Source organism: Diuraphis noxia, unplaced genomic scaffold, assembly GCF_037042655.1.
Source record: "Diuraphis noxia isolate RWA-SAM2 unplaced genomic scaffold, SU_Dnox_SAM2 contig0001, whole genome shotgun sequence".
In the NCBI taxonomy this organism is placed as follows: Eukaryota; Metazoa; Arthropoda; class Insecta; order Hemiptera; family Aphididae; genus Diuraphis; species Diuraphis noxia.
In genome coordinates, this window is record NW_028301711.1 from 59,989,266 (window position 1) to 60,510,257 (window position 520,992).

The following is a 520,992-nucleotide window of genomic DNA, read 5'->3' on the forward strand; positions in this document are numbered from 1 at the left end:
GTGGGAGTAATTGAAAAAAATGTTATATATGAAACGAAATACTAGTTTAAATTAATACGTTAGGTTAACTTAAAAAAATATCAATTTATGATCACATTTTCCTTTTTTAATTCATTTTCCAGTATTTTTAATTAAACTCCATCAATTAACAGCTTTGAATTTTTCATTTTTGTTTAAAAAAATTTAAAAATTGTATTAGGTGAAATTCATATTGAATCAACATTTTTTTTTTTTAAATTGAAAAAACACATTTGCTTGTAAAATGTAATGAATCATAATATTCTATAATATCAATATAACAATATAAATATAAAAATTAAATTAAAAACTATTTAAGTGCATTTTATGCTATTTTAGTCACAGTATAATAATCCTAAAATTAAATTATAATATTTTATTGATAAAAACAAAACAAATTTAGATTTTAATGATAAAGTTACCAATGAATTTATAAAAATAGATAGGCAAATGAACATCTCATTTGTTGGTACAGCATCGACTTCAGATGATTTTTTTTTACTGGTGAAAAATAATTAAAAATATTGTTTTGGAATTTTTGACTCATTTTATATAAATCGTTCAAACAGCCCTTACCGCCAACTAGTGAGTACTAAAAGTAGTTAGTAAAACACTAAAATCTAATATTGAACACAATGATCGTAATAAGTAATAAAGATAAGATATATGCTCGTCGGCCGTAGTGAAATATAGACGAAACGGGAAAATAAAATGTAGGTAATAACAGTGTCACTGCCATACCATATATAAAGCTTTTATTATATACATAGTACACTGGAGCACTGAACTGTGTAATAGCACTTTATTATATTTTTCAAATTATTGGTATTTGTTTTCGAAAACATTTTGGGGTGAAGGGGAGGGTTTATAACCCTCCCCCTCTGGATACGCCACTGATATTATAATATTTTTCTACGAGACATGCATAATATAATATATTATTTTAGTTGAACACAGATTTCCCTGTGTAGCCTATACTGTAGGTTGCGGAACACTACACATATATAGTTCATAAAATGTGTTTCAAACACTTGTGCAATTAAAAAATATATAAAACCACTCACACATCATTGATATAGTATAGGTATGTATATCACTATTGTTCTTAAACATGCGGTAGGTAGGTATACCAATATAATATATTTGTTTATTTTAGTCAACATTCGACACGGAACTATTATTTCACCGTGTAGGATAACTGCATTAATAGTTTTCATTGATGCCAAAAGGCATTATTAGATGTATAATATTATATTGTATTAAGTGCGTGAATATGTTCATAAGACATAATGTTAAAAAATAATTTCCAGTAAAAAAAACTCGTATTTTCATTGGCGCAATGGCCTGTGCAGGAAGCAGGTAAGTGCGTGTAAAACAAAACCTTTAAATGTCATTAAAAAGTATCTGCGGTCATTTGTTTTAGAGTTACACCAAAAAAAGAAAATTCGCTAAATGTGAAATCCAGTGAAAATCCAATGTTGTAAAAATTTAAATTTCAAATGCTCATAAAAATTTAATTTGAATTTTCGGTGGTCATTTTTTTGTGATAAAGATTGAGAAATTTGAGGAATCTTGTATTAAATTTTCAAATCTTAGATTTAAAAAGAAATTTTTTTATGAATTTCTAGCTTAAAAAAAATTGCGAATTTTCGTGATTTTTACGTATTTTGTTAAAATTCAAACTTTGAATACTTATAAAAAAAAATTGTGATTATTAATTTTTTTTATTTTTCAACTGCTATTGTAACAATATGTTTAAAACCTTGTATTAAATTTTCAAGATCTTCTACTCAAAAAATAAATTTTCATCGATATTAATTTAAAAAAAACTAATATAAATTCAAAATTGCATATGCCTATGAATAGTTCAACTTAAGTTGAAAATTTTTTAAAATTGCATGGTGGATAGAATATGCTTTTATAAACATTCGGCGAAAATTTAATTTTAAAGTTAGTTACATCAAAAACCAAAATTGATTTTGTCGAAAACTAATTATGCGTAAAATTTCCCGTTTTTCCCTTAATTTTTAGTTTGTTTAACCCGATTATTTAGAAAAATATTTAAAATTTTTTACTTTTGACCACCCAAAGCAGTGGCGTGCTGAACAGCTATTTTTTTAGGCAACTTCCTCAGAGAAAATACGGGTGGGTGCGGGTTACTAGGTGTGCAACGGGCCAACTGAGCACTAGTTTGATCGTACATTTTAAATATCATATAAATGTATATACTGTTTTTATTAAGTGAAAAACCTGATGGTTGTATGGTGGATGTCAAATTGTATAGTTTGCCTCAGGTCTGAAAAATGTTCTGCTCGCCACTGGCCCGAAGTACCAACTAGATTCACTTTCTAATCGAACGAGCCAACGAGGTACTGAAGTCCAAAATCGAAGCACTTTTACTGCCCCAAAACGTGATGACAGACACAAAAAAAAAAAAAAACACACATCATGGTAAAATCAATACATTCATCGTTCCGCTCTGAATCTAAAAATCAGAAATTTTAACGCAAAACCTGCAGTTTTCGACAATATCAATTTTGTTATATTGGTTGGCATAAACAAATAACAGTGAAGAATTGGAATAGTTACTAAATATTTATTCTAGAATTCATCATGAATGATAAAAATATTGAGATCTAGAGACAGTTTCAATGTAAAATAATTTTTTGTTAGAAAAAAAAATATCGATAAAAAGATATTCATTAGTAGTATGTATTTGTATGTTCACAGCCAGCTTTTACGCGGTAAAGAAAATTGTTCAAGGGGAAATGTTCGCCTCCGAGAACACCGATTTACCGCGTAACACAATACGGTGATTACACAAAATTATTGTCGTTTATTTGCCACTTGCACAAAAATATTTACCGTATCAACTATTTTTTAATTAGATTTTCGGTTTTTTTTTAAATTTTTATAAAAAAAGTTTATTAAATAATTTGTGTTCTTTACTTGAAATATTATTTTTATAAAAATTACCGATATTTGATTGATAAATTAAAAAAAAATCGAAAATCTAATAAAAAAATAGTTGATACGGTAAATATTTTTGTGCAAGTGGCAAATAAACGACAATAATTTTGTGTAATCGCCGTATTGTGTTACGCGGTAAATCGATGTTCTCGGAAACGAACATTTCCACTTGAACAATTTTTTTTACCGCGTAAAAGCTGGCTGTGAAGATACAAATACATACTACTTTCATTGGGTCAAAAAGTTAAAACTGGACACAAGTACGTCATAAGTTATATGCCAAAACATCGTCAAAACATTTTGTTTATAAGCATTTAAACAGAATTTTGACGAAAATCGTAAAAGTTACGATAATTTATTGTTTGTTCTGTAGTCAAACATAAGTTTCCGTAATTTTAAGTTTGTAAATCATACAAATTATTCTATCTTTATCTAAAATTTGAAAATGTTTTACTGAATTCTTCATAGGTAAGTGTTTTTCAGTTCTAAAAAAATTTACCTGAAATCCACATTAGTATTCTATGAGCGTTTGAAGTATCTATATAATTACAATTTATACACACAATAAGACATATGCAAACGCAGTATTTTGACAACAATTAATTTAACCTATTATAATATAACTAATAGTAAAATAAATTACATTAATAGCAATAAGATCAAAAAATATCTTATAATATGGGCTGACAGACCGTCTACGCTCACAATCATTTTTCGTATGCAATGATTTATCGATTTATCATTGAGTTAAAATTTAACACATCCATTACAATGGATTAATTGAAATAATGTTAATAATCAATTTAAAAAAAAAAATTATATAATTTCCCCAACACTTTTTATACTATCTAATAAGTAATCATTAAATTTATTATAGCACAGTCATAGTCCATAGTTAAAGTTAAATTATTATTGTATAATTGCATTTATTTATTATCACCTATTTGATTTTATGTTATTTTGACGTTGATGGGCAGAATTTTCTGTTTCTGACAAACAATATCGCTGCCTGTGATACTACTACAAAAATATATAATTTTAAATTTTTTTGTACTTTATACTTACAGACTTACAGTTTAATTTTAGTGCGGCCGCACATAGTTTGTAAATGGGCTACGTATAAGTCAATTTAATTAAATATTTATACGTACCTATTTAGATTCATTAAAATAAATAAGAAATGTCAGATTGTTCAATATTATTTGTTCTGTTAGTTAACCAAACCAATTAAACTTTATTTTTTATTATTTAATTATTATTATTTTCTGACACCACAGTACTGTCGTATGCATTTAATATTAAAATTACGCATACAATCTTATTACAATGCGTAATTATATAATACCTATATATATAGTATATACAGAATGATTCATGTACCTATACTCAATCATATTTACTACCTTGTCTATACTATAATTATTTTAAAAAGTTTGAATATTTAAAAAATATTTTTATTACATGGCAAAACAACATTGTTGACATTGGCGCAAAAGGGTCTTTAGCACCCCTTGATATTTTAGATCTAACTATTATAATTTTAATGAAATAACATCAATTTAATGTTTTTAATAGTATAGCACCCCACGTTTTAGAGGTCTAGTTGCGCCTGTAATTTATTGATAAACTATTATATTTTCTTTTTAATTTTTTTAAATGCAAGACAATATATATTTTTAATTTCATAGAACGAAAAAATATTTTTCGGTAGGTACCAATACCAAGAAAAGTTTAATACAAAATTTTTTTAAATATAAGTTCATTCAATAAAGTTGATATGCAATGACTTCAAAAATTAAATTTTAATTATAATAAAGAGTTAAAATCTAAATAATGAGTGTAGATATATTATGTACTTAGATCACTTAATCACTTTGTTTATTAATCCATACCTAAAATAGGTATACCTGCGAGGAGTAAGTATGCAAAATTGATTGTTTTAATGGTTCACTAAAATATACCTTTAATGTACAAATCATTAGCCACTAAATCATGTTCAAGAACTCATTAGGTATAGGTTCATTAAATGTTAAGTAATTGTTTATGTGACCGATGGAATAAGAAATGTAAATATACGCTTATAATACTTATGTAGTTTTATAGTTATATACAATAAATATGTTGTCAACAATTTTATTATTATAAACCTACTCGTGGAAATATTTAAGTTCCACAACTTAAGGTATTTCCAGGTGCATGTCTTGGCTTTTAGGTATACCGAAATTTGATAATGTGGTATTTTAAAACGATGTACCTGTATAATTATTTTGCCTATTTTGTGAACTAATCTTGTATGAGTGTATGAAAGATACAGTAAGTTATATATAATCGAACACTCAAATAAACATTTATTATTTTACATATATGCTGCTAATTCGAATTTTTTATTTTTATCGTGACTATAAACTGTTTCATTAAATTGAAAATAACATTTTTGAATATTTATCAGTTATCATTTAGTCATAGGTATAGTAAAGTTATATAAATCATGATTAAATGCACTAGTAGTGTAAATTACTTAACTGTTATATGGTTGGCAAATATACAATAAAATCATTTTTTCGTTATATAATTATTAATGATTAATATTCTTTCGTATAATAATAACATGATTTATTATTCTGAAATATCAAACAATTTTAGAAGTTACATTGTAAAATAATAATAATTTTTAATTATGTAGGTACTATATATCAGTCTAATATTTATGATATTGATATAGGACTAAAATACTTTAAAAATTATTTATAACTTTATAAGTATTCGGAATAAACTCTGAAAGATATATATTAATACTGAAACTACTCTGGTATGTAAAATTTTTTTAGAAAACCTTACAATATATATATATATATATATATATATATACATATTTATGCTCTTAGTTATAAAAGTTTTATTTTTGTTTAATTATTCACTCAATGTGTACCAAAATACCAAAGATGGATATTTTAGAGTACTTTTTGTTAGACAATTATATTCGTATTATAAATTTATAAGTGGTTATAACAAGACACATAGTATGTTTAAAATCTGCAAAACTTAGTTTCTTAATTTTATAACCGTCGTAAGTCGTGACCATATAGGTTTACCATTTATTAATAACTAAGACTTAAAAGCATGTTTTCCAGCTAGAGATTTTAAAACTATTTAAGACCGCTAAAAGGTTTTGAGGTAGATTAGGACTCTTAAACAAAAATATGATTACCTATAGTAGTTTATTGAACAATGTGTAATTGCACATTACACTGGTACACTATTAAAAAAACTCTCAGAACGTATACAAGATTCTAGAATAAAGTACGCATAGTTGGATTTTGGAATATCTAAAAAGAAGTGCTTACTATATAGTAGCAATATTTATATGCTATTAATTAAAGTAAACGTATACACATATAGTTGAATATTTATACATGTATTGTGTTTCAATACTGTTGAAGGTAGGTGGATCACAGTCATGTATGGCACTAAACCTTACAGGCCGAAAAAAAGAAAAATGGGCGTGGAATGATTTTTTTTTTTTACTGCTAGCTGTTATAACTGCCCCAGTAAAATATGAAAACCGTTCATTTCATTTTCATTTGTGGTCCTGACAGTTTTTTGTTGCGATAAGTTATTCGGTACACGCAGAGGTTAGGTACACGCTGTAGTGCACTAATGTAGAATATAATTTGTGCATTTAGACAAATTAAATTTCATTTGAAATGGCTAAATAGTTTGGTCTTAAATTAAGAGCATTGTTATTTTAGAACGAAAAAAGTGTTTTTACCATAATTTATATTTTATTTTTTTAAATGTTGAACACTATTGCGAGTTTTTGAATTATCAGTTCTATTGGATTCAAGTTGGTATGTATTTGTATTTGTTTATGGTAAAATATCAGAAAAAAAGTTAAAAGTTTTTTCAAAACTGTATTTAAAATTTTAAAAATATCTTTTTTTTAATCAAAATAACGAAACCATACTTATCAATCGTTTTATTATTAAATTAATTTTATGCAATATGACCACAAATAAAACATATTATTCTATAATATTTTCAAATGTTTGATCCCGAATGTAGGTGTTTACTTTATTTTAATTAAAAATATTTTTGTAACCATTTTGTATTGAATGATATTACAACAATATTTAGAATTATTCAAACAAAAAATCAAACGAATAATATGGAAATCATGATTAAAAAGTATAAATTTATCTATAGTAGGCTGGACATAACAATACTATATGTTAAGAAAGATCATATTAAAAATAATAATAAATCTTAACGTAGTATATATAATATATATATATATATATATATATATATATATGTTATATTACTGGTATCAGATACAGTTAACTTTTCGTATCATTTGAATTTCAAACACTTCAAAAGAAATTTCGAATGTTATCTTTTATAAGGATATAGGTACATTTTTTAATTAGAAAACGAAACTCCACAGTTGTTCTCAAAAGATTGTTTTTAATATTTAAAAAAAAACCACATTACATCCACAACGATTTTTTACTAAATGTTTAACAATAGCTTATTGTATCTTTATATTATATTATATGAGTATGGAACTTGGAAGATAGTTTAATGACTTTTATTTTATTAAATTTAAGAAAAGTATGGCTAGTATGGAAATTCAATTTAAAAAGTCAACTTTAAATATTGTGATCATAGATCATTGTTTACCTATATTTATTTAATTCATCTAGAAATAAACCAAAATACATTATAAATATTACTATTCTTAATACAATAAGGGAAAAGACATAATTTTGATATAATTTATTTTTTATTAAATATTAAATTTAAAAAAAAATACATCATTCTTTAATGTGTAGTTAAAAAAATATTAAATCTCCATTATTATGCTATTATAGTTTATTTTCATAATAATATTATGTTATAATTTATGATAATATATGATCACGTACAATCGGGAATATACGAATAAATATTATGGATTTGGTCAAAATTAATTATAGCCAAATGCTCTTAATCTCTATTATAAAAAATAGTAAATAATAAAAAGTAAGTCACTGTAATGGGATGTTTTAAAATTTGAATTCAATTATTCTATATTTCTATTGTGTACTAACAATAATTCTGAGTGGAGGCTTATACTATGAAATATATTTATTAACTTTATTCATACTGCTATTAGCAATTGATTTTACTATTAGTAATACGTTAAGTTAAATTAATGTTTACCAAAAATATAATATATTTTATATTATTAATTATTATAATGGTAGGTAAAGTATAAATAATAATAGTACCTACTATTATATTATTATTCGTGGTACAAATAGACAATCACTTGAACTCAATCTAAATATATTGCATATTTCATTGTGTAGTATAGTATAATTAATAAAAAAAATTATATTATATTATATTAAAATTATGTACCAAAAAGTAAATTTTAAAAAATATCGTAATTTTGAATTTACTACAAATATTAGCATTTTTAGATTTGTATGAGAACAACTCATGTTACCGCATACTAAATTTTTCAAAATGTAGCTTTCAAAAGTCACTTCATTTTTGAATTCAAACAATTTTGGTATATTTTAACAAAATTGAAAACTGATTTTGTGCTAAACATTAAACAACTCCATTTGTTACTAATTTTGATTTTGTTATTAATAGTTAAATATGTTATTTTTGATCTATAAAAAGCAAAAATATTTACTAAAAGTAATTTTCCAAACAAAACTCTCTCCAATATTCTCTTTGTTGTATATCAAAGCATTTAAACTGCCTTAAATAGAGAATACACTCACAAAAATGTAAAATTAAAAAAAAAACATACATCTTTGTACAATATTAAAACTAATAACTAAATTTAATCCCCTATTCAGAAAAAAAAATTATTATTATTATTTATTTATCAGTTTATCACGTATAACATATCAGCTTTTTGTTATAAATTTACAATTTAATTGTATAAAACAAATTGCTTATAATATACAATAGCCAATAGGGTATCCGCATTCCAGCACGTAATTTACTAACTAGTCATTCAGTTATAGCTTATAAACATACTGGTAACGTGATATCTAAGAAAATTATTTGATAATGATTAAGTTACACAGAAGCTTGATGATATTTTAACTATTTTTAGAACGTTGACTATACAATATACTTACCTACAGAAGGTTCGCATAATATATATATATATGCGATATATTAAAATAATTAATTATGAGTTAATGAAATGTATTAAGGTTTTTAAAATATGTAATCATTTTTATAACTGTAAAGACTATACGGTTAAGATTATTCGTTAAATACGTATACCTACGTTTATTTTTATTTTGTCCCAATACATAATGCACCTAGGAATCGAGTTAAAATATTTGGATTTGGACAACCATTTGATTACAGATTAGTCAACTAATCATATTATTATACCTACTATTGTTATTTACTGATAGCCTTATTGCGTTTGATATAACATATTAACATATATAAATAATTACTTTTAACTTTATCATACTTTGTTAGTTATTTTACACTTAAATAAATCAAAATAATTTTATTATTTTGTAGACCTACAGTTCAAAGGCGAAAATACAATACCTATTTACAGTGAGGACGGACTGATATCAATATTCAATACTTGAATTAGTGGTCAAGTTGAAAGAAAAGAACACATTTATCAGTCATCACAAAGCTACTTATATTTACTACGTTATATTCACTACACACACACACACACACATACACACGCGCTAATAACACATAACTAAGAACAGTAACAATCTAGCTGCTGCAGTGTTAATTTACAGGGGTTATTCTAAAGCTAATTTGTTTATATTTTGCGTTTTGGGTATGTAGTTGAAAAAGCTAGATACACATAAATTGAAAAATATTTTTTCCGTAAATACCGTGTAGATATTTTTCTAATTGATTGACTATACATATTTTACAAAAAATTAACGATAGTATAGTGTTCTTAAGTTAAATTAATATTCTTATTTATTACCTATTATTTTGTAATATGTAGGTATCTAGATTAAAAAGAATTTCCAAACAGAAAAAACGGCATACCTACGGGTTTAAAATATGTATAACCAAAATGTGTAATAATATAACGACACCCACATTGTGTGTTGCCTTTGTCTTATCAACGTAGAACATAGTGCATTGCGTTCAGCAAAACCGATTTTGTAGGTGTTACTATGATTCTACTTATTTGATTCGAGTGGATTGACCTCATACCAGTCATACCAATGTAATGTCGTAATGATATGCCCACCCAAGTCCCTAATAATTACTCTTACAAAAAAAGTAAGTTAATTTCTTTTCCAAGTCAAGAACTGCCCAAAACACGTCCCTGCAGATAAACGATGAACAGACTAAATTGCTTATTCAAAAAGGATATACGTTGATATATAATGTGGTGAATTGTGGTCAGTAGGTGATAACACTTTTTAAAATATAGGTCGGTATCTACTACCTACTATTAGATATTATTAATAACCATGTGTCATATTATCTATAATTATATAAATATGACACTTGTTCATTTTAAAATATAGGTAAAGGCTAAAAAACATTGCATTTAAAGCCTTAAAAAAGATAAAAATAAAAATAGGTACCGGATATTTAAATCACGTCTTGATTCAATGTCTCAAAACAATAAAACATAATGGATTTATAACACTCTTTGTATTAGAAACTGTGACGAAAAATCTTATGAATATTCGATATTGTATTATGTAAGAAGGTACTTATGTCGTATGATAATTTTCAGTCATAAACTCGTTAACAATTTTTTTTTTTTACTTTTGGAATTCGTTGTTTATCTATATCTAATGTACAATTTTTACCGATTTAATAATAATAGTTTCTACGCATGATTATTGTAGCTATATAATATCATATTATGTGTACACGCATATAATCGTTTGATAATTATGTAAACATATATATAATAATGTGTGTGCATGTAATATGCTTAAATATAAAGCGTATATAATTAACATTAATTACCTATTTAAAGATGAGTGGCTTGTAAAAATCAAGCCTGGGACTGTGAACACGTACTTGAATGATTTTACAAGAGCACAGACCTAATTTAAATTCCCCTCTAGGAAAGTTTTACTGGTCTCACCGTCATTTTCTCAACTAATTTGTGTCTTATTCACATTTAAAGTTTTATTTTACGAAATCAACCTTAACTACTATTATAACATGTTATATGAGTTTACATTGGTTACTATAGTTACTAGTGTAATAGTGTAGTAGTAAATTATCTACATATATTATAGAGGTTATTGTGTATCAAGGGTGGCTACAAATCTAAGTTTTGGAAGGCAAAATTTAAAAAAACTAATTTGAAGCATTATTGTTAAGAGATGTTTATAAAATTAAAACACATTTTTTATTTACTAACAAATGAAGGGATGTTTATATTTTATGCTACACAGAACATTTTTATTCAAGTATACACATCAAGAAACGAGATTTTACTTTTGAAATGTGCTTTTTATATTATATTAAATTTATTATTTTTACTCTAAGCTTGGTGTCAAAAGCTGTATGTGGATCGTGAGCATCGTTGTGGCCACCCTTGTTTTTATAGATAGGTATATATTACTACTTAATAGTTAATGCTTGACGTAATGACATCTGACACTCATCGTTGTGTGAAGTAAAATAATATATTGTTCTTTTAACTGCAGATATTATTCTTACAGTGGGATCTATTTAGAAACGTCTATCTATGACAAACCAGTATCTTGCAGAGTATTACCAGCTAGCTGCAACAGCCTTATTTGCAGTCCATCCGATCATCGAACAAAAAAGACTTGAACTATCAAGAGAGCTATCCGTCGACAGTATAATTTTTAACTACACTGTCATGGAGTTGCTCTCTTTATGGATAAGTCTACTATCGTTTGTATGTTTTGTAGCTGTGTCAGTATAAAATATGTACAATTTACCCATAACCTTAAAGCATATTATTTATTATTGTAAAAGTTTTTAGTACCTACCGACTAGTGTATTTTTATTGATATATTGTAGGTACTTACCTATGATATGGGGCAATAGAGACTATTCGAATAATGGTTTATTGGTAAATCCATAATTTATCAAAAATACTGCAGTTGGTCAAACAATAATTATTTTAGTTTTATTTTTAAATTTCACTTTTAGTGTTCACCTGTTGTTTGTAATATTTGTATAAAATTATTATATGATATAAATAAAAAAAAAATTGTATTTTTTTTTTAATACGTACCTATAACGACATTCAATTATACAGGATGTCCCAAAGAGATCTGACATTCTGACAAATGAAATAACTTTTGTTCTAATCAATATTTTTTTTAAATTTCTTTTAAATATAATACATAGACACTTGCGCTACATTTTTAGAATACATTTTTTATTTTTTATTTTTTAATACTCAAAATAAAAAAACTTAAAAATTGATAAATTTTTTTTTCGAAATATTCATTATAGCCAATTTGTAAATTTGATTTTCAAAAAAATTTATATGGTAAAAACATTTATTTAAGTTAAAAGGCTGATTTTTAAAATTTTTTTAAATATCAATACTTTCGTTAGGTAAATTATAGTAATTTATTGTTTATACATCACATATTATTAAAATAAGTAAAATAAAAAAAAATAATTAGATTTTAACATGCATTTATTTAAAAATGTTCTTATAAAATATTTTAAAAAAATTGTATTATTATTTGAAATACAAGGTTTCTAACATAAACTAGATCGTAATTTACTTAACGAAAATATTGATATTTAAAAAAATTGTAAAAAATCAGCCATTTGACTTAAATAAGTGTTTTTACCATATACATTTTTCTAAAAATCAGATTTACAAATTGGCTATATTTAATATTTCGAAAACAATTATTTATCAATTTTTAAGTTTTTTATTTTCAGTATTAAAAAATAAAAAATAAAAAATGTATTCTAAAAATGTAGCGCATCAAGTGTCTATGAATTATATTTAAAAGAATTTTTTTTTAAATATTGATTAGAACAAAAGTTATTTCATTTGTCAGAATTTCAGATCTCTGTGGGACACCCTGTATGTAGGTATACGATTTCAGAAAGAAATAAAATACTACCTATACTACGTATATTAACTTGAAATGTATTCTTGTATATTACGAAAACTATTGACGACGGTTTAAATTTATAAAATTTTTAATTTTTTATGACTAATTTAATTTTAGTGTACATATTTAATAAATAAAAAAACACTTACGAAATTAAGTAAATAAAATATTTTTTAGTATAGGTATTTAGTCCTTTGACAAAAAGTGTAATCTACAAATTACTTTTGATGAACTATTTTTAATGAAATATTTTTGACCAATTGTCTTTGATTCATCAATAATAATGTAAAATATAATGAATCGGATGGTATCATCAAATGTAAATTTATTGCTATAGATCAATATGATTTAATGTATAATTAAAATATACTATTATATTGTGTTTTGTAAATGTTTTATAAACAAGTTGATATTCCTGTGCCAATTAGTATTATTTTCATCTAAATGTTCCCAAACACAAAGTTTAAAGTTTTAAGCACGTCCTTAATGAAGTTACATCTATACTGATTACTGGTATAGTTCTTCAACTGTATGTAGCTGAATCTTTTGACTAGTTATTTCGATATTAAGTCTACAGCATAATTAATTCAATTACGTATAATGTTGTAACTATGATATAGTATAATTATATAGGCAATGCGATTAAAATTATAAACCGCCCGATGTGCCTTTAAAATTTGCAGTAAATTTCTAAATTCTTATGATTTCACAAATTTTCGACACAAATAGTTTAGAATTTCCACTTTTTGTAAGTAATAGGTACTATTAGTTTAACGGCATTGTCAATGAATAATTAATATATCTCATTTTGACATGATATGTGTGTCTATAGTGATCACACAGTATTCTAGTTTACATTAATTATAATTATTTATTATATGTTTGATATTTATATAATACAGTAGGTATGTGTCCATATGTGTATATAGGTTAAGTTTTAACGGAGTATAGAAACAGTTGGCGATAGTGTCAGCGTGTATGCCAAAGGGTATATTATAGTCGGAATTATTCGGAGTGGAATAAAAATATGACACATTTTACTGACAGAAAAATTGTCGACGACGGATTTAGAGGAAATGCGCATTGCATTTGCATAATATGGAAAAAATAGATTAATGGTCTCGTTTAAAACCAATCATATTATGTAGCTTTGTAGGTAGCTGATATCTATTAAATACGTAGATGAATATATTATATAGGTATATATAAACATATATATTATATACCGTATAGGTATGAAATTGTATTATTTTTTTTACCAATTATTAATTAACCATCCCATCATGGTGATTAATTTCTGAAAAAAAAAAACATGCTTCTACAAACATTTTAGCATTGATATCCTTTTACAAAATCAGCTATTTATATATTTACGGATATTGTGATCAACCTGGTTTAAACTTCTCCTTTGTCAGCCTTCCTAACAGAAATGTTATTATTATTATTATTTTTTTTATTTAACGAAATATACCCTCGGTGACATAGGCCATTGGGTTACAAAATTTTTATTTCATTTGGTTGAGATTACATTATTGACAACTATATTATTTACAATTTTCATATTTTATTTTGTAGTTCTGCCTCTGTGATGAACTTAATGGTAGCTGAAAGTGAAGAACTGTTTTGACCGAGTGACTCCGATAAATGTTCTTGAAGGTTTGAGGAAATATTTTTATTTATTTTTTATTATTTCTAATAAATATTTAAAATCTTGGTTTTGTTATACATACCTACAGCACTTCAGTAGATTTGATTCGATTAATTTAACGTTAGATACTCATCATTATTCCATAAAACATTAACACTTTTTAAAATATTTATTTTATATGATTTTAAGTTGTTTCATTACAGCGTGTTATGTAAAAAACATTTTTTTTATATTTGTTGCCCGTTGTTAATGTTTCACTCATTTGAATGACACATGTATTTTTAATTTCATATTTTTATGTAGAATATTATTCTGGCGTATTTTAATATATAATAACTTGGAAAAGTAATTTATTAGTTTTAACTTAAAATACGAATAAATCATAAACTACTCGTAGAAGTGTAAAAGTAAAAGTGGATTACCCACTTAAGGCAGTTCAGTAGTCGTCGTATGGGAAAAATATTTATATCGAAAGTTGTATGCTGGTATACCTACTACTGTATACTTTATTAATTCAATATGTGTTTTAATTTAAACTTGTACCTATGCCTACTTAATTCCTGATTTTATTTATTTGCTTTTGTGGCTGCCCCAATAGTTATTATTGAGAGGGCGTGTATTAGGGTTAGCTATTTATATTTGCAGAAATACTCGTATTGAGTCTTTTTTTGGCTACCTTGGTATAAAACTTATAAAGGCGAATGTTTTCTTTACAACATTTTATATAGGAATGTGTTATTATTAAGTATATCAGTTATTAAGTTAAGATACGAGTAAAAACGCAATTTTCCAAATTGTAATTTTAAATATCTATAATTTCATGTAATATGAATTACCAATATAAAATAAGTAAGAAGTAAGTAAATAATAAAATTCTGACTAAAAAATTATCTTTATCTATTATCTTATGATAAGGGACAATATTATATTGAATAAAGTAATATTAAAAATATAGTGTCCCAAGTTACGTGCTACGTCTAAAACCAATAAATATCGATAACTTTTGATGTATTTAATAAATATACAATTTTAATATCTTACATTACTCGTAAAGTATATAGAACAATTTTTAGTTGATATGTTTCTTAACAAATTGTACGTCAGTTCAATTATTAAATGAGTAAAGTTCAAACCTTTTTATTTAAATTGGCTAAAACAGTACATGCACAGCACCAGCTGAAATTCCCTGCAAGTAGATAGCCCATTTTAACGGTATATAAAAATAGGTATGCCTATCTACTTCAAGAAAAATATAAATATAAAACGATAAAAAAAAAGTTTAAAAAATAATTATTGCAGGATTATTTTTTCAACCATTTAAAATTATGCAAAAAAACTAATTTTGAAATGGTTAGTATTTTTAAAATATTAAATAGTGAATGTTTTATGTTAAATGGATCTGGTTTAGAATGGATGCAAATTTTAAGAAACAATTTACTTTTTTAAATATTGATATACTTATATAGTTATATGGGACTTATATAATACCAAGATAATGACTAACCAAGTTCGACAGGCCTATCATAGTCTAGTAAAATTATAAATAAATTATTTTTAATGTTGGTGTGGATGGGAGGTCAAGTATACTGGTAGGTATCCAATACCTAAATATTATTTTTTTAATTGAACTGAATTAATAGTTCGTATGACCATCGTATAATAGTATTATTATCGTTACACTAATAGAGCGTAAGTGCTAGCCTTGCATATATCGTTGTATTGCAGCTGTCGAAATAGCTATATTAACTGATCCAACATACAGATATTATGTAGGTACCTACCATAAATAAACTTTTAATAATAAAATATATTACAAAATTGTATTATAATAATATTCTACTTATTAAATATGGGTTATGATAAAATGATCCATCATCTAGTCTACAGATCTCTCTATCTCAGGCCCTTAGAGTACCTACCTATTATATTATATTATATTGCGTACACAGCATACAAAGTATATTATAAATTACCTATTATAGACTATAGGCAATAGTATCTATATAAGGACTAAGTATCTTCTCAGCCGACAGCCATTGTTAAACTGTTTCGTTGAAAAAGTCCTACGTTGTGACTTTGTGAAAATCATTCGTTTCCGTAAAAATGAAAAATGCGGTTTGATTTTCGTTTCCACCTAATCAGTTTCTTCTAAAATTATACTTTGGCTCGCGAGTACCATTTAAAATTATCCTACAACGACAACTACGGAGAGATCCTTATGAACCCTCTACAATTTTTATTTATAAATTGTTTATATCTACCTACTGATTTAATTTCGTCTAATGCGTATATGTCTATAGTAGGATAGTCTTCTAGTCATCTATAATTTTTATTGTTATTTCGTAGGTATTCAAATGGATTATCCGTCATTCTATTAGGATATTAGATCACCAGTAGATTTTTACAAAATCATGAATTATGACTAGTGGTTCTCAAATGATGATTTGATTTGGTGTAAACTAAAACTTTTTTCATTTTGGCGGAAACGAAAATGTAGTTTTTGGCAGAAAAGATGTATTAAACACGGTGTTCAACAATTGAAACTAACAAGATTTTCAAGAAGAAAAATTCGATACATATCGAACTATCGACTGAGACACTGAGAACAGTTAGGTACATATCTTAAACATTCAAAATTCAATCGACACGTATCACGTATCGTAATATACTCCAATTTCTTCCTTGAAAATCTTGCAGTGCCTTTGCTATTGGAAAACTATCTTATCAATTATCTCCCTCCTATTTAATATTCCTAAACACGCTTTTGTACAAAGATTGAAACTATATACCTACCGACTAAATATTAAAATTGTATGATATCGATTGATATAAGATTTGAAAAGTAGTAGGTAGGTAGTAAATTGGATGTTATAATGATATTGTATTATCTCATATTTTTAATAACTAAGGAAACATAATAGAAGATTACTTAGCTGTAAATATAAATGGCTTGAAACTTGTATAATAGGTAAAATTATATAACCTACTTTCTAGGTTGTTTACTAGTCACTATATATTATACAGTTATAGCCAAATGCAGTCATTCAGAGAGCAATTAATTTCAATTTCCAACTACATAATTTAAGGGAAAGTGTTAACTGGGTTAAGGGTGGCAATTGGGAATTTAAAGTTTAAGAAAAATAAAACTATTGATAATTGATATCCGTTACTCATAAATTATAGCTATATAACTCTAATTTAAAGTATGGACATTTATAGAATATGGTTATACCTACATTAAAATCACAGGTTTTTATAGATAGGTTTTTAGATGTATATTTATAAAGTGAAAGAATTTTTGACAAATGACAAATATGAAGAACACGACAACATGAGACAATATTATTATATATTGTATATTATTATTATAATTTAAATAACGAAGTTGATCGTTGATGTGTATATTGTGTAGCAGTATCTACTAGATAGGTGCCAAATAGAAGATAGGTATAAACATTAGAGTTCAAATTGAAGTTATACAAGTCCTATACAACCCATAGTAAAGTTAAACCTTAAACGGTAAAACTCACTATAATTATACTTAGCAAGAAAACAGCGTGGTGGTGTCGAAAAGCAGCAATTTAAATTTAAAATGGTTTTTGTTAGGTAAACAAATAAATATGTTTAAATTTAATTGTTATTAAAACTTAATTCAACATACGGACTTCAATTATTGGACGATGCCAACAAATCAAACAACCCATACCTAACAGTTATAAACAATTGTCCTTGGAAAAATGTTTATAAATTCCCTTTCATTCGTAGGCGTAGGTAGGTACCTACTCGGTATCGAATTTCACGCTCAGCATATAAAGCCACATAAGTAAGTACCTACCTCAAACAAAAATCTATTTTCGAAAAATCAAAATGCTTAGTTGGCCGTAGATATAATATGCGACAACTGCAGTATTTCTTACACTCAAAACTATATGCATTATAAAAATGTACACGATAAATGTAGGTATAGACTTGAAAATAATATCTGCATGTATATAGACATATATAGTTAGCATCATTGAAGATTTAAAAAATATGGTTACAAAACGTTTTAAACGTAAGTATGGACCTCATTATATGAGTATACATATATGATGGCTATACCTATACCTATGCAAATACTGACTTTCATACTGATTTTTGAATTATTTCATTGGGTACCACCAGTGTTGTAAAAAATACTTTTAAAAAGTATTTAAGTAATTACTCAAATACTTATAAAATTAAGTATTTAAAATACCACCCAAATACTATCTATAGTACTGTATTTGACATAATTTTCAAATACAAAACAAAAAAATCAATTTAATTCTGAATCATTCATAATATATTAATATATAATACTAATCGAACATTTGTGTGTTGCATTTTAAGAACATAATTTGTTCGAAATGCTTATCAGTCATATTAGTTCTTTTTTTGGTGATTGTTGCACCACCAACACTAAACACTCTCTCTACTGATGCACAGCTAGGTAGTAGGTACCGATAACGTACCGTTGCGAATTGCGATCGTCGTCGACGATAAACAGACGGTTTCTCGGAGTAAAACATATTTAGTTAGGCTATTAATAGACTAAAACTAAAACCGATATCGAATTGTTCATAAATGATAAAATAATATTATATCTATAATATTATTATGACATTATTATTATTTGACAATTAATAAAGAATTAAAGGAAAAAAAAGTATTCAATACTAAAAAAATGTATTTAAAATACCGTTCAAACACTTCAAAAATAAAAATATTTTAAAAAGTATTCAATACGGAAAAAAGTTTTTGAATACTTTTATTCAAATACTTTTACTCAAATACTTTACAACACTGGGTACCACACGATTTTTTTTTTTGAGAACACGATTGCGTACGTTAACACGATTGCATATGTTAAACCAGCGGTTCCCAACATTTTTAGTTTCACGGGCAACTAATTTTGTAAAAAATATTTGAGGCCCACCCAAAGCATACCTATAATATACGTTTTCATAAAATTATAATATATATATACAATATACATCATACATGTATATATAGTTATTAGGAACAAAAAATGTTAAAACTTAAAAAAAAATTGTTTATTAAAAAAAACTGAATTATATAATATTTAATACTATATATATGGCTCGCGGCCCAGTACCATGCTGCTCATGGGCCATGGCGCACCAGTGGGCCGCGGCCCATGGGTTGGGAACCGCTGCGTTAAACCATTAACTTTAATATTTACCCCAAAAGTCTAACGATGGCGTACGATTTACTGTGCAACGTTGCCAAATTTATGTTTTTATTTTTGATCAGTAAAATTTAAATTTTGGAAAAATGACTTAGGTTACGGTACCACTTAAAAATCTCAATTTTTGACAAAATATATGTTAGAATAATATTGTACGAGTATACAAAATAAAATAATTAAAAATAATTAAATGTTAAAATAATATAATAAAAAAAAAAATTATGGAAGAAACCCCTGTTCTATAAGTTCAAAGCAAATGGCAACAGTGCTTCAAAGCTGCAGATAAAAATCGTACGCAATCGTGTTTTACCGATTTCATTTACCAGTTTATAATTTTTGGATACCCGTGGATTTAAAATCAAGTTTAAACTTCACCACGTTAACTATATTGTGAACCATAGACAAGTATACCTACTATGCGAACTTTTGACGAAATTGGTTGTAAGTATGATACTGTACTGTCTATACTATGAATCATAGTCTATGATAGGTTGGTAGGTATAGCATAGGGATTGTATCGGTACCATAATAGGTATTTATGAAATATGTTTGTTATTGCAATAATCTATAGAACAAAATAAGCTTTTACATATTATTATTTGACACGAAAATAGGGTGTCATTTGTTGATGAATGGGCGTAAAAGTGTTTGACGTTTTCATCGGGGCCGGGGGACTCGATAGCAGTGGACATGATAATTATTATTGCATAGAACCACGTACAGATCAGGCTGATTTAATCAGCCGTCGAGCGGTGGGCATAATATTATATTTTTTTATTTTATTTAATACAGTTCAAAACGATTCGGTCGACACCGTTTGTCCTCGGTCGCCGCCGCCGACGGTCTCTCCAATCGAGACGGGTTCCTGTATGTCTACGAGCATACCTTGGCCGTTTCGGCCCCGCACTGACTGCACCAACATCGCAGTCGACGGGCGTTGGCGGGCGACGGTCTTAGGCCTTAGCTTAGGTATTTGATCGTTTTGATGTTTACATTATATACAGCACACAAGTACACAACAGCCGTCGTCGCCGCTGCAGTCACCGACACCACCCACTTCCCCCACCCGGTTGTCCGGATGAGATCATCGTGACGGTGTGTGAAAAGAGAAGTGAAAGGGAAAATCGTATTATTAATACTATTATTATCATCATCATCATCATTATTCAACTATATAGCATATATCTATAATAATAATAATATAACGATATTGGTCCATTGCTGTAGTTGTACAGACACTGTATAGGCGCATCGTTTCATTATCAATATTATTATTATTATTATTATTATTATTATTGTTAATGCCGTGTAGGTAATAACTTATTATTCCGCTGTCGATTCAACAGTTGTGTTCGGACGCAGAGTAAACGAAATCATCAAACACCGGTGTCCGACGTTCACAAAACAATATTGAATAATTATTTTATCGTTTCGAATTATTTCGTCCGGTGAGTACCTCCATCGTACTATCCGCCTACTTTTGCCAGGACTCTGGGCCGATATTAATAATGTGATCTTTATAGTCTGACACGTTTTACGTACCTATTTATATATTTTAAGTGTAATTTATGATCTATTTTGATTTAATAACGTTTTCGTCCACTGTACAGGTACTATACGCAGTGCCTTCTCGAAGACGAGAAAATCAAATCCATCAAATTTTGTCGTGTTATAGTAGTGATAGTGCATGCCCAACATACATCTACGATCTACCTACTGCAGCAACGATTATCATATTATCATCTTAAACGGGTGCCACTGTGCTATTTTGTCTTATTTTTGGTGAAAGTTAAAAGATGAACAAAAAGTGTGCCAGATGCGAGAAAATTGTTTATCCCATTGAAGAGCTCAAATGCCTCGATAAGGTACACCATTGCTCCTCCATACTTTACAACTCACTTCTTTCATTTCTTCTAGAAACTCTCGTACACATTTAAGCATGCAAACATACCTAGGTAAATCTAAATTTTAATTTTCTTTTTTTTACATTATTAATAGGCTTGGCACAAACAATGTTTCAAATGCCAGTCCTGTGGTATGACATTAAACATGAGAAATTACAAGGGATTCAATAAAGAGCCTTACTGTGAAGCGTGAGTACTTTTTATGTTTTTTTTAATTTATCATAGACCCATCTGGCATCTTATTTATAGACTGCTAATGGAAATAGAACTTTTGATGTGACAATAATATATTGAAATAACAAAATATAATTCAGTACCATAAATCAAGATCATAAATCAATATTAGATTATCATGAAGTTACAACTAATTTAAAAAGACAATAAAACAGTTAAAACCAAATAGATAAAGTCTACATTCCAATTAGGTGTACAAATATTACATCGAACATTACAATTAGCTGACTTATATTTTTCTTTAAAGATAAATTAAATGTATTTATTGTGTACCTTTATAATTAATTTGTTTTTATTTAATCTGTGATAATTATTTATTTTATTTCAAAAAAAGTATTTTAAGCAATTTTACAATCTGTTCATACAAACATAAAACAATCAAGTAAATTATAAAACAAACCTAATACTGAAGGTCAGATAATTTAAAACAAAATAACAGAAGTTTCAGAATAATTATTTTTCAGATTAACAAATACAAATATTTTTATATTTATCTATTTATTTACGTTTCTGAAATAATAATATAGCTTGCATTAATTTATTTAACATAAGCCTAATTTAATTTGTTTTAGGTACTTAAATATAATTTAAATGAGAGGGGGTTTAGAGGGTATTATCACCCTCAATTTTAAAATTAGCATCCTCAAATATTGTTTGTATTCATAATTCAAAAACTTCTTTAAAAAAAACTTAAATGAGAAAATGCATAGCTTAAGCACTATAAGTTTTTTTTTTTATTGAAATTGTTGCTATGAATTTAAGCTTTATAATTAATGTCTTTAATCTATTTCAAGTATAAGTTATGATTTAATCAATCAATTATTAAATTTAATGACAAGTTCCATCTTAGACTTATTCTTCTGTGCGTTAATGTTAAAGCTTTATACAAAGTTAGGTTGTATGTCATTAAAATTTAAAATTTAAACATAGCCTTGTATGAATCTACATAAAAATATATGACCAAGTATCTGGGTTCCTTGACTTAAACTTATTTTTATGCTTATTAAAAAACCAGTAAAACATGTTAAATTTAATTAATATATATATTTAAGTATTTTCATTGATTGTTGGTAATTAATAATTAGATTATTAAACATTAGGTTCATTTGGGGGTTTATTTTCAATTGGAATTAATTTATTACATTAAATAAATATTATAATATTAAATTATTATCAGTTTAACTGAGAAAATTTAAAACTACTATTTGCATAGCCAAATTAATTTAAAAAAAGTATGATATGTACATTTTTTGGATATTTTAGTGTTCTCAGTTTAGTAGTTGTAAATAAAACATTTAATAGATAAGTGTGTTAGGTTTGAAATAATTGGTAACCTTGTGAAATTATATATTCATGGAAATAGTATTTGGTACAATAAAACAAATACATTTCTGATCAATGCATTTACTTACACATTTTTTTGTCAAAATTATTGTAATCTAATTGTATTAGTAAAAATGTTTGCATATAAAACTTAAAAGATACCTAGATGATGTTTGAATATTAAAAAAATCTCAAATTATTAAAATTTTAATTTTATTGGTTTATTACTTTTTATAGTTCTTATATTTTAAACTTACTTAATATTTCTCAATCTGTGGTTTTAATAAACTGATTTTACAATGACAGTATAACAAATCCGATGTATATTGATCATATTACATAATATACAATCATGTTCATAATTGTATAAATAAAGCTACAACTGAAGGCTGTTATTTTTTGGTCACAAAGATATCAAAATATGTACTAGTGTAACTACACTAATCTTTTAATTACATAATATTTTAATAGCAGTAATATAATACTATACCACCTACCAATTTTATTTATAGTTATGCAGTCTGTTTTTTTACATAATATGTTTGTAAAATATATATTTTTATTGTTTTAAACATTAAATATGTATAGTATAAGTATTGTTTAGTGAATATTTTGTCTAGTTAAAATCTATTTACATTTATTTTGTCATTGAACTGGTGTATAAAGTGTGCATAAAAACTTATCTATATAAGTAAATAAAGATTGCATTTACACCTATATTATAATATAACATTAACACATTATTGTTTTATGGCAGGAATAAATTAATAAGCAAGAACAGTAAAATATTTTGATATATTCAATCAGTTAAAATTAAAATCTATGAACTGTTCCAGACATAGAATAATCTTAATTAATCAAAAAATCATTTGATATATATTTTTTTTTTTAGTACCTAACATAATATAATATTCTTTAGTGGCCATAGACAATTTTTGATTCAAACATTTTTGTTTATTAGTGTTTTTGGTATTACATAATAGGAGTGTTAAAAGTTTTTTGGCAAATATTATAAAAGAATTAACTGGAAAAGGAGTTCAACTGTTCAACAACTATAATTTATAACAGTTTTTTATAATTTTGTGATTTTGGCTATCAGTAGCTGATATAAGTAGAATTCAAAAAGAGGATAATTTTTCCAATTATCATGCTATAAAAATAATCAATACAAAGTCTTGGGGGCTGTGCCTCTGGCCTCTACCAAAAAAAAATCCATATTTTTATAAATATTCATAAGTTAGTCAATAATACAATATATACTTGTTAATATTCAATGGTATTTATTTAGCATTAATATCTAATATTTACTGGTTTCAAAATTAACTCTTACATTTTAATCAAATGTTTTACTTAGTTTGAAATAAACTGTTTTTAAAAACTACAACATTAAAAGATCCATAATTTTTTTTTTTGAAAATTGTCCTAAAGAAATTAGAGGAATCCCATCACTCTTGTCTTTGATATTATTGACTGCATGTCTAATGTCTATTTTACATAATTAACCAATTAATTGCAAAACGTGTTTTAGACATATTCCAAAAGCAAAACACACAACTGTAGCTGAAACACCGGAGTTAAAAAGAATTGCTGAAAATACAAGATTACAATCAAATGTAAGCATATTTAAACATTAAAGATTTTAAATTTAAGTTATTGGAAAAAAATGTTTCAATTATTATTTTATGAAAACCATTATTTCATGCCATCTTAATGGATAGACAACTTGCCGTAAGTGTTTCAAAATTAGTGTCTGAAAATGTAGTTTAAATGAAGTATAGATAGATATTATGTTTTACTTAAAAGTAGTAACGTAGTTATATTGTAAAACATAAAATGTAATTATATTAATTAATTACTTTTGTTTGAATAGTTATATATTTAATGAATCTAATTTTTCCTGAAAATGTAGAATCACTAGATTATTTATATTTTTATTCTATTGCATATAGAAGTATTTATTTTATTTTTCTATATTTGCAGTATTACAAATAATAAAAATTTAAACTATAATATCTATATATTTTATATTTCATAGGCGCAATATCATGCTGAGTTTGAAAAGACTAAAGGAAAATTAACACAAGTTGCAGATGACCCAGAAACATTGAGAATAAAAGCTAATTCCAAAAACATAAGGTTGTATAAGTAGTTTTAGTTATGAACATAATTTTTTTAATCATGAAATTTTATTATTTTGTTATTTTTTAGTAATGCTGAGTATCATGGAGATTTTCTGAAGAAAGCAGAAATGGAACAACGTAGGCATTTATCTAATGGAAACAATAAAGCAAATAATAATGAACCACTGAGTAATAAATTAAAATAATTTTATTTATATAATTTAAATTATAATGTTATTATGTATTCAAATTAATAGAAAAAAATGTCATTGTGAACAAAACAATTCAAGAAATTGATCATAGTAACACTGTTAAACCAAATAAGGTACAGCAAAGTTATAACAGTGGAAACACTAGGTATGTGCCTCAAAAAGTTGAAAATACACAGCATCATCCCAGAGTAGAAGACACTTCGGCTAAAATTCCCGCGTGTTTAAATCGGCAATCTTCTACTTTAATTTATTCATCTGATACTGGAGATTTAAGTAAGTTGTCATAGTATGTCAGCTGAGTTTTAATATTTTACACAGTTTAACGATTTCATTTTATATTTTATTCATACATCATGTTATTTGTCCATAACATAGGTACATTATGTAACACAGAGGTTCCCAAACTTTTCATACTCGTGGCGCCCTTTTAGAACTGAAGTTTTCTCATCGCAGCCTTAATAAAATGTACGACCTTTTTTTTATCGTAAAATATCGTTGTTTATTTTTAAACCAGATAATATAGTCGTCAGCGAGGCACAACCGCGGCTCCCCTGACAACATACCGCGGCGCACCAGGGTGCCGCGGCGCACAGTTTGGGGACCTCTGATGTAACAGATGAAATATATTATTACTTTTATAAAAATATGGTAACTTATTAATACAATATTATATAATATAATTTATAGCTAACAATGCATACAATAATCACATTGGTTCAATAGCTGACTATGATCCTATTAAAAAACAACCGTCATATGGAGGTGTTAAGTATACTAATAATTCTGAAAGTCAAAACTATAATCTTGGGGTGTGTATTCATAATTTCTTACTTTTACATTTATTAAATTTATTTATTCATTTATAGAGAGTGTACCGAGCTATGTACGACTATGAAGCACAAGATCTGGATGAAGTTTCATTTACTGATGGAGATTTAATCGTCAATTGTGCCGCTATAGATGATGGTTGGATGACTGGTGTTGTACAAAGGACAGGTGAATCTGGTATGCTACCAGCTAACTATGTCCAACCTGCAGCTATTTAATTCTGATTAATCATTTTGTTACATATTATTTGTTTATGTTTATAATATGGTCAAAACATAATAATTTTATATTAATAGTAATTTGTTTCTACTAATTCATATAACTTATTTAATATGTATATCTGCAACTAAGAAATTAAGAGCAACTAATTTATGTGATATCAAACATGTTAAACTAAAACTAATATAATGAATGAATAAAGAAAGAATACATTCCTAAATTTAAAATAAAAAAACTATTAAGAGAAAAAAACATTCCAGTATTGAACTAGTATTGATATATTTTTATTTTATAATTTAAAAGTACATTTTTAAATGTTTTGCACCAGTAAAGTGATTAACATGAGGTTAAAATTATTTTATATTTATACATAATTATAAAATATTTAAGTGCTTATTCTTTTTTTTTATATAAATTAATTTATTTTTAGACCTAATTAAAGCAGTGTTATTTTAATGTTGTTATGAAAAATTAAAAAATGTATAAGACAAAATCTTAGTAAATTAACTACCTTCCTAGTAATTTATGTAACTAAAAAATTATTTTAATTTTTTATAAATGTTCAGTTAAATGCTGACATTGAAAATAAATATTTATAAAATATTAAATCTTTTTTTGAAACATTATCCTATATTATTTATTTATGGATAGATGCAAAATACTTCTGTTATTCCCATGTTTGTTTTTATAGTATTATTATTTTTATTATAATTATTAATTTATTCTTGGTAGTTGTTAATTTTTTATTGTTATGAATTGATTTCAGTTTCACGAGCATTATTTCATTTATTGATCTTTTTTTTTTTTTGAAAGTATCATCATAAGAACTATACACTACTATACTACTATATTACTATACAACATATTATTTAGATATGAACAATGTTTAATAAATATTTTATGTTTAATTATAATCATAAAAGACATTTTATAATATAAAAATTTTCATCCATATCACAAATTTAAGTTTTCATATGGTCATTAAAATATTCATTTAATACATACATAATTTTTAACTTGTGTTTGTTCTTATTAGCACACATTTAAAATTTAATACAACATAATTTTTGCTGAATTCATTGTTTTTTGAAACTCTGATGTTAGTTATGTTAAACAAGTTGAACTGGTATTTTAACATTAAAAAATAGATTATTCAGATATTAAGCATAACTTCTATTTATGATTAATGCAATATTATATTTCTCAAATTAATATTTATTATTTTGTGTTGGCAACAAGCATCACATTTATATAAATGATTAAATAGATTGCTAACTATGTAGCACATGTATTTCATCTAAGCCAACCATCCTCCATTTTAATCTAGGCCAGTAATGGCCAATGGGTATGTGAATACTGAATTATCAAAAACAAAAAATGCTCATATACTTCGCTTGAAAATTAAAACATTGAATAAAAGCCTGCACCTTATCCACAGATAATGTTTTTACCTTAAAGTTTTATTATAAATCAATAATTTATTCTAATATTGAAAATATTAAACAAATTTTGATATGCTTTCAAAGAAAAAATATACAACTAAGTAATGAATAGGCAGGTATTTAAAACCTAGAAATTGTAATGAAGTAATAGGTTGATTAACCGTTTTTCTCAAAAATACAGTACATTTAGTGGGGTAAAAATCAGGTGGGTAAACTAGGCAAAACACTCGGGCTCACAACAGGGCCTTATTCTAACCAACAAATTACGAATCTCACAATAAAATAATATCATATTTGTATTTGATATAAATTTCAACATTAAATTGTTAGGTTAGGTTATCTTGTTTATTTAAAAAAAAAATTGGGGACTTTTAAATACTATACTCTGTGAATGTCTAAAAATAAAAGTCATTTTGTGCATCGTAAATGATGCGATTGGTGCGTCCACGTGATCTCGCTTACACCGGGAAGTTGTTAGGAGATGCGCAGGATCGGTCGATCGTCTGATAATTATTTTTTTTGAGACAGAGTGAAGTTACACAAGTGGGTACATTGCCGCTCAAAAAACTCGAGCCTCAAAGAAACAAAATGAGGTGATAGATTGTTTTATCAAATATGTATACTGTATAATATGTATGTTTGAATTACTTTTTTATGAAAATATAATATATAGGTACATTTATAGCACTATAGCAATATAGAACATTTTCTGTTAACCGTCATATCCGGCCGGTCTGAACAATGGCGATTAATCGAGTTTCTTCTGTAGGCCCCTCATACATAGTTACAAAAGAAGTTTAAAAATAATAATACATATGCACGATTTTTTTTGTAAATTTTAAAATTAAAATTTTGACAAATTTTATCAAATGAAAAAATTTGCAAATTATTTCGTAGTTAAACATTAGTAAGTTGTTAGATTTGTATATAGCTAAGTATTGAACATTTAAGGCAAATTACCTACCACTTAGTAGGTAATTCAAACTGTAAACAAAAAATCTAAAAAAAAATAAACGCAGTTGTTATTCACAGATATTTTATACTCAAATTTAAACGAAATTAGATAGGTATTTCAAAAACGGTTTTAATTATTTTGTTGTAATTTGAAAATATTCACGGGTTCTTGAAACTTTTAAATTATATTATTACTAGCTGCTACACGTGGACTTTGTTGCCCGTTAAAAATACCAATTCTATAATATGATTCAAGATTTGTGTTTAATTTTTTCGTTTAATAACCGGCGTAGCTAGTGATGTTCAAAACTTCCCATGACGAACTCCTATGGATTTAGCCTATCTTAATACTGTATCAGTATTCAGTAATGACAATTTTTTTCAACACTGGTGTAATATGGGTCACTAGTGCTGTAGCAATAATTTACAAGACCAACGATGAAATCGGGCATTACTGTTCATGCATTACTATTTTCAATATTATTAAATGAAACTAGAAATGTGACTGGCCTATTATGTTCAATCATATGCTTGGACACAACGCACAAACAAATAAACAATTATATTTTTAGCTATTTTTATGGTACAGTACTATAGCGGTACCTAATCTAAGAGTGATTCTCTGTGGTAGGCACTTGAATAATATCAAAAGTGAAGTAACCACGAATGTGTTTAAGATGTTTAACACTGTCATATAAAATATTCGACTACAATTAGGCACATTCAATCATAATAATTTCTCGCATTTTTAGCTTTGTTAAGGTGAAGCAATTTTAAAACTGGTGCCTAGAATTGCTAATTTCTTATTCATCCATACTAAACTGAATAACCAATAGCAACCCTATATAACGAACTAAAATATATTTATATTTCGGCGTTTACTAGTTGGGTCCGAAATATCCTTATTTGACCTAGTTAGGTCCCGGTGTTTTTCAAGTACCACACTAGTTGGGTCCATGCAAAAAAAACATTTTCCTTCTCATTTTTACATGCAGACTTAGGACTGTCAGTGGCCTATAAATTAGAACACAGGTATGATTAAAAATATTTTTTGACAATGATGCAAAAGATGTTAAAATGTTAGTGTTAGTAGGTATAAAGTATAAAACGTTAAAAAATATTATAATATTCATATGGTTATTATTATTTATTGGTAAAAATTTAAACGAAAGGGCTTTTATACGAATTCAAAACCATTTATTTTATAATCATCATTTAGTAGGTACATAATGAACAATGTACATGGTCAATATTTTTTAGGAATTTTTGGTTGTATAGCTTTTTTAGCGTTATAAATATTTTTTCGAATTAGAATACAATCATTATGCGTTAAATTGAAATCATCATTTTTAATTCACGACGCAATATTTTAGAAGGCCTTTCGCAAATATCTTCTAAGCCTTTTCTTTTAGCACTATTACTAATCGTTTGTCTAAGTAGTATACTTGTATACTTTCTTCTGTACATGCGTGATTGTGTGATAATGACTTGTCCATCAATTCGTTATTTTTACATTTAAAAAAACACTTACAAGATCTTTGTACGCAGCGTCATCGTTCAATCCATTGGCCATTGGAAGAGCTTTTGTTTTTAATAATATACAGATAATTTATACACACAATGGCATTTTCAAATGTAATTTTTTCTGCAGAAAATATGAAATTAACCATCTTTATTACTAATATGGCTAGGGCTCGGAAGTTGATGCATTTTGCATTTTTTTTTGGAACTTTTTAGACGATGCTCTCCTGGCTACAAATCCGTTTCATAAGCATGTGAATCTGAATAACTCATTTTTATTTTGTATTTTTTTGCATTTTTTTGGTGTTTATCACTTTTTAAGTCAGGTCATTTTCCCACATTTTAGTCATTTTTACTGATTTCACACTAGTTCATTTCTTATCGTTTCTTGTCGACCATTATGCCGATAACTTATAACTTGGAAATTACCACAGGCTAAGATTATAGTACCTATCCAATTTCATCTCGACGATTACATTTGTCGTTGTCAACAATTTCAAAAATTTTAAATGGTAAAGAAGCTTCAAGTGAGTGTTTTCCGAATGATTTCAGTGCTGATGATTTGGTCCATTTCAGATTTGCCCCAATCACTTCAGTACTTCAATAAACGTGGAGAGAAGTTTTTCCAAATATAAATATTTATTAACAGATAATCGTCATTCATTTACTTTTGATAACATAAAAAACGCTCTAATTGTACAATGCAATGATTTTGATTTTTAAATAATTTGTAAGCTTTGATAAATTTATAAAACAAAAATTTTTTATTTTTTTTTATTTTCCTATTTTAAGACATTTTTGTTATTTTTAAGTCATATTTTGAATTTTATAGTAAAATAGAGTAAAATATTTAAAAAAATATGTATTTTTATTAATATAAAACTAATATTTGTAATTTTTTAGGACATTTTTTGCCACTTTTATGTCATATTTGCATTTTTTTTAGGTCATTTTTTATTGTTTTTAAGGTCATCAACTTCCGAGCCCTACGAGTAATATCTAATAAGTTTTTAGTAATAACAAAATAAATCACTTTAATCACAATAATATCATAAAATATACTTAGGATTATTATAGGCTAAACGTCTTTGCTCAGGATAATTTTCTGCCTGCAATGTTTCTATAACAATTGAATTCGAATTTAACACATCCATTACCGAGTGACTTCGCCAGATGTAGGTTCAACAAATAAGCGTTACCCACTTTCCACCTTTTTATTTATGACGTCATATATTTGTATTTCTAGTGTATATTTTTTATGATATACCTTGGTATTTTGGTATAAGGGGACCACCCACCAATAAAAAATCCAAAAGTATACCCTTGCCACGCTATCGCCACTGCTTAACGATATATTATTATTATTACTATGGACGCGGTTCAATGACCTGTTTGTGTTGTCTCGTGAGTTACGAAAATCATATTAAACGAGAGAATAATATATTTTAAAAATAAACGTTCCCGGCCTGAGATAATAGATGTGTTACGGAACACTACGACTAATTGATTAATTGGAACAGTGCCTTACAACGTTTAAAATTCTTGTTTTTGTAGGTGGTGGGCACGAGGACGTGTGATGCCCGCATCCGCATGTTTTGTCTGTGTCATACAAACGAACAACATACCTTATAAATCTGTATTGTGTAATGCTGACATCATAACCAATTTTTTTTGTTATTTATTTTAGTATTATAAATTATAATAATATAAATAATTATTAATTGACCAATTATCAAAACTTTAAATTTAGAACGTTATCACTGATACTTAGTGTTAGAAACATGCGTTTTTTTTTCGAAATTCCATAATATCATGGATCTATATAGTCGTAAACAGTGGCGGGTTTTTGAATTTTTTCTGGGTGGGGGGGGGGTCCTTTAACATTATCTCATAATATATAAGACAAAAAAGGTTAACCCTTTAATTCTTGCATAAAAAAAAACATAGCATTTAAGATATATTAGATATAAGCGTACCTATATCCGCATACAAATCGTAATAGCTATAAAAAAAAATGACTGTCAAACCCCAAGCGCCCTGAGCGAATAATGAATCACAGCCTTAACTCGAGATCTGGGGGGGGGGTCCAGGTCCCCTCAAACCGCCACTGGTCGTAAATGTAACTTAATGGCATTAAGCAGCAAATTCGAATAATTTATTTGCATTTACTGACGTCATTATATTAGCCTTAATATGGTCAAGCTTTATGACTCGGTCATTACAGGTTACAGTCGACTCCGGTTTATTGGTACACGTCGTTGTTGAGTGTTTTTTTTTTTATCCAATTAAGCGGTTGGTAAAAAAAAACATAAATTTTTGTTAGTGGTTTGTTATTGATTTAATAGTGCATATATTATAGGAGAATGTTTTAAATTTTTTATGACATAATTAATTACATTATCTATTACCGTACTATATAATAATATAATATCTAATACAAAATTTATTTTTGAAGCAAACATGCACCCCTTTCCCATCACCCTTGAAAGAATCTGCCTTTCAGCATATACTAAGATTTTTTTTTTAAATTTTTAAAAACAAAAAAGTGATTAATGGAACTTTGCTTTTTACTTTTTACTGATTGTTGCAACGAATGTAGTCTGAACAGATTACATCCAAAGCATTTAAGCGGATATATATATATATATAGCTAGGTGGATATTTGATTGAATTTTATGAGGGGCTTAAGTGGAGGCTTTGAAAAATGTTCAATAATTTTGAGGAGTTTTCAATATTTGTTGGGAGACTAAGTCCATCAAGCATCCCTATCTCAACCTATGGATATAATTAATATAGGTAAAAAATGTATGCCTGTGCTGTATGATTTATCAAATGATCTCAATGATCCAGATATCGATGAACTATTGTTGTACTTTGATAGAACATACGTCAATGGAACTTACAATAGAACTACTACAAAATCAAATGGTTTGTCATTATGGCAATTTTCACTGATATTTCCACCTTATTTATGAATGTACATAATGCTACAAACAAAAATACAGATAGAACAAATAATTTAAGTGAAGGTTTCAATAATAAATTTAAAAGTTTAATAAGAGTTCTGAACTCAGCATCCAAATATTTGGATGTTCATTGAAGCACTCCAGAGATCAAATTTACTAGCAAATATTAAATCATTTTCAAACGGGTGTACAGTTTCAACAAAAAAAAAAAAAAAAAAAAACAATAAATATGAAAAAAGATTAAAAAATATGTGTTTAGGAATAACAAATGAATCAGAAATAAAGAATTTTTTACGATCTGTGTCATTTTTATGTCGGATTTTTTGGTTGTATTGTATACTATATTATTTTATTTAAAATTTTGATTATTTTTTTTTTTTTTTTAAATTAAGATTACAGATTTTTTAGTTAATGTACAGTTTTTACAAAAATAAAAAAAATAAATATGAACAAAAGCTAAAAAATATGTGTTAAAAATAATAATTTTATATTCGAAGGCAAATAATTAAAAATAAAAAAAACAAAAACGGGAGGGGGGGAGGAAATGTCCTACTACGCCGAAAACAGCTGGGAGGGGGGGAAATGTCCGGATACCCTTTGAAAATTATCGAATACTATCTATATTCTAATATTAATTACAATAATATACCAGCCGACGAAGGTTACTATACCTATTCTATTTTACTTTCGGTTATAGAAGTCTAAGACGGAAAAAATATGGGATATACACTTCGATGAGTCTGCGTTACACGAGATCCCAGAACCATATGAATAAAATAAATAGAATGGAGTTGAAAATAATGCTTCTATGCCAGGAGCAGTTAATGCGAGATGTGTGTGGGTGTATGTGGTGGTGTTGGGGGGGGGGAGAAGGGTTGGTGAGAGGACAATTTAGACTGCTGCCAGGCGTTCCATATGCGCTCTTCCGGTAGATGAGCTGGAGATCGCAAAAGAGGGAATTTTAAAAGGGGCGATGTGTAAATACTATACCTTTTACAGCCATTTAGGTACTCGTACTTTTGTTACACAAATACACAAAACGATCCACTTTCCGTTGCCATTAATATGCTTGTTTGTGATAGATGAAAAGAAATGTTTGTTTGAAATATTGCTTTGAGTTCCATATAAAACGAGTGTAGGTACCGGTACTAACAAATATTTTTAGTTAAAGTTACAATTTAGAAACAACACGGTCGAGAAAACTATTTTCACGCGAATATATATTAAAAAAGCGGGTAAGTCGTGGATGTCACTCTGCAGTACAGTAGGTTACTGTAATAGATGGGATTAAATTTGAATGCAATGATAGGTATCATTGTATACAAAAAATGATTCTGAACGGAGATGATTTGTCAGTCTAGGATATATTATACTTAAATATTGTCATATATTCTATTTTGAAACAAATATTTTATTTTTCAATTAAGACGCATTTTGCATAAGCCATGGTTAATCAATTAGTGTAGTTATCATAATTCATAATACCTTATATTATCATAGATATACATATGCCTGGTTTGAGGATAAATCGTTATCATTACGCGATTTCATAAAAATTTAAAACTCAAACGCTCAAAACATTTTTCCTATAATGACGCTTCAAATTTTCTCTATAGCTATTTGAAACAAAACTTGTGGAAAACTTGGTGTTAAATTTTATAACCTTAGATATAAATACAAACAATATTATGAATTTTGAACTACAAAATAATTTGCAAATATTCATGGTTTTGACGAATTTTTGTCAATATTTGAAATTCAAATGCTAATAAAAATTTAATTTGAATTTCCGGTGGACATTTTTTTTGTGATAAAGATTGACAAATTTGTAAGAAATCTTGTATTAAATTTTCAAATCATAGTTTAAAAAAGAAAATTTTTTATGAATTTCTAGCTTATAATAATTTGCGAATTTTCGTGATTTTTACGTATGTTGTCAAAATTAAAATTTAAATGCTTGTAAAAAAAAAATGTGGCTATAAATTTCTTTTATTTTTCAACTGCTATTGTAAAAATATTTTAGGAGCCTTGTATTTTCAAATCTTAGGTATAAAAAGGAAAATTTGTCAAAATTTGAACTTCAAATGCTAATAAAAAAAATCATGCCTTTGTATTTTTATAATTTTTTAATCACTATAAGAATAACGTATGAGGAACTTTGTATTAAATTTTCAAGTATTTTAATAGGGCCATACATTTTATCGACACTTCAAAAAAAAATTTTCAGAAAAATTTAAAATTTCAGTCGTCTATAAATACCTCAAAAAAAGTCAAAATATTTTGAAAATTAAATCATGTAAAGAAAATGCCAATCTAAATAACTGGTAAAATTTTCATGTGCCTACGACTTATACTTTTTGAATAATAACAAATATTTAAATTCGTTTGAGGATAAATCATTATCGTTACGCTATTTCGAAAAAATTTAAAATTCAAACGCACTTAAAATTTTTTCTATAATAAAGCTTCGAGTTTTATCTATAGATATTTGAAGGAAAACTTATGGAAAACTTAGTGTTATATTTTTAATCATTAGTTATAAACAGAAAAAATTTTATGATTTTTAAACTTCAAAATTACTTGCAAATTTTCGCGTTTTCGACATATTTCGTAAAAATTTGAACTATAAACGCTTATAAAAAAAAATTGTGACTAACGATTTTTAATTTTTTTTAGCTACAATAAGAACTACTTATAAGGAACCTTGTATTAAATTTTCAAGTTTTTTTGGTCGGCCAACATTTTTTTACCGACACTTCAAAAAAAAATTCTCAAAAAATCGAAAATTTCAGTGGTCTATAAATAACTCAAAAAAGTCTTTTTGAAAATTAAACTGTATTTATATAACACTAACATTAACATTTGGTGAAAATTTCAAGTATTTACAGTGATTAGTTTTAGAGTTACAACCATATAAAAATATCGATTTGGTCGAAAACTGGTTTTACGTAAAAATTCCCGTTTTTCTGTCATTTTTTTTTTGTTTTTCTCGATTTTTTTGAAAACTGTTGGAAAATGTTTACTTTTGACCTTTATAATGCAACAAGGATCTTCAATTTTACATCGGAAACCACCCCCAAAGTTTGAGATTAAAGCATTATTTCGACTAGTTATGCTGTACACAGACACAAAAACAAACACAAAAGAAAAAAAAAACACACATCATTGTAAAATCAATACATTCATCACTTCGTTCAGAATCTAATATAATAGTACGAGTATATGTGCTATAAAAAAGTTGAACTCGATTCCATAAATGTTTTTTAAGAGCGACTGAAGTTTAAATTCTTACGAAGTTGGATGTTAATGAGTAAATAAACGATTAATCATTTAAGTATTTACTTATATTAATTATTAATGTTATTAAAACAAAAATACATATATAGAATATAGATAGTTGAAATTTCTATAAAATATTTGTATTATTATTTTATATATATTTTATTAATTTTACTTAAAGTTCAAATTTAGACGTGTTCCAAAAATATTATTCGTAGGGAATAGTGGTTTGGACGTTTTTGTCACTACATGTATTATAAATTTACTTAACACAATGAAACTATTTTTAGAAAGTATTTAAATCTTTCGGTAAATTTAATTAGAATAGATAAATAAATTATTTCAGGATGTTATTCGCTTTTACGTTATGACATTATTATAACAAATTTACATAAGCAAGACCGTAATTGAAATTTTGGGGGAGGATTGGCCATATTTTTTTTTAAACATAAATATAGGACAGTTGTAATTTTTTGCGTTAATAATATAAATCTTGTTTACTTTCGTTATTAAAAACATAAGTCGTCATTCTAATGTTCAATGTATACATAATATTTAATAATTTATAATAATTTATATACACTTGGAATTATTCTCATTATTAAAAAGTATTTAAAAAAGCGGGGAAGTGGATGTCACTCTGCTGTACATTAGGGGGTGGAGTGGACCTCTGACTAGGGTAGGTTAAATTTGAATGTAATGATAGGTATCATTGATTACAAAAAACGATTCTGAACGGGGATGATTTGTCAGTCTATAGGATAATATATTATATTTAAATATTGTCATATATTCTATTTTGAAACAAATATTTTATTTTTCAATTAGAACGCATTTTGCATAAGACATGGTTAATCAATTTTTCCAAAAACATTGCATGTAGTTATCATAATTCATAATACCTTGTATCATCATAGATATACATATATCTACCTTTAGATGGTTTGAGGATAAATCGTTATCGTTACGCTATTTCGTAAAAATTTAAAATTCAAATGCACTTAAAATTTTTGCTATAATGATGCTTCGAGTTTTATCTATAGCTATTTGAAGGAAAACTTATGGAAAACTTAGTGTTGTATTTTTAATCCTTATTTATAAAAACAAAAAATTTTATGATTTTTCAACTTCAAAATTACTTGCAAATTTTAACAGCCAAACTGTACTATACTATACACGTCTACGCTATACTAGTGAGATACTTATAAATTATAATGAAATACAGTTTACAAATATAGTACAAAAAAATATAGAATGCAACGGTAAATTATAAGTACTGTAGTAGGTATACCTACAGATTATAGGCTTAGTCAGAGCAGCTATAACAGTATAAGAATATACGACGAGAGAAATTATTTATACTTGACATTTTGTAATCAATGACACAATGAAGCCACTCATTGTAGATAACGGTGACACAGAAAAATTATTAATTTAAAAAAAAGTGTGACGCTGAAAAATTATTAATTAAAGCACTAGCTATTATATTTAATCCAAACAAAAGTTTCCATTTCGATATTCGTTCTATATTATTATACGTACATGTAAGACAAAACAATTATATCATAATCATACCTTTTTATTTTTTCAACACAAGGAAAAAATAAAATAAAATTTTAAGCATGAGCAAATATGCTTTTATAGCTTTATAGAAAAATAATTGACGCGTAAATAAGTAATAAAATATATAGTTAATATCAAATCAACAATACTAACAATATTTATAGACTTATACTAAGTACCTAGTCATAGAAATATTTAACTCTTAGCTATTTTTAAGAATAACTATTTTTATAATACATAACTTCATTCATATAATATATTTAGTTGTTAGACCTGCGTCTTTTAAATGAAAATAATCGATAAACTACCTACTAACCGTTTCTCTGCCATTGTATACTTCTTAAATAGACCATACAGACAGTTTTTGATTCTTAGAAAATATATAGCAAATAATGTATATTGTATTTATATAAGAATCTACATAATGATGGTTTTAGAGTGTTATTTTATCTTTGAAAAATGGTGGAGGAGGAAAACTGGAAAAAACAAAAGTTTCATATTATTTGCAATTTACATTTACCTTAAAAATGCAGCCACTAGCAATTGCAAATTGCAATTCGTTAAAAACAAATCCCGTTTTTTCGTCAGCTATACGTTATTCGAGTAACCATAAATTAATATAATTTATATATTATATGTGTAAGTGTATTAGTATTTATAATATAATTAATAAATATTATATTAGTAGGAATAGTACTTTGTGTGTAAGGAAAATTACGGGACAGACAAGCCATGGACTGACCCTGCAATACTGACTGGGTAATAGAATTAAAATTAAAATTAAAAACTTATTTTATGATTTTAATTTTTAGATTTTGAGCGGAGGGATGAATGTATTGATTTTACCATGATGTGTGTTTTCTTTTTTTTTTTGTCTGTCATAACGTTTTGAGGCAGTAAAAGTGCTTCGATTTTTTACTTCAGTACCTCGTTCAATCAGAAAGATTTTTATAAATAATCGGAATAAACAAACTAAAAATTAAGGGAAAAACGGGAAATTTTACGCACAATTAGTTTTCGACAAAATCGATTTTGGTTTTTGATGTAACTTTAAAACTTTTAAATGAAATTTTCACCGAATGGTTATATAAGTATATTCTAACTACCATGCAATTTTCAAAAAATGTCGACTTAAGTTGAACTATTCATAGGCATATGCAATTTTCGATTATTATTAGTTTTTATCGATAGGTAGAAAAGCTTGAAAATGTAATACAAGGTTCCTAACATATTGTTACAATAGCAGTTGAAAAATAAAATTAATAGATAGTCACAATTTTTTTTTACAATCATTCAAATTTTAATTTTGACAACATACGTAAAAATCACGAAAATTCGTAAATTATTTTAAGCTAGAAATTCATAACCATTTCTCTTTTTAAATCTAAGATTTGAAAATTTTTAATACTTTATAATATATCCTAGACAGATAAACAGTCTCCGTTCAGAATCGTTTTCCGTATACAATGATATAATATCATTGGATTCAAATTTAATTACATTCATTACAGTAACCCACTAAGTGTCTTGTAACCTACTGTTCAGCAGAGCGACATCCACGACTTACCCGCTTTTTTCATATTTATTGTAATTGGTCCAATCCTAATACGATTTTTTAGTTTCACTTATGATTCAATTCAATGTATACATTATATATATATATATATGTATTATGGGAACCGTTAAATAATCGTAGGTAAATTACTAAAGCACATAATTTTATTGAACGTAGATTTTTTAAATCTGATCAAAAATTATCACGTTTTATAATACCCAAAATGAAGTAAAACATATTCATAAATTCATATTATTTTCGCATATTTTAAATTAAAAGCGTTTGTTATTTAAAATATTTTAGGTAAAGAATTACCTATATTGTATTTTTATATTTACCTATCCACAGACATATAATGAAAAAATAATCGTTATTCCGTCGAAAATATGTTCAATCTTTCGTAAATCGTAACAGAGAACGTCGTAATAAATAAGATAATATAGGCAAATATGCCCATATCTGTTACCTGTATACAATCTACTAACCTTGTGACTAGTTACTGCAGTGGTTCGTTAATAATGATTTTTATTTTATTTTTTATATGATACTTATCTTAAAAATTAATGTCGAATAAAAAATTTATATTGAATATTTAATTTTTTATCAAAAATAACTTCAAAAATATTTACATATTTTTACATTATATTATTAAATGAAAGTTCACGCTCAATACCTCCAAATTTATACAATTAGGTAGGTACTAGGTGGTTGCTTTGTTTTCGAAAACAGTTCATGTCGGGTCGTTGGTAACCGGAAAAATTGATACAATAATGCTGAAAAAAAGATACTAAGATACACTTGGTAGTTAGTTGTTTATATATATTAGCACAGAACTGCGATAAGTATGAAGTACACGCGTGTCTTATATTTTTATATACGAACAAAAGGCAAAAGCATTTAAGGCGGTGATAACTCGGAGTGATGAAATGAAATATTTGTCTGTATTATAGTCATTCGTGGTAGCTATAGAAGTGCCGGACAATAAAAATAATAATTATCGTGACCCAGTGCACGCAATCGTAATTTTATTATATTATTATTATTATACCATCATAGCAGAGTTTAGTACTGAGTTAATATAACATTGCAGCCGACTGTGGTCTACGGAAACTATTGTGTAGTAGGTATGTAGTGAAATAAGTCAGTTCCAGAATGGCCCTTGTTTTATTATCTTGCAATTAATGTGACGTGAGCCGTGAGGTGTACCTCCCGAGTGTGTTTCAGTTAATTTAGTATTATGAATGCACTACGGACTACGGTCGTGATGATGTGACGAACTGCATTATAACTTTATGTTGAATAATCATAATATTATTTGATGATGACATCGACGTACAACGAATGTACTAAATTCATGAAAAAAAAAAACACTGGGAAGTTACATGGGCAGTGAGATGTGCACTTGCTGCCCCTAAACGGTTTGAATAGATTTGTAAGAGCCAAATAGGTCCAAGTTGGGCCATTAAGGTCACTGTAATTGATGTGTTAGATTATTGTATATAGTCAAATTTGAATTCAATAATGATAAAGTATTGAATACGAAAATCGATTCGAAGTGGAGATGATTATTAATCTAAATTTCTAAGGATATTTTATAACATATATCTATTTTTATTAGTAATTATTAATAATAAATTAATCTTATTTTTGCCTACAGAAAATAATTGCATACTACATTGACAATTGTATTGTGTTTATTGAATAAATATCTACGTAGTAACGAAAAGCTTCATATCTCTTTGGACTTCAGAAATATTTTAGAGGTAAAAAAAGCATTAAAAACTGTTATTTTTCGTTTAATTATCTAATTTCGTTGTTATTTGAACTTGAAATGTCTATAAAACAGTTAAAACTATTATATTTTGTGTTTCATATTCACGCTTTAGCCATTAAAACGTACAACGCTATACGTTTTGAACTACAAAATAGATAGCAATAAGTATTCGTGATTTTGCCAAACTTTGAACTTCAAACGATTATAAAAAATTTGTGCCTATATATTTTTAGTATTAGTTATCTATTCGTAATAAGAACAATCTTGAATCACATTTTCATTTATAATCTTTTTAACTATGCCGAAACATTTCTATTGAAATTTAAAAAAATGTTACTATTATTTAAAACGATAATAGATTTATTATTAAGGCAACAATTAATTTATTCAAAGTATTATTATTATTATTAGTATTTATACAATTATTATTGTTTGGAGAAACGATCTAAACATAAATAAAATAGGTGATAGTAGGAAGGTATAATGTAATATTATACTATAGTACTACACTATAAATATTTAGTAGAATATTTAATATAATAATTAATAGTTAAGTAAGTAAGTATTCAACTCATATTTCAAAACTTTATTACGCGTATTAGTATTCTAATTACGAGTGAATTATAAGTTATTATGGCCATGTTAAAAAATTGTTGTTTAAAAAGTTTTTGAAAGGGATAGTTGGCGGGTGTCCATATCCCACTCTTAATGTACCATTTCCTATGGACATTATAATATTTAATCACATTGTATGCGACCCAAGTAGTAAAATATTACACCGGGTGATGATCCCATACGAATTTTATACGGTACGAATTTTATACGTCATATAAAATATAGAATTGCGTGTCACCCAGTATAACACGTCGGTATGCAATGTAGATTCGATTACGTCGACGCCACCGTTTCAGTGTTATAATATTTAAGACAACAACGTGGAAATTAAATAATAATTAGAGTATTAAAGTACGAGGCGCCGTCTCATATTCGTTGCAGACAGCTGCTCCCCGGCGCGGTGGTCCTATCTATATATAATAAATAAAACGTAAACACAATTACAATATTATCATGTAAATGCGAACGTTGTTTCCTATTGAAATTTCACATATATATATAATATACTACTATAATACTATATAATGCGTATACTGTGCTGGAGGGATAAGGATTAAGCTCGCGCGCAAGTATTGTATAATAATATAATATGTAGGTACCTAATAAGTATAGCCGTATAGGTAATAGGTACCTACGTTTGCGAACAGCATGATTAATATGTATGAAACCGAATGAACGACGTCAGAGATAAGTCAATTTATAATTTCATGCGCAAAACGTCTTTCCCATCTTAAACGCGCGTTTAATCCGATATATAGACATTTTGACGTGGGTATAGCAGCCAGCTGAACGTAGACATAGTGTCGTGTACCTTTAAAATATAAAACAATATTTGTATGTAGATGTGTGTGATGTATTGGTATATCGTACATATAGAATTACGTGAGCAATAGTTTTTCTTTTATAGATACGTATCATATATATGTGGGAGGAAAATTAATGTTTGCAGTTTTTACGGATACCAATACTTTTAGAGATTATGGAGCAAAGAATTGGCCTTTATTATAAGGATTTAGGAATACAAAATAAGAAAAATTATGGTATACATTAATCTAATATAAAAATAGGTTTAATTTGTTATAAATAATCTGTGTAATGTGTATAATGTACATTTATAATGAGCCTATTAAAATAGTTATTAAGTAGGTATATGAGCTATGAGGTTTGATGATGGTTTGGTTGTCTGATAATTAATTTAATCTCGCGAATGCTGGTTAAGAATATTAAAAAAAAAAAAATCACTTGTTTACAATCAACCATCTAAATATTAATGTGTATTAATTTAATTTACTAAAATAACTTGAAAATAAAACAAAGCTACAAAACATTATTTATTATGAGATAATGTTATATTATAAGTCGTATAATATACTACCTGATTACTATAATTAGTACCTAATTTACTAATAAGAAATGAGTGAAGGAAAATGCTGCCCGAGTTGAGAATTTAATAAGTATGATTTGTTTTTTGTGAAGGCATTATACTTATAATTCTATGCTGTAAAAAGTTTTATGTGAATGAGTGAATATTTGTAGGGGTTAACCGTTTAAGTTTGTACTCCTGTTAGCGAGGTTTAACATAAGTAAAAATATTAGTTTATATTATTTCGCTGTTATCTTTCGGTAAATAGTAATATATATTACCATAGATTTTATAATCAATGATATCACCTGTACCCAGGGTTTAACAGTATTAAAGATACAATTTTATCTTGTACCGTGATGCATAATAATTAAAAAGTATCAAGTAGTATATTAGATCATGATACATTTTATACTTGTATCATGCATCTTATTTCGTCAGAAAATACAAGATACTATAATTATTGTAAACATGTATACTGAATAGTATACATATACAATACGTACAAATTTATGATGTTTATTGACCTATTTTATTATTTAATATTTTTTACTATAAGTTTGTATGTATAGGTAGTATTGTGTGTACACGTTTAATAGTTAGTAAAATTCGATTGGAAATATAAAATTTGAAGTGTCGTGTTCATGTTCACTAAATGCATATATCATGGATCATGATACTTTTTTTGAGTATCATGCTCAATCCCGCCTAATCAGGGATAGCTAAATGTTTTGCTTAAAAGCTTCTATGAATATATTTTTTCATTGAAGATTGTCTCGCTTAATATTTTTTATTTTAAAGTTTTTACTTTTTAAAACTTGTATTAATAATAATAAACATTCTTTTTATAAAAATAGTTAAATTTAAAGTACCTATCTATTATATTATACACATTAGGGTTTTACATTAAATTTTTAAATAATTTCAAAATAAATTAATGTTAACTTTATTTTGACATATATACAGGTTCTATTGAAACGCGTCATCGTATATCGTTGGTTGGTAAATTATAATAAAATCTTAGGAAAAGTCGATGAATCCTAAACTGGAAGTCATTGAAAAATGTAGCTCAGGTTTTTTTAACGTTCATGTGAGAAAATATTATTTTACATAGACATGTTAATCAAAAATGTTTATGTAACTGACAACTGTATCTATTAAATTATATATAGCATCAAGTTCTAACAAAGAGAGATCGACTTTGAAAGCGACCATATAGCCACCTCTAATATATACAGGGTGATTCTTTTAAGTGGGTACACTAATTATCTCGAAAAGTATTGACTTTTTTCGAAATATATTTTTACATGGTTTCAAGTTGTTAAAAAACCAACCTTTTTATTAAAAAATTATATTTTTAAATATTTTTTATCCTTATAATTTTTTAAGTTTTTTACTTTTTTGAATGACAACATAGAATTTTAATTTTATATTCCAAAGCAGAATATTTTTCTAAGTATTTTGATTCATAAAAACCGAATTTAGGACGATTAGTTTATGAGTTATATGTATTTAAAGTTTAGAAAAGCGGAGTAGTGGACAAACACTTTACGGGGTAACCCCGTACCACTCCACTCTGTCAATCTAAACATTAAATACTTATAACTCAAAAACTACTAGCCCTAAATTCGATTTTTATGAATCAAAATACTTAGAAAAATATTCTGCTTTGGAATATGAAATTAAAACTCTATGTTGTCATTCAAAAAAGTAAAAACTTAAAAAATGATAAGGATAAAAAATATTTAAAAATATAATTTTTTAATTAAAACGTTGGTTTTTTAACAACTTGAAACCATGTAAAAAATATTTTGAAAAAAGTAAATACTTTTCGAGATAATTAGTGTACCCACTTAAAAGAATCACCTTGTATATAGCATAATATGCTCGTTAAAACCGACACGTCTCTTCTGGTTCTTTTTTCTTACCTACTCTTTTTTTGAATCGTGGCAGTATTGAAACTCGCGCAGATCCATACCTACATATTGTTGGATAGGCCAAGGCCGAATAAATATTCTGGAAAACTCTCAACTCGAAGCTTAGGGCGAAAAAAAATTGAACAAAATCGTGTCTCGATACATGATGATATAATAACACACACGCATATTATATCGCACACAAGAAAAATATTCCGATATTCTGTACACGTGTGAAAGGTAAGTCTCTACGTAAATCACTATAATATAATATGTAGTTGTACAACACTCGTACGTGTACCTATAGATTATGTATAGACTATATAGATTATACCCTAAAGTGAAATTATGCAGTATCTCCAAAAATCGAAAAAATAACTTTTTCGATTTCTTTATTGTTTTTAAACCATGAAACTTTTTTTCTTTCTCGTTTAAAGGATAAGATGACATTGATGTAGAATTAATACAGTGATACAAAAAGCATGCATAATTGTGTCGTTATAAAGCTATAAACCACTATGTCTATCTATACTTACTCAATTAATACATTACATAAATATTTCAAAAATATTATATTTTGATTAAAATGTATTCAATACAATAACTAAATAATCGTTATACCTAAATAACTTGACAATGGTCTTGCCGGTTACGCTTTTGCATCCAACAATAACACAACGAATTAGAAGTAGGACGTTAAATATTTAAGAATATAATATAAAAAGTACATTTTAATATTTTAATATTATTATTTAGACAAAAAAATAGTAATAAAATAGCTGAAAATAACTTTAAAAACTAAATCTTCATAATTCATATTTTCAATATGGATGATGGTTAAATTTTTGTGAGTTCAGGCGGAGTCTGTTAAACGGTACAGTGATGGTCGCCGCTTAATGTAATAATTTTGGTACGGGACATAACTGATAACATAATCCGATTGATAACACTAAACGAAAGTTGAAAAAATATTTAATAATAATGTTTAATAATAATAGGTACCTAGTGTTTATTTTAATATACACATCATAGTTATTGAAAATTTAATTATTTAATTTATTATTATTGATTACTAATTAAAGTACATATTATTTAGGTACACAAAATTTAAAATTGTTGAAGAAATAAAATAAAATGTAAATAAATATTAACTACTACTAACTATTGAACAATATAATTTTTTAATTGATGTCTATTTTATTTTACCGTTAAAAGATCATTGATACAATGTTCGTATATACATATATTTTAATTCAAAAAATTGGATAAGTGTTGTTGCCTTCCTCTTCGTAATACTCGTAGGGTCTCTCTCATTTCAAAAGAACTTAGGAGGTTTTTCGGTATCTGTTTGTGGCTTGAGCTCAATTTTTTTGTTTTCAATTTCTCCAGGTTTTGTTTGTGATAAAACATGTTACATATTGTACAATCTTCAGTAAAATTTGATGTATATAGTAGGTATATTTTCATCAATTTTCAACCAATTTTCTGATTATATTATGCGGCGTATTGATTACAGTAATAACTGGCATAATTTATACATATAAGTATTAAGTGTACATTCAGCCAGAAGTGTTCCCATTAATTTTTTAGAGAGTATACTATATTATCATCAAATATAAACATTTAATACACTAAAAATATTTTTCTTATGGTTTATAGAAGTAAAGCCAGTAAAGAGCATGTCAATAATATGGAAAAAATGTTTAACCAAATTTTTTATTCAGTCCCATAATATTACGTATATATCGTTAATCTTTACAAATATTGTATAATAATGGTATAATATCGATTATGATTGATAGCATACGCAGTATACCCATAATATTGAAAAAAAATCTTGAGAGTACCTATACGGCGTATATGTAGTATACCTACCCTATGGGAACACCCCTGCATTCAGCCCGTACTTATACTTTTCGATAAAAATAGACGATTGATAACATTAGCCGTGATCATAATAAGCGGTGACAACTGTTTATATTAATAATTTTCAATCAATAAAAATAAAATTGAATAAAGAATTTTATTTTTTAATTATTTCAAAATATTTCTTGTTGATAACAGAGTATGCTGTAATAAGACCAATCATTCCCACAAAAATAGCTGATATTAAACTTCAATTATCAACCTAAAACGAATAGCAATCTAGTTAATTATCTATTTATAATAAATGTGTGTGTGTTTTTACATTATCTATGGATGGGCCAGTCTATGAGTAAAATGTTCGGCTAGATTTATGGTCAATATACTGCACTTACCAAGAATGACACGAATCAAAAAATATATCATCGATGAAATCCGGTGAGGTTCTTATTCGGATCACCGTAATAACCAAGACCACTAGGTGAAACCGCCGACCCTATTGTTTGCGGTATTCGTGGTAAATGGTCGATCATGATATTATTTTCCATCGTTTTGAAAGCAGCGGTTGTTCAATATACTTGATCATACAATTTTTGCTTTTTTTTTTAGTTGTTCGTGTATCACGTCTGAAAATGCATAGAATAATATTATGTGTTGTGGAATGCGAAGGAATTCCGTCCACGAATTAAGATTTATTTTAACCAACTGTTTTTACAAGCTCCTGTCATTTTTTACTACTTGTATAATACTTTGTAATATAATACCTAATAATATGTATCATATTATAATAAAGATATATTATAGAGTGTGGAGAGTATTATGTAGTGTAAAAACGATGATTATAGTCCGCATACGGCCTGATGCGTCGTTTTCCGAAGAATCCAGCAAGTGGCAAGGTTAAATCTCACAAAGTCGCCCATATTAATCAATAGTTTATGACTCTTTATAGAAATATATACAAACTTTCGATTCGTTTATACCTGTTATAGTGTTAATATATCATAATGTTTGTCATTAAAAAAAAAATAATAACTTATCGTATTTACATATCATATTATTATTACCTATTTATAGTCCAAAGGAACAAGTCCAAGGAAAACTCTGGTAAAATTATCGTGCAACGAGTGTGATGATTTTTTTCTGTATAAAACACTATAACGTCAAGTATATGTAAATATCAAGTATCTATATATTTTTAATTACACAATTCGATAGTTATACAATTTATGCAGATATAATAATACAATGCTTTGACTTTCGATTACCTACATATCAACCCAAACGGCACGTGCACAAATCGTACCTGTATCATATATATATATATATACACACGAGTATATATATCTAGTATATGTATTGTATGTATTTGCAATTTGCAATCAACAATGGTATAAATGTATAATATATTCTATTTTGTGTCAATGACATTTACTATGTGTCGTAGCTATACATAATAATAGCAAACGGACGCTGACCTAAAAACGGATAGATCAACCCCTCCCCATAAGCTCACACGCCCGGGAAATGTCAACGCAGTGAGAGGGCTTTTCCCCTACATAATGCATGTTTTCAAGGAAAATAATGTTTGTTTTCCACATCCAATAATACGATTAAAAAGAGGTACTATATTATACTCTTGCAGTCTAGCTATATATACACCGACCCAGCGCCTGCCGCACCGCCACACCATTGGAAATAAACTATACGCCGAACCGTCGACAGCGCGACGCCGCTCCGGCGGCGTGTTTTCTGTAATGTTCAAGCGAGGGTATACATCGCGTGTATTATAAATAATATTATTATTTCGTCTGTTGTACTGCTGTCACTCATTGCGAAACGTTTCAAATATTAATTTCCGATTACGATTGGTTACCACTGTACGTGTATACATTACTTTAATGCCCCATATAAAATAGGCATGATGCATTATACAGGGCGTTTCACTTGAATATAATGCTGTAGGTATATTAAGCGTGAATGCAATGTACGATAATTTACTCATCAAAGACTTGAACATTGGAATTTGCGTAGGTGTACACTACGCATAACTTGATAATTACCTACCTACCTACGCATTTTTTAAAAACATTTCTTAATAATCATTATTTAAATGTAAAAATTCATTTGGTGTTTTTCAAATATATTATATATTTAATATAATAAATTAAAATCAACATAGTGCTCCGTTGATTTTCTATTATAGGTATTTCACACAATTTGTGGTATGGATAATACGTTGAGAGGAATCAAAACGGTTTTGTAAATTCTTATCGTAATGACACTGTGTTCCTTTGTTGGGATAAAATGATCATTTTTCGATCTAAAAACTAAAAGACCTTTATGACCCATCAATATTTTCGTGATCACGCAGTAGATATATAATATATTATAGCAATATAGTACCTACTACCTATATATCATTTATGTAACAAAAAATGGTGGGAATTATTATCAGTAGGTGGAAGGAGATAAAAAAAGGAAATAAATAGAAACGAAAACCACATATTCACTATTGTTATTGTATGTGAACGTGAACACATCATCTTTCGTAGGTAGTTACAGTAACAGTAATATATATGCGTAGAACTTTCACTATATCATTACGTAGGTAAGGTAATATATTATTATATCTTAACACATTTTATTTATGGTTTGTCTTAAATGCTTTTTTTTCACGGTTGACGTCGAAGATACATACCTTTAGTCTTTACATATATCTAAGTTCATTGTAAGAATAGGCAGTATTTTGAATTAATTTTGTATTTTAAATTACAAAACGCTGTAAAAAGTAATTTATAATACATACTCGTATATAATATATTCCAACATATGAATATATATTAATAAACATTAATGCCATACGAAATAATAATAATAAACGTTAATATACCTATATTTTCTAGTAGTTTATATTTAACATATATTTTCCAAATCAAACATCTACTTACATATTATAGTTAATGTTGTTCAATTAATTTTAGTTTTTTATTGATTTAGGGTAGGTTAGGTTTAAATAAGATTTTTTTACTTATATTTTTTTCAACAATTTGTATGATGTAAAATATTGGTATTTAAATATTAGTTTACATCACATTAAAATAAAATAATTGGTATTTAATATTAATTTTTAATTTTTTACTCAGAAAATGTTTTTTTATTTAGTTAAGTTAAGGTCATTATCAAAAGATAAATTAAATCTCATAATTTGTATTAAATATCTTATGTATGATAACACATCAAATATAATACCATTTTATGCAGTTCAGTGTACCTACTGGCTGTGGAAAGGACGCATTTGTTTTGTGCAATTTATTCATTTTCAATGTAAAGTAGAATCAAGCTTTCAGATTCCATATTTGAAAAAAAATATTGCTTATTTCTTAGACAGTCTATAACTTTCAGAATTTATTGTATGCGCAACAGATTTTTTTTGGCATTTGAATAATAAGCTTTAGATTATTTCTTAAACATATGGAATAATTATTTCTTGAAAATATAATATAATATAAGTGTATACTATACAAATGTATGCAGCTGAATCAGAACACAAATCAATAAAACTTTGTTTGGCACAATATCAATTAATTTCATGGCATAAAATTGAAGACATCTAAATTTAAAAAGTTGCACAGTCAAAATGTTCTGGTGTAGAAGATTTAGTTTAGTTAGGTATTAATATAAACGTTAAAATAAGTAATTTCCATTAGGTTATAGAGGACATTTTATTATAAATTTAAATATTTTCACAAACCCTTAAAATGGTGGCCCAGCAGTGTAATAATAGTAGAATCATTTTGTATTTTACTAAAAGTTATGGTTATTAGGGTTTTAACATCGCATGATTTTTAAGAGGCAGTAACGATTAAGTGTTCCATTTATACATCGAAATAAGTATTTTTTTCGTATTTAAAATCCAAAAAATGAAGTATTTTGCCCATGTAATCATACAATTGATACATGTACATGTATATGTATTATATATAGTAACATTGTTGTGTGTTTTATATTAATGTGAGTGTGTTCGCATGCGCCCGTTTACTTCATATACATATTAAAATACACAAGCTGCGACTTCGGGTACCAACCAACCACTTCCACAGAATCCCAAGGGACAACTAAATATGCGTTCATATTATATATATATAATATAACATCATGGTAGCGGCGGCGACGGCGGTTTAGTTGACCGAATCAATACTAGGTGTCGCTCCGGAGTCATTCGACTTTTAATCAATGAAAGCGAACGGGGCGACCCACAAAAAATAAAATACAAAACAAAACAATACAAAACCAAACTGAAACGAGGCAAAAATAAAACGGAACGTTCTCGCGGAAAAAATTACGTCCACAGTTCACATGATGCATTTCAATGCATTACTATGACACTGTGGCGTCAATAATTTTATCATAGTGTAATATTATCGTCGTCGTTGTCGTTGTAAATAATAATACGCGACTATTACGGTTATTTATAAATATCTAATTTATCCAAATCGACGTGCGTACATCCGGTTATTTTTTTTATCGTTCTTGCAATATTCCGCATTTAGTCGTGTCTACAAGGTGAGTACTCGATCGGTGTTATATTATTACCCACTGCTGTACGACAACAATAATAATAATAATAATAATAGTAATAATCTGGGGTCATATCGAACGCCGCTTTAGTGTACAGTTTAAAATCGCGTCGTCACGTCGACGTCATCCATTTTTAATATCGTAATATATATTATATTGTGTTTAGACGGACGGACGACGCGCGCAGAATCACCCCGTGTGATTTTATTGTGATTTTCGCCGGCGACCGTACCGCGTGCGAAAACCGCCTTTAATAGCGGCGGCGGCAACGACGACAACGACGACGCGACAGGACGAGATCAGAACTCAACGGTGGCACACTCTCATCGACAACACCCCGACAGACTGGCACCGCATATGATGTCCTCCGCCCGCAACTACGTGAAACATTCCGTTCGGTGAGTATAAAGATACATTTTTCCGATCACTTATACGGAATATGGGTCCAAAAACCAAAACCAAAATAAATGCGCCTATTTTTTCCCCCGTCATATTGGATTTGTTTATTATTAGGTGTACATGTCAAATTGTATAAAATATCAGTGCATGAATTTTCTTAAATTTTTCTATTTTCTTTTCTCTGTATTTTAAAATAAATGTGACCTTCAAAGTATTAATATTATTGGTCATGAACTCAAGGTATGGTTACTACAGATTATAGATTAGAATTTAAATTAATGTTTTATTTAATAATTTTTTAATCATATTAATTTTTAAATTGTATTTATCTTTATTCTTTAAATATAGCCTGTAAAATATGCAAAAATATACACTAAAAACTTTTGTTATTTCAATCACATAAAGTTATGCAATGAGTTTATAGCTTATTTAGCAGTAAAATCTAATGAGTAATACGTAAAAAAAAAAAAATATGGCAATGTAACAACGATCTAGACTTAATAATTACGAATAATTTAATAATTATATTTTTGTATTGTAATAAATGTTAATAATTTATCATCTTACGGACAATCGTTTTACTAAAGTAATTGATGATGAAGACGGAGGATACACTCGCGATTGTGCAGCGTGCCATGTAAAATGATGGTGGACTAAAAGTCCCATAATTCCAATTTATTTAGATCTTGTCTTTATTTCGCTATTCGAAGCTTAGTATTATGAATCATCTAGATGCCTACCCATAAAAGCTAGTCAATAAAATATGATATTCGAATATTCCACAGATTATTATCATATCCACCTGATAAATATCTTTTCTTAAATACCGGACCTATATCTTTTATACTGTGTAGTATGACTATTTTATGTTTGATTATTATGTTTTACCTTCAAACTTTTATGATAATTGTAACTATTAATACTACTACTACTACTATTACTAATAATAATAATAAATGATAATAACACGCCTGCTTGAGTACTTCACGTAGTGTCTAATGTGCAAATTTGCATAATATACAATCGTAAAGTACAAATTCAACTATAGGTATATTTTAATATTTTAATTTAAAAGTATTCAAATCTATTTTTGAATAAGTTATAAATATATATTTTACATAAAGTAGGAGGATAAAGTCAATAGACAAATCCCTATAAAATTTAGCATCAATGTTAAAAGCATATTTGACATTTTTTAGTAAGTATTTAATTTTTCAAGTTCCAAATTCCAAATATTAAAGTATAATTTTTAATAAAGTCTATACAAAATTTATAAAGTTAATTAAAAATATCAAACGATTGGCAAATAACTTATAATAATTATATATCGTCGTATAGCGTTAGTTTCAAAATTCAAATTTATTAAAAATTAAAAATTTAAGAATCTAATAAAAAAATTAACTAAAAAACATCTTCATAAAATTAATTTTGAATTTTCTAATTGCTATATTGTAATAAGGATAAATCTTATAATAAACAAGTATATAGTCTCTAGATTTAGATATAACTATACAATTATAAGTATTATATGAAAATTTAATACAAGGCATCTAATTTATTGTTACAATGGTAGTTAAAAAATATTAAAAATGCATAGCCACAAATTTTTTATAAGCATTTAAAGTTCGAATTTTGACAAAATATGTAAAAATGAAATTTCACAATTTTAATTCTATTTTTTAGTTATTTACCGTATAAATGGCAATAAAATTTTATTTTATAATGGGTTGAATAGCTTGAGAATTTAATACAAAATTGCTATATTATCAGTTGGAAAATATTAGAAATACATTGGTAGGTTTTTTATATATATATATAACCATTTACATGTTGAAAAAATGTATTAAATTGAAAATATACAAATTATTTGGTTAATACATCCTATACTGACAAAAATTACGATTGAACGGCGTCTTGGGTATGCTATTTAGCTACACTGCTGTTATGCGTTTATTTTACTTAGTATCACATTGTAATACGTATATAGTATTATTTTAGACACAAAATATAGGAACTATAAATTATCTAAAGAGTAATTAATTTATATACCTACTATATTCTATATTATTCTATATTATTTATAGATACTTACTCATTATAATACATCATAAATATTTATAGAATGATGTTAGATGAGAAATTTTTATTTACGTATTATTACGATGTATTGCTCATTATATTTTTATTTTTTTATGTTTTTTTTTTTTAAACAATCTATATATATATATATATATATATATATATACATATAATATTATAAACTATAGTATACATTATTTATTACTAGTTATACATTATATAATATCTTAATAAAATTAAAGAATATAAAACGGATAATCCATTAAGCATGCTCACCTCCTTTTCTTCTTTAATAATATAGTTAGGTAGGTATTCAAATTCTGATTTTTGGAATTTTTAAATATACTTAAAGTCCATATTTTTTAAGTATTGAGATTTTTTGTATTATTTAAGGAGTATTCTGAGATGTGTAATAAACTTCAGTTTTTCACACGAGAATCCTATTTTTTTACAATAAATTATTATTTAATTGGATATATTTTTTGAAAATTTTAATTGTGCCTAATACAAAATTCGAATGAGTACTGAATAGTTTTAATGATCAAAACACTCAAATCAAGATAGTTCTTATATTTTATCGTAAACCTTTTATTTTTAGAACACAAAGTTAAACAACTCAAAAATGAGTCATATGAATTTGATTCTTGGATGTTAAATTTTTCAGAAAAAGTATCCGTTGAAGAATTTGTAATTGAAAAGGTAGGTTCTTATTAAAAATTTTTTTGTCACAGAACATTACTTAAGTGCTATAAAAAATCTCAAGAATTTAAAAATATGGTCTTTAATAGTATTTTTAAAATATTCAAAAATTCAGAATTTGAATAATTACATTATTAAATAAGAAAAAGAGGCAAGTATCCTTGGGGAACCGCCCTGTATAATGTTGAGTGTGCTTAAGTGTCATGTACACGTTAGTGGTCGCTCTAATATCATAAATCGTAAATTTCAATTTGGCTTTTTTATAGTTTTATACATATAAATTTTAATTTCAATTTTTTTTCAGGATACAATAATGATAAGATCTGTTATAAATGGCTTTTACAAATAGGTATCATATAATATTATGAAATATCTAATATTTATGAATCATTATGCTGAAAAATATAAATAGTACGTTTGCATTTTTACATGAATGTAACATTTATTATAATGAAGTTAAAAATCTTAGGACTCATGTGTATTTTGGTATTAACTATACATTTTTTAAGCTAAGTAGTATATTTTTAATATTGTTTAAACATTTAATGAATAAATAGGCAACCGAAAAATATAAAATTACTAGCTGATCCCGTGCACTTTGTTGCCCGTTAAATGTACTAAATTTATATGACTCAAACTTTGTTCAATTCGTTATTTAATAATCGGTGTATGGATTTCAAAACTTATCTTAATTTTTCCGTTATCTGGAATAAAAATTCTGATTTGCAGAAGTATAATATTATCAGGTAGGCAATCTACCTGCGGTAGATCGCGGACTTGGTACTGTTTGTACGTAAGTTTATGATTTAACTCTAAAGTATTAAAGTTATTCCAAGTTTCCATTTTTACTTAATTCCACTAACGGTGAATTAATATAATCAATTAATACAAAATCCTTGATTATGCTAGCAGTATATTTTTATACATATAAATAGATAGCTGAATTACCCGACGTTGTCCAGGGAAAAATAACCCGGGAGGTATTCAACTATTTTATATAAAAAAAATGAGGATGAAAAAACTACTATTTTCTTATATTTTGTACCTTTTTTATTTATTAATTTATATATTATCTCTGTACATATTTCTATTAAGGTTATAATACTTCTTTGTAAACAATATTTATATTTTTGTTTTTGCTCATTTTTTGCTGGACAGATGGCGAAACAGTCATTTCATCATCACCTCGTCGTATTCCTCTAACCCGGTAACTTTCTCAAATTTTTCATGCCCTTCTCTGTGATGTCCTCTTTAATTTAAAAAAAAATTGCAAGACGATCCAATAAGTAGTTTCGAAGCCAAATCGTAACAAAGATTTCCTCTTTTGCTTGATTTCGGTTTTATATATATAGATGTAGATAAAATATACTACTCAGATCATACGATATACCTAATATATATATACTATATATAATAAGAGGCAATAAGTGATTACTTCTTGAAAATTAATTACAAACATGCATTTAGACATGTTTCGGTCTATTATAGTCTATTATTTTAGTAGGGTATACTAAAAAGTAAGTAGTTGATAAATTAATAAATTAATTATTTTAAATATGTTTTATAATTTATTTTAATCAATTGTCCTACATTTTCAATTCATGTGTCCTACTATTTATTGTTTTTCGTTATATTTGTAGAATAGTTTGATATTTCATTTACATATTCAATTTTCATATAGAATTACGAAAGGAGAACATTGCAGGGTACTTAATAACTTTAAATGGGTTTAATATAAGAAATCTTTCATTTTGATTTCAATATAATAAAATAAATTTAAATTGAAAGACAAACGTATATTTAAACTTTTAAAATATGAAATGCGAAAATATGATATTTCAAGTATAGATTAGTCTACCAAGGTTGCCTCTCATGGGATCAAATAGAAATTATCAAATCCATGATTTTATCCATTTTCAATTATTTATTAAACTGAATATTATTATTTGGGAGGAAAATTTAAGTTGAAGAAATAAGAAACGAATCTCTAATATTATAGTTAAGAATTTTCATATATCCAAAATCAATGTAATTAATATTTTCTTAGTACAACTTTTAAATTAGTAAATATTATATTATGTAGGTATGGGTTTATTTTAATCTAATTTATAAATTATCGGTTTACGTATAATGATGCATTTATAAAAAAATGTTTTACTGAATAATTTAAAGAAAAATGTATTAATTAATGGAATTTTAAATAAAATACATTTTTTGTGTAAGAGTTTTGCATATATTGTATAAAATATTATTCTACAATTTTCTAAATACTTTAACAATTCATTGTATTTTACATTTTAATTTAACATAGTATACAAACACTTTTTTTAAATATAATAACCACCGTTAACTATTTCTGTGTTCAAAAAAAAAATATTGATTGATTTATACAAGTATAAATTAAAAAAAATTTTAATTTTAGTTAGTATTTTAATACATTCGGACTTGGTTGACTTGAAGTTGAAGAGACTGGACAAAAAGTTCGAGTTATTCGAGGATAATACATTAAAAAGTTCGAGGTATCTTTAAAAAGTTTGACTGTATTTTTAATTAATTATTTGCTTGGAGTATATTAGTTATTAGTTATTATTTATTAGAACGAATTACATTATTTAAATTTAAATATTTGTGCCTAAACCTGCTAACTAAATTTAAATAATAATAATTTTTTTTCAAGTAAATGAAGATTGTTCTAGTTATCTAGTTTTCGCTATCAGTAAAATGTTGTAGACATTTAAAATCATTTAAAATATTATTAATTATTTAAATATATGCCGTCGATTAACTGGCAAAATCTGACATAGTTATTAAATTCATGCAAATTAGTTTATAAGGGATCTCACCCAAAGTAATCTTTATCATAATCCATGCCCCATGACATGTGTTGGTGATACATAATGATACCTATACGTATTACACAATATCTCCATATTCATGTCTGTTTAATTTATGGTGTCACTTCCATTTTTTATGCCTTTTTGACAGTCAATAATCAACAGGATAACCGCATTACAGCTATGAAATTTAGATGTTTTGGATAATTCAAATTTTATAATCTTACACTAATCATTACAGGATTGTAGTATTACAAGTGTGAAAACGTTAATTGATGACCGCTTGTTCATACATCACCTTTTATTTATTAATTTAATTCTTAGTAGCGCTGTGAGTGCTGATAAGTAGTCCGTGTTTAGGTATAAATTATCAAACAACATTAAATTGATTAGAGGATATTTTTTCTAAGTTTTAACATTATTTAAGATTGTTTTCATTCATAATAACTCGTTAAAACATTAGTTAATAACATATGAGTCTAATAAAATTGCCTGAAAATTTTAATCATGATAATACATAGCAATACATAATAAATCACACGATAAATGGTGAATATTGATAGATATATAACGGTTAAGTGAGGTATTGTCTACTATAAGAGCTAACGAGTCTTTATATTGAGTTATGATGGATATTATCTTGAACTTTTCAAACGTTACATTTTAATTTGCTTTCAGGCATTTTGGCGAACCAATTAAAATTAACAAGTGTCTTGTGTAATGGAAAAATGATGCTTGGGGGATGGGGTCGAAGTCCTGGGAGCAGTGGATCCGTCCCGCCGTCAGGACAACGTACCGGTCACCGACTATTGCCATTGCCGTTCAACAGAACTGGAGGCGGCAATGGAAGCGGCGGAAGCGGTGGTAGAGCGGCCGAAGCTGAAGATGTCATGGGGCATTATGGACGAACTAAGGGCGGAGTAAATAAAATAAGAACTGGATTGTATTATTCTCCACCCGGTACATCTTATACCATACTCGAAAAGCCTCCAGCAGCCTCACCACCACCTCCGCCACCAAGAGCAACATATCTACGAGAGTCGTCAGCTGGCGTATCTGGACCAAATCACCCAGGTAATTATTAATGTTAGTAGATTTATACATTTTTGATTCTAAAATTAAATTAAGAAAACTATATATAACCTTAAACTATGTATTTTCGTTTGTAAAAAACTTTTGTTGTACCATTAAGATCGTCTTATATTTATTAATTTCAAATTTAATATGAAAAATACTTTGGATTAAAATTTGAAAAATTCTTGATTGTTTTTTAAAATTATATAACAAAACGTATCGACATTTTAGTTGATATAATACGTCAACTTTGCATGTTTGAAAATAATTTGAAGGAAATATAGCTTATACATATTTGACTGCTGTAGATTAGACGCATTTGCTTTGAATCGCATGCCAAACATTTTTAAAATGATTACATTATTTTTAATATATCTGTAATGATGCAAAAATTTAATAAAAATATTTTATTTATTATTTAATACTCAGATCATGCTGATCATAGATCTAACATATATAGTATATACCTACTGTATAATTGCATGAATACAAAAATACAAATTATGATTGTATTGTCACAACAAGGGTCTATAGTATACCTTTTAAGTTTTATATTTATTCTTCTTAATTTAGTACTTCTAAGATTAAATTATTATAAATTATGCTCCTAAACGTTTGGACTATTATTTATATTAAATATATTGTTGTTCCTAATGTGATGTGTACATATTATCAAAGATAATACCAGTAATGTAAATTAAATATAGCTTAGCAGTATTATCACATAACAAATTTACCCAAAGTTACTATACAGAATATGACAATACAAGTAGTGCAGTTTTGAAAGTATTTTTTTTAAAAATGACACAACTTATAGAAATGAGGTTTATTTAATTTTTTTTCAGTACATCATGCCGTTTTATATGTGTTAAGTTTTAAAAATGACATCAAAATGATGATGGCGGCCAGCAGCGATACATATTGATGAAGGCAATTTAAGTTTTCGGTCGCATTTTGACACATTTCGACTGGTATAGCACCGATTCCCTCCCGATTTCGCTCCTTGAGTTCTTCCAAGGCAAGAGGCTGATTTTAGATTCTGAACGAAGTGATGAATGTATTGATTTTACAATGATGTGTGTTTTTTTTTTTGTGTGTCTGTGTACAGCATAACTAGTCGAAATAATGCTTCGATTTCAAACTTTGGGGGTGGTTTCCGATGTAAAATTGAAGATCCTTGTTGCATTATAAAGGTCAAAAGTAAACATTTTCCAACAGTTTTCAAAAAAATCGAGAAAAACAAAAAAAAAATGACAGAAAAACGGGAATTTTTACGCAAAACCCGTTTTCGACCAAATCGATATTTTTATATGGTTGTTATTCAAAAACTGATCACTGTAAATACTTGAAATTTTCACCAAATGTTAATGTTAGTGATATCTATATACAGTTTAATTTTCAAACATTTTCGACTTTTTTTGAGTTATTTATAGACCACTGAAATTTTCGATTTTTTTTTTGAAATGTCGGTAAAAAAAAATGTTGGACGACCAAAATACTTGAAAATTGAATACAAAGTTCCTCATAAGTTATTATTATAGTGATTAAAAAATTATAAGAATACATAGGCACAATTTTTTTTTATTAGTATTTGAAGTTCAAATATTGACTTATACGTACAAATTAAGGCAATTTTCAAATTATCTTAGATCGAAATTCATAAAAGTTTTTCTTTTTAATTCTAAGACTTGAGAATTTAATACAAGGCTCATAATATATTTTTACAATAGCAGTTGAAAAATAAAATAAATGTTTAGCCACAATTTTTTTTTTTACATGTATTCAAATTTTAATTTTGACAACATACGTAAAAATCACAAAAATTCGTAAATTATTTTATCCTAGAAATTCATAAAAAATTTTCCTTTTATACCTAAGATTTGAAAATTTAATACAAGGCTCCTTACAAGTTTTTCAATCTTTATCACAAAAAAAATGTCCACCGGAAATTCAAATTAAATTTTTATTAGTATTTGAATTTCAAATATTGACAAAAATTCGTCAAAACCATGAATATTTGCAAATTATTTTGTTCTTCAAAATTCATTATATTGTTTGTATTTATATCTAAGGTTATACAATTTAACACCAAGTTTTCCATAAGTTTTGCTTCAAATAGCTATAGAGAAAATTTGAAGCGTCCTTATAGGAAAAATTTTTTGAGCGTTTGAGTTTTAAATTTTTATGAAATCGCGTAATGATAACGATTTATCCTCAAACCAGGCATATGTATATCTATGATAATATAAGGTATTATGAATTATGATAACTACATGATAACTACACTAATTGATTAACCATGGCTTATGCAAAATGCGTCTTAATTGAAAAATAAAATATTTATTTCAAAATAGAATATATGACAATATTAAAATATAATATATCCTAGACTGACAAATCAACTCCGTTCAGAATCGTTTTTCGTATACAATAATACCTATCATTGCATTCAAATTTAATCCCATCCATTACAGTAACCTACTGTACTGCAGAGCGACATCCACGACTTACCCGCTTTAAAAAAAATCTTTTCCTTCAGGTTGCTACAAAAATGCTATACCAGTCGAAATGTGTCAAAATGTGGCCGAAAACTTCAGAAATCGCCTTCATCAATGTGTCGTTGCTGGCAGTCATCATCTTTCAGATGTCATTTTTAGAACTTAATAAATATAAAATGGGCATAATGTACTAAAAATTAAATAAACTTAATTTTTATAAGTTGCGTCTTTTTTCTTAAATAGCTTTCTAAACTGCGCTACCTATTTTACTACACCCTGTGGCCTGTGCTCATAAGCGTGCGCACGGGGGAGGCAGGGGAGGCGGTTGCCTCCCCTGCGAGATTTTCCTCTACACCAAAATATAATATTATACCTACCAATTGGGGAAAATCGGGTGGGGGGATTGGAGTCTGGACCTCCTTAGCTAAAGTATTGCCTCCCCTGCCAAGAATACCTACGCACGCTTATGCCTGTGCTTATATACTAAGTTATGGCTATGGTATTCAATTACTATATATTAAATTAATTTAAATTTATAATTCTTTTGCACAATAAGATTTAAAAGTAACTGAATTCTTGTAGGTACATATAACTGAAATACGTTTGTAACTCAAAAGTTACATTAGTACTAAGTAATAATATATTTAGATATATATTTTCAAAGCTATTTTTGTTTAAATTTCTTTTAAAATTCATTGTGATTAATAAATAATTATGATACTTCTATATAAACATAAGATTATAATGAAAACGGGGTTAGCGTTTTATTCAATAATACGATTTTAATTATGGTGTGCCAGGTTTTATATCTGTCATGTAAATATATTTAATTATAAATAAATTGATATCAGAGATTGTGGGAGAATACCGTTTGCGTAATTTGAAACTGTTATAAAGTAGGTACGCATATGAACAAAATAGTTTCGGTTGATAAATTATAATTATTTGAAAAATTTGAAAATTTTGACCATCGCAGACAAAGTGTGAGTCGAATAATATAAGTATACTAATATAAAACCGAATATTTTATAATTTAGATATCGCCCAGACAACGATAATACATTTTATAATATTTATATTACATATAGTCACAAGTAACTATATCAATTATGTCTATTCTGGCGAAATGATGTTGTAGACGGGTCCTTAATTCTTAGTTTTAGGAAAATTTGATTTATGAGTAATTTAATTTGTTATAAACTACGTAATATGAATAATAATAGTAGGCACTCCGCAAGTTACGCTGAAATTAACATTGAATATTCGTCCTTGATTTCCGAGGGTAGTAAAAAGACAATCCTAAGAAGCTCATCTTTAGTTATACTATATTTTGAATCTGAATTTGAGTTATTTAATTGATTTTTATTATTTTATTTTATTAATATTATTTTAGAAGATAATTTAATAAGTTTTCCCCACATATTTTCAAAAATGTCCATTTATTTAATTATTTTGACTGTGGAATAATCATATGTCATAAGGATATTGTAATTTTTAAAACGGCATGTAAGCAGTAGTAGTAGCGGTTCCAGAAACATGATTAGGAAAGAAGACCATTATGAATCAAATCAAAGAAATACATCATAATTCTTGAATGAAACTAGTTTTGAATAGTTTATAATCATTTCTTAAATTTTGCGGTTGAAATAATAACGTTCAATCAAATTTATTATTCGTATTTTTAAATAATGTTAAGAGTATGTCAGAGCTTTTTTTATTCTCTCTCCGACCCATCCGCAACATGACTAATTTTACGTTCAAAATAATGATCATATTAATAATCATAATAATTTATAAAATTATAATGAAATGACCTCTTATACAATTTAAAGGTAAGACATTTGTCTGGGACATCTCATAGACTCTTTAGTCTTTATTATATTTTAATTTTAAAGTGAGTTTTGAATATTTAAATATTGTAAATTAATTGTTTGTATACCTTAAAATTCTCAGACTTGCATTAATATTAAAATTTAAAATATAATAAAAATCCTATTAGAATATGAGATACCCCTGTCCCCTGATAATAATCTCACTTTTAAATTTTATAAGAGGTCATTTCTCTTAAGTTTTGTAAATTATTTTAGTTGTAATTATTAATGTGTACTTAAAATTGCCAGATGGAGAAAAAAGTTCACTCACATCCTCCTAATGTAACTATATAGTATAGTTGTATCTTTTAATTAACTTAGATTAAAATACCTTCATGGCTTCATAAGTACATATCTATATGATTGTATTGTATCTTGCATTTTATATTAAAAATAAATAAAATTTGAGGTAGGTAACTTTATTTTTCAAAATAACATACAACTTGTATTTAGATACAATTTATCGAAGTAACTAGGTACTTATTGTAACTTGTATCTAGTTAAATTATATAATACAACTTGCTTAGGCATACATTTGGTTAATAACCTAAGGGTAGGGGTAAAACTATCAATTAACATGTTTTAACATAATTTATTAGGTATCATAGTTACACTAGAAGCTAAAAAATAAAAAACATAATTTACTTACGTGATTAAGTCAAAAAATCCTAGGGAAAAGACTTTCGGAGTTTTCAGGAAGTTTAAGTGTAAGCCCTCCAAATTTACGCCAATGGCAACTTTCCCGGACATGATTCACAGCTCAATGAAATATTATGAAAATTAAAATGATATTACATTTTTTTTCAAAGTGTTGATTCTTTACATACACACTTAGTTATAAGACCAAACTATTCAATTGAAATTAATCAGTGAAATATCAGTATTTAGAAGTAGGTATATTAAATATAAATTGATATTTATAGTACGCACTATTTTAAACTGCTAAAATATTTTATATTTTTATTTAGATTAGTATTTTATATACCAGTTAAGCTTAAGACTGTCGTCTTAAGATAGCTTCCACGGAACCATAATATAGAAACATTGCTTTGCTGTTAGAATTAGATAGTGGCATGGAGAATGACTGTTTAGTTTGTGTACTGTAATGATAGCAAAAAAAATTTATATAAATAAAATAACCAGTAATAATGATCAATAATCAATAATTTTAATTATCTTAGGACTTAGACAATGGTTACATATACTTAAATAGAAGTAATTTATTGGTAATATTTGTTGATTTACTAAGTTGACATACGCAGATAAACGCATATTATTTGAAATTTAGTAACCGCTGCTATTTAACTCGCTTTTGAATATGCAAAATATTTAAGTTCATTAACGGAATGAGCCAACAAGGCAAAAGTCCAAAAATAAAATAATAAACATTGTAATAAAAAAATTACTAATAAATATTCATTATTAGGTATATATTTATTTATTTAGGTTTTTCAATTATATATGTTGTCATTAATAAAGTAAAAAAAAGAACATTAAAATTAATACTTAATGATAATAATATATTTTTACTTTTCAAAAATGCATTGTTTCGTTTTCGTAATGACTTCTAATTAAGTAGGTAGGAAAAATTATATTTTCGAAAACTTAAATACTTTTCAATGTGATGATTCGAAGAAAGTATAACTTAATTGCCTAGTATTAAACGTCAAAATGTATGAAATAAAATTGAAGAAAATTGACCAAAAACTGTACAAATATGTTCTTAACAATAGTTATTTACGCTATTAACCAATGTAGTGAGTCCAAACGATGAATTGTTTCTTATGTATTAGTATATTTGCAAATCAAAATCAGTCTATTTGAGTCCAATAGACGAATGATTCAATTAACCATGTGTCCAATAGGTTAAAATTATACATTTCAAGTTTAAAAACAAAGTTTAAATTAATCTAGTATTTAAAAATTAAACATTATTGATTACTAAATTGGTTTGTATATATTATATTTATTTAAATTCTACATTGGAGTTAACTCAAAAATAATATAGTATATGATATATTGCTTTTTTACATATAGTTAATATTGTAATTGTTAAGTGTTGTTACCTAATTGTTCTGTCCTGAAAATGTACACCACGCATTTGTTTTTCACACAGGCACTGGTAGCAATAGTAATCGTTCTAATAATGCCGGTTCGCGTGGAAGTTCTGGAAAAAAGAGGCCTATTTCTCCAGAACAAGTTCTTAAAATGTTTGCAGCACCAAATTACAACGCATCTTCTTCGTATCACGTGTCTAGCGCTAAACCACAATCACCTCCACCTCATGGTTCAAACGCCTCGCAACCACACAACAATACATCATCTACAATACATAATGATAATCTTACAGTACGTACGATATCGATGTCAAGGCCAAATGCGACGTCAGGAAGCCCGTCCAATCAAGGATTTGGTATTTGTGTTAAAGGTGGAGCTGATGAATCAAGTAAGTCAAATTATTTTTAAGTTATTGATTTTTTTCTTTAAAAATAGTGAATCAGGAGTTTAAGAGGATGCTACACCCTGCATGTATTGTCTTCGTCTTAAAAATATACAACGTAGCAAAAATTATTTTACGCGGGATAGAACCACTCAGGGTATAGTGATAGTTAAGACTCCAAATTTATGTATGTACAATACATGTATAGATGCGAAAATTGAGAACATTATCTGTAAAATATCTTTTTTATTGTTTAAATAGGTATCACTTTTACGAAAAAAGTTTTTATTGTTTCAAAATCCATTACTTTTGAGTTTTTCTGGAATAACTTTTTTTATGACAGCGTAATTCGTATGCGTATACTTAGGAAAATTATTTTGAACTATTGTAGCAATGAAAATAACACATATATTATTTTCAGTAGTTTTTGAATTTTTAAATTCTGAGCAATGTGATGAATTTTTTTATTTTATTTATAATTTTATAAATTCGGTTTATCAATGATATGTGTGTATTTTTCTATATCAGATGTCACCATTACATTTAATAAAATGCTTTAATCTTCAATATTGAGGATATTTTCTGTTAGAAAATTAGAATTATAGATGGTGTGTTAGGTACGAGAGGAACAAAAATTAAAACCACTATGACAAAAATACTATTTTAAAATGTAATTATTTCTGGATAGTATAAAAATAAATATTTGGAAAAAATGTCCAATCTTTACATTTCTAAATTGCATAAACCAGGACTTGCTTTGATTGTACCATGTTGAAATAATGTTTGCCATTAACATCATAAATATTCGTATTGTAATATAATTATATCATATTTTATTGTTACCAGCTTATAAAGTATTACCTACTGAGCAGTTCATGAACATGGTGTGAATATGTCTGTAGCATAAATAGCTTAAAATTAATTAAAATATTCAGAAAATTGTATGTGCAGTTTCTACGGCTAATATTATTTTTCAATCGCTTATTGAATCGCATTAAATTATTTTTAAATTCCGGTAAATAAAAACTAATCGGTACCTAATTTGGCATTGCATTTTAAAATTTAGACGTTAAAGTTATAAATGTTGTGAATTAAAAATAAAATTTATATTGTTTATTATTTTGACATAAATACTTGAATTTCAAATGTTCACTTTTAAACAAATTGTAATTGTATTTTTAATACTATTTCAATTGAGGTAAGAACACTAAGAACATACCTATGAGAAACCCTAAAATGACGATTTATTCTCAAACGGTTTTTGATATTATGATTATGTAATTCATCACATGAAACATATAACTTAATTATCATTTTCAACACAATATAACATTTTTAAAATATCTTGACTAATTTTAAACTATTGATAGACATTTGACATTTTAAGTGGCGATAAAAATGTTTATGTTGAGTTGAATTACTCAAAAATTGAATACAAAGTCTCTCATAAGTTTTTCTTACAGTACCTAACTGAAAAAAAAATCAAAAATTCAACGGCACAATTTTTATAATATTTTGAAGTTAAAATGTTGACAAAATTCATAAAAATAACGATGGTTTTCTAATTATTTTGTTGATGAAAATATGTAAAATTTTCAGTTTTAATAGTTAAGGTTAAAAAATTAAAATATGTAAAATAATGTTTCTCATAAGTTGTTTCAAACCTAAGAGTTTCAAAAATACGTGCAAGTACAATTTTTTCAATACGTTTTCAAATTCAAATATTTTTAATATTTTTTATTTAAACAAAAAATAACGATAGTTATTATGATAAATTCAAAAATATTATTCATAAGCCGTAAGGGGTAAAAACTTTCGCCACTCCGTACATTACTATCTACTACACACAAGTATAATTTAAAAATGTCTACATTAATATTAAACAGTTTATATCACCATGCTATGCTACGGTATGATTAAATTAATTATGTACTTATATTATTTTATATAAAAAATATTTTAACTCTACAGTATACAATGTATGTGATTTTTTTAGCAAAAATTAGTTTAATCTATTATACAACTTATAGTAATATAATTTAATTTGTTAAAAAATAGCTAGCTGATATAGTGATATTATTTCAATGTTAATAAAATTTAGCTTATTTAAGTATTTTTATATTATGATTTTTAACTATTTATACCACATATTATTAACCTATCAATTTGCTTAATTCTACGGTACTTCAGTTTTGACTTATAATCATAAATTAATAAAAATATTATATAATATGATTGTTTTGGAAAAATTAGTTCAACTTGCCAAACTTCTAATAGAAAAACTAATTATTATGAAATAATAATAAAGATTAAGGAATATATCCATTAAAATATCTTAAGAAATAGATCTAGTGCATATTCTCCAAGAATCGTTTCGGATGCAATGATTTATATTTAAAGTCAAATTTAATACCAGTACAGAACTAAGTAGGCTTGTTAATCAAAATAGTTAAGTTGAGCTAATTAAGAATTTTAAATTAAATATTAAAAGATAACTTGCAGCTATGAATATTTAATTTTAAACCTTAAAGTTAATATAGATGTAAATATTGGCTTACTCAGTTAAAAGAAGTTATTTTTTTTATAAATACTACAATATCGATTGTGCAACATTCAAAAATAACAAATTATTTTGTTGAAAATTCAGCTTACTATTTCATAATTCTTATTAATGAAGATATATTCTCTTATATCACTGTCGTGGTGTAAGAAAATCATTTGTCTATATTTATATTCTAATTTATTGTCTATATTTTCGATAAATATTCATTTTTATAAAATAAAAATAATTTTACTTTTATTTGTTAATAGCGTGATTAACAACAATGTTAATATTAACAGCATTTATAGTTTTGTAGAAGCACAGCTTTAACTTAACATCAACTAACTAAAAAATATAAATTATTTTATGGATAATATTAATCTAGTTAGGAAATTATTAAAGTAGATAATTAAATATCAACTAATCTATAAGTACTGTACAACAAAGTAACATCCTCGGTTTTTTGTATTTCTGTAATTTACAGTGCTTGTGAGACTATAACAATGCTTTAAACGGTTTAAACCTATACAAAGATTTCAGATTCTAAAATTTAAAATTCTTTAGGAATTTCGGTCATAGTTATAGCATATTATGTGATACATATTAAATAATTATTAATATATTTTATTCCTCGATGTGTCCATGATGGTTACGAGTATGTTAATTTCTTAGACGATCTTTTATTTTTTTGGTTTATTATGAAGAAAGAAAATATTTAAGATTTACCTTAATTTTATCTAGATTTCATATATTTCATGTGGCCTTTGTCTTTTTTATAAATGAGTATTTTTATGAAGATATCTTGTTAAACGTTATAAAATTAAAATATGCCATTGCTGAAAAACTGTTTGTACTAGATCTTTTTTTTTTTTTTTTATTGATCAAATAAAAACTCGGCAACTACATGGCCATTAGTTACAGTTGTGGTATGTTTACATGGTTTAAGATTTTTACAACATTTTTTTTTTTTTAAAGGGGATTACAATATTAAAGATAAGTTATAACAGTATGGTTTCTAAGTATTTATATAAGAAAGAAAAAAACAAATGTGAATCATTAAATTAAATTGTAAAGACCTGTTGACTTCAAAAAAAGGATCATCTTATTGTTCTCCACAGCATTGGGTCCCAATGCGATGTCGAGGGTCGTGTCCAATCCGGTGTTTTGACGTTCTTGCTGGTATTTTAGGCATTCTGTTATTATGTGTTTCACTGATATTTGGACACCACATACTTCGCATAATGGTGGTTCTTCCTTAGCCATTAGGTGCCCGTGTGTAAGTCGCGTGTGTCCTATTCTCAATCTGTTGAGTACCGATTCTTCTTTTCTGTTTAAAGAGCTGTTTAACCACCTAAATGTACTGCTTTTGATTCTGTTAAGCTTGGTGTTTTGTTGTTTCCAAGTATTGAGCCATCTGGTGTTAGTTATGTCATTTATGTATTTTTTGAGATCGTTGTAGGTGGATCCAAGAATAATTTTACATACGGAGCTTGTGACTGCGAGCTTAGCGTGTTTATCAGCTAGTTCATTTCCTTCGATGCCGATGTGCCCGGGGACCCACATGAGAGTGATTTGTTTGTTTTTATGCAAGGCTTCATTTAATTTGTTCAGTATTTTTGTCGCTATTTCGCCGGGTTTGAACTGGTTTTTTATGCTATTAAGGGCACCCAAGGAGTCACTGAATATTATGTGGTTGGGGTGTTCATCATCTAAGGTTATTTTGATTGCCTCAAGTATCGCTATTGCCTCGGCCGTATATATGGAGCAGGTGTTCGGTAGCTTCAATGTTACGTTTTGGTTCCTTAGTATTATTGAAATTCCTACTTGGTCTTGTGTCTTGGATGCGTCCGTGTAAACTTCTTGATAATCTCGGTAATTTTCTAATATGCTTTGAAAGTGTCTTCTGTAAATTTCTGGTGGAGTTTGTTGTTTTAGAAAGGAGCTGAGTTCCGTATTTATGTCGAAAGAGGAAGTCCATGCGGGTTGGGGACAATTGTTCTCTCGTCATTGATTGATCCATAATAATGCCGTTTTTCCCTAGTATACTAGATCTTATCATTCATCCTCTATACATATAGTTTGGTACCACAAATCTGTAATTCTCAATTTTTAGACCTACAAGAATTTCCAATCATATGTTTTGTATAAATTCCACCTATTCTCAGATTTTTTCTATACATTATGTCTCCTCCAGAAAATGTATAGATGTATTAATTTCGTGCAAACATGAGCACGGGTGATTCCCACCTGCTATTTTAATAATTATTAATCTTTCTATCATGTACTTATCACTTGTAAAAACAAAAAAATAGTATGTGGTATGTTATCAGAGATTTATGACTGCCCCCCTGATTATTATTCCTGTGGTCGCCCTTGCGTGCAAATGAACGAAAATGCGTTACTACAACGAACGCACGTTGCTAACAGCTAATTTCAGAAATTACTTTACTGATTTAAGCTATTCAATAGATTCTTCGAAACTAGCAAAGTAATTTTAGCTTTTTTTAAATCTCTATTTACTGCTATTAGAAATGGCAAATATACAATATTAAAAATGTTTACATAGTCTTATACAAATTATTGATAATATTTTATTAATTGTACATTATTTCTTCATTTAAGTGCTTAAGTAATGTTGAATACTCTCGTATATTGATATACGGCAAGATATTAAATAGGTAAAAATAAATTTATAAACTTATAAATATAGCAATAGTCATTTAACTGAAAACCTTGATCGACATATCTTTATTTCTTTTAATTTTAAGTACAGGAAATTACCTTTTTTAGGTTTAGTCCTATTATTTTTTACAAAAAAAAACCCTATTTTATGCTGAAGTTGTTCTCTATAATAAGCATTCATCTACGTTTGATATTTTACCATACTATAATACATTAACACTCAAGTAATTAATAATAGACAATATAGTTAAGGAAAATAGAAATGGTTATTATATTGTTGTTTCATTGTGATGGTTAGTCGAATTCCATAATATATTATATATTCATATTTAAATTTTAATGATTTTAACTATCTTAATAAATTAATTTGTTGTACATATTCTTATTTAAATAGATGTTGGGGTGTATATATCACGGGTAGAAGAAGGAAGTATAGCCGAGAGTGTTGGTCTTAAGCCTGGAGATTCTATCTTAGAAGTAAATGGCAGACCATTTTCAACTATATCACACGAAGAAGCATTAAAAGTACGACGACTCCGGACTACCGACAAATGTTTTCCTTAATTCTTTTTTTATTTTATTTAGATTTTTAAGTCATATCGTCAAATTACAATGACAGTAAAATGTCCATCACCACCTCAATCAATGCCTACCATGCACAAAAAGGACGACGATGAGAACACTAATCAAGACGATGCCTGGAGATTGTCCAGAACGTATTCGTGGATTAATCGTAAGGGTCAACCAGTCTCACCTCCTTTAGAATATGCCAAACCCATTTCTCCTTATTCAAAATGGTCCTATACTCGATCTTCTAAAGATAAAATAAGAAAAGTAAGCATATAAAAATAATTATATGAGTTTATAATTGATTTATAACTTAATTTTTATAACGAAAACGTTTTAAGGTTGAATTGGTGATTGAACCTGGACAAAGTCTTGGTTTGATGATTAGGGGCGGAACTGAATATAATTTAGGTATTTTTATCACTGGTATTGATAAAGACTCTGTTGCAGATCGATCTGGTCTTATGGTAATAAATAAATTGCTTTCAAACAAAAGTATATTATTCTAATTTACTTTGAAATATTTTTTTAGATTGGTGATCAAATTTTAGAAGTAAATGGTCAATCATTTTTGAATTTGTCACACGATGAAGCAGTAAATCAATTAAAATTTCAAAAGCAAATGACACTTACTGTTAGAGACGTAGGTAAAGTTCCTCATTCTTGCACAACATACAATCCAGAAACAAATTGGAACCATTCTATGGACAAGTAAGATCATTTTTGTAACGTTAAATATGTTTTTAATTAAATATTCACATAATTTATAAACTTCTTAGGTAATTTGTGTAGTTTTAAATTTTTTTAATGTATTTTAGGAAAAAACTTTTATCATACTTCTTCATATAAAAGCTTCAATTAATAGTAAATAGATGGCTATTATAATGTTTAACTAGACATATTGAATTAGTTGAAAAAAATTCGTAATACTTGTTAGTTACCACATTTTAACAATAGATATTTCTAACTTTAATTTTAGTTTGTAATGAGTTTATAGTAGGTCTAAAATATCTTAAATATTATAGAAATTATAATATGTTGACATTATATAATTTTTAACGATTCATATATATATATATTATACATACATATATGCATAATTTAAATTATATTTAAACATAACTATTAACTATGGTAAGTATCGTATTATTTCAGAAAAATAATTTGGCTGTTGAAGTGTTGAATAATCTAAAATATTAAATTTATAACATACATAAATCTTAATTTTTTTAAATTATTACCTAGTAATTACAGATTTCTCGATGTTAAATGATAAAAAAAACTATACATTTCTGTTAGGAAATCAAATTCAGCTATCAGCCTATTAATCAATTTGCATAAATAATATAATTAAATAAAAGTATCTCCATTTAAATTTTTACATTTGTTTAAGAATACTTTTATTAAATTGTATTGCACCAAATGAAAAATATTAAAATAAATGACAACTCAAAATAATAATAAACAAATGACCGATACTACCTAGTTTAATCTGATTTAAACAAAAAAATGAACAACTAAGTAAAATAAGTAAAAACTAAAAAGTTATTAATGCTATGTACCTATTTTAGTATTATACCTATATGCTTAGGAAAACAAGGTTCATTTCTCAATCTCAAATGATAATATCACTATAATAATGTTGAGATTTAACGAACTGGTTTTAATGTAAATTTGATATAGGTTTATTAAGACATACTACATGTGCTATAATATAATATTATAGTATATAGGTATCTACTATTACTGTAGATAACCATTACATTATAATGTATGAAATGTACCTACCATTCCAATTTAATATATAGGTACATATTATTTGTAATTTATAAGTGTTTAGGTCTTTTATTATATTTAAGTATAGGTACCTACCTATCAAATATCCATACATATTTTTTTGCGCAATAATAAATAAAGTATTAAAGTATAATAATATATTACAATATATATAATACAAATATATTATATATTATAATACCTATAATATTATTGTATGAAATTTACGAATAAAAACAATAAACAAAAATAGCTTAAGACGTTTAAAAAAAACACATTTAAATATTTTATATTGATATATCTTTTAAATACTTATCATACATAATTTAGGTATCAAAAAAAAAATGATTATTTTAAAAATTAGCGATCGGAAAATGTAAGGTTTTTTCAATTTTATTTTTAAAAAATATCATTCTTTATCTACATGCTACATTAATAACAATAAAAATGAATCCGAACGTATTAATCCTAACTTAAAAATATTAATTTTAGTGCAGACGGTGCTTTGAAGTTAGGGACATCTGCTGCATCTCAAATGGTAGAGGAAAAAGCTCGAATTTTGCTGACGAAAAATGAATTTAATACTTTGCGGTATTATTTGGACGAGTATTCATGTTCTAGAATGTCTATTGACGCATTTATAACTATACTTTTTGAATTGCTCAATACAACTGATAAGGTGAACAAAAATCAACGATTGCCTTACTATAAAAAGCACACTTCTATAATGAAAAAAATTTTAAGAAGCCCGGTGCTTTATTTTCAAATTGTCCGCGATTCTCTTAAGTTTGAAAATGATATCTAGATACTACATTAATTATAATACTTATCCACTGATCTGCCGTTACTTATTTAGGGAGAGGGTAACGGTGTATATTATATAAAAGAAAAATGACTTCACAGGAAAAATTCTCAGCTCTTGTAGAATTATCGGATTTTGATAACAATTTTTTTATTTGAAAGAAGATTTTCTGTACAGGTCACATTGAACTCCGACTTTTTTATTTTATCTTAAATATGGTATAAAATAATTAGTAAAATAATCATAGAATTGTCTTGTTTTAAAAGACATATTATTAAGTTTAAGATTAAAATATTAAAAAACGGAGTTTAATGTGGCCTATAGTATACATTATCTTATATTAGTTTAAAAAAAATTATCAAATTTGGTTTATTCTACAGGACAAGATCATTATTCCCGTAGAGTGTATTTTTGTAGATAATACGACATTGGCACCGGGCGTCTTAAAAATAGGATAAAATTAAAAATCAAAATGGAACAATTTAAACACATACCAATATGACGTATTCATTATTTTGAATTTCAACCATATTTGTACAGTTATTTGTGTTTTAATTGGTCCCTACTACACGAATTGTCTCGCATTAAAGTGGTTATTATTGCATTAATAACGGTCTGGTTTTTTAGTTTACGCTGTTGACGGAATTGCGCGAACTAATAGGTCCCTCGGATCGAGACCGTTTTGATCAATTGGTATATAGAAGAGGACGGGAATCCAGAAAAACACACTCCCGAGTAAGAATGTCATTAAAATTTAAATAATCTCAACTTAAAGGGAAAAAATGCCTATTCTATTGCACTTATATATTTCAGAAACTTGATGGTTTTAATTCAAATATACCTGGAGGCCAAAGTAAAGGATTTGATTTTCCTAATGAAAATTCTGGGATGGATATTGGGACTACCGAGTATTCAAATTCAAATTATAGGACTAGGTATACTAATAGTTATTACGTGAAAAATTCATGTACTCTCTGTATAATTTGACGTTAGCGCCTCATTTTAAGATAATTATTAACCATTTAAAGGTATTTTATGAAATCAAACACGAGACAAATTGTTCTGTGGCTTCTGTTATTAACGGTTGAACCTATTCAACGTTATTACCTACTTATAAATAACACAGTTGTATTTATAATGTCTAAAATGTGGATTGAGAAGTATCATAATCAATATTTTGAATGATTAAATCAAGAATTTTAATAAATTAATAAAACAGTTGTCCTTAGATAGGAAATAATACAATTATATAGGTACCTCACATTCTATGCAACAATAATAGATTAATAACAACCAAAACGCATTAAAACATATTTACATATCGTTTTGATTTAGTTCATTTTTAAAGATCATACATAGTCTAATTTCACTTATGTATATTTAATGTATTTGTATAATTACCACATTCATGGTCATCCAATAATACAGTAGTAGTTTTAAATCGAAAACATCTTTTTTTAGATTACAATTTTTTTACTTTCATTTATCTAAAACAGTCATGGCATTTACTTTTTTTAAATATTTTTAATAACAAACCATTTCAGTTATTGATTTACAAGATTGAACTCGTGTTAGATTTATTATACCTATCATATAATTATTTTAATATTTAATAAGTAATAACTATTAAATTACAGTTTTAGAAAATTTTTTAAATAGGTATACCTAGGTTTAATAATTTATTAACTAAAAAAGATTTGTAGAATCATTGGTTATGCTTATGTTATGCAAAATACATTTTACCCATCATTCTATGTATATTTTATTTACAAATAAAAACAATCATTCATTTTCATGTCTTTTAGTAGCTTTTGTGTCTACGATAAATTGTTATATTGTAATCAATACAAAAACTTGTAGGTATTAGAATATCAATATTTACTTTTGTTAAAATATTATAACTTTACTGTTGTTTCATTTTTAGTAATGATAGAAAATCTGAAGGAAAACATTCTCCAATGAAAACTGATGAACAATCTCATAGAGATATGGAAGTGGAAGAATTTGAATTTAGCCATCAAGTAAGTTACAAAAAAATGTTGAATCACTACTGTTATAGAATCCTTTGATCCTTATAATTCTTTATTTAGGATTATGGTGACTTGGAAACTGAGCTTTTACCAAGAAAATATCATAACGATTTGATTGATGTTGGTTATACGCATCGAAATTCAGGCATTTATGATGAATCTAATATGACTAGGTCATCGGTAAAGTACAAAATTATAAAATTAATAATTTATTAACTTTAGAAATTCAATCATCTCAAATTATGTACCACTAAATTCTATTAATGCCATAGTCTGAACATTTTTTAAGAATCTAATAGTCACGCAAAAAAGTTTTTTATACCTATTAACTTCAGTCAAGAATAAAAACTTTAGATTTGGTGCCCTACTGCAATATAAGTTATTTTTTGAACAGAACCTTCAATAGATAGATATTGTTTATTATGTTTGGTTATACATACTAAACTATGTGTTAGTCATCTTTCTAAAATCTTTTTAATTTATGTATCTTTTAATTTAATATAGGAATCTCGTATGTGCTATCTATCAAATTTTATATATTAATTATTAATGAAGTGCATTTTACTTTAAAACTTTTAAATTAACACAATTTAAAATTAAAAAAACAACATAATATATACAATATTATATATTATAGGTACCTGGTACATATTATAAGGTCACAGAAATATATATTATATATAGTGTAGAAATAATTTAACTTTTATGTTTCATACAAATATATAATGATACTTATTATCTGTTTGATTTGGTTAAAATATACCTATGTTGTATTAATCTTGAAAATATTGTAGTTTTAATACAACAGTTTCTTAGAAAATAATTAATGCAACAAATTTATAATAAAGGTGTCTAATTAGTTTTATAGAATTATATTTATATATTAGGTACCTATATATCTTATTGTAACATTGTTATATTGATGATATTCTCTTTATTTTCTTTATCTTAACTGCTAATAATAATACATTAGGTATAATAATATAGTTGGGTTTGTTGTAAAAATGAACCACATCGTAAAAAATTAACACTATTATGTAATTAAGTGATTAAGTTTTTCTTTTTTTAACTATAAACCATTAATAATTATTTATGATTATTGTCATAACATTTTTTAGTATGCATGGGAATAATAATTTAATACAAAATTATCCATAATTTTTATTTTTTATTATTTATCAAGCATAAATTAGTTGTTTTACTTAGAAAATTCTATAATAAAAGAACCATATCTCATTTAGAAATTAAATTTTTATTATCTTTTATTATATTATATATTAATATAATTATTAGTTATAAGTTCATTACCTATCTACTTATCAGATTACTTATAAAAAATTGACTTCTATAAATATTATAACTTTTCATTTTAAATTAACAATAAATCATTTTATTAATAATTACCATAGTATTTAGACATAGTTTTTCATTTTCTATTTAATCAATAAACCTAAAGGAAATAGTATTTTTTAATTGTAGATAGTTGAAAATTCACCTATTATGTTTGCTATTTTTTCATCATTTAGGTATCGACTCATTTAGTATGCAACTTTCATCAAAAATGTCTTTTAGTATGTTACCTACATTCTATTGATACATTATAAAACAATAAGGACAACAGTGTAGATACGTATAGTAAAAAAGGTAAAATTAAAATGAATAACATTATTGTATAGTCTGATAGGTAGTCGATTTATAATATTCAGTTAGCATGTTTTGTATAATGCTAAAGCATTATGTGATTGTAAGAATGATTTATTTTAGAAAGATATTTATTTATATTTTCATAGTAATGATGGAAAAAATATTTTTTAGATGAAAGAAAGTTATTAGGTACCAATAAACAATTCATGTGGCTCAATAAAAAAAATGTAGTGTGTGCACCACTGTGTAATGTAGATTTAGATATGCCTAAAACTATCACAAAAAATAGAATGGAAATTTCATTGAAATAACTTATCTGAAATTTAAGAAGAGAAAAAAAGTTCAATATTTAACAATTTTGTTTCTGAAATATAGTTAAATTAGAAAGAATAAATAATTTCATATGTATTATGTTCAAAGAGGCAAGGCCTGTAGTGGACTCAGTTTATGTGAGATAACAAAACAAGTTTCGTGTTAGTCTTGTTTAACTCCAGATGTAGGTGACACAAAAATTGATACTTGATAGTTCTCCTAATAAAGTAATAACTGTATTGTTGTAGTTTGTTGGTTAAACTCTGTCATGATATTTGTGTGTTTTCATGTTTGATAAGCAAAAAAAAAATATAGGTAGTTGTGGATTGTTGAGGATTGGTTTTGAAAATTGATTAATTCCAATGATAGGCAAAAAGATAATACAATAAACAATTTAATTATTGGAAATATAGAATACTAACACATTAAACCATTTTTTCGTTTGGATTTAATCTCAGATGCCGATTCTGAATTCGAAAATAATAATAATGGTAATCCTGAGTCTAGGCTGTAATACTGGTGAGGTCACAGAGTGAATGATTCATTCAAAACAATGAAAAAAGTTTAATAGTTTAGCTGGTTTAGATTTCGAGTATATAATGGTGATCTTATGGAACTAAAATAAGCAAAAATATGGAACTAGAATTAAAGGCGCGGGTACATGTTGTTTTTAAAAATAAATGAAGGAAGAGTAGTGGTGATCAGTAAATGCACATAATGTGTTAGAGTCATTTTAATATGACGTCAAAAGTTAACCCATAATCTTTAATTTTCAAGTTAAGAATTATTATTATGAAGGAATAGTGGATTATTGTAAAACGATAAGGTAAGAAATTATTATTATTGATTTTATAAACATAAAAAAAAATTCAATTTTGAGTAGGTAGCATACTAAATAAGTAGATTCTGTAATTCATTTTGCATGTACCTAATTAATTCAAAACAACTACCTAAATAAATATTACAACCAAGGAAATCAAATTTAAATCTTAGTTTATTGAATCAATTATCAAAATAAATATATACAATTAATATTTAATAGGCATGATTGTTAAGCCATGAAAATATTACTTTATTGCTTATATAATACATAGAGTATAGTTACAATGTAAAAAAAGCCATAAATTATGTGAAATAATTTTCTTGTAACTGTTAGATGTATAATGTAAAAATGATAGAAAAATAATACGAGTATTTTAAAATTCAAATTTACCATAGCACATTATAACCATAATCAACTATTCATGAATAGACGCATAATTGGTATTTAATAAGAATAATTCACTTTTAATGATGATTTATCTATTTGTTATGAAAAAAAAATGTTTGCATTGTAAAACATGCGTATGATATATCTGATATAATGTGCCGTAACCTACTTAGTTATAACCCAATTATTACAAAAGTAGTTCTACTAAAAAATCCCAAAAATTATGAATATAAAAATAATATCAGCAGCACAGTAAACTCGGAACTTTGCCATACTTTATATCTTATAATTTTTATAAGCATAATGTAAACTTTAATATTATGATGTACATGCACTTAAAAATCCGCCAATATATTATTATTCGAATGTTATTTAAAAACAATTGATTAACAACATATTTTTTGAAATTAGGTGACAGGTACCTAATAAAAAATATATTTTTATTTAATATGTTTTGTTGTAAGATGTATATGTATTTTGTTATACTATATATTTTATAGGCAATAAAATAATAAATATATCAATAATATTTAGTCATTTTGATATTTACCTAGGTACACCTTATTTTTTGATTTTGATTTTGTTAATTTTTAGTCTTCATTTTTATCTTGTTATAGTGCATATTGCATATAATATTGAGTATATAATATTGTAGGTAGATAGTTAGTTTACTAATAAAAAAAAAAAAATAGATTAGCTTTAATTAGGTAAATACTATACAGTATATTGAGTGGAAGTGCACTTGTCAGTACCTAAAGTATCCCTATACTATCCTATCTACATTAATAACTTACACAAAGTACATATTATCGTTATTTTCATCAATTGTATTCACTTTTTATCACCTAAAAATAATGAAATTTATTTATATTTAACATTCAGTTTTCTTTAAAAAAAATTAAATACTCATAGATGTATAATATTATATATAGGTATTCATACCTTATCTGTTAAAATACAACATTTGTTGTTTTTACACATTCACTGATTAAATTGGTCTTGAGTAGCATATTCATTTTTATTTATTACAGTTCAATTTGATTAAAAAATATATTTGTTTTAAATTAGTACACAAGTTCGACAAAGAATAAAATATTCAAAAAAAAAAAACGATGAAATATGCAAATTAATTACATACAGTTGTATTGCTACTTAATAATTATAGGTACTTTTTAAATTTTACGCGAATAACATTGCTGATGCTTTCAGAGTGGATACTTGGAGGGACTGCGATCCCACTTAGGGGGATGGACCCAAAAATTGAAATCCTGGTACTATGGAAGTTCTCTAGTAAGTTTCAGTTGATGTTTCAGTTCCATTTAGTTTTTGTATGTGAACCAAGTAGTTAGATATGTTTTCTTTAGTTTTGGAACACCATCTTCTATTTTCATCTTTAACTAGAATTTTACCTTATATTATCTTGTTTACTGCTCTGTGTTTATATGTTTTATTTAGTTGATCTATAATTCATTTTAGAGCTTCTAAAGAACTGTAGTTTCAATTTATATTCCTTATCTATCTATACCTAACAAACTAATCATATACCAAACCTTCAAATTCAAAATTTGGCATGTCTTATAATTCCTTTAGTGTTTCAGCTACTTAAGACCATATTCCAAAATAACATAGGTAAATAATTTTTGTAAATACCCTGTAAGTGCACTTCAAAGTTAAAATACTTAAATGGCTTTTATTCATTTAATCACTTTATCACGAATATATATATTTTTCTTAATCATCGGTATATTTATTATGTACTTAATAAAATATGGCTTTTCTAAGCTTCATATTAATATGATTTTTATTTTAATAAGCAGGGTCCGTGAAGTAAGTATCATTTTGTTATAAAATAGGTCAAAGACCAAAATATTAACTTTTTTTATTGCAGCCCTAATAAATAGAAGCTCAAATCAAATCCTACATTTTTGGCTCAAAGGTTAAAAGTTACAAATAATTTCAAATATTTTATGAATAAAAACATATTATTATAATTTAAAATGTATATAATCGTAATATTGTGTAGTAGGTAGTAGGTAAAAAAGTAATAATATTAGTATAATATTTTGAGGTTATTTATTTAGTTTTTGAAATCTCAGATTAATTGTGATATTCCTTTTGCTTAGTAAACCTTCAAAATTAACAAATAGGTATGACAGTGTTTATATTAAGCATGAGTAGTTGTTGCTATAATTATATGTTTTACACAAATACAATCTAGCTTAATTCATAGATTCATTATTTATAATTCACATTATTTATGCATTAATTTACACATCACATTTCTAGTTATGTCATCTGAAATTAAAAATAAGTTTAACCATTAAAATACCTATTTAATCTATTTAAATTATTTCATTGTATGTAGTTTTAATAACATTCACGTCAATTTTGACATAATAATTATGTTAACCTATGTATAACATGATGGCTAATAGTTACTAAAATTTTATGGAAAACAAATATTGCGTTATTATACACAAATATCCTGGTAAAAGAAAAGGAATGAGTCTTCGATTTCTATATGGATAATATTATAATACCATTGATTGATTGTAAATAGATACTATGATAATATGATAATAATATGTTGAAACATTTTTATTACTTCATGTTACAATTATTATAGATAATGTGTGTAATTAAACATGGGTATCTTTTAACCACCGTTTAAGATAGATTTTTCTCTCTTAAACTGTGCTTTTAACTCAAATCAACTAAAATAATATTGTATATTTATTCTTGTTTCTTCAATTAATTATGAAATTTTCAAATATTAAGTAGTTACATAAATATCCTTGGAAATTTTTTTAAATTGGAGTGTAACCAAAAAAAATAAAAAACACTAAATTGACAATTTGTAACTAAAACATAAAAGAAAAGTTTAACACTGCCAAATTGTTTTAATAATATTAGTTTTTTGAGATATGAGGATACAACATTTCTGCTATAACTGCAATTAAAAATAGAAGTCTATGGTGGTGGACTAGCTATAGTGTAATTTTTATTTTTTTTTTTGTTTTAATAATTAGGCAAACAAAAAGTGATTTATAATTGATTTATGTGTGATTGTTTTGGGTTATTATAAGATTGACAAGGCTAGGCAAGGATATTTTAATAAATTATAATTATTAATGAAACAAAAAAAAATGTTTAAAGCAATTATCAAACAAACACGGACGTTCATACGATGGTAAAAATGAACTGCTGGATGAGGACGGAAGTTATCGAAGAGAAAGTGGTTTTATAGAGTCATCATGTTCAAATAATATACAAAACGAATCACAGGTAATTTTGAATATACCTATTACCTACATTTAAATTGCTATAATTCATTAATCACTAGATATATTAAATTTATACTATTTAAAACTTAAATAATATACAATCATATATGTAGGTATTTTATAATAATGTCATTAAGAATTAAGATAGAATCGATATAGGTAGGTATTTTTTACATGAAATATAATTCACACTCAATTAATTAGATATCTCGAACGGAATTGTAACCCCCTTGGCCCCTTCAATTTCAAGTTATTGAGACTCGACTGTATATATTATTATTAATAATGTTACACCTAATTTTTTAAATTTAAATATTTTAACTTTCTATAAAATGTAGATAATTTAGTATTAATTCATTGCTGAAAAAATTATTTAATATTTATCGAAGAAGTAATAATAGCATAGGTAATATAAAATATTATTGTAATAAATACAATGAAAGAATATTCATAAATCATAATCATTAATTAATAATTTTTATATTTGACATGTATTTAACATATATACCTACTTATTTTGTTAAGGTAGGTACGTTAAATTTTTATCAATAGATAATTCCTTTTTTTTAAATTAAAATATTTACTAAGAGAGTTAATGAGGTGTGGATTATCTTCCTCTTCAAATACATTATAAACAAAATAGGTTTCCTTACCGACAATAAAATATCATATAAAATAATAAAAAAAACTGTAAAATAACAAATCTTAGGTATGCAATTTATTCATTGATTGTATGCCAATTTTCAAAACATATACTTGTACAGAGTGGTTGGTACGACGCATGCTGTACACTGCAAATATGTTTGTTTTCTTTTTTACTTTAGGTATATTCCTTGCAATTTTTAAAACACTTCCTTCTTTGGAAGTTTTTGTGTTTACTGGTTAGGTTCTTGATAATTGTTATTTTTCGGTACCAAAATGTTTTGATTTAAATGTTTCATATTTTTTAAATCAAATAATTCAGTCGCTGTTATAGTAGGCAAAATAAGCAAAAAATGTTTATGATTAAATCTCTAAATTGTTTGAAACGCATATCATAACTTTTAAAATGTTTTTATATAAGTAAAACGTGTTTCAAATGGTGATGTCGAGTTAATGGAATAAAACTTTTTACCATTTCGATGTTTTTCGATGACTAGAATAATTCTATAATATAGGTAGTTTACTAGTTGGTCAGCGCGATAAATTTCTTTCATGAATTGATGCTTTGATATTTCGGCCGGTTTCTCGTTTCTCTTTTTTTTACCATTTCTATTTTTATTAACACCGTTGAAGGATGGTACTTTACAATTGTTATACATAAAACATCCATTTTGTCTTTCCATTTCGGAATATAAACTGATTGCTATTATTTCCAAACATGTTCTCCTTTTATAATTTTTTTTTAGTTACTTGTTTGGGATTTTCTTCCTATTACTCCTGAGAATTCCAGAAGTATAAGTTTGGCTTCAAGGAAATCGTTTTAAAAGTTAACAACAGTATCAGTAATTAGTGTACCTATGTCTTGTAAACAGTGGCGCCAAAATATATATTTACCTATGACAGCTGATTTTAGTAGGTAGGAGGGTTACGTTTGTCATTTTAAATATATTACCTATGGATAATTGCATGTATTAGATATTACTGTCAATTGTAAACTAAAAGTTGATAATATTTCATAAAAACTATAAGGTAAGGTAATTATAAGAAATAGGTGGGTGTCAAAATTGTATGTGGAGGTGTCTAATGTCATAGGTAAAATTTTGGACTTTGGCGCCACTAGTTGTTTTACGAGTCTTTACAAGGACTCGTAAAACAACTACACATACCTATTTTACGCGTGATTTTCAATTTTGATACCTTACATTATTGAAGTTGATAAGTTTAAGCACGATTTCGTACGCCATATTTGTAGTTAAATACTCAGTTAACACATCTATACATCATATTATACTTATAATAGGTATGTCATATACTACTATACTAGCTGATCTTCGTGCACTTCGTTGGCCGTTAAAAATACCAACCCTATATGATTCAAAATTTGTATTTAATTCGTCATTTAATACCCGTCTAGTCATGTTCAAAATTTCTTGTGACAAATTCTCATGGATTTACTCTATCTTAATTATTTTCGTTAAAAATTTGTAAAATAGTCATATAAAATACAGGACTAAAATTATATTCAATCATGATATTTTCTCGCATTTTTAGCTTTGTAAAGATAAAATAATTTTTTTTAATTGGTACTAAATAACAAATTATTGCTAATTTCTTGTTCATCTGCCATACTAAATTATATACCTAACTAATAGCAACCCTATAATAAACAAAAATATATTTATATTTATTATTATTATACCTATCTATTAGTTATATAGGTAATATTATTATTTATTATAAAAATCTCAAATTTTTAATAAAAAAAAAAAACGGGAAAGCGGATATCGCTCAGCTGTACAGTAGATTACAAGTGGGTTATTGTAATGGACGGAATTAAAACTTGAATCCAATAATATTTTATCTTTGTACACGAAAAACGATTTTGAGCGGAGACAGTTTATCTGTCTAGGATATATTATAGATTATTATTACTTATTAAAATATTTGACTTTCCGGTGGACAATTTTTTTTTTTTATAAAGGTAGATAATTTTATAAGGATTCTTGAATTAATTTTTCAAATCGTAGTGTGTAATGTGAAATTCAGAGAAAATCCAATGTCGTAAAAAAATTTAAATTTCAAATGCTCATAAAAATTTAATTTGAATTTCCGGTGAACATTTTTTTTTGTGATAAAAATTGACAAACTTGTAAAGAATCTTGTATTAAATTTTCAAATTTTAGATTTCAAAAGAAAATTTTTCATGAATTTCTAGCTTAAAATAATTTGCGAATTTTTGTGATTTTTACGTATTTTGTCAAAATTCAAACTTTGAATGCTTATAAAAAAATAATTGTGATCATGAATTTATTTTATTTTTCAACTGCTATTGTTACAATATGTTGAGAGCCTTGTATTACATTTTCAAGCATTTTTAACCAACAAATACATTTTTATCGATATTAATTTAAAAAAAACTAATAATGATCGAAAATTGCAAATACCTATGAATAGTTCAACTTAAGTCGAAAATTTTTGAAAATTTCATGTTGGATAGAATATACTTATATAAACATTCGGTGAAAATTGCATGTATCTGTGGTATTTGTTTTAAAGTTACATTAAAAACCGAAATCGATTTTGTTGAAAACTGATTGTGCATAATATTTCCCGTTTTCCCCTTAATTTTTAGTTTGTTTATCCCAATTATTTAGAAGAATATTGAGAATTTTTTACTTTTGACCTCCCAAAGTACCAACTAGATTCACTTTCAACCTTTGAAAATCGAAGCATTTTTACTGCCCCAAAATGTAATGACAGACACAAAAAAAAGAAAAAGAAAAAAACACACATCATGGTAAAATCAATACATTCCTTGCTCCACTCAGAATCTATTATTTAAAATTAAGAGCTACTTATCAAGATAAGATAAAACCATGGGGTAGTGTAGCTTTCTGATGGTAAAAACAATTTTAAAATTGGTTAAGTTGTTCCTGAGGTTAAACCAAACAAACGGATAATTTTTCTTCTGTATATGATATTAACCTTTTTACCCATGGAAAGTTGAATTTTGAAAAATCCATTCTTAGTGGGTACCCACATCACAAAACGAAGCTACTGTCCAAATTTTATACTCATAGCTCCCGCGGTTCCGGCTAGGTGATGATAAATCAGTCAGGACAACTAGGACAAGTCATTTTATGTATTGTAAAGAACAATAAAATTATGTTTAGATAGACAAAACTTGTTGAAATATTGTTAAATTGTATAAATGTATTCAAAGTCCAAATAATTTATCTTATGAAATTCGACTGAGCCTAAATAATATATTAATTGAAAAATCGATCAAGTTCAAATAATTGAAATTTGGATGAACGAGATGTCGAGATGTGACTACTTGCCACTTGGTGTGATCTTCAGGTCATCCAGTCGCTAGTCGACATATATATATATATATATATACATAATATCGCGTGATTTATTATTATTATTATGAACATAATCGTCATTACGCTGTTGTGCGCTATCGCTCCTATCATTATTATATTCTTATTATACGTATCTTGTAAATTTATTGATATGGTCACAGCTCGTTACAGTATAGAGATAATTATATTTTTATATATTCTTGAGCATAAAAACATTTTATAAATCATTATCTTACGTAGTTTATTTTGAGGGGCCATTTTTTTATTGAGAAAAATCTGTCGGACATAGGTCATTTGATCTCCCTCCCTGGGTCATCCCCTGATAGTATATATACGATATAATCTGATTCATAAATCATTTATTTTAATATATATCATTTATATTTTAATATATTTAGAGTTGGAACTCGTAAAATCTATACAGCCTATGTATTTTGAATATTTTTTAATAAGTATAAATAAATGTTATAAGGGAGTTCGTTTACAATTTTTATGCGTTTTCACCGAGTTTAAACATTTTTATATAACAAAAAAAAAAAATAATAAAAATATTATTTAAATTAGTATACCTATAAGTAAGCAGTAGTATAGTATACGTTCGATATTAAGAATCTTAATTTAAGATACATCATAGTTAACACAATATACTTTAAATTTCATAAACCATTAAAAATCGCAATCTTAAAAAGATATAAGGGACAACATCAAAAATAAAACTATTGCTGATATGAAAACAGAATAAAATACCACTCATATCAAATCTCAACATGTTTAGAAGATATTCTATATAAATTCTGCACTAAGTGATGAGTGTATTGATTTAACAATGATATGTTTTGTTTTTTTTATCACCATATTTTTGTTTACTAAATCTTCATGTTTATTATTATAAACGAATCAATAAATTTAAGTATGAATTAAAATCATGACCAATGATCAACAATATTATTAATTTTTAATGATTTTTGTGGCCAACCACCGTGCGTCATCAGGCCCCACTCGCGGTATATATACTTTTTAAATGTATACACATTTTCACATTTCTGTTTTTAATGCCCTCTGGATAATGCTTGGAACAGTTATAAGGTTTTACAAATGTGTGTTGTTATAATTTAATTTAAGTATAAATAGTATAATGTATAAGTAAGTTTTAATCAGTTGTTAAAGTAGTATAAGCAGACAAACAGTATTATAATTATAATATAGTAATATATATTGTTATTACTATAACAAAATAAAGCTGGTGAGTGATTTAGTTATGATAACGACATCAACGTCCAACTTCCTACGTGAAACATCCTGATCTTAAAATATTAATTTTAAAAACATAAACATATATAATATACTTAACTGCTTACATATATTTGACTAATTTTTTTTTTCGATTTAAAGATAATGTTGGACCAACAAGGCAATCTTCGTATAATTGTTAAAAAAATTAAACCTTTGCTTGGGATTGCAATTGAAGGAGGAATCAATACAAAACATTTACTTCCAAGGATAATAAATATACACGTAAGTATTTAATATAACAATACAAGTAGATGTAGTAGAATAAGTCTAGGTACTTATAGATTTTATATTTGGTCATTTGGAGCAAAGATAAAGAGGAATAGAGGATGTTGAATAAATACGCTGTTGATCAGTAAATAGTTATCAAGAAAAAAATATAATTACAACAATAATATAGGTACTAATTGTAGGAAAATGTTGGTAAAAGCTTTTATAATGGTGTAAGTATCTGGTAAACTAATATACAGTAGTAATATTATACATATTATAATATTGAAATTTTGAGGTGCCCACCTGGCCACCTGCTATTCTAACATTTTATAAGTATTTTTATTTTCATTATTTTCAAAATATTTGTAAAAGCATTAACGTTTGAATTTGAACAAGATTTATTAATATTTAGTTCAGTATTATTTTTGTTTGATTTTGATAAAACGTGTTGACTATATTTAAATTACTTACCATAGTTCCATAATTGTAAACACATGACGTATAAACAAGTGTATATAAACACTCGCGTTTCTTTCAACAAACTATATTATTTATACCCAATAAGGTAGTCCTAATTTTACGAAGATGATTATATTTCAAATTAATCTCCCCCTCCCTAAAACTATACGTATCATACCAGTTTTTGTTAATAATCGGTTTTATATAAAAAAAAATATTATTCAATAAAATAACCTACTCCCATCCTCGTGTTTTGTACTGAGGATTGTTTTTCAAATGTCGTATACAGCATTTAGCTTAATAAAAAGTATCTTTTAAGCAATTCTATTGATCTTGCCATTCTTTTGTCGGTGTTTATTACTTTATTAGTTTATTATATAAAATTCCATTAAGTACCCTACTTCTAATAAAATTTATTATTAGAACTATTTTTTTTTAGTGATTATAGTAGCTTATAATTTGGCTTAATGACAGCTGTAATCAGGACCGTCCCGAAAGACAAATCACGGAGGAGGGGGCCTTGTTTTTAATGTGTCTATAATATGCTGGCTCTAAAAAAAAATTTCGTAAATAATAAATATGATGAGTGTTTCAAAATAATATACCATTTTCATAACTCAATTTTCTTTGATGTACCTAACTTACTTACATCAACCGTAGGTATACAAAATAGTGTAGTTGCAGCTACACTTTCAAATGGATTTTGGGTGCGCCAACATATTGTTTAATATTTTCCCCTTCACTGTGATATAAATTTTCGTCGTGTTTTTTTTTAAAACCATTTTTTAATCGACTATTCCAATCATTCCATTTTTACATATTATCTTTTTCTTTTACTCACTTTATATTCATTTTTGTTTTACGTATAAATGTATAATTTAACGAAAACAAGGAGTATGAATAAATAATAAACATATAAATAATAGATATTTGACTAATTTACAAAGGTTAAGTTAGAATTTAAGAACATAATAATATAATAACTAGGGGTGGGATTTTAATGTCCTTACAAAATATCAAAAATGCAAAAATGACTTAAAAACTCAAAAAATACACTATAAAAATGTATTTAAATTATTATAGCTTAAACATTGGAAAAGGGATAAAAAATTATACATAATAACTAATAAGTATAATATAACGGCGATAATTTTAGCTGAAAGGCCTAGTCATAGTAAAATTGTAATCGATAATAACTTTTTGTGCTATATGATTTTTTATTTGTACCGTTGGCAGTTTGTCAAAGTCTCTTGTTAATTGCAACAATTTTGGTTCATTTTATGAAAAAATTGTGAAAAATGCTCTAAAAACTAAGAAAATGTGCTCAAATTATTAAAAAGTGTAAAAAAAAGTGGGCAAGTCATGGATGTCGCTCTGCTGTACAGTAGGTTACAAAACGTGGGTTACCTATTATAATGGATGGAATTAAATTTGAATCCAATAATGATATTATATCATTGTATACGAAAAACAATTCTGAGCAGATAAACCATCTGTATTAGGATATATTATAGATAATTTAAAATTTTCAAATCTTAGATTTAAAAAGAAAAACTTTTATGAATCTATCTATCTAAGATAATTTAAACATTTCTATAATTTGTATACGTATTTAGTCAAAATTTTAAATTTAAATGCTTATAGAAAAAAATGACCTGTTTAAAGTACAGGTTCAAGAACATTGCTATTCAGAAAAGATGCTACACTTGATACTTTCGAGCAATTTTAGAGGGAGAAAAAGTGTTTACAGAATAAAAAAGAAAAAGAAATAAACATCATTGTAAAACCAATAAATTTCTCACTCCGTTCAGAATCTAAAATTACTTTAAAATTACCAATATCACCCGAAACACATTTTATACTTACGGACCAATGTGACAATGTTTTAAAACACCAGAAAAAGATGCCTCTGCATAAAAATCCCAGCCCTAGTAATAACTAATAATATTTTTCACAATATGCTTATGCAATTATGCGTAGAGGCTGAGTATATTTATTATGATTATGATCAGGTTAATATAAAAAATAATAAACTGGTAATAAAATAAATGTTTTTATAAATAATATGACTTATATTATACATACTGTTTATACGACTATTCTACCACGGTAGAAGGCCGAAACTCACACAATAGCCTATACCTATACCCAAAACTCAACCTATTTTTATCACGTCATCGTAAAAAAGAGTATTAGTATTATGCATATAACATATATTCTTACATAATATTTTATAAAAGCCTAAGGTTATAAATTATTTATTGAAAAATTATTATTATTTTTTTTTATGCCTCATAAATAAAAATAATTGTTTAAATATTTTAATACATTATTCAATTTTGTTATTGCCGACTTGGTGGTCCAATATCAAATGTGCCAACTCACCAAAATTACGAATATCACGGTATTTACGATCCTTATTATTTTGAGTCATTTTTTACGACACCTGCAGTTAACATGAACAGAGTACAAACCTAAAAAGTCTATAAGAGTAAGGAGAAAAATGTGCTTTTTTAGGTAACTCAGTTTACTAAAAACTTGATAAGTCTGATCCAACCATTCCAGATTGACAAATCTGAGATTTACAAATTGATATGTTCCGATTTTTTGCCGACATAATTTGTGTCTTCTTGATAACCGTTGACCGCTGTCTGTTATACCTACAACGATACCTATATGTATTGTTACCTAAAATATTGTCTCTAACTTAATGATTTAGATAATAATTAAATCATTTTTATGTAATATATTTATATAGCATAATATTATGTTTTATTTTATTAAATTATAATTTCAAAAAAATGCATGAATATATTATTTTACAAGATATAAAATGTATAGTGGATCAAGGTTCAAATTTTCAAAATAATGCATATTATTTTTAATTTTAATACTTCTTATATTACACGGGTAGCATAGCAACTAGCAACGTACCATTGCAATTTGTAACTGCAGTTTAATCATGCAACTCAATTCAGCACGTTTTTAGAAGTGAAATAATTTTATTTATCACCTTATTCGAGTTTTCATAATTTATGTAACTCAAAAAGAACTTAAACTAATATACCTAACCTAACTAAGATTAGCTCAACAATAGAACTTTACTTCATAATAATTAATATGTCTGTATTTACACTCTATGAAATATTCATTACAATATTGAGTGTTATTTTTAATAACACTCATAGGAAATACAAACTGCGCACTTAACTACATTTATTAGTACTTCACAATTTGTGCTCTTATTGTTCTTAAAACATACTATTTTAGACGCCCGATCAATGGACTATTGAAAATGTGAAATTTATCGATAACAATTGTTTTAATAAATTCTCAGTATCTTTTTATCTACTGTATTTCATAATTTATATTATTTTCTATTATTGCATAGGTTGGTTATGAAATGCTATAAATAATTTCGAGACTTTCGAATATTGTGATAAATATATGATATCAACCATCATAAATAAAATATATTTCATATGATAATTTATCAAATATTTAAGTAAATATAAGTTAGCTTCAAATTATTATTCCATGGCTGGTGGCTAAGATATAGATGCCAAAATATGTATGTCATCAGAACATTAAATTTAACTAGGAAGATGTATTCAATTTTCAAGTGTATTAAAGATTGCATTTAGTAAATAATATATTACAAGTGTCAAGTACTACAACACTGCAATATTCTATTATTTCATTTACCTTATAATTTTAGGAAAATGGTGCTGCATACGAAGCTGGTGGTCTTGAAGTTGGTCAATTGATCTTAGAAGTCGATGGCCAAAAAGTTGAAGGTTGGTATATTTTATATTTTGGTATATTCCAAAAATGAAACATGTGTGATAAGTTATTAAATGTTAATAAACAATAAAAATCACTACTGTCAACTTTTTTTTTTTTCAGGAATGCCTCATCAAGAAGTAGCCAGGCTCATCGCAGAATCTTTTGCACAAACTGATAAATCCGAAATCGAATTCCTTGTAGTTGAAGCAAAGAAATCGAATTTGGAACCGAAACCTACAGCACTGATATTTTTGGAGAGTTAACCGGTTGAAAAACCCTAATGATGATATAAATTCCTGTTTATTAAGTACAATGATGGATCCTAATAACGTAACGACAATTAACATACTATATAGTGTCAAACACGCAACACTACGTTTGTTTGAATACATTTATTTATTTGATTATTTATATTTATCTACTATAAATTACAAGATGACGTGTTATTGATTCAACTTAAAAATAAAATTTCATATTTAAGTATTTTTATCGAATCATATTATTTTTTTTTCATAAATTAATTATTATTCTTTAATAATTCATTCTCTATAAATTTATCATTATGAAAATTTTATTTTATTTTATTGTACTCATGTTCAAATTGTTATTCGCTAAAACGATATACCTAATTAATAATTATACAACGTCATATTATTATTATATGTTATCTAATAATGTCTTATGAAATATAGGCAATTTATAGTTAAATACCGTACAATCATTTTTAGAATAACCGGCCTATTAAATAATAATACATGCCCATCACCTAGAGTATCTATGTATTACGACCATAATATTATTACTAACATTCATACATACATAATATAATAATATGGCCTATAGTACTTTTTACATTCTAGGTACACTACAGCATTAAGACTTTATATAAAATTTTAAAATATAACAATACATTTTAATATTATATTTTAATTTACAGTGGTTCGTAACATAATCGGTTTCCGATCAGGTGTAAAAACGGATTGGCCTATATAGGCTATATAATTGATTTATCTGTTGAACGAGAAAACTATACAATATAGGTATACAGCATACATAGGTGATACATGTTGTAATATGTAAAGTAATGGTTGATATAGGTGGCACTAATAATTATAATAATAATAACTGGCACCCTGTCTTTGAAGTCATCAAAACCTTAAAATACATCTTTTTTTTTTTTCAAAAACGTTGTTTTTTCAGACTTCAAACTATAAAAAGATAAAACATTTCAAAATATTGAGTTTAGACAGCCTAACAGCATATAATTATCAGAGAAAACATCATTCTTCATATTCGATTATAATGTTTAATACATACATCTATTACTTATAAAGTCATAGGTATTAATAACATGTATATGTGCACTGTGCACATCCCCCTGTTATTCTAAGCTACTTCGATTACTGACCATGGGTATTTTATACTTCCTTTATACTATATAATGACAATGGCGGTATATGCTATATTGATATAACTCTGACAGATAATTTTCTTTTGTGAACATAACCATCGCCTATAAATATTATGTATAATATTTTACAGTAGTAAAAGTTATACACCTTTTAAGTACCTATGTAGGTACGTTCGAATTTCATCCAGATTAATTTCATTATTTTTAAAATTAAATTACGTATATCATTATTATTATTATTATTATTAAATAGTTGCATAGTGACACTGTGTATTAAAAATATGTATGTGTCATGTAAGTATTTACTGCGTTCGCTCACGTATTTAATTTTTCTCTTTCTCTCTCTATTTTTTTTTTTAACTATACTAGAATGAATAGATCATATATATTGTTGTGATAACACACTTTTATTTTTCATTAAAGATTTCAGTCTTTTTCGGTACGTGTATCGGTGTATCGCGTATAAGCTTATACTACTATAGTAATATTTTAATAATTTGGTGCTGTGTTATTGTGCTATCCGGGAGAAGATTTTATGGTGCCTTTCTTTATTATCTATTTATCTATGTTTATGGCATAACAATCGGGTAATAAAAGTCACACTGGTGCAAATATAATTATTCATAGAGCCACATTTTTAACTAACGGATAGTTGACAATGATAAAATATTACTATATATTCGCACTATGTTTATAATAAATGTTATAGGACTTGAAGATATTTTTTTTTTAGAGATTCTGCTGATTTCTAATTATTTTGAAGAACATCAAAAAGTATTACTAAACAAACATCTTTCGAAAATTGTTCCTCTCACAAAACATTGCCATCCCGGGAAACTTCGTCCACTCCCAAAACACGGCACCGTAGTTACCGTTCGTCACACTTCAATTAAATTCAAGACCAAATTGCAATTGATGGTATTTCGTTTTCAAACTAAATAGGATTTAAGGGCTCTGGGAACTTGGCTGATATATTAACAGGCGTATGATTATTATTATATATCTACATACTGCAACAGTAGTAATAGCTGTCACAATATTATAATAGGCTTTGCCCGTTACATTGTTTTAGCCAATCGAAAAAAAAAGTTGATGGTAATAAATAATAGCCACAATTAGACCACCTATATATATATAGAATAATTCATTGTGGTGTGCCCTAAAACATTAACAACTGCAATATTATATTATTAAAATATACATAAATTCGTAAATAGTAACTCGACTCGATATTTTATTTTAGATACATAACTATTGTTTTAATTTGTACAAATTAACTAATAAATATTTGTTGTTTGTTGACATATTATATTATATTATACACGTGTATATAAATATATATTATATATATATTTCTACAATATTTTACGGAGTGTCCCGAGATGTTCTTGGTATTTTCAAGTGACAAACAATGTAGCTGGTACATCTAGGACCACCTGTTAAATATATGTATGCATTATACACTCACAAATACACACATATGTATATATATATATATATATATATATATATACGTGTGTGTATGTATATGATAGGTATATTATATATTTATATATGAAATGTGTAACTTAATTTACGATGACAAGTAATATTTGAGCCTGTATTTTTGGTACGTTGTAAAACACGCACTATATCTTATTATGTTGCATGTTTACTATTTGTAGTCGTAATCAAATTGTTATTGAAAAATATATTAATAATTACTGAAAAATGTAGTATTTTTTTAAACTATATATTATAATATTAATATATGTATTATCCTTTGTGTTTATTCTGTATAAATTTATGTTTAGGTTCTTTGAACAAATCTACTGCACATTAAGGGCAGGTAATCTAAAGCTACTTATCATTGTATACCTACTTGTGCGTTACCTACATGGTTACATGAAACCTGAAAATAGTGGAAACCTTTGAGGGCTCTAACCAGTCTTTTTATAGTAGAGCAATATAGATGGGGAATACTGTTTGGATGATTATAGGAGCGTATATGACCTTTTTTTATAGAACGCACAGATAAAATTTCATAGAGCCTTTTTTGGGTACCTAGAAAAAATAATTTAATAGTATGGTTGCGGGACAAAAAAATATTTGAAAAACAATTGCCAATTTACCATAACACGATACTAAAATCGTCAACAACAGAGACGTAATAAAGTGATTCGCCGGTTGTCGTTTGCGCATCACTATTGTTAATTTTGACCTTTTTTTGTGAGACAGTAGTGCATCGTTCAATTTCTAGGCTATAAATCGTTTGCGCATTAACCGTTCAAAAAGATTTTCATCATTTGCGCATCAATATTATTCAACAGTAGAAATTAAAAAAGTTGTACACCTCAAGCGCAAGTAAGTTGTTTTCTAACTTTGATCTTAAAGTTTTCTTATCTCTAAATTTACTCACGTAATAATTTAAAATAATGTTATATTTATATACAATATACCAAGTAAAAATGTAATTTTATATTTATTTACATTTTTAAGTTGTCGAAATAATGCTTTGATTTTCAACTTCAGTAGCTTTTCCGGTTGGAAAGTGAATCTAGTTAGTGCATTGGACAGGTAATTTATTTTTTATAATTTTGGAATTCCCATTAGTTTTCAAAAACACCGGGAAAAACAAAAAAAAAATTAAGGAAAAACGCAAATTTTTACACAAATTCTATTTTTGATATTGGTTTTAGTCGTTTTAGAGTTTAATTTAGAAATAAGTCTAAAACAAATTACCTTAGACACATGACATTTCCACTGAATGTTTATACATATACTGGAATTTTTTATACTTGATAAAATTTTCAAAATATTTCTAATCGTTTTAAGTTATTTATAGGCACTTGAAATTTCCGTACTTTTTAGGTTTTTTTTTATAAATGACAGTAACATTTTATTCGTTGACTACAAAAGCATTAACATTGAATACAAGGCTCTAAATATATTGAAAATACGTGGTCAATTTTTTTTTATAGGCATTCAAAGTTTGAATTTTGACAAAATACGTAAAAATTACAAAAATTCACAAATTATTTTAAGCTAGAAATTCATAAAAATTTTACTTTTTAAACCTAAGATTTGAAAATTTAATACAAGATTCTTTACAAGTTTGTCAATCTTTATCACAAAAAAAAATTTCCACCGGAAATTCAAATTAAATTTTTATGAGCATTTGAAAATTAAATTTTTACAACATTGGATTTTCTCTGGATTTCACATTAAGCGATTTTCTTATTTTGGTGTAACTCTAAAATAAATGATCGCAGATACTTGAAATTTTCACATTTTATATATTTGATACAATTTTCAAAACATTTAGATTTGTTTTGAGCTTTTTACTGACATTCTAATTTTTCACCTTTTTTTAGTTTTTTTTTCTATTAAAGTCAATAAAAATTTATTTGTTGGGTAGAAAAGCTTGAAAAAATTAATACAAGGCTTCTAACACATTGCAGCAATAGTAGTTGAAAAATATTAAAAATACATACCTAGGCAAATTTTTTTAAATGCATTTAAAATTCAAATTTTGACTAAATACGTAAAAATAACGACAATGTTCAAATAATCTTAGATAGAAATTGATAAAAGTTTTTCCTTTTAAATCTAAGATTTGAAAATTTTTAATAATCTATCCTAGACAGATAAACCGTCTCCGATCAGAATCGTTTGTTTCGTATACAATTTATATAATACCTTTGGATTCAAATTTAATTACATCCATTACAGTAACCCACTAAGGACCTATTGTACAGCAAAGCAACATCCACGAGTCACGAATTACCGGCTTTTTTCTTCTTAAAGCCACTGAGTGACGCGGGGAAATTTAATTTTCAGAGGCATGTATATTAAATACAAAGGCAAGTTTATAAAATTCAAAAATTCCAAAAAAATTTTTTTATGCATTTAAAAATTTAAAATTTGTAAGACAATTTTTTAAACATATTTTTTAAAACAGTTCGAAAAAAAAAATAATATATTGAATAAAAATTGACAAAGTTAGAGCAAGTTATGTTTTTGAATAATTATAATAACATAGTTGTTACCTATCAAAACAAGAATTACTCGATTTAATCAATCTCGATTGGAACGCTGATTTTTTATGTCAATCTGTAAATATCGTACTATTAGTGGAGCTTTTAGGAAAGATTAAAGTTAAAATTCAGATAATATTTTTAACAATAAAAAAATAAAAATAAAAAACATTTATTACATAAAAACGAAAATTATGTATTACATTTTTTTTTTATAATTGTTCAAAGTGAGCTCTATTATTTGTAACACTGCAGAGTTCAAGTTTAGGACCCACGCGTTTTCAACATTTTCTAATGTCTTAGGTAAAACATTTTACAATTGAACAATATTTTGTTCAATTTTGTGACGGAGATCATGCAATGAACACGGCGGATACACAAGATTTTTCAAATAACCCCATAGGAAAAAATCCATTGGTGTCAAGTCGGGAGACCTAGGTGGCCAAAGCACTGGACCATCTGGACCCCTTGACAAGGTGCCCTTGTTCTTATCCATCTTTCCGGGAAGTGCTCGTCCAGCCAACGTCTCACAGTATTTGAATTATGTGCTGGTGCAATTAAAATACTTAAAAATAGGTAACCAGTTTCGCTGTTCAGCAAACGATAAGACACGACTATTTTTATTTCTATTCAAATCAAAACTTTAATTAGGTATGTAAAATTATTGTCATGCTGAAATAGATATTTTATTATTGAAATGTGAAACAATTAATATTTTTGTTATAATTATTCAAAAACATAACTTGTTCTAACTTGGTCAATTTTTATATATTTTTTTTGAATTGTTTTAAAAAATATGTTCAACAAAATGGCTATCTTACAAATTTTAAATTCTTAAATGCATTAACAATTTATTTTTTAAATTAAAAAAAAAAAAATTGAATTTTATGCCATTCAATCAGAATTCCCATACTTGGTATTGTAAAAAAAAAAACCGCGTTTAAATAATATATTGATTTCCCATGGAGATATTAAGAGTGATACGGGACTTATGGGACATACTGTATAATATTATATTCTGTGGAAAATAACTACTGCCGAAAGAATAGCAGTGATAACGGTCGGAAGATAAGGCAAAAATTGATATGTCACCGTTTTCACATTTCGGTTTCCGTTCTCCACGCACCTCGGATATTTATTATTAAAATGTCAATTATATTACAGTTTAAATACTTTTATATAATTATGTGTTGATTGTAGAAGAATTTTTTAAAATCAAACAAATAATGTGGCGCTTACGAACCCGGAAAACGATGACGACAACGATGAATGATAATAACTGAAGTTATTGTGCAATCAAAAATCATCTTCATAGAGAGCCGTTATCACATTTTCAGAGTTTTAATAATTTTAGTCGATTCACGATTGGTAATGCGCATTTACGTCTTATCATTTGTTTCCGTAATATTTTTTTAATGTAAAGGAACGTTTGATTTTGTCGATTAACATGAAATGTAATATTCAATTAATTCAACACACTCGAATGGTGTCCTTGATCGACCGATACACTCGTCCAACGTTATTTTGTCTAAACACAATATTCTGTGCGTTTATTTGAAAGTGATTATCATAAATTTAGCGTTGTCAAATTGTAATAATAATTATCATAAAATTAAAAGAAAATAAGACTGTTCGACGCACTTAGTGGAGGATTCGTCAGTGTTCGTTTTCTATATTCATTCTTTGATACGCCTTTTCAATAACAATTCCCTTGCGCCACATGCAATTTTTTTGTTTCTGTCCACATGAGTAGCAGCGATGTCTACGGAACAAAAGTTTGCGGCGGCTATAAACGTCATTAGGAGTTTGCCAAAAAATGGTGAGTGTTATACGAATAGGCACATAAATTGAAAATGCATTTGTGTAAGCACTTATATACTTTTTTGACTATGTGAATCATGCTTTATGTTTATTTTAATATTATGATGTATGTCTTGCTGGAAATACTTTGGGTAACCTCATCAACTTACAGTTTTTTTCTTTGGGGGTGGGGGTCATAATAGTGAAATAATTGTATAAACTAGTATAAAAAGCTGTTATGCCATAGTATAAACTGACAGCCACAGACTAAGATATCGATATTTTTATAGACCAACTATTTTTTCACATGACCACATGAGATTATTTATTGTGATTATTTACCATGTGTTTGTGAGTGACGTGTGGTCGATAGTTATTATTATTATTAATATTCAATTACCTACAATTTAATTATTAGCAACATTTATATTTATTTTTTTCATCATAGGTACTTCATAAAATAAACAAACTAAAAGTATTATACTATTGATATGTTTAAAATTTGACGTCTTCAAATATTTCCCCTCCCTTCCCCCCTTACCAGAAATACACCTCTGGTTACAATTTTTTTTCCATTAGGAGTTCTTTTTCATTATCTGCAATAGAGGTGTTTTGAATGACTGTCATTTTCTACGAGATTTTCCATATTTAATGTTATAAACAAAATAATTCACTTTCCAAAAAAAGAATGTATAAATTCTAAATGATATATTTCTTTGTTTTTGTATGTCGTCATTACAAATGGAACATAATATATAAACTCAATTTAATAAAAAATATACTGTGCATTAGTCACACTGATTATTAAATATGCAAGTAAATATGGTTCTGTGGTGTGAAACTCACTTGATGGTAGACAGCCAACACTAACAGCAATATTGAGCGTGTCCAGTACAAGTTTCTCAGCTTCACAGGTTTCAATTTAAATATTGTCTATCCGCCTCAAGACTATGCCCCGGTACTCCAAAACTTGAACTTACTATCCCTAGCCGATCGCCACAATGCCCATGACCTAACCTTCCTACACAATATCTTATGTGGTAAAATTGATTCTTTTTATTTTTATCCTGTATCGGCTGTGTCCATATATATATATGTATTATGTATATTATTGCCAATTGTATATACCAATATTTCTGTACTATTATCTTAAATGAGCTCCCGCCCGTTAATATTAAAAAAATATGTAGGTATAAATAAATAAATATTATTATATCATATTAGGTAAAATATGTTAACTTAAGAATCAATAATGACAAACTGTTGGACAGTGTGCATAGGTATGTAGTATGAATAGACAGTGTTTTAAAAACAAATTAAAAAAAAAATATTTTAAAATTATCAATGTCTATAGTAAAATTACTACTTATGGGTTATCTTGATTACTTTAAGTGTAAAATCAATTTAGCCATAAACTGATTTGTTATATAAATGTCCATGATTTTCTCTTTTTTTTTCAAATTAGTTAAAATATTTCTGAAAGTATTCATTTTTTACTTTCTTATAGTTCCAACTAAATTGGATTTTTAAGTTTTGGTGTTGGATACAGAAACAGAAATCATTGATTAAAAAATGATTGTATTATATTTTATACTGTATAAACCGAAACATTGAAAACTTATCTTTAATTTCAAGTAGGTATGGTTATAATCTTTCTTTTAAATATTTTTGTATTTATCATTTGATTTTTCCATAATATTTTTAATTTATTCAATAATATTAAATTCTATTGTTAATAGTTATTGAAGAAATTATGAATTAATTGTAATTTTGGTCTTCTTTTCATTCTCCTTTGACCAACAGGTATATATAGGACATAGATAAATATGCAAATATTATAATTATTGCTGATTTGTTTCGTAGAAATATACATTAAGAGGACGTCACACCCGCATGTGTTGTCTTCGTCGTACAAGTACGTAGCATAGCAAATTTTACGCTCAGCAGATCACGTTTATCTCCGTTATTTTAAAATTTAGAGTGAATTGACCTATTAAAAAAATTAAAGGCAAGATTATTACCAAGTGCATCTCATAGGTTTTTTATTATATTTTAATTTTAAAGCAAGTAATGAGTATTTTAAAATTGTAAATAATTTTTATATCTAAAAATACTCATAACTCGGCTTAAAATTAAAATATAATAAAAAGCCTATGAGATGCACTCGGTAATAATCTTGCCTTTAATTTTTATAATAGGTCAATTCACTCTACATTTTACACATTTCTACATTTTATTTTTATTTTTTAAAATAACGGAGATAAACGTGATCTGCTAAGCGTAAAATTTGTTATGCTACGTACTTGTACAACGGAGACAACACATGCGGGTTTGGCGTCCTCTTAATCTGTTACTGTAACTGTATGCTTGGCAGATATTAAACATAAACATTGATAATTATTGAAAGTATTTATAATTAAAGAAAACCAGTAATTATGGAGTAAAATAAATCAAAGCATAGTTTTGTTAATAAATTAAATATTTTTTTATTATTATTCTGATTTTTATAATAATATATTCAGCATAAAGATTGAATTGTTTGGTGCAAAACTACAAATGTCAAATGTGAAAATGTTGTAGAGATTATTATTTTTTTTTGTGTCTTTAAATGGTTGTCATTGGTTACAAATTGTATATTATCATTTATTTTTTGTCATCCTATTCGCCATTAAGATCTCTTGCCATAATATTTTCGTGTCTAAAGATGTTTCATAAAAAAAAAATTGTTTCTTCATTTATGGTTCTCCACATATGGACAGTAAAATCATTTTCTATGGCCACTATTATTAATAATAATAATACGAATTTAATAACTATACTACAAAAAAATATAAATACCTATATTGTTATAAATAATTATACCTTACCTATATAATTTATAACTTATAAGTAATAATTTAAATAATTTGATAAATAATGACAATAACTGTAACAAAAAAAATGTTGTGCTTCCTCATGGCATATAATTTACTGCTATTATCTACTATGTTACTATTCGAATAATATGTTGTATGAAAACCAAAACTAGAAATATACTAAAATTTAAATTATGTTACACAGGGTGATTCTTTTATTGTTGAACAAACACTATTTCAAAAAGTATTGACATTTTTCCAAATTTTTTTTTAAAATTTTAGTCATACTTATCAACATATTTTTTAAAGCCTAATATTTTCACCCTTATATTTATTAGGCGAACGACTATCAACTTTTGATTTTCAAATGGGAACCCATACTAAAAATGAATAAACTAAATAAGGCTATTTTATGAATTTTCACGCTCAAATTTTAATTTTTTGTTGATCCGTTGATGAGATAACACTGCTCTAAGTTGGGAGATTTTGTTAGGTGTTTATGTGTAAATTTGCTGTACATAATCAGTAAATATCACAGCATAACTATGAAATATAAGAGTGAAAAACATTAGAATTTTATATGATTGTAGAAAAGCATGCATATAAAAGTTTTAGAAAAAAGTCTATGCTTTTTGAAATAATGAGTGTTCAACAATTAAAGAATCGCCTTGTATTAGGTTGGTAATTTATAAAATGTTAATAAATCTGTTTGTAAATATTGATGAATTAGTTCTTAAGAAATATTTACAAAATTATAATTTAAATTACTTTTTTTAAGAATTGTAATTCATGAAATTAGATTACAATAATATCGTGCCTTTAAAAATGTTGATCTTTAAGTCAATATCAATCTACGATCATATGTTCTACATTTTTATCGTCGTTGGACGTATTTTAAATATGAAAACCCACATTTTTTTCCATTAATGATTGTGTACTTTTTAAGTATTTGTTTATTATAATTTAAATGTTTTCAGGTGCATACCAACCATCTAGGGATCTCCTGCTTCGTTTTTATGCATATTTCAAACAAGCAACAATAGGACCTAACAATCAGCCCAAACCCAGTTTTTGGGATGTTATCAATCGAGCAAAATGGCAAGCTTGGTATGATTTAGGAGATATGTCAAAAGAGAATGCAATGCAAGAATATGTTAATGAGTTAAAAAAGGTAATTATAGAAAATAAACAAATTAAAGCAAAATGTTAAATTCTTTTTTTTATAACTTTATGTTGAAAAATATTTGTATTTGGTATTTAGTATGTCATAGTACATATACGCATTTATAATAATATATTATCATATAACTTATATATGATATTTATTATAGTTAAAAATTACATTAAAAACAAGGATTGTAACTATACATTTATTATGCATTATTATGCATGTTTTAATATTATTATTCATTGCATAATATTGTACTGGCTTTACAGAAATAGTATGTTGTTAATTATATATTTTATTTAACGTATTATAGTTACATTTTCAGATTGTAGAAACTATGGCTTATACGAATCCCGTGGCCGATTTTGTATCTAGCTTGGATTCATTTTATGAATCAGTTTCCATTGATGATTTAGAAATGGTAGTTGGTCCAATTGAACGAAGCAATTTAAAAGGTATATTCATTTTATATTCATTCAATATGTAATTAAAACAGAAAATATTGACTATAAAATATGTAGGTTGACTCCATTATTGTTATTGAAATAAATCAAATTTAAATATACTAGTTCTTGAAGTGATAAAAATTCTTTGTAACTAAATATGAGTACTTGATTTTAATTTAGAAACTTAACACGTTCACTGCCGGCTGTCACACAATTATAACTTCATTTTCAGTGTCAGTCCAAACTCGTATAATATAATTTTACTATGTATTCGAAAAAAGTTTAAAAATCTAAAAAAATTTTTAAAAATATATTGATTACATCAAAAAATTGTAATAATCCTCGTTACACCACGCAATTTTGTTGGTGCAATATTGTAGCGCCATGGATAAGTTGATAATATAAAACCATATTTAGTTATGGCTATCAGTGGTCATGTGGTGTGGTAGTAATGATCAACTGTAACCGTTGGCCTTCGCAAAAGTATAAAATTTGAAAATAACAAGTGATCATTGGCGGCCACATGGTGGGTGGTCAACTTGTTAAATCTTGTTATTATACTGTTCATATATTAGCGAAGTTCTTCTTCTCAAACATTGTAAAAAAACTATTTTTTCTTTTGTTAATTACAAATGTATAATCAAATGTTTTCAATATTACTACCTCTAAAAATATATGTCTAAATCAGTGGTTCTCAACCGGTGTGCCGCGGCACAATACTGTGCCGAGAGATCGACTAGGTGTGTCGCGAGAAGTTTCTGATATTTGTAATTATGCTGGTAAAAATATTGAAAACAGTAATTTATTTCATTACATTTGTGTTGAGTGTGCCGCGAAAATGTGTGATGTATAATGATGTGCCGAGAACCAAAAAAGCTTGAGATCCATTGGTCTAAATGTACAAATATTCAATTGATTTATATTTATTAATAATAATAATAATAATAATAATGGCAAATAACTTTAATGTTCTTATGCTTTTTGGTCTTGGAAATTTGTTATCTATAAAAAATTACAATTTTTTAAAATTTTTACAGGAAAAAATAATTGCAGTATTTCTGTAATGAATGAACATCGAGATATAACAGATACAGAAGTAGATGAAGAACGTTTTCATGATGTATTAGAAATAAACAATATGGTCAGCATAGCATAAGTACTTTTCATATTATTAGTCAAATACAATCATACTATGTAATTATCCAATCAAGAATAACCAGTTGATGCAAGTCAACCAGGTTCTAAAATTTTATTTGTACATCAGATACCTATATTACTACTAATGGTAGTATTTTGTCAGTTGTGACAGATTTATGGGGGAACAAAATATGTACAAAACAGAATTTAGTATTAATCTATATATTAAAATGACAACTTATTTCACCTGTTTCAACTTTAAGATTGTCTCATATATTTTAACACTCATTATTATCTGATGTTTGTTACAATAAATAACAAATATTCATAATAAGACAATACTGAATACACCAATAAGATATGTATAGAAATACTCATGTAAAACAATTTTTAAGCGTATCAATTTAAATACATTTTGGATTATGTGTAACATAGGTATGTCACAAAAGTATACATTTTATGACTGTTCTGAGGTAGAATTTAAAATATATTTATAATAAATATTTTTACTTGAATATTAAGAGGACTTCACACTTGTATATGCTGTATCAATTTGACAAATATATAGTCAATTGTTGATCAGCAGTTCTAACTTTATGTAGTTAACTTTAATATTAGAGTGCATTTACTTAATAGTAATTATAAAACTTAAGAGAATGTGATACCCGCATGTGTTGTCTCTGTCTTACAAGTGCATTATATAGTAAATTTTACGTTCAGCAGAACACATGTAGCTCCGTTTGCTTAAAAATAAGAGTGAATTGGCCTCTTATAAAATTTAAAGGTATCATTGTTATCTAGTCAACCTCTTATGCTTTTTATTATATTTAAATTTTAAAGGAAGTTATGAGTATTTTAAGATGCACAAAAAATTTACAATTTTAAAATACTCATAACTCGCTTTAAATTTGATATAAAATATAAATCATATGAGGTTGTCTAGATAATAATCTTACCTTCAAATTTTATAAGAGGTCAGTTCATTCTAATTTTTAAGTTAACGGAGCTACACGTGTTCTACTGAGCGAAAAATGTACCATGTTACGCATTTGTAAGACGGAGACAACACATGCGGGTATCACATCCTCATAAATGTTAACTCAAAAACTTATAAGCTCAATGAAAAAAATAATACTTGAATTTAGTTAATATTGTTTAAAAAAAATTGTTGTGTGGTCGTAAATGAATGTATTTACCTGGATTAACTATACTCAATCCACTTCATCTCCAAGCTTATTTATGTAGGCAAACAAAAGTAACGTTTTTATGAATTAGTATAAAATGTAAAAAATCTATAATATGATAAAAAATGTAATACATAATATAAGATTACTTAAACTGCTATATACTAAACTACTTTCATAACAATATGTAGTTTTATAATCATCTATAAGGATTGTTGTTTGAATACATCTATATCATAATATCAATACCACGCGTGAATATTTAAGTGTTAATCTTATCTAAACTTATACCTAACACATGTTAAACAATAGTAGATAAATTTCAGTGATTGGTAAAATTTATATTATTCATAGATATGAAGCCAATAAAAAATTAAAACTAATTGAAACAATTGTTTCATTTATTTTAATGTATTCAGTTTTAGATGAAGTGCTTGAAAATCTGAATTAAATATTTATTTTCCTAAACAAAATAAATAATTTATTTAATCAATATTCACATTGTGCCAAGAATCAATAATTTTATTAAAGGTACCCAGTGCTGAGGTAATTTTGCCCACAATAATAAAATATACGACAGTATAGGAATAATGATCTTGCTTGTAGAATCGACCAAATAAGAAAACAACTAAAATAAAATCTAATTTTCATATTTATAAAAAAATATTCTATACTGTGAAAACTATGGACACTTGGCATTGGAATATTTAACCTTAAAATGGTTTTAATTATTAATGTGTGGGTCATATGTAAAATTCTATTTGATTTGTTTGTTAAATTTTCATTAAATTTTTTTATACATATTTAACACGTTGGAATTGCATATTTTGTTTATTTTAGTTCCTATAACTTCCAAGTCCTCATTGATGATAAATAACTAATTATTAATTATTATATTATTAATTTCAGTCAAGTGGAGAGCATTTAATCCGTTTTCCAACAGTAGTTCCAGCATATAATCCATTTTTAGATCCAAATAACTACATCCAAGATTTTGTGCCCAACCATTGCATTCCAATACCTCAACAAAATGGAAATGGTATGATAGAGTTACAATATGCTAATGACTGTAAGTATAATGTATTAAATTACTGTATATAATTAATTAATTCATATTTTACATTGTTTGCATTTTATAGTTTTAGATGAATTTAAAATACAAATCAGTAATACGGTATCCGCCATGAAGTATGATCTTGATGTTATAACAAATAGGATTGTTAAAATAGAACGCAAAATGGATGAGGTAATATTAAAATTAATTGTACTGTGTACTATGTAATTAAATTCACAAGATCAATGTTTAGTAATGACTTAATATGTATTTCAGATAAAAAAAACAAGAGGACATAATCATATTCATGTTACAAACCTTAATTCATTTCAAAAAGTAGTCTTGCTCGGTTGGCCCATTATTGTTCATCTAATATTCAATTGGTTTAAAAGGCAAAATAAACGAAAAGCCTTAAATCATAAAATTTTGTGATATTATATGTTCAACTTAAAAATGATATAAGCTTAGTGATATCATTAAATTACTGTTTTATATCAAGTAGTTATATATTCCTTAGGTATATAATATATATTATCTAAAAAAATTACCTTCATTTTATAGGAAACAAAGAATTTTAGAACATTTTACCATATTTTTTTACTTGTGTTAATGTAAGTTATACATAATATGTACATTTAAAAAAATATATGTATTTTTTTTTTATCAACGCTCACAATCACACTTAGGTAATTATAGATATAATTAAATTTTTTATAAAAATCTTAGGAATATTTTAAGTATATACTACAACAATATTAGTACTTAAATTGGTGTAATCTTTTAACATTTTATTTTTTCTTTATTGTTTAATCATGTTTTATTCTGACATAATGAAACAAATAGTAATTCTTTTAACATAATTATGTATGAATCCACATATTTTTTGTTTAAAAAAAAAAATGGTCCTTATTGCTCAATATTTTTATAAAAAGTAATAAAAACTAGCATTTCTAAATTTTTGAGATTAATTTTTATTCCTAACATACAAAGATAAAATACTTCTTACTACTAATCAAATTAAAAATATTTATTTGAACTGATGTTTAACCATAAAAATGTTGTTGTGTATTAATCAGATGAAACATAATTTTTAATACAACATTTTTAATCGAATATGTATTTAGTTATAAAACAAAGGTACAGACATTACATTCACAGTGATAATGTTATATACTTTTAAAATTTAAACATAAATTAGTCTGAAAATATATTAACATAATATCTTTTGTTTGAACTTGGGAACTTTGGCTTTATTGGTTAATTAATAATTATTTAACTTTTAAAATATTAAATCAGTTTTTTTTTTGGTAGAATTTTAAGTTTTTTGAATTTATGTTAATATTATTGTGATTCACAAACCATTCAAAATTTTTTTTGTTTTTTTTTTTTCGTCACGCATAATTGAGTTAAATTTATCAAATATACATAATATTCAATTAAGTTGATCATATATTTATATTTTATAATTTTAGAAAATTATCGTACTAGATTAAATTAAAATTAATTTAATATTATATCTTATCTAATTATTTATACATAATTAAATGTATTTTATGACATTGAACCCCAGTTATATAGTATATAGTTGTTAAACAATTTATTAATGTATTGATTTTAAACTACTGATTCATAACTTGTATACTAAAATACGGTTGAATAATTGGAAAATATTATTGTGTATTGTCTGACTGTGGTTGTGGTTTATGTAAACTATTAAAAATGTAATTCTAATATCCTTCATAATGACTAGCATCATTATTTTTTGTTATCGATTATTATAACCTACTCAAATATTTTTTTGGTATACAATATGTTTATATGTTTAGTACGTAATATATGATGACTGACCCAATTATATATATATATATATATAACAAAACACTATTTCAACGAGTAGTTGATTAAGTATCAACCAGAGTAAATTTTTAATTTTTTTTGTATTCAGTATCTTAGGAGATTTAATTATTCTTATGTAATATATGAAATATTCTGTAATAGTATCAAGATTTTTATACAACTTGATTGGTGTACACATCACATAATTTTATTTTATTTGTAAATTAAAATTTAATATTTCAATTTAATTTAGTGTATTTGTTTTTTAATATAAATCTTGGCAATGGTATCAAAACACGCTATCAAAAATTTGTAAGAGAAAAATTAATATAGAAAAATATTCGTTCTATTCAAATATAAATTTATTATAAAAAAAATATTTCAACTTCACATTTTTTTTTTTTATGTGTAAAATAAAATTTATTGACGATTGTAATGATGTTATTGTATAAGCAAATAAAGTTAATTTTTTTTTTATGTAATAAATAATTTTAATTTTATTGTTTATGGAGAAGGTATGACTAAAGTGCTGATATTTATGTTATTAATATTTTATTGGCTTTATGCAGCTTTACGAGGATGAAAAATGTGGATAATTTATCCATCACAGAGTTCGTAGAATAAATTTATTTTCCATATTAAAGCAAAATTTGGACATTAGAGAATATTTAGCCTATCTTAAATATTATTATAATATATTTTGTTATTGTTCATAAAATATCATGTATATTGTTGATTTCATGACTTTTTTTCTGTCAACAATTTTTTCATGAAGAAAATTAATAATTTAATATAAGAATGATAAAAATGGTTAATGATTCAATTATCTACTTGTTTGTAATCAAATTGGTAATTTTGATCATTCTGTTGCTTTCAGTCCTTGATTGTACCCACGATTTAAGATATACAGGTTGCACAACGAAGACAAATATTGTGACTCAAGAACTGACACTTCAAAAAAATTAACTCTCAACGCGGGGAAAATTGTATTTCAGTGTCGCCACATGTAGGGAAATTTTTTATTATTATCTAAGGAAATTAGTTTTATTTTAAATTACGTCTTTTTCTTATTGTTATACATAAAATCAAGTATTCAAGACAGCTGTTTTATAGTGTCATTTTCAAAGTCACTAGGAAATTATAATTATAATTATAATTAACATAGATCGTTGTGCAACCTGTATATCTTAAATCGTGATTGTACCCATAGAATATCGTATTTGACTGATAACGTGATAAAAAGGTTAGGTTACTAAAAGAAGTCTGAACTGTTTTTATTTTTTATATTCAAATAACTTAGCTGTCACAAAAGGGCGTGAAAATTAAGTATTGTTTGTGATTTGTACTAAAATATTTTGTTTTTTTTTTTATTATATATATTTCATTATATTTATATACCTATGTATGAACTGTTTTACATTTTTTATATTTAAATATTTTACCTGTTCCATGTCAAATGAATGGTAGTGTATACTGTAAAGTATAGGTATAAAGTTATTAATTATTTTTATTAAATTATTTTGAAAAAAATCACATTATTTGCATATAAAAGTTTAAAGAATATTTTAAGGTTTTTTTAGAGCATATTAGCATCATATTTTAAACTTTTAAGAACCTAAAAATCCACGCTTTAGTTATGACATCGGTCAGTCTAAATTTTTTAAATCAATGTAGGAAATCTGTATTTAACAAATAGTAGGTACACTTTGATTTATAATTTAATGTATTCAAATTCTCTTCTAATATACCTAATAAATAATTTAAAATTTAAACACTATAATTAACTTGCCTGAAACAAGTGATGTCTTAATTATTTATATAATAATATAATCTATGATATCATAATTGATTATTTTACTCATAAATAATTATTTAAAAAAAAAACTGTGATTTGTAGTTAAATATTGTATGTTATAGTATAGTATTTTATTTTGTGATTATTATTGTTTTGTTATGATTATAAAAATACATTCTTGTATAAAAAAATGTTGTGTTGACCATGTGTTAGATTCCGAGAAATTAATATTTTATAATATTTTTTTTAGTATTTTTACTTGTGTTTAGATCAGTAGGAATGTATTGATCTTCAACTTTGATTTTCCCATTGCTTTTCAAAATGGTTTAAAGAAATGGGAATATTTATTATTTACGTTAGAATTCATTTTTGATAATCTATCTAATTTTTTGTTAATTACAAATGTACAATCAAATGTTTTCACTATTACTACCTCTAAAAATATATGTCTAAATGTTTAAATATTCAATTGATTTATATTTATTAACAATAATAATGGCAAATAACTTTAATGTTCTTATGCTTTTTGGTCTTGGAAATTTGTTATCTATAAAAAATTACAATTTTTTAAAATTTTTACAGGAAAAAATAATTGCAGTATTTCTGTAATGAATGAACATCGAGATATAACAGATACAGAAGTAGATGAAGAACGTGTTCCTGATGTATTAGAAATAAACAATATGGTCAGCATAGCATAAGTACTTTTCATATTATTAGTCAAATACAATCATACTATGTAATTATCCAATCAAGAATAACCAGTTGATGCAAGTCAACCAGGTTCTAAAATTTTATTTGTACATCAGATACCTATATTACTACTAATGGTAGTATTTTGTCAGTTGTGACAGATTTATGGGGGAACAAAATATGTACAAAACAGAATTTAGTATTAATCTATATATTAAAATGACAACTTATTTCACCTGTTTCAACTTTAAGATTGTCTCATATATTTTAACACTCATTATTATCTGATGTTTGTTACAATAAATAACAAATATTCATAATAAGACAATACTGAATACACCAATAAGATATGTATAGAAATACTCATGTAAAACAATTTTTAAGCGTATCAATTTAAATACATTTTGGATTATGTGTAACATAGGTATGTCACAAAAGTATACATTTTATGACTGTTCTGAGGTAGAATTTAAAATATATTTATAATAAATATTTTTACTTGAATATTAAGAGGACTTCACACTTGTATATGCTGTATCAATTTGACAAATATATAGTCAATTGTTGATCAGCAGTTCTAACTTTATGTAGTTAACTTTAATATTAGAGTGCATTTACTTAATAGTAATTATAAAACTTAAGAGAATGTGATACCCGCATGTGTTGTCTCTGTCTTACAAGTGCATTATATAGTAAATTTTACGTTCAGCAGAACACATGTAGCTCCGTTTGCTTAAAAATAAGAGTGAATTGGCCTCTTATAAAATTTAAAGGTATCATTGTTATCTAGTCAACCTCTTATGCTTTTTATTATATTTAAATTTTAAAGGAAGTTATGAGTATTTTAAGATGCACAAAAAATTTACAATTTTAAAATACTCATAACTCGCTTTAAATTTGATATAAAATATAAATCATATGAGGTTGTCTAGATAATAATCTTACCTTCAAATTTTATAAGAGGTCAGTTCATTCTAATTTTTAAGTTAACGGAGCTACACGTGTTCTACTGAGCGAAAAATGTACCATGTTACGCATTTGTAAGACGGAGACAACACATGCGGGTATCACATCCTCATAAATGTTAACTCAAAAACTTATAAGCTCAATGAAAAAAATAATACTTGAATTTAGTTAATATTGTTTAAAAAAAATTGTTGTGTGGTCGTAAATGAATGTATTTACCTGGATTAACTATACTCAATCCACTTCATCTCCAAGCTTATTTATGTAGGCAAACAAAAGTAACGTTTTTATGAATTAGTATAAAATGTAAAAAATCTATAATATGATAAAAAATGTAATACATAATATAAGATTACTTAAACTGCTATATACTAAACTACTTTCATAACAATATGTAGTTTTATAATCATCTGTAAGGATTGTTGTTTGAATACATCTATATCATAATATCAATACCACGCGTGAATATTTAAGTGTTAATCTTATCTAAACTTATACCTAACACATGTTAAACAATAGTAGATAAATTTCAGTGATTGGTAAAATTTATATTATTCATAGATATGAAGCCAATAAAATTTTAAAACTAATTGAAACAATTGTTTCATTTATTTTAATGTATTCAGTTTTAGATGAGGTGCTTGAAAATCTGAATTAAATATTTATTTTCCTAAACAAAATAAATAATTTATTTAATCAATATTCACATTGTGCCAAGAATCAATAATTTTATTAAAGGTACCCAGTGCTGAGGTAATTTTGCCCACAATAATAAAATATACGACAGTATAGGAATAATGATCTTGCTTGTAGAATCGACCAAATAAGAAAACAACTAAAATAAAATCTAATTTTCAAATTTATAAAAAAATATTCTATACTGTGAAAACTATGGACACTTGGCATTGGAATATTTAACCTTAAAATGGTTTTAATTATTAATGTGTGGGTCATATGTAAAATTCTATTTGATTTGTTTGTTAAATTTTCATTAAATTTTTTTATACATATTTAACACGTTGGAATTGCATATTTTGTTTATTTTAGTTCCTATAACTTCCAAGTCCTCATTGATGATAAATAACTAATTATTAATTATTATATTATTAATTTCAGTCAAGTGGAGAGCATTTAATCCGTTTTCCAACAGTAGTTCCAGCATATAATCCATTTTTAGATCCAAATAACTACATCCAAGATTTTGTGCCCAACCATTGCATTCCAATACCTCAACAAAATGGAAATGGTATGATAGAGTTACAATATGCTAATGACTGTAAGTATAATGTATTAAATTACTGTATATAATTAATTAATTCATATTTTACATTGTTTGCATTTTATAGTTTTAGATGAATTTAAAATACAAATCAGTAATACGGTATCCGCCATGAGGTATGATCTTGATGTTATAACAAATAGGATTGTTAAAATAGAACGCAAAATGGATGAGGTAATATTAAAATTAATTGTACTGTGTACTATGTAATTAAATTCACAAGATCAATGTTTAGTAATGACTTAATATGTATTTCAGATAAAAAAAACAAGAGGACATAATCATATTCATGTTACAAACCTTAATTCATTTCAAAAAGTAGTCTTGCTCGGTTGGCCCATTATTGTTCATCTAATATTCAATTGGTTTAAAAGGCAAAATAAACGAAAAGCCTTAAATCATAAAATTTTGTGATATTTTATGTTCAACTTAAAAATGATATAAGCTTAGTGATATCATTAAATTACTGTTTTATATCAAGTAGTTATATATTCCTTAGGTACCTATATAATATATATTATCTAAAAAAATTACCTTCATTTTATAGGAAACAAAGAATTTTAGAACATTTTACCATATTTTTTTACTTGTGTTAATGTAAGTTATACATAATATGTACATTTAAAAAAATACATGTATTTTTTTTTTATCAACGCTCACAATCACACTTAGGTAATTATAGATATAATTAAATTTTTTATAAAAATCTTAGGAATATTTTAAGTATATACTACAACAATATTAGTACTTAAATTGGTGTAATCTTTTAACATTTTATTTTTTCTTTAATGTTTAATCATGTTTTATTCTGACATAATGAAACAAATAGTAATTCTTTTAACATAATTATGTATGAATCCACATATTTTTTGTTTAAAAAAAAAAATGGTCCTTATTGCTCAATATTTTTATAAAAAGTAATAAAAACTAGCATTTCTAAATTTTTGAGATTAATTTTTATTCCTAACATACAAAGATAAAATACTTCTTACTACTAATCAAATTAAAAATATTTATTTGAACTGATGTTTAACCATAAAAATGTTGTTGTGTATTAATCAGATGAAACATAATTTTTAATACAACATTTTTAATCGAATATGTATTTAGTTATAAAACAAAGGTACAGACATTACATTCACAGTGATAATGTTATATACTTTTAAAATTTAAACATAAATTAGTCTGAAAATATATTAACATAATATCTTTTGTTTGAACTTGGGAACTTTGGCTTTATTGGTTAATTAATAATTATTTAACTTTTAAAATATTAAATCAGTTTTTTTTTTGGTAGAATTTTAAGTTTTTTGAATTTATGTTAATATTATTGTGATTCACAAACCATTCAAAATTTTTTTTGTTTTTTTTTTTCGTCACGCATAATTGAGTTAAATTTATCAAATATACATAATATTCAATTAAGTTGATCATATATTTATATTTTATAATTTTAGAAAATTATCGTACTAGATTAAATTAAAATTAATTTAATATTATATCTTATCTAATTATTTATATATAATTAAATGTATTTTATGACATTGAACCCCAGTTATATAGTATATAGTTGTTAAACAATTTATTAATGTATTGATTTTAAACTACTGATTCATAACTTGTATACTAAAATACGGTTGAATAATTGGAAAATATTATTGTGTATTGTCTGACTGTGGTTGTGGTTTATGTAAACTATTAAAAATGTAATTCTAATATCCTTCATAATGACTAGCATCATTATTTTTTGTTATCGATTATTATAACCTACTCAAATATTTTTTTGGTATACAATATGTTTATATGTTTAGTACGTAATATATGATGACTGACCCAATTATATATATATATATATAACAAAACACTATTTCAACGAGTAGTTGATTAAGTATCAACCAGAGTAAATTTTTAATTTTTTTTTTATTCAGTATCTTAGGAGATTTAATTATTCTTATGTAATATATGAAATATTCTGTAATAGTATCAAGATTTTTATACAACTTGATTGGTGTACACATCACATAATTTTATTTTATTTGTAAATTAAAATTTAATATTTCAATTTAATTTAGTGTATTTGTTTTTTAATATAAATCTTGGCAATGGTATCAAAACACGCTATCAAAAATTTGTAAGAGAAAAATTAATATAGAAAAATATTCGTTCTATTCAAATATAAATTTATTATAAAAAAAATATTTCAACTTCACATTTTTTTTTTTTATGTGTAAAATAAAATTTATTGACGATTGTAATGATGTTATTGTATAAGCAAATAAAGTTAATTTTTTTTTTATGTAATAAATAATTTTAATTTTATTGTTTATGGAGAAGGTATGACTAAAGTGCTGATATTTATGTTATTAATATTTTATTGGCTTTATGCAGCTTTACGAGGATGAAAAATGTGGATAATTTATCCATCACAGAGTTCGTAGAATAAATTTATTTTCCATATTAAAGCAAAATTTGGACATTAGAGAATATTTAGCCTATCTTAAATATTATTATAATATATTTTGTTATTGTTCATAAAATATCATGTATATTGTTGATTTCATGACTTTTTTTCTGTCAACAATTTTTTCATGAAGAAAATTAATAATTTAATATAAGAATGATAAAAATGGTTAATGATTCAATTATCTACTTGTTTGTAATCAAATTGGTAATTTTGATCATTCTGTTGCTTTCAGTCCTTGATTGTACCCACGATTTAAGATATACAGGTTACACAACGAAGACAAATATTGTGATTTAAGATCTGACACTTCAAAAAAATTAACTCTCAACGCGGGGAAAATTGTATTTCAGTGTCGCCACATGTAGGGAAAATTTTTATTATTATCTAAGGAAATTAGTTTTATTTTAAATTACGTCTTTTTCTTATTGTTATACATAAAATCAAGTATTCAAGACAGCTGTTTTATAGTGTCATTTTCAAAGTCACTAGGAAATTATAATTATAATTATAATTAACATAGGTCGTTGTGCAACCTGTATATCTTAAATCGTGATTGTACCCATAGAATATCGTATTTGACTGATAACGTGATAAAAAGGTTAGGTTACTAAAAGAAGTCTGAACTGTTTTTATTTTTTATATTCAAAAAACTTAGCTGTCACAAAAGGGCATGAAAATTAAGTATTGTTTGTGGTTTGTACTAAAATATTTTGTTTTTTTTTTATTATATATATTTCATTATATTTATATACCTATGTATGAACTGTTTTACATTTTTTATATTTAAATATTTTACCTGTTCCATGTCAAATGAATGGTAGTGTATACTGTAAAGTATAGGTATAAAGTTATTAATTATTTTGATTGAATTATTTTGAAAAAAATCACATTATTTGCATATTTAAAAGTCAAGTGGAGAGCATTTGATCCGTTTTCCAACAGTAGTTCCAGCATATAATCCATTTTTAGATCCCAATAACTACATCCAAGATTTTGTGCCCAACCATTGCATTCCAATGCCTCAACAAAATGGGAATGGTATGATCGAGTCACAATATGATAATGACTGTAAGTATAATGTATTAAATTACTGTATATAATTTATTAATTTATATTTTACATTGTTTGCATTTTATAGTTTTAGATGAATTTAAAATACTAATCAGTAATACGGTATCCGCCATGAGGTATGATCTTGATGTTGTAACAAATAGGATTGTTAAAAGAGAACGCAAAATGGATGAGGTAATATTAAAATTAATTGTACTGTGTACTATGTAATTAAATTCACTAGATCAATGTTTAGTAATAACTTAAAATGTATTTCAGATAAAAAAAACAAGAGGACATAATCATAATCATGTTACAATCCTTAATTCATACCAGATCTTGTTCGGTTGGCCCATTCTTGTTAATCTAATAATCAATTGGTTTAAAAGGCAAAATAAACGAAAAGCCTTAAATCATAAATTTTTGTGATATTATATGTTCAACTTAAAAATGATATAAGCTTAGTGATATCATTAAATTACTGTTTTATATCAAGTATATATATATATATAAGTATATATCAAGTTATATATTCCTTAGGTATATAATATATATTATCTAAAAAGATTACCTTCATTTTATAGGAAACAAAGAATTTTAGAACATTTTACCATATTTTTTTACTTGTGTTAATGTAAGTTATACATAATATGTACATTTAAAAAAATACATGTATTTTTTTTTATCAACGCTCACAATCACACTTAGGTAATTATAGATATAATTAAATTTTTTATAAAAATCTTAGGAATATTTTAAGTATATACTACAACAATATTAGTACTTAAATTGGTGTAATCTTTTAACATTTTATTTTTTCTTTAATGTTTAATCATGTTTTATTCTAACATAATGAATATACATAATCTACATAATTCTTATGTAATATATGAAATATTCTGTAATAGTATCAAGATTTTTATATGACTTGATTGGTGTACACATCACATAATTTTATTTTATTTGTGAATAAAAATGTAATATTTCAATTTAATTTAGTGTATTTGTTTTTTAATATAAATCTTGGCAATTGTATCAAAACACGCTATCAAAAATTTGTAAAAGAAAAATTAATATAGAAAAATATTTGGTCTATTCAAATATAAATTTATTTCTAATTTTAAAATGAGTGAAAAAAAAAATATTTCAACTTAAAATTTTTTTTTTTTATGTGTAAAATAAAATTTATTGACAAATGTAATGATGTTTTTGTATAAGCAAATAAAGTTAATTTTTTTTTTTATGTAATAAATAATTTTAATTTTATTGTGTATAGAGAAGGTATGACTAAAGTGCGGATATTTATGTTATTAATATTTTATTGGCTTTATGCAGCTTTTCGAGGATGAAAAATGTGGACGATTTATCCATCACAGAGTTCGTAGAATAAATTTATTTTCCATATTAAAGCATATTTTGGACATAAGAGAATATTTAGCCATCTTAAATATTATTATAATATATTCTGTTATTGTTCATAAAATATCATGTATATTGTTGATTTTTTGACTTGTGATTTTTTCTAGCAACAATTTTTTCATGAAGAAAATTAATAATTTAATATAAGAATGATAAAAATGATTAATAATTCAATTATCTACTTGTTTGTAATCAAATTGGTAATTTTGATCATTCTGTTGCTTTCAGTCCTTGATTGTACCCACGATTTAAAATATACAGGTTGCACAACGAAGACAAATATTGTGACTCAAGATCTGACACTTCAAAAAAATTAACTCTCAACGCTCAACGCGCGGAAAATTGTATTTCAGTGTCGCCACATGTAGGGAAAATTTTTATTATTATCTAAGGAAATTAGTTTTATTTTAAATTACGTCTTTTTCTTATTGTTATACATAAAATCAAGTATTCAAGACAGCTGTTTTATAGTGTCATTTTCAAAGTTACTATAGGAAATTATAATTAACATAGGTCGTGTAACTTGTCTGAAACCAGTGATGTCTTAATTATTTCTATAATAATATATACTATGATATCATAATTGATTATTTTACTCTTAAATAATTATTTTAAAAAAAAACTGTGATTTGTAGTTAAAAATTGTATGTTATAGTATAGTATTTTATTTTGTGATTATTGTTGTTTTTTGATGATTATAAAAATACATTCATGTATAAAAAAAATGTTGTGTCGACCATGTGTTAGATTCCGAGCAATTAATATTTTATAATATTTTTTTAGTATTTTTACTTGTGTTTAGATCAGTAGGAATGTATTGATCTTCAACTTTGATTTTCCCATTGCTTTTCAAAATGGTTTAAAGAAATGGGAATATTTATTATTTACATTAGAATTCATTTTTGATAATCTATCCAATTTTTGTTTTTTGTTATTTAAAACTGTAGAAATTTGAAAATAATAAATAGAACCTCACTTGGCCTGTTTAAATGTTGAAACTATAATTAAATTCCAGAAATTTTACATTTAACACTGACTTTTGTCTGTTTATTAAATTTACATTAAATACATAGTACACATTTTAACATATTATTTATATAATCTGTGATAATAGTAACAAACAATTATGCAAGTCATCAAAAGATCAAGTATTTGATAGGTATACATAATTGAGGATTGACCATTATTGTGACATTGTTCATTATATCACTATTTATTAAGGTCTATTATTTTTATAAAAGTTATTCGTTGATTATTAATACTTGTGTATATTAATAACACAGATTATTTAAAATTATATAATCTGTGCTATTATAAAAACTAAATAGGTAGGCTGTTAAAGAAGAAGATCAATACCTACCACTTTTTCATCGTAAATTATCATTTATACTCTACAATTTTTTATGTATTTCAGTAGGATATAAAGGTATGTTCTGAAACCTCATACCCTGATCCTTGCTGATCATTCCTAGAGCCCGCCGCCCGGTCGCGTACGTACATGACGTATATTTCCCCCATCCCGCCTCGTTACTCATTCCCTCATCCTTGCTGATCATCGCCCTCCGCAACCCCACAGGTCTACATCTACCGCCCGACTCGTCACGTGATCAACACTTATTTTCTCACCGCCGCCCTTGAAGACGCTTGCACGCACGCGCATCATAATTATCTGATGGTTTTTTTTCGTTAAATAATGAAAAAAAAAATTGGAGAGATTCGAACCCAAACCCCCATCTCAAACATTAACGCATTAACCCTCTAGGCCACAGACCTGTCATACCTTTCCATGTGATTCATAACGTATATAGCTATTACTTATGTAATGCACCAAACCACCACAGTCGCCGAGGCCGCCCGACTCGTAACTAACACATAGCGCACGTGCGACAACACTTATCGTTATCAACATTCTATATCAGCGTATGGGAACAACAGCCACCGAGTTATCACTATTATTATCATACACATACCATAATTACTGTACACTATATTATTGTACACACCATATTATCGTATTCGTCTCGGACATAACTTACAATGTTATATCAGCGCATGCGTACAACGCTTAATTATTATACTTACAACGTCTTGTAAAATTTATATATAACATACTTGAGTGAAAAACAACATTCCTTAAGTGCTGCGACATGTGTGTCTCGGCAGACCATACCTTTTGTTAACCGAGTATTATGTTGTAAACCCTTTGTATATTTTAATCCCAAAATGCTTGTCGTCAACACGCCCCACAGTGAGACTTTTATAGAAACTCCTATAGTCTTTTGTACACATTTAAACCTTAAATTATGAGTCACATAGGCAGATTTTGTTATTGCACATCTCATCCTTTGTCATTGAGGAATTCACACCTCCCTAATATTGTTCCTCCCACCAGATAGTGTCTCAAATCGACAGACAGTTACTCTGTCGTCCACCGAGACAGAGTTAGTCTGTTCTAGACATCCATACCTTTACGATTCTACTCTGCAATACTCCGAGTCTTTAAATATTTTTACAAGTCTTTTAAATTTCCAAGTGGTTTTATTTTAACACTCAACGATTTTTAAAACATTGCTGGTTCAATTGAAAACAACGCAGCGTTATACAAGAAGAAAACCTACACTTATGTACCGCCAGCGCCTCCAGCAGAACTCATTGAATCCACAAGCTTCACACTAGACTTTGCGGCCCGTAAGTTTGTACATATCGGTTTAGATCCATCTTCGAATTTCATAATTGCAGTACACATATTAACTTCTTCACGTTACATACAAGTTACGCCTGATTATTTGAATATATTATTCTCGTATATGGGTCATATCTTGTCCTTTATATTAGACACACCACAAAAGTATAAACGAATAATATTTTATGAAGATGAAATATTAAAACTATCGAGTATGGTATACAGCGGAGAAAATGTGTTAGTGATTGAAGCAAAACACATAGAAGGTTGCAGAGTACTGTTGAATCGGGCGGACCTTATTCAATTGCAATACCTCGAGTGTTCCATCGTCGAGACCTTAGTGCGAAAAGAAGTATTCACCGCACCGTTAATTCAAAAACAGTATAAAGAGATCGCTACGTACCTAGATAATAAATGTGCTCAACTTAAATTATCATCGAAAAATTTGGATCAGTTGGTAATTTTAATTAAAAACATTCAAGACGATCAAGTCGTCAAGTCCGTTCCAAACTTTACCAATCAAATACAGATGTATGCAGCTCTACAGTTAGCCAGATATATATTAAATCGACAGATAGCACACGTGTTCTTGGAATCACAAGCTCGCTGAAAGGATACTTATCTGGTACACCAGATAAATATAATTGTTACGAAAATTCTGGCTGGAATTTAAAAAATGGAACACAATTAACAAACGATAAAGGTGAATTCAGTGCTTGCATTCCATTGAAATATTGGTTAGGTCTGTTTGAAGATTATAAAAAAAAATTAGTTAATTCAAGATTGGAATTAATATTAACTCGAAGTCATACTGATTTAAATGCGTTAAGCCTTAAAAGTGATGTAGTTGCTGCTTTAGGTAAAGTTGTATTAAATAAAATAGTCTGGAAGGTTCCGCATATTACTGTTGATGATGAAGAAAGGTTAAAGTTATTGAAACTTGTAGAAAAAGAAAAAAGTTTGTTTATTCCTTTTAGATCTTTCGAAACTTTTGAATATCCTGAACTCGGAACTACTAAAAAAGTAGCATGGAACCACGATTTATTATAATTGGATTACAAAAAGGTCGTAAAAATACAATAACAAAATATTGTAGTATATTCGACCATTGTAATCTAACGAACGTTAAAGTATTTCTAAACTCGATTGCATATCCGTATGATAATTTGAATTTAGATTTTTCAAAAAATAATTTTACATTATTATATGATATGTATACATCATTTCAAGAATCGTACTATGAAAAAAGTATACGGAACCCTATATTGAGTCCATCTACTTTTCTATCGAACACGTGCCATCATAGTTATTGATACTTCAAAACAGAATGATTCGACAACAGCCTCAGCAGTGGATGTTCAATTGGAAATTGAAGCATCGGAATCCCTTACAGGTGTAACTGCTTATTGTTTATTAATTCATGATTGTATTGTAGAATATGTACCTTTTACTAGAGAAGTAAGAAAACTTGTGTAATTTTATTGAACAAAATAAAAAAGTTTATTAAATAATTTGTGTTCTTTACTTGAAATATAATTTTTATAAAAATTAGCGATATTTGATTGAAAAAATTAAAAAAAAAAACGGGAAAAAATAGTTGATACGGTAAATATTTTTGTGTAAGCGGCAAAGAGGTGGACAATCTTGTGTAATCACCGTATTGTGTTACGCGGTAAATCAGTGTGCTCCAAGCGAGAACTTTCCCCTTGAAAAAAAGACGAAAATGACGGACCACCAGCGATGATCGAAAATGACGGCCCACAGTCAACCAAAGAGATTCCACAGTCATGCGACGTAAACGACGGACCGGATTTCTTCAATCTATTTTACTCACCACCACCTTACATCGAACATCCTGCGCCATCACACAAACGATCTCAATCAACATTCACCGAACACCCAACGCCAATACGTAATGTAAAGCGTAGGTTATTCTAATATTTGTAGGAAATTAAATAATTTATGTGAAATAAAAATAAACATGATATATAAAAAAAAAAGTATTTTTATTAAAATAATATTAAGGTTTACAATAAATATTTACAAGGTTTACAAAAAGTATTTACAAGGTTCTTACTTCTTCTTTAAATGGATTATAAGTTATAATTTGGTCATGTAATATTAAGCAATATGCTGAAGTGGAAGCTGGAAACGCTTCGTCAGCTTCTAATTCAATTCTGAGGTCGACAGTTGACATTTTCACATTGTCGTTTTGTCTGCTCATATCAATCACTATAATTGGCGAGCTATTTTTGAAATCTGATCGGTTCAATAGGGGCGTGCCATCGTCATGGCCGTAGTAAGACTTTTGGAACTCGGCATACGCGCGGTATAATGTCGACATCTTATTCTTGGTGAAGTCGCTTTAAAAATCTTCATAGGGAAATACTTCAGAGTTTAAATAAACCTTAACGCTTTTAATTTTGCAATGATCGAAATATGACTTGGCTTTAGTCGAACTATTTTTCCTATCGGTTTGAAAGCCGATGATAACATATCTAGGTTTTTCTAATTTGTTCGATGTCTTTACTTTCCACGAGTGTGAAGTGTTTTGAGGTAAAAACGGATATTCACATAGTTCCCACGATCGAAATGCGCATGTTAGCGGTTTCTGATTATTGATTAATTTCAATAATCGAATTTTTTCTCTATCACTCACTTTCACTATAGGCATTCTCCATAATATTTTTGTTATGTTTATCTTAACGTCTTTCAGTTTAGGAGCGTCTACGACAGCTTCGTTATTCTTAAACTGTTTTATAGCATTTATATCAATCGAGGCTCTATTTAATATAAGTTGCTGATTGCAGTTTATTAAAATACGTTTATAATCTTCGCAAAAACCAAACAAATCGTTGAGATTAATACAACCGTTAAAATTGGTGTTATCAATAAAATCTTTATTAACATTTTTAATATCACTGTCCCAAGCAGAGTTGTGATATGATGTAATATTCGTTTTATTGTACGAACAACATCCTTTTAATGTGGTTGATATACCTGGATTAACGAGTTTCTGAATTTGATTACCGTTTATTTCATATTTCATTTCGGAGAAAAGAAATGACAGTCCGTTGTTTATAAATCTAATCTCGTCAGTTAGTTCCGCAGGTTTGGTTAATGTTCCCTCGATATAGATATAAGACTTCTATTTTATTTACTCAGGAATTGACCACAAACAAATCAAACCAATAATGTGTTGCTCTAAATATAAAGTTTTTATTTATTATTATTTTACATATTATTTATATTATATACAGAACTTACCTAAATATAAAGAAACTAGGTACAATAAATGTTTGTTATTCAATTAAATGTCAATTCCTAAACTACTATATTATAACTACTAACTAGATATTACATATTTCATAATATTTCATATTACATATTTTATAATATTAATACATCTTAATATCTTATTACAAATTACAATTAATTAATTTTATCATATCTTGCTTATCATTATTATTGTTATCACTAATCACCTTATAACCACTCTAACCGTGCAGAGCGCGGTTAAATACAATTTAAAGAATTATAATATATTCTTTACATCTCCCCCACTGGGGCAGACAATTTTCCATAAAAATTTTCATCTTGAAGGCAAGTCCCTAACCAGCTAGGTTCTACTCCATCCAATGCGGAAGCCGGAATAAGTTTCGTTATATGGAAATTATTTGATTCCGTTTTTTTGTGACCTGTGTTAATCCTATAGATTGAATTTGAAATCCTCTCTATAATCTTGTACGGTCCAATCTTCAGTTCATCCAGTTTTCTCCTGTTTAGTTTGTTTCCATTTTCCACATACACCATATCTCCTACGTTGAATTCCATGTCTTTCCGATTTTTATCAAATAGCTTTTTGTTATAATCGTGTGATTTTATTGTATTCTCATATGCTATTTTTCTATCACATTTCCAATCCATTTCTGTTTTGTTTCCTTCTTTTAATTCCTGTGGCAATATTGAAACATCTGTACCATATAGCAAATATCTTGGCGCAAATCCCGTAGCTGAATGATCAGTATCATTATACCTATTTACACATTCTTGTGCTATTGTTGTCCAAGCTAATTTTTTATTTTTTTCATTGATTTTACATCGAATTTTGTTTACCAGTGTTTGATTAAGTCTTTCATTTATTCCATTTTAGAAAGGGGTATTTATGGCAGTAAAAACCATCTGTATCGACTTTTCACTCAAAAAACGTTTTAACTCTTTTGAATTAATTCCCGGATATTGATCGGTGAGAAGGATACTTATTTCATCTGTGTTTGCTATATTGTTGACTAATTTTACAAAATCATTCGCACTCTATGTTTTTGATGTTAAAATGAATGCGCATCTTGTGAAATGATCCACTAGAAGATGTAGATATTTTTTTTCGGATTTCGAACCTCCAAATCCACCAATCGTGTCTATTGAGATTATCTCAAAAGGCTTTGTGGCTGGACCCAGATGAGACATTAAACCAAATTTGTCATTTCCTCTTGATTTGTTTTTCATACATATCCCACAGTTTTTACATAATTGTATTATGTTTTTTGTCAAGTTTTTCGCTGTGTATACTGTACCAATCTTTTTTTGCATTTGTTTAATACCAATATGGCATAGGTTTTCATGTATGTTCTTTATGAGTTTAATGCTGAACTCCTCTGATAACATAATTTTTTTTCTATTTCTATACTTCTTAAAATATACATAGTTTTTTTTTATCAGATTGTTTTTTTTCTTATCTCTTCATTATTTTTTTGATCTGTTAGAATATCATCCAGTTTTATTAGATTTATTATTTTCAATTGCTCTTCTTTATTCTCATTTGTCTCCAATACCGGGTTTCTGCTTAGGCAATCTGCCTCCAAATTGTCTTTCCCTGGAGCATATTTAATTTGAAAGTCATATTGTGACAGATAGTAGGTGAAATCCCCTAGCTCCTCATCAGTCCTAGATTTAATGTTCATGTTCTCTAACGGTTTGTGATCAGAATATACTGTAAATGATTTACCTATAAGCCAGTATTGCCAGTATCTTACTGCTTCTTTGATACCTAAACATTCCAAATATATTGCTTTCTTTTTTCTTTGGGCTGCATTCAGTTTTTTTGAGAAGTATGCCACTGGTTTTTCTTTTCCATTAAGCTGTGTTTGTTTGAGAATGGCTCCTACACCTTCCAAAGATGCATCTGTGTAAATCTTGATTGGTAAATCTTTATCAAAAATTTCTAAAATTGGTTGTGAGCACAGTAGTTTTTTTATATTTTCAAATGCTTTTTGACACTCTATCGACCAGATAAATCTTTGGTTTTTTCTAAGTAAATTATGCAATGGATCTAGGATAATTGCACTATTTGGTATGTATTCATGATAAAAATTTATTTTCCCCAGAAGTTGCCTTATATTCTTTTGAGTTTTTGGAACTGGAAAATTATTTATTGAAACTAGATTATCTTTTACAGGCCTGATAGAGTTATTCTGTATAACATGACCAAGATATTTCACCGAGTCTGTTGCAAATGTACATTTTGTGAATTTCAATCTGAAACCTTCAGTTTGTATTGCCTTTAATAACTGTGTTAAGTGACTAATGTCGTCATAAAAATTTTTAGAAAATATAAGAATATCATCAATATAGTTAACAGCAAATTCTGTAAGTTTATATTTCCTTAATATTGTACTTAGGACTCTCTGAAAAATTGCTGGTGATGTTTTTAAACCTAAAGGCAGGCAAGTCCATTGAAAATGTCCTTCTTGTGTCACAAACGCAGTCTTTTTCCTATCTTCCATTCTGAGTGGAATAGACCAAAAAGCAGAATTTATATCTAATGTCGAAAAGTAATTGCAGTTCCTTGTCTTTATCACTAGGTCATCGATCAATGGGAATGGTTGTGCTTGAGGTACTACTATTTTGTTCAAGTCCCTGAAATCTATGCATAGTCTAGATCTTCTATTATCTTCTTTCTTAAATTCTAATGTTACTGGTGCAGCAAATGGACTGTAAGATACTTAAATGAGTTTTTTTTTCAAGTAATTTCGATATTTGTTCTTCTATCTCCTTTTTATCTTCTACGGAGCATCTATAAGGTCTTTTACTACAGTATTTGTCAACTGTTAGATCAATACGTGCCTCATATTCTCTCACTGTACCAATGTCATATTAGTCATTTGCAAAAATTGACTTGTTATTTTCAATTAGTTTATTTATTTCATACTTTTGATTGTTAGTTAAATAATCTATCATAGTTTGGAAGTTATTTTCCTCTACATCTATTATTTTAGTGTTTTCTTTTTTTACTTCAATTTTATTATTTTGATTTAAATTGTTGTTTTGAGTTATTTTTAAATGTTCGTTCTGAATAAGTTTGAATTTTTTTATAATATCTAATCCTATCAAAAAGTCATATTTGAAGTTTTCTTCATCTATGATGTAAACATCTACTTTTTCTTCAATTTCATAAATTTTAAGTTTTATATTTGTCAAACCATTTGTTTTTTTAACACCATTAATTGTTCTTAAATTTGCATTTTTTATGTTATTCATTTTTCCGTATTTTATTTTTAATAATTTAGAATTTATTAATGAAACATTAGACCCAGAGTCATATATACCAAATATTTCTAATTTATTATCTAATAGCAGTTTGACTTTAATGAATGGTGTAACAATTAGTTTTTTTGATCCGTGTCATTTAATTCAGCTTCAACTACTGAATTATTTACATGTTTGATGTAATTTTTTTTCTCTCTATCATTTTCTCTTGTGTTGAACCAACATACTGATTCAGGATGGTAACGAGTGCCTTTATTAAGTTTTTCACAATTTTTACATGGTTTTTTTTCTTCACTTAATACGGTTAAATACAATTTAAAGAATTATAATATATTCTTTACATAGATATAAATTTCACACGGTAAAGTATATGACTCTGTGTTATGTAAAGCGATACGCAGTACTCCCAAGCCTGATTTTCTAGTATTTCGTCTGCTCTATGTCTATCAGTGAGCGAATTGCTTTCGTCGTATGCAATATTGTGAGCTCTGGCCAACTCGTCAAGTCTGTTTATACCACGTTCTCCTCGAGCTAGTCTTTCTTTTAATTTGGTTCCAAGACCGGCAAAACAAATATGTATATATATATAATTTAGATCAGATTTAATAATAATAATAATAATAATAATATAATGTAGTGACTTACCTATATCCGGGTAAATGTAATTCCACGGGTAAATGATTTATAACAGAGTTGATCAGACCAGAACCCTTATTGTTGTTCCGCTTATGAACGCGAAACATCGTGTGACGCATTCGCTAACACTGCATCTGTATTTATAGCTACGAAAATGCGCTTTATCGAACAACAGAAAAAACTCCGAATTTATAACATTGACACCCCCGACACGATTCAGTTGAGACATGGCGAGCTTTTCCCAAATACGATACGGTCGTTAGTCTTGGGTAGTTCGGGTTGTGGTTAAACAAATTGAATCTATTTTTTACTTGTTGATGAAATCGGTCTACGTTTTGAAAATGTTTTTATATTCTCCAAGACGCTGGAACAACCAAAATATAAATTATTAAAACGTATTATTGACGGTGTGGACGGTGTCAACATTTTTACTTTTTTTGAGAATGATACAGTTATTCCACCCGAGAAAGTTTTACCAAATTCTATTTTTATCATGGACGATGTTATCGGAGAACATCAGTACGTAATAAGGGAATATTTTTCCCGAGGTCGCCACAATAAAATAGATATATTTTATCTGGCTCAGAGTTATTCAAAAGTACCAAAACAACTGATACGTGACAATGCTAATTTAATAGTATTATTCTAACAAGATGAGACAAATTTAAAGCATGTATATCAAGAGCACTGTTCTGGAGACATGTCATATATACCGAACACGGACAAATCGCCGTCGCCGTTTTGCCGTCGCCACTTCGCCGTAAAACCATTTCGCCGTCGCCGTTTTGACGTGAGGCCACTTCGCCGTCGAACAAAATTTTGAGCATTTTACTTATTATTATTTATTATTAACATTTTCTAATATTCAATAATAATAAAAATTATATGATTAAAAATGTGTAGTTTAGGTTTGATTTCAAATTATAATAGTAATGCAGATTTTGCTCTCTCCGTTAAAATGATAACTGCATTAGCTTTTGTGAAAATTGAAGACATCGATAAAGCCGTAGATGAGCTAGCGGAATATTTACCAGACGAGTTACAAGATCTTTTGGATTGGTTTGAGGATAACTACATTGGCCGCAAAAATAGATCAAAAATGGACGTGGACCAGCACTTTTCCCCCCGGCATTATGGAATGTACACGATCGAGTAATCGTTGGTCAAGATCGTACAAATAATTATGCCGAAGCTGCCAACCGGAGGTAATTAAAATAATTAACAATTAATTACAATCTCAAAAATATATTTTTAATCATAATATTCTTTAGATTAAATACTGAAATGGGTGTCAGGCATCCAACATTGTGGTCGTTTATTTCAAGCTTACGTAAAATCCAATCTGGCCGTGATACATACTACGCACAGTTAGAAGCGGGGAGAAGTCCACCAAAAAAAAAAAAAAAAATATTTTGATGTTGATAAAAGATTAATAAAAATTGTAAGTAACTATAATAACCTTAGTTTAATATCATTTTTGCGAGGAATTTCTCAAAATATATCTTTGAAATGATCTTTTTATTATAATTAAATTGACGTATTTTATGCAGGTATCTTATAATGCTTAAAATTATTTTTTATTTATTATTATTATTATTTTTACTGTTATAAATCATTGACGAAAATTAAATATTTTTTGCTATTATTGAATATTGAAAAATGTGTATTGTAAACATACGAGTATTTATAAAATTATTATTATTAATGTTATATGTAAATACGTAAATTATATGATTAAAATATATCAATACAATTAATTACTATTATAAAATATTTACAAGTTTATGCTTTGTTATGAGTTAATTTTTTTTTAACGGCGAAATGGTTTTACGGCGAAGTGGCGACGGCGAAGAGGCGACGACGAAACGGCGACGGCGACTTGTCCTAGATCGTATATATACAATTTAAACATTTTTGTGTGACGTGTTGGAACCGCGAAAGGTTTACATTTGTAATTATTTGTAAAGATAGCGAACGTGATAACGGACGGTATCGTTTTGGATTTTATACTTATGTAGTTATATAAGACGCTGCATTAAATAAATATTATCATTTAAAACGCAGTCATGACCGAAGAAACTACTGTTTTAGATGAGCTTGTCAAAGCTAAGGAAAGTATTAAACGTAAATATATCGCCCTAAAAACCGGCTCAGATAATGACCAGCAGTTAATGGCTCAAACATTCAAACCGATAATAGATCCTTTAAATACAATTTCTAATACACAATTTACAAACAAAAAAAATAATAAGGATCCTAGAAATATTAATAACCGTGAAACAATAAATGAAGCAAACAATGATACTCGGCCTATTAATGACGACATCAACTACCAACAACAAATTGAAAATTGGTTCCAATCTTCTGATATAGAAAAAATCTATGGACCGAAAAAACTTGTGAGCGGAGATATTACCTTGGGTAACAAAGAAGTCAAATTTTTGCAAAATAAAATACTTGTCGACGATACTACTTATCCAACCACCTCGGATATTTTTCAATTATTATTTTTGAAAAATCCTCTTGTATACACCGATAATGATTTGAAAATATATAAATCGGTATTAATTCAAACATCAGCACAATTAACCGCAAACGGATTAACTATTAAAAAGACGGGTAATAAATATTCTAATATTATTAGTAAATTATTCCCCTCAGGCGGTGGACTGTCTATGAAATTGCAGAAAAATAACTTAGTGTATTGGGACGATCCAAACGAGTTTGTCGATCGATTACGTTTACTTATCGCGTCCAAAGCAGCCGGTAATACAAGTGTTTCAAACGAAATAATATCAATTTTTGAGAAATTACGTGAGGCTGGACTAATAAAACGAATTTCAAATGTCTAAACGTGAAATCGCTTTAGAACTTCACAAGCCAGCGAGGAAAAATTTCGTTAGACGTGGAGTTAACGTGTATGGAAAAAATGATTTATGGCAAGCTGACTTGGTTGAAATGATTCCATATTCCAATAAAAATAAAAATAACAAGTAAATTTTGACCGTAATAGACTGTTTTACGAAGCGTGCCTGGGCATCGCCATTAAAGTCCAAAACTGGGAAAGAAGTCATTAGCGCAATGTCTAAAATATTACTTGAAGGCTCACCAAAACTTTTACAAGTGGATAACGGAAAATAATTTTATAACACCACTTTCGACGCATTAATGACCGAGTATAACATATTCAAATATTCGACTTTTAGCATCACGAAAGCTCGTATTGTAGAAAGGTTTAATAGGACATTAAAGGAAAAAATGTTCAGAGAGTTCACAGCACGCGGCTCGCACGAGTGGATTTCGATTTTACCAATGTTGCTTGACGAATACAACAGTTCGCGACATAGGACTATAGGAATGACACCAATGCAAGCAGATGCCAACCCCAGGTCAGTGAAAATAAAACACCGTGAAATAAATAATGTAAAAATTAAATTCAAAGTTGGTGATAACGTTCGTTTCAGTACACAAAAAGGCGTGTCTACAAAAGGTTATCTGCCAAACTGGTCTACGGAAATATTCGAGATCATCAAAATAAATAAAACATTACCCGTTACTTATCAATTACAAGATTATATGGGCAAACCTATTGCAGGTTGTTTTTATTCTGAAGAAATATTCAAAACTAAACTTCCAAACGAATATTTAATCGAGAAAATAATATGTACCTAAGAAGGGGAAGCAAGTATTTGTCAAGTGGTTAGGATTTGATAATACCATGGTTGAAATATACAAGGTTATTGCATATCGACAAAAATTGTTATCATCAGATACAAAATGGCTGCGTAAAGGGATATCACAAATTACAATTATATCAATTTTTCTTATCATAGAAATTAGAAAATACGCTATATAATGTTCAAAATTACCGCGCATATATACTCGATTATGGTTGGCTCCCTTTACGCTGCCATTTTTGTTATTATCATCAAATATTTGGTAGAGAAGGGGTATATATGCAATAACCTTGTATATTTCAACCATGGATAATACACACAATAGTTGGATAAATACGTGTGATGTAAAAAAAATAGAGTCAGTCGTACTTTAGCTATGAACGTGTTTGGTAGCTCACAAGCCACTGATACTAAAAATATTATTACAAATATCGAACAGTTTTTTAAAACATATACACATAAATTTGATAAAATCGAACATTTGCTCGAAGAAAACAACAGATCTATCTATGCGCAGGAAGAACAAACAAAAAGCTTACAATTAAAGTGTGTAAATATAGCAGAACGTTTGAGTAAAATTGAAGCTTCATTACAAATTATCAGAGAAAATACTGACGGGTTGAAAAAATTATTTCCTACTATACTTAGTGCACTATTTACTATTGATACTTATTATAAAAATAAGACATAATGTCTTCGGGCATCTTGGACGTTCAATGCATTCTTGGAGCAAACAATAAGTATCTTATTAAAGAAATGTCTATAGTCGACACAGAAACATGGGCAGCACAACATTGGATTTTTAAAAATTCAAAATCTATGCAGGACAACAAGAGTCGAAAAACTAACAAGTGGCTGGAACGTCATTATCATAAGCGTGCGTAGGTATTCTTGGCAGGGGAGGCAATACTTTAGCTAAGGAGGTCCAGACTCCAATCCCCCCACCCGATTTTCTCCAATTAGTAGGTATAATATTATATTTTGGTGTAGAGGAAATCTCGCAGGGGAGGCAACCGCCTCCCCTGCCTCCCCCGTGCGCACGCTTATGGTCATTATCATGAACTAACTATAGATTATGGTGATGTTGAGTATGAGGAGCTAAGTAGAATATTGAACTCATTAAAGTTTACCTGCATATACGTTAAAGGTGAACAGAAAAAACAAATTATCATTGGATTTATACCTCATGTCACACTCATCAACATTGAAGACCTCGGGTGTCCACGCTTGGAGCAAATATGTGATGAAGAAACTCTACTATGCTGTATTTTTCATATGGAATTTAATCCAAAACAATGTACATTCTATAAAGTATTTGCTATAAGGAAATGGTTTATAAATAATTCTTAAAAATGTATGCACTTTTTATATAATAAACATAATTATATTTTAACATTGTTTTTTTATTTATTTACATACTAACATACATTTATATGTCAGCATTTACAAGGTTAATTAAATATGTATGGGCTTATATCTATCTGAAACAGAAAAAAACATGATGAATTAATACAATATATCTTAAAAATATAACAATTACATGGTAAATTATGGAATTCGTATTAAGTATACATAATAAAGGCCATAAAATAAAAATATAACAAGATAATTTAAAAATCTAACAATTACATTTAAACATTGCATTTACATGAATATTTACAAAGTATACAAAAAGTATAAAAATAATACAAGCTATATAATAATCTATCTTATATAACAATTACATTTTAAATTTAAATATCTAACAATTATACATTATAAAAATTACAAGGATATTTACAATATAAAATAAAATAAAAAATATTACAAGTTTATACACTAATCTACTATTTTATAAACTATACTTACATTAACACGGATATTTACAATATAAAGGCCTAGTATTACAATGAAACATAATAATCCAACTTAAATGTTTATCATGGTTATATTTACATGGTATTTACAATAATTTCAAGTTTATGTGCTACATTTACAAACTAAACATTAAAAAGGTGGAAATATATACACTAATCTAACAATTACATCTAAACATTGCATTTACATGAATATTTACAAAGTATACAAAGAGTATAAAAATAATACAAGCTATATAATAATATATCTTATATAACAATTACATTTACAAAGTATTTACATAAACAAATTAGTCGAGTAATATTTACAAGTTAACAAAATATACAATAACAACAAATATATACAAAGTATTTACAATTTATATATAAAATTATTTAGACAAATGACAAAGAAGTTCTCTCATCAGATCTTTTTCTTCATCGTTCCATTTTCATCCTTCTGCATCCACCTCATCATCAAGCTCCGGCCAATCAAGTTCATCTTCCCTATAAAATTATAAATATTAGTAAAATATTAAAAATATATATATGATTGTAATAACTTACTCTATACTGTAGTGACCATGGGCTAATGTGCTTATTTTATCTTCTAATACTATCCTCTTGTCGTCATAGCTGTTGTACGTCAATTTCCTAGTTTTTATTGTCATAATCTGGTGCTTGAATGACCGTATCGACACATTATCTCTATACAACTCCAGTCCAACTTCTCCAAACAAACACTTCTTGTGGTCCTCTACCGTCATATGGTTTTTTACCACATGAGCTCTGATACCCTTTACCTTGATTTTTTCCACTCCAACTCTGTCCTCCGGTCCAGTATACGCGTTGAAAGCGTACGACTTGGCTCTCAACGCACAAAACTCTGTAATAATATTGGAGTCAACTTCATCAGAAAAGAGTCCCGGTTCCTTCTTTCTCTCTGCTATGTAACACGGATGGTCACTGGGCAGGTTAGCAATGTCCATCCGGTCCAACAAGTTATGGTTGGCAGTCAAGTCTGCATAAAAGTCCTTAGTAGTTTAGTACTAATATGATATATCAACGAATCTGTAAAAATAATGATATTAAATTAATATATTATATACATGAGATTAGTTTAAGTAAATTTACCTGTATCAGTATACATAAGTTTGATTCTGTCCCCATAGTGGCGCTGCATCACATTATAATGATAGTCATACATCATTGTTTTTGATATGTCCAGTACTGCAAATCCTATTAACATGGTTTAAAAATGTTTATTAAAATATAATAAAATAAACTGAGTTGTACATGAGTAAAATACTTACCAATATAGATTGGTTTAAAGAAATCTATGATTTTATTCTCCAATGTTACAGCAGTTATATTTTTATGTTCATAATTGGTACAGTATTTAAATGTTGATTTGTTCATTAATTTCTGCAATCGCTGTTCGTTCGAAACAAGTTCCATTTTAATCCTAGATCTCATCGATTCCATCATTTTTCCCAGAAAGTTAAGAGAAAATTATAGTAAAAATGTTTTAATAGTATAATAATTAGTATAAAGTAACATACCAAATACACTATTGTTCATCAGTTTGTAGAAATCAATTTCAAACTGGTTCATCGCCTTCTTCCTCATCTCAGAATTTAAATTAATATATTTAGCCAACCATTTAGACTGTTTGAACTGCAATACTCTGTGAACCTAAAACAAAATTAGTGTTAATATATATTTTATATTTATATAATCAATATATTTACCTTTTTCACTTTCAAACCATTTGCCATCGCCTGTTTCAAATTACGGTAGTGTACAATATACCGTTCTTTAGATTCTAGTGTTGCCATCAGTTTCCTTATTTTAGATCCACGTGGTATATCGCTGTTCGGCAAGAATGGTAGATCGTTGTGCTCATCATGTAGGTGTTGTGGATACTCTATATCGACCTCATACATCCGTCCTATCTTAGATGTATCGTTTAAATTTTCTAATCCATCAAGTGTAGGTTCTACCCATTCAAAGCCACCATATGGCATGCACTCGGCCATTGCCCAGCCATACAAGTTATTACCTTCAAAAATAAAAATAATTAATAAGTTTATCGAGTTTTGACAAAAAAAAAAAATAAAAAAAATATATATATATATAATATATATGACGTATATACTTACAGTCTTGATAAATTATCCAAGAATCTGGTTTATTCACATCATATTCAGGTGTTTTCCGATTATTCGCCTTACCATAACGCATGCTCGCTTGTGTAAGACCCCCGCGTATACCTAAAGCAAAATCGATAATTTATTAATAGTTGCAATGTTTTATTTTTATTTTATTTTTAAAAATCCTTACCTTTTTCACACATCAATAACATGTCATAATCGGCCAAAAGTTGAAGTTTTATGGAGGTGAATTTCAAGCACGCATTGAAGCTTAATCCAGGAGCTGCAGTGTAATAAAAAGCCGCATCAAGGTTATACGTTGTCAGACAAATATCTCTAAAAGTCTAAAGTTTTCGAATATATCCGCCAGCAGTAATACATCTATTTCCAAATATAAATCGCTATATTCTCCCAGCGTTTTGCAGTTGAAATGGTTCCATACTGTGACTGCGTGTTCGTATTCCTTTTCTTTAATATTTTCCTCGGTTAGCGTGCTGTAGAATGACTCTTTTGGTGGTAGTGATGCTTCACCTAACCTAACCTAACCCTATACAACCGTATGATGGAGTAACTTTTAATCTACTGAAAATATATTTTAGAAAAGAAAATAATATGACTTTTATACGACAGTGGTTAAGCTACTCCAACAAATCTTTTTTTTGTACCTTCTGTTTGGCGTTTGGAAATGAAGAGAATCGATTCACCATTGGATGTAAAACTGAATCTAACAATAACTCTTCCACTAGAATTATAATATAATATTAAATTGTTTGTTTGCTTATGGGTACTAGACGAATATTTTATATGATACCTACATAAAGTCAAATACTATTAATAATAGCAGAATAAAAATTGACAAAAGATAAACGGATGAAACTTTAACAAAATGAAACAATCAAGACTTTTCTTGTTCACATAAATGTCTATAAGTACCTATAAAGTTATAAGGTATAAACTGGTATATAATTTTAAGGTTAATTCGATCAAACATTTTTTTTTTAATCTTTTCAAGTATGTAAAAATTTCATACTTTATACAAAATATTATGGTATTATGGTATTTGTTTGATGAAAAATGGGTTGTGGAAGGGCGTAGTCGTAGCTTCCTAATGAATTCACGAGAAATGTTAGGCTTCGGGAAGGTACTACACACGTCATCAACATAAGCCCTTGCATCATGTACCTACACTTCAAATTGTTTTCCAATCAAAACACTGCAGCACTGGTAATGGTGGTAATATACAGTACCATACTACTGGTAACTGCAGAGTAAGTAATAAGTATACAATAAACACAACGCACTATATACAATTATACAAACATTGTCGGAATAACCGTTTGTCCTAATTTAGGCAAAGCATATAAAAAAATTATTTATGTCTAGGTAAAACCCAATATTTTGTTATGGGTATGTTTTTACTGACAATAAAAACACAAAATCCATTTTACTCATTCAATACTCGTAGGTATCATCGTAGGTATATTATTTTATGGAGTACCTACTTTGTTGTTTTCTTTATTTTTCTGCTACTTACCTATAATTATTTTGGTTATTGACTTATTCCCATTTTCGAGATTATATTCTATTTTCAACCACTAGGATCTAATTAACATAATAAACTGTAGGTACCTACTTTATATATTATAAAACACATAAAATTAAAATGATGGATATCATGTTATAAATATATTATTCAACTAGGTATGCCTAAGTAATAGCATTATACGCTTTATATCTCCATTAAATGCATAAATACGATTCACATAAAAATATAAATACAAAATTGTCATTAAAACTAATAATATTATAATATTATTAAAACGTCAAAAATGTATGTATGTATCACAATCATGGTTTTTAAGTTTATTGATAAAATAATGGCACAATATTACTATAGACAATTTGGTGAAATATAAAAATTAAAATTATAATAGCTGTTAGGTTACTCGTATATAGTCGTATATATATAAAAAAAATTAACAATAGTTTTAAAAATCAAAAAAATCGGATAGTATATGACGTTATAAGGCTTTAAAAAATTTGGGATATCTCTTTCCCCACTTGAATATTCATTACAGATATTTTTTATTTTATTTTGTAACTGAGCATAAAATATTTAATCTTCGATTTTTTTGGTAATGTCCCCAATGCATATTGAGCTAATTTTGTTTCGTCATTCGCTACCTCTAGTCGGATTTTCGTTATCAATACCCATATAGAGGGATGGCAATGGCCCACCAACTTTAAAAATCTACGATTCCATCCCTCAGTTTCATTATTAGTCCGATCACCATCGTTCAATGTGATATTATGGACATTCCATACGTGAGGTGGACAATTCCGCAAACGTATGCAATTATCTTGTGTCGAATTAGTTGTTCTAAATGTACCGGTCACATAAGTATTGTCGAAATATTCTAATATAGCTGAACCTTTTTCTGGCATTATAGTTTTCGAAATGTAACTGACACAAAATGGATGGATGTTTCAATTTATATCGATAATCCTATACAACTGTTTTCCAAAGTAATACATTTTAAACCTTTAATAATAAAATAGAATTTTACGTATATTTTTGTGTACCTACTGGCTACTACCTATATATTATCTACGACAGTTATTTGGTATGGGTTCGATAAGACGCTCGGCCTATAATATTATTGTTGTTACTTATAGTATAATAATAATACTATATATAGGTACTATATTACTTATTAATTATTATAGCTTATAACTTTGTCGTTTTTTTCCGTGACGTTTTTTATCCGTGTCGGTTTTTACCGTGACGTTTTTTTTCGTGTCGTTTTTTACCGATCACCATTCGCCTTAGCCTACTCGATATGGGTACCTATACTGCTATACTGTTCCCACAGATGTTATGTAGGCATATGTAATCTTGTAGGAAATACTAACTGCTCAGTGCTCACTCTCGGATGCGAATGTGCGTCATGAATGGGCTGAATGACAGAATTTTCGATAGTCTCGTGTTTATATTATTATTTCAAAATATTCATTATTTTGAATATTATTTCGTGGAACTCTTTTTATTTGTAGTGTTTTATGATACTTACGCTATGTGTGTGACTACCATTTCCGTTTACTTATGCATTTTTAAAAGTTTTTATTATTTAATCTTATTTCCAAGAATCATTTCCTCCTGATTAATTAAATTCCTAGAATTATGTTAATTACCTATCCCGTGTTATTTTGAGTTTCTCAGTTAATAGCTGTATACTTATTCAAATGGTTATTTATTCTCTAGTGTAACGCCAGTTCATTTATAGCAGTAGGAAACATATTAAATTTCAAAAATTGATAATTAATTTTTTTCGGAAAAGTAAATCGACTAACCAGTAGGTATTATAGGTAATGAATAATAATAGATAATAATAATATTTGTAGTTACTCCTGTGGCATGTTTAGGGGGGATGGAGCTACAGGGGCATATGCATTTTGAATACTGTGCAAGGGGGCATGCGAGATTTCATGCTACCGCACACCACAGGTATAAACGACAAATTACGATTTCGAAAACGGACATATCAGATTAAGCAATTTAAAAAAATACATAAAGAAATTATCCAAGTATTTCAAATACTTTTTCAATGGCTACTAAAAAACTATCCAACTGAATACTAATTGTTGTAAGTATTATTTTATTTAAACGATATTAAATAATTAACATTTTTAGCTGAAATCATGCAATATTGGCATCATCAAGTATTGTGAGCTGAAACAAATTTGAAAATGGATACTGATCTAGGCACTATTAATGTGCCTAATCTTAAATTTCATTTATTATTATTGATTTGTATCCTAAATCGTAATCAGAGCCGTAACTGGTTGAGGGGTCCAGGGATTTGGGTACCCCTCACCCCTAACATTTTTAAAAGTAGACTATTTTAGCCACGAATATTGTTTATTGCATTAAAAATATAAGAATAATGAGTTTTTATATTTTGAACGTAAAAATATGAATGATGTTCAAATGTCGAATCGCAAAATCGTTTGAAATTTACTTTTCAGAAGTGTATAGCCAGTGGTAACCCTTATTATACAAAATGTGTATAGATTGTTTAATTCAAATGAAGCGCAAAGAAATTTACTTGAAACGATTGAATAAAAATGTTCGGAGGATTTCAATTTTATAAGGGACCACACATATTATTTTTACAAATTTTAAATAAATAATTATAAGAATTAGATGTTATTACTTTTTTTTTTTTTGACAACAAGTTCTTTAGATTACTGGACATTTTCTCCGAAAAATCCTCGTTGCCTACTACATCTACCTGACGTACTGGTATAAATAAGTATATCCATGGCCAGCTGCTATATAATTCGAGGCAATGGCCCTCAACATTATTAATTTGTCGATATTTGGTCAGCACAAAAATAGCCTGCAATAAGTGCGGTATAACGTTTATATAGGCTGCAATAATAATTGTATTACATTACACGTTTTCAATCAAAACAATGAGCTGTACGGTTGATCACCTCGTGCTAAAATGTCCGGTAATTTACGACAGTTAGCAGCAGGTACCACTACGGTTACCCGACAGCCGTGGTAGATACATAGACAATAGGTTTCTTTATTATATTAATAATTGGCTAATTGGTCATTTGCAGCTGTAACGTTATAATAGCCGATCATAGTCACGTAATCCGTAAAGCCGAATTTAATTTTCGACCGTAACAACTATAATATTATAAAATATATATGCCAATCCCCCCCCCCCCCCCCCCATTGATCTTGTCGAGATCAAATGTTTATTCTGATTTTTAGAAATTTTAGTATTGTATTTAAATACAATAATGTTTTTTACAAATAAACACTTAGAGTCTTTATACCATGCATTCACGTTAAAGGTGATACATTGGTTTTCTTTTTCACAAAAGTTCCTATTAGTGCCGCGTTAAGCTATGTTGCCATCCTAGGTAAATTAAAATGTGTCACTCTCAATTTTTTATTTTATGTTGATCCTCAAAAACGTTCCACTCCTGGCCAATAGTCTCCTCTTTCCCCCCAGTTAAACCCGGCTCTGGTTCCTATCCCTGTTTTTTTAAAATTATTAATTGTTAGGCAGATGACCAGCTAATATTACGAATTTTTAACTATCTAGATTGAATTTCAAACAAATAGCATTCAAGTTAAAAATTATTTTATATTAATTATAATGTTACATTAATAATATTGTCTTTGTATTTAAAACCTTTTTTTTTTGTTAGTATTTAAAAAAAAAATACCTCCAACTAAACAAAAAGTTTTTTTTTTATTCAAATGAACTTAATAACTATAAAAAAATTTATTAGTTGACATTATATTCTTATTAAAATGTTTTCCTACAATGTTTAACAAAAAAAAAAAAAAAAAAATGTAAATTATTTACTCTTGTAAAATCCTGTTATGAACGTCACCGTGTATACCTGTGATGTTCTATTATATTTTATATTGTGTCTCTGCAGGTTGTATCCGAAGACGACAATCTGTTGAAACCGTTCTTCTAGTCTTGTCGCGCATAAGCAAAATATCTAAGATAATAAGACGCCTACATACAGACGTTATTATATTCTGTAAAACAAGCGTCTCTATAGTGGTGGGCATATAACAACCCTAACCGAACTAAAATCCTGCGTTTGCTATACACTGTGCGGACGACTCTTGTGCAATTGATTGACCGCGGGCAATACGTATAGGTACCTACTTATTGATAGTGCTTCATGCTGCAACATTATAGTAGCCATAGAAGTCTTACATGACACTTCAAAACTTGGAACTATTGCAGCAATTACTTTATGTTTACCCACAACAGTTTTATACGGTTTTTGCTTTTCTCACTACTGCTCTCTTATTTTAAACTTGAAATTTTTATGTATTTTCTACCGTTATTATTTTAATATGTTCCATGATACCTGTAAAATAGTCGGTGGCCGGTGTGATTCTGATGCTATAGTTAAAAGCTAGCTGTTTTCGCTGGATTTGAGCGTGACGAAAAAAACACGAACCAGATAACTCACAGATGATGAAAAAAAATTAAAATTAGATTTTAATATTGTTTATCCACTTTTGAAGTGTTGTATGATTAAGAAATAAGTCAAAATAATATTGATGATGAGAAAGATAGCGATGAAATATTTAACATTCAAAAGGAAACTATAGAATCGCACCGGAAAAAGTAAAAGTGACTATTCAAAAGTATGGTGATACTGATAGTTTTCATTTGGTTTCACTACACAATAAAATTGAACTATATACTAATTACATTTATATTTTATGTTTTAATTTTAGTATATCTTGGAAAATAAATTATATCCAAGTACATTCAAGTTTATCATATTTTTTAATAAAAAATATGTAGTTTAAAGAATTAATCGATTAATATCAATATATCATCAACATTACCTACAACGCTGCAAGTTGCAACAATATGTTATCATATTAAGTGGAAATACTGTTACGGTTATAATTTGATGACATAGCTGCAATGCAGAACACACATATATATTTAAATAATTTACATTTACACGTTTCAATAATTATAATAAACCAGAAAATAAAAAAAATATCTACGTTTAGTAATAATGTAGATATAAAATCATGGTATTATTTAGTAGGCATAGCCGTATAGATAACAACAATTTGCATATTATGTAAAGTAGGCAGTCTTAAACAAATATTTCAAAAAATCCATTTTATATATTATGAATTTGCTAATAACAATCATAATAGATGAAATTATTCAAACTTAATACTTAAAAAACACTTACTATACCTATACCGTACATTTTTGTTAGTTTTGAATACTTATTATAATGAGGATACAAATATTTTAACGTGATATAGAAAATAAAAAAATAAAAATACCTCAATCGAAGGACTCTCCGTGATATTATGGTTTACAATTCAACACGATGTACCCTCAGGCACCTATACAGGCTACATTGTATGTGTGAACGTGTACCGTGTACCAATATAAGTAAAACCTGCCAAATATGGAAACTTGTCTTTTATGGAAAAATTATTCAGTCCCGACGACTCTAATATATTTTTAAATACATTATGCCCTGTAGAGTAACACGGAACTTGGTATAACATTGATTCTATCGCACATCACCAAGCAAAATAACACTATCAATGAGACAATGAAAAGTGAAGAGTGTAAAAGAGGCATGATGCAAACTTTCCTCGTTTAACAATATTTTTGTGAATTGAATATAGAAGGATAATTTGAAAAAAAAACCTCTAGTAATAGACAAAGAAAAAAACCTAAATATTTCAAAAATTTAGATCTGACAAAATTCCCTAGAATTTTGTGAGTTAATAATAAATCACGGATAACTGAATACATAATGGAAGATTGGTTGCATGCATTTAATAATGAATTAAAAAAAAAAAAATAAAGTTATTTTATTCATTGATAACGTGACATGTCATCCTCATTTTAGTAAGCTCGAAATTACAGACTACAATATACAACAACCAACAAATATTGAAGGACTCTTAATTTTTATCTTGGATTTTTAGCCTCATATTTTCTTTTTCTTATTGTTTAATAAATTAATTACGTTTAATAAAATATTTATTTATTTTTCTTTTGTCATTTATAATCATAGATCATATAATTAAAATAAAAACTAGATCAGAAATAGTAAAACAACCTATCTCATTCAACTAGTCAGCTCAAAAATGGAAGTAATATTACACACGGCACATGCAAAATTCAAAATTGTATTTACTCAGCTATTTTCAAAACTAAGGAAGTTGTAAGTCAAACCTTATTATAAAATTAAAATTGTATACACTTTTTCCAAATGTCTCATTTAGTTTGGTGTAAAATATTTTTATCTTATATTCTGTTATTAGTTATTACATTAGTTTTAATTGAATGGTTTTGAATATTTGTTCTTTTTCATTTTAGATTATTCTACTCAGAAGTTGAAACTGTTTAACTGTAGGCAATTACATATTGTTTGAATATTTTAAATGAAAGATTGAAAAAATATGTTAACATGTGGATATGATTTATGATTCTGTCCGTTGAAATGTGCAAATAACGATTTGGTTTTGTTTAAACTATATTGATGAAATTGAACCACAGTGAGAGCGGAAACTTAAGACTTCCTTATAGTTACTAGAGTAATATCAACAGTATATTTTAAATATTCTAATCCTTCCCATTATTGAGCCGTAACATTAGCGATAATGCTTCGGAAAATTCTTAAAAGAATGTCAGCGCAATATTTGTTCTCTAGAGAGCTCTCTCAGACCCATATTATGCAACATAGATAAAAATATAAAATGCATTCACGTTAAATTTTAATAGATTCTGAGCGGAACGATAGATGTATAATTTATTTTACAATAATGTGTTTTTATTATTATTATTACTATTATTATTTATTTGTATCTATGTACATAATATGTACACAATAAATTGCAGTCAAAATAATGTTTCAATTTTCAACTTTAATATTATTTTTTAAGGAAAAGTGATAGTTTTAATAAAAGATAATCTAGTTGATGTATTCTGGAGGAAGTCAAAGTATAAAATTTTTAGTATTTTTCAAAAAAACTGAGAAAAAAAGTTAAAAAAAAGGGAATTTTTACGAAAAATTAGTTTTAAACAAAATGGAATTGGTTTTGGTTTTTCTAACTTTATGTTAGTATTTTTTATATACCATAAAATGTTGACTTGTTTTAAGCTGTTTACTGACATTTTCTGTTTTCAATTTTCTTGGTATTTTTTTTTTATAAATATCATCGTATTCGTTGGATCAAAATGCTTGAAAATATAATACAAGGTTCTTGATATATTGGTATATCACCAGTAGAAAAATCTTAAAAATACCTAGGCACGATTATTTATATGCTTTTAAAGTTTAATTTTTGATAAAATTTATCAAATTGAAAATTTACAAATTATTTTGTAAATATATTATTAAATTATTGTGATATGTATAAAATGTTCATTTCTATAGCTGAGGATTGAATTTAAAAAAAAAAATGTTACGTTTAATAAGTAGTTATTTTTGTAATCAAACAATTTTAAAAATATATAAACACAGTAATTTTTATGGTTATTTCGTGTTAAAATTTTGGATGAAGTTACTTATTTAAATCAAGAATAACGGTTTTAGTTATTTTGTTTTAATTTAAAAACATTATTTGAGGGTACTTGAAACTTTTTGGTACTTATAATATAATAATATGATAGGCTGGAGGGTCGACAAAGGTCATATTTAACACATCCATTACAGTGACTCTCTAGAGTCTAGACACATAATGAACAGCAGACCGTTATCCACTTACCTCTACTTCCTTTATTTTTATGACTTTTGAGCGATTTTACTCTAAAATTACCTTTAGCAAAATTTTAGGTAGAGGATAATATTTTTAAGGGTTTGGCATATCCATTTTATATTTTATCTATATTTGACTTAAGAATAATAAAAATATTATAAACTTAAATGGTTATTAAATAGTTTGAGACAATATTTAGAGAAATAAATATGTCATTCCCTGCAAAATATTATTATTCATAATTTTTATAGCTAGTGATTTTGCTTCAATATTAATCAAAAACATCAAAAAAATTATTCTGCGACAATACATTTTGTCTATATGTTGCGCGTTTTTGTCAAAAAGAGACAAAACAATTTTATGACATATGTTAAAAATACCTATATAAATGTCAATCCTAATAATTGTAGTCATTGAGCATCCGTTTTCCTTAAAGTATTATTACATATAGTCATTCGAAAGTCGTATAGGGTACCCTGAACCGAGTGTTTCACAAAAAAAAATTACGAGTGAGTATTCTGTGTCTGGATATAAGTGATAAACCTAGTATAGAAATAGAGCTATAAAAATCAACAGCGTGGTTATAGTGCTTGTAGATTATGTAATTTTTGGCTCTACTTCTACAGCTTGACAATCGTAAAAGGGACTGTAAAGCGTGTGGACGATGTAATACGAAATGCAATAAATTATTTTACAGTTGTGTCTATACTCTGTAGCTATATAGATACTAATAATTCAACCAAAAAAATGAAAAAATAAAAAAATATATCGACAATAGTTAAATTACAATTTATCGTATTAATAAATTAGATGTTATCGAATCGCCATTATATTTTTAATTTGATTTTAAAAGTACCAACTTCTAAAAGCAATGAGCATTACAAATGTAATAATAAATGTGTACCTATAGTTATTAGTTCTCGGCTTTTATATAAAAAGAAGAACCCCAAATTCAAGAGTTGCATAAGAGACACTTTGCAGATATACAATTCTATTAATAATCATATTCAGGCTTACAAAAAAAAAAAAACATTTTTCAAATTTCAAGCCGAATAAAAAAATTTCTGAGTTTGTACTGCTATTTACCGAATCTTAATGGCTAATAATATAGTCGTAACAAAAATCATTTTACAATTATTTAATATCTTGAATAAATCGTAATAATTATATCGAGTTCTACAGCCTACAACTATATAGGTACGCATCCAACAGCGTAAGACATTAGTACACTATCAAAACGTTAGGTAATAGTTCGTAAATGTGTAATAATAGCGTGCATTGACAAATTGTTCATGGACTTATAGATTTATAGATTTATATCTATTTATACATTTATTTAGGTACCATTGAAAGCACCATTAGCATTGAACAGGTTAGATTAGGTGTGCAATGTGATGGACGTTGTCACTTTGACCATGATAAATTATATTTATATACATATAATATACCTATTATATAGTTATTCTAAAAATGTTTTATGAAAATTAAAAAAAAAATGTTTTTCATTTTTCTGGAAACGAATAACTACCGAAATTGAAAGATCCTTGCTGATCTGGATCTAGGTACTTGGTTCGCTAAAAAAAATAATACAGGTCCTTTAAAATATAAATAAAATATATACGAGTCCGTGGATGTGGCCTTAAATATATAATGAAAAGTTTTCATTATTCATTGAAAACTACAGTAACGCAGAATTTTCCCAATTCGTGTTTCTATAAGAGTGGCGTGTATTCAGATAGAAATATTTGAAAGTTAACAGAGTGATATTTTTTTATCACAAGTCATAAATTTCTAGGTTAATTTTTTTGCTTATAAAGAAATTATAGGTATATATATTTTTTTAAATTTTGAAGTCATTACAATTTATAAAAGAACATTTTAAAAATATATTGGCAATTGTAAATATTTTCATCGTTTGTATATGAATATGGAGTATGATACAACTATTTTATGATAAATATGATAATATACGTGTGTGTTTTTTAAACACTTTATATTAAAAATATTTAACCTTGAGCGTAATTTATGCCGTTGGTTTTTCGTTAGGTTGGTCAAAATAAAAAATTCCCAGTAATTTGAATATTAACAGGGAAAAAATGTTTTGTTATAGCACAAAAATAAATAACTGTAAACGTGAATTTTACCTAAAATGTTTAAATTAGTATTTTTTAGATATGATTTCTGTTATTATATTATGTTGTACCTTATTCAAAACATATACAACTTGAAACATTTCACACATTTTTTAGTGTAGGTAAATTTAATTTAAGTCTCCTTGTAAGTTTTTCTAAAATTAAAATCTCATAGGTAATTTCCATATTATGCACTATTCTTTTTTATAGATATTTAAAGTTCAAATTTTAATAAAACTGGGTATTTCATCGGAAAAACGCGATTTGAATAATTTTGTTGTAATTCAAGAAATATTATTCGTTTTAACTTGAAAATTTTCATCATTTCATATTTTATAATTATTCGTATTAAATAATTATATTTTTAAAATAATTAAACTATTGCTTAGTTGTTTATAGGTACGATGAATATCGGGATCTATTCACACCAGTCCAAGGTACGTATAATAAGTAAATTATATATTTTTGCTATAAGAAAACAACAACCAGAAAAATTATATTAAATAACATTTTATAATGTATGCAATTTGTAGTTAGAAAGAATAAACTTACTGTAGAAGTTCTAATAGAAAAATAAGTTGCTTATTGTAATATTGTAACTATGTATACTGACGAACAACTCCGGTCTGAATATTTTTTCAATGTAAATCATTGAACTCAAATTTAACATATTCATAACAGTAACAATAAGACGAGATATTTTTTAAACCTGTAAAGCAGAGTAAATTTGTTTTTCTTTTTCAAAAACAACTTACATTTTTTATAAATATCATAGTTTTAGGCCATAACGTAGGTTTATGCATTTAAATTTTGGATTTACGGAGTGAAGAAGGATATAGTTACCTATATACCCCGCAAATATTCTGATTCGAAATATGATATTAACTATAAAAAAAAACAACTTGAAATATTGTGTTTTCCCGAGAAAGCGATTAGTCCGCGATTAAAAAAAAAAATGGTTTATAATAATAATAATATAATAAAACATCTCCACTATCCAAACTTCAATGAAGCTAGGAAACACTTCAACATCCCTGACAGCCTGTACGAAGCAATTGGTTCATTTTCCAACTACCATAATAATATAATCTTATATCTAAAATATACCGATTTGTATAATAAAATGTTAATTGTAAAAATGCAAAATTTTTGTAAAATGCTAATCACCTGTTGCAGTTGATGCTTAACAAATAATAATAATAAAATATATATAATAAAAGAATTTTTGATGTCCTCTTACGGCTTTATACCATTACTATAATCCGGGGTATTCCTTACGCCGATGAAGCAGAATGCAGTATCAGACATATAATTATTATAGGAGATAACCTTTCTTGAATCCGGCGCCAACACAAACGCGTATATATAATAAATAAAAACGAGAGTGAGTAATAATGTAATACGTCGTTTACATATAACATATTATTATTATAATATATTAATATTAATGTGTGATATCGTGATGTAACGCCGGAACGCATAGACAGGTATGGCGGCTTACACGGTATGTGTGCCTATAATATGTAGTAGGTACCTATACGTGCTGCTTATACAGGGTGTCCCACGGAGATCTGACAAATGAAATAACTTTTGTTCTAACCAATATTTAAAAAAAAATTCTTTTAAATATAATTCTTAGACACTTGCGCTACATCTTTAGAATACATTTTTTATTTTTAATATTGAAAGTAAGAAATTTAAAAATTTATAAAAATTTTTTCGAAATATTCAATAATAGCCAATTTGTAAATCTGATTTTCAGAAAAATTCATATGGTAAAAACACTTATTTAAGTCTAATGGCTGACTTTTTACAATTTTTTTTTAAATATCAATATTTTCGTTAAGTAAATTACGATCTAGTTTATGTTAGAAACATTTTAATTTCATAAAATGAGTTTATTGACCAAATAATAGTATTATAATAAAATAGTAGGTAGATACAATAAAAAATTAATAGATTTTAACATGAACCTATAAAATATTTTTTGAAATTAAAATGTTTCTAACATAAACTAGATCGTAATTTACTTAATGAAAATATTGATGTTTAAAAAAATTGTAAAAAAATCAGTCATTTGACTTAAATAAGTGTTTTTACCGTATAATTTTTTCTAAAAATCAGGTTTACAAATTGGCTATATAAAAGTGTTGTATTTTCAGTATTAAAAATTAAAAAATGTATTCTAAAAATGTAGTGCAAGTGTCTATGAATTATATTTAAAATAAATTTAAAAAAAATATTGATTAGAACAAAAGTTATTTCATTTGTCAGATCTCCATGGCCCCGTGAGACACCCTGAGACACCATGTAGAGTACATGATAGGAGCACCTATATATTATACTAAACACAGTCATACAGAGTGAAGTGTTAAATTTATTAAACTAAGTTTATTATTTAATAATTTAATTTCTGTGTTTTTGGAAATAATTTATCACATTTTAGTACATAAATGAAACGAAGTTTTTATAAAAACAAAACCTAATTGATTCTAGTGAATTTCAATGGAATTTTTAGTTTATATTTAATTCAACATATATTTTTTATTTTATTTTCAGAAAAATAATTCTGTTATTAGTGTATCAACTATCAGTGTATCATGAATGACATGAATATAGATATTTAGTCAAATGAGCGAATAATAAAAAAGTAGACTACTTCACTCAACTCATTTTAAGACTGTTTGTATTCGAAAAACCAATGTAAATTGTAATTAGAAATGAATATATTAGTTATACTAAATAATATGTTGCGTAATAAACTTATAATGTGTCGTGATTTTAACTAGCATAATCAAAACTTGAACTTTAAATACTTACAAAAAAAAATTATGCCTATATGTATCTTTAATATTTTTTAACTGCTTTATATGAGGAATCTTGTTACTTACAATTTTTTACAACAATAAAGAAAATTATGTCCTATCCCTATAAATGGCTAATATTATATCTTGTATGGGAATCGGTCATATACTTAAATATTTGGTAAATATTGTAAGTATCTATTTTTTACTATTTTATACTTTTGACCTCATTAATACCAGCTAAATTCACTTTCTTTTCACAAAAGTTGAAAATTAAAGACTTTTGACCGCCTCAAAATGGTGAAAATAAACAAAACATTGTTATCATTAATCGCCCCGCTCAGAATCAGAAAAGTAATGTAATAAATTTGCTTATATTTACAAGCGTTCTAAGTTCATATTTCGACAAAATTGGATATTTAAACGAAAATAACGTTACAATTTCGGAACAATTCTGTTACAATTTCGGTTATATTGTTGTAATTCTAAAAATATTATTTTCGTGAGAACTATAAACTGATCGCCAATCTATATATGAATATGACATGATTTTATATGCACATTGTACAATAACAAATATCCTAAATAATAAATAGGTACGATATGGTACGAAGACTAATATTGACATATTTCTATCACGAAAATACATCGATATTTATTTTTAATTAAACCGATTTTCAGATCAACTTAAAATTTAAATGATCTACCTACTCAATGACGAGGTTCATTTGAAATCTATAATACAAAAGAGTGATAGTTTTTATGTTTTAGACCAATAGGCAATAACTGAAAACGCTGGCAGCCTTTTCTGAAAAACTTAAAAAATTTCTATCTTCCGTCCAGCAAGAGAATGCCCCGCGTGCCGACTAAATTTTGGTTTTTCTACGCATCTCCACTTGACACCCATCCATAGGGGAATCAGTTTCAGGGTAACGTGGGGGGAGATGTGCAAAATCGGCGCGTTCTCTCGCTGTACAGAGTATAGTTCTATAACTAGATTTGTGTATCATTATTATAACCAGTCCATTGAGGTTTTTCTCTCGAGTTAAGAATTTATGTTTTTTCATATGCATCTATTTTTATTTTTTAAGATTGAAGGTTAGGTTAAACTATTTAAGCCAGGGGAGGCATGAGTTCATGGAAGGCCCCTTGTCTTCTCACCAATAGTTTCGCCACTGACCTCAAATTTAGTAGGTACAATACTTTTCTCAGAAAAATATTAGGTAGGTATTAATGGTATTATAGTCAGTAATAGTCAAGTAGTTATTTATTTGGAACCTTATCGAATCGACGTAATACTCGTATAAATCAACTATTAATAGTAGTAATGTTTTATTTCTTTTTCATTTCTTGGTTATTTTTATCTTCTATTTAAACAAAAATTTGACCATGTATTAAATACAAAATATTATAGTTTCAACTCTCATTGTCAACTGAAACTATTTTTGTTTTGTATGCATACCTAACCTTTAGGTATAGGTATATTTAAAATGTTGGCCATGTAGTGGGTGTAAATCAAATCTGTATTAAACTTCTCTAGTTCTTTACATCAATTAATTACCAATAATTGAGATAAATAAAAAAATAAGTTGGTTTTAATTTTAATTTTTTTTTTTTAATGCTCGGCCAAAATAAGAGCGATGCCATTTAAATACATATTGGATACTACCTAACAACATTTGGAGATTTCAAATTTTCTATACAACATTACAGCGAGTGCAAATCGCAGAAGTTCTTCACATTCCTCGCTGCTATATGCTATATGTGTATCTAATACCTATGCAGTAAATGTAAAACGGTAATATATAGACTACCGCTATTACGTAGCGTAATAGATACTATAAGTAGGTATATTTTAAATTAATTATAAATCTCAGACAATGTTTTATGATATATATACCTATATATACAACACACAACCGGTTAGTCCATATGGTTAACTATTTACAGGTTTACGTTAAATAATATTATAGTCTTGTCAATATTACAATACGTATATAATAATATGTAACTATTATTATTATTTTTAACCGTTTATACCCGTCGTTGTAGAAAGTGTTATGAACCTCTATACCTTATTATTATACGGAAGCAGAAAATAATATATATATTGTAGTCGTGATTTTATTATTATGCTTATAATTTAATTACGTAATGAACAAAACGCGTACTGATGCGTAATGCGGATTCATTAAAAATTTTGCGTCTGGACAAAACACCGGGTTACCTACTCATGATACTACCTACTATATATGTATATATGTGTGTAATACGTATTTATGTACGCCTAACCCAACTTATCTAATCAATATCAATTAAAACACAAAATTTATAATATAATAAATAACGATAAATGTCTAATAGTCAACTAAAATGCATTATTACGGTATTTATGTAAGTGTGAAATTGAATTGATAAAGTAGGTGCCTATTTATTACTTTATTTGTTATGTTTGTGAATGCAAATTATGCAAATTATCTCGAATGATGCTCAATGGGTAAAAAACATTATAGTGCTCTGTAATTTTAAATATTGAGTTCCTTATCTATAATAATATAAGTATACTAAATTGAGTCTCAAATTATTTTAGTATTTTTTTTTTAAGTGGTACCTATTACCTAAGCGGTAAGTCAAGTCCTTTATTTCTATTGATAAATTTGGAAATTTCGATTACTTTTTTTATTGATTATATCCAGTTTGTAGACACACCCAATCCGTCAACTTTTTGGTTTTTTAACCAAAAACTAAGTTTTTAATGGTTTTAAAAAAAAAATCCATTTGTCGACAAAGCGACAATGGTGAAACTATGCATGATTGAATGCTTCTTGACATATCAATATTAAATATTATAATGTTAATAAAAATTATAGAAATTGTTGAACTTATCTTATCTATTGAGGTACCTATCATAAGAAATTATAGACATGTATGTAACATGTATATGTATCTACAACCTGTCTTTATATAAATTTATATATATATCAAAAATTCTACTGCAGTTTTCAAATAAAAATTGTTTTGTTATAATATTTCTTCACTACGTGGACTTGAGGATTGGGTATTATACTGTAACAAATAAATACGTAATTATTCAACATACATATATTACTCATTATTTTTATTTTTTCCATCATTGTGTGGAGTGGTTTAAAACCAATTCAGAAAAAATCAGGACTTCTTAAAGTGGCAAATTTATTTTATCTAAAATATAGATTGAAAACTTGAATTAAACGAATTCTATACATAATAAATACGTGGATAGTTGGCTGCATACGAATTACGTCCCAAAATACGAAAATATACATCGCGATATCCGAGTTGCGTTCGTGGTTTTTGCACTACACATCTGAGGGGCGGTGGTAAACTCTCCCGGGTTAATATTATGTTTACCAAATGTAAATGTGTAAACTCTCCCGAGTTGTTTTAAATATTAAAACATTTTTTAGGAAAAAAAATAAATTGATGGCAATAATTTATATGAGAAATTTGAACTATCGAATACCACATGTACCTAAAAAGTTAGAGATAATAATATATTAATATTGCAAATTTTAGTTTGACATACAGTCTTTCCATTAACTGCATTGGTCTCATTTTGTCAAAAGCGAAAAAGGTTTGATTCTTGTTTTCACCAAAACATATTTTTTTGAAAAGATACTTTTGTTCTACTTACTGTCTTAGCGATAATCTTCAAATTTCAAATTTACTATTTCATATTACATGTGTACTATATAGTATGCATTTATATAGTATGTATTACTATTGAATAATTTTTTCTACTTGGAACATAAATACTTCGACTAAAAATTAAAATCATTAATTTCCAAACTCATTTTTGTGTATAGAAACGAATACCTTTTTAACTTTTATCAAAAATATACTTTGACGAAAACAGTTAATACTGTTTAAATTAGGTAGGGATCATCCGTCGTAACTTACAAAATTATGTCAATAATATTGTTTTACTAAAAATGGTAACTCTAGATTCTAGAATGCTTAAAAGTGACAGAATTGAACCTAGGTATTCATGGATTTTATTTTATGTCATACGCAGCATATCTTATATTTCTATCACCTCATAATACATTTTCTCCATCAATAAGTCGTAAAAATTCGTTCTAGAAATAGTTCCAAATAATTCACGCGAAGTTGAATGGTTAACTTTTCAGTAATTAACTTAAATTTTTTATAACAGGGAAAATTCACTCTAGCAACATAAGGTTTGTTAAACACAAATTAAGTACGTTGAGCGTGGGTTAGAGAAAGGGAAAAAATTGTGCTCTGACAGCATCATAAAACTGTTAAATTATTTAAAAAAAGTATTGGCAGAGTTGGTATAGCCATGTCCTTTGTGGATTGTGGTGTGAAAGAAAACTCGTCCACTGACCTGCACAGTTTGGCTTTTTGTTAGAAATGTTTGGCCCTTTCCATAAATTTGAAACAATATCTGTCTGTATTTTCTATATTTTATAGTTTATAGTATGATCAACGCATATGTTATAATACATAAGAATTACAATTTTCAGATCATCACCGGGGTGTTGACCATAAATAATATATACATGGATAGGACACCCCTATACTTAATACACACGGTATAATGTGACCGAAGAGAATATATGTTACCACACTGGTTACATGTGGTTACATTAGTGGTTTATGATAAAACTATGTTATCAACACAGAGTATAAACATAGATAATAATTTGCGAAATCAAAAAAAAAAAACGAAAAATTAAAAATTAGTTCAACATTTACTAAACTAATTCTTTTTAAAAACCAGTAATAACAAATTGACAAATGAATAAATGATAGTATAATAACTATAGTATATAATATAATTTTACTAATAAAAAATGAATTTATTTTTACTTTTTAAATTGTGACGTAATCAATTATGAATGTAGGCTATTGAGGATAACACAAGTGTTAACCAGACATAACCATTGTGGTAACATATATTCACTTTGAGCACATACCAAACCACCTAATATCCTATCCATGTATATATTATCTATGGTGTTGACCAGTTGTTCCCACCCATGGCTGTTATCAGCGTGTTATCGGGATTTTAAAAATATACCAGTTGCCTTCGACAAGATGTACCAGTATTGCCCCCAACCGAATCTACCAGTTGACGTCATATGTTAATATATACACGATTGCCCGTAAAATATGGGAGATAAATATACAAATTATTTTAAAAAATCATTTATAAATATAAAATAGAATATAAAAATATTTTATATTTTTATTTATTACTTGTATATATTTGCCTCCCCTGTTTTACGGGATATATATTGTAATCATGTATATTATTAACATGTGAGGGCAACTGGTACATTTTTCTGTAGGGGAATTGCTATGAAAAAAAAGTGCTTTTGGTGGCAACTGGACACTGGTCATGCCTCATCATCACTTAAAGTTTACGTATATAGTGGCCTAAAATAAATTTATAATACTATATAGGTTAGGTTAGGTTATTACACACATTATACGTGTGTCATTATTGCATGTCAATATGTTTCGAACTGTTTTTTATACATTCATTATAGAAATAGTATATAGACACACCACACACACATTGTATATTATTATAAACTTATATAAAACTACCTATACACAGTAGTGTTTAGAAGTTTTTTCGGCGGCAATGTTTAATATATTTTTGTCAAAATACAAATGAAATTGAAAATATAATAATGATCGTAAATTAAAACATTGATAGGTAATATTGTTACATGATTTAAAAGTGACCGGTTGTGCGGCCACGGCGATGATGATGGTTTTCCTTTTGTCAGATTGTGGAACGGAAAACGATCAGAAATTTGGTAGACCATTCGTTACACACACACACACAAATACAGTATCTATGTTAGTGTTGTTTTATACTATTCCCTCGTGATTATGCGCTATATATATATTGGATATATCTATACCAGTTGTGTATGTATATATTATTATGCACAACTGCCCGGTTTGAATTATCAACACTTTCACTACAACATTCAACTTTTCTTTGTAATACCTACTAATTATTAATCGTATTTAGGAAGTAGTTTTAACATTTAGACGGCGTGGAAGATTTTATGTACGTAAATAATCAAATTGTGGTTCCTTTTGGTCGAAAGGTAGTCGGCCACTTTAATAATAGGTGTTTGGTGAAGCGATGATGCGTCCGCGGAAAAATACCTATATTTTTAACACGGTTTTTTCTCATTATATGACATCCGAATTTGCAACAGAACAGGCTGAACATCGTGCTTACACACGTCTTGAGCAATGACGCTCACGGAGTTTTCAAACCCCCCTCCCCTGGCATTAGTAAAAAACACAAATAATATAATACTTAATATCTTAAGTATACCTATTCTATACATAGTAGTTTTTTAAATTTGTATAAAGTATTCTTTACAACCTTGCCAGCATCCATAATTTAAATATAAATATGTATATACTGAGTTGGTACTTGATGCTATATTTCATCATACCTTATCTATTTTCAACAAATTCATTTTTAAAGTTGACGATGACGATAACGATAGCATGTGGGTACCTGTAATATATACTCGGGACAGTTTACCTCTGCGGGAGACCTTAACGCGTCACTACTCCAATACCTGCTATATACAAATATATAGACGTTATAAAATATGTTTGTAATATATTTATATATAGGTACTAATAACCTTGGCAAAGCGAAGAAAGCGAAAATGCTCGATCGTTTAAATAATTAAATCTACACAATAGTCGAACACGCACGCACGCACGCACACACATACAACTTAAACACGCGAACTAGACAGAATTAGTTATATATAAATATAAAATCTATAAGCGTCGTAGAAAACAGTGTTCACCAATAGTGGGCATAGAAGCCGAGTGAAATATAATTTATTGTTTTATAAGAATTTTGAATAGGTAGGTACTTCACATGTATAATACTTAATAAATCATTTGCTCAACTCGAAATAGGTATTTTATAAAATGCCTAGGTAGTGAAATTTAGCAAATTATAGGTGATATAAAAATTTTAGTTTTTTGAATTTAGAATTTTTCTAGATTTTTGGGACATAGGTACCTACTGTTTGAATATTATTTTAATAATTATATTATTTTATTATTTCATTGAAAAAGCATTATTTGGGAAATTTTTTTTTTTAAAGTACATTTTTGTTTCTGAATAAAATGATTGGCATACCTACAATGTATTGATTTTAAATTGTGTGTGTGTGTGTGTGTGTGTGTGTGTGTGTGTGTGTGTGTGTGTGTGTGTGTGTGTGTGTGTGTGTGTGTGTGTGTGTGTGTGTGTGTGTTTGAAGACAATTTTTATTTTTTATTGAAGAAAAAATGCTTTAATCTGAATTTTGAAGGCAGTTTCTGTTAGAAAATTGGATCTAGTCCTAGTTGTGCTACATTAAGCCATATTGGGTTAATAAAAAACTTCCCAGAAAAGTAAATTTTCAAAATAATCGAGAAAAACAGGAATATTCATGAAATATACATTTTTGACCAAATCGATTTTGCTATTTTGTTGCAAGAACAGCAGTAGATATACTTTAAACTTTTGCTAAATATTAATATAAGAATTTTCTAAACATTTAATAGAGTTTTAAAAATATTTTGAGTTTTTTTGAGATATTTATAAAAATTTGATATTTATGAATTTTTTCTATTAAAAAAAATATGATAACTTTTTTACAGTTCCTCATATTTTGTTGACTGTTGTTGGTAGAGTAAAAAAAAAACAATTTTTACCCAAGATCTATGGACATTTTTACGAGAATTTAAAGATAGTATTTTTAGGTTAATGTGATATCTGTATAATAATGCTGGCAGTATACTAATATATAGTATATAATAGTATAATATTATGTGTGCCTAAGTATTAAAATAACATTCAATAATTACGAATTATGGTTTATTAGAAATGATTTGATTCGAAAAATAAAACGAAATAATACAGTTGGTTACCTGCCGATTTAGTTAAATAATTATATTTTTAAATATTTATGTACAATATACCTCCCTAGAATGTAGATAATATGGTTATACTTTTGGATTTTACCTATATATAAAAATAATGCCATCACTTTTACAATTACAAATAAATTGCGATTCCCATCATTTCGTTTAGTGTAATAGTAAAAAAACCTTATTAGAAACTAAGCAGTATCGTTAATTCAGTATTTTAGTACCAAGTTAAAGAATCAAAACAATTGTTTATGGCCCAATTAAAAATAATTGACTTAAAATGTAAAAGGTCCCTAAAATAGCACCCTAAAATAATGATCATGCTTATGTATTAAAAACTTCTTCTTTCAAAAAAAAAAAAAACTATAATGACAAAATGCATAGCATAACTTATGCTGCATAAGCACCCTTAGTTTTTTTTTATCGAAATTGCGCCTATGGAACTGATATTTAAGTTCAAAATAAATGCACTTTTGTACTATACAACGTGCAACCTTTACAACAAAACACTAATCAATATATATTTATCATTCCGATAAGAATCAACATTTAAAATACACGTACAGGGTATGTACATTGTTAGGAGTTCACGGATTTCGATAAAACTTATTACTCATGAAGTCTATACCTACATATTTTCATATTCAAATTTCAGAATCATAAAAAAATACTTGTTTGTTCATAAATTAAAATTGACCAAGGAAAATGAGTAAAAAATTATACATCGAAATTCGAAATAAAATATAAAGATAGTTGCATTTATTTCAATTTACATCATATAGTTAATTTTAGATAAATTTTACTTATACCAATATGTAATTACTATAATATTAATATATTTTATTAAACATCATTTTTTTAATCAGAATTCCTGTCTAATCATGATGGAATGGAAATTTGTTTTAAATGTTTTGTACAGAGGAGTGTAGCTACTTATAGTGAATAAATTATAAAATCTCCATCAATGTTATCGCTGATGTGTGGCAACTACCCTAGGACTAAAATCGTGTACAGCACAAATGTACGATATAATAATTGCGTAATATATATTGCTGAATGTGAAGTATGAAATTAAAAAGTATTAAGGAGTGCAAGTGTTTTTTTTTTTTAATTTAATTTTTATATTCTATTCATACATTGAAATTGAATAATTGTACAAAAAAAAACCAAAAATCCACGATGCGTATCAAAATTCTTCCAATTTGAAATAAATTTTATCTTAAACATAAAATTAATAGATGCCGTTTTTAACAAACAAATTAATAATCATTATCAGTTGCTGGTGCAGTTGTGCAAGTACTTTGATTTATGTGGGTTATTTACAATTGTATTTTCATTACAGTCCTCAGGCGTCAGGCTTATAGAACCACAAACTAGGACGAAGGGCGTTTTATCTATTTTATCCAGGCAGACTACATCCCGATTTAGAAGTAGAGAGTATTATTCTTTTGGAAGATGAATATGAGTTGCAACGACTACTATAGGTAATCCAAAAATGTCACAAAAAAGACACGAATTTTACGAATCAGCTCAATTGACGAAATAAAAAACTGACCACACAAACCTTAGGCTGTAAAACTTTTTTCACAGTATTGTTGTGCCTGCTCTCTCAAGTAAAACTTTTTTTGTAAAGAGTTGTAATTTGTTACTTATATAAAATAAACGATGAGAGGTCAGATAGAAGTAATACGAAAGCGATTCCCGGTATAGAATAACAAAAGAAAAAAAACTTAAAAACCTATTGTGATATAGATCATTGATAAATATATGGTAATGTATATAGCGTTAAGTGTATGCAGTAAAAAAAAAATCATCTGAAACTATCAATAGGTTAGGTTATATTATATACTTACTATAAACAAATATAGGTAAAACTAATTTTCGTGTAGGTAACTACTTGCCAAACCATTATCCAAATAATAATATAGGGCAGCATATTATACCCACGAGACTGTCAACTGTCACTTATATTAGGTATTATTTATATGGTTTAATCTCGCACCGCCCACTGCGCCCATGTAATGCGATTATAATAACAATAATAAATAATAATAATATTATTATTGTAACTCGTGTGTACGATTCGTCATCAGCTTTTCGCGTGATTATTATATACGCTCAATGCGTTTTACTATTACCTCGATTCGTTACGCTTTGTTTGTTTATTGTTGTTGTTGTTTTATTTATTTTTTTGTCGGTCACGGGTTTTCTCGGGCCATGGCTCGACGTAGGCGCGCGTTTCGAAGAACAATTTTTTTGCGCAATTTTTTTTAGTCTCCCTCGAAATAAATGCGCGTGGGACAAGTCTTGTACCGGCCGCCCTCGCCAATTATTTTTTGTTCGGCGGCTATTTAATAGTGTTCCTGATTTAATGGTACATACATCTGCAGTGACGAGACAAACTATATTTTATTATTATTGCGCGTAAATATTCCAAATACCGACACGTGACCCTCCGTGCAACGAATGGTCGTTAAAATGTTCATACCAAATAATATTTTGTTTACATATTATATAATATTATTTATACGCATACTCGCCAAGTAATTATAAAAACATTCATAGAAACGTCAGCAAAAATGTATTTAAAATATGTTTGAACTATTTACTTATGCAGTCATATGTTTGTGATATTGTATTAAACTACGAAAAGTCATAAAAAAATATCTTAAGTTTATTGGTGTAGGTAGTAGGAAACTACTAGTAGGACACTAGAACGTAGTTCGGTGGAGATTTTTCATTTGAGTTTATCAAAATTTATAATTTAAAAAAAAAATTCAATAACGCATATCAATAAAATATAATACATTTTATACGAACGCGTTTTAAAAAAAAATGTAAAATACCAAAACAGCATTGTGCTAATTTCCTATAGATAAATCATTATAGAGGTTGAAGTTTTAATAACAAATTTACCTCATTTCTTAGACGTTTTATATAAAATATATCTAATCCGAGTAATACAATCGATATACATTTACTATTTAGTATAATAATATTCACAATTTCAAATCAATAGTAAAAAATTTATATTTTTATTAAGTGTTAAATTATTTTATACTGATCATAACTATAAGTATACGTGTGCTGTCTTTGTATGCGTATGAGAGATTGAGTGTGTATCACAGAGTAATAATATAGTGTGTACGCACTCGACTATTGTGCAGTAGTTTAAATTTATTAAACGATCGGCTGTTTTCGCTTTCTTCGCTTTGGCAAGGTTATTTAAACCTATGCATATATAATATAATATGTATTTGTGTATTATAATAATTATAACAACGCATATGTATAATATATACCTAAATGGTATACCTATAGCAATTATCGGAGTAGTGACGCGTTAAGGTCTCCCGCGGAGGGGAACTGACTGGATATACAAGGTGTCTAACACTTAAAAATAAGCAGGTATTTAGTACATATAATTACGAACGTTTTGTTATAAAGAATACTTTTTGTTAAAAGTATTTAAAATACTCAGTATCTATACTCAAATTCAATAAAGTGTATTTTTTGTGATTTAAATTTAAAAAAAAACATACACACATCTAATTAAGTTGAATAAATAATTAAGTGATTAATTAATTTTCACTGCCTAGTGCTTACTGAATAATTATCGTATTGTTTGTTTTATTATAATTAATAATATCCAAAAAAGGTCATTGCTCATATTTTTCTTATTTTCATCATAGAAGAAACAAACCTCAGCATATGATAATCAATTTTTATATTTTAGTTATTTACTTTGTTCATATTTTCTTACCATTAAATTAGATGCCAGTGTTTACATTGCATGTGCCTTATTCGAATATTATTGTATAAATGTGTAATAAGACTCTTAAAATGTACTATTGTAACAAATGATATTAAAGCATTTAGAGCTTTAGAGGATCTCAACACATTATTAAGATAAATCAATATGTCATTCCCTTACAAATATTATTCCCCATTGATTCGAAAACAATAAAAAAAAATTCTGTGTAAATACGTTTAGACTAGGTATGTTGCATGTGGGCCAAAGAGATAAAACAAACAGTGCTCTGGCTTCCTTTTAATCCAGAATTAAAATTGATAAAAATTAAAAATACATTAGATACCCATACCTACAAAGAAAACCACTGAGAGGTTTTCGTTTATTGTCACTTCATGTTATTTTAATCACTAATTTCCATAAAATTTGATTGAGTGTTGTAATATATTGAAAAAAATTTAACTGTTAACAATATTAAAAAAAATAAAGATAATTTAAAATAAATTTAAATAAATATGATCAATTTAAAAGTAAATAAATATTATTACCTACTTAAAAGTCCAAAAACTATTTAAATACTTTATTATATTGAAGGATGTGGGACACTATTTATAAATATTAATCTATGATATATATTTACATATTAATGTAATGTAATATACCGACATAGGTAATTTATTATAATTACAATTATTATGTATCGTATAAACTATAAGTACATACCACATAGATTTTTCCTGGAACAATAATATAAATCATTTTTAATAATTTTTTCGCAATAAATACAAATAATGTTTTGAAAGAAAAAAATTCATACTTAAATATTTTATTTCGACACGCTATGTCGCTTTACCTACATAATATAATTGACGCGATACAAAATAATATATAATATTAATAAGTGCTTTAGTATGGTAATACTAAACACTAATAATAATAGTATTACACTGCAGAAAGGTGCATTTTTAAAAAACTCGTATTGTACGTTTTTTTTTATGAATGCATATAGGAATAGTGTAGTATAAGGTAAATAATCTACTAAACTGTTAGTCAAACTTTAGATAACATAATGTGGACGCATCTAGGAGGAAATAGTGGCCATGCCTCTTCTCCATAAACACAAAAACACACTTATCATTTTTTTTTTTTTTTTGTTAGAAACCTCTAAAAGCATATAACTCATTGGTTTTTCTATAGGGTTTTCACGAATGTTTGTGAAATACCGTTGTAATATAATGCAAAGAGTATATGGTTTAGGTAATTATATAGAACAGACTAGCTCTGCTCATTGGTAACGTCATTTTTGATGATATATTTTAACTGCACCACGCACTGAGTCATCATACGCAGACACGCAGTTGTACCATACGTAACGTTATAATTTAATATGTGCATAATGATACTTGTTAAAATTTCTAAGAATATTGCATAAACCATATAATATATTGACACAGTTAATTTATGAAGATCGATGTAATTATCGATATGCGCTCATTGCATATTATGTATATTAGGTATATATATATATATATATATATATATATATATATATATATATATCATACTTTGCTATATTATATTTAGGTATAAATAATATAATATGTCAAACAATTAATGTTTTCGAGTTTTCCAACAGGAAATACATACATAATATATTGTATTATTGAATAATTAATTATCCACGCACATAATATCATTAATATGAATATACCCACTTTATTAGTTAGTTTTTATAAAATGTGGTAATAATATAATGTTAGATAACAATCATCATTATTCATTAGGTGTTACTTGCGCACCGGGAGGTGAAACTTTTATAGTTCGTAAATTATATGTGCAGTATATAGTACAGTATTACACAATATAAAATACATACACAATAGACACATTGAATTGTTATCGAATAAATCTTCTTTTTTTTCCAAATCTAACACATCTCTTGTGCGAAAAATATACGTGTATTAATTTCTAAATATATAGACTTGTTTGTTTGAGTTGAGCAATACTACATTGTGTACCTACTTTCAACTCGCTCATTTGTATATAAAGACCTTTAATTTTAACACTATATTATATACGAATAATGACTTTTACATAATAGTAAACAACCTCTGAATAACATCGTTAAACCATATTTTATAATAGATATAAGTAAGCAAATATAACGTTTCAATATCTTGCATATCCTTGCTGAATACTTTTATAAAAATAATGTTGATAACAAAAAAAGTGAATTATTATAGTGTGGTAAGATATATCTACCTTTGTCTTAAATAAAAACTGAGTACTCAGAACTGTTAAACTGTGACCTCTAAGGGGTGGTTCCATTTTCCTCTAAAAACGAGATACCGTTTTCCTCCACAAAAAAAGGTTGTTTTCCATTTTCCTCCACATTATTTTGGACTAAAATTATGGCTATTTTCTTCCAATATTTTAGCTAGTGTTGTAGTATTACGTTCTGTGTAATAAATATATTGGCTAGGATCATAGTTTGCACTTATTGGTTGATAATTATTGATTACATTTTGGTATCGACTATATCTATATCAGCTATCAAAACACGTTAGTCCAAGCAATTACAAAAAACAAAATAATTATTCATATTATATCTAATTTTTATTTTCTTTAAACAAATATTCATTTGTTACTGAAACGTCCTATATAATTATAAAAAATTATAATATTATATAATCATTTTTTTTGCTATGTATAAATTATTTATACTGACTATTTTATTTATTATTTATTATTTATTGAAAGAAAATGGAAGGTGGAGGAAAATGGTCAAGAATTATTTTTATTTTTTTGGAGGAAAATGCCTACGGCCCAGCACTTGTATTAAAAAAACTAGTTATCCAATAAAGCCATAAAGGTACATTATCTTAAGATTATTAAGTTCTTACTCCTTAATAGCAGTAACAGGTTTTGAGAGAGGACTTTTTCTAGCTCTCAAAGTTATTTATACTCACAATATTAAGTGGGTGTGTTCATGGTACATAAGTACACTTATGTTATCATTACAATCAGATGAATTCAAATAAATAAAATATATATCATATATATTAAGGCAAAATAAAGTATAGCTATTATTAATGCTAATTAATTTATTTAATATAATTAATAAAAACAAATACAGTTTTAGGAAATGTTATTTATTTTAGATCCTGCAGGTTGGAGGTAGGTATATTAAACGTGCTTATAGCATATAGTATCGCATGTATCAATATAGTTTATGAAAACAGCCAACAAAGTAACAAACGACATGTGCTTATTGGCTACTACATCATATTATAGCATATAAAGCTAGCTAAACAGAAATAAACCGCTCAAAATCTAAAAAAAAAAATAAATAATGACTTAATATGAAATTCAAAACACGTATCGATGGTTTCTTTTTATTTTTGGCAGACCAAAGAAAGCGTTATACAAAAAATAAATGTGAAGCGCCATCAGTAACCCCTTAAATGAAGTGCCTAGCTTTTATTTTTTTAAATTTCTATCAATTTCATCATAAACAAAAATGGGGCGGTGATTATCTGATTCCTAGTTTCCCTTTTTTTATACCTCTCGTAGTATTTCATACAATCATACAAAATACAGTAAAACGATTAACGATAATAATTGTACGGTACAATATTTAGTCTTATTCATACCAATTATTAGTTTGTAAACAAACATTAAATAGTTTTGAAAATGTATTTAAAATAATGCGCTATAGTATACAATATACATACTATCATTGTATATATTATAGCTATAAACATTTACTCAATGATATTATTAAATACAAACAAAAAATTAAAAATTCTTATACTGGCTGTATCTAATAGTAATCGGACAAGTATGCAGGCGACCATGGAAATGCATAATAATACATGTGCAGGTACCAACTATGTAGAAAAAATACCTATATAGATCAAAACACAAAAACAATATATGTATGCAGATTAAATTCCTACTGTTATTATAATATATATATAGGTATTTGTGCTCGTGAATGAATAATACATTATCACATATATAGGAAAATCCATTCCTCTCGTTCGGCGTATATGAGTTTGTAACGAGTGTGTAGAATACCTATACATACCGATTTAATATAATATATGGACCTACATACATTATTATAATATGTTAATATTATGCACTTAAAATTATAAGTAATCCACAACAAAGAAATAATAAAATATTATTCATGTACGCAAGTTACCTATATTGTTTTGAAATTGACGTTTACCCTGAATGCCACCGCGGCTACGCCTTATATATTATAATATATAAACTTATTTTATACATATTTTCCATGCATGTTATTATTAGACATATATGATGCACAAATATATATTCCACCAAATAATACTCGCAGCGAAATATCGTAACAATGCTAACAATTAAACATTTTGATCACTACTACTAGGAAATATAATAAAACAATATATCCTTTCATTACTGTGCAGTGTAAAGTGGTTTTACGGTTCCGTTATTTTTGTTCTCATCCATCAATGATATAGATTAAAGTATAATCCAAATAGCAATTTCAGCGGTGTCCACTTCGCACTAAACGGATTATATCAATAATTATAGCAAATAAACCTAATAACCTATATACCTAATAATGGAGTTCCTATTGGCAGTGTCTATTTGCTATTGTACATTTGAACCTGTTCGATATTTATGAAATGCGAACATTATACAACATTAAACTCAAGAGCTATTGACTTATTCTATTTCAGTTCTATTATTGGCATCCATGCAAATATAGCAAACACACAGACCACCAGTAGGGGACCCTGCAACTGAAGATAATAAAGACTTGCCTACTATTAGTTATATTCAAGTGTATATTTATAAAATCACAGAGCAGGAGAGTTGTGCATACATATATGTTTATTGTTTATTTAATAAATTAAAATCAAAACTAAACTTCAAAACTAGGAACTAAAATCTAATCGCAATATATATCGATATAAATCGCAATTTCAGTAAAATAATATAGATGTACCTCACCTACCAAAATATATAAAAAAATATATCTACAATCTATACAGTAAATAGACCTTGATAACGTTTTTACTCAGCTTTAATATGTTTTAACGTAACTTGTCGATTTGTTGGCTACATTTATCTAATAGGTCACAGCAACAGACATACTGCTTGACAAGACTGGGCAAGTTAATGATTTTTTTTAACTCAGTTAAGTTAAATTAAAATCTAAATCAAGTTAATAGTTAAAAGTTAATTCAAAATGTTCCATCAATTGAATTAAGTTAAGAGTTAACCAAAATTTAATATTAATTTTTTAACTCAAGTCAAGTTAAAAAAATTTTCTTGTTTTCTTATAGGCAAAATTAAAATAATCGGTACCTAAAATTGTTCATGTTATTAGACCAAAGAACTATTACTATTTTATATGTGCAAAAGCTAACAGTATACACATTTTGTTAGCATACTTATAACCTTATAAAAAGTGTACCTACCAGCAATTTGTGTTCCTACAATAGTTCACAAAATTAAATTAAACTAACTTAACATGTTTAAATGTAAAATTAACTCAAGTTAATTAAAAGTTAATTCAAAAGCTCCTAAAGTTATTAATTAAGTTAATAAACATAAAAAAATGACTTATTAAGTTAAAAAGTTAAATTAACTTAACTTTAACTTATTAACGCGTTAATGCCCAGCCTTGCTGCTTGGATACAATGTGTTGGACACTCGTCTTGGGTGCATGATTATAAATATTTATATGCAAATATGACGAGTGACTCAAAACGATGTATTCAACTGTCATATTATCTGAATACACGTATATGGTCGACAAAAAAAAGCTACTTACGAATTATATCCAAGTATAAAATGTAAATTAAAAACAACGATGTCGTAAGATTAAAAAACTCCATTAGGTATGTAGATAAAATCTGAACATAAAAAAAGAAGTTTGGCTTATAAATTATAATATGCAAAATAATGTTTGAACGTATGGGGGTATACATATACAATTATACACGTCCATATATATTATATTCATAAAATCATGAACATTAAACGCGTTCAAATATTCTTCTGCCAGAAAAAAATACGAAAGATAAAATTGACGAAAAAATAATAATAAACAAAATATGTAATATCTTTCAAGAATCGAAATAATTTACATTAATTAATTTCTTCTAGAAATTTCATCGGTGAATAAAAATATCTCTGTAGACATATTATTTACTTATGCACTATATACTCGTACCGACCGTATACCTATATAGTTATGATGTAATGTATATATTGTATATTTAAATGGTATAGATTAGTATATTATTATAATTTGTTAAGTGACAGGTACAAAAAAAATATATGTCGAGTGGCGAGTGATTTACTTGGTATTTGGCAAAAAAGCCCTCTCCTCATTGGCTAACAAATTTATATTCCGTGGGAATTAATTGAATAAAATCGTATTTCATAATATATGTAATATATAAAACTATTTAAATATGTATCTAATTATGTATATTGTATATTGCATATATAACTCTTCTGTACGTCTAAACTCCATTTAACTCCTTTTATTAAATGGCTTGATCGATTTTGATAAACAATTTTGTGTGTGTTTGAGTGGATCATTGGATGGTTTAAATTCACAGTTGGATCCGGTAGAACCAATTCGAGGAGATGTTCAATTTTGAGATTAACGATGGAAATCGAAATTTTTGTATTATTTATAAATGATGGCTATTGGTTACAGCTTACAGATTATAATAGTAGTTAAAATAATAAATTACTTTTTTTAATTATCTTTTTTTTTATGGTTGTCACCGGTTTCCCGGGCAGATGTGGTAAAAGCATATTATATTGAGTTTTTGGTTTCAAATAAAAAAATTTTTATCTTAAAGCAAATATAACCGATTTTGAGAAAATTTCAAATTGGTCTTTGAGATTTTAGGAAATTTTAGTGAGTAGTTTGAACCGTGTTCGGTTTATAACAAGTGCTATATCTTGCAATTATCTACGAATCGACTATCTCGGATGAATTTGTTCACAAAGCAATAGGCATACCGATGAAAATTTTCCCACGAACTGCTGAGATATACCAAAACCAAGGTATACGCCTACATGGTGAATTATTTTATTTTTTCGCAGCTAAAAATAGATGTTGGTTCGAAGTTGATAGACTTAAAACTAACGGATTGTTTTCAATAAAAATTATAATATAGTAGAATGCTTGAGACTTGGAGGGTGTTTATAGCTTATTTCTTCAACCCCAGTAGGTAGTTTAAGGATAGCTTACACACGTTTTGTGGATTTAGTGTCTGAGATATATTTGTCATCGATCACCACTAACCTAAAAAAATCATGTATATTATACAGTAGTATAGGCAAATATTAAATATTACAATATATGTGTGTGAATGTGTGGGCTTATTGAAATATATAAAAATAGGCACACCGAAAATCGTACGAGGGTACTCGAACACGCATAATAGGTATATGTACTAAAATATGAACACGAATAACGAATACCGTTTACCGCATCAATAGTACCTACACAGGTACCTACATTTATTCATACTGTATGCATCACTCGATTGGAGTGTTTGTTTTGTTTTCTGCGTGTATAGGTACTTAAAATAATTTAATGCAAATCTATTGTGCCACCAATAGACTGTAATATTTGCGACGCTCTGGCACTCTAGCGTACAGACTTGAGGGCTGAGATGTTTCAAAACTCGCGTATACTTATATATATATATATATATGCGCACGGAAATTGATTACAACACACTGCACGTCACAATATTATGTATTATAGATGTTTATTACAGCAACTTAACGATGTCATATTGCGCAGGCATCACGATTGCATATCTAGGTATATATTATTAAGAAAAAAATGTTTTCTTTTTTTTAATATCTCGTGTGTTCGATGTAGTTATATTTACACACATGTATGTATAGATAATATATTTATATTCCTAAAATAACTTATCGTTACAGAGGGGCTACAAGGAGGCACGTGTCCACTAATCCCTTAAATGTTGAATATCTCCATTAAGTTATATTAACCTACAACATTTTAAATCAATAGACGATTCAAATGCCAATTGATAGTAATGTAATAGGATTAATTATTATTATTGTTATTATCGTTAGTTTAAATTAAAATAATAGATTTAGGTACCTGCAGACAGGCACGTAGCCAGGATTTTATTTGGGGGGGGGGGGGGGGTCGAAATAAATTGTTAGTACAATTTTTATACTTAATTGATATATAAAATATTTTTTTTTTATTAGCTGACAAATTAATATCAAGTTACAAGTTACAATACAATACAAAATACAATCTATTATTATTTAAAATTTTCCACTGATGTAGTGATGTCTATAATATTAATTTTCTGTTTTTTTGAACCATTACATCCAGCACTTCGTCTGTAGAGATAGACACTTCCCAATGTACTGACAGAAGAGCAAGTCCCGTTAAACGCTCATTTCCAGTTTTGTTACGAAGCAATGTTTTTAAGCGTTTTAGTGTTGAAAATGAGCGTTCAACTGCTGTTGTTGAAACTGGTAGTGTTGCAAAGATTTTCAATAAGAAATGTATGTTTGGGTAAAACTTTGCATCACATGCATCAAAAATATCCATCATTTCAGTGGTTTTTTTTCTATATTTACCCATTTTTCACACCATAATAAAAATTCAGAACAAACCACTTTTTCCGATATACGTTCTTCGTAAAATATATTTAAATTTTTAAGTTTTGAAACATTTTCTTTTAAGGCAAATTTTGGCAATAAGATTTCAATTGATGATAAAACAACATTGTCTTGTTTAAAACGGTTTTCCAAATTTAAAATGAAACTATCTATCGATGGTACAAATATCGATGTTCTATAGTATTCTTCCGGTGTGTTACAATCATAATTATCTCTGTGTTTTTGGTTTTTTATAATGCGTGGACATACAATTTCTGAATCAAAATATAGCTTTCTCAATTTATTAGCATCTTGAAAAATAGATGAGAATGTTTCAATATAGTTTCAATTTATTGACGTGACAGTGTGTCGGCAGTCGGGTCTCCGCCTCTCCGCGATATAATTCGACCCATAAATAATAACATTTGACCGTTCTATAGTGGTTTATTTTTGTAATACAACACAATAACCTTTTTTTGAATAACACGTATTTTATTTTTATTTTTATTAAAATGATAATTTTTTTTTTTTAAATTTCGGTGGGAGGGGTCCAGACCCCATGGAACCCCCCCTGGATACGTGCCTGCCTGCAGATGATTTAGGTTAAGGAATTGATCATTTTTTTCCTATTGAATATAAAATAGTAAATACTATTGTTACACATACAAACTATAAGAAGTTAAAAAAATAAATTTGATTGATGAACTTTTCGATTAATCAATGACAATTCAGTATAGACGGTTATGCTTAAAATATGAATTCTAAGGAAGGTTTGCAAATATGACTTATGAGCGCAATAATAATGAGTACATTGCGAATAAATTAAAGATTAATTTTAAGATTACAAAATTATTTCCAATACATTTTTATATATATATAAATGATAAATCGCATACAATTCAAAAATAAATAATATTTAATTAATTTATAAACGATATGAAATAAAAATTATATTATGGTCTTAGCTAGTCAGCTAGATCCTAGATGTAGGTACCACAAATAATTTCGAAATTTCAAAATTAAACTAAATGTTTTCAAGCATAAAAATTTACAACGGATAAATTACATAAGGTATATAAAAAATTAAATATTTTGAACAATGCCTCTTAAACAATATTTTAATGACGTATAGGAAAGTCCAAGGTTAAGTATGGTTTTTTTTCTTCTAATGAATTTCCGAACTTTGTCAGGGTGGGGCCATGGTTGGCTCATACATTCCTTTATCATACCTATATAGCTGCACTTGTATTATACAGATACCTATAATATATATTCAGTGGCGTAACTATGGGGTAGCGAGGGGTAGCGGTCGCGACCCCCAAAATTATTATGGGGTCGCAAGAGTATCATTTTGCTACCCCAAAAATATTTATATAATTTGATAAAAAAAAATCGTCGTATTATAGATCGTAGCGTATCATGAAAAAAAAAATTAGTTGTGAATTTGCATGTCACCGAGTAACTGATAAGTGATAAGTGATAACAGTATAACTACAAAATATAACCCAGACAGTCGTGGTAGCACTGGTAGCACAGAACAATTGATAACATGAACATTTTTATGTTATCTCATTATCTGTATTCTATGATAATTCAAAAACATTACAATAACGACTAACGAGAAAATGGTTTATCCTTGTTAACATTTTAAATTGTTTCATCATTTTGAATTTTGATTTGTTATTATTATTTGTAGTACTGTTGTACTGTAGTACTGTTGTAAACTGAAATGTGATATGATAAATACAATTTATAAATAAATTATAATGTAATTTTTTTTATTAGCCCACATAGCCCCCTATTTGTGCTAATGGAAAAAGGTTAAAAATGTACAAAAGTGTTCGCTACCCCAAAAATTTGCTGCTAGTTACGCCACTGTATATATTGGTTAGGCACCTACTGTGTTCGGACGCGGTGTTATTGAAAAATTTTTCGCTTTCGGATTTTCACATGGCAGTTGTACCCATATAATCGTGTAAATACGTGTACTATGCTGTATATTTGTGCTTGGATACACAACGTTCCAACGTTCAGCGCGCTGAAGCAGAGTGTTCGAGTGTAGCGGAAAATTTCGTAACCCGTAATATAATTAAATATATAGGCATACAAAACGTATATTTTTATATATTTCTACAAATGCACAGCCCTACAGTAATAACATATTATATCATAAAATATGTTTCTACGATTCAACGTAATTCATATAATTGCAATTGTTTTGAAATACTATTGTGTAGGACCAAAATACAAAAAATAAAAAAAATAAAAATAATAATCAAAAAAATAAAAACAAAATTTTTATAGATAATTTCTATGAAGTTTTCAATAATGTCCTTGCGTGGTGTAACTAGGATAGTAGTTACATAAGGAAAAATCTCCTAGAAATTCGCAATTCAAAACAAGTTGTAGCCTTGTAAGTTGTAGGGGACGATGTGTCCCCCATCATAGACCACCTTTATGGACATAAGTAAAGTTTAGTAGACACGAAGAGTTCTGTGAAATCAAGTTTGAAAATGAGTCAAAGAGTTAAAGATAGGGTGGTTAATAAGCACATTTAATATTGTATTTATGCATATATACAGCGTCGTTTGTATATGTATAACTGAATGCTTTTAAAATATCATTATTCATTAATAGGAGACGCAAATCTGCTAAATCATTTATTATTACTACCTATCGATGTTATCCTATCACTAAATATGCTGTCAATATTCAATAAAAATTGATGATTATTATCGATTTATTATTGAACACCATTGTATTTATTTTTATTAATCTTTTAAATTTTAAATTTGATTTCTTAATTCTTAATTTTTTGGTATTTATTAATTATAACATTAAAAATATATTGACGGATATTATAAAATATAAATGTTTTTTAAATATATTATTGTGGATTATATACGCACCTACTTAGTATACATATCCTCAGTGGCGTATTTAGGGGGGTTAGGGGAGAAATATAAAAAATATAAATTAATTTCTATATACGCCACTGCATATTTTGTTAAGTTAAAGTTTTGTTTAAATGAAACAACCGGTTAATTCATAACATTTTCATAAATATTTCATAAAATATAATTATATATAATAATATTTTTTTCTGCCATGTTCCATGTAGGAGCTTACTCATCTAATTTTTATATTCGTCTATAAGAACATACATACATTTTTACCATGTAAGAACTTACATAATATGTATCTTTTTTATCATGTAGGAACTATTTTGCACTGGACATGCATCGCTACGATTGTTAATAAGTTTATAACATAAAAATATGAATTATATTTTTTTATAATATTTACATATGATTAATTATTAGACACATTGAACGGGTGACAAAGTTTTTGTTATAAACTTATAATATAAATGCAGTTCATTTTACACTTGGAAAACGTTACAATTTTATGATGTCTTATAAATAGGTATATAGTTTTGGACAGCTGATTTTTTTTTAAATTGTAACGGTTGCCGAGTGCCAAAATGAATTGGACGATATATAAAGATTTAGTTTAAATGTCAGAGAAGGAAAGGTTTAAGCAAGATGCGAATTTCTTGTCTAAAAATGTAATTAAGTATAAATCTAATATGAGTCCATTTTATAAGTGTGAGAAAATGTTAAAATTAATGTGCACCCGATAATAAATGTTTATGGCAATAATAATAATTGTGTAGTGTGTACTGGAAAAAAAATTAGAGAAAACACAGCTGCAATGCGTGTGACGAGTAGAAACATAATGTATTAATATTAACTACTCAACTCAGCCTAAATACGCGTTTCGTGTGGCTGGCATTGTTTCAACAAGTAGCAAACAACATACGTAAAATTATGTTCCACAAGAAAGTCATTGCAATAAAATTGGTTTGATTTGCAAAATTTAAGACGAAAAAAACGTATAAGTAGATGACCAATTAGTATTACGTACCATAACAGCTAAAGATATATTATACAGTTACCTTCCCAGCTTACAAAACGTCATACATAACAATTGCCGCCGAGATGTTACAATTGCGATATTCGTGTAATGATAATATACCTAATAATAATTACGTTAACAATAATTATCAAACGACATTATTATATGCACATATTTTACCGGCTATACTTATCAGACTCTCATCAAAATTCGACAACATAATAGGCTGTAACTATACAGACGGCCGTCCGACGTTCGTGTAATAATAATCTTTAGTATATCCATCCGATTATAAATGTATAACATGTATATAATTGTTCAAGAAACCTAAGTATATTACCTGTTTGAAGACGATTTGACTATTTGAATAAAAGTCGTTGACTCGTTATTTCGGTAGATCGACAGTGATGGTAAGGGCCTTAGCTCTCTCAAAAACTTTCCGAACCCTCTAAAAAATATTTTCCATTCCAGTATTCCACGTTTGATGAGCATTATTATTTTATATAGCATATAAAATTATAATGATTTGTTATTATTTTAAAATTGGATTCTATTTGCTGCAGGATCAACTTTTAGATTCAAAATAGTTTTTATCATTGGCTCTTGGTTCAAATTATAAGCATTATAATTGCCCTAAAGTTTTATTGAATTTTTACATAAGCACCTATATAGTTCCACAAAATTTACTATACTTTTATTCAAAATATGGTGATATTATATACTGCAATATATACCTATTGTTGACAAATAACAAGCCACGATAAGAAGAGATATGTAGGTGCCTATATATCCAGATGAATTTATCTTCAGAATACAATTATTGAAATTATATTAAGTGGTCGTTAATAATGTTTTTTGCACACAATCATTTATTATTATTATAAATGTCATTATAATTTACAAGTTACAACTATAATATAAATTATTTTAAGCTCCTGTACTAAAACATGTTTAATAATTATGACTTATTCTTATCCTTATAATTTAAGGATTTAATTTATTTTTCCATTAAATCACTAATAATTTCATATTTTATATAATTTTATAAAAAAAATATGTCCATATAATTTGTCTTGTGACGTATATACGGTGGTCATTTATGATAATAATGTCCACGTATTTGAACGCGATTATGAAAATATCTTACTTTGTATATTTTACCTACTACAAATGATTTATTTTATATTTTACACATTTCGATAAAAGTCAACACAGACTACTGTCAAATGGCTAAAATATAATTTAAATCTGCACTTAGGTTAGGTTATATATATATATAATATTACCTATGTATTATGTATCCTGAAATAATTAACCGAAAACGCGTGTTCGGTGACCGTTCGTTGGTAAACAAATATTCAGGTATAGGTTATAGGCCAGTTTTTTTTTTATTTGAACAATATTACTCAATTTATGACTCGCGCAGCTGAACCTATACAATACGCACTGATAATAATATTATAATCAACATCACAATAAAAACGAATGGGCATGCAATTTGTAAATCTTTTTACGCGCTGCAGACGAAGGTCAGTAATTGGAAAAAAAAATTATTACATAATAATTATTTACTGACCGGTTTTTTGCGTTATATAGGTGTCTTATGGCTCTATATATACATCATCATGGGACATATATTTTATGGTGTTATATCATTTGTTCAAGAATATTCGTGAGGAAATGAAAATCGGATTAGTCATCACTAGTTGTTTTTGTCTTTCACACACTTACATAATGTACACAATTTACAAACTTTGTATTGACTTCTTCACAGTTTACTATTGATATTAGTTTATTTAGATTAAATGAACCTTATAGAGGTATAATTTAAATAAAATATTTTAATTCTAAAGGGAATTATAGGTATATACAATCTGAAAATTTAAAAAATATTTTTAACTATTTAAAAGTAAAATATATAAAAATATCTGATGACAAGAGCACAGAAAACATTAGGTAAGTACCTACACATAATATTTAAAAACTGAAATTTGATCATAAAGGTAATTTTATTCTAATATAAAAATTCAAAAACAACAAAAACTATACAAATAAGGGCATTTAAAAGTTTATAGTATATTAATATATGTTCGGTAATTCGGAACTAGAACTTAATTCGCTAAAAATACTTAACATATAATATCATTTAAATATTCTCTGAACATTTCAAATATTTACGATTATTTCTTTTTAAATCAAGACGCAAGAATGAAATTGATTTTGTTGACAACTAGTGTTGCGTAAATATTCCCATTTTCCACTGTTTTTCGTTTGTTAGTTTTTTCCAATTACTTTAAAAGGTATTAGACATTTTCTATTACTTTGTATTTTGACCCGCCAAAGTACCAATCAGATCCAATTGTCTATCAGAAACCACCCTCTACAATCAGCGTAGAAGATTGAAACACTTTTTTCTTCTCTCTATAATGATAATGAGACGTCTGCAGACACACCCAAAATAATATTAATAAAAACACACATATCATTGTAAAAACAAATATATACATTGCTCCGTTCGGCATTTAAAATGCTAAAAGGTATGCCAATTTCAATAATAAAAAAAGAAAGGTATGTGCCATAAAATATCAAAAATGCTTATTAATATATTAATTAAAAATTGAAAATCCCTAAACAAATGTTATATTCGAATAGGATTTCTTCCATATTTTCTAGCCACATGTTTAAAATTTAATATTTTACATTTTTACTTACTTGATATAATAACTAGCTTTAAAATAAAAATTGAAGAAACCTCTGACATGATAACATATATAACACAAATAATGTTGTGATTTTTAAATATTATAGGGATAGGTAAATTCACTTAAATATTAAAAAATTTGATTGTAAATATTGTATAATATTTAGAAATGTATTATCAATGATAAAACTAACTAAAATAACGTTAACTTCTGAACTTAAATTTGCTACTAATGCGCTTTTAAAATGGAGATAACAGATTAAAGTGTGACATATTGTCTGATATGTCTTATCTACTGATTTTTATCAAAATTATAAGTCAGTTACACTAGCTACCAACGCACTTAAGAGTATACCATATGTACCTAATTTACTTGCACGTGTTGTACCTACATGTCTTACAAACGCGCATAACATAGCAAATTGTACGTTCTGAATAGTTCGTTTAACTACTCTGTTCGGTTTTATTTTAGAGTGAGCTTACTATAATTTTTAAATTTTTAAAGTGAGTTATGATAATTTAAAAATGTTCAAACAATTTATTGTTTTAAAATGTAATCATAACTTGCTTTAAAATTAAAATATAAAACAAAAAATATGTCATCGTAAAACGGAGACGACGCATGCGGGTATTGTCTTAAGTGTATATGTTAGCGGATACTAACTAATCAAGAAATATCTACAAGAAATTACGAAGATATTATTACTACGATCAACGAAGATATTTATACAGTTGATAATTTTATAAATAAAGTACATTGTTTGGCATGCTCAGGAGAAAACGATGAAAAATGGTTTAATGTTCAACATGTGATGGAAAAATGCATTTGAGTTGCAGATTATATGAAGAGGAAGAAAATAAAGTAGAATTCTTATGTAAACTTTGTAACAGAACTAAAAAAACCAAAACCCAAAGAAAACAATATTTTTTCTTAGAAAAATTTAAAATTTTTGTATTTACCAGAATAATATAACACTAATAATTAAGAACTGTGTACTACAATATTAATTAATTTATTTTGTTTCATTTTTATGAATGCATTATATTATGTAATATTAAATTGGTACTCTGTAATAAATATTATTTTCTTGTGTAATGATAAAATTAATTGTCTTTGGTTAGGTACCAATTTTGCTATTTTGCATATTGTAAATTTGTTGTTTGTAATTTTATGAAATGCCTTATTATTATACGAAATACCGTCTTGGGAAATGTATGTAAAAAAAAAATATTATATAGTTCTTTAAAAATCCCCAGGGATTATATAAAATTCCTGGGCATTTTATAAAATAACAATATTATACATATTGCCGCTAACATATACATATTTTATATTTTTTCAGATGCATTGTACAAATCTTAATTTTAAAGCCAACAGTGACGATATATAATATATAGGATCGAATGATTGAGAATGGTGCATTTCCTGTACTATTTTTGACCAAAAATCAAGAAAAAATTAAATTATTACAAATGAATCAAATTTTTTTAGTCTATTAGTACCTATTATAATTTTTAATGTTTTTATTAGTCTCTTATAAGTCTTATAGGTTTTTTGATATTTTATTTTTTACAATATTAAAATCCTATGTTAATTTATAAAAACATATAAATACTTATTTCATAAATTCTAAAAAAAATTAACTTTAATTAACCAACTCCTACAATAATCTAGAAAAAAAGGACGATAAATCAGAATAATTGCTTCATTCAAAATAAACGAATAACCTCATCTATAAACATACCTATTGATAACGCTTTCGACACTCAGACTGCATCTGTACGATTTATACGGATGTGATCTGTGAAGGTGGCTCACGGTAATGTGTGGCCGAACATTGTTGTGCTGTACGAAAGAATATCATATACATTAGTTATCCTCGCCTTATTAAATGTTATGTGGCAGCACCCTTCGAGTTTTTATTTGAATACTGCAGTCGACATTCGAAATGTGCAAAAAGTTTGAATTCGCCACTTTCAAAATATTATAGATACGATATATGCAACTGAAGGAGAGAAAGTTGACTCATAATATTATATCGGTACTATAATACGAGAAATTATTTATCTATTTGTCCGTATATATATCTATATAAACATACAGTATGTATCGATCCAAATAACCTCTCGTCTTATGGTATAGGTACTTTTTTTTTGGTTCGTATATGCACATACATATTAGTGTTAGGATCGGTCACGTTTATTACACGACCAAAATGAGCATTACATTTAATTACCTATACGGCAATATCTACCATTTTATAATCGTGCAGTTGTCTAGACTCGTCGTGAAACAACTTTTGACTTAACATACTTAACATATATGCCAATACGTATATATATATATATACAAAATACATATTATGTATATATATACAAATATAATAGATAGCACCGCTCCGTACGAAATATCGCGGCCGGAAGGACCAGTAATAATGCAGCACACGTGGTTGTGAGTAAATCATTCGACTGGGTATATTATAATATTATTATAACGACTTTAGGATCGGGAAACATATAATAACACTCGGAAACCGGTTCACTATATTATAGTCATCAGGTTGCAGTTTATATACGATTATTATCATAATATTATTACCATGATGCATTATATACTTATATTATACAATTCGATGCGATTAAATTATTAATAATTCATAAGGCAATATCTGCGCCTAAAAATTCACAAATACCGTGTATATACCCACAGTAATAATGTTTATTCAATATAAACATAACTAAACCAAAATTATTAGCGGAATTTAATTGCAATCCATTAAAATAAAATTGCACTCTTACATTTTTTGTGAATGCTGTCATTAAATTTGGTGATGCATCATTGGCCATCATTATACTATGGTGCCGTACTGAACACAATATTGGTATCAGGCCAGTATATATAATATCTGCAAACAACAGCTGCAGAGTATAACCGCCGTGGAGGGCAAGCTGCAAAAACGTTTCTGGTAATAAAATTTGCGGCCAAGTAATAAAAGCCATCATAATAACGGTTTTGTATAATACTGTATCATGTTTTATGTTTTTATGTTTCTAATTCTTACGTGTTTATTTAACTAAGTTGTTTAGCTGCGTTCAATGTGTTTATCATATTATGTTACTGTACTATTGCATAAGCGCAATCAAATTAAAACATTTAGGAGGGAAAGCCCTCAATTTTTTAAACAGTGTCACTCAAAAGCTTTCGTTTCACACATCTCTATAGAAAAATGTGAACAAAAACACTTTATGTGTATGGACTGCATAGCTGTAGGATAATAGCTCCTCATACTATACAACGCTATTTACTTTGTATAACCTGCAGTGCTGCAGCTGTCCAGAAAGCAATCAATCGTAAAAACTTAAATTACTATAATAAAGCTTATTGATTAACGACCACGAATGCTATAGGGCAGGGATGGGTAACTGGCGGCCCGAGTACCTTTTTTATCTGGCCCGCGCAACATTTTCAAATTACTTCATATAAAACCTCATCCTCAAGTATCACATTAAATAATAACTGTAAATATAAATAAATAAAGATAAAAAATAAATGTTAGTAAATTCGAAGGACCTTTTTTTTGTTGCTTTCTCCTATGCACTGCGGCCCGCTAGATTTTAAAGTACTTAAAAGTGGCCCGCTCGTTACTTTGAGTTGCCCATCCCTGCTATAGGGGATCTACCAATATATTCGTATTATTAAATTGGTTAGCAAAAATTTCTTTTTCAAATCTTAAATATTTATTAACTACCTACAAATATATATATTTATATGAAAAATACATTTTTATTTTCTTTATTATTATTTAATTTTATATTATGATAAAATTTTAGATGTTAATGATCAATAAGAAAGTAGTGAATCAACGAATTCCACTTCTAAGTGATTGTTTTAGAAGGCTTTGAATGTTTTGGACTGGTTTAGTCTCTCGCTCCCTCTAATTACGCATCTATATATTATGGCATGTCTTGCTAATAAAATCAAATAATATTTTTGTTTAATTATGATACAAAAACGATTAAAATTCAAGTAGGCATGACGCACCTAAGAGATCTCATAAGATGTGTCAACATTGTGACTAGACTTTTTACAAATTAAAAATCAAAGCTCTGGACAATATATTTTTCAAAATATAAATACAATTTGTAAAATAGTAAACTTATATTATATATCAGCCATTAAATTACAAATATATCGTATCAAAGATATATTCTTAATATTTTAAAACATTCATAATGTCGAATTAAACCTCAAATGTGCGCCATTTTCATGAATATAATATATAAATAGGTTTGTATTTAATGTGTAATAAAACGCACAATAGTAATAACTTCTATTAAACTTATATGGTATAAATAATTATATAGTAGGTACTTTTGGCTATATTTATTTCTATAAATAGTAGGTATCCACCCAGTGAAAACGGTGTAAAAAAGAAAATCGTAAATCTAGAACCACTTTTTTATCATACCACCAAAAATTTTGAAGGAAAATTATATACATAGATTAACCGCGGGCTGTAAAAAAATACAACAAACAATGATGCGGATTAGATACATTCTGGGTCATTTGTACAATATAGATTGTTCAATAACCATGCCGTATTTATAGTTGTTACTACCGCATAAAATAATTGGGACTAAATCATTGTCTCCAAGGTTGTTGTTGGACATTTTTTGTTCTCGGTCCATACCACAACTGGAAAATATGATAATTAATAATTCCATTGAAAACGAAATAAAAGGCAAGAATTTATCCGAGCATAATAACAATAATATCTGTGAAAAATAATTGGGTAAAAAATTTTCCTTATGGTTTAGAAATAAACAAGAAGTACACCCAAACGCTAAAAAAATATATCATAATAAAACATTGTTAACGTTTATTATTATAAATATATTATTTAATTTTATTGTAATAGTGCAATTGTCTTATTGTTTCGATAATCATAGGTGATTTAATATTCAACCCATACTTAATTAATACACCCAAATGATACAAGAGTCAAAAGTGGACATTAAATGTAATTTTCAAGTCAAGTAATTGATAGGTTGTTTTTTTTAAACAATAATTATAAATAAAAATATTAAATATTTTTATTGATTAAATAATTTAAACGAGACTCAAATGTAAATATTAGATAACTCAAAATATGGTTAATATCGTTATGGATTAATTAGGATGAATATTGATCAAAATGGTTGATTAACAACAATTTGAAAGATCCATAATCACTATATGTATGACAAAGGTAGAAATTCAAAAAAAAAAAAAAACTTATACCTATACAGAGTTAAGAATATTTTGTTTTAACAATTAATTTATACATTTGACTAAAATAACTCAAAATAATTATTACATTACATCATATATATGTAGGACAATAGGACATAGATATATATAACATGTATATTATACCTATATATATATATACGTGTAGGATTACAATGTAGGTACAAGGAAAAATTAAATAAATAAAAATATTACACATCAATAGAACAATATCTTAGCATTTCATTGAAAATTCTATGCGTAATACATAATAATAATGATCATAATTCATAATTTAAGCAAGCAGCTCCAGCCAACTGGAATTGATATACACATAAATAATTCATGAACACGCATAGACAACGTAATAATAATCGGCATAACGATGTGAAAAATATAACAAGATTTAAGAAAAATACACAAATATATACACATAGGCAGGTGTATCACATCAAATTTCATGCTCTCGTACTAAATGCTTTTAAGGGTCCTATATAAAATATTATTTAACATAAAATAAGTATTCCTATCAAAATTTCAAAAATTACAAATTTCTTTCAACGAGCCCCTGAAATAGCCGGGTCCCTATTAACTCTAAGTCCAACAGCCTCCCTTCATTGTGGGGGACCTGCCCTCTCAATAGGTGATGGCCGATGGAGTAAATATTTATATATGACAAACATATAATACATATTGGTACGTGAATATAAAATATACAAATAGATCGTTATAACATATTAAAAGTAGCACCTAGCACTAAAAAAAAAAAACAACAACAACAAACTACAGAAAAACAACAGAGCTATAGACTATTAAGTTAAAATTGAAGTAATAAATTTATGTAAAAAATAACATAAATTACAAACACTTTAAAAATTAAACGATATAAACATTGTTTTCTATCTTTAGGTGGTTATAAAATAAAACTTATTGTGTAACGTAAGTATGATTCTTCAGTAATCTAGAAAAAATGACCTCGAAAAATGGAGGAATAGCTATAGATGATTTGTAGAACTAAAATTTTAAACAATATATTAATCCTCAATAGCGTGAGGTAAAATTACGTTCTCAATGCGAAACAAATTGGTGGGATGTTTGTGAGATGTCTGATATTCATACTAAATTGTATAGTTTGAAAACATATACAATTATTAAACTTATATAGATACAAATGAACCAACAAATGAACAGAAATGTTTGTCTATATAATATATATCCTGATAAAATTATAAAATTATAAAATAAACATTTTGCTTTGCCCGTAGTTAAAATATCATTCACCAAGCTTAACTACTTATAAGTAATAAAAATAAGTTAGTCCTCTGTACTAACTTTAAAGATGTACCTACCTAATAAGCATTAAGCGTAGGTAGTATAAGATTCATAGTAAATTATTTATTATACCATGCCCAATAAGTATCCTATACGAAATGATGTATAATACATATACATTGATGATCACCATATACTTATACTATATACGAGTAGGCTCTTGTATTTTCTTAATTTCTAAGAAAAATAAAATAATATAATTTAATGTAGGTATTACTCGACGCGAAGAGTGAAACCAATGTTCCCCACCGCGACTGGCTATCAGCAGTAATAATAATATCTAATAATAATAATAATGATAATAATAATAATATAATGCACTGCGAAGGCGGCCTCCTCCGCCGCCGCCGCGATTTCGACCGTCCCCGCCCCCGCTCCGCTACCTGTTTGTACCTATATAAAACAATCAGACGTAGTCTTGAGGTGGTTCATTTAAAACAGCACCGACCGCTGCACACAGTACCTGTCACATACAGACATAATTCGAAGCTGCGACACCCGGTCAACTCACCCGCCGGATCCGACTTACCCGCATCTATATATAATTTACCTATTAGGTATATATATAGCTCTGCTATACAACTCGGCAACAGACACCTTCTCATCCACGTAAGTATAAAATATTATATTATGTACCATCGTACCTACTATTAAGGCTATTATAATAATTATCATTGTTTTTTCACATCGTTATAATTTATAATTTATCATATTTACTAATAATTACGTCCCAATACGTCTTTTATTATAGTTATGCCTATAGATCGTCCAAAGCACAGTTACGTCTTTTCTAAATGGCTTCGAACAATAAAATTAGATAAAGACATAATGTGTCTGTTGTTACATTATATGATTCAAACATCGAACTTACCTACCAGCCCCCAAAAACGAATTGTTTATTGTGGTTGGTATGATATGATGAGCAAAATAACACTTTCATTTCTATTTAAAAAATTATTTTCTCCAGTCATTTGAATTGTACCTAACCTAACCGATTTATATTAATACGCCTTGTATTGTGTTGGTAATCGTTTTACAGCAAATCTGAAGATTTTTGAAAAAACGCGTCTGTAGCTATATACAATATACGAGTCGTTAACGTCGTTGTATTTGAAATACGCTGTATTTTCGTGCAATAATGGTAGATAGATAGTATGGACTATTATAGCTGTGTGTTATATTTTTTTTTCTGAGAGAGTTTAATACAAATAATGCACTGTAATGCACATATCGCGTGTCAGCCACATTTGAACTAGACATATTATGTATTATATACTTGTTAAATTACATGCTTTACGATTTAGGCTTTTTAGTATTTTATTTTTTTCAATATTATAATATTATTATCTAGCTACTATTTATCTCACTGATTGCAAATCCACAAAGCCAATATGATGTTTGCCGATAGCATACATTAATCAATCTTTAGCAGCTGATCGTAAACATTTTATTGAATAAAAATTTGGCTAGGTAATTGTATTATACATTTTTTTTTTGATTATTTAATTCAAAATATCATGCGATGTGTCACAATATATTATATTATACCCAGATCAACACAAAAATTATTGATTAATTACCATTAATCTTTTAAATAAAAATAAAATCTCGGGATAGCAATAAATAAAACCATATTTTGTCAGTATTATAAAATAAATGTATACTTTTAGCTATTTTTATTTCCGACGTATCATCGCTAATAATGACTTTTTATTTTTTTTATATGAGTGTTATATTTGCTTCTGCAAAATTATCAAATTTTACTTACTAGTTATTTTTCATGTTGTAAATTATGAAACTCATATTTTTATTTAATTTACTGCAAGAAATTAAAAAAATATATATATTCGAACACTCGTGAAATCATTTATTTTGTTTTCAATTAAACTAAACATATAGTGTTACTATATTATGTATATTATCGTATGTAATATATTATTTAAGTATTATTATAATTTATTACTTACACAAAAAAAAAAAATTATTATGAAAGGGTGGATAATTATTGTACAAATTATAGAATTATATAGATATCAATTTAAAAACAAACATACTTAAAAACTTGTTTGCAATTATTTCGAATATTATGATGATTACTGTGGTTTTTTTTTTAAATATTTATTCAGGAATGAAATAATTATTGAAAAAAAGATTATTCAATTTAAAATAAAATGTACAAGGTTTTATTTTAATTATTAATTGACTTATAATAATGTATTTATTGCATTATCCTAATTGAAATAGTTAGAATTTTAATTATATACAGATCGAGAAAAAAGGAAAATTAAAATACCATTAATCCATGGTAAGCAGGGCGTTTTACAAACAATAATGAATATTGCAGGTGATTAGTTTTTTTGAAGGTGATAGGTACGTACTTGAGTATAGTATAGTGTACTTGTTAATTGTTATTACTTATGTTTCATAATGATTATATTCTAATCAACGGCAACGTTTCGAAATTTCATACAAATCAACGACGTCTATATACGACTGTACCTAGACGGAAATATTTTTCTGTTAAAATTTCTACGCAATAACAATTACATTATTTTTAATTGTTGATTCTTAACATCCGTTATTTGTTGAAACGAGCGGTATGATGTTTCCGAGTAGATAATATAATATACCAATGTTCACAGCACCAGATATTAAGTCATATAAAATAAATCAAGTTATTTTACGATTAGAAAATATTCTTTGAGAACAGAAAAATAATTTCAAAGTTAGACGCTAAGTCGTATACATAAATAAAGCATGGTTGGATGCTTTCGACGGTGCAAATCCGTTTATCTACTATCATACACTTATATAGCTCTTTTATATTATTATTTCTAAATTCAAAATATCCTTTTATATCGTCGCTTTTCTAATGGATTTGATCGAATAAATTGTTTTGTCTCTGTGACATATTTAGTTTTATATCATGAGATTACAATTGATATAATATAATATACCTATTATACCACTTATAACCTCAAAGTTCGTAGTTTTATTTACCTTATATGGGTAGGTACATATATAACATGATTTATAGTGACGTTTGGATCTACATTAAATTTTGTTTGTGAAAATCTTGATTCTCGAAAATTCGCCATTTACAAATTATAACACATCCAGGCATAGCATAATACATTTTATGAGTATTCTAATCAATCATTTATTTGAAGTCCATTCTTGTTTCGGTTGCTCCACAATAGCTCTATCATTTTTGTTAGATATAAGCTAATAGAGCTCGTAACAATAGTTGAATAATGTCCTACTGTATATGAATAGGTACGCATAATGTACTTATGTACGGAGGTACAACCCACTAATAGTAATAAAAATACTAATAGGTAATAATTAGTTAACCACTTGTTTTATAAATTCACCTACAAACAAAACACATTTCAGGAAAACACTTTCTAATTTAATTCAAAGTAAATAGTTCTTTTGCTTCGGTTAAAATATCAATGGACAGCTGTCGTATGAAAATTAAAAATTATGTGTAATTCAATGGGATGAAGTATTGTCAAACAACAATAAAAACAGTTTTAAACTTTTACTAATTTACTGAAATTTTCATTTTTGTTAATAAGATATATTATTAAGACGACATGCTTAAATGAAAAAAAACATTTCGGAAATTCAAAGTTCATATATTTTATTATCGTTACTTAAAATTAATACTTTTTCACTTTTGTTTAATCTTTCAATCTTTTGATTTAACGTCATAAGTCGTGCCGAACGAAATGCTAATGTTTTGAAATTTCCATTTCGTTCATTCGTTGTGTGTTAACCCGTTTGTGTTGTTTGAACGATCGGAAACCGAAAAAATACTTTGGAACATCGACAGCACCGCTGCATAATGTAATGAAGTATACATTTTGTAAATAAAAACTGGTAAAAACTAAATAATATAACCACTACTCATCTATATCTAACCATATTGAATGAAAATATTTTTTTTAATACGCCGAAATCAGAGATACATCGTGTCTACGTATAAAACCTAAATGAAAACAATATAATTTATATTATAATGGCCGTGAAAATTGAAATCAGTGGTCTCGGCTGAGTGCCGGACACGTGCGCTAATTACCTGTAAATCATTATCCTACTACGTAACGATGAAGACAATGTGGCGTGCGACGATGAGTAACAATAATAATAATAATCATAATCATCATCAGTCGTTCGACTCGGTCAACGAAACAACAGTGAATATGACGAGACGATGACATATATTGTGCAATGACGACGGCATGTACGTAGGATTGGATTTGGACCAAGGTTCAACGCGCGTTTTAGTGTGTACCGACATTATACCACGGTATACTCGGTACAGTTTCCTACTTACTTTTATACCAAGACATCGCGTCCACGATTATTGTATTTTAAATTATTATAATATTATTATGTCAAAATGAAATTTGTCAGAATCAGAACGCGTGCACAAATCGTATAACTTATACCGTCAATAAAACGATTAATGGAACATCATTGGAACCGGAAACTGTTTTCTCGAGTCCGCAGAGTCTGCAGAAAGAGAAACCGGACACGGTTTTCTGCGGATTTTCTAGTCACCGTCGTCCATGCCGCATCTCGCAAGAAGAAACGAAAATAATAACAATATATTAAAAATAAATTACGAAAACTGTTCGTCGCCACGGCCTGTCGACGACGCCAACCGATCGACACGACGACCCCAAGGATTCGTCCTCTAAAACAAGTCTGCTCCTGCATGGTATGATATAACATGTCATTATGCAGAATTTCTCTTGAACATCTCAGACGGTCGTCTTTGAAAAACTACTACAATAGGTATATAACAAATTTGTCATAATGTACGCACGCCTTTGTTTATTGTCTACTTTTACCTACAGTGTATATATTCTTATACTAGGTATCTATATTGTTTAATATTGCATATGTGCACGAATAATACGAAACATTACCATATTATTTACAAATGAACCGGATATTGTTGTAGTTATTATTTATATTTTGTTATAATGCAGTTTACACGGTCCTAGCAAGCGATAATTCGACGAGCATCAGACGTGAGAGTCGCATACTATGTATAGGTTAGGTTAGACGAACAAGCGATATGCTTATTTTTTTAAAGAATTTTTCCTGTTATCCAAAAAAAGGATGTCCACGTTTAATATGCTCAGCAGATTTTTGAGGAAGGATTGTTTTTAAAACCAATTATTATTTACACTATTTCGTCATTTCATATTATTTATGATTTATGATGTAAATGAACGGATGGAGTATTGGGGTAATTATACATTTATAAAGTTATAGAATCGAAAGAATATGCAATAATATAGTAACGGCTATTTTACTCGTAAATATTTATTGAATCGATTGCACTTTTGGTATACTTTGGTATACTCAATTAACTATTAGTCGATCCGCTCCTGCGGACTTGACAACATAAAGTCGACTTTCCTAATCTAACGCATCAAATACGTTATTATTGGATAGAAACACAATCATTTTAAACAGCTACATAAGATATCTCTCATATATGATATGATCACAGTATTTGATAATTATTTAGAACTTTTACCCGATCAATCAGATTCATCGATCCGATGAAGTAAATATTATTATTTATTCTTTAATCCTAGCCTAGTATATAATATTATGATAAGCAATAAAAATCGTTGTATTTGAAATTGTTTGCGATGACGTCGTTTTTCAAACAAGTGTCTTCAATAATAAATATCGTGATCCTCTCTGGCTCTCTGATATTTATTTTACAACTAGTGACATATACATGGAGTTTACTGTGTTAGTTGTATGGAAAATTAGGAAAACTCGGTGGCCCGTCCTTTATACCCATATGGCTGTATACTATATAAAAAGGCTATAGCCAATGTAATCATATTATATATATATATTTGTATATATAGCAAGGGAGAGTAATACACTTAGAGTGGATTGAAGATCAGTAAGACCCTCTCTGCAGCAAACTGCAATCTAAAATCTAAATCATAACTACGGAAAAAAACTGAAATACTTATACCGGCCTGACTGCCTACCTATCCATAATCGTAGGTACAAAAACAATGCCATATCTGTTATTTTATACTAAATAACATCAGTTTAGCTGAACCGAAACTAGTGTGAAACCAGAATACATACCTATTATACATGGTTGGGCGGAAAACGATTTTATTCGAGTAGATTTCGTAACGTCGGAGATGTTAAAAACCCGGCAACAAATGCGGTTCATATACCTGCCAATAGGGGAAAAAATCGATTTGCCTGCAACTGGCTGCAGAAGAAGGAGGGACGATCAGTGAACCACAGAAATACGGCAACGCGAGCGAGCGAGCGAGTTCGAAACAGACGATAATTTCACTAATTTAAATGTGAAACTGAAACCTTGAAGGAAGTTGCATAATATATAGTTAGTCCTTGAAAGTGGACGTGATTTGATTTTATCTCCTGGAAGTGAAAGCGTTGTGCACACACGCATTCGAATATATTATTAGGTATTCTATATGTATACTGGCGCACGCACACACACTCACATACACGAGTACCTATATGATATAAATATTATAATATTAAACCGAACGGTTTTGGTAAATCGAGTTAAATGTACTATTCTAACATGAACAGACTGATAAGAATTACCCAGGGCCAAGTACACTAGCACTATAATATTATATAAGTGCTTATTCAGTAGTGGGCTAGTATTGACAACTACCTACTACCTAGTACAGTAGTAGTACCTAGATGGTATTTTTTATTCATAACACTTTAAGCTTTAGATGGATATGTCGCCTGAACATGTTTTGTTTGGTGTTGATTAAGCACTCTTAATTTTTTATAGGCGATTTTCACTCAAGTCTATCATATATTATATATTATATGCATTATTAATAAAATTCAACAATAGGTACACTGAACCAACGATAATTTTTGGACAAATCGTTTTTGAACAGATATCGACTAAGAACAAGACAATAATGCATAGAAATCACCTAGTTGTCATCGTATTTTACGAGCGCAACTATTACTTGGACGTGAATCGTATACGGCGTATACCTACTGGCTACTATACGCAGTACACACATGAAATAATAATATTTTACTTAAATATAATACCTATATTGTTATAACCTTTCACCGTATTCTTACGCGAGTAATAGTAATAATACATACATATTAATGACGGGAAAGTAGTCGTTTATTAATGCAAAGTATATACTATATTGTAGGACATGTAGGTACTTATCGACGCTGTATATTACGCGAATCGGCGGAGGGCACTACTTGCGCGCACATATTTAATAACATAAATATTATCTTACAGGGTAGGTAATAATATAAAATACTACGAACACACTATACGCATAAAATTATAAATATAAATGTACCCACTGTTAATATGACCGTCAATAAGTTCTACATTTCAACGCTTTAGTTCGATCTGCACTATCTTGTCAAATATGCTGCCTTTTATGTACAGTGGGAAATGTTTTACCCGGAGCAACTATTAAATCCAAAAACGAACGTGTCGTATTGGTAAACAGCTTTGATTTTTAACGATCGATCATCATATTTCCACGGAATTAACGAAATTATATTTCTTAATAGCGAAAATAGTGAATAGTGATCACTAATTAATGTGACTTATTTCGTCAATTATATTAAAAAAATCTTGTCTATTATTATTGGTTTTAAAGTTATAAATATTTATCATCGTGATTGAACCATTCGGACACTCAAACTAAAACATACAAAATATATAATAATATGTCACTGCAGCAATGTATTATTATTAATATTTAATTTCGAGGTTGGAAATTAACTAGTTTAAACGTTGAAAGTTTTTGTTTCTCGTACAACTTTTAACTTAACCAATTACTTTTTACTACAATGTAAACTTAACGAGTGGTTTTTGAACACGACAATTTCATTTGAGTAAAAAGTGTATTACCTAGATGACTAAATATATATTTTAGTTGAATAAAATATCGTTGTGAGGTATTTCAAAAAAATAATATTGCTCAACTATTTGTCTTATATAGTTTTACCGTGGTGAACTGGTGAAATGTCTGGTTCGTTGGCTTTGGCTACCATCATGGTTATAAATATTTTTGATATCTATTTGTACCTAACCTATAGGTAATATGAAAACAATTCAAATGTATTTCAATAATATTGTATGTTAAAAAGCATTGATTATACTTTATACTTATTGATGAAATAGCGTAAATCAACATTTATTATCTAAAAATGAAAAATAACTGAACTAACAAAGCCTTCTATACCTAATCAGCGGGGCCCAAATAAATAATCTAATACAGTAGTCTAAGATAGCGATGAAAGAATGATAAGAAATAACTGCAATAAGTTTCAGAAACACCAATGTGATGTTCAATGAGATAATATTGTTCGTTTGAAGTTTAAGCATTTTTGGTTGGGAATATATTTTCGAGAGCAAACATTTATCATCAACTATTATTCGTATTCATCGTGATATTCATTCACGATTTTAGATTTATACTCGTAAAACTCAGTTAATTGAATATTTGAATAAGAAAATAATTTGTATGGGTATATAAACTAACGATATACCATTAGCTACCAATTTAATTCAAGTCATGTCCATATAATACATTGGTTGTGAGTGTTGTGACTTTGATTTTCTCTTAACAACTTGTATTAAATTTAAAATATCTACAACACGAATATTGACTGCCGTGAGGAACTCTTATGTATATGTATGTGTATAAGCGCGTCAATAATCTAGAATTATTGTTACAAGATATAATAAGAAAAAAAGTGGAAATAAATATTTTATTTTATTTTCAGTGTTACCCATCAAAACAAAATGGATTACAGACTGAGTGTTTTGGCAATGGTGTTGGGAGTGGCTGCGATTGTACTCTCTGCTGACGAAAAATCATCGACATCCGCACCAGAAGCTGAAGCAACGATCAGAATTTACCGCAGGCTCATACCGGCAGATGTCCTAAGAGGTTTGTTAAAATATTTTAAATCCATCGAATTAAATGCATTTAACCTTTATAGTAAGGAATGCAATATTAATTGAGATGAATTTAATAGCTAGACTGCAACTGTCCGAATTCACGACCTTATAAATATTATAGTTTTATGATATAAATCGTTTAAACCTTGCATAATATGTCCCACGCATTGCTATTTTATAGCAATCTACATTTACACACCACATCACCGTGATATTTTCTCCATGTTTGGTTGTCACTAAAATGTTGCCAGCTTAGTAGATATAACGCGAAGGTTCGTTGTCCATAAAACAAAACAGCGGTACGGCCTTAATTGAACCGAGGAAGTGTGACCGCTTTCCATTAACAGCAAAGCCTATTTTGACACGGGTTCGATTATTCGCAAATCAAAATAGAAATCTCAAGAACATTGATGTTTATAACTGTGGCTTATTATGGACACATTCTAACTTGATATAAAATTATAAGAGCGCAATAAAACAACCAAGATAACATTTATAAGTGTAAATCATATACAAGTTTATCAACTTGTTAGGATTATTCAATAATAACCATTACTGCTATCGTAGTATAGTTACTATCTATTCGTAATGTTAGATAGGTAGGTACTTCTAAGTTGTTATTATAAACCATTTGACCATTCAAACATATTCGGTGCTGGAAATACCAAAACAGTTAGAACAATAGGTTTTTTTATTTAACATTATAATTTGATCTATCACGTTTATTTTATAGAATATTATTTTAGGTATTAGGTAGGTTAGGTTAGGTTATATAAAGCGCTATATATAATAATTACTGTTACAGCGTTTGGCATTTTTAAAGAAGAGAAAATAAAACTCCGTCCCATTTAAGATGTATAATTTATTACTCATTACCTACATTGAAATAATATATAGAAATCTAAAATTATCCAATTCATAATGACTCCCTATCTATCGGTCAAATTACAAGCCATACCGTACTATTATTATGCATAAATTATAATATTATGTTGTACACATGCTCGCAAATGTTTGATAACTACATTATAAATCTTAATTTTGAAGTATTTAACACTTTCACGGTTATAAGAAAAACTAAATTAAAACAGCCAAACTAACTACATAGGTATTGGAACATGAAATTGAAACATTATTGCTAACTATAATATATGATCTATATACAAATATAACATAATAATGTGACGACAACGTGTGTATCTGCCCCCATCACAGATTTCCCTGGACTGTGTTTCGCGTCGACTAAATGTGCCACCGTGGAGCCAGGACATACATGGGAGCTATCACCATTCTGCGGACGTTCCACATGCGTGCAAGGTGAAGGCACCGACCGACTGTTGGAACTGGTCGAGGACTGTGGTCCATACCCCAAGTCCAACCCCAAGTGCAAGCTGTCCGAAAAGACCAACAAGACAGCTAGTTTCCCGGACTGCTGTCCCGTGTTCGAATGCGAGCCCGGCGTTAAGCTCGAATACCCACCGATCGCTGGAATTGAAAGCTCAGAATCAACCGATGGCGGCGCCGAAAGCACCTCCACCACGTCCACGGAAAAACCAAAAGCTTGATGACGAGGGAAACGTGGAAGATCCATTAACCCTCAACCCCTACACCCCCTCGCACTACAGTCATCATCCCCACAACATCGCCCCGCGCACTTCTCATTATTATTAATATTACATACCTATATTTTTTTTTTATTTTTTTTGTAACACGACTCACTGTAAACGAAATGTTTGGAAAAAATTCTGTTGTACAATTTATATATATTTATATATATTATACTACCTATATTTACATACGTGTATCTATAAAACATGTACACATATTACTAGATTAAAATGTCATAATTATGATGATAATGTTATGATTACACTTTTGACAAAGTTCCCTATTAATTAATTACTATAGTGTATAATCGTGAGAAAAAATAATCAACTATGAGTTTTTAATTAATCACTTTTTTTTATTACCTACTATCTACTATTATTGCACCTACCTACAATGACACAAAAATTATAATATAAAGCCTTATACAGACGAAGTGGCGTAATTTGAGGGGGGGGGGGCAAAGTGAACATTTGCTCCTTTCTGATCGTAAGAACGGTCCGGTTGTTGGTGATTTTTCTTCTTATTTTGATGAAATACTTATATACCTAGGTAATGTTTTATAAACACTAGAAAACTATTGCCATGATATAAAAATTACAATTAATATTTATAGTTTTTTAGTTCAAATAAACAGACACTAATGCCTGATACTATAGAAATTCTAAAAAAACCGAGCATTCTCAAATGTTTGCATGATTTTGAAAAAAGCTTCAATAATAGAATTTACCCATTCGCTTTTTCAATTACATTTTAACAGATATGGTCCATATTAAAATTTAATTTGTTCGACTTCTTAAGAAAAATATAAAATAATGCCACTGAAGTCCATAATTATTTAACTCATCACATATTTTTTGCTTTAAATTGAGGCTATTTTTGCCTCAGAGACTCATACAACTCTGTAAACTGTGAATCATATTAAAATTAAAATTAAAATTAATTAAGAAATAAATCTTACAAAATGTTAAAACTTAACTATAAAAGAAACACTTCACGAAATAAAAAATAGCTTCTTCCATCTATAATAAATTAAATTTATCACAAATTTATTCGTTTTTGAAAAAATATTGTGATTGTACAAGTACAATAGTTATTACAATATCTACAACAATACGTAACTCACAATCTCTTAAATTTTGTAAAAATTGCCTATATTGGGCTCTTTAAGAAACTAAAAATACTTTAGACTTATGCTGACGGGGGTCGTCGCGTCGAATATGATGTTTAAATAAAATATATCCGGTATCCAATTATTTAACCACTTTGACCACAGAAGATAGATAAACGATATTTATATGAATATGAATACGATGCATAAAATAGAAAAGCTTTATTTAATTATAGACATTTTATTACTTGATAATTTAATTATGTACATAATATTTCATTCGAAGGTTGGTTGTAAATATAGAAACCATTTTCAGTTATTTTTCTATATAGACAAATGTATTTATAAGCTTTTAACGTGGCTGGAGCTACGTATAATTCGGCAAAGTCTTCTCTCGTTTCAACATGATGTACCGGCGAATGGAAGCCGTTGAACTGTTTTATGAAAGCCATTATGAACGAAAAACAATTGTGATCCTCTTCGTTGTATCTATTAGATAAAAAAAATACTACTTTAAGGTGTAGACCAATCATGAAATACGTATTATATACAAAAAAAAAATGTATTAAATATTTATTGAGTATTGTTTTTTTTTTATATATTAGATTCTGAGCGCAGCGAATGAATGTATTGCATTTAAAAAGATGCGTTTTCTTCCTTTTATTAATAATTTGGATATCAAAAATACTCAAATTTTTAGCATCAGTATTTTTTTTAATAGAAAAGCGAATCTAATACTATTAAGACGTTTTAAATCAAAAATTCATAGAAATTTTTAAAAGCATCACGAAAAAAAAAGTTAAAAACAAATGGTATCTTACGCATAAATCAATTTTAGAAAAAAAACTTATTTTGCTTTTTGGTTTACCTGATTACCTCAAAAACTAATAACCACATAGACACTTGAAATGTTCACCAAATATTAATAATAACATTTTCAAATTGTTTTAAAAATTATTGTCGATTAAAACTTTCCACTTAGTAAAAAACTTTGAAAATTTAATGTAAGGTTACCTCATAAAATGCTTTAATAACTGACAAAAAATATTAAAGATACACGAACACAAATATTTTTCTTATGCGTAAAAAGTTCTTTGACAAGATTCATCAAAATCTTGAAACTTGTCAAATTATTCTTCAAATAGAAATTTATATAAGTTTTTCTTTTCATAGCTTATACATTAGAAATTTTGATAGAAGATTCCTCACAAATTTGCTATGTTACGCACTAGTAAGGATGATCTAGAATTGCCACCCAAATTTGGGTAAATAAACTTTTTTCACTCGAATTGCATCCGGGCTTTTTCGGAGGAAATTCGAGTATACCCAAATAGTTTATCCGAATTGCCTCCATATAGCATACTTAGAGTAACTATCGATAGTTTTGTAGATTATTTTGTGAAATGCAATAATCTTGTCGATCACTGATTATCAAATTTTGTATTTATTATTTTTTTTATTATTAATTATTATTACAGCTGTCAGTCTATTTAATAAAATATTATAACTATACATATATTATCATTTATTTTCTCAGTCTATAATATGTAAGGTTATACCTAAATAGATTCCAGTACAAGAGAGTCACTAAATTTTTCAACTACTTTTTTTCGGGAGGCAATTCGAGTTAACTTTTAAAAAAAAAAATCACAGGAGGCAATTTGTGAGCGCTTATTGTAAGACGGAGATAACACATGTGGGTACCACGACCTCTTAATGGAAATTAAAAAATAAAAAGTTGAGTATAAGTTCACATTAATTTTTTATGAAGGTTTGAAGATAGAATTTTGTTAACATTTTTAAATAAACAAAACGCATAAAATAATCTTATTATAACTTTGTATATACAATTTTAGATTCTGAACGAAGTGATGAATGTATTGATTTTACAATGATGTGTGTTTTTTTTTTTTTGTTTTGTTTTTGTGTCTGTGTACAGCATAACTAGTCGAAATAATGCTTCAATTTCAAACTTTGGGGGTGGTTTCCGATGTAAAAGTGAATATCCTTGGTGCATTATATAGGTCAAAAGTAAACATTTTCCAACAGTTTTCAAAAAAATCGAAAAAAAAAATGACAGAAAAACGGGAATTTTTACGCAAAACCAGTTTTCGACCAAATCGATTTTTTTATATAGTTGTAATTCAAAAACTAATCACTGTAAATACTTGAAATTTACACTAAATGTTTATGCTAGTTTTATCTATATAAGTTTAATTTTCAAAAAATTTTGACTTTTTTGAGATATTTATAGACCACTGAAATTTTCAATTTTTCTGAAATTTTTTTGTGAAGTGTCGATAAAATATTTTTTGCCCTATCAAAATACTTAAAAATTTAATACAAGGTTCCTTATGAGTTGTTCTTATTGTAGCTAAAAAAAATTAAAAATCGTTAGGCATAATTTTTTTTTATAAGCGTTTATAGAGTTCAAATTTTTACAAAATCTGTCGAAAACGCGAATATTTGCAAGTAATTTTGAAGTTGAAAAATCATAAAATGCTTTGTGTTTATAACTAAGAATTAAAAATACAACACTAAGTTTTCCATAGGTTTTCCTCCAAGTAGCTATAGAGAAAAATCGAAAAATCGAAACATCAATATAGGAAAAATTTTAAGTGCATTTGAATTTTAAATTTTTACAAAATAGTGTAACGATAACGATTTATCCTCAAACAATTTTAAATATTTGTAATTATTCAAAAAGTATAAGTAAAAATCACGAAAATTATTTTAAGCTAGAAATTCATAAAAAATTTTCTTTTTAAATCTAAGATTTGAAAATTTTTAATAATCTATAATATATCTTAGACAGATAAACCGTCTCCGTTCATAATCGTTTTTCGTACACAATGATACCTATCATTGCAATCAAATTTAACCTACCCTAGTCAGAGGTCCATCCCACCCCCAATGTACAGCAGAGCGATACCCACTTATCCGCTTTTTGTATTTAGATTTATGTAATTTTAAAAAAAAAAAATCAAATTGGGCTTTGTTATTTATTGATTTGTATTTGATTTTTGTAAATTATTATGTGTTTCCATAAACACTTGAATCATTTGAACCTAAACATGAATTATATTAGGAATAATAATACATATGATATAAATAATGACAAGGGTTTGGGACTTATAGAACTTAAAACCATTAAAATAAGCAATGGAATAGTTTTGTTAATCCTGCAATGATGTCTCGAATGAAGATGAAATACGGGATAAAGCATAAGATAACAAAATTAAAATAATGTAATTAGGTAAGGTAATAGAAAAATATATAGTAGTCAAGCTGTCATAGTATCTGACTAAAAACTAATAAAAAAGATGATAGAATTATTTTTAAAATATGGGTTAAGTCAGTGGCCCACGTCATCATTCATAATTAAACCGAGATATGCAAAAAAGCAAAAATAATCTAAAAAACTGGAAATAAGAAGTGTTTTTTAAAAATCATTGAAAAAAAAAACACTTACAAATTCCATAATTGAATGTTACTGCTAACTACAATATGCTTTAAGTCTCGATCCCTGATAATGACCACATCCATACTCCGTGCAGTAGATACCTTGGTATATAATTAAAATGTTAAAACATTGATTTTATGATTGTATATTTATAGATAAACTACATTCAGATGTCTACTTAATCGCACAGCTTTTTTTCTTCGACATGGCATAAGGCATAAAAGTTTGGCTTAACTAATATTGTGTTTATTATGTTTCAGATTACCTTATTGTATTTACTTATTTTATATAACTACTTGCAATTCATTTGCAAATAATTGGAAGTATTTTGTAGTCAATTGGACAGAGTGGAAGAATTGAGAACATTGGGCAAAGTGGATAGTGATACTTTATACACTAAAGCAAGAATATTATTTTTTATTTTTTATAAATTAAAATTGTTAAGACCCTATGTAAGGTGGATACCACACCAATAATTGTAACCAATTTTTACTTACGATCGTTCAATTTATTTTTAACTTCAATTCAACAAACCTAGCACTGTCCCAACACTCATTTTTTACTATATTTTTTAATATAGTATCCCAATGTGTTCCAACACAATGGTCATTCAGTTGATTCAGTTGGTACACAACTAAACATTCTTGCCATTTGTCTGTATCTTCATTTACTCCATTCCAATCATATGATATAACAGTACCTCTTGACGTTGTCACTCCAATATGCAAGTCATCCATTAACTGGTAATTACTAATAAAATTATAAGATAGGTTTTTTTTTGTTCTATGAATTTTTCAAATGAAATCATTTACAAAAACTATAACATTAAATACACTCACTTTAAAAAATCCTCTCGAGTTGGTTTCACAACAACAGAGCATGATTGCTGAGATGCTCTTACAAAAGGATAAGGGACTCTTAAAATAAAAAATAAATATATTTCAAAATGTATTTATTTTAAACTTGTTGTAGAAAAATGTTGCTTATTGACACAGATTTATATATATAACAGAATAAACTACAGTGTGCACATGATGTATTATTGTAATATTTCATAAACTTCATTCTCTTAAAAATGATTTGTTATAAAATTATGGTAAACAAAAAAAACAATAGCTCAATATTTTACTTTTAATAATACCACTTAATTTTAACTAGTAGTTTAATAATGCAATAATTATTTTTCATTCCATACTTGTTTTATAAATCTGTTGCATTCATTGTTCTTATTCAGACTACAGTAATTATGAAACCCAAACATAGAACAAATTTTAAGATTATCATGCTTTCAAAAATGTAAAGCAGTAGAAAGTGCTGAATATTGGCTAAAAAGATTATAATAATATTATATTATAGCAGATACTAAATACAGAGAGTTATATATAGGTTAGAAACATAGACCGGCCTATCCGATACCAAATATATTGATAGCCACATGACGACATGGTGCAGTGATGGAGCTCGTTTAATATATATATAACAATATAAATAAAAATACAACATTTAAAAAATACAAAATAATAATAATATATATACATAAATGGTACCATATCAGACTAACTCAATACCGAAAAGTGCCACCTATCTTGACATGGTGGAGACGTGAAGTGGACCTGTCAATTAGTAAAAGGTCTATAAGTTAGGGGGGTTACAAGCACTGTATGTATCTCACTGTCTGTTTTTTAAATTATGAGCCATGACTAGAAGTACTTAGTAGTACACTATAGGTGGAGTATAATCGACATGGCTACACTATAATTTTTATAGTTTGTACTGTAAGTTATATGTTTATATCCTTATACAAGGTCTATGGTTATATGTAATACAGTGATCGCTGCTTATTGAAATCAAAACTTAATGGACTTATTTGTCAATATGATTCAAATAGACTGGTCTTGAAGGGGAAAAAATGTCAATGGTCAAAGTATATTTTTAAGGATATTTCCTAAATTTTCAGTCTATCTTCTCGATTTAATCGCTTATATTGTGACAATTAACACTATTACTTTGACATATTCCATAGAAAAGTATAAATGATTTGAAAATATTTTTTATATCATTCAAAGCTGTTATTTATAAAATAATACATTTTTTTTTAATGTAATATTTTTATTGTTACTATTTTTCTTTCTTTTTTTTCTGTTCTTCAACAAAAATTTAATTTAAAATCTAATATTTTACAAATCATACACTTTTTGGTACCTATATTTTATTTAAAACAATATAGTGTCCATATTTTTCGTAGAATTATTATTGAGTTTTACAAATCATTCCTAAAGTAAAAAAGATATATTTTAAGAATTTTTTCAATCCAACCTAACATTATATTTGTAAGTCTATAAGAGAATGTTTAAAGATAGGTCCAGGTAAAATAAGACTAAATAACAATGAAAATAATAGTTTACCTGATTGGAATGCTCTGCAAATTTTTTAAGCATATTTTGCAAATAGGACAATTAGTTGGAATGTTTATACAGTATATGTTCTTATTGTTACAATGCTGAAAGCTAATTATACCAGAATCATTATTCATAACAGTTGGTTGAATAACAAAATCTGCAACAAAAAGTTTGCAGTTAACAACTATTTGTAACATCAATAAATAAATAATGTAGATAATAATACAAAATGTTTAGAAATATTTCAACACAAAAGGTAGATTCTAGATTTTAATTCTTATACAAAAACTGTATTAATACGGATATGATAAATCGGCAGTAGATCTATTTGTATGTCAAAACAGTATTGAAAGATAACATTGGTTAATTTTTAATGAATGTCAGCATAAATGAAACTCACTTCTGTTGGAATTGTACAGAGACTTTAATAGTAGATGTGAATTATATTATATACCTATTTAGTAATTAGTAATAGAAGTGAAAATAAATTTCTATTCAAAATATGTTTAGAACCTTATCAATATAAACAATCAACATGGTTATTATGTATTATTTACACTATCTATAATATTAAGGTGCATTTTGGTAGAAATGCACTTTATCACTTTATGATGGTCACCTATTGTTTTTGTGTTCAAACAAAATGAATAAACCTCAAACAATATTCTATACAATTAAAGTTTACACACGGAAATATACATTAAAATGTAAAAATGACCAACTAAAATAATAATGACATTACCTATCTTAAGAGATGATAAAAATGAATTAATTAATTTTAAATTATACTTATCACACAAGTGTAATCATATAATATTTTAATGAATAGTATTCAAAAACCTCATCAAATCACATTTTAAAAATACAAGTAACAATTAGTATTTTAGTACCAAATGTATAGGAACTGGAGTATAGAGGATCATTCTAATATAGTGATAAAAAATAAAGACATTACTTAAGAATAAAAAAACAAGTGACTGCACGGATTCAAGTATACATTTTTCTTTAAGTGAAGAAGTTAATTCAAATTGTGTTATTAAACTCCAACAGCTCTTAACAATCTAACTATAAATGTAATTACTTCAAATGATTTAATTAAGTAAAATTGCTCGATTAGATATTTTTTATTTTACCAATTTTTTGATAATCTGATAGTGCGGACCAGTACGCAGTCAATATTATAGTATAAACTAATTTTAAATAATAAAAAAAAATTAAACAAAACTACAGTTACAATTAAGATATGCTTCAGCTTCAAATTTGTGAATTAGTTACAAAATTAAAAACTTTGAAACCGATAGTCGATACACTGATCTTGTGAACTAAGTATAATATGCATAGACCTTATAAGGTGTCTATGATAATATGTGATAATATTGATAACATAATAAGTTATATTTTGATTTAAGATAGTTACAATGATAAGGAATATTGACAATTCGTGTTATAATAATATATAGGAGTAGACATTAGTAAATCCATAAACATAACAAGTATTTTGTTACAACTATTTAATCCAGACTTATTAATCTACATAATGTCATTGTGGATTTACTTATGAATCCCGATTGTATGGTTATATGTATTATGTATCTGTGATAAATCCATCTTGCTACATAACAGCTGCTGTCTACCGTCATTGTATCTTTGTTCGAGATATTATTAGTATCCTTATATTAAAATATTCATAGCTCATGAACTAAGGTAGTATCAGTAATATCATAGACATGTAAGTTACCTAATAGTTATGAATTTGATAGGGGCTCGCCGGCTCGGAAGTTAATGCATTCTGCATTTTTTGAGAACTTTTTTGACTATGCTCCCTTGGCCACAAATATGTTTCATTAGCATGTGAATCTGTCACTAATTTTTATTTTGAATTTTTTTATATTTTTTGGTTTTTATAATTTTTTAAGTAATTTTTTGACATTAGTGGTAGGTAATTTTCTACAGTATTAGCAATTTTTTCTTATAGTTTCTTGTCGACTATTATGCCGATAACTTAAAACTTGGAAATTACCATGGACTAAGATATAATGGACTGGAAACGACAGGTTTGGAGTAGGCTTGTGTCCCCCACACGCTAAACGAAAAAAAAGTCTCTGGAAAAAATGTCCCCGGTAATAAAAAAAATAAAAAAAATAATTATTGTACCTACCTACTGTAAATTATTTTTTTATTGAAACTAATTATTCAAGTAATAAGTAATTAATACTTTCAACACAAGTTTTTCTCATTAAGAGTACGTACCTAACAGTAGTGGTATTTGTTGTCTCCGTCTTACCAGTGCGTAATACAGCAAATTTATGCTCAGCTGAACACTTGTAGCTCATTTAGTTTAAAAATTACAGTGAATCGACCTATTATGAAACTTGATGGTAAGAACATTATCTGTGTTTGTACGTTGGTTTTTTACGATAATTCAATTTTTAAGTGAGTTAAGAGCATTTTTAATGTACTGTATATTATATGCTCATAACTCACTTAAAAATTGAATTATCGTAAAAAACCAACGTACAAACACAGATAATGTTCTTACCATCAAGTTTCATAATAGATCGATTCACTGTAATTTTTAAACTAAAGGAGCTACAAGTGTTCTGCTAAGCGTAAATTTGTTATATTACGCACTGGTAAGACGGAGACAACAAATACCGTCACTGTTACGTACTCTTAAGACCCAAGAAATTAAGTTACGGTGGTATTCAATTACGTTCAATTACGATATAAATAATATTTTAACTTTATCTAATAGGTACCTGGTACCTAATGAGTAACTGCGAAAAATCATTACTTATCTGTAAAAATGGGTATAAAATTAACATAATATAACGCTTTTCGATCGATAAAAATGAAAATATTTAATATTAATATTTTACTATTTTTACATTATTATAGTCTGTGTTCAGTGTATTCGGTCGTTTTCGTTATTGTAATACATGCAATTCGTTGTTAGTTGTTACATGTAATTCTTTTTGTGCTCCGTGATTAATAATGTAAATATCAAAATCGAATAAAAATAATGAAAAAGTTGCTTTAAAAAGGTTATATGTATACAAAACACAAGAATGTAATCGATTTATTCTGTGGAAATACGTGAAAAGTAATTCATTTAAGTGTCAAGCTATAATAAAATCAAAATTAAATGAAAAAAAGTCGTAACTGCTCATCACGATCATAACCATGCATCTGATTAAAGTGATATCGAAGTAGTAAAATCTAAAATTAAAATTAAATAAATCGCCAAAGTTTCTGGTTCTACACTAAGTCAAATTTTAAATTGTAATTAACTCAGTACCTACCGAGTGAGCTTCCGAGTGAGTCTCGCGTGACTCTTGAAAGTTGAAACTAAGCTTAGAGTAAAATTAATTCATATTATAATATAAAAAACCCAAAAGTAAAATCCCATTTCTTAATACCTACTATCTTACTACCTGAACAATTATGCTCTGTGTAGTGTAAAAAATGAATGTTCCTTTATTTGTTATAAAATCAAAAATATATTTTCGTTTTATAAACATACCTACCTATCTTAACAAAGTGGCTCACCTCAAAATAGCTTCATAAATTTGCGGCTCCCAAAATAAAGGTTAGTGGCCACCCCTGGGTAATAGTATTATAACGATGACATTTAAATTTTAGGAGAATGGTCTTTGTGGAATAGTCAATGCTTTCTTTTACATGACAACCGATCTGAAAATACAAATGAGAGTATTATCATGTTTGGTACAATACAACATGTTAGATAAATTGAGTCATTCAAAATAGTGGTATATCGATGGAACTTTTGGTCATACCTATGCCTAAAAACTTTTTACAATTGTATAATATATTATTTGCGTTAAACACAATTGTGAGTATGCAACTGCAATTTATTTATTGTTACAAAGAAAATTCAATCGACATATGAACAAATGTTCAGAATACTGTTGGACGAATGCAATAAACATAAATATTACCCTGATCCAGTTACACTAGTTACAGTACATTTAGACTTTGAAATATCTGTTATTAATGCTCTTAAAAATATTATTTGTAGTCACTTAACAGTAATAATGGACTGTTTTTATCATTTATGCCAAAGCACTCATATAGGTGTATACAAAAACTTGGTTTAAGGACTAAATATCGAACAGACAAGGATTTCAACCATTTTTGTGGTATGTTAGATAGCTTAGCTTTTCTCCCACTATGTCACGTAAAGGGAGGAATAGACTATGTTAAAACTATTGTTCTTTCAGGCCCGGATGACTTAGTAAATTATTTAACTAATACGGTTTCGTTGGCTTCTTCCTCAAATCCCTCCTTCGACGTGGAATGTGCACCAAAGAACCTTATTAAATAGTAGTAGAACCATTAACGTGGGATGGAATAATAGGTTTAGTGATTTGGTTAGGCATAAAAATCCATCGATATAGAAATTAATAAAAAATATGAAAAACGAGGTATACGAGGTAAACGTGCCCCTATTATAGGGGCTAATAAAGCCAAGTTAACATTAATTGAAATTGGGAAATTTAAAATTAACTTACAAACGACCACATAAAGGACATATAATGCAAATTTGGCTAAAAAAATGTATGCGAACAATTTATTAGAGGAGTATCAAGTGTTGATGTATTAATATCTAATATAGGACATAATATAAGGATGAAATTTGATTAAAAGTGTAATTTATATTTAAAATTTTTTTTATGTATGTATTTAAAAAAAAATTTTTTTTTCAGTGGTACGTGTTATTTTCTGACATTCCCCCACACAAATGAGGAGATAAGATTTTCCGAATATAAATATTTATTAACAGATAATCGTCGTTTATTTACTTAAAATGCAATAATTGAAGGTAAGTTGTAAGCTTTGATAAATTTATCTAAAATTTTATAGTAAAATAGCGTAAGAAAAAAATGTATTTTAATAAATTTTTAAACAAAATTTGTATTTTTTTCAGGTAATTTTTTAATGATATTAAGGTCATCAACCTCCGAGATCTAGTTATATATGACTATGGATAATATGGACTGGAGGCTAATTGGTTAATGGGATCCGGTCTAGTTTTTGTATGGATTTTGTATGGAAATAAAAATTGACAGCGACCACTCTGAACGCGGTGGCAAATTCTTTTAATTATAATTTTGGTATAGAAATTTGCCTAATAGGATCATTAATATAAGCAGAGCTTTGCAACCAAATCACTTATTCAGGTTTCAGATACTGGATGTATTTGGGTGTTCAAACACCAGAATAAAAAATTAAGGCAAACTTTTCAAGAAACTATTTATTAATTTTGCCTCTAATTGAAGATGAATTTGTTCCTGCTAATAGTATTTTTCTTATTAAACTACAAAATCGAAGTAACCAAAAGTAATACATACGAAATTATGTATCATACGAAGAATGTCAAAAACAAAATTATTCTGCTTTTAAGTTAATCAAAATTTTTAATTGAAGTTTTGGTTAATTCGGGTGTTTTTAAAACAAAATCTTTTGGATTATATGGGTTTGTGGTGTTTGATTATCTAAGGATTGTTAGTTCGGATGCAATGCCCGGAATGAAATAAAAATATATATTACGGGCAAAGTAAGAAATCGGATACTATGCCCTAACATTTTGGGCAATATAAATTAGCAAAAAATATTAGCTACTGGAAATACCCTTATCAATAGTCCTTGTCATCTCATATACTGTGTTAATACATTGGTGATTTGCGATTGGCGTATTTACGTTTATATTTTTGTTGTTGTTCAGTGCTTATTTATTAAATGTTCATCATTTACACGCTGAAGTGAAGTCATTCCAACTGTATCCTCATTGATTGTAAATTTTTTAAATGTTAGTATAAACTAATTGGTCCATATTTTCCTCGTTTAATTGTTGTTTTTGGTTTTAAGATATGCGAAGATTTTAATGCATTATATCCTATGCGAAAAGAGTTGTTTCAAAACTGGAACACTTTTTATGAAAAGTGGATTTTAGTTATAGATAAACTGGTTAATACCTACTAGAAACTAGAAGATTGTCTGTCAAAGATAAAATTGTTAAGGATTTTATCAAACAAGTTGATAATTTTCAACAATCAAGTAAATTTAATATTTTGTTTTTATTTATAATTTGTCTATAATCCATTATAATATGTTTTTGTAGACTGCAAAGCTAGTATTGTTTTGAAATTACAACTTGTACCCTATAATTGTTACCAGCTAATACATTGATAAGATCTTCTGACCCTAGAAGTAATGAAAAAAAGATGGAAATCATCATCAGAAGAGTCTGCAACTGCTTTTATCACATATATTGTTGTAAGTTTTATTAGAAATCATCATCATCATAACTGGCGTTTATAACTCTATTAGAGTTTTTGTCGTCCACACTATGTCCCTCCATTTCTCTCGATCTTGTATAATTTCCTTCCATTTCTTTTACACCCACAGTTTTAAGATCCTTTTCTATTATGTCAAGCCATCTCTTATTTGATCTGCCTCGAGGTCTCTTCCCTTCTGGTTGCCATTCTATCACTGTTCTAATGGTTTCCTCTTCGCTTCTTCTCATTATGTGCCCAAACCACTGTAATCTTTGTCCTTTTATGTAGCTAGTGACTGGTGATAGGTCCAGTTCTTCCTGTAGTTGAACTTTCTACTCCACTAATTTGTTCTTGCGTCGCGAACTGGTCCACATATCCTTCTCCATATTTTGTTTTCGATGGTTCTAAGTCTTCTTTTCGTCACGCTTGTTGTTGTCCATACTTCACACCCATAAGTGAGAGTGGCCCTTATTATTTCCGTGTATAATTTTAATTTTGTCTTCTTAGACAGCTTAGGTTAGGCGCTTTATACTTAAAGAATTTTTATAGTGCAAAAGAGGCTCTTTCTGCCTTTGATATCCTTGCACTTATCTCCCGTGACCAATCATTTTTTGTACTAAGAAGCGCTCCTAAATATTGGAATTCTTCCACTTTTTCGAAAGTACCAAATTACCAAATACGTCTTTTGGTGGGTCGGTGTCGAGAAGTTATAGAATTTTTGTTTTTTCCACATTAATCTGTAACCCTACTGTTCAAGAGCCATCGTTAGATTTAAAATATCCTCTAGTGATTCACCAAAGATATTCAGATCATCCGTAAAACCTAAAATCTGCACTTGATGTTTATTGACTGCTACCCCACTTTCTGCATTTTGCATCATTCTTACCACCTTTTCAAGTGCTAAGTTAAACAGTAGCGGGGATAGTGCATCACCTTGTTTAAGACCAGTTTCTACTGTGAAGGTATCAGATAGTCAGAAATATTATATTCCAATTTTCAGTTTATATATTTATATTTTTTGGGTAGAACATGTCTCAGTTAAAGAATGATAATATAGTACTAAGACAAGATAAATATCAGCGTGTTGGCAGTTAAATACAATCATATATGTTAGTTGTGGGAAAGGATATATTTTCTATTGAGGAAACTTATATTCATGTAGACAACCAACTATGAAATTTTAGCTATCCATTATTAAGAGATTTGATTCATATTTTAAAGCATTCTTCACATTCAACTGTGTATACCCTTGTGAGTGTTATGAACCTTGGTTGTTTTTCAAACACCATTTATACAATTTAAAAACAGATTATGATTTAATGATAGCTGTTCTTTCGTATATATTAATGACCAATTTATTTAAATTTATTAATATACATAGGGTTAGGTTATATTTTCAAAAAGTTAATTATTTATTTCAGTGTCATTAAAAAAAAATTTTTAAATGTGTTTTAAAAAAATAAATATTTTTATGTATTTCTGTGCATAAATGTATATTACAGATAATTTGTAAATTCCTGGTAATTTAGTTACTCAATTACCAAATTAACTCAAATTACAATATTTTTCACATTCATGGTTGGAATATAAGGGGGTGTACTACAAACAAAACTTGGTTACAGCCTGCGAGAGTAACAACAGGACTTCGAAAAGGGAATGCTTTGTCGGCAGTAGTGTTTAATTTAGTACTGAAAAGAGTAATACGTGAGATGAGCATTTAGAGGGAGCTATATTAGGACAGATCACATTGGATTGCTAGCATATGCGGATGATATAGCTCTTCTTGGTGAAGATCTAGATATTATAAAACGATTAGGAAGTAAACAAATAAATACGGTAAAAAAATTGGGCCAATGAGGATAAAACAGAGTACTTAGTGGCTAGCCGAAGAAATAGAAATGGCGGACAAGAACAATATATCAAAATTGAAGAACACAAGTTCAAAAGAGTGTTACAATTTAAGTATCTAAGGTCGATTATAATGAAGGACAATGACGTCAAAACAGAGGTTTCATCAGGAATACAACAATCAAATAAAGGATATTATGGACTTGAAAGTCCTGAAATCGAAGGCCCTATCCAATAACCTAAAGATTAAAATGTACACGACACTGCCTACACATTACCGGACCGGACCAGACTAGCCATATATATTTGGTTTTGTATTGTCCTTGCAATCTCGTTTGGTTTAAAGGAGATGGATACTCATAAGAGTACTGTGATAGTCACTGAAAATTATGGCTTTTTTATATGTTTTTATTTTTAATAAAATTGAGGGCTTGGATTATAGCTTGGTCTTCGGCGGTATAAATGGAACAATCGTTGGGTAATCTTACCATAATTACTGTATCTTGGCATATCACAACTGCACCAACTCCTTCATCTGATTTGGAACCATCTGTGTATATTTCAGTATAATCTTTATACCTATCTCTAATCTGCAAAATGTATTGTCTATACATGTGAGGATATGTGTTGTTCTTATGGAGAGTACTCATTTCTGAATTAATTTTGATTTGGGATATCCAAGGAACGACTAGTTACCCTAGTAATTATTCCAGCATATGACAAATTTATTTTTTCTAATACATCTTTAATATTTTCTATGATTATTAGTTTGTTCAGTGCTTTTTTAGATGCTATCGTGATAACATTTTGTAGTCTACGAAATATTTTGAAAATCATAAAAATAAACATTTGGTGAAATTGGATAATAAATTACAGCTCTATACTTCAGATTAAATACTCATTAGTCATTTCTAAGTTTTAATATACACATAAATAATAAGACCATTAATAATATATGTACCTATGCCCAATGTGGGCAGCCGCATCTCAAACAAAAATTACAAAATTACAAAGGATACAAAACTAATTTCTGAGAATAGCTCTAAAGCCCTATACTACATAAGAAATACGGTGGTCGGACAGTAAATTGACACTCCACGGTTTTGTCGATATCGCACTTTTTGCACTCGAGATTTTTAGTACACGGATAATTGACACCGATTATGTTTAATCAAATGAAGAAACTCTTAAACATGTATGTAAAACTTCTCAATACAAAACAAACATTGAAATTATAAGTTTTTAAAAGATGTATCGTATATAATCAAACATTAAATTTAAATATCTTTTAATTTTATTAGAATAAACTTAAATTATATTATTATATTATAAGATTATACGCTGTATAATAAAGTATTTATATATTTAATACTTGGTGTCAATTGCCCTATTATTGGTTGTCAAATGTCCTAGATTTGCAAAACACACAATTCCACAACGACACTAGAATACCATACCTAACCACATGAATCAAAGAATTACTTAAGAAATTTCATTCGAAACTAAACACAATAGAAGAAACCTTTCACTTCGAAATTGGAAAAAGAACCAAAAACCGCAGACTAAAGTCAAGTCTCCCACAAGATACCTTGTTGCCTAGGAAATAAAAACATTTACTGAATTTCCGAGTTGTTATCTGCCTTAAGAAGATTTTAGAGCACTGAGTGTTTCTCTATCTAGCCCAGAGACGGATCTAGGGAGGCTTGAAACTAATAGCGTTTTCGATTTGACAATAAAAGTGTGCACTGAAATTGAACTGACACTACACTAGTGCACGGTACACTATGCACTCATTCATTCAAATCAAATACGAAAAGATATGATTACATGTTTAATCAAGGATGGATAAATCATCATGGATGAAATACATGTCATAACCATTTTTAACCATGATAAATAATATTTTACTGCCAATTTGTTCGAAACAAAGTTGTAGGTAGGACGTATTATGTCACACACATTCGATTATTTTATTTCTCATTAAAAAATTAATTATAATAATTGTACGTGATAATAATTGTCGTTTCCGTTTGTCTTTACTTAATAAATTTTCCATAGTGGCATAGTCGCACCTCGTACCTAGAAGTTTAAAAATGTAAAATGTCTGATTCCGATACTGAAACATTTGACGTGAGTACCTACTTTAAAAATTGGTTTTTAATTTAATTATCAATAGTATTTTTATTCATACTGCAGATTTGTAATAAATGTTTTGATGTGTATTCCAACACTTCAATTCATACATGCAACCAAGAGGAATATATAAATATTCAAAGGTAATATCATATTATAATCTTAATAATATTAATTACTTAAAATATGTTTCTTCCAATATGTGCTTGCATCTATACATAATACTTAATAGGTCAGACGAAATCATAGAAAGTGATAAACTGTTTATGAATAAAATAGAAAATGAAAAGTTGTTTACACAAAATTCAGTTTCATTGTCAGGTTAACTAAATATGTATAATTTATATATGTTTCTTCTGTGGCTATTCATTCAATTTTGCATGCTTCTTTTAATAATTAATTAATGTAGTTCTAGAAAGCAGTGTCCTAAATTGATTGTTTAAATATTACATTGTAATAGTGTTTACTATACTATAAGTTATCATCTTGTAGATTGTAGTCGATAAATAATATTAACAAACGGTAGATTTGATATTTATATTTATACTTTTAAAAGTACAAATGTTAATAAAATTTGTTTACAAATTTAACTCAAAATGTGTCTGAATTACTGTATTAATATCTTCCAATATACAAATAAAAATTGTATTTTAATAGAGACACAAATACACTACAGTTTTGTACCTATGTTTTTATTTAAATGCAAAAATCATTTATTTTTTTAATATTTATACTTTCATAATTTTATGTTTTAATACTTAAGTAGCAGCTGTTTCACAGAATCATATGTGTGATTTTAATACACTAATATTGTGTTAACAGTTGACAATAAAAGTCCCACAAATACTACCTTTTGGACAGATGGAAATACATCATTTATGTTAAACTGTTTCCATAAGTATATGGAACAAATAGGCCCTATGAAAAAATTCCGAAACAAAAAGGCAATGTGGATAAGAATTAAACAAGATATGGTAGAACAAATAGGTTGTGTATTTACAGAAGCTCAAATTGAAAATAGATATAAAACTGTTTTAAAAAGAAACAAAGCATATATGAAAAACAACAATACTTCTGGATCGTCTCCCAAGTTCAGTAGCGTTGATGAAGAATTTAGTAAGATAACAGCATTGGATGATTCTATTGAACCATCTGTTTGTGTAGGTTAGTATTATTTTAGCAACAAATTACAATTTTGAGTGAATATGGTTTCTATATATCAGCATGACAGCATGTGCTATTAACACATGATGATGTTACTGCTATTAAGTAATTTATTTTACTATTAATAATCTATTATATCTTTAATTACACAGAAACGAAATTACAAAACCCAAAATTATATTTGTATTATAGTTTCCACTTTAATGATAAAACCATAAGCTATATAAGAATAATAATATTTAAGTAAACTTTTAAAAGTAAAAAGTCAAACCTCCATCATTATTATATAATATAAAAATATATATTTAGGTATAGACGTAGGTATGGTATTGTACATATTTTTGTATGCAATATTTAGGTACATGATCACTGAATCCAACAGCCCATCCCGGACACTGATGACTGTGTATTTTTCATTTTGTGTAATTAATCTAACTAATTTGAGCTATTGCACAATTCTAAATTAATTTATTATTCAATACATTCATTTCTCACACTAAAACAAGTTTTGCTGTGTAACCTTGTTTAATAAACACATTACATTTTACATTATTAGGAACATCTAGTTCTGGACTGAAAAGAATTTTAAAAGATGATAAGATAACTAAAGATGTTGAGCCACAAGCTACAAAGAAGGCCAAGACATCTCTGAATGATCTGCTGATTACCATGCATAAAGAAAAAGAAGAAGGCAGACAAAAGAGAGAACTGGAACGTCAAAAACGTCATGAAGAAAAAATGGATATTCTTAAAAAAATTTTGGATAACAAATAGATTTCTGTCATAAAAAATGTATTAATATATTTCTAAAAATTAAAATTATCAAAGTCTACAAAGAACATAATATTTTTCGTTTTTGAAATCCTTTTTCTCGAGATTGGAGAGTTCCTGGGTGAATGTTAAGAGTTACATTTTCTGGTAATTCTTCTACTTCAACAGGTGGTTGCTCAGGAACGAGATCATCATCATCTGTACACAAATTATGTAGCACACAACAAGCTAGTATAAAATTTGAATCTTTTTCAGCTAATGAAAAATCTAATTTTAACAATTGGCGGAAACGTCCTTTTAATAAGCCAAAAGTATTCTCAATTACAACTCTTGTCTTGGTATGATTTTTATTGAATAATTTCTCATTGTTTGTAAGATTTCCATAATCCTTGAAAGGAGTTATAATATTTTCTTCTAACGGATAAGCTGCATCACCTAAAATGTGGTACTTTGATCCACATACTTGTTGTAAATATGCGTCTTTATATATAAAAGAGTGTTGAAGTATGCGGGCATCATGCATTTTACCGGGCGTTCCAGTAAAAATATCAACAAATTTTTTCTTTGCATTGCAAATACCTTGCAAAGTTAAAGAGCAGTCATGATGTCGGTTAACATATGTGGACCGAATTTTGTGCTTTGGTTTTCTAATGCTTATATATGAACCATCTATAGCACCAAGGATATCAGGTATACCTGCAATCTATCAGGTATACCTGCAATCTAACATTTAAAAGAAAAAGTTTCAAATTAATTTCTAAGCAATCTTATTTTTTTTTTTAAGTTTTTATTATATAGTGAGTTTTATTTAAGTATTACTTGCTGAAACTCGTAGGCACATTGTATTTTGCCATAATCTGAAGTAGGCATTTTAATTATACTAGGCAAAATATTCAGTAGGAATTCAATTACCCTATTGAACACTACAAAAAAAGAAGATTCACTGCAATTGAATACTTGTGCCACTATTCTTTTATTACTGTTTTGCTGCCTGCAAACCTAAAATAAGTACTTATAGTATACAATAGATTATAATAACATCAGGAACCCAGGTTAACTATATTATTTAAATACTTGTCTCTTTTTAATACATATACTTATCTAACTTCCTTATTAGTTATTGTTGTAACTCATAGGCTCAATTTAGTTTTATTTAAGCCCCACTAAGTTTTTGAATATATTCATGATTAAATCCACCTATTAAAAAAAATTATACGGGTCTATATTGATTTTATAAATTTATTTATTTATTTTTAAAAGTCTGTAACAATTTTGTTGGTAAAAAAATCTTATTGACTATAATATATAAAGTCCACGTCTACAATTTACCAGCATTAAGTTTTTGTAATTGAACTTGTCTATATAACATTATAACTTGTTTGATGTATTTATATTTTTGAGGATATTTTATTACAGTTTTAAATTTATAAAAATTGCGAGTATATCCTGTGTGCACGTTCAACATTTAAGGTCATAGTATTATTATTGTTGACTTATAATGGTAATGCTAACTTACCATAGAAACATCAGTATATGTGCTTCAGCTGATATTGTGGGCTTTCCAGCTGTATATTTTGGATAGTAATCACTGCTCATAAAATCTGTGACAATTCTATTCACAGTAGTTCGGGATAGTCTGAAATTTCTTAAAAACTGTAAAAATAGGTAATTTATTAATGTTTAGTCATATATGTAATGGAAAATGTATATACAAGTGTGTACAACAAATGTGAATAGGTAATTAATAAAAAATTATATTAAGAATCTCTATTTTATACTTATTAAATTATGAATTGTTAAACATACCTCGTCATCGGTAAAACTATGTACAACATTTACCACAAAGTCCTTAACTTTGGACTTTACATTATGTATTCCATTACAAATCACTGAATATAGTTCTTCGTCATAAGATGAGTCCGAAGATGAAGAGGATGATAGAATACCCGATTCCATCAATGTTATTATTAAATAATAATTATTTGTATACTATCCATAATATTATGTATTTATAATTTATGTAATTAGCTAATTAATAGAATTTAATTAATTAATAACTTAAATTAATTTTAATTAATAAACTTGTCGTAAATAATAATAATTAAAACAAAAATAATCAAATAATGATAACAATTTTAAAACAAATTACCGGGGGAAAAAAAAAAAATATTTTGACCCCTCAATAGAGAAGTTAAGTTCATAGTAATAAAAACACTCACAAAATCGGCGGTGCAGAAAGTGCGCACTGAGTGCACACGAGTGTTGCACTGCAATCAAATCGAATACAAAACACTCCACCAGTTCACAGAATTTTGGTCAAATCGAATACGTTTTTGCACTCAGTGCGCACTGAGTGCAAAAAGTGCGTCAAATCGAAAACGCTATAAGAGTTAGGCCTCAAATGCATATTATTTATTCAATTGTTTTTTTTATGATTCTATAGATCCTAATATTACTATATTCCAATCACTGTCCACAGATATGTATAATATGATAATATCGTGATGTAATACAGTCATGGGCTGGTAAAAAAGGGCACGGGACGCTACATAATTTAAAGGGCAAATAACAAAAATGTTTTGGGCTAATTTAAAACATATAGATTATTTATAAAATATTATAATATTTTATTTTGTTTTAATAAAATATTGAAAATATTTAAAACGGGTTAATAGGTACCAAGTTACAACAAACATTCAAACAAAATTGTGCAATATTAGATCATAAACAAATTAGATAAAATATTGAAATATATTTTATGGTAAGGGATTATAGTAAACCCAATAATGTTATAATAATAATAATGCTAGAATGTAAATTTATAAATACAATGTAGAATACTAAATTACACACGTAGTATAATTCATAATGAGGTAATGAGACATAGAATATGTAAAATGTTTAAAAGCCTACACAGCAGGAAATGGGTAAATCAAAGGTGAAAACAACAAGTAGTTTTTCCCTTTACGCATATTAATGCAATCCAGCAATATTAGGGAGTAAAATTAGAATATTATAATGTCATGCCATTGATAAATGATAGGATCCTCATAAATGCGGCCTACGGGTAGAGGGTAGAGCACTTACTATGTTTTAAAAGATAGTCAACACTGCTAGAAGGCTTGGTAATAAGTTTACGACAGTTTGCTTTATTGTATATTTTTTTTTTGTAATTGACAATAAATTGTTTTTATTCTATAATAATACGAACCAGTGTACAATTATTTTACCTATCTTTCTCAACACAACATCTCAAGACTGACGAAGACGTGATACGTCGTTTAAATAATTAATTGTAATTGTGCTCAACGTGTCCTGCACGGCGATCACTATAGGATGCTGTAGCATCCAAGCCAGCTCGCGTCTGATTATGATAATATGATATCTGTGGACTGTGACTCCAACATTGTAATTTTGTAAATCGTAATTATGTGTTGTGTTTAATTTATTAATTACATTAAGATTATTTAGTCGGGGAAAAAATTCTAAAATAAGATTAAAGACTATAGTGTTTATGTATTGTAAAAAATGTGTGGCTTCTTCAAATTTTTGTTCTTGATCTGTACCTATTAGAGTACAATCAAACATTATAAAAACATCATAATGAATAATGATTACGAGGAATAAGTGTATAACATATCAATTCGTCTAAATATCATCTCGAAACAACCAAATATAAATTTCAATTAGAGTAGACGCCGTTTATAAGACTCACTTTGGGACCAGCACCAATTGTGAAGTGACTCTTATAACCGAATGAATCTTACAGGCGAAGTGGAAAAAAAATTAATTACGTATTTATAAATTTTATTTTACTACATATTTTGCTTTAATTTTAATACTTTAACACATCTTACATATTACATACTTATTATTGAATAAATTTAATAATCATGATAAAAAAAAAAAAAAAAAAAACATTATAATAGGTAAATATTATACAAATTATCAAGGATGTATGTATAATGTACCTATTTATTATTTATTTTGAAAAATTATTTTTCAAAAAAATTTGTAAATTTAGTTTGTTTTTTATTTTGTTCTAATATTAATATTTTCTCTTTTTTTCCATCTATGGAACCACCTCTCTTTCACTTTGAAGTTAACCTTCACCATTTTTTCTGCGAATTCTTCAGCTTTTGGGCGAAGCAAAGGACCTGACACGCGAGCATCTTTATCTCTAACTTTTACGAACCATTTTTTCAATGCACGGTCAATTATTATACGTTATAAGGTACCAACAGAAACTAGAAATAATCAACACGAATATTATTTAATTTTTCAATATCAATTTATTTCTAAATTATAACCAAAAAAGTTTATTTTCTAATATTTATTTTACGAAATTTAAGTCTTATAACCGATTTTTAGATTCTGAGCGGAGCGATGAATGTATTGATTTTACCATGATGTGTTTTTTTTTATGTCTGTCATCACGTTTTGGGGCAGTAAAAATGCTTCGATTTTTGATTTCAGTACCTCGTTCGATCAGAAAATACTTTTCTAAATAATCGAAAAAAAACAAACTAAAAATTAAGGGAAAAACGGGAAAATTTACGCACACATTTTTCGACAAAATCGATTTTGGTTTTTGATGTAACTTTAAAACGAATGTTTATATAAGTATATTCTATCCACCATGCAATTTTCAAAAAAGTTCGATTTAAGTTGAACTATTTATAGGCATTTGAAATTTTCGATCATTATTAGTTTTTTTTAAATTAATATCGATAAAAATTTATTTGTTAGGCAGAAAAGCTTGAAAATTTAAAACAAGGCTCTTAACATATTGTTACAATAGCAGTTGAAAAATAAAAGAAATTCATAGTCACAATTTTTTTTATAAGCATTCAAATTTTGAATTTTGACAAAATATGTAAAAATCACGAAAATTCACAAATTATTTTAAGCTAGAAATTCATAAAAAATTTTCTTTTTAAATCTAAGATTTCAAAATTTAATACAAGATTCCTTACAAGTTTTTCAATCTTTATCACAAATAAAAATTCAAATTAAATTTGTATGAGCATTTGAAATTTAAATTTTTACAACATTGGATTTTCACTTTTAGCGATTTCCTTATTTTGGTGTAACTATAAAACAAATGACCGCAGATACTTGAAATATTCACTGAATGTTTATATAGGCATTTTATATATTTGATAAAATTTTCAAAATATTTAGATTTGTTTTGAGCTGTTAACTGACATTTTAATTTTTCAACTTTTTTAGTTTTTTTTTCTATAAATATCGATAAAAAATTATTTGTTCGGTAGAAAAGCTTGAAAATTTAATACAAGGCTTCTAACACATTTTAACAATAGCAGTTCAAAAATATTAAAAATACATAGGCACGTATTTTTTTTATAAGCATTTTAAGTTCAAATTTTGACTAAATACGTAAAAATATACGTAAAAATTACGGCAATGTTCAAATTATCTTAGATAGAAATTCATAAAAGTTTTTCTTTTTAATTCTAAGATTTTAAAATTTAATACAAGGCTCCTAACATAATTTTACAATTGCAGTTGCAAAATAAAAGGAATATATAGTCACAATTTTATTTATAAGCATTTAAAGTTCAAATTTTGAATAAATACGTAAAAATTACGACAATGTTCAAATTATCATAGATAGAAATTCATAAAAATTTTTCTTTTTAATTCTAAGATTTGAAAATTTAATACAAGATTTCTTACAAGTTTGTCAATCTTTATCACAAATAAAAAGTCCACCGGAAATTCAAATTAAATTTTTATGAGCATTTGAAATTTAAATTTTTACAACATTGGATTTCCACTGGATTTCACATTTAGTGATTTTCTTATTTTGGTGTAACTCTAAAAGTCTAAAACAAATGACCGCAGATACTTGAAAATTTCTCTGAATGTTTATATCAAGGCTCCTAACATATTTTTACAATAGCAGTTACAAAATAAAAGAAATACAGAGTCACGATTTTTTTTTAAAAGCATTAAAGTTTGAGTTTTGATAATATATTATGTAAAAATCACGAAAATTCAAAAATTATTTTAAGCTAGAAATTCATAAAAAAATTTCCTTTTTATATCTAAGATTTGAAAATGTAATACATGGCTCCTATCATATTTTTACAAAAGCAGTTGAAAAATAAAAGAAATTCTTAGTCACAATTTTTTTTTACAAGCATTCAAAGTTTGAATTTTGACGTGCTCCGAAGCGCTCCGATAGCCATATGCGTTCTCTCGTGGTGCGGACTTTAGAATCCAATTAAGTCGTTATCGCAATCGTTAATGTTATTTTTTAGATTTATTTTTTTAAAGAAACTGAAAATCACGAAAGAAAATGCCAACTGTTGAAATTATGAGAGTATTTGTTTGCAATTACTGCACACAATGCCACAGTGGAAAGAGTTTTTTCATTAATGTCGGCCCAGTGGACTGATGAACAAAATCGCCTGCTTCCAGAGACTATGGAGTCAATTTTACAGTGTCAAATTAATTACAAAATGACTTGCCAAGAGTTCTACCAATATATTAAAGGGGAGAAAGAATTGTTGAAAAAAGCAAAATCTTCTGAAAAGAATAGCCATACAAGTACTTCTGCAATAAATTAAAAATATTTTTTTGTATGTAACCTTAATTAACAGATAATTTATCTAAAATAAAGAGCTCCAATTTTTATTTCAAAATTGATTATTTTTATATACTCTATCCTAGATTTCCTAAAACGTCCCGTCGAGACTCTAGTCAAATATGACAACCCTAGTCATATGCGAATGGAATACGGGCGTAAAAGCGGGGGGGGGGGTGCACGCAAAAAACCCATATTGTTGTTTTTTGTTTGAGCGGTAGCGAGCCGCAAAGAACACCGCGACGGAGCGAAACGTTTGTTGATGTTTCAAAAAAAAAAAAAAAAAAGGGTCGTCCCGGACACAATCATCATCATCATCTCGTCGTCGTTGTCATCGGCGGGCGCGTGCGCGCTCTCGAGTCTCGACCCCTCTTTAATCGCCGTCGGATACCAGAGTGTCGGACCGCGCTGGCTGTCACCCGCCCGCCAGCCGAGACGACACGTCCGGTATGCGCACCACTTAAATTGTATTATTTGTATTACTGAATGCATTACGTCTGCGCGCGGCCGAACGACCAGAGTCGTGGTGTGCCGTGTGCGTGTCGTCAGAGCTCGGAAGCTGGGCGTCGGGCGGGCGGGCAGTAGGCGGGTAAGCGAGCGGGCTAGCTGGCGACCTTCGGCGGCGTGTACGCTTCTCCGTCGTCGGGTATTCTTACTATTATTATTATTTTTATTATTTATCGTTATCGTTTCAAGGGAGAAAAAGGGGGAAAAGAAATAAATACCCGAGCGCTCGCCGCGACGACGCTCTGAACTATGTAACGCTGCAGCTTTATCCGACGACGATGATAATAAAAAAAACTAGCGTTAGCGGATCCCTTATCTCTCCGTCTCTCTCTCGGCGTTCGGCGTACATATCGTCTGGTCGTCGGTGTTGTTGTTATTATTATTATTACTATTATCATGGTTAGTCGTTACCGCACGGCGATGACGGTATTATTGATGTAATTATTATTATTGTTTTTGTTGTTCCGCATGCACGCGCGCAACGCATCGCCGCCGCGCGATCTTCGTCTTGCCGGCACATCGTTCGTCCGACGGCGTTTCGCTCGGTGAACGTGCGCGTGCCAAATTCGACAGATCCGGTCGTCTGTCCGGTCCGCGTGCCTCAGGCTCCGAGGACGTCCGCCGATCGTGATCACGTCGTGTTGACGTCCGTTGACAACTGTGGCCCGTGAGTATACCCGAGAGTCCGCTGTAACTACGGCTGTCCCCGTACGGTACTGTGCGTTGTCATCTTGATAATATGTCGAACAAACTAAATATGCTATTGATAACATAGTATTTCCTGGTTAGGTTAATATGGCTCATTTAGACATTTATTTTAACCCTAACCCGACATCCTCTCCGAGTAGGCAATCAAACAAATTACTGTTATGTCGGTGTAGGTATTGATCGTTGAATTCTTGCAATTCAACTTCCTCAAAAAATCATTATTATTCTATAAAATATGTTAATATAGATTAATAGGTATTAAAGCAATATAATATAGATGGCTACATAATAATAGGTAATTGTATTATTTGCTGTTGAAAATTAATTTAATATTTTCTTTTAATGACTTGTCTAATACTAACTTTTTTGCGTTCAGTAAATAGTATCAAATACAATATTAACTTATTGTCATATGGATTTACATATTTTAATTTCATTATAAAAATTAGTTATAGAAACATTATTAATTAGTTCTTTAGAAATTATTTTTTTTTTATGAATTCAAATATTTCTTTTTGAATAAAGTAGAAGGATTTTTTTTTCTGATCCATTGCTTATCATTGCTACATAGTGATATAAAATAATGACATAATTATATTCTTAAGGCTTGAAATTTGTAGATTTGCACCTTACAAGTTACAAATTACAATTTGATCAATAACAATTGATCTTTTGATGTTCTAAATTGTTAACAACGGGGTTAACAATGTTATATATTTTACTAAGATGTTACTTAATTGGGTAATATTAAACTTTATTAACCAATTCAGTTTATTTTTCATTAATAGCAATATATATTTCTTATGTATACCTACATTAAAATAACATTACACCATGCCCCCGATACCATTATATAAATTTTGTTTATGTTTTATCTAATCATGTACCTATCTATCTATTTATTTCATAAACCATTAAATTGGAAAATGCAAGTTATTATAACTAATCTTCATTATAATTTATAGGAATTCAAATTAGAATAATTCATGGACATTTTATATTTGAGTTATATACTTATTTAGTTTTTTTAATCTGTAGATTTTCAATTTATAATAATGGAAAAACAAAATAAATGTAAAGCTTAATTATGGTGTCATACTCAGATAGTGTAACATCTAATTTAACGGCAATCGCCAATAATAATATTCAACAAACAGATCAAGCAATATTTGAAGCTGATAAAAGAGCTGTTTATAAGTAATTATTAAGTTAATGTTTTTGATTATCTATATATTTCCTTTCCTAAAACAATTGTTTTTCAGACATCCACTTTTCCCCTTACTAGCATTACTTTTTGAAAGATGTGAACAAGCTACTCAGTCAGCAGCCATTTCAAATTCAGAAAGTTTTAATATGGATATACAAGCTTTTGTTCAACATCAAGAAAGAGATAGAAAACCATTTTTAATTAATGATACAGAAATTGATGGACTGGTATGTGTATTAATCTTGTTTTAAATAAAAATGTACCTATGACCAACAATATTGAATCTATATATATGTTCGATATATTTTCAGAAAATAAATAATGAGTTTCACTTGGCTTAATTTTAGCTTATGAACATTTTTAACAATAATTTGAATAATAAATGCCAATATTTATTTTCATTAATTTTATGTTCTTAAAATGAAGTGTAATTTTTTTCAGATGATTAAAGCTATTCAAGTATTACGAATACATTTATTAGAACTAGAGAAAGTTCAAGAATTGTGCAAAGATTTTTGTAGTAGATACATAACATGTCTCAAAATTAAAATGCAAAGTGAAAATTTATTGCGTTCTGATTACACATCTGGTTACTTAGAAAATAATAGCAGTGGCAATTCAAGTAATAGTAATTCTCCATTATGTCACTCTCCACACCATAGTCAGGTAAACATAACTGTTATTTATAGAGGTAGGCCAAACTAAAAAATATGGTTTTGAACTGAACGTTTTGAACATTAATTAGAACCCGGTATCTTTGTAGCTTAATCATTCACTTGATTATCAAAGCAATGCTTATTTTTTCATTGGTGGTTCTTCAGTGAAATGTCTGCTTTTGGATGGTGTAATTTGTTTCAGTGGCGTAGCGTGGGTTTTGAGAAAGTGTAAGCAGAAAAACTAATGTATTGTAAATTTATTAGTAATTTTATTTGCAGTTAACTACATTTAATTGGTAAAAAATATATGGAATTCCTTATAATTTTATTTTATAACTTTTAACAATTTATATACAATTATAATTTTATTCAAATAATTAAGGCGGCAGCTCCATTTCCGTTTTCAATAATTAAATAAGTGTATACAATTATAGATCTATATTCTATAACATACTAATACGAAAATAATTATTGACGATTATCGCCTTATCAGAAATAAAAATAATTATAAACCGTTTGGTAGTGTGATGTATGCATAATCATAAGTGCATACAAATTGTATATAAATACGAGCCCCCTTCCTCTACAACATTGCATGTAAGTCGTGTCTATTAGCTCACGTAAGCAGTTTCAGAACATGTTACTCCAACGACACAACACGTCAATACCAAGTGTAATAGAACAAAAATAGATTTTCTAGTTTTTCCACCATCATAGGCAACGGCAGACGATGATGACCAAAATATGGCTGTGTTCGTCAAAATTATTATCTTATATTCTAAACATATTATTTATCATTGTTGAAACTTAGAAAAAAATTAGTCAAAGATTAAACTTGAATTTTAATTTGTTATTATAATAACATTAATATTAACTTATTTTTCTCTTTTCTCAAGTGTAAGTAGTGCATACATGCACGCTACGCCCACACATTTTGTTTGGGATTTTGTTTATTGTAAGCAAAACTTGTTTTTTCTCAGGAAATGGTTATCGTTGACAACAATCGAGGCAGTACCGATATTATAGTTATATGTATATTGTTATTGACTTGTTAAACAGATTTTATTTTAAGAAAAATTAATTAATACTAACCTTTTTTATTTGTTTGATTTTTCAAACTGAATTGAACATTTGAAAAAAGGTTTGATTTTTTATATTTATAACAGTTCGACCTACCTCTAGTTATTCAGTATTTACATTTAATATTATTGACTTAAGAATAAACAGATAAATCATGGTGTATAGAAATTTGTCTTCTACCAAACCACAATTTAATGGTTACTTTACTACAATGTATCTGTTCAATGTATATGGTTGTAGCACAGATTATATAAAACTTATTTAATTTAATCTGTGGTTGTATGGTAATCTTTATGTTAACAAAATCCACCATTCTCACCCAATAAATTCAATCATATGATATTCCATTGCTTACAGCAATTAATTATATGGCAGATAGTTAATTTTTATATTGTACAACTTATCTATTTGTTTAAAAATCAGTGATAGTAGTTTAAGAATAAGTTGATTGATTTATTATCAATTAGGAATATTAAAAAATAATTACAAGTATTTTAAGACACAAACAATTAACAATTTAATAAAAAGCTTCTTTAATAACCCAAATGATAATGTTACCTTTAATTTTTACAAGAGGTCAATTCACTCTAAATTTTAAACTAACTGAGCTAAATTGAAACTTCTGAGCGTAAAATATGTTATGTTACGCACTTGTAAGACATAAACAACACATGCAGGTGTGGCGTCCTCTTAAGAGAATGTCAACGCACTATTTGTTTTCTTTCTCTCTGGATTTTTGAAGGGATGACATATCGATTTATCTAAATATTGTCTCGAAACAATTTAAATATCATTTAAATTTACAAAATGTTTTTGTTTATTTTTAAAGTAATCAAATAACAAAAAAATATAATATTGATATGTCATTCCCTCAAAAATATTATTCTTTATATATTTTTTGGGCGACTTTACTCTAGGATTACTTTAAAATATAGAAAAAATTATTAAGTGTAAATGTGTTTTGTCTATGTTGAGCATTGGCCAGAGAAGAAATAGAACGCTTACATCCTATTAAAATAAAGCAAAAAGCCTATGAGGTCGTATAAATAATATTTTTACCTTTAAATTTTATAAGAGGTCAATTCACTCTAATTTTTAAATGAACAGAGCTAAACGTAATCTTCTGAGCATTAAATTTGTTATGTTACACACTTATAAGACGGAGACAACACAAATGCGGGTATCACATATTTTTAATATGATATTAATTTTGGAAGTTACGCAGTATTTTTATTGAATAGCTGCACAGGAGACAGGACACATATTTATATCTGAGCATGGGCTGTGGAAATTTTTAGAATCTTGTATATAGACGCCACATCTGAAGAAGTGGTACTCTCATTGTGAGGGCTAGGTGGAAAGGCTGGGCTTATATAGGAAAGTGTTAAGCAGCACTATTAGACGTGATCTCTGACAATGCCAGGACGAAACACCTTGCCACTCTATTGGATTTAGAAAATAAACGAGTCAAATCAATTATTTTCCATACATCTAGAATTATTTACTAATCTGGATATTCTAATTTATCTTAAGATTTTTAGTATAAATAAATATGTTTCTTTTTGAGTGTTTTAAATACATACATTTAATAAAATATATCCAGTTTACAGAAATAAATTTAAAATTACACATCAACCTGTTCCTATATCAACAATGTCAGTTTACAAGAGAAATTACTATCATTATAATAGTTCACTTATTCACATCCATGCTTAGAGTAATGTGTCTACAATAATACAATGCATATAATTAAGCATTTATTAGTGTTTATTTGTGCGAAAATTAAAACAAAAATTATTAAAATAATTTAATCCGATCTTAATAAATTAATATATGTCCATATTTAGGTAAACTTAAAATATGTTTTTATTTTATATCTATTTTATATTTTAGTTTATTATGGTATATTAGGTTTAGGTTTATAATCATGTTTGACAGGTGATATCCTCTTCAGGAGTTTCTGTGCGGCAGTCTGGTGGAGACAACGATGCTATAAAACCAAAAACAATAATGGATTTAAAAAATATAACTAGCCTTTTGTCGAATATACCATCTTCCACATCTATAGAAATGAAAGATGTATCCCAAGCATCAGATGTTTCCCAACTTGATTTGACTGTCACCAAATCTACAATTCAAAATTCTACTTTAGAAAAAACACCATTATCAGCAATCGGTACAAATGTATTACAGAGTAATGTTTCTATTTTACACGGTAGGTAAAAATTTATTATTTATACTAACTTTAACCTTTTTTTTTATCGATTTATGAATTTAATCATTGTATATTTTTTTCTTACTTTATCGATCTCCAAGTATCACAATAATTGCATTAGTTAGTTTTAGCCACGACTAAATAAATAGTTATGATTACAAAAAAAACTGTTTTTGTCCGGTTTTTGCATATCCCCTCTATTCTGTACACAAAACCATTGCTCGTAGTTCTCCACATTTCATTGATTGAATTGGTATATAATGGAAGCAGAAAACCTCGCGATAGACGAGGCAAGAATGGTATGCGTATTATAAAGTTGTGATCATACCTATTTATTTAGTCATGGTGGTACATTTTATCAATAATTTTTTGATGTTATATATAGCATATGTTGTATCATAATCATTAATAAAAATAACGAATATTGAACATAATAATTAGTAGTATAATAACATAATTAAGTAATCAAATATTTGAGATTTCAAACTTTGAACTTAAAAGATGTTAAGATATTTTAAATAATATATAACACATTTTCAATTTTAATGAATGAAATTATTAAAACAACAAACAATTTTCTACCAAATTTCTTAAATAAAATATATTAGTTGTTAATCACATGTTATATATTTTGGATTACATAGTTAACAACATTTTGTTTGTTAAAATATGTTCACAATAAGTAATAATACTAATTAATTGAAAATATATTAATTACTCTTTGGCCTAGTTGTTGTAAGTTTATATATATTATATATAATTTAAAATTATAAAATGAAAAAAAATTGGAAAAAAATTAAATAGTACAAAATGGAAACATATAAAATGACTGTACTTTTACATATATATATATGTGAGTTTATATTCTCAGGTTCCTTATCAGCTACTAGTGGTGGTTCTTGTGACGAAGAAGATGACTATTTTGGAAGTAAAAAAAAAAGGCAACAAAAAAGAGGAATTCTTCCTAAACAGGCTACAAGTGTGATGCGCTCCTGGCTTTTTCAACATTTAATTGTGAGGAATTATTATATATTATACCTAGTTTTAAATTGTAACTTCATAAAATTGTTTTGCTGACACATTTTATTATGTAGGTATTGATTACTCCATATACCCTTATTGCCCTATATGAATGATAATTATTTATCTTTCTGAACACCATACAATAATAATGTCATGTGCAAAAAAAAAAAATTAAGGAGTTTGTTTTCTTATCCATATATTTTAATATATAATATCTTAAATAAGTCTTAAATTTTTATTATTATTATAATTATTATTAAATTCTTCAAATAATAAATTTCTAGATATTTAAATATGTTTTCTTCTATTAAATAGAAAAAAATGAAGTAAAATTGATTTTTAAAAATTATTCATTGACTGTGATTAATTTGGTTTTTAAAATATATTTGTTAATTAAAAGAATGTGACACTATAGTTTGTTGTTTCCGTCTTACAACTGCGTAACATCACAAATTAACGCTCAGCAGTTTGCATTTAGTTCCATTAGTTTAATCATAAGTTTGACTCTAGTTTTTAAACTAACAAAATTGAACGTTATCTGATTGTAAATTTGTTATGTTATGCACTTGTAAGATGGATACAACAAATGCCAGTGTTATAATTTTAATAAAACATTTCAATGACAGAAATATATTGGTTTTCAGCATCCATATCCTACAGAAGATGAAAAAAAAATTATTGCAGCACAGACTAATTTAACATTGTTGCAAGTAAATAATTGGTTTATCAATGCACGGAGACGAATATTACAACCAATGCTTGATGCTTCTACACCTGATATTGCTGGTATTTTTATTTTTATTGTTATAAGTGATATAACTGTATGATCAAATTTAATTAGTATTTGTATATTTTTAAATACAGGTGAACAAAACTTTACTCTCTCTAAAGATAAGTCTGTAATTGTTGATAATAACAAGTTTTCGTGGCCTGTTGACGATATATTACAATCTCAAAACGTTAATGGTAAATAATATCACAAAAATCTCAAATAAGCATATACTTACATAGTGTCCTACTGAGATCTGACAAATGAAATAACTTTTGTTCTAATCAATATTTTTTTTAAATTTCTTTCAAACATAATTCACTTGTGCTACATTTTTGTTTTTTAATACTGAAAATAAAAAACTTAATAATTCATAACAATTTTTTCAAAATGTTCAATATAGTCAATTTGTAAATCTGATTTTCAGAAAAATTTTTGTGGTAAAAACACTTATCTAAGTCAAATTGCTGATTTTTTAAAAAAATTTTAAATATCAATATTTTCATTAAGTAAATTACGATCTAGTTTATGTTAGAAATATTTTAATTTCAAAAAATGAGTATATTGACCAAATAATATTACTATAATAAAATAGTAGATACAATAAAAAATTAATTAGATTTTAACATGAACCTATAAAATGTTCATATAAAATATTTTTGAAATTAAAATGTTTCTAACATAAACTAGATAGTAATTTACTTAACAAAAATATTGATATTTAAAAAAATTGTAAAAAAATCAGTCATTTGACTTAAATAAGTGTTTTTACCGTATAATTTTTTCTAAAAATCAGGTTTACAAGTTAGCTATATTGAATATTTCGAAAACAATTTTTATCAATTTTTAAGTTTTTATTTTCAGTATTAAAAATAAAAATGTAGCGCAAGTGTCTATGAATAATATTTAAAGAAATTTTTAAAAAATATTGATTTTAACAAAAGTTATTTCATTTGTCAGATCTCTGTGAGACACTCTGTATATATATGTGTGTATGTATGTATGAAGGTGGATGTGTGTGTTCCTTATATTTGTATATGAATGGGTGTATTTACGTGTATGCAGCAGACAAAAAATAATATATAAAGATTTTAATTCATATGTACAATATTATTTTGAACAATTATATTGTAGTAAGTAATTATATGATTGCCTTTTGAGAGGATGTAGATATATATAATTGTAATATTATATTAATTTGTTAAAGGATATCAAACTTACTTATGTTGTTACTATCCTACAAACAGTGAACATAGTTAATTTGATTTAAACACTTCAAATTTTGCGTAATTAGCTTTATATTAAATGGTTTGTCTTCAAACTTGAAGGTTAATAACCCATTATGTAAAAGTATAAATTAAAAATTGTCATATTAAAATATTTAAAGAAAAAAATCAAAATATGTTGGCTAGTTTATCTCTTGGATAGTAGATTTAATTATTCATTAATATATGTAGACTGAGATAGAATCACCACTTTCAATCTCATTAATATAATAATATTAGATTTAGGTACTGTTCACAAGTAATTTTTTTATTTCAGTATGATTAAGAAGTTAGTTTACTATATAAAATAGTTATTATCATCATAAGAATTCAAGAAATTTTTTTCTCTCCTCCCCTTTTATGAGGTTTAGTTGCCCCTAATATATACATCATTACATCAAATAATCAATGGTATTATTAAACTGTTATAATAAACAAAAGACAATGAGGGGGGGGGAGCACTACCTAGATCCCTTATGACTAATGTAGAGTCCTCTTAATAAATACAAGACTCCTTACAAAATATATTTATGTATTTATTACTATTAAATTATTATTATAAATATTTTTAAATGTATTTTATTCATTAATTAAATGCTAATAAAAAAATAAATAAAATTATAGTAATTGATTAATATTTATATAAACTTCCATTAATATATGATTGATACTTAAGGGAAACTCTTGTTTACATTTTTTTGATTAATTGCTACTTATTATTAGGGTTCGGGGCTTATTGCACGCAAATTACAGGAAATATTTATGCAAATATGCACTTAAAATAACCGAAATATGCACGAAAATATGCAACTCTATTTTAATAACCTTTAAAATCTTTATTTATTAATTTAAATTAGAACTTTTTTTTTTTTACAACAATAAACATGATCTATATTATTATTTATTAGTTAATTGATAAAAATATATTTATTTATTTATTATTACTGTGTATGTTTGATATGTATATTGACCGAAGCATGAATGTAAATAAATAATGTTAACCTTTAAAATAAATTTACCTTATATAAAATGAAAACTGTGCAAATATGCTATAAATAACAATTAAATTGTCAACATTTGTCAAATATGTGTTTTGCCTAAAAACGGTAAAATATGCAAAAATCTGTGAACAAAATTTTTGTATTTCAATCCTTTATGTCTTAAAACAAATTTATATCTTACTTAGATTATTCTGCAGTCATTATTAAGAATATGCAAATTCAACAAGTCCCGAACCCTACTTATTATGTTACTTTATAATTAAAAACAGATAGAATCTTAAAGGGGATTGGAGGCGGTGATTTAATAAGGAGTCGTGTATAGGCAATTCGATGTCTTATCCTCGTCAAGGAGTTTGGTTGTGTGCAAATTAAATAATCATTAGTGTGCGTAGATGCGTAGATACGTTCAGCAGCCACGAGCCGCTCGTGAATGCCACTCACATTCTCAGATTAATAAATCGAGAAAAATGAAATATATTCTTCTATGTATCTCCTATAAAAACTACCAAAAGTGGTAGTAAATTAAACACACTTCCTGAAGTTCGATTGTAATTTCTAAAAATGGTTGAATTCGTAAGCTTCTAGACTGCTTTGTAGGAACCACTTTTTTGTTATAAAACCCAAAAAGCCCAAAATAAATACAAATGTAATACAATTATTTCATGAGATTTTTTTTAAAAATATTTAAATTGTATAGAACTTTAAAATTAAAAATTGAAAATCGACTTCCTAGAAAGCTTAGTTATTTTGTAAAAGAATTCATATATATAAATTATTAAAATTGGACATTCTGAATTATCTATAATTTACCACTGCTTGTTGGTCTAAAACGTTCAAAAAATATACGCAATGCGATCCCCTTAATATTTATTTTTAACTTAATTTATTTTTATTAAAAAAACAAAACATTTATTCAAAATCATTACATGCGTACACATTGTTTTAAACATTTACGTACTAATTATCAATATCATTGAACTACCGATAGATTTCTGGAAGGTTTGAAGTTGATTTATACACTTATTTCATTTTTTTTTTAAATATTATATTCTAATATAATTAAAATTTCCATCTTTTTTTTTTATTTTGGGATAGAGGCTTCGGCCACAAGGGTAATTAGCCTGTGGACGGTCGGGGAGGGAACTGTTGGGTTTGGTACTAGTGGATATTTTGGAAGAATTTCGAATGGGCACCCGTAGGTTTCTGCTATGCTCGGGATTCGAACCAGCGACAGTGCGCGTCGCAATTGACGCCTTAATCCGCCCGACTATTACACCCCCACTGCCATATTTATTTTATGTAATAGTAACAATATTTAATTTTTAGAAAATTCAAATGAATCAAATTTCGGTGAAAGTGAAGCAGAGGAAGAAGAAGAAGAAGAAGAAGAAGAAATTAGTGATATATTTTCTCAACATAGTGTTAATGAATCAGATTAGTCGATGCTTTTTTGAATAATTTTAAATGTTGTACATTGTGCACCATATAGTAATCTTTTTATATGTGTTGTGTATATATAAAGTATACGTGCTATTATATTATATAAGGACGAGTATTCGTTTTATATGGTGAAATTATTAGTATAATGTTGGATTCATTAAATATGTCTTATACATTAAACAGAGGTTCCCAAACTTTTCATGGTTTGACCCATTATTGGAATATGTTCAAATTTGGACAGCCTTCAACCTATATTATTGAAATTATCGAAATTATTTTTCATTAATAGTCAACATTTTTGCAATTATATTTAAACTAATGTGCTGTAGTGACACATCACTTTTACACTTGTAATTGTTGCAATAAAATTAATTTCTAATATCAATAGATTTAGTTTCAAGAAAAATAATCATATATATTTTATTTTTATATTCATATGTTCTAAAATCGTTGAATATGAGATATTTTCTGTTGTACAATCAATATATAAACATTCCAAAACTTAATATAACCCATCATTATTATAATCATTTTTGAGTCGTAATCCACAGTTTGGAAACCTCTGCATTAGGCAATGTGAGATAATGACTAAACATTTTTATATTATAACACAAAGCCATATTGATACTTTTTATAGATTATAAATGTCATTAAATGAACCAATAAAGTGTTTATATGAAATAAGTAAATGTTCCAAGCCTTTATAAGTATTATAAGTTATAACTAATCAATGACTGTAAAAACAATTTGTACAAAAGTAAATGTTAGGTAGAATAAAAATTGATTGAGTTTTAACTAGAATTTTTACATTATTTAAAAAAATTATAGAAGTATTATATTACCTATTATAAAATACTGATGATTTAAAAATTGACACTAATGTAATATCATTTATTTAAGTTGTATATTATCTCTTATGTATTTTGATATTAATTTTCAAAGCTGGTTAGTACAAACTTGTGTATTTTTAGAAACATTCTCCATTAAACTTAAAGGAAACATTGTTATAGAAATAATAATACTACTTTAATGAAAAATTGACATCAACTCTTTACATTTGTTAATAATTATGTATAGTAAAATGAAATTAGTTTTCCTCAACGAACATTTTTAGAGAATGCCACACCCGTATTTGTTGTCTCAGTTATATAAATGCGTAACATATCAAATTTATGCTCAGCAATTTTTTTTTTTTTACGATAATTGAGTTTTTAATTAAGTTATGCGCGTATTATAAATTTTAAAATAAAAATGCTCACAATTCACTTAAAAACTGAATTATCATAAAAAAAACACAGACAATGTTTTTACTATCAAGTTTCATAATAGGTCTAACGGAATAAAACATGAACTGCTGGGTGTAAATTTGTTATGTTACGTGTTTGTAAGTCTGAGACAACAAATACGGGGGTTGTGCCCTCTTAATGCTTTAAAATAAATTTTAAAATACCATGATAAAATTGTAATAGACAGCAAATTCTTATGTAAACTAAATTTGTTATTTTTATGAAATATATAAACATTCAAAATTAATTCTTATTCTATAAATATAATTGTTTACATTTGTAAATTCATAACTTTTTTTTGGTTTTATCTTTCATTACCTAATTTTACATTTTCTTGAAAAATCTATTCATAAGTACTCAATTATTTTTAGGATTAACTTATTTTTTTACTCTAATTTTTTGTCTTATATTATGTATAATTATGAACAAATTAATTATATTTTAGAAAAAGTCTGCATAATTATTAATTATAAATATTGTATATTGAATCTTCCTTCTGTGTAATCTTTTGTGAAATTTTAATGGTTTTAGATTTGAGGTAATTTATTTTTATTTTAGCGAACTTTAAACAATCTTAAATTAATTAATAATTGACAAAAATAATTGTTATTTACTTATTTGATTTTTTTAAATTAGGAAATGAATTTTATAAATTGCCATTCTGTATGTTGATATTCTATATACATGTCTTTACATTTTACCCATATTTTACACAGGCATGAGAAATATTTATGTATCTTCCTTAAAAAAAGTATGACTCAAATGCCAAAACATAACTTAATTATCATTCTTCAGTACTATATTTTTAAACAAATATAAATTTTTCTTGGTTTCTAGAATTCATCTTAATTTATTAACTATTATTTTTTCACTTAAATAAATAATTATAGGTATTGTAAAATAAACTATATTCATATGTATTTTGTGTTTAAAATAATACCGTGTATGTATATCATTTAAAATTTTACTTGCTTATTGTTTTATGTAAAATAAATCGTAAATTTAGTGATAATAAAATGTATGTTGTTTTGAATTGTAGTATGATCACTTATGGATATGGGACAAGTAAGGTGACCAGATATACAATAAAAAAAAACTGTGATAAAAATATTATACTGTGAATTATTATATCATATATTAATATTTTATACACCTACATTAACAGTTATTTAAGAAACTACAATTTTAAAATTAACAATCGTTAAGTAAGACTTTGAATCTTGTTAGTTTAAAAATTAATTTTAGGTCAATACTAAATTGCAAAACTCTGGTCAACCCATATTAAAATTTATTGAACTTGCAAAATATGCATATACAAAGTAAGAAGTAGTAGTAGTACAGTAATCATACAATTAATTTAAATTAAAATGTATCATTATTTACCATTCATAATCCAAATAATAATGTGTTCCTTATTGTAAAATATCATCTACTTCCATAATTTTTGTATAAATAATGCTGCGAATACGCCGCAAACGCCTTTTTATTGAATTTTAATTTGCAATTAATGTTAAATCGTTATTTTCTTTGGCTGTGTTCTTTATTGTATATTATTTAGCTCTCTTTAGGTTAATAAAATCTGTATCACCTTCATAAATGTGAGCTCTAAATTTTTAAACTGTAGTTATTTCGTCGTCTGTTTTAATTGTTCCATTGTACAAGTATATATACTTGTAACCTAACACACACAGGTGTTAGGTTAGTTAACACACTCATCGGATTCCTATATTTACTTTTTTTTGTTCATAGTATAAATATTTGTAATTAAACAATCTATATTTGTACAATACAATATATACGCACAATAATACGAATATATTATAACTGTGCACAGTGAGTGTAGAATTGTGGAAACAGTAATTAAAAAAAAACCTTTTAATGAATAGGTTTATCTTAAGAACTTTTGATATTTGAATTTAGATTATACTATATTTTACTTTAGAATATCAGCTCACAAACCTGTTTGGTTGTATAGTGCACATAAAATCTTTATTACTTACCACGATATGGATAAAACGGTGTATACTCGTTACTCCGGGCACCGAGGGAACTCTTCTCCTTGGACCATCCAAATGAACGAGCTCCGTGGTTTCGTACTCATTCTTCTGCGGTTCTACTATACCTAATCGTCGTGAAAAATACCCCCCCCCCCCTTTCAACGCGGCGACTATTAACGGTGGCCAGCAAATAACGTGAGGTTTAGCGGTGGGAATGCATGAAAACGGATGAGATTCGGGCGCAGCCCAGTAGCGGTCTCTCAGTGGCTGTAGTATTACACTATACGTATAATGCTGCATAGTTAAATAAATTATCACAACCTAAAGTACCTATTGTAATATTTAGTTAGTTTTCTATTCTATTTTTGTCTCAAAAGTAAAAATATAAACATTCGTGAAGTTGGCCCTTACACTTTTTCAAAACAAATTTTGCATAGTGCCAAAATTTTACAAGTAATTGGCAAAAATTCGCAAGGCCAACCCCGAAATTTGCAAGTCAAAAACAAAGGAGTTATAAGGGGTGGAATTGAGGAAGGACTAACTTCACCCAGCCTTTACATGTTCTCCAAAACTTTCGAAACTAGTGTCAAAACACTCGTTATAATTAGCAAGAATTTGCAAGTCCACTCCCGAAATTTGCAAGTCAAAATTCTCACCCCTTCCAATTTTCAAGGTTTTTAACCCAGCCTAGGGTAAAATATTTTTAAACGCATTCTTAGTTATTATTGATAAACAGCTATCTTATGCTCAGAATAGGCATACGCAATAAAACAATGAAAACTATACTTTCATAGTTATTCTTAACACTCACTAGCTTACTTTTAAAATAATTTAATATACTTAGTGAAATGTATTTACAACTTTTCTGTTTAAAATAAACTTTATAATATTTTTGGAATGGGATAAGTCAATAAAACTTTTATTCTAATAAATTGTACAATAATAATGTTTATGTTTGATCATTTTTTCGTACAATATAGGTATTACTGTTTCAGTTGTACTAAAGACGTCAAATGCGTATACCTAAATATGTCTACTAACACGATGGAAACATGGATGTCTATAGGTAAAATTTTAGGGGGGGTCAAGATAAAAAATTTCTCAAATTTAAGATAGTAAAGATGATATCTATATAATTTTCCTTGGTAATTATTTAATATTTTTTGTTCAGGGGGGGCCGAGTGCCCTACCTTGCCCATGGATGAAAATACACATAAAATGTTGTGTTTTGGGTTAATTTTTAAGTTTTTGAACATGAAAATATCATATTTTTTACTGTTGGATATGGTGATGTTTAAACTTTAAACCTTAAAGCATTTTTGCAATAATCAAACTATTTTTTTACCAGTGTTTCCATTACCTCTAGGCTGTGAGTTATAACCTGATAGGTACTATAGATGTTAAAGTGATCCAATATTATACATTTTAACATTAATAAATATTTATTTACCGCAATAGGTATATCATATACATATGTGTAATGTGTATATTGTAACTTTTTAAACTCTTACCAGCGTTATAGTTACAACCATATTTGATTTACCATTTTTTTTAATGGTTCACTAAAGGTGAGTTCACACTGCACCGTGTCGTGTCATGTACTCATGTCGCGAATTTTTCCATTTCTCTAACCGCATGACACCACTCTACACCATAAATGAGATCTTCATTCAATTGATATCAAAGATTGGTTAGTAATCTTCGCGGTTTTTTTTAACAGATTACAGATATGAAATAAATTTTTAATTTAATGAAATACACATTACACACGTTTAACGTTTTCCATTGCATAATATACAAAAATCTTTTGTAGTTTCAAAGTTTCACATTACAAAATGAATCAACAACTCAAAAGACAATTGTACTTAAATGATGTGAAAGAGTATAACAATCAAATGTTTAAACGACGAATTTGTATTATTTCCTGTTTCGTTAATCTTTTAGAAAATCATTTAATATCTGAGAGAAGGTAAGTTGTTATAAATTATAATATAATATTATATTAAGAGTTTTAAATAAGTCAATATGTGTTACTGTCGTCAGTAGAGTAAATTTGATCTGAAGTATAAATTATTCCACCATTTAGTCCATGCTTTATTAGTCTATTGTAAGTGCCACCTGGCACCCTGCCCTTATCATAACAAATTTCAATTTTAGACCTACTAAACAAATATTTACTTTTGAAAAAAGAAATGATAACTACCTGTATTAATTTTCAAAATTTTCTGGTGGTGAAAGTGCTATATTGGCACAGACCAATTTATGCCACTATTTGCCATTACAAATGTAAATTTATATAAATAAACTAATAATAAAACAACAACAAAACAGTAATATTGATTAATTAACATTTGTATGTATTATATGTGGCATTCTAATCTTAGTCATTTTATTACAATGTTGAAAGAACACCAGCTTTCAAATTCGTATTTATTTTTTAATTTTACGAGAATGTCAGCTTCAGCTTTTGAAGAGCTTTTGATAATAGTTGGTCCTAGTCTTAAACGTTCACCTTCAAGGCCTGATGTTTATGTGTTGGAGAAATTGTAGGAGCCACATTAGGGTTCATTTTTATAATAGTTTATTGAGATATATTAAATAGATTATGTAAAAAAGTTTTACAATGTTACTTATATTTTTATTAATAAAGGTATTTAGCCACTGGTGAAAGTATGGTTGACATTATGTTTAATTTCCGTATCGGTAAATTAACAGTTTCTAAACTAATATTTGATTGTTGTAAATGTTGTAATATTATCTATACTATTGTATAAAATTGTAAGGGTTTTTCTTAGACCGCGCTAACCGAGAAAACTACTGAACCGATTTGGTTGAAATTTTTTTTGGCTGAAACCCGACACTCCGCTGAAGGTTATAGTAACACTTTTGTCAATAAAAAAAAAGTATAAATTTCATACAAAATCAAAAACAGAATCAAAGTAGTGGCGCCCTCTTTCGGCCAAAAAATATACTAAATATTTTTAGTTGTTACGGTTCTATAGGTTGCAGATCCAAAGAGGATGAGTTGTTCTTATATAAAATGGAAACATATGGTAAACTTATTGTATGACATATAGTTACTATTGGTTACTGATAGGACAAGGTTATTATGAAAGAATATTTTATGAAAATCCACCCGAAATGTAGGAAATCTGTATGTCAAAAATACAACAGTGGCGCCATCTGTCTAGAAAAAAACAAACTAAATTATAAAAAATTTAGTTTATTGTTGCAGATTAAAATAATAATAAGTAGTGTATTATATAGTGGTTGCTATTGGTTTATCGGGCATGTTTGTATATTATACCCGGCCACGCGTTGCTGTGGCTAAAGTTTTTGTAATATTACATTATAGTAAACAATCTAAGAGAACATCAGTCACTGGCATCAGCACACTGGCATAATTTGTACTTAGTTTTTTTACCTTTTTTTCTTACCCAAATTTTGAGTAAGTGGCCAATTCATTATCATGCCGAGAGCGCAAAGAGCACGCATTAGCAGAAGAACTGCCAATGCATCTCGAATGTATAACAGAAGGCAACAAAATAACACAACAGTACATTCTCAAACACGTGCTCAGGAGCAACGTAACGCTTTGAGTATGAAATCAGCGTTTAATTATCAATCCGAGATTGATTATTTAAATATTAAAGCGCTTCAAATAGGACCAATGATTAAAAACATAAACATCCAAAATCATCCAAATCAAAAACAGAATCACAGTAGTAGCACCCTCTTTGGGCCAAAAAATATACTAAATATTTTTAGTTGTTATCCAAAGAGGATGAGTTGTTCTTATATAAAATGGAAACATATGGTAAACTTATTGTATGACATGTAGTTACTATTGGTTACTGATTCATAGAAACCTAATACTATGTTTGTTTTTTTTTATATTATTATTATTATAAATGTGTCATAAATCTTTTTGTTAAATAGTTTGTGCTTAGTTTGATAAAATATACTTATTTTTACTTATCATGGCGAGAGCGTCAAGAACACGCATTGGAAGAAGAACTGCCTATGCAACTCGAATGTATAACAGAATTCAACAAGATATCACAACAGTACATTCTCAAACACTTGCACAGGAGCAACGTAACGCTTTGAGTATGAAATCAGCGTTTAATTATCAATCCGAGATTGATTATTTAAATATTAAAGCGCTTCAAATAGGACCAATGATTATATTATGTCCTAAGTGCCATGCAAAAAAATGGAAAGAAGAAACCTATAAAGTTGTTTTACACCAATTTGAGGATCTTCCAGACTTAATTAAAAGTATAATTGATAATTCTCACCCTCTATCAAAACATTTCCTTGATAATTTTAGATGGTATAATACTCTGTTCAAATTACATCGTTTGGAGCAAACGAAATAGCTGAAGAGAACTTCATGCCCAATTTTAAAATTCAGGGTCAAGTGCATCACTGGCTTCCCACTTTACATGCATGAAAAAAATCAGGATGCCATGACTTATGTTCGTACATATGGCCGTCCAGATTTATTTATTACTTTCACATGCAACCCGGAATGGCCGGAAATAAAAAATGAATTATTTCAAGACCAAAAGTCGTTTGATAGACACGATAATAATCTCTAGAGTTTTTCATCTCAAACTAAAATTTTTTATCCATGTATTAAAAAATAAATGTATTTTTGGGGATGTAAATTGCTATGTTTACAGTGTTGAATGGCAAAAACGAGGTTTGCCACACTGCCACATTCTTTTGTGGTTTCAAACGAAAATTCAGCCAGATGAAATTGATAAAATTATTTATGCCGAGATACCGAACAAAGACAGAGATCTTATACTTTATGAAATAGTATGCAAGAATATGATTCATGGCCCATGCGGCGTGTTAAATATTAGATCGCCATGTAACATAATCGAATCGTGATAAAATGAGTCGGGGTGAAAAAGTCCTAAGCCTAAAAAGTCCATATTAAAAAGGTCCAGAGTACTTATATTATATACATAACAATATTTAAAATAGTTTATTTAAAAAAAAAAAATGCAATGATTATAAACTATAATTACGTACTTATTAGTATCATCTATATATATCAAAATGGATTTCTGTCTGTTTGTCCTTTATGCATTTCTAAACGGATGAACAAATTGCGACGAAATTTGGTACAGAAATATATTAGACCTATGGGCATAAGATAGGCTAAGTTAAAAAGTGACAGACTTAAATATCATTCTATTGAATATTTGAATTGTCGGACTTTTCTCGATAAAACGAATAAATTTACATAATGATAAACTAAATTATTGATTATCAGTGTAAGTTTATTACTTAGTATATTTTAACCATTATCTATCTATATGTATAAAAAAATACTGCTAGCATGATCACAAGCAACGAATTTAATTAACAGTTTGAGACATTCAAGAGGTAGGATTTTTAACGGGCTACGAAGTGCACGGGTTCAGCTAGTATGGGATAAATTAAAAGATGATGTACGTATAAAATACCATTTTTTGTTGTTGTTAATTTGTATATTTACTTATAATAAGATTTATTCAATATTTATTTTAGGTATTATTTAATCCAACTGTAGACGACTGGTTAAAAATATCTCAAGACTCAAGAGTTTGAATCTAAATGGCAAATGCCACATTGTGTTGGAGCTTTAGATAGGAAACATGTTGTACATCAAGTATGAGATTATATAAAGACTTAAATAATCTATTTTAACAGTATTTATTTAATTTAAATATGCAATGTGTTTTAGGAATTCGCAAGTAGTGGTTCCATCAATTTTAATTACAAAGGGAGCCACAGCATCATTCTTATGGCACTATGTGATGCTAACTATAACTTTACTTGTGTAAATATTGGAATGCCAGGTAGATGTAGTGATGGCGGTGTGTCTAAAAATAGTGAAACGGGCAAGTGAATTTTAAAAAATGAATTAAACTTTCCCAAATCTTCTGCCATTAGTGAGAATTTTACCAATATACCCTACTACATTGTGGCTGATGAAGCATTTCCTCTACAAACATTTATCCCTCACAGCGTAGGGAGTACCTTGAGTTAACACTAGGATTTCCGACAGGAGTCCCAGGAGTTTCCTTATGAGCTCCTAATGTCCGCGTATTTAAATACCCAATTGGAGTTAGTCAGGAATCCCGGTAGAAATCAACTATGCCTCCTAATAGATATCACCAGAAACTCCTTATAGGAATCACTGAACCCTACATAAAGGGATCACTAGAAACTCCTTATAGGAATCATTAAAGACTCCTTGTAGACACCATTGAGATTCTCAATTGGAATTAAGAAAAATTACATATCTACAATTATTGCTCCCTTTTCTTCCTAGACTTACGTCTCAAATTTTTCTCTCGTAGGTATGTATTTATAGTGCTTTATTACATGGGCGTCCATTGCCCTATTTTCAGGTAGTGGTAACTTTTTAACAACTTTTTTTCATACAGATTTAAAAAAAACCCAATAATATATTATTAGTATAGGCCAGGAGTCTCCGATGTTTTATTCAAGGGCCACAAAAAATATCAAATGCTCTTATAACTATTGTACCTATATTCAGCTTCTTCTTAAAAAATATTATTAAGTAAATAAAAAATCTCTAGGAATCATTTCATAATTTTGATAAATACTTTTATTTATTATAGGTATGTAAATTTTATAACATATTATACTGAAACTGAATACAATAAGTAGTACAATAAGTTGCTTTTAAGAAAAATTAATCAAAAACATATAATTTATGTTATATACTTATAATAATATTTAAAAAAAAAAAAACTGTGACCTTTATACTTATTTTTATTATATCATATTTATTTATTTATTCATCAGATGATATCATCTTGAGGAAGTTGAATTGATTCCAGTTTATTGACTTCCAAAAGTCTTTGTTTTTGTTGATTTAAGCGTTGAGTACAATGTCTTAACCAGCTATCAGTTTGCTTCCTTATTAGTTCATGAGAGCAGTTAGGAAATTTTTTATGACACGTTTCTATAAAAAAAAAAAAAACAAATTGATTGGTATCTATTTCATATATTTAAATATTGTGTTAATATGAGATGACGTAAATAGCTGTTTTAAATAATTATATAATCCAACATTGTATAATTGTATTAATTATAACTTTTTTTAAACATATAATATATATATATATATATACAGTAAAACCCCTAAATATCGGACACTTGCAATTTTGAGGTATCCGTTAGTTAACTATATAATAAGTAATTGTCTGAACTCTGTTGCTTTCCAGTGTCGAAAATATAAAAGAGATCTTGGTTTTCGTTGAAACTCCCCAGGCACAGCTGGTCTTACACAGTTCACTAATGCATGGGATATTATTTTAGTTTTCTTAGAGGACAATCGTACATTTAAAGCACCAGTTTGCCAAAGAATTAAAAGTTTTTTTAATATACCAAGATATACCAAATGTTGATAGTCCAAAGGTACTTGTGACACCAAACCAAAACCAGGAATTTTTTCAAGAGGACTTAATCCACGATGAAACTCGTTGTAAATGTGCTCAACAAATTGCTGATCGGTTCTTTTTTGGCAAATAGATATGTCAGGGAAACATAATCTTTTTTCAATAAACTCTCCTTCAGCAAAACACTTAGTGCAACTATGATATCCTGTATGGTATTTAATATTTAGTGCAAATGCTTTTGCAGGAGCATCAGTAGAAAACCCTTTAATATTTAACTTAAACATTTTGCCATTCAAATAAAATCCATTTTCATATAACTCACACGTTTCTTTTACAAAACTGTCTAAAAAAAAGTGTACATCCAAAAGTTTACTATTCAATGAGTGGTAAATACCGATAATAAAAACAAATTTTGTACCAAATAGACAACCCAATATTGGTCATAATTGATTTCCAGAAGAATTACTAATTGGTAACCCATCAATATTAATCATAATATCTAATCTATCTGTGGTTGAAAATAATTGGTTATCGGTCAGAAGAATCTGTCTAATGCATAAGCCTCTGTGCCAATAAGAACCAGACTCGTCCTCTTTTAATTTAGTGTATCTTGGTGTTTGTAATAAGGTTCTTGGATCTATTGGAAGAATATTTCTAAAACAATCATGTTTTCTGAGCAGTTTTAATAGAGAATGAGTAGATTTTAATGAAATATTTTCTTCTATGGCCCAACATGCTAATTCATTACCAAAATCTGTAGATTTTTGTTCATTTAAATTTCTATTTATAATATGTGAAGAATCAGAATACACACTTTCAACGATAGGTTCAGAATTAGAAAGATTCTGGTTTAAGGGTATTATTGTTTGAGAAAAATTTGATGTTTCAACTGGTTCAGAGATAATTTGATTATATACAAAATCATTTGTTAACATATTTGAAGAATAAAATTCTCTCATTTCTTTATTGGCACGTCTCCTGCATTGCTGAGATGAAATTGTATTAATTGGTTTTAACTTTCTTTGAAATTTACTAAAAGAAAAAAATGTAATTTTTAGTAGCAAACCAAAATATAGTACAGGGGCGGCCAAACGGTCGATTGTGAACTATTTCAAAGTCGATCATGTAAAAATTTATCTGTGACTAGATGGGTTGAATCTATAGGAAAAAATTAAAAATGTTCTATGGAAGTCAATCCTCAAAGGTAAAGTATGTTTTTAGAAGATCGTGACAAAAAAAAGTTTGGCCACCCCTGATAATAATAAGTAGGCTTAGGGACTTCTAGTATTTGCATACTTTTTTTAATTATTGTTAAATATAGCAGAGTGCGAAATAAATTCGTTTCTCGGTGCCACGATATCAGATCTAAAATTTGAATGTGCATATTTTTGCATATTTGATAGGTTTTGCAGGAGAATGCATATTTTAACATTTTTATGTTTATTTTGCATATTTTGACAAAAATTTCAAATTTCAAACTAAAAACTATAGATACATATTACATATACATTAATATTACATATTTCAACTGGTTGAAAAAAAAATGTATTAATAGGACTTAATACTTCTAGTAATATGCTATCTGCAAACTACCTCTCATATCTCGTTATAATTTTTGTGTAAGGATTAACTATAAAGAATACTATAAACCCGTATCGATCGTAAAACCCGCTGGATATCGACCGAATGTCGATAAAGATAATAGTCGATATAGAATAATAGATTATTAATTGTTTAGTGTTCAGTTCAGTCGATTATTATCCGTCGTTGTTTGTGCGTCTTGCCGTCTCGCAACCACGCAACATCGAATCATACGTAAAACGTTGTGCGAGTATATTTTGTAACATTCTATAATGCCGAAAGTACAACAGTCTACGAGTAGCCGATTACCTACAAAGTTTTGTTTCGGAGCTTAAAGACACATTTACATCCGATGGACACGTTTTATTTTGTGTACTATGTGAAAAAAAAGTGGGAAGTGATAAACGATTCAATGTGGTCCAACACCTAAAAACTGAAAAGCATTGTAGTGCAGTAAAACGGAATGAAAATAAAAAAAATAAGGTAACACAACAATTAGTTTTAAACTCAGACTTGGGTAACAAGAGTTCTTTCAACAAAGATTTGTGTAAAGCTTTGCTTTTATCAAATATTCCATTAAATAAATTATCGAATAACGAGTTCAAAAGCTTTTTAGAAAAATATACAAATGAAAACATACCTAGTGAAACCACTTTACTTAAAGGGTATGTAGACGACATTTATCAAGAAACTTTGTTGAAAATTAGGAACTACGTTGACAAAAAAAAAATTTGGGTATCTGTTGATGAGACTACGGATGTCACCGGACGTTTTGTGGCAAATATTGTAATAGGAACACTGGAAATTGATAGGGCAGGGGAAATTTTTTTATTGCATTGCGAAGAATTGGAGAAAACTAATCATTCAACTATATTTAAGTTATTTGACAAAGCAATGGAAATATTATGGCCCGAAGGAGTTCAGCATGATAATGTTTTATTGTTTTTAAGTGATGCTGCCCCGTATATGGCGAAGGCTGGTAAATGTATAAATACCCTTTACTCTAAATGCATAAATTTAACTTGCCTTGCTCATGCATTTCATAGAATTGCCGAAAAAATTCGTGGTGAATTTTCAGATGTTGATAAAGTAGTAGCCTCAGTTAAAAAAGTGTTTCGAAAATCACCTATACGTATTAAAACATTTTTAAATATAACAAACAATGAGATTCCGTTGCCACCAGATCCCATATTAACAAGATGGGGGACTTGGATAAATGCCACCTTGTATTATTGTGAACATTTTTCAAAAATTCATTCAGTTATACAAACATTTGACGATGATGATGCAGCATCAATTAAAACCGCTAAAAAGTATTTGAAAAAAAGTAATCTTCCATGTCAACTAACATTTATCAAAGCAAATTTTGAATTTTTACCTCGAGCTATAACATTTTTAGAAAAAAGAGGTACTAAGCTGTCGGATTCGTTAAAAATAATTGAAGATACAAAAAATAAAATCAGTCACTTGAAATGTACAAAGGCTATACATAAATAAATATAAATAAAATAAATAATGTTTTAGATAAAAATTCTGGTTATAATATTGTGTTAAAAATTTATAAAATAATAAGTGGTGAAGTGGAAAATTTGGAAGGTTTGCCTGAAGATATGACAAATGATGATTTGGCATACTTTAATTATGCTCCAATTACTTTTGTAGACGTTGAACGTAGTTTCTCAATTTACAAAAATTTATTGTCCAGTAATCGTTGGAGATTTACATTCGAAAACATAAGAAAGCATTTAATTGTACAATGTAACTTTAAGAAACTCAAAATGATGCAGAAATAACAATGTAATTTTTACACAGAACGTATTTTTTTTATATATATATAAAACAATTGTATTATTTAAGTAGCAAAGTTATGCCATTTAAAAATATTTTAATATTTATGTATTTTATTTGATTTTTATCAATATTTGACTTTTTAATTCTCGGATTAATTTTTCAAAATTTTAAGGTAAATATTTATTTTTTCAAATTTAGTTGATGCATATTCAATAATAAAAGTTGTATCCTTGATTAATAATTTTTTACTTATTGTTTATTAATTATTAGATATAAATTTTAACTAATAACTTTTTAAAGTTAAAAGTGAAATTAACCAAGATTTAGTGGACATTTTTTTTTTTTTTAAATGCATATAAATGCATATTATAATGCATATTTTAATGATTTTAGAAGCATATTTGTGTATTTTTTAGAGCTATAAGTCCCTAAGCCTAATAATAAGTATGACACTTATTGAATTGGTTTAAAATGAAATCAACATACTAATCTTATTATTAGTTTTATTATATATTGAAATATAAAACTAATTTTAATAAAAATGTGTAGATTTTATTAGACATTCTAATTTCTTGATCCGAATTTGTACTTAGGACATGCTATACTTAATTATTGGTATGGTGTAATTATGATAACAAATTTAGATCAAATACCTATATAGCTCATGTTGCATTTAATTAATTAAAAAAATGTATTCAACTATTTCAACAACTATGTTTGTGGACTGTTGACAGTGTTGTTGGTTGAAGTTAATTAACTGTTAATTAACACAAATTATTATAGGTATAATTCAAATTAATTTATCTGTTCTAATATATAATTCCTATATTATGTGGATGCCAATATTAACCGGTGTCCACATTAGGCGGAATCCACTGTATACAATGTTTAACCCTTTGTCGACCGACGGTACTTATAAGTCCACCGAAATAAAACGTGTATGAAATATCATAAAACGTTATTTTTGTGTTTCTAATGGGTCGGTACTCACGAGTACCATCTACCGATTAAATAAATATTATTTTAAAAGCGGTTGTACTATTATTAAACATTTTATCGGCGATTAATTTCGGGGACTGCAGCATTCAACACATATACATGACTTGGTATTTTTCCTTTCTATTTATATGTACATATTTTATCATTTTATCATAAGAAATATTTTATTTATGTTTAGATATATGTCTAGATGGATTATCTGTTTCTGTTATTGCGATTTCATTATCGATATAATGAAATATTTATAAATAAGAATATGGACTTGTAAGTACCATTGGTCTTTCACGGTAGATATTTAGTCAGTTGTCGACTAGTAATCGTCGCCGTCGTTCGTAAAAGTTTGATTACTGCCGACGTGTCTGTGAAATCGTTTTTTTTTACGTACTATACACATTTTTGTATTATAAGTCCGATTTATTTAACCATAGGTAATAATATTATTTTTAAAATGACAAATAACAACGATGATTTGTTACTTCAGTGGTTAAATGAAGAGATTCCGTTAGATAATAATGAGATTACCGACGAAGAATTATCGGACGACGAAGACAATATTACGAAAGGTAAAGATTTTTTTTCTGTGGTCGATAATAATCCATTTGAAAAAAATATAGTGGCAAATGAATTAGAAATTGAAAATGAAGATAGTTTTGAATTTATTCTGGATAATACTGATATTAATTTTTCAAATATAATTGAGCCAGTAGAACCTGTAGTGATAGCTGTGCCGACTTCTACTCAAACTGTCAATCTCCACGACATTTCTGGCCCTTCTAATAATATCAAATCTCCCCCTTCCAAAAAGCTTAAAAACACTTCAAAAAAAAAAAAAAAGAAGATATCTCACAAATTCGCCGTAAATGGAAAAAGATAACTGTCAAAACATTAGAACCCGATTATTCACTTCCCGATGGACCCGTTGATGGCAAATTCAAGGGGGAAACTGCTACGTCAATATTTTTGGAATTTATCGATGGTTTCATTGATCAACTTGTGTATCAAACAAATTTATATAGTATTCAAAGAGGACGTCCTTTGAATGTAAAACGTTTTGAAATTCTGAACTTCATAGGTATAAATTTTTTAATGGGGTACCACAAACTGCCAAGTTGGAAACATTATTGGGCAACATCTGATGATTTAAATGTTCCCTGTGTGTCAAATACAATGAGCCGTAATCGATTTGATAATATTTTATCAAATCTTCATGTTCAAGACAACTCATTGATCCCAACAAATAATAAAGATAAACTGTTAAAACTTAGGCCTTTGATAAATTACTGTAATGAAATATTTTCTACATCTTACCATGGAACGAGAGAACTAAGTATTGATGAATCGATGATTATTTTTAAAGGTCGTAACTGTATGAAACAATATAATCCTCAAAAACCTATCAAACGCGGATATAAAATATGGTGTTTATCTGACCAAAAGGGATATATAAAAAACTTTAGTATATATCAAGGCAAAGATGAGCAATTATCTGATGAATTTGGGTCATTTGGTTTGGGTGAGCGTGTTGTATTGAATTTGACGAAAAACGAGTGGAATAAAAATAAAAAATTTTTTTTCGACAATTATTTTACTTCATTGCCATTGCTAGAAAAATTAAAAGCAGAAAATTCACTAGCATGTGGGACAATCCGATCAAACCGTAAAGATGTCCCGGAATTATCTGAAGATAAAAAAGCGCCTAGAGGTTCATCAGATTATCGCATTACAAACACTGGTATTGGTGTTTACAAATGGAAAGATACCAAGTATGTTATGTTAGCATCAAATTATCATGGTTCAGAAATAACAATTGTTACAAGAAAGGATAATTGTGGTCGAAAAAAAGATATTCTATGTCCACAAGTTGTACGTGATTATAATTGTTATATGGGTGGTGTAGATCATGCTGATCAACTTAGAACAACTTACGGTGTTAACAGAAAATCAAAAAAGTGGTGGCACCGAATATTTTGGGGTTTATTAGACATTATGTTTGTAAATTCGTATGTGGTATACAAGCAAATACATGGAAGTATTACTTTATTGGATTTTCGTCGTTCAGTCACACAAGGACTTTTAACTTTACGAGAACTTCCTAAATCAAATAAAAGACAATCAACTTCAACACCAAAAAATAAAGGTCCGGCAATAAAGAAGAGGAGAGGAAAAGAATGGTCAGTGTCAAAAGATGTGCGTTTAACCAATCGAGGAATTCATTGGCCAAAATTTGTTGCTAATCGAGGACGTTGTGAAGTTTGTGCTATGAACGGAACTCAATCAAGGCCATATTCAAAATGCTCCCATTGCAATGTATTTTTATGCTGTAACGATAAAAAAAATTGTTTTGCGGACTATCATGATATAGATTGTTCATAACTAGTATAACTCATATGCATATAAAATTATTATAATGTGTTCATAACTCATAAGCATAATGTAAAATAACTATTTTTTTTTAATTATAATATTTTTATTTGACTGATATGGAGTTATGATTTTTTTTTTATTTAACCAACATATAAATCGACACCTATTAATTTCCACGATAAAAAAAGTTTTTGGTAACAAAATAATTCATATATAGCATTGACCTAATAATATAACATTTTTTAGACTAAAATACTTAATTTACACTTAGGAGCTATTGAGGTTTTTAATTTATATGTAAGTATTCTAAAAAAAACGTTTATGCTTATTTTTACTCAGAGTAATATTTTTAGAAATAAGAGAAGAACATTTTTTTTTCTTAAGTCGTAAATAAATTTTGGTATATTCAACATGTTAAAAATTATATGGCAAAATTACTGTTGGTACTTTGAAGTACCAATTAAAAAAATCCTAGATAACCGATGGTACTTTCAAGTACCATGATCCTAACTCAAATTTGAGTAAAAAAAAAAAAAAAAAAACAAAAAAAAATGTCTTATATAGGTCAAATATAACATGTTTATGCAAAACAAACTTTAAAAAATATTTTAATTCGATGCTTGGTCAACAAAGGGTTAATATTTTAATTTAATTAATATATTAATATATTATATATTATTATATATTAACTAGCCCTCCGTGCTAGCTGGGGGAGACCCCCAGACCCCCTTGTTAATATATTAATATATTATATATAATTATATATTAATTATAATTATAATTGTATTTGAAATATTTTTGTACAATACTAATAAACACATACCTAAGTCTATAGTGTTAATCCGAATGGTTTATTTCACAAATTATAGATATGCAAATAAATTATAAAACAAAAAGAGTACAGTAGTGTTAGAAACTATAATAAAATAACATGTTTCATATATCTATACCTAACCTGTGACTAGATACTAATGATTATTTATTAACACAGATTAATTAATTGGAATCATACCTATAATTTATTCATTTGTGTACATATGATTATTGATTATACCTACTACTATCACAGAATACATACATAGTACCTAGGTGCTAATAAAAAACAGTAACACAATTATTGTGTTATTTTAAATAATCAAACTATTTTCTTATCTTTTTTGTGTTGCCATCGTGGTAAATTAAACATTAAACCAAAACCAAACAGCAAAAACAATGCCACTCTTATCTTTATTCTATGCGTCGTGCACGGTCGTCTAGCTATAGGTCGATTATATAAAAGCCGATATCAGCTCATCGGAAAAACCCAATTGCTAGTATTTACGTTAACGGTCCACCGTCCACATGATAAACGGCAATAATATTAATATTATTAGCTTAACGACTATTGATAACAATTATTGAAATTATCTAGAATCTATATAAATAGATAATAGCTATATTGTAGTACATGGTAATACCGTACGTATGGGAGATCAATGAGACAATTATCATAATACCGTTATAATATAACATTATAAAATATTATATTAATTGCATGCATGCAATTAATATGTAGTTTCTTTATAGGATTTTCGGATTTTCCTATAGGACAGTCCTGGTTGGTTTCTGTGCAGTTTGCAATAAGTCTGAAATATTAGGGGGGCTGAACGACTGAAGCCTCATAAATAAATTTAGCTAATATATAAGTGCTTTTATTATTATAATAATTATCAATATATTTTATGTGATCAAACAAAAATTGGGGGGGGGGGGGCTAAGCTAGTTGCACCAATGTTCCTTGGACTCCTTGTGCTGTACTTCAAAGTATATTATATATAATAATAATATTTTCAATTAAAACATAAGTTGTTACAATTGAGTCCCGAGAACCCTTCGTGGGATTCCTAAATTAGGACTCCTGCATAGGACACTATGAGGATACTCCTGGTTGGTTCCTGGGACTCCCTGTGCTGTGAGGGATTATGAGACCATATCCAGGTCGAGGGAAATCAAAATAACCTATTAAAGAGGCAATTTTTAAGTATAAGTAATGTCTAAACATAGAAGATGCCATTGAAGGGAAAACGTTTAATTTCATATAATTATTATATTTCAGATTGAGCCGGGCACGTCGATGCATTGAAAATGCTTTTGGTATTTTAGTCGCAAGGTGGATAATTTATAGAGAGTGATAATTGCTAGTGAGAAAACTATAAACAGTATAATAAAATCCACGTAGTGCTGCATAATTTTGTTAAAAATAAAGAAACTGAGTCAGGTTAGATATAACATGTTCATTAATAATATGAAAGAAAAAAAATTTAGAAAAACATATTGTAACAGCTAGACAAATAGTTTTTGAATATATACATGGTAAATGTACTGTTTTTGAAAAATATGAAATAGATACTTTTTATCTGTGTTTATTTTTCAATGAAATTTAAAAGATACTTATATTCTTACTACCCTGACAAATACTATGGTATAATAAGTTGTAATTACCTATTAAAAATGAAAATAATATAATATTGTCAATATCAAATTAAAAAAAGGCGGGTAAGTCGTGGATGTCGCTCTGCTGTACAGTAGGTTACAAGTGGGTTATTGTAGTGGATGGAATTAAATTTGAATCCAATGATATTATATCATTGTATACGAAAAACGATTCTGAGCGAAGACGGCTTATCTGTCTAGGATATATTATAGAGTATTAAACAATTTCAAACCTTAGATTTAAAAAGAAAAATTTTTATGAATTTCTAGTTTAAAATAATTTGCGAATTTTCAAGATTTTTACATAATAAGTATGTTGTCAAAATTCAAAATTTGAATGCTTGTAAATAAAAATTGTGACTATGTATTTCTTTTATTTTGCAACTGCTATTGTAAAAATATGTCAGTAGCCTTGTATTACATTTTCAAATCTTAGAATTAAAAAGAAAAACTTTTATGAATTTCTATCTAAGATAATTTGAACATTGCCGTAATTTTTATAAACGGTATTTAGTCAAAATTTGAACTTTAAATGCTTATAAAAAAAAATTGTGCCTATGTATTTTTAATATTTTTTAACTGCTATTGCTATAATGTGTTAGAAGCCTTGTATTAAATTTTCAGCTTTTCTACCCAACAAATACATTTTTATCGATATTTAAAGAAAAAAAAACCAAAAAAGTTGAAAAATTAAAATGTCGGTTAACAGCTCAAAACATTCGGTGAAAATGTCATATATCTATGGTGGAGCAAGAGTGTAGTTCGTGTGGTCTTGCCAGGCTGCGCTGCTCAAGAGACCCAGTGACCTATGCACATGCGCAGTAGAGTTCCAGGTTGTGTGTGTTTTAAAAATGTTTTGTATGATAATAACTGTTGACTGATAACAATTATTTAAAACATCAACACTCAACAGTCAAAATATACGCGAATTTACGATAATTAGTAATTTTACAGTCTTTTTGTCTTTTTTTTACAATCATATTTTTTTCAAAAATGGTTAGAAAGTGTATATTGTGTGGTGTGAAATATGAACCTGATAGCGAAATAAAATTTCATGCGTAAGTATTCTTTGTTTTACCTATATTTATTGTTTTGTCAATGATTTATGATTATGTTAAAAAAAATATACAAAAATGATATTATGGCGTAATGAGTAATTTTATAATGTATGTACTTGCTAATAATTGTATTTTTATTTTTACCAATATACCTATACAATATATTAATATTAGTAATAGGCATTGACTTTAGTGCAATAATTATTTATATTACGTTCATTTGTAAGTTGTAAAATAAATTTGTATCACTATTCAATTTGTATATATTTTAAAATAAAATATCAAAATGGTTTGTTTCTTTAAATTTCATTAGTTTAAAATTTTAAATGCATAGTCCCGAGCCCTAATAATTATGTTATAACATTACTATAATAAAATAAATAAATAAACATATTTTATGTCGTCAAAAATGACAACACTGCTAAGAGGATAGCTGTGACCGCACCACCCAACCCCGCCAATCAGTGATGCTCCGTCTATGAGTATAAGGTCTATGGACCTATCCATTCTTCTATTATCTATGTTTTTCTCCATAGATAATAAATGAATGGATAGGACATAAATCCAAATAGTTACGAATGGCTCTTAGCAGGAACATTTTTTTGTAGAATCCATGACGTCATATCTCATGAAACTGTGATAAGACGGACTATGATAACAATGATAACGAGAATATCAATGTTGTTTTTCAAACTTCAACTGAAAGTCTGAAACTTGAATTTGCTTTTACTTCACTTAAATCAAGTTCTATAAGTTTAAACTTTTACGAACAACATTATGTATTCCTGTGAAGTTTGCGAAGCAAAGTTTCAATCAATTTCAGGTTTTAACAAGCATATGAGGATTAAACATAAAGACTTAAAAAAAACTAAAGTTATTAAACGTAACTTATACACATGCAATGATTGTAACGAAACTTTTGACTTAAAAAAGGTTTTGATTCAGCATGTCAAAAGCCATTTGATGAAAAATGTACAGCGTCAATCATTATGTTCGTTATGTCTGAAATCCTTTTCATCAATGTCTGGATTGATTGTTCATTTACAGAGTATACATAATGTAAATATTGAGACGAAATTGTTACATTTTGAAAATATAGAAGGTAAACTAATTTATTACTACATTGTTGGTGTTGTATGTATGTGCTCTGACTCAGTGAATACCATTATTGCTGGTAAATATCGTACTTGGTAATTTTGTTATTTGTGTCTAATATTGTTTAATTCTGCCTAGGATAACGATATAAGTACCTGGAGAAATGTTGTGTTTTTTGTGTTTTATTGTGAAACTGTCGATGACTGGATCAGTTTTATTTTTATAAAGTATTCATTATGTGAGCGTTAAATTAAAGTAGGTAGATAAATATTCTGGGTACCTAATAAGTTAATTTTTTTTTACTTTATCATATTTTGAATCTGTATGTACTATTTACCAAGGCTGGGCAAATTAATGATTTTTGTAACTACAATTAATTAAAATCATTCAATATTTAAACTTGTTAATACCCATTTTTATAACCACTAAAACTTAAGAGGTAAGTTATTTTGATATAAATATGGGGAGAATATCTATTGGTCAGTTATACATTTTGGTTACAATTATAATATACAACTCTAAGAATATTTATGTATCTACTTTTATTTAAGTCAAATATTTACCAGCAATAATTGTATTCTCTGAGCCAGACCACCTGCATACAACACCAACAATGTAGTAATAAATTAGTTTACCTATCTCCTCTTCATCGTTTAATATGTTCCGGAGTTCTCACCCTTTTTGGATTATCAGGATTATCTTTAGTTTCACTGTTCATTTTAAAAGAATTAATAATTTAATACAACATAAAATATGATTTAACAATAGGCAAACGATGGAAGAACTGAGAACTGACTGATTAAGATCAATAAAATAGTACTGCTCTTGCTAATTATAAATAATAATTGCTATTAAAATAGTCGTTACTCCCTATTTACTTATTTGCAGAGAGGTAATAGTATAGTAAAATACTTTAATATACCATTTTATAAAATAAAAATAATATTATATAATATTATATAATATTATATTACAATTTACTATTTTGCTATTAATAAACATTTATTTTAATAGGTAGTATTATTATTTTTAATGGTTTGGTGGGGGATCGTACCAAACTTTAAATTATCGTATTTTCCCACCAAGATCGTATCATCTGGCAAGGTCATCAAGTTTCAGACTTTCAGTTGAAGTTTGAAAAACAAAACATTGATATTCTCGTTATCATTGTTATCATAGTCCGTCTTATCACAGTTTCATGAGATTTGACGTCATGGATTCTACAAAAAATTTTTCCTGCTAAGAGCCATTCGTAAATAGTTGGTTCTCAAATGATAAGAAACTGAGGCGATTTTTTTTCCTTTCCATGACACAAATATTTTTTCCATTCTTTAAAAATTTAAATTTAACTGTGGTGATTTGAAATGAATGAACATGAACATAGATAATAAATGAATAAATGAAAATTTTATTTACAATTTATTTATAACATTACAAATTTAAAATTAATTTTAACAACATTTTTAAAAATAGTTGTAGTTTATTCATGCCTAAAATGTATAAGTTTTGTAAATTTTGATGCCACGATGTCACGATTTCCAAGACAATATATTTCTGTTCAGTATATTAAGCCATTGACTTCTTTTTTCTGCACATTTTGGAAAACTAATAACAAAGAATAAATCGCAGATAAGTATTGATATAGTACCAAATAGGTGTATCTTAACTTTGCAAAAGTGTACTGACGAATGGTATGATAAACTGGGGTTTCGTTTAGCATTCGTTTTGCATATCACACACGTCAAAACCATAATGATTGGTAACGAATACAATTTACAAATTAATACTTTACAGTAAGTCAGTAAACTATCCTTCTAATACTTAAGTCTAAAGTCACAGATCACAAACAATATACTCGGTACTTAAGTAGACAGTAAATTATAAAACCGTAACGCTCAACGGCCGTCGGCAAATAGATAATGTAAATAATTGATAACATAAATATTGATAATTCGCCTCAGTTGGCCGCCATTCCGGGGACCTCGCCTCACATGAGATTAGTATGGGAATGTCCTATCCATTCATTTATTATCTATGCTTTTCTCAGTCTCGTCGATTGATCAGACTGTATGATATTTTTTTGTCCATGATAAAGATTCTCAACTTTTCTTTATTCTCTGAGAGAAATAACTGATATCACCACGGTCTTACGCTAACCACCGCTAACTAGATAACCCAAAAACTTTACTACTACAAACCGTGGTTATTACTTCTTTTTCTATGGTGCCATACTGCGATGGTGGTTATGCCTTATGCGCCATGCGATTTTATTGTTAGAATATAAACATTGTTTCCGTTTTTTCACACTCATAACATTATAACCTTGTTTGATGATCTGATGATAATCATTTACCTAAGTATTTAATTTATTTTTATGTTGTGTTGAATGAAACACGACGTGGTGAACTTACTGGTGAATGACACGATGAATCTGCAATTGTATAGGTACATAATCAACCCGAGTAACAATTTAGGTTCACACACGGTTTACAATCATTTATAAAATAGCGGTGCTGCACTGCGTTCAAATTCCGTTCCAAACACGGTCTAAACAGTAATTTGCATACCAGATTTAACATGGAGTGCACCGAGTTCCACAAAAGTGCAATTTCGGTGTTGGGACGGTTGTAAGGTTCATTTATTGACGGTTCCGGTAAAGTGCAAATTCGGTGTTGGGACGGTTGTAAGGTTCATTTATTGACGGTCCTGGTAAAGTGCAAATTCGGTGTTGGGACGATTGTAAGGTTCATTTCTTGACGGTTGTACAAAAGTTAAAATGTAATGACTAGACTTTGTTTTTTGTTTAATGATAATTCCAATTGTGAGGGGGAGCAAAATTCGTACTCATACCCCTTGTAATTTTTATTTATACCTACTTGGCCCATGTATTAACCAACAACCTTTTTTAACCTTGGCCTTAACACTTTAATATTCATTTTTTTATAATATGATTTCAGTTTTGTGTAACCTCATACTATATACACATATAATATTATATACTTTACTATTATTATAATACCTATATATGTACACTAAAGTCCATCATATTTATTCAAATTTTGATACATAAAATATTATACATCTCTTGTATAGGATTTTATTTATTATACTGTGCATACGTTAGTGATGTTGAATTGCTAATCATAAACCATTACATGTGTAATTTTTTATTTAAATAACAAAATTAAACCGCATAATTTAAATTGAATAAACAATCTATATAATAGAAGTAATTATATTATAATTTTAAAAAATTACATAAATACAAATTATAAAAAGGATAATGTTTAAAATAATATAAGTAACACAATTAATATAAAATTATGCCAACTACTATTTTGAGGATTGCATCTGTAAAGGTGATTTCTGATGTTGAATTGGACGGCAATGTTTTAAAATATTTGATATAATTTCTTTAAATACCTTGAGGTCTTGGGTGGTATTTATCCAACCAGACAGTGATTCTAAAATACATTAATACAAAATAAAATAAATTGTTGATGATTAAAACTCAAATAGGTCAAAATAATGTAAAAGAAACCAAATAATTAGACTACAATATTTATTGTAAATATATATAAACAATATACATATTGAAACCATATTTTTGGATCTAAAAAACAATAATCTGTTGGCAGATGCCACATTATAAGTAGGTAAAATCAGCTTGTAAATGGAAAATAAACATGCTGAAGTCAAAATAAATAAAAGACTATTGATAGAATGATAGAATTAATTTTTTGTTAAATAAATGAAGCATAAATGGTAACAAACAAATAAACAATATTGAAGTGTAAATGATATATTATTATTATTATAATTTAAAGAAATTATGCTATTATCGTTATAATATACAATATACAATTTATAACTTTATTGACAATATAGTATGATTGTATTGGTAATACTGTAGTGCACCTATGTGATATAGCCTAAATATATTTAACTACATATTAATATTATATATAATTTACAGTAGAATCCAGTAGGTATTGGTATTGGGAAAAATGAATTACCTGATAACACTTTGTATATTTCAAGAGCAACAAACGATTTCTTTGTTTTGCCATGGAAACTAAATTGCTCACCAATTTCTCTTGTCATGCATAGATTAAAAGCAGTTTTAACTGCAAGGTTTATCGAAGTCGATGCATTTACTTGAAGTGATAGATATTTTTTCTAAAAAAGAAATTAAGACAATGATATCACATTTTTTAATAGTAATATAATATATATATTATTAATACCAATTCTTCTTTATTTGTTAGAGAATATTCGTGGGTTGATGATAATAATTTTTCAACAATTTCAAGGTTATTATTTGTCGCAATAGGTAATAAACCTAAAAAGGGTGCCGGAATTTTTGGCAATGGAAATGCAGAGCTACGGAGTTTCTTATCACTTTCTAATATTTTATTGATTTTTTTGTCCATTGATTCCAAATAATTACAAACTTTTATTTGATTTGAATTATTTAATAAAAGTTGTGTTAAAATTTGTTGTTGGCTCTTTTCAATGCTTAATTTCATTTTTATGAATTCATCATTACAGTAACAATTGTGTTTTGTAGATTCTACAGCTAATATATTATAATCTGTAAAAATATGTTTTAATATAGTTATTGCAGTATACATAAACATTATTATAAATCAAAATATATTACAAATATTAATACTATAAAATTGCATTCTTAATGTAACACTATTTTACAGTCAATAGAAATGATTTATATAAAGTTTCAAAATTTATTTTACCTGATGCATCATTATCATATTGTATAATTTCATTTTCATGATTCGACGGAGATCCAATACTCACATTGTCGTGATGCTCTTGCTCTGCAAAATTACCTAATAATTCCTCCAATTCCATTGCATGATCTATAAACATAAAATTATAAATTTATTTATATTTATGAAAAATATAATAGTTGATAATAATACTTGAATCAATTTCTCGCAGGTCATTATTCACCATTTCAAAACAATTTATTTGATTTGATACACTTTTATCTTCAGCATTTGTTGAAACAAGATTACTGCATGTCGATGAATCAACTAATAAAATGATTAATTAAAAATTAGTAACAATAAATTAAATATAAAAGCTAGGTTTATTACAAAATAAATAATCAACCTGAAAAAATATCTTGTTTTTCATAACTATTTGTATGATTAGTATCTACATTTGAATATAACACTGCACCTTTTGAAATAATTGGCAATGATTCACTTGTATTTTCAGGGCTAGTGCTATTTACTACATTATGTGTAGATGTTGATGGACCACTCAGAAGTGTTACTGCTACAAAGTTATTCCCTTTTAATATACTATCCTTTTCTTTATATTTGTAGTCGGTTGAATTTTTCTTAGATTTCACATTATAAGAGGTTCCTGTAATTATATCAGCAGCAGTATCACTATTCTCTGAATCTGCTTGTCCAAAATCACTACATTCAGAGTCCATTGTCTCAAAATCATCACTGTCATCGTTACCAGATAAAGATTTTGCCATTTCTTTTGCTATTTTTTCTTTACCTAGTAATAAACAATTCATTTATATTAGTCAAAATTCAACTAGACAAAAGTGTTTAGAAACTCACTAAAAGGACCAGAGATTTTTTTAGCATTAAACCATTTTCCATCATTTGTGTTTGGAGTGTAACAACCATGTATCATTTTTTCAACTTGATGGGTTTTAAAATTAATTTTAGAATTGGGAAATTCTGATTTTGTAAAGGGAAACCAACATTTCCCAACTTTATGATTTTTATTCCTCTTCAATTTGAACCATTTTGTGGGTACATGTTGGACATTGTTCTCGTCAGAAAATAGAACAACTATCCAGGACCTAAATCACATTTTATTGTTACTTAATAATAATATATGGTGTATTTTTTAAAGTATTACTTGTAATAAATATTCAATATAGATTAGAAAAATTGAATTTCTTGATCTAAATTCTTTAGTAACAAATGTATGAAGTTGTACCTATGCTTTCTAATTACTTATTATACTTTATATACATTTTATGGTTATTACACAACTTTTTATTATAATTCTATAGACAATATTTTATTATAAATAAGTAGAATAATGAACATTTTTTAATTATAATTTTTACTATTTAAATTATAAGGCAATAAATTGAATAAAATATAATATTGAAAATAAAACTGAGCATTAAGATGTTTTAAATATGTACATATAAATATAAAATAAAATAAATAAATAATGATATTATTATTATTATTTTAAGTGTAAAAATGGCAAAATAACAGCAGAAGGATTACTGTTATCTTCTAACGGTAATCGTACAAGTTTTTCCTTAATATTTTTAAGATACCAATACCCTAAAGGGCTAAGATTGGAGACTTTATAAATTTCCAATATTGAAGATAGACATGGTTCAGTAAAAAAATTTTCCATCTTTTCATAACGACGTCCAATTATAACAGTTTCATTATTTTTTTTTAATGTAGCTATATTTTCTATTATAATAATTGATCCATTTTTCAATTTTACACAATTGTCAGCTGAGTTAATTTTCAATGTAAAACTTTCAAAACGCCAACCAGTATAATGGGGAAATCCAGTACCAGAAATTAATGGTCTATCACTCTGACAAACAGCATTTATTGGCCCTTCTTTACAGAACTGAGTTTGATTAACATTTAATTTATATGCACGACGCTCTTCATATCGATGGATTAATTGTTGTAGAGGCTTTACTCCAGTTCGCACATCCCGTTTTAAAGGTTGCATAAAATTTTCAAACGGAAAAGCTGATATTCTTTCCAATGATTCATACTTTTTAGCGTCTTCAGCCTGATGACATAATGCATGGATATTGTGAGATATATATGATTGTCCATATAGACTTTTGAAAGTTACTATAAATTGTCTAAGTAACAAATTTGCATAATTATTGAAATAATCAGTACACTTTACAAGAAGTATCCTTATTGCTACTGACAGAACTACAAAATGATTGTACACTTCTTTTTTTACAATATTTTGGAATACAACTATTCCTGTATACAATAAACATTGCCTTAATTCGGAAGCCTTCCATCGGTTAACATCCCTCATTGGATGCATTCTTGAGTATTCATTGGTCTTTCTTTGAAATTCAACAGGTATATAAGATGATAAAAATTTAAATTTATTATCCATAACAGTTACTAATTGAGATGGCAAATTAAGATCATGTTTTTTGTGTACCCAAAACAACAAAAGTTTTTTCAGAACGCCAATACAATTTAAATGCATATAATCATATGGAATAGAAGAAATGATATTAATTTTTGGGATTTTTGTAAGTATAGTTTCTCCAAGATGATACATTTTATCTGCATATGTTATAAAACTTTGATGTGATCTCAAAGGACAATCTAAATCAGGAAAACAAACTCTTCTTTTAGACCATTCTCCAGTTATAGTACATCTTACACATGAATTTTTTCCAGTATGGCCTTTATAATGATAGCGTACCGTACCAACCAATGGTTCATGTCTTGTGGGTGAGTTATATTTTTCAACATTATTGTTACTATTATTATGGTGTATATTATAGATGAAACATTATTTTTTTTCTAGACTTGCATACCTTATAGTTATGGTTCATGTTAAAAGCATGTAAAAGTATTATTGAAATTTAAAAAAAAATGTATTAATAATATTATAGACAAAAAATTGGTTGTGTGTGTCAGTTACATTTACAAGTCGATATAGATATTTTGTGGTGTTAATATAATATTATATTTGTTATAGGCTTATTATAAGGGTGTTCATTCCATACTTCCAACACAGACAAGAGATGACTGACTTAAGTTGATCAGAATGTGCTGTAAGTGGTCTTGAAAATTTCACGCATAACAATATTCAAGTAATTAACAAATAAATAAATCTCTTGTATAACTAGCTTTAGCAGTAATAAGTCATGTGCCAAGCTACAATTTCTATAATTTTCTCCGTTCAAAAAGTTAATAAATGGTGGGATTTATTTTTAAAAGTGGGACCATTTTTTTCAAATTTGTATTTGTATTTGTATGAAGTATTCAGTGGTTCCTAAGCTAATAAAGATATCACTTAGTTCCTTTTTTCGTATATTAATAGGGACAAAATAAGACATTTAAACATGTTATTTCACTTGGTCACTTTTTGCACATGATCACTTTAGGACGATATAGTAGTTGATTTTGATATTATTGTTCTATATGTAGCTTGGCTTTTAAATGAAATGAATTTTGTTATTAATGGTTATCAATCCTTTAATTATCTCGGTGTAAATAATAAGTCGGCTGGTGTTACTCTTTTCATTAAGAATAGGTATCCGGTTTAAAATGTTTGTACTAATCTCATGTCTAATGTTAATTCTATTGAAGTAATTTTTGATATTAATGGTTCAGAGTACATTGTTACTGGGTGTTATAGATCCCTATGTGATAATATTGATGCTTTTTTATTCTCATTAAATAATTATTTGACACAAAATTCTGAACTTAAAAATCATATAATTTGTGGTGATTTTGACATTGATATATTAAAAAGTAATTATCTAAATATTATTAATTGTTTAAATATTTCTGCTGGTTTTGGTTTTTATTCATGCATTAATAATGTAACGAGACAATCAAATACTTTTGCTTCGTGCATAGATCATTTCTTCGTTGGGAAAATTTTACCAATTAATATTCATTCTTATGTTTTTCTTTCTTCAATAAATTACAGATCATTTTAATATAACCTTATCTATTAACTTAATTAATAATCCTTCTTTACAGTATGATAATTATAATATTAGTAATAAAATTTTACCAATTATTGATTATGATAAACTAAATTTATGTATTAATAATTTAAATTGGGGTAGTATGTTAAATAAAAATTACATTAATAATGATGTCACCAATTTTATTAACAAAATTGATTTGTGTATAATTAGTTCTACCAAAAAAAATTCTAAAAGATTTAATTCTAAAAACTATAAAGTAAAACCACGGATAACAAAAGGAATCATTGTTTCTATCAGACACAGAGAAAAAATGTATTGTCAAAAAAATAAAAATCCAAATAATATGACACTAATTTCTAAATATAACAAATTTAGGAATTTACTTAACATTTTGATTAAGGAAGCTAAAAATATTTATTACCATAATAAAATAAATAATAATAAAGGTAATGTTAAATAACTTTGGGAAACAATTAATTATGTAACTTATAACACATCAAATAATTCCAAGAATACAGTACACTCATTAATAAACAATGATGGTACTAAGATATTTGATAGTAAAATTATTTCTAATATTTTAAATGATTTCTTTTCTGCAGTAGGTAAGAATATCTATGATAATATTTTACATAAAAATTATACTAAAGAAAATTTTAAGGATCTAAATAAGGGTTGTTATATCTCTGAAAGTATTTATTTTACTCCTATTACTTGTAATGAAATAGTTAAGTTTATACTTAAGATTAAAGACTATTTTATAATTTTAAAAGCTTAAAACTTGTACATTTTATTAACTTTATTAATTATTGTTATTTGTTTTCAGAACACGTCAGCCAGCGCAGCTTAATATTACACTGATTTGGCCTATTATAAACCTTAAGGTTTAAAAAATATTCTGTTTTTTATGATGTTCAAATTTTTCTACGATGTGCACACAATTTTTAAATTAATGTTTTACATACTACTCGCATAACTTTTAACCTCAAGTTTGATAATAGGTCAATCATAATATTAAAGTAATCAACACTAAGATTAGCTCTGTTGAATAGCAGTTTGTTATGCTCTGTGTATGGGTTGTAAGAGTTAGAAAAAAATATTGTGCTTACATGTTTGAAGTTATTTATGTGGCGTTTTTTTTCTTTTCATTTACAGTAATATTTCAATACCTTTTTCTTCATGTTAAATTAAATACATAGTGTTATGAAACAAAATTAAGAAATTAAGAATTCTTCGTCGTGAGCACCTATATACTACAATAATATTTTATATGTGTTGTAAAAGTTGGTTAAACACTTAGACGCTATGGTCATACAATTTTATTTTAGAATTAAGGACATGCAATCGCTCAAATTATCAAATGCATAATATTACAACTAAAAATAGATATTTTTTAAAGTCATTTGGTGTATATTATTACTAATCAACCTTACATTTTTGTTTTGAAAAATTTTGAAACCTTAAATTTATTTTTATTAAAGTAAAATATTCTTCAAATGGCTTTAAAAGTATTATATGATTTAATTAACTAGTTATAATGATGACTAATAAATTGTATTAGTTAATTTTTTTTTTTTCAGCGGTAGCAGTTTTTGTGCGATCTATACGACCAACAACCCCCTACTACTATAGATATCCAATCAGCCTGCGTTTTTTTACAATAAGTGGAACCATTATACATTTATATTTTGGTCATATACCACACAGGAGTGTATACGAAAGTATTGGAACTCCTTTTTTATCATTCCCCACGTGGACCATTGATTTATAATTATAAATAATTTAATTTTTTGGTGTTACTTCCACGACAGAATGTATACAATATTGTATTGCAACTCTAAACCAATTTACCCGGTTAAATATTTGATTTTAAGTGCAGTATCCTCTATTATTGATACCGACATTTGGTACAGTGTGTGTACCTATATTAATACGCTATAAGTATATTGTGCACTCTTAATGAATAATACTATTTATAAAATATATACACTAATTATTAAAACATTAATAAAAACACTGATTTATTAAAAACAAGTTTTTTTTTTTTTATTATTTAAACAAACAAATTCATTATGTCCAATAACATTGACATGGAACACTGCGGTGTAACAAACGGTACGACAAAACTCTCCCCACTTGTTGAGAGTGATAATAATATAATAGAAGTATCTCTTAACAAAAAAAAAATATGTGGGCGTATACAAAAAGTAAGTCTTAAGAACAGAGTTCAGGATGTTGCGATTACATTAGATTAAAATACCCATCTATAATAAATGGATCTGTTAAAATGTCAGACCCGAGAATAATAGATATTTGCAAAGAGGTATTTAAAACAATCAATATCAAAAAACTAAATAATGATTTAGTAAAAACATTGTCAGAGAGAAACTCAACGCTGTGTAAGCTCATTAGAGGAACTACGGAATATAATGTCCCTGCAAACATAAAATATTTAATACCTAACAACAATGAGTTGGTGCTACATCTGTATTCAACTGCAAATGAAATTTGTAGACTAAATAAAATTACTAAAAGTAAAAAACACATAATGCGTTTACTCCGTAACAGTCGAAGGTCTCAAAAATAAAAGAGGAAAACTTTTTATCTTTAAATTGTGATGAAGGTGTCCAACCCTTTTTGCCAGTAGACAATAGACATTAGTGAGTCTAACGTTGAGAATCATTTAAATGTCAATGACGGAGTAGAGAATATCCCTCGACACTCATTGTCAAATATAAGTTGTGAGTCAACAGAAAACTAGGATTCGATGACAATGACCAAAACTTGACGGTCAAAAATTCAGGTAAGGATCCCTGTGAAACTGAAAATGTAACAGTATTGAATTGCTGCACTAGAGAGTCTCATACAATTGACACATCCTCAAAAGAAATACTGAAGAGAGATGTTAGGCGAAAACTAGATTTTAAAGTAAACTGTGACATGGAGTCAGAGATTTCAAAGTGTACAGCGACAAAGCAACAAAATGAATCTTTTGATAGTGACTGTGGAGTCTCCAAACTTGATTGGTCCGTACACCCTTTGAACGATAGTTTCCTTATATCTGGTGAAATTAAAATGATTGAAGAGAAAAATGACTCTTTGGTTGCTGAGTGTTTTAATATTACCACTTCAACTCCGATTAGGTTAGAAGTAATAGACATTTCTACACAAAAATAATTTACACATTCACCGCAAGCCGTTGATTTTAAATATCGTAAAAGTTATGTTGACAGTAATAATTATTCTATGAAATTTATAGTGCTACCAAATGAGGTGGAGGTGATCGATGCTGTAACTCCAATAAAATTGCCTGGTCCTATTGTCGCTTGGAGCACTCTTGACGCAGACGCAAAAGCGCTTCCCAGGAATTCCAAAAACATATTTCCTTTGACAGTAAGTGATGACCTAGAAAATAAAAAAGGAAAACGTTATAATTTTTCATTTCTTAATACTATAGAGGGAACTTTTGAATTGTCCATAATTGAATGGAATAAACTTGAAAAGTTGTCTAATGGACATGATAGATTTTCAAAAAATCTAAGAAATATGTTAATTAAAGATAAGTTTGTAACCATTAATAACTCTTGTGTTCTGTCCATAAAAAGTGTTAATAAAAATAGTTGCGGTGAATTCATTTATTTATTAAATATCATCTGATAACAAGTACTGTGTTTTGCTCCGTTTTCAAGTGTAATTTTTTTTATATAACATTCGCTCCCACTCATTGCTGTACTGTTTATTTTGTTCGTGTTATACCCCGCTATTATTGTGCCTCGTTTCAACGCCATTTATGCATCTACTTCTTCGCAATCAAGCAACATAACCTTCCTGTTTCGTTTCAAGTAAGAAGCTTATCAAATACTCTAATTTTCTTATCACTATCTACTATCAAAGTAACACCGAACAGCTGTTTCTGACATCGTTTTCCGGAGACTTAAACGATAGGTCTTGAAGTTTCCCAGCCACGGTCCAGCTGTGCTTTACGTGTGCCTTTGTCGGTGTCCATACATTTTAAGGGGCATCTTTATAATCAACCCAGGGGTTTCTTTGTATTTAAGGCTAATTAATCATTTAAATACATTATGCCACCTAAACTTGACACGCCTATTAAACCAACTACTAAAGCTCCATCTCTTCGCGTTACACCTACGTCTATTTCTAATGAAGACCTTATGACTGCTCTCAAGTCCTTCAAATCTGAAATGCTTGCCTCCAGTAAAGCCTCCTCAGCTCTACAAGCGTCACAATATGATGATTTAAAGTGCGGGCTTAGTAGCCTTTGCACTCAATTGACCGAGATTAAGGCAGAAAATACCTTGCTCCGCAATTAATACCTTAAAAGCCAAAGTATCTAGTCTTGAGTCTTCCCGTCATACTGTACAACCACAGTCGGTTGTTGGGCAAGTACTGCAGGAAACTTTTGAACGTGATAGATGTCGCCACAATCTTATTGCCTATGGTGTTCCGGAATCTGCTTCCGCGGACATTCCACAACGTATTGCTCAGGACAGGCAGTCTATAATTGATATCCTCGAATCTCTCGGGAATACTATTCCTTTAAATACGAAACTTGTTCGTCTTGGTAAAACTCGTAGCGACAATGCTGCTCGTCCAGTTAAAATCATTTTCACGTCTACCGAATCAGCGGCCAGTGCCCTATCGCAGTTCAACCAAGCCAGGCATTCCAGCACCACATTTTTGGATGGTTTTCGGTTGGTCAGAGACAAAACTGTTCTTGAACGCAAACTATTGCGTGATTGTCACGCTGAGCTTGATCGCAGAATAAAGGATGGTGAAGTTGGTCTAAGGATTATATTTGAAAATGGTTCGCCGAAAGTTGGACCTGCCGTCTCAAAAAACGGGGGTGTAAGCCATCCTCCACCTCCCATCAATCAACAGCTCAAGTAATCTGTCCCGCCCCCATCACCGGTCTCTACCAGAATTGTCGCGGACTCCGAACCAAACTTACCTACTTTAAATGTAATGTATCTGATTTTAATAATTATACCTTTATTGTTTTAACCGAAACATGGTTAAATGCTAACTTTTTAGATTGTGAGCTTGGTCTCATTAACTACAATATTTATAGATTTGACAGATGCATATTTGTCATGCTGGTTCAAGTAAATTTGAATTTGTTAATGGTTCTAAATTAGTATTACGCTGTAAATCAAATGCTACACACCCAGATTACTACACACAAATGAACGCTACTATATTTAAGAAATGGTTTATTGATATGTTAAACAATTTGGAGGAACCTTGCGTTATAGTAATGGATAATGCATCTTACCATTCTGTTCTTTCTGTCAATTATCCAAATTCAAATGCTATAAAATCGTATACGATTTCGAAAAGATAATATTTCACTTGAACTATAAAAATAGAACACGATTATGATTCAGCGTATTTATTGATTCTATAAATTTTAGAACGTATATAAAATGCAAGGGAATACTAAATTTATATATACCTAACAGTTGAGATTTTCAATTTAGTCAATTGAATTTCTTTTTTGCACTAGTTATATTACCAATTATTTTTAAAGTTTAAGTTATTATACAATTTCTAATTGTTTTGTGAATAATATGAAAAATATATAGCTATTATACTATTTTGTAAATATTTGTAAAATATTTTGTAACGAGACTAAACGAAGTGCCCATTTACGTGGCACACTCTTGTGGCTCGTTAGACGTTACTTCAGCTCCCTGAAAGACGATACGTATAAAATAGGTAAGTTTTATTAATCAGTCAAACCTATTTGATTTATACATAGTATAACTCACCTTCAACTTTAAGGGTTTTCAAATCATTATAGTTGCCGTCGTTTGGATGATTTTCACTCCTTTGGTTTCTTAAAGAACGTTTTATTGAATTTCCATATGGTATTTGATATAGTACTTCTTTCGGCTGATTCATGACTGTTTCAGAAAAAATTTGACCCGGTAATTTTGAAGTCATTTTTGCTTGTTTTTTCATGTTGCATTTAATTTTTTCCGCGATAGCCAAATTTTCATTGGGCAATTGACAATGATCGCGATTTAATTTCGACCATACATTAGGACCAATTAAATCCAAACTGGTATTAAAATTTGCAAAACATTTCAATGACGATGCTTTAGAACACTTCCACAGTATGTGGTTGTTTTTTTGTGTATAAAAAGCCTTCATATGCAATTTTGATGTTGCCTTTGTTAGATGTTAAAATTTCCATATTATATTTTGAATAGTTAAAGCTTGATGTACCTACTCTTACTACGACTGTCACATCTATATTATACCAATCTACTAAATAATCACTCGTATGGCGTAATAATACTCAATGTCACAATGTAATACAATTAATAGCAATAAGATAATATTTTATTATATTATATATATATATCTAATATCTATATGTATACACTATTTCTGATGCCATTGGTAAAAACCAAAAATTATCGGTTTTTTTGTCTAGCCTTATTCTATACTGTACTAGATCTCGCGATTTTGACCGAGTATTAACCAACACGTGTACACGGGTGCCGTGTACACGTATTTTTAACGTATTAATACCCGTGTAATTCAAATCCTGGTACACGTGTATTGATACACGTGTAATTATTTGAGAGTCCGTGTATCTTAAATAGGTACACGTGTAATTAAATTTGGTATTGAATAATATTGTTATATTTAAAACTTATAGACTGCAGTCTGCAAGTATAAATTCGATGGTTGTTCTACCTATATATTAACAATAATAAATAATTAAACGGTAAATCTAAAAACCGAAATTTGTTATGAGTTATGTAATGACCGTAATCTGTTATGACCTTATAAGTGTATAGGATATATAATATATATATTATACTATTAAGTATTAGTATATGTTATATTAGAAGATAACTTTAAATTCGTTTAAAGTTTAATCGTGATCTCATTACTGTGACTTAGTGTTCGTCTCGTTCAATTTTGTGAATATTGCGTAATTTAAGCCTAGATAAAGTTTTGATTGTCATTTACAAAAAGAATTGTTCGCATTTCCTTTCAATTTCAACGCGACGTTTATTTTACATTATTTTAAAAACCGTGTTCTTTTCGATTTTCTATTTCATATACTATTTAAAACAAGAGAATATTAAAATGAATAATAATCGCAAAAGTTGGGTATAGCAGTATGCTAATCGAGTTTAAAATAAAGCATATTGCAATTTATGTTCTGAAAATGAAAATAATGAGTTCTGTTGTAATGGTGGATCCACAGGGTCTTTAGGAAGACATTTAGCAACAATTCATAATATACAACCGATATCCAATAATTCTAAATCAAAAAGGTATGTACATACTAAGTATTTACTAAATTTGAAATAAAAACAATCATGACATTTTTAAGTTATTTCTTAATATTTTTTTTTCATGATAAATATATTCGATATTTTTATAAATGTTGATAAAAAAATGATAAACATTTTTATAATTTTAATTTTCACGAAATCAAAAATTTACGCGTAACTCTCTGCTTTTTTTTTTATCTAACTATAGAGATAATAGTCGTCATGAAATCGATAATCCTGAAATGTTCTCTGCTTCAACATCCACCTCGACTCAAAGCACTTCTGAATCACAAATTACTGATAACAACCATCGTCAACCTAGAAAACGTCGTCGGACTTATGCCAATAGTAAAAACGATGACTTTTGTAATTCCGAAGAAACGGAACTTATACATCAGGCACTAGCTAAAATGATAGCCATGAACCAAATGCCTATATCATTTTGCTCAAGTGCTGGGTTTGAACAATTTATGAACATAGTGAAACCTAACTATAAAATATGCAAAGAAGAAGCAATTAAAAAAAGATTAAAATCATTGAAATTATCAATTCAAGATATTATACAGAGAGATTTAAAAAGTGCTAACAATATAGCTTGTACGTCTGACTGTTGGTCATCATTATCACAGGATAGTTATATTACGGTTACTGCACATATGATTAATGATGAGTGGTGTCCAAAGTCGTACACGTTTACAACTCATAAAATGGAGGAGTCTCATATAATACGGCTTCAAATCTTGCATATCAATTGGAAAATACTTTTGAAAAATGGGAAATTGACCAAAAAGTAATTACAGTTGTTACTGATAACGCAAAAAATGTATTAAACGCTGTACAAATGCTGTCTTATATCTCAGAAACAAATGACTTGACATGTGCAGCTCATACCGTACAACTTGCGGTGAAATACGGATTACAGCAAGATAATATTAATTCATTAATAACACAATGTAGTAAGATAGTAAGTCATTTTAAACATTCAAATTTAGCTAAACACGCGTTAAAAAATAAACAAACCCAACTTGGACTAACTGAACATACTTTAATACAAAGTTGTGCAACTAGGTGGAATTCTGTATACTTCATGTTGAATCGCCTTTACACAAATAGATGTGTAATATCAAATGTTTTAGCTGACCGTGCAGTTAAAAAATCGGCCATGGCGAAAAAATTTGAAATAGTAGAAGGTGAATGGATGAATATCGAAACGTTGGTTTCTCTACTGAAACCATTACAAATAATTACGACTGTACTTTCGAGTGAAAAGCATTCACCAGTATCGATGGTATATCGACCTCTCATGTTCAAACTAATTGAAAAACATTTGAAAATAAAAGAAAATGATGATGACATCAGCTTAAAATTTAAACAAACTGTAATTGAACAACTTACTGAACGTTTTAAATTAAATGAACACATAACATCACCAAGTGTCATATCTGCAAGACACATTGCCCCATTTTTTGATCCTAGGTACATAAATTTGGAATATGAGACAATCGAAGTTAGAAAAAATATTCTAGAAAAAGTCAAAAAATTAATTGATGATACTACTTTTCAATTTAATGATAACAGTACACTAATGTCACAAACTGATCAATCTGCAACCAAAAAGTCTGTTAGTCGAATTTTTATATGGTCACAAAGAAAATAATATAAATGATGCATCGGAGCAGTATCAGAATTATTTAAGAGAGCCACTACTCAGATATGATTTCTGCCCACTTGATTGGTGGAAATCTCATGAAAAAAAAATATCCATTAATTGCTCAAATAGCAAAAAAATATTTATGTATAACAGCAACGTCGGTTAGCTCGGAACGTTGTTTCTCTACAGCTGGAAATGTCGTCACACCTAAAAGAAACTGTTTATCAACAGAAAATGTTAACTTATTAGTATTTTTGTACCAAAACATTGTTTATGACGACCTGCTCACCATGGAGGTCCCTCCGGGTGTCCAGATGATCGGCTTCGCTGATGACCTCGTGGTTGTTTGGCTAGGACAGGCGAGCAACTTGAGGATCTAGTGAATCCCGTACTGGACCAAATCGACGATTGGATGGTGAGGCATAAACTACAGCTGGCTCACCAAAAGACAGAGGCTGTAATGCTGACGAAGAGATGGGCCTACAACCCTCCCCGCCTCAGCATTGGAGGTCAGCCGATCGACCTAAAGAAGCACCTTCGGTACCTAGGAGTCATCCTTGACACCCGTCTCTCCTTTGGGAAACACGTTGAAACGGTCACCCAAAAAGCTGCCACATCGGCGGCAGCTCTTTCCAGGATCATGCCCAACATCAACGGGCCTGGTCAATGGAAGAGAAGACTCCTGGGATCTGTAGTCGAGAGCCAGCTGCTCTATGCCGTCCCGGTGTGGGCAACTCCCGTCTGCGACACTGCTAAATCCATCAGAAATCTTAGGAGACCGCAGAGGGTGGCCGCCCTGAGAGCCTACAGGACAGTCTCCGACGAAGCCGCCTTCCTATTGGCGAACATGCCGCCAGCTGACCTTATCGCTCGGAAGAGGACGAGGATCAGGAGAAGGTTCAACGACGCACCGATCCCAGGAGAGCCACCTGTCTCCAGAAATAGGATCAAGAATGAAGAAAGGAAGGCTACCATCGTAAAATGGCAGACCAGGTGGTCCAGTTCAAGCAAGGCCGCCTGGACTCGCCGCCTCATCCCCGATCTGGTTAGGTGGTATAACAGGACGACTCCAGTAGTCCCCTGGTCCTACCACATGACACAGGCGCTCACTAGACACGACTGTTTCCAGTTCTACCTCCATCGCTTCGCCAGGGCCGCAAGCCCAAGGTGTGTCCACTGCCAGTGTCCCTCGGATGCCAGTGTCCCTTGTTCCACGGCGAGAACTGGAACGGTCTACGAACCGACCTCTCTGAGCGCCTCAGGCATCCACCAACAACATGCATTGTATTGTAAAGTCATAACAGGATTGGGGCATTCGCATATATACCAGGTTACTGAGGAATGGGTATCTCAAAGACTTTTTTCCGTTCCCCACAATTACTACATTTTTAAGTTTTTGCTGTTAAAATGTATAATTAAATAAATTGACACTGTCACTAGAAACTTTTTCAATGCCTCTTTACCACTCAAGGAGGATCGTGGAGGAGATAGAAAATTGGAAAAGAACAGGGCCCAAAGAGATTCATCAGTTATGAATTTTATAAACAAATTTAAGGCAATCGAATCTCACTACTGCCGAGGACACAGCCAACGTTCATATCTCGACTCCACATTGAATATCAGATTGATGTGGAAAATGTACATGAAGGAAAACATCAACTTTCTAGTACATGTGAGTTATTTTAGATTCATTTTTAACACCGAATACAACATAGGTTTCGGCACACCATTAACTGACCTTTGCTAAACATGCTTACAGTTGACCGAAAAAAATTAAAAGATGCAATGATCAGGACACCAAGGCTAGCTTATTAACGGAGAAAAAGGAACATAAAATAAGAGCAGACCAAATTTTAAGGAGCCTGAAGAGGGTGTCGTGTTTTTTTCGTTTGATTTTCAAAAAAATCAGGTTCTACCGAAAGTTCCTGATGAGCAAGCGTACTATTCTCGACAAATTTACATGTTTATCTTTACGGTTATGAGAGGCACATCTAAAAGCAAAATAAATCCAAATACAGTCACTAGTTCTGTTGGACTGAAAATGAATACGACAAATGTTCAAATGAGGTAGCTTTCTGTATTCATCACGTTTTAACTTTTACTGATATTCATACTATTAAGCTTATGTGTGATGGCTGTGCGGTACAGAACAAAAACACAACACTAATTTCAATGTGTTGCAACTGGCTCGCCAAACAAAATGTAATCTCAAAAATTGAAGTATTCCCAGTAAGAGGACATTCTTTTATTCCTCCTGATCGTGTCTTCGGACAGATCGAAGTGGAGTGCAAAAAACCCTTCTTTTTTTTTTTTTTTTCTTTTATATGGTACTTCCTGAAACTTGGAAAGGATTTTGAAATTTATGATTGGAAAACTGAAACTAGCAAGTTAATTAGGCCTCCAGGACAGTGGAATTTTGCTTTTTCCAAAATAAAAGAATGATTATCACAAAGAACTCAAAAGACGTAGTGTTAGTCCGTGGCGAATGGATAAAACAATTATAAAAAAGCAAAGAGCATTATTAACATGATACCCTCAAAAATTCTAATGCGGAATGTTCTCAACAGTAATAAGAAAATGAATGTAAATAACCTACTAACTGCTCATTATGGAAATGATTAGAAAAATGATCATAATTTAATTTTTTTACAAATTTTTCATGGATGAAGATGCAATACCAGATAATGTTGAGGAAGATAACGTATATTGTGGAAGTCATACAATAGAAAATGAAATTAATGTTAAAGTCTAATAAATAAATTAACTAATTTATTAATCTTAGGTATTTTTAATTTTTATCGATACTTATTATTTAATTTTAAATGATTACAATAACTATGATTTATATAATTAACATCTTTCATTTTTTTGTAAGCTTATAAACTAAATAAAAAAGGAATAAAGACTTCTAAATTGTATCATTTATTATGTTTATTATTAACTTAAGTTATTTTCAAAACGAGCAATCTCCTATCGTTAGTTTCATACTGTATAATCTCCAAACAAAATTTTGTCAGAAAAAAAACAAAATCATGTCTATTTAAGCAAAAAGATCTGGTAAATAACCTTTGTATAACTATATAAAAATGTTAAGAACATTTTTTGATTAAATTATTGGATTTTCGGTTTTCTGAAAATTTAGCCAACATGGAGATTGCACACATTGAATTTAAAGTCCTCATATGTATATGGTGCTCACGCCGTATCAACATAACTGGAAGGGTTCGATCGTGTGATTGTCATAATTAAATAAAGTCTATATATTATTAAAAATAATTTTAAAACATTTAATTTCTCGTTAAAATGTTATGAACACTTATTTATATAATTGATTTGAAATGTTGGTTCCTGCAAATCTTTATTTACAGCAAACCGGATTATTTTACCATAACGTCATTTATATAGTGGGCAGAGTTATCTTCTATAAATTACTTATGTTTTTTTAATTTTAACCATAAGTTGAACTTTATCTTGATCGGCAATTTCGTTTATTTACTTAATCGTAAATTTTCTGTACCTATATTTTTACGACAACTCTGCTCTTATTCCGCTGGTCCCCTTAAAATCTCCGACGTTTTCAAATTGTTTCTCGAAACTCCGAACTCAGATTTTAGTTGATTCATTCGTAATAAGTTTAAACTTTTTTGTCTGTTACAAGGATTTTTCGATCCAATACAACAAGGTAAATTCATCAATTTGGGACCATATTTTTTGCTTTTCGTTTTGGTTGCTGTCTTTGACATTTTTAATGCATAAAGATTATTTTTAACATTTTGCTTGGTCGAATATCGTTGTTTCTTTATAAATGTTTGAGGTTTTTCTAATTTATTATCAGTCTCTGAATCCTTTCCAAGTTGGACATTATAGTTGTCCCTATAAAATAACTAATTATAAATATCCATACTCTGTTTATAGTACAAAAAAAAAAAAAACATTTCGTCTATGCTTACGAGGGTAATTGAAGATGTTCATTAAATTTTTCTAACTCCGTTTTTTGAAAACTTGATAATTGATCTTCGTTATTATTCATACTATTGCCTGCAAAAAGTATTTGTTCACTTTCGATTTGTTTATCCTTGATCTTTATAGTTTCATTAAGTTGCTCCAATTCCATTTTATATTGATGTTCTATTATAACATTACTATTTGTCTTATAACAAAAACTGTATGTAAATAAATATTATCTTACCTCGTATTTGGAAGTTTTTCAATTCATATTCTTTATACAGAATTGCTGTTTCATACATTTCTAATTGAGCATTAGCTTCGTCTAATTTCTTTTGACATTGTTCCTTTGTGTCTTCTAGCCATTTGCTCATTATTATTTCCTTATTGTTATATGTCTGTTTAGTATCACATAATTCTTTCCTTGCTGTCTGTTCTTTTTTTTTTAGCAGTTGTTTCATTTCATTTAGTTGACATTGTAGATTTTCTTTGTCACAGAAAAAACCAAAACATTTTTTTGGGTTTTTTGATTGAACAGAACAAGAATAGTCATCAGGAGAGTTAACATAAATAGACGTTTTCTTGAAATCTAACTGGCACGGATTATTGTTAATTTTATCGGCATCACACGAGCTATTTAAGTTATCACATTTTCTTATGTTATTTATACTTGAGTCACGATTTATTGATGCTGTTATAGGTTGGCAGAGAGACGGACACGTTTGTGTCTGTGAACCAACGTCAATAAGTTTTAAATGTATTGTCTGTTCATCCTCTTTAACATAACACGGCATAATATCACTACAATCATAAAATACCAAGATTATTATAAGATATATACAGGGTGATTCTTTTATCGTTTAACACTCATTATTTCAAAAAGTATTGACATTTTTCCAAATACATAACATGTAAATCCAGTTTTTGACCATTTGGTACACACTTTATTTAGAATCTCAGATAGGTCGTAAAATAAAATAAAATATAGGGTATGGGAAACAAAAATTGCGTATATACCTATTACAGAAAAGGCTTATTAAATTCAAAAATTCAGTCATTTTAGGATGATTTACCCACTATTAATAATATTATAATCATAACCACATACTCATTGATTTTTGCCAGAAATTGGTTCACATAAGAAAAAAGATGATAATTTTTTATTACAACAGTTCAATTACCCACATTGGTTTCATTTATCAATTGGTGGGAAATACCTACGGCTAGTATTGTAATATTATGTATTATACTATACAGGGTGATTCTTTTATCGTTGAACACTCATTATTTCAAAAAGTATTGATATTTTTCCAAATTGTAGTTTCATACTTTTCTACATTTTTGTAAAGTTTTAATATTTTCACCCTTATATATATCAGGTAAACCACTATCAACTTTTGATTTTCAAATGGGAACCCATACTAAAAATGTATAAACTAATAAGGCTATTTTTTTTATGAATTTTCACGTTCAAATTTTAATTCTTCGTTAATCCGTTGGTGAGATATAGCTGCTCAAAGTTTTGTGGTTTGGGTATGTGTTTGTGTATAAATCTGCTATACCTAGTCAGTAGATACCACAGAAATCCGAATTTGTATGCCTCGGCGTAAAACCCTTTACAAATCAAGTCACCAAGTACACTACAGAGTAAACTAAAGCTAGCCCCCTAATGTATTCTATTATACCCATTTGTCAGGGTGTCGTGCAGTTCACCCCACTGAAGGCGATTGCGGAACAGGTCATAATAATACTTATCAAATATAAAGACCAGAAGTTGAAAGTAATAAATACGATATCGCCTAATCCCATGGCATTAAGTGATATTATTGTAGTAGGTATTACATTAAGTACATACTCGCTAGTAGCTACAATAACTGATTGTTATGATGTCATATTATAAATTATAAGTAATTGGACCATTACTGTCACTGATCGGATAATCACGTGTAATCTCCTATGCCCACGATTAAACGGCCTACATACCTATTTAAGATTAGGTAAAAGATACTAATTTTAATTTTTAATCAGCCATTATTTTGTATTGTTTTGTGCACGATTAAAGGTAGTATCTACTATAGACAAGAATCTCTATGAGGTATCTATCTTATCTAAAAATATAATAAAAATAATATAATCTAAAAACTTGGTTGTCAATTGTCATCAGAACACAGTGTCGCCAGTATATGTATTTAAAAAATAACTAGTAACGGTCACACTGTTAATTTATGACAGAGGTATGAAAAATCAAAGACCTTTGTGACTGTACAAAAGTGTAAATAACATTGATATTAAATTATGGTTTAATATCTATGATAAATAACCAACTCGCAGATCTGCTATCAAAATTCAAACTATCGGTACAACAACAATATAATTTAAGGACTGTAACTTTACTGTTAGTCTGTTACGCTGAATGATTTGCTACTTTGCAGTTGATAATTTGTACTTCACAAACCATACTACCATAGTATTGTATAGTGTTTATAGTGTCTATACTCCATACTAATCATCATATTTACAAGTCACAGTTGACATATCACTCCACGTAACAATGTCTGGATATGGATACTAGATAAACCAACATATTACAAATATTTTGCATAGTATTATTAACAGGTTAATTTAACACTATAATAGATATATGTTAGGTCTGAACTAATTTAATAGTTTGTAGGTAAATAAATAAATTTTTTTTAACCAACAAAATTTTAATTTAATACATATACAATCAAAAATAAACTTTAGTTAAATATAATTAATTCCTCTTAAGGCAAATCAATGATGTGACACACTTGGTCGCAAAAGGGTTTTTAGACCATTATTTTACATTTGAAGATAATTTAACAATAATTTTTTTATAAACATAAGTTAATCATACATAAGTAACAAATGCATGTAAAAAATATGTCAATGTGAGACTAAAATCTAGATCAGCTTCAAATATGAAATTTTAAAGTATCTTTAACTTTATTTCTGTGGTTTTTTAAACTTAAATTAATTTAAATAGATTCTATATAAATAATTAAAACTTCAAATTGTAGTTGAAAGATAATTTTAAAGACATTGTCGCTGCAGGCACTATCACCTAATATTTCATCATACAATTGGAAAAATACTCCCAAACCCTAATCATGACTGAATCTTCCACATTACATATTCATATTATATGAACCACTTAAAAATTGTACTTTAATTTACAAGACCAGAACTATGAAAAATCTATTCCAAATTTGATGATACACTTCAATCAAAATTTTCGTTTTGCAACTGTGCAAAATATGAGTAAAGACAAAATGTATTCAAAAAAAATAGAACAAACTATTCAATAATCCCAGAATCGCAATTAAAGTTTAATTAAAAAATGGCTCTAATAATAATTAAACATAAATTAAATTTAGTATTAATACTTATAAAAAGTAACACAAAACGATTTTAAATAAAAATCCATAAGGTATGAACTAATTTAATACAGGTATACAATTTTTTTTCTCTAATTTTTCTAATATCAATATAATATTAGTAAAATTTTTAGTTTTTAATACAAATCATTGCCAATATGCAGTTAGTCCAACTAGATTTTTCCTCTTCTTTGTAATTATCTTGATTATCTAAAAAATAACTTAGAAAATATAATAATTAAATAACGCAACAGTTGAGCATAATTGTACATACTTAATTTATTTTGTAGCCTATTGAAATATTTAAATCCAATATGTGAAACGGTAATTTTATTTTTCACCGTTAGCATTTTTAAATGTAGGTAATTAAAAATAGCAGCATGTATGTATATAATTTTAACATACAGGATCTTCCAAATTGTATGTGGTAGTAGATTTTGTTATGGAATATTTAAATTAGAAAAAATATTCTAAAATGTCTGTGTAGTGATATGCCACTTGATTGTTAACAAGCCATATTATAATATTATCCAATATGAAAGATTAGGCATTCATTTGAACAAATTTTTTTTACATATATGTATGCAATTAAACTGAAATCAAAATTTTTAAGTTAATATGTATAATATTGTATAATTTATTTTAATTTTTGCAACTAAAAACTAGTGAAACTTACCAGTATCCAGTTCACGTGTGATTAATCAATTTAGATACTTTAGGTATGTTCCATTAAATTATTTAATAAATTAAATTAAATACAATATGTAGTAAATAAGGAATATTTTTTCAAAAACTAACATATTATTATATCATACGTTTATCATTAACATGTAGACTGTAGACACTTAAAATTGTAAAGTATTAAAAATTAAGTACTTAACTAATAAACCACAAGTCACAATTCAATATGTTCTTATTATCTTCTAACGTTCTAACCTAACCGACAACCGTTCATATTCTATACTCAACATATTATCACGACATGATCCACATTTACTAGGTAACTGGTATACTTCCATATCGACTTGTAATCATGGAACTATAATATCGTGAACTATGAGATAGTAGGTAGTATCTACCATTAACACAAAGTAACAGAACAATACGAAATACTAACTGATAAAAATAAGTATGACGTATTCCTAATCTTAAATTATTAAATGGGTACGTTAACGTCGTGGGGATAAATTACACGCGAGTATCCTACAAGTGACAGTAATGGTCCTATTAATTATAATATTACATTATGACGATAAGTTTTTATAGCTATTTAATTATTATTATTATTATTATATCTTGGATTTGAGTGATATCGTATTTATTACTTTCAACTTCTGGTCTTTATATTTGATAAGTATTTTGACAAATGGGTATAACAGAATACATTAGGGGGCTAGCTTTAGTTTACTGTGCAGTGTACTTGGTGACTTGATTTGTAAAGGGTTTTACGCCGAGGCATACAAATTCTGATTTTTGTGGTATCTACTGACTGTGTATAACAGATTTATACACAAACACCTACCTAAACCACAAAACTTTGAGCAGCTATATCTCACTAACGGATTAACGAAAAATTAAAATTTAAACGTGAAAATTCATAAAAAATAAAACCTTATTAGATTATACATTTTTAGTGTGGGTTCCCATTTGAAAATCAAAAGTTGATAGTGGTTTACCTGATATATATAAGGGTGAAAATATTAAAACTTTACAAAAATGTAGAAAAGTATGAAACTAAAATTTGGAAAAATATCAATACTTTTTGAAATAATGAGTGTTCAACGATAAAAGAATCACCCTGTATAGTATAATACATAATATTACAATACTAGCCGTAGGTATTTCCCACCAATTGATAAATGAAACCAATGTGGGCAATTCCATAGATAATATATACATGGATGGGACATACCATGCATTCAAGTGTGATCGAAGAGCATACTAGTTACCAAAATGGTTAATTAAAATTAAGGTGTGGTATCAACCATAGGTGATAACGAAAACGCAATTTTTGGCACACATCGAAGGGAAAAATCTGGAGAGTTATTTATTATTTGTATTTTGTATTAAGTTGCTTGTAAGTTATAACATTTTGGTTCTAAGACCAAACCTAATTGCTAAATACAACACGTATATGGGAGGCACCGACCAAATGGATCAAAATCTTGGATGTTATCGGATTGGAGTTCGTGGAAAAAAATGGTCATGACCTCTTGTAACATGGATGTTAGATGTGTCAATGCAAAGCAGTTGGATTTTAAATAATAAAACAATAAAACAGGGAGATCAAAAATATCTCAACTTGAATTTAGAAGTGAAGTAGTAAATGTTTATTTAGAAAAATAAAAAAATACTCCCAAAGGATCAGGACGCATATCAAAATCATTGTGTTCCTCAGATTCTCATATATCAGATACATTACGGTTCGATAAAATTAATCACTTGGTACAAAATACAGAAGAAAAAAAGAAGATGCGCCGGAAAAAATTGCAACTTAATTGTACGAACAATGTGTTCAAAACGTTCTGTTGGATTATGCATTAATTGTTTTAAACCTTTTCATACCCAATCATGTATATTTATAAAATATTTTTGTAAAAGGTTTTTTTTTTGTACAAGCTGTACGTATAAGGAAATAATTTATTTTTTATATTTACTCAATATTTATTTGTTAACTAATAAAACAAAATTGGAAAATATATAGATAATGCTTATATTTTATTGTGTTTGGTGTTTATTTACAATTCCAAAAAAGTTACATTTTAATGACAGAAACAAAATAATAGAAAAAAGTTACGAAAGATATGATACGATTTTATTATTTTATTATTTTATTACCCTTTCACTGCTGTGGACGCATATATGCGTCCAACGTAGGCAACACTGTGGTGCTATGGACGCACATATGCGTCTTTTCATTTTAAAAATCAACAACAGCTATTTTCATTGATGTGATAACATGAACATGTAGTAAATAATCAGAGGAATTCAAAGAGATAATAAAAATAAAAATCTGACAATTATCAAAGAAGTTATAAGTAAAATAAAATATTTTATTTTCCAGGGTTCCCAAACTAGCATTAATTAATGATAAACCGAAATATTTCAAATCAGATTTTTGATTCCGCTGTTGCAGTAATTACTCGCATATCTTATATTTTATTTTCTGGTTTTAATATTATTACCATATTAGTGTTGTTTGTTTATCTTGGAGTTATTAATAAAATATATAATATCATTAGTTAGCCTGTGATTATGTTTTCATTAGTTAAATTTCGTCATAAATACGATTACAACGAGTGCGCTGAGTGGTTTTATTCGTTTTCTAAACGAAAACAATTTGAAAATATGTTGTCAGACTCCGATATTTTAGATGAACTAGATAATATATTAGCTAACGAGGAGTCAGATGATGAGTTCCTTGACTATTTGTGTTTTGATGATGATGACTCAGGTAATTATAATACATCATTTTTATTTTTTTACTATAAATGATTTATGTAAAACTATCTTTTCTGTTCAACAGCTACATTGGTATCGCCACCTCTGTCACGCCATAACAGAGAAGAACAAATTCAATCATATGATGATAATATCGAACAAGGTAAATACCTACAGTTGTGCGATACACAGTTTCTAATTCTCAATTTTTTTACCTCACAATCATAATAGATAGTAATTTTATTTACTATTTATCTATTTTAGATCTACCAGGAACATCTGAAACTTATTTAGACGTGCCAGTTGCTCAAAATATTACTGGTGTAACTGGTGTCTTTGAAAAAAATATTAGAAAAAAACCTGTAAATAAATCTTTGCATACGCCAGACTTCAAATGGAAGTCAACAGGAAAATTTAGCCCTAAGACAAATAGTTTTAACTCATCTAAGGTAATACATTTTATTTACTATAAATAAAATATGTGTTTTTCTAATATAATATTTTTTTGTAATTATATCATTATAATACTTATTATTGTTATTATAGTACAAGTAGAAGTTGTAACTCAAATAACTAACAAATATTAGTATTACTATAATAATATAATAGTTCTGATATTTTTACTATTATAATTTTTGTATAAACAATTATTATTTATTATATTAGTAGGGAAAATACAAAAAATAAACTATTCTTATTCTGTAATTTATGTTGTTTACATAGTGTGGAGTTCAAAAACATGAGTTTGGGTTGAGTGATGACTCCCTTATTATAGATTTTTTTGAAGCATTCATGTCAGAATTTATCCTTGGAAAAGTAGCGTTTGAAACCAATCGGTATGCAGAGCAATATTTAAAACAAGAAGATATAGCCCCAAAATCTAGAGTGAAATATTGGAAGCCAACAAATATTGGAGAACTTTGTGTTTTTAGCTACAAGTATGCTTATGGCTCGTAACAAAAAGCTAGAAATAAATGAATATTGGTCAACAGATCCACTTCTAATGTCATCCATTTTCAGTAAAATTTTGAGCAGAGATAGGTACTTACTAATTTTACGTATGTTACACTTTTGTAATAATGAAAACCAAAAATCTGGAGATAGACTTTTTAAATTAGATGTGGTATTGGATGAAATCCGTGCCAATTTCAAGGCTGGTATGGTACCATTTCAGAATTTAGTTATTGATGAAAGTTTAGTGTTGTGGGAAGGGAGATTAAGTTTTAAGCAGTTTATAGAGTCTAAAAGGCATCGCTTTGGAGTAAAACTGTTCGTATTATGCGATGTTGAAACCGATTTTATTTTAGATATTATAATTTATACTGGTGCTGAAACTTGTCTATTGCAATGTGATAAGAACATAGGCATATCTGGGGCAGTTGTTATGACTTTAATGGCACCATATCTAAAAAAAGGACACAACTTGTACACAGATAACTGGTACACCTCACCTATTTTATGCCAACATCTATACAAAAAAAAAACAACATTAACTGGGACTGTCAGAAAAAACAGAAGAGGGATGCCTGATTTAAAAAAAAAATTAAAACTAGGTGAAGTTCAGAGTAGTCACACACAAACAATGATGGCACTGTAGTGGTTGGATAGAAGAGAAGTCTATATGTTATCGTCATTATATGATTCTAGTTCAGCCAGCACAAACAAAATAGACAGAGCTAGTGGTAAAGTTGTAAAAAAACCTACATGTATTGTAAATTATAATGCATGTAAGGGAAATATTGATAAATGTGATATGCTGCTTAGTTCTATTGAATGTGTACGAAAAACCATGAAGTGGTATAAAAAAATATTCTTTCATTTAGTTGATTTATGTCTTCTAAATTCTTTTTCGGCATATAAAACTGTAAGTGGCAAGAATATACCAATAGCAAATTTTCAATTAGAACTTATTAGACAGCTTTTGGATAAATATGGAAAATATAATAATAGTCCTAATAGGGGAAGAGCAAGTACAAAAGATGAGCCAACTCGACTCACAGCCCGTCATTTTCCAACAGATGTTCCCAAAAATGAAGTTGGAAAAGCTAACCGAAGAAAATGTATTGTATGCTCTAAAAACAATAAAAGAAAAGACACATTATATATGTGTGATTTATGTAATGTTGGATTATGTGTAACACCTTGTTTTGGTATTTACCATACAAAAACCAACTACAAAGCTACTCAATTATTATATTAAATTTCTTATTATAAAAAAATAATTTACCGTTGGTTTTATACTATTAGTAATTTATAATTTATGAGTGTGTGTAATATAATTTTTTATGGTTAATATTGTTAATTATGACTTTTTTATGAAAGATTTGTAAAATTTTTTTTAAAATACTTTAACTGTTAAAAATAAATGTTTGACATAAAAAAATCTAATGTTTCATTGATTTTGTGCATTAATTTATTTAGCGGAGTACATTTTTGAGAAACCCTGGCTAAGAGTTATACAATTAGCAATAACTTGGTAAGTTTTGTTCCAATTTTTTTTTTTTTAATTTTTTCAGATTCAGTGAGTATAAAACTATCTTTTTATGGTGGAAATACCAGTTAAATAATTTATGAAATATAGTCAGCAAAGAGCAGTTGCATTAGATTTTTATGATCAGCAGTGAAAGGTTTAAAAAAATAAATAAATTGTATTTTGATATGAGTATATTTAAAGAAGTTGACAACAAAAAGTTATTTAAAATTTAAAAAAAAAATTGGGCGCTAATGGTTTAATATAATTATTATTATAGCTATTAAATTTTATAACATTGCTTAATGTTATAAAATATAATATAGACACACACTGTATGAGCAAGCGAGTAGCACGCCAGGTGTATATGAAATTTCAATTAGTTATAATTTCAAAACTAAATCCAAGATCATAATTTTTACTACACTATTGTTTTAAGTATATATAACATAAGTTAAAAACTGCAAGGAGTCCGATGAAGTGGAAAATCTACTTAATACTACAGTATATAAAACAGTCTCTAAATACCGGACACTCTAGGTCGCTTAAACGTCGTCCGCTATTTGGAGGTGTCCGCTATTAAGAGGGGAAATACAGTAAGTACACATTTCACCGTTCCCAAAATTCCGTCCGTTATTTGGAGGTTTCAGCTATTGAGAGGTGTCAATTAAAGGAGGTTTCACTGTATGTTTAAAAATAAATGTCATTATTGACAAATTATCGTTTCATACTTCCTACAAATTATAAATATAATACGATACTACGATTTACGAAACCAATAACCTGTGATTATCGGCGGTCTGACACTTTTCTTGGGAACATGTACATTCATATATTATACGACAGTATTTTTCATTGATCTTCTCTTTCAGATACGTTTCTTGGTTTAATTTCAATTTAGTCTCTTCTAGTTCTCGTTCAATACATGTTAGTTTATCTGTCACTTTTTCCAATTTCGTGTTTAAATATTTTGTCTCTACATAAAAATTACTTATTTCATCGTTTGCAATTGATAGTTTCTCGTTGCATGTGGCTAAATCATCTCGCAAGTAATTTTTCTTCTTATTGACACATATAATTGATTCATTTAATTCGTTGATGTTTTCTAAAAATGTACTGTTTTCTCTTTTCAGATAATTACATTCCTTAGATAAATCATCGAATATCATGTTACGTTCTACCATGATTGCATTTATTTTCATTTCTAACGATTTAATAATCTCTCGTGATTCCGATAGGTCTTTATCGATTAATAAACATTTATTTGTTAAAAAATCATGTTGAACCTTATAAAATTGGGCTTCTTTTTCAAATGTTTTAGTATCGTGTTCTAATTGTTGAATTTTTTGAATCTGACTATCATTTTTATTTTTTAGACCTTCTTCAGCATAAGCCAGTTTAGATAAAGCAATCGCTAATTCATTTTTTTGTGTTTTAATTATACTTTTAAATTCGTTTAGTTTTTGTTCTGCCACAGATTTATCATCCTTAAGTTTGGAAATTTCCTCTGTATAAAGAATTTTATGATCTTCAATACCTTTTATTATGATTTCCAGATTATGTATTTGTTTGGTTAGGTCATCGATAGAAATAGTTTTCTTACTGCTACAATTTTTTTCATCTTTTAATTCGTTTTCAAGATTCATATTTTGTTTAGTTATTATTAATTGATTTAGTTAGCTTGTTATACAAGTGCTACAATTGAGGCGTTTTTATAATTTTATCATTATTTTCAGAGAAGACAGATCTTAACAAAATCTATTTTTTTCTAAATATTTGTTTTCACTTTTGTTAGTTGGAATTTGAATCTCATCACCAATACTATTAATGATATGATTAAATAATAAATCATTAAATATACAATAATATTGTTTGTATCTATAGCAACTATGGTTCTATAAAACACAATTCCTTTCTATCTTATTATTGAATATTAAATAATTATATATGCTATTTGAAGTTTGAACTATATGGTTGACACTAGGCAATTAAAATTATGGCTTAAATATTATCGAAAAAAAATTATCTCTACATTTAATCAAAGGCATCAGTTGGGGAGGAGTCGGGGACATAATTTAATTTATATTAATTGTATAATCCCTTGTAAAAAAAATAAAATAAAATGTGTACCGAATTATCAATTTTTTTACCTATGCCCCTCAGTTTATAATTCTTCATCCACCTCTACTAAAAGATTAATTAATAGCAGGTCAGTTAAGTGGGGTGTGTGATTATTTCCTGACTGAAAGTTTTCGTTTGATATTGATGATTAGGAAGTTTGTATTTTGCACCATCGTTGATAATTGAAAATAGTGTTTGTAAAATATAGGATGGAAGCGTCGTACGTGTTATGTGATAAGAGAATTCCAATGAGTTTAAAAGATAAATTTTTACAAGAGTGTAGTGAGACCATAGACCTTATACTCATAGACGGAACAAGCTAGTAGTTCTCGCGGTAAACGGTGGTTGCGCTGCACATGTTGTTTCATACTTCTGCGTATATGCGTAGGACAAACCAGGTTGCGCATAAAACGCTTATTATTATCGTATCGTATTAACAGGGCTTGGGACTTGGACTATGTGCTTAAAATCAAAGATATATGTACATATTTAAGCATCCAACAATATAAAATGTGTGTTAATGTAAGTTATTCGCAATTTATAGAAAACATAAATGATGAACATTAACTTATTTTACTTCTGTTAGGTTGTTAGGTATAATATATTTATAATGGTTTTTGTCTTTAAATTTCATTAGTTTAAATGCTGTATTGCTGTCCTTAAAAACAAATATTTTTACAGAAAATTGAATTGAATAACTGTATTAATAATTTTTATACATATACAATTTGAATTTATTATATAAATAATTAAAAAAATTCCTATTTTTTAAAAAAAAGATAAAATATACAGTATAAATTTAAAAAAATATGCATATATAGGAAAAAAGTTGGAAATAGGTTGGTAGGTATGCTTAAATATGTGCAAAAAACTTTTAAATTTCAAATCCAGACACCACAAAACAAATTTATAATGAATCAGATTTATTCTATTTGCTTTCCGGACAAATGTTTTGCAAATTTGAAATTTGCAAATGCATATTACCAAGCCCTAATAATTATGTTACAACATTAATACCTTAATAAAATAAATAAGTAAACATATTTTATGTTATCAGAAATGACAACACTGCTAAGATGATAGCTATGACCGCACCACCCAACCCCGCTAACCAGTGATGCTCCGTCTATGAGTATAAGGTCTATGAGTGAGACCAACCATGCTATAAGGTTCGGAATGTTCGAATTTTTATACTTAAAATCTTCTATGTTTTGTGATTTGATTAAAAAACAAATTCTTGAAAATCACTAATTCGTACATTTTTCTAAATGATTCCTAGCATCAATACGAAAAGCCTGGAGTTTTTGTTCCATTGTTACAGTCACTTTCTTATGTTTAACTGAAGTTGTCATTTTACTTTGTTTTTAAAGTGCGAGAATGTTAGATGATCTACACGAATACACGCTCACTACTAAATAAAATAACGAACGAACTAATAAACTGAAATGAGAAACGACATATCACAATTGAGTATACATTATTTTCAAATTGTGATAGTTTATGTAGTTAATGACTTATACTAATACTTTATAACATATAGTATACTATGGTCGGGTATAAAATTGTAGCGTCCCAGCATACAGGAGGACAAACGACTGGTGTTGAGGTAGATGGTTTGGGTGTAATAAGTATAACAACTTAATTTGTGATTAATTTATTAGATATTTATCTGTTTACTATGAAAATAAAACACTTTTACTGCACAAAATGATTTGGTTGCAAAATATTCCAAGTCCGAATAATTAAATTGGACTGGTGTCTGGCGTGAAGGTGCTTGCTCTGACTCTGGTGGCTCACGTCTGAATTGGGTCTAATCGGGGCTCTCCTATATAGTCCAGATAGTCCTACTCTCTGCATTTCCTCTCCTATCGATAAGATACGTATGTGTCCATGGCCGCGTCGTGCAAAAGCGTACGCGTGTATTATTTTAATATCGCAGCTTCCCACGCCCATGCGACCGGTCGGCCACATCCTGGTTATTCGCGATACGTAATCTCCATAACCCGACGACATTAATCATATCTCTAGATACGCCTACCAAGACTACGATTTCATATTTAATATTTCGTATATTTAATTCCAATTATGGTAATATTTTGGAAAGGCTAGAAGTTTGGCCTTCGATATAACTATTGAGGTCCTACACAATATAATTGGTTGGCGAAATCATACGCCCCAGGGTCACTTATACATATCTACGTGTATATGCGTGTTTAGATGTCTCAGCGGGACGTCAGTACATAGCAAAATGAATTTAATTTGATGAATTAGGAATATATTTTATACCTACCTAAATTTTCTTTTGAAATAATAAATAGATGTTATATGTTAATAATATTATACTTATAGCTTTAATCGAAGTTTAATATATAATATTTATGAACTTGTAACAACGATTTTTTTTAATAATGTACCATTCTGCTTAACTGACTGAATCATGAATGTATTTAAATACATTTAAGTGTAGTCACACTCGGTAATATTTATGAACATTTAAATCTTAAATATTGACAAAACTGAATATTTAAACGTAAAATAACGATTTTTCTTGTATGGTTTATAATATTTTATCGTTATACATGTGATTCATGAAATATTATTCGTCGAAAAATATAACAGTGCACTATTACATAAATCATAATTATTGTCAATAGATGCTCAATGATTTTTTCCAAAGCCTTATGAATTTAGAGTTATTTTATGTTGTTTATATAATCTAATTTCAACTATTTCAAACATTTTTTATACGCATATAGGAGAATAACCAAATATCATACGAAAAACACTCCAAGTTACTTAAACTTGTAACGTAGAAGACGCAACATAGTTACTAAAAAATGTACTCATAATAATTTTATTATTTTATGCGTACTTTAAAAAACGAATTAAGTTGCCAATATTAATCAAGCCACCTGTTTAAAATGTTATGTAGTTTATGAATTGATACACTTATATGAGTAAGCAGGAACTTTCACTGACTAAAAGTTCGGGGAATGATCGAACGTGCTTTAGTAGTACGTACATATGCAATACATGAGCGACAATTAATGCAATTTAACATTGAAACGCTAAACTGCACAGTACATGAAATAATAGACAATAACGTTTTATAGAATAATAATATAATATTAAGATAAATTTTAAAGATAAACATAATATACTATGTTTAAAAATATATTATACATAGGTTAGAATGGTTAGATCACGGTCTTAGAAGATAAGGTCGGACAACTGATTCATTATCAGCATTCCGCTTAGTGAGGCAAATTCATTTCCAAATGTTGCCACTTTACAATTGAGCGCTACCTTACAGACGTTATTTGAAGTTATGGCGTTATACTAGTTTAACGACCGGTGCGGAGGTTCGCCCACAGTGGTTAAAGTGGGAAAAATTTTGAGGGGGGACTAACGTTACCAAAAACTAAGGAGCGTTCCCGAGTTCTTCATCCAAAATCTATATCTAACCAAACTTTTTTAAGAAACCTACTAGGTATGAACCTATATATATATAATAATTTGATTTTTTTATACACCATGGTTCATAAAAATGTTATGTTAATATAGCATGTAATATCAAATTTTCTCCTATGAAAAATGATTTTAAATATATAATGCCTGCTAAGTTAAAAATGAATTGAAAATCATTGCCTGAAATTAAAAAAAAAATACATTTACATTTTAGTTTTAAACATTTCATTAAAAAAACAATTTATAATAAATAATATCACTATTCATATTCTTTCAGTTTAATATTTTATTAAAACCATAATTATTATATCACATGGAATCGCACACTATTATGGATAACACACTACACTATTTAATCTATTCTGTGACACTACTACACAATAATTTATTATTTAAAAATCGCTTATCGCACTAAACTTAACCATCTTCAGAACGTGGAGATTATTCGAGCGAAATAAAATACGTTTAAATTCGAAATCTAATCAATGTGTGTGGCTGCATAAATAATTTAATAAATTATTAAAATTAACATGCAACATATTATTAAATTCACAATAAATTAATTTTTTTAGCGTCCCCCCAGACTTTGGAGACTTAAATTAAAGGGGACGCATAATCTAACCGTAAATAAGAAGGGGTACTCAGTCCTCCTTCGTCCCCCCTCAGTTTAACCACTGTTCGCCCATAGACAAGTATACAAATGCCCCGGTTGCATAAAAGCTTATAAAAATCATTCGTCGTTAAATAGTAAATACTTAAATATTATGTAACAATTAATTAGCTAATCGTGATCGCACATTAGTCATTAGTGATTTTAAAGATTAATTGTTAAATCAGTATTCATTTTTAAAATTAAAATAACCATGAAAGCATGAACCCAATTCCCAAGTAAGTATATTATATATTTAATATTATAGTTCAATTACAGTCCATGAAAAATGAAATTAACCCCGAGTGCCATTTAAATATTATAAATTTAATTTTAATAATTAAAGGTTGTTATTACTTTATGTAAAATACTGAAATCAAAATAATTCATAAATCATAATTCGCAACCAACATTACAACCATTACTAAAATAGATCTATGATATAGGTATTGTAATAACAATTTACATATTCCCTATTATTCTAATCTAATAGGTATTTTATATTTTTATCAAGTGAATTATCAAAATATTCATTTAAAGAGTGTGTACCAAGTTATGTATTTTTGTATTTTACAAATACTTATTAAGTTTTAGAGAATTTGGCAATTTTTTTTTATTTCTATTATCTTTCTTTTTTTTCTTATTTTCTTGTTGTGAAAATTGCCTCATTCTCATTCTAATATAATACATTACAGTAAATGAAATTACGTCCCCCCCATGACTTGAACATGGAAAATTGATTGTATTTTCAGACATCAAATCTGTGACGATGAGTTCAAACACGTGTGTGGATGAAGAATGTTTGATAAAATTATTTTCAATTGTTTTGATGAAATTGAAAAATTAAATGTTTGGGTGTATCAATCGTCCTTTAGTTTTCATGTCAACTAATGAAGCACACATTTGTTCGGAATAAACTTGTGGTGTTACAAAAGCTGACTTACAAGTATTGCAATCACCAATGTATTTCAATATTTGTTTGGATAGATACCCTATAAAAGTAATTAATTGTTTCGCAATATTGTATAAAATTTTATATAATAGTTAATAGCAAATGTGTCATAATATTTTGTTATATACCAGTTAAATAATATATTAAACAATCTATTACTTCAGCCTTTGCATAATTGTGTTCAACAACTTCATCAAATTCCCAATCTTTCTCTTCAATTATTTTATTCATTTTTTCTTTTAAATTTTCTACTAGATTTGACTTCTGTGGATTATAAATTTCTTTTAAATCAGTAATCGAAATAATTAGAGTCAATGGAGCATCATCATTCACTGTGCAGTTTCCACTTTTCGGCGGCTTTAAAACACTGTACACTGCTAATAATTTATACAGCTGTAAAAAAGTAGGCGCGGAGGGATGGTCATTAGATCCTGCAGCCTGACGAATTGTTCCAAAAAACATCTAAAATATTTGGTTATGTTTTAATAAATACTAATATAATGTATGTTGTGAACTTGTTTTCTATGTTTACTCACTTCAAGTTTATCTTGATTTATTTTCCCTGTTAATAAGTATTTAAAATTCCAGGAACTATTCAAATAATTTGAGAGATCAAGAGTTGATTGGATTGTAACTCTCAAACCACAAGTTGTGCTACTGGTTAAAAATTCAGATTTTTTTATTTTTCCATCGATATATTCCTTTTCCCAATCATTTAACCAAGTCAAAAAGGAATGAAGAAACTGTATTATATTCAGTACACAAACAAACAAAAAAAATGAAGTATGATTAGTTAATTATTAAAAATTTACTAACCAAGTATAATAAATATTAAATTTGTATTGCACCTGATAGTCTTTGCCGTTAATTCTAAGCCCTTCTAGATCAAATTTTCGATTCAGAGCGTCAAAACAATCATTAAATTTTTTACAAAACTCAGCTGTTGGTTCACAATCATCTAAGTTATTGACATTATAACTTTTGTAAAATAATAAACCGTCAGCTACAGAATTACTCAAGACCTATTCATTTAGCAAAAAATAATAATAAATGTATACTGTATAGGTTTAAATAATAAATGTTTTTAATGCTTTACTTGGGTTACTAATCGAACTTTCATTTTATCAGAAATACTAAGGTTAATATGACTTTTAGATAATTTCGGACATACTCTTAGATTTCTTGGCAATTTATTGTCTTGTTCATATAAATCTTGAATATGGTGCCATTTAACGTATTTACCATTAATCTGCATTATCAAAATAAGCATAAATTAAACTATTTATGAGATATGCTATAAGTAATTATGTAGTACTTACTTTTTTGTAAAGATATTTAACCATTTCACATAAGAATCATGCAACAAAAAGTATTAGTTATTACATACATCAAATAATATTATATACTATATAAATTATACTCTATTCCAAATAATAATGTACTGGGTGATGTACACAAACCAGTCAGACTTGCATACAATTAGACATTTTCTGTGGTGGGGGGAGAATTATGATGTTGATTCACAGCTCATTTTTATGTGTTGCGGTAGTCCACTCTTATTTGGAGTAAAGTATAGTGAACAAAATAAAATATACACAAATCCTTACTCCCATTTTAAAAACATGTATGTATCAAACACAAACTAAGACAAAACAATTATGTATGTATACATTTATATGGTTAGGTAGGCTACAGAATTTTCTAATTTTATCACATGGCTAGACAGCAAATTAAGCATAAATCAAATACACACACACCAAAATGACATCACATTCCATATTATTAACTAATTCACTTCCACTATTAACAATTTTTTCTTCGGCTAATTCCTATACAAATTAATTTAATTTTTGTTAGAAAATAAATAATTAACAAACTTACTTCAATATCAGAAAAAAACAGTTTCTTTTGTAGTAGAAGACGATTGACAATGTGTAATAGCTAATTCATCAGTCTAAAATTGATATAGATAAGGTAAAAAATTGAAAAAAGTATTAAAAAAACATTGCAAATTATTAAAAAAATTTACTTGATGGCTTTCTCGATTATCATCAAATTTTAATCTTTTTCGGGATGATAATAAATGAGGTATTGCATTAGATTTCAAACAAGGTCTTAAACGTGGAGCTTAAATATAAATATAAAACTTGCATTGGTTATAATTGCAATAAGAAGTATAAAATACAAACAAAATGCATATTTCATATAAAGAAATAAGTATTGTTATAATATATTATTAAAATGGTTTATATAAATCCAAAATTCAATGTCAATACAGGATTGTTATTTTTTTATGTGCTGTATATTTTGCTAAACCAGAGCAAAATTTCAGCTAGGTCCTTGGCGTTTTAGTCTATTATAATACACTATACCATTTCTATTGGTACTTACTGAAAAAATAACATATCCTAAATTGTCAACAATATCCTTTGATCTAATTATTAAGTCATCCCGAAAATGTTTTTCACAAATAACCTCGTTAGGGTTAAAATGATCTATCCCTAAGGACTGCAGCCATTTTTCCTTCAAATATTTATCTTTGGGGATATTAAATACTGAGAGTTTTTCTGATTTGTTACAATGAAAATAACAAATTTTATTTGGCATTTTCAGAATACAACAAACTACTATGAAAGAAATCGAATATCTATAGAATAGGTTTATAGTTGCCACAATGCCACTAGAGACTAGAGTACTAGAAAACGTTTAAACGTTAGTCGTTTCACAGTTTGTATTGTTTTTGATGTTTGGATCAGCCCATGGCTTAAAGTATTTAAGCCATGGATCAACTTGAGTTACGATTATCGATTATTAATATAAATCGATATAACGCAAACAAAACAATACTATTATTAATTAATATTATTAGATATAATAAAGTATAAACCAATCTTAATAGTTTGAATGCATTTTTGGCGGGCTGCTCGGTTTTAACCACGGTATAGGACCGTGGTGTTATACAAATCCTCAACTTCCTAACCTCAAAATACGTCTACCCGGCAGCGCTTTTGCGGCAACTTGGGAAACGTTTTTGCCTCATTAAGAGGAAATACTGTAATAGGCGGGAGGGTAGGAAGTTGTCCGACTTTATCTTCTAAGACCGTGGGTTAGATAATAGTTACTTGATAACACACATATCTATATAGTTCAGAGTTAGTATAAACACAGAATAACCAGAAGGCTCACTTAATGAGAACTCGAAAATTAGTGAAAAATGTTTGGGATATCAGTGTAGCCAGGATTCGAAAATAATTGAAAATTCTCTTTTGCTGCTGAAACTGAATCTACACGATTTTGATGTTATCACTATACATAAGCACGTGTAAATATTGACATTACGATTTTGAACGTACATAAACAATCAGCATTCAGCATAATTTTTAATTTTTGTCATTTTGTTTTGAACTCAAAGCCTTACCAATTTGAATAATGTATTCGGGCGGCCATACATGTTCGTTGGCGAATTGCACCAGCGCTGTTTTTGGGAAAAAACATATTGAAACGAAGTTTCATAGATTTCCCAAAGATCACGCAAGGTAAGAAATATCAAAAATTTACCCACCTATTTCTTGTTATTTAAATCTTAATTGTATTTAGTCATTATATAATTATATGTTAGGTAATAATCAATGTCTACCAAATTAATTTTTGTTTATTTTCTATCATACATTACAAATAATTGTAGTAGTACCTACGAAATGTTTAATAATTATAGATGTGCTGCCTGGGTTGAAAATTGTAAACCAATCAATTTACCAACCATTGACCCTGATGTTTTGAATAGAAATCATAGATTGTGTTCACTTCATTTTGAAGACAAGATGTACCTGAATAATGAAAAAAATAGATTGTCAAATCATGCTATACCAACATTATTTAACAGTAAGTTGAATGTGTAAATAAAATGTCTTCATTAGTAACTATAGTAAAAAATTATTTTGTTCTTTTACCTAGGTAACATTATCCGTACAGAAGACCAATCTTCACAACATGTTAATATTTCATCCATATCTTTAGATGATAACACCCAAATTGAAAGTGTTATAATTGACAATCCACCAAGATGTTCAACTCCTAGTATGTTGATTACAAATAGATTTTTTTGTTCGGTATGATCTTTTATTCTTAATTTTGTTTTTAGTTTCATCTACATCATTTTCAAGTTGTACATCAGTCGACACGTGTTCCATAAGTTTTCAAACTCCCAACTCATTAACTGCCAAAACTCCAAGGAAACGAGTACTTCAACAAAGATTGTCCAAGGCTCTGTGTACAATTAAAGAACTTGAAAAAAAACTAGAGCAGACTACAACTGTTGAACATTGTATGAAGATGTGTGAACAATATTTATCTCCATCAGTCTACCTTCTTGTCAAGAATAATGTTGTAAATAAAGATAGATCTAAAAGTGGACATCGGTATTCTAAACAAATAAAACAATTTGCTTTAACTATATATTTTCTTCAAAAAACTTTTTCTCTTCCTTCTATTTGCACTTTAAAATGAGTAACTTCAAAGTATGATTTAAAACCTAGCTTAAATGATTTCCTATTTCACCTTTTAGAATTCAAAATGAGTAGTTTTCATCCTGATGCTTTGGATTGCTTTTTATGTGCTGATGAAATGTCGATAAAACAACATTTATTTTACAATGTTACCAAAGATGAGATAATTGGTTTTAACCAATCAAGTGCTTATAGAACATATTAACCCACAAAATACGCTCTTGTTCTTATGCTAAGAGGAATTAAATATAATTGGAAACAACCTATTGCTTATTACCTTGTTTCTAATAGCTGTTCGGGGCCAGATCTAAATTATATTATTTTTTCAACAATTCGCCAATTACGGAAAATTAAACTTAATGTTAAATGCTTCATTTCTGATCAAGGGTCAAATTTCATTCGCTTTTCAAATTCTAATAATGTTTCTCCTAAGGAACCATTTTTTGAAGTTGATGGACAGCAAGTTATATATATGTTTGATCCCCCTCACCTGTTAAAATCAACACGTAACATGTTTTTTAAACATTTATTCAAAATTAATGAAGATTTAGTTGACAAAAAACATTTAGATAATTTTTACAATTACGATAGTAAATGTAACCTCCGTATGGCACCTAAATTGACATATTTTCATATTTATCCTGGTCCTTTTGATAAAATGAAAGTAAGGTTAGCAGCTCAAGTTTTTAGTACCACTGTTGCAGCTAGTATGTCCACAGCATTAAATTGTGGATTATTACTAATTGACTCTCAAAAAACAATACAATTTATAAATTACATGGACAAATTATTCGACATATTTAATTCTAGGGAAACTCCTAACGGTAAAATTTTTAATAATCCCTTTAATAATGCATCACCTCAGTTGGATCATCTAATAAAAATTACTGAAATGTTTACAAACTTAAAAGTTATAAACAAAAAAAATAATATTGATGTTACTAACGGGATAAATTTCATTAATGGTTGGTTAGTATCTATTAGTGCACTACAAATGCTATGGAAATCCCTAAATTCTTCTCAAATCCAACCATATCACATTTCTACAGGCCGTTTAAATCAAGATTGTCTGGAAAATTTATTTGGGGTTTTAAGACAGCAACACGGTAACAACACAAATCCCACGCCTGTTCAATTTATTCAATCTTTTAAAAAAATATTTTGCCTTCAGTATTTTAAACATTTCCCAGGTTCTAACTGTCTTGAAGATCTAGATCAAGTACTTACTCATGTCAACGAACAATCAAGCACTCAAATAAACCGGTTGTTTGTATCCGAAGAACAAAATAATCTTTTTAATTTTAAATCAATAAAAATTGGTACTGTTGACTACAGGAAATTAAATATTCCAGAGAGGAATGTCTATACATATGTGTGTGGATACCTTATGAAGAAATGTCTAGAGAAATATGAATGCCAGGTTTGTATAGAGTATGCAAATCATCAAAAAACATTAGATCAGTCCTTTCTTTTAACTTTCTTCAAATGTTACTCTGCAAATGACTCTTCCAATTTTGGTAAGCTATTAATGCCTCATGATGAATTTTATAATTACATAATTAAATTAGAAGATATATTTGTTGACAATTTTCCTTCTATTGCTACTAACAATAATATTGGGTCCATAATGAAAGATCTACTTTGTAATGTACGTTTTAGTCATCCTTGTGAATTATTTAACAAACAATTTTTAATAGATTTATTTATACATTTTAGGATTTTTACTGCAATTAAATTTTTTAATAGGACCATGTTGTCTGAAACAAACAGAAAAAAAAGAAAATTAGCTATTTTAAAACATTTGTAAAAAAAAAAGATAATTTTCTTTAGGATATTGTTGTTTTAGTATTATGTATTGATGTATTTATAAATATTTGTAATTAATGTTTCACCATGACAAAATAAATAATATTTATGTGACTATTAATAGTTAAAATGTTTTATTGCTTACTTGGCGATGTCGTGTTCGAACAGTTATAGTTAAACTTTTTTTTTAGTTTAACTTAAAGTTTAAACATTGTTAATTATTATTATACAATAAAATGATGTACAATATTTATTGTACCAATAAGTTGTAATACGGGACCACATAATATTCTGTGGTTGTACAATTGGTTATTATCTACATACAGGCTACACTGATATCCCAACAGGTGTTGCAAATCTATCCCCCATAAGACCCGTGTTATTCTAAAAGAGTGAGCCTTCTGGTTATTCTGTGGTATAGATATCTGTGCTTGATAACAACATTTTATATTTTTATATTAAATTAATATTAATTAAGACATAATATTTAAATTATTTTCTTTTCTTTCAAATGACTAACTTAACCTATACAAAATTGTTTATATTTTATCATAATAATCATATACTAATATAAATTATAATGATAGGATATAATTCCAATACAGTTTTAATAATACATAACTACTATATTATTAAAGATAATCTAATACTATTACAGATAATTACCTATATTTTGATCTGTAATTAAATTTGTAAGTACAATAAAAAACAAAGATTTTCATACCGTACAGTCAATGATTTGGGGCGTATGATTATTTTCAATAAATAATAATTATAATATTATTTAAATTTATGCGGGAAATTTAAAATGTTGGTTAGGCATATTATCATATTATATCAGCTATGGCCAAATAATGGCTAACCTAGAATATGAAATATGCTAGATTTATGGCTATAAGCATTTAAGAAATTCCAATGGCTAGATGGGTATCAAAAAAGGCTAGTTCTAGCCATAAAATGGCTAAATTGGGAACACTGCGGCGTGATTATACTGGATGAACCTCATCAGGGAGGCAATGGGCGTGGTTACGGCCAGTCTCGACGGTGATGATACGGCGCACAATGCCATCTTTGGAACGTTGTTTACGTTTACAAGTTAAGCTTAACAGGAATAAAAAACCGGTGTTGCCATATTGGCCATTTCGATGTCCAAAATCTCATAAAAATTGGGATCTAGCCTTTGGCCTTTTTACTAGCTTTTTAGATTTTTTTGTTTATAATTTATAGCCATTTGTAGTTCTGTACAAAACCTGTTATTTTTATTATAATTTATGAAAAAAAAAATCTATAAATAATACCTACTTTAAAAAATAAATTATAGGTAGGTATTATTGATATAATCTAAATATTGGCTACGATATTTACGTACATAAAACACAATATTGTTGATCTTTTTATAATAGTACCCACATAGTGTAATGTATTTTCATAGACCAATCATTGTATTGCACTGAATATTATTGGTGTATACTATAGTATGTAGTATGTATAGTGGCTTATTTTGAATTTTTTCTCGTATCTACTAAATACTAACCTACAGTCTTAATATTTTTAACTGTTGTTAATTGTAATAAATTTTAAATCATGGCACCATAGTATGCACAAAAGTTCCGTGACGAATGGCTGAAAGATAAAACGTTTGAAGAATGGATTGAACTAGAGAATGACAATACTATAGTACGCTTCAGATTTTGTAATTGTGATATTAGAACTAAAAAATATGATTTAAATCAACATTTAAAAACTAAAAAGCATTTAGAAACTTCAAAAAACTTCTCTGCAACGAAGGCTTTAACAAAATGCATTAAACCTATTACTGCTCAAGCAGAACGTGCAATATGCTTATTCTTAACAGCACATATCTCAATATTATCATGTGATCATTTGGGAGAATTATGTGAAAATTGTTCTAAGTCATCTAAGGACGCTGATTCGTTGAAACTGCGTAGAACTAAATGTACTGGTATAGTTTGCAATGAATTATCTCCCTATTTTCAAAATGAATTAAAAATAAAATTAATAATGGACCATTTATATAGTATTTGTTGCACTTCTTATTATCTGTACAGTGAACTATTTTCCCGATTAAATAATAAATTCAAGAGTTAAAATACTATTATATATACTTATATTAAATACTTAAAATAAAATGATAGGTACAAATTATAAAATTGATGAAACAAAAAATTAAAAGCTTAAAAAAATAATAAATAATAATTTAATCTTCGTTATATGACATTTTTATATGAATTAATATGACATAAAACAATTATGACTATGTGAAAAAAAAATTGTAAAAATTAAAAAAAAAAATTACAATTCCCATAAACTTTCATCCATAGATTGTAAAAACAATAAAATATTTAACATTTTGCTTGTTGGACGATTTCTTTGTTGATTCATAGACAAGCCTGCTTTGGAGAAAAGCCTTTCACTTGTTACCGAAGTAGCTACCGTGCTCAAATATTTTAATGCAATTTTAGACAGATTTGGATAAACTGAGGACATATCATTCTATAGTAATAACGGGTTGTCTGTCAACCTACCTACAGAGCTTTTCAAGTATAAATTCAATTCAGATGAAAACCAATTTCTTCTCTAGAGGCTCGCCCACGACTACGGCCACTTTGTTGAACAATTTTCTCATCGTTATTCCATAGCCTAAATCCTTTATTTTCTAAAAATTAATAATATGTTTCAATGAATTAATTTACGCACATTATACTAGATTATATTTACTCACCAAGCGATTCATAAGAATCAGATGAACTTTCAGATGTTGTTTGATATGTCTTGATTTCTTCAGATATTTTATTTAATATTTTGTATAATGCCACTGCATTTTTAAAATAAATTCTTTTGAATCTAGGATCTAGTACTGTAACAATTGCTAAAAATGAAACATTTTCTATTTGTCCTAGTTGCTTAGAACACATATGTTTTAATGCGTTTTTTAGTTGCTTGCTAAAAACTTGAGTTGTTGCTGCCTCATCAATTTTTGTTTGTAATATGTGCACAATTGATATGACCATACTACTTGAAACATATTGTTCACCAAATGGCGTCATCCGCACACTATTTTTCAATACATTATAATTTAGTCCGCGTTACAATCAAAAACCTCATTTTCGGTCAGCGTTATCTATAGATATTAGTTAATACGTGTGTGCAATCGCACATCGATATTTCTATTTTTAGTCTATAATATTTTTATTTTATTTTGGGATGTTTACTATTCCTTTATCAAGTTAATTATCGGTATTTTCAAGAAATTCACTACCGTTGCAATCATTTTTCCATCGTCGGTCGTTGATGAAACACGTACGTATTCACATTGTATTGTTTTTATACATTTTATAGTTAAATTATATACATTTTATTTCTTTTGAACGATTTTTTTTTTTTATTTCGTTTACTTTCGTATTACTTATATTATGAACATGGATAATACATTGAATAAATCCGGTCCATCTCGACCAAAACGGTTATGCAATATGAATCGAAATTATGAACAACAAATTGAGCAGATGCTTTTTAACTCTGATAGTGACGAAAATTATGATTTTTCCGATTCTGGTAGAGAATATGAATTTGAAAATACTGAACAAGTGTCTGACGATTTTGAGAGTGATACTGAGATCGCGAATAATGTACCAAGTGTAAATACTCAATCATCAACAAATACTAATAATGACGGTGACTGGCAAGAGGAGGAAATTGAATTATCTAATTTTCCTTTTATAAAACGAAACGAATTGCTTGTTCCGATAGAAGGCAAAATAAATCCTATAGATTATTTTTTTATGCTTTTCGATGAACATTTTATAAAACTATTGGTTGATGAAACGAATAATTATGCTGAAACCGAGTTTTTACGTGTTGGTAGTGCACCACGTTCTCGTATCTCCAATTGGAAACCAACAGATAAAGACGAAATGTTAACATTTATTGCATTGATAATTCACACTGGTACCATAAAACTCAACAGATTGAATGACTATTGGAAAACCCATCACCTTTTCAACTTTTCTTGCTTTTCAAATTATATGAGTCGTGATAGATTTTTAAATTTATTAAGATGTTTTCATTTTGCACCAAATATTGAAACTAATAATCAAAACCTACCTGAGGATCGCTTATATAAAATTAGACCTTTAATTACATATTTCAATAACAAAATGAATACCATATATTATCCCAAAAAAGAACTCTCACTTGATGAGTCCCTGGTGTTATGGAGAGGCCGTCTCCAGTTTCGTCAATATATTCAAAATAAACGCCATAAATATGGAATTAAATTATACATGCTTACGGAACCTCATGGCTTGGTATTAAAATTTGCCATTTATGTAGGAGTACTCGATGACTTGGGAGGAAAAGGCCATGCAGCTAATGTGGTTTTGCATTTAATGTCCGAAAAGCTAAATAACGGCCATGCGTTATACATGGACAATTTCTACAATAGTTTTGATTTAGCCTCCAAATTGATTGAAAAAAAAACGTTTTGTACTGGAACATTAAGATTGAACAGAAAAAATACACCACAGGATGTTGTAGAGTCAAAATTAAAAAAAGGTGAAACCGTTGCCAGATACTCTCAAGGTGTTATGATTGGAAAGTGGAAAGATAAGAGAGATGTTGGTTATATTTCCACCGAATTTAAAAATAATTTAATTCTTACCAAAAACCGAAACGGTAAAGAACAATTTAAACCTGAACCTATCTCAAATTATAACCGTTTTATGAGTGGAATTGATCGGCAAGACCAAATGCATAGCTATTATCCATTTACTAGAAAAACAATCCGTTGGTATAAAAAAATTGGTATACATATAATACAAATGTTATTGATGAACTCATTTTATTTATATAATCAATATCACGCCGGACCTAAAATATCATTGTATGATTTTCGATTATCCATACTCAGTGAACTTTTGCCCAAACATCCAAAACCTAGATGTTTTTCAGTATCACATACTAATCATTTCCCAAAAACTCACAATGTTGGAAAATCTGGAAGACCTATCAGAAAAAGATGTCATCTGTGTTATTCTAAAGGGATAAGAAAAGATACAACATACTTCTGTCCAAGCTGTCCGGAAAAACCCAGTCTTTGTCATCAACCATGTTTTAAAAATTTCCATAAATAGTTTAAAATAAAATAGTAAATAATAAATATTAAATAGTCAGTTTCCATTTTTTTTAAATTATAATAACGTGTTCACTTTTATTTTAAAATAATAAGGAATAAAGATGTTTTCATTTTATTAAATTATAAGTACATATTTACTTTTAGTTATTTATTAATTTAATTGCATTGTAAAATAATAAGTAATAAAGTAACAATTTGGTATGATAGTTGTGAGTAACTGTTTGGTATACCTAGCATAACAAATTTGCTATGACGCCAATTGGCGTCAATCAGCGTCAGATAAAAGCAAAGTGTATGTGGTGCGGATGACGCCAATTGGCGTCAACGAAAAAAAACTTTGAATTACTTCCGCACATTTGAATGTGTATTGTAATATGATCCGCAGTGAACGTGTTAAACAGTAATTATTTGTCATTTTTTCAATATCCTTGGCACAAACTATCATAGGAGCTGAGATATTACGATTCGCAATATTATTTATGAATGGCGTCGCATTGGAATGTCCAAATTGCGTGCCGTCTCTTATGCCGGGTTCACACTATTGCAATTTCTCGCATTGTAGACTTGCTTGCAATATATATCATGGAAGAATACGCATTGTAATACGCAAGTGCATGTTCACATACATGCTTGTATATGTGTAGTCTTGCATGTATTTAAATATTGTTTAGTTTCAAAAGTGATCTGATCGCGACTAGAAGTGCTGTTTTTTTTTAATTTTGAAATATTTTTAATTTTTACGAGACTGTTAAATGGATTCAACAAAAAAAGGAGTACTTATTGTTTGTGATATGCTTCGTAAAGAAATCTTAAAAAAGAAGCAAGAAGCTTTAAAAAAAAAAAGATTATGGGTTCGACAGTGGATTAATAGAAGAAATAGTGTTGGCGCATCAAATAGTTTATGTTTTGAATTAAGAAATGAAGATCCATCATCATACAAAAACTTTTTGAGAATGGATAATTACCTTTTTCAATATTTACTGGATAAAGTTAAACCATTAATTCAAAAAGAAGACACTTTTTTTAGAAAAGCATTACCTGCAAGTACAAAATTGGAAATAGTACTTCGTTTTTTGGCCACAGGCAATTCTTTTACCAGTCTTCAATATTTATTCAGAGTACCTAAGAACTTTTTTCAGATATTTCGTCTAATTTTTTTAGAGCATTATCAAGATATGTTGTATCCGACACTTCATTTTTCCTTTTTTTTGAAATTGATCGTTTTAAAGTCCGTGGAGGTGGTAGCGGAGGTGATAAAACTTTTTCTGATAAGTCCGATGATAGTTGGGATGTATTGTTAACTGCAGAGATTAATGTAGCATTATGTTCAACTGATGAAAAAGAGCTATTCAGCTGAATGGACTCGGCTGATGTTAAATTTTCACAAACAAAATTTGACTGAGATTCGTTATCTTTTTCAATGAGCATTTCCTATAATAAATAATAAGTTGAAAATTATGTGGGTACTTCGAAAACGTAATAAATAAAAAAATCAACTGTTCAAATGGTTGTATGGTTTTATGTTATATTTAATATTTATATTATTTTTGAATCTGAAATATTTTTATACATTTCCAGGTCCCTAAAAAAGAAGAGGAATGGAAAAAAATCCAAAATGGTTTCAATTTGCGTTGGAATTTCCCTAACTGCGTTGGTGCCCTTGACGGGAAACATGTAGTTGTAAAAAAAACCACCGGGCACAGGGACTGAGAACTTCAACTACAAAAATTCTTGTAGTATAGTCTTAATGGCAAGTGTAGATCATGATTATTGCTTTCGTTATGTAGATATTGGAGCAAAAGGAAGACAGTCGGATGGTGGTATATTTGCAGATTGTTCCTTAAAATATGCAATTGAAAATAATAAACTAAACCTCCCAAAAGACACAGTTTTTGTTGCCGATGAAGCGTTTCCTATGAAACCATATGCGCGAAGAAATTTAACAAAAGAACAAAAAATTTTTAACTATAGATTGTCAAGAGCTAGGCGTATAGTAGAAAATGCTTTTGGAATTCTAACAAGTCGATTTAGAGTTTATGAAAAACCAATATCGCTTATTCCAGAAAAGGTAGACAGTATCGTAAATGCTACTTGTGCTTTACATAATTGACTTAGAATAAAATCGCCTATTACCTACACACCATCGGGTACATTTGATTATGAAGATTTAGATAATTGTAATTGGTCTCCTGGATCATGGCGTAATGAAGTACAACCAACAGGAATTATAAATATGACTTCTCACCCACCGAGATATCCGTCGACATCAGCCACAACATTGCGAGAAAAATACACACAATATTTTAATAACGAAGGTGCTGTTCCATGGCAGGATAATATGATTTTTTAAGTAAATTTATCTATATATTAATTAATATTATTGTTATGTTTGTATTAGTTACGTATTACATTTTTTTAAATTTTGACATTGTGCGACCAAATTCACGGACCTATATACTAAATTTTAATATTATATTATACATAAATTTAGTATTTACTATTGGTATTTATGTAATTTAATTATTTAAATTTTGGTAATGAAATATATTAAAAAATTACCAAATTAGAATGAGTTTTCCTTGATTCGACAACCGGATGCAAAAATATATCAAGTGCTTCAAACCAAAATACTTTTGGTTTATACACATCGTTGCCACCTGATTCAGACTTTTTTGAATCCTCTACTTTTCTTTTTTCTTGGTGGTAGGCCGTACGTAAATTTTTTATTTTTATTGGAACATCAGATGGTCCAAAATTAGGTTTATTAATTTCTTCAGAAATCGTTTTATATGCCTGGTTCCGTGCATCTTTGTTCTTATATTGGTTCAGTTTTACGTTCCATAGTACTTCATGATGGCGATACAAAGTAATTAATTTCAGTACATTTTCTTCGTTCAAACTATACTTTGATTTGGAAGTAGCCATTTCAGTGTTAAAAAATTAAATTATTTAACAAATAAACTTAAAACAAAATGTATAAAACACAATCACATTATCCACGTGGTTCACTATTCGTGTTTGAGAATAAACTGGCATACAATTACCAAATACTATAAATGACAATACGGGACAACTAGTGTCAAAAATCGCGAAATAAGTATGCCCCCTGATAAAGTAACTAACGCGCTCTAGGATTGTAATTTGTAATATTCAGCTATATAGGTAACAGAAAATTTTGATCAGCTGTAAAATACCAAATACTATAAATCATTTATAGTATTTGAAAATACTAAAACTAATTACTAAATAGTAAAAGTAAATACATATTACATAATATTTTTATATTTAAGTATTTAACATTTTAACAGTTATTATATTATTATAATATAATAATATAATATACAATAAATTTATTTACCAAAAATATTCATACCTATTACATACAAATACAACAATACAAGTAAAATAGGTACTTACATTATTATAAATGCATTATTTTTTTTAATTTCTTACTTTTCACTTGTTTAAAAGTTGGTGTATTATTACATTTTTTTATAAAAGAATTGATGGTTACATTCAAAATTTTATCAATGAATAAAAATCTACAATTTTGACAAATATTGGGACATATTTTTATGTAACATTCAATTTTAGCCAACATTCTACTCTTTATACCATGTTTGTTGTCTATCAATAAATTTTCTATATTATTATTGAAAAGACAAACTATTTTTTCAACAAATTTTGAAGTGCCCGGAAGTGGTAAAAGTAAGTTACATTCTTCGTATTCTTTCATAGTTATAAAATTGTTTTTCATCGTTATTAATTGGTCTTTATCCTTTGTAGCCAGTTCATTTACACATTCTATGTGGCTTAATTTTGAACTAGCCCAACCAGCTATGTAAGCTATAGCATTTTCTTCATGAATACCCAACTGTATAACTTTGATGTTCATGTCACTTAAATTATCATCAAACCTGGAATCTATATCATCAGGTGAAGAAATATTTACTTCTTTTTGTTGAAATTCAAATTTAAACTTTTTTTTATTTTTAAGTAAATCAGCACAGCTTATTAAAAATGCACATGCATCAACCTCACAATTTCCATTAATGGGAGGCATAAGAAGTTGTTGAGCAATGCACATTCGTATTGCAGAATGAAACTTGGAGGAGTCTGGTGTGATGTTATTACCTCCTTTTGCACGAATCACCGAAAACAAACTTTCAAGGCAATCTTGAGTTAAGCGTCTCACTAAAAGGTACTCAAAATTAAAATTATCATGTAAATCTTGATATAAATGTTTTAAACATATTATATTTGCAATCCATCCTGTGATGCACGGAGGTTGTTTATTCATTGCATTTTTTATTTCCAAATCATTAAAAAATTGTAATGCTTCATTTAATAATTTCCAATGGATTGTATTTTCAGATAGAGGTCTGCGAAATACTTTGCATTCATCAAATGAGACACTGTTAAACACATCAAATAAATTATCTAACAGTTTGATAAATTTTGCAGTATAGACTGCTTTGGAACAAAGTTGATTATTTGATACAAGTGTTAAGATTGCAGAGCTTACAGTGTGACTAAAAGTCTGTGCTGCCAAACATACACGCATTGGAGAAAATGGAGGCAACTTGATATGTATTTCTTTAAGCTTTGGGGCTAGTCTTGGCACTTTATCTTTATCAAGATTATAAAAAGCTACAATATCTGTCCATGAATATATTTCGTTTTGATGCTTGAAGTCATACTTTTTAAAATTATTTCTAACCGATTTTAAAAGGTGAGGTGTATCGTACATAAAGAATATTTTATTATCTTCATAAATTATCCATGGTTCATTTTTTGTCACGCCAAGTAGTTTTCTTAATTGTTGATTATTTGTTCCTTGGTCGCAAATAATGACTTTTGGAATAAGATTTATTGAATTTATTTTGTAAATTGTACTTGATATAATAGTTTTAAGTTTTACTCCTAGTATAGGTCCATTTGAAAGAAAGTAACCAATTACTTGTTTCCATGAATGTTTTATACCTTTTAACATTATAACTAACGCTTGATTACACGGTGAAATACTTTTTGAATCAATCAAATTTGCCAAATTGCCAAAATCTTCATAACCCGAAAACATATCGTTTTGAGAATTGTAGGATATAAATTGCTTTATTGACATTTCATCAAAAACTATTGACACAGCTCTATCTGATAGTGGTGAAGATGATAATTTAAATTTAAGCACTTCTAAAATGTTTTCATTTATGCCACAAGCTACATTTAAATTTTGGAGCCATCGCCTAAGTGATCTTACTGTAGGTAAACATAAAAACTTTCTCATGAATGTGTAGCCTTTAGGGGAGTTATAATATAAACTCAAAGCAAACTTTTTTTCATCCTCTTTAAAACGCCATGATTTTTTTTTTAAACTCATAAGTCTCATCTGTGTTTTTAACAAAAAATTATTATTTGTCTTTTCTACCATAATTTTAGTTTTGTCACTATTTTTAGTTTTTAAATTTTGTATTTGTTTATTTTTAGTGTGAATCATTTTTTGGTAAATTTGTATCTTTGTTTTTAATTTGGTTATTTTTTTTTGAAGTTCTGTATTATTTTGAGTATCTGATAATAAGTTACCTGTAAACAAACATTGAAGTTTATTTGATTCAACTATCTTATAAAATATATTGATCCATTATTTATTTTTTTAAATCAAATCAAAATTGTTATGTGATTATTTATTTGACAACTGTAGATAACCAAATAAGTTAATGATGTATTTTTTTTTTTTTTGTAATTCAATATAAATTAATTAATTAAAATTATTTATTTAAAAACATTTTTTGAATTGATACTAAATTCTCAAACAGAACATTTCTAAAGTAAAAAAAAGTAATTAGGAAACTTACATTCAAGTAAATCTTCTGGTTTCATAGAATTTTTGTCAAAATTTAAAGAACGTGGCATAAATATTCTTTTATTACATTTTTTATTTACTGAAATTTTAAAAAGTTCTCTACCTGTAAAGTAAAATATTGTACAAGCTATTATAATAGTTAAAATTATTAGTATTGAAGTTAAATTAATAAATTGTACTACCAATATCATTAGGATTTGGGTTTCGAGGGCTCCACCCAGGTTCTTTCCTCTCAAATTGATTTTCAGTGTGGTCAATTTTTGCCTTTGAGAGACTTTCAAGGTCTATTTGTTTTTCACTGTGATCTAATGTAAATTAATATTGTATTAAATTGTTGAAAATTAAATTAAGTAAAAAAGTAATAAATCACATATGCATATTTATTTTTTAAACATTTGAATTTCTTTACCAACTAATGATTTTTCAGGTGATGCTGCAGTAGTATCAGTAGTTGATTTATTCATATCTGGCGGTTGCCACGATGTTAACACAGGCACTGCCCATTTGTTTAAAATTTTCCTAATTTTAATCAAATAAGTAAGACATTTTTTTAATTTTTTTTTTTTTAAATCAAATCAATATTACCGAACTCCGCTTGTATAATTATAATAATCTTCCTGTTGAAAATGTTCTGAACAAATGGTATAATTTTGTATTTTTTTTTTTCCATAATTATAATATTCATTTATTATTTTTTGGTTTTTACACTGATCAAGCCATAGTATGCAACTAAAGTAGGTAATAATATTTCAAAATAAATTTTTAATTAACTTAACCTAATTAATCTAACTTGGTTTTCTATTAACTAAATCATGTAATTATGCCATGTAGGAATGTAACCATTAGAGGTATTTAAAAAATGCAATGTGTTTTTAAAATGTATTTTTTACAATTCAATTAGGTATCTGACACACTCATAATTTATTGTTTTAATAAATTATTTATTCTAATTAATCATATTACTGGTTACAGAATAAATAATATTTTTGACCAATTATTTCTATGAAAGTATGAAATGTATAAAATTATAAAAATCTTAATGAACTACCACAGGTTATATAATTGTATTTGTATAGGTATAATCTGTGATACCTCCTTGAAATGGCCAAAAAATCTCCTTATAGATATTTGACTATAGTCAGTGGCGTAACTGAGGGCTGCAGACCATGCGTTGCGGGGGGCCCACAGTAATTTGAGACCATTGGTTTAAGGGTTATATTTGATACAACAATATATTAGGGGCCCATTTTTTTATTTTTGCGTGGGGCCCAAAATTTTTTGTTACGCCACTGAGTCTATAGTACTTACCTGAGTAATTAGAATAACTATACACTTACTAATTATCATCTGATGGAAATTTATGAAAACTTAAACCTCGATTTCGTCGGCTGTTATTTGTGCAACTCCAAAACGAACAACTTTTGTGTGAAGGCATTTTATTTTTTATTTTAAATTATAAATTAAATTCATGAAGGCTCATTACATAGAAAAGAGATATTATATGCCTTATATCACATATTTATTATAAACATTTATGTTTGTAAAAATAAATGTTTATTTTGGTTATCGGATACTATTTATAGATATTTATATTTATATTATATTTATAGATTCCTTAAAATAAAACAGAGAGCGGGTGTTTTTAGATTCTGAACTAAGTGATGAATGTATTGATTTTACAATGATGTTTTTTTTTTATTGTGTATGTGTGTAAATCATAACTTGTCGAAATAATGTTTTAATTTCAAACATCAGAGGTGGTTACCTATAGCAAAGTAGGAAAGTATCCTTGGTACATTATAGAGGTCAAAAGTAAAAATTTTCCAGTAGTTTTCAAAAAAAAAAATCGGGAAACGGAAATTTTTACGCAAAACCAGTTTTCGACAAAATCGATTTTTTATATGACATATGATTTTTTTTATTTGACTTTATCATTTTTTTTCAGTATATTTTGTTTCATGCTTTTCTCAAAATGTATGAAATTTTTATTTTTTCACCCATTTATTTAATAGTGAAACCATTATCAACTTGATTTTCAATTAGCAACCCATATTTAAAGTGTCCTAAATTAATAAGGTTATTTTTTTTTTAATTTTATCGTTCGAATTATCATTTTTGTTAATTTTTAGCGAGATATAGCTTTTTAAAATTGGGCGGTCTTCGTATTAGTATATTAATATGAAATTCAGTATTTGACACATAGAGCGCGTCCGAGTATTTTCAGGGGGCTATGTCGTCTACAATTATCATTGTTTGTCCCGTATTGTCATTTATAGTATTTGCAATTACCTAATTGCATTCAATTACTGTCCGACATGCCGGACTGCATGCAAGTTCTTACATGCTCAAACTTGCATACAGTTCAGCATGTCGGACAGAAATTGAATGCAATTCGGTAATTTTATTGTATGCCAGTTTATTCTCGAACATGAATAGTGAACCACGTGGATAATGTGATTGTGTTTTATACATTTTGTTTTAAGTACATTTTTTAAATAATTTACTCGCAAACGATAAGTACTCCTTTTTTTGTTGGATCCATTTAACAGTCTTGTAAAAATTAAAAATATTTCAAAATTAAAAAAACAGCACTTCTACTCGCGATCAGATCACTTTTTAAACTAAACAATATTTATATATACATACAAGATTAGACATATACAAGCATATATGTGAACATGCACTTGCGAATTACTATGCATATTCTTGCATGATATATATTGCAAGCAAGACTACAATGCAAGAAATTGCAATAGTGTGAAGCCGGCTTTGGAGGGTTTTGTCCGAATTGCATGCCAGTTAAATGACTTACTTACAACTTACTGAATGAACGAGTTTTAATAAAATATTTAAATATTGTAGAAGGTGACACTGTGAATTATAAATATTAAACACAACTATTGTAGTGAATATATGTACTATGTAGGCAAGTGAATGTATTTCAGGCATAGGATATTACATATTATAAATAAATAACAATAATAAGTTCATATAATAAAAAAAAATATTAAGTAATTATTAATAATATTTTTATATTTAAATAATAAAGTAATATAGTAACTAATGTAGTTTGAAACTAATTTCGATGAAAAATGTTACAATATAATAATAATAAAATAAAAACAATAATAATAATCAATAATAGTAGGTCATTCAACGTCATATATTAGACATATGGAAAAGTATTGCTTTATTTACTTAGTAACGTCTTGTATGCCATCTTTTCTACATATACAAATCTATTATTTTCATTATTTTGAAATTCCGTCATCACTAAGCTTGTACTTTTTTCATTGCCTAATATTTCCCGACGTCTATTATTTAAATTTTAACTACGCATTTTTACATATATACCTACCACATTGTACTTGCTTTAAGACATCAACTAATTGCTATTAACTAACATGCTATTCAGTTTGGAATGGAATGATTCACAAACATTAGTTATTGTTGTTAGTTAGTACGCATTGTAGAATTAGAAAATTCAGCCCAAATAGATGGTGGAAATAAACTGTTAGCTATCACATAAGTTTCTAAGAAGTAGTCACAAAATGCATGTATACGATCATCATTGGGTTGAATTGCCATGATTTCGTTAGTAAAACAGTCGTCTACAGCATTTGGATTTAAGAATGACAGTCCAAAAAATAATTTCAAAAATGTTCCTATTTCTGTTTTCTTTTTAAAAATTTGTACACAAACCTAATGATTGTATTTTTCTCCATATGCTCTGCCCTAAGCGAAAACGACATCATTTTCTTATTATATTTGGAAAAACAACTAGAAGTGCAGAATGAATAGCTAGTTCAAAGTCAGCATAAATTATTTTTGGCGATAAATTTAAGTTCAAATCGTTCATCTTCATTAATAAATTAGTCAAAGCATCTTCATAAATTTGTTTTGTTTTAACAGTTAATAAAAAAAAATTGTGGCGTATAGTTATGATTTTGAACACCACGAATTGTAAATAATTGGTAAAACATTTTAGGGTAACTTTTAAATGTTCCGTCAACGATCAAAATATCGCACTCGCTTAAATATTTTAAATTTACGTGTGTTGCAAAAGCTACAATATTTTTTTTTCATAATTAAAGATAAACAAAAAAGCTTCGCCTCTATTAGTTTTAATGTTTAAATTATCTAAAGCTGTATGTAAATTAATCAAGGTTTCTGGCAGTTTATGATAAATGCTTGATCGGGCATAATGTAATTTTTTTCGAACTCGTGTAGTGTCATCTGTCGTCCATGTACTAATATCTCCATTTAATAGCTCACGATGCGATATTTTACTTGGTTTTTCAAAAGGATCATCTAAAGCTTTACGTTTTAAATTATTACATACCCGTTGTCTATTTAATTTTTGTTTGTCATCTTTGTTGTGATTATGATCTATCTTGCGAAATATAACTTTATGTTCTTCGTTTATATACAATAATTTTATGTACGTACACAAAAGTTTGTGACAAGCCCACCTTTCAATATCGTTACACAATAACTTTTGAAAATAAAATTTAAACTCATTAATTACAAAAAGTGTTTTGCTTTTTTCTCTCAACATATATTCAACTTGTGGTTCCATGATCACACTACAAAATCAACAATTTAAACTACAGACACGTTAACGTTCCAAGTCGTACTAATATTGTAAGACACAGAAAAATACACAGGTGATATCTCGATTTGATCTAAATTATATTATTATTATTACTATTATTTATGGTCGTAGTGACATAGCTTTCTTATCTTAATTATTTCAGATCAATTTATAATAATGCTTATAAATTTGAGATACTTAAGTTAGTGCTTCTCAACCTGGGGGCCGTGGCTATATGATTGGGAGAGGCCTTGAAATATTTTTTTTATTTAAAATATTTTTGGTTATTCAGTTATTATATAACCATTATAACCGACCATATGATTAATCATTGTCGATAAAGTCTAATGTTAGATTACTGTTATTAAATAATAATAAAATTGTTATTACATCGGGAAAGTTTATCTCACATTAGAGTTATTAGATTACTTTAATTTTATAATAATAATAATAATCTATTAAACTATCGAAAATGATGATAACTTTAATGATGTAAACGTAAAGCCTTTGCAGTACAGTCGCGTTTCTTTGCTCGATATCGTGTGTTTCGTGTGGACGTGTGGTGTTAATAATATTATTTTAAGTTTAAAATGGAAAAGTGGTTGAAAGAAAATTTAAAATCAGATACTTCTACTTCAACTAGTAACATAAGATTTCCAGAAACAGATAATTCTAGTTCAACAACCAGCAAAAGAAAAAATGAATTTTTACCAGCAAACAATAAAAAAAAAAACGCAAGTACAATTCAGAATAATATATATAAAATTTGGTTTAATTGCATCATGCGTAAATAAGGAAGAACGACCGATGTGTGTCATATGTTCAAATACACTCTCAAACGATTGCATGAGACCTGGAAAATTAAGTAGACATTTAATTACTATGCACCCCGAACACCAAAATAAAACGTATTATTTTTTTGAAAGAAAAGCATCAGAACAAAGTCGGCAAGTAGTTATTTTTGATAAACATACTAATTTAAATAAAACACTTCTTAAAGCTTCTTTTGAAATGACTTTACTAATTGCTAAAGCTAAAAAAAGTTTTACTATTGGAGAAAACTTGGTTTTACCTGCAGCAATAAAAATATGTGAAATTGTACACGGTGATAAAATTGCAGATGCATTACGGTCCATCCTTGTTTCTAATGATACTATTAAAAGAAGACTAGACTGTATGGGGGATTATATGAAATCTCAATTATTAATTCAAATTAAAAATAGTTACACTTTTGCAATACAACTCGATGAATCGACAGATCTTACAAATAATGCCCAGTTAATGGTATTTGTGAGATATCAATATAATCTAGAAATAAATGAATTTATACATCTATACATTTTAATAATTTATTTGTGTGAAATTGTGAAATTTGTCCATGTAAGTATAGTATATTAGTATATCATTGAAAAAAATAATACTGATGATCTTTTTTTATTTATTTTTTGCTTTTACATCCATGGAAGGGAGCCTTGACAGTTTTACATTAAATTTAGGGGGCCCTATAACAAAAAAGGTTGAGAAGCACTGACTTAAGTGACCGATACGTATGTCTGTGAAAGTAGATAATTTGGGCAAAAAAATTTACTCAAATATAAAAATATTTCAATCTAGAAACTTATCAGTTGTAACAATCATAAAAGAGCGCTTCTATACATGCATTTCTTTCTTTTTTTTTACATTTAGTCACATTGTGCACATAATAAGTGCATGATAAATAAACATGACGTGGTTCATGGCGTGCAATTCAGATAGAACCTCCAAGAGACGACATTCAATTCGGACAGACCCCTCCAAAAGACGGCATGCAATTCGGACATTTTTTTTTTTTGCATGCATGCAATTCGGATGCAGCCATGAAACCGTTCAAGCATATAAAACGTGCTAGTTATCTATTTTTCAGGACTGATTTAAGGAAGAACACATTGATTAGTACAAATCTTATGTAGGCGTAAAATATCAGAAACTGTTATTTAAATTATAACTTACCCAGATAACTTGTATTAAATATCCCAATTTCCATCCATCTAGAAGTTCTTTCAGTTTATTTTTTTCTTCAAATGAAACAACAGCTTTTTTGTTTTCCAAAACACATTCTTCTTGATTTGTATCATCAACCAAATTATTCAAAGGTATATGTATATCATGTTGAATATCAAAAGAATTTGAGTTTTGAAGTTCGGTATACTGTGTATCCGTGTCATTATAAATATCCATACTATCACTCAAAAACGTTTCAAATAAATTATGTCCACTATTCATTTCAAACTATTAATAAATACATATACAATTTTTTGTTAGTATAAATGTATTATTATTGTACAACAAATTGTTACACTATATTAATTAAGGGTATATTATTAAAGCTAAACCTATACATACTATATACAATATTATTTAATACACAAAAAAAAAAGAATGATGTAAACTAATATTTATATACAATTTGAATTGTGAAATTTGGTTAAATTACACACTAAGATGGTATTGTTTAGTAGTATTCTTTAAGTCTAATCATTAATTTCCCATTAGGAATTTGATGAATATTAATTGGTGGACCACTGAACTGTTCAATATTTATTAGACTTTTAGCAATTATAGACTTTTTACTATCAACTTCATATGCTTTAAAGTGTAAATTATAAGATACTAATTGAATTTGATGCACAGTAAATAATACTACATTATTTTGTAAAACAATTATTTCAAGGATTTCATACAAACAGACTTCATTTATAAAATTAGTAACATAATTACCTATTTTATAATCTGTGCCCTTAAAATTAATCTTTGAGTAACTGTTAAAAAAATTAGATGGTATATTGAGAGTATTAAAAACAAATTCATTGTGTTTAGAACTTATAATATTTTTCATAGCTACAGCGACTATTTGATTAGATTCATCATTTAATAAAAAGTGTGCAAATTTAAACTGATATTTTTTGGCTAATGACAAACAGATATTTTTTCGAGAGGTTATTGCTCTAGCATACATTTTAAACTCTTTATGCTTAGCCTCGTAACGATAACACCAAAAATGTCTTGGAGGACCGGATTTTAAGGATTATAGATGGATAATGTGTCAACAAATGATGCTTGGGCTTCAAGCTATCATGAAAAAATGTGATATAATTTGAGTTATGTTTATTAATTAAACTTTAAATGAGGAATAGAACCTTGCTTCAGTTTATAAATTAGTAAAATTTCAATTATCTCAAGAAAAGTGAGAAAAAAGTTCCAAACTTCATCATCTTCAGGTACCAAATCGCCTATCATCAATGAAAAAAAATTAACAAAACACATCATTTGTCTTGCTGACATTTTTAAATGAATTTTTTTTAAATGATGTGTTTCAATGGAAGGAGAAGAATTTTTTTGCTCTAAGGCATATGAAAAATTTTGTTTTCTGAAGTTTATAGTTTCTAACGACATTATTTTAACTTTTTCAGTATAGTAAATAATTAAATGACACATGTTGTAGTGAGAAATTCTTTCAAATATATCATGCATTACATCTACACAATAATTACTTGTAACATGATATGAATTGATCTGATTCAAAATACTTAATTTATTAACACCGGTTTGTGAAAAATAATTTTTTTCTACATCATCTGTGTAATTGTGAATATTACGTAGTAAAGTTTGGTCCTCTTCAGTTAAATAATGTGATACATTTTTATGTACTTTACAAAATCTACAAAAATAGTTAGCAGAGAAAGATTTACTGAAATCACAAATACAGTTGAGTCCCAGATTATCACCAGTTATTAAACCAAGAATAAAATAAATTAGTTTTGGTCCATCAGAAGTATTGATTATAAGCCCATCTTCTGCCAAAGAATTTATATCTTCAATCAATTTTTTAAAACATAAATCATTTCCAAATGATTTCAAGTCCTTAGATTTTAAGAGAGCAGCAAGAAAAATATGTGTAAGTTTTGAACTTTGTTCAATTAATGGAAAACTATAATAAACTGCTGAAATAGAATTTCACATGGATTTAGATCCTAGTGGATTATTTATTTCATAATCATCAATATATATGAAAAATGGCATCACTAATTTATTTTGAAAAGAAAGTATTTTTTCTTTCCATAAGGATCTTTGAACAAAGTTGGACAGATTATAATTTTCATTAGAGACTGAAGAATTAATTAAATTATCATAACGTTTAAGTGCAAAATCAAGATTGTTATTTTGTTCAAAGTATTTTTTAATTTGGAATTTCAATGGCATCGAAATCCCTTTAATACTTAGTTCATCATACATTGTTTCACCATTATGACTTACTAATTGTATTTCATTGTTAATTGTAACTTGTTGCAATTTGTCACTTAAGTAGTTTGTAGCTAACCAATTATTTAAGACATGTTCAGTTTTACAATATTTAAAGGGATCTGAAATCGATGAAATAACTGTAGAAAATTTTGATAAAATCAATGGGTCTTTAATTTAATTTTTAATCATATTTTTCAATAAGAAAGTAATGGGTTTTATGAGTTTTACTTCTATATCATCTTTAATGTTAAGCACATCACTTCTACAAAAGTTGTTATTATTATGCAAGTTAAGACAGAATTGTATAGCTAACCTATGAAACTGTTTAATACTTTCATTAAAATCAAATACATTTTCACTAGGTATTTGAGGTGTTTGATCAAATGTATTGTTAACTATATATAAATCATGTGTATTGACATTATCATTTAAATGAGAATTTAACTCTGAATTACTACATTATAATATTTCATTATTTTCTAATGTATCAATGTGTTTAATTAGAACATGTTTTTTAAAACTACTTAATGTTTGAAATGATTGAGAACAATTATTTTCTTTACAAGTATAAGTGCTGTACGGACCAAGGATATGTATTATTTTATAATGAACGACAAGAGATGCTAATGTGGGCAGTGGCGTAGCCAGCGGGTAGGCCTGGTAGGCCCGGGCCTACCCACTTTTTTCCAAAAAAAAAATTTTTATCCTATTAAATATGTAGTATATATGACTATAATAATATAATATGTATTTAAAAATTAAAATAATAGAATTAATATATCGTAAATACGGTTTTAATTAACGAAATTAAATCCTGATAGTTTTTAATCGGTTCTTAAAATCAGTTAAATAATGACACGTCTTTTATTTTGAGTGTTATGGTTTAATAACCGACCAATTCCTGTTAATCGGCATCCGTCGAAATGTATAGTGTATAATATAATATTATAGCCCGACAGCCCGTATTTGCCCGTTACCTACAATATGATAGATATTAATCTTATCCATTCAATTGACGATTATTTCCAAAAATAACGAGACGGTAATATAAGTTTTTGTCGGATAGATATGCTTGCGATTGTCGATTAGTTTAATACTAATCGCACTGCTTCACTGCGAACGCCTTTAGTACAACGTAGTGACTAGTGATTATATTTCGCTTTTATTTTTACTTAGTCCGTCGCGTTGCTCATTTTCGAAAAATGGAACGTTTTTTAATCACATCAGGTAATTCAAAATCAACTGCTGTTTCAACTGTTTCGGAACCTAATGACCCTGGATCAAGTGCGCGTACTCCAATATCAGATACAGATATACAGTTGAATTCAAACATTTTTGATATTAGTGTAACTTGTGAGGATACCGCTGTACAACCTGTCATCAGTTTTCCTCGTACTCTAATATCTGGGAAGCAACGTAGCTTTCAAAGCAGTTGGTACAATAAGTATCCATGGTTGGAATACTCAATTAAGATGAATGCCGTATTTTGTTATTATTGTCGTCATTTTCCTTCTTATTCGCAAATTGAAAAAGATGTTCTAATTACTGGTGGATATTCTGATTGGAAAAATATAAGTAACATGACTAAAAAACATGATAATACTACTTCACATAAAAATGCAATTGCTAAATATGGCGCATGGCTATCAACCAAAAAAAATGGATCAGTTTCGACTCAAATAAATAAACAAGTCAAGGAGCAAGTTATAAAAAATCGAGCTATTTTAACAAGTGTAATAAGGTGTGTTTTATATTGTGCACGGCAAGATATTGGACTACGAGAACATTTAAGAGAAAGAAAAGAAGAATTCAATAGTGAAAATTATGATGCAAGTTTGTGTTCACGTCATGACGTAAATGAAGGTAACTTTTATGAAATTATAAAATTACTTTCCATCGAAAATGAACATTTTAAAACAAATTTTAATTTATTACCTAAAAATAGCAAATACATATCGCCTGAAATACAAAATGATATAATAAAAGCTACTTCAAAGCTTGTATTACAATTAATAGTAAATGAAGTTCATATTGGGAGCCAGATATTTAGTTTAATTGTAGATGAGGCTAGAGATCAGTCAAAAATTGAACAAATGAGTATTTGTATTAGATATTTGTACGATTTAAAAATTAAAGAAAGATTTTTAGGTTTTGTCGAATTGAAAGATTTAAATGCTCAAGCACTGTGTGATGGCATAATATTTTTTTTTAAATAATGTTGGTTTAGATGTTTCAAATTGTGTAAGTCAATCATATGATGGTGCGTCAGTAATGTCCGGAGCTTTTTCTAGTGTTCAAACAAAAATAAGGGAATTAGCACAAAATCCATGTCCGTATATTCATTGTCATGCTCATAGGTTAAACCTAGTTCTAGTTGATGTAACGAAAAATATTCAAGAAGTAGATGAAATACTTGGTTTATTAGAAGCTATTTATGCATTCCAATCGGTATCTACAATTCACCATCATGCTTTTTTACATGAAACTAAGTATAAAGTACCACAAATTGTGAAATAAGGTGGGTTTCAAAACACAAGGGTATTACATTTTTTAAAAATCATTTTACTGATATTTTAAAAGTTCTTAATGCATTTAGAGAAAGTACTAAACAACAAGAAGCTGCAGAGGCAAAGGGGTTGGCCATACAGTTTGCTAAGTTTGAAGTTATCATAATAATTGTGTGCTTAAACGAAATATTAAATATCATTAATTGCTTATCAATTAACCTGCAATCAACTACTCTTGATATAAAACGTTGTACATTTTTAATTAATGCAACAAAGCAACAAATATTAGAGTTGCGTAATAATGAGAAGTTTTTTGAACTATATGAGCAATCATTGGTTATTGCTCAAAATTCTAAAATACCTACGCCATCAAGTGATAATTTGTCATCAAATAGAACACGGCAAAATTCAAGTACTTTGGCCGATTATTATGTAACTATTACCACTGGTAAAAGAATGGCTTATTCATCTGATGACATGAAAACAGAGCAAAAAATAATATTTTTTAATATTTTAGACGTAATATATTTCGAAATGAACCGGCGTTTTAATACAAATGATGATATGTATGCAACTTTAGAAGCTTTAGACCAAAATTCATCAACCTTTTTAGACAGTGAAATAATTTGTCGTTATGCTGAAACATTTACATTTTATCGATCAAATGAATTTATTACCAAATTAAAATGCCAATGTCGACTGGGAAAAACCTTATTTTTATCTGTATCTGATATTTTTGAATTATATCAAGAAGTAAAAAAATACAAAGTTGGATTTGAAGAATTAACAAAAATTATTGAAAATGTTTTGGTAGTTCCAGTATCTAGTGCCTCAGCAGAAAGGAGTTTCTCGACGACGAAAAGAGTAAAAACATATCTAAGGTCAACGATGACAAGTAGCAGACTAAATAATTTAACTTTGCTGTCTATTGAGAGAGAAATAAGTGGAAAATTCATAGAAAATCCATCTGCTGTAATTGACGAATTTGCATCAGTGAAAAAAAGAAAATTGGAATTTTCAATCTAAAACTATTTTAATAAAGCTATACCTATATCTTTTTTATTAATTTAATTTTTTACTTTTAGTTGTACAACATAAAATAAATCCGTGTAATATGCCTATAATAAATGTATAATACCTATACGGTATTCTGATACTTTTTTATTTTATAAAACTATTCATTAGTTATCCTTACATCAAAATATCGGGCCTACCCAGAAAAAAGTGTCTAGCTACGCCACTGAATGTGGGTATTTGTTCTTCACAAATAAAACAAATTATATTGGATTAAGGCCTAAACAACATTTATATATATGAATATATTTTTTATTCCGTAATAAAAATTAATTAGATAATTTTATAAACAACAACTAACTTATATAGATACTTATAATATTTAAATTACCTACCAGATAATCCAATCTACTGAGTTTAAAATGAATAACATAGGTAGATGCAGGTACTGTATTCTGATGACAGACGAGTGATGAGTTCAAAACAAAATAAGAATAACTACTTAAGAATAAGAAATAAGAAGTTATGACAATATTTTTGCATTAACGATTTATATAAAAACATTCTAAAACCACAAGAATATATTGTTAAATTAAACAAAAATCTTATCACGAATAACAATATTTCCTGTTAACATACTACTGGTAACTATTTTTAGACATATTAATGCGGGTTTTTACGTCAGAGGAAATTATAGTACGAGTGATTAAATTCAAACATGGTATGATTGTAAAATTAACAATATATTTAATATTTGAATAAACGCTATTTATTAATTTAACAAACAGTGTTATTGAAATCAATACTTTAATTGTCAAATAACAACGTACTTTATGATCATATTGTGATTGAAAAATGAACAATACGTTTAATATATTTTAATAAACGCTTCTTTTTAATTCAACAAACATTTGGTGAAATCAATACAATTATTGTTAAAGAAGTACAAACTCTATGATCAAATTTTGATGAGGTGAATTTGTTAATTTTACCATTGGTATTTAGTTCTGTGTGTCATGCCTAAAACGCGCGCCCAACCAGACCAGCCGCACACCAGATCACCGCAGAGCAAACAAGGGCACCCGTACCCTTGCCGCCCAGGGAGCCCTCACCGGTACCCGGGCCGTCAAGGGTAACTCCGACACCGGTTGTGAGGGAAAGGGTGGAGGCACAGCAGGCGAGGAACAAACGAAAGTTCCAGAAGCTGAAGGAGAAGTGACAGGCAAGGGAACACAACGCGAGCCGGCAACCGCGGCTCGCCAAGCTACCCGCGCCAGTCTCCGAACCGGAGGCCGCCAGCGCACCACCGTCACAACCCACACCACCAACGGCGATTGAGGTGGACCCACCGGTGGCCAAGGGACAGAACCCCAAGGAGCCGGAAACGTCTACCAGCCAGGTGCAGCAAGACCAAGCGCCCACCGCGGATTCAGCCGTCGTGGACGCGTGACTAGCCGCACCAGGCCTGTCGCTGGAGAAGCTGCCGGAGATACAGTACAACAACAGGTCGTTCTTTACTCCGGCCGGGTCCCCCAACCGACCATAAAAAGAACGGGGAAGGCAAGCCTACCTCAAGCACGCGCAAGAGGTAGAGCAACGTTCACGACGGGACGCTGGCGCCGCCGGTACAAGTGTATCCCGTCTGACGGTTTGGCGGGGGAGTATGACACGGTCCGCAACGACAACCAGTACAAAGTACAGGTGCCGCATCGACCAGTCTACGCTCTTGTCAACCGCCACCACGGGATACGACCGCGTGACAGTCGACTCTCCCGCCGCGCCACAACGGCACAAGGCGGGACGGGAAGTAAAGTCGCGCCGGACGCGTACCGGCCGCCGCCGGTCTGCAACTCGATCACCGACCGTCGTAGCGACACAAGCGTCATCACCATTGTTTTTTTTCTAAGTGTCACACTTAATACTTATTGTCAATATATTGGTATTGGTTTCAAACGTGTTACGATAATATACAACCACCGTAATAAACGTGAACTGTTATAATCATAAAACAACGCGTTGTTTTGATTTACCCACGACTATCACACCTTGACCGGCCGACGCTCCACCACCTCAGCACCCGCATCGCCGTGTCATTTTATCGCTATTTCCAATCTATTTCATGATAATTAAAATACTATTATGTAAAATGTATGTTTATTTTTACAATAACATGAGTATATTTTTGAAGTTTTCGGGTTAACCCGGACCGAACTAAGAACTAATCGATTACAGATAAAACTATAATCATAAGAGCATTATAATTTATGACAATATTACATTTTATTATTTTGCGGTTATAGACATTTCAGACGTTTCAGTTAAACAGTTACAGTGTTTGAGACTGAAGTGTTTCTTAAGTTTCTTTCAAGTTTTAAATATTTAAATAGGTAAATTTAAATTTAAAAATGACAGAACCTGAATCCATCGAATCTACGTCATATGAAGACAATGATGACACGACTCATCAAAATGTACAAAAATACATGAAATATGTAAAGGTTAGGTAGGATTATTTTTATCAATATATTGAATAGGTGTCATGTTTTAAGTACTCACGTAATTCTGATTTTTTTTTTAAGATTTAACATTCAATTTATTGAAATAACACAATTATTAAATTTTTTATTTGCCATGTTTATTATTATAATATTTAATTTTTATTTTATTATTTAGTACTTTCAATTCATAGTACAATAAATTAAGTAAATAAAGTGGTCCATTACAACTATATAATTTTTTTTCATATTATTATATTAAAATGTGATTCATACATTGATTCAGTTAATTTTTATTTTCAGATTGATTATTAAAAAATTTTAGTTGAAAATGTATTTGCTAAGAGGCTAAGAAGAACACGAGCTGTATAAGTTAAAAAAAAGAAAAGCTTTTATTAAAAATTAATAAATTAAAAAAATCAGATGACTAATCATAAAAAAATATATTAAATAGGTATATATATATATATACTTTTATGTATAAAAATATGTTATATAAATTATTATATTCATATATCTTATATTTTATTCTAATTTTTAATTTCAATTGTTACGTTATTTAAAATTTTAAATACTATTCTTATTACTATTTCAAATATATATACCTGTAATCTATAAATATTATATTTTTAAAGAAAAATTTTAATTAAAACTTATACCTATCACCTATTTTACAACTATTTGTATATTTAATATTATTTAAGAAAAGTGTCTGATAATGTATCCTCCTAGAAGCAGCACCGATGATTTCTCCATTGAGATTATTATCTCTAAAAGGATCATCAACTTCATCATCATTGTCTTCTATATTAAGTAATCTTAATTTTAAACTTATGTTGTATAAAACAGCACAAGCTACAATAATTGAAACCGAAGTCAGTGTGGAGTTGGCAAGACCTCTTCTTAAGCAAGGAAATTTTCTTTTCCACACACCGAAAACTCGTTCTATAATATTCCTCGCTTTAATTTGTGCTTTGTTATAGTTTTTTTCTGAATTGGTAATAGGATTTAGAAGTGGAGTGAAAAGATATGGTTTACAAGCATAGGTAACCTATAAAGTATAAACACTAAATAGGTAAAACTGTACCTATAGTACGTATTTTATAGGTCTATTGTCTGTATAAAAATAAATATACCATTATCTCCTAAAAGCAGTAAATTATTATTATTACGGAAAAAGAAAGTGCATGCACGACTTGCATTGAAGATAAAACTATCATGATAACTTCTTGGCCATCGGGCCACCACATCATATATTTCCATTTGAGGACCACAAACCACTTAAAATTTTTTATAAGACACTTATTAATTTTTGTAATCATTGGTTTTATAAATTTGAAAAAATTTTTATGTTGTTACTTGGACAAATTAAAACCATCCTTTTCTATTTCTAAAAACTTCCCTATTAGGACCACCCGGGTTTTGTGTCTTTATATGGGTACAGTCAATACCAGCACCAACTCCGGGCATTCAAGCGACATCGTAAAATTTCTGTTTCACAACATCCCACTCATTTTGTGTTTGAGGAAATTTAATGTAGTTTCTGGCTTTAGTAGCAATTTGGTGGGAAATTCTTTTAATAATACTGGACACAGTACTTTGATGAATCCCTCTCAGATAACCACAGACAGCCTATAATGATATATTGATACTACACAAATCTAAAAATAGCTACAGGATGCTGGATGATCAACTTAAGTGTTAACACTCATTATTAAGTTTTAACTTTTTTAAAAAAATTTTTTATATAATTGAAGGCAATTACAAAACATTTCTGAAAATATGCAGTTTTTTGAAACAAAATCAAATTACCTACTTATAAATACCTATATAAAAAAATAATGTTCAATAAAGTAAGAAATTTTCAAAATAATGAGTGGAGACACTTATAAATGGTTCACCCGGTAGATCGGTACTTTTTTTTAAAATACAGTTAAATATTAATACAGTTTTTTTTAAACCAAACTACCTGGAAATTTGACGTAGCATAAAAACGAAGTGTAGTCAATAATTGTAGACCAGTAGGAATAGGTAATCCACGTTTATTCCTGTAATTAATATTTACTAATTGCAACAAATGTTCAAGTACAATTCTTTTTGGAAAACGGTAACGTTTAAAAAATTGATCACCGCTATATAATTCGAATGGGTCATCGACATTACGAAGATACCTTCTTGGTATATAATTATTATCATCATCTATATAAATTTCAATATACTCCAAATAATTCACAAAATTTAATATATCATCCATATTAACGACTAGACGTATGCTAATTTAATTACTTTTTTAAGACAAATTTAATAGTATAGAAAATTGTTAAGTGGTTGGTACTTAATTGTTGTAGTATTGCGATTAAGGCTATCAAGCTGAACACAAATGTATCACATAAGGTTTATGTGGTGGAAATTGACCACATAACTTTATGTGTCCATTAATAATGGAATTCTCCCATAAAAATGACTATGCAACGTGACATTGTTATCAATCACATAAATAACAAATACATAAGTACTATGGGTCACATAAATTGACTGTGCATACTTGCATTAGCTGTGTTAGCAGTTAGTGCTTATCAATAGTATAGTAGTTTAATAAATTTGGCACTTTACAGTTTTACACTTTTGCAGTATTATGACTGTATAGTGTATACTCCATAACGATTGTTGTGTACTGCATGATTAACTAACTTTAAAGTAAGTTAATCATGGTGTACTGCATACTGCTATGGACTAGCGTCCCGCATTGTCTAGTTCATGGTTAACTAGGTACCAGCTGAACCAAGCTAGGGTAGGGCAATAAGGTTGACGCGGTCCCGCGTAATAGCCGTTTGAATTCAAACGGCCTGTGCGCGGAAATCCACGCCGTCTATTCTCTCTGTCAACCGCCAATCGACGGCGGTCGACAGCGACACGCGATAAGCGCGCCTGGAGATGTCGATCGCCGGTACCGCGAACCGGCTTGTAGAAGTCAGTTCTACGACCGCGCTAAGAGTGACACGCACACCACGCACCTACCGTCCTCGCCGTGTCGCACACACCTCACCAAACCATACATTGTGTTTTTTTTTGCTATCGCGCATTCATTCTTTTGTTTGTCGTAGTATTTTTTTTTTGTAAAAAAAATAAAACTAAGCATCGCACCTTTGCGACCAATACAACGTGTGCTTAATTTTTTTTTGTTGTTTAACCACCATCACGCTCACCTTTGTGGGATCCGTCCAGGACCGCCACAAGGTAACATTAGGGAAATACAAAATCATGTGGGCATACGACTAAAAAAGATCATCAATAGGTGTGCACCATAGAGTAATTTATTATTATTACTTATAATTAATTATAATTTATATATATTACTCTATGGTGTGCACAGGACGTGGGGTTATGCATCAGTACAAAAGTTCCAAGAACCAATGGCCGAATGTAATATCATAATATATATTTTAACATAATAATAATAATATAATTGTCGAGGTTTGCAGCTACACGGGATGCGCATTTTCCTCGTATGTGGGTGAGTGACATTTCCGTCAGTTTAGACGATTATACCACATCCGTGAGAACAGCGACAAGAGCTAGTAGACAATGGGGAGTAGAGGGTAGTACTATATAAGAGACCCCGTATTATTCAGACGCGACTTGACCAGACTAGCCAGAGCATCTTCACGCCAGTCTGTTCTTTACTACTGATACCTGTTGATGACATGATCACTACAATACAAAAATAATACAAAAAAAAATTCGAACATTTCGATTTTCGAACACAAACATCGATATTTATATTGATTAATCGAAAACAAATCGTAGATATATAGACCTAAAATATCGATATTTTAAAAACATCGATGTATTTTGCCCATCTCTAGGGTGAATTAGCATCATAGTGGTGTGCGCCAATCTGTGGTTTTGAGCATTTGAGCCACTTTTTATTTTGATGCTATCGCTTATAAAATCAATAATAACATCATGTCTGAATAGAGTGGTTATGTACAGAGGCGGTTTGAATGTATTATACTTAGTGGTGCAAGACAATATATAGACACCCCCCCCCCCCCCCACACCACCATCATAATAGAAATTACAAATAAATATTTTTGAAAAAGTTTATAGTTTATAATTATAATAAGGCCCTTATATTCTTAACTCGACGCTTTCAATAGTTTCAGCCACGATTATCATTTATCATATGTCATTGATTAGGTACTTTATTACTTTTTGCATTTATTGAACATTAAAATTAAACATTGCGGTCAGCACATGCTCAACCAAGACCACCCACCCCCCTAACATTGGCGGTGCAGTGCACCAAAAACAGTATACTCAAATCGCCTCTGGTTATGTTTGTCTATAATTTTAAATCCAAGGAGCCTGTGATGGGTCCCAAACATGAACTAAGATATACTAAGGAATATTTCCTGCCACCTGAAATCACAGGAGTGTAAAAGCATACGCCATACACTGTACCCGGGGTTGGCACGCCTATGATTCGTTTTCAGTCCTGTTAATCTTAGTTCGTGGTTACGTTTTACATTTACCTACTATTACCATTGAGTATAGATAGTATATATACTATCTATACTCAATGCTATTACACACTCTTAATGTGCACTATCTATGTAAACTCGATTATTTTCTGAATGTGAGTATTATATACTAGAATTAGTTCCCGATAGCACCTGGCCATAGCGCCAATGAATTATGAGTTTTTATTTATATTATTTATTTATTATTATCTTAATATCAAAATTGGTTATATTATTAACAGGCGATTTTGTACGTAAGCGTACACACACACTCAGAATTTGTTCAATGAACCTGTACACCTACTGTTGAGTACTACACACAAAATATACTGGACACTCTATCGTTGTGTGTTAATGTGCGTGGCAAAATATTTCGTCAACAGGGCCTATAATGTCTGTATCCAGCCTGTGAAATAGTTATCTGTTGCAAAAAATTGCAAATGTATTGTGTATTTGTGATGTGTACAACTGTTCTAGTAATTTAAACTAATACTAACTATATTAACTATATTATATAAGTATATAAATTCTTCAAATAATATTTTATGTGAGATAGGTAAGTCAAATTAATAATTCAGAAATCCGTGTTGTAAGTTTTTCAATTATGGAACAAATGATTTCCACTTATGTAAAAAAAATGCTCCAAAATATATAGTGATTTTCATATAGGTATTGTAGAGGACTGTAGTAATCTCAATATTCAACATAGTTGAGTTAAATATAAATTATACATGTAACAATGTATGATAGAATTAATGTAGGTAAATAAATTAAATAATAATAAATGCATTGAAGTAAGTGCAAGCCTAGATCAATGGTGAAAACAATAAGTTGTTTATTAATTCATATAAATATGCTAATTTGACAGTAAAGGGGAGTAATATTAGAATATTAGCATATTACTTCACTTCACGTCATTGTTAGAACTATTATAAATAATACGGGTAGAGAATTTTTAAGCGATAGTTGCATCAGTCGAAGTTCTGCGAGCTTACAACTGTGTATATAAAATATATTAATAAATCATAATATTATATAGTAAAGTAACAAGTCAAAGTGTTTTTTCATCCAATACCAGTGGCTGATCGTGATTGTGTGATATGGTAATGCGCCACATTTTTTTTTGAAAGGTCAGTGCCCCACACCTCCACCTCTGAAAGATGAATACTACATTTATGATTGACCACACTTGTAAAATTTGACTTTGACGCCACTGAGGCACTGACCAACAATAATACTTAAATTACACATAAAATAATATATTTATTTACAAGATATAGGTAGGTATTCATAAAAAAAAGTAATAATAATACGATACATTTTTATTCTATTTTATTACACGTCAACTTTATATACAAAATCCATTCTTCTTTCTTTTATTTTAACTAATTCATCAATTAATTTTTGATTAAAACTATTATCTTCGTTAATCAAACAACTTTCTATACTTAACATAGTCAAAGCGTTGAGTCTTTCTTCACACATGGTACCTACTTCTTAAGCATGTTTTAATCCTTTTCAACGTTGAGAAACTTCTTTCGGCTTCTGAAGATGTCATTGGAATGACTACTAAAAGTATTAGCAACTTCAAAACTTCTTTAAATGTATCATCCATATTATTATTTAATAGGTAATTTATAGTAGGAATTACACCACTTAATGTACGAAAATCATCACAAGAATACATTACCTCCAACTCGGTCTTTAAACGTTCTAGAACAAAGAATGAATAGCATTCAATAGTAATATTTAAAGTTGTGAGTGGAAATTCATTTTTATAAGCTTCATATTTATCATTTTGAAAAAGTTTAGCTGCAGTTAAATGTTTGGTAAAAGCAAAATGACTTTGAGCCTGAATAGATATTACGTCACATACTTCCAATGCAGCTAACTTTTTAGAATTGATATTATCTTCTACCCTTCTTCTTATAGAAGTACTTTCAATGCCTGGATGTTGTAAAATGTGTTCACAAATATTTGTCATGTCATCACGATTTTTTGAAATTTCTTTATTAAAGAAGTCAATTGATTTTTATATTTGTACTGCGTCAGTATTTTTTGCTTGAACAACGTTATACTTAGTCAACACGATTTTATGAAAAATTGTTAACAAAAAAATAAAAGTTGCATCTGTTAAGTCTCTTAAGACCTGTAGCTTGATTAATGGTGCTATTCTATGAGGAAATACTAACAATTTTTTCCATACATTCAATTAATGACTCTTTATGTTCATCAACCGTATTGACTGTTCTTATATTGAAATTCCATCGTGTTTGAACTGCTCTAGCTTAGGCAAACGACTACCTACTATGTCACCTAAAATAGCTACTCTTTGAGGAGAGTTAGAAAAAAATACTAGAATTTCAGATAAATTAGAAAAAAATATTTTAATTTGTTCATCTTGTGATGTGGGCTGGAGTAACGTTACCCCAGCCCCATCCAGAGAAAATTCGACTTTCCGGGAAAACCGTTAGAGCAGGAATTCCGGGGTTGGCGGCAGGAATTGAGCACTAATTACTGACGCAAAGGTCCATTTTTTTTTGCATATTTTTGCATATTTTGGACATAATGCATATAATTGCATATTCATAGATTTTTTTTAGAATTCGATATTGTTTAACTAACATTTTTTAATTTTTATAAGTTATTGTTAATTTTAAATGGTACTTCACGAAACCGACAGTTTTTGGTTTATCCGTTGAATTTTCGTAAATATATAGCATAACTACTACCTATTTTATCTTAGGTCGGATAATATCTGTTAGTTACCTAATCGTTGATCGGACGACTGGTAGAATTACTTACACATTGTTATACAGTGAGACAGTACAGAATAATTGTATTAGTACTTTGTGTGTTGCGTAAATGTAAGGACGTTTATACTTAATAATTTGAATGGTTCTAATAACAGTGTCCAGTATGCTGAAAGTTCAAAGTGAAAGTGCCAAGTTAGGTCTAATTAAACTAATGTTTAATGTAATAATATGAGCTAATAATAAGTAATAATAATAAATTATGAATTATAATAAATAATAATAAAAATTTGTTTTTGCATATTTTGGTAAATAAAATGCATATTTTACAATTTTTTATTGCATATAAATCCTAGCCCTAATGATCAGCTATATGTTAATATTGTAACAATCCACAGTAAAGATATCCCACATTTATATTGTATTCTTATATACCAATCAATATTATAATTTGTGCATTAAACATTTATATTATATTCAGACACATATTGAACAATATAGTATATATAGTATAGTATATAGTATATATAGTATATTTTGTATATATTTAGATTTTGTATATATTTAGATTTAAATTTTATATGCAATGTAATGTAAAGAAGAAAATATATGTAAATGAATTCATTAGACAATGCATCAATTGAATTTTTTGGTTTTATTTCCAATTTTTTAAGTTTCCTTTGCCACAGTTGGTACTCTTCTATTATTAAACTATTACCATTTAAATCTTCTTCGTTAAATTCACCAATTTTTTTAATTCTGCTTTTGTAGAATTCTCGTCAAAAGTGAGTGCATAATGGATATATTTTTTTTACAGAGTTCACGTGTAAATAAAATAGGTAGTACCTACTTCTTTGTTCAAATATTTAACAGTATTTATGATGAATAACAAAATTACATATTTTTTAATTACTGAATAAGCAACATGGATATAAAAAAAATGTAAAATAAAACAAGCTGATGCGTTAGACCTCTCGGCCACCTCGTCCCCTATTAAAAAATTTTTTTAACAAAACACTTAAAATATCAATCTTACTATTTTGTAACATACTTTATGATTGATTAATAGTAAAAATATTAAAAATATTACGGTATTTAATACTAAAACACAGCCATTACTTTGGTATTTAACTAATGGCAACTTTTGACAGAGTACCTATACATATAAATAAACTAGTTTCATAATTTGAAGTTTCATTACAATGCTCTTCATTTATCATGCACTTTAAATGATAAAGGCAAGAGCAAAATTCACACTCCAATCCTTTATATAATTCACATAAATTTGTTTTGCATTTATAACATAGCCCTGAATCTTTATATAATATAGCTGATGTATTGAGATCATTACTTACATTTGTCAATGGCTCATCTAGAGCTCCACTTACAACTGTTTCTGCCACATCTTTCCTAGGTACATCTTTCCATCTCTCCTTAAATATATTCTTTATGATATTTGACAGAGTACGATTGGGTTTATTAGAATTTGGTGTGGTAGTTTTAGTAACTTTATTTTCAAGTCTTTTTTTTCTTTCTATGATACTTCTTTTAGCATATTCTTTTTGCTCATGAATTTGTTGCCAAATTTTGGAAGATATGATATAAGGTATTCTTTCTATAGTACGTCTGCCTTTTCTCTGTGGTGTAATAGGCTAAATTAAGCATTTATCAAGTGGAGATATTTGTAATGACTTTTTAATTACATTACAAGGAAGTGTACTACTTTGTGCAGATAAAATCTTAAAGTTAGCATCATCACTTTTTGTATCAATAAGAGTATCATTATAGCCTTTAGGTGTATTTAAAATGTTTATTTCAGTTTGAATAGGAGAAATAGTAGTATCTGATAAATTATTATTATCGATAATTACTTCGTTATGGTCCTTACATAAACTAAAAATATTTTTATCTGCTTCAAAAGAATATACCTAAAATAAGAATATATATATATAATTCTATATTATTATATACAGAATATATAATAATTATCTGCCTGATCTGGAATATCATTATATTGGATCATGTCTGTACTAGGAATCCGGTTGAATTTCAGTTTGTATAATATCTTGATATTCATTTGATATATATTTTTTATTACTGCTACTTTTAATTAAATTATATATTATAGATAAAGCTAGAAATTCTTAAGATAAGACTAGTTTCTGAAATTTTACTAATTTGATCAAATTTTGAAATAATTTCAGAACCAACTTCATCGCAAAATGTATTAAAATTAAAATTTTGAATATTCCATTCTTCCTCAGTACTATGATAGTCAATTACCTGGTCCAATATTGGAGCGAAATCTTTTTTCAGCCTCGTTCAAATTGTTCTGATTTTTACGCCATTCAAAGACTCCATTTTTCCATCCTGACTTTAATGGACGGAATGCAGCAACATCAGCAGGTTGCAAAATTCTTGTGGAATTAGGATATAATGCAATTAAAATAATTTTCAAGTCCAAACATAGTTGACTGAGTTGATAAATTAGATGACTCTTATGTCCATTCACAAATAGTATGACGGGGAGTTGTATTTTATTTTGTAGTAGAAAGGAATAAAATATATTTAAAATTAATTCATAAAAGGTTTCGGACTTCATCCATTCAGTATCTGAATGTCCTACTTCCCAATTTTCAGGTACGGAATTTATAATATCTTTCAGGTAGGCGTTTGTAGTTATATATCACCATTGGGTGACACATTAAGCCTTCAACATTAAAAGTAAACATAACTGTCAAGTTTTCTTTCGAATTTCTAACTGCCACTTCATATATATATATCTTTTGAGCCGTTTGGTGCTAAAACAGTTTTGGTTTTGGGGCAAAGAGCAAAGCCACTTTCATCTCAATTAAATAATGGAGATGGATCGTTTAAAATATCATCTAAACCTTCTTTTATCAGGTACCCATATATATGTAAACCATTTTTTTTATACCTTTTTCACTTACACAAGCACTGGCAATAGTTACATGTTCGCTTGTACGGACAGAAATTGTAGGATGACGTTTCATAAAGGATTTGTACCAGCCAACGCCTAAAAAATTAATGAATATACTTGTAAATATATTAACTTAATAAACAAATAACTATTAATTATAAATGTCATAAATATATACCAGATAAATTATTTTTAAGTGGATTGGGTCATTCATTTTAGTCAAAAAATAATTTCACACTGAGCTGGAGATCTTCTTTTCTACGTGGAAATCCTTTTAAACTGCATTTGAGTATTCAATTTTCCAATATAATTTCTTCCTCTTCACTTAAGACAGCAGCTGGACCACAAGTTTTTTACATTCTGGATTTTTTATCTTGTGTTGTAAAGTTGATCTTGAAAGTGCAAATTGTTGAGCAGCAGCTTTTTTGGACAGCCCATCATTTAATACTGTATTGATAGCTAAAGCTAAATTAACTTCTGGAAACGTATTACGTTTTCTTGGAATTTTTGCTATTGAATTAATGTTATATCAGTTAGGTAATATAAATAAAAAAACTAAAAAGGCCATCTCATTAACTTATCAAACATTTTAATTTTAAACAAAGTTATAGGTATGCCAAAATTATAAACTATGAAGAATTTGTAAGAATGTGGTTATTGGCACTTGGGCCAATAACTGACAAAAACAATATATTGAAACTGATTATGGGCACACTTACAAAAAAATTGAAGGCAAAAAAAATATTAAACAAAATCAAGAGTTTTCATCAGAAATATTGTAAGTAATCATTTCATACACGAATGGTTAAAAAAAATTAATTACGGCATCATAATATTTAATATTTTTTCTTATTTATGTGATCAACCCAATGATTCCATATGCTATCAATTCTTATAGGAAATTTTGTTTTCAATCCATTGGTGTCACTGTTATAATAATAACGTGATCAGTGATAGTGTTATTATCCGTTATTATCAAATTTTTTCAAGCGTTTCGACGACAACTACTCTTAGTTTTATTTGTTCAATTTTCGGTAAGTAGTTTATATTTTATTATACTTGCAATTACTTTTTCTTAGGTAAAATACGCAGATTATTCGGAAAATGTCTTTAGTTTAATTGTATTATTGTTATTTTTTCTGTAACGATAATGTTATATGATGGTTCCAAATGGCATCACTAGTTCTATACAAGTATATATTATATACTGTGTAAACATAACTTTTATTTTGTCTAATACATTTCTACTATGGCTCTAAATGATACGGGAAAAGAAAACCTCTTACGAGGAGTTATGTCAGACATTGAAGATTTCTGTAATGATGATGAAGATGATATCGATGAAGAAATAATTATTGCTGAACGCATTGCTGAAATAAACGAGTTTACCTATTGATATTAATAACGCTGAATGGACCATTTGGTAAATAAATTCTAGTTTTTATAATGTTTATTATTTCTATAATATTTTTTTTGACTTCAGGAAAGAGAAAAATGCCTCTTAAACGGTGAAATGGCTCTAACACAAGATTTACGAAACCCAAGCGAGGACAATACTGCCGAAATTGATGAAGAAGATGATGAACAGCAGTTACCAGCTAATTGGATTACAGTTTCTTGGGAAAATCACAAATACCCATTTAATTGTATGATGTCTCCCCCCCCTGTAGAACTACATACTCCATTGGAATATTTTAAACAATTATTTTACCCAAAAATTGTTGAAAATATTGTTTACCAAACTAATTTGTATTCGGTACAAAAAAAAGGCAATAGCATACAAACAGTAATGAAATTGAACAATTCTTTGGTATGCATATGTGTATGCCTGTCATCAAAATGCCTACTTACAGAATTTATTGGGTACAATATACAAAATATTCTATGATTAGTGACATAATTCACTGCTTTACGTACCTACATATGTACATTTTAATGACAACACTAATTATTTTTAATTTACAGATATTAGACATGATAAACTTTTTAAAATTCGGCCTTTTATTAATGGCATACAGCATAATTTTATATTAATCAAACCTGAAGAACATTTGGCAATAGATGAAATTATAACCTTTTAAAGTTAGAAATTCTATGAAGCAATACAATAAATCAAAACCACATAAATAGGGCATTAAAATGTTTGCTTTGGCTTCAAAATCAGGTATTGTAAATGGTTTTGAAATTTATGTTGGCAAAGGGACAGTTAGGCCAAATACTAATCTTGGGCTGAGTGGAGATATTGTAATTCGTTTATCTGAAATAATACCTAAGAACAAAAATTTCAAGATGAGTTTCTACAACTGGTTTAATTTTACAGTTTGATAGTAAATTTAAAAAGTCTTGGAATTTTAGGTGTTGGAACTGTCAGTATAAGAGGGTCAGTTTGAAAATGATAAAAACCTCAAAAAGTTAAGAAGAGGATCTTATGACACAAAAATCGATACCACAAAATATGCAATTATTGCACGTAAATGGTTTGACAATAAAATTGTGCATTTACTTTCAAACTAAATATCAGGCTCAACGCTGGTCAGTTACACATAAGTCAAGAATACCAATAGAAAGGCCAGCTATATTCAAAGAGTAGAACTCTTTTATGGGTGCTATTGATCTATGCTATACCTATATCTAACCAAACACAAAACATGCTGGTTGAGATTTATCAAACCGATATTAAATATGAACGGTATAATATCAGAATTGTTTTACATATTGTAGATATGTGTATCGTGAACAGCTGGCTTATGTAACGTCACTGCAAACGGTTGAATATAATAAAGCATGACTCTTTACTAACATTTAAGATGAAGATCGCGTTAGGTTTACTTAGGTCTGGAAAAGACAAAGTCAAAACAAGAAAATCTCATTTGACACCACCGAGGGAGAACAGATATAAGAGAATAAATGCACCAGTTCCAGATGTGAGATTTGATGGTTATCAACATTTGCCTGAACTTACTGAAGATAAAAAAAGATGTAAGTTATGTGTTCAATCATATTCAAGAACAAAATGTTCCAAATGTAATGTGGTTTTATGCTATAATTCTAGTCGAAACTGTTCCAAGAGTTACCATGAGAAATAATAAGTTACTATTAATTTATGTTGTTATTTATATTATAATACATCAACAACAAAGTTATGTTTTCATTTTATTTTATATTAATTTTTTTTATATTTATATTATTATGTTTTTTTATAATTTCATATTGTTATATTATACACCTACAACAAAGTTATGTTTTATTTTGATCAATTTGTTAAAAATGTGATGTTTTATAAATTCTATATTTAAAAAAACACTATTATCTATAAGATAAATAATTGTATTTTATTAAGTGTATTAGTTTTAACAATAAAAAGTTAACTATATGTGATGTACCAAAAGTTATAATTTTTTTTATATATTTACAAAGAAATAAAGTTATTTTTTCAAGAGTTTAAAATGAGTAACCCTATGTTATCAATTATGACACATGGAATCAAGTCTGGAAAACTTCAAGCTTTTCAAAAAAATCAAAATCATTGATCTTATTTGAGCTCTATATAGTAATATAAAAAACAAAAAAACTTACAATTTTAAGACTCATGTGAAGTTAGCATTACAATAATGGCAGAACATTTTAAAAACCTTCCAACAATGTTCAAATGGACTTGTTGGACATTGTTGGAGTTTTTGGAGCCTACCCTCCTACCACCATTCAGTTATTCAATGTCAAACTTTGTTCTGCTAACTTCATACTTAGCGCTACACTTTCTGTAACTGTTCGATATACGTGGAAAATGGCAAACTAAAATTAAATGATATAATTATACCACCAGAACCATTGAATTCCCTTCTGAATGGAAGTCACACAAAACATAAACAATTCACACGCGATATTCGTTATTACAACAATGCTATCCAAAGGTTAGGTTCACTCTACATTTAAATTTCCTTTGAAATATGTTAGTGACGATACTACGAGTGTCTGTAACGTTTCAAAGCAAAGTGGTACTGGTAAATTGATGCAGGACTGTAGTCGAATTATTTGGGACGAATGCGAAGACTTGCGTCATAATAATAGACCTATGGGTGGCTGCATAGTGTTGTTCCCTGGAGACTTCCGTCAGATCTTTCCTGTGGTTACAAGAGGGACAAGAGCTGATGAAGTCAACGCGTCTTTGAAAAGATTCTACTTATGCCCATATATAAAAATATTAGAATTTAAAACTAATATGAGAGTGCTATGTACAGATCAAGATAATATAGATTTTGTCAAAGATGTAAAGGTATAATATGTCGTGCTAACCTACCGTCACTATACACCGTCATAATTGTTTAAATTTAATACTTGTAGAAGTTAATTTAAGTCTCCCCAGAATATTTACTTACGAGCCACTACTGTTGATAATATTATTCTAGTGTATAATACGTTACTATTGTTAAACGTTATGGTAAGAATATCTATTACTGTATGAATGTTTTACAATATTTTAATTTATAAGTGAGTTATGAATTATATTTATAAATAATACATAATATTGTGTAGCCATAAGTAATAACATTAATAAGTTATAATATTAAATATCGTTAAAAGTCCACGATAAAATATATCCTACCTATAATGAATAGGTACCAACAATGTTCTTAGTCTTATGTTTGATAATTAATCAATTTATATCTATTGGATTTTAGCTGTTCACAGCGGCGCATACTAGTTGGGTCCCATAATTCAGATTGTTCACTAATTGGGTCCCGTGTAAAATATCCTACTGTACGAGTTGGGTCCCGTGTAAAATAGCCTACTGTACGAGTTGGGTCCTATAAAAAACATTTTCCTTCCCATTTTTACAGACTTAGGACTGTCTATAATAACATCTATAGTTACTACAGGTATGGTTAAAAATTGTTTTTTTTTTCCTAATTTTTTCCTGATTTACAATCGTTCGTCGTCGTCATCGTCGTCCATCTGATTTTTAATGATTAATAATATTTTAATTTAAGGGTTGAAATTTATTGACGTACTAGTGTGGTATAATCAGTGATTAGTTCATCGATTATTATTTCAACGGCAGAAAATACCTAATCTAAAATATTATTTTCGTACTGTATATTACTACGATAAGATATCATTTTATTGCCAGAAAGTACGTCCTTATACCATATTCGTACTTTATAACTTCATAATACGTATAATGAATACGTGGACCGTGGGCCCAATTCAAACGCATCATTTGATATGCCCGGACCCAATTAATACAAAACATTTTATTCACACGGACCCAATTCGTACAAAATTTAAAACTAGTATTATTTTGGGACCCGACTCGGATGCAGCCGTTCACAGCAAACACGTTGTACGTCGTAAAACAAATATGACACTTAAAGATAAACTTTAAGATGTTTATCCTTTAAGACTTAAAGGATGGCGATTGAAGGATATTCCGTCTTTGCGTTATTTTTATCAGACTACCTACTTGTTATTAAGTTTTGTCGTGTAAAAGTATTCTAAATTTAGCATAAACAAGTGTTTATAACTGTATATAGTTATTGGTTATATTTTCTTGTTATTTGTGTTTTATTATTAATTCATTTAATTTTAATTTTTTCTTTTTTTGCGTAGACATGTCTGTTAAACAACGAGTAAATGAAATCATTGAAATATTAATAAAAATTAATTTTTTGAATCCAAATGGTTCAATTCCAGCATGGTCCTCTGGTCTATACAAAGAAGCATCTAAAAAACTTAATAAGTAAGATAATTAAATATTTAGTTAATATAATAATATCTAGTTGATTCGTTTAGTTTTAAATTATATAAAAGTATTAAAAATATACACTATGATTTTCCAGAAATTCAAATTTCAATCCAATTAGTGCAGATTATTTATATACTATTATAAAAAATAATAGATATAACATATTGCAATGTTTACAACAAAATGTTTTGGGCAAAGAGGAATTACTTGCATTGGAACCAGCTGTACATAAAAAAGTGCATAAAACCAATGTAGATGTTTACACAATGGTGGCTCAATTACCAATTAAGTACTTACCTACCTATTTATTTAACATTTGTACCCAATAATGTCTATATTTTCTGTTCAAATAAATTTGTCTCGTGCATCAATATGTAATATACCAAATAATAATATAATTTGCGTTTGGATTAATACCTAATTTTTCAAAATGTTTGTTCTATATTTTTAAATATTCATTTATTTGAATAGGCTATTAGGTACTAAATAACTAAATTTAATTCCGTGGTTTAAGAAGACGTTACACTCGCATACTGTGTTGTCTCCGTGTTGAAAATGTACAATGTACATCATGGCAAAAACTATTTTGCGCAGGTTAGATCCACTCAGGAGTTAGTGATAGTTTAGACTTCAAATTAACATAATTAAACACATTAAAAACATTATCTGTGAAATAATGTTTTAATTTTTTTTTATATCACTCATACGAAAAAAGTTATATTTTTCAAACTTCAATAACATTTTTTGTAGTTTCGATATCGAAAAAATAAAAAGGATATTTCTCAGTAAATGTTTTCTTTTTTATGAACCAAGTAAAAATTTCGTATTAGTCATGACGGTAGCCTTTTCGGTTTTTTGCCACGAAAAATAGTTATTTCTAGAGAACACAGGCAGAAGTAGTCCTCTCAATACTAGAACTCAAGTCTAAAAACTTAATATTTTATTTTTTTTACAACTTATAATATCCAATATAATCATAGTATATTATTTAACAATCGACAGGCGACTAGAATATTTTTACATGTATGAATAATAATGCCAATGTTTATGAAGATGTTCATTGTGAAATAAATCCTTTGATATTATATAGTTATAGTATATTTAACCTGCATACTTAAAACTGTGTAGGTACTTGTATTATGATTATTGTAATTCTATTTACACATTTTAATATTGTTATTGTATTATTCTATCGAATATAGAAAATCCAAATAAATTCATCTATTTTATCTAATCATGGTGAATTTATTTATTATAAATATCCATTTTTATCTATTATTAAAAATGTTGTATTTTTACTTCAGTTTAAATAATGTTTACCATATAAATGTTTTCCTTCATTTATTGGTTTTAAATTATTTACCAATTTTTCATAGGGTAACTGATAAATATGTTTTATTTTACATATAAAATGTAGGTTTAATTTAAGCTTATATTCACAGTCATATAATTCCCAATTAATTAATATACATGTAAGTATTAAACTAAAATACCATCCGTACTACTTCATAAATTAATAATCTTTAAAAAAATACAAAAGACCAAACAAACCCCGAAATTGCGAAATATTTTTGCCTGCCTCAATCAATTACTGTGGAAGCATGTGGAGTCTGTCTTAGTACGGTAAAAAGAATTACAAGTGAAGGTAACAAATCTATCGTGAATGGAGAACCTGAGACCAGCCTTTCAAATCCTTCATTTACTTCTCCACGTAAGCAGTATAAGCAAGTTAAATATGCAACGGATATTGACGACTTTGATGCGGATATTGTTCGGAGAACTATCCATGAGTTCTACGACAATCGTGAGTATCTTACATCAACTAAATTGCTGAGTAAGTACCAAGAAAAAACTGATTATAAGAGGATCCGAGACTTCTATGTGGCGAATTTTAAAGTCGTTACATTTCTTATATTTGAAATGTAACGATGGCAGAAAATTCCTTATGGAGAGAAATGACATAGTTGCAATGCGTATACAATTTTTAAGAACCATGTGTAATTTACGTCAAAATAATGACACTCACCCTGTCGTTTATTTGGTGGACGAGACCTGGGTAAAACAAAACCATTCTCGCGGATACATATGGCAGAACGAAAAAAATTCTGAAGGGTTGATGGCGCCTACTGGAAAAGGAAGTCGTTTAATTATCTGCCATGCCAGGTCAAGTTCATTTGGATTTGTAGCAGGTTCAAAATTAGTGTTTCGCTGGTACAAATGTAGAATACCATACCCAAATGAATTCGACCATATTTAAGGAATGGTTTGTTCAAATGTTGAACCATTTGGAAGAACCATCCATTATCGTTATGGACAACGCGTCATACCACTCCACTACAACAGTAAATTACCCGAAGTCAAACGTGACCAAAGCTGATATCTAACAGAGGTTATCCGATAAAAGTATCGTTTTTTCTCCACTTGAAACTGTGAGTGAGTACGTGAACGGGTAAAAGCTGCAACGACCAGAGAAAAGGAATATGAAATCGATGAAATTGCATTAAAAATGGGACATTCAGTTGTACGATTGCCACCATACCACTGTCAGTATAATCCCATCGAGCTTATATGGGCTCAAATCAAAAATTAGGTTGCCGAATTGAACACCACTTTTAAAATTTTCGATGTCGAAAAGTTTGTCAATGAAGTCATAGATTCAGTTACGGTCGAAGATTGGAAGCGTTGTGTCAAGCACTGTGAACAATTTCAGGAATATGATTTTATAAAAGAAGGTTTACGGGACGAAATTTTAGAACCGATAATAATAACAATAAATCCCGATGAAACCAGCGACAGTGAAGATGACGACGAAGATTAACTAATTTTTTTATTTATTAAAACCCTTGAATTTTTTTTTATAAATATTTTTCATACCTAATAAAAATGAATAAAATTGTTATTGGATAATTATTTGTGTTTATTAATTATTTATAGTTAGTTTATTATTAATTGAAGTTGTAAATAATAATATGTATACCTATTGGTAAATAATATATTTTTTCACATATAAAAATATTAAATAATAATGCACATAATAATTATTATTACGTGCATATTATAATGTACGTATAATTTAAAATTTACTGCGCAAATGAAAAGTTTGATCGACACTGAAATTCAAACTTTTCTCCACCGGTTGCGCTAGAATCGAGTCTCTAATTATTCGGTTTGTTTAATATTTTTTAAAATTTAATTGAGATTTATTTTTCAACTTGGCATTGTTTATTCCAGTTCAATTTTAGCAATTACTTAATTAAAGATATTTTTTTTATTCAACTAGGTAAGCGCTTTATTGATATTAAATTAAAAAAAAAGCGGATTAGTGGGTATCGCTCTGCTGTACATTAGGGGGAGGGGTGGACCTCTGTCTAGAGTAGGTTAAATTTGAATGCAATGATAGGTATCATTGTATACGAAAAACGATACTGAACGGAGACGGTTTATCTATCTAGGATATATTATAGATTATTGAAAATTTTCAAATCTTAGACATAAAAGAAAATTTTTTTATGAATTTCTAGCATAAAATAATTTATGCATTTTCGTGATTTTTATGTATGTTGTTAAAACTCAAACTTTGAATGCTTGTAAAATAAAAATTGTGACTATGCATTTCTTTTATTTTTCAACTGCTTTTGTAACAATATGTTAAGAGCCTTGTATTAAATTTTCAAGCTTTTCATGTTTTTATTAATTTTTATACCACAGACACAACAAATGTTGAACATTCTGACAATAGAAAACGATTTTTGCATTTTACTAAAAGACAAATTGTTTAAGGTTAGTCAGACTTAAAATTTACATTTATAAGTACAGTCATTCAAAATCAATGTAGCAAATAGAATCTTAGGTAGGTAGGTGCCATCCCTACCTTAAAAATCAAATGTATAGCGACCTCTTTGCTCTTTTATAAGTTTAAGGCGTAACACCACGTCTTCTTCAAAAACTTCAGCAATATCATCCACAGATGGAAAAACAAATGTATTGCTTGACCCTTTGAAAGGTCTCATAATAAGACAAGTGAAAACAATTCCTTTAATTAACTTTCCTACTGCTTTTATGATACTTGGAAACATCTTATAAGCTTTTTTTTTTTGTTCCTTCGCCATACAAACATTTCACCAAAACAAATTCATTTATTTTAAGTTTTTTTTTAAAGTTTTCATCATCATCTGAATCATACATGTTGATAGTAGACATACTATTAACCTGAGAAGAATTTGCAACTGGTTCATTACTTGCTGGTATAGTTATAACTAGAGGACTTTCAATTTCTAACTCTGGTTGTAATGGATCTGGATCATCTGGATCTTCAAATACAGTGATACTCTTTCCAGGGACAACATCTAATCGTTTACGTTTTGGTGTTGGATGGTTAGAACTTTTTGAAAAACGATGTTCACTTAATATGTTTTCAAATTCATTTATCCAAGTACAATCATTGTTATCTTTCTCAATTGAAGGCAATCTTTTAATAACTTTGTTAGCATCTAGGGGAAATATACCACAAGCTTCGAATCCAGATTTTAAATTAGTTGATATATTATTATTAATATTTAGTTCATTTATTACATTTTTAAGTAGCCTTGGAAATTGAGTTTTTAACCTACTTTAATTTAAGAGGCCTGAAAAATGCCACATCGAGTGGTTGTGTCAGATGTGTTGTATTAGGGGGAAGAAGAACAAAACTTATACCATTTTCTGCACATGATTTGATTACCTCTTCTGACACATGGCTAGCCAAATTATCACAAATCATGACCTTTTTGTTAGCATTTATAGTCCTGAAATATGGCAAAACTACTTCAAAATACCAGTCTTCAGAGATTTTCATGTCAAACCAACCACTCTTTGATCTGTTAAAACGTGCTTTTGGTGGACCATGGGTATGTCCAACTAGGGTACAAATGCTCAGATTTATACACAACATACACTAGCAACATGACACCTGAAGCTGTCCCACTAAACATAACAGACGTACTATCTTTTGAAGAGTCCAATAAATAATTCACATGCTTAGTACCACGTCGACATATAACTTTTACTTTTCCAGGGTCAACTGTAAGGTTGGTTTGATCATAATTGATGATAGCATCTGGGGGTACACCTTCCAAGGTCTGGCTTAACTCATTAAAAAAATATGTTATTGTTTCAATTGAAATATTTGATTTAGAGCGTTTTATATTCTCAGATAAACGTATTGTTAATGTAGAGTTATGACGTTTAAGGAATGATTTTACCCAGTCAGGTCCTGGCATGTTATTCTTAAACTATTTTGCAGTTACACCTTTTCTATCTAAATATTGTTTAACAATCCAACGAACCTCAAAACAAGTTAATGGAAATCCCCATTTACTTGCAGTTATTAATCCTTCAACTAAACTTTTCTCCTCTTCATCTTGAAGAACACATGGTCGATCAACTGAGTGCATATTTTTGTTATTTTTTTTCTGTTTATAGTAGATTTAGGTACACCATATGCAATGCTAGCTTCGCGCTTTGACATTGATTTTGTTTTTACAGCCAAAATTGCTTGTTGTAATTGCTCTTCAGTAAAAGTTTTGTAAGGCCTTCCACCAACTGTTTGAAGTTTTCTACCTCCCATGACTGAAAAGAATAAATTAAATATTTTAAAATTATTTTATTTTCTTACACAATAGAAATTGAATTATTAGATATCATAAAAGCACTATTTCGAATCAAAACTAATATTTCTAAGATTGTATTAGGTACCTAGGTACCTACCTACTTAGAATATAAAAAAATACAAATTTATTGTATATAAATATTATAATGCCATCGTACAAGGTATGCCCCAAGTTACCCTTAAATCATAAAATTACTTATAACTCAAGAGATTTTAATGTGATTATGATGATTCTTATGTAGATTTATACTACACAAGAAGAGAAAAAAAAATGTTACATACAGTTTTACGTCAAATTACAACTAATTTAAGTAAAGTGAGACAGAAATAAGGCTTCAGAATGGTTAAGTAATTAGTGTTTTTTTTCAAATACTTATAAATCAAACTTACCTAAAAATTTTGAACGTTTCACTCACTGATTCTGATGTCAAATGTTGTTTAGTTTGAAAATTCTTATCAAACGTGATTACAAAGTGATTACGACCGGTGTAGCTACGATAACAAACAAAAACGACATTTGTGCCCCAAGTTACCCACTTGTCCCAAGTTGTCATGCTGTCATACTCATCGTGATTTTACCTATTTGGGCTATATTGTTTATACGGCGGTTACCCAGTGCGAGTAGCAACGCGAGCATCACTATAAAAACTTTTTTTTCACATTGGTGCTACTGCTGGATCAGTCATGATATCATTTTTCGGACAACTATACCCTAACATTTTACAGATCGCATTATCACAAGTGTTTTTATTTACATTTAATTAACATTTAATTTAAGACAATTATTTCAATTATTAATTGTCTTGTCCGTCGCCGTCGCCGCTGTCACCGTCATCGTCGCCACTGTCTACGTTGTCATCATCGTCGTCGTCGCCGCCGTTGACAAAAGTATGTTCTTCGGTATTATCCACGTGATAAAGTATGCCAGCGTGTTTAAAAAACTCTGTCGTTGGGTCCCAATTATGTGTCCGACAATGTTTGGTGAACATAAATTTAGCTAAATACTCAGCATAAAATGACTTCTTTCGGCAATAATTAGACATCGATTGTTTCGAATGTCTCCATGCACTCTCTATGGTGTTTGAGTGCACACCTGTCACGGGATATTTAAAGTGAAGACTATGGTTCACAGTCATGTGAACATAGCCTTCATCATTTGAAGTATTGAAAGCCTAAAATTAAATTAAATAAATATAATAAAATATACATAAATACATAAAATATAACAAATTTATGGACATTTTTGTTTTTAATTGACCGACCGAGCGCAGCGAGCGAGTGACCCAGCTGGGTGACTTTGTGCAATAAAAATGCATTTTATTTATCGTGTGGCTTCTTACTTAATAAATTAAAATAATGATTTTTTATTTTGCAAAAAAAAATTCAAAAATTTGGGAGGTCACTAAATTATAGATTTGTTCTTAATTTATAATATTTATAATTTAAATGTATGCAAAGCAGTGGCGTATCTATGTATTTAAGCATAGAGGTGCAGCTAATTTTTCGGTCCCCTTATTATAGATGCATTTTATAAGACACAAACAAAATTGTAGGAAGGTCAATTTTCAGTTTAGCTTTCATTAAAAATGTGACCTCCAGAAAATGTTTCCAAAACTAAGTGTGGCAAAACTGGCACAATAATGATACAAAGGAGTTACATTTATACATACCTAAATTATTCCCAGGTATTGCGCCGAGCTATATATTAAACTTGAAATATAAAACAAGTATTTTTTTTCTATTTTATAGTAATTTAATAGAAATAATACTAAATACATATTTATTTTTTATAAAATTGATACAAAGACAATCTTAAATCTAAAATTATGTTTTATTTTAAAAAAACATTGAGGTGATTAATTTCAATGTTTTTAAATAATAATAGTTAAGCATAAGCATAAAACAAAAACTATAAAATACTGTGTAGAACACTAGCTAAAGACAATACCTACTACCTAACTATATAAAATAAAACAATGTAACAAATTAATTTCTTTATAAATACATTTAAGTGACATAAAAACTTTAACATTTAAATTAAATTATATCAAGAAATTTTTCCGTCTTGATTTTGCATTTGCAAAATCGTTGATAATTTTATCAATGGAGATATTAATTGTTTGTTCTCGCTCTATGTTTAATACTGCTAAACTGCTTAGACGATCTTGATTACAGGTGTTCCTCAGGTAGTTTTTTATCAATTATAGTATAATATTAATATCAATTAATATTGAGTTTTGAGAAGGAGCGTTCGGCGGATGCCACTGTCACTGGTATTCACATAAATATGATACAATCACTCAAAATATCAGGAAAACTGCTAGGCAAACCATTACTTATAATAAATTGTGCTAAATCTTTTATAGTCTTTATCTCACTATTAATAATTACTGTTTTCAATGCAATAAGTTGACGTGCGAAATCCGATGTAATATCATTTTCATACTTTAATACAAAATCATACGAATATTTAATTATATCGCTGTTGTTGAGTTTTAAAAGAGTGGTTGGAGTTAAAAATCCAAATGAATCAGCAACATTATGAGTACCTTCAAACCGTGAAATAAGTTGTGATAATACTGTATCAATTGTTGGCAAAAAAATATTCACTTTAAAGTTTTCTTCCGTGACATTTAGTCGATAGTCTCCATCTAACTCATCATAATGTTTCTTTGCAAAAATGTTTCGTTTATTCAAAAATGAAGTAGATATTCCCCGTTTTAAACATAATTCATTCGCATTTTTGGAAACATCTTAAAAACTGTTTCTGAGCTTTTGAGTCGTTTGTACAGCATTTTGAAGCATATTAGACGCTTGGTCTAAAGTAATGTTAACATTCTGTAATGGTTTTGAAATTCCTTGAAGGGCTCGAAGTATAGGTTCCCATAAGCATAATATTAAAACAAATTCCCTATTTTCAATTCGCTTTTTTAATCCCATAGCCAAATTTTTTTCATTTGTTTTAGAACTTGTAAGAATAATTTGAGTCAAAACTTTTAGAACATCAACAAATCTAGTTTTTAGTGCAAACACAGCATCATAACGTGCATCCCATCTTGTGGGACAGACTTTTTAAAACTTTAGCTCGAATTTTATTAGAAATATCACTATTAAAAGCCAACAAAGCCCATCTTGGTCCACTACTACTAAAAAAATTGAATATTGCTTGAACCGTATCAAAAAAATTTATAATTTTTTGGTGACTTTTTGCAGCATCGGATATAACTAAGTTTAGGTTATGAGAACAACAATGCACAAATGTAGCAGAGGGTACAATATATTTAACTCTTGTCTGTACACCATTATGTTTGCCACTCATTACTGATGCTCCGTCATATCCTTGTCCCCGGCATTTTGTGATATCTAAATTAAGTTTTATTATAATTTTTCAAGTTGTTCGTAATCTTTTGCAGTATGGTGTTTGAGGTCATAAAAACCAATAAAAGACTCTTTTATTTCAAATTTATTTTCTTCGTAATTAACTTTTACGTATCTAATTATAATACTTAATTGGTCTACTTTAGTCAAATCCTGGGTTGAATCCATTATTAAAGAAAAATATTGACTAGTTCTAATTTCTTCACAAATTTTTTTAACAATTTCGGAAGACAATATTTCAATTAATTCATTAACAATAGTGTGGCTAAGATATTTAACACAATCTTTGTCATTACTTATTAATTTATTCAAAACTGGATCATAGTCAGAAATTAATCTAACGGTCCTTAAAAAGTTACCTTCAGCAAATTTATTACAATCACCAAATTTTCCTTCTTTACCTCGAAGGGCAGTATTACCGGTAGTTAAAAAAAGTATTATTTTTATTATTCGTTCTAAAACATTGCGCCAAAAATCGGCTTTTCAGAAATTTGTCGTTCGAGCTGTTCATCAATAATTTTATTTTTATTCCATAAGCTTCTTACTTGTACGGTTTCAATATGCTGAGTAGATGATTCATGTTTTGATATCTTTTGGGCAAGATGTTGCCAATCATTTATTCCATCAACCCAATTAGAATGATAACTTTTGTTAAGACGGTCGGCAAAAAGCCAACATGTTTCACAATATACCATGTCTAATATAATGGAATAACACAGCCAAGGTCGAGGAATTTTAAAACCTGATTTCGTGTTCATAAAATAATACTCAATTGAGAATTTCCAATTTGAATCATTACGAGGGAAGTTAATATCAGGTTTACATGATCCAAATGACATAATTAGCCTTTTTGTTTGGGCATCCAAAACTTCGTCACTAAATTTACCACGATCGGAAGGATAACGACAGGTTAAATCCAAGTCTATGAACAATTATAAAAAAATACTGATAGAAATTTGTGAAACTAAAAACAAGTTTGATTTACATAATAGATAATTATGGCAAGAATTAAGATAATAACTAATAAGTGACAATCAACATGACAGCTCACGAGTCACGATAAGAAAACGCGTAGTCTATAATCATAGAATATACTCTATGGAATATACTCTATGTCTACAATAAAGCATTAATGCTGTTGTCGTCCGTCGTGTTCTTACCGAAGCAGTTGACACGGTGTACTCGCGTTATCAGGAGAACAATAATAAAGTAATGCAAATCGGTAGGTATAGAATAATAGAATAAATTGTGTATTAAACATGTGAGCAATTTACGTCAGATGCTAATAATAATTTAAATGCAATCGACCATAGACGTCTCTAGGTCAACTACTTACACACGACGCAAAATGATACAATTCATAATAATAATGTAAAGTGATATAATATATGATAATAGTACGGGGAGGACTTATCTCTATGTGACGGCGATGATGTTGTTATGGTACGGCGGCGGCGACGGCGTGATAAATATAGGTGACCAGCTGAACGGCGGCGTAGACCGATAGTATAATAGTATGGAAATAGCTCGGCGGCGGCGGCGGCTGCTGGACGACCTCGAACTTACGTAACGTGTACGGCGTACGCGGTGCGTTACAATAATACAAATACGAACAACGCGCGCGTCACAGTAATTATTGAATGGTTACGTTTGACGAGTTACCATACAATACGAAACAATTCGTAAATCGGATATAGACCAGCACAGTTTAAATTCGCACGATAGGCGACACCCAAAAGGTCCCCACGGACGTCAAAGCAGCGACGTCCGATGACAAGCGAGACAGGGCAACTGGTAGTAGACACACCGGCTCGCCGGCACAACATGCAAATATCCAGCCAGATAACACGTCGGGCGGGAAGGGGAATACGCAAGTTTAGTCGGCAGTCAAAGTCACCTGGTACCGATAGCGGTACGAGTTTAACGATGGATTGCGTAAACATCCTCCCCCCCTGGGAAGAGCATCTTCACAGCATACCGAAGACTACCACAGTTGATCAGTTGAAATGGTGATCTTGAGATGACAAAGTAAGGGCTGGCATTTAAAGGGGCTAATTATACAATAAAAAATGACAAATATACAAAAAAATAAAAAAAAACACATAGTAAGAATAATAATACATAGTAATAAACATGGTAGACATTAAATGGTAACATCAATTTCAAATAGTGTAGCGTTTCAAAAGAGTAACGCAGAAAAATAGAAACAACAATGAATATACAAAACTTATATCTAATTAATCAATGCAACAAGTGGTACGTCGTGTCAATGACAACAGAGTAAGAAAATGTAGTTTTTTTTTTTGGTTTTTTTTTTGTTTTTTTAATAGTGACTGGAACGGATGAACTATTATGAGGGTACTGATGGAACTGACTAGTAGGGCTATTCTGTAGGTAACAATACCAACTTCACCACAGGTCTTGTTAACTCCTCTTGTGATGTTAACAATCGAACTACACCGTCGACACCTGTGTTGACACTTAGTATGCGTCCTAAGCGCCAGTGAGTAGGAGCCAGCTGTTTGTCTTTCACTACGACCATATCGCCTATTTTGAGGTTGGGGATGCTCTTAGTCCATTTGTTGCGTACTTGCAGAGAGCATAAATATTCGGTGGACCACCGACGCCAGAACGCCTGATGGCACTGGTGGAGAAGCTTCCAACGAGGAACCAACCTGCTAGCTGTCTCTGGGATCGGCAGATCTGGCCCGGACAAATGCATTATGCATTATTTCCGTGGATAAAACCAGACAACACACACACGTGTCCAAGCACCGTCCAGCAGTAGTGTTGTCACTTCCAAAAATAGCCCAATATGCTCGCGCAATGTTATTGTGTATTTAATATTTGTATTAATAACACCAATATAGCTGTTTTGACGTTATCAGTGCCGCTCGGACGGTACAAAAAATTGGACGACACTGCTACTTTTTATTAATATTAACACTATTTAGTCAACTAAAACCTTACATGATTAAAAATAAAAGTTTCAGTATTCAGTCCCTACTTGTTGAATAGAGGCTCCTGGGCCCCATTTATACGACACAGCTAAAGGTGCAATGCACCTCCTGCACCCCCTCTAAGTACGCCACTGATGCAAAGGTATATTACCTTCCAACAATCGGAAATTATTGTTGTTCCAGTTTCTCTTTGATGACTGCTAAAAGGGTTGTGGCATTACGGCTCTCAACCGGGACCATAAAACACTTGCCAGTTTCCCTCTCATAACCTCCAAACACCCATTACCCTTCTACTCTATGGCACCTATGATGTTTCCGACGTCCGAATTTGGATTAATCTATCTCAACAATGTGACCATATCCACCCAATTTTGTTTTATTAATAACCATCATGTCATAAGTCACCTCTCGACAAAACGACGACCAGTCAGTTAAGGTTTTATCTGTGAGTATTAACTGTAGTCTCATTACTGGAAATTTGCAATTCATTGCCCACAAATTAACAAACCCATAAATTGTTAATAATGATAGATGAGACTTGTAGAAAAATGTTTTATGTCGAAGTGAAAGGCTACAAATAATAATAAGTTTTAGTTTTAATTTCTTTAATTTTAGTTTTAGTTTTTAATTTTTGTGTTTTAGTTTTAATTTTTGTTTAAATTCTTTTTTTTAATTTTGTTAATTGTAGGAAATTGTAGTAGTACTTACCTATAGTTGCATGTCTTTTTATCTTTTTTTGCCACCAACTTTTTCACGACAAATCCACTTATATTTGTCAATCGTGGATTCATCTTTTACCAATCTCATAAAATGTCCACGTAGACATTTTTGTTCCGTTGGCAAAATACCATATTCTTGTAATTTTGTGATTAGACCTAAACGACGGTTTAGGTCTGACCACTCTTTAAGGTCGAATAAATTTATATGTTTTTCAGCTGCCATAGTTTACGTTACTTTTAATGTATTCGCGTAAGTAGATAAAAACGAAGTGATCGATAATATTTTGTACGTGGAAATTAAAACTTGCAAAAATTGACATTTTTTATCGAAAATGTATAATAGTTTTTGTTGGATATACTTAATTTACAATTTTATGGTATTTAAGTGGAACAATAAACCTAATAAAATGTGTTATTTTTATAATCATTTTATTTTTCGTTGTTTCTTTTATACGATTTTAATTTAATGGTATTTAAATGGAACAGTACACCTAATAAAATGTGTTTTCATTTTTTTTTTTTTTTATCCGAGCAGTAAACTATTCGGTGCAATGAATTTACATTTTTAATTTAACTCAGTGATCTACTTTAGGCGGAGTTGGATAACAGATCGAGGGATATTTTCGTTTTCAATTACCTGATAAAGCGAATAACTCCGCTCCGTAATCTTCATAAAAGCTCACATTTATAAAAAAAAAGTGCAAAAAAAATTTCTACCGAGTTGGTTATGAACGCGGACGTGGCGGACGGAATCAGCTTCCATGCCCACCGCACCACTAGTGAACACTTAGAATGCCAATGGGTTAGTACAGCGTAAACAGGATCTTGAAAACCTCCTACATAGAGAAAACATTTATATAGTTCTTATATCAGAAAAACACTTTACAGCGCTGACTTTCTTGAAGATATGAAACTACCGAACGTATACTACTTCACACCAGTGGTAGAGCTCGTGGTGACTCTGGTGTAATAATAAAAGAGTCCATAAAGCACTATGAACACGAAAAATACTCCGAAAATCACTTACAAGCTACCAGTTTTGTCGTAAATGACGGTATTAACAACCTCATAGTCACTGCAGTTTATTTTCCACCGCAAGGTGGTGCAGATTAAATTAAGTTCACTGAATTTTTCCATACCTTGGGCGCTAGATTCATAGCTGGAGGATACTGTAATTTTAAACATACTCATTGGGGTTCAAGGATTATCACCCCTAAAGGACGTGCTCTATAAGAAGCTGCAAACAATACCAACGCTGAAATAATTTCTACTAGAAAAGCAACATATTGGCCATCTGACCAGAACAAGATCCCAGATTTACTTGACTTCTTTGTAATGAAAGGTATATCCTCTAATTATGTCGAAATAAATGAACTTGTGGAATTAACGTCGGATCACATACCAGTGCTTATCATGTTAAGCTCAAATGTCATAGTAAAATAACGTAAGGTATCGTTTACCAATAAAAAAACAAACTGGGACCTATTTAGATATAATCTAGATGAAATTGTAAACCTCTCTGTAAAGCTTAAAACACCAATTGAAATTGATAGCGCTATTGAACAACTATTTAATAATGTTATAAAGGCAGCGAAATTGGCAACACCTGAAATATCAGCAAGAAGTAATCGTGAAATCAACTACCCTATGGAAATTAAGGAGCTAGTAAGGAAAAAACGAAAAGCAAGGAAAAATGGCATCGTACGAGAGATCCATTGGACAAAACTATCTGAAACAGCACTTGCAGACTTTTACATGATAAAATAAAATAAGTCAAAAACAAAACGTTTAAATCTTACTTGAGTAATCTTTCCGCAACGAAAGACACTGATTATTTGTTGTGAAAGGCTACAAAACAAATGAAAAAGCCCAGAGCTTATGTACCACCAATCCGCAAAGAAGACGGATCATGGGCATGCTGTGGCCAGACAAAGCTGAAACGTATGCACGTCATCTGGAACGGACATTCCAGCCGAACAATATCGCTTCTGAACTCGATATTCAGCAGTGCCAACCATTGGACGAAATACGTGAAACGATTAAGTTCTTCACTCCATTCGAAATTGCAAACGAAATCGATACGAATATCAATCTAAAAAAAGGACCTGGGTACGACCAAATAAACCCAAAAATGCTGAAAGAATTGCCCAAAAAGGCTATGATTAATTTAACACACATATACAATGCCATACTGCGTACAGAAATTGTTCCTAAACAATGGAAACGAGCTCAAGTAATCATGCTACTTAAACCAGGGAAACCCCCATAACACGTAACTTCATACCGACCGATATCGCTTCTTACGAGCTTATCAAAATTATTTGAAAAACTGCTTTTAAAGCGATTAAAACCAATAATAGAAGCAAGACGGCTTATTCCTGAACTCCAGTTCGGATTTCGGAATAAACACTCAACTATTGAACAGGTTCATCGTGTCACAAATGTGATAAACAATGCACTAGAGGAAAAAAATATTGCTGTGGAGGATTACATGTTAAGCTACGTGAACAGCTGCCACACACTTGGTGCGCACTCATTGAATCCTATCTGACTGAACGTCAGTTCAGAGTCTTACACGATGAAGCATTAACTGACTAGAAAAACATATCAGCTGGAGTACCACAAGGCAGTGTCCTCGGACCTCTTTTGTGTTTACTTTACACAGCTGACATTCCAACTACCAACTACTCAATGACAGCTATGTTTGCCGATGATACAGCAATACTGACAACTGATGAAGACCGGCAGACTGCGACTGATCAACTTTAATGAACACTTAACAACGTCTCCGTTTGGACTAAGCGTTGGAAAATCAAAATTAACAGTGACAAATCGGTACACGTAAATTATACTTTGCGTAAAAGTGTATACTACCCAGTATGGTTGGACCAGCAATTTATCCCCCAGAACGATTCTGCAAAATACCTAAGAATGCACCTTGACTCACAATTAAATTGGAAACATCATGTTCGCCAGAAAAAACTGCAAATTAAACTGAAATTGAGAAAACTTTATTGGCTGATCGGTAGACACTCCGAATTAGATCTCACATGCAAACATCTTTTGTATGTAGCGACAATTAAACCAATTTGGACCTATGGAATACAGCTGTGGGACTATGCCAGTAAGTCCAATATTGAGATTATCCAACGTTGCCAAAACATTGCTTTCCGTACTATTGTCGCAGCATACCGGTACGATAGAAATGACATTATTCACCGAGATTTTATGACGACCTCCGTCCAGGACGAGATTACCAAGTTTGCCAGAAAACACGAGAAAAGACTATATAAACACACCAATCAAGCATCCCGGGATCGGTGTAATAATACGGTCCCCTGAAATTCAATGAGAAGCAACCCAACGTACAAGGTTTCTTATCACTAATTGTCCGAAAAAATAGTCCCCTAGGTTTGGTCCCCCAACTTCACACACGTATTTAATGCAACTAGTACGCAATAATCAATATATTGCTACTATTGTCAGAATGGTAAAGATAATTACATTTTATAATTTATAATTTGTTATTATGCAATTAAGAAAAGACTATATTTTATTGATTATACCTCATTTTCCACCTGAAAGATGCGAAGAATTACCACCCAATTTCAATACTCGAGGGGTTTTTTTTAGAAATACAAAGGTTGGGCAGAAATATGAGTGTTGAACATTATATTCTGGATCTATTTCGCTATGTTCAAAGTTATTGGCTAGACACAGTTGGACCAGTTATGTTTTCAGTATATGGGTATAGTGTTAGGACTAATAACTATCTAGAAAGTTTTCATAGCATGATACAGACTAAAATTGGTCAACATCCACCGTTGTGGACTTTCTGTGGTAGGAAAAACATAATATAAAAAGATTATTTAATTACCAATTAAATTAAAAAATTAAAATCATATGACAAATTATATACTTGCAGATCGCTTACGTACTGTGGAACGAAGAGTAAGACATATAAGTAAGACATCACAAAAAGTACCAGTATCGCGAAGATCATTGATGAGGGATGTGGAGAAGCTATTTGAGGGTTTAATTAAAGAAATGAAAGCAGAATTCAATAACATTGCACATGTTTGTTTAACGGCGGATTGTTGGTCAGTTTTTCATAGGTATGTCTCATTCATTAATTATAATAATATATTTATTCAATAAGTAGTATTTTTATTTTTTGTAATAGATATATCACTATGTATGTAATATACTAATGTGAGTGCTGTTTTTTATACATGTATTCTTAAATGAATTGTTTTTTAATTGTTCTATTGAATTTTTTGTCACTTCAAATAAAGGGCATATATGGGTGTGACTGTGCACTGGCTTGACCCAATAAACCTCGAAAGGTGCAGTAAAGCTCTTGCATGTAGACGTATGTTTGGCAGACATACATTTGAAAACATAGCTGAACTCCTGGATAAAATTCTAAATGAATTCAATTTGCAAAACAAGACCACACTTATCGTCACTGATAATGCTGCTAATTTTGTGAAAGCCTTTAAGTATGTATAATGATTAATGAATAATAATAAAATACTCAACATAGAGGGTGATTCACTAAGCATGCTCACCTCTATTTTTTTGAATAACAGCATTATTGAAGAATTGCTTGGTGAATCACCCTTTATATATTATAATAATAATACATTGGTTATTGAAATTTCGTAACCATTCAAATATTTTTTATTTAGAATTTTTAATGGAAATGATGATAACGATTTGAATGTAAATGAAGAAGAAATTGTCACAAGCATTGAAATTTCTGATGTATTAGATGTTGACATGAACATGAATAGTTTGGAAAATTTGACTCTACCTCCACACCAACGATGTGCTGCTCATACTCTTAATCTTGTTGCTACAGTAGATAGTGTAGAAGCTCTGAATGATGCAACTTATAAATGAATTAGTAGACGTGTTTTTTCCAAGTGTCAAGCGTTGTTTAATAAACAGAACCAGTCCACACAATGCGCAGATCAAATACTCGTAAAAGAGATTCTTGGTCGTTATCTTATTGTTCCTAACGCAACTAGGTAAAATTATAAATTTGTTTCTAATCTAATATTGTAATACACTACTGTTGTGTGCAGAGTAATACATATGTTTTGGTTTTTAGGTGGAACTCATTCTATGATGCAATGAATGTTATAACTGATAATCATGATAATCTTAATGAAATTTGTGTCAAATTACAGTTGCCTATTTTTTCACATACTCAAGAAGTTGGATTTTTAATTGAATACTGCAAGGTAATACTCATATTATGTAATACTCAATTTTATATTTAAATATTTTAAAGTGTTCAAATATAAAAAGTTGTTAAAATTAAAATCAATACTTCCAGGTTATGAAACCAGTTGCCCGAGCTTTAGATATTTTGCAAGGAGAAAAAAAAATTTGCATTGGTTATTTATTACCTACCATTAGCGCAATAAATAATTCCTATAATGAGATGAAAAATCTTAAGTTTTGTCAACCTCTTGTTCTCAGCTTAAAGAAAGGACTAGCTAAAAGGTAAAACTATTCTTACAAATAAATTATTTTTACCATCAATTATCATACATGTTATGTTTTACCTTTAAGATTTCAAAGATACATGACTTGCGAAAACTGTCAAATATCAGCTGTCTTAATTCCGAAATTTAAACTGAATTGGGCCAAACCTCATGAAAAAGTTATTATAAGACAGCGACTGATTGATTATTTGATCTCAGATAATGAGCAGGATGATAATACTGATAATAGTTTGTCACTACCCATGTCAATAGATCAGATTACTGGAAGTGATTCGGAAGATGATTTTTTACATTTTGGGGACACTGTAGAAACAGATTATTTTCCTAACAATAATGTACAAATGTTGGTGGATACCTATCTATCAAACACACTGTTAAAAACACCTAATGATTTACCTTTACCATTGAAAAAAGCATACATAAGGTTCAATACAGCGATACCCTCATCAGCTCCTGTAGAAAGGCTGTTTAGTGCAGGAGGGCAATTGATGGAAAAAAGGAGAGGAAAAATGGCTGATAAAAACTTTGAAATGACTTTGTTACTGAAATATAATAAATATTTCAATATCATGTGATAAACCATGCAAATAAAATGTATAATTATTAAAGGTTTTAAAGTTTTTGTTTTATATATTTAAATATAAAAGAATTATGTTGTAAATTATATATTATGCGAGTTGCAATAATGTTTTTAATAAAATTTATAATTTTAAATTACAAATTGACAATTGTTATGTTTTAATGTTATATAACTTATATATGTATATGAAGGTCATGTACTCAATGCCTCACGCATAATGACATTCAATAAAATTGTTATGCGATATAAAACAATTTATTTGTTAAATGTTAAATTATTAATTTGAGATGATTATAGTTTAATTTAATAAATAATAAAAAAGTAAAGGGATATACAGTGTACATTATGATAAAAGTTAAATCAAATTGATTTATAATTTATAAATTAGAAACTAGAAAGACACATTAACTCTTTATGTGATTTACTTAATAATTAAAAAAAAATAGATTAACTTTTTTTAAACTGAGTTAAGTTAATTTTTTTTTCCATATTAACTTTTAACTTATCGAGTTAAATTTATAATGTGTTAACTGTTAACTTTTAACTTATCGATCTTGTGTCCTCTTAACTTAACTTAACTTGAGTTAATTATTTTCATTAACTTGCCCACCTTTGGGTATTTTTAATAAGACTGTGAGATAGTGAAGATTTCACTGGTGGATTCATTATAAAACTATTAGATTGGTAATTAAATTAAATTGGTGGGCAGATTGAGTAAATTAAAATATTCATATTACTTTGATAACAACAGTGTAGATTAGCTTAATTACAAAGATAAGGCAGGTCGTTACGGCACTGTACGTCTACTCACGAGGAGTGCACACGTAAAACTGATTGAAATTATTCAACATTTAAAATTTGAATTTTCACATATCTCATGATTATAAAGGAAGGTATTTATGGCATAGCTTTTCACATTTTCATATATTACATTTTTTATTTAAAATTAATGACTAAAAATGTATTTAAATATATATATACCTATTAGCTGATATTGTTTTTGGCCTTAAATATAAATTATGGTATTTCTTTTCTTTTAATACACTCAAGGTATAAAAGTGTACAAACGCAATAAAGTCAATTGTTATTAACTGTAATACATAGTACCTACTTACTTACCATTCATCAGAAATAAATGATTGATAATTAACTATAAAGTAAATTAAACCAAATATTTTCTTTTTATTATTAAAATGATTAGAATGAATAACACTTATTCTGTAATATTTATATAAAATAATAAGTGTGGTTTCACATATTTTGTCTCTGGACACTTATAGGTATATTGTTCTCTTTTTTGACAAGTCGTTATGTATTTCCCAATACCTTTTAACTCGTTTGCAGTGTGCTACGTAGTGGCCCATGTTTTTTATATCTGAATCTCCTATGTATGAAATTATTGATTGTAATGAAAACCTAAATAACAAATTATTTATAATTAGTATGTAATATAATATTATAATTTTATATATGAATAGTTGTTTTTAAATATTAAACCATTTACCTTTCATCCTCTACAGATAACTGGGATAGTATATCCTTGACCAAGATTTCATTTTCATTACTCGTATTATTGCTATGAATATCTGTTTCCAATAAAATATGTTTCTGCAATACTTTTATGGAACTTCTACTAATTTGTTTGCACTTTGGACACCATAATTCTTGTTTTTCAATTTATTTATTTAAATATGTGTTAATTTCTTTTACACTTACATTATTTGTTGACAGTTCATTAAGTATTATTGTTGAATTATAAAACACAGTGCTTCGATTTTTAATTTTTAATTATAAAATTCTTAATACTTTTCTAAATAATCGAGAAAAACAAACTAAAAATTAAGGGAAAACGGGAAATTTTACGCACAATCAGTTTTCGACAAAATCAATTTTGGTTTTTGATGTAACTTTAAAACAAATTACCATAGACATATGACATTTTCACCGAATGTTTATATAAGTATATTCAACCAACAAAATAAAAGAAATATATCGGCACAATTTTTTTTACAAGCATTCAAAGTTTGAATTTTGACAACATACGTAAAAATCACGAAAATTCGCAAATTATTTTAAGCTAGAAATTCATAAAAAATTTCCTTTTATATCTATGATTTGAAAATTTTATACAAGGCTCCTAAAACATTTTTACAATAAAAAAACCAACGTTTTTATTAAAAAATTATATTTTTAAATATTTTTTATCCTTATCATTTTTTAATATGATTTTTTTAAAAAATGATAAGGATAAAAAATATTTAAAAATATAATTTTTTAATAAAAATGTTGGTTTTTTTATTGTATTTTTTATGATGAGGTTACAAATTCTAAAAAGTCGGTTACAAATAGTTACAAATTGAGTTTTATAAGTTACAAACAGTTTTGGAAGATTTCGTTGAGTTGGAGGGGCCAGCCCCCCCTAGGGAAATCGGTCAGTACCCAAAAGTGATGAGGTTACAAATAGTTACAAATTGAGTTTTATAAGTTACAAACTGTTTTGGAGGATTTTGTTGAAGTGGGGGGGCTGCGTGAAGTTAACCCCTCAATGAGAAATTATCCGTTGCTTGAAAAATATTAAGTTACAAATTCTAAAAAGTTGGTTACAAATGGTTACAAATTGAAAAAACAAGGTTACAACCATTTTTGAAAAGGTCTTATACACTGGGGGGGCTAATTTCACACACATGTTTCATTCCTGCGTAAGATTTTATTGAGGACAGTTCAACACAAGTTAATTTTTTTAATTCTCTCTGCTTATGCTTTAAATGTGTTGTATATTCGAGAAATTTTTTAATATTTTTGAGTTTGTTTCAAGTGTTTTTTTTTTTTTTTTTTTTGACGTCCATCTTCAACTCTGTAACTGGTGAGTAAATCAAAATATACTTAAACACTTTGTATTAGCCATTAGGTATACTGCATAATAATATCCAAAATGTATTGTAAATGAATAATAATTATGTTATTTAATAAAATATGAAAGTTATAAAATACCTACTAATTATTATTAACACGTTGATGGACATGACTGCTATAGCATTCGCCAACTTTTGACCCCTTATTGGATCAGTTTAATTTATTAAGTTTCAATTGTCCAATACTGATGAAATTGATATACAAATGATCAGTATCTAAAAATAAATCGTTTTTGCAAAAAAAAATACTTGACTGCTATAGCATGCTATTGCCACTAAGACTTATTTTTTTTTTTTTAAGTTGTTCATGGGCATGAATGCTATAGCATGTTATTGTTTCTTTTTTTACCAAAATGTACTGTTGATGGCAAACTATAATCCCTAATATAATTAGGTAGACCCTAGATCATAGCTAAAAATATTTCAAAGGATAAAAACTTTTTTTTATGCACAAAAATTATATTTATTAATTAATTATGGAAATATAATAGTCATATTTTGCATTAGCTTATTAACTGATAACTAAAACTTTCAACAAATCAATGGTTGAAAAGCAATTTTCAAAAAATATTTTATAAAACAAAAAAAATTAATTCAATTTATTGTATAAGTGTCCACTGTCCACTCTTAACAGCATTTTTCTATTATTATAAAAACAAAATTAAATCTCATAATACTTTATAGCTTGTTTGAAAAAATAGTATCATTTATGAATTTTATTGTTAAAAAAATATCCAAATATCGACGTCTTCCAAAAATTAAAATTCTGTCTGTCCCAGGCCCACTATCAGCTAATAAAAATTGTTCTACGTGTCCTTCAGATGGTGAATACATTTTATATACGTCGGGTATTTCTAGAGTTGTGAGATCCTTAGGTGCTTCAGGTACGGCTAGTGCATTATTTCGTTTTCTTCTAACTTGTTTTTTCAATGCATAATTTGATTGAATGGCCCCCTAAAAATATTAATTAAAAAATAAATAATTAATATACTTTCATTGATTATTTCTAGTTTCTGTTGGTACTTTATAACGTATAATAATTTTTATCGCAGATAAAAGTTCACATTTATCGCGACGATTATCGATTATACAGTTATCGTAATTACGAGTACATAAATACACATACGATTTAAGAATAAATAATAATAATTTTTTATTAAAGTATAATATTATAATCTTTTTATATGTAATATTTACCTAGTTCCAAATAAACATTTTAACTGTTTTGGTTATAGTGAATATTTCACTCTGTTTCTTATAAATAATATAAAAACATTATTTAAAAGCCTACTTTGGCATATAACATAGATAAAAAAAATATATTTTAAAAACATACTTTGGCTTATAAGATAGTTAACAATAAGAATTAATAATAATAATCACACATTTTATATTAATAAACAATCTCGTTCATTTCAATATTTATAAATTTATAATAGTAACTATTTTGGTTATTGTGAATATTTAATTCACTATCACTCTGTTTCTTATAAATAATATTAAAACATAAGTTAAAAGCCTACCTTGGCATATTATAGCATAGATAAAAAAAACATATTTTAAAAACATGCTTTGGCTTATAAGATAGTTAACAATAAGAATTAATAATAATAATCACACATTTTATATTAATAAACAGTCTCGTTAATTTCAATATTTATAAATTTATAATAGTAACTATTTTGGTTATTGTGAATATTTAATTCACTATCACTCTGTTTCTTATAAATAATATAAAAACATTAGTTAAAAGCCTACCTTGGCATAGTAAAAATTATTATGAAAAAACAAGTAGGTATTATATTATTGTAGGCGTTATTATTAATTATTATTCAGAGTCTGATAATTGTTCATTAGGAGTATCTAGAACTTGAAGATTATTGTAAAACCATTGGTGTTCATTTGGAACATATTTTGCTGCTAATTGCTGTACATCATTATATTTAGCTTGTTTCAATTGTATTGGTCCATTATATAATTCATGTAGAAATCTTTGATCCAATAGTAATTTAGAGCCAACTTTTTCAAGTGAATATAGTTCTTTAGCTGTTGAATTCCCTGATATACTGCAATATATACCCTCACATTTATATTCAACATATCTATAAGACATTATTAAAAATTTTACTTTATTTGTGTTAGTACCTAATAATTTTTTTACACAAAGGTGTAAGGTAATCATTATAGTTATAAATCATATCTTGTGTAACATGAATAACATTGTAATTTTTATTAGTGTCTATTACCATTTTTTCATATTCTGTTGGTAAGTACACTCTTTCTACTTTCCGTCTCAATTTTTCAATATGCCCAAAACATCTGTCACATGCTAAAAAGCTATGCCCTGGCTCAGGATATCGATGCACAATATGTTTAATATTATTTGTTGGTGTGTTGACCAGAGCTGATAAGTATGCAAATAATAATTTATTTTTGTTTTGAGCACTAAAGTTATCACTAAACAAGTATACCATATTGACATCTGGGCTTAAAATGTTAAGAAAATAATAGTTCAAAAAACTTATAACTTCATTCTGACCCTTTTTTGCAGTACTTTCATCGTACATAAAAAAGTATGATTTTTTTGTTTTGGCCGAATGAATACAAAAATTATACGACCATAGTTGACGTTTATAAAAAACATCTCCAGCTGGAACATACGGTAATGCCATATTCTGTTGATAGTCAAATGATAATAACTCTACGGAATCTTTAAGTTTAGCTTCAGTTGAAAATCTTTTCATGTCTGTGTAAAACACTTCTGCTTTACGTATATGTATTTCTTTTTCCAATTTTAATTCATTGATAGCATCTTCGTTGGTTTCAGATTTAATCATATTTTGTAATTTATCACATTTCTGGCATGTGTCTGATCTAGGGTTTGAAAAATGAATATTAAAATTAGTGGAAAAGCGATTAGCAAAATATGCATATTTTACAATAGGTTGAACAGTTTGATCTTGACGATTAGCTACCAAGTAACCAGGTTCATGTTTCTCTAAGTACATATTGTACATCTTGGAAATATTCAAATCTGGAGAAAGATATATGACACCATTATTGTCTTTTCTACTATAATGTGTGGTTCCCTGGCTGGAAAACTTTTAATATGAGTATCTATTTGAAAATTAATTGACAATGGCATTTTATTTACTCTATTATAATGTATTCCTCTTTTATCTACAGGACTTACAACTTTGTTTTTACTTTCTTTAACTAATCGTTCCACAGTAGATATACCTATTCCATGAAATGAAGCAAATGCTTTTTTACAAACATAATAAAATGGTTCATTGTCAGTTGAGTTATTTATTTTCACTTTATATTTGACTGAACATGTTTTTTTTGGACCGTTTCCTTGTCTACTTCTGTGTCGAACAACCTTTTTTACATCTAACAACCCAATTAAATATGTGTCTTGTGAATTTTTTCCCCCAATAGCATTAAATAATGAAAGAATAGTTACTTTATCTTCATCTGAAAATAATGAAAAACATTTATTTTTACACAAACAATCTGGACCTCTAACTCTTTTTAAAATAAGTTTATTGCGTAGAGAAACATGTTCTACACCACTTAATCGGTTTTTTTTTCGAAACATTTCTTTTCCAAGTCTCTAGTTTTCTAACACGTTTTCTTATTTTTGTCACAATAGCTAAGTCTTGCTCTTCCGGATCTGAATCTGGAATTACTAATACTTCATCTTGAACATCAATATTTGAATTTAAAGTAAGTATACTATTTTGTTCGTCAGCATCTGAGTCTGGAGCAAGTATATTATTTTGGACTTTATTATCTGAATCTGATAAATGATTTATGCCAAAAAGGTAATTATTGCCAGGGAGGTGAAAATCAGGGTCGTTAATGTCATCATCGACATCTTCTGATTCATTAGATCCATCATCACTGTCCAAATAACACAATAATCTTCGTGCTTCAGAGTTATTCATAATGAAAATATTGAACAAGTGGTCGTGTACGTAAAAAACAATGTAAAACAACTTTTGAAAAGAATTATTACTTTTGTATATCAGCGTACGCTGTATGATCTTGTTGAGTAAAACAAATAATTAATGAACATACAATTATTAATTATAGTTGTACCTTGTACATTTTAAAATTAAAACAATATACCTTTATCACAAACAATAATAATATTGATTATTTTGATTATTGATAAAATAAAATTCAGTATAACCAACATAATTAGTTTCGGAGCAAAAACCTTGTATGTCCGGACATACCAGGTTCTTGCTCTGAAATGAAATAACCTGGTAAGTCCATTTTGCTTATATCTCCGTAACTAATAATCGGACATACCGGTTTGTTACACCGAATTGTATAGATTTATTTCCTCATAAAGAAACCACGATAAAAAAATTTTTTGAAAAAGTGGACATACCAGGTTGTTGCACTGGACCCTTCAATTCTAAGATTGTAGAAAAAATGAAAAGAAATGATATCATTGATTGGATATGTATACTTTTTAACACAACTAGTTTGGAGGATGTTTAAACTGGTTCAAAATATTTTCACTAATACTGTTGTCACCTTATAGTACAGGAGACACCAAAAATTCCATTAGTACAATGAAAGCCAAGTGTAATGATAAATACCAATTGCTAAAAGAATCGAACGACGAAGGCGAAGATTACTCCGAGGACATTTATACATTTCTATGCGAATCTAACACGAGTAATTCCACAATGTTTTGTAGATTTCAGTCGATAAAAGAACAGGTTAAATCTAAGGTCTCAAATTTTTCCGTAAATAGTGAAAATATAATCATTAATGAATATCATGATGAATCATATTTACACGAATTCATATTGAAGTGTGTACCTTTCTTAGCATTGTGGACACCTATTATGAATAGTAAAGTAAACAATGGCATTGAAATCCTGCAGAGTAATGCTACCGTTGAATCTTGGTTTAAGACGGTAAAAATTGACATACTAGAAGGCGACCGTAAGTTAAAATGCGGCCGGTTTTTAAAACGTATGAGAGAGCGCGTCATGAATGTACACAAACAAATGAAGTACAATATTAGAAAAAATAAATGCACTCGTGAGCTTAATTTTGACAGTAAGTCTAAACAGAGTAATATTAAAGGAAATGGGAAAATAAATATCTCAGAAACTTCTAGCCATAAACATTTTGAGGCAATAGAAAGTTGGGAAAAAAAAAGAAACAACACAAACATCTCCAACCCACCAAGTACCGTCCATTCACAAAACTGTCTTTAAAAATCCCAAAGTCTTCGACCACTACAGCACATGAAAATAACCTTTCGCCCAAAGTGGTCGATGATATTGAAAGCGTTGTGTTCCTAGAATGTGACAGTAAGGCTATGTTCACTGTTGATGAACCTATTAATAACGGTGTGGTTGTCAATGATTTGAGTAAGCCATTGTCAGAAAATTGTTTAATGAAATCAGTTTCGACACCTGGCAGTCATAAATCTCCGTTTCGACAACTAGCTCAGTCTATAGATGGGCGAATGTAAGTTCCCACACGAGATATAGCAGGTAAAAATTACCCCTGGATATTCGTACGTAAGTTCCCACACGAAAAAAAATACACTTACACGAAAAAAAATTATACCAAACACCAAGGATGGGCAAAGAAAAGTAACTTAACTTAATTTAAAGTTAAAATTTTCGTATTTTCAAAATAAAAATTTTAGACACATAATAATGTTTATAATATAAATTGCTTATAATTTTAACTTTTAATTCGTTAATGCTCAGCCTTGCCAAACACAAACTTCCTTCCCACTTTATTCAGATTTAGGACTGATAAATAACTTATATAACTTTTATAACTTAAAAATAATTATACAAAGTATGATACTATGGCTATGTGAAGTATTTGAGCTTTCGCAATAAACCAAATAAAATTTGATTTTTTTTTCTGTTACCTATTATTATTATTTTATACCTAAAAAAATTTAATTTAATTTTTTTTTTATCTAATATAAAAACAAAATACATTTTAAGTTGTCATTCCTAAGTCTTAATAACTTAACTTTTTCAGTGTGGGAACTTACGTACGGCCGTAATTTTTTTCGAGTGGGAACTTACATATGTACTCGCTTACCTGCTATGTTTCGTGTGGGAACTTACCAAGCCCCCTATAGATTTATACCAAAATATGCTCCCTAAAGATTTGACATATTACAAACGAATTAAAATGCCAAAAAATAAAGATTATCTAGTTGGAATATACAATAACATACCTAGAGATCAAAATTGTGAAACCATGACAGAACTGTACATATCAGATTTTGATACATTGTCTGGAGAGAATTGGTTGTGTAACTTTGTCATAGATATATGTCTGTTGTCATATGCACATAAAATAAATTTAAAAAACACACACATTTTATCATGCAATTGTGTTACACAGCTGATGGAAAAAAGTGAAATCGGAGAAGAGCACGATAAAATTACTTTCAATCATAACAGTATGGTTATTATGCCATGGTTAGTAAATAATAATTCTCACTGGTTTGTAGTCTTTATAAATTTAAAAACCAAACAATGTTACATTGTGGACCCAAGTAGTCCATACGATATAAATGATAGAATACCAAAACTTCGATTCAAAAAATTATTTGAAAAATTGAAATCAAACGTTACCTACGGCAACGATGAACAACAGTGTCCATCAAATAACACCGATTGTGTGCCCTTTGGAAAACATTCCAATACAATAAGACACATATAGATATAACTGTGGAGTTTATGTTATTTACTATACATTTACAATTATGGACAGTTCTAATTTCACTTTAGACTTCAATCCTAACATTCACAGAGAATATTTAAAGACCTATCTCTTAGAAAATTCTGAAGACATGACAAACATATGCTTATATTGTAACTGGCATTCAGATAAGCACCGTTGTCAACAGGATGATGAATATGTAGAATGGGTGTCGTGTTCTCAGTGTTGTCGCTGGATAGCCATTAATTGCATCCCTAAAGAAAACAGAATTGTTAATTACGCAATTAATGATTTCTTCTGTTTATTGTGTCAGAAATTAAGAAATTAAAATATATAGCAATTGTTAAGTAGACCCTAGAGCTAAAGCACACTAAAAATTGTGACTAAATAGTTTTAACTTTTAAAACACAATTTGTAACCACACCAGTCATGCATTTCATACATCTGCATAACTGACAGTCCGCAGTCTGATATTTCAAAGTGGGACGGCATTTAGTGTTTTGATTTGTTTAATTTATATTTAATATTTAAAAAAAAAAACTCACTTGACGTTACAGCAATGATCAATTCAATATAAAAGGTACAATAAATGTGGTCATCATAGATGTCAACCTTCCCAAAACACTTTTCTGAAATAAAAATTCGATTTGAATGAATTGCCAAAATTTGATACACAGATAATCTAAATCAGTATTAAAAAAGATAAACACTTTGTAACCATAGGTTAGGTGAAGACCTGAAGTTAAAATTTTACACCAGCAGTTATAATTTTGGATATTATATGAAAAAATATCAAGGTTGTGTGCAATTAATTACAAAAATATGAATAAACTAACATTTAATGGTCAAAAATAGTTAGAGTAGTCAATTACTGCCAAAAGTTACTTAAATTATGCATAAATACTTCTAATAACTAGTCTTGTTACTATAAATAGTAACATATTACATAATTAAAAAGAATAATAAACCAATTGGGGAATAAAAGTTTGATTTAAGCTATGAATACTAATTTACGAAATATGGATTAGGATTTAGGACATTTATAAATGGCTTTACAGACCAACATGATACTAAACATTAAAAATCGGTGTGTTTTAAGTTTTAATTTTAAAAAAGATAAATATATTTTATGGATATGGAACTGACTTATAAAAATATCCATTAAATAAATAATTAATTACTTTCCATGGGCCACAGCTATGTTTGATAAAAATATAATAATTGATCCTCTGAATGTGGTAAAATGTCAAATGTCCACCTACAATATTGTAGTCCAGTAGGGTTTTCCACCTCAATCCACCAAGTTTAATTTTACCTAATAAAATTCAAATGATTTTAAAATAGCACATAGAATTTCTTTTGAGGATACTTTTTGTCCAAATAATTTTTCCAAAGCCATGTTGTTGTGTGGAACAAATATTTAAATGCTTCACTGGAAACAAAAATAAAATTAATATACTATTAATTGTTGTGATATCAATACTTACTAATTTAAGCTGTATATGATTCATGCACAACAGGTTTATTTAATGACTGATTAGTGTTGATGAACACCAATCAGAATTTTGATAAGAAATACCTCAAGTTGTGGGTTTCTGATAGCAGTTGTAATCTGTATTTATTTTGTACATATATCCATTGATTCTTTTGGTTATTCATGCCCAAATTTGTTTCAAAATGTTTTCCACACAACTTTTTGGATAGAAAATGAGCTGGCAGTTTGTAACCAATTTCAAACCTACAAATGTAACAGAAAATAGTTTATTAATATAACAAAACATAATTGATTTGATTTAGGTATGTGTAATAATTGAAATATGTTATTCAACTTGACTTCAGTCCTTTCAAACAAATCACGGTTGTCACTTGTACTAGGCACATCAGTGTTAGAAGCACTTGACAGGATAGCTTTTACTAGTTCTGGATAAATATTGGCTAAAATGCAATAATATAATATGTTTAGGAATTTTTGTATATACTATAAAACCAAAACTTACATTTTTCACTCTTTCAACAATATAAGTTGGAACAGCACTTTTTTTTAAAATCCTCATGTTTTGATTTTTATTGAAAATCAAACTTTCTAAATCAAATGAGCAGAACATAATAAACTGTTCTTAGTGATATCATTTGTATTTAAACCATTTTCATTTACGAAATTCAATCATTTTCCTCTAATATTTTCCTTAGCTGGGAACCTGAATAATAATAAATAATAATTACAAGAATGTAAAACACATTTATGTATAAATAAAATACATATAAATAAAGATGATCAAATAACAGTTATTATTTATTAGAACTTACTTATAAAAAGAGATATTAGCAATTTTGAATTTCGCATTTCTGCTACAGCCAAAAACAGCTCGGCATTTAAAAAAAAAAAAAATGAATAAAGACAATTTACAATTTAACAAAATAAAAACAACTCAACGTTTTTTAAATCAAATACAAAGTATGAGTAGCTGCGTTACTTGTACTTGACAATGAAAAGCCGAAAAGGAAAACATGTACAACACCTGTTGCTAAGCGCTGTGCTTACATCATACAGTTATCAGTTATTCAGTTATCACTTCATAGAACAGGTCGTACATTTTTTTTGTTATTGTACATGGCAACCCTGTAAAAGGGAGTCTTAACCCATTGATATTAAACTAATGGATGCGGCATAACACAAAAATCTGTAAGCAGTGTAAGCTAACATAATAATAATATCTTATCAATTATCTGTACATATTATATTTGCTCCTCTTACGAGAGTTTTACTTTCCTTGTGTTTCCTTGTGTTGGAATAAATGGTTACTGGGAATTGCCCATTGGTTATTTTTTAATTAATGGCTTGTCATGTAAAGACAGGGCCTTCTGTTGAAAGCGTTGCAATTAATAAATGAAACTGGAGTAAATATAAATTCTTTAACTTTTGATGGTGCATGAGTAAATACATCAATGGTTTCAACTTTGGGAGCTGATTTAAATAACTCACCACAAATTATAAATCCACATACAAAAGAACCAATCTATATTTTTCTAGACGCCACGCATATGATCAAACTTGTTAGAAATGCTTGAGGTGATCGTGTATACAAAAAAAATGAGAACAACAAGTCAGTGGAAGTAATAAAAGAACTTGTAAATTCTAAAAAAGAATTAATTAGATGGGATTACTTAAAAAACCTGTATACAATAGAAAGTGAAAAAGGACTAAGAGTTGGTACAAAGTTGACAATAAGACATATAAAATATTCAAATGAAAAGATGAATGTAAGACTTGCTGCTCAAACATTAAGCAAAAGTGTAGCAGACGCATTAATGTTTTTAAAAACCAATGAATCTTGTTTTAAAGATGTTGATGCCACAGTTCAGTTTATTCAATATATGTGTCGGATATCGCCTTTATCGATCGATCACCGGTCATTAAGATAGTCGAGATCGTTCTAGAACCTTCTAGACTCCCCACTCGCCACTCGTCCGCTCGTCAGTTATCTTTACCGGGGTGTGACGGTGTCACCGGCGAGCCGGACATGAGTAGTCGGATAGTTGTCGCCCGACATTCGTAGTCAGACAGTGGTCGCCGATGTGAAGGTGCTAATAAATGCACAGCGAAAGGCCTTTCATTATTATTGTTTGCAACGTGTAATATTTCAACCGCGTATCAATTTATATTGACACGCGTTGTTTGTTGTGGCGTTCCGACAACGTTGGATTTGATCCATCTTCCTTTCGTTATTTGTGCGGCGTTTATGGATCTTTTATACACTCTTATACGAAGACTTCATTCATTGTGCCAGATCGTATGTATGTACTCTTTGTATCGTTAATTATATTAAATATTGTATTATTTGGTTAAGGCCATCAAGGTCTCATGTAAATTTATTGAATTAGTTCAATTCTTGTATTACTGAATTGGGCGCCCAGATATATATTTATATATTTAAATTTGATTATTTCTATTGTATTATTTGATTATTTATTATTTTGAATAGTACGGCGGCGCTTTGTGCCCGTATCTAAAAACACAGTATTTGCGTGTTCTTTATTTATTTTTTTTATTATTCAATCTCCATTATATTTGTAAAGTGTCCTCTTTCTTCTTCCTTCGTGGATTGGAGCAGTGCCTAGGAGGTAAGTTTTGAATACGCCGTGGTAAGGTATACGCCACAATTATTAAATTATTTAAATGTAGCCGGATCGGTCGATGGCTCTGGGTCGACAGTAAGGGTTCGTGCCACAATATGAATAATGCCTTTGATATTTTAAATAGCCGAACTCAATTTTCTATCAATCCATATAATAAACCTATATCAATTGATACAGTAAATACTTATAGACAATTTACAATTGAATTTACCCAATATGTAGAAGGTCTTAAGTTTGTTGAATATAGAAATGAACAAAGAATTGTCACAAAAGTTCTTAATTCAAATAGGAAGACTGGATTTATTGGTATGATTATAGGCCTGAAAAATGCAATTAGTTTATTCGAGTTCATCATAAAAAAAGTTATATGACATATATACTAACCTACAAATTATCACAAGATCATATCGAAACAACGTTTAGTGCGATTCGTAGCAGAGGTGGCTATAAAAATAACCCTACTTGCAGACAATTTTCCGCTTCATACAAGCGTATATGTACACAATCAAATAGTGGGTTCAATTTATGGAAATTGTATGATATTGGATAGTACGAAAAATTTAGCTATAATATCTACAACAGAAACTAACACAGTACAAACTAATGAACACACAATGGATCATGATTATTTTGATATAGTCAATGTTGGTAATTTCAATGAAAATGTTAGTTTTTACATAGCTGGATTCGTAGCTCGGGCAATAGTAAAAAAAATTGAGTGTGAAAACTTTCGTAATATGCTCGTTGCAGATAAAACCAATAAGACAACATACTCACAGCTTTTCGATCAAAAAAATCGAGGAACATTAACTGCTTCAAGTGACACGGTTCGAAAAATTTGCTGCTATCCTATAGATTTCAATTACAAAAAACATTGCACATTTCTCTGGAATAAAATAAAAAATGATATTTATAAATATAAAATTATGTTTAGTGCTGATGGCTGTAAAGAAAATGTTTCTGTTTTAGATACTCACCGTGATAAATTAGCTAATTTAATAATTTAATAATTTATAAATATTTAGATATAAGAATGTTTCACGAAATCAAAAAAATTAGGTCAAAATTTACTAAACTTATTCTTTTTAAAAACCAGTAATGACAAATGATTGTAATATTTTTCTTGATGACTTATGAAATATGTAATTCATAACAATCATAACTATCATATTTATTTTATTTATACTTAATATAATTTTAATAATAAAAAATGAATTTATTTTTACTTTTTAAATTGTGGCGTAATCACTTATCAACGTAGACTATTGAGGATATCACAAGTGTTAACCGGACATAACCATTGTGGTAACATATATTCACTTCGAGCACATACCAAACCACCTAATGTCCTATCCATGTATATATTATCTATGAGAATTTGGCGGTAAAATTGTTGAGTTATTGATTATAACATATTGGTTATGGTTGTAAACGTGTTTATTATTGATTTAAAATCTCCCAGATTTTTAGAATCATATGTTAGGTAGTTTTGGCGGGAAATGTAATTATGATGATAGCGACCTCATCATCACTATATTTATTTTTTATTTTTTTCAAGAAAATAGTTAAAATATTACAATTATACTGAAATATCGATGAATATTATTATTTTTTTATGAATGTCCATATATTAAGAATTATTATTTTATAACATTTGGTTTGCTGCGATGAAAACTTAATTTAAAACAATTTATTGAAAGTTTCCTACCTATACAAGTAGGCAGGGGTGCATTAAGGGTTCACATATGGGGGGGCAAAATTATTTTGCGCCCCTGGTGTATTTTATGAATATTAATGAAAGTATAAAAAACTATTTGGAACTTGGAATAATAATCCTTTATTTTAAAATAGTACTGGTAATTGGAATATTTATTGTGTAAAATGTTTATATTTCATTAACTAATAAATACCTCCTAGTAAGCAACTCCTATATTTTTAGTTATTTATGGAGTACCTATGTATTAAGCATTTACTTATAATAATGAATATATCTTTATTCTTTATTAACAATAAAATATTATTACATATTATAAAACTATTTAAATGACAAATATGAAACAATACTAATTAAAATTTTTTTTTTCTTATTTTTTTGTTGACAAACTCTTTTATAATACTTGACCAATCAATACTTCTAAGCATCTCATTTTCTATTGACAGCAATGAAAGGGAAGATGTTTTATCTTGAGATAAGGTGGATCTTAAATAATTTTTAACTCGTCGAAGCACTGAAAATGATCGTTCACCACTCGCATTGGTACAAGGCATACAAGCAAAGATTCTTAAAATTATAAGAACATTATGAAAGGTAGCTTTTAATGGAGAATTAGATAATTTTTTTAACAGTCCGTTCATAGATAAATCATTATTGTGAAATGATTCAGTAATTTTTTTGAATTGAATAACTTCTTCAACAAATGATGTATTCAAATCTTCAGTATATATACTTACAATGTTCAATGCACTTTGACGAACACTTAAAGTATCCGAACGATTCAAATCAAACAAAAAACCAAAGTTTTTATTAATAACTAGATAGGCTGCCTTACGTTCATTTAAATTTGAACATAACGTATCAATGATCACATAAAAAATATCATTCTTCATTTTATTTTTTCCAATGTGAACAGTACTATTAAAATTAGAATCATCGTAAAATGCTGTTGTTTTTTTTTCTTGTTTCTTCCCAAGAAAATGCAGACTTGCCGCTAAGTTCTTGAGAATCTTTTAAAAAGTTATCGAACATCTCTCGAAGATCTAATATGTATTTTTCCAAAGATTCATACAATTGAACAACAATAGATAAATCAATATTGGTAGACTGCAATGTTTTGCTAGTAGAATCAAATCTATTCAATATTGGTGTCCACATTTTTAACATAAAAACAAAGTTTAGTTTTTCTAATTTTTTTTTAATAGACGTAGCCTCATGTCTTGTTGATGGTTGTTGCGTGTTATCTTCTGACAAAACTTGAAGAACATGTAATACATTTTTGTAACCATACGAAAGAGCTTTACACACTTCATAACGTGATGACCATCTTGTTGTACATAAATTCTTAAGGACAGATTTGGTTGATTGTTCATACAGATTCCATCTATATGTAGACGAAGAAAAAAAAGTGTAAACCATTTGACAATCATAAAAAAACCGAGTTCCTTCTTTGGTAATCTCAGCTGCATTTGACCCAATAAGATTTAGTGAGTGTGCGGCACACGGTACAAAATTAGCATTTTTAGAATATTTTTTAATACGTGCTTGTAAGCCATTATATCTTCCAGACATATTTGATGCGTTGTCGTAGGCTTGTCCCCTGCAATTTTTTATGTCTATATCCAATTCCTTAAATTTATCAATTAACGCTTCCTCCATTTACTCCCTTATGTCCTACAGAGGATAAAAATGTTAAAAATCTTTCTTCAGAATTTCCATTTGGTTTTATGTACCGAATCACAACAGTTAATTGATCTTGTTTACTGATATCTGGAGTAGAATCTACTATGATTGAAAAGTACTTAGCTTCAATAATTTCAGCAACAATTTTTCTTAGAACCAAATTGTTCATTAAACTTAAAAACTCATCACATATTATCGAGGATAGATATGAAACATTGCTTTTCCCTTGGTTACTGTATTTAGAAATATGTTCCGACAAAAAAGGATCAAATTTAGCTATAAGTTCTAAACATCCCATATAATTGCCATTATGTACTGAGCCAAATTCATTATTTTTACCACGGAATGGTAGTCCTCTTTCAGCCAGGAAATTAATTGTTGTAATAACTCGATGGAGAACATTAGTCCAATAATCCAGTTTTGATTTCATTTCTTCGTGTAACATTTTATCAATTGAAGTTGCATTTTTTTGTGTTCTTGAAAACCAAATTATAATTGATTCACCGTGTTGTTGGCCTTCTTCATGACATTTTACTTTTTCTTCACATTTACCCCAGTTTTTTAATCCAAATTTTAAATTTCCAAGATTACTTTTTTTGTTAGAAAAAAGAAGGCACTGGAAACAAAATAATGCATTAGCTGATAAAGAGTATAAGAGACACTCCCTGTTGGTAATTTGCCCATTATGCAATGTTCTTATAAAGATACTTCTAAGCAGTTTCCGGAAATATTTTCCACACATTCGTCCAGTTTTATTAAAATTAATTTTTTTAACATCTTGAATTGGTTGATTCAAAATAAAATAGTCTATTAAACTTGAATTAATTTTCCATTTGGCAGGGTCCAAGTCAGGCACAGCAGCAGATTCTTCCTGAAATCACGTTGTAAAATAATTTATATTAGTTACTAATCACTAATCAGTAATCACTAACTTATATCAATTGTATCATTAATATGGGTTTTCTGTTAATGTAATCAAAATTACTAATAGTACAAAAAATTAATGTACAAAAAGTAAATTATTTTAATTATTATATTGATTAACTCATTAGACATAAGTTTGGTATTTAATATTGTCTCTGCTAAGTTGTGTTTCATTCAATAACTTCTTCTTATCATGTATTTAAAATATGTTTTTTATAAATTTAAATTTATCTGTAGACGGTAGTAGTTATATTTTTCGATGATTATAATTATAAATTAGGTAAATATTAATTTAGTAAATGTTACCTAACCAAGTTAACAGGTTCAAAATTTGATGGCAAAAAAATGTTCATTCTCCACATTTCTTAGAATATTAAAAAACTGAGGTTCCAGTTGAGACATTATTTTTTTAAGCAAAAATAATTTATCATTAAATAGACTTTAAAGTAAACATTAAACATGGAACTATAGAAGATTTAACTATTTAGTATTTACTTACCAAATTATTATCTGTATTTGTGCTAACAGTAGGTTCACAACCAGGCAGCAACAAATCATTTTCATTCTCCACGTTTTCTAAGTTTGTGGAAGAAAGATTAAACGTATGAGTTTCCTGTTCAACATTAAAAATTTGAGATTTCAGTTGAGACATTATTTTTTTAAGCAAAAATAATTTATCATTAAATAGACTTTAAAGTAAACATTAAACATGGAACTATAGAAGTTTTGACTATTTAGTATTTACTTACCAAATTATTATCTGTATTTGTGCTAACAGTAGGTTCATAACCAGGCAGCAACAAATCATTTTCATTATCCACGTTTTCCAAGTTTGTGGAAGAAAGATTAAACGTTTGAGTTTCCTGTTCATCATTTTTTATTTTATTTCAAAATATTAAAAATAATTTTAAGTACTACTTGTACTATTAAAAACAATAATTTAAATTTCAGAGTTACATACCTTAACTGGCTTAACTTCAAAATAATTATTCAATTTCATACAGCTCGAAACGCAATCTTTGATTTTCTGTTTCTTTTGCTTGGCCAAATTTCTAAACTTTGCGCCACTTGGTTTTCTTTTATGATTTGAAACCCCCGACATAGTTTAGAAAATGTATAAACAATTTAAAATCAAAACGAACAAACAAAACCGACGACAAAATTGTATTACATAGAATTACATATCCTATACCCTTCGGGCAGACGGGTAACCTAACTTCACCGCCCTTATCCCTTAACTTAACCTAACCGGCCGTCTGTTAAAGTATTATTATATAGTGGCTACCTCGTGATCGATCCTAGTAATCACCAAATAGTAATATTTAATACGAAAATAAAACATTATCAGTTCTATTACCTTTTGAAAGTCGTTAATTATAATTAACTGTAACTTTCAAAATAATGATTTGCGAGAATTTTGGAATAAGACTTTTGTGTTCAGTGCTTTAAACATACACATTTTGTAGGGGAAAAAAACGAAAAAATCGCGTGGGAACTAAACTGCATTAAAACAGACTGAAAATTTTGTTACGTTTGTCTGCTGCTTTTGGTTGTTAAAAATTGTAGAGCGATAGCTGTATTTGATTGTCTAGCTATCAGTCATCAAATCACTTAGGTAGGCTATCCGACTGCGATGGATTGCGGACCCCATTACGTGCGTAAGTATAAGTGAAGGAAGGAAATAAAGTTTATGGTCAATATATATATTATGTACCAAATAATAATGATAAAATCCGCGTGAAAACACGAAAATTGATAGCGGTAAGAGGGAGAAAAGAGAGCGACGTCGCGAATATAGTCGTGGTGGTCAAGTGAAAATCGATTCACTGGAAATTCAAAAAGTTAAGTCATACCGAAAACTGTGACTTTGAGTGTCTAACGGTCTTTCCTCATCTGGTGTAATACCGTGTCCTGCTGCATGCCCAGTTCTTTTTCGAATGTATATACAATAAGGAAATACAAATAATTCAAATAATTGTAATCGAATGTCTAGCTATCAATCATCACTGTATGCAAATCTGTGCGGGATAGAACATCCGTGTATGGATTGGATGCATGTAACGTCGCATGCCCGGTTCTTTTGTGCGTGCAAAAATTATGGTTTTTTCTTTTTTGGGGTAATTCAATATTATTTGCTTTTTTCGTTAAACTTTACTTTAATTTTCTGTTTTTTGTTTGACACTAGGTATACAGAATGTAAAAAAAAAACATCTATTTATAATTATTTAAATCATAAATCATAAAATGTAGTTAAGTAGGTACTGCCGGTACAGGCCTGCTCTATATGATGTTTCCAATGAAACTAGCGGATTTATTGTTGATTATTTTATACAACTTAGATTTTTTTTATTTCAGTTAAATTTCTTATTTAATACACATATTTTAATTAAATAATGATTTTATACAACTAAACTTTTATTCAAATTAGATTTTTTAATTAATTTAAACATTTTTTTATTTAAATTCAATTCCGTCAGATTTTAGATTCTGAACGAAGTGATGAAACGAATTCAAACATTTGTTATTATAGACAACTGAAATTTTCAATTTTTCTGAAAAGTTTGTTTTGAAGTGTCGATAAATTTATTTTGGCCCTATCAAAATACTTGAAATGTTAATACAAAGTTTCGCATAAGTTATTCTTATAGTGATTAAAACATTATAAGAATACATAGGAACAATTTTTATTAGCATTTGAAGTTCAAATATTGACAAAAATTCGTCAAAACCGTAAATATTTTTTTTTTGTCTCTGTCATCACGTTTTGGGGCAGTAAAAATGCTTCGATTTTTGACTTCAGTACCTCGTTCGATCAGAAAGTGAATCTAGTTGGTACTTTGGGGGATCAAAAGTAAAAAGTTCTTAATACTTTTCTAAATAATCAGGATAAACAAACTAAAAATTAAGGGAAAAACGGAAAATTTTACGCACAATCAGTTTTCGACAAAATCGATTTTGATTATTGATGTAACTTTAAAACAAATGACCATTGATACATGAAATTTTCACCGAATGTTTTTATAAGTATATTCTATCCGCTATGAAATTTTCAAAAATGTTTGACTTCTGTTTTACTATTTATAGGTATATGCAATTTTCGATCATTATTAGTTTTTTTTAAATTAATATCGATAAAAATGTATTTTTGTGTACAAAATATTGAAGATTTAATTCAAGGCTCTTAACATATTGTTACAATAGCAGTTGAAAAATAAAATAAATTCATAGTCACAATTTTTTTTAATAAGCATTCACATTTTGAATATTGACAAATTTTGTTAAAACAAAATTGTTTTAAGCTAGAAATTCATAAATAATTTTCTTTTTAAATCTAAAGATTTGAACATTTAATACAAGATTCCTTACAAATTTGTCAATCTTTATCACAAAAATAATGTCCACCGGAAATTCAAATTAAATTTTTATTAGCATTTGAATTTCAAATATTGACAAAAATTCGTCAACACCATGAATATTTGCAAATTATGTTGTAGTTCAAAATTCATAATATTGTTTGTATTTATATCTAAGGTTATAAAATTCAACACTAAGTTTTCATAAGTTTTGCATCAAATAGCCATAGAGAAAATTTGAAGCGTCATTATAGGAAAAATGTTTTGAGCGTTTGAGTTTTAAATTTTTATGAAATCGCGTAACGATAACGATTTATCCTCAAACCAGGTATATGATGTATATCTATGATAATATAAGGTATTATGAATTATGGTAACTACATGCAATGTTTTTGGAAAAATTGATTAACCATGCCCTATGCAAAATGCGTCTAAATTGAAAAATAAAATATTTGTTTCAAAATAGAATATATTTTTAAATATAATATATCCTAGACTGACAAATCATCTCCGTTCAGAATCGTTTTTCGTATACAATGATACCTATCATTGCATTCAAAATTGATCCCATTCATTACAGTAACCTACTGTGCAGTAGAGCGACATCTACGACTTACCCGCTTTTTTACTAATTGTTTTATTTTATTTTCTCAATAATATAAATTAAGTTTGACATATTTTTCTTAAAAATTATAAAAACATTGATGTCTTACAAAAATTAATAAAATAATTAAACAATTTATACAAATATTAACCAGATGGTAAAATAAGTTATTTTCATGTATTATACTTATAAATCAATATTGACTGGTTAATAGTTTAAATAATAATTGTCTTATTTTTTAATTAAAAGTATATATTAATAATTAATAACTGTATCTTAAATACAATGTATTAAAATTGACTTTAGGTGAGTCAGAACCTCTCATTATCCCATCAAGTAATGCTTTACGAGTAGCCAAATCAAAAGAAATGAAATCAAGGAATAGAAATTCTGATACAATTACTGCTATTTTAATGATGAAATTGGAGGATATGTATAAAGATTGTATCCATGGAATCGGATTAGATCCTTTTTTTTTCACTTATATACGCCAGAGCTTATTCATCTTTATAGAGCATATTGTCAAAATTCATCTTATCCATCATTGATAGTCGATGCTACTGGGAATGTTATAAAACGGTTTAATAAACTTGGTCTCATTAAAACACATACTATATATCTATACGAAGCAGTAGTATATGATGATTTAAGGAATAATTAATTTACGGTATGTTCTATGATATCAGAAAAGCATGACAATATTGTGATTTATCATTGGCTTGCTTCGTGGCTCAAAAGTGACGTTCCACCGCCTAAAGAGACTTGCAGTGATATGTCCCTTGCATTATTGTCTGCCTTAGTACGGAGTTTCACACAATATACGTCACTCAGTGATTATATTAGTGTTTGTTCACAATTATTACACGAACATGTTTCTGATAAAAGTTTTTGTTGCCACGATGCTTTATAAGGATTGATATAGCTCACTTCATAAAAAATATAACTAAATGGTCATCATTTGTAACTACCTCTAAAAGAGTAAAGGAAATTTACCTGAGAACTATATGCTTGATAATAAAAAGCCAAAGCTTAGACGAAATACGGTCATTACTCATTTCAATATTTATAGTTGCTTCAAACGAATCAGATGGATACAATATTGCAACTGGGTTAAAAACACAATGTGAAATGCATAAGACAAAAATCCTGGAAGTAGTTTCAAGTGGACTTACAAATGTTCAATTTGATGAGTTGTTATTAAGTTCAGAAAATATGGAAGATACTATTGAGATAGCATTTAATTCTGAAAAAGGTTTAGAAGATACAAAGAATCCATTTATGTCGTGGGCAAATAATATACACGAAGAAAGCCAAAATCATATCGAAGAAGGTGATGGTATAAATCCATTGTATTTACCTTCAATAATTCAATTATTAAAAAAGGAAATAAAACTCCTACCTTTGTGGAGTAGTATTATAATGGTTCCATTATTTGGTTACGGAAAACCAACAAAATCGTCAGCAGCAGTCGAGTCGATGTTCAATAAAATAAAAAACACTACATTTAAAGATATTACTTTACCAACCAATCTGGAATCATTTATTGAACGACGTGTCACTTCACTTAAAGGTAGTGCATTGTTAAAACATAGTGAATTTCATGATGGGTTTGAAAATAATGTGCAAATTAACTCAAATAGTAAAACAATAAATACTACTTTTGGAGAATTTACTGAATTTCAAGATATTGCAGGAAATAAAAATATCCACTTCCCCGTGGTTTCTGATAAGTTGTTAAATAGCTACACCTTACGTCCCATCTCTCCAAGTACATGCATTGTGGAAAAAGATGTTTTGAATGAAGGAAGTGAATTCTCCAATGACGGTGATGAAATAAATGAACTCTCGTATGACGGTAATGAAGTAAGTGAATTCAACAATGATGATTATCCTCTTGGTGGTCTGACTGTTCGTTCAATGTCATATAGCACAAATATGGAAGTTGAAGCAAATGATGATAGTACTAGCCAAAATATCTCTGACCAGTCACAAATTGAATCAAATATTGAGCCGATACACAATATGTCAACCGAAATAAAAAATAAAATAAAATCCATTGCAATTAGTGAACATAACGATGAAAATACAGCAACAGAACATTGGTATCGAAAAAATAAAAGAAAAATTAAATCTTATATGAACCCTAATCCTCACTTGAAATATTTGGATTTGCAATCTAAAAAAATTAACAGATCTTTACCAATAATAAAAAATAGATCAAGAGCTGAAGATCTGAAAGTTTTACAAATAAAAGGTTATGGTAAAATTGTCCTCACTAACACATGTGCCTTTGACACTGCAGTGTTTTTGATCATGGTTGCTATGTGTGACAGTGAAAAATATTTAAAATCAAACGAAGAAACACATATCTGTTCTATATTTATACAATTTATCAAAAAAATTCTATCGAAAGGAATCACAGTGGACACATATAGAGAAAGAGCAAAAATTTTAATTGATTTACAGAAACCAATTCAAACTCCCTTAAAGTACAATCAGACACTACTCAAATGTGAAACAACTTTCAACAATTTACTTACATGTGTTATGCCAGACCTCCTGACAATATATGATAAAACAGAATGTGCTGATTCAAAATGTAATAAAATGAGTTACCAATATTCCCATATAACCTATATGTATGATGGAAACTTCAATGAACTTCAATGAACAAAAATGTATTTATGAACGTACTTGTATCATCACCAGTATTTGTAAACATAAGAATGGCAGTAAGACATGTACAAATATTAAAACTTTAACACCATTTCTATAAAACCAGCATTTATTTATAGAAATAATTCCAAATGACGAAGGTGAGTATGCATAATCATAATATTGTTTAAAATAATACTATAAGTCTTAATAATGAAATAATTAATAATTTACATAATTTCAGGACTTACCAGCCAAAATCCGAGGTTTACTGTACTTATAAAACTATCAGATATACCCCCTGTAATAAGTGTTACAAATATGAACTATGAGCTCAGAGGAATTTGTTCATTGACCGGTAACATAAGTGGTATTGGGCACTATAAAGCATATTGTAGAAGGTTAAATAATAATTGGGAAATATATGATGATTTGGCAGTAAAATCAATTCCAATTAAGGCTGAAACAACTGTACAGTGTGAATATATCTACTATACTATATAAATAATATGAAGACAAATTACTATTTCAAAAGTTCTAATTAAAGTGAAAACTCATTTTTTTCTATTTTTTTTTTTTTTTTTATGTAACAGTTCTAGGTAGGTACTTATTATTTTATTGAAAAAAATGTAATTAATATAAAATTTGGAATTTGTATTTAAAAAGAAATAGGAATTTTAAAAATATTAAACTGTAGGATTATATATATATATATATATATATATATATTGTTTTTATAGCCATATTTGATACAAACTATGAACATTCATTTTGGAAAAAAAATTTACTTCTTGTTTGTGTGAAACAAAAGTATAGTAGAAATTATAATAATATTACGTTAATTTGCATATACATTAATAATAATATTCATTAAAAATATTAAAAGCTATCCAGTGCTCGAAATGGACCGGAACGCACCGGAACGGCGTTCCGGTTCGTAAAATAAACTTTGCGTCCGTTCCCGTTGGTTAAAATTAAAATTTAAGAGTTCCGTTTCGTAATAATTCACAGTATCACAATTTCGAGGATTAAAATTATAAAATTTCCTTTCGACAAAATATAAAATTAATATAGGTAATATACTTAATAATTAATATAGAGAGAAGTTTAATTTGTAACTCCATGAGGCTTCACCTGACATCACGCGTGTATAATCGTTTTATCGTATTATCGCAATTATTCGAAATAAAAACGTAAACGATTTAATGACCGAAAAGTTCCCACAGGCTACGCTATACAATTAAAGTCGTGATCGCAATAAAAGGCAATAAAACGTAAAAATACCCAATTTACTATCGATAACGTATTCTGTCACAAATTGTAACAAACTCTATCTACCGACTATCTGTAATCGTTATACATGTGTACATTGTGTATACCTACCTAATTATATTTTGATTGTAGTTTGATAATACTTGACAAGTGACAATGTCACAATATATTTAGTCGGTGTTTTGCTTCGAGTGCGGTCAGTTACTGCATCAGTATATGTGTGAGGTGCATTTTACTTTTAAGTATTATAATTATTATAAATTATGAGTTCGTTTTTATTAAATTGGGTCAACAAACGTCCGAACGATTCATTGGAAACAGAAAATCCAAATAAAAAAGTAGCATTAGAACATCCTGAAACGGTCGTCGAAAATGTTGAAAGTTCCGACTGTGATGTACATATCCCAACTTGCTGGAATAAAAGTCAGTACGACGGGTTTAAATTATCATATAATTGGTTAATTGTACAAAATAAAAAGTTAGGTTGTAGTGTATGCAAAAAAATAACTCAATTAGGATTATTTGGTGAAAAAAATTTACGTATTTCAAAACCTTGGCAAGAGTGTTCAATAGAATCGAATGGACAAACAAAAGATTCCCAAATGTCTAGTTTACGAAAGAAAATACATGAACATAAAAATTCGGAGGCCCATATTAAAGTAACAAACATTTTACAGCAATCTGAAAAAAAACAGACAGAAAAAGGTATTAGTGAGTTACAACGGGCAAAATATTTAACGACTGAAAAAATCTTTAGAACGGTTTACAAAATAATTAAAAGTCAAAGACCATTTGTTGATTTACCGGTAGATATTGATTTACAAGTATTAAACGGGATTAGTATGGGGAACATATTACACTCAGATAAGACCTGTGCGAAAATTGCGATCCATCTGGCTACTGAAATGAAAATGATTATTTGTAAAGATATAATTTTAGACAAAAAAAAATATCAATTTTGGTAGACGAGTCAACGACTCTTAGTAGAAAAACTACATTAGTGGTCGTTTTGCGAACATTTTTTGAAACATTTCCCGGTGAACCATATACATTTAATCTCGATTTAATTGAACTATGTAGCACTTCTGCCGAACAAATTACTATTGCGTTACTTGAATGTTTGAATACATATGGATTTGATCAACAATTTTTAAAAAAATGTCTTGTTTGTTTTGCGTGCGATGGAGCTTCCGTAATGATTGGGAAAAATTCGGGAGTAGCAACTCGACTTAAAAAAATGTTTCCAAATTTAATTATTTGGCATTGCTCGAACCACCGTTTAGAGCTTGCCGTTAATGATGTTGTAAATGAAGTTGATGGAATAAATCATTTTAAAATATTTATGGACAAATTGTATTCTTTATATCATCAATCGCCAAAAAATCAAAATGAGTTAAGATTAGTAGCAAGTTCTTTAGAAAAACAAATTTTACAAATAGGAAGAATTTTGTCTGTTCGCTGGGTTGCGTCTAGTAAACGAACTATAAATGCTGTCTTAAATAATTATTCGGCTCTTTATGAACATTTTAAATCTGCTTCAACAGATGTAACAAGAGATTCGAAAGAAAGAAGCAAGTATAACGGGTTAAAATTAATGATCTCCAGCGTCGAATTTGTTAGTAATCTTAATGCAATGGCAGACGCTTTAGATGAACTAGAAGACTTATCGGAGTATTTGCAAAGGCGTAATATCACTCTTGTAGATGCCGATAAATCTATTAGAACAACAATTAGAGTATTTGATTCGATGGTAAGTGTGCCCGGACATAAATTAGCCGGCGCTTTAAAAGCGATTGAATTAAATATTTATAAAAATGTTCCTATTCATAATGGAAAGGTAAAACAAATTAATACGAGTCAACTATACAGAGGTTTAGCAAATAATTTAAGAAATCGGATGATAACAACTAATTCATCACATGTAAGTCAACATGAAAAAGATCAACAGGATAACATATATAATTATACAAATTTAATCGATAGTCTTAGCGTACTAGATCCAAAAAAATGGCCTACTTCCGATAATGATGAAATCGAAAATATTACATTTGGAGATGATAAAATACGTCACTTATGTCGCCACTTTCAATTGAATAAAGAAAATGATATTGTTCGGGGTTTTCAAATATTCAAATTGGAAGGAGGAAAAGAAGGTGTTCCAGACGACTTACAAATACTTTTTAAAACCGTAGCGACTATTCCGATATCTACAAGTGAGTGCGAGCGAAATTTTAGCTCAATGAATGAAATTATAACACCTCTCAGATCTTCATTAAATATTAGTACAGTCTCTGCACTTTTATTGATTAATTGTGTTGGCCCTCCACTCACTGAATTTCGTCCTGAAAAATATGTACGGTCATGGTTAGCCAAAGGTGGACATGCTGCTGATGACAATGCAAGTCGCAAACGTGACAAAAAAATTGACGACAAATATTCAGCATTATGGAAATTATTATAAACTATGTATTCGATTTGAATTGTAAATTTTTTAAGCTTAAAATTACTTAAAATAATTAAAATTAAAAATTAATATTATAATACTCATATTAATTTTTTAAACGTTCCGGTTCGTAAAATTTTTCATTTCGAGCACTGAAGCTATCAATTCTCATATAAGTTAAGCCTATGGTGACTTTCTATCATTGATAAGGGTAAAATCAAAGTAATAGTAAGTTTTTATGATTTAATTTGACTAATATTTTATTTAAAAAAAAAATTAATTATATAATATCACATGAGATAGCAGGAAAGTTAAATAAGTGAAACAATAGTGTCTAGTAATTGGCTACAACTAAATAACAATTATTCAAAATTTGAAATTTGAAATTGGAAATTGGGGCATTTCCCAGTCCCCCCCCCCCCACCAAAATGTTGGTTTAAAAAAAAAACTAAACCTCTACAAACGAAAAAAATGTGATTACAAACCAATACAACCCAGCTACAAACGTGTGGTGCAAAAAAAATTTCTAAACTCGAAATTAGGGCATTCCCCAGCCCCCCCCCCCCCACCAAAATGTTGGTTTTAAAAAAAAACTAAACCTCTACAAACGAAAAAAATGTGATTACAAACCAATACAAACCGGCTACAAACGTATGGTGCAAAAAAAAATTCAAAATTCGAAATTGGGGGGGGGGGGCAGGAGAAATGTACCTGTCAATACCTACCTTTGAAATATGAATTAATTTTTTCACACTTTTGGACAATCACAGACAAGAGCTTTTTATTCTTCTCTTGTTCCCTTTCATGTCTTCCTTTTCGTTTGTTCTGGTTTTTGGAATTTTTATGCATATTGAAAATAAAAAACAAATAGAAAATTGGACATTATCTTATTAAAACTTTACGGCTTTGTTTGGATTTATTCCGTATTGATCGTATTATCGCAGGTTATACAAACTACAAATATAATCTGTGGTATTTGGTATTATTAAATAAAAATGCAAGCCTGTGATGTTATTTACAACCATTATCATATAGGTACTTTGTTGTTTTGTGTCAATTACAAAATAATATACCCCGTTTGAATAACAATTTATAGATTGTGTGTTTACTTGTGAATAATGATAGCGACCGATAATAAGAAAACGAGTTATCGCAACATCGAGTATTTACTAGTTATAATTGGTGGTTCACATATCACATTATTAATTTTTTTTCGTTGTTTTTACAATCATCAAAAATAGCTAAATATTTTAAATATTAATTATTTTCATCACACCAGGACCAAGCCACTTCTTATATAAGCAAGCCAGGCCACCGGGCATTGTCCCGGTTGCCCGGCGGGCCACTCCGCCTCTGGGTACAACCCTTCTGATTACATTCCTTAATGCTGTTTCATAATCTTTGATTATCTGCAGGTTAAAATACTAAAAGGGAGATCGCTTTTCAGGAATTGTCATAGTCTTACATATATGTTCTCTGTCCTTTGATTTAATATTACGTAGACTACAGGAATAGACTGAAATAAAAATGTTTACAATGTATTAAAAATAGAAATCTTTTTTTTCTTAAATAAATAATTAGGAACTGAAAGGAATATTATTATATGGTTTAAGACTCACAAAATTGTTTAACAGAACGTGTATGGTCACTAATTGATCTATGTCACTTGGACTTCTTGGTAGTACTCCAAACGTACCATCAACAGCTACAACCGTATACTGTCTCATGAATGGTGCATAATTTTTCAAAAATTTAAGGTTTGCAAAAACCAATCCGCCAAAAATTGATTCTGTACCAATCAGGTACTCTAATGAGCCTTGGAAGAAGGCATTGTTGTTATTGTCATCCAATAATGACATCAGTCGTCCACGTCATTCATGTGATGCAATTGTTTCTCCCATGGCTGCCAAAGAAGCTGGTACAGGTGAATTGAATCTCTGGCGAATATTCCGCATCATCTTCAAAGCAACATCTACAGACATTTCAATAGCTGCATTCGGAAATCTGTGGATTCAATTTTAAAACTAGTTATGCACGATGACCATGCGAAGTCTCATTTTTAATTAATTATGAAAAAAAAATCCTTAAATGGAGGGACTAAGCAGGATATTTAATAAAACAATTTGTAAATTTCTAGTTTAATTGAATGTGTTAGTTTATAGCACAATAAATTAGCTTCATAATAAAATAAAAGAGCGAGTAAGCAGAAGTCGCTCTGCTGTATATTACATTACAAATGGGTTATGTAATGGGTTTGTTATATTTGAATTCAGCCCAGTAGGTTAAAAACTATTAAATTGCCCATGGTAAAAAATAATAGAGTTATATCCCCCTGAGTTAATTTTTCAAAACCAGGAATATTTTGGATTTGACACTACTGGTTACTTCTTCACACTGTCAAGTGAGAAAAAAAATTTAGAATAATTGTATAGTTTATTTAATATAAAGTCACATATGTTATGTTGAAAATATTACTATTTTTGTATAACTATTTGTACCTTTAATGTATTAATATTTATACTTATTTTGTGGTTACCAGTGGTATTTATACTTCCTAAATAAATTTACAGATATCTTTATAATAAGATACCTAATCGAACCTTAACCTATGATTTTTTTTCACGGCATTAAAATTCTATAATATAGCTAGCTTAATAAAACCTATAATTTATTATATGGGTGTTTGCGCTCGAACTACTCCCTTATCATTATTTTTCTGGTTATTTATTTTTGTTATGTCGGTGGAAGTGGGCTTAGCAGCAACAGCTGTGCGGTGACCACTGTCCACCGGCAAAAACGGCCGGCGTCTTGATTGTGGGTTATCATTTTTTCCTAGTTTGTTTTTTCCTTTTTTTTTTTTGGTTTATATGTCTATGGCAGTCATTGTATCAATGCCACCAAATAAACAATGATTGCTTTGTTCTATATAATCGTGTGCATGACACTAAATATCGTTCCTACGTTCATATTATTATTTTCTTTTCGGTATGGTCTGTTGTACCATTTACTTCACTTTTTTCGGTGCTCTCGGAACAGCAACTTGTGTGACTTACTGTTTAATAGATTTCTCGGTGCTCGGTCGTATGCGTCCATTGACTCCATTGTTTCTCATCATCTCCACGTGATTTTGTTCTTTATTCGGTGAACGACGGTTTTTTTTTTGTTATAGTTGGTATGTATCGTTCGGACACCCTTTGCTGCGGTTATTAAATATTGTTATATTCACAGGAGGTCATTTTTACATATTAATCGTCGTTGATGACTCATGGTTTTGTTGTTTTGTATGGTTTGGCTGCTCCTTTATATTGTTGGCTGCAGAGTTTATATTGTCATTGAAGATTTCTTCGTAGTGTGTTTAGCGGTGATTATGTGAGTGCGCCAGATCAACCTGCTATTTTTATTGTATTACTTATTTATTATATACGGATCTGGGCACCTCATGGCACCATAATCATATTTAAGGTACATGGTGCACCACATTTTATATTTGATTAATTTATTATTATATTGTTATAGTTGTCATATTATATTATATTGTTATATTGCCATATTGTATTATATTTTCTAAGGCACAAATTATTATTATATTTGCCATATCTCATTGTCTGTTAATATTTATACATATATGTACATTTGATATTGTTAGTTGTTATTCATATGTACTGGACCTTTAAGTCCACAAATTGTTTCTGTTGTTCTTTATTGTATTCTATCAATATTATTTTATTACCTGTGTGACCTTTTTATCATTTTATTATACAGTCCATTACCAACTCTAAATTTGCATATTTATTCAGTGGAGTAACCCTGAACTATATTAAAGCTATATAGTAGGCTACGCCCCAACATTTGGTCCTACGGGTAGCCGGATATTGAATTTTCTATTATAAAGTTGTATGTAATTGTGCTCATTCAATAAAAATATCACACTTGTTTGTACCTTTAATTGATTTTGGTTGTTTAATAATTATTTTTTTTTTTTATTGTGAGATAAGCACTTGGTGTATTCCTATAAGTTGTATACAGTAACGATGGAGGCAGCGGCGAAGAAGTTAAAACTGGCCAAGAAGAAGTTAAATCAAGTCAACCGTGAACTATCTACAACAACACTTTTCGGCACCCAGTATGATGCTACATCTGGTAACATAAATGAAGTACGCATTCGGTTGGAAGCATTAAATACTTTAGCTGAAAAATATGAAATGGCTCAAGTTTAAATTGAAGAGCTTGATGATTCGGTGCAGGATGATCAACAATGTGATGAATATATAAATTTTAAAAATAAATTATACCATGCCAAAGCATTATTAATGCAGCTGATAGAAGCCAATGCAAATAATACATCAAGTAGTCCTACCTATAGTGAGCTTACCAAATACAAGACTGAAAATACAATGAGGTTACCACCAGTGGAGATTCCAAAATTTGACGGTGATTGGCAACATTGGACGTCATTTATTGATAGCTTTAATATTGTATTCCATAACCATGAGAATCTAGCTCCTGTTCAAAAATTTCATTATCTCAAAGGTTATCTTGTTGGTCAGGCCAGTGATGTTATTCGGTCAATTCCCACCACGGGCGAAAATTATTTACAAGAATACAATACATTAATGAACCGGTATGATAATAAAGGTGTAATCATTCAATCTCACATCAGATCATTACTCGATACACCTAAAGTCCTCATAGCATCGGCAACAAATTTAGAAAAGTTACAGCATCATGTCATGTCCAATGTCAATGCGCTCAGAGCATTAGGACAACTCATAGAGTCTTGGGACGCATGGTTGGTCACACTCATTTGCAGTCGTTTGGATAGTGCCACAGTGGGGGAGTGGCAACTTCAATATAATAAAAAAGAATTACCAGTGTTTTCTGAAGTTGAGGCATTTTTACTCAATCGCATTGCAGCTTATCAGGCAGGAGAAATGAATGTTGTATCTACCATAGAAAAGAAAGCTGTTGGAAGAGTGTATAATCCTAAGTTGCAGGAAAAAAAGGCCTTCCTTGTAGCACCAGCTCGAAAACCAATTTATACAATTAAATGTATTTTGTGCAATGAAGGTTACAGATTGTACCTGTGTAAACGATTCGATAAGTTACCTGTTCATGAGCGACGTGATGTTGTCATGAAAAATCATTTATGTTTTAAATGTTTAAATGTTAATCATCAAGCAAGGTTCTGCAAATTTTCAAACTGCTCTAAGTGTGGAAAAAAACATAATATTAAATTGCATTTGGAAGAGAGTGACGGATCCACCACGTCTGACCAAGATGATGCATCTGGTACACTTGAGCAGCCACTGTGTAACGCTGAAAGTTTAGCACAAGTAATGCACGCATCTGGTGACTCGGTAATGTTAGCCACTGCTATTGTGCTTATTAATGATATAACAGGTGTATCTAAGCGTTGTAGAGCACTGCTGGATTCAGGGTCACAGATCAACTTCATCACTGACGCTTGTGCTCAATCTCTTAAATTACCAAGAACAAACTGTCATCTACCAATTGTTGGAATAAATTCAAGGCATTCAATGGCTCAAAAATTGGAACCTGTGTTAATGTCTTCACGGTTTGAAAATTTTAGCACTCTAATAGATTTACATGTACTTCCATCCATCTCAAATACATTACCGACACGGCCCTTAAAACTAGATCATTTTAAAATTCCAGAAAAAGTGAAAGATCAATTGGCAGATCCCAGTTGTGGAGATCCTGGAGACATACAATTATTGCTTGGTGCCGGCACCACGGTTACCGGCAAGGTAGAGGAAGAGTTGAACCAGCATTGTCATTATTTGTCACTAAATCAAGAAGTCGTCGGATTGATGAACAGAAGGTGGAAAAATATTTCAATGATACTCATTACAGGGATGACTCTGGAAGGTTTGTTGTGCGGCTTCCAATAAATGCTGATATTGGCACAGTGGGTGATTCCAGTTATATGGCTCAACGTCGTTTTCTAAATTTGGAGAGGCGATTGTCTAAAGACAAAAATCTTGGTATTGCATACCATAAATTCATGTCGGAATACTTAGCCATGAATCATATGGAATTAGTATTAGCTCCAAGTCCTGATAAATGTACCTATTACCTGCCGCATCATGCTGTAATGAAAGAATCTAGTATCACAACCAAATTGAGGGTTGTTTTTGGTGGATCTGCCCCATCTGGCAATTGCCGAATTCCGTCCCAGGTTGCTGAAAATGACCGAATTCCGTCCCGGGGGCGGAGCAACTATGTTCGAATTCCGTCCCGGGGGTGGATAAACTATGTCCGAATTCCGTCCTACTACCTGTAACTATGATATAGGTGGCAGTAACATTTTCTCCAGGCTTAGGACTGGCAGCTTTGCTGGCATGTTTAAAAATATAAAATCCGGCAAAAACAGCCTTATTTATTATTAATATACGGAGCAAAAAAAAACTCCATTTACAGTATATGCCATTTATGTATAAATATGACAGTCATATAAGTATTTTAATAAATTTAAGTGTATAAGTATAATATATGTTATGTGTAATTTTTTTTTAAATTATTATTTTTTAGATTTGAAATATGCTGGTAAAAACTTAGACGACACCTGACACACAAACTGGTGTCGATCTATGTTTCGACTTTTCCAAAGCATCATTTTATCATTTAAAAACTGTTCTCTCTCCAATGTTATTTTTGATTTTGGCAATGTACTCCGCATTTTTATATAAATTTCAGTTTGCACAGCTTTTACAGCTTCTGTGAATTTAAATATGTTTGGTTTTGAAGTATAAATATAAATATAAATTTTTATTGCAAATAATTGCGATAGTACAAAAAAACGATACCTACGCTTAATGTCAGGCGAAGCCTCTTGAAGTTCTATAAAAATTTAACTTATATTAATACCGTCTAAAACTAGTCTGGACGGAATTCGGACATAGTTTATCCACCCCCGGGACGGAATTCGGACATAGTTGCTCCGCCCCCGGGACGGAATTCGGTCTTCAGTTATGGAACCATAGGGGGCCCGGGACGGAATTCGGTACCAGCCCCCCATCTAGCTCTGGATTATCCCTTAATGATATTTTATATCGAGGTCCCAAGGTTCAGCCAGACCTATTGGATATTCTATTAAGAGGACGTTTGACATCTGTAAATTCGTCCGTAAAAACCATTTCACGCGGGAAAGAACCGAGAAGGCTATAGTTGTAACTAAGAAACGAAATTTTCACCACATAAAAAGGAGAATTTTGTCTGTGCAATATCGTTTTTGTTTTTTTGATATCACTTATACAAAAAAAAATATTCATGTTAAAAAAATAGAAAAATAATGGATTTTGAAACAACGAGAACTTTTTTTGTACAAGTGATATCAAAAAAATTAAAACGACATTGCACAGACAAAATTCTCCTTTTTATGTGGTGAAAATTTCGTTTCTTAGTTATAACTATTGCCTTCTCGGTTCTTTCCCGCGCGAAACAGTTTTTACATAAACATTTCAATTTTATTAAATATTTTTGGCTGTAATGTGCTGCTGCCTACGGTCGTTGTAATAGCGAACACGATTTCCCCCACCACGATAAAGTTGTCCGGATCTGGGCCGCAGCGCCGCGCGCTTATCTGCATTTAGCGCGCCCGTAATAATTTCCTGGAATACTTTCAATCATAGACATAATAGTTAATATAATATTATATCTATGGTTTCTATATTATGCAATAATTTAATTTTGTTTATTTTTACTATACCAATATAAGGACAACCATACAACAGTACTACAGTAGACAACAAGTCGCTTTTAGTTGAATGTTTGTCTAGTGAACAGTAAAGTACCTAGTTATTTATAAATTATTATTCATCGACTTGTCTACTCTAGAATTTGTTAATATAAAAATGTCACCAAAAAAATTTCGATCCAAAAAAAGATCTACTGGAAAAAAAGCTGTAGGTTTACGTATGAAAAAACTCTGTAAAAACCAACCGTAAGTACTATAATATAGTGTCATCATTTTGATTTGTATAAAATTATTAGAGTAGTCTACAAATGTCTGTCCATCTTACGAATATGACGAATATGTAGGACAGGTACGTACCTTTTAAATTTTAGATTGGATTTATGTAAAACTATAAGGTAAGTGCATACTTATTTTCTCCAACACTAGCTATTGTTTTATATTTTTTACATATTACCAATGGTATCCCGACAATTGAGTGAAAGAAAAAGAGCGAATACAAAATGAGCGAAAACATATAGAGCGAAAAAAATATAATATTATAATATAATTAAAATAAATCATTTGCACATTATAATTAATACATAATTATGTTTAATTTTTGTCCATATTTGTCATACTTAGGCCCGGTTTTTCAATCACCAAACTATTCGTTAAATAACTATTCGTTGAATAAACCTATTCAGCAAATAAACTTCCAAATAAAACAAAAAATTATGACAACTGTTTTTCAATTTAAATTTATTATCCGAATAGTTATTCGGAGAATAAAACTAATCAGTAGATAATAATGATAATATGTATTAGGAGTTGTGCATTGTGGAACAAGTTGAAGAGTTCTGATCCATTGTAATTGGTTGAAATATCTCATCAGTGATAAGACAATATTATCAAAGAAAAATCTGTATATTTTTATTATAAACAATAAACTGTTATATTGCTATTCTATATTTCTGTATTATTCTGTTATTCATCAATCATCATTATGTCGTCAAATAAAAGGAATAGGGCAACTAACTTTTCCTTTGAGGAAAAAGAACTATTATTAAAATATGCAATTGAAAATAAATCTGTACTGGAAAATAAAGTGTCCAACTCTGTGTCCTGGAAGGACAAAAACCAGTGCTGGTTAAAAATTAGTGAAGCATACAATTCAACCACATCAGGCTGTGTAAGTTCTAAATAAAAATTTAATAATCTTCAATAAATATTAATTAGATATACATTTTTTTTATAAATAACAGCCCAGAGATGCTACAAGCTTGAGATTAAAATATGAAGGATTGAAAAGATTATTGAGAGGAAGTAAAAGTAATTTATTTAAGACTGGAGGTGGCCCTCGTGAAAATGATTATACTTGCTCAAGTGAATTAGAAAAACAATTATACAACATAATACAATTGTCGGTTGAAGGGTTGCCTTCAAAATTCGATAGTGATGCTGGTCAGTCACTTTTTATTGCCAAAATATTTTTATAATATGTATTATATAATTTAATAATTATTAAATTGACTTTTAAGTAGTTAACATAAGTAATATTGATGAAGAACATGAAGTTGAAAATGAAATAATAGATGAATCTGCTGTTGATATGTTTGCTCAATATGATTTTGTTTTTGATAACAATAATGAAGATCTTTCAACTATTATAGTTGGCCAGTCAGATAAAGGTATTTTAATTTCTTATAAAGTTAACTATATTAAATGTTAAACAATATTAAATGTTACTTATTAAAATCTCATCTGATTTGAGGTATGGAAAAAGAACCAACTGTTGAAAAGAATTGGGCTCCAATTGATTCTACAAAATTATTAAAATCAACTGGAAAGCATCAAAAACTTAATACGAGTAAATACTAAAGCTTTAAAATGAAAAAAAAAATTAGTTTTTAATATAGCATTATTAACCTATATTGTTGTAATGAATAATATAAACTTTCAGCTGGTAATTTAAAAAGAAAAAACCATTCACAAGCTTCAGTGAGTGAAAAGTTTACATTGTTGGCAGAAAAAAAAATGGAATTAATTGAAATGCAAAAATCAATGTTGACAATAGAATTAGAATTTCTAAAAAACAAACATGCTCTTGAATTACAATTATTGGAATTGGACGTATCATTAAAAAAGCAAAAGTTGGATAATGACAGGAAATAATAGAAATAGTTTATTGTTGTTTATTTAAATTTAAATGTAAATATTGTTTAAAATCCTGATGAGATTACCAGGTAAAAGTGATAAATTTATTTTAAAACATAAAAGTTACTACTAATACTAAGTACCTATTAGTTGTAAGTTATTATAAATATATGTTCTTCATTTGTTATTTTGTTTTATTATATATGTTTATTTTAATTTTGTTTTAAATTTAAAAATTATAACACATATATTAAAGATAAAAATATTGTTAAGAACTATTAATTTTTAAAGTATACATTGTTAATTTGGTTTTTACTGAATACAATTTTACACAGTGAAGTTACATTTTTAACAGTAACTACAAATGTGCAAAGTAATCAACCACTAATTGTTGTCTTGCATTTCCTTCTTCGATCACTTCTTCTATTATATTTATATTTTCATTTTCTGGTAAAAATAAATCTAACAATTCTGGTGGATCTAGATCATTGTTGTCACAAGCAATGTTGTGTAAAACACAGCAAGCAACAATAACTGCCTGAGTTGTTTCTAACTTTAACCGTAATCCTAAAGATAATACTGGAAATCTGCGTTTTAGAACTCCATATGACCTTTCTACAGGATTTCTAGTTCTTATAATTGATTCGTTGTACAGCTGTTCAATGCGATTTTGAGGATTAATGAAAGGTGTGACAATGTGACGAGAATTAGCATAACCACTGTCTGCTACAATCAAACCATTTCCCCATTTGCCACTGATTAATTGGGTATATACCTTTGATTTTTTAAATATTGTTTGATCATGGCAAGACCCGGGCCAACGAGCTACAATATCCATAATTTTTAAGTTAGGACAAGCAATAGTTTGGACATTTAATGAAAAATATCCTTTTCTATTTCTGAAGTATTCAGCATTATCTCCACCTATATAAACATTTCATTTTTATTTATTTATTATTTATATATTTTATATTTATTTATATACTTATTTTTAAATACCTATATACATTCAGTTCCACATTATTTGAAATTGCTTATTACTTATTAGGTAATAGAAGGGGAAAATATCAATTAATTTACAACACTCCCAAAACATATTATAAAAGATTGCCCTTATAATATACTAATATTTTATTACCTGGATTTTGTATTTTTACATGAGTGCAATCAATAGCACCAATAACTCTAGGGAATTTAGCGATATCATAAAAACGGTTCTGTAATGTATTTATTTCTAATTCTGTGTCTGGCATTTTTATGAACCGTGGCAGCAGTCTTGCTAATGCAACACTGACATCACGAACAATTAATGATGATGTAGTTTTGCTTACTCCCAAAAAATCTCCAGCAGTTATTAGAAAATTTCCAGTAGCATAAAATCGTAGAGTTAAAAGCAGTTTGTTTATGGATGTTACGGCATGATTTCTAAAATAATTTTAACATTTACAAATTACAGAATACAACATTTGATATACCAATTATTTTATTATTGTATAGATAATCACCTATATGATTGTGAAGATATTTGCTCATTTATATATCCTAAAACTTCAATAACTACTTCTTTGGAGATTCTAAATCTAACTTTAAAGTCTTGATCATCCCAAAACTCCATATGGTTAATTCGTACACGAATTGTGTACGTACGTCGTTGATAATTTAAAAACTCAACAATTTCAACATCGTCATCTTCGATAATGTCTAATACCGGCAATACCAATAATTCCATCATCGTAATTAGGTATAAAGAATTTTAACGAACACGGGACAAAAGAAAAGACACAACGAATTTAAATAATATTATTGAATACTCAAATATATTCTTTCTTGATATTAGATATCAATTTTTGGTAGTTATTAGTCAAATAAGTTCTTATTCGGTAGAAAAAGGACCAAATAAATTATTTGTGATTTATTCTCCAAATAAGACTTATTTCAATATTGAAAAACCGGAAAAATACAAATTTTTGTTATTCGGCAAATAACTTGAGTTATTCGACGAATAAATCATATTGAAAAACCGGGCCTTGGTAATTTAATATTATAATATAATTAAAATAAATAATTAAATTTATACTTGCAATGAAAAATTATACGTAATACCTTTTAAATATTGAAGTGTGGGAATATTATAATAATCGTCAACAATATTTTTTTATTTTTCCCCAAAATCATTATATATAGTTTTTTGGTACTTGTGCGTTATCGCGACTACCGCGCGCCACATAATATGCGTTATCGCCACTACCTCATATTATAGATAATTGCGAGGCCGTTTTATACGCGATTCTATTTGTAATTCTATTTTTTCCAGTGTCGTTACAATCGCACTTATCGTAATTTTTATAGACTTGCTGGGTATCTTTTAGGACACTTAGACATATAGTCAAAACCATGCTGTCACGCTGGTAGTAGTATAACTTGTTGTACATTTATGTGGAGGAATATACTTATCGTGATGAAGAAAAGTTCAAATTTTTACTAAATAATATTGCAAATCCTTGGCCACCACAAATTGATTTTTAAATTTTAAATTTATTACTAAATTATATTTTATTACATTTATTTTATAATTTTACTCGTAATTGTTGACGTATAAATTTGACTATTATATTTGACATATTATTATTATATTTTATAATTATCATATTATCAATAAATACATTGACATTATAGCTTTGGGTAGTTTTGTATTTTTTTTTATTAGAGGAACGTATGCCACTATTAATTTGATGTAACTGCATATCCACTAAAGTCTGTTGATTTTGAAGGGTTTTTATGAACTTCCAAATTGAAACTATCAGATGTGCAAAAAATTATAATTCGTTGGTTTGACAAACCATAGTCATCGATACTGTCATATTATAAAACAAATAATTGTTTACCATGAGTGGTCAATTTATAACAATATTCGATATCTTTATGTACTTTTTCTTTCCGATATATTAACCTATATATAATATTTATTTTTTCACTCTATATGTTTTCGCTCATTTTGTATTTTGTATTTGCTCTTTTTCATTCGCTCATTTACGTTCGCTCGATTTCTTTCGCTCAATTGTCGTAGAACCCTTACCTATGTACTAAATTCGTTTCTAAAAATACTATATGACTTGTACACAGTTGCGCCGTGTAGGTGATTATTTACGTTTTAAATTGATATGTTTATAAATTCGTATTATATTAGTACTAATTTTAAATAGTGTTTAAAAAAATAAAATTAGTATTAGCCATATGAATTGCTAACAGCAGAAAGGGGACAAGTCCACTTTTTATAACTTTTCAAGAGAGACAAAAAATGAAATATTGATTGAAATAATAAAGATATTATTTTGAAATTGTCGCATTAATTTTTATAATATACATTATACACCAATATGTAATTAGAAAAATATAACCGGGAACTCACTCTGCTCAAATGTTTTGACTCAACCAAAATGTTTTTATCGAAATTTATAAAAAAAAAAAAAAATGAAAGATTTCAGATGCCTATAAATAGCTAAAAATTAATGAAATAATTTTTAAAAAAAATTGTGTAAAGAGAATGCCAATCTTAACATCAAGTGAAAGACGATAAATCGTTAATTTAAACGATTTCGGTACAATATAAATTTCAAAAAAATGTTCATACAATTTTTCAGACTGCCTAAACTTTTTTATCGCCATTTCGCAAAAAAAATACATTAGAAAAATTGAATAGTTCAAATGTTCAATTATATATAAATAGCTTAAAAAACTTTTAACTGAACTCTACGCCACTAATAGTAATATTGTTTTTTTATTTATTTTTTTTATCTATTTAGTACTGAAGGTACTATGAGAGAAATCGATCAGGATACTTCTAATGCTGACTTTAATTCTCCAATACAAAAGTTAGTTAAATAATATAATATTATTATTTATTTAAAAATAATAATGTGGTTGACACATATTTCATATTATATTTAACTATTTATACGCTATTATAGTGTTATAACTAGGGGCCGGAATTATATTCTTTTAAAATAGCCAAAATAAGATGCTAATATTCTCTTAAAAAGTTGAAAATATTCTTCCAATATTCTTTAAAAATCATAATAAAATATGCCATAAATATGCTTTTTTATTAATATATTCTCTTGAACTAAAAATATGCTTTTATATGTAAAATAATTAAACGCGTAATACAAAAAAACTGATATAAATAGGTACATAATATGCAACAAAATTAAGCAAATAATATAAAACTGATATAAATGATTTTTTTAAATTATATTAATCACAATAAGGTATTTTTAATTACGAAAATTTTTGAAAACAGTTAACAACTATATTTTGCTCCATATGTTCCGGTGTCATATTTGTACGACGGTCTGTTAGTATGTTTTTATACGTGCTAAATGAACGTTCGACGTCAACTGAAGTCACGGGAGCATTTTGCAAATCAGTAATCATAGCCGGTGAAAAATTGTCTATAAGTTGAACTTCATTATTTCCATTCAAAACTTTAGCTACGTTTTTCAAAATGATGAGCCCTTGATTTTTTTGTTGAAGTTGATCAATTTTTATTTTTATTTTATTTCCATTTTCTCCGGGTATTTTTTGAAGTTGACCAATTGTATTTTCAATTAGATTGATCGAATCAACAAGAGACACATTAGACTTTTCCAAACTTTTGATGGATGTTACGAGAACAAGAAAATGGGCCTTAATAAATATTAGATCGTTTTGTATGGTTTCTATGTCAAAAACTGATTTACATTTAAGTATTGACTGACTGGGGGATTTTTGGCTACTTAATTCTTCAATAACTTTTTTTAAACCTTGGAAATTATTACAGTTAAAAATAGCAGCTTCCAACCACGTTCCCCATCTGGTTAGTACTGGTTCAGGTTAGGTTAGGTTAGGTTTATGTCTATTTATGTCTGGGTACATTTCTCTAACCCTTTCTGCAACCCTATTAAACATGTGAGCTACACATGTAACATGGATTAAGTTGGGATAGAAAACTGCTAGTGACTGTCCCGTTTTCACCATGTACGGTGCAGCATCTGAGAGCATCAACAATACTTTTTCATCATTTCCGCCCAAGGGCCACAGTAATTTTAACCCATCATTCACAAATCGAGCCACAGTAGAATGATTAGTCTTTTCTAAAACTTTACATGTTAAGAGAAAAGAACGAGTCGGATGATTTGACTTCAATATCCCAACCAATAAATTCGCCACATAACGGCCATTTATATCCGTTGTCTCATCAACAGCAAACCAAATATTATTATTGCTTATTTCATTTTTTATACTGGATAAAGTCTTATTATAACAATGTGATAGATAATTTTTTCTTAACAAACTTTCATCGGGTATATGTTTGCCAGTATATTTTTCTAAAAATGCCCGAAATTGTGGATTTTGCAATTTATACCACGGAATATTTGCGGCAACAAGACTCAAACATAAATCTTCATAAAATTCATTTACATTTTTTTTAGAGTTAGATTCTGATAAAAACAATTGTTTTGAAGTGTTTAACTTACGTTTTTGAGCTTCTTGGTGTGAAAATGTATCGACGTGTTGTGATAACTGAGACTTTTTAATGCACGGTACATTTTTATTACACACTTGACAAAAAAGAGTTGTGCCATCAGTTGTAAAATTTATATTGTTTTTATTTAATGGTTGAATCCACTGTGAAATTAAATCTTTTAATTTAGTTGATGGTGTTTTCGGCATTATGAACAAGTAAAAATAAGTAACTATTGAAATATAATGAAACTATAATGTATACCACCTATGTCAACACTACACGACACGCGACACTGCAGTGTTGTACCGTAGGTTCATGTAGTAATACCTAATCGAACGCCTGGAGCTAGCTATTTTTGAAGTGTACCTAGTAATAATTCCATTTTGTTATCTTAGATAAGTCACTTATCTACTACAGACTATTACAGTACATTACTAATGTAGAGCATAAATATCATTATACGGTGGTTAATGGTTATAATACGTATATAATGTATCAATTTTATAACACTATTATTATTTACGCCACTGCAACAAAAAATATCGAATGTCTATAGAAATTAATCGATATATTCTCAAATATTCTTAATAGTACGAAATATTCTTTTATCTTGAAATATTCTCAAATATGCTAAAAAAACTTTTGCCATTAATTAACCGGCTTCATGATTTGTAAAGATTTCGAACCCCCGTCTGACTGCATAGCCTCAAAAAAAATATGCAAAAGAATATAATTCCGGCCCCTAGTTATAACTTATAATAAGTAATCATTTTTAATAGTACAGTGACAGGTGTGGATATACTGACTGATATACCGGGTTTTAATGATATATCTGCGATTGAAATTTCTGACGGCATGTCAAATTGTAGTATTGAAAATGGCAACAATTATATTAACAACAGTAATTCCAGTACATTCAATTTATATCCAGAAATTAGTCCACTCGCTCAATCGACCTTTATAGAAATTGAACAAGAAAATTCTATTATAAACTCCACTCAACTTTCTGTGGAAATGTCCAATGAGCAAATTGAAAGGTATCTAATCTTTGCTAACAACTTTATACTAATATTATATAAATATTTTAAAAGTCAATTAATTTTTGCGAAATATTTTTTAATTATTTTTTTAGTTCTAAAGAATTGTGTGGTCGTCGAATTGTAGATATGAATTTTGTATTTAAACAAATTTTGAATTGTAGACACAAGGGAGGGCTAGACTGTACATTCTTAGATATGGAATTAATTTCTGAACACAGAAAAGGATTTTTTTGTTCTTGGCTGTTTAAATGTTTAGTTTGTCGAATTAAAATAAAAATTGACTCTGAGAACACTTGTGAAACTGAATATGTAGGAGTAAATAAAGCAGCAGTTAGTGGTTCTATTGCAATTGGAATTGGTCATACACAACTGAATGAATTTTCAGCGTCTATAGATGTCCCGTGTATTTCACCTAATGTGTTTATTAAACTGCAATCAAATATTGGTGAAATTATAAATAAAACTGCGTGGGATGAAATATACCTAGCCGGTATGATAATTTATTACAATATAAAATTATAAAAATCTTACAATAATTGTATTTATATATAATAATTTATTATGTATACAGTAGCGTGCTAAAAAAATGTTATATTTGCGTTAAACTTAGTACTTACTAGATACTGTTCTCTATATGTACAGAGTGATCCATTTGACGTCAGTCATTATAATTATATTAAAATTTTTTTTTTATAGTTTTAAATTTAAATTTTAATGAGTTTAAACGAGTCTTTTTACATTAAATTGATCACTCGGTATAATATCCGGTATTTACCGTATATCCACGGAAACAGGGTAGACTTTTAACTATTATAGGTACGTCTATACATTAATTTAGGAATAGAAGAAAAGAAGTTAGCCATTGAAGATGGTAATATAAATTCGGATGGAGTGCCCATGATAACTGTAGTAGCTGACGGATCGTGGTGTAAGCGAAGTTATAAAACTAAGTACGATTCGTTATCTGGAGTGGTAAGATACTATAAGTTCTATAAAATTTATATTGCTAAATTATATACTTATAATAATTATATATTATATTGCTGACTAAATAGTATTATTTTATGCATTTAAGTTTAGAGGATATAGTTAAAAGAATATATACTCTTACATTATTAATTTACATTTTAGGCAACAATAATTGGGTTTAGAACTAAAAAAATTTTATTCATTGGAATACGTAATCGTTATTGTTTAATATGCGAACGTTCAAAAAACAAAAACACAATATCTGAAACTCATAATTGTTTTTTAAATTGGAAAGGAACATCAACTGGTATGGAAGCTGACGCTATAGCTGAAGGTTTTGCGAAGAGTATTGAAATGCATGGTCTAATATATAATAAACTTATAGGTATGATTACTTTAATCACAATAATATCATAAAATACACTTCATACTATTATATGACGTATAACCTACTGTATTATTGTACCTAAATAATATTATGTTTAGGGGATGGAGACAGTTCAGTGTGTAAGCGACTTCATCAAACTTTACCATATGGGCCAAAATTATTAGTAGATAAAATTGAATGTCGCAACCACATATTGAGAAATCTTGGTCAAAAAATATCTCAATTAACCAAAAATACTAAATATCCAGTGCACTTACGTAATTTATTAAATCAGAAACAAAAATGCAATAAATTTCGAACAGCCATAACTATGGCTATTCAGTATAGAAAATCGCTATGTGATAGTGAAGTAAACAAAATTAAAGGTAGTTAATAAAATGAATTTTTGGTTTTTTACACAAATAAATATTTTAATCACAAGTAAAAATAATATAAGTAAAATAAAATAATTTTAGATTTAAAAAAGGATATTGAAAATGGACCATCACATTTACTAGGGCAACATTTAAATTGCGAATCGTATTTTTGTAATGGTTCTAAAATCGGTGAACAAAATGTTGTACCTGAAGCGGAAAAGTGTGGGTTAATGAGTGAAATATCACAAATTTACCATCGAGTTGTTGAAAATGCCCAAAGTTTGTTACTAGATGTTGATAATAATATATGTGAGCAATTTAATAGTATTATCAACAAACATATTGCTGGCAAACGCATTAATTTCGCTCTAAAAAATTCATACAACGCCCGTGTTGAAGCTGCTGTAGTATCTTTTAATACTTCAGGACAATATATTAGATCAATACATAAAACAATTACTAAGAAGAGTCCAGGTATTTATATTTTTCATTATTTAAACATTTATATTTTTATATTGTTTATAATTTTTTTACCTACATAGGAATAGTTGGTAAACAATTTTTGAAAGCCCGTGAAAGTAAATTGAGTAATTTACAAAAAAGAAGGCTTCATTTTCAAAAAGAAAAATATACTGCTAAACGAAAAAAAAATTTTGGCCCCGATGAACATTATGGACTAGCTGAACCATTAGACGATTATGAAACACCTGGAGATATAGTTGAAAAAAAAAATAATTTTATGAAATCATTATCAATTTCTAGTGAAGCTATCGATAAGTTAGAAAGGGACACAATTGACCAATCGAATTCACAAACGTGGCAAGTTGAACGCAGAATTCGCCTAACTGCATCCAACTTTGGTAGAGTTTGTAAAATGCGTTTAACTACATCATGTAAAGGAACTGTTTATGATTTGCTTTACGGAAATGTAACAACCAAGGCGATGGAGTATGGAAAAATGATGGAAGATATAGCTAGAAAGAAATTTGAAACTTTAACCAATTTTAAAGTTTTAAATTGTGGTTTGTTTATCGACAAAGATAAACCATACTTAGCTGCTAGCCCTGGTGAATACGATTTATTATAATTATTATATTATGTATATATTGTATAATGTACATTGTAAATTACGTATATATTGTATTTACCTACGTATAAAGTATATACCTATTTTATTTTCTGCAGATGGTTTGGTAGGCGATACAGCTCTACTTGAAATTAAATGTCCTTTATCGACAAAAGATACCATTGATATCCAAGTTGCAGTCGACAACAAAAAGGTACAATAAAATAATAATTATTATAAACTATGATACAAATAAACATGAACGCGCGATTTCATATACATAGACACATAGTGCGTACTGCGTATGTTTAGTATATTATACCTACCTATCTATGATTTTTATTTATAATTTACAGATACCTTATATATGCATTGTAGACGGTAAAATGAAACTAAAAAAAGATAGTTCATACTACTACCAAGTGCAAGGGCAGTTGAAAATAACAAAGAGGAAGGTATGCTATTTTGTAGTATATTCTGAACACTGGCTTCATTATGATGTAGTTGAATTCGACAAAAACTTTTGGAGTTCTAAAATGGAAACTCAGTTAGAAACGTAAGTAAAAATACGAACTAAATACCAACTACAGTTGTAAATAACATAATATTTGAATTTTGTAACTTGAAATCATGTATTTTACAGATTTTATAAGGAATGTCTTGCCCGAATTGGTTCATCCACGGTATGGCAAACGGCTATTGAAGTCAGATATTTTAGAGCCGAAACACATTTTAGAGAACATTAAAAAAAAAAAGAATTTATAGTACCTATAATATAAATTGTTTTTTTTATTTTTTTATGATTAACATTTTCAAAATATATATCGCTTATTTTTAAGCTAATAGTTATAAGGATTTGAAACATTTCATGTATTTGTATAAATGTCGATATATTTTCATTAATTATTATTTACTATCATTATGTTTAAAAAAGGAAAATAATATAACTTGAATGTAAAATATGAAACACGTAATTAATATTAATTCGATTGCACTGTATTTATTTAGGTACTACCCAAATATATATTTAATATAGATATTTGAATTAGTAGACAATAATGCAATAAATACAAATCAAGCTATGTTGTATTATATTTTTGACAATCTGTTTATTGATTTATAAAATTAGGTAAGCAGTAACATTTAAAAAGAATAGTTCTTGGGTAAGCGCGGATAATAAAAATAATACATCGGCATTTAGGTTTATAACTTTTATATTACCTACCGTGATATGTCATGGTAGAACGTTCATTTAATAATAAACGGCGGTCCCGAGACTCGTGACCCGAACGGGCGCGAGTGGCACTGAGTAATGGGCGTGGCTATAACGTCGCGTGCTTGCGCATCGTGAAAAGACTTAATAGCGCATTCTCTCGGCCGTTGCACGCGTACACGTTTTAGTGACACGTCCTCTTAAGATTAAGAATGCATTCTATAGTCATAACAGCTGACATTGCTAAGATGTACAGGCAAGTACTTATACACCCTGAGGATCACTCGTTACAAAGAATTTGGTACAGAGAAACTCCGGCACAGTCATTAAAGGAATTTGAGTTGCGTACAGTCACTTACGGTACAAAGGCTGCATCCTTTCTTTCTACACGGTGTCTGTTGCAGTTGGCCACTGAAGTTGAAGATCCAGATCTAAAACGTGTCATATCTAGCGACTTCTACGTCGATGATTTACTTACCGGTTGTGACACTTTACTGACCGGTTGAACCACAAAGCTGTCAAAACCTAATAATATTTATAACATTTTATCATAATAAATTATTATTAATAATATAGAAATAAATAATTATGACTTGACTTTTATCTTTATTGGGATTGAAGATAATCTATTTGGTTCAATCATGTACGGTGTTAATACATCTATTAACTCCTGAACCAAAGCCTTACTGAGTCTAAACTTTTTTAGAAACTGGTGGTCAGATAGTTCTAAAAATATAATAAATTATAAAGAGTATAAATGTATAATGTAATTAAGTAGGTATGAACTAAGAAGGCTATAAACACTATAGGTTATTTATTATTATTAGACAAACCAACCTTCCATAACATTTTTGGCATTATAATATTGCCTAGGCCGATTACCTACAGCTCTAATTTCAGCCTCCTCTAACATTCCCAAGACTTCCAAGTGCACAATTTCTTCAAGCGCCATTTTCCCAAGTCCCGAAAAAAATAAATTATAATATCGTATATTAAACTATTTGAAAACTGTATATAGTAATAATATACTTAAAAAATACGGTTTATGTTTTGATTTAAATACTCATAAACGCAAATTGACAATAAACCAATAAAAAAAACTAATAAGATAACAAATGGTATGATAATTAATACGAAACGATCAATTCGTTACGTACAGAGGTTGACGAACGTCGATTACGAATATTTACGTATACGTTTCGTTCGAAAAGTTTCGAGAATACGAAATTTTGAAACATTACGTAAAAATGGCGGATTACGTACATTTTACTCGTTCTTTTTCCTCACGTAGTTTTCGAGAATAGACCCCCAGTCCATAGTATCTTAGTTCGGTAATCGGAATAAAAATCCCCGGAAAAGAAATCCCCGGAAAAAAAATCCCCGTAAAAAAATCCCCAAAGCAACTATTTAGTATTTAAATTATAATAATAAAAATAATAATATTATCTTTATATACCTATATTATTAATTAACTTATATCATTAAAATACGCAACAAATATGTAGTAAAAATCATTAATATATGCAACAAATATGCATTTACAAAATTTATATTTAAAAATTCAAAGTTCGTAGTTCTATCAGTAACAGCCGTAACAATAACCACAATCTTAGATTATACGAGTATACAGACTGTATACCGTATACGACCTGATAAGTAATATTCAATCATAAAATATTATTTTTAATTTTAAACCACAGAATTTAAAAATCCAATTTTAAATTTCAAAAACAATTAATATAATAGTTTATCCTTTTTTATTTGTCACCATTCACCCTATACTCAACATTTACCCACCGTATACCTATAAAATGAATATTTTTTTCACGTATACACATTTCTTTATAAATATTGTTATAAGTATACGCCGTATACTCCCGTATACGCTCTAATACACCTCATTGTACTGTACAATGGTAAATTTGGTAATGACGTTGCTGGATAAAATGGTTTTTGGTTGTACATGACACATCACACATGTAATGTTCACTTTTTCAAAGTTTACTATTTCTATGGAAAATATGTATAATGGATAATTTAGTAAATGGTAAAACTGGTAGCAACCCGTCGTTATTGTGCTTATCAATAACTAGCGTTTTCGTTTGTTATCCTAATCCTATGTTGATAGATAATAAAATAATTTTAAATTGTTATCAGCCAATTTATGCCAATTCGTTGGTGGTGTTTTTTTTTTCGAGTTTACTGTTTCGGGTTATTATTTATTACTAAACAGCGATAATGTAGACATGGACGATGTTAGGTGATTGAAGTTGTACGTTGTAATTTTAGAAATCTGATCGACATCTATCGCGTTGTACCATGAATCGGACACTGAGTCGTTTGGCTGTCGTCAGACGTGTGTTCGCCAATAATCACGGGCGGCGGAATGCGTTCGCTCAAGTCTGGCCGGTGTTCGCCTCTTCTCCTTCTTATTCTTCTTCAGCACTTCGTACTACTTACGTTAATGTAGAAAATCATAACGCTCATAACGTAATGGTCAACGATCCTGGGTATCGTTCTACTGTCGTAAATCCAGACGCCCACGCTGTCGACTGGCCAGCAGCTATTACTGCTCAGCAGTTCCATGTGCTCATCAGCCAGGACTTCAGTGCTAAGACGGCTGACGAGGTGTTCAATGACTTTACAGCAATCAGCTCATACGCTAGGGGCAGAGATTACCGGCTGGCTGATACCCTGTACGATGGTCTTCGGGACCGCCTGATTGCTGTCTTGACTCAAATGACTGACCAGCAGCTGCTGTCTATATTTGCTCTCATACCACTGTGGGACACTAAAGATGCCAAGGATCCCGCTTACCACCGTTTATGGTCTGAGTTTGACCGACAGTGCATTGACAGGCACAGGCGTTGGACTCTCAACAAGCTTTTATTATTCATGGACCACTGGTACTTGATGAGGTTGTCTAGATTGAGCAATTTTGTTTGGATAGGTGTCCGGAAGCTAGCTCGGAAGCCGTCAAGGTAAATATATTGATAATCATTTATCAATTTGGTAGTCTCAAATTAAATGTTTTTCATTAGTTAATATTTAATTTATGTTTCATAGGTATACATTTACGACAGTACAATATATTTTTTGAAATATTGATTTAAAAATAATAAATTTTGTTTATTTCAGGTTGACACCTAAGCAATTAGTTCAGATGATGTTTTATGCTAACACAAGTAGAAAGTTTTTACCAACACTACCAATGTATGATATCGAACAAGAAATATGTTCTTATTACAATGACTTTAATATTAAAGAATTGGGCATAGTGGCTTTAGGATTTTTTAAAACTCAAACACCCATACGTAATCAAGAGCTTGTAAAAAATCTATACAACTCTGTAATCAAAGAGATTTCCAACATTAACAGCATAGAGTTGGCTGCATTTTTAAAGGTACTTCTTTAGGTTACGTCTTTAATTATTTAAACAAAAATCCTATATTCTGTCGAGCGAGATGATGTACGTGCACTACAAAAATCAAGCTATAGGGTTTTCATGAATCGGTGTTATTGGGGGGGGGGGGGAGTACTATCTTTGGCATGATTTGGTTTTTTTTTCAAAATTGGTAATGCCTTGAATCAAAAATTTGTAAGTTGCTGGTTTTGAAAAAAGAATGAAATTAATCAATTTTACTTAATCAATAAGTTCACATTCCTTTTATAAACATCTTGTCTCTTATTCATTTTGAATTTTGATTTAGATATTTAGGTATTGCTCTAAGCACCAACATGCTGATTATATGTACACATTAATGGATGCCTTAGTAAATAAAGTTGATGAAGTAAAATTAGTGTGCTGTGTCCATATGGCGCTATTGGGTACAAATCTATTGATAAGACATGAAAATCTTTTAATCAAAATTTCGCAGCGCATAGTTGATGAAATATCTCTAGCAAGAATTAAGGTGATATTTTATTTTCAAATTTCATCTGTACAATTAAATTGAATAACATCATATAATTTTTTTTTTTTTAGGATTTAGAAAGAATAACTTTAGCTTTAACTATGCTCAATTATAATCCAAAGACAACACCATGTATATTCAAAACGGTTGTTAATGAACTTCGGAGTGATACAAGAAATGTTGAATTTGAAGATCACACTAGATGTTATATTTATACTTTGTCATATTTAGCCGTGAATAATATTTTTCCTAAAGATTGTATCTCAAAAGCTTTAGAAATTGAAACACTTCATAAATGTTTTGGTAAGTCACAAAAAAATTTAAAAATATAGACTTTTAACGTATAAATATAAAGTGTGCATCTAAGTAATTGACAATACATTTTTAGTATACAGGGCGATTTTTTTATCATGAACCACTCATTATTTCAAAAAGTATCAATGTTTTTGAAAATATTTTTTTACAAAGTTTCATGTTGTTAAAAAAACAACGTTTTTATAAAAAAATTATATTTTTTAATATTTTTTATCCTTATAATTTTTGAAGTTTTTTACTTTTTTGAATGGCAACCTAGAGTTTTAATTTCATATTCCAAAGCAGAATATTTTTCTAAGTATTTTGATACGTAAAAATCGAATTTTGGACGAGTAGTTTATGAGTTATAAGTATTTAAAGTTTAGATTGGCGGAGTGGAGTGGTACGGGGTTACCCCGCAAAATGTTTGTCCACTACTCCGCTTGTCTAAACTTTAAATACTTATAACTCATGAACTATTCGTCCAAAATTCGATTTTTACGTATCAAAATACTTAGAAAAATATTCTGCTTTGGAATATGAAATTAAAACTCTAGGTTGCCATTCAAAAAAGTAAAAAACTTAAAAAATTATAAGGATAAAAAATATTAAAAAATATAATTTTTTCATAAAAACGTTGTTTTTTTAACAATATGAAACTTTGTAAAAAAATATTTTAAAAAACATTGATACTTTTTGAAATAATGAGTGGTTCATGATAAAAAAATCACCCTGTATTTTGAAAATGGCAAATACTTCTGATACACTATGTTATGTTAGTGTATATTGTAAATAATTAATTAGTTTCATAATCTATCTAATTAAAGTAATTTAGTTTATACTTTGTTTATTTATATATAATTATTATATGTCATAATTAAAAATTCCAAATAATATTAGTCGTTAAGATGAGTTCACACCGTATATATCATAGCTCAAAATAATAAAAATATATATATATAATTAGGGCCAGAAATGTATGCATTTGCATATTTGGAACATTTTTAATTTTTATGCATATTTTACCATTTTTCTAAAATACAGTGTATCAAGTCTTAATCTGATTTCAAACATTTATATTTATATTAAAAATGAAGATAAAAGGGTGAAATAAAGTAAAATAGATTCTAAAAATGGTCAAATTTTACTTACTTTGGTTACAAATGTTCAATATGACCCTAACTGGCCACCCCTATATACATCTATGCAGTAATCAAATTCTTCCCAAACGTTGCTGATCATATCTGGTGTCACGGCATTAACAGCATTTTTGATTCTGACTTTGAGCTCTCCCAAGTAATGGTGGTACATACACTTTCTCTTTTACGTAGCCCTATAAAAAAATCCCACACTGTGAGGTCAGGGGAACATGGTAGCCAGGTATGTATCGCCAAATCCTTGTTTTTTACGCCCAATTCATCGCCACCGCTGAGGGAGTTCCCCGTTCAAATATCTAATTTCCAGTACGGCGGTGCTCCATCTTGTTGAAAAATAAACTCACCAGTATCTGCTTGTAACTGTGAAAACAACCATGTTTCCAACATGATTAGAAATGTGTTACCCATTAAAGTGTTTTTTTCTTAAAAAAAAAAAAAATAGACCATAAACATTTTTCCTGGAAATTACGCAAAAAACATTGATTTTTAGTGAATCCCTTTGATGCTCAACAGTTGCGTGTGGTTGCTCTATAGCCCAAATCCTGACATTATGGTGGTTAACCTTTCCACTTAGATGAAATGTGGCTTCGTCCAAAAAAACAATGCATAAGACAAATGACTCATCTTCTTGTTTTTGGATATGAAATTGCAAAAATTAATCCTTTTTTGTTTGTCATCGGGTTGGAGGGCTTGTAACAGTTGTATTCGGTATGCCTTTAATGTCAAATGACATTGTAAATGTGGAAGATCTATCTCTAGGTTTGGAGGATGTGTAGATTTCTATGGTCTGCGAATGAAACTTTGTTGAACACACTTGATATTTTTGTCAGAGGTACGAGGTACCTACTAGCACGTTAAATGCTTAGAGCAGTTGGAGCTTCAGTTCCATAAGTTCTTCAAAAATCACGTTTAAAGGTTATTGCCGACTCGCACTTAATGAAACGTAGGACACAAAACGCTTTCTGTTGCAGAGTAGCCATAACAAAACAATTTAACCTTTCCATTAATACATTGGGCATTAACCGTTGCCGATCTATATCAGTTTGTAATTGGATGATGACTTTTGAAACACCTTATAATATAATAGATATTTATGAAAAAAATAGTATTAAGTTATTAATACCAATATTTAATGATATGTCCTATGTGAAGCCTGCGAATGTTAAAAAAAAAACTTTACTAAAAATCGATGTGCATATTTATCCAAATCTTTAGTAGTTAACTGTAAGTCTGTAATTCTCCTGGTAACTTTGAAATATTGTATTATAAAAATATACTAAATTTGTTTTAATTGATTTTTATTCATGAATTTTTATTTGGGTGATTGAATGTTCAAAATGCAACATACAATTGAATACATCATACAAAATACAATTAAATTATATCAATAAGCCAATTAATATATTTATTTGTTCCATATTAATTATTTAATGAATTATATATATATATATATATATATATATATATATATATTGTTAAACTAAATCAATTTAATTAATATGCATTTTTGTTCACATATATGAATTTTTGAATGAAAATCAGTGCATATTTTGTACATTTTTAATACATATAACTCCTGGCCCTAATTATAATCATACGATTAAAAATGCTTTGCGGTTAGGCGGGCATGTACACTTCATTGATTTTTTCAAAATTATTAACTATTTACACATGCATATTATTATAGTATACAATAAAACGTTTTTAATTCAATAGTATTAAACAAAATTGTACTTTTGAAAATGCTCAAATTGAAAAATTTTTCGTTCCAGTACACATTTTTATGTATCCCCCAAATTTTGTGATAGATTTTTGAAATTTTTTCTATGTATTAATTTTTTAGTAGTAATATACTATATAATATACTTGCTTTATACTATTTAGACAATTTTTCACATTTTGTTCTTATTTATAAAAAGAGCATACCTCTGTGTGTGGTGTGTGTGTGTGTGTGTGTGTGTGTGTGTGTGTGTGTGTGTGCACAGGCCTTTTTTTTTATGATGTACCACTTCAAAGGTCTGTAATAAATGAAATAAAAGTGAGACTTTTCTCCTAGCCTGTGCAATTATAAAAAGACCCTAAGCATTAAAATCTGTTCTCCAGTTTAAGTAAAACATAGCTAAAATTAATTTTGGTTTAACAGTTAAAAATTAATTATTATTCTTTTTAATTTTTAAATTTCATATTTTAAATCTAATTGATAGGACCTTTTTAGTGTGTCACCAACAAACTTTTTAGTTGTCATAGTTTTAAGAGAAAATATGATACAAGTTTTCAGACCGCTTTTTTTTTTTTGGATTCGAGATTCGAATCATTATTCAGCTTGGGAATAATATTGGTTGTATCTCATTAATGTATCCTACATTAAAGGTAACTTAATTACCCACCTAATCATTATGACTGAGTTGCATTATGTGTTGTTATTCCATTGTCTGGCTTTTAGATCATTAATCGTATTGAGTATAAATAAATACAATTATATTGGTAAAAATTAAATATTTCTTACCAAAACATAAATGTTTAACAAAAATGTTCATAGAAATAATTTGTGTTTACATGTAAATTACATGTTGAATGGTGTTAATTTTAATTTAATTCAATTTCAATAAAGCAACTATAGTATCTGATTATTTAAATATTATTAACATTGTTATTTAATTAACTAGCTTTAACAACATTTATTAAATTATGGGTATCATTTTTAGGAAAAAGATTATCCAGATTTAATATACCCCGTGATATTGTAAGTTTGAACAATAGTGTTCTAGTCGAATGCCCCGACTATTCTGGTTCATTACTACCAGATACATTAAAAGAATCTTGCAATGAAGTAAGTTTCTTATGTTTATCCTTACAGTTTTAAAAGTGTAATTTATTTAACAATTTGTAATATAAGTTTGATGAAATAGACATTTTTATTAAAAAAAAAAAAAAATAATGATGTGAAAATATTGATTACTAGTTAATATTTAAAATACCAGTTGGGTTTTCGCTAATGTATGAAATTTATATGGTTAGGTAAATAATCTGGACTGGATTAGAAAAATCCCTTCGTTGTATAGAATTACAATTCTTAGTTTATGTGAATTAAATTGTAAATAAAAATGTATAGTATTATTTTAAAAAATAAAATAGAAATTTAGAATTTTGTTTCCTGAAAATAGTTGTTTACATTATGTTATTTCATAATGTGTAACAATAAAATGGAATAATAATTTGATTACATCACAGATTCAGAATGAAACAGTGAAAAAATAAATATTCAAATTTAATATTATTTTTAAATTATACCATAACGCAAATATAATTGATATAATATTTATAGGGTTATGAGTGATAAAGTGTACCTTATTTCTTGGGACACACTGTATAGATAGATTCCATAATAATTTTAAATACACTAACTGAAAGTACTGTTCCTAATTCTATAGAATAACTATTAACTAGTTATTTTATAGAATTACTGAATTTCATACATTAACATTAACATATATGTATTACCTAGCAACAAATAGTTATTGTTATTTATTATATTACATTATATTATTCTTTCTGAACATTATTTTTGTAAATCAAAAATGATTTAAAAATGAAATAACCAAATAAGAATATTTTTATTTGGGCACTGATTATTTAAAAAAATCTTACTTAATGAACAACATTCATGGACTGAGATTTTAAAAAACATTAAAAATTGTTTTCATAAAATTTTAATTTAAAAAAATTGGTTAGCCAATAATGAAAAAAAATAATAATAACCAATAAGTTATAATCCATTTTTATATTTCATTTTTGGTAAAATTCAAAAATGATGATAATAATATGACAAATAAAACACCTATGTAATGTTAATAGTAATTGTAATGTAATTATTATTATTTAATTAAATAAATTATTGCATGAGATTTTGAAAAAATAAATATAGGTTTTGTGAAAATTAATCATTTATTTGTTATTTAGAAAAAAAAAATTATATGGAACCTCTACTTTTATGTTTATTATTATGAGTGAATAAGTCAATCATAAAATACATAGATTAAATTGGATTTGTATGGGTTTTAATTTAAATTATAAATATATAGGATACAAGACTCTATAGCTCAAATGTATTCCTAAAGATGGAAACAATTTCAACTTATTTGAAACATGTTTTTTAATCTAAATAATTGTATCAAAGAATTAATATACATATATATAATAGCAATTTTGCCATTAAAATAATATAATTTCACATTATTGTATGATAATATATCTTGTTTTATATTATTATACATTTTATGTATAATCTATAAAAATCATAGGTCATTATATGTAAATTATTTTCCCTGAGCATTAGACATTTGAGAACCTTTTTTTTTATCTTTAAATAATATTTTTCGTTCTTTAACGTGGCTCTCTTGTATATTCTTGCTAGTATTACTACTATATGCTTCAATAAAAAAAATATACATTTCTGCATAAGAAAATGTATACAAATTATAAAATATAATTAAACATTTTTAGGTTTTAATAATAAATAGAAAATATACATTCATTAAATTTGTCAATATATGTCTCAATTTAATTTAAAGTATTTAAATGTATTTTTAATCATTAATAAAAGTTACTTTACCAAAATTGATTCATGGAAAATGGTTAATTATTTATCATACATATAACATGTGTTCACCAATTTAGGGAATATGGAATTTCTCGGTCAGATTATATTGGAATAAATTGAATTTTTTTTACAAGCTAGTAGTATATAAATTTCAAATTTTTAACAGTCTTGGTACACGCTTGCTCAATGCAACTTATTATTTTTTTTAATAGCAACCGGTATTTTTAATACCAAATTCGGATAGACTGAATCTTTTTAAGTCATTTTTACAACTCAACCATAGCTCTAAAACCAAAATTGACTGAATGAGAACCATTCAAATTTTAATAAATAATATGCATAAAACCATTTATAATTATTTATTTATTGGTTACTTTTTGAATATTTTTACGTATTTTTTTGTTTATACTTGTTATAAATAAGATAAACATAATATCGATATAAAATTATTTAATTAAAATTTATTCCAACATATCCGGCCGAGAAATTCAGTGTTCCCTAAATTGGTGAACACGCGGTATAGATACAGGGTGTCCCACAGAAATTTGACAAATGAAATAACTTTTGTTCTAATCAAATATTTAAAAAATTTCTTTTAAATATAATTCATAGACACTTGGGCTATACATTTTTAGAACACATTTTTTATTTTTTAATACTGAAAATAAAAAACTTAAAAATTGATAAAAAAAATTTTTCGAAAGATTCAATATAGCCAATTTGTAAATCTGATTTTTAGAAAAATTTATATGGTAAAAACACTTATTTAAGTCAAATGGCTGATTTTTTACAATTTTTTAAATATCAATATTTTCGATAAGTAAATTACGATCTAGTTCATGTTAGAAACCTTGTAATTTCAAATAATAATAAAGTTTTTTAAAAATATTTTATAAGAACATTTTTAAATAAGTGCATTTTAAAATCTAATTATTTTTTTTATTGTCTTTATTTTAATTATATGTGATGTATAAACTATAAATTACTATAATTTACCTAACGAAAATATTGATATTTAAAAAAATTGTAAAAAATCAGCCATTTGATTTAAATATGTGTTTTACCATATAAATTTTTCTAAAAATCAGATTTACAAATTGGCTATATTGAATATTTCGAATAGAAATTTATCAATTTTTAAGTTTTTTATTTTCTGTATTAAAAAATGAAAAATGAAAAATGTATTCTAAAAATGTAGCGCAAGTGACTATGGATTATATTTAAAAGAAATTTTTAAAAAATATTGATTAGAACAAAAGTTATTTCATTTGTCAGAATGTCAGATCTCTTTGGGACAGTGGCGGCTCGTTATGGTAGGCAAGTGAGGCTCAGCCTCACCTAAGAATTGTATAGAAAAAGGAGGGACATATTCTATAATTATTGTTATTTCCAATCAAATTCAAGAATATTAAATTACTCAATAATATATTATACATTTTAAAATACAAAATCTTTTTGTTATTAATATTATTATACATTATTAAGTTTGGGAAACCCTGTATATATACACTAATTCGGTTTGTTTTAACATAAATAATAAATAATTTTAACCCAATTATAGAATTAATTAATAATTATAAACTTTAGTAATCGGTTAATTATAGTTTGTTTTTTCTACTCTAATTTAAAAAAAAAAAAACCACAAACTTCAATATTTATTATATTAATATTTACAAAAATAAGATTATGGTTTAACTTTTTGAGAGTTAATGTATATTTCCATTTTAATCTTATTGTGTTTTATATTTTAGCATTTAGCATGGCATATACCTACTTCAAGTACTATGGCTAAATTGGGTACAAATGACAAAAACTTTATAAAACTTTACATGGAACTTCTAAGGTTATTCAAAAATGACTCGTCCTGTTTACATGCGTGTTACCCTCTTCCTCATCATCCAAAATCTGGTAATTCTTTGTGTATATTTAATTTTTAATTTAATTGTTGTTTTATTAATTTTCCATTATTTTATTACTAGATATATTATTTTGTATTAGTACAAACGGTAAACCAGTAGCTATTCCTGAAACAATGAAAAATAGAACTGTATTCAATGATTTCCAGAAACCACCAAACTTAGGAAAATGGTTTGCTGTAATGACACTTGTGAGAAATTCGGTACTTTATTATAGTAATGAATATAATGGTTTAACATCTTGTAAAATCAGACAGCTAAAGAAACTTGGCTATGAGCCAATTTTGGTAAGAATTTGTGTATATATAATTGTAAAGTATTATGGTAGAAATAACATTGATATCAGTACCTAAAACAACCTACATCATGCTTAAGTCTGATTATTTTCTTTTTAATAAAATAATTTATAAACAACTCTTATAACACTGGCCTCTAAATTAAAGTGCAAATTACTCCTGTTTAATGTTTATTCATATTTTGTTTTGTTGCAATAGATTTGTTTTTAAAATATACTATACTATAGTGTTTCTGATTATATTTTGTTTGTTTATTGGTCAAGATTAAAATCATATCTACATAAATGTCTCTCATGAACCTATTCATATACATAAAAATAAAAATAAATATTTGTGAAAAATAACAATTTATGTAAAATATGCGCTTATCAAATAATAATGATTTGAAATGATAGAGTTTTTGTAAAATGTTTTCCCATTCCTACATAAACATAACTATTTATTAAAATTGTTGTCTTAAGTTTAAAAAAAAATAATGTAATAATTCATATTGCTAACAATGCTAACAATATTACTGCCACAGCATTATAGCAATCAATTAGATTATTCAAAGAAAAACATGCATATTTTCAGAAGCATAGTTCCTAATTAATATTATTATATCCATGTAATTTATTTTGGTATCAATCAAGGTATTATTATAATTTTGTATGTAACTTAAAATAATTTTATAATTCTGATTAATTTACAGTTTACTGTTAAAGAGCTGGGAACTGAATGTGACTTTCAAACATTATTATCTGACAAATTCAAGAGTCATGGAATAATTGTTAATTAACAATTTTTAAGGGTTAGTTTTTGTTTATTTTCAATTGATAAATACTTTCATATTATTCTATTGTTAATAAATTATTTCAGATAATTGCATTGTGTTTCACTATTATTATTTTTTATAATTATTAACATAAAATGTTAATAATTTAGTTATGGTATACTTCTAAAATATAAGAACTACTTCTAATTATTAATTTTATCATATATTAATTGGTACTGAGTTGATGAATGATCCTTTAAAAACGTGATTATAATACTTACCCAGTAAACATGTGAATGTCTATTATATACAATTTTTTAGATCAAAATATCTATTTTTGATGTATAATAGATGTTCTTTTTATGTTCTAAAATAAGTCTAAATGAGACAACTATTTAAAGTCTAAGTGAATATTGTTAATATACGTGTTTAAGACTGTCTTTATTGGTATACAAACAAGCATTTTAGATGCAAATAAACTATCTATTATTTGTATAGGATATGAGATACATGACTAATTAATATAATTTAATTTAATATAGTCTTTAGTCTTAAACTATAATCTTTAAGTTAACCATTGTTGACTAATAAGTCCACTTATTTATTATTATACATTTAGAGGTTAATGTAAATATTTACAGTTGGATAGGCATTAAATGTAATTAATATATTCAAAAACAAAAATGAATACCTCCACAAAATTAATTTATTTTAATTGTATAAATAAATAATAATTAATAATTGGAAAAGTGCGCACTTCCATAAAATACAATATATAATATGTAAATGATATTATAATAAAACATGTTAAGTCAAAATTTAATGATGTTTACAATAAAATGTAATTTAATTTACATATATACTTAGTCAAATTAAAAAAAAAACCATTATAAATTAAAATACACTATAATACTATACTCTACCCACCAACCACAATACCACTTAATATTATTATTTATGTTTTTATATTTGTCCCGAGTTGGTGCTAAGCGTAACCAGTTTTTTATTCTGCATCTAACCACATCTTCGGATCCTGTTGGATGTTTCATCATAGTTACATCTTAAAAGGTTAAAATAATAGTATAATTAATTTGATAACTTTAATTTGAGTAAGAAACACTTTTTAGTTGAAAATAGTCTTACCAAGTACAATACCAAACATTATCAAATCTTTGAAAGCATGTTTTCCAGAGTTTCGACCTTCAAAGTTGTAGTTAGATGCGCAATGGTCTGTTAATAATGTTCTTAGTATCAATGTAGTAGTGTCATTTTGCGATCTTCCCCCACATTGCTGTAATCTACTGATCTAAAATTAAAATTAAATTTGAATTACTGTTTTATTATGGTAGTTTTTAATAATTGGGTGAGTAAATTAATTAATACCATTAGTTGTCGTGAAGCAGACAATTGCAATTTTTCTTCGATATCACACACTTCAGCTACAGATTTAGCAGGTAGAATGAAATGTTCAGAACATTTTTGTCTGATTGTTGTTTGGGGTTTAGATTCTCCATTGCTCATGATTAATTTTGTTAGTAATTTATTGGTTATCTGTTGACCTCTTACAATTTGTTGAACTAACAAAATTTGCTGTTGTAATAAATGTATTGTAGCATGAGACAAGTCCGCAGATCCAGATGATGAAGGCTGATACTGTTCATTTTCTACAAAATAAAATAAAAATATATAACACAAACCTATAATAAGAATGACATTTATGCTTAAGCAGAAGAAAATATTTACCTTCATTATGAAATTCATTATCATTTTCAAACATTGGTGGTGATAAACAATTGTCAGAATTTGTTTCTGTTAGTAGCTGATCTACAATACATTTGATATTAATAATTGACAAGTCAGTAAGCAATAACTGTGTAATATGGTAATCGGAATAAACATCCCCAGCCTACATTATTACTCACAACCACAACATGAAAATGATTTTAATATTTAATTACAAATAGGTATACTATATATTAAAGTTATCAATCTAAAAATATGTAATTACAAATAAATATACTATATTATATTATAGTTATCAGTCAAAAAATTAATATAGGTATTATATAATGTTATAAATAATTTTAAATATAAAAAAAATTTTCGAAAATAATAATCACCGTTACTCGTTAGTTATTAGATTGTTTTCTTATATTGTGGCTTATTGAATAAAAATCCGGAATATTTATTCTTCCACTAATAAACCGGGCACAAAGTTCTTTTAATCTTACTTCCGTCCGCATCTGTCCAAGTTTGGTTGTTTTCTTATTGGTTTACTGGAGGAATGCTTCGAAGACGAAGCATTGGACTCGTTTTTCCTATTCTTTTAAAAGATCCATTAACATATGTAGTATCAAAATATATTATAAAATCTTCTGCTCTAGTTGGTATATTTTCTTTTAACCACTCCATGCCATTTTTAACATCATATAAAGGAAGAAAAGCTAGACTATCAACCATAGTACAGAACTTACGGAATGCTTCGTCTTTTTTATAGCGTTCGGACAAGCCTAATTCTTGTAATTTTCTATACGTTGATTGACAGAGGTGGTAAAAACATCCTCGAATCGTAATGTGGCTGCCTAAGATCAGTTTTGCTGCATTCATGACGGCTAGTTCAAAATCCATGTTTAAGAAAACGGGATCTGAGTATTTTCCTCGTTTTTCACACTCGTTCATTACAGTACGAAACAAATGTTCATAGTTGTATTGTGTTTTACGTTCAAGAATAGAGTAAACAGCTGTAATAAAAATTGAATTTTTTTGAACTCGAAATACGTACAGTTGCTTAAAATATTCAGGCGCAAGTCCAAAATTTCCGTCTATGGACCATGTATTAGATCAGTGGTCTTCAACCGGTGGGTCGCGATCCATTTTTGGGTCGCGTAAGCTTTAAAATTGGGTCGCGATAAGTCTTCTTTTTAAAATAAAAATAAAATTTTTAATATTATAAAAGGTAAAAAAATAATTTTTTAATAATTAAATTTAGAAATTTAATAAATGAAAATATAGTTTAAAAATAGTAGTGTATGTTGTGTATTATATTGTATCAACAATATTTTATAATTTATTGTTATTCTATATTCTATTCTATAATATTATAATGAATATTAAATCACGGTATAATGTTTCATATTAGACTGGTATGATTGTACGTAGTAAGATAGTAATTTATTGAGATAAGAATTAACGAATAAACTGTGTTATTAATAGAATTAACATTGTTATCGTTAGAGTCCCGTAATCTACGAATATTATCGATATTGTTGCTGTGTTTAAGGACGAAGTATAATAAATGTTAATACATTTTTTGTATCATATTTTCATTTTATTTTATATTTTCATATGAATTCTATACATTTTCAATTAATAATAATATTCTACCTATTAAAATGTAATTTTTATTCATTCAATTTTAATAGTACTATTGCAAAGTGTTAAGCAATTTTCGATTTTTTATAAAGCTTACGTGGGTCGCGAGTCCAAAAAGGTTGAAGACCACTGTATTAGATGCTGCTAATAAAGATAACCCCGTGTCTGTGGCAAATATTAATACGCCAACGTATAAAATTGGAGCACTTTTTTTGAAAATGGTGAAGAAATCCGAGGTGCGCAATTTTAGGTTTTTTACTATTAGTTTTAATAATTTCAATAGCGTGATCCATGTTTGTGTGTAGCCGTGTAGGTATACTATCGTGTACTAAGTGTGTACTGCATAGAGCGACAGAGCTCAGACCTATAATATGTGATTCACTACAAATCGTTGCTAATTTTTCTTGTACACTACAATATTTGAACATGGTCATACCCATTTATTTTAAGATAGCGAGTATCTAGATTATGTTCGTGAGCCCATTACAGATAAGATAGATAGGTGTTACTTTATACCTTATTTTAGATAATATCAAAGGTATACACTACACCGCACAATGATATAACAATTACTGTAACATTTGAAGTATAAATTATAAATTAATGTAAAAAATATAAATTAATGTAATGCAATAATATAATCTGGGGATTTTTATTCCGGGATTCGTGTAATATTAATTATTTAATTACCTTGAACAAGTAAATTAATTTGTGTCAAATTATTTTCTGAAATTGAATTATCGATATTATATTTCTGTGGAACTGGAGTAGTAAAAATTGATGTGACTTTTTTGAATACTGGAGTCGTAAGACTAATTGTAGATTTTGTAGATTCTCTTATTTGATTTTGTGAAACTGGAGTTGTGATGATATTAGACTGTTTTAATTTGTTTGTTCTATTATAAGAATCATCTAATAAAAACATATTTTATGTTAAATGGAACAAGTAATAAGTAACCTAGCACAAAAAAAAATCCATACGTTGCATCTATGCGTTGCAGAACTTTTGATGATTTAAGGGCCGTTTAGTTGATTTATATCATTTAATCGTCTATAACGTTGAGATCAACCTAAGTGTTTAAAATCTTTATAAGGATTTTTAGGCATACTTACAAAATCAATTTAAATTTTGGTGCGAGGCTGATCTTGATGTCTTGAATTCGTATACCGTACACTTCCAGGACGCACTCGTACAGAATAAAATGAACCACAATACGTACTACGTAGACACAAAATACAAAGTAATGCGACAAGCGCGATTGATGAGGCTTATCAGACATTCTGACAAACGTGTATATTATTTTATTATTAAAGTGTCATAAATAATAAAAATGTTTCAAGATAATAATCGACAATAACAATAGCGATTAGCAACCGATAACAACGAGCGTATACGGTTAATTTTAAAAATAAACACTAATATTTTTCTTTATGGACGACGCTGCCGGTCGTCCAGACCCCGCAATAAGTTCGCAGCTAAAACGTACCCGCACGCACACGATTTCAGTGCTATCGGTTAAAATGTACGTATTCAGAATTACGTCTGGACGACGCTGCCGGTCGTCCAGACACTGCTCGTGTGTGCATGCGTACCAGCGTACCCATATGCTCCTGGTATCTAAGGGAAACAAATTTAATGTTCGCATACGACAAAATATACTAGAAATTTAAGTTAGGTCTTAATAAAAATTATTTTTTTTTAAATTATAGAATTAAAAAAATAAATAAATTTTCTTCTTTTAATTAATTTTAGTAGGGGGTGCGATCGTCCCGTCGTCCAAGCCACGAGCCGCCACTGCTAGTTACTACAACTACAGACGGAATGGGACAGTTGAACACCGCCATATGGGCACGGTTAACTCGGCGAGGCCGACTGGGCGCGGGATCAAGTGGGCACGAGTAAAGTGGACGATGGATAGCTGGGCGCTAAATAGTTAATGTATATTAATTAATTAATTATATATATTAATTATATTTATTAATTAATTAATGTATATATTAATACTATTATTATTATTATTATTATTATTTCCAATATTATTGTTGTCGTTTTTGTTATATCTACATGGCACATGGTCTACTCTCTCTCTTTTTTTTTAAATTTAATTTCTTTATATTTATAAGTTCATTTGGTAATTATGCGCTATCCCTCTTAAATATTCAACAATGTCTCTGTTATGATAGTCCCGAACAATCTTTAATATACGTTGATCAGCATCCCTGTACTTTTTTAATTTGGCTGGTGGATTGCGTCCAGCCACAAGGTGTTCATAGTAGAAGTAGCGATTTGCTTGCACTTTTCGTAAGCCGTCTATAAGCTTCCAGATTGTAGGATGATCCATACTTAATTCTGTCTGAAGGCGACGATGAGCTGCTTCAGCATGATTATTAAACCTACTTGTAAATTATTTTTGATTTTAAAAAATTAAAATTTTTGTAACTATTTTAGTAATACTGTAGATAGGTAGTATAGTGAATTTTCATTAAATTTTCGCGCCCATTTGTCTTGCGTCCACTCAACTCGCGCCTAATTGTCCCTACGCCTAGTTGGCAGCGCCGAGTTGGTCGTGCCCAGTTGGGGGCGCCCATTTGTCCTAGACCGACTACAGAATTATAAGTTATAAAGTTTACTACATTGTAGAACATTATTTATTTTTTTATTGACAGTTTCTAATTTAATTAAAATTTAAACTAATAATTTTATACAATATAGATTAATATGAACAATAAAAATAAATAAATATACTTCCTTTTTCCACAAAGGCACTAACAACTTTTAAAATTGTAAAAACGAAATTTATAATACAAGCCGACGGTCACTTTGAGTAAGGTGTTTAAATTCATCAATAACATCATTTATATCAACATTATTTGTAAGTTCTTGCTCAACAAATAAAAAAAGTAAGGCATTCAATCTTTCTTGATCAATTGTGTTCCTCAATTTGTTTTTAACGATGGTTAATTTAGAAAAAGTGCGTTCACAAGTACAGCTTGTAACCGGAATAATAGAAAACATTTTGAGACAATGATAGAATTGTTTATATATAGTTGATCTACTAAACTGACATAACCAATCAAGCCAATGATACGCAGAAGCTGAATTTGTTCCTCTGGGTGTATCTTTGTCAGCCTTTAAAGTTTTTACTTCAGCAATATTAATTCATCAGTTGACGCATTAAAATATTTAAATAATAATTCATAGTTTGATTTTTCTATCTCATCAGATAAATTCACCAACATTCCAACAGAACTGATCAAGTCTAATGTGTCTTGTTGAAATCTTGAGTTTAAGCCTTGACATAGTGTGTCCAAAGTTGAATAAAAAACCAACACCCTCAGTTCTTCCCTTTTAGTTTTAAAAATATATTGATTAGTACATGAATCTATTTTTGTTGAAATTCTTTTATTTTTTACAATGGGAATTTCAATGTTCATTTCTTTACACATTTTTACTGTGTTTTCAAATATATGTTCATAATCTTGAGAAGAATTTCTTAATGAGTTTAATGAGTCTTTCAGTGATCTTATTGTTTGAATAGCAGTTAAAAGTTCTAAATTAGGCGTTTGTAAAAAAGAACTTACTTTTAAAACCATCTGCAAAATAGGGTGCATCATATTTAAACAAAATATGAAATTAAAACTTTTTATTTGAAATAAAAGGCCGACACTCTTAGCTTTCATTTCCTGCACTGAACATGTAGACATTATTGTTTCTAAAGAATTAACTAAAACAGAATAATTATTTTTGACAGCACTCACTGCTTCGGCTCTGCAAGCCCATCTGGTAGTTGAGCATGATTTCAATGTTTGTATTGAGGCACCATTTTCTTTTGAATTTTTTTCAAATATTGCATGTCGCACTGCACTACTTTCAATAAATGAATATATAAACTGAACAGTTCCAAGGAAATCAAATACAATTCTGTTTTGTTGAAGACCTTGACTACTAGATTTTGCACAGATTGAATCAATTAATGATAGGTTCAAACAATGAGCATAGTAATGTACATATAAGATATTCAAATTTTTTTCTTTACACTTGGCCTGAACGCCACCGATACTTCCAGCCATTGTTGAAGCCCCATCAAAACATACTGTAAGTACTGAACTCCATTGTAATTTTAACGAACCAGTTAGAACATCATCTATAGTTTTAAAAATTGAATTGGCATTAACCGACGTCATTCGTTTTAATATTATAAAAGATTCAACAGGCCGATTAGTATCAGAATTAAAGTAACGAACTACTATTGATAATTGTTCATTATGTCCGACATCGGTAGTTTTGTCAGAAATAATAGAAATATATGAACTTTGCAAATTACAGTTAATTTTTTTCATTATAACATTACGAATTGAGTAGATAATGTCATTTTGAATGCGGTTACTGGTATATTGGGCATTTTTAGGGCCAATATTCATATGGTTTCTTAAAACATCATCATATTTAGCTAATATATTGACCATTTCTTTAAAAAGACCTTGTTGGACACTATCATTTTTTTCATTATGACCACGAAATGGTCGACCTTCTTTTGATAAACAAATAGCTATATTTATAAGACGTTCCATAATTTTACGGTTTTCAGAACGTTCTACTTCACGTTTTTGAACAATTAATGTTTTATTAGAGTCAATTACTTCATCAATTGATTTTGAATTTAAAAAGGTAACTAACGATATAGAGCTGTTAAGATGAGCTTTGGACCGTTGATGTTTTTTGAACATATCCATACCTCTATACTAATTATTGAACCCAGTTTTGGAAAAAGCATTTTCTAATTGGCTGGAGTTTATCTAATTTCCAGAGAAGCAACGGCACGGAAAACAAAAAGCTGAATCAAGTTCGATGCTATATTGCAACCATTCAAAATCACTATACCATTGTTGTTGAAATGATCGATTGTAATTCCCTTGTTTTGTTCTTGGAAATGATGACAAAAATGGACGAAAAGGACCTTTAAAAATCCGTTGTCTAAACTCAAGTCTGTTGGTTGGTAGGCTATGAATTGGATCATTTATGCTAACAGCTTTTTCTGGAAATAAAAGAAATTAAATAATGCTTTTAAAAAGAGCTTGTACTACTTTAAAATACTTTTTAAAAAAGATATTGATAAAATTAAGTGTTCAAGGACCTATACCACAATACATTTTTTTTTATAATATATTGTCAAATTATTAATTATTTATGAAAAAGATCAATATGGCCGGATTTCAAAATTTAAAACTCTTTTTCTTCTTTAAAATTCTTCTTTATGTAAATATTATGATTGAATAGCTTTTACTTTGTGTACAATCTAACAATTTTTTTAAAATAATTTAATAATTATTTATCTTGTCTGTTTAAATACATATTATATCAAAATTATTAGGTTATTACCTTTTGCACTTGGATCTGAAGATACATCACTGATTTCATTCATGCTTTTAACGTCTGAACATATAGGAAGGACTTCATCATGAGTATAAATTTGACATTCCCTATTAGTAGTTTGTACTTTTTCATTTTCTTCAAAAATTGACTATAAAATATATAATATATAAATTATTTATCATTGCATTCAGAATAATTAATATGAATAAAGTTCAATTGATCATTATGAATATAGCTAACTTTTTAAAATAGTTAAAAATCCATTTAATTATTAATTATTTATGAAAAAGATCAATATGGCCGGATTTCAAAATTTAAAACTCTAATGAATATAATTTGACTTTGCCAATTTATGATTAAGTACTAACTAGATGCAACTTTTTCTCTATTAAAATTAAGAATGAAAATTATTGCCTAGTATTTCTACCTAAAAAAAAAATATATAAACACTTAAAGAACATCATTGTAAAACCAATATGATTTGTATTTCACTAAGGATTGAATATATTTTAAAATATAAATTAATATGCATCTTATAATTTCCTAAACTTTTATGGAATATTTGTCGAACACTGGTGATTCATTTTTAAGTACTGAAATCAAATATTTCTCTCATAATTTTCAAACAATTTTGTGATTTATTTAAATTTTAATAATATACCTACTGTATTTTAAATATTTTATTGATAATTATATTTATTTCAATGTTATGTGTATGGTTTTATAACATTTAACTAATTATTTCAATAATTCTTCTTTATGTAAATATTATGATTGAATAGCTTTTACTTTGTGTACAATCTAACAATTTTTTTTAAATTATTTAATAATTATTTATCTTGTCTGCTTAAATACATATATATTAAAATTATTAGGTTATTACCTTTTGCACTTGGATCTGAAGATACATCACTGATTTCATTCATGCTTTTAACGTCTGAACATATAGGAAGGACTTCATCATGAGTATAAATTTGACATTCCCTATTAGTAGTTTGTACTTTTTCATTTTCTTCAAAAATTGACTCTATAAAGCATACATGAGTACATGATTAAAGGTAAAAAGAACTATATTAATTTAAAAAATACAAAAATATATTCAATTTTAAAGTTATTTAAAAGAAAATAATAACTTTTTTGTTTAATAATATTAAAATTCGAAGAAATCAAATAGAAAATTATTATTTCTTATTTAAAAATTTTTAAAAATATTTTTTAAAATCATATTTAGTTATTTTTAAGGGCATAAATGCATTCTTATTTTAAGATATTTTAGTCCCTAGCTATAATTATAACATGTTATAATTATTAATGAAGGTATAAATTATTTGACAAAAACTTTCAATTATTATTATAATAAATATGTAACAATATTACAAAAAAAAGAATTACTCTATAGTTGTACACTGGTTGAGTCCTTTTAAAAAGGTAAGCTTTTCAAATTGTTCGATAAAAGAACGAGTAGGTGTCCGATGACCCGAGTTGAATAACTATGATTGAAAAGTACCCATTCCTGACTATAGTATGTATAGTATAAATTACCTGTAAATCCTGCTATAATATTAGTACTTGAGTTGTCATTTGTTTGTTTTAATTTAAAAAAATCAGACACCTTGGCACATTTTTGTCCAATAAGTGTCAACATTTTTTTTTTGTTTTGTCGTACTTTCTCTGCACCTCCTTTTCGCTTTATAGTAGAATTCATATTTGAAAATGTGCACAAAATACAATAAAAAACTGAACTTGGGTCTTGAATACACTTTTCTTTAATTGTTAACAAATAACACATGGATAAAAGTGATATTACGTATTTACGTTGATTCGGTAGAATTAAAATATAATATTACAAATACAATTCACAATGTTAACCGTTACAATCACGGTATTTTCGTAATGTCAACGCGACCAAGCTTTACGCATAGATCGGCTAGAAAATGGTAGGAACGGTGTTTTCTCTTATCGCAAAAGCATATCTCAACGGGAATATAATTTTAATTTTAGATTTTCAACATAAATTAATATTGCAGCTGTAGGCAAGGTCTATCTAAAATTATATTATTGTTCAACAGATAAGTAAACTGAGTACATTAATACTACGAATTATGATACTGAATAATCTAAAGAAACTCTATTTTTAGATTTTATTTACTGAACAGCTAGAGCGTCTTTCCCGGTTTTTACTCTCGATTATCAGAGTAGGTAAAGACGTTTATTATACAACCTTTAATCTTTATAAAACCTACACTATTCAGCCTGCCTTGACTGGCCCTGGTTCAAATTGACCAGCAATATTATCTAGACCAGCCCTTCCGGGCCGATCAGGGGCAGCAAGAGCACACCCTGCTGCCCCCGTGCGCACGCCTATGCTTTTTATATATTTATTTTGTTTTTGTTCTTATTTTTTTTTTTTTTTTTTACTTATATGTATTGTATAGTTTTCTTTTGTCTTAAAAAAAATTTTATATAAAGATCAGTAGAATAATAAAAAAATGTATGGACGCAGGCTTCCTCTCGGTGGCCAACGTGTTAAGTTTCGTTAGAGGTATGTTACAGTACATAATTAAGTATACAAAATATTATTATTATTTAAAACAAAACAATAACTATTGGGTAAGTGTTACTTGTGGTGGATGGAACATGGCTGGTACATTCTTCCCTGCTGATTTTAATATTTTAGTATTATTTAAGTAACCAGACTTGCATGCGGGAACGAAACATTTGATGGGCATATTAGCACAATATGAAAAATGTTTAAAAATAATAAGTTTTACTAGTTTTAGGTAGGTGTGGGTTATATTTCTACTATAGGTAGTGTGGTACTATATAATAATAAAATATAAATAAACAATGTTCATCAATTTGTTAATAATATGTATATTATTCAAAACAAATATACTTAAATAGACAATATTGCTTATAAAATATTTTCAAATCGGCCTTCTTAGCTCTTCCTGGTGGACAATTCTGTAACTAAACTGCCGTAAAAATGGTACTCATTTATTTCTCATACGTATCATTGATAGTGATTACACCGTTTTATCTACATCGTGACACGGACTAAGATATACCATAGATAATATAAGAATGGATAGGACATAAGAGCTTATCACAAGAAAATTTAGTGATACATTTTTAAGGTTATATGGGGCAAATATTGATATGATAAATGATAATAAATGATAATATTTTTTCCTTTTTTTTTTATTAATTAATAAATTTACAAGTAACAATTATTTTAAGTAACAGGATTAATAATAATAATAATTAATATTGTTTAATTTGGTAATTAAAATATTTAATGTATTATACAATTTTCATTCATGTCTGAAATGGACAAGTTTAGTCAATTTACTTCGGAGTTTTAGTCGATCGTTTGCTTTTCTGACTTCGTGAAATAAACGGATATTATAAAACATTATACAAATATTTTTAATAAGATGATCTCTATGCGTATCGAACTGTTGAGTTTGGTCAAATAGCATATTAATGTCATTGTTCACACAAGACATTTTATCAAATATTGAATATTTGTTATGCAATTGTAACTTAACTTTAACTATGAAAAACTGGAGAGATTTTTTCTTATTGATAAATTCAGTCGAATACTGCCTAAATGTTTTCTCAGACTCTATGCAAACTGTTTGTAAGCATTTACTTGGTTTCTTCAAACCACCTCTGTCTTTAATCTCTGCTAGCTTACTTTCATGTGATGTTGAAGTTAAACTATTTTTACAAATATCACAAACAATTTTCTTTTCCAACTTCATGGCAACAAACCCTGCAATGTACATTGTAACATCTTCAACATAAGAACTTAAACGTGCAACTGAGTCAAAATAATCATGGTCATGATTTTCGATTATGGTAATTTGTTCTGTACCATGATTTGGTTTATCGTGAATAGGTACTCTTCAAATTACAATTAATTAGTTAAAATTTAAAGTAAATAAAATGATTTGAGTATTCACAAAATAAAGGCACAAAAAACAAATTCAAAATTGTAATTATTGTAATCAAGGCGGATAGTTCATATCATATTATTATCATGTTATTGTTGTTCAATAAAATAGTTTTTGTACATAACCTCAAAATAAGCCCCATATCGTCTTTCTCTCTTTACGTTCTCTCTTCCTCAAAAAAGCACACGGGCCATATGAAACTGGTATAGGCGTGTCCTATCCATTCTTATATTATCTATGAGATATACAGGACTGGAAACGAAGACCTTATCAGTAGTCCTAAAATGTTTTCAAAAGGTACAATGTGATTACCTAGCGCTATCTATGTGACTATGTACAGAAAAATCAGTTGCCTTATAATAAGTAAACATATTAACATAATATATTATTTTGTTCATGCTGTTATTTTAACAATAATATTAGCTTATCCCTTATTAGTTATTTTGTACGTATTATAAATATTAATGTCATAGGTACTTACTACTTACCCATACTTAACAATCAATAGTATAACAAAATTACTTTTGTGGGTAGTTTGTTGTGTCTTAACTGTTCATCGACAGTTGACCATTTTGAAAGGCTTTCGTTTCATTTCACCCAAGGAGGTTTGAAAACAGTAAAAACTGTAACAAAGGAATTTGTGGATTTAAGAAAGGCTTGAACATATTATGAATACAAACCAGGGAAAAGATAATAGTGATTTTAGTAAAACTTCTACTGTTTACTAATTTTAGTACTAAATTAATTATTTTATTCTCAAATAAAAGGTTATGTATAAAACAATACATAAATTATTTTAAAATAATAATACATATTTTATAATAATCAGAAATCTTCAAATATATACAAATATAAGAACATAATTAATTATGATTTATTACTATGTATTTACTAATTTAGCTAGCTTTTTTTTTTTTTGCATTAAGTTTAACTGAATTTTTATTTGTTATTAATGAATACCGACGCATTCTCATGATTATAAAATTTGAAATAATGTGTGTAAGTATGTCTTTTTTATGTTCAACACAATTTGTTTTTCAATAATGATTTTTATCTCATTTGATGATGATTTGTTTAGTTTATACAACGATACCATACATACATCTTGGTATAACATCCATCCAACTGGCAATAACAATCCTTTGAAAGATGAAAATAGATCCTTCAATAAATTATATAAATTAATAAATAAAATAGTAAAATAGATAGGTACTTAACAAGATTAGACCTAACATACATAATAATAAACATACTTGTGAAGATACTGTTGTACGTAACCTTTAGACGGGGGTTCACCAAATAATTCTTTTCTAAAAGATTCACTTGGTGTAATCCATTCAGGTACCATTAAATCACATGCAGTATTTCCAGACATATTTAATGGAACATTAAAAATTGATGGAATTGCACCTTTTTTTTAATGCCATTTTTTTTCTTTTTCCCATCACCTATAGGTGTATATAAATTGCGAACAATGAAATAATAAATAAAAAAAGTTCTTAGAATAAATATTTTATAACTTCTTACTAAATCTAATGGTCCACTGTAAGTTGTAATCAAATCGTCTTCAGTGAAATGTTCAGCACAAACGTAGGAAACTTTATGTTTATTATAAGCCCCATTTATTTTCACAATGATTTCATTCCAAGAATGAAAATCAGCATTAGGAACTTTGGACAATGTAACCTGTTTTTCTTTTAAACTCTTACATGAAATCACAGAACATTGACGAGGCATTTTTAACTTTTATAACTATAAATAAGTATAATATTTTAATAATAGTTTAAAATTCTTAAAATACGAATTTATGTTTTGTACTTTTGTATCAATTTAGTTCTTTAGTAGTAGTGTAGTACACCAGGTAGCAGTTACAGTCACCATTGTACCAAACCGAAACATTTGAGAGCCATACCTCCACACACCCCCCAGTCCATCGTTTCCGGTCCTGTATATCTTAGTCCGTGGGTATACAATAAATATTAGGGCAGTTAGGCCTTCGAGATAACAGCCAAAATTTATCTCATGGAATAAACGCATCAACTGGGTCCGAACTAAAATGCAGGTGTACCAACTTAGAAATATAATAACTCACATTTCATTTCAATTTTTATCACAAAATTATGTATTTTCAAATTTAAATATTATTGTACAATTCAAAAAAACCGTAATTTTGAAAAAATTCGAATGAAAACGGAAAATTTAAAAAATCTCTGTTGTAACGTCATAGAATTTTGAGACTTTTGTATTAGAATATTACATAATATCATTATTGTAATCTTATAATATGCCCACGTCCTTTTATTATATAACTCATAGTATTTCCATAATCTCTATTATTATGGCATGCGTTCATTAAATAAAATAATGACAAAAACACTGTTATGTAATACTAGTCCCCTGACCTCCCCCACATGCAGTGTCCATCGCGTCGATGTCGCAGCGGGCGTTCCGCCGTTGCTGTCCGGCGTTGCGGTCGCAGTCGCTGGCGCATACGGACAGGGCAACCTGTTTCCCCACTATATATTATACAAAAGTTCCCGACGCGACGACACTGCTGACCACCCCTCTACCCAAGAGAACATCAAGACGCCGGAACGGCCTACGACCAGCCACCGACGTCTACTGCCGAGCTGTCTGTTTTTCGCCACCATCGATGATAGATCTCTTTTGTGCTTGAATTTTTTCCTTCTGATCGACACCGTTGAACTTTTGAAAAACGTCTCCCAGACGTACAATCATTATTTTTTGTTTGCACCATCGGCGGAATACCACCATGATGGGCTGAAGCGACGTCATAGGCCCGTAGCGGGCGAAGTCATCTCAAACATCATCAACTCAGTACAAACAGTCGTCGTCAAGTATTATTTTTCCCCCAACATTCCCACTTTTTCATTTTGATTATGTATCACCCTAGTTTCTTTTTTATATACTCAGATTTTCCTCAGAGGTGCCCCGGTAACCGTCCTGCGGAGCCGTGGGTCGTTTCTTTTATTACAAATAATATGTTATAGATATGTCATACTGACGTATTATAAATCTCACATATGTGCTCGGTAACCGTTCGTCTGAGCCGTAGCGTTAATATTCATTTTTATTTCCTTCCTTATACGTTATACACTTGACATGTGCCGAAATATTATCTATTTTATATTTATTGTATTTATCTGATTATATTTCTTATGCACTTGCCATGTGCCAAATTTATATTATTAATTTTTTTTGTATTATTTGGTATGCAAATTTAGTGCCCCGTGTAAAATACATCATATAACTACCTTTAAAATTCTAATTTTGTTATTTAAAATATTCTTTACCCTTAATAATAAATCTTTGGTTTTCATTAACCACTGCGTGTACAAAACCTATAAATTCCATCGACCTGACTCTCGAGCCAACACGCGGTGCGGTTTATAGGCCATGTGGTCAGTGTTCCCCTGATCACATGGGTGGAAAGTAAGTCCCTAAAAAGACGGAAATCTCACAGTGTTTATTCGTTAGGAGTCATTAATTAAATTTGAGGCACTGCTGGATATTCCAGCGTTGGGACATTTCAAAAATTTTGTAAAATGTAACCAATAGAATGAATCATTCTATTACAAAATTAATTACCGCTTATGGATGAGATTTGAGCAGAAATTACAATGTTATATGTTTATTTGGTTTTGCACATTTGCAGCTGAGTGTTTAAATTTTATAAGGTGAAAATGCTGCAAAAAAAAAATAGTCACAAATGTCCATGCATTTTAAAAACTTCCCTGGATAAAAAATATTTAATTAAAATTGATCATAATTTTATAATCATCTTTCGTGTCAAAATGAAATTGATGCATGATGAATTAAAACACAAGCGAAAGTATCGAAATCTACGCCTGCGCAGTTATTTTCCGAAGCTGTAACGGGTCTTTCAGAAAGTGTTCTTGAAGAACTTCCTAAGGAAAAATCAATAAAAAAAACCATTCAAAATCAAAGAACTCAGAACTTTCCAAAAGTACCTGATAATCTTAAAGATTTAAAAATAGAAGGTATCAATTCACTTTTAAAAATTAAGAAAAACAGGATATTTTACGCAAAACCAATTTCTGACAAAATAAATTTTATCATAAATTGTTAGCTGAGTACCATTATCGAAATATAAATGTAAAATATTACTAAACCACCGAAATCGTCAAAATTTACGAAATATGTAAAAAAGCGAGTATTTTACAAAGTATGTAAAAATATGTATTTATGACGAAATATGTAAAAATATATAAAATAAAATATTTCTTATTTTATTGCAAATCACATGAAACAAATTTATCATTTTTTTGCAATAATTAATTTTTTAAGTTTTACTAAAAATATGTATTTACATATTATACAAATCTCAGCCCTACTAATTACTTACCATTTTTTTTTATGGTAAATATTACCTTGGTTTGATTTTTAAATAACATGATATAATAAATTTTAAATAATTAAATTTAAATTAAGAAAAACCCGTGTAATTATATTTACACGTCATCCATATTATAAGAGTATCCGTGTATACTGTATACCAGCGGTTCCCAAACTTTTTTCGCTCACGGCGCCCTTTTTGAACTAAACTTTTCTCAAGGCGCCCTTCCCAAGACATAGCATGACTAATCATAAAAAATGAATAAAAAACAAATAAAAACCAGACAATTTTTTAATTATAATACAAGAATATTTATTTAATTTTAGTTATATACTTTTTACACATTTTAATTATTTTTGAAGATTTACATTTACATTTATATTTAGAGGTCGAAATAGATAGGTATAAAATTAATGTGATGGATGTGCATATCACTGCACATTTTTTTAAATCTTGGAATTAAACAAGACACAGCTACTCTCATTTCTTTTTCAACATTGATTTTGGTTCGAAACTTGCTTTTTATTACAGCAACCGCTGAAAACCCAGCTTCACACAAATATGATGTCAAAAACGGAATTAAAATACGTTGAGCCTTATCACTTAAAAAAGGATATACATCTTTTATAGAAATCCAAAATTTGGTTAAATCCATACTGCTAAATTTAGTCTTCAAACTATTGTCGCAAGACAACTCGATAAGACTCTCTTCTTCGGTAGAAGTAAACTCAGATGGAGTAGTGGAGTTGAATGGATCTTGAATCCAAGAAAATTTATCTATATTTTCATTTTGAAAGTATTTTTCAAACCAAATGACGAGTTGTGATAGGTGATCTACAAAAATAGATTCATATCTTGAGTGATTTCAACTCCGTTAGAGGTCAAAAACTGCTGCAAAGTTAAAAAAAAATCCTTACTCGTGCCTTCATTCATTTTTCTTCTCCATAATTTGAGTTTTTTAATAAAAGCTGAAATTTTTTCCATTGACTTCAAAAGGTGCATATTTTTTCCTTGCAAAGAGGTATTCAATGAATTCAGTTTATCAAAAATGTCACACAAATATGCCAATTTTATTAAAAATTCTTTATTGGAAAATTCACTGGCATGTTTATGTCCTTCTTCTTTAATAAATACATAAATTTCCTCTCGTAGTTCAAACGTACGTAATATCATATTACCGCGCGACAACCATCGTGCGCTGCTATAGTACAGCAAACTTGTGTGTTCAGCTCCCATATCTTCACATAGTTTTTTGAAAAATCTCGATTTCAGTGGACGAGTTTTTATATAATTGACCACATTCACTACACATTCTAAGACTTGGTTCAGTTCAGGACTCAGATATTTTGATGCAAGTGCTTCTCTATGAATAATACAATGAGTCCACAGTGCATCAGGAGCTTTGTTTTGAATAAGCGCCTGTAATTCTCCATAGCAGCCAGACATAGAACGAGCGCCATTAGTACAGACACCAACACACTTAGTCCAATCTACACTATTTTCAGACATAAAATTATCAAGAATCTCGAATAAGTCCTGAGCCTTGGCACCAGCTGTAATATTTTTACAAAAGAGTAAGTCTTCTACCATGTCATCATTATCTATGAACCTTATGTAGCATATCAAATGAGCATCCTTATTAATATCCGTAGCCTCATCCAGCTGCAACCCAAATGCCTTTTCTTTAAGTTTTTCTATCAACTGATCATTGAGATCATCTGCCATATGGTGAATTCGGCGACTTATTGTATTATTAGACAACGGCACTTTTGAATGTAATTTCCCAGCCGATTCGCCAATCATAATGTTTACCATATCTAAAGCAGCTGGTAGGATAAGCTCTTCTGCAATTGTATGAGGTTTCTTATATTTTGCGATTCTAAAAGCAACTTTATAAGAGGCTATCAATGCATTGTTTGGTATAGATGCATTCTTAAAAAACATACTTTTTTCCTGTTTTAGTTCTTTCCTCTTTCTATCAATGTAATCGCGAGATTTTCCAACCGCATACTTATGATTCGTTTCCAAATGGCGCTTCAATTTACTTGGCAACATGCATTCTGGTGCTAAAACTTTCATACACAATACACATAATGGTCTTTCTTCACCATTCACTTCTGTCGAAGTAAAACCAAATTCCAAGTAACTATCATCATACTTCCGATATTTTCGTTTTTTTACAGTCGGGCTGTTACTGGTTGAGCGTATACTTTCCTCCTCTTCACAACGTTTATGACTGTTCAATAAAAATCGATCCATGATTTAAAAAAGTCACAAAATTAACAAATTTTCTATATAAAAACGACGAACACGATAGAGCAACACACTACGCGAGACTGGCGGTCATACTAATCCGAAAACAAATTTTATCAAACGTCTCTTAAAGTTATGACTATGGTCTAAAAATAAATTTAAACTCATTAATGGTGGTGTGGATAATGCGACAGAACCGATAACGATAAACAGTTTATCAATTTTGTGAAGTAGGAGACATAAAAATTATTTTTGTCTACCGATATTATAGTAATCGGTTTTGTCGCATTACCCTCGCTGCCGTTATCGAGTTAAAATTTATTTTTAGACCAGGTAAATTTCTACGGCGACGCGGCGCACAGTTTGGGAACCGCTGCTGTATACGTAAACAAATTTACGATTTTAAATACACGTATTCTTTTAATACCAGTAGGAAATCGTAAGCCCTGTTATTATATTATATAATAAAATATAATAATAATGATATAATATATATTGTATTGTAGGTGAATGGAGCGTTTTCGAAAATTAAAAATGTTTACTACCTATTTGATAACCACTGTGAAAATAATGAGAGGGTAATAATTTTTACTCGCTAAACAGTTTGAAGTTATTTGCAAATACCTGGTATGCATATGGCAATTTTGGTTTAGCCTCGAAACATTTCTCACAACTCTATATCATACGAATTGAAAAATATGGTGAATTTTTTACTGTTCTTTACTGTTTACTTGAAAAAAAAAAATCAATCTATTTACGAAATAATGTTCAAAGCTATTTTATCGGTCTGCGAAAAGAACAATCTTTTTCCAGATCCGCAAAATATAAAAATAGACTTCGAAAAGGCAGTAATTAAATGCAGCAAAAAATGAATTAGGTGAACATTTAATAATAAACGGATGTTTATATCACCTCTGCCAGAGTACCCACAGAAAATTGGCAAAATTAGGATTAAAACAAAAATACCAAGAAGATTATGATTTTAATGAATTCTATGGTATGTTAGATGGCTTGGCTTTTTTGCCAATAAATAGATTACAAGAAGGTGTTAACTATTTAAAATCAATTATTCCTCTTGGTGCCGAGGAGTTGTTTCAATATTTTGACGAAACCTACGTGAGTGGAACAATACGTCGAATAAATATACAAAACATTCTAAGTTTAAGCGTTCGACGTTTTACAGCGATGTTCCCTCCAGAAACTTGGAATATTCACCGAACAACACTCGAAAATAACTACCGAACCAACGATGTTTGTGAATCTTGGAACAATCGATTTTGCCATTTAGTTGGAGGAAAACACCCATCGATTTGGACGTTAATAACCAAAATACAAAATTTGCTTTGCAAAACATTGGAGAGTTCAAAACAAAATGTTCCAAATCTAAAACCGTCCGAAAACGATTAAAAACCTTATGCGAACGGTTAAATACTAACCAAATTGAAGTGGATACATTTAAAAAAAAAATTTATTTTAATTTAAGAAAACAACTATGTATAAAATTGACATTGTATTACAAATTTATACTTAATTACCAAATTATTATATTATAGAAATTGACAAATTGTATTGTATTCTACATTTATAATGAGAATTTTTTATTTATATATTATTGACATTGTATTACCTACAATTTTATACTTTATTACTTACAAATTATTTTTATTATAGGTTTATTTATTCCGTGGTTTTTTTTTCGAGGTTATTTATTAGGAAAATCCCTTTTTATACCAATGACATTACGACGCTTTTATAGAAATGCTCAATTGAGGGATATTCATTCACAAAATAATAATATGATGCAACATAATATATACGCGACGTCATTCTCTATCGATTACTCTTACTCATTTATTGAAACGATTATTTTTTACAATACAAAACGTAAATTTAGATTTAGACATAAGCGCCAAAAAGTGTAAATTTATTAATGGGTAATATGTGTATAAATAGTGAATAACCAACATTTAGTCATAAATGTTTGCATAAGTGCCATAAGATTTTACTTTACGTGGCATAAGTGACAACAGTATTATTTTAGTTAATACTAGGATTAATAGGGCATAGGCACCAAAATATTAGAACTAAAATCACAGGTAAGGAAATTAATTAGGTATAAGCACCAAATTATATAATAATACTCAATTTTTACTGATATACATAAGTGTTTAACTAAAAAAATTGAAGAACAACTGTCTTAGTACCTACAACTCATATTTTTTATTCTTATCATATTTTTCTAAATTAAAAATATAATGACCAAAATGTAATTATTGTTGAAAAATAGTTTTTTTGCTCTCCTGAATAATTTAAAAATGTCGCTTATACTCTTTTGCATTGTCGCCATCGATATTTTGAATATGGTGTAATGCTATTAATTTTATGTTCAACAACAGTTATTTGTTTTAAATGCAGTTTCAAAAATGTACATTCATACATATTAATATCAATCGAATATATAAGAAGTATAAAATTTAAAAATTGCATACTAGCCTAAATTCTATATATTATGTATAAGGTACATAGTTACATAAGATACTGCTATGTACTGACGTCCCGCTGAGACATCTAAACACGCATATACACGTAGATATGTATAAGTGACCCTGGGGCGTATGATTTCGCCAACCAATTCTATTGTGTAGGACCTCAATAGTTATATCGAAGGCCAAACTCCTAGCCTTTCCAAAATATCGTCATAGTTAGAATTAGTTCTACGGAATATTAAATATGAAATCGTAGTATTGACAGGAATATCTAGAGAGATGATTAATGTCATCGGGTTATTGAGATTACGTATCGCGAATAACCAGGAATAACCGACCGGTCGCACGAGCGTGAGAAGCTGCGATATCAGAATAATACCCACGTACGCTTTTGCACGACTCGGCCATGGACACATACGTATCTTATCGATAGGAGAGGAAACGCAGGGAGTAGGACTATCTGGACTATATAGGAGAGCCCCGATTAGACCCAATTCAGACGTGAGCCACCAGAGTCAGAGCAAGCACCTTCACGCCAGACACCAGTCCAATTTAATTATTCGGACTTAGAATATTTTACAATTAAATCAGTTGTGCAGTAAAAGTGTTTTATTTACATAGTAATCAAATAAATATCTAATAAATTAACCACAAATTAAGTTGTTATACTTATTACACCCAATCCATCTACCTCAACACCAGTCGTTTGTCCTCCTGTATGCTGGGACGCTACAATACAAACATAAGTAATGTATAAATTATAAAACTAAGATTTTATGGACGTATTAAAAAAAAAATTATAATGCTGAAATTTAAAATATAAATGTGATGTATTTTTTTTTCGTTTAAGTTTATCCATAAATAGAAACAAAATAAAAACATTCAAATACCTATAAATTAAATACCTAGACAAAATGTAACTTTAACAAATATGAAGTAAATAATACATTGACGAGTATAGTAGAGATGGTACAATTTTTCTTTAATGAACTGATTCTTTTTTCAATTAAATAAACTGGTTCAGACTGATTCAGTGAATCATTTAATCATAAGAATCATAATTCAACTTTTTTGTTTATTTGTGACAGCCACTGACAAGTTCATTTAATCAAATTTAATTTACAATTATAAGTGCAATATTTTTATAAGTGGACAAGTAGAAAATATAATTTAAAGTAATTAAAATATATACAGTACCTATATTTTATTATTTACAACACACTCAGGGATAAGGTCCAATTTGTTGTCGAACAAAGCCATCATTTCGGTGACCAGTCCTCTTCAAAAATATAAACAAGTCACTGTCTCTGTTTAGTTGTTGTACTGATTCTCTTATTATCCGTGTTGTATTTTCCCTTTCAGATCTGGAAGTACCATCTCTAATCTAAAAAAGTAAATATAATTGACATAATTCAAACGCAATCAAAATAACATATTAACATTTTTATTCAAAAAATTAAACAATTAAACAATTACCGTGAGATTATTTGTGCGCTGTTGAAATTCTACAAAGAACTGATTTTCAACAATAATAAGGCTTTCTGTTAAAAAAAAAAATGTATATTAATATTTAATAGCATAATATTGTTGACGATTAAAATAATTTAAAGCAATTGTTTTTATGCTACAAATACTAATAAAATAAATAAATAAATAACATATTTATTAACATGCACAATATTTATAAAGCACAAATATTCACCACACAACAAATATTTATAATACTATATTTACACATAAGTTAATATTTTAAGTAATAATTATTTAAATTTTTTAAAAATTGAAACGCATTCAAAACTAAGGGAATCAATTCAATTTTACAACACTAGGGGTTAAACTTGTCAAGGCAATAATAAACAAGTGGAGAAAATAGAAAACAAATTTTATATTAAAAACGAATATTGATGAAACTTACTATGAATTATTATTTATAACAACTTATTATTCCTATGAATTGTTCTTACACTGTTGATCATGTTAAACATGAAGGGGCGTCATTTGGGGGGGGGGGGTCAAAGTGTGCGGTTTCACCCCTTACTTTTAGAATGTTACAATTGGCTTGCGCCTTTCTGAAGCTTAAAATAATACACGTGCCACGAATGCACAATTATTTATATGATTAAAATCAAATTGTAATAATCGGCCTATATAATGTATGGAAATAATTGAATGCAGGATAATATACATAGGTATACGTACAGAATTCATAAGAGTAGGTACGATCATAATCAGTTACAAAACGGATTCTATTACAATTAAAAAGTAGAATATTGTGTATGACAGTGAATAACGCAGAGTATGTTTCTTCTGTTTTTCTCCTCAAAAGAACATAGACCATTGGAAATGCCTAAACTGTAAAAAACAATATATTAGAACATTATGACAACAGTAATAGGTATATACTAATAACCAGGGCTCATAAGTTATAGCTCTAAAAAAGGTTGTTATTAGCGCAATAATATGCTATAAAAAATATTCATATAAGCTCTTAAATATGCACTAAAAATACTAAAATATGCAAAAAAAACATTTATATAAAAAATTATGTTTTATTAAAAAAAAAAAATAATAATATTAAAAATACTAAAATGTGCAAAAAAAATTATTTGTATGAAAACATTTTTAAGGTTTCATTAATTATTTAAAAAAAAAATATGAATTAATATAACTGAATTATTGTTTATTGTATCATGGACGACTTGTGGTATTCATTTATTCTGCTATTGTTCTGTTAAAAAAAAATTATTTTAATATTTAATATAAATTAATAAAAAAACATATATTTACCTTGAAAGTTACATTGAATAATGAGATGTTTGTACAAGTTTTCAAAGTGAAATGATCTTCGATTGTTACTGAGTAGAGTCTTGTACATTGAAAAAGATCGTTCGATGTCTACTGACGTAGTTGGTGCAAACTTAAAGTATACGAGATCATCTGTTGAGAAGTCTTTGGGAAGTCCAGGTTCAAATTCTGTGTTCATATTAATACCAGATAATACATTTGAAATATTTTTTAAAATTTTAAGACCGACATTTTTGAGGGTGACGTTATTGAGTTTATTAAAAACAGCTTTTCCAATTGGTCCTTGGAGAGTTTCAAATACTTTTTCAACATTTTCAAACACATTTATAGCTTCGGCTAATGGTAATCCTTGCTCTTGTAACTTGGTAATGGCAACTGTTAAAATTGTAAAATTAGACTTTATGTAGGCCAAATCTCTTTCAATACCAGCTTTGGAAATATATTTTTTGGCCTCTTTAATACTAACAGCATCATCGGCGTCTAGTTTTTCAAGAATTGTACGTATGATTTCAATGTTTTCACAATAGTAATTCGAGGCGATGATCCACGTACTCCAACGTGTTATAATAGGCTCCGGTGGCAAATTTAAATGAGGAGCTTCATCTTTGAACAATTGAACACGGTTTGGTGCCTTACGGAATATTTTTTTAACACTAGAAATAAGTTTGTCGACATTACTAAACTTGGCCCTTACTTCCTCTGCTACTCGATGGAGTCCATGAGCCGTACACGTGATATGAATCATTTTGGAATAAAATGCTTTCAATGTATTACCAGCTTTTATCATATAGGGAGCGGCGTCGGACGTAAACAATAAAAATTCATGTTGAATACCAATGATTCCGATAGATTTGTCAAATACTCTGCAAATAGTCGAATAATTTGTCTTGTCTAATTGTTCTGAATGTACTAAATATTGTTTGCCTGGGTAATCCGCTTCAAGTATACCAACAATTACATTAGCAACAAATCTACCTTCAATATCGGTAGTTTCGTCGATACTGACCCAAACTTTTTTACCAGACAGTTCAAGTTTGATTTTACTTATTGTATCGTCAATAATGTCATCTATGTATCCAAGTCTCAAGTTTGTTTCTGTAGGAACATTATTTCTGGTATAAACTTCCAAAAATTTACGAAAGCTTTGATTTGAAACTTTATTCAGTGGTATATTTGCTGATAACAACGCAAAACACAAGTCTTTACTAAATGAGGACTTTTTGGTAGAGTTGGTAACCAGTTGTTGTTTTTTTTGTTCACCTTGGATTTCTGCACGTTTAACGGCCTTAATGTGTTTTTCAGTTTTTAAATGTTGTGTGATATTAAATTTTTTTTCATGGTTAATTTTAACATTACAAAACTTACATAGTAATACACTTGCGTCGGTTGCAAAAATATTTTCACCAAATTCGCGAACAATATTCCTAAGACGACTAGAAACAGATTGTTTTTCTTTAGGCATTGTAAAATATGGTGAAAGGAATTGTGAATTCACGAAACGAACTAGCACGCACACAATACGACAAATCGGAAACGACTGCAAAATTTTACTCAGTAATAATCTGTAAATAATCTGATATTAATGATATCGGAATATCTAGATAAAGATATTGGAATACCTAGAAAATATAAAAATAAAATACTAGTGCGTACGCTACAATTAGAAACATAATGGTTTCCTTATCGATTGGATTACGAAGTTTCGGGCGTACACCTCACTACGTCGTGAATCGTACATAAGTTAGGTATATTATAATTTATAATTATTTATAATATTACAAGAAAAAAATTAATTAACATGAATTAATTACTAATATAAATAATTAATACGAATTAAGTTATTTGTTATTAATTATTATTAAGAAAAAAATGTTTTAAAGGCTACGAAACTGAAAAAAAAAAAAATAAAAAATATTATGCAAAGATAATCGGAAAATAGTCGGAAAAATAGAAAAAAAAGCAAAATAGCACTTAAATGTCGAAATATGCAAAAATATGCAAAATAAAATTTCGTATTTAGCTTCTTGGTTATCTGAAACAAATTTATAGCTCACACATATATCCCTAGGACCTCTCAAAAAAAATATGCAAATGCTAGAAGTTATGAGCCCTGCTAATAACGAATATCAACAGAATTGCTTACTACATTTTTGTAGAGTACTTGAAATGTCAGAAAACTTTGCAAGTCTCCTGGCACTTGAAGAAGTGTCATGTATGTACCATATATTCCAATTATCTCTACTGTAGCTAACTCTTGACGATATCTGTCAATTGCAGAAATGTTTGCAAATATAAGTCCTACACTTACCTACTCCGTTTACAATCAATTCTTGATTGAAAAATGCTGTGGAAGGAATTTGAAATGTAGAAGCGTAATTTAGATTTCGTGGATCCCTCAACATTTCTGATAGTTTGTGGATGTCCTGAGACAATTCTGGGCGCCTTGATTGTCTCATCTTTTTCGCTCTCGATTGTGTCTGGAGGAATGTATAGTTTATGGCAGCTTGAGGATGTCTACCAAAAGTATAACAAATTAATATGTATTTAGCATAATTTATATACTTATATTTCACCACAACAATGAAGTAAACTAACTTATCTAATTATTTCGCTGTTATAAAGACTTCGAATTGATGGGGTTGTAGTTGTGCGGTCAACAGCTCTTTCACCGAGTGCGTTCCTCAAGAATGGTACATCTAAGTCAATTGCTTCTGGATTATGATTGTGAGGAGTTATAATAGAAAGTTGGTTGTCCATCTCATTTCTACTGATTTATGCTGAACCGTAACACTTATGACCTCTGGGGTTTCTTTTCTGCTAACAAATTAATTTTATTGTATTGACCTGTAACTTCTTTTGATAATATTTGTACCCCAAATTATCCACATACAATTTTGAGTTGAGTCTAATGCCGGGGATTGTTCTGCAGTATGTTCTTGGTTCTGCATTTATTATAAATTCTTGTGCTCCATTTTCTTGTTCTTCGTCAGGTGCTGGTCCATCTTCTTGTTCTCCATCGTGTGCTGGTCCATCTTCTTGTTCTTCATTGTGTGCTGGTCCATCTTCTTGTTCTTCATTGTGTGCTGGTACTTCTTCTCGCTCTTCATCGTGTGCTGGTACTTCTTTTGTTCTTCATCGTGTGCTGGAGCTTCTATTTCTTCATCAGGTGTTAGTCCATCTTCTACGGTTTCTCATATCTTCAGTAATTTTATCGAAACACTTCATTTTACATTTACAAGGTGGACCCATGGATTTTGCATTCTGATTTTTGCCTGCTCTAGTTTTATGTTCTAACTCTAAATTTAGTTCATTTTTGATTTTACATCTTTCCAATCTTGAGGATTTCTCAGACGCTTCCTCTGAAGTTTTATACTGGGAGTCATAACACGTTTTAGTGAGGAAATATTCACAACATTACTAGGGTTCTGCCATTACAAAATAAAATAATAAATGTAAAATTATTAAAAATGGTACCTTTGTTAAAATGTGATAATATTATAATATTAAAATATATATTATATTAATAAATAATTTAAATAAATATTGACAAATGCCAAAAGTATAATGAATTCAAGACTACAAAATAATAATATTATTATAAAAATAATTTGTTAACTTATTTTGACCATTATTACTAATAAATTAATATAATATACTATTAAATAAGTACCTACTAATAAGATTTTGAATAATTTACATCATTTATATTATAATCATCATTTTCATCAATTCCATAGCCATCATTCACAAAAGTGTTAGCATTATTGACTACACTTAAATTGTCCAATTGAGGTGTGTATTCTGGATCTTTGTCACTATCATAAATATCAGAATCACTATCCTCAATGCAAAATAAATCCGGCAGTTAAAAATCAATATAACAATAGTATAAACTTAAAGTATAATATTACTATTACCTAAGTATAACAAAATACATTTTTTTAAATATTTTAGTTATATTAATATTACCTGATCTTGTATAGGTATATTAAAATCATTATTCATTTCATTAACCTCATTGGGATCACTACTCATATTCCTATAAACATAAGTATCTAGTATACTATCACAGTTAGAATCGCTAAAGTCTATATTATTGTCCTACTGCACCTAATTGGCTCTTGATTAACTCTTTAGTAACTAGTTAAGTAAAACTAGTAAACTAGGATAGGTACTTACAATTAAATATTAATAATAATTGACATCACTAATTTATTATCAGCGTTTCTTAAACTTTTTTATCCGTGGAACTCTTTTGATGTCCACTTTTATTTACCTTTTTACCTTTTTTTTTAGGATTATTTGCAAATGAATTATAATATTAAGTAGAAGTATAGATTATTAAATATAGAGTTAGCTGATAGATTATTCCATATGACTTATACATTATTATATAATATATAAGTAATTTTCTTGAACATTTTTAAAAAATAATTCAAGCTTCTTGGAACCCTGAAATAATCTACGCGGAACCCCAGGGTTCCGTGGAACACTGCAGTTTAAGAAACGCTGAGCTATAGATACACTGTTTTTCGCGGGTAATATTTGTTATCAAAAATCATATCTAAACCACAGAGTAATATTACTCTATGATCTAAACATAATTATTCTGTTTTCGTTAGTCATCATATTATCGGTGAATTTTAATTAAATTGTTTTCCTAAGTTCTTTGGATAGCTAGAAAGGAACTAAAGAAAATAAAAAAAACACTTGCATCTGATTTTCTGTTGTGTTCGGCTTCATTATCATTAGAAAAACATTGAAGGTATTCGTTATAGCCTAAACTTCCATCACAGCCCCACTTACATATGAAGTTTATCTGTTTATCAATTACATCATAATGATTAATGAAATTGTAGTCCAAAGTTTGTAATAATCTATTAATCGTATGGTTTAAAAGATGTTGAAGTGGTATAGATGCATCGACTTCACTTACTTTAATTCCATCAGGATAACATCTTAACTTAGCCGAACGAACTTTATCGTATGATGGGTAAATATTAGCTCCCCTTTGTTTCGCTCCCAAACGCGTTGTATTATATGAATCTTTAGTCATTCGAGTATTTATTAAAAACGCGAGCGCTTCGTCTTCTGAGTACGGAGTAATTTTATTTTTCTCAAATGATTTATTATAAAGTTTTCTTATTTTTTACTGTGTCATTTGCGTGAGCAAATTTGCAGCAGCATGTTTGCCATCTCTATACAAGACAGACTTTGTGGCATAAATTAACTCTTGAGAAGAGTGTGAATCTCTTAATTCTTTTATATCTCTTCTCTTAGAACGATCACTTTTTTCAGAAAATAATTTTTTAGGCCTACCTCGGCTTGTTGATGGTTGGTCTATTGATAATTCATCATTGTCGGTCATACGAGGAACGTTAAATTCTAATTGCAGCCAGTTATTATTATTTTTTAAAAATTTGGACAAATCTCGTCTTGAATCCCGCCATTTTTTATTTGTGGTTGTACAATAACCCGTAATTTTGCTTTTCAATATATTTTCAATTTCTACGATTCCCGATTGACCTCCAATCTTATTACGTATGTATGAACAAAGAATGTTGATTGTATCAGTTGAACATATTTTACCGGTTAAATCGTTTGATTTTAAAAATTCAAATAATTCAATATTTTTTATTGTATTTTCAGTATTCATTTTCCTACAAACAAAATTGCATAACTCAGTTAGGGGCACTTAAGGGCGGATAAAACCACTAGTATTTCATAAAATAGAAGTTAAATAATAAAATAAAATATTTATCAAACATCTATAAATCCCTATAAATTATTAAGAGTATTTTGAAATTATAATCAACCCATTTTATAGTTAAGAAAAAGCAAATATTATTATTAAAAAAAAAAAAAAATTATATTAACGACTTAATATTTCTGAAACTAATTTTAAAACATACCTGATATAAGTCTTCGTATATGTAAATGAAATTAAACTAAAATATATAGGCTTAATGTTCATAAAATACAACTGACTATGCACTGTATAATACCACAATGTACAGCTAAATGATGGAAAATGAAACACTATCTTATCGTTTATATGATTGTTAAGGTACAAAAACCATTTTAAATGCAAATAACCATAAATAATCCTTAGCCACAACTAATAATAAATGTTATTTAATAAGTTTTATCTCTTATCTTGGATATTCAGAACTTCTATTTCTGGGGAATTTTTTATTGAATGAATGAACCATTTTATAAGGAATGTTAAACCTAGTCTTGAAGAAAAAGTGTTATTACTTCTAGATGGCCATTCAAGTCATAAAACAGTAGACGCGCTTGAACTTGCTAAAAAGTCAGGTGTTGTTTTACTTTGTCTACCTCCTCATTGCACGCACCGACTTCAACCTTTGGATGTTGGTATTTTTGGTCCTCTTGATGTATAATTTTAACCAAGAAATAGAAATTTGGTTAAAGGCCAATACAAGCAGAACAGTTGGACTCTATCAAAGATCTAACATTTTTGGTCGTGCTTATGTAAAAACAGTTACAATGAAGAATATTTTGTCATCATTTCAAGCCTGTGGTTTAAATCCTTACAACCCAGATATCTTTCCAGATCATTTATTTGCTCCAAGTTTGACAACAAATAATTTGAATTTGATTGAGGAACAAAATGAAGTAATTTTTCCAAGTACTGAAGATACTGAAGATAATATGAATGATGTAACTGTTGCAGACATAGATACAAATTTCCAGACTTCATCATCATTACTTTCACCGATGCCTAGTTGTTTAAACACAGAAACAAACCTAAATACTGAAAATATTTCTCAAATAATACAAACAATTTCACCTTTTTCTAGCTGTTCCTTTACTGGTCCCAGAAAATCAAATAAAAATAGATCTACAGGAACTCAAGTGCTTACAAAAAGCCCACTCATAAAACAATTTTTAAAAAAACAAAATGAGAAAAAAAATAAAGAATTTAAAATGTCTATGAGAATCAAATCTAAAAACACTCAGGCAGTTATCAAAAATCTGCCTATTAAGAATACAAAAAAGAAACAAGAAGAAAAAGTAATTAGAAAATCAAAAAGACCAGTAAACCGCACATATTTTTAGAAGTTCCAACTGAAAACGGTGATGGTGTTCAAAGTGAAAGTGATGATGATAATGATGAAGAAGAAGTTACTTGTCTTTATTGTAATGATTTATACAAACATTTAAAATCTAATGAGACATGGATACCTTGTAATTTCTGTAAAAAATGGGCGCACACAGCCTGTGCAGGTATTGGTTTTGGAGTAAAATATTTTGAATGTGAGTTATGTCAAGAAGACTGAATTTTAAAAATTAACTAAGACTGAAGTTCTAAAGTTAGTCTGAGGAAGACTAATATTCTATTAACAGACAGTTTTTTATTTGTTTTTATTATGTTTTTATAGAACTAGTCTGAGGAATACTAATGTTCTACTATCATACAATATTTTATTATGTTTTTAATAGAATTAGTTTGAGGAAGACTTATGTTTTATTAACGAACACCATTTTTTGTTTTTATTAATATTTTTATAGAATTAGTATGAGGAAGACTAATGTTTTATTACCAAATACCTAATATTTTATTTGTTTTTATAATGTTTTTATAGAATTTTAACTAAAGTCAACTAAATTAGATTTGCCTAGGGCGGCAAAAAATCTATGGCCGGCCGGCTGCCTTTAGGTATCAATACTACAAAATAACAAAATTTCCTTTGCGTTATGTGTAGTTGAACCTGTATTTGAAAATAATAATCGTGGGTTTTCTTCAAAACCAATTTGTTGTTTTTTTTTTGTTCTAAATATTTTATTTTCTTCTCCTTGTATGCATTTTCGGGTTTGATATCTCTTATTGAAAAAGGAAATTTAGTTTCTATTATTGAATCATCTCCAATAAGTCCGTCGGATGATGCAAGGATCAGGATCAACAAATAATCCAGCAGTAACCACTTTTAATTTGTATAATGATTCGAATTGCTCTTTCGCGACAGGTTCAAATTGTATACTGTAACTATATATTAATATATAATATATACAAATATATTTAATTGTTAAATATTTTTTCAAAACATTATAGTAGAAAATATTTTAAATTTTACCTAGTAGCAGTTGTTTCGTGAAAATATACCAAATTATGTTTTTGGCGACAGTATCTTACAATTGACTGGAATAGGTATGCAATTATATTGATGTTATAAGCGTATGACATTACTTAAATGTTTAATAATATTCTTTACCAGACAAAAATGAAACCAGCAGCATTGTAACCGATTCTCAGGAAACTGCATTCATCAATCCGCGCTCGAAATTAGTAACAATTGTTTAATTACCTTAATTCAAAGGTAGTAAATGACGGACTATTTGAAAAAAATCAGTATATGTTTCTTTTGTGACCTTGGTCAAGAGTGCATACACCATCTGTAAAGACTAAAAAGTAAGTATTAATAAGGGCCAGTTAACGATTTTAAACTTGATTTTTTAAATTATTAATACCCACTTTAGTAAACTTACAACATTTTTGTATACAACATAGAAAGTCATTAACGATCCTCTTTTCAACTGTTTAAGTGTACTGGGGACTGTTTTAAAGGTGCCATTAAATCCTGCGATCTTGACGTTTTGGAGTTCCTCGCTAAACCTTTGGATGAATCGAATATTGGCAAAAATAACTTCTACAAATACTAGGTACTTCTAAAACTAACACTTGTAGGAAAAATGTTGATGGTAGTTCTTGCGCAGTTGTAGAGTATTGGTTATTCTCTTGCATATTTAATAAATTCACCAATTTCTGAACTGTCTCAGGAATTTTCGGTCTTCGATGGTTCCACATTCTTTTGCATCGCAGCTGTGCTTGTTGGAATGTATATCCTCAACTTCCGCGAGGATGAAAATGAAGTTAAATAATTAAAATTAAATACCAATAACTAAATAAATATTAATACTTTTATTATAACAATTATTATTTCATAAAATATAAATACAAATTACCAGCTTCATAATTATCTATAGCCCTATAGGTTCTTCATTTTCATCATTAACATCATGTTCTTCAATTACTAAAATATATAATATTTATTTAAAGTATATTATTGCAAGTAAAATTATATTTGTTACTTACCTTCACCAACTCTGAATCTGAGTTATTATCTTGAACTAAAAAGAATTCAATTTAAGTAGTAGGTACCTACCCTAACTTTATTATATTAAAAGTTAAATTTTTTTACTTGCTATATAATAATTGTGATCAACTATGTTGAATTTTTGAACATTTGAAACGGTCCGTGAAAAAATTGAAAAACAAACTCTATCGATTCTGCACGGTTATTTTTGATGAAGTGTCCATTTCTGCATCATTACAATTTAATGAAACAAACGGTAAGGTTATTGGTTTTGAAGACCTTGGGCAAAGTGATCGCTCAACTAAATTCGCAGATAAAGCTCTTGTGTTCATGGTTCGAGGTATCAGAAAAAAATTTAAACAGCCAGTTGCATTTTACCTCACTACCAGCAACATGAATGGTCTAAAGCTTGCCAAAATTATCAAAGAAGTGATAGAAGCTGTACAATCAACTGGTCTTACCGTCATCTCTACTGTATGTGACCAAGCACCTACTAATGTGGCTGCAATAAATAGATTACGTCAAGAAACAAATACTAAATATATGAAGAAAGAAAAAGAAAACCGTCTTTTTGGTTTTGAAATAAATGATAAGGAAATCATTCCTCTCTTTGATGTTCCACATCTTTTAAAAGGTCTTAGAAACAACCTTATAACAAAAGATCTAAATTTTATTTATGACAACAGCCAAAAAAAAGCTTCTTGGAAGCACATAACTCAGTTTTATGAGCTTGATAAAGATCAGAGCACATGAGGAGATCGTTTAGTACCTAAACTTACTGATGCCCGTGTATATAAAGAGAAAATGAAAGTGTCACATGCTGCGTAGGTATTTAGTCAACGTGTGGGTGCAATAATGAAGAGGATTGCTGTTATGTCAAACAATTGCACACCAAGTGAGTTAATAACAAAATATTATAGAATCTTAACAGACCTTTTTTTGTTAATTTTATTGTATATCTAAATTGTTTTTATTTTTTTGTAGGTATTGATCATGAAGCTGCAGACACTGGTCAGTTGTGCTTATTTGTTGACAACCTGTTTGATAGTGCAAATGGAAATGTCATAAAACCAACCCCTAGCAAGGATCTTCGTAGCGCAGTCACATTGACTTCTCCACACTGGGTATTTTGGAGTAAAGCTTTAGAAGTTCTACGAAGTATGAAGTATGGAACAACGAAAAAAATTCCATCAATTGCCAACTGGATAACTACTATTCAAGGACTTCAACTAATTTGTAAGCGACTTCTAAAGGCAGGTTTCAAATACATTCTTCTAAGAAATTTCAATCAAGACCCCATAGAAAATTTTTTTGGATCAATTAGAAGTCACGGATTAAGGAACATCAATCCAACACCTGCAAATTTTATTTCTTCATTTAAATCTCTAGTGATCAATAATCTTACTTCTACTCATCCTGTTGGTGCAAATTGTGAAGACGATGATAGTGATGGCATTTTGGACAACTTGAATGTGACATCGTTTGGGTGGGGTATCGGATTTGATTGTTGAACCAGCCGGCACAAATCACTTCGTATGTTGTCTTCGATCATCCCGTTTATCTTAACCGTTTGGTGTTCGGAACGGGCCTGGTCATCCTCTAACTTTGTGGTTCGTGTTTCAATTGCCTGCCACCTCTCCAGACATTGATCCCACCGGGTCGTCATATCTTCTCTCATGCCCCGAATTCCAGCGTCATTGGCCCGTTGGTTTGCCAGCAACTGGGCAAACATCTTCTGAATCGTCTCATCGGTTGTTGTCGTCCTGGGTGCAGACTGTCCGGTGCTTACCGATAGAGTATCAGTGGGTCCGGTAGCAGTAGACGTTGTGACAATAGGGACCATGTTGGATTTGTACAAAGTTATAATTTCTGGTTGAAGAATTTGATCGATTAATCGGACTGGTGGCTTGGTGGTTCTTTTCCCGGCACTGTCCATCCGCGAATAAAATGATAAAACACAGATATTATGGTTGATGAGACTCCGAAAAAAGAAAAAAAAACAACAACGAAATGTCCGGAAAATAATAGAGTCGTTCGGTAATAATATAGAGGACAACAAAACAAACAAATACTTACATGACCGCCGAACAGCAAAAAAAAAAATGAATATGTGTTTCTAATGGTCCTACGACAAAATATTAATTAGAAAAACCGATGTGTACATACGAGGATGAGTATCCTTGGACAAGTAAGTCTATAACAAAAATAATTAATTAAATAAATCTATAAATGAAAATCACTGCCGGTAACGCCGGGACGACACATGAGCAACACACTAGTTTGTTTGGTAATAAAATATTTGAAAATCACCATGGCGTGGGATATAATATATAATTCAAATTTCAAACGAATAGTATAATGAAAAATAATTAATAAAGAGTAAAATCACTCGAAAAATAAATGAATAATAACTGACGAATAATAATCGCAATCAAACAGTACCAAGATAATACAAAAAAATAAATATTCATTTGAAGGCAACAAACATAATTGTTGGTACGGAAACATCTTGCAAACGCGACGATCGTCGAAACCGAAACAACAAATTCATAACCATTAAAAAAATAAAATGGATACGGTGTTAGGCACCACACCAAGTAATAATCGTACGCTCCTACTAAGTAGGCACAGAATTCCTAGCTACCCCCCAATACGTGCACGGGACGTACAAGCGACTGCACAAGTGTGCGACGATCTACATTACAAGTGACAGTAGTCACCGCGGGATACAAAGTATGGACAACTTAAAGCTAAACGTCGATGTGTGTACGGGCCTAACATGGATAATTAATTTATGGTTGAGGTCTACCAACCGTGATTTGACTACATATCAAACGAGTACCTACCATATATAATACATAATGGATAGGCCATATTGGTTATCAGACGTTCGTCGATCTTCTATCTCACTCAGCAAAAGAGTTTACACTCCATGATATTTCAAAAATATCCTTCCATGAAAATTAATTGTAATTTGAATTTTTTATAATAGAAGTAAATATGTCGTAAGCATATAGTCAAAACAGACATTTTATTAAATGCCTAGGCATTTATAAAGAATTTAATTTTTATGCAATTTCACTATCCGCATAGACACAGCCAAATGCCTAGTAATTTAATAAAATGAAACTAAATTGCCTATTTAAAGTCGGACAAATAAAAATGAATCATTTTGTATTATTTTAATGTTTTTAAAAATTTAACTGTATTTTCTATTAATTATTTATTGCTATTTTATGTATATAAAAAAACCTATGTATTATTTATTAATATGTAAAACTTATAGGTATATGAAATATATTTAAGTCCGTGAACATTGATACTATTGTTTTAAAAATTAAATCATAAATATATATAGGTAATTACTAATTATTAATCATTAATTAGGTATGATAGATGTAGACGATAGTACTTAAAAATGTTTTTTTTGCATTTGCCATATGACATTAAATAACGCTTTTTCTGAATATCACAACATACTTAAAAATAATCATTAAAAATCTGTAAATTTCTCAACTATATTATTTTATTCAACAAAAAAAACAAAAAGTACAGTTTTATTTATTTTAAAAATCAATAAAAATTCTTTGCAATAAATACAATATTACATATCAGATAACATAATATTTATTCATTTCTAAAATTAATAATTTTAGTGAGCTTTTGACGAATTTCGCACGAATCGTTTAACTTTCTTATTTCATGAAAAAATCTTATGTTGAAGTTTTTGAGACCAATAGTTTTTATAAGAAAATCTCGGTGGGTTTCAAAATTGAGTAAATCTAAATGTAGGTTTTGATTAACACATTCCATTTGATTAATTACTGATACATCAATATTAGTTTTTAATTTTAGTATTAACATTTCTCGATCTCTTTTGGAGAATGCTACACTTTTGGAATATTTCCGGAAAACTTGTTCTGCAGTCTGACATATCTTCACAACATTTTTACTTGGTTTCTTAAGTCGGCCTCGGTCTTTGATTGTTGTTAGGTTACTAATTTGATACGGTCCATAGATTTCTTTTATACAATATTGACAATTTAAATTAGTTTCCAATTTTTTAGCAATAAATCCAGCTATATATGAAGTAATATCTTCGATGAATGGACTTAAATTTAAGATTCTGCTAAATAGTTGTTCATCCGGTATTGAGATTAATAAATTATTTTCCTCAACACTATTTGGTAGGTGAGTCTGTGGAGTTGTAATTGATGTTATTGATGTAGAATCTAAAATTGAGCAGTTTCCATATGGTGAAGCTATAATTTCATTATGTATTAACAACCTAATATACGAAGCCTGAAACTGCCTACATGTGGTATTGTCGTTATATCTACCACGGCCTCTAAGAGCACTAAAAAATGTCTCTAAGCGATCTTAATTTGTACGTTATTAAATACGACAAATCCCCTTTTTCTATTAAAACGTTATACAAGTCTAATGCATTTTTTAAACCTAAAATAAGACCTATGAATCCAGTTTTTCTTTTTGAATTGATTACTAGTGTACCATCTTCAAATTTTAATTGAGCAACATATATTTTAAATTTTTCATAAAATGCTTCATATCTTTTGACATTACCTTCAGTAATTTCTCCATTAAAAGGTGTATTTGATAATTTTTTACGAGCATTAAGAATGTTAAATGCGTTGTTAAATATTAAACAAAACTCAGCAGTCGCATTGCAACCATCAAATGATGAGTCCTTTGTTTTGGTAAAAAGCAAAGCATCTGAAACACAAGTACTTAGTATCTGAGCATCTAAACGTACATTAATTTTATGATTTCCATAGAAAATATGCTTAGAAGTTAATTTTGTACCAGCCCTTAGACCTTCTTCTTTTTCTTTTTCATATAATTTTGATATATACTCCCATTTGATCATTTCGTTTTTACCATTTATAATAATTTTTTTGTCGCCCAAAGTATTTCGAATGAGTTTGATCATATGCGCTGGATCATAGAAAGCAAATACTTTTTCTTTTGTGATAGGGTTCAAAAAAAAAGGTTTTGAATTTTCTAGTTCAAAACAATATATTTACATATGTTCCATCAAACGTTACTGAATTTATATTCGCTCCATTTCCGAAATCAGTTCTATGGCCTTTGTTAAAAGATTTCTTCGTTCTGCTCCTGTCATTCCATCAATCAAGAAGTATGCTATGGGTAATTTCCAGTAGTCATTCAGGCCAACCACTAGAAAAACAAGTACATTTCTAGCAAGTGGAAGATCATCTCCATAATCTGTATATCTTCCAGTACCCAAATCAATGTATCCATAAACGTTATTTTGAGTGTCTACTTCTATATGCTTTTTGATACACATCTCATCTTCAGTAAGGTTGCAATAAACAGGACCAGCATCACATTTATCTTTTAACACAACAAATGCTTCATGTGTAAATCCTGGTTTACCATTGACAACTGTATACCATTTACGCAACGTTCGAGGATGAGGTAACATGTTTTTAAATGTTTTACGTACGTTTGTGTACGCTCGTGGAGAATAGTATTGGAGGGTTACTGCAAATTTTCTCAACTCTGGGCAAAACTTTCTTTTCTTGCCATTTAAAATATCTTTAACAATATTGTCTAATACATCAGACTCCAATGCCTAAAATATTTAATAGAATATAAATATTATAACAGTTATTACCAATATTTATTTAAATATTATCTAATTTGTAAGTAATTTCAGATAATATTGAAATAAAATTTAATAATAAATGTTGTAATATTAATAAACAATTATAGTAATAACTAATAGGTATAGGAATTAACTATTGATAAAATAAAAAGATTTGTTCGTCGACATATATTTTGTTTGTTTGAATTATAAAAGTGAAAAATGTTTTCATGAACAATGGCAGACTGTTAAAGCCATAGATAATACATATGGATTACCTATGGTTAAAGCATAAACATATAATATATATTCAGTACGGGATCTAGAGGGAGGCTATCTAGGGCCTATGCCCCAGGCACTAATCATAGAGGGGCGCAAATTTCAAATTTTAACTTTTATGGGCCTGGAAAAATACCCGGGTAACTTTTTAGTTTTTAAATTTATTTTTATTTTAAATTTTTAGTATGCATGTTTTGTAATTCCGTGACATCTTTCAATAGTATATACAACGAAATAATTTATCGTAAAAACACAGATATTAATATTATAAGTACCCGGGTACCGTCATTAAAAGTTGTTTTTTGTCTCAGTCACATAAAGGTTAAACTCGTCATTTTTATATTTTTTTTTAAACAAATTGAATCACTTGTATTAAATTACACAAGTATTTAAAATTAAATAGATTTAATTCAACATGCATTTATTTATTGGTAACTTTTAGGAGAGCTAATATTATGTTGTGCCCCGGGTTACATTATTTGTAGATCCGGTACTGTATATATTTACATAGATATTAAATAATATATATAATGCAACATCAAGTTACAATCAGTGGTTGAATTGGAAAAAAAATAAAGATGGATTCTAAATAAAGTTGAAAAATTAAACAAATTAATCTAATAGTAATCCTATTCTACAGATATTTAAGATATATAAATACAGCTAAAATAATTTAAATACTTACAAATGAAATGAAATGCTTGGAGCATCCACATTTTTAAGTCCACAAACCACACATTTCACCGAGTACACCATTATAATATATTAAGTAGAACTAAAATACTATTAAATTGATGGACTGATTATTAACGAAAGTTAAACTTCTTCAATAATTAACACTTTAAGTAACAAAATAAAACGTATAACAATTAGACTTAAGTCAACGTTAAACGCACGATTCAAATCCCACAATGCAAATGATATAGAATATCGGTTACCACTTATCAGTGTTCTGTGCTATAACACGCATGGAAAAACACACAAACCATGGAAGAAAAGATAACTTTTTTGCTGAGTAGGATAGAAGATACGTTTTTTATATTGCTGTCTCTCTTCTTTATTCGGGAACGCTGCCCGCTATGTAACCAGTATACACAGGGCCTATCCATTATATATTATCTATGAATATGGACCATACATATTTCAATTCAAAAAAGACTTTTACAGTACGGTATAAACATAAATCTCCTGTTGAGTTCCACAATGTACAGCCAGATAAATAATATAAAAATTAAGTAAAACAATAATGAATGATTAAATGTATTCATGAATCATGCTGATTTTATTTCATACTTGATAGTCCTACAAAAAGAGGAATATCTTTTCACAAATTTCCAACTAATCGGAGTCTTAAAAATAAATGGGAAGTTGTGTTAAGAATGGTTATAAAAAGTTCAAAAACTTCACTAGTAAGTATGGCAGTGAAAATTTGTTGATTAGGTAGTGATTTTGTGAAAACTAAGAACTTTGATTATACCTATTTATTGAATTAACTATACTATATTTACAACATAGATTATTGTTTAATTGAGTGATTTTTTATTTTTGTTAGTTAGAATTATTGAATTATCAAATGTGGAATAGATTATTAAGTAGGCATCATCTAAATTACATAACAATAAACCAAGCTGTATTTGCGCATAATATTGATGTTTAGATTTTAATGAGAACTCTCCATTATTTACACTAATGTACTTCAATGTAGCAATCAAATCAGATCCACATAGGTAAATGTTTTCCATCTACAGGACATTTTAATTCCAGAAGCCAGTAATTATTTAGACCACATTTTACAAATCCATCTGGACTAAATCCAAACCATGGACAATTTATATTGACAATAAATCCTAATCTAATAACTTTAACATCAAAATCATGTTCAAAACATGAAAGAGCATTTTTCTCATTATCTAAACCATATTTAGTAGCCCTGTTGCCGAGAAATTTAGAAAACATCACAGATTTGACCTTAGAATCCCATTTACTGTTTTTACCTTTTGCATAAGTAAAATAATTGTAAGATGAAGTGCCAGTCATTCTACATTGCCTCATTTTTTTCCAGATAGGACCACTTTGATTCAATGTTTTGTTAGAAATATCGATAGCTTGTTCTTTATTTATAACTATGTTAGTCAAATAATAAGTTTTGACTACCTGGCAATAGTTAATACTAAATGGTGACTCTAAACTATTTGAAATTATAGAATTCTTTGAAGTTATAAATTTTTCGAACATAGATAATTCATCAACGTCTAATTTTTTAGGTACATTTTCATAATCCATTGGTTCATGGCAGCCAAATCTGTGGACTGCATATGCTGAATTAGGAAATCCTGAATGAAAATAAAAATGCACCAATAACAAAAAGTTAAAAGTTAATTTAAATTTTAGGTTAACTCAGTTAAGTTAAAAATTAATTCACACTTTTATGAATGTTTTATAAAGTTAAAAAAATGTTAATTTGTTTATACAATTTTTTCTCAACCCAAAATAAAATTATAGACTGTAGTTTTAATAGTTTGATTAGTTAAGTTAATGAAAATCCAAATGTAACTAGTTAAGTTGAAAAGTTAGATTTGAGTTAACTTTAACTTTTTAACCCGTTAATGACCAGCCTTGACAATTATATACCTTGCAAAAAGAATTTTTGTATTCCAGTATTCATCACTTCCGATAATTCATTTGGCAATGACTGTTCATACATACTTCATGCCAATACATTTTTTACATGACAAAATTCTTTTATAGGAACAGGCTTATGAATATCTTTGCTGGCCGCAAAACTAAGGTTTCCCCAAATCAGTACAGCTTAGCGCGACCAGATCATCTTCAAAAATTCTAATAAATAAATAAAAATGTGTATTTTAATTTTAGGTGCCCATAATAGAGTTGAACATAATAAATATTCTTAAAAGAATACAAATAATTAGTGGTGTATATAGAGGGGCGGCCTAGTGGGCTGTAGCCCTCCCCGAAATAGAAAATTTCTTTTATATAAACTGTTAAATATTTAGTAGTCTCTAAGTGCTAAATCACTTACTGGTTGCTATCTGTTATAGCCCACCCCAAAAATTATTTCTATACACTCCACAGCAAATAATGTTGGTTAATGTACTATCTTATATCACTTATATGTCATTAATATCATTTTAAGTTGATTTTTTTTTAATTCTCACTTTTGAAGTTTAAGCATAAAACCAACAATATGTTTACACTTTCCTATACCAGCTTTTCATGAACATGTCCCCAACAGTTGGACTTTTTCGTTCAACATTGACTTTATAACTTCAAGCTAAAGAGGCAAATAAGTATTAATATCATGTTTTTGTAATAAAATGTGAATACTATGATTTAAAATTTAAATCTTACCTGGTGAGGTTTTCCATTCAAGTCACTAATTTTTAAACATAATGCAACCGATTTTAACCTGTCATCTGTATTTTCCAAACAAGCATATTCAATTATATGATTACATTTAACTATTTGTTTACCTTCAACAAATGGTCTTTTAAAGTCTCCCACATAATCAATTATGTCAGTCAATTCAATCACAGACTTAAACATTGTGATTGTTTTAAAAAATATCTTTTATATATTATATGTTAATGTTTTGACCATGCGCCCGTTTCAGCTTATCAGACTACAGCGCCCCTACATTTGCTTTTGATCGCGAATTATCTAAATTATTTTTTTCTTAATTTTCTTAATTCTAACCTAACCACTTTTAGTCACTTCTTCGTGGTTATGTAGACATATAAATTTAGCGGCGCCATCGCGGATTCTTCATAATGTTTAAACAATTTTTTTTGTATGTAGTGGTAAATGTTTATGCATGTAAATTGTGTATGTACATTTTGTAGGTATAACTATGGATGGAACAAAAGATATGAATTATGCCAGTATTTTGATAATTATTCAAATATTTAAAAAATGTCTTTGTAAACAACGTTATCAACTTTTTCTGGATCGGGGGCAAAAATATATAAATTAAATTTGGATGTCACACGTGACAGGGCGACGTATAGTTGACCGTGAGAAAAACATTGAACGCTTAGGTCAATTCCAGCAACATTAAGTGTTTGTCCCTGTGCTTTATTTATAGTCATTGCAAATGCTAATTTAACGGGAAATTGAATACGTTTAAACTTAAAAGGTAAATCTGAGGGTATAATTGGTATTCTTGGTATTAAAACAGTTTTTCCATTACCACACCTTGTTAATATTATGCACTCGAGTAATGAACTTCTCAATTTTTTGATTTGTAGTCTTGTACCGTTGCAAAGTGTGGGAGGGCTCAAATTTCTCATTAAAATAATAGGTGCCCCTATTTTTAAAACCCGTGTATGTGGTAGTACTACAGAAGGCGTTAAAGAGTTAAGAAATTCAGTTGGGAAATGGACTGCATCCTCTTTTTCTAAAACTGTATCAACATTTGTGATTGAGCGTCAAACCTAGATAGAATCAAATCATTTAATTTGTCGACTTGCTAATTTGTTGGTGACAAAATAGCCCTTTCTTGAAACCATTTCAATGATTAAGATATTTAGAAGATATATTTTGAATGTTCGGGTACACGTTTTGAATCAATTTTGTTATAGTGGATACTGAATTACAGAAACTTTTAATATTTATTTTATCATTCGTTGCTTGAAATTCGCCTTTGCCTATTAAAAGTAAATCTTTGACAAAATTTATATTATCTTGATCTGTACATAGCATTCTCATATTAGTTTTAAGTTCTAATATTTTTATATAAGGCCATAAGTAGGATTTTTTCAAAGGCGCGTTGACTTCATCAGCTCTTTTATTTATTTATGTTACACCGTGTAGATAATTGTGTATCAGCATCGGAAAATAAATCTGCAAAAATGTATGGTCATCAGGATGATATGGAAAAAGACTGCCGGCAACGTGGTAAACCTGACCCTGTACTTTAAAGGAAGGCATAAACCCTTTATGAACTACCTGGTTGCTTCTGAATGAAAGTCATATGGAAAGCATTGTTGTAATAACGAATATCGCGTGTGAATTGTTTATGTTTTGTGTGACTTCCATTAAGAAGAGAATTCAATGATTTTGGTGGTATAATTATATCATCTAATTTTACTTTGCTATTAGAGCAACATAAGATTTTGCATTCGTCTTTCCATCTCAGAGCAGAACAAAACTGGCAAACTATTGTAGGATTTCCTATAAAAACTGATGGGTTATTTTTGTAATCCACCGTTAATTCATAGTTCATAGCAGAATAATCTTTTCTCGACCATGAACCTCTGTCGTTAACAACATCATCATATTTGACTGTCATTCTCTACGTACTACACGCATTCTTTTGGCATCATTCTGAGATCGACCAATGTTTAACTTTCGTCTAGGCATTTTCAAAATGAAAGTAGTACAATCAATTACGCCTTTAAATGATTAAACCAGCCAACAATCAACAGTTAATAAAATAACAATGTTTATATATTTGCCAGGCGACGCAATACCTGCCTTGGTTATTAGCAGTATACAATATGTACAATAATATATATATATTATAATATATAATATATAATATAATAATAATATATATATATTATATAGGTATACAATTTACACGTTTATTTTAATTAATAATAACTAATTATTTATTAACTTAATCGAACTAATATTTTGCCTTAAACCTTCTCTGTGATGTCCTCTTTAATTTAAAAAAAAATTGCACGACGATTGAACAAGTAGTTTCGGAATTTATCCCGAAAAAAAACAAGCGACTTCATTTTATATAGAAGTATAGATATAGATATAGATTTGTATTTAATCTAATGAAAATAATATTAATACACTGCATATTCTGGTTATAATATACACATATAGTATATATGTATACCTAAATATCATTGTTTTTTTATCCAATGTACATATATTATATATATTATACAACAAATATTCTTTGTATATCTTTTAAAATATTCCTGTTTTTAATTTCCATGTCATGCTTATTACTTTTTGACAATCATTTTTGCTTATTGTTCATCAATTACTTTTTTTAGGAACAGTTAACAGTTAGTGGTTTTCTTATCTGAACAAAATCAGTCATAAATCTCTGTGAATTCAAACTACAAATCAGTGCACTAAAACTAATCAGAGGTATTACACTAGATGGAGCAAGTATTGAGGCGCCAATGCCAGGCTTTGCAGAGTTTGCAGTATGTCTGCTGGATCGTTAATTGATCTGTTTCCTTATTTTTATACATTTCATACTTTACATATTCATTTTAACGATTTTTAAAACTATTAATTTTAATTTTTTTATAAGAAACCATTTTTAATCTATACTATTATATAAAATTGTAAGGGTTTTTCTACGACCGCGTTAACCTAGTAAACTACTGAACCGAATTGGCTTACATTTTTTACTGTTATACCCGACAGTCTGCTGAAGGTTTAGTACCACTTTTGTCAATAAAAAAAAGTATAAAGTTCATTAAAGAATATACGCTGTTTAAAATTTTATAATTTTAGTACCTATAGATGTTAACCCGCGGGCTGGCTTGCCCCACAATATAATATGTATATAATATAGATACAATTGTTTCCAACTTTTTATTAACTTTATACTTTTTTTTTATTGATAAAAGTGGTACTAAAACTCAGAGTCACGGACTTAGATATACAGGACTGGAAACGGAGTATTATCAGTGGAACCCAAATGTTTTCATATGGTACATCACGGAAACCCAGCGCCATCTATTAAGTGGATTTAGCATTGAACTAAAATAATATGAACAGTGAACAGTGAACACCAAAACAATTTTTATTATAATATAGTGAAACCTCTGAATAGCGGACACTCTCGGTCGCCGAAATTTTGTCCGCTATTTAGAGAAAAACATTTTTTTTTTAACAAATAAATAAATTCAATAATTTTATTTTATATTATTTTTACATTAATTGAATACACGATAAAACTAACATTTATGAAAAAAAAACAGTTTTGAAAACCAGTTTAATACTTCATTGTCGATTATAGAGGTTTCTGTTTTTCGTAGCTTTGACAGTTTTGTCCATTTCCGTTTCTCTTCTCCATTTTCAGCCCAAATTTTGTAAAGAGCGTCTTTATTTGCTATAATATCAGCAATTTGTGTCTTACTAACACTAAATTTGTCTGCTAATGCACGAACGCCCATTGTATTTGATGTTCGAAATTCCAGAATGTCTATTTTTTCTTTTAAAGTTAATCATTTTCTTTTGCTAGCCATAACGCAATAAGGTTCGTATAAACAATACGTATAATAAATTCGCACTACAATAAATGTTGGCATCACAAACACAACTAAACGCACATACCTAGGACAATGCATTAGTTATAATACTTCGTTGACGAGATAATATTACAATGACTGAACGGATAAGATAAGATTTTCATATACAGTATAATAATGTACAGTGTACACATAAGATAAATATAAATTCAGGTTTTTATTCAGGTATTCCAAAATAATTCTTAATTTAAGATAAAAATAACTAATATCAACGTCATAAAAGTGTCCGTTATTTAGAGTGTCCTGTATTTAGAGGTTTTCCTATACATAAATAGTAAAAATGTTCCCGCCCCCGAAAAAACGTCCGCTATTTAGAGGTGTCCGTTAAGGGAGGTTTCACTGTATATAAATATATTATTCTTTATTTCTTTTCAAAATTTTCATAGTCATAATAATATAGGTAGGCATTTTACATTACAAAGTATATATTTTGAAACAAAGATATTTTGTATTAACTATTATTATAAGCAAACTTGTTGTTATTCATTGTAAATGTTATGTGTGAACTAATTTTGCAAACTTTTTTTTTTACTTTTATTTTTATTTGTATGTAAAGCTCACTTTTAAACTACTTGATTCAAAAACAATATTAGCTTCAGTAAATTCTATGAATTTAATCAGCTTATACAATGCGACAATACATCCATCATGATATAATGACCAACCAACTGGCAATAATAAACTTTCATACCACAGTTTTGATTCCTTTAATAAATCATATGAAGTTAGGTAGGTATATGTAAATTAAATAATCTACATGGTCTATTATTACAATTAATCACAAACATACTATTAATGTTGGTGTTTGACGTAATCTCTTAGGCTTGACTTCACCAAATAATTCTTTCCTAAATGATTCAGTAACAGGTGTACAAGATTCTCGAGGTTCTGGTAAATCATTTGTTTTGTGAATATCAAATGGTGAATTAAATACTGATGGAAAAACACCTTTTTTTTTCCCAATCAAGTTCCTTTTAAAATGTGTATAGAATTATTGAGTTATAATTTATAATTTATAACGACCAAGTAAGTACTTATATAGTACCTACCTAAATGGTTAAATACAAATAATTATGTTTTTTTACTTCTAAGTCATTACACCCAGTATAACTGTCAATCAAATCTTCTTTCCTAAAATGTTCTATACAGACGTATGTCACTTTACATTTATGATCACCATTTACTTAATTATTAACAATTTCCTACCACTCATGAGATTCGGATTCACGAACTTTAAAAAATTGAACATTTGACCGTTCCTTACTGGTACATCAAAATACTGAACACTGGCGAGGCATTTTAATTTTATAATTTCAACACAAATGTAGAAACTAGTCGTAAATATTGAAATAAATCAAGCAGTAGATCTATAGACGCTCTAGTAAGTAGTAAGTAAATGTATAAATACTCTATTATTTGCTAATGGAATGAATATTAGTATTCATATTGAATATAAAATATGCAATGAGACCAATGTAATTTATTTTACTGTGCCAATGTATTTATAAAAAGCGGATAAGTCGTGGATGTCGCTCTGCTGTACAGTAGGTTACTGTAATGGATGGGATTAAATTTGAATGCAATGATAGGTATCATTGTATACGAAAAACGATTCTGAACGGAGATGATTTGTCAGTCTAGGATATATTATATTTAAATATTGTGATATATTCTATTTTGAAACAAATATTTTATTTTTCAATTAAGACGCATTTTGCATAAGGCATGGTCAGTCAATTAATGTAGTTATCATAATTCATAATACCTTATATATACGAATACCTGGTTTGAAGATAAATCGTTATCATTACGCGATTTCATAAAAATTTAAAGCTCAAACGCTTAAAACATTTTTCCTATAATCACCATCCAAATTTTCTCTAAAGCTATTTGAAGAAAAACTTATGGAAAATTTAGTGTTGAATTTTATAACCTTAGATATAAATACAAACAATATTATGAACTTTGAACTACAAAATAATTTGCAAATATTCATGGTTTTGACGAATTTTTGTCAATATTTGAAATTCAAATGCTAATAAAAATTTAATTTGAATTTCCGGTGGACATTTTTTTTGTGATAAAGATTGACAAATTTGTAAGGAATCTTGTATAAAATTTTAAAATCTTAGATTTAAAAAGAAAATTTTTTTATGAATTTCTAGCTTATAATAATTTGTGAATTTACGTGATTTTTACGTATGTCGTCAAAATTAAAATTTAAATGCTTGTAAAAAAAAATGTGGCTATACATTTCTTGTATTTTTCAACTGCTATTGTAAAAATATTTTAGGAGCCTTGTATAAAATTTTCAAATCTTAGCTATAAAAGGAAAATTTTTTATGAATTTCTAAAATAAAATTATTTATTTATATTTCTTTTATTTTTCAACTGCTATTGCAAAACTACATTATGAGCCTTGTATTAAATTCTCAAATCTTAGGTATAAAAAGAAAAACTTTTATGAATTTCGATATAAGATAATTTGAAAATTGCCGTAATTTTTACGTATTAAGTCAATATTTGAACTTGAAATGCTAATAAAAAAAAATCGTGCCTATGTATTTTTAAAATTTTTTAATTACTATAAGAATAATTTATGAGGAACTTTTTATCAAATTTTCAAGTATTTTGATAGGGCCAAAAAAATTTTATCGACACTTAAAAAAAAAATTTTCAGACAAATTGAAAATTTCAGTCGTCTATAAATATCTCAAAAAAAGTCAAAATATTTTGAAAATTAAATCATGTAAAGAAAATGCCAATCTAAATAACTGATAAAATTTTCAAGTATCTGCGACTTATACTTTTTGAATAATAACAAATATTTAAATTCGTTTGAGGATAAATCGTTATCGTTATGCTATTTCATAAAAATTTTAAATTCAAACGCACTCAAACAACAACAAATTTTTCCTATAATGATGCTTCGAGTTTTCTCTATAGCTACTTGAAGGAAAACTTATGGAAAACTTAGTGTTGAATTTTCAATCCTTAGTTATATACGCAAAAAGTTTTATGATTTTTCAACTTCAAAATTACTTGCAAATTTTCGCGTTTTCGACAGATTTCGTAAAATTTTGAACTGTAAACGCTTATTAAAAAAAATTGTGACTTACGATTTTTAATTTTTTTTAGCTACAATAAGAACAACTCACAAGGAACCTTGTATTAAATTTTCAAGTTTTTTTGGTCGTCCAACATTTTTTACCGACACTTTAAAAAAAAATTCTCAAAAAAATCGAAAATTTCAGTGGTCTATAAATAACTCAAAAAAAGTCTCCTGATATAGATATCACTAACATTAACATTTGGTGAAAATTTCAAGTATTTACAGTGATTAGTTTTTGAATAACAACCATATAAAAGTATCGATTTTTTTGAAAACTGTTGGAAAATGTTTACTTTTGACCTTTATAATGCAACAAGGATCTTCACTTTTACATTGGAAACCACCCCCAAAGTTTGAAATCGAAGCATTATTTCGACTAGTTATGCTGTACACAGACACAAAAAAAAAACACACATCATTGTAAAATCAATACATTCATCACTTCGTTCAGAATCTAAAAAGTAATGGTAGATGAGCAATAAGCCTACTAGATAGCGCTAGGTGTCCAACATGTACCTATTGAAAACATTTGGTGTCCAGCCCTTTACCGTCCTCCAGCCATATCGTTACCAGTCCTGTATATCTTAGTCCGTGGTACTATTTTATTATAATTGCATTTAGTATAAAATAATAATCCAAACATACAATTTTTATTAAAGTCAGAGCAAGAATTTTTGCATTAAATAATCAATAGGTACTTAACATCTTATAATTAATATTCATAAAATGATATTATAGGATAGGCAAAGGTTATGGTAAATAATAAACAAAACAATGTGTACAAGTTAAAAAAAAATATTTTTGGAATTTCCATCAATAATATAATTTGTAAAAAACCCTCAAAATAAATAATATATAGAGCAAAAGTTTAAGATTAATAATGAATATAAAACAAATCTGTTAAATATTTAATTACTAACAATTAAGACTACGGATAAATAATAAACATTCAGTTGAAGTTTTGAAAATAGAATTGAAAACTTAGTATAGCCAGTATAGGTCTGACGTACAAAAAAACAAACTTAAAAAATTATAATATTTATTATTTATTGTTTATATATCAACAAATGAAATAAATGTTTAAATATAAATTATTTATTTTTTACTTCTTATCAATATTGCTAAGATTGATATCACAGATATAATTAATAACTATATCACAGAATAGATACAATACTATATCTGAGATAACAATAGAAATATAATTTATCAGCAAGTCTTAGTCTTAAATTTAATATGGTTACTGATTAGTGAGTAGGCTATAGGTTATGCAAACAGAAAGTGATTTACACTATCTCTCATTTTGTGAAAGAAATTAATGAATGCATTACTGAACTGAACTGTCTGAATAAATAAACTACCACGAACGGCATGAACTATGATGATTGACACTCAGCCTTTCAAGTTTCAGTCAGCAGACAGTCTTCACTAATCTTCAGTGAATACATATTTATGTCATAATTTCATGGTCAAACTGTTTGCATTTAAACTCATGAACACGACGAAGTTTACGTAATAGACGTAATTGTTTTCGATTTTCTTTCAATTGACAATTTGAATTAATTTTTTTTCGATGAACAACTCATCTCTAAAAATATGCTACTAATTCATTAATAACAAATTGACACAACAACTATAGTGTTTGAAATTTAATCTGGTTTTGATGTGATTGAAACATTAATGTTATGAATTTCTATCTGGGATGTCCAGCAAGTACCTGCTATAACTACTAATAACGAAAGTAGTACAATAATAATAATAATAACACTTAATGAATTATTATTTAAAAGTAGTCTATTTTGTTGTTTTATATATCTATGGTTTAAACGTACTTACAATATTTATGGTTGAAAACGGGTATTAAAAGAAAAAAATGTGAAACAATTCATTCATAATTTACCAATAATACTTTTGTTGTTTTTCTCTCATTTACTTAGTCACTAAGGTCACTTGATGGTAGGATGAGATGAAAAGTGTTGGCTATTAATTTTTATGTCTATGGTCTGTATACAGTTGCCGTAGATACAAACGTGTAAATAACGTAGATGTAGATAGGTATATGCTCTTTCTTGGTCATGATTATTGCTAGAAAGCCATAATAAATTATATGAAAGGCTTTCTGAGCAACAATCAAAATCATTTAGAGCTAACATCTACAGACTGTAAGTAATTAAACTGAAGAAAAAAATAACATTTTTTTTGAAAATCACAATATCTGAAACAAAATGAAAATTATAATGAATGTACCATTTTTGTTATATACCTACAAAATATAAAGTTAGATCAAAAGATAATTTAATAATAAAATTATATAATAACTAAGTAATTGTAAATAAAATAGGTAGGTACCTATATATTAAAGTATTATTATGAATTTACTTTATTTTCGATTGTAACATGTAGGTACCTACCTATATATAGTAGAAAATCATCACGTTTAAATTTATACAAATACATAAATTAATACATTGCTATAAAATATACAGTCATACAAGACATAAGTACTTATTATAAGAATATTAAATTAATTAATAGTACCCTATAGGGCCTATAGTATAGGCTATAGGTACCTACGATAAGTAGATAATTTTATTTTAAAAGTTGACTTTAAAATTAGTAATTGGAATTTGAAGGGGGATTATATTAGTTATATTAGTATACTGCAGAGGCGCCTAGAGATGAGGCATGTGCCCCTAGATTTTCTTATTTTTTTTCCCAATTTAGAAAAGAAAAGTAAATTGGAGACATTTTTAAACTTCTCCTCAAATCCAAACATTGACCCTCCTAAAAAAATGTCTGTGAATATATTACATTATAATATTCTTATAAAAATAAACAAACCATTTCATGTTTAAATTTAACAAAATTTAATAATATAAAAGAGAGTACGAGAAGTAAGGTTTAAGTGCTGTGAAGTAAAGTGAGATAGATTTCGGTTAAAATATACGACAAAATACTCTGTACCTACTAAAATATCCAACGAATAAAAAATGTAGGGTTAAATAAATCAACAAACAGCACAACAAATCCAAATTAAAAAAAGCTATGTTGTATACTGTTGTACAGAAGGTTATATAAGTGGGTTACTCTAATGGATGGTATTAAATTTGAATTCGATGATTCTTAGCGGAGATGGTTTGTCAGTCTAGACTATCTAAAGTATTATATACTATATTTATTATTTAAAAAGATTGTGAGTAGGTACCTGTAAAATAAACTCCAAATTAATCAAATCAGATTTATTATGTTCCCGACTCACTTATAATCATTCATGTAAGTATAAACAATACACGATACTATTAAGTAGAAGTACAAGTCATTAATCACATTAATTATATCAATTAGCGTATAAAGTATAGGTACTCTAAACATTTCAAGTACCAACCAAAAGTACTTTTAAATTATATCAATATAAGTAACTAAAACTGTTATTCTTGGTCATTTGATATATAATTTCGTCCAAATTTGAAGTTAAAATAGCTACAAAAAAAAAACTGTATAGTTTTTAAATTTTTTCGTTACATAGTTAACTCTTACTAGGTATTTATGAAACCTTGTTTTAAATGTTCATTCATTAGTTAAAAAAGTTGAACGTCTTATAAATTTTTAACAACTAAATAATTTGTAAATTTTCAATTTGATACATTTTACCAACATTTGAACTTTAAATGGTTTTAAAATATTTAAAAAAACATGCATATGTATTTTTAATATTTTCCAACTTTTAATATATAAACCTGGTATTCAATTTTTCAGATTTTTGACCGACAAAAAAAAAATTTAAAGACATTTAAAACTAATTGATAATTGAAAATGTCTATAAATGACTTAGTTGAAATATTTAAAAAACTTTATAGTTATAGGGATTGATAAAATAAATATATGGTGTTAATTTAAAATTTCTACAGCTATTCGTTTTTGAATAACAACAAAATCAGAATATATCACTTAATTCATCACAGCCAACCTTTAGACCAAAAATTTAATTTAATTTCTAGAATAAGCTCACATAATATTATATTTTAATAGTTTTATGTTTTTTTGTAAGCCCATTGGCCCATGTTTCCGAGGATCTAAGTAAAAAAAAAGTAATAATAATATAGGTACCTACAAGAAAAATCGAGTGAGTATTCAATGTTGTAAAAATTTGAAATTCAAATACTCACATAAATTTAATCGGAGTTTTTGGTATAAAATTTTTATTTGATAAAAGTAGAAAAACTTTTGAAGAATATCGTATTGAGTTTTAAAATTTTAGATTAAAAAAGATAAAAAGAATTTCTAACTAAAATAATTTGCACATTTTCGTGTTTTTTATGTATTTTTGTAAACATTTGAACTTTAAACGCCTATAAAAAAATTGTGACTAAGTATTTTTAATATTTTTTAACTACCATTATAACAATTAATTAGGAGTCTTAGATTAAATTTTCAAGCTTTTTTACCCAACGAATACTTACAATTTTATTGACATTTATAGATAAAAAAAAACTAAAAAAGTTTCAAATTTCGAATTTCAAATGTTTCTAAATAACTTAACAAGATTTGAAATATTTTGAAAAATGTTATCAAGTATAGGAAATGCTAATATAAATAATTAGTGAAAAATTTCATGTATCTTCGGTAATTTGTTTTAGAGTTACACCAATATCCAAAATTTTATCAAAAACCCCGTAAAAATTACCGTTTTTCCTTGATTTTTTTTGTGTTTTTCATGGCGCTTTTGAAGACTACTAGGAATTTCGACCTACCCAATGCATCAACTAGATTCACTTTTCACCGAAAAATCTATCTATTGAAGTTGAAAATAGAAGCATTATTTCGACGTAAAATCAATACCTACATATACATCGCTCCACTCAGAATCTAAAACATTTGAAATATCTTGTTTAAAAATATACCTAAATATATTTTTTTAATAATAATATATTGTTATAATAAATTAATAATTATGTTACAACAAGAAAAAAAAAACGAAGCGTTCAATAAGAATGTTAAAGCACTATTTACTTTAACAGTGTTATAGGTATCTAGTCTACCTAGTCTATAGACCTGTAAGACTGTAAGTACCATATGAATTGGTAAATGTTTGGATGGGTTGAATAAAACATAGCATTAAATATAAATAAAAATGATATGAAAACGACACGTATATAATATGTATAGGTATATCCATCTGGAGCGGCTTTTGACGCGTATTACGGCTATGATGCATAATTTCTAATTTGATATTTTACTAAAAATAATCCTCGGACTCAATTCGTATACTATTAGTTTTCTAACCCCGGACTCAATTACCTAGTATATTATTTTTCCCCGTTTAGATATAGGGACTCAATTAATATACAGCGACCAAAACAAAGTCTGATCTAGCCCTTTTTATTTTTTTTAAGACTTGCGGTGCGGTCCAACATCAGTACGGACGGAGTTGGTTAGGGCCAGACCAGCCCTTGCAGGTGATGTTTATCACCGCGATAAAATATCATGAATCAGAAGTGGACCTAGGATTTTGTTTTGTTTTTTTTTTGTGGGGGGGGGGGGGGGGCAATATTTTTTTACATCAGTACAAGATAAGACGTTACATTATAGCAGCTTATAAATATAAAGTATAATATGATTAAATATTAAGTATCAAAACAAAACCAGAAACCGGAATTTTTCGTGAATCGTGATTATAAGTTTTACATCACAATTATATTCTTACACATCTTATGGGCCAAAGGGGGCCTAGGCAGCTCTGGCCCCCTTAAATCCCCTACTGCATGAATTGGCCGTTCGATGGTTTGTTTTTGTACTACTAAAATTTATATTATTAGTATTATAGGTTAGGTTAGTACTCTTTACCATTGATTAAGTTTGAAATTAACTAGGTAAATTAATAATAATTAAAAACATTGTAAAATAATATTTATAATATGACGTATCTATTCCTCCTGCTACGTAAATACATTATATGTACAATAAGTACGTAAATACGTAACTCAGTAACTCATTGAAAAACCGATATATTGAATAAACAAACATGATTGGAAATGTTTATGAACACTATGAACTTTGATTATAGCTATTAGCTATATATATACAATAAACATCCTAAATCGGAAATTTAACAATCGTGCTCAAACATTTTCAGGTTGATTGATAAATTGCACTGAAAAGTAGCCAATGGCAATTTCAGTATGGTATATTAGTAATTTTACTTAAATAAAATAAACACATATAATAATCAACGCTTATTATAAATATAGATACCTAATACAATATTAAACAGCAATTATTGTAAATACAAAAACCTAACCTATATAGAGTATATACATACTATAGATATAATGTATATGGAGTGACACAATATTTTTAATATTGGCTTATTTTTTATTTAAATTAATTGTTATTTCATACGAAACAGTATTGTGCAATGAAATAATTTGGCCAATAAATAGATACCTACCGATAATGAAAACTTGATTTCGTCTATACAGGTAGATATTTTAAGATATACATAACTCAAGCTCATAATTGTGTGGTTATAATGTTAAATATAATGACTTAAGACTTTCCTTAGAAATTTCAATACTGTTATAGAATAATGACTTCAAATCAGATATTAACATTTTTAATTCAGGGTTATAATTAATATATTTTAATTAATCGATCAGTGATCAATTAATCAATATAAGTAATATAACTTTTTAATTATCAATAATTTTATTTATTTTTGGTTTTTATTTTTGCTAGTAACTAACATGGATTTTATTTTAATCGGGATTTGTCAAGTCGACCAAAACATGGTTTGGAAAAAAGGGTATATATTATACTAATATATATCTAAGTTACATGATCGGTATCTATTTTAAATACTGTTGTTCATTTATTGGTAGAAAAGCAGAACGTTAATCTCTATATTCATATTGATATTAAGTATTAACAGTGTCAATTACTTTACGCGTATACTTATTCGACTTCACGAACTTCACGTAGGACTATAATAATTTAGTAAGTCGTTTTCGTAGAACAGTGCACTAAAACACAACACGGATTATTCATACTATAACTCGTATATTGGATTTAGCCAGAAAGAAGATGTGGTTATAATCTACGAACATTTTCAAAATTAAAATGTAAATTGTCTAAAGGTAAAACAATGTGGTGATATAAAGCATAACGTCTAAAGCATTTTTAAAAATGACGGGAAAAAGCAATAATGTATTACTGAAAAATATGTAATCAGAATCATGAAATAGATTTTCAAAAATTTCAATACAAATTTTGTCCACTGGTGTAAAGCTCTATTTAACCTAATAACAAATATTTAAAAAATTTAATATACTGAATATACATAATATCATCCCACAGAATTATTTATTTAAAAAAATTATAAATTATAATTTATTAAGAACAATGATAGTCGCCTTCACGTAGTGTTCTCTTGTTAATTGATAACCGTTATCTTAAAATATCTGCTGATTGCAATTTACTATACAAATAAATGTATAGGTACTTGAAATATATTGAGCGCAATTTACATCTGTCCAGGTTGATGATTACCTAATTTTGTTGATTAAGGTATGACGATAAAACGTTAGAAATAATTCAGATGATTTTATAAGAATAAACTTTAAAAGGTAAGTTTACAAAATTTACAATACTTATACAGTTAATAGTAATAGTTTTTATTAACTTTAAATAAACTTTAATTACAATTAGTTATTTGTATATATGCTGATTAGTGAGCTGAGCATTAAATAATTTGGATTTTGTTTTGAACTGCTGTCAAATGATGATGTAATTTTTTAGTAATTAAGTTAGAATAAAAAAAAATATTAAAAACATGATTAAAAACCATGATAATAATATCTAATACAAATAGAATGTTCGAAAAGAATAAAATAAATAATGGTTTTAAATTATAAAACTGTTTATAATACAAACATATTGTATTTAAAATGTTTTGTAGGTAGTGTTTTTTTTTTTTTTTAGGTATTTTCCAAAGTAACCTTACTATATCTACACTTACCTATGCGACTATACCAAAAATATTTCAATTTTTTGCATCTTATCTAATGTAAGCAGTGTCTATAATAAGTCATTACATACGCATATAATATAAATTCATATCATGTAATGTGCTAAGTCCAAAATGTTACAAATTTCAATGTGTATAATATAGTGGTTTTTGTACACATTAAGAAGTGTACAAATGTTACTGTAGACAGTATAGATACATCATATTGTACACATTCCATTATAAAATCGACCCTACAGATAAATTCACATAAAAAAAGAAATAAAACTTTTTTTTTAAAGTACCTAGAAATATTTTTTTTTTAAATTACATATTTTATTGATTCATTATATTAAATATTATTATAATTAATATTGTTTAGTTATATAAATATAATATTTCTTTTTACCTTGTAGGTAAATCATATCAGCGTGCAAAAATTACATAATATGTAGCGAATATTATTATGATTTATTATTTTTATGAATACATTTAAATTATACAATACTTACAATACTTTAGAGAAAACTACAGACATATTTTTTTAAGTAGGTAGCGTCCTACAAAAAATATTGCTTTCAAATAATATTCTTTCTGAAATGTATTTTTATAAATGTTATTTTTTAAGGGTTCAAAATTGTATGATAGGTATAAAGATACTTATTGATATAGGAACATTTTTTTATCTTATAAAATTCTACGAACGTGGTTAAAATGTAATTTATACTACAGTATTTATAATTAATGCTACAAATAGTAGCACTTCGCAATGCGTATAAACATAACTGTACCATTGCACTGATACGTATACTGTTTCGAACTTCATACATATCACAATTTATTATATTTATGTAAACTATGATAAATTCTACAACTAATATATATATATATAGGTACGTTATGCTTACTATGTAAATATGTAGTATAGGCTAGTTAAATACTAGTGATCTAATAAAATGGGTATACTGACACAGCTTACGAGTATAGCTTATTTCCCGCGTTAATGGTAAAAAAGGGTAGGTAGGTATATTATATTATAAGAACCATAAGTAGGGTTGTGATTTTTTTTAAAGGGTGAATTCATTTACTATTCGACAGTGTCAGGAACTATACAATATAATGAGGGGTGAAATGTAAGTACCTTCGTATATGTCATATACGAGTATATAGGAAGGTATTGGTAAAAATGCATCGGCTCTGGAACAACCGCTGTTGAAATGGAAATATATATAAAAAAAAACACTCAAATAATTTACGCTGACAATAATAATTTACAATAGGTTTCTAGGTAAATGATAAAATACTGATGCCGCCATGTGATTCGGTCAAATGCAAGACGTGACCGAACCACACATTTTGGAGCACAAGTCGTATACCCAAGTGACTAATTTCTAATATTCTTATAAATGTATAAACCATACTGTCTTTTGTATGGTAAAAATAAAAAGAAGAGTATCAAATATTATCATTAATATACACGTTGTGTAAATGTGTAAAATTTAAATTCACTTCACGTTATTGTAGTTTTAATTATAATTGATGATAATATATTATTAGAATTTAGATTATTAGGTTTTCCAAAGAGGAAATATTGAAAATCCGCTATTGGGCACGACAGTCATGATTATTAAGTGGGGCTAAAAAGTTAAATAGCTATAAAATGCCAAATATCTTTACAGAAATGTCGTAGGTATTACGCTCTTTGAGTATGTTTTTAAATATGAATTTCTCAAAATTATATCCTAATGAGGTTTTGATTATATTCTATAATACCTATATATACATTAAAAAATCACATAAATACGTATATATAGTATAGCAATTTAGACGTATAGTATATCTGATATAAATTGTCACACATTATGTCGTCCAAAAGCAGTTTCAGTGAACGAGATAAAACATATATAATACGACTAAAAGTGTAAATTTGATAATTTTACTGTTCCAAGAATAAACACTGAAAAACTAATAATTTATAAAAACATTTTACGTGATTGTTGTTTTTGCAAGACGTAGAATTATTTAAGTAATTGTAGGTATTTCAAATTATTAAAATATTAGTAACAATAAATATTTTAAGATTATCAAATTGATGTGTATTTAATAATTAAATAATAAAAAGATTTTTACAACTTAAATTATTATCTTTAATTCAAGCAACATAGCTGTTTGGACTTAAAGCTTTTGATTTAAAGTATATTATTATCTCGTATGCACGTCGTATCGTACGTGATTATATTGAGTTTTGATTTATATAATATTATAATAAGTAATAATACAATTAAAAAATGATGGTATGATATAATATTTTATAAATTTATATTATATTATGTAATATAACACCTATACGATATATTTTGTAAAAATTAGTTTAACTCATCGTCGATATAATAATAGAAAAATAAATTACTAATTTTAAATTATTAATAAGTATATTCGACCATCTTAGGTGTAGGTATACATTTCATTTGAATAGATTTTGTAAGGATTAAAAGTATAATTTAGTACTTATATAATTTTAAATACTTGTATTATAGCAATGTCAATAGGTTAATTTAACATATGGCATATGGTGCATCGGAAACTAACCTATATTAAATCTATTAATAATATTGCATAATTTTATATTTTATAGACTATAAGCATACCTAATAAAATATAACGAATATTATTGTACCTAAAGGTATTTTTACGTTTTAATGGTAAGGAAATAAGGAATATAGATACTTTACATTTAATTATTGGATTATTTATTTTTATAATTATAATTGTATATTAGGTATACATTTGTGTTAAGTATTTTACCATTTTTACCTACCTATAATTATCAAATCATTATTGGATATTAACTCACTTCAATGCGAGCGCCTCTGCTGAGTTATCTATATGCTTTCGCGTATTAAATACTTAAAAGTATTTAATTGATTAGCAATTTACGCGAATATTGATCGATAATCATTTGATTTTGTATATATAAAAATATAATAATATTTTTCTCCATATTAACTTCGCACTTTTAATGTAAACTCGAGTTTTTTTTTCATCTCTTTTCTTATCTTTTACTAGTACCTACTTTAAAAACTTCAGTTATGGTTATAACGAGGTTTATTTCTAAAAATAAAAATATTAAGCAATTTAAATGACCTCGGCAAATTAGGTTTATATAATGCATCGTAGTGAATTATATGCTTACCTATATATTATATATTATAAATTATATGATAAATATTACATTTATGTTAAAATATAATACAATATAAAATATACAGGTTACAGGTACATAGGTAAGAAACGACAAAATTATGTAAAAATAAAAATATGGAGCAAGTTCCATAAAGTATAGACATATAGCTGCAGAGTGATATTTGGTAGAATAATAAAATTAATGATAATAATAATAACGGTAATACTAACAATAATAATACTGTGCGTCCATATCATATAATATAATACAAAGGAATAAGTAGGTATTACGAAAACGAGACGTTCTTCTAATGGTGACTTGTAAAGATTAATAGTCGTTATCCTCTCTCTCACTCTCTCTCTCTCTCTTATTGATCATATATTGATATTTTTAACTTTTTACCACTATCTATACATCATATTGTGCAAACAGAGCAATTAGCACTTTTTATTTAAAATACAAAAATTGGAATTGAAATAATGTTTATTTATAATAATACTATACTTACTTGACATGGTCGCGGAACGGTTCCTATGTAGTCGCCGTCCATGTCATCCGATGGCATCCGAGTCCATGCTTAAATACAATATAGGAACATGATCGAACAAATGTTGAACGTATTAATAAGTAATACTTATTACATACCAAAGTTACTTGTATAGTATTTAATAACAATGATAGTATTATGTAAGCGCGGGTTACCGCGGCGGAATGATCGGCGGCGTACAAAGGACGATGGCGCGACGACACACGAAATGGACAGGCCGCGGCGGCGGTTATACTTTATAAAACATTGACGGGACACGACAACGACGCCGCGACGGCAGCGGCACGCAACGAGTTCGCAAACCCTACAAACCCCACCCACCCCCCCGCGTGCCGTCGGCGGGCGTATGTGCGTCCGTCCCGCCGCACCGTCGACGGACGAATCGACGTTGCGCCGGCGGAGCGTCCGCGCGCCGACCGTCACCCCTTCCACCATTCCACCCCACTGACGTCGCAACCGACTACGATACCACCCCCACGATACCGAAAACGTGGCCATACCAGCACGGGCCGTCAAACGCTACCTCCCACCTCCACCACGCTGTCCTGTCCGGCGTGGCGGTGAACCGTGTCGTACACTCGTACTCGTGACTTACCCGCTCTTCCAGCCAGCCGCCCTACCCGCACACGACGAACAACGTGCGCTCAAAATGGCGCGTATATTTCTCTTTCGACCGTATTATTATGATTCACTCTTACATTTTACCCGTAACGATATTACAATAATAATAATACAACGTTGACGCATCGCCAACGACAATACAATATAATATTATATAATATGTAGAGAGAGACACACATTAGAAAGGGCTTCGCGGAAGGGATGTTTTATGTACAGACATGCACAATATATTATATCTATGATACCTATAATATGACATTTGACAACGAATGTAATAATAGTCGGAGAATGATTTCGGATTTATTACAACAATACCTACGTATACCTATACCTATATAGTAATAATAAATAATAATATATGCATACTATCACGAGTTACCTATATAGTAGGTACCTACTTACATAATCGTTGAAGTGTGCTGTGTGTATACGACATGGTACGTAGTATTGAGTATTATCTATTGAGGCGTACTCGTATATAATATATTATGTAGTATTGTACTTGTGCTGTATGTGTGAAAATTGTTCTCATACGAGTGTCTGACAATACATAGGTATCAGGACATCAGCTATAAAGCAGGCATTATAAGTTTTTAAATAGATGTAGGTAACTTAACTCAGTACATAAAATTAGGTGATAATATATTATACTAATTATATCTACGATCTACCTATGTGTAATGTGTATTATAACCAAAAATGAAGAGCAAGTAGACAAATGGAAAACATTATAAGTTCATATTATGGTTGACAAAATAACAATATTTAAATCTAAAAGATTGAAGTACACCTCCACTTGACTATCTAGAATGACAACTGACTACTCACGCGTGATATGTTGCATAATATAATGTTCATTAATAATATATGTCACACTACTAGAGAACAATTTCTAAATGCATTATTGTGTACCGTATATACCTAAACGTAAACTATAATCATTATAGAGCCCGGAATTATATGCACTAAAAATGAACAAAATATGCATGCATATATTATGCACTGATTTTCATTCAAATATGCATAAATATGTGAACGAAAATGCATTTTAGTTACATTTATTTAGTTTAAAAATGTATATAATTCATTAAATAATCAATATGGAACAAAAAAATGTATTAAATGCCTAGTTGATATAATTTAATTGTATTTTGCATGTTGTATTCATTTGAGTACATATATTGCATTTTGAACATCCACTCATCTAAATAAAAACTCGTGAACAAAAATCAATAAAAACAAATTTGGTTAGTATATTTTTATAATACAATATTTCAAAGTTACCTGGAGAGTTACAGTTAACTTTTAATTACTAAAGACTTGGATACATTTTCAAATAAAAATGCATGTCGATTTTTAGTAAAGTTTTTTCTTTTCACATTCGCAGGTTTTACATAGGATATAGCGTTAAATCTTTATATTAATAACTTATTAATACTATTTTTTCATAAATACATTATATATTTTAGAAAAATGATGAAATATGCATAAAAATTAAAAATGTTCCAAATATGCAAGAATATGCAACGTTTAATTTTGCATACCATCACGATAGGTTAAGATTCAATTTTGTGTCTTATCTAGCTATATACTTTTTAATTTAATTAATAAAAATATGCAAATGCAAATAATTCCGGGCCCTAATAATCAATATGTAACACAAATCAGATGCAACAAAGAGTTCTGAATAATCTGAATTAATTAAAACAAAGAAAATAATCAATCAGGTGCCTATAACATCACTCAATTTATTGAACATTTGCGTGATGTATCTGTAGACGTATAGTATTATGGCCTATAATCTAATGTCATATTCAATTGTAAGAGTAGAAAACTATACAGTTCAGAAATCATCATCACATATAGTAAGTTACATAATAATGTAATATCAAATGATATCATAAGTATGTCGCGTTTATTCGTCTGCTGACGTTTTATTTTCTCATCACATGATATAGGTATTATTATTATAATGTATTAAGTCGCGTTAAGTATCTGTATGTCTATCATTATATATTCGCTCTCCTAACGTCCAGCTAACTATGCCCTATGATGCAGAACTTGTTAATTATCAAAAATCATATAATTATGTTATTCTCTAATGAAAATCTAATTTGGAAATTTTTAATTTATATAGCGATTTGAGTATGGCTTGCACTGCATAATATATTAATTAATATGTATTATATCATTTTATAAATGTTATATAAATTATAATTGTATATTATAGGTACCTATATCTTATGTTATTAAGTAATTGTAGGTGAATGATTTTTTAATAATTATGATTAAACATCAAAAATTGGAATTTTTTTTAACTGCACCGATGTCACTCTTAATTTAATATAGGTCACTGACTACTGTAATGGATATGTATGTTACTTTAAACTTTAAGTTTGATAAGACTGATAAGAGTCAATTCACTCGAAGATAGCAATAAAATATTGGTTTAGTGAGAGAAAACAAATAGTGCACTGATATCCTCTCAATATATTTTGAATTAGGTACTACAATAATTTACTGCAACAGTTATAAATAACATTAAAAATCCATAGGCACGATTTTTTTTATAAGAATTTAAAGTTCAAATTCTGACAATATATTTTATTAAAATCTAGAAAATTGTCATTTTCTTCAAATTTAGACGAAATTACATATTAAAACTAAGAACACTTGCTCAAGTTATTTTTTTTATAACTTAAAAATATTATTTGTGGGTATGTATATACCGTTTATATACTGTTTAGAGTAGGTATATTATCGTGTTTTATACACACAATGGTATTTTCAAATGTAATTTTTTTGGCACAGACGAATTTAACCTACTGTATAGTACTATAATGTCTTAAAGTATAAAATAAATCACTTTAATCATAGTAATATTCTCAAATATACTTAGTAATATTATATGTTAACAGACCATTTTCGTCAAAAATTGTTTTTTGTATGCTACAATAATTTTATATCATTTGATTGAAATTTACCACATCCATTAAAGTCTCTCTCTATACGACTTTAATTTACTTCAGATCTATACTTACCTGTTTTTTTCAGATTCTTACTAAAGTTTATTCATAGTTAATAATATTAAAGCAAATTTTCTTATAATGAATTTTCTTAGTGTGTTTGAGTGAAGCGTTATTTTTTCAAATTTTTATTTCAAAATAAAAAAATTAAAAAAACGATTCACTAGAGTACAGTTAATATTATTATCTACAGCAAATTTCATAACTTCATTATGAAGTGTCGTTTTCATATTATTTTATATCCATATTATATTTTCTATCCGATGATATATTACCTGCATAATTTTGAAGAAATATTGACCAAGGTTAGTAGGTAAATAGGTTCGACGAATAAAAAATAAGAGCCTTTGCCTGCATATCGATCAATATTTTTTAAAATTTCGTTTATGCACTACAATGTATACTATATTTTATTTGTAAGTTAACGTTAAAAAATATTATAATTAAGATACAGGCATTCCAATCGCATTTCCATTACATTGCAGGATCTTTATTAATTTCGTGTCGAATGAAATATAAAATCAAAATAATTAAGATATATTGTTTGCATAATGATATATATATATATATGGGTATTAGGTATAAGGTAGGTACTTAATAGGTACATCGACACCTGTACGATGATGTACGGAGTACGTAATATTCACGTTTTCTTAATCAACAAGTAGACGAATATACTATAACGAATATGGAATAAAGTGTATTTATTAATTATTTATATGATTAATTAATTATTAAAGTATTTTTATTTTATTTTTGAATACAACAAAATTAATCTCAAAATAATGACACTTTGGAAATCGATAACTATATAATATATATACTTCATAATGAAATATATGTAAGGCAGTTACCTAATCTTATCAATACTTGTAAAAGTAAATTAACTTCCCATAACAATAAATTATACCAAAAACGGTTTTAAAAAAAAAGTATATTAATAAGTTAACAATCAACTTTTTTAAATTAAAACCTAATTTTATACAACACACAGTAAAATTTTTCCAGTAGGAAGGTATCTCTTAAAATAATCGAGGAGAGCAAGTAGGGAAAAATGGGAAGTAGACAACATCAAATTTTTTATTTATTGTTACATAATGATAATATACATTGTATAAGTAATTAAAATATGAACAATTATATAGGTTAAGTTAGGTTAACCTATACTTGAGTTTTTCACCAATCAATATACATTACATTTAATAGTCATGTTATATGAAAATTACATTAAAAATATTTTGGATTTTATTTAATATGTATAGACAATTGAAATTAGTTTATACTAGTTAAAAATGTATAACACATATTTAAAAATAGAACAAAAAAATTCTTACTAAAATTTTTAAAAAAGTTATGGTCAAGTCATGTAATTTTTATTAGTGTTTGAAGTTCAGATTTTGATAATACATTGGATATTCAAATATAGGTATATCCAAAATTTGTTCTATAATTAACAATAAATTAATCTATAAATAATTTTTGAAATTTAATTATTATTTAAAAAATAATTACCGTAGAAACATATGTTTCTTTTTTAATATTACAAATACTTAAAATATATTTTTCCATACACAATGAGAACCTTAGAATATTTTAACAAATCTTAAGCATTTGAAATCTTTGAATTTTTTCTCTCTAAGTGTTAAAATTAATATACATTATTTTCATAAATTTGAATGCTTGGTTAAATCTTTCAAAGTAAAATTTGGGTTATAATTTTTGTGTAACAAACAGTTCAAACATTAAGTACCATACCTATAGGTTCTGTCTCTCAACATGAATTTTTCAACTACTTGCAGAGTATATAGGTACTGTCAATAAATCGGGGCCTTCATCGTACATTATTAATGTCTTAATGGCCCCCAAAATCATATAGTACTCACTGACAACTCTTTGTGGGTATAATGTTTCTGTATTAATCTAATGTTCTAAATGTACCAAGTGCGACTGAGTATAAAATATACAATGGAACATCGCTATCTTGAACTACCTATATGGTATCTCAGAGTTTCTGTATGTCAATTTTTTCGGTTTCCCTATAATAATTAAATATAATCCATTCATTTTAAATACAAATTATTTAATACAATATTTAATTGTTATTATGAATTGCATAGCAGTATTAAGGTATACATATATACACAACAACGATATCGAAACATAGGAGTATCATCTTAAATAAAATTTCTAAATTTGAGTATAATTACGTATCATTGATATAATGTCATATCATTATTGTAAGTTTTAGTTATATGTATCTAACACCTATTTGACAATAATATAGTATTATATATAAATATACCAAAGAAACAAAAATATATGTACCCTATGTTATACCTAGGTATGTAAACTCACACCCTCAGAAAATTTCCAGTTGCGACATTGGTATTTTGTCACTTAATGCCATTCATATTTAACATATACCTATAGGTATGATTAATTTACCAGATTATACCATATCCCGCTGTAATATACCATCATACACGTGTGTATGTACATATTATATTTGCGTTACACCTCGATATAATAGGTTTTTGTCAAAATCAAATTTATCCGCCGCGCGCCACTATTCAATTTTGTTCGTAAAACAAACACATAGGTACGAATGTGGAAAGTACCGTTTCTCTGGGAGTGATTCCACATTTCCACATCGCCGCAGAACACATCATATCATGACGGTTGTTGCGGATGATGTAGCGGGGTCGACCAGTTGGAGGGTGTGTGTGTGTGGTACGCGTGCATGTGAGTACGTTCCCGAAACAGAAAGGGATGACGAAATACTGGTTTGAACCCTTTTTATTTTATTTTTTAGGGCGTCTCGCACCATGCTGTTATAACTATATATATAATATACATCGCATTATATTCATGTGGGTAACGAAAAATATAAAAAGGGGTTTCTCCACAATACAATATAATATTATATCATGAAGCTCTCTCCGTTTATATGATTCCTGTTTTACAGATTTTTTTCTCTCTTTTTTTGGTCGTTTCCTGGTAAAACGACAATGTCATGTAGTGTGTGTACTATAACTAATATTATATATATTTATATACTCTTAAACTCATACAAACACTCATACTGGGATAACAGGGTCAATTAAATGAACATCACCGTCGTAGTGTACGATTGGGTAAACTGATAAATATATTATAATGTTATAAGGTGCACCCCTTTTAAGTATTATATGTATATATATATATATAAACGGAAATTGTATAATATAACTAGAGAGATCCGCATTCGTGTACACTCGATCAATTAATGTCATAAAAAACGTGAAAATCAATTCTTTTCGACGGTACTTTTACTTTTCATGTCAAGTTCTTAGTATTTTTTCACATTGAAACATCTATTGGAAAATACATTCGCAAAATATGCATTTTTGTATGATCAATACATATAATATACCATGATGAGGTATATATCATATATTCATATACATTCATAAATTGTTTTATTCATTTATAACATAATATTTTTATGACATCTTTATTTATACTCAAATTTTCGTATTTAAATTTTATAATTAAAATAAATTAAACTCAATGTAAATCAAATCTAACAATTTACTTTATACAGTATAATACTTATGCATTAGGCATAATATATATATATATTACCTATAACCAGTACTTCAAACTTCAAATATAATTTAAATAAAATTTTAATTTTAAGGAAACTTAACATACAGATTACAGAAGGACTATTTATACAGGATCATTTTTTGAACAGTGAATACCAAAATACCTATCTACCCTATCTACTCATTATTTCAAAAATCTAATCAGTAGTTGAATTTGGTTTCACTTACGAATTTAAAGACGTGTAAATAAATTACATTATAAAAAGATCATATTGCATCGATTTTTTTAAAATTAACCAGATAGAAAATGTCAAGAAAATTAATATTTTTTTTAATTTGCGATATTACAATTTTAATGTTATAATTTATATTATAATATAAATTATATATATAAGATACTATACTTATAGATACCTACTATTAAATCTGTGTTTATGTATTAACTATTTTAAATTATTTATAAATCGTGTATAAATTATGCACTGTATTTTACGTGACAAAAGCAACTTCGTCTGCACATGATAAATATTAAGTAACTCGGAAAATAACCGTATAGTTACTTAATATTTATCATGAACGACATGAACAGAAGGATAGACAAGAATAGAATCCAACACATCATGGTATTCATCTGCAACCGATGGGCCAATGAGTTGTCTCGGATTGCAACCCTACCCCGAAAACTTTTAAATGCTCTGATGTTTAAGAGCTTCTCCTGAAAGTCTGACCAACGACTCGAATAGAAAGAGAACTCTATTGCTTCAAACCATTACAGTCAATTGGAACGAGTTGATAAGAATGATCGACCTGATACTGTCTACTCAGGAGTAATTTGAATGGAAACATCAAACTCCTCAAAGAGCCAATGAAAATATACGTCGAGCAGTTTGGTAAGTTTTAGCAGAAACTCCGGACGGAACAGAGATCCCACCGCTCAGTACTAGTCGATCGAATGTGATCACTTCGATCACGCTACATCAATCCTTCAGGCTTCCAAAGTACAAACTACCAAGGGTGGGAAAACGATCACAGCATAATATCAAGAACAAGATTCCAGGTTTGTTGATACATCATACCAATTACCAATCGTCGAAAAAGATAGGACAGTGAAAGAAGATAAATTAAACATGCACTTTGTTTTTAATTACAGCTGCAAAGGCAAAGCGGTCTTTTATCCCAAGTGGCATTTTAATACTGTAAAACACTTAGTGACTAGTGTTAAACTGTCGTGGTCGCTTGAAAAGTAACAGGTTAGGTTATTATAATTTAATATACGATGGTAGAAGTATTCGGAGGAAATTAGTTCCCACGATTTTGTCAGTTCAAATAGGAAAAAATAGTTAATTTGAAATTTCCCATGGAAATGGTCATAAATAATAATTTTATTTAGATACCTAGGCAATGAATTTAAAGATTTTTCAAAACATATTTATAGTATTTATTTATTTTTTAGAGTATGACTCATACAGTTCGTGATCAATATTTAGTCTATATATAAATGCAACATTATTGCAGTGTAATTATTTTGTAAAATATACGGAGAGTTCTTATAGTATGGCAGCAAACAACCGTTACACATATCCAATAACTTTTATCAATACTTAATTTGTATGAATTCATTGTTTATTTTGAGATCATAAATATTAATAATTTTAATTTTGATTAAAATGTCCAAGGTAATTTAACTTTTAAGTTACCTATACGTTTTAACAAACACTAATCGTTAGGAATATACGATTTTTGTAAACATGCATGCATTTAGTCGTTCAAAGTTAATATTTTAAAAGAATTATAATTTCATATTCAACGAGTTTTCGATTTTTTTTTTTATAGGTGCCCAATGAACATTTTATTTTGAATATCATTCGAATACCTCTATGTTCACCCACGATGTTTTTTAAGTCTAGAAAACCGTGAATCAAAAAATGTATTGTTAATAATAAAAAATAGAAAAAAGAATAGCAGCCTAGGAAAAAAATACAATACATATATAGGTAGCGATGGCTTTCAGCTGGTGCATCAAATTGGTTGTTACGAATTGTTACGTGGACCGGATCCGTTCTGGTTAGGTATATATTATATTGTATCATACTCCTATATGATATAGGCTATATGTATATAGGTATACCGTATATGTATAAACTAGCGTACTGCGATAGTTCCCTCTCACTGCAGTGTATTGACATCGCTGTAACAGGAAAACCCCCTTACTTAAGATTAATGGTTCAACTACCACGGAGGGCCAGGTACGATGTGTTATTTTTTTTTTCGTTCCGTTCGTTTTTGAAGTAACCGTGTATACGATTATCCAAATGTACGACACGGACAAAAAATAAATTTAAAAAAAAAGCCATTCTCTTGGTGTGTCGGGGACCAAGTACGCCGAGCCCATTTAAGTTTTTGACGGCTATTGTCAAATCGGTCGACAAAAACTTCGATTAACCTGACATATGACGTTGGCATATTATATATACGTATATATACATACACGCACGCGTTGAAATATATTGTGCAACTATATACTATATTGGTACCTACCAGCAATTTCAAAGACGTGCTACAAAAAGACGCGCTTTATAGGACTGAAATGAGTGATTGATTCGATACGTGTGTATGCATTTTCGTAATAATTAATCACGATAGACAATGTAATATCATTATAGGTATTTTATTCGTAAACTTACCTATGGGATATTGTATTTGCATAATAAATATTTAAAATCAGCTGAATGTATTTTTATAATATTTTCTGGATAATAGTTAATAATACATACATTAACAACATAACATATTGATACTACCAATGAATTATATTATATCTAATATCTATTATGTACGATAGTATACCGAAAATATAAATGGTATAAATATTATGTAGGTAGTATTAGCTGATGAATTGTTCAGCACAGTTGCATTTCCCATCATGGATATTATCTATAATTATTACATATTAAGTACATACACAGTAAACAGGATGCTCACCATAAAATTAACAAAATGCATAACGCAATATGTAGCCAAATTAGTATTTAGTATCATTCTTATTACTTATTTTGAGTACGCTACACTTGCATGCAGACCCGGATTTAAGGTTGTGTGGGCCCCAGGGCCCAATAAGATTGAAATATAAGAATTTTCAGTTGATCTACATGCTTTAAAATTTAAACTCTAAAATTATATTTCTGATGAATATTTATTCCCTTATCATGCTATTAATTTCGCATCTAAAATAGAATATTTTTTTGAAAATTACTAAAAAAATTTAAAAAAAAAGATAATCATTTTGTTGAGGCCTATTATTAATTGAATCTTGTGGGAGCCTCAGGGCCTGGGCCCCGTGGCCCCTGCGTAACCTAAATCCGACCCTGGCGCCCTGCCTGCATGGGTCGTCTCCGTCTAACAATATTAATGTACAACATAGTAAAAACTGTTTTGCACGTGATATTATTTAGGACTCCAAATTGATATACAGTATAGTTACAAACATTATATCTGTGAAATATCGTTTTACTTTTTTGATATCACTTGTAGGAAAAAAATCTTATTGTTTCAAAATACATTATTTTTTTGTTTTACTAACTTGAAATAACTTTTACTGCAGTTCCGGTATTGAAAAAATAAAAATTATATTTCATAACCGAAATTGTACTTTTTATGTAGTGGAAACTTCGTTTCTTAGTTATGTCTGTAGCCTTCTCGTTTCTTTCCTACGCAAAACAATTTTTGTCTATGTTTTACATTAATATTGTTAGACGAAGACAACACACGCAGGTATAGTGTACTCTTAATAAGTAATGAGATTGATACTATAAGTACTTATTTGGCTGCATATTGTGTTATACCTTTTGTTAATTTTATCGTGAGCATCCTTTTACCTTCAACTGTTTAGTTTACTATATTATCATTTGATTTGCGAGACAAATATATGCCTTAAATTATAATCATATCTTTACAATTTAATATAAGTTAGAAATTACAAAGTAAAATGTATTATTATGAACATAAAATTCACCATGTTGAACGTTTGTAAGATGGAGATAACACAATATGTAGGTGATTAAATAATATGAACATTTTATAAAACTTTTTGAAATCAAATTAAATGATTTAATACCTATAGTTACATTATAATAGATAAAATATTATATTTTGAGTTTTATAAAATAGTATATGAAACCGTAAAATCTTTGAGTGTTTGGATTTTCTTTGAATCTAAACTCTGGTCACAGGTTTCTATCAAACACGATCACGTAATACGATTTACCACGGTTCACATTTTATCACGTAGTCTCTTAGAACATTATATTATTATTACTAGCGAAGAAAAAAAAAATATAATTTATTAATAAATTATAATGTAGCAGAAGATTCTTGATATGTTGAATTTCAAGAGGAACAGATCACAATCGATTAGGTATCTATAAAAGTACCGAGATTACTGAGTAGTAATGTATTAAAGTATTAAGTAATGGTTACAAAATATTTCAAAATGAAATATGTAGCTATGATTATTGATTAGGGAATATTACACAAGTACATAAAAACCGATTTAAAATAATAATACATTTCCTATTTTGACATAATGAAATATGGATACAGATAATAGTTACATTTATACACCATTATATTGAAATTCTTTGTAATCTATATTATTATAATTTTATAACGTATAAAGTTTCATAATTTATTGCACTGACGGAAGGTATTTATCTTTGTAATGAGGTAGAGTAATATTATAAGGTAATATACTAATAAGAAAGGTGGTGCCGTGTTGGATAAATAGGTACTGCAAAAAATCGGCAGAGTGCGATTGTACACTGCAATACAGGAATAACAAAGAACATAATTTTGACTTTTCAAAGGCGTATGATTGCGCTTAAAATTAGATTCAATGTTACCAAATTGTTAATAAAAAATTTCAGTTTATTCATAATTATTTTTTAATTCAAATACATATAGGTACAAATATATTATTTTTAAATTTGACTAGAAAAAAACATTATTAAATATAGTTAACTTGGTTAAGTTATTAAATTAATCAGAAAATTTAATAACTACTATAGTTAAATTAAAAAGTTAAAACAATATAACTCTTATTTTTAATTGTATGTTATTCCATAATATTAAAATAATATGATGAGTAATTATAATAGCGATTACTGAGTATAGAATTATAAATATAATTAATATAAATAAAATTTAAAATTATGATTTTTTATCAAACGAACATTGAAAATCGAATTACATGTCTAGATTATCATCGCTTATAACTTATATAATTCATAAGTTTTATTAAATCAATTAAAAAAAAAAAAAATTATAAACATAAATTTAAAAAGGTAAGTAAATAGTAAATACAACCGCTCTTCTAATACTTATTAGATGTCGCGTACTCGCGTGTGTCACTGTAATGGGTGGGTAAAATTTAAATCTGATGATATAAAATCATTGGGTACGAAAAACGAATCTAAGCGAGAATAATTTGTCAGCATATATTTTAATAATATTTTGAAATTACATACAAACAATTGAAATTATTATTCGCAGTTTAACATCTAATTTCGTTCAAATTTGTGGTTAAAATCTATTAAAAACAATGTTTTTATTGCACTATAAAAAATACGTATGAGAAACATTGTTTCAAATTTTCAACTATTAGGCTAGAAAAAATAAAAATTTTGTAAATTTTTTACTACAAAATTAATTGGAAATTTTCATAATCCGCTCAGGAATTCAGGATCTAAAATAAACTAAGTTTAAAGATACTTAAAAATATTAAAACTAGAAGTTAACTAAAACTTTAAACCAATCCTACCAATTCTTTTCGATATTCATTTGTCATATCAGGTCGTAAGTTCTTATCATTACTTTTAAATGAAATTCAAAGTTTGAATAGAACATGTATATCTCAACATGAAATGATAATATTGTCTAAATTCTATAGCTTCATAAATTGTATACAGTTTTGTAAAACCATATAATATAACGTCATTCCATGTTCGACCGTTATACATTACTTATGTTAATTAATTGAAAAGTAAGTCGCTTTTAACGTCAAATATAATACTGATATTCTAGTGATGTAATTTTTAATTTAATGTATAACTAAAATACGTATTTTTACCACTGTCTAGTGCAAAAAAATCATAAAATATTATTTTCATTTTTAACATTTTAACTCACAATTTTTTGTAGATTTATTTATTAATAGTATGGAGAAAAAACAACCATGAAATCAATTAAATTTTTAATGAATGAAAAGAACTTATAATTTCAAAAATACACCATAATATATTAGTGAATTAAAATGTATGGTTTTCAGTTCTTCATACTTTAATTACTAATACTAATATAATCAATTATAATTTATAGGTAATAAAGAATACACTACTCGTTGAAATTGTATGTTATATTTTGTTTTATATTGTTCAATATATCCACCATACTGTAAATATATAATCTCATATAACTGCTATGCTCTACTGCACAAGTTTATTTTATATGACCATGATTTTTTAACAAAATTAATGTGTGGCTGGAAATATTTCGGACATTTTTTATTATTGCTTTAATTATGTTAGGTACATAAATTATCAGCCTATAAAACTGACTTGAGCATAACATTTTATGATGGACAAACTAAACGATGATTATAAAAATAAATAATTATTATTATATACAATTTCAACAAGTAGTTTGTTCTTTATTACCTATTAGATTAAAATTAGTTATTAAAGTTTGTAAAACTGATTTTACAATTTATTTTACCGCAATATTAGACTGTATTTTTGAAAATATGATTTGCTACCATTTAATAAAAGTTTAACCAGTTTCAAAATTGTTTTTTGTCCATTCGATATACTATATATTATAAAATGACTATTTAAAAATTTAAAAAAGTTGTTTTTAAAAAATAAAAAAAGACTAAAGGTTTTTTAATTTTTTTTAGAGCATGCAGTAAAAGTAGGAATATTTTTAGTCATATATTAAACTTAAAAATATTCACTAGAATATCTGCATTATATTTTGTTAAAATATTAAGATAAAAATAAAGTTATCATTTTAAGCAATTACTCTGCTTATGATCTAAAAAAAGTGTAATGACTTAGGTACCTTCATTTGGAATTTATGTTAAAATCTAAATGCTTTAAAAAACAATAGTTTATCGAGAATTTTACTATTTGGTGATTAAACTGTTGAAAAAATCATCCTGTATAATGTAATAAATTTAACATACTAATATAATATGATATAATAGATATGTAGGTAAAATGGATTATTTAAAGTCGGATGGCTGTTCGATATAGGTACCCTTGTTATTTGAATGACGGATACTACATATAAATGAAAACTATTAAAATTCCTTCATTGATACTTCATCAAGAATAGAATTTATTTAAAAAGAATAAGGAAAAAAGAGAAACTCTATAGCGGTAGCTGATGTGGAATGTCGAACGAAATTTCGGCGTGCGCGTTCTCGTTGTTTTCGAATACACGCGGGTAGACCGAGTAGTTAGGTACCTTTATATACAATAATATACAATATATGTACCTACATTAACCATGACACACCGTCATGACACCATAACTAATTTAAATTGGGTACCTATACATCTAATTTCCGTTGTTGCTGCATGTATGTTGTTTAATCGACTGGTATCACGTTTAGTGTTCAATTATTATTTATTAGTTTATATAAAAATAACATGCTCATGTGTGAGTAGGCATATTATACCTACCTGGCTACCTATACTATTGTTATCATGTATTATGGTCAGACTGCTACCACTATTAGAGAGTTACATTCACAGTTCATACTTACAGGTCCTATCCCACGCATACAGGACCATTTCATATCAATTAAAAATATAGTTAAATATTCATTTAAACATTAATATATATCTGATAACTGCTGTTTTTCACACTTTATAAAACGTTTGACTTATTTAGATTTTAGGTATAAACGTTTATAAAAGTTCAATTGGTACCGTGAAAAAATTATCCCAGAATTGAGCCCCCCCCCCCCAAAAAAAAAAAACCCCCATATATGAAATTTGATAAAATTAAGGAAATATTGAACATAATATGGGACCGGTCCAATGTGTGATTTACCGATAAACGGCTGGTTTAATGTGTGATCACTGTGAACTACCAATAAATGGCTGGTCCAGTGTGTAATTAACTTGCTATTAATTTGTATCGGGTGGCATGACCGCCACCATTTTTCTTTAAGTTGTCGGTCTAATAGTGGAGATGCACCATTTACTTTTATATTATACTAGGACTTGACTAACTTCCACAACGACTCTATTGTTTAAGTATGAGCTCTAGTATTTGGACCTACAAAATTTTCAGTATGATTTACAGTTTGATAAATAAATCCATGATCCTTCAGAGAACTATATGCTCGCTGCTGATCGCTGTAAATCGTTGTACCAATTTCTACCTCTCTTTGACTCTTTCTATTATTGTTATAAGCGTTTGTCGATCCCTTTTTTTTAAATGAAAAATCGACGTTCAGTTTTATTACAACACAAACCAAATACCACGGTCCCTGTATTCTATTTCAATAATTTCGTTGGTTATTTTCTACCGGAGTTTCATTTTCATCATTTGAAGTTTCGTCACTATCTTCATGTGGTCGTGAGTCGTAATCACTACGTTGTAAGCGACCGTGATTATATTTTCGTTAAAATATAGGTACCTATCTGTTATCGGTAGATCACTAGATCACACGTTGTAGGTACAACGCTTTTTTCGCAGATAGCCGTTTATCGGTAGATCACACATTGGACCGCTCCCCATAATATGATAGGTAAAAATAAAAATAAATTTTAATATTAGTATTAGTATTAGTATTATATATCATTGCATATAGTAAAATGTGTAACAATGTAACACGCATAATTATGTCCCCACAAATAATGTTAAAATTTGATTTAATAATAAATTACATATGGTAAAAAAGATTCATAGCCGGAGACGGTCTGCCTGTCATACCTATCAGATGCATAACTATAGACATATTATTAAAATGAATAAAAATGTACCAATAACTTTATCTTTGATGTTATACTAATATTATAAAAGTGGAAATTTGTACAATTTTTCAAGTTCTTTGTGTATATTCATGTCTGTGTATTCGGTACTACAGCGGTGTGTCACGGTGTGCTTTCGTCGAGACGTATTCGTTTAATTTATTTCTGTTTCAATATAGTTATGAATAGTATGGATATTTTTGAGAGCCAATAGGACAAAGAAAAATTAAAAGGTCATTTATTTAAAAGTTATATGTATGTTGTACACAAAGTGTGTTCTAATTTTATGAGGTGGAAATATTGCAAAAAACAACTACAAATGTTCACGCATTTAGGTATCAAAACCTAATGGGGGCGCCATAATAGTTATCAAGCGTATGTAATTTGTGCCAAAAGCAACCACACAATATATATATATATATATATATATATATGGATGTATGTAATTTGCCCCCACATCTAAAAATCGATTTTTGTAATTAGCACTACATAAAACTAAATGTAAGGGCATTATATAATCTGCACCATTTTATATACTTTCAAAAATTATAATTTGCTACATTTTCAAATAACTAAACAATTTTTTTTACAGATTAAATAATTATAAACAAAAGTATATCAGTATACGTACATTATATGTATATCAAACAGCAAAGTACAATTTCGGATATAATTCAGCACAATTTTTCTACGGGCGTTATAAATATTTCGTCGAACTAGTGATACGTACTCGGTAGTGATGGTTTGTAAATTAGACATATCTTCAGAAATTTCTGTATGAAATATTTTACCTGGTTTAATATACAGATTTCATACGGCTTTTCTCTTAAATCTGTTAGAATATGTTTTTCTATCGACGTTCGGTTGTTCGTGTTCATTATGTTCATTTACTATTTATCAATATTTACAATATTTTCTATAGATGTATACATTCATTTTTGCAGTGCAACACCATCGTGTTAAATAATTTTTAGATTCATGAACTTTTCGATACGTAAAATTTGCAAATAATAACAAATCTTTGTCTCTGATACTTTTAAATATTTCGCCAATATTTGCACCAATCCATTATGTGAACGCACACGCGGCTACCTAATATCGTACGTAACTGTAAATATCATATGATACTACGATTAAATATTGTTCGATATTTTATTTTATAAAATTAGACGTAATTGATCTCGTATCTACTTATTATTAGTAGAACACAACAATATTATATCTGGCACGCGTTGGTATTATCGTATTTTCGATGCGATATATTAGTAAATTTATCTGCTGGTAACATCCAACAATTCAAGTTGAAAGTGTGGCGCATACTATTATACATACTCCGTTTTGTTTTCTGACGTTGTGTAAATTACCAATATGTCCAAAATGAATTTTTAGATGTGGCGCAAAATTCATGTATAATTTTTACGAGTATATTTTGTGGTATATGTTGGATGGTTTTGCTTTTATGCCACTAAATATAGATTACAAAAGTGTGTTGACAATTTAAAATTAATTATTCCTCTTGGTGATTAGGGTTTACATAAATATTTTGAAGAAACCTACATGAGTCGAATAATAAAACCAAACTCTAAGTTTAACTGTTTGACGTTTTCTGGCGATGTTTCTTCCGGAAACATGGAAAGTTCACTAAGCTCCACTTGATAACAACTATACCGACAATGTTTGTGAAACTTCGAATAATCCCATTTTGCCATTTAGTTGGGAAAAACATCTATCGATTTGGATGTTAATTACCAAAATAAAAAATGAGTTATTGACAGACCGTGCAAAACTTTAGTTATTTTGTTGTAATAAATTAAAATATTCATTGTAACTTGAAACTTTATGCCACTAATCATTATTTGTTACGAGGAGCTATCCTAAGTATTACTTATAGTAATATAAATTAATATTAAACGAAAAAAAGTAATGATAATACACTGATATTTGTTATTGACAAAATTTAGTTCAACCTTCTATATTGGTACCTGACGTAGTAATGTCTTATAGTGAAGCTAAATTAGGGGCTAATTGACTTTTATGAAATATACGTCAATAAAATTCACAAACATTTTGTGTTCTAGGTACCAACAAACTTGTTTACTATATTTGTTCATCATATTTTTAGATTCTGAACGAAGTGATGAATGTATTTATTTTACAATGAAATAGAAAATCTTGAAAATTTAATACAAGGCTCTTAACATATTGCTACAATAACAGTTAAAAAATAAAATAAATTTATTGTCACAATTTTTTTTTATAAGCATTAAAATTTTGAATTTTGACAAAATACGTAGAATCACAAAAAAATCGCAAATTGTTTTAAACTAGAAATTCATAAAAAAATTTCTTTTTAAATCTAAGATTTGAAAATTTAATACAAAATTTTTACGAATTTGTCAATCTTTACCACAAAAAAAAATGTCCACCGGAAATAAATTAAATTTTTATTAGCATTTGAATTTCAAATATTGACAAAAATTCGTCAAAACCATGAATATTTGCAAATTATTTTGAAGTTCAAAATTCATAATATTGTTTGTATTTATATCTAAGGTTATAAAATTTAACACCAAGTTTTCCACAAGTTTTGCTTCAAATAGCTATAGAGAAAATTTGAAGCGTCATTATAGGAAAAATGTTTTGAGCGTTTGAGTTTTAAATTTTTATGAAATCGCGTAATGATAACGATTTATCCTCAAACCAGGTATTCGTATATCTATGATAATATAAGGTATTATGAATTATGATAACTATATGATAACTACACTAATAATTGATTAACCATGGCTTATGCAAAATGCGTCTTAATTGAAAAATAAAATATTTGTTTCAAAATAGAATATATGACAATATTTAAATATAATATATCCTAGACTGACAAATCATCTCCGTTCAGAATCGTTTTTCGTATACAATGAAACCTATAATTGCATTCAAATTTAATCCCATCCATTACAGTAACCTACTGTACAGCAGAGCGACATCCACGACTTACCCGCTTTTTTTTTAAAATATATTATTTGAATATAAATAATAGATGTATCTAATATTCGCAAAGATTGCCACCAAAAATTGATTTTTTTTTTTAATATACAACACAATATTTTTATTATATGTGCTTTATACATATATTTTTTTAATTTCGATTCGTTAAACTTAAACTTTGATTTAGGCTGATAACGTAAACTGCAGTGATTTCCGGTTGGACTGTCGAACTCAAAAGACTATAGCTGCAGATGATCTTTGCACGAACTCAACATATGTATTGTGCTTATGATTCTGTTAGGTAATATATAATGTGTATTATATTCTTGGGACTGCTATTATTGATATAATAGCTTTAGGTACGGTTACTAAACAAACAAAACAAAGTTCAATCGTCATCGTTTTAATTGTGTTTATTATATACGAACAGATGCGTTGTATAGAAAACTATGCGATAATTCCAAATTTATACATAGTAATAATCCCATTAAAAATAAATTCTCGATTAAATCGCATGCTGCGTTATTCTTATATGTACGCGTGAGTGACTGCATTATTTGCTCATTCGGTTTCCACTTTCAATAATGTCAGTCACGACAATGTTGAAAGAAGATGGACTTTATTTTTAAATCTAGATTCTCTTCAGACATTTTTTCAGTACCTCTTTGTTGTCATAAAATAATTAGTTTTTTACTTTTAGATCCATATCAAAATATTCATATTATTTTTATTTTGACATTCGTTTTTTTAATGTCATCTTTAAATAATATTCCTAGGTGACACAGCCTAATACTGTAAGTGTTCAGTAATATTATAGTCCTTTTTATTATTTGAATCATGTCGATAATAATTATTTGGCTCATAAAATTATTGAAAAAAAAATCAAGAAATTTAACCATCTAGGTAATGATTTTTTAGGTTATGATTTTAGGTATAGATTTTTCAGACAATGATTTTTTAGGTATTGGAAGTAAAAATTTAAAATCATTTCAAAATCCAGTTTTTTCAATATAATCAAATTTTTGAAAACGTCTTTCATTACTACATAATATAGTTTTTTAATATAAGTTAAATAATATAATGTTATTGTAATGAAATGGATGTGTTGAATTGTAATTCAATGATAAATCATTGTTTACGAAGAACGGATCTGAGCTATTGAGTAGAAATATATTTTCAAGGATAACAGTTTATTTTTAGTGTTTTATTAATTCAGTACCTAAGCAGAACTAATTTTTGCCAATAACAAATCACGTATATTATATATATTTATATATTTCATATAATATCACTATAACTGTTGTTAATATCTAAGTAAGTATGTACCTGCAACGATACGTAGAACAGTATGATAAATTGGTTCAAGCCGTTCAAGGTACATAATATATATAATAGACCTATAGTATACAACAATACGAACAAATATAAATATTTTTTAAATGTCATCAATTTTTAGTAAATAATAACACGACTTTCAATTGATTAGCTATATATAACATAACTGATATAAATAAAAAAGAACAATTAAAGGAAGTTGAAGTTGTGCAAACATTTTAAAATACCTCACCAAATGTCTGAAATCATTATATAATATTCATAAAATTGTGCTTTATTGTCTTTTATTTTTATGGTAAACATTTTCCATATTCGTTTGTTTATTTTACGTTTCTAATCAGTAAGAACAAAGAAACACTAAATACTTTATTTTTCAAACTTTATATTGCAATATTAATGATAACTGTGAGTAATTATTAATTTTCAAGTCCCGTTAAATTGAAAAATTTTGTGTTATATTATTAACACCTAGGTACTCAAAACGGACGTGTTAAATGACCATTCAATGATAAATTATAGCACGCGGAAGATGACTGATCGGAGACGGTCTTTCAAGCTTACATAATGCCATATGGCAGGGCTATACTATCGAACTCACTTCCTAAATATAACTTAATTTTGCATCATATAAGATATTAAGATGTACCTAAATGGTTAAATGTATTTTAGAATGATTAAATTCTGTCGTTTTGTCCAAAAGTGTTTTGTTTATGTTGATTCAGCGGATAGAAGACCACTTCTATGCCACTTTGTGTTTAGACCACGACCATGATTCAGATGAATAATAAGTTGCACTTGAGAGCTACCTATATTATGCAAGAAATACATACACGAGATATTTTCTTATTAGTGCATATATTTTCCATATTCTATGTATACACTCTTTTATTTCTTAGTAAATAATTTATGTTATTATTATACTATAGTATATATTAATTATGTTCATTTCTGAATATTTAATTATTTATGATAAAAATGTAATGTTTATAAAAAAACATGGATAATCAAAAATATTTAAAAAATAATCTTGGTATCTAGTTAATAGTTATGTAATAAACTAATGTCTGATAGTTATGTATACAATAGGTATGTTAGCAGCATTGCTAAAAATTCAGAAAATAACTATAGTTATACCTACATTTCCAAGTAAAGGCCTTTTAGAAAGATACTAAAGCTGTCAGCCAATGGCTAAATGTATTGGTATTTAATACAAGTACAACTTTGTAGTAGTTTATCATAAAAATTATTGTATAAGCTATGTATTAGTCAATGTTTGGTATTGATATATTATAGGTTCTAAGATATAAATTATTAATACCGCGATGTAGGTAGGTATACATTAGATCGGTGTGAATAGGACCATAGTACAAATTAGTCTAAACATTTTACAATGGGCTTGGTTATTGAAAGAGACAATAATGTAGGTAAAAAGAACGAAAAGTACAAACAACAAACAATAGATGTTAGAAGAAAAATAGTAATTTTTCATTAGAATATGAATTTAAAATGCTATAGTAAAAATAAATGTGCAGGCTTTACGTTAATATGCCTAAACTAATTATTTTTGGATTCCAGTTAACAAAACTCAAGAATTTTTTGTTTAAATTTTCAAATTAAAATTGTTGGAATTATAACTACATAATAATAATTTATCAATATTCATGAATTTCACATATTTTGACAAAATGTATAGTTCAATACTCACAAGAAAAAATTATGAATATATGTATTTTCCTTTTTTTTTTATAAGTATTTTCAAAACATATGATAAGGGACCTTGTACTACAATAAATTTAAACGCTATTCATAATGATTAATGAATAAACATATTTTAACTAACACACAACCAAAAAGAAAGAAAACAGAACATTTAATAGCTTATAAACAGTTAAAAAGATTTCAAAATATTTTATATTTCATAATGTCTAGAATAGGTAATATAATAATTTAGTGAAAATTTCAAGTAGGTAGCTATAGAACCTATGGATTCACAACAAACACACAAAATTCATTTTATTAAAAACTGGTAGGTGTTGCGTTTTTTTATTTATATATTTGTCCACATAACCTATTGATGTAATTAATTTATAATATTTAATTTACACAAAGTGTAAAATAAGAGTTCCATTTCATGAACTCAAATTTTACTTACACGATATGATCGATGATGTTCATGACATCGATATCCATTTCATGAAAAATACGATTAGACTAAATGGACCCGACATATACATATACTCCAAAATTAGTTATTATAAGATCGAATTTAGTTTGTTAAATGTGTTTATATTACCTAAAGAATACATTATTAGAAATCATAGTATCATTTTCTATATAGATTATAGGCACTGTCAAAAATTATTACCAATGAAAATAATATCAACTACTATATACAACACTCGCGTGGGCGTAACTAGGATTGAATAGTTAAAGTGGCTAGAGTCCTACAAAACTAAAGTGTAAAATAATCCTAATAGTAACAATATTTTCAAATTCTTGAGATTTGTTCATAGCTATTATGAACCTACTATGGAGTGTCCTGCGGAGACACAAATTTTTGTTTTTTAATTGAGAATCTACACGCTTTTGTACCGTAAATAATTTAACAGATTATTTTTCAGAAAATGATGAGATATCAGAATAAAAATTTTAAAGAGTTTCAACAGTATGTATTTGTATTATGATAATAGTATAATGAGGTTCAGCTTTCTAAGTGCCGTGCAATTTTAGAAAGAAAAAAAGGAACTATAATAATAATTAATATGATAGTAACGAAATTACCTATTTTATCATCTTGTTTTTGGAAAATGCACATTACATATTCATATAATAAAAAATATATAAATTATATGGACAATGGGCAAGCTGTTTAGAAACCGGCCGATGAAATGGCGGTCTGACCAGCCTATCACCGTGTAACCGGTACACTCATACTCGATGTTGTTCTGCCCTCTTTTTTCCCTCTCACTGTTATTAGGGGACAGTCTGTCGTTTGTATATAATAATAATATATACATATGTCTACTGGAAGTATACGCTGCAGTGACCATATTATATTTCCCCTCCTCCCCCACTCTGACCCGCCTATACAGATATATCTAAAATTATAACTATCATAATATAATATTTATATCTATAACACAACATATACCTAATCAATAAATGCGATTTTAATGGGATAGGTAAGTAGGTAATCTTAGATTTACTATAAGGTGACTAAAATAGTTCAAACTTTTTTCGTATATGTGCCATTATGTACCTATATCTAATTGATGTAGGTACAACCGTTGCGGACTGCAAGTCGCAGAGTATAACCTATATAATATTATATCGAGATTTGTTGTTGTGCTTGTATAAGTTGGAATACTTTTTGAATTACATTATTTTGTCAAGTAAATATGGTTACTATTACAAATATCAATTTTGAAATTTTACTTCAATTTACCATTAATTCAATAAATATTTAAATATATTATTTATCTACAGAGTGGTTTTCAATAAATTATTACAAGGTTCCATATAAATTGTGCTTAAAAGAATTACAAAAAAAAAATTTGAGAAAAATTTCGTTTAATTTTTTATAAATATATAACTTAAGTTATGTTAAGAATACATTTTGATTAAATTTTTCAAAATCAACAAAATTGGTAAATTATATTATATAGTTAAACATTTATAAAATATTAAATTTGTATTATTCAGGCTTATTAAATACAATATAATATCTCATGAGTAGTTTATTCTGAAACCAAAAATCTGAAAAATATTTAAACTTAGTTTTTTTAAACATTTTAAGTAAATGGTTTGAGAACTAAAATAAGATATTTAAACAAAGAATAGCGATTTTAGTTAATATTTTATTTAAATTATGTAATTAAAAATATTATTTGCGGGTACTAGAAAGTTTTAAGAATATTGCTTTGCTTCAATTCCACTGCATAACTACATTTTCAAAATATTAAAATTAATTATTGTCCATTTATACACACGAACTTATTGAGGTAACCGTTTCTTTTTTTTGATTATATGATAATGAATCAAAAATTATCTGTCCGTAATCTACTTAGAACAGAGACCTATTTTGAATTTTAAACATTTGTGTAGATGTTATTATTATTATTAACTAAATTTCAATAAACAAATAACACTGAAAACTATATTATAACTTTTAAATCGGAAATAAACAAAAATACTTAATAATAAATTATAATTTATAAATATTCAACGCAGAAAAATTTAGGCACAAAATTTGAATTATAATGTGGGTTGTATAAAAACATAATTCATAAACTAAAATAGTAAAATAGGTACTAATACTTCTCGTAGGTACATAAAAGAATTCCACCCGAGGCAATCACCTTCCTCCTACTTATAGGCCCTTAATTCCCCCTAAATATATAAACCTAACCTAATAAATTCCCACTGATTACCTACTTACTATATAATACGTTTATTTACTATTTTATATGATACACTTTATTATAATACTGCATCGTAGAATTGCAAATTATACATATTTAACTGCATGTTATGCGAGGAGAAATTCTCCAATATCTTTTCACGTTTTATACATAATATAACTACCTATAATATGTTTACACTGCAAGCAATCCAAAAGATCAGCGCTTGACAAGCGTTAAGTGTTATGTAATTGACGGAATAAGGAAACGGTAATAATAATAAAAAAAAAAAAAACGTGAAAAAAATAACATTGGTAGTTCGACGATTTGGCGACACTTCCGCGTTCTGCAACAGTATATGAAATCGTTGATCGGTATCCAGGTGCTCCAGTATACTATTATATTATGTACCTACACGCCGACTCCCTTCTTTTTACAATTTACACTCTAATAATGATTCCGATCGTTCATATAATGGGCTACAACCTAACGCCTTTTCCCTCTCTCTTGGTTTATTTTTTAGTAAACAACAAAAAAGCGTAATACATATATACCTATTATATACATTATTACCGAATTGTTTCCCTTCGGCTTTCTCTTTCGCCAAGGTTCTAATTTTTTTTTATTCATATATAATATTTTTTTTTTATAAATATAATCTCCTGCCCCCTTTTTATTATTATTCTTTTTTGTTCGTTAACGTCTCACCTGCTGCTGACCGTTATTTTGGAGGCTTTATACAAACCGTCGTACGCGAATGAGTGTGTATGTATGTGCAGGGGTTGTTTTTTCGGAACCCCTTTTAACCCTATTGTCGCCACCGGGCTCCGCATCCCATTGTGGCACAATTGAGATTCGACAGATTCGCCTAGCCGTTTCCGCGTTCCGGTTTTGCCGGTGAATTGAGATTTTTTTTGCAGTTTGGTTTATTTTTTATGGGAAAGTATTAAATTTACAATTTACCCCACACTATATAATACTTCTGTGTCAATGCTCTTGTCACCCGGAACACTATTTCCACAACAATGAAGTACACTACTATAGTTGCCGGCTATTTATTAATGCTACGTTTTCTGGTACAGTTATGTTATTATATAAAGCGCAAATTCGAAGCGGATGTGTTCTAGCTGTTTGCGGGGGTAAAAAATGAATCACGAATCACACAAAATATTTCATTTTTTTTTTTTTTTAAATTAAATTTATTCTATTGAACGTCCATTTGAATTTTATACGTTGTATATAATCGTATATTTTTATGTTAATCGATAAAATAAAAACGATTAGGCGATTACATTGAGTTTCACAGACATTACCGCGGACGTTTATAAAATAATATAAATGATCCTTATTGCGTTGACACTGGTGAAATAATAAAATATGCCATTCAAAACTCAAGCAATACGTTCAGATAAGTATATTTGATAATATAACGAAAAAATAAATGGTAAAAGATAATTTAAATAACTATTTATTGTGTAAATCATAAAACACTTATTTTATGATTTACAATTCTTGGTTACAAAACTTACTACTTGTGCGGAGCTTTATTGTTTTTAAATTTTCAATCCTTAGCTATAAAATTTGAACGTTTTATACATTTTAAATTATATGCATAACAATTAGTAAATTTTAAATTTATTGCAATGTATTTTTAGCATATTTCATCTGCTGTTTTAACAATAAAATATAAAGAACCTATTGTTAAATTTTCAATCTTTTTGCACTAACGAATTCGATTTCATTAAGATTTACGAAAAAAAAATTAAAGTAAATTGAAAACTGAAAACAATAAATATCAGTAGGTATACATATAGCTCAAAACAAATCGAAATATTTTGAAAATTTTATCAATTGTTGGAAATTACAAAAAAAACATTTGGAGTAAATTTCAAGTATCTATACAAAAAATTTTTTTTACAACAAAATAGGTAAATCGTTTTATATGAATATCCAATGTTGTAATTTTTTTAACTTCGAACGTTCATAAAAATTTAAGTGACTTTCCAGTAGACATTTTTTTTATCTTTAAAATTGACAAACTTATGTGGAATCTGTTTTACATTATTAGATCTTATTTTTAAAAAAGAAAATGTTTATGAATACCTAACTTAAAATAATTTACAAATTTGCATGATTTTTACCTATTATGTCAAACTTCAAAATGCAGATACTCATAAAAAATTACTGTTGATATACGCTCAACTTATTTTTTAATTTCCACTAACAAAAACTTACGAGGAATCTTGTGTTAAAGTTTCAAGTTTTTTGATAGGACGAAAATATTTCTATCAATATTAATTTCAAAAAAAAACTAATAATAATGGAAAATACTTTATGCCTACAAATAGCTCAACATGGGTCAAAATATTTTGAAAATTGTATGGCGCATAGAAAATACCAAAAGAATATTCAGTGAATATTTCATTAATCTGCGATAATTTGTTTTAGTTACTCCAAAAATCATAATCGATTTCGTTGAAAAACTTTTTTGCTTCAAAATTTCTGTTTTCCTTAATTTTTATTGTTGTTGTTGTTTTTACCAGTACTTCATAATTCTCTATTAACCCTATAAAATGAAAATTCAATTTTTACTTTTTAAATGTATGCTTGAATGAATATTTTACAATTTAAAATTACTATAAATCAGGTCTATAGTTATCATAGAACCATTCAACCGGCTGAGGGCGAGTTGCGGCCCGACCTTTCGTTTCCGGTGTTGGAGACCGGTGAATTCCGGCCCGATAATATTTTAGGTATAGGTTAGTTGCGGCCCGACAATATTTTAGCGATAGGTGAGTTGCAGCCCAAGTAATTATCATTACATATTATATACCTTACTTATATAATATATATATTATATACCCATTACCTATGTACCGTATAAACGAATAACGATAAATGAAATGTTCAATACGTATGGGAAGTTATATTTTTGTATACAATATGATAAAGATAATATAGATCGTTTATCGTATCATCTGCCATAGGTATATGACTTACATTATGAATGCTTTGATTTTTTTTGGACATCATTATCATAATATATTACACCAATTATACTTTTTTTTTTTTTTATTATTTATTATTTAATATAATGTCATAATATTAATATATTATATTATATTATATAATTTTATGAATACTTTTATTTTATTTACGATCAATATTAATATAAGTAGGTACGACAATTTATATTAGAAAATACCTACATAATATTGTGAATCACAAGTATATCATAGTATCACAATTTGTGATGTTTATATACTATATATAGACATATAATATATAATATATACATATATGTAATAATTGTAATATATACAGTATTATATGGCCGCAACTCGTACGTTATTTAGAGTTTGGGCCACAACTCACTGATTCAACCACGGTTATCTACTGTTATACACTAGAGGTCTAAAATAAGGAGACCGAAATTGCACGAAATAGTAGCTTGCATGAAAAAATGTTCCATTATGAGTAGCACGATTAAACAGTAGGTACTAGGTTGTGGAATAGGCAATATTAGGGTTATTGCTACTTTATTAACACGTAAAGTAGATATAGAGATTATTCGTGTTCTACACGTTTAAAAAAAAAAAAATATTTGCATTATTTTAAAACATGGACCTTTTTACATTTTATAGCGTGTGACATGTACGATTACCCATTTATACATGTGCAATATGTAAATGTGTATATTTCACACATATTTTTATGTTTTTGTGTAAATAATAAATAAATAATATGACCTGTTAACACTAAGTATAGTTATTTTCTTATTTTATACCTAATTATTTCTGTAAATCTAAGTACGATACTATTCGATAAATCATACGCACATGTAGTGTATTATACTCGAATATTATAAAGGTAAAGCTGAATAATTAAAATATATTTTAAGTACATTACTTTTAGGTTAAGAATACCAACTCTATATGATTCAAAATGTGTGTTTATAATTCGTCATTTTATACCTGGTTATAGTTATGTTCAAAACTTCCCGTGACGATTGCCATGGATTTACCTTATATCTCCATTAAAGATTTTGAACACATCAGTCATATAAAATACAGGACTAATATTATATTCAATCAAAATATTTTCTCGCTTTTGAGCTTTATAAAAGTGAAACAATTTTTAAAATTGGTACCAAACAACAAATTGCTTATTTCCAAGCCTGGGCATAAACGCGTTAAAAAGTTAAAAGTTAAGTTAATTTTAACTTTTAACTTAACTTTTTAAAATTTAATTTTCATAAACTTAATTTTTAACATAACTTATTTTAATTGATATAAACTTAATAAATAACGAGTTACTTTTAATCAAATTCGAGTTAAGTTAATTTATAAATAATTAAATAATAAATATAATGAAGTATATAGTTGGCTATATTCTCAAACAGTTTTAGACTTTTAGTTTCCTGAAAAAGTATACAGAGTACATTCTAAATACCATGTTATTTTTATTTAATAATTAAAAAAAAATGCATAATACTTGTCAGTTGTCTGTATTAGTGTGTTAATAAATCAAAAGATTGTATTTGTTTCGGCATTTTCAATTTTGTATTTTTTCATACCTACTACATAACTCTATTAATTCAATACCTATGTATAGAAAAGCTATTGGCTATTTCCTGTGGTCAATAATATTTATGATTTTTATTATTTATATAGATATTATATAAAAAAAAATAACTTAACTTAAGTTAATAAGTTAATTGAAAATGTTCATATAACTTTTAACTTAACTGAGTTAAAAAAATAATTAGATTAACTATTAACTTTAAACTTTTTAAAATGTTTTCCATTAACTTAACTTAACTCAGTTAAAAATTATCATTAACTTGCCCAGGCTTGCTTATTTCTTATATATCCATTTATATATATTATATTGATATATATATATATATATATATATATATATATATATATCCATACTAAATTGTTATATTTTTTTTAGCCTTTATAAAAAGTTGGCTCATATTTATATTTATTGTTATTATTATATCTATTATTTTTATAAAAAAATTAAGTGCCACTTATCAAGATAAAATGTAGCCTAATATAGATCATTGGGATAGTGTAGCTTTCTGATGGTAAAAAAATTTTTAAATTGGTTAAGTAGTTCCAGAGATTAAACCGAACAAACGGACTGACAGACTTAACCTGTGGACTTTCTAAAAATATTGTATGGCCTTCATCGATAAATGGACAATCCAACATAAAATCATTTTTAAATTCAAACCAGTAGTTCCTGAGATTAATGCTCCAAACTTTTTTAGCTCTTCGGCATAATAATATTAAGTATTGATTAGTTCAGATGTACTTCATGATTCATCGATTCGTAGTTCTCTCTAGACTTTATAGACCTAGGTATATTATGATATATATCATTAATCGCTAAGTTATTAAAACATATTTTCTATGTAACAATTGGCTTTACTCAATAATTTAAATAGTGATGATACAGTATTATAAGTATTGAGAACTTAAATAGTTCTTTTATTTGTTGAACCAATAGTTATGCATTATCGCAGATTGTGTATACTACACTTTTCCCACATTATGCGATGACCTGTACGCCTATATATTCTGTGCCTAGATATATATTGATATACATTTAGTTGTTCTGAGATTTACAAATGAGAAATGCCTTTGATGCAATACTATTATACATTTATACGTTGTAGGTATGTATTGCGTGTTCATATTATCATATATATAACACATTATAGTGTAATAATATAACAGGTATACCCATATATCCTATACTTATTCATATTATAGTTATGCTACTGTATAACGCAGCCGTGCATACCTACACACGGATAATATGATATAACAATAATTTCACGCTACGTGTCAACCATTTCTTTTATTTTCCAGAACGATTTTTCACTGCGTGTACCCCCATTGTGCTTCTATTTTTATTATTATCGTTTATTATTATTATGCCATTAATACACTACAATTCTGGAGGAACATGCCACGGTGATGGGGTTTATATGTATAATATATATCAACACCTAACACACTTATGTAATACCTACAAAGTATATAGCTGATATGTATCAATATATATATGTATAATATATAGGCGCATTGTACTACTAGTACAATACCTAAATAATAAAATCGTATAATACCATAGCGGCAGAGGTAGTAAGGCAGAATAAGCTGCATTTTAGATTTTAATATGAATTGATTCGATATACAACATTATATCATATACCTAAATACTAATTGTTACACTTAAATAAATAATAATGTTATTCATACGTGCACTTATAATAATATTATATAAAATCCACGTTCAACAATGGTTTTCCAATTTATACTTATTAGTATATTAGGTTAGGTTGATTGTTCATGTCACTTCAAACTTGTACCAATCTGCTCTTGAGTGCCTTACTAATTTATTTTTTTAATATAGCGTACATTAATTAAAAAAGCAAACTAGGTACAAACCTAATCAACGAATATTTCATTAGGATTAGATTCAGAGTATCAGATTAGAGTATAGAATAAATTAGAAACATAAATTATTAAAATGTTTTTTTTTTTTAAATTAATATATGCATCTATAGAATCTATAATCAGGATTGTGATAACTGATATAATACTACGTCATGGTGTCATTTTTTAACGCATAGATATTTAATTAAATTTTTATTTTATAGATATATGTACCTATATAATTTAAGTCGTACAAAATCACAAAACATTTTAAAGCATATAATATCTATTATAAGGTATACCTATGTTATGACAAATATTGAAATAAACAACAATATTATTTGTATTAATTACCCATGGATAATTGAATTATTTTCCATAGTTTTATATGTCAGACAATTTGAGAGTAGGAATGGTGCCGCTGCAGAATGGTTGAAATAAGTGAGCAGAAGTTGAATTTAATCGTATTTATTATATCGTAATAGCAGGTGCATTTGGCTTAATGTTATCAGTTATTTCAAAATGTGTAATTGACCTCATGCCGTGGAAAAACATTTGGAGTAGGTATAAGTGAAATTAAATGGGATTATTGGGATTAGAAATATTATTAATGTGTTATCATAGGAAAGCGGTTTATGTATTAATATTTATAATTTTATTAAACATTTTCAAAACTAAAATTTCTCAAACCACCATAATCACAAGATACAATTTCTACAAAATAAACTGTATAGGTATACAGTGAATAATACGATAATATTATAATATATCTATGCATGATTATTTAGTGTATGACTATTTACCTAAATTTTGTGTAATAGTCGACTGTTATGCATTCGTGCGTGTATAATATTCGTTTACGTAGTTATGTATCAAAAATATCTATGCAGTAATAGGTAATACGCATACCATCAGTCATCACTGCAGTGGTACACAAGTTCACAGTTTGAGAACTATTGGTATATACTTGATATATTATGTTTGTGTATATATATAACTTTGACTTGTAGATAAACACAGTATACCTATAATGCGTAAGATGTAAATATATAAATATAATATATACCTTATACATTGCGGGCGTGAGACAATCGGCTGCGTTCGGTGCGTATCGAATTGCTGAAATCAACGCGGCCACGGTCGACTCTTATATACGTATATATATATATTATATATACTTTTACACACTTATAATGCATAGGTTCAACGATCTACGAAGCATTTTTTTTATTCTTTTGTCGAACGGTTACTACCGTATACAACAACAACAATAATAATAATATAAAGTAATATAATATATATTTATGGATAATATCCCTACCTGTCCGCTACTGTAGTAGTAGCTAGTGTAGCTACCGTCTGCTCCAAACTAACAGTTTCAGTTTTCGTGGATACCCACGGGTTTCTAATGAGATTCTTTTTTTTTATTCTTTTATTCTTTATATATATATATATATATATATACACAATATGCTTACGTTATTATATTATTGTCGTCTCGCTATCATAGTTTATATTACTCTGTCTCTCTCTTACTATTTTTTTCTTTTTCGTGAATTATATTTCATTATTATAGGCTATTGTATCAAATGAGATCAGCGTAGGTACCTGCGCGGTCCGGCTAGCGACTACATAACGTTTATCACAATGACCAAAACACTGTGATATGCTGGTGGTGGGTTTCGTTTCCACTGCATATTAAATATTATAGTAATATTGAACCAAGAGCGTCAATGATTTTATAATAATAATATTACAAACGGATTCAAATTCATGAAAACACCAGGACATAAGGAATTACAAATCTGAGTTTTTAGAGTGATCGGCAATAATATTATTAATATTTTGTGAACACATCATGAATAATAATTTTAAATTACAACAAAATAAATAGAACTGTTATTCTTCGTTTAAATATTTAATTTTGTCCAGATTTGAATAAAAAAATACTGCAATGTTTGTAATATTTTTTTTTATATTTTGGTAAAACAGATACCTATTATATTTATAACTTATAACTTGTAAAAAATCTTGTGTCAAAGTTTTAATCTTAAGCAATAAAAATCAATATCATATATTTGTAACACATCCTTAATAAACCTTTTTGAGATGTTTATAGGCATGTCAGATTTTCGATTTCAAAGTTTTTTTAGATTCTGAACGGAGTGATGAATGTATTGATTTTACAATGATGTGTGTGTGTTTTTTTTGTGTCTGTGTACAACATAACTAGTCGAAATAATGCTTCAATTTCAAATTTTGGGGGTGGTTTCCAATGTAAAAGTGAATATCCTTGGTGCATTATAGAGGTCAAAAGTAAACATTTACCAGCAGTTTTCAAAAAAATCGAGAAAAAAAAATGTGCCAAAAAAACGGGAATTTTTACACAAAAAGAGTTTTCGACCAAATTGAATTTTTAAAAAGGTTGTAATTCAAAAACTAATCACTGTAAATACTTGAAATTTTCACCAAATCTTTATATTTGTGTTATCTATATACAGTTTAATTTTTAGAAACTTTTTTTGAGTTATTTATAGACCACTGAAATTTTCGATTTTTATGAGAATTTTTTTTTTGGAAGTGTTGGTAAAAAAATGTTGGATGACCAAAAAAACTTAAAAATTTAATACAAGGTTCCTTATGAATTGTTTTTATTGTAGCTAAAAAAAATTTAAAATCTTTAGTCACCATCTTTTTTTTTTATAAGCGTTTGTAATTCAAATTTTTACGAAATCTGTCGAAAACGCGAAAATTTGCAAGTAATTTGAAGTTGAAAAAAGCGGGTATGTCGTGTATGTCGCTCTGCTGTACAGTAGGTTAAAAGTGGGTTACTGTAAAGGATGGAATTAAATTTGAATCCAATGATATTATATCATTGTATACGAAAAACGATTCTGAGCGAAGACAATTTATCTGTCTAGGATATATTATAGATTATTAAAAATTTTCAAATCTTAGATTTAAAATGAAAATTTTTTATGGATTTCTAGTTTGAAATAATTTTCGAATTTTCGTTATTTTTACATATGTTGTCAAAATTCAAACTTTGAATGCTTGTAAAAAAAAGTGTGAGTACGCATTTCTTTTATTTTTCAATTTCTATTGTAAAAATATATTATGAGCCTTGTATTAAATTTTCAAATCTTAGATATAAAATGAAAATTTTTTATGAATTTCTAGCTTAAAATAATTTCTGAATTTTCGTGATTTTTACATAATATGTTGTCAAAACTCAAACTTAGAATGCTTAAAAAAAAATTGTGACTATGTATTCCTTTTATTTTGCAACTGCTATTGTAAAAATATGTTAGGAGCCTTGTATTAAATTTTCAAATCTTTGAATTAAAAAGAAAAACTTTTACGAATTTTTATCTAAGATAATTTGGACATTGCCGTAATTTGTACGTATTTTGTCAAAATTCAAACTTTGAATGCTTATAAAAAAAATTGTGACTATATATTTATTTTATTTTTCAATTGCTATTGTAAAAATATATAATGAGCCTTGTATTAAATTTTCAAGCTTTTCTGCCTAACAAATAAATTTTTATCGATATTAATTTAAAAAAAACTAATAATGATCGAAAATTTCAAATGCCCTATGAATAGTTCAACTTAAGTCGAAATTTTTTGAAAATTGCATGGTGGATAGAATATACTTATATTTATATAAACATTCGGTGAAAATTGCATGTATCTATGGTAATTTGTTTAACCAAAATCGATTTTGTCAAAAAATTAGTGGGCATAAAATTTCCCGTTTTTCCCTTAATTTTTATTTTGTTTTTCTCGATTATTTAAAAAAAAACACACATCATGGTAAAATCAATACATTCATCGCTCCGTTCAGAATCTAAAATCGTAAAATTTTTTGTGTTTATAACTAAGGATTAAAAATACAACACTAAGTTTTCCATAAGTTTTTCTTCAAGTAGCTATAGAGAAAACTTGAAGCATCATTATAGGAAACATTTTAAGTGCATTTGAATTTAAAATTTTTACGAAATAGCGTAACGATAACGATTTATTCTCAAACGATTTTAAATATTTGTTATTATTCAAAAAGTATAAGTCCTAGATACTTGAAAATTTTACCAGTTATTTAGATTGGAATTTTCTTTGCATGATTTAATTTTCAAAATATTTTGACTTTTTTGAGATATTTATAGACACTTGCAATTTTCAGTGAAATTTTTTGAAGCGTTGATAAAATTTTTTTGGCCCAATCAAAATACTTGAAAATTTAATACAAAGTTCCTCATAAGTTATTCTTATAGTGATTAAAAAATTATAAGAATACATAGTTTAATGTTTATACCTAATTGAAAAATAAAATATTTGTTAATATATCCTAGACTGACAAATCAGCTCCGTTCAGAATCGTTTTTCGTATTCAATGATGCCTATCATTGCATTCAAATTTAACCTACTCTAGTCAGGGGTCCATCCTACCCCCTTATGTACAGCAGAGTGACATTTACCCGCTTTTTCAACTAATTTGCAAATCAATCAAAAAACTTTTTTTTTTTTTTTTTTTTTTTACAAGTAATATACAATCTGTATCATTAATACATAATACAATAAGAATATATGCTAAGAGTAATATGACAGGAAAATAATTTGATGAAAGGAGCCACCCATTGATGACACTTTCTGTGAATTCTTAATTATTTACTAATTTTTTTTTTTTTATATTATTATTATAACTATAACAAATCACGACACCACTTGCGCTTTAGGCGTCTTGGGGGATTACCTGGTATAGTAGCGGAGGCCAATTTTTTAATAAGTGGATTCGCATGAGAATCAAAAAACTTAAAAATTGAATATAATAAGCTCCTCCTATAAGTAGCAATTAATATAATTTTAAAAAAAGTTAAGCATAAAAACACAATAATTTTTATTAGTGTCTGAAATTAGAATCTAACAATTTTGTTAAAACCGTGAAAATGTGTAAATTATTTTTTATTAAAAATGTATAATGTTCATTTTTATAATTTAAAACTGAAAATTTAAAACAAGGCACTTCGTAGAAAAATCATTTTGCAACCAAAAATTATAAAAAATATATTAACATATAGTTTTTTCAGAATCATAATTTCAAATTTGGACAAATTTAGATATTTAAATGAAGAATAACGATTTTAATTACTTAATAATTGAAAAATATTATTCCTGGGTACTTGAAACTTTTAAAAATAAATTAGGCATTAAACTTAGGTACCCATTTGCCCACTTTTCAGAGTAATATTTTTTCAGAAAAATGAATTAAACCTACTTACTTCATTACTTATGTCTATTAGTAAAATAAATTACTTTTATTACAATTGTTTATTACTTATTAGTTATTATGTGTGAAATATTTCCAGCTGTCTTAAAAAATTTGAATCATAGAATATTGTAAAACGATACGACGCAAAAATGGAAAAGTAAAAACGATTGAGAGATGAAAATCACTTGATTGTTGTAATCTATATATGTGGAAATTGTAATAAACTTAAGATCATCCATCATGGATCGTATTTGACGCTCGTTAAGGTTGTCGACTAAATGATTCGAATGATTGGGTTATCTATATAATATTATTTTCATAGGGGCAGCGATTATGCATAACGTTTTTAACAATTCCTGGAAAGCAAAATTAATATCAAATAGGTACTATACTACTATATGTACGTATTTTTAATAAATTTGAATTCCAACAACGGATGTTAATAAATTGGCCACGGCTGATGTCAGAAGACAGAAAAAAATTAAACAATTCCCACACATATAAAAGATAATTATATATATATAATGTACTATATTATGTATATAATATGTATTATACCTGACATGGTAAGTATTTCAGTAAATTCTTATAACTA

General features: G+C 28.1%; 21 protein-coding genes and 13 pseudogenes across 38 annotated transcripts; 16 read left to right on the forward strand and 18 right to left on the reverse strand.

Annotated features, from left to right (window-relative positions):
• Positions 1-20,868: 20,868 nt before the first annotated feature.
• Positions 20,869-27,405, forward strand: Lasp (LIM and SH3 domain protein Lasp). Of its 3 annotated transcripts, none has more exons than XM_089216937.1 (10): positions 20,869-21,052; positions 21,270-21,405; positions 21,568-21,822; positions 21,956-22,050; positions 24,947-25,031; positions 25,454-25,554; positions 25,627-25,727; positions 25,796-26,023; positions 26,438-26,559; positions 26,617-27,405. In XM_089216937.1, the coding sequence occupies exons 3-10, from the start codon at positions 21,754-21,756 to the stop codon at positions 26,794-26,796; spliced, it is 981 nt and encodes a 326-aa protein (XP_089073063.1). In that variant the 5' UTR covers positions 20,869-21,052; positions 21,270-21,405; positions 21,568-21,753; the 3' UTR covers positions 26,797-27,405. The 3 variants fall into 3 exon arrangements, with proteins under 3 accessions (XP_089073063.1, XP_089073064.1, XP_089073062.1); XM_089216938.1 differs by having other exon boundaries at positions 21,304-21,405; XM_089216936.1 differs by lacking the exon at positions 20,869-21,052 and having other exon boundaries at positions 21,083-21,405.
• A 24,463-nt stretch (positions 27,406-51,868) lies between these two features.
• LOC107166119 (whirlin-like) lies at positions 51,869-95,809 on the forward strand. Of its 3 annotated transcripts, XM_015514655.2 has the most exons (18): positions 51,870-52,171; positions 52,353-52,584; positions 58,876-59,271; positions 65,757-66,086; positions 71,699-71,829; positions 71,890-72,138; positions 72,213-72,338; positions 72,404-72,582; positions 74,140-74,326; positions 75,077-75,184; positions 75,263-75,384; positions 76,374-76,470; positions 76,540-76,659; positions 80,855-80,935; positions 82,802-82,930; positions 88,332-88,454; positions 92,620-92,698; positions 92,808-95,809. In XM_015514655.2, the coding sequence occupies exons 3-18, from the start codon at positions 58,926-58,928 to the stop codon at positions 92,948-92,950; spliced, it is 2,550 nt and encodes an 849-aa protein (XP_015370141.2). In that variant the 5' UTR covers positions 51,870-52,171; positions 52,353-52,584; positions 58,876-58,925; the 3' UTR covers positions 92,951-95,809. The 3 variants fall into 3 exon arrangements, with proteins under 3 accessions (XP_015370143.2, XP_015370141.2, XP_015370142.2); XM_015514656.2 differs by lacking the exon at positions 80,855-80,935; XM_015514657.2 differs by lacking the exons at positions 74,140-74,326; positions 75,077-75,184; positions 75,263-75,384 and having other exon boundaries at positions 51,869-52,171.
• A 3,414-nt stretch (positions 95,810-99,223) lies between these two features.
• Positions 99,224-108,276, forward strand: LOC107166104 (uncharacterized). 2 transcript variants are annotated; one of them, XM_089215654.1, is made up of 7 exons: positions 99,224-99,933; positions 103,747-103,940; positions 104,251-104,392; positions 105,421-105,524; positions 107,614-107,773; positions 107,844-107,950; positions 108,035-108,276. In XM_089215654.1, the coding sequence occupies exons 1-7, from the start codon at positions 99,873-99,875 to the stop codon at positions 108,188-108,190; spliced, it is 924 nt and encodes a 307-aa protein (XP_089071780.1). In that variant the 5' UTR covers positions 99,224-99,872; the 3' UTR covers positions 108,191-108,276. The 2 variants fall into 2 exon arrangements, with proteins under 2 accessions (XP_089071780.1, XP_089071781.1); XM_089215655.1 differs by having other exon boundaries at positions 99,226-99,933; positions 104,263-104,392.
• On the forward strand, positions 108,151-118,040 carry LOC149061074 (uncharacterized). 2 transcript variants are annotated; one of them, XM_089215657.1, is made up of 6 exons: positions 108,151-108,275; positions 111,972-112,075; positions 114,165-114,324; positions 114,395-114,501; positions 114,586-117,859; positions 117,930-118,040. In XM_089215657.1, the coding sequence occupies exons 2-5, from the start codon at positions 111,998-112,000 to the stop codon at positions 114,739-114,741; spliced, it is 501 nt and encodes a 166-aa protein (XP_089071783.1). In that variant the 5' UTR covers positions 108,151-108,275; positions 111,972-111,997; the 3' UTR covers positions 114,742-117,859; positions 117,930-118,040. The 2 variants fall into 2 exon arrangements, with proteins under 2 accessions (XP_089071783.1, XP_089071782.1); XM_089215656.1 differs by lacking the exon at positions 108,151-108,275 and adding an exon at positions 109,982-111,080.
• A 3,787-nt stretch (positions 118,041-121,827) lies between these two features.
• On the forward strand, positions 121,828-122,553 carry LOC149061075 (uncharacterized; the record flags this gene model as incomplete). The annotated part of the gene is made up of 1 exon (XM_089230826.1): positions 121,828-122,553. A coding segment is annotated over one exon (726 nt), but the record flags the coding sequence as incomplete, so codon positions are not given.
• Positions 122,554-124,308: 1,755 nt separating this feature from the next.
• LOC149061076 (uncharacterized) lies at positions 124,309-124,992 on the reverse strand. The gene has a single exon (XM_089230827.1). It carries the CDS (start codon positions 124,990-124,992, stop codon positions 124,309-124,311), a length of 684 nt encoding a protein of 227 aa, XP_089086953.1.
• A 5,055-nt stretch (positions 124,993-130,047) lies between these two features.
• LOC149061077 (uncharacterized) lies at positions 130,048-130,541 on the forward strand (annotated as a pseudogene).
• A 4,409-nt stretch (positions 130,542-134,950) lies between these two features.
• On the reverse strand, positions 134,951-136,189 carry LOC107169684 (uncharacterized; annotated as a pseudogene). Its single transcript, XR_016189534.1, has 4 exons — positions 135,951-136,189; positions 135,772-135,876; positions 135,205-135,708; positions 134,951-135,144 (listed from the first exon to the last, which is right to left on the reverse strand). The product of XR_016189534.1 is annotated as an uncharacterized LOC107169684 (transcript).
• Positions 136,190-136,300: 111 nt separating this feature from the next.
• Positions 136,301-424,822, reverse strand: LOC149061078 (uncharacterized; annotated as a pseudogene). Its single transcript, XR_016192469.1, has 6 exons — positions 424,280-424,822; positions 138,811-139,254; positions 136,981-137,134; positions 136,800-136,910; positions 136,389-136,699; positions 136,301-136,324 (listed from the first exon to the last, which is right to left on the reverse strand). The product of XR_016192469.1 is annotated as an uncharacterized LOC149061078 (transcript).
• Positions 185,072-195,605, forward strand: LOC107169688 (uncharacterized). The gene is made up of 3 exons (XM_015519515.2): positions 185,072-185,260; positions 193,475-193,641; positions 194,868-195,605. Exons 2-3 carry the CDS (start codon positions 193,494-193,496, stop codon positions 195,215-195,217), a joined length of 498 nt encoding a protein of 165 aa, XP_015375001.1. The 5' UTR covers positions 185,072-185,260; positions 193,475-193,493; the 3' UTR covers positions 195,218-195,605.
• Positions 196,576-203,570, reverse strand: LOC107169686 (MKRN2 opposite strand protein). Of its 4 annotated transcripts, none has more exons than XM_015519509.2 (5): positions 203,364-203,570; positions 202,237-202,387; positions 200,671-200,748; positions 200,366-200,581; positions 196,576-196,857 (listed from the first exon to the last, which is right to left on the reverse strand). In XM_015519509.2, exons 2-5 carry the CDS (start codon positions 202,362-202,364, stop codon positions 196,629-196,631), a joined length of 651 nt encoding a protein of 216 aa, XP_015374995.1. In that variant the 5' UTR covers positions 202,365-202,387; positions 203,364-203,570; the 3' UTR covers positions 196,576-196,628. The 4 variants fall into 4 exon arrangements, with proteins under 4 accessions (XP_015374995.1, XP_089074525.1, XP_089074492.1 ...); XM_089218399.1 differs by having other exon boundaries at positions 203,312-203,570; XM_089218366.1 differs by lacking the exon at positions 203,364-203,570 and adding an exon at positions 203,186-203,301.
• On the forward strand, positions 205,225-206,895 carry LOC149061079 (uncharacterized; annotated as a pseudogene).
• On the reverse strand, positions 205,781-216,712 carry LOC149061080 (uncharacterized). 3 transcript variants are annotated; one of them, XM_089218698.1, is made up of 3 exons: positions 216,252-216,709; positions 215,962-216,098; positions 205,781-205,923 (listed from the first exon to the last, which is right to left on the reverse strand). In XM_089218698.1, coding segments are annotated over exons 1-3 (288 nt in total). In that variant the 5' UTR covers positions 216,402-216,709; the 3' UTR covers positions 205,781-205,922. The 3 variants fall into 3 exon arrangements, with proteins under 3 accessions (XP_089074824.1, XP_089074735.1, XP_089074773.1); XM_089218609.1 differs by lacking the exon at positions 205,781-205,923 and adding an exon at positions 214,459-215,444 and having other exon boundaries at positions 216,252-216,712; XM_089218647.1 differs by lacking the exon at positions 205,781-205,923 and adding an exon at positions 215,759-215,891 and having other exon boundaries at positions 216,252-216,524.
• On the forward strand, positions 212,478-214,448 carry LOC107164389 (uncharacterized). Its single transcript, XM_089215081.1, has 5 exons — positions 212,478-212,507; positions 212,574-212,653; positions 212,743-212,831; positions 213,333-213,674; positions 214,231-214,448. The coding sequence occupies exons 1-5, from the start codon at positions 212,478-212,480 to the stop codon at positions 214,446-214,448; spliced, it is 759 nt and encodes a 252-aa protein (XP_089071207.1).
• On the forward strand, positions 221,754-235,325 carry LOC107169687 (homeobox protein PKNOX2-like). Of its 2 annotated transcripts, XM_015519513.2 has the most exons (9): positions 221,766-222,232; positions 223,312-223,470; positions 223,536-223,707; positions 223,922-224,146; positions 227,155-227,431; positions 228,303-228,445; positions 229,099-229,240; positions 229,319-229,420; positions 232,816-235,325. In XM_015519513.2, exons 2-9 carry the CDS (start codon positions 223,361-223,363, stop codon positions 232,926-232,928), a joined length of 1,284 nt encoding a protein of 427 aa, XP_015374999.2. In that variant the 5' UTR covers positions 221,766-222,232; positions 223,312-223,360; the 3' UTR covers positions 232,929-235,325. The 2 variants fall into 2 exon arrangements, with proteins under 2 accessions (XP_015375000.2, XP_015374999.2); XM_015519514.2 differs by lacking the exon at positions 229,319-229,420 and having other exon boundaries at positions 221,754-222,232.
• LOC149061081 (uncharacterized) lies at positions 244,820-247,016 on the forward strand. The gene is given in 3 exon segments (XM_089215094.1): positions 244,820-244,846; positions 245,506-246,693; positions 246,696-247,016. Coding segments are annotated over 3 exon segments (1,536 nt in total).
• LOC149061082 (uncharacterized) lies at positions 259,515-260,818 on the reverse strand (annotated as a pseudogene).
• LOC149061083 (E3 SUMO-protein ligase ZBED1-like) lies at positions 270,865-273,086 on the forward strand (annotated as a pseudogene).
• LOC107169811 (uncharacterized) lies at positions 276,249-287,606 on the reverse strand. Its single transcript, XM_015519695.2, has 4 exons — positions 286,732-287,606; positions 276,896-277,452; positions 276,657-276,834; positions 276,249-276,579 (listed from the first exon to the last, which is right to left on the reverse strand). Exons 1-4 carry the CDS (start codon positions 287,604-287,606, stop codon positions 276,249-276,251), a joined length of 1,941 nt encoding a protein of 646 aa, XP_015375181.2.
• Positions 301,775-302,529, reverse strand: LOC149061084 (E3 SUMO-protein ligase ZBED1-like; annotated as a pseudogene).
• LOC107169815 (uncharacterized) lies at positions 305,739-307,541 on the reverse strand. Its single transcript, XM_015519698.2, has 2 exons — positions 307,176-307,541; positions 305,739-306,047 (listed from the first exon to the last, which is right to left on the reverse strand). Exons 1-2 carry the CDS (start codon positions 307,539-307,541, stop codon positions 305,739-305,741), a joined length of 675 nt encoding a protein of 224 aa, XP_015375184.2.
• On the reverse strand, positions 324,439-336,952 carry LOC149061085 (uncharacterized; annotated as a pseudogene).
• LOC149061086 (zinc finger MYM-type protein 1-like) lies at positions 349,017-350,293 on the reverse strand (annotated as a pseudogene).
• Positions 356,963-360,268, forward strand: LOC107172826 (uncharacterized; annotated as a pseudogene). The gene is made up of 7 exons (XR_016189331.1): positions 356,963-357,155; positions 357,957-358,146; positions 358,303-358,533; positions 358,723-359,064; positions 359,148-359,280; positions 359,376-359,545; positions 359,615-360,268. The product of XR_016189331.1 is annotated as an uncharacterized LOC107172826 (transcript).
• On the forward strand, positions 397,129-398,422 carry LOC149061087 (uncharacterized). The gene is made up of 5 exons (XM_089218295.1): positions 397,129-397,438; positions 397,512-397,710; positions 397,791-397,937; positions 398,021-398,116; positions 398,210-398,422. The coding sequence occupies exons 1-5, from the start codon at positions 397,253-397,255 to the stop codon at positions 398,419-398,421; spliced, it is 840 nt and encodes a 279-aa protein (XP_089074421.1). The 5' UTR covers positions 397,129-397,252; the 3' UTR covers position 398,422.
• Positions 402,682-404,115, reverse strand: LOC149061088 (uncharacterized; annotated as a pseudogene).
• Positions 404,117-408,474, forward strand: LOC149061089 (uncharacterized). The gene is made up of 11 exons (XM_089215409.1): positions 404,117-404,124; positions 404,689-404,946; positions 405,042-405,439; positions 405,788-405,921; positions 406,081-406,303; positions 406,405-406,671; positions 406,762-407,136; positions 407,205-407,729; positions 407,848-407,942; positions 408,085-408,284; positions 408,372-408,474. Exons 1-11 carry the CDS (start codon positions 404,117-404,119, stop codon positions 408,472-408,474), a joined length of 2,586 nt encoding a protein of 861 aa, XP_089071535.1.
• On the forward strand, positions 411,104-430,285 carry LOC107169871 (non-canonical pre-mRNAs endonuclease FASTKD5, mitochondrial). 2 transcript variants are annotated; one of them, XM_089217903.1, is made up of 9 exons: positions 411,104-411,922; positions 412,080-412,344; positions 412,652-412,855; positions 412,927-413,158; positions 417,012-417,136; positions 420,658-420,814; positions 420,886-421,109; positions 421,810-421,908; positions 430,053-430,285. In XM_089217903.1, exons 1-8 carry the CDS (start codon positions 411,261-411,263, stop codon positions 421,894-421,896), a joined length of 1,956 nt encoding a protein of 651 aa, XP_089074029.1. In that variant the 5' UTR covers positions 411,104-411,260; the 3' UTR covers positions 421,897-421,908; positions 430,053-430,285. The 2 variants fall into 2 exon arrangements, with proteins under 2 accessions (XP_089074029.1, XP_089074064.1); XM_089217938.1 differs by lacking the exon at positions 430,053-430,285 and adding an exon at positions 421,977-423,212.
• Positions 422,674-423,918, reverse strand: LOC149061090 (uncharacterized). Its single transcript, XM_089218486.1, has 4 exons — positions 423,616-423,918; positions 423,256-423,536; positions 423,016-423,178; positions 422,674-422,932 (listed from the first exon to the last, which is right to left on the reverse strand). The coding sequence occupies exons 1-4, from the start codon at positions 423,647-423,649 to the stop codon at positions 422,760-422,762; spliced, it is 651 nt and encodes a 216-aa protein (XP_089074612.1). The 5' UTR covers positions 423,650-423,918; the 3' UTR covers positions 422,674-422,759.
• LOC107169872 (zinc finger MYM-type protein 1-like) lies at positions 427,976-430,073 on the reverse strand. The gene has a single exon (XM_089218017.1). It carries the CDS (start codon positions 429,976-429,978, stop codon positions 428,386-428,388), a length of 1,593 nt encoding a protein of 530 aa, XP_089074143.1. The 5' UTR covers positions 429,979-430,073; the 3' UTR covers positions 427,976-428,385.
• A 7,654-nt stretch (positions 430,286-437,939) lies between the features above and the next one.
• On the reverse strand, positions 437,940-441,214 carry LOC149061091 (SCAN domain-containing protein 3-like). The gene is made up of 4 exons (XM_089230829.1): positions 440,056-441,214; positions 439,391-439,789; positions 438,445-438,506; positions 437,940-438,038 (listed from the first exon to the last, which is right to left on the reverse strand). Exons 1-4 carry the CDS (start codon positions 441,212-441,214, stop codon positions 437,940-437,942), a joined length of 1,719 nt encoding a protein of 572 aa, XP_089086955.1.
• Positions 441,215-444,785: 3,571 nt separating this feature from the next.
• LOC149061092 (uncharacterized) lies at positions 444,786-451,867 on the reverse strand (annotated as a pseudogene). Its single transcript, XR_016189333.1, has 7 exons — positions 451,653-451,867; positions 449,102-449,629; positions 448,643-449,016; positions 445,909-446,041; positions 445,630-445,669; positions 445,171-445,231; positions 444,786-445,078 (listed from the first exon to the last, which is right to left on the reverse strand). The product of XR_016189333.1 is annotated as an uncharacterized LOC149061092 (transcript).
• Positions 446,415-447,961, reverse strand: LOC149061093 (uncharacterized). Its single transcript, XM_089215420.1, has 2 exons — positions 446,482-447,961; positions 446,415-446,422 (listed from the first exon to the last, which is right to left on the reverse strand). Exons 1-2 carry the CDS (start codon positions 447,959-447,961, stop codon positions 446,415-446,417), a joined length of 1,488 nt encoding a protein of 495 aa, XP_089071546.1.
• A 2,516-nt stretch (positions 451,868-454,383) lies between the features above and the next one.
• On the reverse strand, positions 454,384-455,371 carry LOC149061094 (uncharacterized; annotated as a pseudogene).
• Positions 455,372-520,992: the final 65,621 nt, after the last annotated feature.

Coding starts and splice junctions, on each gene's coding strand:
- LOC107169815 (XM_015519698.2), bottom strand. CDS start 307,541: ATGGCTACTTCCAAATCAAAGTATAGTTTGAACGAAGAAAATGTACTG. Junction 306,048..307,175: donor GGAAAACTCATTCTAATTTG/GTAATTTTTTAA, acceptor TATTTATTATAG/GAAATGCTCATTGAAAAAGA.
- LOC107169872 (XM_089218017.1), bottom strand. CDS start 429,978: ATGGATATGTTCAAAAAACATCAACGGTCCAAAGCTCATCTTAACAGC.
- LOC107164389 (XM_089215081.1), top strand. CDS start 212,478: ATGTCTGATTCCGATACTGAAACATTTGAC. Junction 212,508..212,573: donor CCGATACTGAAACATTTGAC/GTGAGTACCTAC, acceptor TTCATACTGCAG/ATTTGTAATAAATGTTTTGA. Junction 212,654..212,742: donor GAATATATAAATATTCAAAG/GTAATATCATAT, acceptor AATACTTAATAG/GTCAGACGAAATCATAGAAA.
- LOC149061080 (XM_089218609.1), bottom strand. CDS start 216,401: ATGGAATCGGGTATTCTATCATCCTCTTCATCTTCGGACTCATCTTAT. Junction 216,099..216,251: donor ATAGTTTTACCGATGACGAG/GTATGTTTAACA, acceptor CTATTTTTACAG/TTTTTAAGAAATTTCAGACT. Junction 215,445..215,961: donor CATATACTGATGTTTCTATG/GTAAGTTAGCAT, acceptor TACTTATTTTAG/GTTTGCAGGCAGCAAAACAG.
- LOC149061089 (XM_089215409.1), top strand. Junction 405,440..405,787: donor GGATGAAATATACCTAGCCG/GTATGATAATTT, acceptor ACATTAATTTAG/GAATAGAAGAAAAGAAGTTA. Junction 406,304..406,404: donor AATATATAATAAACTTATAG/GTATGATTACTT, acceptor TATTATGTTTAG/GGGATGGAGACAGTTCAGTG.
- LOC149061093 (XM_089215420.1), bottom strand. CDS start 447,961: ATGCCTAAAGAAAAACAATCTGTTTCTAGTCGTCTTAGGAATATTGTT.
- LOC107166119 (XM_015514655.2), top strand. CDS start 58,926: ATGATGCTTGGGGGATGGGGTCGAAGTCCTGGGAGCAGTGGATCCGTC. Junction 75,185..75,262: donor CCAGAAAAACACACTCCCGA/GTAAGAATGTCA, acceptor TATATATTTCAG/AAACTTGATGGTTTTAATTC. Junction 75,385..76,373: donor AATTCAAATTATAGGACTAG/GTATACTAATAG, acceptor TTTCATTTTTAG/TAATGATAGAAAATCTGAAG.
- LOC149061076 (XM_089230827.1), bottom strand. CDS start 124,992: ATGAAATATGAAATAAACGGTAATCAAATTCAGAAACTCGTTAATCCA.
- LOC149061074 (XM_089215657.1), top strand. CDS start 111,998: ATGAATGAACATCGAGATATAACAGATACAGAAGTAGATGAAGAACGT. Junction 112,076..114,164: donor TATTAGAAATAAACAATATG/GTCAGCATAGCA, acceptor TATTAATTTCAG/TCAAGTGGAGAGCATTTAAT. Junction 114,502..114,585: donor TAGAACGCAAAATGGATGAG/GTAATATTAAAA, acceptor TATGTATTTCAG/ATAAAAAAAACAAGAGGACA.
- LOC107169871 (XM_089217903.1), top strand. CDS start 411,261: ATGAATCGGACACTGAGTCGTTTGGCTGTCGTCAGACGTGTGTTCGCC. Junction 411,923..412,079: donor CTAGCTCGGAAGCCGTCAAG/GTAAATATATTG, acceptor TGTTTATTTCAG/GTTGACACCTAAGCAATTAG. Junction 417,137..420,657: donor TAAAAGAATCTTGCAATGAA/GTAAGTTTCTTA, acceptor TTTATATTTTAG/CATTTAGCATGGCATATACC.
- LOC107169687 (XM_015519513.2), top strand. CDS start 223,361: ATGGTGTCATACTCAGATAGTGTAACATCTAATTTAACGGCAATCGCC. Junction 228,446..229,098: donor GGCTTTTTCAACATTTAATT/GTGAGGAATTAT, acceptor ATTGGTTTTCAG/CATCCATATCCTACAGAAGA. Junction 229,421..232,815: donor ACAATCTCAAAACGTTAATG/GTAAATAATATC, acceptor TTTAATTTTTAG/AAAATTCAAATGAATCAAAT.
- LOC107169811 (XM_015519695.2), bottom strand. CDS start 287,606: ATGAATCTTGAAAACGAATTAAAAGATGAAAAAAATTGTAGCAGTAAG. Junction 277,453..286,731: donor AATCACAGGTTATTGGTTTC/GTAAATCGTAGT, acceptor TTATGATTGTAG/TGATATTATGCCGTGTTATG. Junction 276,835..276,895: donor GAAAAACTTCCAAATACGAG/GTAAGATAATAT, acceptor ATGTTATAATAG/AACATCAATATAAAATGGAA.
- LOC149061091 (XM_089230829.1), bottom strand. CDS start 441,214: ATGGATCGATTTTTATTGAACAGTCATAAACGTTGTGAAGAGGAGGAA. Junction 439,790..440,055: donor AGAAGGACATAAACATGCCA/GTGAATTTTCCA, acceptor CTATTTTTGTAG/ATCACCTATCACAACTCGTC. Junction 438,039..438,444: donor CGGAAAATAACTGCGCAGGC/GTAGATTTCGAT, acceptor CCGTCTTTTTAG/GGACTTACTTTCCACCCATG.
- LOC149061090 (XM_089218486.1), bottom strand. CDS start 423,649: ATGTTTGAAAATGATAATGAATTTCATAATGAAG. Junction 423,537..423,615: donor TAATGAATTTCATAATGAAG/GTAAATATTTTC, acceptor TTTATTTTGTAG/AAAATGAACAGTATCAGCCT. Junction 423,179..423,255: donor CTGCTTCACGACAACTAATG/GTATTAATTAAT, acceptor TTTTAATTTTAG/ATCAGTAGATTACAGCAATG.
- LOC107169688 (XM_015519515.2), top strand. CDS start 193,494: ATGGATTACAGACTGAGTGTTTTGGCAATGGTGTTGGGAGTGGCTGCG. Junction 193,642..194,867: donor ACCGGCAGATGTCCTAAGAG/GTTTGTTAAAAT, acceptor CCCCCATCACAG/ATTTCCCTGGACTGTGTTTC.
- LOC149061087 (XM_089218295.1), top strand. CDS start 397,253: ATGTCGTCAAATAAAAGGAATAGGGCAACTAACTTTTCCTTTGAGGAA. Junction 397,938..398,020: donor AGTTGGCCAGTCAGATAAAG/GTATTTTAATTT, acceptor ATCTGATTTGAG/GTATGGAAAAAGAACCAACT. Junction 398,117..398,209: donor GCATCAAAAACTTAATACGA/GTAAATACTAAA, acceptor ATAAACTTTCAG/CTGGTAATTTAAAAAGAAAA.
- LOC107169686 (XM_015519509.2), bottom strand. CDS start 202,364: ATGAATAATGATTCTGGTATAATTAGCTTTCAGCATTGTAACAATAAG. Junction 200,749..202,236: donor TTGCAGAGCATTCCAATCAG/GTAAACTATTAT, acceptor TTTTATTTTAAG/AGTCCCTTATCCTTTTGTAA. Junction 200,582..200,670: donor ACTCGAGAGGATTTTTTAAA/GTGAGTGTATTT, acceptor TAATTTTATTAG/TAATTACCAGTTAATGGATG.
- LOC107166104 (XM_089215654.1), top strand. CDS start 99,873: ATGTCTACGGAACAAAAGTTTGCGGCGGCTATAAACGTCATTAGGAGT. Junction 103,941..104,250: donor ATGTTAATGAGTTAAAAAAG/GTAATTATAGAA, acceptor AACGTATTATAG/TTACATTTTCAGATTGTAGA. Junction 105,525..107,613: donor TATTAGAAATAAACAATATG/GTCAGCATAGCA, acceptor TATTAATTTCAG/TCAAGTGGAGAGCATTTAAT.
- Lasp (XM_089216937.1), top strand. CDS start 21,754: ATGAACAAAAAGTGTGCCAGATGCGAGAAAATTGTTTATCCCATTGAA. Junction 21,823..21,955: donor AGCTCAAATGCCTCGATAAG/GTACACCATTGC, acceptor CATTATTAATAG/GCTTGGCACAAACAATGTTT. Junction 22,051..24,946: donor AAAGAGCCTTACTGTGAAGC/GTGAGTACTTTT, acceptor AACGTGTTTTAG/ACATATTCCAAAAGCAAAAC.